The sequence below is a fragment of the Rhinatrema bivittatum genome, chromosome 2 (genome assembly GCF_901001135.1).
Source record: "Rhinatrema bivittatum chromosome 2, aRhiBiv1.1, whole genome shotgun sequence".
NCBI classification, from domain to species: domain Eukaryota; kingdom Metazoa; phylum Chordata; class Amphibia; order Gymnophiona; family Rhinatrematidae; genus Rhinatrema; species Rhinatrema bivittatum.
In genome coordinates this window covers 164,950,138-165,526,853 of record NC_042616.1, presented here as the reverse complement: position 1 = coordinate 165,526,853, position 576,716 = coordinate 164,950,138, and the positions used below count along the sequence as shown (strand labels likewise).

Below are 576,716 nucleotides of genomic sequence, written 5' to 3'. Positions count from 1 at the left end.
AGAGAGCGATGGTAATTCACTAATGTAGTTGGCAGTGATGACTTCCAGGCAGAAGAGAGTGCCGAGAAATTCTGGGAACGAGGGCCCTCGAGGAGCGAGTACCGGTTCCAGACTGTCATCTGAAAAACAAAGGAGAGAGCGAGGCCCCTGAGGAGCGGGTACCCCAGTAAGTCCAAGGAGGCAGAGTATCTTGGAAAGACGAAACGAGTCCGTAGTCAATCCTTGCTAACTCCATGTGTTAGCAAATTCTAAGACCTTATATATCCGTCGCGGGTGACGACATCTTCGGGGAATGCCCCGAGGTTCGTACCATCGCTGGTACTTCAGTTGGAGCCGCGCCACATGCGTGCCCCTAGGCCTCCAGGAAACATGGTGGGTTGCAGCGTCTAGCCGGTCCGGGGACACCGGAGGACTTCGGCAGAACAACGCCACGGCAGCCAATCTTCCCGCGGACGAAGAGGGAGGCGACAAAGAGGTAAGGAGGGTGGAGAGAGGGCATCAGGTACCGACGGACACAACAAGGACACACAAACACAGAGACTGATCTTTATTTAAATAATGTTGTGTAGCCACCAGAGGTGGCAGTGATGAGTAGTTGAAGTAAACTAGCCTCAGGCGCTGGAACAGCGAATCCTCCGATGGCAGTGCTGTAGAGGAAAGAACTGAGGATAACGAGTCAGTGGAATATGAACAAGCCCCAGTATTGGAGAACCCCAGGATAGGAAGAGCAGGCCCTCAAGGAGCAAGTACCTGATCCCTGAGAGGCTTGAAGGAGATGTACTCACACAGCAGTTCCACCTAGGAGATGGCACCAGGGCTGGAATGGAGGCAGGCCCTCGAGGAGCGAGTACCTGGTTCCAGGGAAAGCTCCGAGGTGGAGATGGTAGTACTCACTGGTGTTGAAGATAGCGAATCCTTCCAGGCAAAAGAGAAGGTTGGAGCAGGCAGCAAGTCAGGGAACATGGGCCCTCGAGAAGCGAGTACCGGTTTCCTGATAGCGACCTGAAAAGCAAGTGAGGCCCCCGAGGAGCGGGTACCCCGTTAGCGTTAAGAGTCCAATGAAGATTGGAGGCAGAGTAGCTGGGTACGGAGAGCGAATCCCATCCGTAGAAATCCCCTTGCTAACTCAAAGACTAGCAAACAGTGTAGGTTTTAAATATCCGGGCAGTGTGACGTAATCACAGGGGGACGCCCCTGAGGTTCGCGCCAAGTAGTAAATAAGAGCGAGGGCCGTGCGGCGCATGCACCCTAAGGTACAGAGGCAGCACCCAAGCCGGTCCGGGGACGCCAGAGAGGATGGCAGACAGACCCCGCGGCAGCCAGGCGTCCATTAACAGCAAGAGGAGGAGCAAAAGGAGAGAGGTAGGAGGAGAGCAGCCATCGGGAAGTGACGGTGCAACAATGAGACGGGACTTTGAGGTTTTTCTAAGATGCCTAATATCCTTGCATCAGCTCTGAAGAGATGTATACCATTTCATCCATGATGGTGACCAGGATATTGAAGAATTTGCTTCTTCCAGTGCAGTATGTGCAGTATTTGATCTGCTCTGCAAAAAGCAGAGAGAGAGCATTTTGAACTGATTCAAATTAATTAGACTGGCCCTTTAGCTACAACCTCTACAGGTAATAAATACCTTCTGGTACTTGTTGACTCACTCATCAGGTAGAGACTTCTTCCTGTGTACAAACAGGCTAATTTTAAAACGAGCATGTGTTGGTGTGCAAGCGGAGAAATGCAGAAATTTTAATTCATGTGCGCAAGTTGCAAAATACACCTAATTATAAGAGACCGATTATGCAAACTTACTTTTCGTATTTTCCATAGGTCTTTGCCAGCTTGAGCGCATGTATGTTAGAGAATTTTAAAATATGCTCGCGGGACATCCCACTTTTTCCAATTAGTCCACCAGTATTCCCAGTCAATATTGAGGTCTTCCAGACCTCTCTGGTTCTTCATTCTGCATGAACCCTCAGTCAGGACTGGTGCAAGGGTAGTAGGCGAACATTCTGCCTTGTGCCTGCCCCAGTCGCGCTGCACCACCCCTTCGCCTCCTACCTGATTTGGTGTGCTTGTCAGGGCCGCGAGCAGCGCACACTGCTCACAGCCTGATAAATCTGTATTCCTCTTTGCTGCGAGTGGAGTGCTCGCAGCACCACATGGCTGCACTTTGGCGTGGGACCCCTTCTAGTCGGTATCATAGGCGACTGCCTAGTTTTGCCTAATGGACACACCAGCCCTGCCCCCAGTTGACCCGGACCCCTCACCCTGTCCTGTAACATGAGATCTACAGACTTGTTCCTCATCAAGAACAGTAGTAAAGTTATGTGACTAACAAACTGATGTGTGCTGCGGCCTCCGGTTTTAAAATACAGAGGTCTGTGTGTAAGTGTTGGCCCTACCCTGGAATGCCCATGCCTCTTTTTTTATTGTGCACACAGCTATCTATGTGTGTGGTTCACCCCTATTTAAAATCTGCGTTGATCGTGTGCATCCTAAGTAATCACATATGTGGGCATTTTTGCATGACCAGCACTTTTAAAATTGACCTCAAAGAGCACAAAACATGGTTTTAATTCTCATTTCTCAATATTTATGTTATTGGGAGTGTAAAAAGTCATCGATTCTGGCAATGGAAGATCATTTGTGCCAGTTATAAAAATCTCATATAAATAGGTGAACTAGGCAGTCATTTAGGGTACCAAAATTGCTTTTTGGGATGAGGGGGCCTTGCAAACACCTCTAGGTGCCATCTACCTGTGTTTAAGATATAGCACCACAAGAGAGACGGGAATGGATACTGGGTAGATGCAGGAGTGGAGGAGTAGCCTAGTGATTAGAGCAATGGACTACAAACCAGGGAAGCCAGGGTTCAAATCGCACTACTGCTCCTTGTGACCTTGGGCAAGTCACTTTGCACTCCATTGCCACAGGTACACATACAGACTGTAAGCCCTCTGGAGATAGGGAAATACCTTTAGTACCGGAATGTAATCCACTTTGAAGTTCTTAAAAGTGGAACAAACTGCCTAGCTTGAACCGGGGAGTGGTGCAGTGTCCCACCCTCCTCGGTATGTATGTTCAATTTTTGTGAAAAATCAATAAAAATTGTTTACTCATAAAAGTGGAACATAAATAAAATTACAAAAAAAAGGGGATGATGGAGGAAGGGTGCTGGACAGGTGGAGAGGGTGAGAATGCTGGTCAGGTGAGGGAGAGTTGGAGAGAGAGATGATTCTGGTCAGGGAGAGGTGGCAAGAGAAGATGCTGGGCACTGCAAAAATAGGGCAAAGAAGCAGGTGATGCTCCTGTACCGAGCATGGAATGTAGGGGGAGAAAGAGGAGGATGCTGGGGCAGAGAATAAGAGAGGAGAGATGCTGGACAGGGGGATAGAGAGAAGGGGCGTGGCTACTGTGGACAGGAGGTAAAGAGAGGGGGATGCTAGTCTTATCAGAGAGTGATAGGAGGGTGCAAGATGGATGCTGAGTGAGGCAAGAGAAGGGGGGGGTATCTGCCAGAGCTGTCGCCCGTAGGCTGGTGTCTAAGGAGGAGGCTGCAAGACTGAAGGTTCACCTGAGGTGCCTAATATCCTTGCATCAGCCAGGTATACAAAGTTCTAGAAACTGAGAAATGATTGCACGCTGCCTACCATTCACAGGAAGCTAGACAAGCCGAACAAATTAGCAAGACTATCAAAACAGAACTAGTACTTAATGAGGATCAGAGGGAAAGAAAGCAGGGCTACAAGTTTTGCTCCATAGGAAGCACTAGAAGGAAGGGCCACACTCAGATGGGAAAATGTAGACATTTGCACCTGAGGATAAGACAATCATTCTCAAAGGAGAGTAGATTAAAAATGTTATAGAACATCTGCGTATTGTGCAAAGAGCAATCACCAAAAATGATTTCTCAGAGGAAAACCATCAGAAAATGCGTTTAACTAACGTTTAGCTCCAAACTTTAAACAGATTTTTATTCCATGGTCCCATATATCCTTTGGGAACTTGTTTACTCCCTTTATGCTGTGAATTTACCACTCACTTGAAAATCTTTGATATAAATGCAGAGGAAAAGAAGATTCAGATGTTGATGCTATGAGTTAATACTGTGATTATAATTTTTCTATTGCAGATTTTTCTGTCACCAGCTAGTGGTCTGACATCATCAAAATATACAACTAATTAGAACAGTAATTAGGAGGGGAGACAAGATGGAGGCACGAATCAGATGCAGATTCGCTGGGCTCTCATTTTTGTGGCTTAAATTCAGTTTTTATTCTTAATATTGCCTCCCAAAAGGAGTTAAAGTATATCCCTTTGAGACCCAACTCACCCTTGCTCAGCATTCTATTCTGGGGTTTGCAGCTTTGTCTCCTGCTTCGGAGGGGCCGGGCACCAGCGCAGCGTTTGATGAGGGAGCGTCTTCTGCTGCTGGAGAATAAGTTTCCCTGAACCCTTTAGATGAACATCCCCTGCCGGCTGAGCGTAATCTTCAACATGCGGGCACCCGCAGTCACAGCAGAATGAAGTCGATTCTGAAGCCGCATCGATTGCTGTTCAGGCAAGCTCCTTGGGATCACCAGCGTCTGGTGAGTGCATTCAGACTGCACTCAGAGAGAACCTCTATCATTGGGAAGGTTTGGGAGGCGAGTCACATACTTCGGTTCTCTCTGCCAGCACTGATTTCATCACCATTTCAAAAGCCAGCTGAGGTGACCCTAGATCAGGGGTGGGCAATTCCAGTCCTCGAGGGCCACAAACCTGTCGAGGTTTTAGGATATCCTAATGAATATGCATGACATAGATTTGCATACAACTGGGGCAGAGTGCATGCAAATCTCTCTCATGCATATTCATTAGGGATATCCTGAAAACCAGACTGGTTTGTGGCCCTCGAGGACCGGAACTGCCCACCCCTGCCCTAGATTCTTTATGGCAGATTATCTATAAGCTTGGGTCTGCCTTCACTGAAAACTCTGTTAAGTTGAACTCGATCTCTATGAGGATGGATTCCTTAGACTCAGCCAAGCCTCTAAATTTCAAGAGCTAACTGCTAAAGTTACTGAGCTGGAAGATAAACTTAATGCTATATAGGCAGTTAATTCTACGCTTATACAAGAATGTGGGCGAATAGAGTTTGTGAAAAACTTTCAAAGATGTTTCAACTTAAGAATCCTTAATTTTCCACAAGTGGTGGGGGAATTGCCTAAAATGACACTAAGAAGACACTTGGTAGAGATTTTACATATCTCATTTGAAAATATCCCAGCATTTAATAAAGTTTATTTCCTGCCTTCTCAGCAGAGAGTTAATCAGCTCACCACTCATGATTTGAATTTAACGGACTTTTTGGAGTCATCTACCTTTGAAATTTCTGAGAGAGCGACACTGTTGGTTTTCTTTTTTTTTTTATCATGACCTTAGTTTCATAACAAAATGTTACTTTAAAAATGTAAATACTCAATTTATGGGTCAGCTGATAAGACTTTTTCCTGGCATCGCAAGGGCAATGCAGGAGAGAAGGAAGGACTTCCTGGCTTTGCATCAGGACGCTCGTGCCATGGGTGTTGCTTTCCTCCTGAAGTACCCCTGCAAATGTTTTGTTATATTTCAGAAAGAGGCCTAGGCCCAAGATGGCGGCGTGAACGGCCGCAAGAAGAGTCGCTCCTGCCATCATCTGATTTCCTCAAGAAATGCCTTCAAAGAGAAAGGGGAAGGTTCGGGTACTTCCCCTGGGATCAACTCCACTTACTGGGCAGAGAACAATTACCTTCTTTGCGACCAAATTAGTGGAAGGAGGAGGTGAATTAGTCCCCGCTTCGACATTGGGAGAGGGAGCCCCGACGGTGTATGGGGAAACCACACTCAGTCCCCCGATTGCTGGCCCCCGCTGCTGCCAGTGTTGCTGCTTTCAAGGCAGGACTTAGTGCTGGGAGATGACATCATGCATGCGACGTGAGGGGGAAGCCGACGCGGAGGAGAGACGCTGGTACTGCAGCTGTCCTCAAGCCTGCTGGAAGGAGCAAAGCCGAAAGAGTATGGAGATTTTGAAACAACTTTATCACCGCTGGATTTGGAAGGTGAAGAAAGGAAGAACAAGGCTGCTCAGACGTTGGACTCCTCTGAAACTACCGCTGCCAGTCCAGAGGGTGAGTTTTTCCAGCTCCCCCCGAAATTGGCCGTTGTAACTTTAGATGCGTTGCGGGATCTGGTGGTTAGCCTAGGAGGGCTAGTGAAGGACTGCCAATGCAAGAACCTTAATTTGGCTAAAGATTTACAAGCCCTAAACTCCAATTTGGGAGGCCAGATCAAGGAACTTAATAATAGAGTTGAATTAGTAGAACATACAAGGCTCAGGCTTGTAATGTAAAGCTGATAAAGGACTGTGGATTACAGTCCAGAAGATTGGAATACCTGGAAAATCATGTTCACCATTTAAACCTGAGGTTTCTGAATTTCCCACATGTATTGGGAATGGACATTCTTAGTGCACTAAAAAAGTTCTTTTTGGAAATTTTGAAATTTGATGCAGAGAAAACCCCATTGGTGAATAAAGCATTTTTTTTATCTCTTCTGTTAGTAAAAGATCTAATCAGGTACACGCTCTTGCTAATTTAACTCAATTCCTAGAAAACTCCTCAGCAGAGATTATAGATCGTGGAATATTACTTGTGACCTTTGTAGTAGAAAGCGATGTAAGTGAAGTAATGAAAAAGTACTTCCACAATATTTCCTCCACTTTCTTTGATCAAGCTGTAAGAATTTTCCCTGATTTTTCCAGGCCGACCCAAATGAGGAGGAGGGAATTTATAGCTATTGTCATTGGGATATAAATTCGTTTTAAAGTAAATGTGTGGTTCAAGGGAAGGGGGAATGCTTTGTTTTTACCTTATTAGAGCAGTTAAAATCCTTCTTAAATGCCAGGTGAATACCATGCCTGGAGTAAAAGATCCCTAAGGGCAATCATATAAATGTTATCCACTGCATCCGCTAAGCTAGTTGCAAGCTTTATTTTTGTTGTCTTATTATCTCCCTCATATGATTGGGCCAGTAATTCCTTATTTCCTTTTTTATAAAACAAAAGAGATGTGATATTTTGTGGATGGAAAATTATGTTAATATTTGTGTGTGCTATTATCACTCTTTGGGCCTCATTTTGAGAGAGAGAGAGAGACTTGCCATAGTGCCTCCTCCCTAGACAGGTATTTGTATCCCTATGGGAGGCCCACCTAGTAACGGGAGGTGAGGTTTAAGTATTAGTGTAGGGCAGAGCTTTCCAAACTTTTCATGTTGGTGACACACTTTTTAGACAAACATAATTTCGGGACACAGTAATTCAGTCTACTAGCAAACCAGAGGTTGTATGCAGTGTAACAAAGGAAAAAAGAAACATCACCCATCCTTATAAAACAAATCAAGAAATATAAAATCATCAGCAGTAAAACTGTACTAACAAAAAGAACATATTTCGAAACAGCTGATGAGTGGAATATCCAATAATTAAAAACTCATATAAAACATTTCCAGATACCAACAAAATATTTCAAAATAGCAGACACAAAGACCCAGTAATGAAAAATAATAAGGATACAAACATTTTTTTGCTCTGCATACCTGGGAACGTTTGATATCCAGGTCTCCTGAGATTGTTCTGAATTAGCAGGAGGCGGGGTGGTTTGCTTAGAACTTTCTCCTCTCTCAGTCACATACCAGCGCTCTCTCTCACACACCTATACACACATGCTCTCAGTACTCACATATACACATGTTTTTTTCTCTCTCACTTATATAGGCTCTTAATTACACATTTACACACATGCTGTCTATCTTTTCACGCTTACACACACACAGGCTTTCAATCACACACATACATGCTGTCTTTTTCTCTCACACACAGACTCTCATTCACATGCTTACAAACATGTCCTCTCTTTCTCTCATTTACACACAGGCTCTCAATCACATACTCACATGCTCCCTCACCTAAATCAGCTCTCAATCACTCACAGACACACATGGTCTCTCTCTCTCATTTAAACACAGGCTCTCAATCACATGCTCACATGCTCCATAACCTAAACCAGCTCTCAATCACACACAGACACACATGGTCTCTCTCTCTCATTTAAACACAGGCTCTCAATCACATGCTCACATGCTCCATAACCTAAACCAGCTCTCAATCACACACAGACACACATGGTCTCTCTCTCTCATTTAAACACAGGCTCTTAATCATACATACACATGATTTCTCTCACACACAAAGGATTTCAATCATACACACATACTCTTTCACACAAACAGGTTTTCAATCACAAACTTACACATACAGGTTCCCAATGGTAAACTTACATTCATGCTCTCTCTCTCTCACAGGCAGGCTCTCAATCACAGACATACTCTCTTTCACATGTACAGGCTCTCAATCATTCACATACATGCAATCTCTCTCACACACACACACACACACACACAAACACAGGCGCCCCCCCCCCCCCCCCCCGTGGCCCGGAAGAGGAAGTGGAGAGTATCGGGTGCCTGCGCGGCAAGAAGAGGCCATGCTAGTGCGCTCGGCATCGGCCCGAAGAAAAGAAGACTGCAGCACGGCTCGGAGGAAAATGAAGAGGTTCAACCGCGGCCGATGGGACTCCGCCTGCGCGAGGGCTGAAAATGAAGAGGTTAGCGTTGGGAGGAGGCTGCTGCTGCCGCGAGTTCCCGGGGTGGGAGTGAGAGAGTGTGAATGAGCGAGCACACAGCAGCAGCAGCCTCCTTCCAACGCTAACCTCTTCATTTTCAGCCCTCGCGGAGGCGGAGTCCCATCGGCCGCGGTTGAACCTCTTCAATTTCCTCCGAGCCGCGCTGCAGTCTTCTTTTCTTCGGGCCGATGCCGAGCGCACTAGCGTGGCCTCTTCTTGCCGCACACTCACCCGATACTCTCCACTTCCTCTTCCGGGGGGGGGGGGGGGCGGGAAGAAGAGAGCACGCCGGTGCCGCTGACTCCAGCTGTCCTGCCGCGTTCCGCCCGGGCGGAGGAGGACCGGGGAGCAGCTGGGTCAGCGGGAAAGTGTGGCGACACTTGTCTGCGAGCCAGATGCAGCCCTCAAAAGAGCCATATCTGGCTCGGAGCCATGGGTTCCCGGCCCCTGCACTTGCCGGTGTGTCACGTGCACCGGGCTTGCGCGACACACCGGCACACCTCAGGCGACACAGTAAAGTGTCGCGACACACACTTTGGAAAGCTCTGGTGTAGGGGGTTAGGGGCCACTTTCACATTCAACAGGAGACGTATGAACAGAACAGTGGTCTCTTGTGAAGATTTGATGACCGACGCATTGAGGAAACTCACTCCAAGATGAGATTTGTGCAATGTTCTCTCAACCTATGGCAAGGCCCTCTCTCTCTCAAATTGGGCTAATAGTGTAACTTGCAATAACAGCCTTTCGCATAGCTGATAGTGCAATTCGCGATACACATGCTTATTAGCATAAGGTACACCCCTTTTTGGTATCGCATGCGATATTGGAAAATGAGGCCCTTTGTATTTTTCTAAAAAGAGTAAGATGTATGCTTGCTTTATGAAAATTAATAAAATTATGAATTATAAAAAAAAGAAAGAGGCCTATTTGTTTTTTCTTACGGAACAGCTAAAGGCTTTCATGGAATCAAAGAAATTGTTGTTATTATTGCCATCCCATAATTAGTCTGTAGGGTAGATGATATCAAGTTAATTTCGGTTTATTTCATGCTATTGCTGTTTCTTTTTGTTTTATTTCTTATTATTCCCTTTAAATTCCATCTCCTCCTCATAAAACTGTAGACTAACTAGTGAGATAGTGAGGTGATATATTTGGTGACTGGAATTCTATACTGAAATTTGTTACTATCTTTCTGTACAAGGTTTTGTTGGCTTTGTAATAATACTATAATCAGATAAATAAAAAGTTTAAAAAATATACAGCTAAATTATATATATATATATTTGTTTATTTACTTTATTTTCCAAATATGGAAATATTATCTATTGTTAACTTTGAGGGTAATTTTATAACAGTCTGCACACTACACTTATTTTCAAAATGGACTTATACACATAAGACTGCTTCGTACATTAACATGCTAAATTTACCCATACACACAATTACACCTGCAATTATGAGCTTTTGAAAACTGCTGCAGTATATGCTATTGAATTGCCAATAGGTTTAAGTACACTTAACACGGGTAATGGGCTTTTGAAAACTGCTGATAGTATGTTACATTTGCATTTTCTTTTGAGCTTTGCCTTGTAATTTAACTTGAACAGGTTATGCCCTCGATAGAGCAGGTTTAACTTTCTGTGCACACCAGGACAACTGTCCAGGAATTTTCAAGCATACGTTCACTTTGAAAAGGAAGCTTATAGCCAGCAAGTAAAAGTTGCACACAGACTTTACCCTTACGCACACAGTTAAAAAATTTTCCTCTCTGGGGTAATTTTCAAGGAGATTTGCATGTATAAAATTTGGTTTTAAGCATGTAAATGGCTATTAAATTGTCCAGTGCTCTGTTCATGTAATAACCCGGTTTCACGCATACCTTTATGTGAACTGAACAGAGGCGTTGTGAGGGAGCAGAGTTGGCACAGTTTAGGGTTCATTATTAATTCCATCCTATCCATGAAAGCGAGCCCTCCTTAGGGCTCAGGAAAGTTTATCCCGGATTACTAAACCAAGCTATTTGACACACCCAATGAAGTGCGGTCCTCCTATCTATCAGGACATTCGTTCCCTCCTATTCCTCTGGAATGTTCTCTCCTTCTGGTCCGGTTTTTGTTTGGACTGAATATACTTTTCTGACATGCTTTTAGGCAGATTTTCCGCCCTTAATATTTTCCCTTGGTTTTTTGATTGTATTGACTTGTTTTTGCTACTTAATATTTCCCATGGTTTTTTGATTTTGCTCCCAGTTCCATACAACCCTGTTCTTTGTATTGCTCTTTGCATTTTTTGAGTTTCACTGTAAACCGATTTGATATGTATCCTTTACATGAAGGTCGGTATATAAAAGTTCAAAATAAATAAATATAAATAAATAAAGCACATATATTTTTGCTGGTAAGGGCATGTTTTGTGGAGTTCAGAACATAAGAACCGCTATACTGAATCAGACCAAATTTCAGGGAAGCCCAGAATCCTGTTTCCAATAGTAGCCAATCCAGGTCACAAGTATATGACAGGATCCCATATACAGTGGACCCTTGAGTTACGACCGGCTTGACCTACAAAAACTTGGGTTACGACCAAGTTGTTTGGTTTTTAGTTACGTCCAGATTTCAAGTTATGACCCGAATGCCGCTCGTGTGTGCTTTTTTTTTTTTATTATTCGTGGATTGCTTGTAATTGGTCATTTTTTTTACTGCCAATCGTGGTTTTTTTTTTTGTCTTGGTGGACTTCTACAGTGATTGGCTGGCTGGTGCTGCTGCTGCCAATGAGGCCTGTCCATCTCAGGCACATATGGGCAGAACCGGCACGGCATTGTACCAAGCAACAGCATCGCGGGACAGCACTCAGCTGGCAAGGTACAGTATCAGGAGGGGAGGAATGAGTATGTTGGAAGGGGAAAATGAGCATGTGGGGGGCTAGAGATGTGACATTGCCACTATAGCAGAGTCCATAGGCTTGCAGGTAGACAGTGCTGATGTTGAGGAACTGGTGGAGGAACACTCAGAGGAATTGTCTACAGAGGAACTTCAGCAACTTCTGGCTCAGCAACAGAGAATGGCAGCCGAGGAGCTTTCTGAAGAGGAGGGGGAGGATCAACAATCAGTGCAGCAAATTTCCTCTTCTGAAATTAAGGAAATCCTGAAAAAATAGACAGAACTACAAACATTTGTAGAGAAGACCCACCCAGACAGAGAAAAAGCCAATCATTGCATTCACTTGCTTAATGATAATGTCATGTTTTACTACAGAACAGTGCTGAAGAAAAGACAGAAACAGACAACCTTAGACCAGTTTTTAGTTGCAAAAAGGTTGAGACCTAGTGAGCCAGAAGCAGGTCCTAGTGGCCTACAGACTCTCCCAAGGAGAGAAAGGACACCAGAGAGCCATATTCCTGATGTTCTTATGGAAGGTGGCTCTCATTCCAAACAATAACCACCTTCCATTTCATCCTCTCCCCTCCTCCCTTCCTGCAAGCCAAAGATGTCAACTTGAATGGTGAGTACAGTATGAAATTGTTGTTTCTGGCAGGCTAGGCACATTTTATAACTTTTTGGTGAGTACAGTACACTAGGAAAATTATAGGTGTTTCTGGTAATTACACACATTATACAACCCTTTTTTATTATGAAAATGTTAGGTACAGGGTGCTTTGGGAGGTTCAGAATGCATTATGGGTATTTCCATTATTTCTTATGGAAAAAAATAGTCTTGACTTACACCAACTTGAGTTACAACCAGCCCTCTGGAACGAATTGAGTTCATAAGTCAAGGGTCCACTGTAGTAGATAGATTCCATGTTGCTTAAACCCAGAGGTAAGCAGTGGCTTTCCTCAAGTCTACTTGGTTAATGATGGCTTATGACTTTTCATACAGGAACTTGTCCGAACCTTTTTAAAATGCAGCCATGTTAACTGCCTTTATTACATCTTCTGGCAATAAATTCCAGAGCTTAATTGTGCAGAGTAAAAATATATTTATTCCAATTTATTTTAAATGTGCTTTTTCATAACTTCATGGAGTGTTCCCTTTTCTTTTTATTTTCTAAAAGAGTAAGCAACCAATTTATATTTACCTATTCCACTCCACTTTTAATTTTTTTAGACCTCTGTCATATCCCCCCTCAGCCTTTTCTTCTCTAAGCTGAAGAATATAAGAGATTGTACAGTTATGGATTAGCTTTCATGAAAATCTAATAACATGTGTCAGAAGTTCAATTTTAGAAGGATCAGAATTCTACCCCTTTTTAGAGGTAGATACTGTGATTTTTATTGTAGCAAAATAAACACACCTTGGGGTTGATTTTAAGACCCGTGGACATGTGTCAATGTGCATGCGGTTCCCGGCGGGTGCACATGGATGAACCGATTTTATAATATGTATGCGCCAGTGTGCACATATTATAAAATCCTTTGGCCGCACGTGTGCATGTGCAGGCAGCCCGCAACTCGCGTGCATGGGGGGGAGGGAATTTTAGCAAAATACAAGTGGTGACGCAATCAGGCCTTCCCCAGTTCCCTCCCAGTCAGCTCCAATTAAGGAGCTGACTGGGAGGGAACCTTCCTATCCCTAACCCTACCTTTCCTACCTCTTCACCTCTCCTCCCCAACCCCTAACCTAACCCCACCTATCCCTAATTTTTTAATGTTAATACTTACTGCTCCCCGGGAGCAGAAGTAATCTCCGCTCGCTGGCTGGCTGGCAGCGCACGCTTCCCTGGGACAGCGGCTAATGGTGCTGTCCCAATCCGCCCCCACCCCGTCCCTCCCTGCCCAGACCCCACCCCTTTGGAGAGGCCCAGCTCTTCAGCACATAATGGGGTTAAGCGTGTGGCCAGGCTCTTCTGTAAGTGTGTGCAGCGTGCACAAGGCCCAGCCTCACACATAACCCCCATCATTTATGTGCGTGGCCCTTTTAAAATTGGGCTGATAGGTTTCATATATGGTAGCTATTGTTTTTAAGTTTTTAGTTTTAAAAGAGCAAATCACTCGTGCTACAAAGATTATGCAAACGCCTGCATTTTAAGTTACCTTGCAGTTGTCAAATGCAATGCCAGTTAAACTACCCCAGCTTAAAGTGGTAATTTAGCCAACTTATCTTAGGCTATCCAAGTGTGCATTAAGTTGTATTGGGGACAGTCTAAGGCTTGGGTCATCTTTCTGGAGAGTCCTGGTCCTGTCGCAGCACGGAAGGCAGGCAACTAGACTTCCAGCAGGCATAGGACAGGTTAGAAACTACAGTCTCAGCAGCCCACAATTTACAGCAGCCTCTATAAGTTATGCAGGCAAGGATGGGTGAGAATGGCTAGGCTTGCCAGGGCTTAGGTAAGGATGTGGTTGGCAAGTTCTGCACAGTTAATGGAGCAGAGCTGGGCTGAGCTTGATGCCCAGTCCTAAAGCTTTAGCTTGTTTCGTGAAAAGTCTCAGGTGCCATGTTCACAGGTATGGAGTTTGTATGGATAGCAGCAAGCAGGACCTTTATGGTTTATTTTATGAAAATAGTGAGGTAATATATTCTTTTCCCTGGCTGTAATGGGGAAGGCCGGAATCTAGAAACAGATAAAACAAATCTATAATTTTATATTGTAAAAAGCAAGTGCAGAAATGTACATGCGCAACTTGTGCCCTCCCCCAGCTTTCACTTGATGAATCGTTGAGCTTATCTGCCACTTACTGGGACATTATCAAAGTGAAACATGCGCATAAGTTCACTTTGAGAATCCTAGATAAGGACGGCCTGTACAATGCACACACAGACTTTGCCGCTATGCGGGCTGTCTGAAAATTATCCTTCCCACGCGTAGTTTACCTTCCAGGGATACTTTGACATCACTGTCAATTATAGATCGTAATAACCAAATAAAAAATGGTATACACTCAGAAAGGGTTAATGATATTCTTAGGGATGTTTTACACTGAAATTCTGTGAATTGTTCCATGTGAGTTTATGAGCTTTCTACTAGGTTCCCCCACTGAGAATGTTAGATAATTGTGGGCAATAAATGTATTAATAATAATAATAATAATAATAATTTCATTTTAAAAACAAAAGTTAAAAACAATGGCATTTCTTTCATTTCATTTCTGTGTTTTCTCTTTCTAGTTAATGTGCCTGAAACTTCCTATTTTGGTACTGATTGCAGTATTCAGTCTGGAAATGATTTATATAATCATACATAGTCATACATAGTGTGATTCCTTGTGACTAAGGACATCTCTTACCTTTCCTGGTTCCTTACTCTGATCAGAAGGCATATCTAATTCAAATATAGTTTTGGGTCGATGCGAAAACTCTGTGATTTACAAATACTGCTGAAGAGAATATTCATGCATACTGTATATACAGAGGGGAAAAAAAAGTTTATGGTTCCTGAACTAAAACCCTTAGTTTAGTTTAAATAATACAGCAGCATTTGCTTTTCATTGAAACAGGTATGGATGGTGCAAACAGAAACTATCCCCATGAGCCGTGGTGGGATTTTTCTTGATTCTATGTACTTTCTTCCTATTGACTCCTGGACATACTTCCTGTTCAGATAAGGGTGACATCTTCTGGAAACTGAATTTATATGATCCCAGGCCAGGGTTCAGACATCCCACTAACAACATTGATGATTAATGTTATAAAATTGATTTGGTATATATATCCAGACTTAACACTTCTTGCCTGCAATCTACTTGGTTTTGAGATGAACACCTTTGTTCCCCTTAATGACACTGGGATCTATCCAGTAATGAATTAAGAAATAAAACCCAAAGAAAAGTTGAATAAATAAGCAACAAACAGCACAACTGCTTCCTAGAGTTTGAAAAAGAAATGTAGAAACCAAATAAAAGAGGCTGCTGACCAGGACGCCACTGACTCAGACTAATGATGTTGCTCTAACTTTTATTTTTGTATAATATTTTTAGAATGACTGAGAATGTGAGGTCTATGGGAATGAAGAACATGTGATCTTGAAAAGAATGCAAGCAATATTTATGAAAGAAACACCAGCATCTATTTTCAGCAAAGCAGCACGAACAATCTGTATCCTGTGCCTGAAATCAGTGAAAACAAGCGTTAATTGATTTCCTATTAATTTGATACTGTTCACAGTTAGCATGTCCTGTGAAAATATCAAATTGGATGTTTTAGCTTATGTTTTGTGTGATGTATATCATGTAGATTGTTAGTGAAATAGATCTCACTTATCACCTATACATAAAGAAAAATCATTAATATTGATTGATGCAAAGTCAGAAATGTACACAGACATCTGCTTTCAATGATTTCAATCGGGCCATATTTTATATTTTCCAGAATTTTAGTGGTTATGGATAAATTGGTATTTTACAGTTATCACCATGGTGCTATGTAAATCCATTTACTGTGACCTATTGTAACTCACATTGGGTTTGGGCTTGGCCCACAGCCCTCTGGGAACTACCTATAGCATCTGAATATAATCTGCTTTGAAGTGCCAAAAAGCGGAATATAAATCAGATAAATAAATAAATTGCAATTATGTTTAGGGATTCTGTTTTTAGGTCAATAATTCAGCTATGGGCTGTCCTAATAAATTACCCAGATAAACATACCCTGGAAACATATCATAGTCAATGACGGCAGGAAAAGACCAAAATCCCACTAAGCAAGGTGTTTAGGATTGTAACTGCCGCTCCATATAGGTTACCCCAGTGTCTTTCTTGGAACAGCAATACAATCCTTTCAATGCAGTTTTGGATTGATTCGCTGCTCCATGTAGATTTTTCCATCTTGCCAATAAAGTATCTTCTGTTTATTCCACACTTTTTTGAATCCTGCTATTACCTTGATTTCTACCACTTCCTTTGCAAAAGCATTCCATGCATCCATCACTCTTTCCATTAAAAACTATTTTCTGATGTTCCTGAGTCTGCTTCTTGATAGCTTCAAACTGTGACCCCTAGTTTTATGGCTTCTTTTCCATGGGAAAAGGTTTGTTTGTGCATTATCTTTCAGGTATTGAAATGTCCATATCATATTCTGCCACTCCCATCCACCTCTCCTCTCGGGTATATATATGCTCAGGTCCTCAAGTCTCATATCACCTTTGGTGCAGATTCCTCACTATTTTGATTATGTTTCTCTGTACAGCCTCCAGAAATGAATGCAATAGTCTAAGTGAGGCTTTACCAATGACCTGTGCCAAGCATAATAATCTCCCTTTTCCTGCTAGTTATGCCTCTCTATATGCAGCCTAGCATCTCTCTGATTCTAGCCACTGCTTTGTCACTATTGTGCCACCTGTCACCCTTAGCTCTCTGTCTTGATCAGTGCACATCAGCATCTTACCCCATCATATACAGCTCCTTTAGATTTTTGAACCTTAAATGCATGACTTTGCACTTTTTTTTTTACAGTGAATCTTAACTGCCAATCTATTGACCACTCCTCAAACTTTTTAGGTCATTCCACATTATGTCTACCCTCTCACATGTGTCCACTCTGTTGCAGATCTTAGTGTCATCCACAGAAAGACAAAATTTTCCCTTCTACAATATTGTGCCCAAAGATATTGAACAGGACTGATCCCTGGGGCACTCTGTAACCACATCTCTCTCCTCTGATTGGTAAATTTTAAAAGCCCTATGCGCGCCAAAGCCAGGAGATACACTTGTGACTTGGACTGGCGCGCTGCATGGATGTTAAAAACCACACGAGTACGTGTGTATCTCCTGATATGCACATAAATTAAAAAGTTCAAAGAGAGGCAGGCCATGGGTGGACCAAGTCTGCTACAGGAAGTGTACGCGTAAGTATTTATGGTCCCCTACTGCATAACTTTACTTCTGCTATGGACGGCGTGTAAGTAATAAAAGAAAAAAATCTAGGCTAGTCAGCGAGATTTTAAGAATCGAAGCTTATAGGGTAAAAGGCAAGTTAGGAGGTTTAGGAAGTCCTCTCCTTTACTGGGGCGAACTGGGAACAAACTGGGCAAACAGGTAGTTGCATCGGCGCGCATATCTACTAAAATCCTCATGCACGCAAGGTGGCATTTGTGCGCATCAATATAAAGTCATGTTCACATACGCATGTACAGCCAATTTTATAACAGGTGCACATATACGCGCATATACACGAGTATGTTAAAAAATTGCTGCTTCCATGTGCACGAGCCAGCAAACGCGCGCATATGTGTACAGGCAAACTGGTCTTAAAATTCACCTCTGAGTGAATTCCATTTACCACCACCTTCTGTGGTCTATCATTGAAACAATTTCTAATCCAGTCCACTATCTTGGGACTCATCCCTAGGATATTCAGTTTATTAATGAGCATCCTATGTGGGACAGTTTGAAAAGTTTTGCTAAATAAACCAGATCCACCTTCCACAACTTTGATCTATTTCTCTAGTCACCTGACAGAAAAAATCAATCACATTAATTTGATATGATCTACTTCCGGTAAAGCCAGGATCCTGCAGCCCACTGGATTGAGGGTAGTTCACTGTCCTTTCCTTCAGCAGTTTCTCCATTAATTTTACCACTACTGAGATGAGGCTTACTGGCCTGTCATCTCTAACCTCCTTTCTCTTATCACTTTTGTGAAGAGGGACCACAACCACCCTTCTTCAGTCCTATGGAATTGTTAATGGTTTATTGGGTTCCTCCCTTAAGGAAGATATGTCGCTTGTGCCTGAGCAACAGGGATCTCGCATAAGACCAGTTGGTGCAAGCCTCCAAATCATTCGCAGTTGTTACATACAGTCATATTATAAGAAATATGTAATCCTATCACCACAACTTTTGATCTTGGCTTTTAAAAAGATTAAACAAACACTGAGGCGATAAGAGAGTAACATGAGATTACTTGACATATGGTCATATGAAATATGGCTTTTCATTGTTCTTGGATATTCAAAAAATAAAAAAAATAAAAAATATTGGTTCTCAGCCTTGGGCAGGGGTGGGCAATTCCGGCCCTCGAGGGCTGCAAACCAGTCGGGTTTTCAGGATATCCTTAATGAATAAGCATGAGAGAGACCTGCATACACACTGCCTCAGTTGTATGCAAATCTATTTCATGCATATTCATTAGGAGTATCCTGAAAACCCGACTTGCCCACCCCTGGCCTAGGGGAAGATCAAATAAGCACCGGCATGGAATTAGAGAAGCATGAGATTCTTTTAATGAAAACTTGAGATCACTAGCACCTTCGAAGAAAGGGTGGCAAGCAAGTTTTGATAGAGCCTGTTTAATGCCAGTATTTAACTGTGCGCGGTTGAGAAATGCCAGAGGATGCAATAGAGAACACTCCGCCATTGCAGACTATGGAGGCAATCCTCTGTTTTGTACATTGGCGACTATTTATCTTTTTATTTTTCACTAGTAGGTTCGGGCCCTCTAAGATAATAATCAATAACCCACACACAAGAAAGAGAGGATTCCTTTTGTTACAGCCATTTCAGGCGGACATGAAACAGAACTTATTCATTCTCCAAGTCCACTTTCATGGAAGGGTTGTGATTACATTAATCACATGACACCATGGCCTCGCTTTGGCAAAAGAAAGGTGATTGGTTCATACTCCTTTAAATCAGAGCAGACAACGCAAACGCCGTCCAACAGCATGCACAGCAGTTAGAAGTATTCTGGACAAGTAAGTTTATTGGTAGATGCGATTGTAATTCTGGGTAGGGTGGTTTATTAAACTTATTGTTTATTGTATATGTAAGTTCTCCCAGTTCCTGAAGCAAATGGATCCCGTCAAAACACTGTCAGTATCTGGCAGACAGCTCAACTCTGCACCGCATTGCAACAAGATAATTGAAGGGGCTATAATGCGAATAGTCGAGTTGGGCTGATTGTTCGAGGAGAGTGTTAGGTTATATGACACCTAATCAAGAGATACTACATATTTTAGCAAATTAAAAAATGATATAAATTAGTGAAGCACTTGAAGAATGCACTTATTTGATTAGATTAAAATTGTAATCACTTCCACTAGAGTCATAACCGATATATGGTTCTCACTTGTAGAAGTGCTACCAGACACCAGAGTACACTGAATTGATATATTATGCTACATGTACCAACTACTTCAAAAACTGCATGGATCAATTTTCAAATTATCCGCATTGGAACAAAGACTACCCAAACCTTTTACCTGTCAGCTTTGCACCAGTCTTTAGAGTGGAAATATTTTCATCCGTTTGCTTTGAAACTTGCCACAGATACAAAGCACACACAGTCACTTACATTTGCTTTGTCTGCAAGTAGGGTTTTCTTTTTTTTTTGCAAAGATTGGAAAATACCATCTGTGTGCATACTTTTCCTCCCCTAACCTAAACACTTCCTTGGAAATGCCACCTCTCAAAGTGGCTAAAAGTACGCATGTTGTGGAAGAATATGAGGGAGGACAGTTTTAAGCTGCTTTACACCCATGTTAATCGCTTTGAAATTTTCTCCCGGAAAGCTACTGAGTTGCATGGTATATGGCTTCAGGGTGGTAGAGCCCCGATGACAACCACTTCCAATCTCATTCATGCTCTCGACAGGTCATAGTGTCGCCGTAACACTTGCCCCACCATCATGAAGGGCCCTAAAATTGTCTGGTATGTGACAAAGATTGTGCTTAGTAGCTTTCAGAAGAAAACAGAAGAGAAGAATTGCAGCAGTTTGGTAGCCTGGGCACCTAACCCTGAAGGAGTGAAAGGGTTAACAATATTATAACTGTGAAACGAACAGAGATGCAGAAACCAGCACAAAGCAAATGTGAATGCCAGATCTTCAGTAAATATAAAGAAATTGTATGGTGCTGACCTGTTCCCTAGTCAGTGAGACATTCTTGCATCTCTAATAACATGATGACAAAATAGCTTCAGATTATACGTTCATCCATCGTAGGTTCTCTTTAGTAGTCTTTGTAATATTGTTGCAGAAATAACAGCCATCATCTTATGTAAGGCACCTGAGAAAAGTAGTAAATAAGAACTATAATTCAGTAAGGAGGAAAGTGAAATCATCATCTTTTGTCATGCTTTCTAAAAGAGTTCAAAGCATGTTAGAGTAGAGTAGACTGATTCCAGGTATAGTGTGTAAATAGAACAATTGGTACAGTACAGTGCACTAGCTGCATAAATTGGTCAAACAAGATAGAGAATGGGGCAATGTACTGTAAATAATGCCTTAAAATATACATGGCAGAGTTTTAATAGGGTTCTAGTTAATGGTTAGAAGTGAATATTACTTTGAAAAGCCGGATTTTCACTAATTTTGTGAAGGATGGGAGACATGGAGCAAGTCTGATATGTCAGTAAAGAATTGGACAGGACTGAGAGAGATCCTGCAGATTCTTTTCCCAGTATTGGCAAGGTGCCTCGTTTTTGGGGATGTCCCCTCTAGGCAAGCCTGAGACAATATAGTGAGAGAGAATATATAGGAGAGGAAAGACCTGCTGCAGTATGTCAGAATCAAACTTCTGAATATGTAGAACAGGACCAAATGCTAAGAGCTGGGGTAGGTTTTTTTTTGGAATTGGAGTTATTTGATCAAATTTGTTTACATTCATAATCATGTGGGCTGCTGTGTTCTATATGAACTGCAGATGGTGGTTTATAGTGTTGGGGATTCTGACATAGATTGAGTTACTGTAGTCCAAGCAGGAGATTACAAAAGCCTTTATAGCTGTTTTGAAGGCAGTGTCATCGGGGGGGGGGGGGGGGGGGGGGCAGAGATGACGGAGCTGGCAAAGGGCCATTGTGGTCACTGATGCGACTTAGGCTTTGGTGGTAAGTTAAGGGTTTAGTATTAAGCTTAGACTAAAGACTTGGGAGCAGAGGGTTAGAGTTGCAACAGCAAGGGATACCTTCAGAGTTGTAGCCAGGCCATGTGGCTCCTATGGCCTGAGCACAACAAACACCACCACGAGCTGGCAGACTGTTAAATGGAGGGGCTTTGAGTTTTATTTTCACCCAGCAGTCTCCTCCGGCTCCTTTGGGCTTCCAGCTCAGTCAGAACCAGTAGAGAGATCCTGGTGCCAGGAACCTTCATTCACAATTCTTGGGGATCTTTTTTCCCCTCATCTTTCCTTTAATCCAGTCATTGCAGTATCAGTCTTGGGCTGGGGGCCATGTACCAGGGTTCCTTCAAAACCCTGCAGTCATGGGCCCCCAATCCAAACACTAGGTGTCACCCCTCCTAGTCACGCCCCCCCCCCCCCCACATACAATTAAAGATTAATCAGATTTTACATGAAAAAGGACATTCTGAGCTAAAAATATCACTTACAAAAACATCTATATTATATTTACATGCATTGCTGTGGCAGTAACTAGAAAACCCTGCAAAACAAGTAAAAGAAAAAGGCACTTGGAGCCAATATTGTATTAGACCTATGGTAGCGCATGTTAGGTGTAGGCCTGGCCTTCAGAAAGCCACAAGTAAACAGATTTACAATTACAATGTACTAAACATCCCATACCAAAAGAGCACTAACTGCCAGCATTCAGTCCTACCCATGAAAAGGCAACACTGCAAATATTACACCAGGCCCTCATCACAAATACACCTCCTGTTAAGAAAACAGAACAAACCAAGCTGTTATAGATTCTCACACAGAAACTACAAGCTAGCAGAGCAACTCACCTTGTTCACACATGCTGAACACAGACAAACCCTCACCAGATTCCTAACAGAGAGACTGTAAAGTGTAATTAGAAATGTGCAGACAAAAACTGAACTGGAAATCACAACAAGCCAGATGTATGCAGTGCAACTATGGAAAAACAGAAATACCAGCATTCTTCATAAAACATCAAACAATAAAATCAGGAAACATAAATCATAAATAGTAAAAGCATACTAATAAAAATGTTAAATATTTTAAAACTGCTGATGGCTAGAACTTCCAATAATCAAAAACCTCATATCTCCATTCATTTCCAAAAGTCAATAACATATATACATCAAATATCACCTAATAATTAAAAATAATAAGGACAACAAAAAATCCCCCGCTGTCCATACCTGGAAAAGTTTCATTCCAGATGAGCAGGTAAGTTCTTTAACAAGAAAAATCAGGGAAGACAGGTAGGGTTTAGAGGTCGGGGAGGAGAGGAGAGGGGAAAAGGGAGGAAGGTAAGGTAGGGGATGTCCCGATTACATCACCACCTGCTTTTTAAGAAAACCCCCCTTATGCGCCACCCGCGCGTGGATATCAGATTTTATAACAAACACGTGTCGGCACATGCATGTTATAAAATTGGTGTGTCCATGTCTGTACACTGGGAACCGTGCACGTCTTTTAAAATCTACCCCTTCATTCTTTATGTGTTTTTCTTTCTTTCAGGTGTTTTGAATTTGCAGGTAATGGTTTGGAGGTACGTATAATGCCTCCTAGTTCTTTTTATGTTGTCAAGTATTCATATGTATTCCTTCTTCTGTATACTTTGTGTCTTTATTTTATTTTTGTGTTAGACTTGCTTTATTCTGAATGTTGGTGTGTACACTTGATTTATTCTTTGCTGTGCTGCTCGAGTGCATTGCCCATGATGCTTGAATGTGTTATCTTGGATGCTCGAGTGCATTGCCCTAGATGCTGGTCTCCCTTCTTCCATTATTTCTAAGGACTTACAAGACTAAAGGGTAGATTTTAAAAAGGAGCGCGCACTACCCGGCGTGTGCACATGTACACCTGATTTTATAACTTGTGCGCGCAAATTATAAAATCAAGGGTCGGCGTGTGCAATGGAGTGCACAATTGTGCACCTTGCGCGCGCCGAGCCGCACTGCCTTCCCTCGTTCCCTTCCCCCTAACCTGACCTTCCCACCCCTTTCCCTATCCTTTCCCCCCAGCCCTACTCTAACCGCCCCCCAAAAGTTGTGCATGCCGGCCGACCGCCGTCATGCGATCCTTCGACACAGCAGCAATGGCCGCTGTGTTGCAGGCCTCTGGCCCCGCCCCCTTCCCTTTAGTAAAGCCGCAGGGCTATAGGCCCTTCGCGCGTAACCCTTTTAAAATCCGGCCCTAAAAGGATAATTTTCAAAAGGATCACATGCATAAAAGTAGAATATATTGTAGCAATTTTCAAAAACCTACTTGGAAACTTAAAGTGCACTTAGGCTCATAAAACCTATTGACAATTCAATACCATATAGCATAGCAATTTTCAAAAGCCCTCTTACATGCATAAAGTGCATTTACGCATGTAAAATCCAGTTTTAAGTGTGTAAATGCTTTTGAAAATTACCCCTATATCTTTGAATAAATAAAAGGGAGAGATGCTGTCCATAATGATCTTGCAAATCTTCCAGTATTCTAAAATGCTCCCTAGCGTTTTTCCAGATAACTTACAGGCAAATTTTAAATCCCCCACGCGCATAAAATCCCCAAGTCACGCGCATGGCATTTTAGAAGGGGTCCAGTCATGTGTGGAACTCCTGTTACGCGCAGAAGTGCCGGGCTAAAGGAAAGGGGCGGTCCAGGGGGCAGGGAGGAGCAGGGCTGGAGGGACTGAAAGCGCATGCAAGTTGCAATTGCTCCAACGGAGCAGTAAGCAACAAAAAAAAAAAAAAAGTAGGGTAAAGGGTTTAGGGGGTGGGAAGGGCAGGGGGGTAGGGAAGTTCCCTCCCAATCATCTCCTTAATTGGAGCGAACTGGGAGGGAACTGGGAGAGGCCCGTTCTCATCACCGCATGTAATTTTCTTAAGTCTACCCCCCCTTGTGCGCGCTACCCGCTCATATGCACACAAATGTTATAAAAATCAGCGTCCATGTGCGTGCGGCGGGTAGCGCACGCACATGGACGCGGGCCTGCTTCTTTAAAAATCTACCCCTTTGTGCATTTGTCGCTACCTATTTTTAAACAAAAGGATAATGTTTGCTCTAGGCTAAAATGACTATTGAGGGAACAAATGCATGTGTATGATACTTTATACTTTTACTTACTTAGGGGTAGATTTTCAAAGGCTATGCCCATAAGATACACGCGTAACCCAAGAAAATCTGCCCCTGCGTGCGCCGAGCCTATTTTGCATAGGCTCAGCGGCGCGTGCAAGCCCCGGGATGTGCCTAAGCCCCGGGGCTTCGAAAAAGGGGCAGAAAGGGGGCAGAAAGGGGGCGTGGTGGCTGTCCGGGGGCGGGTCCGGGGGCATGGAGGTGGTCTGGGGGCGGTCCCGACTTCTCTGGCACAGCGTCCTGAGCTGGGGAATGGCGCGCCGGTGTGCACAAGTTACGCCTGCCTCGGACAGGCGTAACTTCTGAAACAAAGGTAGGGGGGGGATATAGTTAGGGCTGAGAGGTGGGTTAAATAGGGGAAGGGAGGGGAAAGTGGGGGGGAGCAGTAGAAAAGTTCCCTCCGAGGCTGCTCTGATTGTGCACCCCCTTGCGAGCACCGACCCTGGATTTTATAACATGCACGCGGAGCCTCCAGGCACAGCGGCCTCCAGGCACAGCGGCCATTTGCCGCTGTGCCCGGGATCGCGGGCCGGCCGTCGGCCAGCGCGCGTAACCTACGCCTGCTGGGAGGCAGGCGCAACTTACCCGACAAAGGTAAGGAGGGACTTTAGATAGGGCTGGGGGGCAGGTTAGGTAGGGGAAGGGAGGGGAAGGTGGGGGGAGGTGGAAGGAAAGTTCCCTCCGAGACCGCTCTGATGTCGGAGCGGCCTTGGAGGGAACGGAGGAAGGCTGCGTGGTTCAGCATGCGCAAGTTGCACAAATTGTGCACCCCCTTGCGCGCGCCGACCCTGGATTTTATAACATGCACTCGGCACCACGCGCACGTTATAAAATCGGGCGTAGATTTGTTTGTGAACAAATCTACGCCTGCGCGCACCTTTTAAAATTTGGCCCTTACCTTTTATGCAGAAGTTCTGTAGTCACTTTTTTTTCCTGGTTTTGTTTGTTTCAGACCCTGTATTCTTCAGTCTTTCCCTATCCTTACTGCTGGCTAAATTAAAGGATAATATACTATTCAACAGGTCTTGTCTCTATTTTCCAGCTGCTCCTCTTGCTTAAGGTCAAGCTTGTCTGTATGACTGTTTAACTCACTTTCTGCTTTCTAACTAGAAGCTGTTATTCAAAATATCTCAGGTCTAGCAGAGTTGGTATTTTCTAGTACACCCAAACTATAAGAATAATTTGCGTCCTTATCTCAGAGTTCTGGGTGTTGCTACATATATGGTCTGGTCAAGCATACTTTTATTTTTTTAACATTCAAAAGCTTTGGCAGACACTCCAGTTTCTAACTTCTCAAAGCTGGCAAAACCATTACATTTCATCTTTCAGTTACTCTTACTAATGTCTACTCTGCTTCTTACCTGATGATTTTCACATTGAGAGAATTTGCTTATTAAACACTTCTTCATCACTCTTTCACCTTCACTCTTAAGTGATTTTAGATGTTCTTTCAATGTCTATGTGCTTAATTTACATTGGGCTGTCACTGGGACAGAGCTTCAGCATAGCACCTCTGCTCGGTGCACTGTCAATCATCATACTCCCCAATTGTATTAACTGTAACTGCTGTTTGTATCTTACCATTTGGCATTGTTGCTAGCACAATTCATAATTGTCTCACATATTTAAATGGGGCACCAGGAGCTTGCTTGGTGGCCCACAGTCACTTCTCATAATCTTCCTTCACATTAATTGTGCTATTTTATTTATTCGAAACATACTTTTCCCATGCTTGTGCCATAATCTGGAAATGATGTCATCACTTGCTTACAAGCAGATCCAGCTTGTATCTAATTATAGTCCCAGGGGCTTTCCAAATGGCCCTGGATACTTCTACCAGCCACCCTAAGTAGATCCTAGTGAGGTAGTGTCTGCTGTGGCTCTACAACGCTACTGCTATTACTGGGAAGGAGAGATAGTGACCGCAGCAGTCTGTCTGCTCGCTCTGCCCCCACCCTCTTCTGAGAGAGAGAGCAAGTCACGGAGTACCACTAGAGGCCCACCACAGTTTCACAGTTGCCCATGCAATGCAGCATGATGCTGTCACCAGCCCTTTGCAGTGAGTCCTCCCATGACTGCCAGCTCCTATTTTGGCAGATACAAAAGAGAGAGAGAGCTGCAGGAAACCATACTATAGTCCCATAGCTACCAACTCCCTGCTGCAATAAGCTGCCTTTGCCAGCAGCAGACTCCATATCTCTTTGGGACAGTTATCACATGCAAGGAAACTAAAGAAATATCTAAAGAAAACTCTAATCGGCTCCAGCAGTTTCACTCCTGGTGTGAGATTTGAATGAAAAGGTTCTCTGTGAAGCCAGACTAGTTTGGTAGTGGTGGTGAAAAAACCCAAGACAGATAATGATAGCACACACCAAGGCTGTTGAAATGCTAAAACTATGATAAAGGTTAGTTAGTATGTCAAAGGTCAGTATTAGATTTTCTTTCTGACTTCTGGACTCAATTTACAAGAAACCATATGCATTCTTATTAGCATATATGAGATAAAATTAAAATATTAACCAGTTAGAAAATGTTATGCAAACAAACTAATCCATTGTTATGTAAATTTAGGGGAGATGACTGTTGCGTCCGTCGGTCTCATTCGGCTTTGACCTCTGTGCCTCACCTTTCTTCCTTCTCTCTCCTCAAGCCTTGGGAAGATGGCTGCTGCCGTGTCTTCATGCCGCTCTCTCCAGCGTCCCTGGAACGGCAACGGCGAGGGTGTTCACCATGTTTCTCCAGAGGGCTTCCTAGGGTGTACGTGTGCACACCACCCACGTCTCTATCCACATCATGGCGGGAACCTTGGGGGCGTCCCCGCCGAGTGACGTCACGACATCCGGGTATTTAGCCTGCCCTCCGTTTGCTAACAAACTGAGTTAGCAAGGATTGGATTGCCTCTGATCTAAGCTGCTCTGCTGCTTCCTTGCTGCCGCTGGAAGCTCTCTCTGCCCTTCAGGGTCCTTCATCTCTAACCTGGGTACCCGCTCCTTGGGGGCCTTTGTGCTTTCTTTCAGATGCCTATCTGGGATACCAGGTACTCGCTTCTCGAGGGCCTTCTCTGCCTACCTTGGTGCCTACAGTTCTACTACTTCTGCCTGCCAGGATCTTCATCAATACAGCTTTCTGCTTCAGTGAGTAATTAACATTGTCAGTCTGTCTCACCTTCAGCTTCAGCGCTGCGAGTCTGCATCCGGGACTTCTCTACTACCTTGCGCAGCTTACCATTTACCTGAGCGTGGGACTGGTCTCCTCTGCTGAGGACACCTGGACTACTTCTACTGGGTTACCTCACTGCTGCCACCCCTGGGCAGTACCACCAAGCTGCATAATAAACATGAATTCTCTGTGTCTGCGTGTATAGGGTCTAGCCTAGTACTGTGGTTCCTCATGGGGCTCCTCCTCGTGGGAGTGGCCATCTCCGCAGCACCCAAGAATCCACTCCAACACCTCAAAACCATAACAATAACATATTTAACTGACTGAAATGGCTTGGAAAATCTGATCTGGAATTTACTCTGCATTGTTTGGTAAGCACTGCGGCTTATAAGATATCTTATAATAAAAGAGTACAGATTTTCTCTTACTGGCTGTTGGTATTTAGTGTTTCATAGCGTCCCCAACATTTTTGGTGATCCAGATGGGATTTGGAGTGAGAAGGGGAGGTTCAGCGTGGCGTGTCTCCGTTTGGATAAGGGTTCTTTTCTTGTCCTTTGCTTCCTCCATTCGGAGAGCCCTCTGTTTACACCCCTTGTCCCACATAGGGAAACCCACTGATTTAGATGTTTTACGACATGCAAACAGCAGAGACAGATATGTGACTTTTAGATTTTAGGCATTTTAGGTCTACCTCAGAAATTAAGCAGACTCCCCTAGTAGACTCAGGGCAAGAATAAGGTTGATATCCAGGGCTGTGGGGATTCCACTGCAGGATCAGTTGGTGACAGTTTACCTCTGGATATGACATGATTGGGTGAACTAAGCATACGAGATTCTCCTATTTGAGACAGGCAGAATATAAAAGTTTTCCGATCAGTAAGAATGTTAGTATTTTGGACTGTCCAGTGTGAATGTATGTTTGAGTCTGATTATTACATGCTTGTTGTGCTGAAATGTACAGTAACTTTACATCTTTGGTAATGCATGAGTGGGCCAATTCTTTGTGTTTAATTGTCTTTTGAAGTCTTGTTGTTTCTTCCTGTAAGCTCTGGGAAATCTGAGTAGACATGATAACTTTATTGTACAAAGAACAGAATTCTCCTCACAGAGTTCAGCCTGTTGTGATAAGGAATAATTTTCAAGTCTACCGTTCTTGTCTTTCCCTCCCTCCCTTTCTTCTTCATGTGTACTGTTAGTACCAGTGCTAGCTAAACCCCCATGCCTATAGTAGAGAAAAAAATGGTGATAAATTTGCCTGTGTATGTCTAAAAATAGTGAATTGTTGCACAGTAGGAATGATGTTCTAATGTGTCTGAGTTCTGGTTGATATTCTTAAAATTATGTTAAAATATTATTTATTTATCATTTTCTGTGTCATTAGTTTAGCTAGCTAAAAAAAAACAAATCCATTCCAGGCTTTTCCTCTAGTTCCTACCCCAGCTAGCCGTTTGCCTTTGACAGTAACTCACATTCACATTTTTCCTCTGTTATTCTCTCTTATCTTTGAAGTTAGTTAGCTAGTTCTGCTTATGTCTAGATACAGCTAAACATTCTTTCATTTCCTTAAAGGGAATTACCAGAAGAAAAATAGATCTAAAATAGTATAGAAAATAAAGTCCTAAAAATGTTATATATTTTACCCATTATAGAAGCAAATATAAGATTTGATTTGAAATAGTCTTTAAAACAGATCAAATAACTAGAATAATTCCTCTTGAAGGTATCTGTTATATTTCTCATAAGAAGAAAAATAATGAAAATAAAATCTGTTGGGTTTTGTTCAGTTACTGTTGGGGAGCGCTAGGAGAGCAATCCCACAACCGGGAGATGTGTGTCCTTGGGCCACGGCTCGACCCCAGAGGGATTCTGAAGAAGTGCCGTGGGAGGCGTGGCATGCCCGAGCATGGGCAGGACGGAAGCAAGACTGGAGAGATGACTGGAGACAGGCCCTCCTCCAGACCTGCACACTTCAGAAGACCCAACAATGCTATGTTGGTCTTGTGAACAGTCCTCCGACCGTTCCCAGCCCTTTCGGACCTGCCGCAGGGCACGGCATGAAGCGCCAGGCCGGATGGAGGCCAGGGCAGCGAAGACTGGAACATGGAAAAAGACGGGACTCAGAAATGAGGTACTGGAAGTGCAGACGTAGACTCAGAGACAAGGTACTGGACGTGCTGACGTAGACTCAGGAGCGAGGTACTGGAGGTGCAAACGTAGACTCAGGAACGAGGTACTGGAAGTGCAAATGTAGACTCAGGCACAGGTACTGGAAGTGCAGACGTGGACTCAGAGACAAGGTACTGGACGGGCTGACGTAGACTCAGGAACGAGGTACTGGAATTAGATGTAGACTCAGGAACGAGGTATGATGCATACAAGAGACTCAAGGGCGAGGTACGAGACTGGCAACATGAAGCGCCCTACACAGCCCGCCCGTGGGGCTGGTCACGGACCACGACAGGGGTTGCCGCAGGATACCAGGCTTTCAGAGAGTTCAAGAACAAGGTAAGGCCTTCTCAGAGACTCAGGAATGAGGTGCATGGCTTGCATCACGAAGCGCCCTACTCAGCCCGCCCATGGGGCTGGTCACGGACCACGACATGGCTTGCCGCGAGGCACCAGGACATCTCGGAGACACTGGAACGAGGTGCTAGCTTTCAGGAGATTCAGGAACAGGATAGAAGCAGGTTGCTGCACTCCTGGCAGCCTATAGCAGGGTTGCTGCACACCGGCAACCAAAGGCAAGGGTTGCTGCACACCGGCAGCCTAAAGCAGGGGTTTGCTGCACACCGGCAGTCAAAGGCAAGGTAAGCATCATCTGGACTGGAACGCGGGTACCAGAATGGAAGACAGGCCAAGGGCAGGAACAGGAACAGGCAAACATCAGGGCTGGTACATCAAGCAGACATCAGGACTGGAACAGCAGGTAGACATCAGGACAGGATGAGGAGCTCCGACAGAGAACAAGTAACACTGGACCTTGCAGAAGGCTGGAACACGGACAACTCCTGGAGCAAGGATGGTAGAGTCCCAGGAGTGACAAACTCCTTGCGAAGGCAAAGTCAGACTGGAAGCTGAGCCCTTTAGTAGGGCTGACGATGACAACACCCAGGGAGGGACCAGCAGGGGGCCACACCTGGCTGGCCCTTGAAGAGGAGTAGAGGGGCGCGCGCCCGCGCCCTAAGAAACTGGGGAGACAAGCTGGAAGCTGATGGCGTCCTCCCGGCCACGTGGAGAATCCAAGGAAGTCAGGCAGGCCGTGGAGCAGCCCTGCCCTGAAGGTGGAGAGGTGGCAGGCTGCTTTAGCGGCTCCCAGCCGCGAAGACTGAAGCAGGAAGGCAGAAAAGGTAAGCTGGCTGCAGGGAGAACCAAGGGCTGCAGGCACCGGCAGGGACGGCTCCCTGCCGGGCGAGGACCCGGACTGCCGGATGGGCACTGGCAGGGACGCCCTCCCTGCCAGCCGAGGACTTCGGGAAGGCTGAGAGACGTCGGGGAGGCCCAGACGCAGCAGCGGGGGCCCTGACCGCGAGGGAGAGCTCGCGGCAGGTCGGCCCCACTGTATGGAGCAGAAGGCAGCCCGGGAGGGACCCAGACACCGCAGCAGGACTGCCGCAGAGGCAGCAGCATCAGCGGCCCGACTGGCCGCATGGAGGTGAGAGCCTGCCCGCACTCCTCGCGGGCAGGATCGCAACAGTTACAGGTAGATTTTAAAAGTGTTGCACGTGCACCCATATCTCATAGCGCGCAAAAATATGCGATTTCGGAGCAGCCTTGGAGGGAACGGGGAAAGTCATCGGGGCTCTCCTTGGGCTCAGCGCGTACAAGGTGCACAAATGTGCACCCCCTTGCGCGTGCCAACCCTGGATTTTATAACATGCGCGCAGCAGTGAGCACATGTTATAAAATCGGGTGTACATTTGTGCGCGCTGGGTAGCGCACACAAATGTACCCCACGCGCGTAGGAATTAAAATCGGCCCCTTAGTGAAAAAGGTTCTATTGGATATGTTTTCAAAGAGCCACTAAGAACTAAGGACCAGATTCATCAAGGTATTTTCCCATAGACACAGAATGGGAGAAAAGCCTTAAGCCCTGATTTTAAAAAGTCCACGTGTGCAAAAATCTGGGGGGACGCACATGGCCGTGCCATGCCTGTGCCGAGTGAATTTTTAAAATGGCCCTGCCACACACATACCTCTTGATACACGCAGAAGTGCTGGGCTTGGTGAAAGGAACGGATTGGGGGGGCGTAATTAGCGGCCATTAGACCCTCGCCCAGGGAAGCATGCACTGGCAGCCAGCCGGCGCGCATGTAACTTCCTTCAGCTGCTAAGGCGAAGTAAGTGAAAACACAAAAGAAAATTGAGTAGTTAGTGTTAATTTAAGGGTTGGGGAGGAGAGGGGAAATGGGAGGAAGGGTAGGTAGGGTAGGTAGGAGTATAGGAAAGTTTCCTCCCAGCTTGCTTCTTAATTGAAGTGGACTGGGAGGGAACTGGGCAAAGGCCCGATCACATTGCCTCGCATACTTAAAAAAAATCCCCCCCCCCCCCCCCGCATGCACAAGTCTCAACCCACCCACACAAGTGCTCGCCAATATTAAAATTGGGTGCACATGTATGCACGGAAATCGTATTTTATAAAATGCGCATGGTGACATGTGCATGTTATATCGGCGCGCCCATGTGCGTGTGCTGGCAACTCCGTCAACATGGACGCCCGCACATGTTTTTGAAAATCCACCCCTTAATGAATTAGGTAGTAAGTGATGGGAATTTTAAAGCTAAATTAATTGGGTGGATGGGCAGACTAGATGGGTCATATCTTCTTTTTCTGCTGTTATGTTTCTATGTTTCTAAGATAACCAAATGAGAATTCAGTCTTTGGTTTATTCTCTCTCATATGAATTAGTATCTTGGCCTTAGGCACTAACAGCTGTTGAGAGATTTCTGTGGTTTGCCTGAGTTTATCTACCTCATCTGCCTTCTTCCGGTTCCGATTCACATCTCTAATATTTTTTATTATTTATAGTTTATTGAATTTCTATAACATTTACAATGAAAGAAATCAGGAAATCATGGGGTACATATCCAAATACAAGAAAAAAGAAAAATTCTTACAAGAAATAAATTTCACATATTATCCCAACTAAATAGTCCACTTTATCTGGGAAGCCTCTCTAAGAAATATTTAAAAGAAAATATGTCTAAATCTAGACCAGTAGGTGGATCCTCTTTTCGACCAAATTAAATTATCCGTCATATAGACTGCTCATGGACCCCAGATCCCCCTTTATCTAAAAGAAATACCTCCAGGTGATCAGATTGAAGAAAGATAAATTTGTTTTTTTGATAGGTAATGATACATTTGCATGGGAATTTGAGGAAGAATGTAGCCCCAATGGCTAAAACTCTTCCTCACATTGCCAAAAACTGCTTCCTCCTCACCTGGGTTGATCTTGAGACATCTGGAAATACTTGGACAGTTTTACCACAGAATAAGAAATTTTTATTCTTAAAATATTTCTGTAGAACAAGATTCTTTTCAATCTCTAATCCGAAAACCACTATTAACGTTGCTCTAGTTGTTATATCATCCCCAGAAGCTTCTAAAAAGGATGTCAAATTGGGACTTCTATCAATTATTTCTAGAGATGTGAATCGTGTGATCGATCATCTTAACGATCGATTTCGGCTAGGAGGGGGAGGGAATCGGATCGTCGCCATTTGGGTTTTTTAAATATCGTGAAAATCGTGTAAATCGAAAACCGGCACACTAAAACATCCCTAAAATCCACCCCGACCCTTTAAAATAAATCCCCCACCCTCCAGAACCCCCCCCCAAATGCCTTAAATTACCTGGGGTCCAGTGGGGGGGAGGGCGGGAAAACCGGCACACTAAAACAAACCTAAAACCCACTCCGACCCTTTAAAATAAATCCCCCACCCTCCCGAACCCCCCCAAAATGCCTTAAATTACCTGGGGTCCAGAGGAAGGGTCCCGGTGTGATCTTTTACTCTCGGACCTCCGGTGCTTGTAGAAATGGCGCCGGCGCTACCTTTGCCTTGTCATATGACAGGTCAAAGGTAGCGCCGGCGCCATTTTGTTTTTTGTCCCCCGAGGTCAGGAGCGTAGGAGATCGCTCCCGGACCCCCACTGGACCCCCAGGAACTTTTGGCCAGCTTGGGGGGGCCTCCTGACCCCCACAAGACTTGCCAAAAGTCCAGCGGGGGTCCGGGAATGACTTCCTGCATGCGAATCGTTTTTCCATATGGAAAATGGCGCCGGCGTATGGCCGGTGCCCTTTTAAACCCCTCCTGTGCGGGCCGAGCCTATTTTGCATAGGCCTGGTGATGCACGCAAGCCCCGGGATGCATGTATGTCCCAAGGCTTGAAAAAAGTGGTAGGGAGTGGGTGGGGTGGGGCTGTCCGGGGGCGGGGTGCTAGTAGACTTGCTTAAAGAAGAAGACCCAGATCTGCCTTGCATAATGGAGTCATGGTTATTACCTTCAGACACTGCTCTGTTAAACCAGTTTTGCCGAGGGGACTATACAGCTTTTTCAAATCCACGCCCTAACAGAAGGAGCAGTGGGCTACATACTGTGGCCAAACTCTCTTTACTACTTATGACTGTTGATTTGGAGGACATTTCCCCAGTTGAGTTTCTGTATTTGTCTTCTCTAAAATAGAGTATTTGTCTAATATACTCTCCCCTGGGCTGCTTTGATACTAGTCTTTCATCATTTTTTTATTGCCTTCTTTCTGTTAAGGCTGACATAAATAATTCAATCATTCTAGGTGATTTTAATGTGCATGTGGACATTTGTCCTCCTTCCTCTATCTGTATGGATCAGTTATGGAGGCCATGGGATGTTCACAGTTGGTTAAGTTCCCCCACCCAGAGAAAGGGGCATGCCCTGGATTTAATCTTTGCCTCAAGTCAGTAGGCTTCTTCTCATTCAGTTCACATCTCTGGTAGTGAGGTCCCTTGAACTGACCACTTTGTCATTTCCTGCACCTTCAAAACTTAGACCTGCTATTCCACATGATCCCTTCTATTCAAACTATTAGGAGGTGAGTTACCATTGATCCCAATGATTTGCATGTCACATGGTTGCCCCACCTTTCTAGCTCTTCAGCGGATCATGTAGAAAGTCTAACCAATCATTGGCAATACTCTTAACATATAGCATTAGACCATCTAGCTCCTATGAAAATTTTAGTGGTTTATCAGCACAAAACTTGCCCATGATATTTTCTTACTCTGAGAAATATGAAGTGAGTTCTCTAGGCAATTGAGCACTATTGGCGGAAGGATAATCCTGACTCGAATTATAGATCCTATCATTCCCAGTTAGAAGCTTACAAAGGTGCTATAGATCAGCTAAGCTGGCCTGGTTTCCTCTTAGATTGCTAAATCTGCTTCTCATCCACGTGAGCTGTTCAGAATTGTCCATTCCTTGGTCACACCTCTCACAAGTAGTTCTCTTTTGGCCACACAGTCTGTGTGTGAATCTTTTGCTGCTTTCTTTTCTAATAAGATTTCTCAGGTGGTGGACTCTTTTTCTCCTACAGTTCCCAGCATGTGTGCCACAATTTTACCTTCCTCAATATATTGGGTTGTGTTTACTCCTGCTTCTTCTCTGGAGGTATCCATCATCCTCAACTAGATAAAGGATAGTTGTTGCAGATTTAATTCATGTTCTACTGCACTGCTTAAGATGCTACTTCCTGAATTGAGTCCTATCATCTGCAAGCTAATAAATGCCTCTTTTTCTGAAGCTTAAAATAGCTGTAGTGCATTCACTTCTGAAAAAGGACACTTTAGCTGCTACTGACCCACATAATTATCCCATCTCTTCACTCCCAGTGCTAGCCAAGAAAACCAAGAAAATTATCCTTATTCAGCTCCAACAATTTTTAGATTCTTCTATTTGAACAATGCCCAGTTCAGATTCAGGCCCCGCCATAGCACTGAAACTCTGTTGATCTCTTTGTTCAACAGTGTTTGTTTTGGCTTCAGTAAGGGGCTCCAATATTCCTTGGTTCTTCTTGACATATCTTCTGATTTCGATATCTGAAGGTTCCTCTCTCTCTCCGATTCTGTTTAATATTTATCTTGTTCCTCTTTGCTCCATTCTCTCTACAATGGGGGTCGTTTTCAAAATATATGCAGACAACATACAGTTCCTCCTTCCAATCACCTCTTCCTTCACATGTGCCTTTCAGAAACTCTCAGCTTGTTTGACTGAGATCAAGGATTGGCTTTTTGACAAATTATCACTCAGCACAAACAAAATGGAAATTGTATTTTTGTCTCGGGTTCTCAAACAGACTTCCTCGTGAGCTTCTTGTTTGAAGGGCATTCCATCCCCATCTCATTGGCTGCTCATGATTTGGGGGTTACAGTGGACTCTACCTTATATTTGTGTCCCCATATTAATTCTGTAGTGCAATCAGCTTATTACAAATTCTGGACCTTCCAACTCCTAAAGCACAATTTATGTCCACGTGATTTTTCACACTGTAATTCAATCTTTTATTCTGTCTGATCTGGATTACTCTAACATTCTACTCCTAGGACTTCCTTCATCATACCTTTAAGCATTGCTGCTTATACAAAATTCAGCAGCCAGGCTGACCTCTGGTTCCTCTTTGCGTAATCATATCTCCCCTGTTTTGGAAAACCTGCATTGGCTCCCCTTGATTTGGAGAGTAAAGTTTAAGGTACTTACCATAGTTTTTAAGGCCATGCTTGGGCTTGAACCATCAAGTACTGAAGACTCCATTTGTGCATATCTCCCCTATCTATCTATCTATCTATCTATCTATTTATTGGCTTTTTTTTATACCGGTATTCGTGGGTACATCATATTGGTTTACATGTAACTTGAACATTGTACAAAGAACGGGGAGCAAAAACTTGGGGGGAGGGGTTAGCATAACATTTAACAGAGAACTTGATTTAGGTTATGCATGCCCCCTGTACTCCATTATCGTGGAGTACAGGGGGCAGGCAAGAGAGGTATAAATAAAGTGAATAATTTGGGAGAACATATTGGGGGATGGAGGGAGGGAAAAACATGGAGCAATATAATTGGAAATATATTAATATTGAGTATATACATAGTTATTTGGGCAAAAACATAACATTATTGAGGCAAGGGGTAGAGAAGGGTAGGGGGGAGGAAATACATAAAAAATTGAGCAAATACAAAGTATTATTGGAGCAGAAGGAAATAACATTCTTTGAGCAAATATATGACAATATTGAAGCAGGAGGAGTTGGTAAGGGGGGAGAGGGAGAAAAAATAGAGCAGAGATGGAGGTGAAGTATTGGGTAAGGGAAGAGGCAAAAATGACTAAGGCTAATATGGAGGGAGGTTATTCCGGGAATGCTTGTTTAAAGAGCCATGTCTTTAGCGTTTTTTTTAATTTTTGTGTGGATGGCTCTTGACGAAGATCTGTGGGCATGGTGTTCCAGGGGTTAAGTCCTGCAATCGACAGGGCTCGCTCTTTCGTAGAGTTAAGATGGACTGTTTTGGGCGAGGGAGTGTGTAAGGTACCTAGGTATGCAGTCCTGGTTGGGCGCATAGTAGTGGAGAAGCGAACATTATTGTCAAGCCATTGTATGTTATGGGTGTGTAAGGTTTTATGGAGCATGGACAGGATCTTGTAGGAGATTTGGAAGGATATTGGCAGCCAGTGGAGTTCCTTAAGGACTGGGGTGATGTGTTCTGATTTTCGGGTGTTAGTTAGTATTCTGGCAGCAGTGTTAGTATTTGGAGTGGTTTAAGGGTTGAAGCGGGGAGGCCTAGAAGCAGAGAGTTGCAGTAGTCGATTTTGGAGCAGATTGTGGCTTGAAGCACTGTGCGGAAGTCATGAAGGTGAAGAAGGGGTTTAAGTTTTTTAAGGACATGTAGCTTTAAGAAGCAGCCGTTTAGCATGGAGTTGATAAATTTTTTTAGGTTCATCTGGTTGTCGATGGTTACACAGAGGTTGCTGCATTGGGCTTGAAGGGGTTAAGGAGGGAAGGGGATTGATGACATGCATGTGAGTTGTGTTGTTGTGTGTGTGGAGATGAAGAGGAGCTCAGTCTTAGTTGTGTTAAGGGCAAGGTGTAAGTTGTTGAGGAGGTGGTTTATTTCATTGAGGCAGTTATTCCAGGTCTTGAGGGATTTGGAGAGGGATTCTTTGATGGGGATAAGGATTTGCACATCATCGGCATAGATGTAGTGGGGGAGGCCAAGGTCTGAAAGGATTTGGCAGAGTGGCAGGAGGTATATGTTGAAGAGGGTGGAAGAAAGGGAGGATCCTTGGGGAATGCCTTGGTTTAGTTGGGTAGGTGTGGATCCTGACTTACCAATCTTCACTATGTAGTGTCGGTCTTCAAGGTAGGACTTAAACCAATGTAGGGATGTTCCTGAAATGCCGATTTCTGAGAGGTGGTTGATAAGGATGTTGTGGTTAGCGGTATAGAAGGTGGAGGAGATGTCAAGGAAGGCGAGGATGTAGGAATGACCGTGGAAGGCGTTTACAGAAGCAGTTGCTACTGAGGTGGTTTTAGCAGCTAGTGCCAAGATATGCGAATCTAGTGGCGTTTTGTCATCATTACCACTGGAAGGAACATCCATCAAGTTGAGTATGGAAGCAGATCATCATGGCTACCCTGCCTTGGCTTCTACTCCATCTGGGAGACATTGTTTGGAACCCTCCCAGGTCATTGACAGAGAACTTTCTCGAACCTCTCAGATTTTACCAGTTAAACCCGCTGTAATAACTCTAGACTCAGTCTGGAATGCATTTCTGTCGCTGGAGCCCTATATTACTTCACTAACTTTAGTTATGAAGGATACTCAGACTCATGCTCACTCTTTGGATCCACTTATTACAGCTCACTCATCCAAGGTAGATGAGCTTGATTCTAAAGTGAATCAGTTACAATCTATCCAGAGTGGTTTAATTCAAGGAGAGCTTTCTTCTTCTAAAAGGCTGGAAAATTTAGAAAATTACTCTAGATATTTAAACCTGAGAGATTTGAATTTTCCCAAGGTTAAGTTGCTTTCTTCAAGTAACAATTTAAAAATGATTTGCAAGATGTTCTACATTTTTCATTAGAAGCAATTCCACCTATTTCAAGGATTTACTTTTTGTCATCTCAGAGGAAAGACAGTGCTTCTTCTACAGCTGTAAATTTAACTGAATTATTGGAATCATCAGCTGAAAACCAGGTTGAAAGTTGTGGAACTTTCTTGGTTAATTTTGTATTTGCCTCAGACCGAGGCTCAATTCTTAAGACTTTTTCTACATAATCGTGAAACCTTATATTTTGGGCAGAAGATCTGGATCTAGCCTGACTTATCAAGAGCGACTCAGCAACAATGGAAGAAATTCCTGGCTCTTTGTCCATGAGCTAGATGGTTAGGTGCTCGGATTATAATTTGATTTCCTTGTAAATCTGTTATGAATATTAATAATACATATTGGGGTAGATTTTCAAAGGGCAACATGCATAACCCCCGAAAACCTACCCCTGCGCGCACCAAGCCTATTTTGCATAGGCTCGGCGGCACACGTATTTCCCGGGGCTTTGAAAAAGGGGTGGGGTGGGGGTGGGGTCAAGGGCGTTGCACCGATCCAGGGGTGGTCCGGGAGCAGTCCCGAGTCCTTCGGCACAGCGGATGTGCCGGAGGTTCGCTTGCCGGCGCACACAACATATGCCTGCAAGAGGCAGGCATAAAAAATAAAATAAAGTGTGTGTGTGTGTGTGTATGGGGGGGGGATTTAGGTAGGGTTGGAGGATGGGTTAGATAGGGGAAGGGATGGGAAGGTGGGGGGGACTGAAAGAAAAGTTCCCTCCAAGGCTGCTCCGATTTCAGAGCGGCCTTGGAGGGAATGGGGAAAGCCATCGGGGCTCCCCTCGGGCTCGGCGTGCGCAAAGTGCACAAGTGTGCACCCCCTTGTGTGCGCTGACCCCAGATTTTATAACATGCACGCGGCAGCTTGTGCATGTTATAAAATCTGTTATATGTTATAAATATGTTATAAACCTCCTCCCTCCACCCCGTCCCCCCCTTGTTTGCCCCCCTCCCCCCTAGTTCTAGTTCTTTTATCAGTTACACTGTGAAGCCCTGTTGGCCAGTTTGTTGTTCTATGGAAACCGATGTGATGTTTTCTTAACGATTGTCGGTATACAAAAAACTTTAAATAAATAAATAATAATAAATAATGTTATAAAATCGGGTGTACATTTGTGCGCGCCGAGTAGCGCGCACAAATGTACCCCGCACGCGTAAGATTTAAAATCTGGCCCAATATGTTTTCTTTGAACTATCTCACTTTTCTTCCTTTTTGGATTCTTATCAATCTCCTGGTGAGGTTAGTTAGATAGTAACAGTAATGTATAATTGACAATCCATCTCCCTTTGATTGCTTGTTATTAGATGTGTTATATAGCACTCTTGTAATCTTGATTCTCCCTTATTTCAGTGTACCAGGATATTAGATGAATATTTTCTGTAACATGTTTTTATTTCTGTTGTATCATTATGTCCTGATTTCGTGGCATGCCTTTGCTGTCTATATTTGTTAAAATGCTAATAAAAATAATTAAAAAAATGTATCTTTTTTCTCAAGCTTACCTTGTCTATTGAGGCCTCTGTATTATTATGTCCTAGGCATTCCTTCTTTGGTTTTGCAGGTTAATTGTGTGCTTGCTGTTTTTGGATGTTCTGTTTCATATGATTTGTATTACTGTTTGTAAATGAATTGCTTTACTGTGTGTGTATATATTGAACTCTACCAAAATTTGTGGATTATAAATGATTAAATAAATAAATAAATAAATAAATAAATAAATAGGATGCAAATCGGTTTAAAGTGATTGCCACCTTTGGAAAAATCAGGGAATTTATGGGTAAAAATTGGTTTAAATTGAAAATGTAGGACCTTATGTATCCTTAAGCAACCACACCTCTTCTAGAAGAACTTCAGACCCACACCACACCTGACCTGTCTTTTGACCACGATCACAGTCTACAGATCTGTAAGATTCTGCTTCCTGTCTCCAAGGCTGTATCCTCAGTCAGTTTCATGGGTCTGGAAAGAAGCTATTTCTGAGCAATTCAAATGTGTTATTTGGGTCCTCTTTATCCACAAGGAGGGTAATGTTTTCAAAACAATTTACATAGTTAAATAGGTGTTTACTAATTCAATGTGAGTAAACAAACGCATACTTTGGCCATTACATGTAAAGGAAAAGAGGCAGGGAGGTTAGGTCAGGGGAAAGAAGGTACATGCTCACTATATATCTTCTTTCAAGTAGGAACAAAGCATGCATGCTCCTCGCTGGCCTGAATTTTTAAAAGGGGAAACTGCAGAAAGTTCTCTTTTAAAATTAGAGTGCAGACCCATGTGCACAAGTAGAGCTTGATATTCAAAATTAAGCATCCAGACTTTTGAATTTAAACATTTTTCCAGGCTCAATACCTTAAATCATGAGGTGCCTAACAATGGCATGGGTCAAAGAGCAGGTCCTGGGCAGGGGAGCGAACTTAGGAGCTCAGTATTGATTTCCAGTACCTGGTGCCTAACTTCAGCAGCCAAATTTAGGTGCTGGGTGATCTACCCTCCCTCTCACTTGCCCAAAGTGAAATCAAGGCTAGAAAGCTCATGCAAAATACCCCTTCCCCTACTCCCCAGAAGTCCCACTGTCAAAGGATCCTAAGTGTAGCAAGGAAGAAACCAGCTTTGGCCTTCCTGGCCTGGTATCCAGGGTTGCTCTGACCGTACACTACCAACATAGCTGTCAGAGCAACTCAAGACACTGAGCCAAGAGGACCAGGATCCTTTGGCGGGAGTGGGGAGAATTCTGGGGACTGGAAAGAGAGCTTTCCAGCTATGATTGACTTTTGGCAACTGGAAGGTGGGGAGTGTTGGCACCATGGGTGTTTATGCCTTTGGACAGTTGGGAATGGGGATGTGGGTGGACCATCAATCCTTCCCAACATTTTTTAAAGAGGCTGGGTGCAAGGGGGATTCGGGGGGGGGGGCTGGTGGATCCCCCCAGCATTTCAATTAATTCATGGGTGGGTGAGGGGGGCCCCAAGGTGCACTTGGCCCCACAATATAATTTTTATCGGACAGGGAAGGACTTTGCTGGCTAGCTCTGCTTTTCAGCTCCAGCAGCTCAAGTTTAGGAACTGATGATTTAACTTACATAGGTACCTATATTCACCTACAATTTAAGGGGGCCAATATTCAAAAAAAGCTGAGTACCTAAATTTAGGACCCTAACCGCTAGATTCCTCAAAATGTGATAATAATGCATAGGTAACACCTGTGATAAGAAAAATGGGCGTGTTTAGGGTCATTTTAGAATTACCACATGTTGCGATAACATTACACTTCGCATAGGTGTTATTTTGTGGTGCGGTAAACTTTTTGCAAATCACGTTGAGAGAGAGTGAGAGAGAAAGCGTCTATCTATAAGGCCTTCATAGTAGTCAAGTATTTATATGCCTATAGGAGGGTCTCACTCTAGCTTGATGGACTCTATAACAGGGTACCATCAAGCTAGGGTGAGAAAACATAGCACAAAATTTCATCTTTGTGAGACTTTCCTCACTCCAAATGAAGTAAATCTTCACGGAGGTGTACTGTGCTGTTCGTATGTCTCACTCTGCATGATAAACTGGCCCCTAAACCCTAAACCACCACTAACATCTCACCTTGAGCTATTAGATGACCCTCTATAGGCATATAAATACTTGCATAATATGAAGGCCTTATTTTCATAATTCCTGCCCAAACTCTTCACTAATCCTGCCCCTTCCCAAAATTTGTATTTGTGCCGTGCAATACCATTATTATTCCATGCATTATAGGATAATATGCATTTGATGAATGACCCTACATGTTAAGTTCGGTGCCTATTTTCAGCTGAAAATTCACATAACTTTAGTGGCAAAACTTAGGGCACTAAATCATGTCTGATATTCATTTGCCTAGATATAGACTTCTAACATAGGTGCTTAGTACTGAAAATCAGTGCTAAGCTTCTAACTTTGCTGTTCTATGCTAACTGGATCCCTGTAGGTACTAGGAATTCAGCTCTAGTAAATTTTCACAAGGGCCAATTTAGCACCCTTTGAAAACTGGGAAAACACATTTTCGTACAGTTTTATTTGAGATAACAAATCAGATGTGTTTCCCAGTCTCACAGGTCTATACTGTAAAGTGCGGTTGGAGATTCTTCGTCTGCAACTCGCTGTGGGCGCACAATTGGGACACGTAAAGCGATCCTGCAATACAGTCTCCAGTTTCACTCGTCCTTAGCGCTTCTTGAAACCTTAGCGCTTCTTGAAACCAACGAATTAGCTATTTAGTGAAGGAATTAGCTATTCCCTCCCGATACTGTGATGCACGCTCCGATTATCTCCTTTGTAACCCGCTATTTTGCCGCGTCCTTAGCCTGTTAGTTTACCGCCTACCCTCTACCTGGTGTTAGTCCTGCACCATGGACGACCTCCATATATACAGTTCTCATAAAATGCTAAAGTTGTTATATATATATATATATATATATATATATATATATAAATACCTTGTCACTTTCCGAATCCCCTATCTCCACACGGGCGGGCGGGCGTGCGGTCATCAAGGCGGCGGCGGATCGCACAGGCGCGTATTCATTCACTGCCGGCGGGGGCTGCCGGAGGTCGCTTTCGCCGCCGGCTCCCTCCGCCTGAATGAATGCGTGCCTGTGCGACCTGTGCGATTTCGGCGCACCTGTGCGACCCGTGCGATTTTGGCGCTCAAGGTGTGACGTCACGACGCTTGACGTCGCCTTGAGCGCCGAAATCGCACGGGTCGCACAGGCGCGCCGAAATCGCACGGGTCGCACAGGTGCGCATTCATTCACTGCTGGCGGGGGCTGCCGGAGGCCGCTTTCGCCGCCGGCTCCCTCCGCCTGGGTGAATGCACTCCCACCCGCCCGCCGGCTCCCGGAAAAACGCGCGCCCACCCTCCCGTCGCCGCCTGGATCGAACGCGCGCCCGCCCGCCCACCGGCTCCCGCCGCCGCCGCCTGGATGAACGGGCGCCCACTCGCCCGCTGGCTCCCGCCGCCGCCTGATCGAATGCGCGCCCGCCGGCTCCCGCCAGTAAGTTTACTTTTTTTTTTATACTTTATTCCCTTTTGTTTTAATTTTCGCCCTGCGCCTTGCTTCGGGAGGGGGGAACTATCCACTTCATGGTACCTGTCATTTCAAATGTCTCTTGAAATGACATTTGAAATGACAGGTACCAGCGCACCCCGGGATACTGTATAGGCGCTGAATATACCGCCTATACAGTAAAAGGGGTTTCTCTTCAAGGACGCGCGTTGAGCACGGGTTGGATGCGGCTTGCATTTGCAAGCAATTTGAAGAGAGTATCGAGCGGTAGGTGAAGAGAACTGTGCGTGCGGGGAACGAGGGTGCGCCCAGCACCGCCGCACTCTTTCTACCGCGGCCTTAGAGTATCGACCTGTAATGTTAAAGATTTGCTTATTCCTTCATTTGGTGCCTGATGTACTAAAGGGTTTTTTTCTATTTTATATCTATAGGAAAAATGCTTCCTATATAGGCTCCCAGACTTCTGCTAGTACAATGACAATATGCTTTTCATCTCATGTAACATATTACTTTACTGAATAATCATCCAGCCACCTTGGAGAAAAACACTTCTGTCATTTTAGATTAAAAAGTCATAAATTCTCATAGGTGCTTCAAATTATGTACTAATTGAGGTTACAGGACCGTTGCTTCAAAAAATTAGGGAAGGCTCTAGTCTTAAGGTCAACTGCGGGGCATGCCTGCTGAGCATTTTTCACAATTATAGATTCACCCTGCCATGACTAGTGGCAATACATTTGCTTTTGGTTGAGGCAGGGGTCTCAAATCTTTGAATTATTTTTTCTGTTCTGTCAGCTCTGTTTCTGATGCTGCAGGGTAAGGAAAGAAAGCACCTATAAATTAGCATTTTTTAAATAATTGAACCTCTCTGGCTTATAGTTGTTCTTTATGAATCAGTCATACGTACAGAGAGAACTGACCCTTTATCTGGTGGCATACATTGCAAATTCATTTGTTACCACAGTTGATTTTTCATATTAATTTGAGATACATTTTTTTTTCTTTTAAGAGTTATAAATTTGACTGGAAAATGAACACTGATGCAATTAGTAAAATGCTGTTTATAACAGTGCATTTACATTACTTCTGCTTAGAACATGAAGGTCGTTCGTTTTAATTTAAGTAAGCATTCATTTTGTTTTCACTTTAGTCAGTCATTTAATAAGATTAATAACACTTGGCATTGATCTCAAGGAAAGTTAATATTACACTGTTGTAACCCATGTTGTCTCTCTTCATAAAAAAAAAAGGTTCATTCTTTATCACACTCTGATAACTCATAAGAAAAACTTTTAACATGAAGGAATCAACTCCCTAAGCATCATGCCAATAAGTTAAAATAGTCTTGCACCTTCTGTGTAAAGAATTTCCTTTAATCTTGTCATATGCCTGAAAATGTAGCCACTGCCCTCATTTCTTCTGGTTGACAGGGGCTCATGTGGGAGGTCATGGGCTATTTCTGCACACTTACTCCTGGGTTCTTTCCACACAGCAGGGATAGAAAGTGTCTTTCAAGGCCCTTAAGAGTATTCTGGAGGTCCCCCTGCAATAGTCCTGGGAAAAAATCTCACAAATATATCACCACTGTAAGTGGAATTAAAAAAAAATCCTTTATTGGTAAAACTTAGGTTGCAGGTGAAAATCACAGAAGGTATATTTGTTGATTAGTGCGGAAAAATAAAGTCCATTAGAAATCAGATGCTCAGGCAATAGCAGTTCTGCACATCTCTAACAGTGGGTACTCGTGGCTAGTAGATACTCATGGCCCCCTGATAGTACCTGCAAATTTGGATGCCTGATCCTGGAATACAGTAGAAACAGAATGCTCCTTAGCAGACAAAGACAAAATGAGCCACTGTTGATGCTTTTCCCAGAGAGCAACCCTAGGGACCTTTTCCCTGTAAAGCAGTCTTCCCTCTGACTCCCCACAAAGATGAATCCTCTCTTTCCAACTCTTGAGGAAATTCAACTCTCACCCCCTTCTTATTGACTTCTTCCTTGGATCTTCAGGAAAATCTTAGAAATCTATTCTTGAACACCAAGACAACACTTCTCTAGTCCTGAAGATCTGGGCACCCCAACCAAGTAGTCCTTTCTCCTTGGAAACACCTCCTTCACCAGTACCTTTGTCTTGAGAGATACACCCCATGAAGTACCATAAACCACGGGGGCACAGTTTTGTTAAAACAATGACATCTCCTACTGGTGAATGCCAAAATCTTCTACCACTCCTACTCTACTCTGACATCACTCTCAGAGTCTGGAGAGACTATGAGGCCTACTAGTAAGGGACAGTTTTGGGACTCCCTTACACTTGTAATAATGCAGATTAAAATGGCTGTCATGATTGCAGATTTAATAGTTGAGGTCATATTTTAACTCTGTACTTATGACATAGAGATGCACAAATTAGTTATCTCCAGTCCATTTTTGGCAAATAATGTCAAGCAAGGAACTGACATTTCCACAGCTCATTTATTTTATTATGATTTATTGATGTCCTTATTAAAAAGATTCACTCAGGGCAATATATAGCAAGTTAAACTGACTGTGGGTACCAAGATGATGAGCCTCTCAGTCTTACAATTAAGTATAAGCAGGCATAGCACAAAGAAAGTCATTAACACTGGTTAGGGACAGTTAGACCACAGAATGAGGACAAATGAATAAAGAAATTCACAAAATATGGTGTAGAAATATAGATACACTCAAAAGCAGAATAAAAACTTACAATCGTTTCTTCGGCCCCGTCGGCCTGGTCTCCGGCAGCAGCAACCAGCAGTTCTGATCTTCAGCCCCGCCTGCTGCGGGTACCACATGACAGACCTGCTGGCGAGTGGTTATACACTGGTGTGTCGCGACACACCGGTTGAGAATCGCTATACTAGAGGGAAGAAAACACAATCTTGGCATAACAAAGCAATTATCCTATTCTTAATGTGCAGCTTGGGAGCTGGAAGCCTTATTCAACCCTTGGGTCAGCGCACATTCTTCCAGACATAAGAAATTCTTTATTATACGTAGAGATACTTTCACATAGTCAAAGAGCTGAAAAATCCCTGCAGTAGGGTTGTCAACGAGCTCCAGATTTTCAGGACAGGTTTATCCAGTCCTGTTTTTTCCCCATTGCATGCTAGGGTTTATTCTGGATTTCCCTATTGCATTCCCTAAGAAAAGAAGACTATAAATACCTGCATGCAGGGGAATAAAACCAGGACTGGATCAACCTGTGCTGAAAATCTGGAGCCAATTAGCAACCCTATCCTACAGTTAGACATGAGCCTTTTTTTTTTTTTAATTTAGTTTATCTCCTCGAGGGGAAATGCTTGAAGACAGGCTGCTGCCATGACTAGAATGGGGATAGATGGTCTTTGTTCCAAGAGAAGCAGCCAAACAAAAAAGGGTACTAGGAGAAACGACAAGGCAGAGAATCTAGCAAGTCAAGCTCAGCTCTGCCTGGTATCTACAGACTCACCCAATAGATTTTCTGACACCACCTAGCAGCTGGCTTTACCCACAGAGGTATAATAATACGGAGGGCAATCTCTTTAATATAACTCCCTATGGCTAAATCATAAACTCTACTATACAAATAGAGAGACAACACGTTCACAAAATGTGTAATATTTATTAAGTACATTCACATATTCACCTATATAGACACTTTAAAAACTAAACTAGCACACACACACATTCATGCAACCCATTAAAACAACAAATGTCCATTCAAGATTTTGATTACAATAACATATATTATCCTTTCAATCTAGCAATATCTATAAAGCTAGATGATTTACGAGCACTTCTTTTCAATACACAATTATTTCAAATATATTACTCAATTGTATTTACTACTTTAATATAACAATCTGTCCACATTCTTTACTTGTAACCACCCAATCCTGATCCTTAATTGTAACAATGTGTCCTTGATTGTAACAATGTTTCCGATAAAAGATATCTTCGTTTCACCCCTAATGAATAGGGCTTCATCAGGGACTGGTACTTACCAAATATATATTCTCTATACTAAGTTTATATTCCTCTTTAATTAAGTATTCCCTGTAAAGCCTGTTGATACTTCTGTTCCTTTTTAGTTATTTGTTACCTGTAAAGCCTGTTGCTAATTTTTGTTCTATGTAAACTGATGAGATGTTCCCAACATTCGTCGGTATATAAAAGCCATAAAATAAATAATTAGATAGATAAATAAATAAATATATTCAGTCTCCTCCACTGCTGTTTCTGGTATTGGGACTGTTTTGGAACCTATAGCTCAAATGATTGATTATTTTTTTACAACCTCAGGTGGCATTGGCTCCTTCATATGTGAAAGATTCCACTGACTTTATAAATCATTTGTCAGAGTTACCAGACATCCAACAAGATTGGGTGCTCCTTGCAGCCGATATCACCTCATTGTACACAAGTATCTCCCAAGGGGAAGCTCTTGAAATCATTAAAGAAGAACTTGCTAAAATGGATATTGCTGAAAGAAGATTGAATTTTCTCAGTACAATAGCTGAAATTGCTTTAAAGCGTAATATCTTTAGCTATAAATCAGATCATTTTTTACAGATCAAGGGTATCCCCATGGGGTCTCCAATGGTCCCCAATGTGGCTGGTTTGTACGTGTCGCACTTTGAAGAAAAATGGGTTTATAGTTCCCCGTTATTTCATCATGTCATGTATTGGAAACGCTATATCGATGATTTGCTTTTTATATGGAGCGGGAATGATGAGGATTTGGATTCATTCATGAGCTTGCTTAATTCTAGTGATCAGAATTTGGAATTCACTTTTACGAGGAACAAACACTTTGTCACATTTTTGGACATGAAGGTATATGTCCATGAGATGAGACTAGTAACAAGTGTTCATAGAAAGAGCATGGATAAAAACACCCTATTGCATTACCATAGCTTTCATCCCAAACAACTCAAAGACAATATACCGGTTGGACAGTTCCTTCGTTATAGGTGGTTATGCACTTCCACTGTTGAATTTAAAATTCAAGCTCAACAGTTACAGGAGAGACTCTTGGCCAGAGGATATACTAGATCTACCATTAGGAGGGCATATAAGCGTGCTTTATATTCCAATAGGGATAGTTTGTTGATTCAAAACCCTAAAGAATCACCTACTCGTATGATTTGCACTATTCCGTTTTCTTCTAAATTATCTGAAGTAAAAAAAGTTATCCTCAAACACTGGCATGTTTTATCATCCATATCTTGCTTCATAGAAAACCCTATCTTTGCAGTTAAAAAGCGTCAATCCTTATATGACAAATTAAAACATCGGAGAGAATTTGGGGATTTAAATTCAGCTCATGGACAGACCCCATGCGGGTCTTGCTCAGTGTGCTCTCTTACATTGGAGTGTAAGTTTTTCCATCATCTGAATTTAAAATACCCTTATAAGATACCCAAGGGATTTAACTGTAACACTAGCGGTGTGGTATACGCGATCATATGTCCCTGTAATTTGATTTATATGGGCCAAACCATGCGGCCTGTTCGCTCACGTATTATTGAACATCATAGCCACATTAAATCCTTACGTGAACACGCCCCTTTAGTGGACCATTGGGTAGAGAAGAATCATTCTCTAGGTGATATCCGCTTTTTGGTAATTAAACAAGTTGTTCTCAAGAATGGAGTGTAGAGATGTGCAGGCAAAAAGTTTTCGTTGCGTACGCGATAGGTATTCATGGGGGGGTCAATTCCGTTTCATGCGGAAGTATGGAGAATTCAATAAGTTGTCGATCTGTAAATACGTTACTACTAAATTAACTACAACCCCCCACCCTCCTGACCCCCCCAAGACTTACCAAAACTCCCTGGTGGTCCAGCGGGGAGTCAGGAACCATCCCTGCACTCGTTTGTGGTTTCCTCACGGTGTCAATAGCCTGTGTCACAGGGGCTGCCTGTGCCATTGGTCAGCCCCTGTCACATGGTCACCGGCGCCATCTTGTGCTCCTACCACGTGACAGGTAGGTCATGTGGCAGGAGGTCGCTCCGGGACCCTCGTTGGACCCAACCGGAATTTTGGCCAGCTTGGGGGGGGCCTCCTGACCCCCACAAGACTTGCCAAAAGTCCAGCGGGGGTCCGGGAGCGACCTCCTTTCACGCTGTCCGTCCGATCCCAATACTCAAAATGGCGCCAATCGCCGCCATTTTGAGACTCAAAATCGCCGTCCCGCCAATACTCAAAATGGCGCCGATCGCTTTTGCCTTCACTATGACGGCGATCGGCGCCATTTTGAGTATTGGCGGGACGGCGATTTTGAGTCAGGTACCAGTCCCTGAGGAAGCCCTATTCATTAGGGGTGAAACAAAGATATCTTTTGTCAGACACATTGTTACAATCAAGAACACATTGCTACAATTAAGGAACAGGATTGGGTGGTTACAAGTAAAGAATGTGGACAGATTGTTATATTAAAGTAGTAGATACAATCGAGTAATATATTTGAAATAATTGTGTATTGAAAAGAAGTGCTTGTAAATCATCTAGCTTTATAGGTATTGCTAGATTGAAAGGATAATATATGTTATTGTAATCAAAATCTTGAATGGACATTTTTTGTTTTAATGGGTTGCATGAATGTGTGTGTGTGCTAGTTTAGTTTTTAAAGTGTCTATATAGGTGAATATGTGAATGTACTTAATAAATATTACACATTTTGTGAATGTGTTGTCTCTCTATTTGTATAGTAGTGTTTATGATTTACCCACAGAGGAGCAGGATAATTTACACAGAAAAGGCATGACACAAAAATATCACAAGCATGCATCTAGGTGGAATATATATGCATACACGCACATATATATATTCATGGATGGTATAGATATATAGATATAATCATCCATTCATTATCATATGTATATATGTTTTCAGGTTTAAAATAGTGTCTGAATTCACCAAAGCATAGCATACAGAATTCATGTTCTAAAAGTTCAAGGTAGGACATATCCCTAGATGCTGCTCGTAAGGTACAAATGCATATAGATTAATTTAATAACTTCATAAAAATTTAAATGGATAGAGTCAATTTAGCAGAAAGCTGGAAGAGCCTGTTTATTCATTATTTACCCAGATGTTCTTAGAGAAAGTCACAAAGGTTTGGTTTTCAGGAAATCCAAAATTAATATTCATCTGATGCACTTGCATAGCTTGGTTAACCTGAAAACCAGAGCTGTCTTCAACCTTCCAGGATCAGAGTTAAGAACCCAGGATCCTTCTTAGTCCAGTCTTCCTATACAGCTATGGATCCCAAAATTGTCCTCAGAACCCCACAGCCTTTGCATAAGAGAGCATATGCAAATCTAGCTCATGCCTATTCATTGTGGATATCCGGAAAACCTGAGTGACTGGGGGTTCCTGAGGGCAGGTTTGGGATCACTGCTATATGGTTTCTCCAAGCATGGCATCAAGAACTAAGTTATTGTTGAATTTCAGTAGCTTCTAGTGATAAATATAAACTACAACTATAATATGTCTACTATTTCTCTTCCTGATGCAAAAATTCCTCCTCTTTAAAAGAATTAACAAAGGCCAAAATTTGATATTGTCCCCTGAAAACAAGTAGATACTTTAAAGCAGAAAGTCAGTTTGTGAATCCAAACCCCAAAATCTAGTATCCACTCCTAGAATAAAGTAAGAGCCTACTGTGAAAATGTTTGTAAATGATAGGGAGTAGTGGATGGGATAGATAAGATTTCTTCTTTGTCTGCCACTTCCGTGAGATAGTACATTAAGATGGGTGTAACAAAAGCAGAAGAATGCAAATGGATAAATCATTCCATGTTAACCTGTACACTTTTGAACCAAGAGTGGAAGGGGAGGGGTCAAATTTACACATTCCGGAAATTAACCTTTCTGGCATGAATTCACACTTCTGGCATGAATTATCATGAGAATATGCTTCTGAAGGTACTTCGTTCTCTCGGTTTTCTACAAGCGCTCTGGCCAGTCTCTCTGTCATTTTAAAACAGCACTTGGTTGGGGTAGAATAATTTTGGGCCCTCTGCATACATAGGGAGAAGCAACATGGGGACTGGAAGAGAAACAGGAACATAGGAAAGAGGGAAGGCAAGAAGAATAAAATAGAAGGTCAAGGGGCTAGCATGATGACTCAGCGGCTATGGGCTTCTGAGTTGGGTTCGGTAGCCAAACCCAACTTCTGTTTCTCAGGCTGGCAAGGGCATGGGCTGGAGATATGGTGGAGGCAGTATTCACAGCCACCCTGGAGGCGGTACTGCCATGTAACAGCGACACCTGCCAGGCTGGCTCAAGTGTGCACTGCTGCAGGATTCAGAAGGGATTTGTGGTCTGCGCGTCTTAACCAGGAGGTTGGTGCTATGACACTTTGATATGATTTAAAGGCAGACACAGGTGTGAAACAAGAGCTCCAAACATTAAATATAACTTTTCATAAATTTAAATAAATTAAAACGGAGACATCTATGTAATACATTTACAGGGACTCTCTTACCTGACATGATTGAAATGAATATGTATGTTCCATTTTATAGTTTGACCTAATCCAAGAACTGCCCACTATATCAGTCCTTCATCATGTCAGACTTGTAACATGCAGTTCAGTTTTGCATATTCATCAGTAACAAAAATACCTAAATGATAACAAAGGCAGATAACTCCCCCCACCACCCAACTGCAAAGCTAATGAAGGGAGGATATGGGTTTACATATGAGATAAGACTGTCCAAGGTAAGGCTATTGTCCTTAGAAAAATCATGATTGAGGGATTTAATTACATTGTACAACTATATCTGTAATCCTGTTCTCCAAATTTCTCAACAGAGAACTCTACTCTTGGCTGCTGCTGAAAACCAGAGAAACTTATCACAGAAGATGACATCTGAATATACAAGAGCATGACTCTTGTTGCTGCTCACAACCCAGTAGGGCTGTCAGCAGAGTTCGTCCTGCTCACAGCCAAAGAAGAAAGAGGCCTGGTGGACCGCGAGTGGCGTCCATTCCACTCAGGGCTGAAGAAGAAATAGACCCAGCGGGGCCAGGAGCAGAGCCCATCCACTTCCAGCTGAAGAAAAAAGAGACCCAGCGGGGCCAGGAGCAGAGCCCATCCACTTCCAGCTGAAGAAAAAAGAGACCCAGCGGGGCCGTGAGCTGAGCCCATCCTGTTTGAAGCTAAAGAAGAAAGAGGTCAGCGAGGCCGCAATTATGGTGGCCAACTTTTCCCTGTCTGGACAGGGTCAAAGATAATGCTTAAAGACCCTTGAGGATCAGAATCAAAGTCTAGTAAATTAAGCTCTTGATGTACACGATGGCTTTTCCAATGAAATGAAAGTCTATTGCTGCATCGTGCAAAGTTAGTTGTTTTGACACAAATACATTCTTCCAGATTTACAATCAAGTACAAAAACATAAACGGTCACAAATTAAATTACTTTTGTCCTCCATCTACAAGACTTTCCTAGAAACAGATATGGGAGTGGGGAGAGGCAAGTTGTTTCTTTTATAAATGTTCCCTTTGTACAGTACCTGAAATCTTTGGAGCCCCTCTTGTTAGAATGGAAACAGGCCAAGGGTTGCCAGTGCATGTACCAGATGCTTTCTCCTGGGTCACTGGACTTGTAGACCATATTCCTTCCCCTCATCGAAGAAGAAAGCTATGCTCCTTCCCCTCCAAATTCAGTCTCCTTCTAAAGAGCAGGCTAGTTTCCAGCAGCCCCTTCTCTTCCACACGACTACCTCTAAGGCTCCTATCTTCACCCTTATATAAAAACTGGAATCTCCTCCCATTTGGAATGGGATATGCAAATATGCTGTAAAAAAAACCTAGGGGTCCTTACATATTTGCGAGTTCTGTAGGGAATCTACCCCAGAAGAAGGAAACAATCTAGATGGCATCCTCTGTGCTTAAGAGGAAAGATATATCATCAAATTCAGAGGAAGTGATTCTTTACTCAAAGAGTGGTGAAATTATGGAATGTTTTAAGGATTTCATGGCTACAACACTAAGACTTTTCTCCCATTCTTTGTCTATAGGAAAAAGACCTTGAAAGATTAGGCTCTAAATAACTTTAGAAGGAAAGTATAAATATTTTGGTGAGAATGATGAAAAAGTTTGATTTTTGGAAAAAATGCTGATTGCCACATTTGGAGTAGGCAAACTAATTATTTGTCAGTATACTGCACAACTGGCTACAGATGCATATTTTGTTCATTGTTTTTGCCTAAGATCCTAGAAAGAATTCTGTTTCCTCCTGTCAGGAATAAACCCAGGGAACATGAGATGTTTAGTTGCCTCATTTATCCTGACTGCACCTCTAAGTTCTAGTAGTTGGAAGAACAGGGAATTTGAAGATGATACAAAATCATGTAACAGGGCAGACATTCCAAGAGGAATGGAAAAAATGAAAAGGGGACTTGAAAAATCTGGAAGAATGGTTAAGAGTTTGGATAATGTTTCATTGTAAAAAAAAAGTGTAAAATTATGCATCTGGAATGCAAAAAATACATTAGCCTCGAATCAATTAGGAGGACAAGAACTAACAAATGTTAAACAGGGAAGAAACTTAGGATAATTAATCTCAGATGACCAGAAAGGTGTCAATCAATGTAACAAAGCACAGGAAAGGTAAATGTATGCTCTAGTGCATAAATAGAAGCATCATAAAAAAGGTCACTAATGAGATCTCACCTATAGTACTATCTTCAGTTCTTGTGGCCATTCTTTTGTAAGGACATTGAAAGGATGGTAGCACAAGAGCATAAGAAATTGCCATACTGGGTCAGACCAAGGGTCCATGGAGCCCAGTATCTTGTTTCTAACCGTTGCCTATCCAGGTTACAAGTACCTGGCAAGTACCCAAACACTAAGTAGATCCCGTGCTACTGATGCCAGTAATAGCAGAGGCCATTCTCTTCAATACTTTACCTTTATGTTCTGACTGACTTATTTGATTATCATTTAATTTTAATTATGTTTCTGTTAACTATATATTGTAATGAGAAAAGCAACAGGCCACCATCCTGGAGGGGTAGAAAGCCTGGCCAAAGTAAAAAGATGCCAAACTATCCCCAGGTGAAACAGCAGGGGGCACTTAGATACCCTATAAGAACTACAATACCCAGGGTTCCAGAGCAGCATGGGAAAGCTCGAGCCCAGGATGAGGCTGAAGTGACTGCTGAAGTTGATAGGGGTGAATTGGAGTCAGCTGAGTCGATGCAGTGGGAAGAAGAGGGTGTGTCCCTGAGTGAGGGGGAATATGAAGAGAGCAGCTCATCTGAGGAGGAGGAGGTGGAAGCAATGGACTGGGAATCACCCACTGAAGAGTCTTCTTTGTCCAGCATGGAGATTGAGTAAATGTTGAAGGAAGGAAATAAGGAATTGAGGGAAGACCTGCAAGGTGAAATTGTTTGTCTCACCTGTTTTCCAGTAAAGCACTAACTAAAGAGAGTGCTGGCTATTGAATGTGGTAGAGGGAAACCATTACTTGGAGCACAGCTATAGGGGAGAAGGGGTGAGTTGTGCTAAGTCCCCAACACTGCGGTTCTAGTCAAAATAGAAGACTGACAGCAGTATATTGGGACATAGAGTTGTTTTGGGTGCAGTTTTTTTTTTGTTGGACATTTGAGAAGCATTAATGCACCGCTGTGGAAAAAGAGAGAAATGAACTTGAACTTGCTGTTTGTTTTTTTTTTAACCCTTTCCTGGGGGGGGGGGGGGGGGCTAATATTCCCCACCTGGGGGAGGGAGCCTTGAAGCAAGGAGTTGTCAGGGTGGCTTACCCAGTCATGGACCCTAGCCTGCTTTGAAAGGCTTACAAATAACTCCCTCTGAGAGAAGCTCCAGCTACTTAGACTACGACAGCCTCCAGCTGTTTCAGGAGTGCTATCAGGATTGGAAGGCATACGAGGCTCCGGAGGAGGAAGCTGAGCTCGGCTGTGGATTCAGCCGGGGGAGGTCCTGACAATATACTACCAATTGTTCGATGTAAACATTATGCTACGATATATAATCACTGTTTCTTGTAAACTGATACGATGTGCAAATGGTTATTGGTATATAAAAGCTCTTAAATAAAAATAAAATAAATAAATAAAATAAATTCCCTAAGTCAACTTGATTAATAGCCATTAATGAATTTCCACTTCAATAACTTATCCAAACCTTTTTTTAAACCCAGCTACACTAACTGCACTAACCACATACCCTGGCAACAAATTCTAGAGTTTAATTGTGCACTGAGAGTTTGAGACTCAGGCCTTAATAGACTCTGGCGCAGGAGAGAACTTCATCCTTCAGGAGTTAGCTCGGCAACTCCAGATTGGGGTACAACCCAAACCCCCCCCCCCCCCCGCTTCACATTTCTTCCATCCAGGGAGGACTTCTTCCAGGAACCATTTCTATGTGCACCCAACCGCTCACCCTACGTACTGGCGTGCTGCACCAAGAGGAGCTCCTTTCTCATTCTGGAGAGATCTATGCATCCTATCATTCTAGGAATACCCTGGCTTCGGAAACACTCACCTATCATTGATTGGGACTCCCTCCAGGTGACTTCCTGGGGGCTGACCTGCTTTCGCTCCTGTCTGACTAAGGTACTTCGAGCCCAGGTGCCACTCCTGACAACTCCCTTGGCGCTGCCACCGCACTATCAGGAGTTTCATGATGTCTTCTCCAAGGAAAAAGCTGAGATTCTCCCCGAACATCGCCCCTTTGATTGTGCGATAAACCTTTTGCCTGGTACTACACCCCCACGAGGTCGGGTGTATCCCTTGTCTCTTCCTGAGACTCAAGCTATGTCTGCCTACATTCGGGAGAACCTGGAACGAGGGTTCATTCGGCCTTCTAAGTCCCCGGCAGGAGCCAGTTTCTTCTTCGTGGCCAAGAAAGATGGGTCACTCTGCCCCTGCATAGACTACCATGGTTTAAACAGCATTACCCGCCGTGATCGGTACCCTCTGCCTCTGATACCGGAGCTCCTGGACAGGCTACAAGGGGCCAAGGTATTTACTAAGCTGGATCTCCGTGGGGCTTATAACCTGGTGCGGATTCGCCCTGGAGACGAGTGGAAAACCGCATTCAACACAAGGGACGGTCATTATGAATACTTGGTTATTCCCTTTGGCCTCTGCAACGCCCCGGCAGTTTTTCAAAACCTCATGAATGAGGTTCTCAGAGACATGCTTCACTCTTCAGTCATAGTTTACTTAGACAATGTCCTTATCTACTCCAGGGATCTGGAGACACACCGCCAGGAGGTTCGACGAGTACTACAGAAGCTGTGAGACAATCAATTATTCGCCAAGTTGGAGAAGTGTATTTTCGAGCAGGATTCCTTACCCTTCCTAGGGTATATCGTATCCTCCACCGGGTTTCTTATGGACCCAGAGAAGGTTTCAGCAATCAAGGACTGGCCACAACCTCTGGGAGTGAAGGCGCTCCAACGCTTCCTGGGTTTCGCCAATTTCTACCGGCAGTTCATTCCCCGCTACTCCCAAAGGGTGGCTCCGCTAACGGCTCTTACCAAGAAGGGCACCAACGCTAAATATTGGCCGCAAATGGCTATACAAGCCTTCCAAGACTTGAAAGAAGCCTTCCTCCAGGACACCTGCTTCCACCATCCAGATCTGCAGAGACCATTTATCATGGAGGTCGATGCCTCCGACATAGCGGTTGGGGCCGTTTTATGTCAACTATCCGAGAAAGGAAGACTTTTGCCGTGCTCCTATTTTCCCCGCAAGTTCTCCTCCGCTGAAAGGAACTATGGCATAGGGGACAAGGAGCTTCTCGCGACATAACTGCCCTTCTGACACTCACCCTCTCTATTCTCCCTCCCTACCTCCCACCCACTGTGGGTATACTCCCCACTTCCTTCCCCCCCCCCCCGTCCCCTTCCCTCCATTACCTCACCCTCCTAATTATCCTGACTGCTTTGTTTAACTCTCTTGTTAAATCTAACTTGTACATATGTATATAATTCTCGTTTTATCATCTCCTGCCCTTGTTAACCCTCTCCCTGTTAATGTTTTTATTGTAAAGCTAGTTGCTAAGTTATGTTACATTGTGAACCGAGGTGATGTTTTGCAAACGTGCCTCGGTATATAAAAAACCCTTAAATAAAAATAAATAAAAATAAAATATTAAGCTCACCTTTGAGGAATGGCGTCAATGGCTGGAGGGGGCCCAACACCCAATAACCGTCTATACAGATCACAAGAACCTGGAATACCTGTGTCACGCCCAGCGCCTAAATCCACGGCAGGCACGCTGGTCCCTCTTTTTCAGCCGATTCAATTTCACCCTATGCTATTGACCGGCATCCAAGAATACCCGGGTGGACGCCCTCTCGCGTACCTCTGAGACTGAAGAGGACTCTTCACCACCGCAGTATATCCTGGATCCAGCCAAGGTCCTCTTAGCGGCCGCTGAGGTGGCTCCCGCAGGGAAGACTGTAGTTCCTGTTCGTTCCTGTAGGAGAGTATTAGCCTGGGCCCACGATTCTTTGACTGCCAGACACCCGGGAATAGCCAGGACCCTGAATCTCCTCTCAGAATTCTACTGGTGGCCGCAACTGAAGAGGGACGTTCATCTCTACGTCCAGTCCTGTCCCGTCTGTGCACGGCAAAACCCCCTGCATGGACGTCCCTGGGGTCTTCTTCAGCCATTACCAGTCCCTACCGAACCTTGGACTCACTTATCCACCGATTTTATCGTCGACTTACCAGCCTCTGACGGGAAGACCGTAATCTGGGTCACGGTCAACCGTTTTTCTAAAATGGCCCACTTTATGCCTCTCGCTAAACTACCATCGGCACCGGAACTGACCACCCTCTTTACTCAGCATGTTTTCCGCCTCCACGGTCTCCCGTCTCATATAACCTCAGACCGCGGCCCGCAGTTTACTGCAAAGTATTGGAAGGCTCTCTGCAGGAAGTTTGGCGTGCAGCTTCACCTGACTACGGCCTTTCTTCCCCAAGCCAACGGGCAAAGCGAGCTCACCAACAGGACCTTGAAGACATTCCTTCACTCCTTTGTGGGAGATCTCCAGGATGACTGGGTGTCCTTATTACAATGGGCAGAGTTCTATAACCGGCACAAGCACTCTGCGACGGACCAATCCCCATTTCAGTTGGTCTATGGGAAAGTTCCAAGACCTCCCCTACCTCTATCTCTGATGGTGCCATCTCCAGCGGTCCAATTTACGGCACAGCATTATGGCGAATCACCCAGGAGAAACTCTGTTTGGCAGCAACCAAGGCTAAGAGATCTGCGGATAAGTCTCGTCGGCCTGCTCCGGTCTTCCTTCTAGGACAGAAGGTATGGTTAAGTACCAGAAACATCCATTTACGGACTCCGTCTATGCGCCTGGCTCCTAGGTACATTGGCCTGTTCGCAGTACTTGAGCATGTCGGGGCGGTCTCCTATAGATTACGTCTGCCTTCCACATTGAGGATCCACGTATCCCTGCTCAAACCGGTGATTCTCTCAAAATTTCACATGAAGCCGCCTGAGCCGGCTACTGCTACGGCGATTCCTGATGCCATATACACCATTAAGGACGTCCTGGATGTTCGTTTCCACCACCGCCGGTGGGAATACCTCCTCTCGTGGGAAGGGTATGGTCCTGAGGAGAATTCCTGGGAGCCGTCTTCCAATATCCTGGACAAGAATCTCCTCCACCAATTCCATCTGGATCACCCAAGAAAACCCAGGCCTCCAGGGAGGGGGCATAGGAGAGGGGGTACTGTTATGGTCCCGGGCCGTGCCCCGGTCCCTCCACCTACCTCGGGGGCGGCCCGGGCCTTTCGGGGCTTCCTCGGGCCTGCAGGCCCTCCAGCGTGCCTCTCCCTCCTCGGGAGAGATGCCGACGGTCTGGCGCGGCTGGCCCCGCCCCCTGACACGTGCGCGTGGGGAGGAGCTCCTCTTAAAGGGGCCAGCGCGGGAAAACCCTCTGTTCTGCTGTGGATGACGTCAGACGCCCTCAGGGTATAAGTACCCTGCATCTAGATCACTCCAGTGTCTTGCAACAAGGTTCCTGGCCTTCGGCCTGCTGTTGCTGCGTTCCTGGTTTGCTCTTCGTCCTGCTTCTGCTCTGCCCTCCTTGTTGGATTGATTCTTCTGGACTCCGACCCCTGGACTGGCTTTGGACCACTCTCTGGACTTCGACCCCTGGACTGGCTTTGGACCGCTCTCTGGACACCGACCCCTGGACTGGCTTTGGACCGCTCTCTGGACACCGACCCCTGGACTGGCTGTGGACCGCTCTTTGGACTCAGACTCCTGGACCGACTTTTGGATTACCTACGACCTGCTGGTGCCAGCCATCTGGAACTCACGACCTGCAGGAGGTGCCTGCATCCAGACCATCTTCCACCTTCAGGGAGTCACCTAAGTCCCAGCGGCCGTGTCCCTACGGGCTCCGCGTGGGGGGACTTTGGCTTCCAGGGTGAATCTTCAAAAGTCCCAGTGGCTGGACTCCTAAGGGCTCCTCCCGGGGGAGTGCCGGACTCCAGGGTGAAGATTCTTCTATCACCAAGGTTCAACGTCGTCCGTCCTCCTAGTGGGTACCAAGTCCTTGGTCGCATAGGACTCCACCATAGTCCAGTATCTCAGCTTGCTCCGAGCCTCCGAACCGCCTCCTGGTTGGGACACTTGCTGTGGACCCCTACAGCACTCCATCCTCTGTCCCAACTGGCCCAAGGGTCCACGAACAAAACACGGCCAGTCTCACACATCCTGCTCTGCAGCCTATCTGGCGCCTTTCTCTTTGGGGTCTCAGCCCAGTTACTGCTTCCAGCCTGCTCCCTATTGGGGTACACTCCTGGCTCCTGGGAACCTCTTCATAGCTTCGCCCAGAGCTCCCCACTGTGCCTAACCTTGCCTACCGACGGTGTGGACCTGTGGGGCTCCTCCCCACAGGTGGCAACAACTCACATCTCGGGACAAGGGTCCACATACCCACAAATCATAACAATATTCTTAGCTCAGCACAGGAAAACATCTCATACAAATCACCACACAAAAATAAAAACAAACAAAAAAACAGACAGCAGACTAAAGAAAACTCAGTTCCTATGAAGAAAAATATTTACTAAATAGCCAGATTTTTAGTTCTTTTAAAAAATGCAGATGATCTTAAATCCGACAGCAGCGAATTCCAAAACTGTGGCATCTTGCCAGTGAATAATCTTTCCCATGAGCTGGGTTACATTATAGATGCCCCCAAGCCGAGGTTACAGAAACATGCAAATATTTAGCAGGCTTCAGGAAAGTAGCAGAAATGTGCAATTGGCCATAGAACATGAAATTCAAAGACAAGGGGTAATGATAGGGAGGCTCAGAGGAAATACTTCTTTGCTGAGATGGAATAACCTACTGGCAGAAGTGATGGAAATCAATACTGAGACAGAATTTTAGCGAGATTGGGACATGTGTGTTGGGGGGGGGGGGGGGGGGGGGGAACAGGCCCTGTATTGGTTTACGTACGGAGTTATGTAAGCTCATCTACCCAGAGAGGTAAATCAAAGACTGACGTAGAGGGATGTCCAGCTTGTATGACTGACAGGACCAACCAGGCAAGATTAGGACTGTCATTTCTTTTTTTTTAGACTTTTTTTTCCCTTCGCTTCATGATTAAACCCCCTGTAATTTACCTTTCTTGTTCTTTCATTTGATTCTTCTTTGAGAGACCCACTCCGTGGCAATTTTATAAAACAGCTACTTATCTATCTCCCAGTGTCTTTTTCCAATAACTTCTGCATTTCAGTTTATTTTAACCAGCAAGTTGTGCGTAAGCTTCAAGATGACACTTGGAAAAAGTATCTCGGATTTACGATCTCAGTTTTAAGGCAAGTTCAGATAGCATTTGCAGATAAGGAAAAGTCTGTTGAGACTCTGAGAAAGCAACTATCTGGGTCATCTATCATTTCACGTTAGGGCATTATCGCATGCACTAATATCATAACGCGCGCGATAAATAATGCAACACAAAATGCATATGCAAATTAAAAATTGAATAATCGAGTGGGAGGAGTTTGGGCGGAATAAATAGAAATGAGGGTCTGCTTGCGCGGATTGTGATAGTGTAATTGTTGTGTCTGTCATTGCTCGATGCCCTCACTCCGCCCTCTTTACCTCTGTGGCAACTCCCTCCAGGTCTGATGGACGGTTAGCTGCTGTGGCGTCTTCTTGCCGTCTCTCTCCGGTGTCCCCGGACCAGCACGACGCTGCGGATCCGCCATGTTCCTGACGACATAGGGCGCGCGCTCCGATTGATGTACCAGCAAGGGCGCGAACCTCAGGGGCGTCCCCTGAGATGACATCATCCGCTTCCAATATAAAAGGTCTCAATATTCGCTAACGAATCGAGTTAGCAAAGGGGGATTGCTTTGGCTTTACTCCCAAGCTCTCTGCCTCCTGGGACTTACCAGGGGTACCTGCTCCTCGGGGGCCTCACTTTCTTTTCTTTATTTCAGATTGCAGATAGGAACCGGTACTCGCTCCTCAAGGGCCCATGTTCCTGAACACTCTGAAGATTCTCTACTGCCTGGAAGCTATCGCAGATACAGACATTTGTGAGTTACCGTCACTCTCTCAGAGCTTTCCTGGAACCAGGTACTCGCCCTCGAGGGTCTAACCCTTTCCAGCTACTGAGCTTCCTAAAGACCTTATGTGAGTTCTGGCTAGGAACACAGCATACCCTGTCTACTCACTATCTATAGTTTCGCTACAGCTCAACCCTGGGATTGTGGTTCCAGTACCTGAGGGACTTCAGCCCTGCCGGGCATATCAGCTCACTACTGCCACCTCTGGTGGTTCTACTAACCTGTCTAATAAAAGAATTATCTGTGTCTGTCTCCGAACTCAAGCCTAGCCGGTGGTCCCTCTCAGGATATCCTCCTGGGGACGCAGTCATCTGTCATTGGCCCAAGGATCCACCTATCTACATTCCTCTACAGCTGAGTGCCCTCTCCAAGCACTCCGCTGGTAACAGATTGTTACTCCCTTCTCCATCAGGAGTCTTCAGCAACAGATTCATAACAGATTGCTACTCCGCAGTCTAAACCCTAACAGATTGTTTACTACTCCCTCTACAGGAGCTGAGCATATCAGATTGCTAACTCCTCCTTCCACAGGAGCAGATTCATTACAGATTGCTAACTCCTCCCTTCTTGAGGAGTAGAGCATAACAGATTGCTAACTCCTCCCTTCCTCAAGAGCCGAAACCTAACAGTAATGCACACTATCACGGGATTTAATGCCAGAAATAACTGCACCTTTTTTTTTTTTGGTGGTATGATGAAAAATTATTTATCTTGCTCCCACGGCCGATATCGCAGATAGTATCACAGCGGGAACACTGGGAAAGTATGTGAAGGCATAAAAGCCCTTCTTCAAGTCCATCAAGTCCTGCCTGTCCAGTGGAAATGCTATGTAGCGATTAATGTGGTCAGAGACTGCTGTTATGACCTGGTCCAGACAGCAGGAAAAAGGGGTTTGGGACATTCCCCCCATGAACCCTGTTTTCATTTGGAAGGAGCCGGTTGTCATGAAATGCAGGGTGGCAAACAGTTTGGTGAGGCCTGGCACAGTGTGGGACCTTTTGGTGACTGGATCCAGATCCCCTCGGATTTCTTCATATAATTCCAGGATAGCCCGAGAGCTGAAGCAATACCTGCAAAGCACATCGTCCTCTGGCATTCCCAGCAAGGATGCTCATGGATGAAAGATGTGCTCTCTGTATCTCCTCCGCCGATGCCACCTGCGTACCCGGCACTGCCCTGGGCCCTGACGGGCCCGTGGCTCGGCCTTCGGAGCAGGGACTTCCCTAGGTGGGCTTGGAACTGTCCTTGCCTGTTCTTGAGGTTGTTGTTCCGCTTGATGTCTGCAGCGAGCCTCCCAAAGCATCCAGAATCCCCCAACAATTAAACTTGCCGCAAATATTATGGCTTTAGGAAGCTAGACCAGGTAAGAACAGACGCTTTTATTGGGGCAAGAAGGCCTGGTAGGTGTGTCCATTATAATTTTTTTTTGTTGCATCTTTGACATGGTGGCCAGGTACCCGGGAGCCACACATGATTCCTTTATACTTAGGCAATCGAGCCTATGTGAAAATTTTGAGGATGGCCTGTACGGTGACGGTTGGCTCATAGGTAAGAGAGATGCTTCTTTCTATATTCCATCTCTGGCTATGTGTTAGTGGCAAATGGCATGGACATGGGGGGTGGGGGGGGGGGGGAGGTTACAGTATCTCTGCCTTGACAAATTGCTTGAACAGTTACATCTGCAAGCAATTGCCCCAGGGCCTGGCTTTTTCTCCCCATTCTGCAGAGGCCTGCTAATCTTGTGAGGGCAAGCAATGCACCAGCTCTAAAGCTTGGTGTGTAAGCATTTTCAAAATGTCCCTGTTCCTATCCTCCCACTGGGAGCTATTTAAATCTTACTGGTTAATGGCAAGCTTGAAGTGTCCACACTGCTGGTACTGCATGATCACGTGTGGCCGGTTAGTGATGCATCATCCAGATTGTAAGCCACAGTTTGTCTTGACCCTCACACAGCTGACCCAGAAGCAGTGTCCTGTGCATGTTGGTGGCCTGGCATATTCCCTGTGTGGGAACTCACAAATGGGTTTCTGTGGAGGACATACTGCAGAGCAGGCAGGGATATTCGCAATCATACCATGAGGTACCGTTTTTTTCAGCTAACACTGGTGGGGCAACTCTTATGTATTGCTTCAAGGTTGACAGACTGCTACACATCAGTAGCCTTAGCTTGGTTGTGAGGCCCAGGCATGCAATTGTTGAAATTCCTTGATGCAAATATTAGTCCAGAAGAGTTTGAGCTACTTTTGGCTACTGCTATCCTGCACTTATACTGGCCCAGAACAATGTGACATGCACTTAGGCTAGGCAAATCAGCCTTTAAGGCTCAGGGAAAGGTACAGGCTACCTTATACAGTCTTATAGGATGCTGTGGTTTGCAAGCCAGATCTGCAGATGACAATGCTATGATTGTTGGCTTAACTCTGTCTTTGCTGCAGGAGATTCTGGGTACAGTTGCAGGAGCTGGCTTCTCACCCCTGTTGCCATTCCCAACACACTGGCAGAGATGAGGTACAATGAGGCCTTATGTGCTACCTGCTGTGTCACTGAACGCACCGTCGGAGCTTTCAAAAGTAGATTTTGCTGTTTGGACAAGATGGGTGGAGCTTTAATGTATGTCCCACCCAAAGTTGGAGATATAGTGCTGCTCTGCTGTGTCTTCCATAATCTCGTTCTATACCATGGACTACAAATGGATATAGTTCTGGATCTCCCCCCGGATCCCCCTGCCCGAGCCAGGGACACCACGATGAGTGGCAGCCAGCTTCACCAAAACCTTTTGTAATGCTAATTTGCCTGATAGGCCTCACCTACCACATCCCCTTCCAGGGAAGGGAGGTCAGTAGACTGTTAGCTGCTGCTCTCCTCGCCACCATCTTTCTTTCTCTCACTGATTCTTTGGGTCACTGTGTAACAGAAAACACGTATGTCTAACCCAGAATTCGTATTGACAATGAAGCCGTACATTGTACTGGAAAAACAGTTCTGAAAGTAAAGATGACATAAAATGCATGTGGCTGCCATAATGTGTTCTGCCTCATAGTGACACTAAAAGAGGCATGTGTGGCACGTGAGTTTGTGAACGACTGCCAACAGAGTGTTCATAGTTTGGCCTAGCTAGTGCTATGTGACTTACAGGCCCTCCCCAGTGGACCCCATCCTAGTGTGCACATGTAGAAACATAGAAACATAGAAATAACGGCAGAAGAAGACCGAATGGCCCATCCAGTCTGCCCAGCAAGCCTCACACATTTTTTCTCTCATTCTTATCTGTTTCTCTTAGCTCCTTGTTCTATTCCCCTTCCACCCCCACCATTAATGTAGAGAGCAGTGATGGAGCTGCATCCAAGTGAAATATCTAGCTTGATTAGTTAGGGGTAGTAGGGGCAGTAACCGCCGCGATAAGCAAGCTACACCCATGCTTATTTGTTTTACCCATACTATGTTGTACAGCCCTTGTTGGGTTTTTTTTCTTCTCCCCTGCCGTTGAAGCAGAGAGCCATGCTGGATATGCATTGAAAGTGAAGTATCAGGCACATTTGGTTTGGGGTAGTAACCGCCGTAACAAGCCAGCTACTCCCCGCTTTGTGAGTGCGAACCCTTTTTTTCTTCACCCCTGTCATTGAAGCTATGCAGGATATGCGTGAAGCATCAGTTTTTTGTTTTTGTGTTTGGTTTTTTTTTTTTTTTTTCCCCCCTGCCATTGAAGCAGAGAGCTATGCTGGAAATGCGTGATGTATCAGTCTTTCTCCCATGCCGATGAAGCAGAGAACCATGCTGGATATGCATGGAAAGTGAAGTATCAGGCACATTTGGTTTGGGGTAGTAACCGCCGTAACAAGCCAGCTACTCCCCGCTTTTTGAGTGCGAACCCTTTTTCTTCTCCCTTGCCGTTGTAGCAGAGAGCTCTGCTGGATGTGTGAAGTATCAGTTATTCTTCTCCCCTGTCATTGAAGCAGAGAGCTATGCTGTATATGCATTGAAAGTGAAGTATCAGGCATATTTGGTTTGGGGTAGTAACCGCCGTAACAAGCCAGCTACTCCCCTCTTTGTGAGTGCAAATCCTTTTTTCCATTACCTCTTGCTGTTGAAGCTTTGAGCGATGTAGGAGTCACAGTAAGCATGTGTAAGTTTATTTAATAAGGGTATTGTGTCAATAGCCATCATTCTGGCGAGTCACCCACTCTTCATTGGCGGCCTCTTGACTTTATGGATCCACAGTGTTTATCCCACGCCCCTTTGAAGTCCTTCACAGTTCTGGTCTTCACCACTTCCTCCGGAAGGGCATTCCAGGCATCCACCACCCTCTCCGTGAAGAAATACTTCCTGACATTGGTTCTGAATCTTCCTCCCTGGAGCCTCAAATTGTGACCCCTGATTGTGCTGATTATTTTCCTACGGAAGAGGTTTGTCGTTGTTTTTGGATCATTAAAACCTTTCAAGTATCTGAAAGTCTGTATCATATCACCTCTGCTCCTCCTTTCCTCCAGGGTGTACATATTTAGATTCTTCAATCTCTCCTCGTACGTCATCCGATGAAGATCCTCCACCTTCCTGGTCGCCCTTCTCTGTACCGCTTCCATCTTGTCTTTGTCTTTTTGTAGATACAGTCTCCAGAACTGAACACAGTACTCCAGGTGAGGCTTCACCAAGGACCTGTACAAGGGAATAATCACTTCCCTTTTCTTACTCAATATTCCTCTCTCTATGCAGCCCAGCATTCTTCTGGCTTTTGCTATCGCCTTGTCGCATTGTTTCGCTGTCTTCACATCATTAGACACTTGTGGATGAGATAGTGCCACAAGTGTGATGCCACCCCAGCTGGTCCTTGAGTATGGAGAGCTACAGCTCTAGAAATGCTGTAAATATCAATTAGCTCTGAAGTTTAAAGGCAGCACCTAAAGGTACAGGTAGACAGATAAAGGTTTCAATGAAAGAGCTCCCATTTTACTGCCTATTTTGTAGCTGAGAAACATGTGAATGCAAAATTATACCCAAGTTTAATCCCCCTGTTATATTGTAACTTTGCTAGTTTTGGCCTTCTTGTTTTGGTTACTTTGGTTTATCCCTTGTTCCATGTAAACCGGCCTGATATGAATCCCATTCATGAAGTCCGGTATAGAAATATTTTTAAATAAATAAATAAATACCCCAGAACTGGGTCAGCTTACTGTTGCATGGGCGAGCCAAGACACAGCTAACACCACTGCGCTACCAGTTTCAGATCCACTGTGCCAACTAGGTTTTCCAATTGGATCCAGATTTCCAGGATATGTTGATCCATTCCTGGTCTTACTCCCATGCATGCAGATATTGTTAGCCTTGGTTTTGCTCAGAAAAGCTATAGGGAAATCTGATGAAATCCCTGCATGTAATGTGCTCCAAACCAGGACAGGATTTACCTGTCCTGAAAATTGGAGGCAGTTGGAAACCCTATTGCTCTCATCAAAGTGTTCTAGTAGTATGCCTTCCCTTACAGTAAAGTGCCTGTGCTACCTGGTGCCATTCCCACAATGCACATAGGTCCTTACAAGGTAGCATACATCTTGGTGGTTGCATGCACCCCGACAAACATACACCATTCTACACCTACCTATGCTATTTGTAAACAATAATCTGAAGAAGGTGAGAGCCTTGGCCTTTGTGATGTCATCCTGGTTAGCTTCTCAGCGAGCCTACACCAGGCTGTACATCCGGCTCTGTGAAGGCAGGATTGGGAATCAGATAGCGTACTGCCTTCACTTGTATTTTCCTCTGAGCTTGGAGATGTCACCATTACCATATAGTTTCTAATGACTCTAAGAGCACACACATCTCTCCTGAGCAAAGGTTGACGTCATAGAAGGCAATGGTTAGGTGTGTTTGAATCTCCTGCCCTCAAATCAGCCATCACAGCTAGCCTTACAGAGATATTGAAAGATGTCAGGGTGCTGCAAGGCCCTTGGCCAATATGGCTTACTGATAGTCATGTGGTGCAGCTGTATATATGTATTAGGGATGTGCAGAGCAAAATTTTATGTTCATATTTTTTATGTCCGAAAGGGGGTCCCACTTGCGGCCAATATGGACATAAAAAAAATCCAATGAGTTGGGTATATGTACATATGTGCAAAAAAAAAATGTAAACCCCCTCACCCTCCTTAATCCCCCCCCCAGACTTACCACAACTCCCTGGTGATCGAGCGAGGAGTGAGGACGTCATTTCTGCAATCCTTGGCGAGAAGCATGTGACGTCGGTGGCACGTCGAGTGACGCGGCGTCACGTGATTCCCGGCTCGTTCGCGCCTGAGTGACGCGGCGCCACATGATTCCCGGCGAGTTCGCGCCGGACGGCTCGTTCGGCCCAAAAAGAACTTTTGGCCAGCTTGGGGGGGTCAGGAGGCCCCCCCAAGCTGGCCAAAAGTTCTTTTTGGGCCGAACGAGCCGTCCGGCGCGAACTCGCCGGGAATCACGTGACGCCGGCGTCACTCGACGTGCCGCCGATGTCACATGCTTCTCGGCAAGGATTGCAGAAATGGCGTCCTCACTCCTCGCTCCATCACCAGGGAGTTGTGGTAAGTCGGGGGGGGGATTAAGGAGGGTGAGGGGGGTTTATATTTTTATTTTGGCTCAACAATCGCGATTTCCCACATATCGAACATATCTATGTTCGATATGTGGGAAATCCGATCGTTTATGTCGAATCAATTTTTTAAGTAAAAAAAAAATATGAGTTGCGTTTTACTAATGCGGTCAATCCGAATGCACACCCCTAATATGTATGCATGTACCCAGAAAATATGTCAAGTATTTTGCTTTGATTAATAGCTAGTACCTCTTACAGTCCTGCTGCGATCTGTGACCACCCTTAAAGCACATAGGCTGAGCACTCTAGCACCAAATAGTTCCGTTTTCAATGTCACTCCACACGTTTCCGTGGTTTAATGGTTGCAGATCCACATGCAGGTCACGATTTGTGGGGAGCTGCTGCCCTCTACTCTATGCCTCATGTGGTGTAAGTCACTTTTACAATTAGTGGTGAGCAGGGCAGGTGGCTCCTACATTCTCAATGATCTGCTCTGTGAACAGCATTAAGACTAGAAAAACTGTTGTCAGCTGATGACTTCATGAGCCTACAAGCTGCCTAGTAGTACATGGGACACAGTGCTGAATCTTTAGGCCTACTGCTCCCAGAGGTCTCATGTGGTTGGCATGATGGTTGATGGCCTTTCAAGTTGGTCTCTTGCCAGACACACATTTAGTGCCACCTAAGGCCTTGAGGGGCCGATGTAAGTACCTCAGACAAAGTAGGTATCATATATGCCGCTGTCAGATGTGTTTTATATGGCCAGGTATAGATAATTAGTGCAAAAGAAGGATGCAGACTACCTCTTTAGCAGTTATGGACAAGCAGCCACAGACATCAATGTAATTTGATGACAAACATTCCAGAAACATACACATTGCCCATGCGTAGGTGTATGAAGTGCTGCAAATAATCGTACTCAAAAGATAAGAGTGTCAGTATGCGACTCGGTGAGTGATGTGCTATGTTACCCTCTGTCAATTTCTGTCTCTGGGGGGTGCTGTTGCACTCAAAGGTTCCTGCCTTACCAAAAACTCCATACCCAAGAGCAGGCAGTGTGTGTGCATTAATTTTGCTCACATTGCTTTTGGACTGCAGTGATCAAGTATTTCCATTTTTTGAGAAGGGACAACTCTGAGAGTTGACCATATGGGCAGCTGTATGCATGGCCTCTGGCCTTGTACTCTAAATTTTCACCTGGTCTGTTCACTGTTTATACCTAACGTTGAGAGAGGGGTGGAGGTGTGAAACTTGGCAGCGTGACATCAATTATGCTGTCTTACAAGTGTCCGTATTAATTACATTTGCCTTTAATGCACACCATTCACCCCCCGCCATGAACTCTTTTCCATCTAATACTTGGAGTGCGCCTAATAGTCCAGTATTTTGGGGGTGTGCTGGCTACCCAGAGCTTAAGCTGTCACTGAGGCTTGCCACTTTTGGGAGGGAGGAAGTAGGTGTTAAGAAGCTCTCCACTGAATGTGGGTATGCTGGGATGGATGGAACGTGGAGTGGCAAGGATCGTCTAATACCATCGATGTTGGGCTGATTCAGATAAATAGTTTGGATGAGGGTTCAGTGGCGGCATGTAGTGAGATACCTGGTGCAGGGAGTTGTGTGTGTGTGTGTGTGTGTGTGTGTGGGGGGGGGGGTTGGTTGCTTGGCAGGTGCCAGAGGCCTGGTGGCAGTCCTATTTGGGAGTCTCTTTTTGTAGTCACTGGTCTTCTTAGCTCTTTTCTGTTGATCATATCATGCACAGTAGACATTAGGGATGTGAATCGTTTTTTGACGATTTAAAATATCGTCCGATATATTTTAAATCGTCAAAAATCATTAGGGCCACGATACAATACCAATTCCCCCGATTTATCGTCAAAAAATCGTAAATCGGGGGAAGGGGGAGGGCAGGAAAACCAGCACACTAAAACCCCCTAAAACCCACCCCCGACCCTTTAAATTAAATCCCCCACCCTCCCGAACCCCCCCCCCCCCCAAATGCCTTAAATTACCTGGGGGTCCAGCGGCACACTAAAACACGGCACACTAAAACACGGCACACTAAAACCCACCCCGACCCTTTAAATTAAATCGCCCACCCTCCCGAACCCCCCCCCAAATGCCTTAAATTACCTGGGGGTCCGTAGCCTTAAATTACCTCCGTAGCGGCATTCCGTAGCTGAATCGGGGGAAGGGAGAGAGCAGGAAAAGCGGCACACAATCGTGTAGTCTTCAGCCGGCGCCATTTTGCAAAATGGCCGCCGCAAAATGGCGGCGGCCATAGACCAAAACGATTCGACGCAGGAGGTCGTTCCGGACCCCCGCTGGACTTTTGGCAAGTCTTGTGGGGGTCAGGAGGCCCCCCCAAGCTGGCCAAAAGTTCCTGGGGGTCCAGCGGGGGTCCGTGAGCGATTTCCTGCCGCGAATCGTTTTCCGTACGGAAAGGGGAAGATCCTGTCAGACAAATCTGATTGAATTTTTTGACTGGGTGACTAGGGAATTAGATAGAGGAAGAGCACTTGATGTCATTTCCTTGGATTTCAGCAAAGCTTTTGATACGTTCCCGCACAGGAGGCTGGTGAGTAAAATGAGAAGCTTAGGAGTGAGTGCTGAGGTGGTGGCCTGGATTGCAAACTGGTTGACTGACAGAAGACAATGTGTGATGGCAAATGGAACTTACTCTGAAGAGAGAGCAGTGTTAAGTGGAGTGCCACAAGGTTTGGTGTTGGGACCGGTCCTGTTCAATATCTATGTGAGCGACATAAAGGACGAGATAGAAGGTAAGGTTTGCCTTTTTGTGGATGACAGTAAGATCTGCAACAGAGTGGAGAGAATGAGATGTGATTTAAGGAAGCTGGAAGAGTGGTTGAATATATGGCAGCTGAGATTCAATGCCAAGAAGTGCAGAGTCATGCATATGGGGTGTGGAAATCCGAAAGAACTGTATTTGATGGGGGGTGAAGGGCTGATGTGCACAGAGCAGGAGAGAGACCTTAGCGTGATAGTGTCAAATGATCTGAAGTAGGGGAAACAATGTGACAAGGCAATAGCTAAAGCCAGAAGAATGCTGGGCTGCATAGAGGAATATCGAGTAAGAAAAGGGAAGTGATTATCCCCTTATACAGGTCCTTGGTGAGGTCTCACCTGGAGTACTGTGCTCAGTGCTAGAGACCGTATCTCCGAAGGGACAGAGACAGGATGAAGGCGGTCCAGAGAAGGGCGACCAAAAAGGTGGATGGTCTTCATCGAATGACTTATGAGGAGAGATTGAAGAATCTAAATATGTACACCCTGAAGGAAAGGAGGAGCAGAGGTGATATGATACAGACTTTCAGATACTTGAAAGGTTTTAATGATCCAAAGACAACGACAAAACTTTTCCATTGGAAAAAAAATCAGAACTAGGAGTCACGATTTGAAGCTCCAAGGAAGAAGACTCAGAACCAATGTCAGGAAGTATTTCTTCACGAAGAGGGTGGTGGATGCCTGGAACGCCCTTCCGGAGGAAGTGGTGAAGACCAAAATTGTGAAGGACTTCAAAGGGGCATGGGATAAACACTATGGATCCATAAAGTCTAGAGAATGTGAAAGAAGAGAGGGTGGCTTGCGGGAAAGACGGCTACTACCTGGAGATAATACCCTTATTCAATAGACATACACACGGTTAATGCGACTCCGACAGTGCTCTATGCTTCAATGGCAAGAGGAAATGTGGAAAAAAGGATTTGCATTCACAAAAAAGTGGGGAGTAGCTTGCTTGTTACGGTGGTTACTACCCTAAATCAATTAAGCCTGATACTTCACTTTCAATACATATCCAGAGTAGCTCTCTGCTTCAACGGCAGGGGGGGGGATGAAGAAAAGTGGATTTATATTCAGATGACAACCAACAAGGACTGACTTGCACAGGCTGGGTAAACAAATAAGCGTGGGAGTAGCTTGCTTATTGCGGTGGTTACTACCCCTAACCAATTAAGCTAGATACTTCACTTAGAAGCAGTTCCAGCACTGCTCTCTTCATTAATGGCGGGGGTGGGAGGGAAATAGAACCAAAAGGTTACATTAATGGCGGGGGTGGAAGGGAAATAGAACCAAAAGGTTACTAAAGGCCAAGAGTAACACATAAGTATGAGGAAAAAAAAGTGTGAAAGCTTGGTGGGCAGACTGGATGGGCCATTTGGTCTTCTTCTGCTGTCATTTCTATGTTCGCACAGGGCAGTAAAAAACCTAGCGCCGGCCCTGCGCAGAGTATTACAGTATGTCACAATACCACCCCCCATGGGGGCAACATTTCAGCATAACTGACTTTGCCATTGACTGTGCTCAGCTTGTGCTTTAAAGATTAAAAGGAAGATTTTAAGGGTCGCGTGCGCACATATGCATACGTTTACCAGTGCACGCACATGGACACTGATTTTATAACATGCGTGCTGGTGTGAAACTCGGATTAATGGTGCTGTTTCGGCCCGCCCATGCCGTGCCCCTTTTTGCAAAATCATTTTGAATGCTCGTACCGGGAGCTATGCACCTGGCTGCAGGCCTCTTAAAATCCGTGCGGCTCATGCATGAATCAGTCACGCGTGTATCTTCTGGATTTGCCACACGTAGGCTTTTTTGGTTGAAAATGAATGAAAAAGATTTAAATATTACATTCGCCTTTATATTTGTAGCAATGTTCTATTACTTCCTTAACAAGGGGATCTCACTGCTACCATTTTGCTGTTGCACTCGGGCAGACAGTCTTTGTTTTCAGAAAATAATTTAATAAAAGTGCCACCCCACCACCTCCCAGGCATCCCCTCCAGTACACCCGTAGATATCTCAAAAGAAGGCAAATATCCACAAAATGCCCAGCATTTTTCTGTATACCTAGTCTGTTTCTTGAACTTGATTTTACTGCTGTTTTTCTCACTGAATTGCACACTCATTTACTGCCTGGAATGCCGAGTTTCTGGTTTGCTTGAGGTCAGCACGTGCTGCCAAAGCTCCTTGTTGCCACTACTGTTCCTGCTGCATGTTGACACCAAACACAGGATCAAGAACCAAACACAATGGGAAACACCCAATTCAGCACTGAAGGAGATTGGTCAGAGAAGGAGCGGCGCCTGTGGAACTAGGAGAGTGGTCATCTTGTAGCCTGTGACAGCTTCTGTTTATTGTGTTTGGTTTTTTTTGTTTGTTTGTTTGTTTTGTTTTTTTTTAAGTAGAAGAGAGGCCTGGATAAAGTGCAAGGGGCAATAGATCAAAGTGAAATTAATGACTCACATATAATTAAATGATAGCCCCCCTGTTCTAACCAGCAGATAATTATCCAAGATTCAAGCTAGATGCCTCAAACAGAAGAATAGGGCATCTAATGAATAAAGAGTGGCTACAATGACAAAAAAAAACCCCCTGCCATCACAAAGACTACTGCTTTATAAAATAAATGTAAAAAAAAATGTTTTATAAAAATTGTTTTAGAAGATACTGAAAGCTTTCTTTCTATCTTTTTTTTTTCAGGTCTTACATTAGCTGTGAAAATCTAACAGGCTTATCACAAAAAGAACCCTCTGGAAATGTACAGCTGACTGACAGACATGAACATGTCAGGTTTTTTTTATGTCAAGACAGAAAACACTGCTTTCTCTCTCTCCCTCTCTCTCGAATGCTCTGTTTAAGGCGAATAAGCCCTGGCCTTAAAAACAAAGGAAAATACAAAATAAACAGTTTATTCTATATATTAAAAGGCTTATATTCGATTTATGCAATCCATGCTATTCTTAGCAGTTCACAATTATAATTTAGTGCAGGAGGATAGGCAGACTAAAAAAATTGAATGCAGGATTCTGAAATTTTATCATTTTTAATATGAATAAAATAGTGTGGTTGTGGTGTTGGTTCACTTATATACGCAGAAAGAAAGATAGGCAAAGAAACCAGTCCAGTAAAACATTATCACTTAGAACATTTGTGACCCACTTTCTAGAGCTATGCTCCCTTCATTAGTCAAGGCAAACTGAGAAAATGCTTTTCTGCTTATTTTTTGTTTTGCTTTGATGAAGGAAACATAGTTCTTGAAAGCAAGTCACAAACGTATTAAATTAGTACAACAGAAAAGTATAGCCTACAACTTCCCTGTAGACCTGGATTTCCATAAAATGAAATTATTTGGAGGAGGGCAAGATGGCACCTGAACGGTGCTAGCGGCCACCCATGGTCTGGAGTATTGACCACCCATTTTGTCTTTGCATCATTGCCCCTTTGATTTGAGGCCATACAATCTTCCAAGGGAGTCAGGAAAAATTGGTTTTCTTTTTGAATGTTTGGTGTTTGTTTTATGCCTAAAAGGAAGCAGTGTGCCTTTTCATCTGTGAGCCCCGGCCAAAAGGATCATTGCATAACCTGCTCTCTGTAGCTAGGTGAGCCTTTGGGTCTCAGAGAGACACTGAGATTTATGAAGAAATGCTAAGCCCCAATAGCAACAGGAACTCTGGTACCACGACGATGCCCTTCAAAAATACGCTCGTTTTAGAAAGTATAATGCCAAGCTACATAATATGATTTACCCTTGAAAAAGCCCGAATCAGTCAAAATGTGTAGAAGTTGTGTGCTTTTTAGTTGCAACTGTTGATTAGAATGTAATGTTTATTGCGTTCTCATTTTTGGAACACACATAAAATGCTCATACAGTATTTTTCATACTGTACAAATAATTACATGCAGCACTTCAGCTCATACGAGCTGAGCAAGCTCATGCATCTAGAATCCATTTTTCACCATTTAATATTATTTAGGGGGTGTTATATTGTGTGCCCTGCCTGGTACATTAATTTTGACCCACATTATTTTTTGCTTTGCTTCCCTGGTAGTGACCAGGTGACTGTGGATTTTATTTACTGTAGTTATTAAGATTGAATTGACTATTAGTGTACAAAAAAATCTGGATGTGATCCAAATAGCATAGCAGTAAGCTTGAAAGAGCAGAAAAGGGTCTGAGGCTAAATCTTGATTTACAGAGTAAATTCCTAGCTGAATCCAAGATAAAGATTGTTCAGGCTTTAAATATGGTTTTCATATTGAATATCTGTGCTCTTACAAGAAACAGGGAACTACTGAAAACCAGCAAAAAGATAGGTATTAACAAAAAAAAAAAAAAAGTGCTTCTCTTTCCCCATCTTCAAGCTAGATATGCAAAATTTCCAAGGCAGCAACTTAAGAGTTGCATCCTAATGCTGTTCACCCATTTCAGATCCAAGCAAGAGATACACTCTCCACAGATTTTTTTTGAAAGATGACTGAATTATAAATTTATATGAAATCTATCGTGCCTTGAACTACCACTGAAAAGGCATGAGCTAAATATAAGAGGAGGCACACCGGGCTTGTCCTGGTGTGCTGCAGTTAACAGGGTGAGAGCTGCGCGTGTGATATCGGGGAGAGGGGGAGGGGGGGGGAAGGAGTAGGAAAAAGAAGCAAGGGCCAATGGCAGCGCAGCAATTCAAATTGCTGTGTTGCCATTGGAGGGATACTCAAGGTTAGGAGAGGGACAAGGGGAGAGCGGGCAGTTGGGAATCCGCAGGCGTAGCAGAGGCAGGAATTTGCTTCGCTGCTCAGCGAAATCCCAACTGCCGTTTTTCGCGTTTGTGAGGGGTGTTTTGAACAAGCGGAAGATGAGGAGAACCAGGGGAAAACAGGGGCACAAGCCTGGGGGCATACCTACAACAGGACCTCTGCCGAGGAGTCGGCGTTCAGACATGCTGACGGGCCGCAGGACTGAGGTACACAGCTCCCCGGTGAGTGAAGGCAGGCCTGCCTCCCCGCCGCCCCCCCTCTCGCCCGCGGCCCCCCCCCCACCTCCCTGGATGTGAAGGCTTTCACAGATTCGGGTGAGAGTGGGCCCGAAGCCACGTCTCCCGAGCGTGAAGGAAGTCAATTCCTTTCCCCGGCTTTATCCCCTGCTGCTTCCCCCACCCCCTCACCATGCTTGCCGGCTGGTGGTGCTCCCGTGGTTCCCTTTCAGCCTTCCGGTGCTCCGTTCCCGGTCCCAGCCGGTAACCCGGACCCCTTCCGAGCGGGTAATGCGCCGGACATAGTTGCTAATATGCGGCCGCGCCGAGTTTGGCGAGGGCCCCGCATTTTTTCCCCAGTTGAGAGGCTTGGTGGTAATAAGTTTTCTGGAGCTCGCAGGCAAGCCCTGGCCCGCGGCAGCCGACCGCTCCCAGGTCATCACCACCCCCGCAAGCCTTCACCTGAGAGCAGTGGTATGGGGACAAAAGGCAGGATGGTCAGAGGGTATGCGACGGGTAGCAGAGGGAAAGGAGGTGGACGGATCCCATGCGGCCAGAGCCCAGAAAGGGAGGGCAGACAGGAGACTCCCAGAGGCACTGCTCTCATTTCTCCTCCGGTTGGAGACGCAAATGCTGCCTTTACTGCATCCCTAATCGCTGACATTTTCAGCCGTATGGCTAAGTTGGGATATGGGTATTCAGCAGGAAACACTGGGTCGGGGGTTGAAAACATTCAAGGAATGGGAGGTTGGCGTGGAGTGCAAGACGCCCCCTTCGGGGTTCAAGTTTTTCCTAAACCAGCCAGCAGACAGCATGGCACTCCGGGAGTCCTTACCAGTTTAAGGGCTGAAGGTCTGCCTCCTAGGGGAGGTGCAGATGACAGGGATTTTGTGAGGGCAAGTCGGGATAGCAGGGTTAGAAGTTTTTCTGCAGCGGACTTCGATGAAGAAATTCCAGGTCCGTCCAGCCGAGAAGCGTGGAGGGAGTGTGAAGGTGCAGCGCAAGGTCGGGTCATGGGGAGTTCAATGCCTAGTGCGCGGAAGGAGTTGAGGTCAGGAGCAGGTGCTGCGATGACAAGAACACAGGAAGCTGGTGGCAGTAGAGAAGATCATACAGCAGGTAAGGGAATAAAATTGGGCGATAAGAAGGGACAAAAGAAAAAGAAGAAGAGGTCGCACTCCAGTTCTAGTACAGACTCGTCGACCTCTTCTTCGTCCTCGAGTGACAGCAATTCTAGGGAGCGGGTAGTACGAGCAGATGGTCCCACAGGTGACGTGGGACAGCCAGCATTAGCTTCACTCACAGAATTATGGGAGGAAGTACCTACTAGATTGTTAAAGCGCATTAAGAAACGGAAATTTATTAATATATTTAAATTATTGGAAGGTAGAAGAGGGGGGGAGGAAAATGTCCAAAAAAGATAAGAAAAGGAATAAGAAAGAAGGTACGGGACCGAGAATTGCCAAGAATATTGTTAATTGGGTGCGGGGTTTCTTACGTTTAGCAAGTGTGGTAAGTCATTTTGATCCTTCACAGTATGGGGCGTTATTATGTTATGCTGATAGTATTTTAGGAGCCTTTAAGGATTATGAAGGTTGGGCATGGCTCAACTATGATGAGAAGTTTAGGGACAAAATGGCAGGCAATAAGTTTATGACCTGGGGTTCTCAGGATATTCATCTTTGGCTTACCCAGATGACCAACAAAGGTGCTAGCTCCGGTAAAGGTGGGTCCTTGGGAGCAGGAAGTGGCACGAATGCCGGTACTGCTTTTGCAGGGGGTGCTAAGGGTATTTCCTTTCGGTCAGGAACTTTTCGTAAAAGCGAGACAGGAGTTAAAGGGGTCGGGGGAAGAGCAGACGTGTGCTGGAGATTTAACAAGCTTACATGCTTGTTTCCCGACTGTAAATTTAAGCATGCCTGTTCAACGTGCGGGGGAGCCCACTCTGCTATTAAATATCAGCAGGGGCAAGGGCCTGTGGGTGGCAAAGGTTCCAAGTAATACATGTTTGAAGTCCAAGGCTGAATCGCCTATTGTGCTGGAGGCTTTGGAGGCAGGTTTGAGGTTATATCCTGATAAAGGAGCTGCGTCGCTGTTGCTAGACGGTTTTAGTAGTGGTTTTAGTATTCCATACGAAGGTCCTGGGGAAGGGGGAAAACGAAGGAACTCGAGGTCTGCGTATAGGTTGGCTGAGGTAGCCCGTTGTAAGATTCAGGAAGAAATATTGATGGGCAGAATAGCAGGGCCTTTTTCTAATAGACCTTTTGAGAGGATGCATTTATCGCCGTTGGCTGTTATCCCGAAGAAAGTACCAGGAAAGTATAGATTAATTCTCAATTTATCTTCTCCTGAGGGTGTGTCGGTTAATGATTTTATTCCAAAACATGCCTGCGCTGTTAAATATGCATCATTTGATGAAGCTCTTGCTTTAGTGAGGACAGCAGGACAGGGCGCTTTATTGGCGAAAGCAGACATAGAATCTGCTTTTAGGTTATTGCCTATACATCCGTCGAGTTTTCCTTTGTTAGGGTTTTATTTCGAAGGATACTATTTTATTGATCGTTGTTTACCGATGGGTTGTGCCGTGTCGTGTGCCTTTTTTGAGGCTTTTAGTACTTTTATTCATTGGGCCACAAAAAGTTTTAATGGTTGCGCTGATTCGTTACATTATTTAGATGACTTTTTGTTCATAGGACCGGGAAATTCTAGGTCTTGCCAGGATCAGTTGCATGGTTTCCTGCGGACTGCGCAACATTTCGGCGTGCCAATTGCGAATGATAAAACGGAAGGGCCAACGACGAAGCTGATTTTCTTGGGAATAGAGTTGGATTCAGTGGCAAGGGTTTCAAGGTTACTTAGGGAAAAAATTGAACAGTTGCAGGAATTCATCAGAGTGGTTAAGTCGCCGGTGAAGGTGACTTTGCGGCAGATGCAGTCTTTAATAGGTTCCCTTAACTTTGCATGCCGGGTAATACCGATGGGCCGGGCATTCATTCGGCGTTTATCAGCCCGAACGGCGGGAGTACGGGCGGGCCATCATTTTATTCGGGTAACGAAAGCGGTAAAAGAAGAATTAGATATATGGGAGAGTTTTTTACAATCATTTAATGGGACGCGGTTGATTCAGGAGGCAGAAATTTCGAATATTGAATTGGAATTGTTTTCTGACGCTGCAGGAGCCACTGGGCTGGGAGTGTATTTTGGTGGTAAATGGTGCGCTGAGCAATGGCCCGAGCAGTGGGTCAAAGAAGGTACAGTTAAAAATATTACCTTTTTGGAATTGTTTCCTATTATAGTGGCTTTAACTATTTGGGGTACGGAGTTGGCAAACAAGCAGGTGCTATGGTGGTGCAACAATTTGGGGGTAGTTCAGGTTGTAAATAGACAAACAGCAAAGTGCCCCAGAGTATCTGCATTGTTGCGGGAATTGGTCATGTTAAGTTTGAGGTGGAATGTTACTGTTAAGGCATGTCATGTGCCGGGAACCTTGAATCTTATTGCAGATGCCCTCTCTCGTTTCAAGTGGGATGTCTTCCGAGCAGAAGCTCCGCATGCGAACGTGACAGGAGAGCCGGTCCCAGCACACTTATGGGATCTCGGAATGAAGAGCAATGGCAGTTGATCAGGCAATCGCTGGCGCCAGCCACTTGGAAGTCATACATAGCAGGACGAGGAATAGTGTCCAGTTATTTGATTTCACAGGGCTGGGGTGGGGGGGATGTGAAAGAGCGGGAGGTGGTACAGTTCATTTTATGGGCTAAAGATGCAGGTTACACGTTGGCATCTGTAAGGAGTCATTTAGCGGGTTTCGTTTTCTTTCAAAAGATTGGGGGATGGGGCAACCCTGCGGGAGGTTTTCTAGTCAAAAAATTATTGGAAGGTTGGGGTAGAGGGGAAGGCTACGGTACGGATCATAGGCTGCCCATCAGATACACAGACCTGTTAGAGATTGCTGAAGGTTTGCGTTGGGTTTGCATTTCAAAGTTTGAACTTTTATTATTTCGTTTAGCTTTTTCGTGGGCCTTCTTTGGAGCCTTTAGAGTTTGCGAATTGGTAGCGAGATCAAAATCAAGGGGAGGGGCGTCGGGGTTGTTGGTGGGAGATGTGCGGATTTTTGAGCACAGGGTGACACTCTATATTAGGAAATCCAAGACGGATCAGAAAGGTAAAGGGGCGTGGATTTCTTTGTTATGTGCGGGCGATGAATTGGTGTGCCCGGTGAAGGGGGCCCTGGCGTATGCACGGGTCAGGCCAGAAGGGGAGAAGAATTTTTTGATTCATGAGAATGGTAGCCCATTAACCATATATCAATTTACCGTAGTTTTGCGCAGGATCGTAGGCTTGTTGGGGGTGGGATGTAGGGCGGTATAGTTCGCATTCTTTTCGCATAGGAGCGGCCACAACGGCTGCTGAATTAGGGTGGTCAGCACGTCGGATTCAGGAATTAGGACGTTGGAAGTCGGAGGTATTTAAAAGATATGTTCGGAAGTAGGGGGTGACTGCAGTATATTGGTGAATTTAACATAAGCCTTTTGTTTTTCAGACTCGGATGGGGTGGAGGTGCTTAGCGAATGTGCTTGGATCGTGGGCCATTCTTTTGTGCATCGAGCACAAAGGAGGGCACGGAAGAGGCCGTATGGCGAAAATTTGAACATTGACCGCAAGGACTTGATCGTGCAGTGGTTTGGAAAAGGGGGCATGAAGTGGGGGGAGCTGCGCGACTTCTTACAAGGCAATATCGTCAGGCGAGGGATGCCCAGGTTAATATTAATACATTTGGGGGGTAATGACATTGGCCAACATACGTGCAGGGATTTAATCATGATGATGCGGAAGGACTTAGCCTATTTGATGAATTGCCTACCGAATACGAGATTTGGCTGGTCCGACATTATAATTCGGATCAAGAAGGCGGAGGAGCCCATTTGGTGTAATGGAGTTAAGAAATTGAATAGGCAAATTGGGAAATGGTTGGTTCGGGAAGGGGGGTTTTGGATTAGGCATCAGTGGTCCTGGGAAATATTGGGAGGTTATTTTTTGGGCGATGGGGTTCACCTGTCAGAGATCGGAATGGATCTCTTTAATAATGCCTTGGAAGAAGGGCTGAAACAACAGCTGTTGGTAGGAGGCCGCAGTGGGGGAACAAAAGCAAATTAGTGCTTTTGTTTAGTGGCGAAAAACCCGAGCCAGAGATGTAATGTATTGTTTTCCATTATGAAGGACATGGCTGTGGGGGGGGGGGGGGGGGGGTCGGGGGAAAATGCTCGTGTAGTTTGGGGCCACTACATGGGAAGGCCTAAAGAGCAAGAGGGGGCCGATGCTCAGGCCGCAAGCTTACCCTCGCTGGTGACGTGGCGGGGTAAGTGTTGGGGGGGGGGGGGGGGTGACGTCGGCTTACCCGTTGGGCCGCGACGGTAAGCGAAGAGAGGCATGTGGCCGAGGAATGTGGGGGGGGTTAAGATTTATTTGATTTAATGTTAATTTAGCGGCTCGGGTTATGTTTAATAAACTGCGGCCTTTGAGTTTCAATGCCATACCTTGTCATGTCTATTTTATGGAGTGATGGTGGGAGAAAGGAAAGCGATTGAGAGAGCGGCAAGTCTCGAATACCCATGTTAATAAAGATGTGTGAATAACTAGTAGCCACAGTTGATGATTGAAGCTACTGCTCACAAATCTCAAACTTGTGCCTGTTACCAGTGTCTATATTTTTCTGAGAAATTTAAAAAATGATGATTTTTACTCACCTCCAAGAGAGTTCTCTGATGGAATCATTGTTCAAAGTCCTTGTTCTAGCTATTCCAGCTCTCAGAAAAACTTTTATTTTCCACCAAACACAACCAGACGATCAGGGTCAGTGCTAGCATTTTTTTCTGCCCTGTCTGAAAAATTGCTGTGCTGCTCCCCCCTCCTGGTTCTTTCTTTTTTTTTTTTTTTAACACAAAATTTTGGTTGTATTTTCTTCAATAACCAACACACAATGGAAACTGTCAGTCTCACACTCTGTCCCAGGCTCCCTTTCACCACCCAAAAAAGCCCTGCTCCCTCCGGCAATCCAAAATGTCAAAATTCACACACATCCCTCTGAACAGATTTTACCCCTTCTATAGGTCCAAAATTTCTAAATTGTGCAGGAATGATCCCCCAGGTGCTCCTGCCCTGCCTACCGGTACTTAAACTTGGAATCAGCTGGGCCCTGTAGCTGGTATCAGTTTGTTGTACAGAAAAACATGCTCTGCTGTGATACCATCCAGAAAGACCTGCAAAAACAAAGACACTTGGAACCCATATAATATTAGGCCTATTGTAATGCATCTAAAGTGTGGTTTTGGCCCTTGGACAGCCTTGAGTAAATTCATTGATAACAATATAGTAAACTTCCCATACCAAAACAGCACTAACTGCAAACACTCAAACAGGAATAACCCTATGTAAGAAAAGGCAAATATTACATCCGGCCCTAAAATCCCTCCTATTAGGAAAGCAGAACAAACCAGTCCTTTATAAATTCCTACATAGAAAATACCTCACCTTGTTTGCATATGCAAAACACAGACCCTCACACCAAATACAGAATAAAAAGACCATAAAATATAAATAGAAATGTGCAGACAGAAACTGAACCAGAAACTGCAACAAGCTAGGTTGTGTATGCAATGCAGCATTGGAAAAACAGAAACATCACCAGTCTTCATAAATCAAGAAATATAAATCAATGATAATAAACCAAACAGATCATAAATAGTATAACATCCAATAATTAAGAACTCATATAAAAAGTTTTCAAAATTTCCAAACAGCAATAAAATATTCCAAAATAGAAGACCAACATCCAATAATTAAAAAAAACAAGAATGAAAAAATTCCTTGCTTCCAATACCTAAAAACTATGATTTACAGTCACACTGAGCAATCCGTGGATTAGTGGGGGTGGCACAACATTTTTTCACATACCTCGCCCCCCTCAAGGCAGGTTCTCATTTGCACACACACGTACATCCCCCAGAAAGGCTCCCAATCTCACACACACATCCCCCCCAAGCAGGTTTCCATTTACATACACACATATATCCCCCCAGGCAAGCTCCTATTCACATACCCATCCCACAAGGAAGGCTCCCATTCATACACCCACACACCCATCCCACAAGGAAGGCTCCCATTCATACACCCACACACCCATCGCCCAGGCAGGCTCTCATTCATACACCCACACACCCATCGCCCAGGAAGACTCTCATTCATAAACACACACACCCATCCCCCCAGGCAAGTAGGCTCCCATTCACAAGTACACACCCATCTCCCCAGGAAGGCAGGCTCCATTTTTACACACACACACCCATCCCTTCAGGTAGGCTCCCATTTACACACACACACACACACACCCCCAACTCAGGCAGGCTTCCATTCACACACCCATCCCTCTCCCAGGCAAACTCACATTCACAAACACACAAACTCATCTCCCCAGGAAGGCTCCCATTTACACTCCCCATTCCCTCAGGCAGACTTCCATTCACACACACACACTTCTCCCAGGCAGGCTTCCATTCACACAAACACACTCTTCCCTCCCAGCAGGCTCCCATTCACTTACCCATTCCCTCAGGCAGGCAGGCTCCTATTCACACACATACCCATTCCCCTAGGCAGGCTCCCAGTCTCACGCCAGGCAGGCTTCCATTAACATACATACCCCCATCCTTCCCAGGCAGGCTTTCATTCACACACACACACACACACACACACACACCCTTATCACCTACAGGCATACTTCCATTTATGCACCCACCCCATCCCTCCTAGCAGGCTCCCATTCACTCATCCATTCCCCCAGGCAGGGTCCCATTCACACAATCCCCCATCCACCAGGCAGGCTTCCATTCACACACACACACACACACACACACACATCCAGGCCTGGTGCCACCGGGTGTGCAAACCATGCAATCACACGGGACCACACACCTGGTGGGGCAGCATCAGGAGTAAGGAGAGGCCCCTGTGGCCACCAGTGGACCCAATCCCACCGGTGGCGAAGATTTTCACTTTTCTGCCGCCGGTGGATCGGGTCCACCGGCGGCAGAAAAAGCAGGAAGCAGTGTCATACCAGGGGGGGGGGTGTCATGTCACACCTCATCCCACCACGACCTGAAGAAAAATTTACGACTAGTTGTCCCTCCTCCTTGCCTGTGCAGCCCCGTAAAAAAACTTTTGCCGGAGCCGTGCGGGTAGGAAGGAAGAGAAGCATCGGCCGCATGCAGAAGACCAGTAGCAAGTTTAGTAACCAAGAAAAGTAGATCGGTAAAATCAAGGATTCTTTATTATTACTGTTATGCTCCTGCCCACAAGAAGTGTGTGCAGGTTCTTACCTCTCACAGCCACAGCCAGCCGGGCTGCTGACGCTGCTGCTTTCTCCCTGAATCAGCTGGGGCCGTTCCACAGCTGCTGCCATGCGGTCTGCTTCTCTGCTCCTGTTCCTGCCTTCCCCCGACGTACTGCTGTGATCCCGGGACCTCCAACCAGCAGCGAGACCGTCTTTCTCAGTGCCTGCTTTAGCCCGGGTCCTTGCCCAGCAGGGAAGCCGTCCCTGCCGGTGCCTGCAGTCTCTCACAGTTCCCTGCAGCCAGCACTTCTCTCTGCCGGTGCCTACAGCTCTCTACTCTCCCTGCAGTCTTACCTCTCCTCCTGGGGCTGTCCTCACGGCATGGAGCCGTTCCTGCAGTCAGCCCTTCCCCCGCAGCCAGCCTTGCCTCTCTCTGCTTCTGTCCGTGCAGCTGGGAGCTGCTCCAGTGACTTGCCTTCACCCAGCTCCAGTCCAGGGCTGCTCCGCGGCTTCCTTGGGCCCTCCACGTGGCTGAGGATGCCACCAGCTTCCAGCTCTTCTCTCCAGCCTCCTAGGGCGCGAGCGTGTGCCTCTCTGCTTCTCTTCAAGGGCCAGCCAGGTGTGGCCCCCTGCTGACCCCTCCCTGGGCGTTGTCCACCTCAGCTCTACTAAAGGGCTCAGCTTTCACTGTGTCTTTGCCTTCGCAAGGAGTTCGTCACTCCTGAGATCCTTCGCTCCAGGAAGTTGTCCGTGTTCCAGCACTTCTGCAAGGTCCTCTGTTTCATGTTCTCTGTTGGAGCTCCTCGTCCAGTCCTGATGTCTGCCTGTCGTTCCAGTCCCAAGGTCTGTCTCTTGATCCAGTCCTGATGTTCCTGATGTCCATGTTCCAGCCCTGAGGTGTGTCTCCTGTTCCAGTCCTGGTGTTCCTCTCCTGTTGTTTCCAGCCTGATGATGCAAACCTTGTTCCTGTATTCGCCTGAAAGCCAAGTACCTCGTTCTTGAATCTCCTGTAAGCTAGCACCTTGTTCCTGCTTTGGTTAATGTCCTGGTGCCTCGCGGCAAGCCATGTCGTGGTCCGTGACCAGCCCCACGGGGCGGGGCTGAGTAGGGCGCTTCATGATGCAAGCCATGCACCTCGTTTCTAAGTCCGTGAGAAAGCCTTACCTTGTTCCTGAATCTTCTGAAAAGCTAGCACTTCGTTCCTGTGTCTTCAAAATGTCCTGGTGCCTCGCGGCAAGCCATGTCGTGGTCCGTGACCAGCCCCACGGGGCGGGGCTGAGTAGGGCGCTTCATGATGCAAGCCATGCACCTCGTTTCTAAGTCCGTGAGAAAGCCTTACCTTGTTCCTGAATCTTCTGAAAGCTAGCACTTCGTTCCTGTGTCTTCAAAATGTCCTGGTGCCTCGCGGCAAGCCATGTCGTGGTCCGTGACCAGCCCCACGGGGCGGGGCTGTGTAGGGTGCTTCGTGATGCAAGCCATGCACCTCGTTTCTAAGTCCGTGAGAATGCCTTACCTTGTTCCTGAATCTTCTGGAAGCCTGGTATCCTGCAGCAACCCCTGTCATGGTCCGTGACCAGCCCCACGGGAGGGCTGTGTAGGGCGCTTCATGTTGCCAGTCTCGTACCTCGCCCTTGAGTCTCCTGAATGCATCATACCTCGTTCCTGTCTCCACGTCTGTGCATCCAGCACCTCGTCCTGAGTCCACGTCTGTGTATCCTGCACCTCATTCCTGAATCCATGTCTACGCCTGAGTCTACGTCGTTCCTGAGTCTCGTCAGAATCCATGTTCCAGTCTTCACTGTCCTGGCCTCCATCTGGCCTGCCGCTTCGTGCCGTACCCTGCGGCAGGTCCGAAAGGGCTGGGAATGGTCGGAGGACTGTTCACAAGACCAACATTGCGTTGTTGGGTCTTCCGAAGCGCGCAGGTCCAGAGGAGGGCCTGTCAGCCAGTCTTCCCTCCAGCCCTGCTCTCGTCCAGCCCATACTCGGGCATGCCACGCCTCCCGCGGCACCTCTCCAGACCCCTCTGGCGTCGAGCCGCGGCCCAAGGGCACACACATCTCCCAGGAGTGGGATCGCTCTCCTAGCGCTCCACAAAAATTACAACGTGGTGTAGGAAAAAGTAAAGCTCGACTCTGGCCAAGTTTCGCTCATTTGACCGAGCTGCTTCAGGGGCTACAGTAATCAAAACACAATAACAAATAAAAATACAGAAAAAATGACTTACATTTTATTTATTTATTTAGTTTTAGTTTTTTCTATACCGATTTTCCTGCATAAAATGCATATCAGACCGGTTTACAATAAAACTGAATAAGCAGGAAGTAAAATTCCTTCGTCTAATACATTTAAACATCTGTAACGAAATATATATATATTTTTTTAAACAGTATATTTAAAATATATATATATATAAAAACATATAATTAAAAGTATGAAATCAAATTAAATTAAATTCAAATTAAAAACATTTTATTTATTTAAATTTTTTCTATACCGACATTCATGAACAGTATCATATCACATCGGTTTACAGGTAACGAGGGGGTATAACTTAACAGATCATTTAACGAGAGGCAAAGTTACAATAAACAGGGGGAGATGAACTTGGGGGCTACGGTAGCCGGAAGCAAAGGGCAGAAGAGTTAAATAAAAAAGAAAAAGCATAACAATCTGTAGTTAGGCAGGGCGCTTAGCCGAGTAAAAGCGAAGTCTGACTAGGTGGCATTTGCAAGGTTTAGAAAGTTAAGGGAAGGCTTATTTATTTATTTATTTAAAAGTTTATATACCACACAATGGGTAGATAAACTATCCGTCTAGGCGGTTTACATGTTCACACACACATAGCTTGAACAATACTTAAAACTTAATACATTACTTAATACGAACAATTACGAAGGGATACCCTGTCACATGGTAAGGGCAAAGGGCCATCGGCGCCATTTTGATTAGTGGCAGCCGACTGCCCGAGAGCGGGAGATCGCTCCCCACTCCCCTACTGGACCACCAGGTAATTTTAAAACGGTTTTGGGGGGGGGGGGGGGGGTTCGGGGGGGTGGGGGAAGCAAAGGGGTCATTTTTAAAGGGTCGGTGGTTTTTTTTTGTTTGTTTTTTTTTTTAAATCAGGCCATCGGCGCCATTTTTATTAGTGGCAGCCAAAATGGCGCCGATGGCCTGAGAGCAGGAGATTAGTCCTGGGGCTTCCACTGGACCACCAGGTACTCGTAAAAAGTTTGGGGGGGGGGGTTCGGGAGGGTGGGGGAAGGTAAGGGTTTAGTTTTAAAGGGTCGGGGTGGGTTTAGGGGTTGTTTTGGTGTGCCGGTTTTCCCGCCCTCCCCCCAAATAACTCCCGTTAGTGGACACTAACCCATTAACGATTTTTCACGATAAATCGGGGGAATTTCTATTGTATCGCGCACTCTAACGATTTTTGACGATTTAAAAAATATCGGATGATTTTTTTAAATCGTCAAAAAACGATTCACATCCCTAGTACACAATCATATACCAAAATACAGACAAAAACAGGGCCTTGAAGGGAGAGAGAAGGGAGCTCAATCGGAGCCCTCCAAGCACTCGTGGTAAGCCCTGATTGAAATCAGCTGCTGCAGCTAGGGCTTGTGCAGAGAGACTATCAGCTGGACTGGGGCTTTAAAACCCCGTGTATGGCTTAGACTGGCTTTGACTGTCTTCTGATTGCCTTCTGATTGCTGTATTTTATTTTGCAATTGTTTTGGGATATATGGGGCGCAAGAGGAAGGCCAAGATCATCATCTCCTCTCCAGCTACTTTAAGACTTGGTCCAATGGATGCTCATCTAAGTAGGCTCAACTTGCCAAGAGAGGACAGTGTTAGAGACATATTAGATGTCTCTTTAAGTCCTGGTGCTGGACCAACTCCTATACAGCCCCCAGGATTTACAGAGGAGGGCAATTCCATTGAAAATGAAGCAGCAAGTGTGAGTTTTGCAAATGTAGGTGAGTTATATGTAGATTCAGCAGCTTCACAACCCTTGAATACTCATCAAGAGGGAGTAAATAGAAGCCCCTCTGTAAACATCGGTGGCATACAGGTGACTGCTGTAGATGCCACCAATGTTACTCTGGGTGACTTGTGGAGAATGCTGCAGAAACTAGATACTAATGTAACACAAATGAATTTATCCTTTTCAGCTATGGTAGGTGGAAATAGATCAATGATTAGAGATCAAGGGAAAAAATTAACTGAATTGGAATCTAAGGTAAATAGTTTATCATTGAAAATTCAGAACGCTCAGTGTTGAATCTAACTGTATTTCAGATAATATAGTGTTACATAATGAGATGGAGAATTGTTTAAAAGTTAAAAACCTGCGGTTTGTAAATTTTCCTTACACAAGACTATTGTCTCCTTATGAGATGTTTGTAAAATATCTTAAGGAAAATTTAGCATATAAAGATAATGAGATCACAATCATTTCTAAGATCTATTATTTTCCTCTCCAATTAAGAGACACCCCTGGGAATCAGGGAGACCTACAATCCCCAGGAGTGTCTACTTTTTTGGAAGAATCTATTGACATCATAAATAAGAGAGCTACTCTTCTTGTATCTTTTTCCCTAGAAAAGGATAAAGAGTTTATTTTTTAAAAATCTCTAAAAAATAGGGAACTATTATTTTGTAGTCAAAAAATTTATGTTTTTCCAGACGTTTCAAGGGCCACTCAGGTGCGCAGGAAACAGTTTTTGGTTTTGAAAAGTAAGACTATTGAATTGGGTGCAACTTTTTATTTAAGGTTCCCATGTAGATGTTTAGTCAATTATCAAGGCAAGAAATTTATTTTTAGTATGCCACAACATCTAGAAAGTTTTTTGAGAGATAAAGAGTTAGTAAAGGAAAATCAGGTTGAAGCAGCAGAAACAGGTCTGTAAAAATAAAGATTTCTACCCCTCTCCTCCTTGTTAATTGTATTATGTAAGTTTTCTTTACCATATAAAGACCCTCATTTATTGGATAAATGTGACAATCAAATTTACTTTTGACTGTATTAATCTTCTTGTAATAAGTTTGCCTGAATTGTTCACTGTTTATTGCCTTTTATGTTAATTTAATTTATTGTTTTGAATTTAAAAATTGAATAAAGTATAAATTATAAAAATACAGACAAAAACAGAAATGAACTATCAAAATCTATATTTGAAAATGGCTGAACAGTGAAAAAATGTTGTATATACCTGTAAAGATCAGACCAGTTTTCTCGTTCTTTTAAAGTACCACATTCAGTTCAGATCACGTTCTTAAAGAAAACAAAAGCCCCTAAAACAAGGACCTTGTTTCACCTGCTACATTTGGCTTCCTCAAGGGAATTTAACTTATAAATCCCCAAAATGTTGTTCAGTCCTGTGGCTGCTGTCACCCATTGTATTCTGATTTTTGTGCTGTACTTTCTCAGCAGCAGAGCCGACCGGCAGCATGAGTTATCACAAGCGTTAGCATTGCAGCTATCAGGAAATACCGTTTAAGCAGAGCTAAAGCCCTCCCAGTTTTGCTATATAAAGATTTATTGAAATATATATATATATATATGTGTGGAAGTTTGAATGATCTGATGTTAGATAAGATTGCAGACGTTATGTGTACCAGAGTCACGGGCCATGGCTTTATGACAAAAACATTCTGCAGTTGGAACATTTATATCCAAAAGGATTTATGTATCCCACTGGGCCTTAGTGGGGTAGACAAGTGGGGGAGTGGTTTTAGTATAAAAAGAGAGGTTCAGATTGCAACATTTTACTTTGTGTGCTAAGGGGATAGAATATGTTTTTGCCTAATTGGTAGGGTTCTCATCATCTGGGATCCTACTAGTTTCTCGCTCATCTACCCATTGTATGGCTCATGGCTGCTGATGTCCTTTTATTCGCTATTCATTTGGTGTTGGGTGATTTTAATATTTCTGATTCTAGAGGGGTTGCAGGGGAGTAAGGATTTTTGTTTTTTTATAGAAATTATGGGTGATTTGGGTTTTTCTCAGCCATCCAGGCTGCCCCTCATGTGGCAGACCAGGTCTTAGATTTTTATTGATTGATTGATTTATGGGATTCAGTTGCTGCGCTTGATACTGCCCCATGGTCTGATCCATTTTTTATTTCTTTCAATTGTCTAGGTTCTTTTAATGTGGTTGATTGTCATATGGAAGTCAGAGAGATCAGGCAGATTTAGGATTGGGAATTACCCATTTTCTTAGAAATAAAAGTCCCACAGATGTAAAGAGGGTTGGTGGAGATATGAAAATGTTGAGTTAAAGACAGCTTCGGATATAAATTGCTCCCTTGAAATTATCAAATTAGGGCCAAAGAAATCTGCAAGACGGTATACTGATGAAAGAAAATGGCATGCAAGTAAGACTAAGAATGATTGGAAGGAATGAAGTTGGGAAGATTAAGCGGCAACATATTCATAGGAGTATCCAAGCTGCCTGGATTCAGCCAAGGGAATTGTTTTGGGTGGTTAAAAGATTAACATCTCCTTCTTGGGCTTTAAGATGATTCAAAATTCTGATCTGAGTTGTGATAACTTTGTTAGTCATTTTCAGAATAAAATAGACAAGAGTATTTGAATGCAGTCAATGCAGGTTGTTATAAAAAAAAAAAAAAAAAAAAAATGGGCCGAGCAATACTTCCTCACTATTGGGATGCAATTCCTGGGGCGACAAGTGTTCTCCCATCACTTGTATGTGATAGATGAGAGAGTGGTGAGGGGAAGGATGATGTGGGAAACAGAGCGGTGTTTCCCAGGCTGGAGGCACAAAGCCCCACGGAATCCAGCCTTTTCTAATGCAGATAAAACTTTATTCAAGTTACTGCATTGTAATACAATAGAATGGCTGCCTATGTTTTTGATGTACATTTCCCATTCCCTGGGCTTTGGGGTCAGCATAGATTTACAGGAGCTGCTTTTACATTCTTATACTCCCTACCTGGTCCCGCCCTCAGGCCTCTCCCTGCCCCAGCAGGGTCCTGCCCTCAGAGCTCTCTCTCTTAGGGATTTAAGGTGGACTAGGCCTCTAGCCTGGTCCTGCACATACAAGAAGGGGGAAAACAGGGTCACTCTGTTACAGATGGTTTTACAATAGATTTGAAGAAATGGAGTGTTTTTTGGGAGCATATTTTTAATATCACCAAGGCTGACAGACTATAGTTTGGAAACATTTCAGTATTCCTTGTTTAATTAGCAAATGATGCTTTTTTTGACCAATTATTAATAGTAGTCATTGCCTCATTAAATCCATAGACGGCTTTTTAAAAAGTGGTTTAACTATTGCATTCTTCAAAAGAGAAGGAAACATCCTTTGTTAAATTCCAGAATAGCTACAGACTTGTTTACAATTTACCATTCCTAGGTAAAATTGAGAAAACTGCAGCTGTACAATTAATTGATTGTTTGGATGAACATACAGTATTGGTTACATTTCAATCTGGCTTTTGAAAATCTAAGGGTACTAAGATAGTTTTGGTATCTTGATGGACAAGAGTCAGAATATGTTGGGTTTTTTTTTAAGATCTCATTGTAGTGTTTGACACGGTTAGTCACGAGTTAAACCCAATAAGAGGACGAAGGGATTACTGGGTTGGTCTGGCAATGGTTTACATCTTTTTCACAAGCATACACAACAGGTTTGATAGGAGAATGCCCTTGAGCCCCGAATTGTGGAGTCCTACAAGGATCTTTGTCATCTTCCTGTCTGTTCAATATTTTTCTGGCTTCTACATCTTTGATATTAAAATTTTTGGGGCTCACCTCTTTGCAGATGATCTATTGTACAGTCTCATAGAATATGCTGGATGATCTGGGAAAGTTGAAGAAAGGGTTGGAGGTGATAGCCAGGTGGTTAAAAGCTTATAAATTAAAGCTGAATTTAATTAAATCAAATGCCCTGGGTTTCGGAAAAGGAGATGTGACAAAGGATTTCCAGCTGACCATAGATGGTCCGAGTTTTAATTTTTTGAAGCCAGAATGGAATCTAGGGGTATGGTTTGACATGGATCTTTCCTTCCATGCCTATATTTCTTTTCTTATAAAGACTTTATTTGCAAATCTATGAATGATGTGACAGCTGAGAACCTTCTTATCTTCAGAGAATCTGACCATGGTAATCTATGCACTGATTACATCACAGTTAGATTATTGCAGTGCAATGGATATAAGATTACTTTTTAAAAATTACAGTTGGCACAACACACAGCAGTAAGGATCTTAGGTAATCTTAGTAAGCCTCATGATTACAAACTGGCTAAAAGACAGGAAACAGAGAGTAGGATTAAATGGACAATTTTCTCAGTGGAAAAGGGTAAAAACTGGAGTACCTCAGGGATCTGTACTTGGACCAGTGCTTTTCAATATATTTATAAATGATCTGGAAAGGAATATGACAAGTGAGGTTATCAAATTTGTGAATGATACAAAATTATTCAGAGTAGTTAAATCACAAGTGGATTGTGATACATTGCAGGAGGACCTTGCGAGACTCGAAGATTGGGCATCCAAATGGCAGATGAAATTTAATGTGGACAAGTGCAAGGTGTTGCATATAGGGAAAAATAACCCATGCAGTAGTTACACAATGTTAGATTCCATATTAGGAGTTACCACCCAGTAAAGAGATCTAGGCGTCATAGTGGATAACACATTGAAATTGTCGGCTCAGTGTGTTGCAGCAGTCATAAAAGCAAACAGAATGTTAGGAATTATTAGGAAAGGAATGGTGAATAAAATGGAAAATGTCATAATGCCTTATCGCTCCATGGTGAGACCGCACCTTGAATACTGTGTACAATTCTTGTCGCCGCAACTGAAAAAAAGATATTGTTGCGATGGAGAAGGTACAGAGAAGGGCAACCAAAATGATAAAGGGGATGGAACAGCTCTCTTATGAGGAAAAACAAAAGAGGTTAGGACTGTTCAGCTTGAAGAAGAGATGGCTCAGGGGGGTTATGATAGAGGTGTTTAAAATCACGAGAGGTCCAGAAAGGGTAAATGTTAATTGGTTATTTACTCTTTCAGATAACAGAAGGACTAGGGGGCACTCCATGAAGTTAGCATATAGCACATTTAAAACTAATCGGAGAAAATTCTTTTTTCACTCAACGCACAATTAAATGCTGGAATTTGTTGTCAGGGGATGTGGTTAGTGCAGTTAATATAGCTGGGTTTAAAAAAGGTTTTGATAAGTTCTTGGAGAAGTCCATTACCTGCTATTAATCAAGTTGACTTAGAAAATATTACTAGCAACAGTAGTATGGAATAGACTTAGTTTTTGGGTACTTGCCAGGATCTTATGGCCTGGATTGGCCACTGTTGGAAACAGGATGGTGGGTTTGATGGACCCTTGGTCTGACCCAGTATGACAAGTTCTTATGTTATGTTCATACATTGGCTCCAGGTTGAATTCCAGGCTCAGTTTAAAATATTGTCACTTGTACATAAACTTGTAAATAGGGAAGACTCTGAATATCTGCAAGTGTTTGTAACATCTTATATGCCATCTAGAGTGCTGCAGTCCTCTCCCTCTATTTTTTATATATCCTTACAAGAAAGGAAGCAAGAGTTCAGAGAACCAGGAAGAGGGCATTCTCTGTTACAGGACCTACGCTATGGAACAATTTGCTGTGGTCAGAATGACCACTCTTTTTTAGTAAGGCTTGTCAACTGGAGCAGAATGGTTAGATTAAACTATTATGGAATGAGAGGTTAGGTGGGGTTAGGCTATGATATGCTTTTATGATAATTTTAACTTTTGTGTCTGAGTAGTAATGTTACATTTTAACTTTTGTTGTAAGTGGAGTGAATACGGTCAGATCACATTTGTATTTTAATATATGCCTGTAAATTGCTTCACGGTTGTCATGAAGTGATAAATAAGTCTTTGTTTAGGCATCACGCTTCATGTTAAATGAACTATGCCAAGTAGATTCCTATGCAGCTATAACTGTGATATTCTGAAAAAGTTAAAAGGCATGTTGTTTGTTGGCACAAGGTGCCACACTGATGGTGGCTGTTGTTTATATTGTTTTAAAGCCTTCTTCCATTGCTGTACAAGAGTATGGATACCAAGAGGGATACGGCAGTGAGCATTCAATGCCCACCCTCCAACCATCCTCCCCCCTTCTCTATCCACTCATTACTTCCTCGGTGCCTCCTTCAACTCTCTATCTCCGGCTCGATCACTGTGCCAGAAGCATACAGATGAGAATGGATTAAAAACAAATTGGAAGAATGATCAAGTGTTTGATAACTAGGCTTTAAAAAAATGCAAAAAAATATGTATTTGGATGCAGAAATCCATTTTGGGGAGGAAAATCTAGTAGCCAGCCACCAAACAAAAAAAAAGAGACCAGGGAGGCGATTATCTCTGCTGTCCTCAAGGTAGCTAGTCAGTGTGCCAAAGCAGTTCAGAAAGCTAATAATATATTTGAGTACATAAAGAGATATTACTAGTAAGGAGAGAGAAATAATAGTATAATGGCTTAAGACTCTGGTGAGAGCACCACTGTGGACAATTCTGGAGAGCACAAGCACAGGAGGACACTGATAAGGCAGAGGCAAATGTAAAGGTCTACCCAATAACTCATACACAGAAAGCCTGAAGGAGCTAACGAAGCACAATATAAAAGAAACGAGGCAAAGTAAAGATATGATACAACATTCAAAATTGAGCAGTCTTCAATAAAGGGGCCAGCTGAAAACATTTTCCATAGCATGAAAATCTCAAGGACAAAGGGTCATCAGATGCAGCTGAAGGGAAGGAGGCTAGCACAAATAATATGCAAGACAATTCTTTTTCATCGAGTGAGTGGAAGTGGACACGTGGCACAGAATTTCAGCAGAGGTGGAAGGAGTCAAAACAGCAGATTTCAAGCAAGCGAAGGACAGATACAAAAAGATCTTAAGAGTGGGAGAAGACCACAGATCAAGTAAGACCTGTGACAGCACAGTAGGCAGGCAGACTTATCTGCTGATATCTTATTTTTCTATACACACACACACATATATATATATATATATATATATATATATATATATATATGACCCCACATGGGAACAATGTGCAGCATGATCATTTCCCTGGAGAGACCAGAAATACAAGGCCTAATTGGGATTTTAATCATCCAATTTACTCAAACTAACTCATCCATTTTGATAACATTGGGGGAAAAACCCACCTTATATTATAACCCTACTTTGTCCATCCATAGTTTAAATATGAACTAAATAAATGAAAAAGATGACTGACTTCATCTGCTCTGTAGTTTCCTTACTTCCCATCGGTCCTTAAATCACACTGACAGCTTTTGGTCCCTTCATACCAATACATGACAGCTATTCATACACTGCAGCCCCTGCAAAAGAGAAATGCTTTTCTATTAAGTCATGAATGTCACTGTTTAGCAGTGCAGTGATCAGCAGACTTCCATCTCTTTTTGCCAGACAGATCTCCTGGGAGACCACTCACTATAACCTATTTCCACACTATCTGCTCACCCTTATCGCAATCCTTATTCTTAAATGACAGGCACCCAAAGAGTGATGCAGGCCTCAAAAATAGCTTCAGCTGTTTAACTCTTTCAGGAAGCGAGGCAAGCAAGGCAGTTGCCATGCTAAGTCACTGTAGCCCGTAGGAATAAAAGCCAGTAAACACCGAAGGGAAAGGGGCTCTCATAAGCTAGTCACAGAGCTAGCAAATTAGTTTTATTAAAAAGGTATCACCTGCAGCTTGCTAAGAAACATTGGACACAGATCATACCCTGTTGGCACATTATCCATGTCCAAGCTGTTAATGCAAGCCAGTCCTGATTTTCTTTTTCGCCCCATGCTACAGTGTTCTGCAAAGTCTACTGGGTTTGTTTTACATTGTGATGGCATTCAGATCCAGTCCTGAAGGCTCCCAAACAGGTCATTTTGAAAGACACATGAATATGCAAACTGTTCTGGTTTTTAAACCAAACGGATGTGAATGTCAAATGGATTCTCATTTTTGGGTATCCTTACAACTAGACCTGTTAGTGGAGCACTCGAGGTCCAGAGTTGAGAACAACTAGTTTAGAGACTTTTTTTTTTTTTTTTTAATAAAAATAGTAATATTCCTACAAGTCATATTTTTTTCTTTTGATCCCAGTTTCTTCCACCTCCCTTTGGACCTTCCAGCTCAGTCAGAACCAGGACTGGGAGTTGGCGCCACACGTCTTCATGGACAGCTCCCTGGTGATGTTCTCCCCTATCTTCTAGCCCCTCCCCCTTTACTTAAGTCACCTCCTTGGTACAACAGTCATGGGTCAGGGAAGTCATGGCACCAGGGCTCCTTCTGTAACCTTGTAATCGAGGGTCCTGAACCCAGGCACTCTGTGTCGCCGTTGCGTGATGCCTGAGACTCTCCCCCTACAAGTGACAGTGAGTGCTGCCTCCACAGCATCCCCAGCGGGCCTGAAGAGCAGAAGACCCAAGCGGAGAATTAAACCTACCTCATTCTGCAGCACTGCCACTGACTCAGCAGGCCGGTCCTATAAATCTGATTTTTCATACAAAAAAAATATCTTAAGAAGCAATTTAAGAAACCAAGGCATGGCTCACTTTATCAAGGTAGATTTGGGCCAGGAAGAAAACTGTTCGTAAAGAACAGCACTTCCATGCAGGGTCAGGGGCATATACTTGTCCTACCTATTGCAAGCTGTTAAAGTCTACATCCCTCTTTTTTTACTGCTTTATAAGCTATATATACCCTCCTTTCCATCTAAGGGGACACATCTGGGTGCTGTTGGGCTACCATAGATCCCATAGGGGCTCCCTGGCTTTCTTCTGCTGGGGGAAGGCTTGCTTCAGGACTCTTGGGGCAAGAGGCACACTGTGGGGATTCAGGAACAAAAGACATATCCACTCCACTTGTGGCTGTTCCAAAATTAAAGTGAACAGATTATGGGGCACAATGAACTAGAAAAGAAATACATTTAATTCCTGTGTGCACATCCACAGTAAACAAATAGTCCAAACTATCAGCAAGCAGGGGCTTCCTCTGACTCTAAACCCCCGATTAGGATATTCCTCGACTTAGTCAGTCCTCTGTAGGTACCTGAACCAGCCTGAATTCCTCCTCCTGTGACATCCTCTGAAACGCAGGGTAGATCTGCACCAGAATAAGATCCTTCTCGCTTCAATGATTCTCATCCGAGACTTATTCCCAATTCACATTGGTAGAAGTCTCTGCTGTCATGCTGCTGAGTGAAGGACCTCTTCAACTGCAGACACACACTCCTGGAGGTACATCCACTTCCTCACCAACCACACCACCTGGATGACACTCACAACAGCAAGAAGCTTAGGTTTCTTCTCAAAAAGGAATCTTTTCAAAGGTCCTGCTTAGAGCTCCTCACAGTTGCTCCAAGCACCTCTCACTCCCTCTCTGGCAGCCTCAGGCCCTCTGAGCTTGAGTCCTGGACTTTGTCCCTAGAGACAGCCAGGAGGAGACAGAGACTTCTGGGTTTCCTCAGCTATATTCAATCCACCAAAACCTTAGGCACCCCCCCAGCTGGGACTTTCTGAACACAACTAATACCTCCTTTCTGACCTCATTGCTGGGTATCTACAGAGACACATGCATCGCTAGTAAGTGACAATTTTAGACCCCCATACCTATGGATCCAAAATTACTTTTCACTCACTATAATTTTCCGTCAATACTTTTTCAATAATAAGCTACCTATAGGGATAAATTTACTCTTGTATGCAGTGTCTGCAATTTTGATATGATCCTCAGATATTACATAAGCATTCATATAAAGCCAAAATTAACAGGGTCTGTCGGTGGCAGCCACAATGCTGCAATAAAAAGATTTGTTAAGAAATTGCAAAATTGCCACAACTTGCTGTTTGCAGCCCCTGTGAAACGATTTTGATAATGCACCGTCAATACCAGTCTCTAAAACCAGGAATGTAGCAATGCTTTTTTTCAATATTAATTGAAAATGATCTATTCTGTAGTGCAGACTTGCTGAACTTTCATGAGGTAATAGATCTAGTAATGCTATAAAGTAGTTGTATAGAAGTATCATGACAAGGGCCACAAAAAAAAACTAGCAAACTCTCCCCATCCCAAAATAAGAAAAACAAGGAAAAAGTAAAAAAAAAAGAAAACTAGAGATTCCAAACAGGTATAATATAATTTATGCAAAGATGTGCCACATGATCTTTCAAGGGCCATATATTCCTGGCACCTGAAGAAGGAAACCTGTATGCTCTTGAATGCTTGCATAGATCATCTTTAGATAATTCTTCCGTTTGTCAAATAATAGGTATTTGCAACCTGCAGTCTAGTTTTTCCCAGGATCAAAATGGATACTAGAGCCATAAAAAGAGGCAGAGAAAAGGAAAAAACGTTTTCACAAAATGGGTTTCACACAAAACATTGTGCACAGTGCCTGGAAACATGCAAAAATGCTAAAATGTAGGCATTGTGCACAAATGTTTGGCATTAAAAAACTTCACAAAGGTGGGTTTCACAATAGTAAACTTTCCTTTGAAGTCCCCTACACACGAAATTTATTTAAATTCCCCAGTAAAAAAAACTGCTGTAATGAAAAACATGCAAAGTAGTTCAATACTACAGAAATATATGAAAATGGGACTTCAATAAAGGCTTTGCAGTCCCTTTTTCACATAAAAATTAACTACACCTCAGAAAATGTATCTTTTCTTGCCAGCCCCAGGGCAGCAAGGATTTGCACAAAGTGGCACAGTGAGTGGGAGCTGCCCTGCTCCCAAATATCATCAAAATGGCCCGATGATCTAGTGGGGCCCAGGGGTTGTAACAATGCCGGCCTGGTGGTCCAGCAGGCACCCCAACCCTGAACCCCCCAGTCCCTTACAGGGCCTAGGTGTAGTACAATCAAGGGGGCTAAACCCCCACCCGGTCTTAAAATTTGCCCAAAGAGCACCCCTCCCCCCCCAATTACCTCATATGTAGCATGACTTCTGGGAAAACACAAAGAATAGATGCCTGAGAGTACCGCATAAGATTCATTACTGTTGCAGATTACCTACAAACAATGGTTCTATGAGGTCAATCCACCTCAACGAATTTGAGTCCAAAAGTGTTCCAGCCCCTGAGGCAGCAGCTGTGAAGGCTGCGAAACTCGGCCTGAGTCGGGCAGTACATTTTAATACGTCTCTACTCCAATAAAGATTCAGAAAAAGACACAGGCATCTATTCTGTGTGTTTTCCTAACGGTTTTTGGTTTTTAGATCACCTACCCTTTTGTTTCTTAGGTGCATGACTTCTGGGGGTAGTAGCGATTCCTTCTTGATCCTGCCGTGCTGGTACCATTTCCCACACTAGTGCCAGCTGACTCCTAGTACTCTTTTGCCCCCAGAACATGGTAAAGGAGTACAGGGGGGGGATCAGCCATTGCCATTTTGGAAAATGTTATGAATTGCCCCTTGCCCCAGAAGAAGTTTTAAGGGTGAGCCAGGAGGCCTTTGGGGAAACTTTAAGGACAAACAGGAGCGCTTGGATAGTTGGGGCTTAGTCTCCTTGACTCTGCTACAGTTAGGCCCCATAAGGGACTGGGAATGGCCCACTGGAGCACCAGGCCATTTTGGTGACATTAAAGGGTGGGGGCTCACACATATTGCACGGCTCCTTTAAGTTTGCACTGGTTTTCAGAGCCCAGGCCAAGTTCCCATTTTATCTGTAGCCAGGAGCGTGTGACATTCCTGGCTGTGGCAATGTATATAAAAATGTCATGTAATTTTGCTACAGATGCTAATGAGCTCTGAGCTCATTATCTATAACAAAATTGTGTGCTAATAAGCCTCTTGCCCCCAGTAAATACCATGGGTTAGTACATTGTCTTCATATTGATTCAGATTCATTGGTTAAAGAATTTCTCTGTGCTTTGTTTCATGGCTCAATTAACTCCACTTTGCATCTTTACAGCTATAATAAATGTTTAGTTCAACACTACTCTGACTCAAGAGGGCCAGGAGGCCTAGAGCAGGTACAATAAAGCTACCAGAAAAAGATTAGTGCAGAAAAGTTTAAGTGGAAAAATAATCAACATAAAAAATGTATTTTCTGCATCATACATTTTACAGCCCAGTTTATTTCTCACAGGATTTTCCATTCTAGGAAAACCATCATTTGTACAAAATTCAGCTTACTTTTCATATGCACCGAATCTTTCTCCTTATTTCATAAAGAATAACAGGTCCTTCTGCTTATTGGAATTTACAATCCCTTGCATATGATATAAGATCATACAATGCCATGGCGTATAACCAAGATGAAAGGGGAATAGAAAAATAATGATTTCTGGATAACAAAAGTCATCATGCAAATATGACTTACAAGTACATATGAAGAAAAACAGAAACACACAGAACCCTCACCTATCTGAAGACATCTTTTCGCACATTCTTCCAGGGTATCCATCATTTCCTCACTATTCATTTCTGCCTTGCTACTTTTTTTTTTTTTTTTATTTGGTTCTAAACAGAAAAGCTATTAAGAACCAAATTCACAATTCATTAAGGAAGGATTTCTTATCTAGTGATGTAGGGGGTTAGGGATGGAGAAAAACCACTTGTGAAATTTTGGTGTGCAGTAAATTGAACTGCATGGTACAATGCACTGTAACAGACTTATCTGAAATTCACATTATAATGAAAGAAAGGGGAAGCTGACAACAGCAAGGGCTAGATTATCAATGTAATCAGCAAATGCGTGACTCAAGAGGAAAAATTCAAAATGGATAGAATATTTAACTTGGAAGTGACAAACAGGCAGGGGCTACTAGTAGCAGAGAACCATGTAAAGAAGAGAGGATTAATGTTCCACTTCCACAACTGGATCCAGGCGTTAGCATTTAAAAAGGAAGACAGATTCGGTGCCACTGGCAAGCTCCACTTTGAAACACACTTTAGGATTTTTCATCTTAAACTCAGAAAAAGACATCAAGAGGCTTATATACTAAACATTTTCTGCCATTTTGTGTCTATGGGAAAATGATTAGCACAAAGATCCCTAAAAGTCAAGCAGGCATCCCCGGTCTCCTGGTTGCTCCAGAATTCTTGCAGGATCTCCATTCATCTTCCCCGATTTCTGAGAGAGAAAAAAAAAGGTCTCCAAACAGAGATAATGAAAAGACAACTGGTCGGAAGAGAAGAGCAGCACTGGCAGCAACTTCGCTGTTCTTGCAGCTGCTCGTCCTCTGCTTATAGGCATTTTCTGTTTCAGTAGGAGAAAGGACGCGTCCATGGAAGAGGAAGGGCTGTCGTGCAACAGTGACGCGGGATCTGTGGGACTCCAAGCTTCGTCTTATAGGCCCGCGAATAAAAGTTACATCTGAACTGCATGCTGCAATGTACTCGGGTGAATGGGGGAGAGGGGAAAATGGGCCAGCTTTCAAGGTGGGAAATGGTACATGGAAAAGCAAGAGAGAGAAAGAGAGAAGGGTGGCAGAGGTAGAAAAAGGAGGGATGGAGGGAGATAAAAGATGTATGAATGGGTTACAGAGAAGGCAGAGGTGATGTTGAAGGATAATGAAATCATCAGGAGGAAAGGGAAACTAATGACCAGGTGGAAATATTAGGCAAAGAAATGAGCTGAAATAAAAACAGAGGCTAGTGAAATGACAGGAGAGGGAGAGAGAGAGAGCGAACAAAGGCAAAATAGAAAGAGGACCCAGGAAAAGGAGTGCGAAGACAGTCTGGGAAATACCTACTGTACCCAAATCTAGCTTGTCTTGAGCTACCAATGAAAAGCTGTGAGCTAAAGCCAAACATTTAGTAAGATGAAAGCAGTATGGAGAAGGGAAAAAAAACAGACAAAGTAGAAAAAAATCTTTTATTTTCCATTTAGATTTCAGAATGCAACTTAATTACATATTGTATATACAAACAATTACATTTTTAATTGTGTCTTAATATTTGACAAGCGGCACTGTTCTAGTCTAATCAGGTCTATTGCCTAAATTTAATATTTAAAATGCTTCAAGTGCTTTTTGGGAGGCATTACACATTTTTTTTAAAGGGCCTTGGAGAGTATGTCAGTCATTTTGCTGTTATAGTCAAGGCCAAGCCTGGATTTACACACAGACCCCTCTCTAAGCTTGTGACTAGGACAGCAAAATTCTGGGGGGGGGGGGGGGGGGGGGGGCACAAAATCGCTGCCTCGCATGAAATTCCAGTCCTCCCCTGACCTCCAAAACTTGCCTCACTTTCCTCCCTGGACCTCAGAGTCCATTTGCTTCCTACCCTTCTCCCTCTCACCAGGATATCTGCTCCCCTCAAGCCTGCAGCGTGGCCACATGGTGTCGACCACAAGGGATTATGTCAGCACGTGGCCCTGTGTTCACAGGCTACAAAACCTGGCAGCGTGGGGCCGGGAGCTGACTCCTTTCCCGCATGCCAGCACAGCTTGAGCCCTGAGGTCTGCAGGGGATAAAAGCGAAGGATTAGAGGCTTGGGGTGAAGTGGGGGGTAGGAATGAAATCAGAAGTCTGCCAGGGAAAGTGGGGAGGCGACGGGAATCTGAGGTCTATTATGGTGCAACACTGCAAAAAAGCCGACATCCAGCACTGGTCAAAGCCCCTGTTTTCCTGTAGCAGCTCCAAGGTGCGTCCTGCATGAAGGATTAGAAACCTTTCTGGCACATTTGCCTACAGATTAGGTGTAAGGCAATTTTCAAACCGATTTACCTGGGTAAACTGGCCTGCCTGAAAATTGCCCTTACTCAGCATGCAAGGGCTTCCACAACATGTCTAGGCATGGGATTTTTGTAAGTGCACTCCCTCCTCCCGCAAATAGCAGTGCAAAGCTCACAGGAGCTTTTAGAGTCCCTGCTTCACACTGGGTAATTGCCAAGCTGCTGCATGTACTCTGTAGCTAGTTGGGCTATCTGAAAATTTACCCATAATGAACAAAAAGAGTCAATTTACTGACAATTCTAGCTTTAAATATTTCAGTAAATCAAATTAGTTTTCTAACCTATGCTGCATGAGTCAGTACTGTTACTCATTTTTCCTCCTCTCTCTATTTTAGTTTTCCCTCAATTTCTTTGTCATTCCATTTTCTTTCCTCCGCTTCATTTCTTCTCCCCCCACTCTCCCTCATCACAGCCCCTCCTTCTCCCTTCCAAAAGGTTCCTCATTTTGTCTTCACACCCCAATGTCTCCCTTTTTCTCCTCCTCCAGCTTCCCCTACCCTTCTAACCTCCTCTATTGCCCTGCCATTCTTTCAGCCCCTCTTCCTTCCCCAGTCACTCATCTCTCCCATTTCTTGTAATCCTCAATGGCGTAAGCTGCTGCAGCCTCTCCCCCTTTCACCCTTCTCCATCCAGGCACAAGCTCGCGATTCCTCATCTCTTTCCCTTCCAGCCAATCCCAACTTGTTCTCTCCCGTCAGACAGTCATTGGCCTCTTATCCTCTTTCTCCCATCTCAACAGCCCTTAGCCTCCTTTCTTCCAGCCCGAGCCTCAGACAGTCCTCATCATCCTCTTCTTCCTTCTTCCCCCACCCCCTTCGGCCACGGGTTGGACCTTCATCTCTCTCTCTCCTTGCCTTGGCTGCCGGATTCATCTGTTGGCACTTGGGGCATTTGCCACCACTACTCCAGAGCTCTGGCTGCCTCCTCCACCACACGACTGCTTACTGTCAGGCGCAGGGGGTGGTGTGGAACCCTCCGATCTCGTGAGTTAATTGGCGTTGACTTCATTTTGGATATTTTTGTTTTTTTACACTACCAGAACCCTAAAAAATGAAGTCTGAAGTAAATGTACTACTCTTTCCGCTTTCAAAACCAAAGTACATACCCCCCGAATGGGAACAACTGCTGCCTGCTGAGAACACTTCTCCAAAATTCACCTGGTCCAGTACATTTTTGGAGGGATCTGAAGGTGCGTTTTTGTAATCTTGTAATCTCATTTTCTCACTTTTCTTTTTTATTATAAGTATGCCATTAAATTTTAGGTTTAAATCAACAAAACATTCATTCCCCCCACATTCCCCTAAGAGAGAACTTCAAAATTAGGATTATACCCCTTCAAAAAAGTCTAAGATATATTAGGATTTTTAAAGAAAAATCAGTTTGGTCCTACCACTCAGGCTTCCTCAGATTTGACTCCCTCAGCAACATAATCCATGATTTGTGCATTTAAAAACCATCAGTTGGTTACAGATGATCTGGAGCAGGTGTCACTTTGGAACAAGTAAGAGAAGGGGGAAGGCCCTTCCCATATTCCCAGTAGGCTCATGCAATAACGCGCACGTAAAAAAATGTGCGTCCAAACTGGGCGCCCGTTTAACGCGCGTACATTCACCTCTCTTGGGCGCTAAAACGGATGCCCTAGGGATAAACTGGGTGTCCCTTCTGCATCCTTGGCAACAGGTGCCCAGGAAACGTGGCTGTGTGCGGGTTCCTAAATCAGAGGCTCAATTTACAAGCATCCGTTTTATCCCGTGGCAGCAAATTTACCGGCACAATATACACAGCCTGGGGTGTGAATATTGTGCGTATTTAATTAAATGCCTGGAATTTTTTTTCCCCCCCCCGTCAAGCCTTTTTATTTTTTCAGGATCCTGCTTTCTGTGGTGCCTCCTACTTGCATCGCGATGATACTAGGTAGGAGAAACCATAGAAAAGCAGTATTTTTTTTTTAAGTAGACCCCTTGAAGCGTGGCAAGACTTTACACCTGCTCCAGGGCCGGCATAAAATTTGACGGGTTAAAAAGTGCCCCTTGGGCGCAGGACCATAGCTAATAGCCTCCTAGCACTTACAGGTGACGAGCGCTATTAGCTACACCTTTGTTTGGATGCGCTGATCCCCTTTATTGCATCGATGTTATGGTCGCACGTCCAAAACGCGCATCCAACCGCTTGTTAAGCCCTGCGCTAGGCTGGGCACACTTTATTACATTGGCCCCCAGGTCTGGAAAAGTCACAGCAGGCAAGAGAGGTGCCGTAAACTTTGTAGCAGGAGTTTTTAGCTGGAGCGCCTCTCTCCTGGGTCCCTTCAATTTCACCCCTGCTGCCCGCTGCACAAGAAGTCTGGGCCCATTTTCCTGCAAGTGGTTTCCAGGATGGAATAAACACGTACGTGCATAAGCTCCCCCCCACTCACAGCTCTAGGACATCACTTTTACTCTACAACCCTTTCCAAAGAAAACAGAAAGAAACTAAGATGACAATTCACAAGTATAGGACTCCCACAGTGGTGCTGCAGGCCAGACGCCAGCAATTCCAAAATATAAACAGCAAAACAAATTAAAAAAAAAAAAAAAAAGGCAGAATCTAGGCAAATCTACAAGGAACTCCAATCTTGAACATAAATCCTTTTTGTTAACTCCCCTTTAACATTCTGCAATCAACAGAAATCTGAGCTGACAAGGTGGTTTTGCATGGGGCTCCTGTGGTAAATCATTCCAGGAATGGAAAGGGCTGCCCGACTCTTGCTACGTTCCCCGTGGCATCACTTTCTGGGCTATTCCCCCACCCAAGGAGAGAAATATGTCTAACTTAAAACACAAATACAGATCAATAATCAACAAGTAACTGCCTGGAGTAACCAAAGGAAATATGTAGCCATGTCAACCGACCGAATTCAGCTAAAACATAAAAAAAATAAAAATCAAGTTATGTCAAGTCAGAACAACTCGTTGCTTACTGATGACCTCAGTTTGTTTTTATGCTTTTCCACAATGATGTCATCAGATTATTACACTTTTTCTTAGGCAGACTGATACAGTTTTACTATTTTAAAAAGAGAATCTTATAGCTGTGCTCAGTTTAGGGTAAGTAGTTCAAATAAAATTAGAAAATGAACCAATACAGGACTGATCTTCATACAAGTTTAGTTAACAAATTTTAACTTCCATGTGGTTTCTGCTGCTGTGGTCAGAATCGGCATCTGTTTCCCAGCTTTGCTAAGGCACAAGTACTCTTTGAGCTTCTGCCCTTTTATTAGCCGAATGGCAATTCTCCTGCAAGGCTTCACGTAAGAGAAAACTGTGCCTCAGTATTAAGTTTGGCATTCTGCATATAGTAGTTCTCAACCCAGTCCTCGGGACAGTCTGGTATTCTGAAAATCCGCAATGAGCATGTATAAGACAGAATTGCATACAATGGAGGCAGTACATGCAAATCAATCTCATGCATATTTGTTGTGGATATCCTGAAAACCTAACTGGCTGGACATGTCCCGAGGACTGGGTTGTGAACCACTGCTTTATATGAATTAAACCTATCAATTTCATTTGCATCATGGACATTTTTAGCAATTCTTTTTTTCTTCCCTAATGTTGCTATGGAAAATAGTTATTGAATTGAAAAACAGAAGAACACATTACTCAACAGAACTATGAACAATAACAAGTACCAAGGTGTACTGGGATTATTACGCTAATAATGTACGTGACTGTGAATCAAGTTAAGCCCTAGCCTCACTGCTCTTTAAAATGAAGCCTACGTGAGAACAGAACAAAAAACATTTCCTATCCCAATATTATCTCTCAATTACAGAAAACGTGCCAAGGATTTTCAAAGTTTAAGAATGCTGCAATTTTATACATACAGTGTAAAAAAAAACAAACCCCAAAACCTCTTAAAACAAGAATAAAATGTCAGAAAAATGCACAAGTATTTCCTACTCTGAATTTTTCAGTTTTATATCCTGAAAACATTTTTAAAGGACTGCATTTTGAGCGCAGCAAGTGACAGGTGAGCTGCACGATAATTTATCAAGGTTTGTCCATTTGCAAAGCAGAGTGTACTCTGAGGACAAAAAGGTTGCTTTATCCACGACCCTTGGATTTCACCCAAGAAAAGCTTAGTAGCGCTGGAATTTTTTTATTCATTTTCAAACTTGCTGTAAGGATGCTCTAAATCCTGTAGCAGACCTGCAAGAAAGAGAAAGGCATATAATAAATGAGAAAAAGATAATAAATGAGTCAGGGTTTCTGGTAATTAACTATCCATTTAGAAAGGCATTCTGTAAATCCTTCAGAAAACACAATATTCATACATTATGTCAAGTAAACCCAAAAAGTATGAAGCAATACCAATTTAAATTTTACACAAATACAAAAGAACTATTTTATTAAATCAACATACAAAAATAAATCAAATAATTCAAAATCTGAAAGTAATGAAACACACATTGTTAGCCATTAAAACACAATACAATTAATCAAAAATTAGAAAAAACAGGAACACATTGAGGACCCATAATCACACACACACACGACAATAGAAAAATCACTAACCAAAGAGACAAAAAAAAACAAAAACGAAAATAAATCTAAATAAGAAAAAACATTTCACAAAAGGAGAAAAGAAAAGGAAAAAAGTAAAGGAAAGGAAAGGAAAAAGGGGGAACAAACTGACCGTCGGCCCCTATGACATAGTGAAGGCAAAGGTAGCGCCGGCGCCATTTTGAATATTGGCAATACGGCCGGAGTGCAGGAGGTCGCTCCCGGACCCTCGCTGGACTTTTGGCAAGTCTTGTGGGGGTCAGGAGGCCCCCCCAAGCTGGCCAAAAGTTCCTGGGGGTCCGGGAGCGATCTCCTGCACTCGTGACGTCGGGTGAGAGGAACCAAAATGGCGCCGGCGCTACCTTTGCCCTGTCATATGGTAAGGACAAAGGGCCACCGGCGCCATTTCTATTAACGCAGCCGTGGCCCGAGAGCGGGAGATCGCGCCGGGACCCCCCACTGGACCCCAGGTAATTTAAAACATTTTGGGGGGGTTCGGGAGGGTGGGTTTTAGGGTTGTTTTGGTGTGCTGGTTTTCCCGCCCTCCCCCCTCCCCCGATTTACGATTTTTCACGATAAATCGGGGGAATTTCTATTGTATCGTGACTAACGATTTTTGACGATTTAAAAAATATCTGACAATTTTTTTTAAATTGTCAAAAAACGATTCACATCCCTAGTGTGCGGTGTGGCCGCTATCGCAGTGGGCTAAAACGCACCACCGAGATGCAGCCAGTTTCACATTATCGCCCCCTGCCCCCTTTTTTTTCGTGACTCATCATTCCACTACAATTTTAGCTCTAATTATAGCAGAATGATGAATCCCAGGGTTGGGTTGGGTTGGGTAAGGCGCTAAAAAGTCCAATTTTATGTCCACCTCCAAGAGTTGCTTATTATGTGCCAAACATGGTGACACTTATGGGATGAGAGGGTGGGGACATTTAACAGCAACTGGCAGGGCCGGTGCTAATGTCTTTGCTGCCTTGTATGAATAATTACTGTGCTAACTGCTTCCCCCAATTCAGTTGTATTTTTTTAACAGAATTTTTGTTGTTTTCCCAATAACCAACAGAGTAGAAACTGTCAGTCTCACACTCTGTCCCAGGCTCCCTTTTCCCTGTTAAAAAAAGCCCTGCTCCCTCTGACAAGTCAAACTTTCAAAACTGATACATTTCTTGAACCTATTTTACCCCATTCACAGCTCCAACACACCATAACTGTGCAGATGCTCCTGCCCCTCCTACCGGGACATAAAAATGGAACCAGCTAGGCCCTGAAGCCGGAATCAATTTGTTGTACAGAAAGACATGCATTGTTGTGGTGCCACCCGAAAACCCTTCAAAAGATACTGGGTACTCATATGGTATTAGGTCTATTTATCACATGTTAGGCGTGGGTTTGGCCCTTGCACAACATTGAGTAAACTGAATGACAAAGATAAACTAGTCATACTAAAACAGTACTAACTGCCAGAACTCAAATAGGAGCAACACTAGCTACGAAAAGGCAACACTGCAAATATAATACCAGGTCTCAAAACATCTCCTATTAGGAAAGCAAACCAAACAAACTGCAATATATCCCTACATAGAAACTAGACATTAACAGAATACCCCACACTCAGTCACACATGCAGAACATAGACAGACCTTCACCAAATAGAGAATAAAAAGACTATAAAGTATAAATAGAAACTGAACTGGAAAAACTGTAACAAACCAGATTTTGTATGCAATGCAGCAATGGAAAAAACAAACACACCAGTCTTTATAAATCATCAAACAATAAAATCAAGAAATACAAGTCAATCATAATAAACCATACTAATAAAAAAATATTGCCAAAGAGCTTGCGAATAGAACAACTACAATAGTAAAGAACTCAAAACATTAAAAAATTTTTTCCAAACAGCAATAACATATTTCAAAATAGTAGACATTTCTAACACCCACTATTTAAACTAATAAGAAAGGAAAAATCCCTACTCTCCATACATGAAAGCTTTTGATTTCCAGTTACCCTGAGTTTGTCGTGGATTAATGTGGGTGGTACAAACATTTTTTCACACACACACACATAAGGCAGGCTCCCCACACACACGTGCACGAGGCAGGCTCCCATTCACACGTGCGTGCACACACACAGCAGGTAGGCTCCCATTCTCATGCACACACCAACCAGGCTCCCATTCACATACATACACACACACACACACACACACCAGGCAGGCTCCATTCACACACACACACACGCACAGCAGGCTGGCTCCCGGTCACACGTGTGCACACCAGGCAGGCTCCCATTCACACACACATACACTATTCATATAGGCTCGTTGGGGGGGGGGATGGCAGAAGTTGTTCCACAGCTTTAGGAAGCATCCTGTGGCTCCTCGTGTGCCAGCCCCGTGTTATTCAAAACTCACGGGATTAGTCCCTACTTCATGAACATCTCATGCATTAGGAGATGAGCATAGAGAAAGTGCTAGCCTGCAGGGCTGTCATATGAGGAACAGCCAAAGAACAGGCTTCCTCTTCTTCGCCCAGGTCAGGTCATATGGTACTTGTGCCGAGGAGCAGCATGTGGGCTGCTCCTTTCTTCCATTGCTGGTGGGATGGGGTCCAATGGCAGCCACACAGGCCTCTCTGCTAATTTTACTGCGCTCCTTCCTCACTTCCACTACCACTGCTCCCCTGGGTGTGCTGCCCTGTGCAATTGCATGGCTTGTAAATCCAGTAGTGCTGGGCCTGGCAACCGGTTAATTCAAATCCAAAGCACTTCTTGAGCAGTTATGATTTTCTTGATGGAGATAAACAAGTGCTAATATTTGTTTATCCAGATATGTGCACTTTATATTCTCCAAAATATAGGAGCTACCATCACTTTGAAGCTTTGTGTTTAAAACTTTGATCTTCAGGAATTCAGTTCATAGTGTGGCTGGAATGGTCACTCCACACGTAACGGCAATTTTGATATTCTTATTTACATGTGTCGGTTTTATTAGTGTAACTGATATAAACAGAATACTGAAAAAGTATTAACCCAAAGGATTGCATGCAGACTACAGTCTAAAGCTAAGCCTGAAGAAGAGATTGCATTAACTTCAGCCTGGCACAGACATCCCTCTACATTAGTGTAAGAACATATCTATAGGAAACAAATTGAGTTTTGTGTGTAATGACAAGGTCCTTCATAGCTATGCGTCCACTTAAAGTCCTACATAGACTTCTAGGAAGTCAATAAATAACTCAGAATAAAAGCTACTGTTTCTTTAATTTGTGAAGCAACAAGATCTGTACCTGTGCCAACACAGTCTAAGGGCCTCATGTACTAAGCCCTTTTTCATAAGAGACAAAATGAGAGAGATCCTTCAGCACTTAGAACCTTAAGTCCCTCTTGCATCATATTAAAGGTCCTGGCCCTTGATAGGTCCCAACTTGGCATCAGAGTATGAACCAATATATGTTTTCTTAGTTACTTTCTATTCAGAAGGCATTTGACACTGCAGTGTACGTGCTCTGAAGGGCAGGCTACACGATCATTTGGTTGGCTGTACTGAAATGCTGCATTAAAGAAGCTATGAGTACATGCAGACATTCATATTTACAACCCCCCCAACCTCAAGAGTCTTCCATTGCACGACAGTAATACCTATTAAGAGTACCTAATGGCCAAATCCAAGGCTCACACGTACAGATTCCAGAAGGCACTGCAGTCTGTGGCGTTTGGCTAAGGACTCTTACTATTATGGCTGTACTGTAAGGAGGAGTGTTAAAAATAAAAAGGAGAAACCCCAGGTAGTTACGAATGATGGCGCAAGATGCCACAGGCCTACAGAGGCCAGTTTCAATCGCGCTGGAATTCAAATGAGAAGGAAAACTGGCAGCCCCCACCCTCAAAAAAAAATGTTACTGGGCGCTCTCCAAGAACCAATAATTAAAGCTCTTTTATCATGGTACATATTTGTTTTGTTTTCTAATAGCAATACTTTTGTTTAATGCAAATACCCTGATAATTGCCTTGAACTTCCTTAATGTGTTCTTACCTCAGCGGAGTACAAAGGAGGCAGAACAAGAGAAAGAGAACTAACATATAAATAGTTACTGGTGACAGACACTCCAGCAGAAACATGCCAAACAAATGATTTTATTTGTATGTAAACAATTTGAAAACCTCTAATTCATTTTCAGGAACAAACTTTTTTTTTTTTATAGTTTTACTTTTCACCTACAACAGAATCTCTAATCTTGTATGAAATTAACTGCACAGAGAACTTAAAGCAGCTACAGAAGTCCCTTTCCCTACTAAATAAAGGAGTCCTGTGAAAGTCTCCAGTTTTGAAAAATATATATTTTATTCTACCATAGCTTTTGGCAGTGGTCCTGTATACCATATATTGGATGAGTGTAACCCCCAGCCCATAAAATACTGTTTAAAAATGGAGACTTCCACAGCATTCTGAGGACCCATTTTTTTTCTGGTCCTTCACAGGGAAAGGGGTCCCCATAGCAAAATGACCACACTTTAGGACATGACTGAAGAAAACTGCAGACAGCATCATGTGACTGCCCTAAAACCCTTCCCATGCAGGACTCCATCATCAGGCAGTAACCAATGAGGCAGCAGCTTCAATAATGGCTGATGACATCACAGTGTGCTTAAACTCACTGAACCTTCACCTGAGACTCTGGAGAAAACAGTAAAAAAAAGCTTCTAAATTTATTTTTACTTCCTGCCGAAAAAAAGTATCAATAGTTGTAAAACAGCTGATCGATCTTACTGTGCTAAAAAGGGGAGCAGACGTTCCACCTATTGCTATTCTGAATGTTTCCTACAGACCCCTTTTTCTTCCTCTATACTTCTCTCCCCCTATCTTTACAGGAAATAATGTGCTGACAGCACCCATTTAACAGTCTGGTTTAGCATTTTAGTTCACAATTACACTGTAGTTATGGTGCCCGATTTTACATTTCAACTGATAAAACATTGATGCCAAAAAAAAAAATGGGTTTACTAGACAAACACCAGAAGAACACCACTTCCTCCTAGTTCTCCCTTGCTAGTCTGTTTCTGTGCCTTTTTGTGCACTGACTCCTGAGTTGCACAAAATGTATGTATTTGGTTCATCCAAAAATGGTACAAGCGATAATACTAGTGCCACAAACACTTACAAACCCTAACTGGTGAGAAAATAACACCTACATTTACAATTTATAAACATCTAAGAAAAGCAGCCCTAATCACAGTTCACAGACGTGATCCTATGGAAATGCCACTTTACCTCCTGTCTCTGTACATTATCTTATTTGATACATTTTTCTCTCGTGTCTGGAGAAACTGGTTTACCGTCTTTCCGCAAGCAGGAGAAAAGTAATCGCACAGAAGAGGAACCATTTCTCCAGCTATGGACTGAGACTTTCCAACAATTCTTTGGGCCAAGAAGCAGTGGCGTAGCCAGAAATTAATTTTTTAGGGGGGGGGGGGGGGGGGGGGCCAAGGTTAACATGGGTGGGCAGCTGATATACAAGTCTAGGCCCTACTATTTGTACTCTTATCAATAAATAATGCCTTAGAATGCATCTGACAATGGTTTTCTAAGTAGTTTCATCATAAGTGAAGCTTTAAAATATTTAATTCTATTATTTCAAGCACTTACCAACATTAAAAATAACTTATTAATCTATATTAATTTATTTTATATTCTATAGGTATTGCAGTTTACAAATACACATCATGTAAAAAGTAACAAATTTAACAGAAACACCAGATCCAATTACATAATAAAACAAATATAAATATATTATTTTATGAATCCTCTTTCCAAAAATGCAGATATCATAACTACAATAAAACAGCAATAATCATAATAATCATCATAAAAACTTAAGATTTGCAACACGTGCAGAACAGAACTAGGACATGCAAAAAAAAAAAAATATTCAAATGCTGGTGCTACCTCAGTGACAGCAAAACAAACTCCCTCCAATGCCAAACACTTTGTGAAGTAAGATAAATCCCTACAACCCCCCCCCCAAAAAAAACCCAACAACAAACAAAACCCAAACAAACACCTAGAACCTTTGCATGCCATATCATAACAGCAGTAACTGAGGACTCAAAAAGCAGCAACCTTATCTACAAAAAGACAGCAAAGACAAACATTACACCAAACTTTAGAACACTAATACACTACGCAGTGGGCAAACAGAACAAGCTGAAATGCTATAAATCCCTACAGAGAAAATACACGCTAGCCAAAATACTGCACTTCTGTCAGACATGTGCAACATAGACAGACCCTTACCTAATACAGAATAAGGGACTACAAATTAGAAACAAACATGTAGTCAAAACAAATGGAAAGCCTGAGAAACCAGCCTCAGCCTTTGTGAACGCTGGAATACTAAAGAAACAGCAAAATACAAATATATAAGAAATGCACATTCCCAAAGATGGCATATTCTAATCGATGCAGGGCAAAGTAATTTTTTTTACCTTTGTTGTCTGATCTTATTTTTCTAATTGTTTGGTCCCAGTCTTTGTTCCCCTGGTCTGTCTTTTCTTAATTCCTTTTTCAGGATCTCTTTTATTCTGTTTCTTCTTTCTTGTCTTCTTTCCTTCCTCCTTCAGACATAGATTCTCTCTCACATTCACTCTCTCACACAGGCTCCCACTCTCGCATGCTCTCTCTCATACACACACAGGCTCCCCACTCTCATATGCTCTCTCACACATACAGGCTCTCACACTCACATATTCTCTTTCACATGCAGGCTTCCCATTCCTCCTCACAGACACACACAAGCTCTCACTCTTACATTCTCTCTCACACACAGGTTCACATTCCCACACAAATACATAGGCTTTCGCATGCAGGCTCAAACACACACACTGGCTCTCACTATCACAAGCAGGCTCCCACTCTCATGCTCTCTCTCACATGTAGGCTCCCACTTTCATGCACACATGTTCCCACACACACAGTCTCAGTCCCACATGCTCTCTTTCTCACTCACACACATACAGCTTCTCCATTCCTACATGTTCTCTCACATACACACTCTCCCTGGCAGGCTCCCATTCACACCCCTCATCTCACGGCAGGCTCCCAGTCACACCAACACCTCCCCATACCCAGGAAGGCTTCCATTCACACCAACACTCTCCCACACCCAGGCAGGTTCCCATTCACACCAATACCCCCACAGACAGGCTCCCATTCACACTAATATCCCCTCCGCCGGCAGGCTCCCAATTCACTCACACATGCACACACACACTCTAGGTAGTCTCCCATTCACTCACAAACACAAAACCCAGGCAGTCTCCCCATCAGGAGCAGAAGAGGGAGCCTGTTCTGCTGCTCCTCGTGTGCTGGCCCCTGTGCTATTCAAAACTCTTGTGGCTAGCACTTTCTCTATGCTAATCTGATGTATCACAAGATCAGCATATAGCACGATAGCCGCAAGCATTTTGAATTCAGTAGGGCCGGCGCACGAGGAGGAGCAGGTGAACTGGCTCCCTCTGGTCGAGTTTCATTTCTTAGCCGCTGGTGGGATGGGGTCCACTTGTGGCCTCCCAGGCCTCATTCTGTTTCCAGCAGGCTGTCTTCTCTTTTCAGTCGCCAGTGGGACAGGGTCCACTGGTGGCCTCCTGGGCCACCTTCCCTCTTTGGCCACTGCTTTGCTGGATGGCCCAGCTGGTAGTGCCAGGCCTGTTTGCGGGGATCCTGTGACAAGGCTTCTCTTCTCAGGCTGCCGGGCTGGGGCAATGCTAAATGGGTGGGGCCTGAGCTCAAAGTGAGTGGGCCATGGTTCACCCATGGCTACGCCACTGCCAAGAGGACTCTGAATTTTCACAGATATCCTCAGCTGCTCTGTATTTGCCATTGCACGGGCTGTCATCATGCTATCACATTTTCCCCATTTTTTTTTCATTTTTGGCTGGGCAGTTTTCTCTTGTTCCTCTAGGCTTCCAGCTCAATCACAACAGACCTCTATGTGAGCTATGGTGTCAGGAGTCTTCATTCACCTCATCTACCCAGGGTTTTGCCCATTTTTAACCCTCTTCCATCTCCCATCTAGCCCAGCCATCATAGCAACAGTCCTCTGCCAAAGGACACGGACTATGGCTCCCACTGAACATGGTACATGCATACCTCAGGTCTGGCCACTAGATGTCGCCATTGCATGATGCCTGGAACTCCCTCCCCTCCTTTCCCACTCTCGCTAGCCTGAGGAACAGAAGCTGGAATTGAGCTTAAGTCTTCCCATGTGGCAATGGGTAGCAATACCACTGCTTCCCATTTCTTTTATGGCAAACCAAGTGCCCACACACAGTCTCACCTCTCTGCTGTGTGATTAATCTCAGAGTAAGGTTAAGGGCAGGATCACATTTTTAAAATTCTATTAATGATTACACCAAACAAAAAGGAGACCAAATGGAATGCAGCTTTTGCTTTTCTGCTTCCTCCACAGATAGTTCATAAATTTCCTCCCCTTAGGGCAAACAGTGTCTCAGCTGGCCATGACCCAGGGTCTGCTTAGTTCAGGGCTGGTGTGCTGTATGCACAGCCACAAAATGGCTCCGAGGAATCCATGGCTCAGACTACAAATGGCCTGGTACATGACCCTGAGAATCTAGATTTTGCCTTCAAGGATTCAAAAGGGGAGCAGAGGTGCCAGGTGGGTGTGCCCAGCATTTCAATGGCTCAGAAGCCAAAACTTCTGGGAGGAACTGGTAAGACCTACAAGCTCTGAAATGTGCTTCCATCTCGAGTCTAGCTGAACCTTTACCAGATATCCTTATTGAAGTATTGTTAGTGTGTGTTTGTCTCTAAGAGTTAAGAATTTCTGTGTACCTGAACCTTGGAACAGATCGAGAAAATGGCTTAAGCTTTGCCCCAAAACTAAAAGTGATACTGCGGGAGCTTAAGTTGCATTTCTATAGCTCCTGAAGGTAATAAATCAGGTCCTGCCCGTCACAATGTGTGAGTTTGTGTGAGTGTGTGTAAACAAAATGCTAAGTGCTGCTTGTTGCTGCTGAGGCTTGCAACTTGACACCTCCCTCCCCATTCAATTATAAAACCATGCACAGGGAGCAGAGACCAACCCGTTTCACAGAAGCAGCCATGTCAAAGAAAAAACCCTTCTTGCTGGGATCACTGCTAAAAGTAATCATGAATATTAATTTAAAAATTGACTCATCTGACATATGCACCTTCAATGATGGTACACTATTTACAAGAAATTTTATTTATTTATTTCGGTTTCTATACTGGTATTCTAAAATAGTCATACCGGTTTACATTCTAAAACAATCAAATACATCAAATTAAAACAAATATTCATAAAATATTCAAAGACAGCATAAAATAAATTAAAAGTAACATCTGTAATCAAACTAACAACAATGGTAGCATAGCAGTCTTCCATGTCCTTCCAATTTATTTACTCTCCTTCAGCATTTTGTTCTCCAAATGCAAGATTAAATAGGCATGTTTTTAACTTCTTTTTAAAACTTGAAAAAGTTGGCTCCAATCTCAACTCACTTGGTAGCTCATTCCATATGCGAGGGCCGGCCAAAGATAGAGCTCAGTCATGCACTTTAAGTGTGCCAATTCATTCATTCACTTCATCTACCATCAACTGGCCAACAATTGGCCAGAACCATGACAACAAAAAGAAATAAGATCCATCGCACAGGAGAAAATTCATCATCATCATCAGTCTTCCAGTGTATCAAGTCACATGGATGCTGTAACAATCTACAGCAGCTACTGTCGCCATTGTCAAGACTGGTTACACATTTGGTGCTTTTGCACTGCATCAGCTCAAAAAGGATATCCATTATCAGCCTGACTGCCCATTGCACACATGCCCAAACATGCAGAACAGATGCCCTTATAGTGTTTATGTGGTGACGTGCTGGAAGTTATGATGAAGTGCTCACCAAAATTCATAAGCAGAGGGCTAAGGCAGAAAATCATTGGAGAGAGTGATCTTTAATTAAATATTTGGGTTAACTCGGCACCCTTTACATGTAACCATCTCCTGCACTGACAATCAACAAAAGAAAATTTCCATAAACAAGCGTGAGCGGGTTTATGTTATCCTTTAAAGAGCTGTATGGCCTTGGAAAGTGGATGGCAGGGCATATTATATTTTGCATTAATTCATCAGGATTAAATGGCCGAGGCAGTTGGACAAAGACCATGAATTAGCAAACATAACATTTAAGCATTAATTTGGGACCAAGACTAAATATGCAGGTCCTTGAAAAAATGCATCTATATCTTGCCTAACAGTCATTACTCTTCTCCTTAAATACTTAGGCCCAATGCAAAAAAATGTTTTAATGTAAACATTTACCTTTTTTGTCAGTAGAATTATGGACAAAACAAGAGATATGACTGTGCATCTTTTTTTCCAGCAGGCCCGAGACTTTGAAAGATGTGTTATGAGCTCCCTTCTGCATATGCTTACCAGAGAATTAATTGTAATAGATGGCAAACATGTTTTTGAAGTTTAAGAGCTATTTATACCCAGAAGGTAAAGAATATTCTGGTAATCTCCAACAACTACTTCCAGAGAAGCCAATTAAAGCATTTTCTAAGAGATCCTGTCATTCTGTATGATATCAAACTTCAATTATTTGGGGAATTACTCAAATCATGGAACTGACAAAGGACCAGGATTTCTCTGTTGAGATCTTTGGCAAACTTGCTTAAGAAATTGTTCAATTGTGTTGCAGATACTATCAAGTTGGAGGGCATCCTGTCTGTGTCTAGAGTAGAATCATTTTTGGAACATTCTCTCTCAAAAAACTGTTTCTTGGAGAGAGCACACAGGAGAATGTACAAGAAGCTTGTACTCTAAGAGCTCTGAAGAATGACACACTGAGTTCTTGGCACATAAAGAGATTCATCAGCGATGCCACTTAAAGCTTCACTTTGAAAAAGAATAAAACTGGATTCTGAGAAAGCAAATTCTTGGAAGATAGCTTTTGATTTACATAGAGATTCTTGACTTGACTCTCAGATGCTAGTCTGTCTGACAAATCACTAAAGATTACTGCTTGAATGTATCGATTATGAAGTACACTTATCAGTGTGAGAAAAATTCCCTGCTTTAAAGCAGAAACAGAGATTAAGATGTCTTTCTTCTTTCTGTGCGCTGTTGTATTCATCTTTTAAAGAAGGTACTGGGAGTTCATATTTTACATGTGTAAAAAAGCACATTAAACCACAGACCAAGGTCTAAAAATACAAAATTTCACATAACACAAAAACACCATTAACATTAAGCAAACACTTTTTTCTGTTGATAAACAGGCTGAATTAGCATGCTTAGTGGCAAGTCCCAAGCTGAGGGTTGCAGTGTAGCATCTTATTTTTTTGCAACCCAGACTCCTGCATGGACAGTAGACTAAGTGGTTACTGCTTGGTTCAGTATCACACGTCCTACCGAGCTGACTGAGATCACTGAATCATTGAAGCAGTAGTGAGATGTGAAGATATGGACAGAGTACCAGGTAGCAGCCCTGCATATATCCTCTATGACCATATTTTTGAGATGTGGGATCCACATCCACGCACTTGACAAGCCCTTACTGGGCTTGTGAAGAGAAGAGAGTTGTGGCATAACAATACTGAATGCAGGCGGTGATCCAATTTGATAGGACAGGGGTGGGAATTTTTTTTGTGCTAGGGCCACATTACACGTTATTGAGTGCAATGAGGGCTAGAGAGTGTGGTGGGACAGGGCACGGCAGGGCGGGGAGGGTCCTCTACATAGCAATCAAATCTCCACCACTTGCTATAGGCATTTCAGTATCCAGCAGGCGTAAGCGCCATCATTTTCAGTACCCAAAAAGCCTTTTCAATCATGGATCCCTAGCTTCTACCAAAATCAGAAAAACCTTCAACCCAACAGGTACAGACTACCTCACGTCAATCATAAATACAGGCCATAAAGTATAAACAGTAAGGTGCAGACAAAAAAGACTGAACACCACTAAAAGCCAGACTCATATGCAGTGCAATAAATCAAACACAGAAATATCGCCATTCCTCATAAAACAAAGTCAAGAAATACAAATCAATCATAATAGTGAGGAAACCATATTAATAAAAATAATATTTCAAAACAGATGACAAACAGAATGCCACCTAATAATTAATAAAGGTTAAAAAAAACCCCCTTTAAACATTTCCCAAAATGAAATATTTCAAAACAGATAAAAGGATTTAAAAAAAAAAAAAAAAATTCCCCCCCTCTCCATACCTGGAAAAATTTCGTTTCCAGTCACCTTGAGATTGTAGACTCTCTTTTTCAGAGGCACAGACACAAGAAAGCTCTCAATCTCTCTCTCTTTCACAGGCACATGCAAGCTCCCAATCTCTCTCGCTCTCTCACAAGTGCACACACACAAGTTCTCACATAAACAGGCTCCCAATTTCTCTCTCTTTCACAGGCATGCATAAAAGCAAGCTTCCAAACATACAATTATACCTCTGCTCGTCTCTTCTGACAGGTGCTGCTGAATCTTTTCTCTTCTTTTTTTTGGTCTTGCAGGACTGTTCTCCAGTGGGCGCCACTGCCTTGTCTTTTTTCTTCTTTTTCAGCTCTGCTGGCTTGAGCGCTGCTGCCTTGCCTCTCTCCTTGCCAGCAGAAACCCTGCCAGTGCTGCTGAATGGGGTCTCTCCTCACTGGTGGGGAATGGGAACCCCACCAGTGCTGAATGGGGTCTCCTCGCTGGCACCGGGGGGGCGGGGGGAACCCCTCCAGCAGACTGACGAATGGGGCTTCTCCTTGTCACGTGCAGATGTTCCGATGTCCCAGCTCAAGCATCAAGGACCATGACTTTGATGACATCAAGAAGGCAAGTTGGAGCATTGGTGGGCCGTACATAATGGAGTGTGTCCAAGTGATGGGTAGGCCAGATTAAAAACCTTTAAGGGCCGGATTTGGCCTGTGGGCTGTAGTTTGCCCACCACTGTGATAGGGTGTGTTTTGAAACTGCTGTCCTAGTCTATTGGGATTGTATGAGATGAACAGTTGCAAAGCTTTTCTATGACTCAGTCCTCCTTGCATAGTAAGCTAATCCTCTCTTACAATCCAGAGTGTAGTAATTTTTATTTTTGTTTGTGGGGCTTGGGGAAAAGGTTGGGAGCGAGATGGTCTGGTTTAAGTGAAAAGCAGTCACTACCTTTGGAAGAATTTAGGATACCTTCAAAGAACTACTTTGTCATGGAAGAATTGCAGATAAGATGAAAAATGAACCAAGGCCTACATTTCACTTACTTGTGTCACAGATGTAACTGCCACTAGAAGAGCACTTTCCATGTCAGGAACCTTAGCATGGCCAACTTGATGGGTTTGAATGGTAGTTTCATCAATGTGGCAAATATGATTTTGATGTCCCAGGGCACTGGTGGTTTCTTCATGGGCAAGAGAAGATGCAGTAGGCCCTTCATGAAGTGCAATATTAGAGGATGCTGTTGATGCTCACCCCCGCCAGGAGGGCGGAGTTAGCAATCGAAGACCAGCTCCCCAAAGGGGAGGAGTTAGCAGTCTGTTATAGATCTGCTCCCCCAGAGGGGAGGAGTTAGTAATCTGTAAGGACTCTGGATGCTGGATACTCCCGGTGAAGAAGGAGTTAACAATCTGTTAGCGATCCCCCGCCAGAGGGCAAAGTAGCACACTGTTACGGCTCTTGCTAAGGAGTGGCAATCTGTTAGTGCTCTGCTCTTCCAGAGGGAAGGAGTAGCAATTGTTATGCTTGTTCCTGTAGAATGATGAACCAGCAACCTGTATGATGCCCACAGGGAGATAGCTATGTGATATGGATCAGCTTCCGCAGAGAGAGGAGTAATGGTCTGATGTGGGTTGGCTCCCACAGAGTGGCAGATGATAATACCACTCTTGTTAGTGTAGGAATACCACTTAGTAGAATAGTGAATCCCTGGGCCAATGGCAGATGACAGCACCCTCAAGTGGAGATCCTGAGAGGGACCACCGGCTAGGCTGGAGTATTGAGACAAACACAGATAGTTCTTTATTAGACTGGAAGTAGAACCACCAGAGGTGGCAGTAGTGAGTTGATGTGCCCAGCAGGGCTGAAGTCCCTCAGATACTGGAACAACGATCTCTGAGTTGCTGAGCTGTAAGGAGAGACTATAAGTAGTGAGTAGACAGGTTATGCTGGGCATAACCAGTGGTAGATGATACACTCACAATTGCAGATCTTTGTAGTGTCTTCTAAATGCAACAGAGAGTCCTCAGTATTCAGGAACAGGAACCGCAGGCGAGTACTGGTTTCTATAGGCAGTCTGAAATAGAACTCACAATAACTGTAAATGGAATGGCTTCTGGATAGAAGAAAGGTTAGAAGAGATTTAGGAACGTAGGCCCTCGTGGAGAGAGTACCGGATCCTGTCTGTTAATCTGTAATAACAATCCATAAGATATAGGTATGCGATATCTTCTGAGGAAGAAGAGAGTATGAGCAAGGAATTAGGAACATAGGCCCTCGTGGATCGAGTACCAATTCCTATGTGCAATCTGCAATGGTAACTCACGATCTCCGTACCTGCGATAACATCTTAAGAGTGAAGGGAGCCTTAGCGATTAGGAACAATGGCCCTCGTGGAGCGAATACCGGTTCCTGTCTGTAATAGGACTCACTGTGTTCACGTCTGCAATCGCCTCCAGGCAATAGGAGTCTTCGGGAACATAGGCCCTCGAGGAGCGAGTACCGGATCCCGTCCAACAATCTGACATCAAGAATAGAGAGATCGGAGCCACCGAGGAGTGGGTACTCCTGGTAAGTTCAAAAAGGCCGAGCAGTGGAGAAAGGTTTCCCCTTGCTGACTCAGATCGTTGTTGCAAGTAGCGTGGACTGCCGAAGCAAGTCCAGAGGAGTTCCTTGTTGCAAGTAGCATAGACTGCCGAAGCAAGTTCAGAGGAGTTCCTTGCTAACTCATTTGAGGTTAGCAAACAAAGACCTTTTAAAATGAAAATGGATGACATCACTATGGGGGACGCCCCTGAGGTTCGCGCCCTTGCTGGTACAAAGTCTGGAGCGCGCGCATGCGCCCTTACATCATCAAGAACACGGCGGATCCATAGCGTCAAGCTAGCCCGGGGACACCGGGACCAAGAGGCAGGGAGAAGCTGCGGCTGCATCTGTCCATTAGAGCCGAAGGGAGTTGCCACAAAGGTAGAGAGGGTGGAGCGAGGGCGAGAACAGGCACGAACGCAACAGATGCGAAGAGATTGAAGATACATTCTCTTGTCAACAGTAGGACGCTATGGCACTTAGGTGTACCCACACTAATGCAGTCTCTAGGCTAGACTATAAGAGGTGATGGAAATAGGAAAGTAATTGACATGGTTAGCAGGTGAAGGTATCAATGTATTTTTCTGTGCACCATTGGGAGTAGCATTGCCATTTGAACATGTAGTTGTGTCTGGTTGAAGGTTTCCTTGTGGACAGCAGAGTCTCTTGAATAGGATCTTTTAGGTTCCAGTGAGCTAGTACCATGCATTCAATATCCAAGTGATGACATTCAGTGATAGCTGTAGCAGGTGAAAGAGAGGCCCCCTCCTCTAGTGTGGGAATGTCTGGATTGCACCCTAGGGCAAGTGGAGAATATATTGAGAATGTAGTCTGTTCAACTGAGTCAGAGTGAACATAGAGCTTTAGACTCTGAACACATTTGTACAGGTACTGAACCATGTAAAATTGATGTTGCTCAAATCTGGCTGAGCATGGATACCTGTAAGATCTTGCCAAAATCATCCAGAATTTTATGGTCTTTGCCTGGTGGCACGTTGGACTGGAGCCTGGACTTCCAAAGAATTGTGAGGCAGCTGGACCATGCCATACCCCGGTGCCTTTTCTAGTCTGAACTTCACGTCTATCTTTTTCACCAATGTTGTTCCAGAGAAGAAAGTCTCCCACACTTTCATGAGTACTGTATTATGTACCATGGGAGAAGGGAGAGTGGAAGGCTCTGCAGGAATATCCAGGAATCCCCATGACTTTTGAACATGGGTCCTTTCAAGACTTCCAACTTAAGGATGGAGCTTAACTTCTCTATAAAATGGGAGTAAGATCTTCTGGTGGCAAGGTTGTTCAGGCAGTTCATCTGGAGGATCTGAATGTATCACCTAACACTCTGGGGACTCCCTGGGAGAATGGTAGGAAGGCACATAAGAATGTGGTGAGCAAGTGGGGTGTGCTCCTGCGATAGAATAGAAAGCAGTAGAAAATCCTCTGGCATGGGTGATCTTGGGTCTTCCTCCTCTGAGGAAGATACCTTTTCTGATGTTGGGAGAATGGTATATGCTGGTGAAAAAGATAGTGGCGTCACCTGTGGGAAGAGAGTGGAAAATACATTTCTAATGATGTCTGTTATTTGATCCACTGCCTACTGGGATCTGCACCATGGGGATTAAGGAGGAGCATCATCTTGGCACCAAAACCTGTTCATGACCACTGGGGCGGGATTAGTGACCAGGATCACAGAGCAGAATGGGTCCAGCATTTGTAGGCAAAGTCCTTCTTGCCAAAGTGTGGATGTTAGAAGTGGTCTAGGGCCTGTGGCTGGAAGATGGAAAGTGAACAAATGTCAGGGGGCATCCAGGCAGTGGTATGGCTGTTTCTGGATATCAAAGGCAGCGGCATGTACTGGGAGCCATCGTGGCACAGTCGGTCGCTTCTCAGACATTAAGAGGCAGTGTCCCTTCAGGGATGGGGGAGAAAAGGGAGGGTGCTCACTCCTTCTTGGGGTTCCCACTGTCGGACCTGCAAACATCTGCGGCCTGTCAGAATGGGATGATTCTGAGTGGGATCTTGATCTATGATGCGTTGGTGTAGTGCAGGCCACGTGATCGCAAGGAAAGCGCCTTGTTCGATCCATGGGTATATGCATCTGGTGTTTTGGAGCAGAATATGTCATATGGACTGGCTTGACTTGTTTCAGAAATGCCCGGAGACTTGGATGCAGAATGGGTTGACCTTTTGCAGTTTTTTGTTTTTTTTCCTGAGGTTGAGTTGTTGTGGATTTTTACACCAGATGCGTCGGCACAGGTATTTTCTGACACTCCTTGGGACCACATGTCTACTTTGGCATCATCATGCAGAATTATCCCTTGTGTGCTGAGGGTGGTGAACCATAAGCAGAGTGCAGCATGCCATGCGCCAGTTGGGAGGATGCACCGCATGTGTTAACGCTGTATATGCCAGGAGTTTCTTCTTCTCCACCACAGCGCTATGCTGCTTCGGTTGCACTGATGGTGCTTTGGATGGCACTCTTGGTGCATCTGCCACCCCGGCGAAGGCCAGTGGCGTTTCTAGCCATGGGTATGTTTAGGCTTTTCGGGTGAGAAGTGGGAAGACTTCTTACCCTCTTGACTGGATCCTGGAGAGGGCTTACTGTGGGAGTTTCCAGAAGTTGAGAAGACCTCACTTCACAGCAGAAAGAGACTCTTCCTCAGCACTGATTCAAGCAATGTTTTTGGCCCATCGCTGGGCTTGGGGCACATCCCGCCACAGTTCTGGCAGTTGGCCTAGTAGTGCTCTGATCCTAGGTACAGATAACAGTAATTGTGTCCATTGGTAATTTATTTATTTATTTATTTATTTAAAGGCTTTTATATACCGGAGTTCATGCACTTGTGCATACCACTTCGGTTTACACAGAACAAGGAACAGAAAATTACATCAAACAGATTGAACAATTAAACAAATATACAATTACATCCAACAATTGGGTATAAATAACATGGCTAACTTAGTAGGAACTTAGAGTTTGAGGTAAAGGAGAGAAATAGTACCAAGTGGTAACAGAACAATGTTAATGGCTAAATAATAAATATAAATAGTAAATACAAATTCTTATAATAAATACAGGTGTTTACAGATTACAGTCTTCATGAAAAGTTTACGTCTACAGAATAGGGTTAAGTAAATAAGAACTGGCGGTTATTTCTATAGGAGTGAAGACTTCAAAAACTGAGGTTACATCTGGATTAAGAGGTATTGGTGTAGCATGCTCAAATATTTAATGATTTGGAATTGTGAGACCAAGGATAAAATTAGGAGTTGTTTGATATGATTATAAAAGCGAGAATGATTCAAGTTCTGGGATGTGGTTTCTGAGCTAGACCTTTAAGTGTAGGCTTTTGTAAAGAGCCAGGTCTTGAGTTTCTTTTTGAATGGACATAATGAGCTCGCAAGAATATGTAAAACCTGAGGTCTTGCGGGACAACATGCTAGCACTGAAAATCTTTTGTTGGGATCGTTGACATGAAGAAATTTTGAGGACATCAAAAAAGAAGAGAAAGACATGGCCAGCGTGTCCATAATACTGCAGATAAGAGATAGAGGAGATTCTGGAACTTGCGAACATTTGGGAACACCTGTGTATGCTCAACAGAGCCAAAATCTCTACTAACAAGAGACAGCTTTGCCTAGTGCCGCTTGATGACATCACTCACTGAGCATGGCTAATTCAGCCTGCTTATTGACGGAAATATCAGAGATAAGATGAGACATTTAAATATATAAAAGGTTTCCATGCATAGAGGATGAGCTTCTTTCTACGGAAAAGCAGCTCTAAAATGAGGGGTCATGGGATGGGGGTGAAAGAAGGTAGACTTGGGAGTAATCTTAGGAAATATATATATATATATATATATATATTATTATTTTTTTTACAGAGGGTGATGGAGGCTGTGAAGTCAAAAACAATATCTGAATTCAAGAAAGCATGGGATAAATACAGGGGATCTCTAAGGGAGTGATGGGAATTGTAAGGGCTAGATAAATTAGAAGTATGGGCAGACTAGATGGGCAATATGGGCTTTTTCTACCATCATGTTTCTATGTTTCTTTACTGCAGGAATCTTTTTTATATTGACTCAAACTTTTTCCTCTGAGTGCTACATGTCTCTGTACCTGCAAATCAATATTAGTGCTGAAACTGAAGAAAAACTTAGGTATATTTTGGCTAGATGATTAAACAGCTCAAAGATGAACTCAAACCCTCCAAAGGGATATAAAATGACAACATATATAATAATAGAACCGAATGTGTCAGAAAGCAATGATTTACCTTCAGTGCTAGTCCCCATCCTCCTGTCTTCATAATTAAAAACTGAAGACATAATTAACAGGAACCAGCCTACAACTGGATTCTTGTCTTTTTCTTTAGCGGAAGTTTGTTTGTGTGAACCATGATGTGGATGAATACATCACTTTTCCTGAGCTCTCCAGCACCTGAGATGAACAGCAGCAGTATGCTTCAATAAAGAAAGTAAACCATTTGAAAATTCCAGAAGGAAAATGTGCAATATTACAGAATAATTGTTAAGGACTAATCTATTTTACATGCTGGGCACTTTGATGGAAGTTGTGCTGGAAAGATGTTTGCAGAATACATTAATATCAGTTGAAATTTAGAACAATACAAGCTGGTGTAGTGCCTGTACGCTACAGAAAGAGTCTATTGTGATTAATATGATTTCACCCTAAGGGAAATTGCTAAGAGTATGGTCAATGGGGAAAGGTTCCAGAAAGTATAAGGTCACTAAATGGTCAGAAGGAGTGTAATGAAACTAACAGACAGTCTGGTTCAGCCCCTAGGGGTAAAATATCCTGTGTAAAACATGGGCTGAGACTACCTGTGAGCCACCAAGCCAAGAGAAGGAGGCTAGCTGTGACCCTCTCCTGGCAGAGATACCCCACTGGAATCCCAGGAAGCCTGAGCAATGTGAAGAAACAACTGAAGACTTACATTTGGATTTACAAAGAGCATAAAGGAACTGTAGAGAGGGAATTCAGGACCAGCAAAAAAACCTGTGCCTGATTGGAGTCTCTGAGCAAGGTTGGGGAACTGCATTCCATCTTCAGAAGAGGGAGCGAGTTAGTTGCCTGCAGCCATCTTAAAGGTTGTGAGTAATAAAATTGGATCTAAACTGTTGGGGATACTAACCATTCGGGGTCTAGACTGAGGCTGAAGAGAGATTTGTACACAGAATTGCGATCTGCTTTTTTTTCCCCCCGATTTGCATGCTGAGTATAGAAACATAGAAACATAGAAATGACGGCAGAAGAAGACCAAATGGCCCATCCAGTCTGCCCAGCAAGCTTCCCTCATTTTTTCTCTCATACTTATCTGTTTCTCTTAGCTCTTGGTTCTAATTCCCTTCCACCCCCGCCATTAATGTAGAGAGCGGTGATGGAGCTGCATCCAAGTGAAATATCTAGCTTGATTAGTTAGAGGTAGTAGGGGTAGTAACCGCCGCAATAAGCAAGCTACACCCATGCTTATTTGTTTTTACCCAGATTATGTTATACAGCCCTTATTGGTTGTTTATCTTCTCCCCTGCCGTTGAAGCAGGGAGCTATGCTGGATATGCGTGAGGTGAGAAGAGGTGAGGTGAGTAAGACTTTTCTGGATTCTATTCTGGAATTGGAGATTTCTACAATTTTTGGACTGATTGACCAGTTTATTTATATAAATTACTTTTTGTTGGAGCACAAACCCCAGCAGACAGTAAATTTGTGGAGGTGTTTGTGTGAGAGTGTCCTCAGCTCAGTTTGGCCTTGCAGTTTATCTGTCCCCAGCCTATGACCCAACAGAAACTGATTGCCTCACTTTGAGGGAGTTACCCCAGGCTCCTCGAGGCTGAGAAAGCGACCCCAAATGGAAAGGGAAGTGTCTGCAGGAGACAGGGTCATGACTGCCTGGCATTCTTCAGCAGTTCATAACATAAAAAGCAGGGATTTCAAGCTTTTGTGCTCCTGGACCGAATTATGTAAATTAACCAAAAACTAGAGTCACTGTACACAAATACAACTTATAAATATTCAGTATGAATTTCCTGGGGGAAAATCTGTTTGCAGTCCTCTTGGGCAATAGTTTGACATCCCTTACATAAGGTACAGTACAAGCCTATGAACAAAGAATTAATAGGGTAAAAGATGCTAATCTGGTGATTTATGACATAAGACACAAATATAACTTTAGAATCTTACTGACACTGGAACTTCCAGTCCATTCCTTCCCCTCCCCCCAATATGCCTTCAATTTGCTCTAGTTTCCTCTCTGCCTCCCTCATCGCCCAGAGTTCCAGTGGAAAGCATGGGCCACTGTTTTATTGAACAATTTACACATCTGAATATTGCATATACACATATCAGATAAAGTCAGGACCCCATTCACATGACTCGTTCCTCCTCAGGAAGCCAGTCTCCATGCTGCTGTTCTGTCTCCTGATGTTGTCCATGCCTGGACTTGGTCTATACTGGGATTTTGGGATCCATGACCTCATTAGTGTATTACTGTCCATTCCTTTCATTGTTCCCTGAATATCTTTTTCTGCTATTGTCTCATTCCCCTTTTCCTGGTACTGTGCAGTGGGGAAAGGGTTTAGGCTTCTTGCTGTGCTTCCTACCTCAAGTTGAGCTGTCTATTCTTTCCCTCTTCTGGCCTTTACTGCTTCCTTCCATTATTCCAGAAAAGGAATCTTCCTCTCTGGTTGCCACTATGGTGCTGTTGCGTCCGGTCTCAGACGGCTTCGACCTTTGTGCCTCACCTTTCTCTCTGCTCTCCCCGCTAGCCTTGGGAAGATGGCTACCGCTGCGTCTGCATGCCGCTCTCTCCGGCGTCCCCGGCACGGCAATGGCAAGGCAATCCGCCATGTTTCTCCTGAGGGCCTTCTAGGGTGCGTGTGCGCACGTCACCCACGTCTTTATCCACAACATGGCGGGAACCTCGGGGGGCGGCCCCCTCGAGTGACATCACGCCATCCGGGTATTTAGCCTGCTCTTCGTTTGCTAACAAATCGAGTTAACAAGGATTGGACTTGTCCGGTCTAAGCTACTCTGCCACTTCCTTGCTGCCGCTGAAAGCTCTCTCTGCCCTTTGGGGTATTTCTCTAACCTGTGTACCCGCTCCTCGGGGGCCCTTTGCTTTCTTTCAGGTGCCTATCAGGGATCAGGTACTCGCTCCTCAAAGGCCTGCTCTCCCTGCCTCGGTGCCTGTATTCAACTACTTCTGCCTGCTGGTATCTCCATCTATACAGCTACCAGTTTAGTGAGTAATCTAACTTTGTCTTGCATTCCCTATACTATCATTGCGAGAGGGGCAGAGGGCCCCTGGACTGCTACCTCTGGATCACCTCACTACTGCCACCTCTGGAGGTATCATTCTGCTGTATAATAAAAGACAAATCTCTGTGTTTGCGTGTCTAGAGTCTAGCCTAGTTCTGTGGTTCCTCATGGGGCTCCTCCCCATGGGAGTGGCCATCACCACAGTACCCAAGAATCCACTCCAACACCTCAAAACCATAACAGGTGCCAGGCTCCAGTGGCACTGCTGGACTTTTTCTTCCTTTATGCTGGCACACTTAGCTCTACCTTCTGTCCCACTGTAGCACCCTGCTCTGATAACTGGATGTCCATCACTGCCTGGAGTCCAAAAGTGATCTTGCTCTTTTCCAGCTCCAAAGATCTGACGATCGAAGTCCGCCACTGCAGCATTCTACGAAGACATCGCCCTGTCAAGTCTGCTGCACAAGATAACACTCCCCTGCTTCTGCTGCTTTCATGAGTCCAATTTGCAAAAGGGCCTGCAGGCCTGTCTTGTGTCACTTTTCAGTGCAGTCTGGCGCATTACTTCTCCTAAGCTCCACCCACCTTCCCAAGCTGCCCCTCTCTCCCACCTGCTGCCATGTGAGCCTCCTTCTTCCATATGCTGTCTGAAGTTTTCTTTATGTGGTGCTTTGAGGAAAATCCTAGCAGATAAGCATCACAGCATTTATCATCTTGGCTTGCCTAGACTTCCTTTGTAGTTGGTTAGTAACTTCCTTGAACTGCCCTATAGGCATACATGGGTTAACCAAATAGGAAATGATTCCTTAACAATATAGGAAATCTAAATGAGCCGATGATAATACTGGTAAATCTGCACTGTTTCTTCCTAGAGACAGCCTATTGCAAATAAGGTGAAAAATAAAACAAAAAACAACTGAAGTAGTACCCGACAACCTGGGCAAATTAATTATAATATGAATATTCTTTGCTGTTCCTATATTGACTTTTTAACTGCCTACAAAATATTAAATTCAAAACTATGACACTTCAGGTTTGTGATTTTACACAGAAAGCCTTAATGCTGGGTATAACAGACAAATTACTAGTCACAGCACAACTGCACTTCTAAAATTAACTTTAGATTTCATTAATGTTCCAACTTTTTCACAAGCTCCACCTTCATATGACATTTCCAAGGCAAAGATTAATTGCTTATACAGTTTGGGGGGCAATAAGTGACATAGGTCTCATCGCATACCTGATAGGATTCAACCTACAAATGATTTACATAGTTAGTATGCAGAATTATCAGAAGAGAGCCTGGGCAAAATGTAGCTAGCGTTAGATTCAGAAATAAAACACTCAAGCATCAACTAAATGCCACATGTAAAACGTATGTGTGCCCTCCCCCTGCCATCACCAAATCTCCACTCGTGCCCTTCACCTGGCTGCACCGAATCCCTGGAACAGCCTTCCCAACCATGTGCGGCAGGCTCCCTTCTCTTACTAGATTCAAATTCAGCCAAAAGCTCACATCTTCGAGGCTGCTATTAACAATGAACCTCAATTCTTCCTGCTCATGCAACACTTATCAATCTGTGCTCTAGACTGGGACCTGCATTTCTCTCAGACACAATTGGACTAATATTTTAGGCCTATCACATTTTATAGGACTGATAAGCAACTATTTTCAATGAAACATTTCCAAACCTTTATATCACACTGAATGATGCGCAGTTAAAGTTGCCTCTTTCTCGATTTAATCCTACTTGCTTTAAAACCTCTTCAGTCCTGACCTGTTGTCTTAACTCAAAGCTCTGTTTTTGTCATCTATCTTGACTAGACTGTAACCTCCAAGGAGTAGGGGCTATCCATTATGTCTGTACAGTGCTGTGTACATCTAGTATATGCTATACAAATGATTAATAATAAGATCAGATTAAAAGGCTTTGAAGGATAAGAGAGAAAATTGTAGTATGTCCATCTTGAAGCCAATTATGGGGGTCTTCCTGCAGTACTGAACAAATACAGGATCTTCTCCAGTATTGAACCTTAATATTAGATTCTTTCAAGCCCTCTTATGGTGCAGCAATAGGTGGGCCTGGGTGGGCCATGGTCCACCCACTTTGGGCTCAGGCCCACCTAATTGGGAGTCAAGCAGGGATGGATTAAGGGGTGGGCCAATGAGGTGTTGAGCTGAAAAGTGGCATGCAGGCAGGGCCTCAACTTTTTCCCCCCAGTCGCAAGTATTAAGTTCTCTATTGAGCCCTGCTGTTGGGTTTCCACTCCCCCACCAACGATCAGAGTCCCCGTGCGGTGGCACTGGGTTGTGAGACCCCCAGCATGGCAGCTCCCACCATCCCAACCAGTGATTAAAGGCCCCCAGCACTCGATGCACAGTAGTGTCCTGCCAGCGAGCTTCTTAAGACTTGCCAACAGGAAGGACTACCACCTTGGGGGAGAGGTGAGTCACATGGCATTGTGACTGAGAGGGAAGGGGAGGGAGTGAGAATGAGGGGGGTGAGTGACAGGGGGAAGTGGGAGGAAGGATGTGAGAGAGAGAAAGAAAGGGGTGAGAATGAAGTAAGGGGGAATGAGTGATAGTGGCTAGGAGGAAAGGGAGGGAGTGATGGGGAAGGAAGGGGGAAGGAAGGGGGAGGGAGGGAGTGGGAGGACAGGGCGACAGAGAGGGAAGGGGGTTTGACTGGGGTGAGAGAGGGAAGACAGTGTGAGTGGAGGGAAGAGAGGAGAAAGTGGGAGAAGGAGGAGGAGGTTGAGTGACGGAAGGGGATGAGCGCTGTGAGCGGGAGTGAGAGAGAAGAAGAGAGTGTAGAAGCGTGACATTCTCATGTCACATATATACAATGTAAATATATATATACAATGAACGAGCGGAGAAAGGTTGTGTGCGCCTTCCACTAATCCATGAAAATCTCAGGGTTACTGAAAATCAAAAGTTCTCAGTTAAGGAGTGGGGAAAATTTTTTTTATCCTAGTTTAAATTATTGGGTGTTGTCTGCTGCTTTGAAATATTTAACTTTTGGGAACTGTTTAAAGTAATTTTTATGCTAATTCTTTTTATTAGGTATTCTATTCATTTGTTTTGAAATATTTTTATTAGTATGATTTACTATTATGATTGATTTATATTTCTTGATTTTTTTTATTTTTCTGTTTTTGCATTATTGCACAGAGTATGAGTCTGGCTGAAAGGGGAGGGAGCTGGAAAGCAAGACTAGGGGACTGAGGGTAAATCGGGTTGGGGATGGACTGCTGGGGACTGGGAGAAGTAGGAGAGAGACTGCTATTGCTTCTGTTTCTCTGAGAGGGGGACATGGGAATAATTTAATTTTCTGTGTGTCATTTTGGGAAATGTGCATCTCAATATTTCTATTTTTTTACAGTACAGAGAGAATGCAATTGTTTTTATTTTTCTGGTGTTATACTACAGGAAGAGTCTGGCTTTTTGGATTTCCAGTTCAGCGTTTGTCTCCATGTTTTTCATTTTAATTGGTGGTCAATTATTCTGTATTTGGTGAGGGACTATTTGTGTTTTGCATGTGGGACAAAGGTGTATTGCAAGCGAGTAGTTTCTGTAGCTGTTCAGCTTGTTCTTTTCTTTCAATCTGTACCTTCTAGTACAAAGTTGTACAGCAGTAAACATGTGTGAGTGTGAGCCTGAAAGAGAATCATGAGTCAGTGAGCATGTATGTGAGCCTGAGAGAGTTCCCAGGTATGGAGAACAGGGGAATTTACTAATCCCTATTAGTTTTAATTACTGAGTGTATTTGGTGTGTGCTGTTTTAAAATATTATATTGATGCTTGGGAAAATGTAAAACATTTGTGTGTTTTAAATTATTGGATGTTTTATTTCTCAACTGTTTTGAAATTTTTTTTTTTATTAGTATTACAATTTAAAGAATGAAGTAATGCTATTCTGTTTGGAGTTGAAGGATATATGCTAAATTATAATAATTCTTTTGTCATAACACCAGGTGGAGTTTTAGAATACTTTGCAGGATTATCTTGATGTGTGTTGACATTGTTGTCTTTCTAATACACTTGTGTCTGGTCAACTTTAAATTAAGTTGTGGGGTATTGTTTCTTGAGACACCTTTAAATATGACTGAATTGTTTCCATAAGTGTGTATATGGTTTAGTGTTGGTTAAGTACTTGAAATAATTGAGGTAAAATATTTTAAAGTGTCACTCATGATGCATGACAGATGTTGCAGGCTAGACATCCATTGTCAGGTTCACGCTTAGGGTCTTGATTTTAAAAAGTATTTACTTGAGTAAATGCACTTTACTCGAGTAAATGGGCTTTTGAAAATTGCTACAATAAATGCCAATGAATTGTCCATAGGATTTTCCTGAATAAGTGCACTTTACTCAAATAAATAGCTTTTGAAAATTGCTACAATAGTATGTTACATTTATGCGTGAAACTCCTTTGACAATCACTCCCTAAGGCATTATTTATTGATAAGACTACAACTGGTAGGGTTCAGACTTGTATGGCTACTGCCCACCCATGTTAACTTTAGGCCCCTCCAAAAAAACCAGTTCTGGCTAGGCCACTGATGATGCTAAACCAAGAGACCCACAGATGCAATTTATGCCACGTTAACGAATCTAATGGAAATTTTAAAAGTCCCCTTTTCCCTAAACTAATGTAAACTGAATGACACTTTCAGAGACTGCACTAATGTTTGTCACGTAATAATATTTGAGCAAACTGGTGCAAACACATTTACATGGGGGAAAATAAAAAAGTGTGCTTTGCAACAAAGATACCGTATGATCAAAATCAAATCAGTTACTAAAACTCTCCTGCTTTCTGTGTTCCCCCAGGAGCAGGGCAAGAGTGAGTGACACCTGCAATGCATTATAGATGTGTAATTACCATTTAAATGGAGTGAGAAAAGCTGGTGGTGAAATGGGAATAAAAGACATTCCCTTAAAGCCAAGCAAGGGCTGACATTTCTGGCATGATCATCCTGATCTACTGACTCTGGGCTAATAAAGCTCTCACGGTTCTGCCACTCATCTTTTTCCCTATTTAGCTGTGAATCTCTTTTGCTGGGCGATTGAGGGGCAGAGTGAAACAACATACTTCAGTCATACTCTTCAGTCTTCTATTTGACACTACTATTTTTCAAATGCATTCTGTCATGTGCATTTAGCATCAGACAGCCAAAGGAAATGAGGATGTGAATGCACAAATCTAAAAGTTCAGATGGAGATTTACTTCTTCGCGTGGTTTCAGAACTAGCTCAATTACTGGTACTTTTACAAAACTGAGACCAAACAGAAATCAGCAGTGGGTGCACCGACCTTATCTTCACATCATTATGCACAACTTTACAGATAAACAGGAGGTGGTTAGCATGAGGAAACTGCTCGGGTCAAGAAAAGCAAACACCCCCCCCCCCCCCGCCCATTAGGTTGCAGTGAAATATACATTTTAAAATCCAATCGGAAATCCCCTAAAGGTTCTGTGCCATGGATTAACCATGTACCAATGTTGGCATAATGAGCTCTCCACAACAGCAAAAATATGCCATGCACGTTGGTTTCAACACAATTGACATTGGATAAATGATGATGAGTGGCTACACGGGCATAATGAATATCAACTTATTTTTCAACCAATACACAACTATAGTTTCACTTTAGAAAGCAAGGGACTTATTACTCTAATTCTGTTTTTCAATAGTCACAGTGACAAAACAAATGAGAAATTACTACTTAACCTGATAATTTCCTTTTCCTTAAGGGTGATAGATGGATTCAGGACTAGTGGGTTATGCACCTCTACCAGCAGATGGAGACTGAGCAAGCTGTTGTCACAGTATATATTAGTCCTGCCATGACATCAGCCGGCCAGTATTCTTTCAAAAGCAACTGAGGACAGACAAGCAAAAAACTTGATTAAAAACAGACAACCATTTCTGTACTCAACCAATAAAAACACTGTCAAGAACGAATGCATACTAGGCTAGGGACTGGGTCAACACTTACCAGTAATCCCCTGGAATGCACAATCATTGGCAGCCAAGGGCAGGAAGCTGAAGCCATCTATCCACCTTAAGGAAAATGAAATTATCACGTTAAGTAGTAATTTCTCATTTCCTAGCATGTGGATAGATGGATTCAGGACCAGTGGGATATACCCAAGATAATCCCAAGTAGGGTGGAGGCTGCCCGCGGTTCAGTCAACACCAAACATGCAAAGGCTGCGTCCTCCTAGGCCTGTACATCCAGAAGATAATACCTGGAAAAGGTGTGCAAAGAGGACCACGTCGCAGTTCGGCAAATGTCGACAGGAGCAACAGACTAACCTCCGCCCATGACATTGCCTGAGCCCTAATGCAATGAGCCCTAACCTGCGTAGGCAATGGCTTTTCAGCGGCCACATCTGCAGCTGTGACTACCACCTTAATCCAGCGAGCTATTGTAGCCCGCGAAGCCGGCTCACCCTGTTTACCTCTACCATGAACAGGGGCGGATTGCAGAAAAATGTCAGCCCGGGGATTTTATTTAAAACCGGCCCACAGGATATCCGTCTGATTCCCTTGTGTGTTTTCCTTGCAGCATGTGTTTCGACAGTTCCCAAAAGCAGCCAAACTGACCCTTCATAGGTACATCATGTGACTAGAGCCTGGCGGAGTTGAGTCAAAAATCTCCAACATAAATTTCACATTTTTCCCTAAATAGTTAAGTAGTAGATCACACCCTAGACCAAGGGTGAGCCAACAGAGCTGTGTTCCCTCTTCCATCCATGTAATTCGTTGCCATCCGCCCCCAAGCCTAGTTACATCTCTCATAATTATATCTTGGATTCCAGGTTTGGTATTAAAGTCTCTTGAAGCAGTTCATAAGTAATGTAACAACCACACTGCCAGCCCAGCCAGTGTCAGACACACACACAGTCTCTCAGACACAAACACCTCACACACTCTTTCAGATACCCATTTTGTGTCTGACAGAAGATGTGTGTGGGTGTCTCTCTCTGACATAAAGACACACACACACACGTTCTTACTCTGCGTATGGGTGTGTCATAGAGCATGTGTATATGGGTGTCTTTCTGTGTCATAGAGAGAGAGAGAGACATTCTCTCTCTCTCTGACACACACATTCCATCATTGTGCTGCTACTCATATGCTCACACAATGAATGCCCCCACTCCAGTACTACAACATCATTATCTAAAAAGTTTCTGCTTGCTGCCAGCCCTTCCCCAGCCTGCAATAGCCCTCTCCCTTTTTGGCACCCCCACTTCAGGAGACCCACAGTTAGCTGACCCTTTCAGGGGGAACTTCTAGACTACAGAAGCCTCCCCATCACTGAATAGGCTCTTCCTCTTGGCTCACCCCATCCCTTTTTTTCTGATTGCAGTTTGCCTCCACTTCTCCATAACACATACACACACACACAGTCCGTTTAGAGATGGCACAGACAAGTGCATCCACTTTCAGAAAATGCAGACGTTCTCTCACCCCTGGATCCAGAGGGTACAGGCCTTCCGAGATCCGACCCCCTTTTGAAGTTTGCCTTTGGGGCATCCCACTCAAGATCAATTAATTCTTGAATTTCTCCAGAACAGGGAAAACACAAGAGGCTTTTTGCAAAGAAACCAAAATTGGATTTTTCTTTATTTCAGGCATGGAATCTTCCCCAGGTACTCCCAGCATCTTCAAAGTCTGGGAAATCAGAGCCAGCAGTTCATCTCTATGAAAGAACTGTAACATAGTCCTATACGGTTCCAGTCCTGGAAGAATTTCCCCATCCTCCAGAGAGTCAGGATCTGCCTCATCATCAGGGCCATCCTGATTCCTATCGGGCATAACTGCAGTCAATTCAAGGTTTATTCCAGCACATAACAGTAGTACTGTAAAAGGAAGAGAATCTGACCTGATAGGATTAAACAGGGCTGAGGACTGTGTCTGAAGAAAGGATTGCAATCCTTGAAAAAATTCTGCCCAAGAAAAGGCAGAAGGATCCATGACAAAACCAGAAGGCACTTGTGTGGCCACCCACTGACCTGCTGTCCCCTGTTGAGGAAACAGTGAAGGGAGTTCCAAGGTCAGGCATCCCTCCTATATCCTTAACCAGGCCCTCATCAGGCTGGGAAGAACCGGGCTTAGTAAAATCAGAGGAAGATAATTCTCCCCGAGCCTCTAAGCAGCACTGGCACAAGTTAGAGGGCACTCAGGCTGAGATTCCCGAATATGACAGGCAGCATAGAGAGAAAGGCACTTAGGTTTCTTAGCCACAGGCAACATTAATCCATCAGTATGCTTAACAGGTCACTGAAGATGTACGTCCAGCTGAATTCTCGCGAAAAAATGTAGGCACAAAGTTTAGGGATCCCAAGGCTATGCACCACAAAACTTAACCACACTGTCACCTCGCTAATCCTTGGTGCACAACCAATATGTTCTAGAATGTGAGCACAGGCAGGACGCCCAAAAGAAATTGGGTGCACAATTCAGAAGCTCAGCTGGACGCCCTTGCACACACCGACAGTCCACCAGAGGGCAGTTGAACGTGCAGAAAAAACGTGCTATGCAGCGCACAGCAAGTAAAATCTAACTGCAGGGCCTAGTCCACCTGGGCTGCTCAACTCGACAGGCTGCCCAGGTACCTTAATTCCCACGGGAGCGGGAACGAACGTCAGAACAGCGTGCAGAGCATGGAGACCAGAGGAAGTCCTACAACAACCCTTCTGTTCTGTCTCTGAATTTTTTTTTTTTTTTTTTAACTTACTTAAGCTCAGCTTTTCCCGGCTGAGTACAGAGATGGTCTCTGGCTGGCGGGGGAGAGGGCATATACAGTCACTGCTGCACTTGGTTTCCTGCACCCGCTGCCTTTCAGCTGTTTAAATCAGCTGAGTCCACGTTGGCTGAAGAACCAGCTACCAGACCAAGGCACTCATCTGAGGGACCACGGAAATCACCTCAGGAATTCTCAGCTGGGGGAGGGACCATTAGGTATCACCGGAGGAGAGCGTGGCAACTCAAAGCTCCTATTAATTCTCCTCTAAATCTGAAGCAATCCCCAGTAGGGAGATGCATGTCCACCATCTGCTGGAGACTGAGAACACTGGCAGGCTGATGTCACGGCAGGACGATATATACACTGTGATGTCAGCTTGCTCCGTCTCCATCTTCTGGTAGAGGTGCTTAACCCAATGGTCCTGAATCCATATATCCACATGCTGTGCAGGGGTGTAGAGTGACTGCTTAAGTTGGTGGTACATGATAAAATTTGCTGCCAGCATATGATTCGAGAACAAATTAAACACATGCTAATTACTTAAATAAGAGGGATAATGAGCTTCTAAGCTTATATCTCCCTATGCACTAATGCACATAGACTTTCTCACAGCCATGGGATTGTGAGAAAATAAATGACACTGGAGTGGGATAGTGGTGGGGAAAGTTTTGCCTGCTAGTCCTGAATCACAGGGTTACAGGGCTGACATCTTTGGCAACCCCTTACACATAAAAAAAAAAAAAAAAAAAAAGGCCTTTTAGATGCAGATTGCTCCCCTGCCTTCACTGCAGAGCAACCGACCCTGCTGCTCCCCCAACACAATGACAAGGCTGCCCAGAGCACCTGAAAGCCTACCCAATCCGTCAAGCCTCCCTGAGCCCCCATACCCCTTTGTAGGCAGGAGAGCTGCTTACCTCCTGCTGTCTAGTTCTGTCTGAATCATGCCAACTCCCTGCCTCCTCATGCTTAGTGCAAAGTGTGATGCAGGAATAAGCTGGCGCCATTTTGATAGTGAGGGACAAGAGAGCAGAAGGTAAGTAGCTCTTCTCCATATATCCACATGCATATATACAAATGGTTTAGGGCCAGGACCCTGGGGAGGTTCGAGGGGTGGTGGACTCGTTACAGACAGCCCACAACTGGATTATGACTTTCAAGGAGATGGGCAGGGCAGAGCAGGGAAGAGAAGCAAATGTTCACGCATGCATACCACACCCCCCTCCAGGTCAAACATGGCAAAAATAAATTGAAAAATGCATTTGCCCTAAATACGGTAGGACAGAGTTAATGTAAAGAAAGCAACTGTCATCCATTGAGTATCACTTATTACAATTAGTAGTGCCTCAGACAGTCGCTGGTCTCTCCCCTTTTGATGACTCTTCATCTAAAAATACATATAAAATAACCTAAACTCTTCAAGGTCACATAATCAAAAAAACATAATGGCTAAGCAGTAAATATTTAGTTCATACAGATTAAATATTCTAAGCAGAAAATACCACACAGTATACAGAGGATGGCGGGTGGGGGCGCTGTCATTCTTAATTCTTTTGCCATTGCACAGGAAATTATTTCTTACACTATTAGAAGTTTAATCATACATACCATATTTCTTGCGGATCTCATCATGTTTTGCTTTCCTTTCATTTTTCCTGTAATGAGAATTAAAGCGAACTGTTAATAAAATAAATGTTATACTTTTCTATATCTAACCCGAGCCACAGGTTAACAGCAGCATTTTACAACACTGACATGGGAGGAAGGAGACAGTGTCCACCAGCAGAGCAGGCACTTCTTTGAAAACAGTCATGTGAAGAATGGTGCAAGTCCTTGCACCATTATTCACAAGTCCATTCTTCACAAGTCCTTGTAGCATTTAGAATGCCATTTTGACAGTTGGAAACGTCTAATGGTAAATCAAATATTCTCAAACTTTATAGGTCTCTTCCGAGAAGGATACAGTAGCTCCAATTAAGTAGCTCTTGCACAGATTATCTAAATAATGAGAAGCAAATATGGGGAAGAAGATGCTTAATTGTTTCAGACTGGGGGAGGCCTGAGTAAATGTTATCACATTCATAAGGGAACCCAGCACCACTATCTTTTTCACATACCATAGAATCCTAATTACATTTCATAAATACACAAGAATAACAGGAATGTGGTGAGTTGAAAATATTAATGTGCCATTTATATGAAGCGAGACTTGGCTTAGGAAAATATGACGACAGGCCAATATTATTCACCAGGTACTTTCACATTCTTGGCCTTCACAAACACGAAATACAAAAAATTAAATTTGGCTTCTAGGGTCTCACTGAATGAAGACTTGGGTCCATAGGTAAACTGCTTTTAGTCTGCCACCTGTAATCCCCTTCTGATGAAGCACTCTACATACTGTAGGGATTAGCCTGGTCACCCTAAAAATAAGTTGTGTTCAATTATGAACCAAACAAAATGGAAGCTGAGATGGCCCCTGCAGTTTTAAGACGGATGCTACAAGACTGCACGCGGGTGAAACCTGCTATTGTTGAATACACAGGACATAGCTTTTTCTACCTTGTAGTTAGATGAATTAGATGGATACAGATTTATCAAGTTCTGTGGCCTTGATAAACTTTGTATCTAATAAAGAGGCCTAGTTCAGTTACTAGATGTCTTCCAACATGTCAATCCACATTTATTTATTTATTTTTATTTCAAAACTCTTCTATACCGTCGTTAAGTTAGGTAACCATCACAATGGTTCACATAGAGGCACGATAAAGTAAAATATGATTCGTATAGATTTACAAGTTAACATGAAATCTGCGTACACACCCCAGCTTCGGAAATCAGCTAATCCTATACAGATGGACTGAGGTATATCCAATCAAAAGTATCTGCTTTTAGATTCTAAGTATTTGCATGAAGGTCTGATCAGTGACAAAAAGGGACTAAAAAAAAGGGCTGCAGACAAAACACTTGTCTACAGACAGAAGGCTTCCGAAATGAATGTAATCAAATTTTACTAAATCTGTCACTGAGAATGAAAATAATGCTTAAAATTGTTGATTGGCTTTAGCTTTCAAGACATGCTACTGACTTGGGAAGGTCAATATTCAAAGCCATTCAGATGGCGCCAAAGGGTTTTGAGATGCCAAACCCTTTTAAGATTGCGTAATAATTTGAAAAGCGCAATATGTTTCAAAAGGCATGACCTGAAACGTTCTGCCCAAAGCCCCATGATGCAGATCAATGAAAAACTGCCAGTATCAGCATTTCCTTGAATGCCAGATGGAGCGCAACAAATGACTTCAAGATAAGTTTGGAATTTTTATTTGCAAATGAAAAACTATTTAAAAAATATATTGAGAGAAAGACACTCTCAGTCACTCACATTATGACTAATGATTAATTAAATGGCAATGAAGGCAAGACTTTGCCAGTAATGCCTATTATGACAGGTCATTTTAATAATATGGTTGATTATTGCTCCAAGGATTTGAAGACATGTGTAAAATGTAGGTTCTTTCATTAAATGTTGTTAGTATGTTCCCCCACATTTTTGGCATATGATATTGATTTTGGTAACTCATAAATTAGCCCAGTGGTTCTCAACCTTCTTTCTGTCGGCACACACCTGACAGATGGTTCTCACATGTGTGACACATTGAACACATGATCGTCACAGGACTAAATGTAAACATTTACTCTGTATTTACAGGAACCGCCCTGATCCCCCAATAGAACTGGGACATTCCCAGATCAATTTACCAAACAAAAAATATATTTCTGGTGTCATCTCAGTAACAGCAACATAAACACTCTCCTACCAGGTGCAATAGCCCTCCTTATGAAAAAACAGTAATTTACCACCAATGCATGTTCTATTGAGAAAACACAACAAATAAGATTAATACAAATGCCTACATGCTAGTAAAATACTTCACTTTGGTCACACACATAGAATCGACCCTTCACCAAGTACAGAAAGACCATAAAGTACAAATATGGAGACAGAAACTGGAATGGAAACCCAAAAAAGCCAATCTGCATTCAGTGCAAAACAGAAATATAGCACCTATCAGACTTCCAGGATCTGAAATAATGTACAGAAACCAATGCACACAAAGTTACACCTGCATTATGGAACTCAAACAGTAATAACCCTACCTACGAAAAGGCAACACTGCAAAAAGTACATCAGGCCCTAGACACCAATACAGCTCCTATTAGGAAAACAGAACAAGCCAAGCTGCTATAGATCCCTACAGAGAAACTACAAGCTTGCAGAATACCCTTACCTGTCACATACAGAACACAGTATATAATTACACAAAGGGTGCGTTAAGTACAACTCTCTATAATCTTGTCATAAAATTACACAAATTTAGAGAGCCAAATTAAATATATCAAACATACAAAATTTATTTAAACCAACCCAAATATAAACCTATATAGACAATAAAAACTAAGCTAGGACACTCACACATTCATACCCACACATTAAAAAATATGTTTTTGAGATATCACGTACAAATATAATCTCTTGCTACAAATACATTGCACATATATACTTTCTTTACAAACAATCAATAATGCATATCTCATATATTGCCATGATTTTTTTAAAAGCTGAGATGTTTAATTCCTAATGTCCGACAAAAGTAGATCAAAGATCTCTTCGTTTCACTCCTCACACGAGGGGCTTCCTCAGGGACCGATATAATTCACATATTTTACATATGCTACCGCACTGCAATAAATCAATATCACAGGAATTACCCGCAAATTCAATCTCAAAATTATCATCACCCACTACCAACCAAATATCTCTCTTCATTTTTTTCTTTTCTAATTACAGACTTTTTTAACATTAAAACCCTACCTATTTCACCATCACCAAACTTAATTTAAAAAATATCTCCATTTTCCTTATAACCCTACACTTTAACCAAGCAGTTTACAATCAAACAACAGGAAACACAATTTTCCTTCTCCTATTTCACCTATACTGAACCCCTGAAAAACTCAGGTCAAATGTATAGCGGCCATACCTACCTTAAATTATAAATCATCCATATGTTTCACTTCAATAACTTCTTATAAATGCCATCCATCGCAATACTTTCAATACATTGAGGCCATCAATTCAAACACTTCCTTTATCGCGGCGTGTCCTTTGGTATTCCCGTTAAATGTTACAAACCGGTACTAACTCCAATACCTTTCTGAGTACATTATAAGACACACCGACCTGTGCTCTCAAGAAAACATATTCTGTAACGATATAATGACAACTACATTGGTGCTTTAAAAAGATAATTGACAAGTTTGTCTAATTACTAGTGTTTGTTCTATATAAAGTTGTTTGGATAAGCATGACTTTCATACACCAGCGGGTGACGACGTGATACGTCACCTCCGGTCTGAACGTGAGTATTGGAAGGTCTCTTGTGTATTGAAGGAGTTGGTGGTTAATGGTAAGTGAGTTTCTCATGTTTAAGGATAACTTTTTGGGTTATATCGTTACAGAATATGTTTTCTTGAGAGCACAGGTCGGTGTGTCTTATAATGTACTCAGAAAGGTATTGGAGTTAGTACCGGTTTGTAACATTTAACGGGAATACCAAAGGACACGCCGCGATAAAGGAAGTGTTTGAATTGATGGCCTCAATGTATTGAAAGTATTGCGATGGATGGCATTTATAAGAAGTTATTGAAGTGAAACATATGGATGATTTATAATTTAAGGTAGGTATGGCCGCTATACATTTGACCTGAGTTTTTCAGGGGTTCAGTATAGGTGAAATAGGAGAAGGAAAATTGTGTTTCCTGTTGTTTGATTGTAAACTGCTTGGTTAAAGTGTAGGGTTATAAGGAAAATGGAGATATTTTTTAAATTAAGTTTGGTGATGGTGAAATAGGTAGGGTTTTAATGTTAAAAAAGTCTGTAATTAGAAAAGAAAAAAATGAAGAGAGATATTTGGTTGGTAGTGGGTGATGATAATTTTGAGATTGAATTTGCGGGTAATTCCTGTGATATTGATTTATTGCAGTGCGGTAGCATATGTAAAATATGTGAATTATATCGGTCCCTGAGGAAGCCCCTCGTGTGAGGAGTGAAACGAAGAGATCTTTGATCTACTTTTGTCGGACATTAGGAATTAAACATCTCAGCTTTTAAAAAAATCATGGCAATATATGAGATATGCATTATTGATTGTTTGTAAAGAAAGTATATATGTGCAATGTATTTGTAGCAAGAGATTATATTTGTACGTGATATCTCAAAAACATATTTTTTAATGTGTGGGTATGAATGTGTGAGTGTGCTAGCTTAGTTTTTATTGTCTATATAGGTTTATATTTGGGTTGGTTTAAATAAATTTTGTATGTTTGATATATTTAATTTGGCTCTCTAAATTTGTGTAATTATGACATACAGAACACAGACAGATCCTCACCAAATACAGAATAAAGTGACAATCAAGTTAATGTTTTTGTTTTTCCATTGCTGCACTGCATACACTTAGTCTGGTTTCTTGCTGTTTCCAGTTCAGTTTTTCTTTCCACATTTCTATTTATACATTTTTCAAGTAATATAAAATAATAATTCTAAAACTAGACTACTAAATATAATAAATATTTCAAAACAACTGATAAATAGAACATCTAATCATTAAAAACTTACAAAATTATTAAAAATTCTCTAAACACCAATAAAATATTTCAAACAGCAGACGCATCAGATAATTCCCAATAATTAAAATGGCAGTCAATTAAGAAAGATAAAAAAAAGCCACCTTTACTTACCCTCTCCTGCAACTATCCTATTCTTTTCCCTTGGAGGCCAATAGCACACACCAGAAGCAGCAAGGGCTACTGAAGCTCTATCCTCATGCTCCTCTTCCTTAGGGCCCATGACTTGTCTGTCTTACTCACACACACACACACTTTTTCTGTGTCTCACACACCAGTCATCTCCCTGACCAATCTTTCTTTCTCTCATACGCCCCTGACCACTCTCTCACACACACACCAGTCACTTCCCTGAGCAGTCTCTTGCTCTCACATGTTTTCTTGCTTACTTATACAAATAGTTTCAATCTCTCACATTCTCGCAGACACTTACACACATGCTGGCTCACTCATTCACCCCACCCCCAGCATCCATGGCAGCTACAGCGCAAGGCAGACGGTATGCTGCTATTAAAAGCAGAGTCCCGACAGGCTGGAAACTGCAGAAGGAGTGACCCCCACATCCAGTAGCGGTAAGAAGGCAGCCCTCAGCTCTTTCCCTGTGCTGAAATCAGTGCACAGAGCAGTCAGCTGAGAATGTAATTCCATGCTTTTTCTTCTCCCCTACCCCAGCTTTTTTTTGCAGTTTGATTATTATTTTTATATTTTCTTGCTGGTGTCGTGCTAGCAAGAGAAGGGGATGTCGGAGTCAGGCCAGGGCGAGGGGGTGCAGCGGCACCATACTCCTGCAGCCCCAGGCAAAGTGGCCAGCCAGCACCAATCTTCAGCTTCAGGAAATCCCCGCAGCACATTCTCAGCTGACTGCTCTGTGCCGCAATGATTGTAGCACAGGCAAACAGCTGAGTGCTGCCTTCTTTTCACTGCAGGGCCACAGGGGCGGGAAGAAGAAAGGTTCATGTTCCTGTTGCCAACTTCCACAAACACTGCTGCCGTTCTCCTCTGGGCTTGAATGTGCTGATAGCCCGGGCAGGGACAGCAGCAGTGTTCATCTCGCTGACTTGAAGAGGGGGGGGGGGGGGGGGGGGGAAGAGCAGTGGGTGCGCGACACACCTGCTGGAGCTTCGCAACACACTGATATGTTGCAACACATGGGTTGAGAACCACTGAGTTAGCCGTCTCACAAGTTAGCCACTTAAATGCTTAGTTTTGAATAATGACCTCTGGAGTTGCAGAGGATAAGTGAGTTAAGAAATGAAAGGATTTTGAATTAAATCAGAAATGACTAATATAAATTGACTGAATCTATGAATATATCCATTACTGGGTTTGGACAGTACTTACTTTTTAGGCAAAACAATGAATGATTATGACCTTCAAGTACCTTGGTGGTAAATTTTCAAGGTTAAGTGGAGCTAAGATAAAGGAAGTTGCTTTTCTTAGCCTTCAGATTCATGAACTTCTTTAGCCATGCATTGTGTAGCAAGGAAAAGTCAGCGTGGAAATCTTTCCAGTTAGTAGTAACAAATTTTCTCGAAAATAAGGCAGACAATTAAAAGGAGTTGATGCAAAACCACCTCAAGGCATACAAAAGCCTTGGCTACAACATATCACTAAAGATACATTTTTTACACTCGGCTAGATTTGTTTCCACCAAATTGCGGAGCAGTGAGTGATTTCACAGGACATTGTAGCAATGGAAAAACAGTATCATGGCAAATGGAGCCCATCAATGCTCATGGACTATTGCTGGATATTGACAAGAGATGTTCCATTTAATGAATACAAGCCTAGAAGAGCCGAGCAGCCACTGAATATATATACATAATAGTTTTGGGCCTTTTATTTCATAGTAAAATTTCATTTCTATGATGCTTTTGCTGATTTAATTTTTAAAAGAGTTACATAAACAGGACAGGTGAAATATTATGCAAACATACATATATGAAAAGACCTAAGATTACAATTTATGATTAAAACTCTATTTACATAATAGACATAAAATGTAAAAACTTAAATATCATGGAAACAGTAGCCAATCAGCTGGCTCACTTGTCATATTTGAATTCAGCACATCAACATCAATAATAAATAGCACTTTTTTTTGGTTGTTAACAACAATTTTTATTGAAATTCAATTACATAGCCAGGACATTTAGATCAACATGAAAAAGACAATATAGTGTAATGATTGATCTTCCGTTTTAACTTTCCAAACAATTGTAATCCCCATCCCCATCCACCCCCTCCACCTAATTCTGTTACAATAAGTTTAAGGCATGACATTGTACTTATTTATTTAAAATCTTTTCTATACCGTCGTTCAGTATATTACCGTCACAACGGTTTACATAGAGGTACATATAGAAATTGTACATGCATCTGTTCCTATTATTAGTAATGGAGGTGCCTGATAAGCTCGGTAACATAGTTTCATAATAATGGCTATATGTTCAGTGTTGTCTAATCTGACCTGTGACTACAATAAAGACGGTTAGATTATACATTCAATTAAGAGGTGTAGTAAACAAACCATGACGTAAATACATATGTGCTAGTGCTGTATAAAGATTGTGTGTGTACAGCTTTCAGCGTCTTTCTCCTTCTCGCTCTCTTTGTGAAAAAGCTTCTCTAATGTCTTTAAGCTCTTTTGAAATCTCTCTGTAGTCTTATCTCTATGGGCATGGTGTCCCATAGTATCGGTCCGGCCAATGATAGTGCTCTTTCTCTGACTTGTGTTAGTTTTGCAGTTTTGACTGAGGGGATGGTTAGGAGGGCTTTGTTAGCAGATCTCAGGTTCCTGTGTGGGACATGGACGCGGAGTGCTGTGTTTAGCCATTCCGCTTTTTCGGCATGGATTAGTTTATGTATAGTGCAAAGGGTTTTATATTTTACCCTGTATTCAATTGGCAGCCAGTGTAGTTCAGCTAGCGTTTCAGTGATATGATCTCTTTTTCTTTTGCCTGTCAAAATTCTTGCGGCCGGGTTTTGGAGTGGTCTTATTGTCGTGTATGGTAATCCTAATAGTAGGGCATTACAGTAGTCAGTGCTGGCAAATATTAAAGCTTGTAGGACAGTTCGGAAGTTCGTTTGATTTAGTAACAGTTTTCTGAGGACCATTAGTCTGGCATATCCTTCTTTGACTTTTAATGATATGTGTTGTGTGAGGCTGAGTTCTGTGTCTATTATTACACCGAGGCTCCGTACTTTCTCGGCTATTATATTCACTAGAAGTTTATAACAGTTTTCCTGCTGTTATGCCGAAACTGAGCATTTACTTGCCGATATAAAAATACTGTCCCATTTCAGGAGAAATTGGGATCCCTAAATCAGCTTCACAGGCTGCCATAAAGGGAAAAGTAGTCTTGGGAGGACTATTAAAGGATGGTATATAGTTTAGATACAAGGCCTTTTAGGTGGGCGGCTCCGGAGCAATAGTATTCAAATATTGTTTTGCCAGTGGACAAAGAGGTGCGCACATTTGGAGACATTAGAAAGTCTCACCTGAGAATGGGCTAATATATCAAAAGCACCAAGGCCATATTGCTTCAAAAGAGAGTCAAGGGACCTCATGGAGTCTCCTGAAACTAAGTGTTCAAAGTGTATTATTCCCCTGTCCTTCTTCTTGACGAAAGCTTTGTTCTGATACCCCATGGGGAAAGCAGAATTTTGATATAGATAAGAGGAGTAGAAATAGCCCCTTTTCCCCACCAATTTAACTTTCCTTTTGTCCCCATCTCCACCCACCCCCTCCACCTAATTCTGTTATAATGTTTAAGGCATGACATTTGGGCTGATACAGTACAGTGCGCTCCGGTGGAATGTCATGTTTGGATGCGCGTTTGACGCGCTAGCTTTACCCCTTGGTTCAGTAAGTGGTAATAGCGTGTCGAAAACGCACTGCCAACCCCCTTGAAACTAATAGCACCCGCAACATGCAAATGTATGTTGATGGCCCTATTAGTTATTCCTGCGCGATTCAGTAAGTAAAATGTGCAGGCAAGCCGCACATTTTACTTTCAGAAATTAGCGCCTACCCAAAAGGTAGGCGTTAATTTCTGCCGGTACCGGGAAAGTGTACAGAAAAGCAGTAAAAACTGCTTTACTGTACACCCTCTGACTTAATATCATGGCGATATTAAGTCAGAGGTCCCAAAAGTGAAAAATAATTAAAAAGTAAAAAAAAAAAAAAAAAAAAAGTAAAATCAGCCCGCGGCTTGAAAACTGGACGCTCAATTTTGCCGGCTGTCAGCGGGTTTGAGAACAGACGCTGGCAAAATTGAGCGTCAGCTGTCAAACTCGCTAACAGCTGCTGCTCCCATCAAAAAAGAGGCGCTAGGGACGCGCTAGTGTCCCTAGCGCCTCTTTTTATTGTGGGCCCTCATTTGAATACTAAATCGCGCGCACAGGAGATGGCCTGTGCGGGCGCTCACCCGCTCTCCCGCGACTTTTACTGTATCGGCCCGATTGTAAATTAACATGATGACGTACCTGATTCCATTCACTATCTGCTGAACAGATAGTGAATGGAATCAGGTAGAGCCAGGGGTAAGTTACTAATCTTGGGTCACATATACCTAGGTTGCCATGGTAATGCAAAGAGGTATACTGCCTACTAACAATTGCTCAAACTGAATCCATTGTTTTGGATGTAAATGGTTGTGCATATCTATAATGGCCCTCAATTGAGAGGCAGCATAGTACCAAGTTAAATTGGGTACTCCCAGTCCCCCCACCCCCCTGTTTCTAGGTTGGTACAACAGTGATCGTGAAATCCTAGGTGGGCGTCTCTTCCAAATAAAATCAAACACTCTCTTTTTCCACCTATGGAGTAGCGTAGGGGAAAGAAAGATGGGTAGTATTGTGGAAAAGTACAAAAAGCGAGGTAGGATATTCATTTTAATTGCAAAAATTTGCCCCATCTAGGAGAAGTGTAGTCTGTCCCATTTTGTCAGATCTGATTCTATAGCTTTCAACAGGGGAACATAATTTAAAGAGAAGAGGTCTGTGACTTCCGAATTTAAGCATATTCCTAAGTATTTTATCCCTTTTTTTGCCCATTTAAACAGGAATGCTGATTTGATATCACTTACTTCTGCATTAGAAAGTGTGAGATTTAAAATCTCTGATTTTTCAAGATTAACCTTGAAGCCAGATACCAAACTGAAATGATCTAATTCATCTGCTACACCTCTTAGTGAGGAAAAAGGATTGGACAGGGTGAAAAGAATGTCATCCGCAAAGAGCGATAACTTGATATTCATGTTTCCCATCTCTATGCCAGTGATTCTTGGGGATGATTGTACTCTAGATGTGAAGGGCTCCAAGAATAGAGTAAAGAGAAGAAGAGATAAGGGGCAGCCCTGCCGGGTCCCCTCTCTCCACCTTGAAAAAGGGACCATATTCGCCATTAACTCTGATGCATGCGGTAGGGGCTTGGTAAAGCGATCTCACTCAAAATAAAAAGAAGGGACCAAAGCCCATTCATTCTAACATTTGAAACAGAAATGGCCAGTGGACCATGTTGAATGCTTATTCCACGTCAATTGACAGGTCTATGGCTGGTATGGACTCTCTTTTGGCCCACCAGATCGTATCTATAACATTGCGCGCATTGTCTGCCGCCATACGCTTGGGGACGAAGCCTACTTGGTCCACATGTATAAGGTCAGATAGGATTCTGTTTAAGTGCTCTGCCAAGATACATGCTAGGATTTTAAGTTCTAGATTAATGAGGGAGATAGGTCGATATGACCCATACTGAGGTGGGTGACTGCCTGGCTTGGCTAATATTGTTATACCTGCCACACTGGAATGAGGTGGGAGGACAGCACCTTCTCGAATACTGTTGAAATACTCTGCTAACAGTTTGACTAGTTGGTGAGAAAACTTTTTGTAATAAGTACTAGTAAGGCCATCTAGACCGGGAGTTTTTCCAGACTTTAATAATTTTATAACCTGGGCTACTTCCTCTGTGTTTATGGGGGCATCTAAGTAGCTGGCCTGATTCTCCGCTAGACAAGGTAGAGGGATGGTAGCCAAGTAATCGCTGCTGCCCTGATCTACAATAGATGGATTTTTACTATAGAGGGATGCGTAAAATGCTGTGAAGCAGGCACGTATATCAGCGGAGGAGATAACCATATCGCCGGAGTTGGTCTTGATTTTGGCAATGGAATTCTGAGTGATTTTAGTTTTTAAGTTCCTCGCCAACCATCTGCCGGCTTTATTACCTTATTCATAGAATACTTGTTTGGTGAGATCTAATTGATGTGCTATCTGATCGGAATCTAGGAGGGTCAATTCATGTCTAGCTTTTGTTAACATTCATAAAATCCCTTGTGTGGGATTTAGCATGTGAGCCCGGGAAAGGGTCATTATCAAGCCAAGTAAGTTGTATCTGGATTTCTCTCCTTCCCTTTTTCGGTAAGAAGCTTGGGATATGAATAGGCCTCTCATAACAGCTTTAGATCCTTCCCAGACAATTCCAGAAGTGGTGGAAGAAACATTTAGGGTGAAATATTCTAGAAGTTTAGAAACCATTGATTTACAAAATTCCCCATCTTTGAATAGGCTGTCATTCAGCCACTAATAACGTTGCCCAGGATCAGAATCTCTCAATCTTAATTCGAACCAAATGGGCACATGGACCGTCCATCTAATATCACCAATGTCCACTGCCTGTACACGATTTAGTCAGTAAGGAAAAAATCAATGCAGGAATATGTATTGTGTGGGGCAGAGAAGAATATGTATGTTCGAGAATGTGGGTGACAGTCTCCAGATATCTACTAACCCCCAGTTCTCCATCAAAATACCCAATTCCTTCCTTTCTCCCTGCCCTCTGCTATATTTGGGGGCAGACGTGTATAGTTTGATATTTCAGAAGTTAAAGTCACCCCCTAAGATAACTAAACCTTCTGCATGGTGAGATAGAATAGTCCCAACTTACATATAAATGGGCCTTGATCTGAGAGGGGTGCATAAATGGAAAGTATAGAGAAAATTTTGTTCCCAACCCGTATTTTGATAAAAATAAACCTTCCCAGGGGGTCGGGTAATTGAAACAAAAGTTCAAATGTGAGGGAGCAAGCAATTAAACCCCCCACTGCAGTGTAGTTTTCCTCCTTCAAACTAGCAGCTAAGACTATATGTGGGAACCCCGGGTTCTGTAATAGATATTCATAGCGCTTCTTTATGTGAATTTCTTGATGGAGTACTATAATGGCCTTATGATGGGATAGCTCCTGAAATAATAAACTTCTTTTTCTGTGTGTATTGAGTCCCTTTACATTCAGGGATAAGAATCGCACAGCCATTAGTCTTTTTTTTAATATGAAATGGAGATAAAACAGAAAAATGAGCTTGCTGGACGATTTTCTCCATCCTTCCCCTGCAAGATAACAATAGTGAAAGGAAATCTGCCTAAACCTAAACCAATATATTTCCCTTACAGGTGGAGCTATTCCACCCCCCCCCCAGAAAACCCCTATCCACTAAACCCCTTCCGTGGATCACACCAGCCATGAGGGGATCACTTGGTTGAAGAATAAAAACTCCCACTCCCATGTCCCCTTTATAGTAACACAGGCTGGTGAAGCCTGTTGAAATAGCGCACAAGTTAGCTACGCAATTTCCTGGCCCTATGTCTGGAAGGCAAAGCACCATAAATAGTAGATACCAGAAAGTCAATATCGGAGCAATGAAAAACAGAGCATAAACAGAGATAATGAAGAAAACTGAGTTAAAAAGACCAACTGTGAACATGGATCCAGCAAAGTTTACTGTTCATCCTTGGTCCGACATCGTGGCGTTTGTATCCGCAGAATGGTGCCGCAACGCCGTCCTTCCCTGACCCCACGCCATGACTTCACTCCCTGCTCGGTCAATTTCGGTAAAGTGAAGGTTACAGACATCCCAGCTCGCTCGAATGCTTCAGCCGCTTCTAACAGGGACTTCACTCTGAAGGTGAAGCCGTTTACTGAGAAAATGAGACCAAATAGGAAAGTCCAACTCCGCCTGTTTTCTCGCAGATTTTTTTCTTTCAATGCGAAGCTATGTAGACATATCACTGTGTCCCAGACCCTGTTCGCCATTGAAGGGCACAACGCCCTGTGTGCTCTGTCAATTTCGATCTGGCGGGATGGAGTGGAGTCTGATGTCTGTGGGTCCTCATCAGTAGATAGTATAGAGCTGCAAATGGATCTGGCTACGGAAAAGCAGTTCATATATTCTGGAGACTCTGGGACACTGCGTATTCGTAAGTTAGATTGCCTAGAGCGATTTTCTAAATCTTCAATTTTTTCTGCTAGTAGGGTATTCTCTTTTTGCAAATTTTTCTGCTCAGCCAGCACTTTTTTGAGAGAGTCTTCCTGACTTTCAACGCGGATATCAATGTCATCCACCTGCGCTCCGAGTACGGCGAGTTCCTTGCGGATATCCAAGATGGACTCTAATAATTCTTGTTTATGTCTGATCGTAGTTCCATGAACCACGATCGCAGCTCGTCCCTGGATGGTGGTTCAGCGGTATTACTGCAGGATGATCCGGTGAGGGAGTCAGTAGTAACAGTTCTGTTCCCTGTGGCCTGCACAGTGTCATGGCCCTCATCCTCCGACATATCGGCCGCAAGTTTAGAGAAGGAGAACTGTTTTAAATCTATTGTCTTCTTCTTCATTGCCCTCAGGGATCGTAGAGCGATCGTCAGAACTGAAATTAGGCGGAATATAAGTGCTGATGGTAACAATTCTTGAAGGATTCAATCAGGGGTTGGCAGAAGCTTCAGGTTAGGAAGCCTGCTTCCACCGGTGACCAATAAGTAGCACATTTTATCGCTGCAGCAGATGACTTCTAAAAATGTGTGTACCAGTAGAACTGGAGTTCCTGCTTGCAACTTACTGAATCAAACTTGCATGTGCCCCTGTGCCAAGTTAATGTTTGTTCCTGTCTCTCTGCTTGTCTCAAGTTTGAAAATATGCCTTTGGACTGTGTGATATCTTAAACCTTTTGCCTGTTAGCCAGGTGTACAGTTAGCTGCCCTCGTGCTGGAACAAGATATTGACCAGACCTTGCAAGATACAGCTGGGATTGCCGCAGAGAGATAGCCAGATTTCTCCACACTTCAGACATATGCAAGACTGGCTAGTTAGACCTCATTGAATGAATTTTCAAAAGCAAATACATGCATGTATAAGGGTTTTGAAAATTACCCCTGGGCGCTATACGCAGAAGCAATTTCACACGTATGTTTATGCATAATTGAAAAAGGCATTCCTGGGGCAGAATTAGGACAGAGAAGCCATTTATATGCATACTTTCAGGCCGAGCGCACCATTTAGCACTCGTTTGGCCGTGAGTTTTTGACGTGCGTCTATTACCCCCTAATAGCTCTCATCACATGCAAATGCATGTTGATGAGCCTATTAGTCGCCCGGGATACATTTTACGCTAAAAAATTAACCCTGACCAACCCAAAAAAGTGTACAGAAAAGCAGAAAATACTGCTTTTCTATACACCCTCAGACTTAATATCCTAGTGATATTAAGTTGGAACCACCCAAAAAAAAAAAAAAAAAAAATTAAAAATATCTGCCCACTGGTCAGCAGGTTAGAAAACTGGATGCTTAATTTTACCGGCGTCCGCATTCCTAACCCGTGACTGTCAGCGGGTTCAATAACCGATGCCGGTTGTCGGACCCGCTGACAGCCACCTCTATCGCTAATATGGAAGCGCTAGGGATGCGCTATTGTCCCTAGCGCCTCCTTAGTAACACAATACCTCATTTAAATAGAGAATCGCGTGCCCAGGAGAGGTGCCTGGGTGCACCGGCCTGTTTGTAAAATCAAAAGTATGCGCATAAGTACACGTGTAAGCATTTACACTTACTCCCATACAGATGTAAATAAGCGCATGTATGCCGTACAAGGGTTTGCGCATACCCACTAATTTTCAAAGCAAATTTCTTTGTGTAAATCACTTTTGAAAATTATGGCTGTACTGTGTTCACGAGGACCTCAGCCCTAAATGCTTTCTTATAAAATTAAGCTCCCTATGCTGAATATCTAGACTATAAAGTGCAATTTGAGATTAAACAGACATACAATGTTTCAAAGCATTTACTCCTGTGGGAATTCTGTGTTGTGCAATATTTGCGCAGAATCCTCCTCCTGTGCAGAATTCTGCATTTGTCTCATAGAATTAGGCATGAGGACCTGAAAGCAGCAGCAATGCCAGTGGAGGCCTGCATGGGACAGAATAGAAGAAGGAACAATGCCAGTGTCAGCAGGAAACGAGAAAGGAGCAGCAGCGGGCTGCCCTATGCAGACCTGAATAGAGTTGGGAGAGGTGCATTGGCCAATGCAGGCTGGAGAGATGATCCTGCAGCATCTGCCTTGGCCTGCATGTCCCAAAGGCAGGAGCTGGGGGGGGGGGGGGGGGGGGGAAGTCCAGTGGAACCTGAACAAGTGAGGTAGACAGTGACATTGGGAAAAGGTAGGAGGAGATGGAGGTTTTGTTAAAGAGGGGCTGGCAGACAGTGAGAAAGCTAGGACCACCTTACTGACTGGTTGAGGGGAGAGAACTAAAGGGGAGTTCTCTGTCTGCCTATATCCCCCAAGAATCAAGCCTGGGACATAGACAAGAGAGAAACTGAAGGTCTTGCTAAGGGTGGGGGGAACAGCACAGACAGTGAGCATTGCTGGGATGAGGGGAGAGAATGTGAGGGGACAAAGAGAGAGAGAGAGCTGAAGAGGAGTTCAAGCCTTCCAGGAGGGTGGGGAGGGAGAGAACAGAATAAGGGAAGTGAAGAGCCTGGTGGGGCAGAGAGAAATTTGGAGGAGGGAAAGATAGAGAAGAGTCAGCCTTGGGGGAAAGGGTAGGTAGCAGATGGAACTGGGGGACTGATCAGAGGATGAGGAGAGATCAAACTTGGTGAAGGGGCTGAAGCCATAAGGGAGAGACATCTGGGGAGGGACACAACCTGGGGAAGGAGGATAACAATTGAGAGGTCAGGCTTTATGATAGAAAAAGCCTGTACAAAAAATGTTTAAAAATCCTGTCTCTTTGATTAATAACTTTTTTCTGAATTGCACTATAAATTAACTATTACTCAAAGACAGCAATTATATTGTTTCATCTGAACAAATAAAGTATGCAGAGTTTTGTAGATTAAAACAGTGCTCAGAATTTGTATACACAGTATATTTTGCAGAATTTTAAATATTTTTGTGTAGCATTTCCCCAGGAGTAAGCATTGAACGAGAATAATTTTCTGTGCTAAAACGACAAGATTAAAACAATGTCCGATGTAAATGAAGCCATTGTGTGCCTTAACTGTCACAATAAAACTCCTATAATCTACACAAAGGGATAAAGAATTCTGGTCTTTTAATGAACTTGGGCTGTATTTTATCTGATATCTAAACAATCCAGATTATCTGTACACTTACGGTATATTGTCTACAATACACTGCCAAATGCTGTGATATTTATTGGCTTGCCTATGTTTCTTTTCTGGGTTTTGCAGCTCTCTTTCCAATAAACACTGTTAACAGTTAATTATTGTCAGCCACAGCTATTGGCAGGCATATACATTGTGCTTACTCATAAAACTGCTGGGCACAGAGCAGCCCTGCCCTTTGTCAACATCCTTCAAACGGTCCAATAGCCTTAGGACACTTGTCGCTGGCAAGGTGTAGTGTTCCCCAGGCAGGTAATGTCAAGTGCACCACGCTATGGCTTTGGCTCATCCATCCCACATCTGCAGAAGGTGTTAGTCACTGGTCCAGCCGGCATGGTTGGGGGATGACTGCTAGCCACTGCAGCAGAATAAGGCTCTCCATGCAGCCCGGCCAGACTTGCAGGAGGGCGAAAGCTGCCTACCTGCATGGGAAGTGGCAGCCAACGAACAGACCCAGGCAGTAAGAGGAGGCTGTCCAAGCATGGGGAACAAAAGTGGGCTTACCCACCTGAAAAGAGGTGGTAGCCATTCAGATCCAGCTGCCATGGGACAAAGAAAAACCCAACATCTGTTATGCTGGCTGGGAGGAGGGAGGAGGGAATTACTATAAAAGGGAGAGAGGAGAGGGAAGTGCAGAGATGAGTGGAGGATATATTACTTCAAGTGGGAGGCAAGCGCATGATAGAAAGAGGAAATGGATATGTGAGTTTATGGAAAAGGAGGGGTATTAAGGGAAGATGAAGGGGTGGGGATTTAAAAGAAATGGGAGGATGCAGACAGGAGAGGTTTGGTTTCAGATGGACTATTTCAGCTGAATGGACAGAAGGCAATATTTCTTTTAAGGGAAGGGAGGTGGCATATGAAATTTGAAGTGTAAGGCCCCTTTGGGAGCCTTACTAAAATTAGCTTAAATTTGTCGCCTAACTCAAGGATGGTATTGCCCTACTCCTTTGCATCCCTGAGGCTGGGCATTATTTGATTTGCCCACAGGGTTGAGAGGAACGTGACACCTAGAGGCACACAGTAGTGACTGGGATTGGAGACGGTAAAGAGCTGCAGAAGCTGGTCTCAGGAGAGAATATGGATTAATCCGTCTGCTCTCTCTTACTACTTCAACTGCACAGAACTTGATGTCTTACCTGAAAGTTTTCAGGGTAAGCCCATCTGGTCTTTAAATATCACCAGTATATGGGATCTTTGGGTAACATAGCAACAAAGTATATGATGCCAGATAAAGACCACAGTTGCCCCTCTAGTCTGCTCAGTAGAGAGTTGTCCACTTTGGGAAGATGTTCATACAAATTCCCATAGAGAACCCATAAGATCCTTGCTCCCATGTATCTTTTAGGGCTATAATGGCCATTCCATGCAAGTTGCCCCAGGCTTTCTAAAAGAACACACAATGCAGTCCTATCACTGCTGTTGAAGTCAGAAATCCATGCATTCCAACTGGGCTCAAGAAACGGACTCATGAGGGCTGTACAGCTGTTCAGGTAGTCTGCCTCTTGAATAGTCAGTTTGTGTTGGGAAGAACTGGAAAGTGCTTGGTTGACGTAAATGGATTTTGCATATCTACTTAGAGTCTGAACTGCCCGCCAGGGCTACAACTGGGAATAATTGTGTATATCTATCTGTTTCTTACTGAACAACAGTAAGATTGATCTGCGTTGAAAATGTCTTTTCCTTTGCTTGTGAATGGAATGTTAATTTAAGAGAGAAAACTTTGGAAATAAGATTTATGTAGTGTTTTGATATAAGAGTCAGAAGTGGATTTACAGAGTTCCTTACCAGTATGGCCTTGAAGCACGTTCTACCCCCTCCTGACAGGAAAAAAAAACCCCTCCTTTGAGCCCATCTCAGAACCCTGAAAGTTACAGAGCTACATAAGTGTTTTTAGTTACAATCATCAGCTTGATCTATGTGCTCTCATTATAACTCCAAACACTTTAAACTTCAGACAACTCTCCTCCCCTTCTCCCTTGAAAATATTTCTCTCTGTACATCCCAGAGGAATGTTTGGCCACCTACCTCTAGGGAAAACACTGCATGGAAGTTTCAACAATGTCTGATGAATTCACAATGTGCTGTGTCCTCATGGATATTTCAACATTTGGAAAGAATAAAATGAGTAAAAAGATGTAGGGATCCAAATACTAAGGATTTTTCGCAAAGGCTCAAAATGAACAAAATAAGAAAATTATTCCTTACCTGCTAATTTTCGTTCCTGTAGTACTTAGGATCAGTCCAGACCGTGGGTTATGTCCCCCGTCCAGCAGATGGAGTCAGAGCAAACTTCCAAGGGTGCTGACATATAAGCCTGTGCACCCCCTAGGGATCCTCAGTATCGAGAATATCAAAGCCCAGAGCCAGAAATACCGGACAGGAAAGTAGGATGGATCAAGCACCAATCAAATTGTAACCACATAAAACAAATAACCAATGCAACTTGCAATGCGAACTGTGAAAGAACTAAGCAACAACACAACATCAGGATGTAGGAGTATGAGAGACAGAGGATAGAACGTACACGAGCAGGCGTCTGACCAGCACTTAGCAAACCCGGGTGGGCGTCTGGACTGATCCTAAGTACTACAGGAACGAAAATTAGCAGGTAAGGAATAATTTTCTTTTCCCTGTACGTACTAGGATCAGTCCAGACCGTGGGATGTACCAAAGCTTCCCTAAACCGGGTGGGTCCCTGAAGACCCTGCTCGAAGAACCCTGTCTCCAAAGGAACCCGAATCACCTACCGGTAGTTGCAACCGGTAATGCTTCGAGAAGGTGTGCAGCGACTTCCATGTCGCCGCGCGACAGATTTCCTGAATGGGAACATGTTGAGACTCTGCCCGGGACGTGGCCAGGGCACGCAACGAATGAGCCCGGACTCCCTCCGGGGGCGCCTTCTCGGCGCCGATGTAGGCCGAGGAAACCGCTTCCTTGAGCCAACGTGCGATAGTCGTCTTAGACGCTTGCAATCCTTTCTTATTACCGGACCAAAGCACAAAGAGATGGTCGGAAGCCCGGAACTCATTGGTCACTTCCAAGTAGTGCAGCAGAGAGCGCTTCACGTCGAGACGCCGGAGGGCCTGAGGCGCATCTGACGGGAAGGCCGGCAACTCCACCCACTGGTTCAAGTGGAAGGAGGACACCACTTTAGGTAGGAATGAAGGCCCCGTACGAATAGAAACTCCCGAATCCGTGAAGCGTAGAAACGGTTCCCGGCACGAGAGCGCCTGAAGCTCGGAGATGCATCTCGCCGAGGCTATGGCGACCAGGAACACCGTCTTAAGTGTGACGTCTTTGAGGGAGGCCTGCCGCAGTGGTTCGTAGGGAGCCTGTCCAAGGAGGCGGAGAACCAGGTTGAGATTCCAGGAGGGATAGGGATGCCGCACCGGCGGCCGCAGGTGCTTGACTCCCTTGAGGAAGCGCGAGACGTCCGGATGAGACGAAGGATCTGGATGTCCCGTGGTACGAGCCAGGGAGGCTAGAGCCGAGACTTGCACACGCAGGGAGTTGTAGGAGAGACCCTTCTCCAAGCCCTCCTGGAGAAAGGCCAGGACCTGACGGAGCGAAGGTGCGGTCGCGGATGCTCCGTGCCCGGCACACCAGATCTCAAACACCTTCCAGACCCGTACATAGGCGACTGAAGTGGAGGTCTTACGTGCCTTGAGCAGAGTGTCTACCACAGTTACTGTGTATCCTTTGCGCAGGAGACTCTGCCTTTCAAAAGCCAAGCCGCGAGACAAAAGTGTTCCGCCTGGTCCGAAAATACCGGACCCTGATGGAGCAGCCGCGGAAGGTGTGACAATCGCAGAGGTCCGTCCACTACCAAGTTGAGTAGATCCGCAAACCACGGACGCCGCGGCCACTCTGGCGCCACCAGGATGATCTTCTATCTTCCGCACCACCTTGCCCACCAGAGGCCACGGAGGGAAGACGTACAGCCGAAGACGAGGAGGCCAGGGTAGCACCAGGGCGTCCACTCCTTCCGCCCCGTGGTCTCTTCTCCGACTGTAGAACCGCGGGGCCTTTGTATTGCAAGACGTTGCCATGTGGTCCATGGCAGGTGTTCCCCAGCGCCGAGTGATGAGCGACATTGCCTCGTCGGAGAGAGTCCATTCCCCTGGGTCCAGCGTCTGCCAACTCAGGTAGTCCGCCTAAATATTGTCCATGCCTGCGATGTGGGAGGCCGCTAGGCGGTCGAGGAACTGCTCCGCCCAGGCCATGAGACGGGCCGCTTCGACGGCCACACCCGGGCTCTTGGTGCCTCCCTGACGGTTGATGTAGGCTACCGTGGTCGCATTGTCCGAGAGAACGCGGACCGCCCGCTGTCGGATGAGGGGCAGGAATTGGATGAGCGCCAACCGGACTGCCCTGGTCTCCAGGCGGTTGATCGACCAGGCCGTCTGTTCCTGTGTCCACTGCCCCTGGGCCGAGCTTCGGAGACACACGGCCCCCCAGCCGGTCAAACTGGCATCGGTAGTGACCACAATCCACTCCGGCGACTCCAGGGGGCACCCCTGTGCCAAGTTCCTGGGGTCCAGCCACCAACTGAGTCTGGCCGCCGGCGGAAGAGGTAGTATCGCCTGATAGTCCTGCGAGACCGGTTTCCACCGCGAGAGTAGCGCCATCTGTAGAGGCCTCAGGTGTGCAAAGGCCCACGGCACTAGGTTGATGGCGAAAGCCATCGATCCCAGGATCTGCAGATAATCCCTCGCTGTTGGGACTGGGAGAGAGGCAAAGTTGCAAATTTGCTCCCTGAGCGTCTGGGCCTTGTCCGGCCGCAAGAAGACCTTGCCTTGAGCGGTGTCGAAGCGCGCGCCTAGGAAGTCCAACTGCCGCGACGGGAGGAGACTGCTCTTGCCGAAGTTGACTACCCAGCCGAGAGACTGAAGAAATCCGACCACCCTGTCGACTGCTTACTGCCCTTGAGAGAAGGTCTTCGCTCGGATGAGCCAGTCGTCCAGGTATGGATGTACTAAAATCCCCTCTCTTCGGAGCGCGGCCGCCACAACCACCATTATCTTGGTGAACGTCCTGGGCGCCGTTGCCAACCCGAAGGGGAGGGCCTGGAACTGGAAGTGTTGCTCCAGTATCTTGAAGCGGAGGAGCCAGTGATGGTCCGGGTGTATCGGAATGTGTAAGTAGGCCTCCGTCAGATCCAGGGAGGCCAGGAACTCCCCCTGATGAACTGCCGCGATGACTGACCGAAGAGTTTCCATGCGGAACCGGGGTATCCGGAGGACCTTGTTGACTTCCTTGAGGTCTAAGATGGGACGAAAGGATCCATCCTTCTTGGGCACCACGAAGTAAATGGAATAATGACCCGAGCCCACTTCTCCGGAGGGGACGGGTGAGATGGCCCCCAGGGCTAGGAGACGGTGCAGTGTGCTTTGTACTCCCAGACGCTTGTGACTTGACCCGCAGGGTGAGAAGACGAATCTTTCTTTGGGGACATACCACAAATCCAAAGCGTAGCCGTGCCTTAGAATATCTAGGACCCATTGGTCCGTGGTGATGTTGGCCCACTCCTCGTAAAACCAGGCTAGTCGTCCTCCGATCCTCGGGAGGGAGGAGTGAGCCGGCCTGACATCATTGGGTAGACTTGCCGGAGGAGCCCGGCGCCGAAGAGTCCCTGGGTGGTCTGCGGCCCCGAAAGGACCGGGTCCATGACTGAGACCTGTTCGAGGGGTTTCTCAGACCCTGAGACCTGGAACCCCGAAATCGCCGTTGAGAGCGGGACCGATTCCTGGAGAAGGAAGTAGACGGACGATACGACCGCTGGCGGTCCTCGGGCAACCTGTGTACGGAATTTTCCCCTAGGGATTTGATGATCTGGTCAAGGTCCTCACCGAAGAGGAACCTACCCTTGAAAGGTAGAGACCCTAGGCTGGATTTGGACGAAGCGTCCACCGCCCAATTTCGAAGCCACAGCAGGCGCCTGGCGGAGACAGCCGAAACCATGGTCCTTGCCAGGACTCGCAGTAAATCGTGGAGGGCATCAGCCCCGTAGGCAATGACGGCCTCCAGCCGGTCCGCTTGCGCCGCTTCCTCCGGTGGTAGTTGCTGTGAAGTCAGGAGCTGCTGCACCCACCGAAGACCGGCTCGCTAGGTAAGAGAGCCACAAATAGCAGCACGGACCCCCAGCGCCGAGACCTCGAAAATCTTTTTGAGGTAGACTTCCAGCTTTCTGTCCTGTACATCCCGGAGGGCTGTTCCCCCTGTCACGGGAATCGTGGTCCTCTTAGTGACGGCAGAGACTGCCGAGTCGACCTTGGGTACTTTAAGCAGGTCCAAGAAGTCGCCGGGGAGAGGGTAGAGCTTGTCCATCGCTCTGCCCACTCTGAGAGATGCCTCCGGCGTGTCCCACTCCCGCACCAAAAGATGGAGGAACGACTCATGAATCGGGAACGTTCGCGCCAGAGGACGTAAGCCCGCCAGGACCGGGTCCCCTTTTGAGCTAGCGGAGGCTACGGAGGGGGCTGGGGGCCCCGGCGGTTCGACGGGCGGATCGAGATCCAATTCCTGGAGAACGTGTGGAATGAGGTCAGACAGCTCCTCCTTACGGAAGATCTGGAGCACCCTTGGATCGTCACATTCCAGGTGCGCTGCCAGGAGCGAATCATCATCAGCCGTCGAAGCCGGATCGCTCCCAGGATCCTGCGTTGGAGCCACTCCGCTGGGTGGGAGAGCCAGAAGCGTCTTATGGCCGCCCCCTGAGGGCGCTGGGTTGGCCCCCCCCCCCCCACCAGTTGGGGAATCTTCGCGGGCGTGGGGTTCGCTGGAGCACCACCTGGGGATCCCCCCGCCGGCTGCAGGCTCTGGAGGTACGCCTGGTGCATCAAAAGGACAAAGTCCACCGTAAACCCCCCTGCCGGTGGAGGAACTGCGAGCGAGAGGTCCGTGGAGGGGCCCGCAGCGATGGGGGGAGACGATGGAGCTAGTATCGGCCTGAAACGCGGCGAAAAGCCATGTGGAGACTCCTCCGCCTCCGAGTCAGCCGCGCTCTCCAGCTCTAAAATGGCCACCGCTCCCGCCAAAGAAGGGGGCGGGGCCCTTCCCCTGGAGCCGCGGCGATCGGAGCCTGACGGTGAAAAAGTCGGGGAAGCCGATCCGGTCTCTCCCCCGGGGAAACCAACCCCGGAGGACCCGTCTCGCGATCCGCCCTGCCCTGGGGTCGGGGCCGGGAGACCCCTTAAAGCGCTGCATGGCGCGCGGCCGGGAAGAAGAGGCCCCTCAGCAACCGCCCCTAGGCCGGAGCTGAGCACTGCGCGCCGCGGGAGGAGCGGGCTCGTCCGCCCAGGCTCAACAAGGCACCCTCCCCGTAGGAGCAGCAGGGGAATGAGACTTCCCTGCTGCCGCGGCCCTGGGGAATGAAAAACGTCGCGGGGCCGAGGGGGAGGGGGTGCGAATCGCGGCGAGCCGAAGGGGAGAGGCTGGCCCCACCAGCATCCACCTGAGCCGTCCGACGGCGAACCTGTAAAGAAAAAATCACAAAACTCACCGCCGGAAGAGAAGAGAGAAAAAAAAACAGGTAGGCAAGAGAAAAATACCCAGTCCCGCTGGCAAGCTGACTAGGGCAGAGAGACCCGGGCAGGGCTCAAGCCTCCCTGAAGTGAGAGGAAAAAATTTTCCCTTTTTTTTTTTTCTTTTTTCTATCTAACAATTTAGAAGCCCAGGTCCGCTTGATCCAGTCCAAAAGAAGAAATATGAGAGAAGAAAAAAATGTAGCAGAAGCCACACACTGGGGAAGCAAAGGTTCCCCCACTCACATCTGCTGGAGTCAGAGAGATACTGAGGATCCCTAGCGGGTGCACAGGCTTATATGTCAGCACCCTTGGAAGTTTGCTCTGACTCCATCTGCTGGACGGGGGACATAACCCACGGTCTGGACTGATCCTAGTATTATAAGCTAGTGGGTTTCTATTTTAGGATTCCAAAGGGGAAGATATAATTTTCCTTATTTCTGTCTTTTATTTATATGACATTCCTTCCTTCCCTGTGTAAAATCTTACACTGATGGTTTATCAATTTTGCAAAGTACATTAGTTTGTTTTAGATTACATACTATGTTAAATACTTTCTCACAGAGTTAGCTTTCATTTATTTTTAATATAATTTTCCTTATTTCTGTCTTTTATTTATATGACATTCCTTCCTTCCCTGTGTAAAATCTTACACTGATGGTTTATCAATTTTGCAAAGTACATTAGTTTGTTTTAGATTACATACTATGTTAAATACTTTCTCACAGAGTTAGCTTTCATCTTGGTCTTTTCACTATAAACTCTATCTGTGACTTATAAGCTAGTGGGTTTCTATTTAGGATTCCAAAGGGGAAGATATAATTTATATCTGATATTTGCTTTTTTCTATGTTTTGTGGGAATGACTTTATGCAGAATTTAGGTTCTTTCATTCTCTGTCAGCACTTAGGTGTTCAAGTTAATAATATTATTTGAAGTGATGCTGGTTTTATTAGTTTGTATGTTCCAAGTTAAGTAATATTTTCCAGTCTTAGACTTTATAATATTTATATGCTGACTCAGTTAAATGCATATGTACTAGGTTTTTCTATCTTTATCTATGGAAGCTGCTTTGATCACATAGAGGGTGATGTGTTTCATTGTGATTCAAATATGATAATTCAGGGTTCAAGAGGGAGATCTCTTTATATTTCTCTTTCACACCAGCCTAAGTTATAAGCTATTCCTATTCTTTTGTTTTGCAGCTTGCACTTAGGATAATCACTTTGCTGATCTCGTATTCTAATGTTTTCGCTGAACCCTTCTTTGAATATCTTTTCTTATGACACTATTTACTAGATTTTACCTAATGACTGTTTCACTCTCTTTCACAAAGATTTCTTTTCTCCTTGAAACAAATACATACCTTACACATGAGGAGCTCTGCTATAGGGATTTGTAATATTCTATTACTATATTTTTGGGTTTATTAATTGCTCATTGTTCTTTTCTTCTTATCTTGGTCCTTTCACTATAAACTCTATCTGTGACTTATAAGCTAGTGGGTTTCTATTTAGGATTCCAAAGGGGAAGATATAATTTTCCTTATTTCTGTCTTTTATTTATATGACATTCCTTCCTTCCCTGTGTAAAATCTTACACTGATGGTTTATCAATTTTGCAAAGTACATTAGTTTGTTTTAGATTACATACTATGTTAAATACTTTCTCACAGAGTTAGCTTTCATTTATTTTTATGATTATCCCCAATATATTTAGACTTACCATCATTTGAGAAGGGTATTAGCCCCATTTCCCCTAGAAGTATCTGAAGACAAAGCAGTATTACTAGCCATCATCTACCTTAATAATTAATACTTGCCCTACACAGCTGTATTATCTCTTGGATATATGACTGCCACAAGTGAATTAGGACAGTCCATACAGTGAGTGCTTTCACTGCTACAGTTATTGTCATAATACTGGATAGTACTATAAATACCCTACAGAATTAGTATGATGTTTCAGACTTTTGCTATGCCTTTGCCTATCATGCATATGCTTTTGTATTTGATCTTCCATCACTACAGCATATGACTAGAATATGTCTTATGCTTTGCAACACTTTTACATCATGTATGCACAACACAGTATGAGTTTTTCTATAGATTCTTGGTTTTCTTCTATGTTATTGGTTTCTTTACTTTTCTGATAAGGTGCATTGATTATATCCCTGTTTGCCATTTTAATGAATATTATCCTGGGTAGTTGTTCACCACAACAGTATTCATTGAAAAGATTTACCCCGTATGCCAAGTATTATATGAGAAACATAGTACTTTCATACTAGTCTCTCTGTGTACTTATCTTTACATGTTATACCACTATTATGTACTTACTTGATTCTGAAAGATAACATATGTGATCATGTTATTATGAAGTAGGTCCTTTTTATAATGCAGGTATCTGTATAGCTCCATTATAGAGCTAATAGCTACCTAGTGAAAATTAGTTTTGATGTTATTCTTTTTTATTAACTAGTGAATGCTTGTGGGAGTATCATTCATATTAATTAGGAATCTAGAGGGACATACACCTATGCACTACACCTGATAAATACCAAGGTTAGGGGTTAGGCTACACTTTTAAGTTCCTCTGTCATGGCTTAGCATCGAAGACTGATTGATGTGACACCTATCCATTAAAGGTGTCCCATAGAGGGAAATGAAGAATATGTCTGATTAAGAATACCCAGACGCCTTTGCTGTACTAGCCTGTCAGAGGTGAATGAACTTTGAGAGACTTTCTGATTATCACAGATTCAAAGGATGCAGAAGATTTGGGAAACTGATAAACCCTGCAAAGCCTATAATTACTGGCCAGGAAGGCATCAATGACAACATTTGCTTTACAATGCAGAGAAACTGAGTCTTGGATGCAAGCTTTTATCTTGCAGATGCTGGTTTCGATGACCTGAAACCAATTTGAATGAATCCTGGTGCCAAGAAGTGGAATCGAAGTCTAGCTCTATTCAAAACCCAGACTACAAGTTATCTACATAAACAAAGAAGACAAGAAGAATACAGTGCATCAAAGCCAGCATGATACAGGAACTTGTTTACAGTGGGAGGAGAAACAGGGTTAGAAGAATTCTTAGTTGAGGGAGGTCCTCACAAGCATTTCCTATACAGGATAGATTGTCATGACAACGGTATCATGTGTTTGTGGGCGGTTACACTTTTCTGGAAGCTTCGAGAATGTTGTATTTTGATTATATAAGTCAGAGCATGGCAGAGATTCAGAGAGATGCTACTTATTACAGATAGAGGGCAGATTGCATCTCACAAGAACACTTGTCGTTGCCTCTTTTTTAAAAAAGCCAAAATAAACTAAATTTTAAAACCTCTTGCTGAATTGCAGTGTTCTTGTGCCCTAAGCTATGAGTCCAAAAATTAGACAACAGGGAACTTATTTTTTAGTACATAGGACTCATAGTATAGACTAGTGGTTCTCAGCGTTTTTGGTCAGGACACACCTGACAGATGGTTCTCACATGCGTGACACACTGAACATGTGACCGCCACGGGGCTAAATGTAAACATTCACTCTGCATCCACAGGAACCCCCTCACTCCCCCTCTCCAATAATGGATGAGAGCTGAACTAGGAAATTCCCGTACAATTCACCATACAAAAGATATTCTAGTTACAGTGTCATCTCAGTAGCAGCAAAACTCCCTCTTCTACCAGGCGCAACAGCCCTCCTTATGAAAAGACAGTAATTTACCACCAATGCATGTCCTATTGAGAAAATACAACAAATAAGATTGATACAAATGCCTACATGCTAGTAAAATACACCATCTCTGTTACACACCAAAAAACGGACCTTCACAAAACACAGAAAGACTGTGAATTGCAAATATGGAGACAGAAACTGGAATTGAAACCCAAAAAAGCCATTCTGCATGCAATGCAAAATTGGAGAAATGGAAACACAAATATAGTACCTAACATAGCCCCATGATCTGCACTAATGCACACAAACTAATCCATACAAAATTATACCTGCATTATGGAACACATTCAAACAGTAACAACCCTATCTATGAAAAGGCAACACTACAAATATTAAACCAGGTCCTAAACACTAATACACCTCCTATTAAGAAAATAGAACAAGCCAAGTTGCTATAGAGCCCCACACAGAAATAACTTGAAACAAACAGCTGATGAACAGAATAACATCCAGCAATTAAAAACTCATAAAAATTATTAAAAATTCTTCAAACACCTATAAAATATTTCAAAACGGGAAACACAGCACATAATACCCAATAATTAAAATGGCAGTCAATCAAGAAAAATAAACTTAAAAAGCCACCATTACTTACCAGCAACTCTTCTACTCCTTTCTCTTGCAGGCCAAAAGCACTCACCAGAAGCAGCAAGGGCTGCTGAAGCTCTGTCCTCAAGGTCCTTTTCCTTAGGGCCCATAACCAGTCTCTTACACACTTACACACACACACAACACACCCATTACACCCCATGACCAGTCTGTCTCTCACATGCTTGTTACATCCCTGACCAGCCTCTATCTCCCTCACACACACATACCAGTCACCTTCCTGGCCAGTCTCTGTCTCCCTCATACATACCAGTCACTTCCTTGACCAGTCTCTCTCTCTCACATGCACACACCAGCCATCTCCCTGACCTGTCTCTCTTTCAATCACACATATGCTCTCTCATTTTGACACATACTGTCAATCACACTTGACAAACACGCTCTCTCTTACTTACATACATGCTGTCAATCACACACACATGCTCTCTCCCCCTCTGGCTTGCTCTCACTAACAACTCCCCTCCTCCCTAGCACAAATGGCAGCTGCAGTAGCCTCCTCCTCCAGTCCCTGTGGCCCAAGAATGAAGAATCCCATTGGTAGTGGGGGTTAATTCTGCTCTTTCTTCTGTTGCTGATCACTGGCTGTTCTTGATTTTGGTCCAGGTCCACACTAATGCCACTAGTTTTTGCAGCATGGTCTTCTCTTATTCCTGCATGCCCCACTTACATCACTTCCTGTTCCGGGCTGTGGGGGCAGGAAGAAGAAAGGGCATGCCACTGACGTTGACAACTTCCAACAGTGGCATAACTAGAGTATTTGGCATCCGGGGCGGATATTTCCTTTGGCACTCCCAACCCATATATAAATTTTAAAATTTCCTAAACATCAATAAAATATTTCAAAACAGCAACCACATCAAATAACACCCCATAATTAAAATGAATAAGGATTTTAAAAATACCCTACTCGCCAAATCTGTCACCCTGAGATTATCGTACACTGGGTACACACACACACACACACACTTTCTTTGTCTCTCGCTCTCTCTCACACACACACAGAGACAAAAACTGAACTAAAAACTGCAACAAGTCAGACTCTTTATACAACGCAACAATGGAAAAGCAGATCATTATTCCTCAAAACAAGGCAATCAAGAAATATAAATGTCACATGTAGATGACATCATCTGATGGAGGTTGGCCCAGAAAACATGTGTCAAAGTTTCTAGAACTTTAACTGTGCTTAACCGAGCAGGGATAGCAGGACCTGGGCGGAACATAAGTCTGCATCACAACAAGAAATTTGTAGGGTGACCACCTGGTCATTACTGCATTCCTTTATGAAGCACTCCAACCTAGATTTACAGGCAAGGGAGGATTCAAAGTTCAGCAGGAAGATGCTGAATGTGCTTGAATCCTCACCCCTTCCAATATAGGTACTGATTAGACACATCCCATGAATATGGACTGGTCTGCAGGACGAAAAGGAAGGTGAAATTTAATCTTACTTGTTACTTTCCTTTCCTTGAGACTTGACAGACCAGTCCAGAACCCTCCCAAAAAGGAAAGAGGAGAAGAAACAAAAATGTGCCTAGATCAGCGTGCCCGCGCTCCATAAGGTGGTTCTCGCTCTCTCCTGGCGTCTTAAAAAAATAATATAATATAAAAAAAGGGGGAGGGGAGAAAATGGGGAGGCTACCAAAGGGAGAACAGTGGAGTCTGGTCACTTGCTGAGCAGTGTCCTTATCTCTTCTCTCTTTTTCTTTTCCCTCTGGCTTATTTTGCTTTCCCTCTGTCTCTTGTCCTTGAATAGAGTAAGTAGTCTGCCTTGTTGTGTCCTGGCCAGCCCAGCTCAGCCCAATCCAGTACTCAGCATCCATTCCCTGCTTTGCCTTGCCGAAGCCTGTGTCCATATCCAGCCCAATGCCTGCTCAGTATCCAAGCACGTGTCTGTATCCAGTTACTGCCTTGTTCGGTATCCTGCCTCCCTTTTGTCCCAGTATCCAGTCCTCAGCTTCTTCCCTGTACCAATATCCTGCCCTCTGCTTCCAGTCTGTCTCAGCCCACAACATCCTGGAATTTGAGGTCAGACAAGATGGGCGTTGTGGGCCGAGACAGGCTGGAAGCAGCGGGCACAATTTTTCTACTGTCGACTGTAAAGCCTTTTCCTCATCTGTGAAACACATGGGGATACCATGTACGAATATGGAATTCAGGTAGCCAGTTCGAAGGTATAGCCCTAACGATTTCTAGGATCTGCCTGTCCTTGGTAATCTGGATCCACTCCTTATAAAAGCTTGTTAGACAGCCACCTATTGGGGGAAGCGAGGAGTGGGCCCTAAAATCTCATTTGGCTCCTCTTGGCCCTCCTTTCCCTTGGGGTGGAGTGGGCCTCTATCTCAGACTCCTTTCTGATTTTCTCAAAAAGAATGTCTTGTCTGGTTCCTATCCCCTTGTATGTATTTTCTTAGAGTCTAATATTGCTTATGCCTCTATGCTTCCCTGATCATCCCTTAGGGACTCTAAATGTCCCACTGCTTCAGTCTTTTGGCAGCCTCCGAGGTTTAGACTCTCCTAAATTTATTATCAAAAGAAAATTGAAACTATAACTCAAGAATTCACTAATTTACCTTATCCAAATTACAAACAGAAGGCAGTTAACTCAGAATGGATGTTCATTTAACTACACCCGTAGCCATACAAAAGATTGTAAGCAAGCAAAAAGTATCAAATTCCCCTATTAATGCTCGGGTGCATTATTTAAAAACATAGTTGAAAGTTGACCAGATTATATATGTCAGATCCTCAACCAGTCATTAAAATCAGGGAAATTCCCTGATATATTAAAACAAACTTCTGTACTGCCTATCTTAAAGAACAATACTTCTTCATTTATGGATTTCTCTAATCTAAGACCTATCGCATCATTGTCATCTTTAGCAAAATCTCTGGAATCAGTAGACCTATTTCAACGAAAAGATTATTTAAACGAACACAATATACTAAACCCAAACCAACACGGTTTTAGAAAGGGCCATTCCACGGAGACCCTCCTCCTTTCTTCCTTCGATACTTTTCTAAGAGGATTTGACTCTTACACTGAATATATGGTGATTTTTTTAGATATCTCAGCAGCATTCGATACGTTGGATCATAAAATCTTGGTATCTATTCTTCAACATATAGGAATTCATTCTACTGTATTAAACTGGTTTGAAAGTTTCCTCTCAAATTGCTCCTGTCAAATTAACATTGGATCTCATTTCTCTCATTACTATTCTCAATCAACTGGTGTACCTCAAGGTTCTTCGTTATCACCCATATTATTCAATATATATCTGCTCCCGTTGTGTCACATTCTATCCTCGTTAAACGTGCAATATAAAATTTATGCTGATGATATCCAACTTTTTGTACCTTACAAATCATCCTGGTCAGAAACCCTATCTATGATTCAATTATATATCAATACCATCGAACAATGGATGGCCCATAATCGCTTAAAACTTAATAAAAAGAAAACTGAAAGTTTATTTTTGAGTTTTATATCAAATTCTAGTAATGCTCCTCCTGCTAACATTACATTGGGAAAAGATGTTATTCAAGTTACCAAAATTGCACGGAACTTGGGAGTTTGGATTGACTCCAACTTATCTCTTTCACAGCATATATCTAAGCTTGTAAAAAACTCATTTTTCAAACTACATGTGCTAAAGCGGTTACAGCCTTTACTATTCTTCAATGATTACAGATTAGTTTTGCAAGCTTTGATCTTTTCAGGTATAGATTATTGCAATGGGTTATACTTAGGCGTGCCAGAATCAACTATCAGACCCCTTCAGTTAATTCAGAATTCAGCAGCCAGGCTTCTCACAGCAACACCTATGAAACAGCACATTTCTCCCATTTTGCAGAGATTACATTGGTTACCAGTCAAATACCGAATAAGCTATAAAATTCTCACACTTATTCACTCCCTACTAAATAATATTGACTCTCAGGCCAATACAGTAAAGTGCGGCCGCGGTTACCCTGCTTCTAACCCGCGGTTACTCTGCTTCTAACCCGTGTTAGCCCAACCTGTGATTCACTATCCTCTTTAACCCATCCTTACCGCCTCTTTAACTCAACGGGTAACCCTTTCCGCCCGCGGCATGTATATGAGATGTAAACGATCGGATTAGCTATTCCCTCCCATACAGTAATGCGCGCCCCGACTATCGCTTTTTAAACCTGCACTTTTCCCGCGTGTTTAACCTGCTAACTTACCGCCTACCCTTACCCCTGCGTTAGAGGCAGGGGTAAGGGTAGGCGGCAAACTTTCCCCCAGCCCCCGCTCACCTGCCCTGGCCGCGTCCACGGGTGCCGGTCACCGGGGCAGCCCCAGTCCTCTCAAACTGACGGGCCAATCCCCCCCGGGCTCTCTGGAGCTGCAACCCAGTTCTGCCCCAGTCCACGGCGAACATATTTCTTCTCCCTCTGCAGCTTTTCTTGGTTCTCCCACTTGCGAAAAAAAAAAAAATTGCCAGTCTTGTGAAAAAAAAGTTTCCTTTCTTCTTGCAAAGGCGTTTCTTAACTGTAACTGCAGGAACAATTGCAACTTCTGTTCCTTGCGTGAAGCCGGGGTTTTTTTTTTTTTTTTTTTTACTCCATCAGCTTTTTTTGAAAAGAAAAAAAGGAGCGCTTTAGTTGGAAAGCCCGCCCCCATTTTAACGGCCCTCGCTGCTGAGGTAGAGAGGCAGCTGCCAGGAGCCCTTTTTTTAAAATTTCTGAATCCCGGGTCGGCGCAGGCCCTCGTGACGCGCTACCCTCTGCTTTTTGCACGGATCAGACCACTAGGGTTTAAAGGTGAAGCGCCATTTCTCTCCTCCACCTGTGTACGCCTGTGCAATTTGGGCGCTCAAGGCGTGACATCACGACGTTTGGCGTCACAGCATGTGACGTCGGCGTTCGCTAATGCGCTGCCTTGAGCGCCCAAATTGCATTCATTCACCTTCGCCGGCGGGGGCAGGGGAGACAGTCTCCCCTGCCCCCGCCGGCGTAGGTGAATGAATGTAATTTGGGCGCTCAAGGCAGCGCATTAGCGAATGCCGACATCACACGCCGTGGCGTCAAACGTCGTGACGTCACGCCTTGAGCGCCCAAATTGCACAGGCGTATACAGGCGTGCATTCATTCACCGCCGGCGGGGGCTGTTGGAGGCCGCTTTCGCCGCCGGCTCCCTCCACCTGGATGAATGCACGCCCGCCGGCTCTCGCCAGTAAGTTTACTTTTATTACACTTTATTCCCTTTTGTTTTAACTTTCGCCCTGCGCTTTGCTTCGGGAGGGAGGGAGAGAGGACCATCCACTTCCTGGTACCTGTCATTTCAAATGTCATTTGAAATGACATTTGAAATGACAGGTACCAGCGCACCCAGGATACTGTATAGGCGCTGTATAACGCTCTATACAGTAAAATGAATTGCGCGGGCCTAATGCTTCACAGACGCTTCTTGGACGCAGCTTGCATTTGCAAGCTATTTAAATACAGTATCGAGCGGTAGGTGAGCCGGACTGTGCGTGCGGCAAACGCGGGTGCGCCCGGCACTAACACAGCTCTTCCTACCACTCCTTACTGTATCGGCCCGTCTGTTTGGCTTTGTTCCACATTAAGAGTGTATAAACCCTCAAGAGATCTTAGGCCAGCTGGAAAAAATCTATTAGAAGTTCCCACAGTGAAAAAGGCAGCTTTAAATGTAACAAGGCAAAAAGGCCTTTTCTGTTGCTGGACCTATCTTGTGGAATGCTCTACCAGACTCCTTGAGACAAATACACAATAGAAAGGAATTCACAAAAGCCCTAAAAACTCATTTTTTTAAGGAAACATTTGGGAACCTTGAATCTGTATAACAATAGTTAATTCTAGGCAAGAAAGACAGTTATGTGCTGTTACAATTAGTTAGGGTTTTTAAATTTTTATTTGTTTATGTTCTTCTTTCTATCTCTTATTTGTAAGATAGTAGTTAAAGTTTGCCTTGTTCTATCATAGTATATTTTAGTTATTGAACAATATGTTAAATGTATTTTTTATTCTAACTTTATTTTGTATTTTAATTTATTCTTATTTTTAGTTCCTTATTTTTAAATTTTTGTTATTATTGTAAACTGCTTTGTTCAATCATGCATTGGTAAAACGGTATATAAATGTGTTAAATAAATAATCAACTTCTCTAATTCTTCTTCAAAATAACAGACATCCCCTAAAGGGCAATCTATTCAGGTGGGTTTTTGATGAAGCATCTGCTGACCAATATATCCATATATCCACAGATACCTTCTGGCCTTGATCTCTATTGCTACTTATTAGCCAAGGCCCTAATTAAATTATATAGGGTATTTGCCAGGAAGGCTGCCCCCTAAATGGTGTAAAAGGAACTGGAGTGTTACTTCCACTGACTTACACCACTGCTATATCCATCTTACCAATGCTCTGGCCACTTAAATGCCACAGATTGCAGCTTGTAGGGAGAGGCTTACCACTTCAAAGGATCTCTTTAGGAGTTATTCGATCTTTTGATCCTATGCATCCTTGAGAGCCGAGCCCCCTTCCACCAGGATAGTGGTCCTCTTAGTTACTGCCATCACTGGAGCATATACCCTTGGGACCTTAAATAACTGCTCCACTTCTTCCTGCTGTGGCAGATACAGTGTGCCCATAGTGTGCTTGGCCCTCAAAAGCAGATCTGAGAATGAGGGGTCCCAACTCCTCTTTCCTGAATAAGCTCCAAGTTCTTGCCTTCATCCACTTAAATCTTGCCACCTAAGCCTTCCCCTGAGTCCTGCAAGCCTCTCCCATCTTCCGAACTGTAGCCCAGGAGACTCTGCTTAATACAGGGGATCTGGGGATGACCCACTATGTTCTCACACCCAACAAGAACTCAGATGTACATGGGGGTGGTCTGCCCCTCATCTCAATATAGGCTATATGCATCATGAGAATAAATGCTGAGGAGAACCCCATTTCACTAACCTCTCTTGCCTGTTCCAGTTCCTTAGGAGCTAGTGCTATCCAATTTGGGCTTCGTCTCCCTTAGAACCTCTTCCTTATACCATGGCTTCTCTGCTTTCCTGTTGTACGGGTGTCAGCTCTTCTCACTTAGTTCACTCTTGTTTTACTGACCTCCCCCTCTGTGTCTGGGTCACCCCACCGATTTATCCCTCAGTGGGTCCGGTGCATCACATTTTCGGCAAAAAGAGCCCACTATGATGTTCTGTTTCTGTTGGCCGCACTGGGGGAATTTCTTGTCTCTATCAGACATACCTGCAGATGCGCTCAATTGGGGATACCGATCTCGCTTTCCCCTCAGCATCTCCTTTACACGGCTTTGCGCCATGTCTCAAATCCCAGAGCTTTGTGGGAGCAAGGAGAACTTTACCAAGCCTGAATAAGACCTGGATTTATTCAAGGGAAAAACTAACTTCACTGGGATTCTTGACTATTTCTCTTTTTTTTTTTTTTTCCCAATAAACCCTGCTATCCTAGACCAGCCACCACTAGCTGGAGGCACAGAACTACTGATGTCAGCTCCTGCTATCCCAGAATATACAGCAAAGATGACATACGTAAAAGAAGGAAGACGTTTTCTGCCTCTACCTGCTGGTTAAAGTGTTAATTCCATGGGTATGGACTGGTCTGCAGGAGGAAAAGGAACTATTTAGTCCTACCTCTGGTTTCAGCCTTTAAACCAGCTATGTCTCTACAATAGAACATTGACTCCTATCCCATGACTTTGTAATTTCCTGAGGAGTCTCTCTAATGGGGGAATCTGTCAAATGCCTTATGAAAATCCAAATACAGGATCAACTGGCTCGTGTATTACCTACATGCTTATTTACACCTTCAAAAATTTCTAAAAGATTTGTAAGGTAAGATTTCCCCTTGCTAAAACCATGTTTTTTGAGCGATTTTAATTTACGAATTTCAGGTAATATTGTGTCCTCCCAAGAAACTTTTTTTTTTTTTTTTTTTTTTTTTACATATTCTATCATCTCTAGGGTGGTAACAGATTATCTCTTCTGCCACTCACAAGCGGGGAAATACTTTGGCCCTTGTTTTTGTTAATCAAGCTGTGTCCAAACGTTGTACTGAATCATTGGAAATCACTGCTGTTCCTTGGTATGATCATTTCTTGATCAACTTTAGAATACCCTGTTCACACACTGCTAGATCATGAGCGAGTACAATTAATGAAACTGTTAAGTCTAGAGGGTATACTGACATCTCTAAACTCAGCATGGTAATTAGTTCTAAATTTGAGGCCTTTTGTCCAACTAATATTGATGAAGGTATTAGTAACTGGATCTCCTTGTTGATAGACTTACTCGATAGTATTGCCCCCTTAGTGGCTAAATGTAAAGCTACAAAGAAGTTTCACCAGTGGTTGACCCCTGAAGTTATTTTCCTTAAATCTCAGGTGCGTCGTAAGGAACAATGGCGTAAATATTGATCCAATGATCTTCTAATAGAGTATCACTCTTTGCTGAATTCCTACCACTCTACTATTCAAGATGCAAAACGCAACCTTTATTCTAAGCGGATTCAGGACATTGGCTATAATCCCAAAAGAACTTTTCAAAATAGCTAGATCATTGTCTAACACTTTGCCAGGATTTTCCAGTGAACCACTGATCATTCCCAATGGTCCATATAACTAAGGGAGACTCCTATTTGTGCCAAAACTTCGACTTAATTGATAGCTGGAGACACTGTTTCCATTGGTTAGAGAATATACCCACCTTTCTAGAGCACATGGCATATTTTCCTATTAGGATTATCTACTAATCTGAGTTCATATTTTTCTTGGGTGGAAAAAGTGGGGATAGGACCAATTGAGATTTCAGATCATACTATAGTATAGATAGACATTGAGGATTTTTGCTCAAGGGATTACAAAAGGATCTGGAAATGGAATTCACCATCTATATGGTGATTCGCATTTTCATACATATTTGTATCATAAATGGGATGACTATTCTCAATTTAATATTGATCATAAGGTGCAGCCTATATTGTTTTAGAAAACCATTAAAGCGGTGTTATGAGGGGACATAATTTCTTATGTGGCGGACTGAAAGACAGCTATGGCTCAAGAAATATTACAGTTGGAAAAAAGTTTACAGAGCTCCAAGAAACTCTATGAAAACAATCCCACTCCTGTCAATAAGACCCGTTTCTTAAAGATACAGACCACACTTAATTCTTTCTTACATCAATGAGCTCAAAAACCTCTATTATATTACAAAGCCAAATGTTACCAAAGTGGTAATAAATCTGGAAGAATGTTGGCCAATCTGACTCGGAATTGGGAGGAAACCCAGATTTATCAGGGCATTAAAAGATGATCAAGGTTGGCTTGCAAATTCCACTGATTCCATTTGTAATATCCTTAAGACGTTTTACAAAAGGCTATATATGGCATCGCCGGCGGATGTCACATCAGTTGAGGAGTACCTACTGGATTCTCACTTACCTTGACTGATAGATGCCCAAAAGATTGTTTTGAATGGCCCTATTCAACTAGAGAAACTTCAAGCAAGAATTAAGCAAGCCAAGCGGCTTAAGTCCCCATGTCCTAATGGGTACTCAGGAGAGTTTTTTAAGCTTATAGGGGAGCACATTTTGCTACCATTGGGAGAAATGTATGATGCTTTGATCACTGGTGGTGGCTTCCCCTATTTGACCTTTGTAATGGTACTATCTAAACTAGGCCGTGATCCTTTGGTTCCTGAGTCCTATGGCAGATAGATTGGCCCATAAGAACATAAGAAATTGCCATGCTGGGTCAGACCAAGGGTCCATCAAGTCCAGCATCCTGTTTCCAACAGAGGCCAAACCAGGCCACAAGAACCTGGCAATTACACAAACACTAAGAAGATCCCATGCCACTGATGCAATTAATAGCAGTGGCTATTCCCTAAGTAAATTTGATTAATAGCCGTTACTGGACTTCTCCTCCAAGAACTTATCCAAACCTTTTTTGAACCCAGCTACAATAACTGCACTAACCACATCCTCTGGCAACAAATTCCAGAGCTTTATTGTGCGTTGAGTGAAAAAGAATTTTCCCCGATTAGGCTTAAATGTGCTACTTGCTAATTTCATGGAATGCCCCCTAGTCCTTCTACTATTCGAAAGTATAAATAACAGATTCACATCTACCCGTTAAAGACCTCTCATGATCTTAAAGACCTCTATCATATCCCCCCTCAGCCGTCTCTTCTCCAAGCTGAACAGCCCTACCCTCTTCAGCCTTTCCTCGTAGGGGAGCTGTTCCATCCCCTTTATCATTTTGGTTGCCCTTCTCTGTACCTTCTCCATCGCAACAATATCTTTTTTGAGATGCGGCGAGAGAGTATCTGACTATACGGCCAGAGGGGGGAGTGCACCTGCTGATACACGCAGATGGTACTCTACTAACCAGATTCCAATTCGCCGCAGTACTCAGAGCATCGGTAAAGGAAATGAAGCTGGACACAAAGAAGTTCACCACACACTCATTCAGAATTGGGGCGGCCACAAGTGCGGCTCAAGCGGAACTTGAAACGGCCACAATAAAGAAAATTGGACGTTGGCGATCTAAGGTGGTCCATATACGTGTCCGTTTAGACAGAGTGGACACGGCTAACAAGAATTATTAATTTTATCTTACAGGTGCACAGCAGAGGCATAGTATCTGGCACCGAAAGGTTGGGTCGTCGCATGGATGGGAAAGCAGGCATGTAATGGGAACAGTTATTGCCCTTTCTACGGCATCTGAGGCACGCGAGGGCAGCTCCAGATGAGATAATACTGCATCTGGGGGGGCAATGACTTGTGTTCATGGACATGTAAGAGCTTGGTAAAAAAAAGGTAAAAAGTGACCTGGCCATGATATTGGAGCTATACCCGAGTGCCGTGGTTTGCTGGTCGGAGATCAAAATGGAAAAAATCAAAACTATGGGGGCATGGGAGAAAAAAAGTAAATTGACAAATCGGGTTATGGATACAAAAAATGAGGGGACAGCAGATAAGACATCAGTGGGATGATATGTCCCCAGGGCTGTTCATACCGGATGGAATACACTTGTCAGATATTGGATATGACATATTCAATAATACCCTACAGGATGCCATTGAGGCACAAGACAGTAACGTAAAAAAGCCACAGCTTATATATTAGTGGGGAGACACGAGGCAAGGGTCCTCCCTACCTCGTGTATTGACGGGTACCCGGGCCGGTTGGGCCGGATTACAAGTGATGCTGGTGACAGCACATGACGGCTGGGTAGCCAACAGTGCCGGGAGGCGAAAAGGCGATGGCCCCCTTGCTCGGGAACAAGGCAGGGGGCCCACAGAGTCAGGCTGCCTTGCTTGGTTCCTGCGGTGGGCAGCAGTGAAAAACATACTACCGGCTCGGGTATCCAGAAAAGTTATGTTGTGTTTAAAAATAAAAGCTGCGGCCATTTTATACCAAAAGAGAGTATGTGTGGTTACTATTATAGCGGGTAATGACAAAAGGTTGTTAAGGTACGGGCACGACGGACAAAGGAGTAAGTGGCAGCTGCTAGCGTTAATAGGTGGGCCCGGCACTGCACACAGGGAGCTGGGCGGGCAAAGGAGGAGAGGTGCAGCCTGCCTGTTCTAACTGCTTCCGCGACAAGGGAGGGAGGCGATGAAACGACATCATAGCCCCGCCCTGAAGCTGTGACGTCGTAAGGGTGTGCCAGCAGCGCTAGCTGATGATGCATATGGCCCCTTAAAGGGCCATGGTACACTGTAAGCGATCCTTTTTGGATCGCTTGATCACGAGGAAACCCAGCCACCCACCCCGATGGCAGGGATAATGTTATACTATAGACTTGCATAATGTATTTGAATATTGGAACAGTTAGCTTAACTATCAGGCTGATACAGTAAGGACGCGTAAGAAAGTGCGGCGGTGTCGGGCGCACCCTCGTTTGCCGCGTGCACAGTTTGGATCACATACCGCTCGATACAGTATTCAAATGAGATGCAAATGCAAGCCGGGTCCAAAGCACGTCCATGAAGCGGTAGGCGTGCTCAATCCATTTTACTGTATAGAGCGGTTTACAGCGCCTATACAGAATCCTGGATGCGCTGGTACCTGTCATTTGAAATGTCATTCCACCAGGAAAGTGGATGGTTCTCCTACAGACCCCACTGCCTTGAGCGCCGGCGGCAGCAAGCCCCAGCAGCCAGCGATTGGTGGCAGGGAGCACAACAAAGCACCTGTGTGCGCAACTCCGATTTTCCTCCTCCTTCGGACGGGCATGAAAGACAAAATTTCACGGGCAAACTTTCCCCCAGCCCCCGCTCACCTGCCCTGGCCGTGGCCATGCAAGCCCCCAGCAGCAGCAGCAGCAGCAGAAGGGCATCCATGGGTGCCGGTCTCCCGCGCTAACATCTCCGGAGCAGCCCCAGTCCTCTCTCCCCTCCTCCCGAGGCGCACACCGCAGCTCCCCTGCCTCCCGGGGGCAGCCGGCGGCGAGAGCGGCTTCAGCACCCAGGATGGATCAGGCGCTCCCTATGCGAGGCGGCTCCCAGCAGCCCCCGCCGGCGAAAGTGCATGAACGCACACCTATACGCCCAATTTGGGCGCTCAAGGCAGCAGGCGCATGAACGCGCGTCGTGACCTCGGACGTCCAGCCGGGTGCTCAGGTCACGGCGTGCGTTCATGCGCCTGCTGCCTTGAACGCCCAAATTGGGCGTACAGGCGTGCGTTCATGCGTCTGTACGTCCAATTGTACTACCTGTACAACGTGCTGGAGAGACCCCGCGGCTGGGCGTTCATCTACCACACCTTCATGTGAGTACCACATCCACCCGCCTGGCTTCCCACTCCCTGAATTGTTAGGCTATGTGCCTTGGTGGGGGGGGGGGGGGGGGGGGGGAGAGGTTTAACTAAATTTGCTTAAAAAGTTTCAGGTGAGGTGTTTTTTTATGCGATATTTCTAATTTTTCTGCAAATGCAGTTCGGGCCTAAAATCACCTGAATCTCGTGCAAGTTTTAAGTCCTGAATGTGCCGAGCAGGATGTTGGTGGAGCGCGAGGTGGCTTGAGTGCCTCACAGCAGCTGTGGCGGTAGAACGGGAAAGCGCTGGGTGCTTCTTCTGGTAGCAGGAAACTACGAATAAGGATAACGACAATAAAAAGGAAGAGAAATGCATGCAGTGGGGGATGGGGGGGGGAGAAGTTTTGTTTCTCCTTCTTGAGACGTTCGCTTTAGCGTAGCCAGGCGTGCTAACAGAGAGGGGCAGGTCCGACGCTCTGCGGGTGCAGATGTCAGTGGTTCTCTCAGTGGTACCCAGGCGCATGAACACGCGCCGTGACCTCTGACGTCCAGCCGGGCGCTCAGGTCACGGCGCGCGTTCATGCGCCTGCTGCCTTGAGCGCCCAAATTGGGCGTACAGGCACATGGACTGCTGGAAGCCGCCTCGCATGGGGAGCACCTGATCCGCCCCGGGCTGCTGAAGCCACTCTCGCCGCTGGCTGCCCCTGGGAGGCAGGGGAGCCGCAGTGCGCGCCTCGGGAGGAGGGGAGAGAGGACTGAGATTGCTCCAGAGCTGTCAGCGGGAGACCGGCACCCATGGACGCCCTTCTGCTGCTGCTGGGGGCTTGCATGGCCGCGGCCAGGGCAGGCCCGGGGGCTGGGGGAAAGTTTGCCCGTGAAATTTCGTCTCTCTCTTGCCCATCCAAAGGAGGAGGAAAATGATTTTCGCCCTGCGCCTTGCTTTATTTTTTGTAATAATTTTTCCCCCTTGTGCGAGAAGCTTTTTTTCTGTGGATTGGGTTGGTTTGGGACTGGGCGGCTAAGTTCACCACACTAACGCCAGGGTCAGGGTAGGCGGTAAATTAGCAGGTTAAAGACTTGGCAAAATAGCTGGTTAAAAAGGCGATAATCGGGGTGCACAATCGGAGGGAATAGCTAATCCGATCATTAACATATCATATACATGACGCGGGCGGAAAGGGATACGCGTCGATTTCAAGAAGCGGTAAGGGTGCGTAAAACAGGATACTGAATCGCGGGTGAGACATACGCGTCCAAATTGTGCGTGCAAAGTGGGTTAGAAACAGGGTAACCATGGCCGCGCTTTACTGTATTGGCCTGTATGTTAGTAAGCACAGTTTAATGTATAACAATGATTGGGGTTATGTCGCAGCTGATAGGGGGGTGGGTACCTGGGCCGGTTGGGCCAGATTACAAGTGGTGCTGGTGACATCACATGATGGCGGGGTAGCCGTCAGCGCCGGGAGGCGAAAAGGCGATGGCCCCCTGCTCAGGAACAAGGCAGGGGGCCCACAGAGTCAGGCTGCCTTGCTTGGTTCCTGCGGTGGGCAGCAGTGAAAAACATACTACCGGCTCGGGTATCCAGGAAAGTTATGTTGTGTTTAAAAATAAAAGCTGCAGCCATTTTATACCAAAAGAGAGTATGTGTGTTTACTATTATAGCGGGCAATGACAAAAGGTTGTTAAGGTACGGGCACGACGGACAAAGGAGTGGCAGCTGCTAGCGATAATAGAAGGCTGCCTTAGAAACAGGAGCATATCATCTGCAAATAAGCATATTTTATGTTCTCTCACCCAAAAGAAAACCCTCAATCTCAGAGGTCATTCTAATTTTAACAACGAAGGGCTCCACGGTCAATATATAAAGTAAAGGTGACATAGGGCAACCCTGTCGAGTGCCACAATTCAACAGGCAGGACACAGACGTTTCACCATTTATCAGAATGCTGGAAGTAGGATGCGTATATAACAATCACATCCACTTTATAAAATTATCAGGTATCCCATATCTTTGTAGTACCCAGAATATAAGGCCATTGGACATTGTCAAATGCTTTTTCTACATCTAAACTGACAATCAAACCTTGTGGACTGCATGAGCTGCCAGAGCCTATAACTTCCAAAAGTTTACTTATGCTGGTAACACCATGTTTATTTTTAACAAAACCCATTTGTCAGCTGCAATCAAGTGAGGAAGGACTAAATTGAGATGCTTGGCCAATGTTGATACCAAAAGTTTTAAATCCACATTAAGGATAGTGGTCGATAGGAACCAGGCATGAGTCGTTTCATTAGGGAATTCACCACCAACAAGGCAATTGTCATACATTTGGAGTAATGGTTCTGCCAACCTGTCTCAAAATTTTACAGAGTTCAGATTCAAATCAGTCCAATCCAGGCAACTTGGCAAGTACTAATGAAATAACAGAATGAATTTCAGAGACTGTAATGGGTTTGTTCAAAATCTGCCTATGCAGATCAGATACTTGAGGAAGCCAGAGATCTCTGAAAAAGTTTTCTTGATCAATCTTCCCTCCAGGACATCCTGCCTATAGCCATCTATAATAGTCCAACATAGTTTCAGTAATACCCGCTTAGAGGTATGTAGTACACCTACTTTATCAGACAGAGAGGTTAAATAATCTTTGGGCTTTATGTTTTTAACCATTTGTGCTAACAATTTGCTGGCCTTATTGCTCTGTCAAAACAGGAGACTCATATTGCATTATATGTTGAACTTCTCTTTGATATAGCAAATGATTCAGGGGTTTCCTAACAAAGTCAATTTGCTGTTGGACTTCCAATTGGAGAGACTTTATATGCTGCTTCTTCAAAGATCTCAGCTGGATATGAAGACTCAGGATTTCTTTATCTCTGGTCTTGTTCTTATTAGATGTATAAGCTATAATGTGACTGCAAAGCACTGCTTTCCATGCATTCCAGAAAACCTCCCCTAATATCTTCAAGGCTGTTAAATTCCACTTATTTTTCAGATAATCATGGAACTCATCTTTATATTATACTGCTGGTTGTAACTACCAACAAGAGGCTGGTGACTCAGTTGAACCTAAGGAGAGCTCAAGTAGAACAGAGGCATGATCCGATATGGAATATTTTGAAAAATGATGGGTAGAGTGTTCTCCATTTAGACATAAGTTCAAACTCTGAAAAAGGTTCATTGATGAAGTTTTTCTATTGTGGAATGGCTCCGTAATTGATGTAAAATCATATAATGTGTGGATTAAGAGATGTGAAGATAACATTCAATTTTCCATGGAGTATCATTATGAAAGCATCTCTTTTCTGGATGTTTTGGTCTGGAAAACTGTGGAAGGAAATTAAACAACTTAGTTTACTAAGTGACTAACATCTTTTTGGAATATTCAAGTTTTCATCCTGGTCATTTGAAAAAGTCTCCCATTTTCTCAGTTTTTTAGAATAAGGCGAAACTGTACAGCAATTGTTGATTTTAAGCCTTACTCATGTGAACTGTCAAAAAGATTACTGGACAGAGTACCCATATAAGTGTGTCAAGCAAGCTTATAAGCAGGCGCTTTTCAGCAACTGGCAGCTGCTTTTGATGAGGACTGTCAGGAATATTCAACGGAAGGAACTAACTATTGTAACTTGCTATTCTGTTATGCCCGACATTGTGAAAATTTAAAGACGACAATCTATTTTGGAGTTACATCCCTGTTTTCAGGATAACAAAATAAGGGTATCATAGCAATTTCGAGAAATTTAAAAGAATGTCAGTCTGATATTACTTCCTATGTCTGAATCCAGATCTGTAAGCATATTAGCGTGATCAGTTCTTCAGGGTCACTATCGATGTGGTTCATGCTTGATCTGTGAATACATTTTGTACAAATCGCAGAGTTTGTAAACCCATTAGATCAATGAAAATATGTCTTAAAACATTTTACAACATGTGCTTCTGAGTATGTGGTATATGCAATTCACTGCTCTTGCCCATTAATATAAATTGGAAAAATGAAAATAACTCTGATAATACAATTATTAGAGCAAAAGAGTTGTCTTAAGAATGTGAGAACAGAAGCATCAATAATTTTACATTGCCTGGACAAGAAACATGATTTCTCAGGATTACGTTGTTTTGCACTAGATCACGTAAAGAAGAATATTAGATGGGGTGATCAAAACAAATTATTGATTCAACTTGAGCAACGATGGATCTTTAGGTTACATTCTCTTGAACCGCATGGTCTGAACTGCGTAATTGAATTAGCTTCTCTATTAGTGTGTATAATTTTCTGGCTTTTTGAGAGAAAAATACTGTTATATAGTTATGGATTTGTTTGTATGTGTCACTGAGAAATGCTGTGTGTTTTTCAGTCTACTCACCCTTTATTCACAGAAAGCTGTCTCCATTGCTATGTACCAAGCAGGCATATAGTTAGTAGGAAGTACTGCATAGGAAAAGATTAACACAAGCTTGTGGGCTGTAGTAGCCCCCCTCCTCTTTTTCCTCCTTTGCTAGAAGCTACTTGGTACATTTTACTGCCTACACACTGCACTCCCTTTCTTTCAGCTCCAAGGTCACAAATAGATAGATATTGGGCACAAAATGGTAACGACTTAAGTAGCAATCTTATGATTTTAATTAACGACAGCTAGTATATTGAGAATTAAAACTTTGACCTTGGCTGGCTGCATCAGTGAGCACTGCAAAAATGGCTAAAGCTGGAAGCACTTGGCATATACCCAAATTAGTTTTAGTAACACTTAAGAAATATATATTAGAATTGCATACAGTATTCACAGACACATTTGTAATGATTTAATAGTGGTGTTCCTGCCTGAATTATATGATTGCTTCATTTACATTATTACAGATAGTATTCTAGATATGTTGATTATAGATTATAAGTTTAAAAAATATTTGAGGTAATAGTCACATAGTAACACATGAGAAATAAGGAATTTTCACAAAGTATAAGAATTTTACCATTTTTGAGTGGTCCGAAATGCACACAGCAAAGTTCTACCATCAACAGCCTGGCAATATTTCAGAAAAGTTACACAAAGAATTGTTCTGCGCATGTCCTATCTCACAAGGCATAAAATCCCCAGCGCTCTAGCCAGATTCCCTGCCAAGAACAGAGGTTAGGGGTCTCCAGCACTGACAGGTCTCCAAAACAAGAACTCATTTTGCGGATTCACCCGTCTGAGGGTAAGGAGACCCCCTTTAGGAAAGGTGACAGCTTCTGCTAGGCTTTAGTATATATATTTTTTTCTATTAGTTGATGAAATTATTTATGCATATTGTGCTGATATATTGTATATATTTTGTTTTGTCATTTTGTCTCAGGTGTTCACATAAACACCTGTTTTGTACAGATATACAGAAAAATATAAAAAACTTTTCATTATTTCACCTAAGACATAGTGAGTGTTATTACTTTTCTTAGTCTGAATTGCATGACCCAAGGTGTATTCTCCTGACTTCTTACTCATAACCCCCGGCTCAGCCCTGTGACAGCTTCTTTTATGTAATCTTATTAAGTGAGTGTTGTTCAAATCATATTGAACTACAAGAGCATAATAATTTCTCTATCATCAGGCCTAAAAAAAAAAAAATTGACTTAAGGCAACATTGGAACTTTAAAATATGACCCGGCATGTCATGTGCACCTGTTAAGAATTGATAGTTCTAAATAGACTGTGCCGGCATTTTGTTGAAAAGTATTTGAAGAGAGTGGAGTAGCTCCATTGTTGAGTTAAGCTGAATTTCAAAATGTAGTAAGTATGCACTACTTAGATCTAAATCATTTTTCATGCCATAGAAATGGATATTGTTTTCATTTTTAGATGCCGCCGTGAGTTGAAAATCGCACTGAAGCAGATGGAACAGCGAAACGCTGGCCAATGTCGGCAATGTGGTTGGACTACCTTAAATGATTCAAAATGATTTTCATCATTCAAAAAGAAAAGTTCTGATTTTGTGTGGTGGTGCACTTTAACCATTCGACCATTTTTAATAGTGAGCATGGATATTTGAAAATAATCCGAACAAGAAAAGTAGATTTTTAATTTAAAATAAATAAATAAATAAATAAAATAAAAATGTTTTGCAGTGAATAAAAAATTCAGGCTTGTCAATACATATATTGCATGCCAGATTCTGAGATCTTTTCCTCTCTTTCAGATAAATAAATCAGCTATTGCATGCAATTTTTAGTTTAAATATTAGTGGCAATAACTGTTGTATTGGTAGGTTTATAGCAGTTTCCACTTGCCTGTATTGACCTACCCAGTCCTGCTTTAGCTTCCCATGTTCATTAACATTAAAATGGGTTTCTTGGAGAAATGCAATAAGAGAGTTTCCTACTTTTAAGAAGAGTTCATATCTTAAGATTAGCAATACTTGGTCCAATAAAAGAAAAAGAAGAAAGCAAAATATAAAATCTTAAATACTGAGTTGCTGCCCAGCCTCAACATCCCAAATCCACTGATAGCAAAAATTAACACCAACCGCATTCCACGAACCACCACATATTCCTTAGCAGGAAGACATTTCAACCTTGAATATTGTTTCAGATGAACACACACTCCCATAAGACCATAAGATATGCCATAATGGGTCAGACCAAGGGCTCATGAAGCCCAGTATCCCGTTTCCAACAGTGACCAATCCAAGTCACAAGCACCTGGCAAGTACCCAAACATTAATAAGCAATAGTAGCTTGTGATCTAATTACCATCTTAGCAGTTAATGGATTTATCCTCTAGGAACCAAACCTTTTAAAAACCCAGTTACACCAACTGCTGGAACCATGGTGAGACCGCACCTTGAATACTGTGTACAATTCTGGTCGCCGCATCTCAAAAACCAGATTTAATTGCAATGGAGAAGGTACAGAGAAGGGCAACCAAAATGATAAAGGGAATGGAACAGCTCCCCTATGAGGAAAGACTAAAGAGGTTAGGACTTTTCAGCTTGGAGAAGAGACGGCTGAGGGGGGATATGATAGAGGTGTTTAAAATCATGAGAGGTCTAGAACGGGTAGATGTGAATCGGTTATTTACTCTTTCGGATAGTAGAAAGACTAGGGGGCACTCCATGAAGTTAGCATGGGGCACATTTAAAACTAATCGGAGAAAGTTCTTTTTTACTCAACGCACAATTAAACTCTGGAATTTATTGCCAGAGGATGTGGTTAGTGCAGTTAGTATAGCTGTGTTTAAAAAAGGATTGGATAAGTTCTTGGAAGAGAAGTCCATTACCTGCTATTAGGTTCACTTAGAGAATAGCCACTGCCATTAGCAATGGTAACATGGAATAGACTTAGTTTTTGGGTACTTGCCAGGTTCTTATGGCCTGGATTGGCCACTTTTGGAAACGGGATGCTGGGCTTGATGGACCCTTGGTCTGACCCAGTATGGCATTTTCTTATGTTCTTATGTTCACATCCTCTGGCAATGAAATCCAGAGCTTAACTATGCAAATTCATTGCCAGAGGATGTGGTTACAGCAGTTAGTGTAACTGGGTTTAAAAAAGGTTTGGATAAGTTCCCAGAGAAACCAAACACATTCACTCAAAACCCAAAACACACACACCATCACATTAGAAGCAAACCAAAAATTGTCGTCTGTATCTTCATTCTCTGAACTTCTCTTCGTCAAATGAAGGTACGCCTGCGAGGCTTTCATATAAGTCCAAACTGGCCACCCACAGATTGATATCGTTCAGATATTTATAAGAAAAGAATATAACATGCGAGAAGACAAATAAATACAATACCTGGGAGAGGTTTGCCAGAAAACAAACATAAGCACAGCCCAGGAAAAAGAAAAAAAACAAGCGCTATACACCATTGTAAAAAGTTAGGAAGGACGGAATGAGCCATGTTCAAGAAATAGAAAAGTAAAAAGAAAAAAATGGACAAGTCCTTAAAAAAAACCTCCCAATGATGTTAATAAATATCAGCCCATTATGGTTATATAGGCATCCAATAGAGTAAGAAACAGTCAAAGCCATCACGGAGGTAAAATTTATTTATTATTTATTTTTAACTTTTATATACCGATGTTCCTGTATAGGATACATATCACACCGGTTTACATAAGAACTGAACTGTCGCCTTGGGGCGAGTACAAGGAACATGGAACATGTAATACAGATAAATTATAATATAATAGTAAAGTCTAACAAAAATCACTTCAAAGATGTCTATGATAAACGCAATAATTGTGGGAAGCTAGAGTGGCTGCGTGCCAGGCGGATGGGACCATGGTAGAACCATGGTAGAACGTGATGTGACAGGACCAGAGTGTGTGGCAAGAGTTTTAGAGTAGTCCTTAGGAGGGGCCCGATGAACCTCTGTGAAACGTTTATCTCTCTGAAAAGGCCTGACTGAAAAGCCATGTCGAGTTTCTTTTTGAAAACTGGCGGGCAGGGTTCTTGACGTAGGTCCGGAGGGAGCGAGTTCCAAAGGGGAGGACCAGGTGTGGACAGGGCACGCTTCCTTAGTGCGGTTTTGGTGGGTGGGGTATACAAAGTGTCTTTGTATGCATTTCTGATAGGTCTGTTCGAGGTGTGTGGTCGTAGTTGGAGACTTAGCTTGAGGGGGGAGATGTTATGCAAGGCCTTGTGGATCAACATGAGAACTTTGAAGCGAATCCTGTATTTGATTGGTAGCCAGTGGAGGTTTTGAAGAATGGGGTGATGTGTTCTCTTTTGTTGGCGTTGGTAAGGATCCTGGCTGTCGCGTTCTGGACCATCTGCAGAGGCTTGATAGTGTTAGCAGGGAGGACCATAAGGAGGGAGTTGCAGTAATCTATTTTGGACAGGATGATAGATTGGAGCACCAAGCGGAAATCTCTGAAGTGTAGGAGTGGTTTAAGTTTTCTTAGTGTCTGCAATTTGAAAAAGCATTTTTTGGTGGTGTTATTTATGAATTTTTTTAGGTTGAGCTGGTTGTCCAGCAAAACTCCTAGGTCTCTCACATGTGGTGAGTGATTGATTGATGTTTTAGCTAGTTGGGAAGAACTTGGGGAGTTGAGCAGGACTTTGTTGTTGTCCTGAGCTATGAGAAGGATCTCAGTCTTGTTGGTATTGAGGACGAGGTTGAGATTTGTAAGAAGTAGGTTGATTGATTGGAGGCAGCTGTTCCAATGAGACCACATTTTGTGCAGAGATTCTGTGATCGGGATGAGAATCTGGATGTTGTCCGCATAGAGGTAGTGAGTTAACTTTAGGTTAGAGAGTAACTGGCAGAGCGGGAGAAGGTAGATATTGAAAAGCATAGGTGAAAGGGATGATCCCTGTGGGACTCCCAGGTTGGATCTGACTGGGCGCGATACTTTATTGTTGATCTTCACCTTGAAAAACCTGTTTTCAAGGAAGGAACGGAACCAATTGAGTGCTGTTCCCTTGATGCCAATGTCTGCAAGCCGCTGTAGTAAGATAGAGTGGTTCACGGTGTCGAACACCGCAGAGAGGTCCAGAAGGGCGAGTAAGTAGGGTTTTCCTTTTTCCAGATTTAGGAGGATGGTGTCCGAGAGTGAGGTAAGTAGTGATTCCGTGTTTAGCGCTTTCCGGAAACCAAACTGTGATGGGGCAAGAATCTCATTTTCTTCCAGGTATTCCGAGAGTTGTTTATTTACAATTTTTTCCATGAGTTTGGCGATCATCGGCAAATTCGCTATGGGGCGGAAGTTGGCTGGGTCTGAAGGAGATAAGTTGGGTTTTTTTAGTAGAGGTTTAAGGATTGCGAGCTTTAGTTGGTCTGGAACAAGCCCGTGGGCCAGGGAGCAGTTTATGACTTCTGCAATAGCCGTAGCAATGATATTTGGAATGGTGAATAGCAGGTTGGACGGTATGTGGTCTGACGGGTGTGAAGAGGGTTTAAGTTTCTTGAGAATGTTTTCAACTTCTAGTGAGGACGTAAATTCAAAAGAATCAAGTGAGGCGTTTTGGTGCGGCCCAGTGTTGAGAGTGGGAGGGGGTTGAGGGCTGGGCGCCGTGAGGGGCGCGATGAGGTTGGCAATTTTATTCTCAAAGTAGTCTGCCAATTCCATGGCTTTACTAGTGGCTTGGTCATCTGGAATGAGAGGTGCGGTTTGGTGAGGGCTGAAACATAGGAGAACAGTGCTTTGGAGTCGAAGATGAAATGATGGATCTTTTTGAAAAGAAATCCTCCTTTGTTCTGTGGATGGTGTTCGTGTATGCGTTTAGGAGGGATCTGTAGGCAGCTAGGGTTGTGGTGGAGGGATTTTTTTCGCCATCTATGTTCTTTACTTCTTAGATCTTGCTTGAGGGCTTTTAATTCTGGCGTGAACCATGGTTTCCTGTTGTCCTGGGCGGGCTGTAATGTTTTAGAAATCGTTGGGCAGGTTCGTTTGGCTACTTTGCTGGTGATGTTGTTCCAGGATGAAGTCGCTGTGTTGGCGTCCGCAAGGTCGAGTAGAATTAGATCCTTGACGAGCTGCGTGCTAAGGGTTTCTATGGAGCAGGGTTTCCTGAAAGTGACCGTGGTTTTGGGGAAGGCGTGGGAAGGGTGATCCTTAATCTCAAGGACCGAGGAGATGATCTGGTGGTCTGACCAGGGGACCGGAGAACATATTGGGTCGGTAGAATATGAGATGCCCTGGTTTATAAAAATGAGGTCTAAAATGTGGCCCACTTTGTGGGTCAGATTGTTAACTATTTGTCTGAATCCCAAGTGAGTGAGAGCAGCAAGTAGCGTTTCACAGTTCTAGGAATATGGCGGAGTGTCTACGTGCAGGTTAAAGTCTCCCATCAGGATGGCTGGTTTATCCGCATTAATGTGTTTCGCTATGAATTCGATAGCAAGCGAGTGGTCGGATTCTAATTTTCCTGGCGGTGCGTAAATTAAACCAATTTGAAGGAAATTTGATTTGAAGAAGGCTAATTCAAGATTGGTTGAGGCATATGCGTGATGTAGAGCTAGGACTAGCCCTTTTTTTGCAGTTAGGAGCAGCCCTCTTCCTCTTTTTTTTAAGTCTAGGAATAGAATGGAGGTCGTAAGTTTGAGTAGGGAGCTGATTTATTAGCACTGTGTCCGTGGGTTTTAACCAGGTATCTGTGATGGCACAGATGTCTGGTTTGGATTCTAAAAGGTAGTCGTTAAGTATGTAGCTCAAGATAAGTTATATTTAGGTATATGTATTTTCACTGTCCCTTAAGGGTTTAAAATTTAAAGGGGTCCTTCACTAAGCTTTTTTTTGTCATGGACACAGAATGAGGTAAATCAGGTCCTAAATGTGTTCCTGAGGCAATGGAGAGTTACATGCCTTGGCCAAGGTCACAAAAAGCATCAGGATTTGAACCCTGGCTTCCCCTGTTTTTAGCCAGTTGTTCTATCCACTAGGCAACAACTCCCCTCTAACAGTCTGAGAGGGGTTAAAGGTCCTATTCAAAATGCACTACATGTGGTCCCTCCTGTCTGCACACTGATTTCTGAGATTAATTTAAATGACAAAATCTGGGAGCAAATTATTTAGAGTTGAAAATACTGGTTAATATTCTCACAGTAACAATTGGCAAGCTTCAATGCCTAAAAAAAAAAATAAAGGTAATTAAGCAAAACAAAACCTGTTTAGTTTGTAAATTAACCAAAGTGCACTACATTGGTTAACATTTCCTTGTGTAAGAAGGTAAGTTATTTCTGCAGACAGTTCTAACATATGCCATATATAAAGATGGAAATATATGATAAGAACTGTAATTATAAAATCGTGATACAAATTATATGTTTAAGCATTTTGTGCTCAGCTGAAGTCCAAAACATTTGTAGTGGAAAATCCAACATAATTTCCCTTAAAAGGGGGTTGGGGGCAGAGGTAGATAGCCTTAATTTAAAACCTCTGACATTTTCTCATAATTAATTCTTATCTTTACTTAAGATGAAACAGACTTATTGCAAATGTCTATAATATGCAAACCTTGCCCTTTTTAATAAAAATCAGTATCTTAACATTTTGCTGAATGGAATTTTTTTTTTATTAAAAAGATTATGAAGCACAGATAGCAGGTGGTTAGTCTGTAAGAATTTTAAGCTAGTGGAAAGCTATTCCAAACACAAGGCTTAAGAACAGAAAAGAGCATGTAATTAACTCCATTTCAGAATGAGTGCCTGAATTATTAACCGATGCTTTTTTGCATATAAAATTACATCTATTGACATAGTGCAATCCTACAATTCTACACCAGATCCAATTGCAAAAAATGATTTTTGACCTCCCTAACTTGCTTTTAAGAAATTTTACACACAAAATTAAAAAGATTTTTTTAAATATCAGCAAGTCTCCCAATAAAGTTAAATGCACATGCAAACACTTTTCCAGTTCATAACATACTAATTTCCATGAGATTCTTTCCTCCAGCGGTATATGGAATTTGGATGATGGTACTCGCTATTATCTGAGAGAGAGGTGGATGTACCTATAGTATATAAATTTGTTAACAAGTTCCAGCATGATCCACAGTAAGCAATTTGCCTTGTATCACTTCACAAAAAAACCCTTTTTTTTTTAAAAAACAAAATCTCTCTTTTTGGAAATGCAGTCTGCTCTGAAGTGGCTGACCATTCATGATCAATGGAATATAAATACAAAATTATATAAAATAATTGCTGTACAAGTCACATTTTGAAGCCTTGCAGGCCTCTTGAAAGAAGATGGTGCTGAAGAATGAGAAAAGACTGAAGCAGGTGGCAGATTTCTTCTCCTCCCATTGCACTAGTGGGCCTGCACAAGCTGCTTGCAGCTTAGAGATCCAGACTCTTGCGCTCGGGGCTCCTTCTGCCATAAGGGAACAGTTAATACACACTGAGGGTAAACCATACAATAGGTTCTCTCTACCTATACAATCACAACCACATAAGAGAACACACAAACGTTCTCACACCTTAATCAATGCAAATATATTTCCTTATTTATCAGCACCGTCTCATGGACTCATCAGTCCATGAGACGGTGCCGATTTTATATGTGGATACTGGAAGAATCCAATGTGGGAATATGTTTTGTAGAGATTTAAGTGCATTAGAGAGTGCTGCTTCTACACATGTTTATTAGTGATAAGGGGAATAAGGGTATTGCAGCTTTAGTAGTATCCAAATTGTATTTAGAGATATATATGGGTATTGTGCAATACATTGTGTGTTATTTTAGTGTGTGGGATTGAATGGTTTGGCTGTGATGGGGTGTATGAGCTAGATAGCATTTATTGTCTAGATAGGACTGTTTTATTATATGGTCTCATAAATAAAGAAATATATTTGCATTGATTAAGGTGTGAAAAAGTTTGTGTGTTCTCTTATGTGGTTGTGATTATAAGGGAACAGTTGCCAGGTTTGTAAGCAGAGGGGTAGCAAGAAATGGGAGAAAGGCAGCATAAAGAGTCAAGGGGGAGAAGTAAGCATAGTATTCAGATGAAGTGCTGCTCAGGATCCTGGCCACGACTTCAGTGGCTGTTGCCAGGACAGCCAGCAATTCATCCCGTGTAGTGCGTTGAGGAAGCCCAGGAGGCAGGCAAGATGTAGCTGTTAAATGGATTTTTTGGGGGGTTTCTCTAACTAAGCAAGGAGAATCAAGAGTCTGCTGCTATATGTTTTTATTATTTTTAATATTCTGCCTTTTTTACTAGTTAGTGAACTCTGCAGAATGCACCTTTAAAACAGAGGCACAATAAGAGAAAAAGGAGTCAGAAGAGTTAGTAAAATGGGCAATTGGAATTAAGATGGGGTGTGAGGAATACAAGAACAAGACTAAATGAAGTGAGGCATTTGAAAAGAGAAAAAATATCAATAAAAAGGACAGAAAAGGCATCAGAAGCAATATGAACAATGGAAAAAAGAAGAATGCAGAAAGCTAGGGGGAAAAAAACCAAATAGGATGGCAGATGAGACCCCATCCAAGTCTGCTCAACTTGTACCATTCCAGTTTCCCTTCATCTATCTGCAATCAAGGATCGTCTGTGCTTATCATACACCTTCTGTTTCAGCCTCCACCATCTAGTGAGAAACTGTTTCGTGGATCCACCAATCTTGCTGTCGAGAAATATTTCTAAAGTTAATCCCGATTCTGCCTACTTTTAGCCTCACTTCAAGAGCTCTTATTTCCTTCCCACTGAAAAATGTTTGCTTCTTGTACATTGTTCACACTCTTGAGATATTTGAATGTCTCTATCGTATCCTTCCCTGTCTCGCCTCTCCTCTAGGGTATGCATATTAACAAGGCCTAGCCTCCATAAGGAGCATGGACCATGCAACCAGGGCTGCTATCCAGGAGTGTAGGTAAGGGACGGAGGTGATCTGGGGAGGCTGCTACATCCTGGACCAATCCCCATTCAGCCACAGGAAGGCATCCATGTAAAAAGCTGCAGAGGATCCTGGGAGGCAAATGAAGTACCTAATGGCACAACTAAGAGTTGCTACAGCTGTTCATAGAGCAGAACTGCTGCAACACTTCCTGGCTGGTGTGCTGCAGCACGAGAATCAACCATGGTGATGTAGAGTGCCGCCTTCTCTCCATAGGATCATAGGACTTTCCTTTCCTAACAGTTAAGCTGGGGCAGAAAGACAGTATGTGGGTGGGATGGAGAAGGGGCTGGGGCTTCAAGAGACTGAAGCTTTAATAGTGAGGTATGGGCAGGCTACTCACAAAATCAAGAAGCTTTAAGAAGAAGGTAATGTATGTGTTGAACAATTTTGCTGAGCGCATGTCCCAAAGTGGCAGGTGACCAGGGGTAGCAGTTGGGGGGAACAGACAAACCAAGGTAGAACCGAGAAATAATCATGGGATATACCAGGGTCACGAAACAATCAGCAGTGCTGAAACAGAGCTGGGGACAGAAGGTAGCAAAGAGCCTACCTCTAAAGCTATTACTTTTACAGAAGCTGGTCAGAGGGAGGCTACTTCAGCTAGGAGGGACAAAGGCATGCAGCCATAAACTAGTACCATGGCTCCACAAAAACAAAGTGAGCGTGACCCAGCCAAACAAGTGGTTCCAGCACAGAACAGTGGGGCAGTTCAGGTGGCTCAGCTGCAAGGAGACAGTGGGGTATTACAGATAGCGGTGGAGCAGTACAAGTGGCTTTGCAACAAGGGCTGCAGGGGAAGAAGGGGGAAAAGAAGGCAAATGTAACTAATATATTTGTTTAGCGGGTTCTGTGGCAGCACACATTTCTGAGGCAGTGAAAGGAAAGGTTTTATGGGGCGAATACATTGATATTTTTGAATTGCTATGAAAGGAGGAGGAAAAGGGGGACAAGAAATGCCATGAAAGCTGCGGGTCTGAGCTGAGAGAGAAGCGGCGTGTAATCCAGAGCTTAGCCAACTGGTCTTCAGCATTCAGCGTTTTAGCAAGCATCATAGGGGAAAAGACCCAGAAAAATGTTGTCCTTTTCAAATACCAGGAATTACAGGGCACTGCTTGGCTTTGCTATGATGAGCAACTTAGGCATAACTTGTCTGGGAACCAGTCCTTTCACTGTACCTTAAGGCCACCCAGGACCACAATGCACACAACCCAGCAGGTTTTCAACATGCAGGCTTGGGTAGCACAGGGGCAGATAACTTGATCAGAAAGTGTGTATGCAGGTTCTTCAATTGCCGGGTATGCAGATATGGAAACTGTTGTAGATTCAAGCATGCTTGCCTGTCCCGCGGGTCGGGTTACCCTCAGTCTAAGTATCTCCCGGGACTAAAACAGACCCAGCCATCATTCATTGAAATGAACAGTAGAAATAAATGTTTTGCAGGGCTCCCACACCGATAAAATGTCACCTGTTGCAGATATGTTTTAGTGGTTACAACACAGAAGAGGCCTAGTGGTCATATAAAGGGTGCTCACATCCACTATGAGGGTCCCCTAGGTGATACGGACATAAGGAACCTTCAATCTTTGAGGGACAACCCAGGGATCATTATAAGGAAAATCTTGAAAGAGTTATTGCTAGGCAGGACAGCAGGCCTCTTTGATACTAAGCCCATGAAAGATTTAAAAATCTTGACTTTGGGGGTGGTCCCAAGAAAGAACATGGAGGGTGTTTAGGATGATTCACCACTTCTCCTTCCCAGTAGGTGATTTGGTAAATGATTTATTGGGCTCATCTGAGCAGGCACTGGAGCTGGTATAGAAATGGAGGCACAGGGCTTGGATAAGCAGACAGTCAGCCTTTCAACTCCTCCCAGTTCACCTGGACACTTTCATCTGTTGGGCTTCCAGTTTCAAGGCAAATATAACTATGACAAATGCTTGCTCATAGGTTGTTCCATTCTTGTGCATGCTTTGCGAAATTCCACAGTTTTGTGCAGTGGAACAAGACATTAAGAGGGGAAAAATGATTCACTACCTAGATGATTTCCTTTTTGGGGTGCCTCGCAAACCTGATATATGAGAGATGAGCACTGCTGGCCTTTGTATTAAAAAGCTGAACTATTAGGGATTCCACTTGCACAAGAAAAGACCGAAGGCACCAGACAGTCTCTGGTGGTCTTAGAGAGAGAAACTGACTTGGTGGGGCTTTTCCAGCAGAGAACCACAGCTTTTCTCTGATGCAGCAGGGGGTAGCAATTTCGGAGTTTATCTAGCAAGCAGGTGGCTCTTGGAAGTACGGCCAAGGAACTAGCAAGGGACAGATATTCTCAGAGACATTACCTTTCTAGAGTTGTTTCCCATACTGGCTGCCCTCCACATGTGGCATTGCCAGTTCTGAAACAAGAAGGTGGTTTTCCGGTCTGAAAATATGGCAGTGGTCCAGGCCATGAACTCGCTTTCTAGATACTCCAGTAGGACACTCAAATTGCTTAGGGAGCTAGTTTTATTCAGCTTGCGTAACGATACAGTTTTCAAAGCAAACTCAGAATACTGGCCCCCGAAACAGAGAAACAGCCTACAAGGATCCCGCCATGGCTATGGGTTCTTGAGATCCCTGAGCAGTAATGCTGCTGAAAAAAGAATTGCTGGCAGACAGCACCTGAAAGGGATACTTGAAAGGTTGGGAAGAATTCCCAAAATTCTGACACACATCCAGTGTATTACTTAGGCAACAGAGCACTGAAAGGAGTGTTGCAGAATTTTTAATCCATATGAATGAAGAAGGGGCCTCCACGTCACTGGTGGGTTCCTATATAGCAGACACTAGCTTCTTCACTAAATTGGTTGGGGGAAAAAAGGGTTAGGGTGTTCATCATGATAAAAAGGTTGCTTGAAGGTTAGGGGAATCAAGAAGGGCCAAAGGCTGACACTAGAGGACCAATTACACCAAACATCCTGAGGGCATTAATTAGGGGCCTGCCATAGTAACATAGTAAATGATAGCAGAAAAACACTCAAGTGACCCATCCAGTCTGCCCACCAAGCTTTTATTTATTCTTTTAATTTATTTTTATTCTGTTAATATAGTAACTGCTGCTCCATGCAAGTTTCCCTTATCTTCATTTTCATCCTTTAGTCACTAGGGATCCTCTGTATTTTTCCCAAGCTCTTTTGAATGCCATTACAGTTCTCGTCTTAATTACCTCTACTGGGAGGGCACTCCTCGCATCTACCACCCTTTCAGTGAAGAAACATTTCCTGACTTTGCTCCTGAATCTACCCCCTTGGAGCTTCATTTAATGATCTCTTGTTCTACAGCTTTCCTTCCATTGGAAAAAGCTTGATTCCCATGCATCACTTACAACCTTCAAGTAGATACGTATCATATCCTACCTATCCCTTCTCTCCTCTAGGATATACATATTTAGATCTTTTACTCTGGGATGAATTTCAGATTAAAGGATGTTCTTTGGTGTTTGTAGGATCAGTGGACTAGTTACCAATTCGAAAAGAGTGACCACTGGATCTGAGTTACAGGAAGGGGATATTGAAATAGACCAGAAACGAGTGAGGATACTTATCAGAAAATTAAAAATGGACCAAGAGTGGAAGGGCAGATGGGCGACTTTGTCATCTGCTAACGTGCCCCTCTTATGTCCTCTTAAGGCTGAAATAGATTACATAAAAAGGTATGACCTGGGTTGGGGAGGGGGGAAGGTTTTCCTAAAATACCAGAACGGGAATGCTCTATCCCTTTTCTAATATAATAGAAATCTCAAGAAGGGTCTAAAAATAATAGGGGAGAAGCCCAAGAATTTTGGTACCCATTCCTTTCATGTTGGGGCTGCATCCTAAACCCATAGACTAGGTTTGGTGGACAGGCAGATTATGTATATAGGGAGATGGTCATCCATGAGATTTAAATCTTATGTCCATAACAAAAATCTCTAAATTGACCACACAATTATTCCTTTGCAACAGGGCTGGTATATGGTGCAGCAAGGAGAATAGGGATTGAGGGACACTCTTACATACACTGAACACACAAAAGAGCACAAACTAAGAAATAAAGAGATCAGCTGGGGCTCCCCCGCAGCAAAGTATCTCTTCACTGGCTGGGAAAAAGGGGCACGAGGTGGAACTAGATGATACCCATACTCCTATAGCAAGCCAGAAAGCAACCCAGGCCAGATGGACTATTTGTACATCTAGATGGCAACAGACATGGTTTCAATAAAAACAAGTGATCTGACAATAAGAACAGACTTAGCTCTTCTGAAGTCAATTTGGCCAGGTGTGGTGATGATCTAGTCCTATTTTAGCCAGAATATCTTCATTCAAAAATTGGAAGAAGGATCCATCAGAAGAAAATTGGATAAAGCATAAAGTATTGGCAAGTTAAATGTAAGACATTGATAAGACAGGCTAAGAGAGATTTTGAAAAGAAGTTGGCCACAGAGGTGAAAAACAGACTAGTTTTTAAATATATCCGAAGCAGAAAGCCTGAGAGGGAGTCAGTTGGACCATTGGATGATCAAGGGGTTAAAGGGACACTTACAGAAGACAAGGCCATTGCAGAAAGATTAAACAATTTCTTTGCTTCGATGTTTACTGAAGAGGATGTTGGAGAGATACCTGTTCCAAAAAAGGTTTTTGTGGGTGATGATTCAGATCAACTGAACCGAATCACGGTGAACCTGGAAGATGCGGTAGGCCTGATTGACAAACTGAAGAGTAGTAAATCAGACCGATGAGCTTGACTTCAGCGCCAGAAAAAATTGTGGAAACTATTATAAAAAATAAAATTGCAAAACATTTAGATAGACATGGTTTGATGGGACACAGCTAACATGGATTTACCTAAGGGAAGTCTTGCCTCACAAAGTTCCTACATTTTTTTTTGAAGGGGTGAATAAACATGTAGATAAAGGTGAACCAGTAGATGTGGTGTACTTGGATTTTCAGAAGGTGTTCGACAAAGTCCTGCAGGAAAGGCTTTTAAGAAAACTAAAAAGTCATGGAATAGGAGGAGATGTTCTTTCGTGGACTGCAAGTTGGTTAAAGGACAGGAAACAGAGAGGAGGATTAAATGGTCAGTGGAAAAAGGTAAACAGTGGAGTGCCTCAGAGATCTGTACTTGAATCGGTGCTTTTTAATATATTTATAAATGGAAAGGGGTACGATGAGTGAGATGATCAAATTTGCAGATGACACAAAATTATGCAGAGTAGTTAAATTTCAAGTGGATTGTGATGAATTGCAGGAGGACCTTGCAAGACTGGGCTTCCAAATGACAGATGAAATTTAACGTGGACAAGTGCAAAGTGATGAATATAGGGAAAAATAACACTTGCAGTAGTTACACAATGTTAGGTTTTATCTTAGGAGTTACCACCCAAGAAAGAGATCTAGGTGTCATTGAAATCATCCGCCCAGTGTGCTGTGGCAATCAAAAAAGCAAACAATGTTAGGAATTATTAGGAAGGGAATGGCAAATGAAACGGTGGATGTCATAATGCCTCTGTATCATTCCATGGTGAGACCACACCTTGAATACTGTGTGCAGTTTTGGTCACCGCATCTCAAAAAGGATATAGCTGCACTGGAGAAAGTGCAGAGAAGAGCAACCAAAATGGTAAGGGGCATGGAAAGGCTAAAGAAGTTAGGGCTGTTCAATTTTGAGAAGAGACAACTGAGAGGGGATACGATAGAAGTCTACAAAATCATGAAAGGACTTGAACAAGTTAATGTAAATCGCTTATTTACTCTCTCAGATTATAGAAGGACCATCCATGAAGTTAGCAAGTAGCTCATTTAAAACAAATCGAAGAAAATTCTTTCACTCAGTGCATAGTTAAGCTCTGGAATTCATTGCCAGAGGCTGTAGTTACAGCAGTTAGTATAACTGGGATTAAAAAAGGTTTGGATAAGTTCCTAGAGGATAAAAACCTTAAACTGCTATTATGGTAATTAATAAGCAATAGTTGCTTGTGATTTATCTAATGTTTGGGTACTTGACAGGTACTTGTGATTTGGATTGGCCACTGTTGAAAACAGGATAATGGGCTTGATGGACCCTTGGTCTGACCCAGTATGACATATCTTATGTTCTTAGGATTCCCAGGTTGATTTGCAGAGAGATGTCAGAATAAGGAGTTGAGAGAAACCAAAAGGAAGCTAAAGTGGAGGATTTTGTAGAAATGATAGAGGGTTATGAAGCTAAAGCAGAACAATGCATCTACCAATTGCTTGGGCTTTTACAGATGTAGGCATGGATAAGTTCCTTTTAACAATGCAAATGGCCATTGAAACACTTATAGCAGCCTGGATAAGGAACAAGCTGAGTGGGGAAGGTTGGTATCAACTAATTGTTTATAGTCCCACACCCATGGCAGCACTTCACTAGCACAAGAAGGGGTGCAACTTGAATGGTTATGCTCAGGTGCCATTGGATGGGGGGTGGGGCACCTGGGCAAGTTATGGCCATGGGCACTTTAGTGTTCTAAGTCCATGGGTAGTTATCAATGACAAGATTGTAGTGTTTACTCAGACAATCGTAGAAATGGTGTGGGGAAGGCCAAAAACAGTCAGGAAGAGGGAAACAGTTGGAGCGGCAAAGCAATCACTTACTAGTTGAGAGATTAAGTTAAGAAGTTTCAAATTACTCAGAATATGTACCCGCCCCTTGCTGGTGAGGTGGCAGGGGACAGCATGTTATGGTTATGTTGCTGTTACATTTACATTTGCAACAACATAAACATAACACGCTCTGGCTGTTTCATCCACTAAATAAAGAAGCTTACTTGCACATGGAATAATGTGGTTAATTGATATAGAGGAAAGGGGAAGGGAGAGTGGAGTTATACTCGGCATGTCCAGGTTATGATGGCCCGGCCTCCATAGGGGGCATAGGTCACATAACCAGGGCTGCTGTCCGGGAGTGTAGATAAGGGGCAGAGGTGAGTTGGGAGGAAGAGGGTGGTAAGGGCTGGGCTGGAAAAGGTCCTGGGCCATACAAACAGGCCAATCTCCAGACAAGTAGCAGGGGTCGCAGGGGACATAGAAAAGGGCAGGAAAAGTGTAGGTGGCAGTGGTGCTGGGTTTGCTTACAGAGGCCCCACTCACCACCAATAGGCTGATATAACAGGCACCACAGGCAGGGAGCAGAAGGGGAGGGGGTGTTGTCACGGCAGTGGTAACTCATCGGTACAAGAAGGGGTGCAATGAACAGTTATGTTCAGGTGCCATTGGATGGGGTGGGGGTGCCGGATCTGGTTACAGCTATGGGCACTTTAATGTAATCCTTTCTATGGAAAATACTGTTTACAGTAAGAAAATTTGCTTTATCCCTCCCCCCAACCTCCCCAAAATCTCAAATACCTTCAGGAGTTCAGTATAATCATACCATTCCCAATGGTATCCAGTGTTCTTCTTTTAAAAGAAATATTTCCACATTTCCCTGGGATTAGTCTGATTTATGACATGATCATTCTGAATATTTCAAATCATGTGACTTCTATGTCAAAATGTCTGTGGTAAGTAAGGCAATGAAGTTATTTTAACACCATTACCATCCAATCTAGAGAAGATTAATGATTGGCTTTATGACTAATACATAGGAAGTGCCGTGCTGGATCATGCCAAGGTCCATTGAACCCATTCCGAGTAACAAGCACCTGGCCAATCCCCACTAGTTGATCTGTTTTTTGTATCTCACTCCCAGGGATAAGTGCTGGCTTTCCCAAGTCTACCTAGCTAAATAACAGTTTATGGATTTTTCCTTCAGGAACTTGTCCAATCCTCTTTAAACCCCACTATGTCAGTTGCCTTGACCATGTCCTCTGGCAACAGATTCCATTGCTTGATTGTGCACAGAGTGAAAAAAATACTTCCGACAATTTGTTTTAAATCTGCCAATTGCTGGTTTTGTGGAATGTCCCCTAGTCCTAGTGTTTAAAAAGGAAATAACTGTTCCCTATTTACCCATTCCACTGTATTCATGATTTTATAAATTTCAATCATATTCTCTCTCTCCTTTCCAAGCTAAAGAGCCCTAATCTGTTTAGCCTTTCTCCATAAGGGAGCTTTTCTATCCCCTTTATCACTTTTGTCACCATTCTCTGTACAATTTGTATGTCCACTGTGTCTTTTTCAGAAGGGGCAACCAGAGCTGCTCATCCAGTGTTTTGGATCATTTGTTTTTATTGTGCTTAATCGTCCTGTAGCAGCTTGGTATACTTCTGTTGAATGCTTATATTAATGACTCAGGGAGCATAAATCCACTTTACACCATTATGACATTAGACATGAAGCAGAGCCTCTTTATTATCAACATTTGAGGTGTAAATAATTGGACCCTCCGGTGGAATGAATGTGACCAACACTGCTAGCCATCTGTGCTTTTTAGTCACTCTGCCTCACAGTAAATAGAGCCTCTGCTGGATGTTGTGCACTTCTCCTGCACAAATGGAAATTCTCCTGCCTCAAGTCTTTGGAAAAGGCAACTTAACAAGTCCAAGAATAAATAAAGACTATTCAAAATGTGATTGTGGCCTCTCAAATCAGGGAAGGAATCGCATCTTGCAGTCTACATCCACTCGCAGGCAGACTTAACCCTGCCATGCTTCTGCAGATGCTATCCAGTGGCTTACAGATTTGTTCCTGAGTATTATATTTGTGCATACTTATTATATACTAGAAGAAGAACAGTAAATATCTTTATTAGCAACAGGGGTTACATTTTTATATTGCACCAAAGTAAATTACAGCAGAAAAATATCAAATTGGTCCTTCCAGTCTGCTTAGTTCAAATTTTTCCAGTTTGAGTTGATGGTTATGCAAATTCCCATACTAAACCCAACACTAACTTCCCACCCCTTTCCCATGTGTTTTATCTGAACATTTGATACATTTCCTACCTCTGCCCCCTGTATCAGTCCCAAGCATGCCCATAATCTGTTAAAGTGATGGCCTCTACCACATTCACTGTTGAGCCATTTCAAGCCTTATCTTCCTCTGTGATTTTTACAAACCCAACATTACATCCCAACTCCCCAGGTCCTTTTCCATGTCTTATTTCCAGTTTTCTACTAATCCAAAACTAGTAAAATCTTTTTCCAAAACATCTAACCTCCCCATATTCATTGAAGATTGGGTTTTAAGCATAGTCATTCTATGCAAGTTTCCCACTGCCTTCTTGAAAGCCCAATGCAAACATGCTATTGCTATTAGGTGCATAACCACTGCTCTACACAGCTTATCTCTTGGGTACCCCAATGGCCTGTGCTGCCACTAGGTTATGCTTCTGCTATCCCTTCACGTTTTGCAAGTAAAATCTTCTATGTTTATCCCATAAAGTTTTCAAATCACTTATTGTTTTAACTTCTACCACCCCTTCCATAAAGGCATTCCAGATATCCACCACTCTTTCCATGAAAAAATATTTCCTGACATTTCTAAATCTATCCCCTTGGAGCTTCATATCATGATCCTAATTTTATAACTTCCTTTCCATTGAGAAAAAGTTTATTTATTGGCTGCTCTCACAATATGTAATAAGCCAGGACTAGATGGGCATCAAGAAGCGCATTGCTACATGCATGGGTATGTATGTGAGTTTCAAGGCAGAGTAGAATACCCTGTGCTTTCTCAAGAAATATTTTAACATTGGTTTTGCTATGCATTCAGGAATGACTTGTGCTTCTAAAATTCTGGTCACCTCATCTCAGAAAAAGATACAGTTGCGATGGAGAAGGTACAGAGAAGGGCGACCAAAATGATAAAGGGGATGGAACGGCTCCCCTATGAGGAAAGGCTGAAGAGGTTAGGGCTATTCAGCTTAGAGAAGAGACGGCTGAGGGGGGATATGATAGAGGTCTTTAAAATCATGAGAGATCTTGAAGGATTAGATGTGAACCTGTTATTTACACTTCTGGATAATAGAAGGACCAGGGGGCACTCCATGAAGTTAGCAAGTAGCTCTTTTAAAACAAATCAGAGAAAATCTTTTTCTCTCAACGTGGAATTCATTGCCAGAGGATGTGGTTATGGCAGTCAGTGTTACTGGGTTTAAAAAAGGTTTGGATAAGTTCTTAGAGCAAAAGTCCATAAACTGCTATTAATCAATAAGGATTAGTAGCTTGGGATCTATTCATTTAATGTTTGGGTACTTGCCAGGTACTTGTGACTTGGTTGGCCACTATTGGACACAGGATACTGGGCTTGATGGACTTTTGGTCTGACTCAGTATGGCATTATTTCATGTTATGTTTATGTTCATGTTCATCCACAGCAGTGTAATATACTATGAAGCACTGTAAGACGACGTCATTTTGAGCTCAATGACTATGTCAGCAGGTGTATCAGGATGCTCTCCTTCTGGTAAACACTTGAGGGATCGGGCTGAATGGTAAATTTGAGGTTCAGACGGGTGGAAGTGGGACCCAGAGTCCCATAAAGGATGGGTATCGGGAAGGAAAAGGAGTGGGGTGGAGATCTTTGTGTAATATTTAAGGGGGAGGATGGGTAGCATGTGGATTGTTGGGGGTGCGAATTGGTGGTCCAGGAACTGGTGGGGAAGAAACTGGAAGCCGAGCAAGAGTTGTAGAGTGCTGGAGGATGGAAGGGGACACCTGCCTTGGGCAAAGCCTGAGAATTGTCAGTAATGTGAAAGCCTTGAATATCTGTCCCAGGATCACTATTTCCAGACTTCGTACGCTCATGTGGAGATGTAGAGGGCTTCTAGAGCTAGGGAAACCGGCTGCCTATGAGACTATTGGGATTTGTGTTAGAGCGTTCCTGAACTGTGAAACTGTGGCTGCTAGAGGAATACAGAGTGAAGGGTGAAGTTCTGACAGTGTTGCATTCCTCAAGCTAGGACAACTCTAGAAAAGTGTGCAAAACATTTTAATGTAAACCCCTCAGCTCTGTAACTATGATTTTAATATAAAAGCTGAGCATATTAAAGCTCTCCACCTATATAGTGAAATCTTCATCTGTTTACAGATACTCGTTTGCAATATACATTGTAAGGCTTTTCCTTTCTTGTGTGAATATTTTAGACTTTATAAACTTGCATGCTGTTACCAAAGATGGTTACACAGTCACGTCTGCATCTTTCCATAGACTCTGTCATTACAACTCAGCTGAAAAAATGTCTCCTCCTCCTAGCAAACAGATTCTACCTCTCTCAAGATTTTAGACTTGATACTCAGTCATTCGCATTTCCTAAGTTAGACCATTGCAATGCTTTATATTTTGGCTTGCTAAAGAAATCTAAATGTGTATTATAACTAGAACAAAATGCACTGCCCGGGTTACAGCCAATGGGACTGTTCAAGATAGGATTTCTTCAAGACTTAAGTCTCACAGGCCAGCTTAAGGTTTTGACAATCATTTATAGGATTTTTTTTTTTTTTTTAATGTAGAACACACCTCCTGTCTGCAAACTGTACTGGCTTGAGACATCCCCAGTCAGTCACTTTGGTCTGTTGGATCAAAATCTCTTTGCTGCTCCCTCTACATGAATTTCCCTTGCAGGAATCTCATTTTAGGGCTTTTTCCATCATAGGTCCAACATTATAGAATGGACTTCCTAGTGAACGGAGGGACAAGTCTGACTACTTGTGATTCAGGAAAAAACTGAAACCCTTCTTTTTGAAGCACGCATTTGAATAAGTAGTGTCATTGTTGTATTATTTATTTGTGTGTTAAAATGGTTTGTAAACATTTAGTTATATTGAATTATGAATGCAATCCTATGATCTGCACTGAACAACTCAGATTGGTGGATATGGAATATAAAAATTCAAAAATAAATAAATATTATAGAAAAAGTCACATAATTATCCAGCTGCTAAATCTCAGAGAATAGAAAGAAACATACAAACAGAGCCCCCCCACAGCAAGACAAACACTTCTACAAACGGTAAAAGTTAAAGCAAATTTCACCAGTTGGATCAGATGTAGTTACAGTCCCGAACCGGTCCTGGGGACCATAAGCAGGTTTCATTGCCAGGATACCCACAACAAATACTCAGGAATATCAACTGCATGTTTGTCAAGAGAACAAGTTAATTTGCATATTTCGCTAACCCTGAAAACTAGATCAGGATCCAGGTTCCTGAGGATGGAGTTTGGGAAAACGCTGGTCTACTAATCACAATAAGTAAGTGTAAGATCATGGTCTTTTCTTATACATTTTCTTTAGGGGTGGGTGGAGGTGCGGAGCAGTTTGTGTCTGGGAAATGATTGGAGAACTCTTCCTACCCTTACTTTACAAATCAGTAACACCATATAATGCTGCAATGTACACTGTTTAAGCTTAAAAATCAGCGCATCTGGGGGCTATAGATCTTTGCACTCTGGGTTTGATCAGGGCTAGCAAGCCATGGAGGAGATGTCCTCAGACCCAAGGAAGGAGGCGGCGTCCCTCCAATTCTTAGGATGAGGAGGGTCTCGAGTCCCCGGCACACTATCTCAGGACAGGGAAGTAGCAGAGGTCACCAAGGGAGAAAGGGGGGATAACACTGAGAAATAAGACTGCTTGGTTTCCATTATCAGGTGATCTTCACAGTATATTCACTGTGAAATACCTGTGCCTGACCATGTTCGCCCATGTCTTTTCATTTGCACACATGCAGGACGTGACACTTGTAATATGAAAGTTACATGCCTAAGTTGAGCAGAAAAATATTCGAAAATTGGCAGATTCTCCGCATTCACTGCAGCCCTACCTGGACTCCAATGTCCACACAAATTTCGTTTTTTCATCTTTTCTCAGTAAATTTCCCTGAAGGAGGGGAGAGAAAACTGAAGACTGGGTGGTGGTGGGGAGTCAGAGAAAGAGCTAAGAAACAACATGGGAGGAGTGTCGGAAGAAGAAACTTTTAATCACTTCCACTTTTGTTATCTCCTAGTTACCCGATGTGTTATAATGTAATTTCCTTCCTTAGTTCAATTGTTATAATGTAAACCGATGTGATGTGTAAACGAATGCCGGTATATAAAAGAGTTAAATAAATAAATAAAATCAGTGTAACCCTATTTTAGCAACTGAAAATCCACAACCCCAGAGGAAGACCAAAATAAACAACAATCGCTCCTTCTCACCTTCTCTGCACTTCAACCTCCAGCCCCTCCACAGGGCCTCCTGCCTTAACCCTCCAGCCGACCCCTTCTTTCAACCTCTAGTCCTTTCACCTCCCTCTCTCTCACCCCCCAACCTTTTTCGCATCACCAAGTTGACCCGCTCACCCCCAAGCCCTTCTCATGCCCCCTCTCACCTTCCAACTTCACCTCCTCCCCTCCAACCCTTCTCCCACCATCTGATTTTCCTCTTTCCCCCCAGCTCCACTTACATCCCCCCAGTCAATTTTCTGTCATTCCCCCCAACCCTTACCATCCAGTCAAACCCTCTCCACTTTATCCAGCGCACAGAAACTCCTGCCGCCTATTAACCCTCCCTTCAAATAGTCCTTCCTCCAAACATCCCACTGGCCAGGGTCAGTGGCAACATTTTCCTTTGGGCCTTGACCAAAGGTGGGTAACAAGTAGTAGGAAGAGATAGCATGCTGATGAAGGGCAACATTTCTCTCTGGGTAGGTTCAATGGTTGGTGAGGAGAGGCAATCTTCACCAGCCCATGCACACTTAGCCCTCCCCTCAACTTATGGCAGGCCCCAAGCCTGAAGGTGATCCACAAGTAGCAGCAGCATTAATCATGAAGTCAGAATGGGGCCTGCGAGCTGATAACAAGAAGACGTGCCCAAGTTGCTAACTTAAAAATTCCTGCATGGGCAATGCCACTGCAGGGCCTGTGAGCACATGCTGGATTACAGGCCCCATGATGACTTCCACAACTAATGGTGCCTGAAGAGTGCTGCCCTTTGGGGCACTTGTGACCCCAGCTGAAAATTCTGTGACTCCATTTGGGAAGCCCTGGCTGGGGGTAGAAGAAAAAACAAAAAAGAGAGGATTGAGCGGAGGATTGCACAGAGCAGGGAAAAAGAGAACAAAAGGTTGAGAAGAGGAGGCGAGAAAGAAATGAAGACTGAATGGTGGGTGAAGAGAAAAGAGAAAAGACTGTGCTGGTGGTAGGAGATGTGAGAGGGGACAGGAATGAGAGCAAGAAGCAACCATGGAGAGAAGAAAAGAGAAAGCACTGGCAGTAGGAGGGGGATCAGAAAAAAGACAAGGGATTGGCCTGGGGGAATTGGTGACAGAGAAATGACTGGGTATTGAGCAGTGATGGGGGATTGAGATTGGTAGTAGGGATACGGTATTCGGCAGGCAGGTGGGTGTGTGTACACATCACCTCTCTCTCATGTACACAGATTTAATACAAAGGCAGCCTTTGGAAATTTTGCGTACATAATGAAGTACGCTTTTCTAATGTATTGAAATACAAAAGGAACTATTGTTTCAGTTTTGCCAGCATTTATACTTTTATTTGGAAAACTTGAATGTCTGCTAATACTACTGAAAGGTTTGCAAGTTGAAAGCAAGATTTTTCATATAGTTTTTAAGTAACTTATGCTATATATATATAGTTGTGATAAGTTTAATACCGACAGAATTTGTAAGATGTGTAGCATTTTAAGAAAACACGAGTGATCCGACAAAACACGTGTTATTTTTAATGTTTCAAATTAAACTATTTTGCATCACAGAATAGCACAATCATTAATCAAACCATAGCAATAAAGGAAATAATAAAATGGTCCTGTTCAAAGGTTTACATACCCTTGAATGTTACACTCAAGTTGACACACACAGGTTGAGATGGCAATGAAGGTGTCCACACCTGTGCCTTGATTATAATTGCTAAACTATAGAAACAGAGGACTCGGCAAATTATAATGCCAATCAGTTACATTTTTATTCAAAGATAAATTTTATATATTATATTAGGACCACTATGTGCTGAAAACATCACAAATTAAAACTAACAACGACGCATCACTCTCATCATACCAATCATACCAAATATCCCCCCAATGTACCTAAAAATCAGTATACTACAATACTTCACCAAACCCACCCAATGTTGACATGCCCAACATATAGCATACAATAAATCTCTGTGATATATTCTATCTGGTAAATACTGCTTATGGTTAAAACATCATATTACCACTTCCAGGTTCACTGCCATTGAGCCAAGACCATACGGTCGGGCGCGGAGTGTTCAACAACAGACGGAGTTGAGCTAGCAACTTCTGAATTCAAGCTTCCAGCAGAAACACCTTGCCCTGCTTCGTGATGAACTGAACCCCCAAGTATTCCAGTGACCGAGTAGGCTGAAGGCTGCACTTGGCTGGGTTCACCACCCAGCTGAGCTCCCGCAACAGGGAAATCACCTTGCTAGTCACCAGGCGGCTCTCTTCCAGAGACTTGATGCAAATCAGCCAGTTGTTCAAATATGGGTGTACTAGGATTCCATCCGCTCTCAACTCTGCTGCTCTCAGAACCTTGGAAAAGGTGCTGCCCTTTGGCCAGACCAGAGGGTAGCACCCAAAACTGAAAGTGGCATCCCAGAACTATGAACTGCAGGAAGCGTTGATGTTCTGGTCCAGTGGTTCCCAACCCTTTCCCTAGGGACCCCCCAGCCAGTCAGGTTTTCAGGATATCCACAATGAATATGCAAGAGAGAAAATTTGCATGCACTGCCTCCATAACATACTAATTTTCTCTCATGCATATTCATTGTGGATATCCTGAAAACCCGACTGCCTGGGGGGGTCCCCAGGACAGGGTTGGGAACCACTGTTCTAGTCGAATGGGAATGTGAAGATACACCTCAGACCGTTCCAGAGAGGTCAGAAATTCCCCCGACTGCACGGCTATTATCACCGAGCGCACAGTCTCTATATGAAAATGCTTAACTTGCAGATCACGGCTGATACCTTTGAAGTCCAGGATGAGACTAAAAGAGCCATCCTCCTTTGGCACAATAAACAGAATATTGCCCCATATTTTATTGAGATGTAAGGCACTAGGACCACAGTCCTCAGACTGAGGAGCCTTGCCTATGTACCCTCCACTGCCCACTTCTTCTGTAGTGAGAGGCAAGGAGACTTCATGAACATGTCCCGAGGAACACTGCAAAACTTTATCGCATATCCTTTTCGTATCACCTCTAGGACCCACTGATCCGATGTGATTTTGACCCACCTCTGATAAAAGAGAGAGAAGCGTCCCTCATCTCCTGTTCTCAGGGGTGGGTCAGCAAAACTTCACTGGGAGGTTCAGGAGGTTCCACTACTCGAACCTACAACTCTTCTGGATTGTCAGGTATGAAAGGACTGAAACCTACTGAAGGGTTGAGTCCTCTAAAAGGTCGCTCCTCTATACGGCCGAAAACGCTTGCATCCTTTAGCACAACTTCTCATGTTAAGGGAGCGCTGTGCTTGTTTCTTATTTTTTGGCAAACTAGGAACCAGAGATTCGCCCCCACTTACTGGCTAGCTTCTCCAACTTGCTGCCAAACAAAAGTGAGCCATTATAGGCAATTTGATGAGATTAGCCTTGGAGATTACATCGGCTGACCAATTTCTCAACCATAACTGATGCCTGGCCGCTACTATTGAAGTCATCCTTCTGGCTGAAGTGCAGACCAAATCACAGCCCACATCTGCCAAGAAAGCAGTAGCTGGTTCCTTAACTGCCCTGGAATTTACCCCCGAGTCATCGACCTCCTTGGAGAGAAGCAAACAAGAGCAAGCCACCAAGGAACAACAAGAAGCGATCTGCAAGAACATTGTTACAGCTTCAGAAGTTTACTTAAGGATAGTCTCGGTCTTGTTATCATGAGCATCCTTCAAGGCCACTCCTCCTACCACAGGAATAGTGGTCCGCTTGTAAACTGCATATACTTACCTTTGGAAAACGTAAGCACTCTCTTACCGCTAGATCCAGAGGGTACAGGCCTTCCAAAAGCCAACCCCCTTTGAAATTAGCCTCTGGGGTGCTCCATTCAAGATCAATCAATTCTTGAATGGCCTCCATCACGGGAAAACAAACAAGAGGCTTTATGCAAGGAAACCAAAATGGGATTTCTCTTTGGCTCAGACACTGAATCTCCCCCAGGAACTCCAAGCATTTGCAAGGTCTGGGAAATCAGAGCTGGCAGTTCATCTCTACGAAAGAACTGTAACATGCTCTATACAGTTCTAATCTGGGGGGAATTTCACCATCTTCAAGAGAGGCAGGATCAGTGTCATCATCCGTGCCATCCAAATCTCTATCCAGAGGTTCCGCTGCCTCTCTAGGAGTACTCCGGCGCTTAACAGAAGGTCCAGGCAAGGTTCCTACCTGCACCTCTGCCCGAGGAGCTTTGGACAGGGCAGAGGACTGTGCCTGAAGAAAGAAATGCAACCCCTGGAAAAATTCTACCCATGAAAAACTAGAGGAATCCTGACCAGGAGGAATCTGTGAAGTACTCACTGAGTTAGGGGAGTTCCAAAATCAGGTGCCCTAACTGAATTGTCTTTACCCAGACCCACATCCAGCTGGGAAGAACCAGGCTTAGTGAAATCAGGAAGACAATTCTCTCTGAGTCTCCAAAGAGTGCTGGCACAAATCAGTGGGCATTCCTGGCTGAGCAACCTGAATATGACAAGCAGTGCAACGAGAAAGACGATTAGGCTTCTTAGGTACAGGCACCATTCTGGCAGACAGCGCTCAACTGTGCGTCCAAAAACTGGCACACACAACCTGGACGCAAAGCTAGATACACATGTTGGACCAACAAGCCTGTAGAGAGCAGCTTTAGAAAGCGCGCGAAAAGCCGTTGCGGCCTACCATGAGGTGTGCAGCAAAAAGCCTTAGAGTGGAGCCTAGCCTAAGGAGGCTGCTCAACCCACTAAGCTGCCCACACATCCCTTGACCTCCCACGGAGCGGGACAAATGTCAGACCGGTGTACCGAGCATGGAGACCAGAAGAGGAGGAAGCCCTACACAACAAAACACCTTCTTCTAAGTCTCTGTATAATCTTTTTCTTAAACTTACCGGAGCTCAGCCTTTCCTGGCTGAGTACAGAGATGGTCTCGGCTGCAGGGGGAGAGGGCATATGCCGTCACAGTTGCACTTGGCTTCCTGCACCCACTGCTTTTCAGCTGCTCAATCAGCTAAGTCCACACCGACTGAAATATCAGCTAATGGACCAAGGCCCTGGTCTGAGGGACCACGGAAATCACCTCAGGAATTCAACTGTAGGAGGGAACATTTGGTATCACTACAGGAGAGCAGGGAAAATGTATTTCCTGAATTCTCCTTTTCTTTAAAATGAAGAAATCCCTAATGGGGAGATGCACATCCACCATCTGCTGGAGAGGGATTGGCAGGCTGATGTCACTGCAGGGGTATATATACCATGACGTCAGTTTGCTTCGTCTCCATCTGCTGGTAGAGGTGCACAACCCCATTTGTTCAGGATTCATCTGACTGGATGCTAAGAAATTGTAGTTGGAATGGTCTACCCATGTATCAATATCTCTTCCTTCTGAAATAGCTTATATATAATATATATAATAGCGTCGATCCCTCTTCATGCAGGGCTCCTGCATCCACAGAAACTCATACAATGGCAGTGCCACTGTAGGGTCTATGAGTGTGTGCTAGCTCACAGGTCCCATGCCAAGTTCCATGATTAATGCTTCTGGCACTTGAAGAGTACTGCCATTTGAGGCACTTGTGACCCCATTTGGGGTCCCGACCCATAGTTTGGGAAGCCCTAATGTAAGTGATATTGGATTAATAATATAGCCAAATAAGGTCCCACACAGGAGGCTTGTGAATAAAATGAGAAGCTTTTAAGTGAATGACAGCGTTGTTGCGTGGATTACAAACTACTTGAATGATAGGAGACAGAGTATAATGGTAAATGGAACCTACTCTGAAGAGAAAACCATGTGAAATGGAGTGCCACAGGGTTCGGTTTTGGGACCGGTTCTGCTCAATTTCTTGGTGAGTGATATAGCCTACCAGAGTTTAAAAAAAAGCTAAAAACCTGGCTCTTCAGCCAAGCTTTCCCAGATACTTAATGCTACTAGGATGACATGATTTGATACCTTAATTTAAGTGCATGATCTGATACCTTAATTTAAGTGCTATCTCCTTAAGCTCACTATGCTGATTCTCTTTATAGGCGGTACTTCTCCCCTTGCCGTCCTCCTTCTCTCCCCCCTAGGTCCTCCCTCCTCTGTAGTTAACGCTGATCTCCTCCCTTCCACGTTAGTCCTCCTTCTCAACTATCCAACCGGATCTCTCCCACTCTTTCCGTTCCTCCCTTCTACACCTCCCTTTCAATTTTGAACTTCCTTCCTGGTACTCATTCCCTCATTGCATTCAGCTATTACTCTCCTTTTTGCTCCCCCTCCACTACCCTGTTCAATTGTTTTCATTTTAACCAGTGGCGAGTTACTGTTTAATTTTATGTAAAGCCGTTAGGCATGCACTTAATGCCCCAGGCAATTTCCTGTTTAATTGTTAAATTGTTAAACTGAGACTTACTGTTTTTAATCGTTATATGTAAATTTAACCGTTTTATGTAAAAGCCTTGGGTGGTTATTTAAACCCCGGGCGATTAGCCGTTCCATGTAAACCGGATTGATTTGTATTTCATTACAGGAATTTCGGTATATAAAAATTAAAAATAAATAAAAATAAATAATATGGCGAAACAGAGGTCCTTTGTCAAGGGGAGATTTGAACTTCCAAGCAGAGCACCAAGTCACCATTGAGGAGATAACTAAATTCAAAAGCAGAGCCTCAAGTTATCACCTTTAATAGGACTCATCAATAATGAATTAGTCCGCCAAGCTAAGATGATTTTGTTATTTTAGTACCACAGTATATTACAAAGGACATCAAAAATAGGTTGAGATACTTGCAGTTCAGTCCACCCCTAGATTGACTGTAGTAAAAAGTTTCTATTGTATTTAAACTTTTTTTTTTTTGGGGGGGGGGGGGAGATTTTGTTGATTCATTTTAGATTTTGTATAATATCTATATTTATAATGAAAAGTTTCTTCTACAAATTGAATTTAATTGGAATTATCTGATTAACTTTTGGCATTACTGTTCAATTGTTTTATTTTTTGAAATGTATATATACCTAAATGGATTAAAACCAATTAAGCATGTTTGTATGGGATTCTGCAACATATAATATTGAATGGGAGTTATTTTGTGATTGCTGCAACATACAATACTGTATAGGAATATTTTTGTTTTGCAATAAGCGATATGCATAGACATGTAAAAGTTCAATACATATGATTATTTAGGGAGTTTTAGGGTATGAATGAACAGTTAGTGAAGGAAAGAAATGTTATTGGGTGCACACAAAGTGTTGGCTTATCAATAATTATTGTCAGGAAGTTTATGTAAGAATTGAGATATAACTGCTTTTTTTATATTGTATAATAAAACTGTATGTAAATTGTAACAATACTAGTTGAGATATTGATGGTGTTACTCTCTTTTATGTTTGTATGATAATTTGAGTACTCATATATTGCAAATTAGTTAAAGCCAATATTTTCAATACATATATACATGCTCACACACAAATATCTATTCTCAAAGGGCCAAAAAAAGGAGGAGACATTTAGGAGCAAAGAGGTCTTTAGTTTGTTTATTTTCATTAAAAAAATAATTTTAAAAATATCAAAGAATATCAATATCATAGAACTGGGATCCCTGATTATAAAGAATAAAAATTAAATTTAAAACAACTACAGATGACTTCTTTCCCTCCTATAAATAAGTATCTGATAAAGACCATGAGCTGAAATAATGCTATATGCCAGTAATTCCATAATACTGTTCTGCTGAAGTATTGCCAAACTGAAATTTAAGGGACTGTTTTCAAAGAAGGTCTAGATAGCAGAAATAAGAGGTCAAAGATGTTAAGAGAACGCTGACATTTCCAAACCATTCTGAATGCTTGCAGCTACAAACATCATGCCCTGGTATTTTATTTTAGTTCTATACCAGTCTTTTTACTTGCCCATTAGCACAAAAGGGCTCTCAGAGCAAGGAACAATGAAAAGACAAGATCTTTTTTTTTTTTTAATGTGAAATTAGTGCTTGGGAAGAGGTCAGCAAGTGCACTGGAAAATAAACCCCCTTTTTTTTTTTTTTAAATTCCAGATTGACACTACCAATCATAAGGTCATCTGTGGTGACCAGGAATCCAGGTGTGGTGTGACAGGGGTTGGAAGTGGGATGGTACACAACAGTATTGGCATTTTTCTCTCCCCATTTGGGCTTTAGGGAGGAAGGAGAGGAGCAGCTGCAGCCTGCCAGTGCCCAGCCCGTGGAAATGCCAAGACATTGCTTGGCTGCCCCTCCCCTGGTGGTAGGCCATGTTCTCAGTTCCTGTGATGGCTTCCTATTTAGAAAGGAAGTGTGCGCTACCGGGGAGCAGAAGCAACCACGGGGACTGAGAGTGCGCTTTCCTGGGCTACTGTCAAGAAGATAAATCTGAAAGGTTGTGGGAAGAAGCTGAAAGGGGAGGAGATGCGAGCCTGGCAAATGCAATTTCTAATGTTTTAGGGAGGGCATGAGAGACACAGGATGGAGGGGGTGCGATAACTGTTTTCGATGGGGGGAATGTGGAAGCTGGGAGATGTGGGTGTTTTATAATGCTGTTGTATGTATTGAGATTTTTTTATTCAAATTGTAACTGATCAAGAGAATAAGACTGTCGAATATCAAGTATGCTGAATAATGGTTAATTAGTTTTATTGAAGCAGTGGTTTTCTACTATATTGTTTGTTTTATATATTTTTTAGTCGGTGTGTTTTATGAACACATTGCTTGTAATCACCTTAGAATTGTAGATAAAGCGGGTTATACAATTGTAAAACAAAAAAATAAATAAGTGGGACAAATTAAACTATGACAACTGCGCAATTGGACCTGAAATTGTAGTCTGCTTTAGCCACCAAACAGGTGAGGCATGAAAGCATTTAGTCTCTGAGGGAGTTGGAAGCCTTTACATAAATTGAAGCTATTACAGTCTGTCTTGCAAGCTTCAAACAGCCAAAAGGTCTGCGTTTCTTAACTGTGGAAGAGAAAGCCCTTCAGAAAATAAACATTTGAAATATCGGTTTCAGACAGTGGCTTGCTGACTCTTCTGGGAAATCAATGCAAAATATTAGCCACAGTAAAACGTTACCCGTGGTCAAGGAACCATTTCCCTCAGCTGTACAGGCTTGTTTCTGTCCTCCATTACCTGGAAATATTGCTTCAGGTTCCTTGCAGATAGTTCCAGTGGTAAAGGGAAACACAGATCTATTGCAGAGATATACTGTGCTTCTGGCAGGTCAGGGAATGCTTTTTTCTGGGTACAGCTGTGGCGTACCCACATTCTTCTGATTTCTGAAAGTACATTTCCTTTGCTTTGTGCTCTTTATATATGACTGGCAAAAACTATTTGTGCTCTACAACATCAAACCAAAATTCCTTTGTACAGCACGTGCAACAATTAAATTATTAAAGTTTAGGTGCAGAAGCCAGAGAGTCACCATCACAGCACACATGATACGGGGAGGAGAAGGGGAAACATTTTGTCAGATTTTTGCTATTATGTCACAAAAATGACATGGTCCTAAATAGCTGCTAAGTATACAGAAACAATCCCTGTTCAATAAATGACAAGTCTGAATTCTGAAAAACCCTGGTTTTGCATGCTTTGACTTCACCATAAATCGCAGTGAGAACAAACCCTTTCCAACTACAGAGAGAAAGGCAGAGTGTGCGTGAAGCTGCACATGAAATGTTAAGGACCGGGAACACACTATATTGCAGGCTGAGCTCACACTTGAGGAGCTGCTTTTGAGCGAAACTGAAGCACCTCCTGCTTGCTTGCTATGCCCTTGGCCTGAATAGCTGGTTGATGCTCCAAGTATTCAGCATGCCTCATCTTTTCAGCCACCTCACTCTGGGTGGTCTCCGAAACAATGAGCCTTGTTAAAAAATGGCAATGCCCTCAGTGTCCCTCAGAAACATAAGTGCAGATGCGCAGAACACCCTAGCACCCAAGCGGGTCAAAGTGATGACAGCTGACAGAATGCTCCCCCAGCCATCTGCAGAAAAAGCATGCTTTTGGGTTTTGCTAACATGTTTTCAAGCCTTACCGTTTCAGAGCCTGCAATCTTCTCTCATCTCGCTCTGCGATAAACCTCTCTTCCTCTTCACCCAATCTACCATGGAGCATAAAAAAAATTAATGTCAGGTTAGGGTGGCTTTTTTTTTTTTTTTTTTAAGTCCTAAGAGAATTAAGCAGGCTGAGCTAGCATAATTGCTATTTCTTCATTGTCTTTTTATAAGAGGAATTAATCCCACTTACTGCTCCCCTCACATTTTCTGCCAGTAATGAAAACCTACTTGCTAATCACAATATTCATTTCAATAGGTTTGCAGTTACATTCCTTTCTATCTCATCTCACTAAGAGGTATTGCTTTCCATGTTCACGCTGCACTTGTGCCAAATGAAATTAAGCAGTCAGATTCGTGGCATTGTGTCATTAGCACTCACTGTCTGGGCTGTGGAAGTTTCAATTTAAAAGCAATTGCAAAAAAACTTAGGGAGTTTTGCCCCTGCACATTATTGAAGCAATATTGGTGTGCCTGAGAAATTTCACTCATTCTAGGCTGGGGTATTCACTTCCAGTCCTGAAGGGCCATAGACTGTTCTGCTTTTCAGGACATCCACAATCAAGACTGAATGTAGGAAAGTGTAGTCCCTCTCGTCTACAAACCCACCTGTGTATTTCTCTTGCCCCTCCCTCTGGCAGAAGGAGAGGCAGGGAATTCCTACCTACATCTGCCTGCTTTTCCATCTTCAATCTGAAATTTGAACCATGTGAGGCCCTGTAGTCCCACAGGACTCACTGGCCTGATGTGGTTCAGACTTCAAATTGAAGCCAGAAAAGGAGGTGGCAGATGTAGGTAAGCAGCACTGCTCTCCTTCTGCCGGTGGCAAAGGATGGCATGAGGGGAGAGGATCGCACAGGAAGCCTAGGGCCCAGTCCAGTCCATAACTGATATTAATTTGTGCGACCTGCATACATACCTTTGAGCTGAGAATAAAGTAGCCTGCATATTTTGACCACCCTTAAAACTAGACTTAAATGCGGCTCTCATCTCTGGAGTGCAATAACCTTCTTTAAATTATGTGGACTGGCTGCAGCGTTGAGTCGGGAAGGGGGAACCACAAAATTAAAAGGGAGGTGAGAAGGATAACACTCCCTCCCCCACCAGGTCTGTAATCTCATGGGTCAGCCCTGTAGCTGGGTCTGTGTCATTTTAAGAAGGTAATTAGCAAGTTTAAGAAAATCTTTTTCTTAAAAAAAAAAAAAAAAAGTTATAATAAAAAAAAAAGTTGAACTTATTATAATAAAATAGCGCACTCTCTCTGTCGGCCAGCCAATAGTACAGTCTTCACAAACGAAAATACCACTATCTCCTTCCTCCCACCCAGCCACCAGCTGATCACTGAAAAAAAATCCCTCTCTCATCCAGTCAGCCACCAGCTGGTCATTACAAAAATGAAACATACAAACAAACCCTCTCTTTTTCCTGCCCTCCTCCCACTCAGCCACAAGCTCATTTAACCAAAAAAAAGTAATAAGTCGCTCCCTCCCCCACCTCCAGCCAGATACACTACTACAATTTATAGTATTTTTTTTTTTTATATTCCACTTTTCAGCACTTTAAAGCTGATTATACTCAGGTACTGTGGATATTTTCCTGCCTCCAGAGGGCTCGCAGTCTAAGAGGGTCATTTATTAAGGCTTTTCTCCCATTCTGTGTCTATGGGAAAAATGCTTAGTAAATCCAGCCCTACGTTTGTACCTGAGGCAATGGAGGGTAAAGTGACTTGTCCAAGGTCCCAAAGAACAGCAGAGGAAATTTGAACCTTGATTTCCCTGGTTCATAGCCCACTGCTCTAACCACTAGGCTACTCCTCCACTCCAAATACCCCTGCCCCATGGATGGGTTTTTTTTTTCAGTTGTGGCTTGGTCCCAAGGACTGATTTCTGGGAGGACAGCAACTGCAGCTGCATGTTAACAAGCGGGCATGAGACAAGTCAATGTCTGCTCCTCTCACAGGCTCTGCAACGGCCCCGCTCTCTCCTGCTTCTGTACAAGAGGCAGGGCAAGAGAGTGGAAGAGATTCTGACTCAGTCTCAAGGCCATTCATTAATGTTCAGCTATAGCTGCTCCTCTTCCAGAGAATGGGGACCCCAAGTGGAGAAAAAAAAAGTCTGCAGGGGAAGGGAGGGTAAGGAAAAGTCTATATTGGCTATGATACGGGGTGCAGTGCAGCTGCACGTCAGCTCTTGCTTCCTCCTCATCCTTCTGCAATCATGGTCGCTCTGTGGAAACGCTAGACAATCTGAGTATATACACATCCATCTCCTAGATTCAGCAAGGGGTGATGGGATCCTTTCACCAAATACAATGTGTTACCCTCTAGACTTTTCCACTTGAAGCTTCATTAAGCAAAAAAAAAAACACTATAACAGCTGAATGCGTGGAACAGCAAATCCTTGCCAGATGCCCAGAGTGTGCTGTACCCTGGGAGCTATGAGGGTTTGCAGCTGTGTAAGACTGGGCTGCAGAGTCCTGGTCTTGCAGGACCACAAACAGCTCTGGGTTTTCCAAATTAACCTAGCTCTCAGAAATATGACTGGATGAATATTCATTGTGGATTCCCTGAAAACCAGGTCTATCTGCGATCCTAGAGGCCCAAGGTCATACACTTGTGGCCTAGGAAGTGCTCAGCCACGAAGAGCCATTCTCTGGTGAGAAAAGTCGCTTTGGAAAAATATGGTTGACTGTTTACATTTGGCTTCTGCATGAGGTCACTATATTGGCTAAAAATCACTTTGACAGGTATTTAGATGTAACAAAATGTTCTAACACAGTAAAACCTGAGAACAGAGCTTTCACACATTCAAAGTAGATTAGCCTTAACTCATTGATTTTGCATCATTTGTTATAATTCATCATCAGGGAACAGCTGGAAAGGAAGCAGTGTCTATAGCACTGCAGCAGATAGGAAAAACAAATTAACTAGATGGGCCATCAGCCTAGGCTTCTGTTAACTAATTTTGTTGCACCTGCACCAGAAAAGCTCTAACTAGCACTAACAAGAGTAACAGTGCCATGCAGTGGTCAAGTGGGGGAATTACAGGTATGGTTACCGTATGTTGTGTGCCTATGGTAGAAATATAGTAGCAGCACACAAAGGGGTTGACTTAGCACAAATTTGAAACTGGCAAGCAGTCAAGGTTTCAATCAACTTTGGCAGAACATGCGTCACTTCTTAAAAATCCTCCTCCCCCCGCCTCCTATCAGAGGTGACAATCTGAAGGAGCATATCTCTGATTATGTTGCTCAGTAAAATGTGAATTTTAAAAGCCGGGCACAAGTCAAAAATCGAGAGACGGGAGTGCATCTGGCACTTGTGTGTCCACCCGCTTTTATAAGACACCCAGATGTGTGCACACCACATCTCGTATCAGCCACTAAAGGGGGGTGCTGGGTGTTTTGGGTCAGGGCTAAGGAATGCACACGCAAGTACTTATGCACCTGGGTGCGCACAACTTTACTTTGCTTAATAAAGCTATTTCTAGGCATCTCTGAGGGGCACGTGGGCTAAAGAACCAGGGAGTTTGGAGGATCTAGTTCTAGACTGGGTGAACTGGTGAAACTGGTCATAAGAACATAAGAAATTGCCATGCTGGGTCAGACCAAGGGTCCATCAAGCCCAGCATCCTGTTTCCAACAGAGGCCAAACCAGGCCACAAGAACCTGGCAATTATCCAAACACTAAGACGATCCCATGCTACTGATGCAATTAATAGCAGTAGCTAGTCCGTAAGTAAATTTGATTAATAGCCATTAATGGACTTCTCCTCTAAGAACTTATCCAAACCTTTTTTGAACCCAGCTACACTAACTGCACTAACCACATCCTCTGGCAACAAATTCCAGAGCTTTATTGTGCGTTGAGTGAAAAAGAATTTTCTCCAATTAGTCTTAAATGTGCTACTTGCTAACTTCATGGAATGCCCCCTAGTCCTTCTATTATTCGAAAGTGAAAATAACCGAGTCACATATACTCGTTCAAGACCTCTCATGATCTTAAAGACCTCTATCATATCCCCCCTCAGCCGTCTCTTCTCCAAGCTGAACAGCCCTAATCTCTTCAGCTTATAAACTGAAGAGATTAGGGCTGATTAAGATCATGAGAGGTCTTGAACGAGTAGATGTGACTCGGTTATTTTCACTTTCGAATAATAGAAGGACTAGGGGGCATTCCATGAAGTTAGCTGGTCATGGCGTGGACGCATGCTTGTTATAAAATTCCCTCACTTATGCTGTTCAAACCCCCAACTTATGCTGTTGGGCATGCATAAGCTTACAATTAGGCACACATATATGCGCACCTAGGCTATTTTATAAATGCTCGCATGTTATAAAACTGCCGCATCTTTGAGCACGTGCCAACGCACATACGTATGTATGCACCCATGTGCCCATTTTGAAAGTTGCCACCCCTGTGCAAATGATGGTTAACTCCAATATGTGACCAACTCACTTGCTCCAAGCTCCAAGATTTGCTTTGGACAGATGGGATGACTCAATGGTTTGCTGACTGCATTGGGAACAACCAAGTCAGAATGCAAAGATCTACATGTAAGGGTCTGAGCCATGAGCTGAGGACAGGCCCTTCTTGGCCTTTAGATGGAGACTGAGAACCTGTTCAATACTGGGGGGCGAGGGTAGAGGTAGGAGTTAATTCTCTGCAGCACACCCAACTGGGGATTGGATGCTGTTTGAGCCCTGGTCAGACCACGAGAATTAAGTAACTCTTAAACATAAGTCTTCTCCCTCTGGTGAAAAAGGTGAAAGGTCAAATCCAGAGCACACAGCAAAGCCCTGGTTCAATGAAGAGAACAATTGTTTGGAGCAAATTCATCTTGAACCTCTCTTGAACCAACAGTTTGTTAGGCCCTCACAAGTCCAGAACAGGCGTCAATCCCCCATATTTCTTGGGGGTCAGAAAATACTGGGAGTAGAACCCCTGGTCACATTCCTGAGACAGGACAAGCTCAATTGCTTTCTGTTGCAGGAGCAATTCTACCTCCAGCTGCAACTGGGCAAATTGAGAGGTGTCACAGATGAAAACTGAAGCCTGCTGGGTTGGAGGAGGGTGAGAAAAAAAACAAACAGTAACCAGACTCCACAATTTTCAGGACCCTCTGGTTCTAGGTGACACCCCCCCCCTATCCATTTCAAAAGGAAGAATTGAATACTCTCCCCCCCTGGAGGGGGCAGGCTTCAAGGTCCTGGGCTTAGCCTGCAACTGCTGCTGGCCTTTTAGCTGACGCCTTTTCCTCTGCTGGCCTCTAGTAGGCAGCTGCTATTGAAAGATGAGAGGAGCCCAAGGGCACTGAAAAGATCAGAAGGGATATCCTTGAAAGAAAGGATGTTTATAGGAAAAGTACTATTGTTGGGCTGGGTCCAGTTCCCCACTGCCACTGATGACTATAGGATGAATTGATGCTCCTTAATCAGAGCTATCATCTCCTTCACCTTGTTGCCCAACAAGTTGTCCTCAGTGCAAGGAACATCTGCCAGATGGTCATGTACATCTTTCATGAAGGCCACTTGCTCTCAACCACACAAAACTTCGAGCTAAGATGGAAGTGGCCAAGGTATCAAAAGCTTTACACATGGAGAGGATCAGATGTTTTTCACATTCATCTAGATCCTCTGCAGAATTCTACTTGTTGTAGATCTGGTGATTCTCTTAAAAGGTCTCAGCTTCTGCACACATTCATTCAAATACTGTACTATGCACAGCTGATAAGCTGTGATCTGGGCGCTAAGCACGGATCCAAAGAAGACCTTCTTCCTAAATGTGTCTAACATCTTCAGGTCCTCACACTTTCAGTGCTAAAACCACTACCACCAAGTGTTGCAGCAGCTGAACCATCCAAAATCTGATCAGGCCTGCACCCTATACGTTAAATCTAGTTTCAGGGCCACCAGATGGGTAAGATATTGGTGTCAACCACATTCTCATTTGTAGATCTTTGAGGAGTCTATGTAGCAGAATGGATGCAGCATCCATCAGTGTGTAAAGGATTCAGGATAACCTCCTTCCTGACACTGATAGAAAGCATCTTTGCCAGCTTATGCAGGGAAATGTGAGTATCAGAGATCTTCTGGAGGAGACCTATGCTGAGGCAAGTTCAGTAAAGGTTTGGAAGGAATACCCATGGAAATCCCCCTCCTCTTGACCATAGCAATACACTAAGCCATGACTCCAAGGATGATGGCAGCAGCAGGGGAGAAGACCTCTGCTGCTCTGAAGGTGAAGTTTCCAGTAGAAACTCAGAACACTGATAGCACTTCTTCCCCATCTAATCCATGAAAGGGCTCACCTGGAGGAGGCAAATCTGTGACTTCAGGTATGGGGCTTACATAACTGGAAGCCCCTAAGGGAAAGCATAAGCCTCTGGGGTTTTTGGCAGCACTATTATGAGGAAAGGTTTCTTCTAGCTTGGGCAGGAGAGGATCCAACCTCCCTCTCCAGTCCTTAGGGTTCAAAGAAGGAAAGAAATTCCTTATAAATCCCAACAGTAAGGTTCCCTCTAGTTGTGAAACACTCTGCACTGGAACTGAGAAAGAGACATTCCCTTCAGTGGCCCAGATCAGCTTGTCTTCACTAAGGCCCATCAATGTTGATGGCACCAAGTGGGAGATCGGGACTGTAGTGGCAGCTGTTGCCGAGGTCATCTCCAGGATACTGTGTTGGATACATAGAGATTTCCCATTGATTGGCACCTCATCTGATGGATGGTGGAGACACTCCTATCTATTCTGTAAAAGGAGACACTCCCATCTATTCTGTAACCTTTGCACCTCTTTGCTTCCATGCAGAGGTACTCTGCCCTGGCAAGGATGGGGCCCTTAGCAGACTGCACCATGGAGGAACTCTGCACCAATGAGAGGCATGGCACTGGGTAAAGATCGAAGAGGTGGTTTGGTGCCATTGGGATCTTCCGCACCATGAAAGAGGATGGCACCTGTGCTATGGAGGCCCTGTCCCACTTCAGGGTCAAACCTTGCAGAACACCGAATTGGTGATGCAGGTTTCTTTGGCACCAAGAGGGAAGATTCCTTGTACCTCTTAGGCACTCCTATGTGTACCACAGCCAGCATCTCACTCTTAATGCCATGCTCAACTCCTGACCTGAGACATATCCTGGAACTGGTACCTCTGGGATTTGGAGGAGAGGTAGCCTTGCTGACTTGCTGGAGTAAGAGGGAGAAGTATCCTGCTTTGATTTTTTTGTGTAGTGTGTCCTTTGACACCTTTTTTTGAGGTGAGGATTAGCTGCACTGTGCCTTCTGCAAGGCCTCCATTTTACAGACACAATGTTACTGCACCTAAAAGTACATCCTATCGCAACTGTAGCAACTGGTAGAGTCATGATTTAGCCTCAGGCAGCAATAGAAAACTAAATGTGAACCTGTAATGGACATACAATGTCCATGGATGAATGCCTTGAAGCCACAGACCATGATCTTCTTAGCCTCAGATTTCTCTCTCTCTCTTTTTTTTTTTTGTGGAACTGAATAGTTCTGTTGTGGGGTTACTGATGCAATGGCTTGAAAACGCAAAAATGAGGCAGAAAAAAAATAAAAGTATGCCAGTAAAAGAGGCCAGACAACAAAATGCAGAGAGACTGGGAACACGTCTGCCCATCATCTCCGATGAAACGAGAGTGAGAAGCTGACAAGGAAGTGCGCAGAGAAACTTCCACAAATGCTCAGTAAAGCCTTTATGGAGCTCATGTAGGCTCCATTGGATGAAGTCACTCACGTGCAATGGCCAATTCATGCCTGCTTGTCAAGGGAGAAGCTGTAGTGAAACTACTCCAACAAAATTAATAAAATAAAAATAATAAACAAAATCAAACGACTCCTAACAAAATTAAAACTCATAATCAACGTTGACAAAACCGAAATAATCATCATGGACAGAAAACGCAATCCAACACCACCACCCCAACTCACAACTAACAATCAAATGAACCCAATATCCCCAGTCACTCACACCAGAAACCTTGGAGTAATCATTGACAAAAACCTATCCTACAAAAACCACATAAACAAAATCAAAGAAGGATATCACAAACGTCTAACCCTAACACGTTTTATACGACTTCAGAACTGTACTGCAACTACTAATTTTCTCAACCATAGACTACAGCAATTCCCAACTGATTGGCCTTCCATACAACAACATCAAACCTCTTCAAATTCTACAGAACTCAGCAGCCAGAATCCTAACTGGAAAAAAAAAAAAAAAAGAACGATCACATCACCGCCATACTAACTTCACTACACTGGCTTCCTATTAAATCCCGAATTGAACATAAGACCATGACCAGCATACATAAATTAGGACACACTGATCATCAAAAACAAACAGGTTTAAAAATCACCCCACAAAATGCCCATAGGAAACTGCGATCAAACAACACATTTCGTCTAACAATTCCTCCCATCAGAGATGCTCACCTATCAACCACAAGAGATAGAGCATTCTCCATCGCCTGCCCGAAAATATGGAACTCCCTACCACCTGATTTGAGAACACAAACCAACATCAAAACATTCAAGAAAGATCTAAAAACACTGCTTTTCCACAAAGTCTACATTGACAATCAGTTAAATCAACGATCTAACAACAATCAGTACCACCAACCCAACCCACGCAAGAAAGAAACAGCAACCAGCATCAACCATTGTCATACCACTATGAACTTATAAGAAACAACACAAAGAGACTGACTCTAAGATGAATAAATCTCAATACCGTTACTATCCTCCTTTCCCTTTCTTTCCTTTTCCCCCCTTCCTCTCTCCCCATCCCATCATCCCTCCCACTGTTATTTTTGAAATGATCAGCAATGTTTAATTATCTGTATTCTGTTTGAATCTTGTAAAACGTTGTGATGGCTGCACCGAATGACGGTATATAAAACTCAAATAAATAAATAAATAGTGAAAGAAGGTGTGAGAGGCGTGGAAAAGAGAAGGGGAGAAAAAGGACAAGTACAAAAGAAAGCAGTAAAATCTTAAACAGAAAAAGAAATAAGAAAACCAGAAAAAGAACAAAATAAGCCCACACACAGAAGATTGAAAAGTTATTTTGTTTTTACTATTAAAGAATATAAACAACTAGCTAGTTGGATCACAGTAGATGTAAAATAGTTAACAGACATAAAAAGAAAAATTAGGAAGGCAAAAACTGACTTGAGAGTGTAAGGAATTTCTTAGTAGGAATCTGGATTTAAGAGGGCTAGGATACAGAAGTGAATCATGGATTAGTTAAGACAATAACTAAAATGTAAACATGATATAGTTAAACTCTTCAGATAAGGTGGACGGTTGTGATCTCAAATATAAGTGTATGAGATGATGAAAGGTGGAGATCTGGCCAAAAGGAAAATGAGATTTGCTGGTCCTCTACTCAGAGGCTCTGGTACCTCAATAGCTAATTCAGTGCTGAGGACATGATAGAGGAAAGCGGAAAAAGCTCATGGCAAAGCTTAGTCATGTCCTCATTACACAACCTTACATAGAGACCTGGTTTTAAGGCCAAACTAAGGCAATCTATTTCCCAAAATGGGAAAAATCTCTAAGCATATGACCACTAAGCAACTTAAGTAGAACAATTTCTGATTAAAGTCAGTAAAAAGTAATGTAGATGTTACCTTCTTGACTGCTTTCTGCAATAGCAGCAGTAACAGCAACAAATGCTGAAGGACAGCAGGAGGATTCCTGCTAGGACAGATATGGTGATGAGAAATGCCTCGAAGTTCACTGTGAAAAAAAAAAAAACACACAAAAATCCCCACTGTTATTTGAAAGTGATTTACCAGGTAAGATTTTGGTATTTATAGAGCCTTTTATGCAGTGGAACACTACCACCGTCATTTTTATTCTGGTTATTCATAGTTTCATTTGCTTTAGGAATACCATATTTAAAAAAGTAACACTACAATCCATACACAGATGCCATTCATCAGGCACTCCAGAGTGAGGACTCCTAGTTCCTAGAAGCTCCACTCAGAAAAGTCTTTATAACATTACAGATAATTCTACAAATGGCATTTCACATGTTTGATGTCATACATGGTGAAGATAAATTATAGATAAGAAACATCCTGGGTCTTATTCAAAGGACTCTTCCCCATTCTATGCCTTCAGAGAAAATCTTTATTACCATAAATAAGTCCCTAAATGCCTTAACACAAATTCCCAATTTGACTTTCACTCTTTAGTAATAATTCTATTTATTGATTGTCTTACAATAAACATGACATCAGGATTTAATCAATTCTATCACATCAACTCCTACACAAAAACTAATACTGTTGCATCAGACTTTGACCAATATCACCCAGTTTCAGAAATGCTTTGATTAGTTTGCAGTGTTAGTTTTGACTGTCTGTAGTTTGATTTGATTACACATATTTACTGTTATCCGCTAAGATTTGTGAGCCAGCGGAATAGAAATTGTTTAAATAAATACATATGGTTATTTTCCTCACTCCACTCCCTCTGCATCTATCTTTGCTTTTCTTACTACTGATGGATTTATGTCTTGCAGTTTATGCTGTGATTTCTGTAAAATGTATACATTCCCAGATTCCTAAGATACGACAGCTATCATTTCTGTCTACTAGACCAGTATCATTTCTCCATGAGGTAGAAATTCAATTTTGAGTACCACTGCAATGTCCAATATTATTTTTGTAGATCTGCAAACACTGAAATGGAAGAGCATAGCTCAAATACAGAATACGTTTGCAGATAGGGATGCAAGCAAAGATGGCAAGGGTGGCTCACCCCAAAGAGTGACGCTTACTGCCCTACTGAGTGAGAATGAAGGCCAAAGAGTGAGATTTTTCAAGTGGTGGGCCTGGGAAGATCTCTGCGTTGTATTGCTTTGAAAAAGAGAGAGGAGAAATAGTAAATTACATTTAGCTTTTTTTTGGTTTCAGTCTCAATCAGTGGTGTAAATTCCACCCAAGTAGCACCTGCAGCATGGGAGGGGGCAGAGGACCACTCCCCAATCTTCCGAAGTGGAGCCCTTACTTTGAATGTGTGCCACCAACTGTAATTCTGTAATCCCCTATGAAAACAAGATGGACCATGGAATACAGGTGTCCAAAGGCACTCGTTACAGTGTGCGTGCACACGCATGCACAACTGTGTCATCCCAGTCTTCTCTCCCCAACCCCCATCAATCCTCAGACAGTTCCCCTTCCACCAAATTTCTATTATCCCCTTAGTGCACCTCCTCTCTTTGGCTTCAATCAATCAATCTTTGCTCCTCATTTTTTCTACTGCACTCTCCTGCTCCAGTCATGCCTTCTTCCACTTGTTTGTCGGGGGGGGGGGGGGGGGCGGAGGAGGGGACGACGGACCTGGGGAACCCCGTCTGCTGCGTTGCTCCAGTGCCCACCCCTCCATTCAGTGGATCATGGGGACTCCGCCAGCTCTGCAGCTCTGTCGTGTGAGAGGGGCTCACGGTTTGTGAGTACGAGGCCCCCTCCAGTCGCAGGAGACTCACCCGGGTGAGAGCTGGGATGTCTGCACAAAGGCCCATTTTCTCTTCTAATTGAAAGACTGTAGGTCATACTTGATCTTTGGCTTTATCATTTCTACACGAGTGAGGAACAATGCGTCTGTCACATACTTTCTTGAAATCTATGCTAGACTTATATGCCATCCACAAAAACTGCTCACAGTTGTTACTGATACAGGAACATTTTCTGTCCAAGTGCACTACTGCTGAACTGTGAGGCATGCTCTCAGGACTGGTGAAAGGGGATTAGCAGAAATGCTGAACGTACTGTAAAATATTTTTATTTAAGCAGGTTTAATCTTCCTGCGTTGGCAATAATTGCAACACGAGTGTTTCCACAATGGAAACAGATGGCAGGCTAATAACATCCTCCCCCCTCCCAATATTGTACAAGTTCTTAATCTCAGTCAAAAGGCCAAAGGGGGATTGTCGTCAGCTCATTGCTCAGACCCTGCAATTTGGATCTGAGCAAGAAGGGGTTATTGCAAAATTAAAAATCAGTAGATTAATGAGGTAATGTATGGCCAGAGACCTTGGTGAAAAGCAAAGATTATACAAACTGAAGTACCTGCATATTGGCCAACCTGTGGAGCTAGGTCTTGATGAGTCACTGCTGGGAGTCTTTATTGTTTCAATGTGAATATATCTGCTGCTACACAGAGGCTGATTAAACAAGTGAGCTAGCACACTGCAGATCTCAAACGTTCATAGAAGGTAATATACAACGTAAGCTAAAAGACTTACTAAATAATTCAAGGCATTAAGAAAGTAACTGGTAATATTACACTGAAAAACAAGATGTGTCTTAAACATTTTCAATTTTCCCCCATTCTAACCCTGACAAGATGTCAAGCTACAAAATCCTCTAGGATTTCACTATTGTATTATTTATAATATCCACAAAATGCATCTATTTTATCTTCTTTATCAGCAGAATTATACCAAATTAAATCTCAAAGATCAAAATAGACTTGGAAGACTATGGCAGTGCACTAGATGAATGCCATCAAAAAATAACTGCAAATCCTTTATTTTTTGGTCTGGTAGTTCTTCCTGCCTTCTTCCAGCACAATCGTAGCTACTACGGACTCCTGGTACATCAGCATTCATTCGCAACCATCCTGGGATTTTTCTTCCCTATTTCAAAAAGGTTTTCCTTCCACTGTTTCTAGTCTGGACATCGCAGCAACAATCCTGGGGCAAGGAGTCAGGCACCAGAGCATTTTCTGGTATCCTACATCATGGGCTCCAAACCCAGCCAACAGGTAAGAACATAAGAACATAAGAAAATGCCATACTGGGTCAGACCAAGGGTCCATCAAGCCCAGCATCCTGTTTCCAACAGTGGCCAATCCAGGCCATAAGAACCTGGCAAGTACCCAAACACTAAGTCTATTCCATGTTGCCTGAATGCTGCCTCCACACCATCCTCAGCCCCAGCCAACCCAGGGTGTGGAAGACCTGATCCGGGACTCAAACCAAGGACCCTCCACCACTGAGCTACCTGGAATGGCCCTTAAATCCTATTTTTATAACAGCACCTTTCCATAGCCATCCCCAAAAATGTTGTTCAAACACTGAATTTAATAACAGGGAACTTACTGGTAACAATCAACCCTTTAATTTGCATGCCTTTGAAATGCAGGGGAAAAAAATCTCAAAACTCTCTCCATATCATACATCATGTACGCCACTGGTCTCAAAGATGGTATTGGAGAGCTTCAGTGGTAAAAGATGAAGAAAATTCACAAATTTCTCTCTTCTTGTTACATATTTGACAACACTTTCAAACTTAAGCAATAGAATTTTGCCCTTTTCCCAGTATTTTCAAATAAGTCCTTATGCTAATGAGATCGGTCCAAGTTCAAGAATTTTCATCATACTCCTGGGGACTTCTGTGCACAAAATTTTGAAATTCTGCATACTGTTATTTATCAAAATAATACAGTATAATCCCTGTCTGACTAAAAATTAAACTTCAAAACAGAAAAAAAGTTCTAACTCAAAGCTACACATTTTTTAAACGTTTTAGAGCAGAATTCCCTCTGGAATACAGCAACAGTGCACCTAACTAGGAATTCTGGTTTGGGGTATTTTTATTGAACAGTCCACACAGTCCAAGGGCAGCTCCAAGCTGCAGGCAATGCCGACTTTTAGCAGCTGTTCATATCTGGAGCAACCCAGCGGTGTCCATGGTCATTCCAACAAAATGCAGCAGCGGAAGGAAATGAGCGATGCAAGCAGCAACTCATGAGCTCTGCTCATTGCCAAATTAAAATCCCTAACCATATGGCAGCAGATCACTCCTCTTGTTCCTCAGCTCATCCCCCATCAGCAAAACCAAGCTTGTTGAGCATTTTTTCGGGGAAGCACATTTTTATGAGCATTTAAAAATTAAAAAAAAAATTTTGAGGTAAAAGGAATTCTTACCAAAGGACCAATGATTATGTATGACCCTTAGCGGCGAAAAAAACTGAATTTCAAATTAAATTCAGCATCCGCGGGGTGTTATGATGGTCCAAGTTTATTAAATTCAAGGTTTCTTAGTTTATACGCCATTGTGAGATCAAGGGATGCTTATTAGATTTTGTATGCACCGTTTTTTCCTATATTGTTTGTGTCTTTGTAATGTTTTCCTTAGTTCAATCTATAGCAGGAAAGTTCAGCTTGAGAAAAATAAGAACATAAGAAATTGCCATCTGGGTCAGACCAAGGGTCCATCAAGCCCAGCATCCTGTTTCCAAAAGAGGCCAAACCAGGCCACAAGAACCTGGCAATTATCCAAACACCAAGAAGATCCCATGCTACTGATGCAATTAATAGCAGTGGCTATTCCCTAAGTAAACTTGATTAATAGCCGTTAATGGACTTCTCCAAGAACTTATCCAAACCTTTTTTGAACCCAGCTATACTAACTGCACTAACCACATCCCCTGGCAACAAATTCCAGAGCATTATTGTGCGTTGAGTGAAAAATAATTTTCTCTGATTAGTCTTAAATGTGCTACTTGCTAACTTCAAGGAATGCCCCCTAGTCCTTCTATTATTCGAAAGTGTAAATAACAGAGTCACATCTACTCATTCAAGACCTCTCATGATCTTAAAGACCTCTATCATATCCCCCCTTAGCCGTCTCTTCTCCAAGCTGAACAGCCCTAACCTCCTCAGCCTTTCCTCATAGGGGAGCTGTTCTATCCCCTTTATCATTTTGGTAGCCCTTCTCTGTACCTTCTCCATCGCAACTATATCTTTTTTGAGAGGCAGCGACCAGAATTGTGCACAGTATTCAAGGTGCGGACACACCATGGAGCAATATAGAGGCATTATGACATTTTCTGTTTTATTAACCATTCCCTTCCTAATAGAAACATAGAAACATAGAAATGACGGCAGAAGAAGACCAAATGGCCCATCCAGTCTGCCCAGCAAGCTTCACACATTTTTTCTCATACTTATCTGTTTCTCTTAGCTCTTGGTTCTATTTCCCTTCCACCCCCAGCTTTAATGTAGAGAGCAGTGATGGAGCTGCATCCAAGTGAAATATCTAGCTTGATTAGTTAGGGGTAGTAGCCACCGCAATAAGCAAGCTACACCCATGCTTATTTGTTTTACCCAGCCTATGTTATACAGCCCTTATTGGTTGTTTTTCTTCTCCCCTGCCGTTGAAGCAGGGAGCTATGCTGGATATGCGTGAAGTATCAGTCTTCTCCCATGCTGTTGAAGCAGAGAGCCATGCTGGATGTGCATTGAAAGTGAAGTATCAGACTTATTTGATTTGGGGTAGTAACCGCCGTAACAAGCCAGCTACTCCCCTCTTTGTGAGTGTGAATCCTTTTTTCCACATTTCCTCTTGTTGTTGAAGCTTAGAGCGATGTTGGAGTCACAATAAGCATGTGTATGTTTATTTAATAAGGGTATTGACTCCAGGCAGTAGCCCTCATTCTGGCGAGTCACCCACTCTTCATTGGCGGCCTCTTGACTTTATGGATCCACAGTGTTTATCCCACGCCCCTTTGAAGTCCTTCACAGTTCTGGTCTTCACCACATCCTCCGGAAGGGCATTCCAGGCATCCACCACCCTCTCCGTGAAGAAATACTTCCTGACATTGGTTCTGAATCTTCCTCCCTGGAGCTTCAAATCGTGACCCCTGGTTCTGCTGATTTTTTTCCTACGGAAAAGGTTTGTCGTTGTCTTTTGATCATAATAATTCCTAACAGTCTGTTTGCTTTTTTGACTGCTGCAGCACACTGAACTGACGATTTTAAAGTATTATCCACTATGATGCCTAGATCTTTTTCCTGGGTGGTAGCTCCTAATATGGAACCTAACATCGTGTAACTACAGCAAGGGTTATTTTCCCTATATGCAACACCTTGCACGTGTCCACATTAAATTTCATCTGCCATTTGGATGCCCAATCTTCCAGTCTTGCAAGGTCCTCCTGTAATGTATCATAATCCGCTTATTTATTTATTTGATGAGTTTTATATACCGTTATTCGATAAAGCCATCATAACGGTTTACAAAAGCTCAAAATCAAGAATTGTTAACAATTGAGCAAAAAGGGATAACAGGAAGTATATTAAACAAAGGAGACATATTCAATTACAAAGATATAAACTGGTATTTGCACTATGGATTGCACTAAGGGGTGCACAAAGGGGAGAGCCCCTCCGGCGCGCGATGATTGGCACGCAGCACCTAGTGGCAGGGCGCCTTTCAACATTCAGAGCTGCCCCTGGTGACAAAGTGGGGGCGGGGCTTCCGATCCGGTCTCTCCCTCACATTGCAGTTCTGTTTTTTTTTCCTTTTTCAGTTTCAGGTGTTATTTTTTCTTCTCTTCTGTTCCCATAGCGCTGGAGAAGGGCCGCAGGGTGCCCAAAGGTGGTGGGTGGGCTGCCAGTTCAAGGGTGCCTTTCAACGGTCAGAGCTGCCCCTGATGGAGTGGGGGGCAGGGCTTCCAATCGGGTCTCTCCCTCACATTGCAGTTCTGGTTTTTTTTGCCTTTTTCCTTATGATTTAACTACTCTGAATAATTTTGTATCATCCGCAAATTTAATTACCTCACTTGTTGTTTTCCTTTCCAGATCATTTACAAATATGTTGAAAAGCACTGGTCTAAGTACAGATCCCTGAGGCACTTAACTGTTTACAATTTTCCAATGAGAAAATTGACCATTTAATCCTACTCTCTGTTTTCCTGTCTTTTACCCAGTTTGTAATCCACAAAAGGACACCGCCTCCTATCCCATGACTTTTTAGTTTTCTTAGAAGCCTCTCCCAGTGCTCCAAAAAGAAAAAAAAATCAGTTATATGAATAATTTCTCCTTATAATCAGCCTCCCAGAGCCAGGGGGATTCCTGGATAGAACAAATGGTTGCCTTTCTTCTGCCTCTCTAAAATGGTGGCTGTGGCCCCTTGTCCCCTATCCACTTTTGCACCAAAGACTACAATCTCCCATCTGGCCCACCAAAAATACAGGAGGGCTTGGGAGAACCATCAATCTGAAAGCTAGGAATAAAAAACAGAAGGCCCAAATGGTTTTTCCTTCCAGACCTAAAGAAAGAAACCAAGCTTTATTCCATCCACCTGCCCCAGAATTTTATTTTTTTTTGTGTGTGAAGTTTTTGTGGTCAAGTGGAAGCCTCATTAGGAGCACATAATAGGATAAAGAAGTGGTGCAAATGGGGAATTCTGCTCTCCAAAAGGAATTTATCTAGCAGGAGATCCCTGGAAATGAAGTTAGCTGAGTACAAGTCAGCGTGAGCTGGCTCTTGGTGGCTAAGTTATTTCTTTCTTAAGGAAGTTAAAAGAAAGGGAGGACATCATTAGGACCCTTTTCTAGTGAAAGTTGAAAGTGAGTGACCCGCCTCACAACGGATAGATTTTACCCTATCCTTAGGCAAAACATTAAGGTCTAGCTTCTGATTAGTTTGAGAAGACAAGATTTAATATTATAAAAAAAAAGAAATGCATAATAAAGTCAAAACCAAGTTCACCACAAAACACTGTGTTTTGTGCTCTGTCTTTTTAGGGAGCAGGAGGAGGAATGGGGGCTACCCTTGAAGGTATAAAAAGGAAACCGTTGCTACTTCCCTGAGAATCAGCTAAAATGTCTTTTAGCATGAAACCTTCTTAAAGTAGCATTGATTTCTAGAGACTGACCCTGCTCTCTCATTCTGTAAGAAAAGGTAAATGTTGGACAAACGAGGGTCACATTTGTCACACATGACGGTTGTATTACTGTAAATTATACATCTCTTCTTTGGTAACTGCCGTATTTTTTCTATCAAAAAGTTTTAAAGTTGCCTCACACCTAGAAGTTTTTTTTCCCTTCAATTTCTTTCCCCTCTGGTTATTTCTTTATTTTCACAGATTTTTGTTCTTTCCTTAGTCACTTCCAAGGGCTCCCCCACAGTTCTTTCTTGGATCCTGTCCAGGGTCTCAACCTCTTCCATCCTTGCCATTTAGCTGTGAGAATTTACGGAAGCCATGGCTGCAACCTGGAAGAGTCAGAGAAGCGCAATGGCAGCCACACTTTAAGTGCATTTTAGAAGTATCTTCTGAAAGTTTCTGATTCGGTTTATATTTTTGTCTCTCCCCCCCCCCCCCCCAGGTTAGAAATTCCTTTAAATAAACAAATAAAGGCTGAGAAATTCAGGGTGAGAAAATTGGCTGAAGTACTTAGCCAGAGGGCAGATGGTCACTGTCTGCCTCAGCTGGATCTGACCAGATTTTAACAGACATGTGGGACTGCTGCTTTGAACTTGAGCCCTGTCAGAGGAGCAGAATATTGATACGGATTTTCTTCTCCTGGACCAAGCCCCACGCTGGGAGAAAGTTTTGCATGCTAAAGGCAGTGGGCTGCAATAACAGAAGGCACACAGATCCTGTGATCCTGTTTTTGGTCGTCACAGTTTATCAGCCTTTCACCCGCAGACATGTTCCAGCCCTCCATCTCACTGCCCTTCCTGTCCCTCACACCAGTTCCTTCTGAACCCGGGGGCAATGCATTTATCAGAATGACAACTGGCTGAATGGGGCTCCGACTGTGCAACAGTGTCCCCAGGACATTTTTTCCCCCCCCACATCTTTTTAAACTCCCATTCTGCTGTTAATGAAAAAAAACTGCTAACAGGTCTGCGATCTTCTGTTTCATTCTGAGAAATTTTGTAGCAAAATGAAGCAGGCACTGCATTTTTCTGCAGAGCAGGACGAGAAACAGGAAGAATTGACCTGTAATTATGTTTTTCCAGACTGGTGTTGGGATGAGAAAAAAAAAAAAAGTGCCTGTCCCACTCAGACTGCACCCTACTCCCAAAAACACCTCCCCTGATATCCATTTGCATCAGAAAATCACATAACAAGCTGTTTTTTTCACATCAGCATCTTACATCTATCTTACAGCTATTAAGGCAACATAACATTATAAAAATCTTTAAATCGCACACACAAACCAGCTGAAACAGGTGAATTGCAGGATTGTCTGGGCTACACTGTGTCGCAAAGTATTATTAACTACCAGAGTCATCTGCACGAAAATAAAAAAATTTATTTCATAAGCAAGAGAGAAAGAAAATAAATTAAAATCAGCAAACAGCCTTTGTGAGATCAGGGCTTCTTTTCAGTGAGGACCATCAGTACAAGTGTTTCTATGCTTCTGTGAGTACATATAGGCGGCATCTCTTGAAGAATTTGGAACGGATAGGACGGAGCAGCAAAGCTGGACTACTCGTATGTTCCCAATAGCTACAATACCCTGATAGACACATTTGTCAATGCTGACCTTTTTCCCCCCCCCCCCCGCATACTTAAGATCCAGTGTGATCTGAATTCCCTCTCCCTCCTTCTCTATAAGCCACTGGCAGTTTAGACCGGTGAAGTTCCCAACACACAAAAAAGTCAGGCTCTCTTTTAAGTCAGTTCCTACAGAAATGCATCTGACGCTGCCCCATGAGCAGAGATGCACTGTATATGACATGCATGTGGATTTCTGCAGCAGTGGCATCCAACACAAGATTCAGATGCCGAGATGTAAAGAAAACGTGCGTCCAGCTCTGCACTTCGGTTTGGATAACTTCTGTTCCTTGCTGGAGTGTCAGCCTCATGCACGTGGGTGGTGACTGCACAGAAATTACATCGATGATACTACACTATTGCTTTGCCCAGAAGATTCTGAGCATGTGAAGCTCTAGAATGCAGTGCCAGGAGCATCAGTGACAAAGCCCAGAATGACGACTAGGGTCTACCAATTCCTTTTTTATTGCAAGTGAGGAGAAGCAAAACATTGCTTGCCATAATGATGTGCTCCCCCCTTGGTATGGAAGAGGAGTTCTAACCATTAGTAAAACATTTGCATCACTGCTTGGCATTTCTTTTTTTTTATTTATGCATTTATATAATTTAACAAGCGTCAACTTGTGAAAGAATAAACTACAATACAGATTTGAAATATTCACTTATACCAACAAGTATAGATAACATTTCTCTGTTTGTAGAAAAATATAAGCAAAATGGAGAGCTTCAAAATAGAGCGGAACAAAGTAATATATCAGAAATTCAGGGACGCCTGAAAGTTACCTTCCACTATATTTCCAATTACACCATTAAACAACAGGTCCAAACAGGGCTAGCATGTGAGTCCAGGAACACTCTCAACTGACTTGGTTCAAAGAAAACAAATCTTTTCCTCTGATACGTCAAACAACACTTGCAAGGAAATTGTAACTTAAAAGATATTCCTTTCTGTACTACCTCTCCTCTTAATTCCAAAAAGGATTTTCTTCTCAGTTGAGTTTGCTTTATTAGATCTTGGTAGCACCACACCTTTTGACCAAAGAAAAGTGTTTGACTATTTCTAAAGTAATGCTTAAAAATATTATTTTTATCCATGAGAAATGTAAATGTAACAAGTAAAGGCCTACAATATGTTACCACCATGTCTTGGGATGAATTCAACAGAGTAGTTAAGTCCTGAATATCTTGCTCTTCAACATTTTCTTGCCTATCTTCAGCTGTATATAAATAATATGCCTTTGAAATCATTGGCTTAATCTCTTCAGGAATTTTTAATACCTGTGAGACATACAGCCTAAATATATCAATTGGAGAAATATTTTTCAAGACGGGAAAGTTTATAAATCTTACATTGTGGGCTCTCAGCACATTTTCAATTTTTTCAAGTCTGTTTTCAACTTCCATATCTTTCCGAATTATCACTGCGTTGGATTTCTCCTTTTCCATTTTTCCAATTTTATTTTTCTGCATTGTTAATTCCATTGCATTGTCCTTAACTTGTTGTTTTACTTCTTTAATTTCATTAGTTAATCCCACTATCGCTTTTTCCAAACATTGAAGAGCTTTCCTTATAATATTTAGCGATATTTCAGGTTCAGCAGGTGTTTTTAAATGATATTTGTGAACCGGACTCCGTGTTTTGCCCTGACCTGCTGCTTTTCCAGCGCCATTTCCAGGATCAGAAGATTTAACCCCGGCGACAAAGTCTAGCCCCGTACCTTCCTCCACTGCTCCGGGCGCTGACTTAACCTCATGCTCTTGCATGTTCAGTCCTTCCACCGCTTGAGCTTGCTCCAGGGCTCCGGCCCTCTCCCGACTACCCGCCGGTGTGCGTTCCTCGCTCTGGCAGCTCTCCTCCTCGTCACGGCCTGGAGGCACCGGTCTATCTGGTGATCCGGGGGTTAATGATAGTTCAGTCGGAGATACCTGCTCCCGCTCCGGAGCTAGTTCTCCAGCGACCTTCTCACTCGGCGAAAGTAGAGGTACAGCAGCGAAAAAGCTTCCAATCGTTGGTTATGTAAGTTCCAGGGGGGTAGAAGTAGTCTCTCCAACCCTCACCCGGGCTTTACACTTCGTATGAGGCATTCCAGGAAATTTGTTAGAAAATTTCGGGAGCTCCTTACGCTGCAACCAGTCAGGCGGCCATCTTGGAAGCTCTCCCACTGCTTGGCATTTCTATGTTTTGGGCTATATTTACCAAAGTGTATCAACATGTGTTGTTGTCAATAGTCCCCATTAATCTCCATGGTGCCTCCTGATAGTGCATGTTAGCATAATTTGGTATCTAGAGCTCTTAGTGAGACATAAATCAAAGATTGAATGAATTCAATCTATGGAGACATGCAGCTGTTACACAAAATACTGAATAACCTGTAGTACATTCCACAAGTATACAACAGATCTCTGGAAAACACCGCTGGAATAGCTGGGAAGCGAGAGCCATGAAGTGACCTAAACAGCAAAGCAGCATGGCCCAGACAAAGAGCAGCACTGCCAGTAACTCTGAAAGCAGCCACATTCATGACACAGGATGCCGCAGTGCTCAGCTTATGTACCAGAGAAGAGGGAGGGAGAAACGGAAGTACTGCAGGCAATGCACAACAGCACCTTACAGACACTGATGGAAACTAGTTAGAAGAGAGGCTTTGCAATAAAGCATAATAAACTTAGCAAAATATTTATTTTCAAAAAGGTGAGGATTATAAACTGTGCCAGTGCTATATTTGTAAAGTTACTAAAAACTGCCACCATATTTAGGCCATCAGATGCACTTTTTTTTTTTTTTAAACTGTTCAACTAGCCTGCATTTTATGTTTTGATGATTGGCTGATTGTGAGAGAAGGGAGTTGGCAATGACACATGGGCTAAAAGAGAAGGAGCTGCTGGCATCGTAGGCCCATGCGAGTGGGAAAGAGAAAGTGTGTGGCCTTGACTTCCCGCAACCTACAACTTCTCCACTTGTAGCGCCACCAGTCACCAATGCCAAGAAGCTCAGCTAAGTGAGAGGAGAGAAAGAGAAGAGAGAAAAGCGGGAATGTGTTCTGCTGCCACTCCTGCTTGCAGCAGTCAGTGGATCAGACACAGATCTGGCACAGAGGATAAGAAAGAGAGAGATACAGGGGTTATTGGCTTAGGTATTGATTTGGGGGTCATTTACTAAGCATTTTTTCCTATAGATACAGAAAGGAAGAAGTCCTTTAGTAAACAGGCCCCCAAGCTTAAGCTAGGACCTACATGGTATGGGAAGCCAGTGAAGTTTGGCCAGGGCTGGAGTAATATAGTAACAAGAACCAAAACACAGCCAAGTTGCAGCATTCTGAACCCACTGTAAAGAATATATAGACTTTTTTTTTTTTTTTTTAAAGGAGGAAGTCCCTAAAAACAGTAATCAATACAGGAAAGTACAAGGACTGCACCACTAACTGCAAATGACTACTGGCAACACAAGTCTTAAAAGACTTAATCATCTGAATAGCATAGCTGTAATTTTGATAAACCAAACTAATACACTTCACAAATTTATTTATTTTATTTTATTTGTGTTTTTTCTATACCGGCATTCACGGTTGGTCGTATCATGTCGGTTTACATAGAACAAGGAGTGAGCAATACATTATAACGTACAGAACTATAACCTGAGAGTATACATTACAAATTATAACAAGTGCACAGAAAAAGAAGTTACAATAAAACAGGGATGATTCTAACTGGGAGTAGAAGAAGAAGATGATAGATGTTTAACATAAGTGGTAGAACGTTGCAGTAACTGATGTTGTCTGGATCAGTTTGATGGAGGATAATCAGTAAGGGTCCAGAATTTAATCTCAGAATCCAGTAATATTCCCAAACTCTTTAAGGAGGATTTAGCCACCAATGGAATCTAATCCAATATAAATCAAAACACCTGAAGATAAAACATCAGGATTTTCCAAATCATAAAAATCTCTTTGTTACTGGACTTAAGACAAATTCCACTGAGTTGCATCCAATAAGATCTCTATGATAAACACTCACATTCAAAATAAAACCAGAAAAAAAAAGCATCTGAACATGAACAGTACAGATGAGGTAGTCAGCTTAGCAGTGAAAATTCAGGTCAAAAGCCCTGATCATTTCCAAAAGGGTAAACAATGTACTGAAGGAGACATAAATAAAAAATAATACTGGCAAAATTGACAACTGGGACAATTATCAACCAATATCCAACTTGCTTTTTTTATCACAAAAGTTCTAGAAAAAGCAATGTTTTCTCAATTGGAAAACCATCTAGAAGACAATGCTATTCTATACCCAAACCAATTCGGATTCAGAAAAGATCGCTCAACAGAAACTTTACTAATATCTTTAATAGACCCTGTACTACAGGGGTTTGATAATGACGAATCCTATATCCTAGTTCTGTTAGATTTAACAGCAGCCTTCGACACTGTGGACCATACCCTACTGTGCCATCAGATGAGAAAAATTTGTTCTCAAATGGTTCTGTTGCGTCCGGTCGCAGACGACTGCGACCGCTCTGCCTCACCTCTTTTCTTCCCTTTTCCTCCTCCTTGGGCAAGATGGCTGCCTCTGGTGCCAAGGGCTTCAGTGTCTCCAGCTCAGCATGGGCGTTTCAGTCCGCCATGCTCATTCCCAGGGCCTCCTAGGGCGTGCGCGCGCACGTTGCCTACGCTCAAATACACGTCATGATGGGAACCTCGGGGGCGTCCCCAATGCATGACGTCAATACCTCCGGGTATTTAAAGCCTCCGCTTCACTACCATCGTTGAGTTAGCAAGAACTTCGGTAACGCTACTCTGACTGCTCTAAGCTGCACGCTTAGACGCCACTCTACACTCCGGGCCTCGCTCCTTACGAAGCTCTAGGCACCCGCTCCTCGGGGGTCTCTCTCTCTTTCTATTTCAGGATCTCTGGACTATCAGGTACTCGCTCCTCGAGGGCCTATCAGTCTGTGTATCCTGCATCTCGGACCTTCGGTCCCACCATCTTCATTATCAGGAAGACGCCTACCCTACGCTCCTGTGAGTACCTCCACGATCCTGTACTCCAACTCCACCCACCAGGCACGGTGTTACCCGCACTGCGGGCTCCCACCTATCGGAACATCTGGGTGAGACTCCAACATCAGAGACTGTTGAACATATTGGCACCTCGCAGACTGCAGTGCCTTACCTTCCTGCTTCATACCATCGTTCTACAGCAGTGCAATAAAGCCTTCCATCTACTACGTGTCTGCTATCTGAGTTTAGCCTATCGCTGTGGTTCCCCACGGGGCCCCTCCCTGTGGGAGGAGTCATCTCCACAACGACCAAGGGTCCACACAATTCCACAAACACAACAGGTTCTCCTCCTTCCTAGCTGATATGACATTCCAAGTCAAACTGGGCAACCACATATTTGACTCACTCCATATCGATACAGGTGTCCCCTAGGATTCAGCACTCTCATCAACACTTTTTAAAATTTATATGCTTCCTCTGAGTACACTACTAGCAAAACTAGGAACCAACTTCTTCTTAAACGAGGTAACATACAGTTCTACATTCCATTCTCCAAGTCATTTGAAAATACAGCACTGACACTCAGCATACATGAGGGCAATACCGCAAGAATTGGCGCAGCTTAAACTAACCCTAAACACACAAAAAAAATGAAATTGTGTGGCTAAGGAAAAACTCCTCTATAGTTAAACCGCCACCTCTAGACCTGGGTAATTTTCACATTACACCCTCTGAACAAGTACGGGACCTAGGAATACAGATCGATGAGAATATCACAATGAAAAATCACATAAACAAATTAATTAAAATAGGATTCTCCAAGCTGCGATTACTACATCAGTTGAAACCTCTAACATTCTGGAATTTCCGCACTGTTTTACAAACACTAATATTCTCAAACATAGATTACTGCAACTCCCTATTACTAGGCCTATCTTCAGGACTTTTAAAACCTCTACAGTTACTACAAAATGCCTCAGAAAGACTTTTATTAGGAACAAGGAAATTTGACCACATCACCCCTTCACTGATAGCTCTGCACTGGCTTCCATTTCAGAGTACAAACACTAATTTTTAACATCATCAATAACAGAAACCCCAGCTTAACAGGCGTGAATCTCCAACCACATACACCACAGCGAACACTAAGCGCAAAACAAAGGACTATTAATTGTGCCTACAATGCGAAGTACACATCTAATGCAAATAACAGACCAAATATTTTTCATAGCAGGCCCCAGATTGTGGAATTTCTTCCAGAGACGTTACATCTGATAACACAGAAAGAGCTTCAAACATGAGCTGAAAACCTGGATCTTCAAAAATGAATATGATCTAACATAAAATAACAATATGCAGAAAACTACAAGATTATAAACATTGATAATGTTAAAAGAATGAACAAGAAATGAGTAATGTAAAGTGCATCAAGACAACTCTCTGACTAATTGATGAAGACTATGTATCACAAATGAGAAATAACTATCCTAGTTAATGTTTTAGATGTTGTGTTGACCTATAATATGAATGTCGCTTTTGTAAACTGTTGTAATCTTCTTTTGGAACGGCAGTATATAAAATGCATGCATCAATAAATAAATAAATGCATTAAATAAACTACTCCCTGAGGCACAGTGCAGTTTGGAAGGGGCAGAAACCTGAACCTTTCCAAAGCAAAAACCAAAATCACTAAGCAAAAAACACCCCAACATCGATATCACACAACCTAGATAGCAATCTCATCATTGATGACAGCAAAGAAAGACAAAATTGGCCTATCCATTCTGCATATATAAAATGTGGATTTTTATCCCATTTTTCCAATAATGCTTAAGCTGTTTTACAGGATTATTAGTAACTCAGGTACAATATGGCCCTGCCCTTCAGGTAGCCAAAGAGTGGGTACTCAAGGCTTACCAGAGGTCAGTAGGAGTATTAATTTGGTTTGTGGGAACTGAATCATGGTTTCCCTGGTTTTTGGTCACTGATCTAACTATTGCCTGTCTAGGTAAGGAAATTATCCTTCTGCAAATATATTTGTGTATTTGTTTGCATCACACTCCCTTCCCCTCATCCATAAGGAGCACAGGTTGTAGCAAATTCTTTTTCCTAAATTTTTCATGTCAAAATCTTGGTGCGCCTTATGGTCTGACAAATATGGCTATGAAATCACTCACTTCTAAAACTCCATTGTTAATGACACACCGCTTGTAAAGCCAGTCTTAACCTGTTAGTATTAGAGGGTGCAACATTCCCAATGAACCATCCCAAGACTAAGTATTTACATTTCCTTTATGGGACTCGGTGAAAAGATGCCCTGCTGTACGTGACATTGAGGAATGGCATGCTTCCTGAGCTGCTGCTAACAAATGAAATCCATTAATGGAAAAGTTCCTGCAGATACTGCCTGCATGCACAGGCAGAAACTACCCTGTCAGCCCATTTATCATAGGGTAAAGTCTTTAAAAAGAAAAAAAAGGGACAGGACAGGAAAATGAGACATCGGATCCATTTTTACAAATATTACTGAATTTATCACACATTACAGAAGTAAAACTGATTGATGGGCGGGGCATTACCTGGAAGTCAAAGTCGTAACGGAAAGTTGTAAATTTTTCAGCTTTGAAACAAACAACACTCCCTAACCACAGCTGATGCTGAGCTGACATTGTGCACAGAGCTCCTGGTTTCTTTTTTGTATGTATTGGGAGGCATTAAATGGGAAGGGTAGGATGGAGAGGCCGAGTGTGACAATAGCAGAACAGTTGTGGCTTCCTGCACGGCCAGTTAGATTTCAGGATATCCAGAATGAATATGCATGAGATAAGTCTGCATTTACTGGGCTTCCAATGCTCATTTCCTTCTTATATTCCACAGTAAGACTGGGCTCTGGTCTTGACCAAGTATTTTTTTTTAATATCTTTGGCTAATTTAATCTGCATTGATTTAATGTATATATGACCACTCACCCTATCCCACTCCCTCCCATCCTATTTCATTTATATATACTCAACTGAGGAGGATAGGATTTCCTTTTCCTGTAACATTTATTTGAATAAAGTAGGACCTGTGCTCAGTTGTTTCCTGGTTTCTGGAAGAAGGTTGGAACTCTTATTATTGCTGAGTTTTAAAGATAAATTCACTAAACCTTATATAGTAAACTTGCTTGCTTTGTAAGTTCAGTCTTTTTCTGAGTAGATGAACTGTTCTTTCTGGCTCTGCAACTCCTTTATAAGTGCACAACCCATGCTACCTGTCCAGTCTACTTCCTCCTCTTGTACTGGGCCCCAAGCACTGGTTTACCTGCTCATTTAGGAAAAAACTATCTCCGAGTTTGTTAAATGAACAACCCAGGAACAAATCTCTCTGGAGCCACCAGCACAAAAATCTTCAAAAAGGAAGTCTCCACCTTACTGTAGGCTCAAGGAGAATTTGGACTGTAGATCACAGATCCTATTAAGTTCTTCTTCTTTTCAAAACTGAATTGCACACAGTTGTGGTACAGAAGCAATTTCTGGGTGCATCTGGACCAGTCAAAGTTGATGAGGAAGTCTGTTGTTGGCAAGAACCCCAGGAGAGATGGCAGAGGCACCCAAAAGAAGAAAAAACATATCCTGATCAAAGATTCCATAATGAGGGCTGTAAAGCTGGAAAATAATCATGAAAAATAGGATGTCCTTTGTCTTTGGAGGTGTCTCATTTTTCAGGGATGGACAAAGTCCAAAGGTTTACTAGGGAAATTAGAAAAGGAGATGAACTAATATTACTGTATACCTGACAAATGATGAGTTAGTAAACATTCAAAAATAGTTCAAAGAGTTGGGGAGGGATTCTGCGAAAGTAGTCAAATCCACAGCCTTCTCAGAAGTTCTACCTGCCTACAACAGGGAGTAGAAGGCTGTGACGGAGCTTACCGACAACTCCCTCATTCTACCTTAAGAAGCCCGGTTCAAGGTTTGAACCCAGTCCTCCTCAGGGCAGAATGCCGCAAGGGGTTCTGGGTAAAGGGCAGTTCCCTTCACCCTATCATAAGAACCCAGGCCTAGAAAGACTTGGAGAGGCCCCAGGGAGCTGGTAGGACCTCACGATACACCCAGACAGTGGATGTTTACCTGTTAGCTGTGCCTGATCAAGGTGAGCTACTATTTTGATTCTTGTATCTTTGAAGCACTGTAAATAAATATCCACACCAAAACGAAGTTGCCCCAGTCTTATATTCCTGAACTATTCCTGCGGCTGCAGCAGGTCCAAATATGTTACAAAGGCATTGTGCAGGGAGGAAGGTGAACCTAGAAGGCCTGGGATCTTTACAGATGTAATGGTTTAGACCTGTCTGAGAAGGGTACGATACTCCTTATCTGCTGTTTCAATTCCTACTTAGATGGGCATGTAAACCAAGGGAAAAGGGAGGCACCAAGTGCTTCCCCCACAAGCAAGAACAGGTGAGGCAAACACAGAAAACCTTGAAGGGATAAAAGCCCAAAATAAAGACGACATCAGCAAACCGGAGACGGCAAGCAAAAGTAGGGAAGAGAGCCACCAACATAAAGGAAAAACAATATGAAATATAGAGAGGAAGGCAGAGTATTATGTGGAAATATGCAAAGTCTTCTAAATAAAATCAAAGACCTGGAAGACATTGTGGCGTAGGCAGATTTGAATATAGTTCCCGTCACCAAGTCTTGGCGTTATGGAAGCCAGGATTGGGATGTGACCATCCCTGGCTATAATCTCTTCAGAAGAGAAACAGTGGAGAGAAGAGGGTAGGGGAAAGATTAGCTGTTTAAATCAGAAACATAACCAGTGAAATAAAGGGAGAGCAGGAAGAAATGGATTACTGTGGATTCCCCAGAAAGAAAGCCTTAAAAGCAATGTACGTGGGAGTATTATACAGACCTCCAGCAGAGGGGAAGGAGGGGGAGTCAGACAAAATGGCATCCAATGGGGAGGTCCGGCTGGTGGGCAACTAAAGTCTACCTCCTGCGAGTGTACGGAAGTCCTGGATGCCCTAACAAGGGGAGTTCCTCAGGAGACTGGTGGAACGGCTCCCTTGTGGGGGAAACCATGTTAGATGCGGTACCGACAAATGAAGACAGCGTCACTGACCTCAGGATAAGGGAAAAAACTTAGGGTCTTGTGATCACTATATTGAATACATCAATATTAAACTCCAACCTGAACTGATCCTTATGAAGATGAGGGTCTTAGACTTCAGAAGTGATGACAAGCGATAGCACCGAGGAGGCTCTATTGGGATTGCAAGTGCTCCTACTTTCATCATTCTTTAAGGGCTCAAACTTCTCTTAAAAAATAACCTCTCTTTAACAGATCATTACATTACAACAAGCATTTTAACTGCATCTACAATTCTTCAATAGCTATCATTTTCTTGTTTTCCTGTCCTACAAGAATTAACTCTACAACAAAATAGAAGCATAATTTGTGTAAAAAAAATGTATATATATATTTGTCATTCATATCTGAATATGCCATACACAGAGAGAGTTTTTTTTCTTTAAAAAGTAGAGCATCAAATGGTCAAGTCCAGATATAATTTTACTCTCAACTCTATGGCCTGACCATCATCACTTGCCCAAAGAGTTCCAATTTTTATTTTTTTTATGTGAACATTTTTGAATGAAAATATAGTGGATATCAAAACCTTTAATTTTACAACATTCACTGAAGAATTTAAATGTTCCAATATGATCTAATAGTAAAGACATGTTTTATGCTTCTACTATTTTGTTGCAGTTTTTGTACAGTTTTCCATTCGTTTGGCTTTTACGATTGTCTACGAGAATTAACATATATTCTCAATCTCTTCTACTTTGTAACACAGGGTACTATTTTCTCTCTGCACACTAACAGCAGCTCCCCCTTGTGTACAATTTGGTTAAGTTACAAATATAAAATGAGGAAAGTTTTATTAAATATTTTTAAATTTAAAAAAAACAAAAACAAAAAAAAAACAAACAAACCACACTCATCTTATCTTTCAGGCAAATATGGTAACAGTAGACAAGATTCAAATGAACCAACTCACAGTAATTCTCCCTACATCTTTCAGGTACTCACAGATGTCCATATTTAGACACATTTGGCCGAGCAAGTTAGCCGGATAAATATCCGGTGAACTTCAGTGGGATATTCAACACTGCTGAATATACTCTGCTATCTAATAGTTAGACAGATACATTTATCCAGCTCAAGTTAAACCTGCTTTTGAGCTGGTTTAAAGGATTTGGTTTCCTTAGCTGGTAAAGCAGAATATCGGCATTTATCTGGCTAAGTTAGCTCGTCCTGTTCTCCACCTAGTCAGATAATTTAGTTGAATGAATAGTTTCTGGCTAGATGGCAACTGCTGAACGTGGCCAAATATTGAAACAGCTGAATATCTACTTCATAAATATTCTATGGTTAATTCATTGTAATTAAGAATCTGTAATAGTGTAGATAAAAAAAAAAAAAATCAGCGCGTAGTCTCTTAAATGAAGTAACAGTAGACATGGCTGTCCTTGGGCGGGCAAAATGAATCGAGATGATCGCCCTGGCCCATCCCATCATCGCTTCCAGAGAGTGGGTGGGGGCTGAGCATGCCAGGGCTTTGCTGGCCATCTCCGCAGCTTGATGCCTCTGCCTTCTCCCTCCCTCAGGATTGTTCATCATAGTGCCATGACCAGACCAGCACTTTTGGGTTCACGGCCTCTTACCAGTCCCAAAGTCTTGAGATGAGACTGAAGGACCTTAATATGTATACTCAGGAAAAGAGAAGAGACAGGCCTTCAAAAACCTGAAAGGAATTAATGATGCATAAAAAGCAAGAATTTTCAGATGGAAAGGAACCTGTAAAACTAGGGGTCATGATATGAAACTCCAAGGGGGGGTAAGGCTCAGGAAATATTTATTCATGGAATGCTCTCCAGGAGGGGGTGGGAAAGACAAGAAAAGTAGTGGAATTCAAACACAAACACAGAAGATCCCTGCTAGCTAGAGAATGGAAATAAAGAAATGGGGTAACTTTTCTATGGCACCTAAAAGTTTACATTTCCTTGGGAGTAGCCTGCATGGAGTGGCAGGCTACTTGCTGGGCAGATTAAATGGATCATTTTGGTCTTTATCTACCGTCATTCATTAGATCACTGCCCCTGCTTGTCCCATCCAGCTGCTGACTAGAAATATGTTTCAGAGCCAGCAGGTCTTTGCTCTAATATAGTTGCTGCCTCTTAAAGAGGCTCTCCCCCCACCCCCAACAAAATCAAGCAAACAAAATGGACTGGCTAATATTGCAGCCAGTCCGGCTGCCAAAGCATCTTATTTATTTGCATTAGCTCGCATTTAAAGGAGACGTGTTTAATATACTGGCCGCCAATGTGAGGGTTGCGCCCTCTGCCTGGCCCCTGCTCCTTAACCTCTGAGGGGGTGGGAGTCAATCCCCAAGCTCAGTAACCACAGGCAGAGTTGGGGCTGGGCAGATGGCATTCAAGCAGATTTGATCTAACCTCCATATCCTTTTATGAGTCGGCCCTGACACTCATGACACAGTCATCCTGGTATTTTCTGCTTCTTGCTTTCTTCTGCATATATGAATCACAGTATGTCTTCAGTTTGTTTTCTCAAAGAGAATCATTATTACCTTGTTTTCCTTAAAGATCCTGAAATGTTTTGCCTCATTATTCAAGTGACTTTCATCGTCACTACACAGAACAATCTGAAAACTATTTTCTTATTTCTTAGTTACGCTCACAGTGCCAGAAACTCTTGTAACTATTTAGTGAACCAAGATTCCCTTTCCCTCCCACAATATACCCTACTTTGACTTTTTCGGGATTTCGAGTAGCTAAGGGCATATCAAGATACAAATCACCATTGGTCTCAATTATTTCTTATTGCTGGTATTATGGGAAGACACTATGCGCTCTTTCAATCCTAAGAGTCCTTCATAAACTGAATTCCCAGTACCTTTGTCAGAAAAGTCTCCATAAACGGCACTGGATTATCGTGCCACTCTTTTTGAATCTGCAAAATTCTCACATTTTTTTCTCTGACTTCTATCTGCATTTTAAAAGACCCTTTGCAGCAACAATGTTGACTCTGACCAATAGCAGTGTTGGAGTATTTTCCAATGAGCAAGTCCCTTCGATTCATCCACACCGCCAAAAAGGAAGCCAGCACGGTTTAAATTTCTTTAGTTTCACTATGATTCTCTCTCATCAGTACCTTTTAAGATTGCAGTTCCCTCATGATTATGGTTAAGGGAAGTTTCAGGTTTAGGTTCCTTGCCAGCAGCAATTTACCGTGGTGATGGAGGGTCCTGTTTGACGTTTTGACTCCATGTGATGCTGCCCAATTTACCACAGTTCTCTCTTAGGATAAGTAGTGGAAAGATTTTTTATATTTTCCTCGAAAGAGCAGATCTTTCACACGTCCATCTAGCTGGAAGCTCTAGAGCACCCTACTTGTCCTGGTATGGTTCAGTTATAGTCTGAGACTAATACAGAGCCACACAGCATACTGCTTCCTGTACTCTAAATTTTCCTCACCCAGGATGATAAGTTATTATAGAGGCCTGATAATAAGATGAGGCTTTTACTTATTTATTTATGCAAAGACTTCTATGCTGCTCCCTCCACGCAGAGTGCTCAGTGCGAATTGCAACAATTCTATAACACGATAATAATGATAAAATAACTAAAATATGTATTCATTAAACATAAAAAAAGGGCCATCATTTGAAAGCTTCACTTAACTGTCTTCGAAAGCCCTTTACATCAGTTAGGATCTAAGTTGATCAGGAGGAGAACACCGCATAACAGTAGCCACATGTGAGAAGGCCCTTGCCCTCATTTTTTTGCAAAGGGGCCACGTTATTTGCTGGCACTTTTAACAATCCTCTATTTGCCGACTGCAAATTGCAATTCGGTTTATACCATTCCAGTTTAGCCTGTAAAATAAATCTATAATTTAAGGTGTAACGGTTTTTATATAAATCTATAATTTAATATCATGAGCTTATGTACTAAAGTGATCATTGAATTTGGATCTCTGCTTCCCTGGCAACCAATGCAGTTCCCTCAACATGGGCTGAATGTGATCACTTCAACGCAATCCTTTCAAAATGCGTGTGGCAGCATGCTGAATCAGCTGCAACACATGCAACAACAACTTGTTAGGCAAGCCCACGTAAAAGGAACTGCAGCAGTCCAGCTCACCCAGAAGTAATACTTGTAGAGCGGTCCTCAACATTTCCTTTGGGAATACCTTTTTTAATGGTTTAATTAACTTCAACTTGAAAAAGGAAGATTGAGCCACCTGTCGGACCTGCAAGTGGAAAGTGAGCTGGGAATCCAAAAGTACACCCAGGTTCTTTACCTCAGTTAATAAGGGCTTTGCAATATTCTCAACTATAATGCTCTCTGTAGATAGCCCAGAAATGTCCTACTCTTAGCAGTGGTCCCCGTGCCACCGGCCTACACTGTAGGGATCGGTGAGTTGCGAGGTGGTGCATGCGTAGAGTCCCTTGGTGAATGCATCGAGTCTCTGGAATGCGTTGAGTGAGTCGAGCAATGCGTCATGTGGCCATCTTCCTCCGGTGTCCCCGGACCGGCACGACGCTGCGGATCCGCCATGTTCCTGATGACGTAGGGCGCACGCTCCGATTGATGTACCAGCAAGGGCGCGAACCTCGGGGGGCGTCCCCCTGAGAGGACGTCATCCGCTTCCAATATAAAAGGTCTCAGTATTCGCTAACGAATCGAGTTAGCAAGGGGATTGCTTTGGCTTTTCTCCCAAGCAACTCTGCTTCCTCGGACTTACCAGGGGTACCCGCTCCTCGGGGGCTCTCGCTCTCTTTTCTTTATTTCAGATTGCAGATAGGAACCGGTACTCGCTCCTCAAGGGCCCATGTTCCTGAACACTTTGAAGATTCTCTACTGCCTGGAAGCTATCGCAGATACAGATAATTGTGAGTTACCATCGCTCTCTCAGAGCTTTCCATGGAACCAGGACTCGTTCCTCGAGGGCCTAACCCTTTCCAGCTACTGAGCTTCCTAAAGACGTTATGCGAGTTTTGTCATCCAGTTCTGGCTATGAATACAGCATACCCTGTCTACTCACTATCTATAGTTTCTCTACAGCTCAACCCTGGGATCGCTGTTCCAGTACCTGAGGGACTTCAGCCCTGCCAGGCATATCAGCTCACTACTTTCACCTCTGGTGGTTCTATTAACCTGTTTAATAAAAGAATTATCTGTGTCTGTCTCCGTACTCAAGCCTAGCCGGTGGTCCCTCTCAGGATATCCTCCTGGGGGTGCAGTCATCTGCCATCGGCCCAAGGATCCACCTATCTACATTCCTCTACAGCTGAGTGCCCTCTCCAAGCACTCCGCTGATAACAGATTCCTACTCCGCAGCCTAAATCCTAACAGATTGTTTACTACTCCCTCTACAGGAGCTGAGCATATCAGATTGCTAACTCCTCCCTTCTTGAGGAGTAGATCGTAACAGTTTGCTAACTCCTCCCTCCACAGGAGCCAAAGCCTAACAGATTGATAACTTCTCCCCTCTTAAGGAGCAAAGCATAACACTACCCTCAAACATTAAGCCTTATACTTCACTTTGATACAGCTCCAACAATGGATGCAGCTGCATCAAAGGTGGGGGTGGAAGGAAATTAGAATCAAAAAGCTACCAATAAGGGCCCTGAATACAGCGGTCGGAGTAACATATAAAGTATGAGAAAATAAGTGTGGAAGCTTGCTGGGCAGACTGAATGGGCCTATTGGTCTTCTTCTGCCGTCATTTCTATGTTTCTATGTGCTTCTAGTATTTTTTTTTTTTTTAAACATCCATGCCTGTTGCACACTTTTTACCTTTGTAGCTGAATTTTTCAATTTCTTTTTAACTATTTTTCTCATTTTATCAAAAGTTTCCCTTTTGAAAGTTTAGTGTTACAGCTGTGGATTTACTTACTGTACCCTTCCAGTCATTAATTCAAATTTGATCATATTAGGATCACTATTGCCAAGCGGCCCCACCACTATTTCCTCTCTTACCAAATCCTGCGCTCCACTGAGAATTAGATCTAAAATTGCTCCCTCTCTCTTCAGCTCCTGAACCAATTGCTCCATAAAACTGTCATTCATTCCATCCAGGAATTTTATCTCTCTAGCATGCCCTGAAGCTTCACATACCCTGTCAATATTAGGGTAACTGAAATCTCCCATTATTACCACACTACCAATTTGGTTTGCTTCCCTAATTTTTCTTAGCATTTCACTGTCCTTCTCACCATCATGGCCAGGTGGATGGTAGTATATTCCTATCACTATTCTCTTCCCCAAAACACGCAAGGGATTTCTACCCATAAAGATTCAATTGTGCATTTAGTCTCATGCAGGATCTTTATCCTGTTGGACTCTGTGTCATCCCGGACATAAAGTGCCACCCCGCTAACCAAGATATTCCACTCTGTCATTGCGATATAATTTGTACCCTGGTATAGCACTATCCCATTGGTTATCCTCTTTCCACCATGTCTCTGAGATGCCAATTAAGTCTATGCCAACATTCACTGCTATACACTCTAACTCTCCCATCTTACTTCTTAGACTTCTGGCATTAGCATACAAACAAAAAACACACTTTGAAATGTTTGTATATATACAGCCTTATAATTCAGAATCTGTTAGCAGCTAACAGTATGTTCAGTGTCAATTAATTCAGACCATAGTCTATTACAAAAAACCTTATAGAATTATTCCCTTAATTTTTTTTTAAATTAAATTTGTTATATCAGTGTTAACCTTGGCACCATCCCTCCATTCTGCCAATTCCTGAATTATCCCTCATGAAACTTTTTAAAATCCAAAATTTCTTCCCCACAAGCAAATACGACAGACAGGATAAGCCCTGAGTGATCAAAGTCTCAAATCAGTCATGTAATAATGATATATATGAGACAGCAAGCAAGGGTGGAGGGGGGATAAGCAACAAACCAGTGAAAGGAAGGAAAAAACAATGCATAGAAAGGGAAGGGTAGTAGAGTGTCATCTCGGAATGCAAATACTCAAAAGGCTTGCAAACAAAATCACAGGTTGCTATGGCAGAGGCAAAATTAATTGTGCTGCTGGAAACCAGGCCTTAGATATAACCATATCAAGGTGGACTTTTTTCAGAAAAGGCAGAGGGGGAAAAAGAGTAGCCCATTTATTAGGGACTCTAGAGACGCTACTGAAGTATGGATGGGCCAGAAAAGGCTGTGTGCTGCCATGAAAACAGCTAAGACATTATAATCGGGTTGTAGACTTGATTCACACCATGGTGGTAGATTCATACTCCCTGCACAGAGGGGGAGGTGTGTGTAGGACAGCACTGAATCTGGCACTCTGATTAGTCCATGTACATATTAACATTGTTCTCACTCCCACTTGGCCCTCAAATTCTGCCTCCCTCAGCACCTAACCCCCTTCTAGTCCCTCCAGTATCCTCCCCCTCCATTTCATACTCTACCCCATTCCTCCAACTCTATTCCCTTCAACCCTCATCACTTTCCAACCCCTCCTATTTGCCCTTCATCCTTTCCAGTTCTCCATCTGTGTTTCTCATTCTAAGCCAGCTCCAGCCATGCATGCCCCACCCACTATGCTCCAGCAGCAGCTCCTCCTCCACATGGAGCCGCAAGGCAGCCTGACTTCACTCCCCCCCTACTCCAACAGCATCTTCTCAGTGGATGAACATGGGACCACCTGGACACTAATCCAACTGACTCGAAATATGCTCCACTAAATCTGTGCGCACAAATTTAGTTGCTTAGAAAAGGAGCTGGGTTGGGGCATGCTCGACTGACTTTTCAAATTTAGTCAGTCAGCACAATATTCAGCACTGTGTGCAGATAACGTCACCCGTACAGAAAGCTGTCCTAAATCTACCCACACAAGTTTTGTGCGATTGGATTTCACTGGATATTCAGCCACACACTTAACCAGTTAAACACAGCTGAAAATCCAAAGTTAACCGGTTAACGCTGTCCACTTTGCTGCTGCTAAATATCAACCCCCTCCAAATCTCTTGCTTCACTTGCTTTAACAAGGCAGTATCTTTTCAGTGCAGGGCTGCTTGTTCTCTCACTCTCCTGGTGCCTTCTCAGCATGGGACTGGAAATTCTCCTTTACCACATGCGTTTGCTTTAGCGATACATCAACCCATTATGTCCCACATTGTTTAAGAAGCTATCCTCTAAATAGGACACTGGGACATAATGGGTTAAAGAGATGCTGCACATGGCCCATGAGAAAGCTATCGGCATGTTACACTGATTTAGTGTCCAATTTGCTGGACCAGGGCAGCACATGCCACTTATTTCAGCACACACAACCCCCTGGCAAGACCTGTGGGACTGGTGGCATCTCTCCAGAATAACTAGAGGTCAGTGAACCACCAGGTTGGAGAAAAACTGTTCTAAAATACATTTATTAGGCAAATAAACACAAAAGACTTTTCTGAGAGCTTTCAATCTCAAAATCAAGAAATCAATATTTCATGGAGTTCACTGCAGTAACTCAGAACGTAATTCCTCTCTCTTGTTGGTAGGAGAAAATGGCCTTCTCCTGTACGCTGTGCTTCCAGATTCATTTCAGACTGATACTTACTCCAGCAAAATCCCCAGCGAGCATCTGACAGAGAGCACAGGGAAGATGACGGGAAAATGCTTCTCACAGGATAGTCCATACATGTTTTATTGGTGTTACACCAAAGGCACTGCACGGAGAAGAAAAGAATATTAAACTTGTCAGTACTGTACCAGGCGTGAACAGAAGGTTCTTGAAGTCAATTGTTAACAGAAGTAGAAAATTAATAGAGCAGTGCACTGAACTCGATTTAGCAAGACGAAAAAATTGCTCTGCAAATGAGCAGTGATCAATGCGCAATTCAGGCATCTGACTGTGAGGACAATAACAAAAGCCTCTTCCACAGGTAAAAGAGAATTTTCCCTGCAGAAATTGAAGCTTTCGACATTGCCCAACTTGTCCATGGGCAAAAAATATGACTGTTGGGTCAACAAACTGCATACCTTTACCTGCAGAGTGATGAGGCGGCCCGGGGGCAGGGAATGGGTGGAGACTGGAGCGATGGACATAGTTTTGTATAATCAAATCTATGTGCCCTGTTTTGATAGAAACATTAGCCATGGAGAATACAGGCACAGCCTCTGTAGGCAATTTTCCTGGGGACAATAACCAAAGCAAAAGCCTGCCAGGCCCTGATGTATCATCCCCTTTGTGTAGTCCGATACCTTATCGATACAAAATGCATCTTGAAAGGCTTTGAAAAAAGAAGGAATTTAAGCCTTACAGCTGACTGTAATAAAGAGACAATGAAAGCATAGACTATGCCATAATTTATTTGTATGATTTGCTCTATAATGTAATCTGTAAACATCTTGTATATTCGTAAGATTATCAATTGTATTACCTACATGCAGAAACTATTATCCCTTAATTTATGTGATCAAGAGTTTTAAGCGGAGTTTTCTCTCTTAATATTGGCAACTTTTAACAGAAGAGTCAGATTACAGCAGACCTATCTTTTTTAATGCAATTATTACAACATATATAAAGAAGAAAAGCAATTCTTCTCTTTCTGTATTTTTATCTTAAAAAATATGTTAATTAACAAAGAACAGCTGAAGCAGCATACATAAGAACAATCCAGTAGGTAAAATAAATAAATAAATAAATACAAAAATAACAAAAAGCATAAACAGCAAAGACATCAAACAACATATTTGAAGATAAAAGATCAAATCTCATCATGAAACAAGAACAACCCAAGACAGCAAGTCTCTCCCCACTAGACAGGGAAGCACACAAAGCATCAGAAAAACAGAGCATAACAAGAACCCAACCCACCCCACTCCACTCTACCCCCAGAGTCTAGCAAATAATATAAACCACACAGAAAAACAGGAGGATATAAAGAGCAAATGTAATTCCTTTTCCCTAAACAAAAAAAAACCCCAAAAAAAAAAACAGGAATAGAAAAATCCAAGGAGAGAAAATCTAAGGCTGGCAGACAGTACCAAGAGAGGAAAGATCTAAATGTGTCCACGATATAAAAAAGGAGCCCAATATCCAAAACCCTACCCAGACTGTCCCTTATCTCCCAGGTCATCCTCTCCATACTCACTATCTCCCAGACGTTTTGTATCCATTCCAACCGAGGTGTGTGTGTGGTGGTGGTGGTGGTGGTGGGGGGTGCCCTCTTCCAATACCTAACTAATAAATCTCTTGCAGCTAACAGCAAATGTTGAATTAAGCAACAGATCTTCCTGAGAACTTTCTCCTAAAAGAAATCCTCAGATAGTAAAGAGAATATCAACCTTGACCAGTTCTGAAGTACTATGGTGAACCTCCTTCCAAAAAAAAAAAAATATATGAATCAAAGGACAATTCCCACCACAAAAAAAGGAGCCCAACAAATCACAATTCCTCCAACATAAAGGAGAAATAGAAGAATCCCACTTTGTTCATTCTATACGGAGTAATAAAGATTCTCATCAAGATCCAAACTTGAGTACTAACCAGACTTAAAGGCATAGAGCACTTAAAAATATTTTGCTAAATCTCAGACCAAAACATATCTATCTGTCGAGGACCCAAAACTTCTTCCCAATGTACATAATTATATGTAGGACTCGACATCCCCACATCACTGGACTTATGCAAAAAGGAGATAAACCTGAAGGCCTCCATTTCTAGAACAGTACTTTTTCAAAACCCCAATTGTGAATGAGTAAAGTAAGATGTTCTCCCAGGATCAATTGTAAAACGTCTAAGTTGAAAATACTGAAAAAGGGAGAACTGCTGTCCAAGTACAGCACACAAATCATCTCTCACCAAAAATTCCCCATTACGAAAACACTAATTAAATGAGAGAGAGTCTGAATCACTGCCTCAGCAGAACCCCAACCACCTGTCCCGTGTCCCCAGTGAATTGCTGAGCAAATAAACGCGAGAATAGAGAGATGATACATGCATGAGTTTACATAATTTTCTCCAGTTAACTTCTGGAAAAAGAAATGGATGACATTTGATTTTATTCCAATCAGGCTACTCAAGAAAAACCAAAGCTGGCAGAGAAAAAGGGGAGACAAATGTGCTTCAAGTTGAGCCCAATGGGAGCTAATCAGGTCTACACCACATTCCACCTTATAAAACGCTTTCTCTGCATCCAATGAATTAATAGCAGGCCCGGCATCAAGAACCTTAACACAATGTAAAATATTAAACAAGCGCTGTACACTCTCACAACCATAACGCCCCGTCTGATCAGGATGAACTATATTTCAGATATAATTCTCAATGCAATAGCCTAAAACTTTAGCAAAAATTGTATAATCTACATTTAACAATGAAATATATACCAGTTATAGACTAGGATGAGATGGCCACCTTCCTTGGGAATAACAGAAAAAGGCATCATAAAAAGAACCAGGAAACATCCCTTGAACTAAAACCTCATTAATGGTTTCTACCAAAAGTGGAGCAAAATGATCTGCCATGGCCTTATACAGCTCTGCCGGAAGAGCATCTGCTCCCACAGCCTTTAGTTCTTCAGCTCCTGGATGGCCCTTTCCACTTTAAATATCTAAAGGTTTCTACTGATTAAGCGTTGGGCTGCTTCATCTAATTTTGGAAGTTTCAACCTTCTCATTCATTTAAGGATAGCCTCTTGACCAACTGAGTGCTGAAAGGTGTTTTAATTTTTTATAACATTCAGCAAAATACTGTGCTATTTGTTGCAACAAGAGTTAAATCCCCCATCCTCCCGTTCATAACGGATTATTTCAATCCTCCTAGAAATCCTGATTCACTTTATTTGCCACAACAGAAGGATTTATTGTCATGTTCACAGAAATGCCTTTTGGTCAGTCAAATAATATGCGTTATGAGTGCTTTCTAGAGCACTTATCGCACACCTCAGCATTCGGCTCCTGTAAGATATTCTGCCTTCCACAATGCTTATGCCATTCCTCAAGCAGAGACAGATGGGCCTTCAAAGAGGCTACTTGTTCCTGCCTGTGTTTCTTAAAACCTGAAGATGGTGATATAATTTGCCCTGTAAGAACAGCTGTGGTAGCATCCCACACCATAAAGATATGGACATCTTTATTCTAATTAAACAGATATTCCTGCCAAGCCTCCAAAAGTTGTAACATAAAATCTTTATCCACTAATATATGTCTATTCATTGGACAACTTCTAGGGCAGTGGTTCCCAACCCTGTCCTGGGGACCCCCCAGCCAGTCAGGTTTTCAGGATATCCACAATGAATATGCATGAGAGAAAATTTGCATGCACTGCCTCCATAGCATGCAAATTTTCTCTCATGCACATTCATTGTGGATATCCTGAAAACCCGATTGGGAACCACTGCTCTAGGGGGATTACTCTCCATCAGACCCTCAAGCGCCATACAAAGTGGTCCAACAAGAGAATACATCCAACATCACAAGCCCTTAGTGAGCCCAATATGTCTGAAGAGATGAACCAGAAATCAATGCGAGGATAAATTTTATGCAGAGCAAAAAAGAAATATCTAACTACTTGATTTACCTCATCCCAAGCATCGTGAAGCCCAAGGTCCCTTAAATATTTAGTAACAAAACTCCCTGGCATTTCCTATTTTATTTTCAGATCTATCAGCAGGATCTAAAACATAATTAGAGTCCTCTCTCAAACAGGTCCTTTGAAGTGTAATTTTAAAAGTAAAAAAAATACAACATAAAAATGAATGAAAGAATTCAGATTATGCCCCAAATTTGGGTCATAAACATTAGCCAGAGTTATTGTAAAGCCAAGCTTTACAATAACCGTAAGGTATCTACCATTCTTTATCCAAGATTTGGTCTTGTACAACAAAAGGGCCACACTTTGCAATCAAAATTGCCACACTCTGCTTATTAGAAGCAAAATAAGAAAAGACTTGCCCCCACCCAAGCCTGCTGCAACCTTGCGTGTTCAGAAGCCAAAGATGGGTTGCTTGCAAAAAGGCAATGGAAGCCCCAGCCTTTTTGCAGTTGGGCCAATAACCTCTTCCATTTGATTAGGCTATGAATCCCATGTGTATTCCAAGAAATTAACTTCAATGTCATAGTGTAAGCAAGAGAAAGTTATAGTTAAGCAATACAAAACAAACAAAGAAGCACACACCCTAGCTACAAAGGAAATTTAGCACCGTGCCAACATACATACATAAAAAAGCAACATAACACAAGGAATACAGCACTGATGCAAAGCCCCTCCCTATAAAGGCTCCACAGGAACCTACCACCATCACCAAGAGATAACCAGCCAGAAAAAAAAAAAGAAGAGGTGACATTGCCCTTTATACAGGAGAACACCTGGGGATCCCGGGACTACTGCTCTCCTAGACCCCTTCCCACCAGACAGAACAAACATTTAACACAGTAACCATGGAGAAAAGGGGGAAAAAAAGGATTTATGATTATGTAACATCTTTTCATTCCAAGCACCTTAAAAAGAAAAAGTCAAAATTCGATAGAATAAGCAAAAGGATCAACAGCTAATAAAAAATCTATAGTGGCAATGGAAGAAATGAAGAAAAATCAGAAACCATTTGTTTGGTTCATTTCAAATAAAAATGTTTTTTGTTTTATTTGTTCCATTTGTTTAGTTTCCATTAAAGCCAATGCAGAAATAATGCAGCCGATTTTGAGCTCCAAAATTAGGGTTTTTAAATCAATTCTGATGAAACTTGTGGGTAGACATACTCAGAAGGGGGAAGAGAACTACCAGATATCAAAACGGTGGCAAAGGGGCACCAAAAGTGGCCAGAATAGCCTAAGGCAATGTAAAGGGGCAAAAGGGTACCAGCAGTGGCAAGAGCTCTCCAAGGCACCATGAGAGATGCAAGAGTGGGAGGAACACCCCAAGACTTCCAAAGAGTACCAACAACAGTAGCATGAACCCCCGAAGGCAGCACGAGAGGCACCGTCCTAACACCTACACCCCAACATTTACATGGCTGTCCTTCGTACATTCATCAGAGACTGCCAAATCAATACTACTCCTATGCTGACGATCTACAATTACTGATTTCACTCAGCTCAAACCCAGACTCAACCACTGCCTCTCTCAACAACTATGTAACAAAAATTGCCATTTTTGGTTACACCTGAACAAACATAGCTTAAATCAAGAAGAGACAGAGATGCTTTGGATTGGGAAGAAAGAACCCAGCCCTCCCCTTCAGAAAAGCGACCATCGATGAACTTACTAACTCTCAGCTGCCAAGTATGAATCTTAGGCTTTTTGCTAGACTATCAATACCAAAGCCCAATTCAAACATTTTTCAAAACAGATTATTACCACCTCCAACTCTGCCATCTACGACCCCTCTTGGACGACATCACAACGGCTAATCAAGCCCTAGTAATCTGTCTCCTGGACTACTTAATCAATGCCTTCTATACTGAAATTCCCAATACCATGAACCACTGTTTACAGCTTAAACAAAATATTGAAGTGCACATTATAAAAACAAATTCAACCATATAACTTCCACTCTACGAACTCTACACGGACTCGCAATACTCTACCGCAAAGATTCCCAAACCTGTCCTGGAGGACCCACAGCCAGTCAGGTTTTCAGGATATCCACAACAAGTAGGCATGAGATAAAATTTGTATACTATCAGGCACATCTAGTGGTGCCACCACCCAAAATCAGGAGCATCACCAGCACAAGGCTCAGTCCCAATACTTTGAAACTACTTACCTACCACTCCACATCAAACTTGTCCTAAATCACCTACCCTTCAGGAAACTGGAGAAAGCAAATGCTGTGTCAAAGAGCCAGGTTATCAAAGCTCCATCAAGTATGCCTTGCTTAAAACTCTATACATACCTTGTATATCTCATGACTTATCTACACCCAATCTTTAAACTATGTATACAATGGCATATACTTGCTAAAAATTTGTATATAGCTCCTAAACTAACATTAACCACTCCAGAGAGTGGTATGTACCTACTGTAATCACTCAATACTTATCCTGTAAAATCTTCAATCTACTATACCTGATATGAAGCCATGGTTAACATTATATCATCTATTAATTCACTGCTATACAATATTTATGATCTAACATAATTGATATCAACAGCACTATTTGAAACATGCCTTGAACTCCGCAGTTAGACTGGCATGCCATAAGTAAAAGATGATGATGATAATAAGAGTGGCGTAGGCATCCTAACGCACCATGAAGGGGGAATGAAGCAGCAAAGACCACAAGGCAATGAGAGAGAGACAAGCAGTATGGAGAGTGGCATGAAGACCTGAAGACATCATGAGTTGTGCAATACAGCCATCCACAGCAGCAAGAAAACTCCAAGGGATACAGCAGCAAGGCACAGTGGCAGTAAGACTCCCAAGGGGTAGAGAGTGGGGGAAATCAGGTTACGCTGAATGGCAGCAAAACCAACAAGTGTAACTCCAGGAGCAGGATAGCTAGGCAGAGTGGCAGCAACACTATCATGGAGTAATAAGCAACAAGCTGGCGTGACAGCACGCCACAATTACGTGCCTCTGCCAGTCCCTCCTTTCCCCTTTGCTCACAGTGGCATGATGTAATTAGAAGTGGCTACTGGTGTTTTGAATTTCACAATATACTTTGATACTGTAATACTGCAGTTTCTGTCTGTCACACACACTCAAGTCAAGTTGACAGACTGAGTTCACTTCAGTGGCAACTTGCAAGCAGAGGTAGCAGCTTACTAGTGGCAAAAACTCAGTCTCTGTCTGGCTAGAGGCTAGGGGTAACTCTCAAGTGTGTATAAAACTGTCTCCCCAAATGCGCCTGCAATGCACACACTGTGTTTGTATTTACTGCAGATTAATCCCTTTTGTACACACTAAAAAAGCTGCAACAGAAAAGATACTGGCAAGGCAGCATTTCTGTTCTCTCTCTGCCTGTGGAGTCAGACAAAAAAAAAAAAATTACCATCACTGCCGTTTGTTTTTTCACTGGCACTGCCTTTTGCCTTGATCCAGTTAACATACAAAATGCAGCAGCACCTCAGTCTTTCCCTCACTGCGAGACATGCATGATGACTACAGTGGTGAAGATAACAAAAAGCCCTTTGCCAATGCCAATATTTCTCTTTCACCTTCTGTTCAAGAACCTTTTCTTTGACTCTAACAGGCCGATACAATAAGGTGCGTTCTGCAGATTGTAGTTTTACCTGCAGTCGTGTGCATAAACCTTACTGCAAGGAGTTTTAGGTGTACAAAATGAGCTTGGAAAATTGTGCATCCTGCTTAGTTCTCTCATGCAAATCCCATGCAAAAGAAGGCATTAAACATTATCCCCTCACACCAATGCAGAGAAATGCCCTGATTTAGCTCACATTTTCTTAGACCAAGAGTAAAATTTCCAGTGCTAAAGTTTCCAGCGCTAATTAAGCCACCAAGAACACCCCCAAGAAGAAGATTACGCAAACACCCCCTCCCCCCCCCCAGACAGTTCAAGGCACTGCATTTCTGGTTGGGAAGCAGAGAATCAGCGCCACTCTTCTGTCTGCCATGTTACTTTAAGGAGGAGCAAACCCCTTGGGCTGCTTTTTTCCTAGTCTTCCTCCTCCTCCCAGCCAGAAGAGGGATTTCATGTAAAAATCCCATAGAGTTTGGGATTGCGTCAGAGACAGAGGGAGTCATAATCAACAAAAGCTGTCTCACACCTCCCAAAATGGAATACGCAGCCAGTTCAGGGCAGGCCCACAATCCCAGGAGAGAGGGAGCAGGGGGCGCTTCCCAACCCCACCAGCTGCTTCAGGTTAGAGAACCCTCGGGTTTCTGCCACTTTACTTGCTGCTGATATGAAATTGGGAAAGTTACCTTGGTGCCATATTTGTTTCAAATGGCACTCAATCGGTGCTGAGTTTGCACACTTTTTTTTTTTTTTTTTTAACTCCCAAAGCATTAGCATAACATTAGCTTACTGCACCAGGAGTTAAAAAAAAGTTGGCTTGTGTGTTAGGAAACTGGGTTGAATTTCAGCACACAGTTTTAATACTTGGCTTTCTGCATCAGTCTGTGAAAGGGCTTCTGAAAAGACAAGCTTATGCTCAGACCATTCAATGGGAGTACGTCAGTGTCACTTGACCAAGATGCCAACTATAGGCTAGTTAAAAAAAAAAAAAAAAAAAGCTTCTCCTTGACTGGTCCTCCATTCTGTCTACTTGCTACTTCTTCTGCCTCAGCTCTAGCCTGGCTGCTAGTTCACACAAGCATTGGGTGGATGCTACAATTGCCAGTCTCACAGCAGCACTTTTCAATGAGCCATAGAGTTGAATGTTAAAACAAACGAAGGCGACAATCATTTTTCTTTAAATACATGGACACTCTCCAATCATTTCATGGATTCACAAATGAATCGAAAATGCTCTCATTCGGTAATTTTACCCATTCGTTTCTAATGAATGCACATCCCTACCCTGACTATGTAAATCCAGCGTAACTGCACTGTTTCTCTTCAGATGCATTAACTTAGTCCAATAAAAAGTATCTCCTTCAACTTGTTTGTTGACCTTATTTCAACATAGACATCACAATATTTTTCACGGTCTTAAAGATGCTAAAGCTGAGCCTCATGTAATCCATTCCTACCTTTACTCTTATACTAAACCACATTGCCTGGTGGCAGTAGAAATCACATTCTTGTGACAGTAGAATCACTAGTGGGCCGATACAGTAAAATCGCGGGAGAGCGCCTGCTCTCCCGGCGTGCACAGGCCACTCTCCTGTGCGCACGATACAGTATTTTAATCTATTTAAATTAGGCCCGGCGGTAAAAAGAGGCGACAGGGACACTACCGCGTCCCTAGCGCCTCTTTTTTGATGGAAGCGGCGGCTGTCAGCGGGTTTGACAGCCGAAGCTCAATTTTGCTGGCATCGGTTCTCGAGCCCGCCGACAGCCACGGGTTCGGAAACCGGACGCCGGCAAAATCGAGCATCTGGTTTTTGACCTGCCAGCTGCGGGCCCATTTTAAATTTTTTTTTTTGCTTTTTTAAACTTTCGGGACCTCCGACTTAATATCGCCATGATATTAAGTCGGAGGGTGCACAGAAAAGCAGTATTTTTTTTATTATCTCTTATTAAATTTCTAACATTTACAAAGTAAATAAATACACTTTGCACATGAAATACAATAGCATGTCATAGCACTTTAATAATCCTCAAACATAAGAAAATATATCTCAGCCTATGTCATTGCTAATACATCATAAAGGCAATACTTGCAAGAAATTTCTGTGTAGATTAATTAAGGGGAATTCAAAGAAAATTTAAAAAAAAATGGATATCTGATTATGAAGTTGGTTATATAAGAGTCAACCTTTATATTTAATTACCTCCATTAGCATTTTCAATACTCAGAACCTGTTTTTTTGCTTTCAAGAGTTCTTTTAATTGCTTTATTTCAAAAAAGAGATATATGTTATCCCATGAAATTTTAACACACATTTGCATGGGTATTTTATTATCATTATTGCTCCTATTGCCTCAGCTTCAGGTTTTAAAGAGAGAAAAGCCTTACGACATATCTGAGTGTTTTTAGCTAGGTCTGGAAATATCCTGACCTTATTACCCAGAAAATTATTATCCATATTTTTAAAATAAGCTTTCATCACTAAATTTTTATCCTGTTCGGATTGAAAAGTTATCAATAATGTTATATGTGCGAGTATCTCCACTTGGGATTCTTCTAAGAACTTAGTTAGATTTTGAAAATCTATAGGATTTTCCACTATGTTCTCATTATTAGAGGTTTGCTTACTTGATAATTGAACTATCTTTTTTATTACTGGTAATATATCTGATGAAATTTTTAAGTTTTCCACCAGGTATTTCCTAAAAGTTATAAGCAATTGCTCTTCCTTTATTTTTGGGAAATTAAGCACCCGGATATTTAGATGTTTTATGGAGTTTTCCAGAAACCCCATTTTTCTAGATGTTGCCAATTTATCTCGGGTGATAGCTGATGATAAATCTTTCAATCCTTTTACTTCTTTTCTGTGCACTTTCCCGGTGCCCAGAGAAATTAGCGCCAACCTTTGGGTAGGCGCTAATTTCTGAAAGCAAAATGTGCGGCTTGGCTGCACATTTTGCTTTCTGAATCACGCGGGAATACCTAATAGGGCCATCAACATGCGTCCAAATGCCGGCTAACAGTGAGCTCCATCGGAGCGCACTGTACTATATCGGCCCGTATGTGAGTAACACAAAATTTTCACATGTACATTTAAAAACTCAGATGGACAACCAGGAGGCGCCGGCAATGCCATCTGCAGGGCTGGGGATGGTGGAGGGGATTTCCTAGGCCTCACCAGTCAAAGAAAAAGGGAAGTACCTGTGAGAAGATCAGCGAGCCAGCAGGGTTTCCCCAGGCCCTCCAGTCAAAGAAAAGCAAGAGGATCTAAGTAAATGGGTGGGGAAAAAGTTAAGAGGGGTGAGAGGCACGGGAAGGGATGAGAAGGTGTGGGAAGAGAGGGAGGGAAGGGGAGAGGACTGTATATGGATGGGGGAGGTGAGATGAAAAGAAAGAAATCCTCAAGGCAGATGTGCACTTGTCAGGCAAGAAATATATAATCACCATGAACTCCTGCCACCCTCCATTCTCAAAATAAATTACGTGGGGGAGGGTGAGTGCATTTTGTTCCTGGCAAGCAAATGCTGGAAGTAAAGAATGGGTTTAGAAAGATGCACTCTGTAAGAGAGCACATAATTTCCAATCTTCTTTAAAACAGCAAGTAATTCTTTAAAATCTTTTTTTTTTTTTTTTTTTTGCACTCTTGGTATTAAGTTATTAAAATGAAACTATTTCAAACCATCTAATCTCTTGACAAGGCACACGCATTCTTGCATCGGTTGCCGAGTTTCTATACAGCTGCTATAAAGATGAGTTGTATAGAAACTCAGACAAATCTGATGTCAGTGCTACTGAGGCAATCTAAAAATGTTACAAGTGTTTAAAATTAAATTTAAAAAAAAAAAAAAGTCATCCAGCCACAACTTTAAAGCACGCAGAATCGTGGGGGCGCAATAGTGGTATGTGCTGAATGCTGGACGCTGCACAGCCTCTCGTCACTTTATACAGTGCATACTGGAATCTACACTAGAAATTCACCATGAAGAACAGGCACAAAAAAAAAAAATAACTCTTCTATAGTGAAAAGATTCAGTACAGAAGAAAAGAAAATGTCTTTAGAGGCCAAGGCTTTTGCAGACACAAAGGTAAATGAGAGTGCTGCTCCCTGTCTCTGCTTCCCGCCAGTTCCTTATCAAGAGGCTCTCAGCAGCTCTGCTGCACTGGTGAGACCTGTTTGGTTTCAGAAAATACTCTTAGCAAAGGGCTTCCAAGCACCCCTGGCAGCCCCCGCCACTACATCACTGGGTTAGATATCAATTCAGGCAAAAGCACTTTGCTTCTTGAAAAAAATGTTTCCCGTTTTCCTTTGCTGGACGTACATGCAGCGCCCTCTGAAGATCTTCCATCTTCAGCCAATGCTCCTTCAGACAACCTACTAAGCTTTTGTCAGAGAACCCGAGAGAGCTGCCAGGAACTTACCGAAACGTTTGAGAGGCACTGTTCACAGGTCTTGGATGTGAAGTGGGAACATGCTGAAAAGAAAAACAACAAAAAGTAACAGATTATAAACATTTCTTCTGAAAGTATGTACCGAACAGCTAAACGTGTCAAATGCCATTACAAGGAGCACTTATTCCTCTGGCCACCCATGCTGTACTAGCAACTTCCAGTCTGCAACATCCATCAGACTGCTGCAGCCTTCGGAAACGTTTCTTTTCACTTTAGCTACACTGTGTATGCAAGAAAATGCCTCATCCCTCAGGCCTCCCAAACAATATCATGCAGATGGTACAAAATATGCGGAATAGAATATTTAGCCAAAGTGATCACACAAACCGGCACTTTTTCAAGGAGTTGGCATACATATCTAGTTACCAGCCTCACAGCAGCACTTTTCAATGGGCCAGAGAGTTGAGACTGGCACGGAAATGGCATTGTCTTGTTAATCTGAAACATTATTGGGATAGTTTGCTTCTTTGTTTGTCTGGCCATTTTAGCTAAAGGAGAATTTTAGTTTTAGTTTTTCTTCTACGGAGCCACAACATTGCTTGGCATGTGAGAGGAGATTTCCAGGTACATTTGCTTATTACTGGTGGGCCCCAGCATCTTCTGAGCACTGGAAGTGCTACTCTGCTATCCCCTGTGGCAAATGGATTGTGTCTGCTGCTGTCCACTGCTCCAGCCCAGCTGCCCATTTGCCTCATTATGTCAACAGGCTCACAGAGTTTTTTCAGGTCCATTTGTTAAGAGGTAGAAGTTTGTCTATAATTTTGTCTCCATAAACTACGTACACACTCGCTGCTTCTTCAATTTGTTGATTTCTTTATTAGTTTTATTCCTAGATCTCCTTTTCTTCTGACCTAATATTTTCTCAAATATTTTTCACACTTGAATAAAAGGGTGCACCTTTAATTATGGCCACAAACTATTATTAAAACAACAAAACAGAACCCTCCTTATGGGCCAAAGCTGTGATACAGAGAATCTGGGTTTGGATCCCGTCTTTAGGACAGATCGGGCCTGAGCTTCTCTGGGAAACAGCTGTTGCCATTCCTGTGGTGGCCCCTCCCAGCTGATGGGCTGCACCGAGAGCATGCCTCAGAAGAGGTGCCTTCCAGCCAGTGGGACATGCTATCTGGGAACGGGGGGGGGGGGGGGGGGGGGGGGGGGGGGGGAGGAGAAGAGAGTCTTAGCTGGAGGGTGATAAAATGGGGAAAAGGCCGGACTGGGGTCTGAAATTGATTAAGAACATAAGAAGTGACGTGCTGGGTCAGACCAAGGTCCATCGAGCCCAGCATCCTGTTTCTGACAGTGGCCAGTCCTTGTCACAAGTTCCGGCAGATCCTTAATAGTTGATCTATTTCTTTTATATCCTACTCCCAGGAATAAGCACTGGCTTTCCCAAGTCTACCTGGCTAATAAATATTTATTGACTTTTTCTTCAGGAATTTGTCCAATCCTCTTTAAACCCCACTATGTCAGTTGCCTTGACCATGTCCTCTGGCAACAGATTCCATAGCTTGATTGTGCGCCGAGTGAAAATACTACTTCCTATGATTTGTTTTAAATTTGCCAGTTGTTAGCTTCACACAGTGCCCCCCTAAGTCTCATATTGTTTGAAAGGGTAAATAACCATTCCATATTTACCTGTTCCACCCCATTCATGATTTTGTAAATCTCAGTCATATCCCTTCTTAGTCATCTCTTCTCTAAGATAAAGAGCCCTAATCTGTTTAGCCTCTCTCCATCCCCTTTATCATTTGTCACCCTTCTCTGTACTTTTTCTATGTCACTCCAACACCCTGATTTAGGCTCATGACAGGTAGAATTAGGTAAGCAACGTCCCACTCAGGAATGGAAGCATCAGAATAAAAGCAGACTCATTTTTACTGCCAACTAAATTATTTACTTCTTTAGCTAGTATTACCAATTCAATAAAAATGTAATTTCTGCTTATTCTGACGCAATAATGATCAGCTCTGGAAGATCTAATCAAGTCAGTAACAGACACAGTTTCAGTTTTTCTGAGGCATTCGGAACAGAGTGGTAACACAGGTTTTGGCTTGGGCACACTCCATGCAATGACAGCTAATGCCTACTGTGGTAAGAAAATCAAGAAGAATGGGTTCTGTTATGTAGCTTGTGATGTGCATAACTAAAACACACCACTGCCACTAAAAAGCATGCAGCTGCCAGCTGGGTCAAATGAGACCACCACTAAATATAGAGATCAGCCAGATCCCCTCTGGGACAGAGGTCAAACGTCTACGAAGGCCAGAGGCTGAAAGAATGATCCTAAATCTACAGTGCCTTTGTGTTGTGCAATAATTGGATGAGTGAAAAAAAGAAGTAATCCCAACATGTGTAAATTGCCAAATTGGACAAGGACATGTCAATGGAGCTTGTCTGGGGGGGAGAAGACATTTGTCCTATAAAGATGTAGGATTGCATATTATTTAATTGTGCTTTAGTGTGTGCTACTCAGAACTGGAGGAGAAGTCTGGGCTTGCTCAAACACCATTTTCATTCCTTGCTGAATTCAGGGCAATGGAATATTTTCCTCAACCATGACCAAGTCAAAAGTTCTCTCCGTGCTACATTAGCAGAACAGATTGCATCTTCCTCAGATAGAAGCTCTGATCTAGCCAACTCTTTAAGTGAGGCAGAAACAGAATGAACATTTGTTTTCAAAAATAGAATTTAACCCTATTAGACAATTTGATCTTCACTTATGATGATTTATTTTAGAGGTGCATGCTGCTTTGGTAGCTTAAAAATGCTAGAAATGTGATTTACATGTGACGATATAGATTACTAGTTTGTAAAAAGATACAGCTTCAATCTACCATTGTCAGGACAAGGAGCATCAGCCTACAAATGTTAAGGAAAGAGGGAGATATGATTTTTGGAACCCTACTGGAAAAAGGCTAAAAGCTGTAGGGGCTTTGATAAGTCCCTCTGCGAATAAGGCTCTAGGAAAACCAGAAATCAGACCTGCAGGAAATGCGATCTGTAAATGTTTTTAATTAATGCCTGGTCAATTAATGGCAAAAGATACTTTACATGATTTAAATTTGGACAGTAGGGACGACCTTGCTTTTAACATGGAGACATGGTTAGATGAGGCGAGGGAGGATGGAGAGGGTGGATTATGTTTTCAAAATTGTGCCTTCCAGGATATGTTGTTATTCACTGACCCTGAATTGAAAAACAGATGGGGGGAGGAGGTGGGTGCTTAGCAATGATCTATCATAACCGCCTACAACTGATTAGGTATTCTATTTCCCCAAACCGAATGTTTATTTATAAAACTTCATAAGAAGTTATAGGGAATTTCTTGTCACCCCCATGGAACATTTGGTGCTTCTATAAACGCAACTGTAGAATTTGTTCCTGACCTACTTCTAGGAATTTCAGAGATCATTGTTTTAAAGATTTCACTGTACACGTGGACGATACTATGTCATCCATGGCTGAGCAATTCATTGCAGCTATGCTATTAGCTTTGTTTCAGTTTATTATAGCACCACCATATTTCTGAACACATCTTAGATCTAAATTTTCTGCTCAGGAGAAACCATCTCTAAGATAGCGATAGATTTGAAGATCAATTCAGGAATGTGGCCTGACCATTTCCTTGTTTCCTTTGTCTTTGATTGCTTTGATACTGGGGATCTGGGTGGGACCAGTTCTAATAGGATAAGCCTAGGATTGACCAAATTGCTTTCTTCTTAGCAACAGAAGAGTAGAAGTCTGACCTACCCAGGAAAATTATAGATGGACTGGTCAAAATTTGGAACAGTGATCTAAAACATTTTTTAAGTAAGATTGTGCCTATAACAAGCCAGAAGGTCCTTTAATGAAACTTAGCCCTTGGCTCTCTCAAGATTTGAGAACTTTGAAATAGAAAGGAAGAAGATTAGAAAGACTATGGCATAAATCTCACTGTGACTTAGATAAGTAAACTGCAAAGCTCAGGTGGTCAGGTATTGGGCTGTAGGTATATTTGCATAGAAAATTTACTTTTATCTTTTGTTTCAGTCCAAAATGGCTTCTGGGAACGGTTTAAAATAATTAATGACTTCGTATATCAGTCACCTACTCATTTTGTCATATGAATTTTCAGAACCAGACTGTGAGAACTTTGTTGAGTTCTTTGCAAATAAGATCTCCCGAAATAAGAGAAGGCTAGAAGGTGAAAGCAAGAATGAAGAATTTAGGGACCTGCTATCCCACTTAGGGTGCCCCTATTTTGGAATTTTAATTTTGTCGATGAAATTTTTGTAACATAATAAATTTAATGTAGTTTCCCAGCCAAGGACAGAGAAATATCATGAAGTGTAGGAAGTGCATAATTGAGATGTGTGGTAGTAGAGTGAGGCTAAGTTCAGGTGTACTGTGTGGTAATATTGGAGTATAGAGCCAGAGAGAAGGGTGGAGCTCAATTTCCATGTGGTAGTAAGACAGTGGATTAGCAATACAAGGAGAGAGGCAGAGCCGGAGAGGGGCAGAGCTCAATTTCTATACAGAGAAGGTGGAGCTGGAGAATGGGGCAGAGCTCAATTTGCATCCCAGCAACACAGGTATGGAGCAACTCCCTCTTTATAATAGTTAGATGATAGTACATAAAGACCAAAATGGCCCATCCAGTCTGCCCAGTTGAGAGGCATCCTCTTGTCAATATGCATATAAACTTCTCAAATGCAGCCCACTATCAACTTCCCCCCTCTTGGGTCCTGCACCTGCTCTCACAACCCCTCTTCTTATATCTGTCCCATGCATGGCCATGCCCATCAGTCATCACAGTGCTGGCTTCACCAAGCTTCCTTTGAGCCCTGATGACTTCATTCCACTGCTGTTTTGGGGTTGTAACTGCTGCTCTATAGATGTTACCCCCATGCATCTTTTGGAGCTCTGATGCAACTGTATCACCGCTATTTTGGTCTGTAACTGCCACTATGTGCAGGTTATCCCACTGTACTTCATTTCCTTCCCCCTGGATCCCCTGTGCTTATTCTGCACATGTTTTAATTCAGTTACCACTTTGTTTCCACCACCTCCTCCGGAAGGGCATTCCGGACATACTTTTTCACAGAAAGGATGGTGTATTTCCTGAGTCTTCCCCCTTGGAGCTTCACCTCCCTTTTTCTGCTTATAGCTCTCCTTTACACCCATGCATCCTCCTGGCTCTGGCTAACTCTTTACCACATCATTTCACTATCTTGAGATCAGATACTAAGATAATAAGACTAAAAACATGTCATGGACACTTACCCCTCAACTTCTGAAACAAATTGGGAAGGGACTATTTAAACCAAAAGACACATTATAAATTCCTCTTTAGTCCAACATATGATTCCAGTTTTACTAAAAGATAAGTGATTCACACAATTTTTCAAAAAAAGTAAATCACTTGATTCCAGTGTCTTAGACTTTTAGGCTTCTGTCAACTCTATCTTTCTTTGGAAAGGTGATTAAGGGTGTCTAGCCTCCCAGCTACAAGTCTTCCTTTCTGAAATAGAGTGCTTATTTATTTATTTTTATTTATTTATTTGCTTTTATATACCGACATTCGTTTGGGTACATCACATCGGTTCACATTATAATAGGATAATAGCGTGACAGGTCAAGCTATTTTTACATTGTAACATTATGAACATAGAAACATTAAAACATAAAGCATGGAAACATGAATATATGCGTAGGAACAGATTAGCAGGGAAATACAGTGAAACAGAGGCAGAAATAATACATAGTAGCAGTAAGGAATCAAATTGAATGGAACTTGTATATTGTGGCTTATTATGCCTTTCTTATATACATCGCAACCTTATATATGGTGGCTAGTTATGCCTTGCTTATATACATCGCAACCTTTAAAAGGTAAGTTGAAGACAGTAATTTAAGATTAAGATTTAAGATTAAGTACTTATCACTCAGCCAGCATTGGTTGCTTTAATAGATTACTTCTGCTGAGATTTAGACTGCTGGGGTTCAATCTTATAGGTCCTTCGTGAACTTTCAGCAGTCTTCAATTGGACAGATCATAACACTTTTACTGGCAGGTTGTTAGATTTGGAAGTAAATGGGATAGCCATAAACTGATTTAGATCTTTCTTATCTGAGAGAATGCAGACAGTTATAAATGTAAATATGTCAAAGCCATAGCCCCTCTCATGTGAAGTCCCTCAGGGATCTAGTCTTTCCCTTATTCTCATCAACATTTAGATGCAAGCATTGAGGGAAGTTATTAGAAATTCTAGAATCTGCTGTCATTTACAGGCAGACGGCATTCAAAACCGTGTTCCTATGGGGAAGGAGTACGTAGAGGCTGTTCCGGTTCTAAATCAGTGTCTTCAGGCAGTAGTGGGATGGTTGCAGGTAAACAAACTGACATTAAACCCACACACAACAGAAATTTTATGGGCAAGTAATTTAAAATTTTGAGTTCTAATGGTTTTATTAGTTGTTTACAATCTGAATCCTGTGTTGAAGGCAGAAGTTAGAAACTTGAGTGTTACTAGATTTATCTTTGAAAATGAAGAAACATAACTGCAGTCACCAAAAAACGCACATTTTAAATTATGGAACCTGTTTATGAAGATTTTAGATGTGTAAAGACGAACATACTCATCGTGGAAAGCCTGAAAAGCCAGGCTGCTCTACAGCACTCGAGAAACAAATTTGGGCATCTCTGCTTTAAAGCATTTGAGATAAAACATCCCATTGTACAGCTCACAGACTGTAGGGAGAGGAAAAAAAGAGAACTTAATTTAATTTCTACAATTCATGATCCACCTTTCTAAATAAGTGTTTTCACTTGCTCACCACCTTGGGCATTTTAAACTACAACACAAATGAAAAACAAATTTCTCACAAATTAATAAATGTACATTTATGTAAAACAATGAAATAGTACCATCAAAAAAATCCATAACATACCAATAAAATAATAAACTAAAAATAGTAAACCCTCATCCAGCATAATAAAAACTAAAACATTTAAAACAGATTCCTTATGAGGGTTTTATTGGAATCTCATCCCATTTAGCTAATATGGATCATTATAGTGCAGGTCATGTCACTTGTTTCAGAGCATTTTCTCTGTTATTTAATGAAAACCAGTGACTACTGAGAGACTGCAAGGCCACTTAGGAAAATAATGTCCTCTCGGCTTTGGGATGATTGGAGTTCTGGGGGAGGGGGTGAAAAAAATAAGACTTGTAATGTGTGCATCCATCTTGTTTATGAAAAAATAAAGTATTTTAAGAAAATTAAAATACCAGATTTTTATGTTATCTAGACTTTTTGTAGAGTGATTGTATATATACATAAGATATATTTACATAGACTGCCAACATTGTATACAAATACAATTCTGAAAACTAGACTTAATTTGTAACAGGAGTTGAGGACCCTTGCTTTAAAAGGACAATTGTATAGATTTTTTTTTTTTACATGCTACTGGATTCAACAGTTTGGAATGATGTAAAAAATAGATCATAAAGAAGCACCTATGGCCTATAAATCATAACACACACTTGTGGACTTAATACAAATATCTTATTTTTACAAACTTTCACACTTTCTGGCTTTTATTTAACCCTAAAAAGAAATCTATAAAGTTCAAATATTCTGCATGTCTGCTTCCACTGTTATGGATCTGAGTAACCCAGGGTATTGCTGTGCTATCAGAAATAAGAGGAGACTGTAAATACAGCAGAAACTGCTGAAGAATGATCTTAGCAATGGTCTGTAAAATAATAAATAAGAAAATCAGGAATGACAAACTACCAGAAGACTTGGGCAATCTCTTGACCTTTATTAATTTTAAATTTTATTTACTGGCCCATTATCTCAAATAAATGAAACATTTTATGGAACCATCCATATAGATGGTGATTTTGTATCTTGGCCTTTCATTTAAAGGACAGTTTAATAAGGGCTAGAATTCACCAGTTCTATAACATATGCACATATTTTATTCCAAACAAATGTAATAAGATTTTTAAAAAGCAAGGGAAAACTGAAAAGGAGTCTCAAGAATAAGTACAACAAAGGGAAGGCCAAAGCACAGAAATAAATAGATCATTTAAGTTTGGTTAACAATGGAGCTTTAAAACAGTATCTCTTCCAGGGCAGGTGAATGAGACCAGACCTTGGCAGCCCAAGAAGCGGCAAGCAAAATATAAATACTAAGGGAACTGCTTTCAGGACAGGATGCACTTGAGCATTTTTAAATATATAAATGACTTATATTTTACACACAAACTCCCATGTCCTGAACCAGCAAATACAGTACAGTATCTTTGCCCAAATAGGGGAGAAGTTTTTGCTGTCAGGCCTCTAACGTCCGAGACTCGGGAGTTCAAGGTCTACTCTCACTTTTTGTGACCTTAAATTCCGTTCTTTTAAAGCTGCCAGACTGACCTCCACAAGTGACACCCAGTCTAGCCCACAGGTGCACATTTTCTATATAGACACTAATGCTCTTTGCCAGCCTGAATCAATTAAAGCCTCTATTTAAATACAAATTATGGTTACAGGCAGACGCTCAGATCTTGCCTGCTGAGCTGGGGGCTCCTCAGGCAGCCCGTCCCAACACTCCTTCGGCTTAGGAGGCCAGCAGATTTCACTCCTTGCTAAGGTTGGAGGGTTATGCATATACGCTTGGCTTTAAGGGGGACAGAGGGGCAGATTTTAGGAAGGTGACCCCAGCCTTTCTGCGGGCCTGATCACTTCGGTCAGTGCCCCCAAGGCAACATATTTTTTTTTCCAGGCTGGGCCCGTCTCTTCCCCAGAGGAGCCCCGTTACCCTGTGTATAAATAATATCGGGGGTGGTGGGGGGGGAGACGATGTCCTTACGTTGCTGGAGGACGGGCGCCGGGGCCACGGTGCTGGCTGAGCCCGGGCAGCAGATCCAGGAGCCGGCGCCAAGCAGGAGCAGGAGGAAGGGGCGGCGGGGTGTCGGCATCATCCTGCCTCTCAGCGCCGCTTCGGGTCGGGAGCTCTCGGGGCAGCGAGGAGTGGGCGGGGGATTTCCGCGCGCAGTTACGCGGCTGCGCAGCGCCGAACGCTTCCTCCTTCCTGCCCTCGGCTCTAACCCTGTCTTCTCATAGGCGGGAGGCGGCTTGTGATCAGGGCAGGGCCCCGCCTCCCGGGGAGTAGACGATCGTCCCCAGTCCCCACCGCGAGGCTCGCCGGGGCTTCTGTCTCTCCCTGCCAGCGGATATCTGGGAACATTAGTTCGCTACAGTCAGACTAGGAGAGCCCTGGCTAAGGCTAGCAGGGCCCCGATCGCCGTGGTTCTCCTCGCCCCGGGGGTGGGGGGGGCGGGTCTGTCCGTGACTTGTGTTTCACCCCGGAGCCTGAAAGAGCGTGTGGCCGGCGCAGGGAAGGGGCGGAGCTGCTTCCGCTTCCTCTGCGGTCAGCGTGTGGCGGCCGGGTCTAAGCACAGGTAGCGGGGGAGGGAGGGAGGGTCTGTCGTGCTGCTGTCTGCTCTGATTATATTACTCTTTCTTTCCGTAGCGCAGTCCCTGCAGGTTATCATTTGTTAGCGGCTGCGGGGACTCTGTTCTATTCACGGTGATCAGATGCGAATGGTGCTGGAGTCATCGCTCCACGACGCTTTATGCTGGTCGGGGGGTTGTGTGTGCGTTTTTGCAGTGTTATTTCGAGAATAAAATCATATTTAACAGAAAGTGGGACAGCGTTTCAGATAGGTAGGAAAGCGCCGGGTGGCTGCTAAAACTGAAAGTTGACTATAAGTCCTGAGCCCCGGCAGGCTTCTTCCTGCAGAGATCCGCCTGCCAGATGCCGACACACCTGCTGGCCAACTCGCACTCCTTGTCCATATTTTACTCCAGGTCCTACGTTTTCCTCTTAATTGAACAAAACGTTAAAAAATTGTGGTGGGGAGTGCATGGTTTGTCTTAAAACCTGCCATTTGTGTAAGTTGTTGGGTGACTTTCTTTTTCATGGGACCAGATGTGGATTTCTCAATAGGCACACTAGGCCTATGCCTAGTGCAGCAAAATCTGTGGGGGGCGGCAGTAGGCTGGCTGAAGATCTGCCACTTTCCATTTGTGCTGATCCTCACTCGGCAGAGAATAGCGCTCTCTTCCCAGACAGAATGCAGGGAACAAAATAGGAGGAGAGTGAGCCTGGAGCACAGAGAGCAAAGGGGAATTATTTTCAAAAGATTAGGCGTAGCAGAATGGGGATTATTGGGGGTGAGAAGAGAGGCTGAGGGTGAATCAGGGGGGGGGGGGGGGGAGTGTTTATGTATGTGTGTGTGAGAGAGAAGAGATTGATGCTGGCATGTATGTGCCAAATTGAGAGGGTAGAGAGGAGTTGTAATGGGGGAGCAGAACCAGAGCGCAGTAGGAATACCTCCCTTCTCTTCCCCCTCCCCCATTCACTACAATTCAGGTTCTCTCTCCCTTGATCTCAGATTTTATCTCCCCAGATCCTGGATCCTCCCTTCTCTCCTTTCCTTTTTCTCCAGATCCTGGAACCCACCCCCCAAAATTATCTGTTCCATTTCTCCCTTCCTATCCCTCTTTTCCTCCCATCCCTGATTTCTAATTTCCCCCTTTCCTCAATTTTCCTCTTATCTCTTCTGTGCCCCCATCCCCATCCTTTGTACCTCTTCTGTGCCCCCCACTCCTTTGTACCTCTTCTGTGCCCCCCATCCCCACTCCTTTGTACCTCTTCTGTGCCCCCCCATCCCCACTCCTTTGTACCTCTTCTCCCCCCCTCCTCACTCCTTTGTACCTCTCCTCTCCATCCTAGGTCCTCTTTCCTTCTCACCCTATTCCTAGTCATCCTCCTTTCTCCTCCCCAGTCCCTCTCATTCTCTCCTCTTCTTGTACTAATACTTAAGATCCCTTTTCCTCACCCAATAAAAACTATACAAACACAAACAAGGTTGGAGATTTATTTAATTTTTATAATATGAAAGATGGAAATGTTTCTCTGTGTGCTTCAGATTTTTCCAGTTTTTGCCACAGACTCTGTCTGAGCTGCTGCAGCAAACTGTGGGACTCTGACTTACACTTCCTGCTCACTGTTGTCTGGCCCTATGGGGGGGGGGGGGCACACGAGCAGCAACAGTGCCTAGGGGTGGCAAACTCCTACATCAGCCTCTGCATAGGACTTGCTTCATGACTAAGGCTTGTCTTCCATTCTGTGTCTGAGAAAAAAAAAGTCTCTTACTAAATCAGGCTCTTAATTCTGATTTATTTGTAGAATGGGAGAAGCTGGAGCAGATAGTCAGAGCCTTGAAAATGGCAACCCAAAGACTGGGACCGATGGCCGTGATTATGGAGTAGCAGCCATTAAGCACAAGTAAGTGTGCATGCCTACCTGCGACAGAAGGCTAAAAGAATCGTGTAGGGCATAGGAGGTTGTCCTGTGTGCTGGCACTTCGGAGAAGTGGGAAGCTGAATCCTGTGTGCTGGCACTTCGGAGAAGTGGGAAGCTGAATCCTGTGTGCTGGCACTTCGGAGAAGTGGGAAGCTGAACTTAGTTCCCAGGTCCTAATGCCTTAGTTGGTGTTTGACACTGTTACCTTTGTCCTGATTTTCTGTTCATATGTTTCAGCTTTAGAATGACAAAATAATATTCTGGACATTACAAAACCCACCTATGCAATCCCTTCAAGTCAAAGTCCAGATCTCAGTCCAATCAAGAATCTGGAACACTATTTGAAAATTGCAGTGCATAAATGTCATCCAAACAACCTGGAGGAAATCTGCCAGGAAGAAGGGGCAAAAATCAATTCCAAACAGTGCGCAAAGCTGGTAGAAACTTACCCCATCAGACTTAAAGAAGGTATTGCAGCAAAAGGTGCTTCTACCAAGTACTAAACTGAAGGGGTTGAATACTTATGCAAGCAGCATTTTTCAGTTTTTAATTTTATTTACAAGAAATAATGACTTTGAAAATGTACTTTAAGAGCATACTGATTTGCAATATTCATACTGTCTGGAACAATCTGTAAATGTATTTGTAATCCACACAAATCTACTGACTTTTTATGGGGTTGAATACTTTTGCAAGCCACTGTATTTTAACCTTACAAAATGTAAAGTAAGTCTTTTGAGCCATTACAATTTAGACTTTTCTTAGATTCCAAGAAATTGGCTGTATTGCAACTATGGGGGAGGAGGAGGGGGGGGGGAGGGGTTCTGGCCTACTGTGGAGTTAATTGATGGCTATGCTGCCCTGAGTGCCATTTTGTGGATGCTATTCCCTGCTTTCAGTTTCTCTTTTTTTCTAATAGTTTACTCTCCACTTACAGGTTTTTCTTTTTGGATCTCTTTGTGGACTACTAAAGACACAGGAAACTTGTTTTCCTCTTTTGTATTTGTTTCTCGTTTGATTTTCACCTAGGGTTTATTTGTGGATGGTGTCTTGTTTCCTGATATAAATCCGATTAATTCTTGTGGAAATGTTAAATGCAAAAGGAAGGATTTTATTACTCAGAAGCTGCAATGGTACCAGAGTAGGAAGGTCTGGGGATTTGTTCTGGATTCTTGTGCCCTTCAGTTCTCAAAGCAAAAGCAAGGTGTTGATTCATCCTCTGCTATTCTCTGCCCGTTCATGTTACTAGAGAGACATATGTGATTTGCTGACTTATATAGCCTTGAAATCTAGTTTTGTAACTAGTAGTTCTAGCAGTAAAGGTATTTCTGAGAAATTGGAAGATTGTTCTTAAAACAGAATGGCTGAATCTTTTATATGTTACTGCCAGCTGTCAGGAGCTGATTTACCAAAGAAAGATAGCAATTTTCCAGAGGATGTGGTGAAAGTTCTTAAAAATTAAATGAGTAAGGAGATGTGCACTGATCATTAGAAAACAGAGATGGGCATACTATGGTCTGTAGAAGCCTCCCTCCAGCCCACAGCAGGGACATTGCTTCTGGTAGCCTTCGGAAGGAAGTGACATCTGTGGGCTGGTGGAAGTGATGTCACCACTGCAGGCGCAGCCAGAGATGCAAGTGTCCCTTCCCTCCTACCCCTGTTCCTCAACTTAGGCTTCAAGGACCCCAACCCCACCCCCTGACTGGGCCAGGAAGTCTGTCCACCCCTGTTGTAAAAGGATTGATAGATATGATGATCTATTGATGTTATTTGTGAAGCTGGGTAGGAAAGGATTGGAGCTGGGTGGGGAGGGGGCAGGAAGAAGTCTAATGTTCATTGTATTAGACTATGGAAATTTATTTCCTGCTATTCTGTTTAATGTAAACCGGTATGATTTACATCAGATGTAAGAATGTCGGTATATAAAAATTAAAAATAAATAATAAATAAATAATGCGAAAGTTCCTCAATTCTTCAGTTGCAGGAGATATCCTAGTACTTGGGTATCGATGCTTTCGTACAAGTCTGGCCAGAAGACAAGCTGCTGTATGCCTTTCCCCCCATGGCCCATGTTCAGCAGAATAGTTTGAAAGATCGAAGGCCACAGGGGGATGTTGCTCCTGGTGGCACCGGATTGGCCCGGAAGACTGTGGTATGCAGATCTGCGAAACCTCCTGATAGAATTCCCCCCTTCGTCTTCTGCTGCACATGAATCTGTTGCAGCAGGGGCCTGTCCTTCATGAAGATCCGATTTGGTTTTGTCTTGCGGCATGGCCCTTGCTGAAGCGTGTATATTCTTCTGTGGTGATTGCCACCTTGTTATGAGCACACAAGTTTTTCACTTTCTTAACCTATGTGTGGGTTTGGTGAGTGTTTGAGGCTTGGTGTGAAGATCGAGGGGTTTTTCTTCATTCATTTAAGATTCTGCTCATTTTGGAATTTCTGCTGGATGGCTTAAATAAAGGGTTGGTCCTTAATTCTTTGAAGGTACAGGTAGTGGCTATTGCCTATTTCAGGGGCCAGGGAAATGGTGAATCCTTATTGTCTCATCCTGATGTGGCCCATATTTGAAGGGAGTGAAACATCATCTTCCTCCCTTGCGGTTACTCGTTCCTTTATGGAGTCTTAACTTGGTGTTGGATATCTTGGCGGGCCCTGCGTTTTGACCACTGCATAGCCTTTCCTTAGTTAGTGACCTTGAAAAAGGTGTTTCTGGTGGCGATTTGTTCTGTGCGTCGAATTTCCGAGCTGCAAGCCTTGTCTTGCCGGGAGTCGTTCCTTCGGGTGACTCCAGGTGCGATACAGCTGCATACTGTTCCTTTTTCTTGCCTAAAGATCTCAGATTTTCACTTGAATCAGTCTATTTCCTTGCCATCCTTGGATAAGGAAAGAGATGCAGAAGAATATCGCCTGTTGTCTCTTGGTTGTCAAGAGACATGTTGTGAGGTATCTGGAGGTTTCTAAACCTCTCTGAAAGATGGATCGCCTGTTTGTCCTTCATGGTGGAGGAAAACAGGGTGAACCAGCTCCGTGGGTTACAATAGCTCGCTGGATTAAGGAGGTGGTCACAGCGACTTATGAGGATGCTGAAAAACCATTGCCTATTCAGCTTAGGGCTCATTCCACTAGGGCTCAGGCAGTGTCATGTGTCTCTCGACATTTGCCGAGCTGCGATGTGGTCCTCCTCATACACCTTTTCCAGGTATTATGGTCTTGATGTGTAGGCCAGTGAGGATGCAGCCTTTGCATGTGCGGTATTGACTGGACCGCGGGCAGCCTCCCACCCTATTCGGGAGTAGCTTGGGAGCCTCCCACTGGTCCTGAATTCATCTATCCACATGCTAGGAAATGAGAAATTTACTACTTACCTGATAATTTCCTTTTCCTTAAGGTGGATAAATGGATTTAGTTTCCCGCTCTTGACTACCGAATGATTGTGTGATGGTGGTCCTATGTGGCTATGTGTTTCATGGGATTACTAGTAAGCATTCATCCACTCCCTAGACTAGTTCTTGCCTGAGTTCAATGTTTCTTGTTGGTTGAGTACAGAAATGGTTGTCTATTTTTAATCAAGTTTTTATTAGTCTGTCCATAGTTGCTTTTGAAGCGAATACTGGTAGGCTGATGTCACTGCAGGACTATATATATACTGTAGCATCATTGTGCTCCGTCTTCATCTGCTGGTAGAGGTGCATAACCCACTGGTCCTGAATCCATCTATCCACCTTAAGGAAAAAAGGAAATTATCAGGTAGGTAGTAATTTCTCATTATGACATATGCTGGACTCTTGTTGGGACAAGATGTGCCAAATACATGCAGTGCTTTTATTTCCTATATTACTAGTCACTGGCAGTACTGTATTTATTTTATTTCATAAAATATATAGCCCACACTAGTTCAAAGTTCATAGAGGAGTACAGCATTACATTCATAAAAAAAATCATGACCTAGAGGGAGAAACAAGATAGCTGAGACATGTTTCTTTCTCTTGTATAGGTACCTAACAACAAAAGAAGAGTTTCACACCTTTATCGATGCAGAAGGCAAAGAGATGAAGAAAGAAGCTACAGGTGATCTGGCAGACTGTGAGGATGATGGAGATTCCAGTGACGTGAGCGAGCCAGAGACGAAAAAAAAGAAACTGGAGGATGGGAATGTAGAAAGTCACTTGGAAACCCAAAACAGTGAGGACATCAAAGAAAAGAAAAAGAGAGCAAGAGGGCAAAATAAAAGGAGACCTTTCATGAAATCAGCACTCTGTGATGGGAAGAGGTTGTGTCCCTCCATAACCCAGGTACACACTGCGAGGTTCAGTAAAACATCAGTGGGAAGGAGAGGCAAGTGATATAGCCACAAACCATGTGTTTGGAAGAAGACTAGTTTAAAACCTGTGATCTGCATGGAAATAAAATATTTTTCACACTACAACAGCAATATTTAGATATAGGACAAAGCCCTAGGCAGTAGCCGTCAGTTATAACTGCTGTAAGTCATCTCTCCACACCTGGACCACTAGAACTCAAAATAGGAGGAAAGATAAAAACTGAAATGGCTACAGCATCATTGTTAGTGTTCTTGCCAGTAGAAGTGGTCTGAAAAATATTTTATTTCCATGCCTCACTTCACAACATCTCACCTTACCACCCTTTTGCCTTATTCTGCCTGAAAAGGAAAGGGGGAAGCAACGAAAGCAGTCCTTACCTGAGTCACTGTTTTTTGTCCAGCAACTGCCCTGACCTTCAGTACAAAAATAGAAACAAACTTTGTGAAAATGTATTCCTTTGCTCAGAAATCTGGGCCTTGGAGCTCAGTTGCCTTATAGCCTGTGCTCGTGCATTCACATTCTGCTTTATTATTCACATGCTGGATTGACACATTCATCCAGTGCTAAAACACTTGAGGCTAGTGCAGGGCAAATTAGAAATTGTGCTAATACGATAGATGACACTAGATGTTTCCTGTGGAGAAAATGAACACTCACAGAACAGAAAACAGAACAATTTCAGAATTTACAGTGTGTTTTATAAGCATTGTTATATAGAGCACATTCTCTCTGGACTCAATACTGCTTGTGTTCATACTAGGTTAACATTAATCCTGGAACAGTTGGAGTTTTCACCTCTGGGTTAATTATTCCAGGAGTAATTACAATAATGCTTGATTATTTGTATATGAATGGAGTTCTGGAACCAACTCAAAGATTGTCTGAACTGAAACAAAAACTTTCATATTTAAGCCTAAAGTAAGAATTTAAGAAGTTTCTTACTGGGTCAGATCGAATGTCCTTCAAGCCCAGCATCCTGTTTCTAATTGTGGCCAGTCCAGGATATAGTACCTGCCAAGTACCTAAACATTAAATAAATCCCATGCTATTAATGCCGGTAAAAAGCTGTCTTTACCACATTCGCTGGCAATGAACTTCAGAGCTCAATTATGCATTGAGTAAAGTATTTTCTTCAATTTGTTTTAAATGTACTACTTGCTAACTTCAAGTCCTCTCATGATTTTATAGACCTCTATCATATCCCCCCCCCCCCCTTCCCCAGCCATCTCTTCCCCAATCTGAACAGTCTTAACCTCTTTAGGCTTTCCTCATAATGTCATAATGCCTCTGTATCGCTCCATGGTGAGACTGCACCTTGAATACTGTGTACAATTCTGGTCGCCGCATCTCAAGATATAATTGCGATGGAGAAGGTACAGAGAAGGGCTACCAAAATGATAAGGGGAATGGAACAGCTCCCCTATGAGGAAAGACTAAAGAGGTTAGGACTTTTCAGCTTGGAAGAGACGGCTGAGGGGGGATATGATAGAGGTGTTTAAAATCATGAGAGGTCTAGAACGAGTAGATGTGAATCTGTTATTTACTCTTTCGGATAATAGAAAGACTAGGGGGCACTCCATGAAGTTAGCATGGGGCACATTTAAAACTAATCGGAGAAAGTTCTTTTTTACTCAACGCACAATTAAACTCTGGAATTTGTTGCCAGAGGATGTGGTTAGTGCAGTTAGTATAGCTGTGTTTAAAAAAGGATTGGATAAGTTCTTGGAGGAGAAGTCCATTACCTGCTATTAAGTTCACTTAGAGAATAGCCACTGCCATTAGCAATGGTTACATGGAATAGACTTAGTTTTTGGGTACTTGCCAGGTTCTTATGGCCTGGATTGGCCACTGTTGGAAACAGGATGCTGGGCTTGATGGACCCTTGGTCTGACCCAGTATGGCATGTTCTTATAGGGAAGCTGTTCCATACCCTTTATCATTTTGGTCGCCCTTCTTTGTACCTTTTCCAATGCAACTATATCTTTCTTGCGATGCGGTGACTATCTAAAAGTGGAAATGGAACAGGGAGTTGAGCTAGATTAACTATTCTAGACTGAGTGCTGCAGTGTCTCATCCAGGAGTAGAAGGTGTGTATGTGAATCTAGTGTTAAAGATGTGAGCATATGTAGAAAAAGTATAGGAACGCCAATTGTACACTCAAAGAAAGATGCTAAAGGGGGGCTATGGTAGGTTTTGATAAAGTACAAGAAGATAGTACTTTAATAGAAACGTTTTTTGTTTTTTTTAAAGCCCAAGAACAAAGAGGCATGGAATGAATTTGGAGGGAGGGAGACTCTTGAGGAAATCTGAGGAATTTCCTAGCGTGTAGCCAGATGGACTCAGGACCAATGGATATTGTGCTCTCCTGATAGATGGGAGACGGAGTCAGATTTCAAAGCTGACATCAGCCAACATATACCTGTGCAGCGTGCTTAGCTCTCCATAGCAGATGCAGACACTATCCCAAACAAGAATAGTGTTACATTTACAGCAAGAAAGAAAATTTACCTTAAGAAGCGAGCCCTGCTTCTGCGGTGACACCTAACTGTCCCTCCCCCAGTTGAGACTTTCCTGAGGTCGATTCTCGATATCCCTCAGAGGCCAGCCTTGGGCCGATGGCCGAATCCTGGCGTGGACTTAGCCCCTAGGGTGGCTGAAAGGCAGCGGGTGCAAATTCGAGCGCGGCAGTGAAGGTATTTCCCTCTCTCCCTGCAGCTGGAGACCGCCCGGCAGACAATTGGTAAGCGCCGAGACCAGGTAAGATAGAAACCTTTACTTCTAAGTCTCTGGTCTCCAAGACTCAAACAGCCGTACCGTCCTTCCTCCGACAAGATTTAAATTGGGTTGGGCAGGCCCCAATTCGGTGCGAGGGTCCACACACATGGACACCCTCCGGGGGGGATTGCCATCTTGCCTTCGGAGTCGTTGGCGCCATTTTCCCCCTCCGATCGACAGTACGCGCGGGGCAGGCCGGAGGCCCAAAGTGCCTAACTTAAGCGCTTAACTACGGTTTGAGCGCACAGCGACATGCACATCTGAGTTGTGCGCACAACTAGGCCGCGAGCACAAACTCTGTTGCCCATGTGCACAACTTGTGCGCAACCAACGCTCACAACTATAAGCGCATCCACATGCATAACTCCACGCACGGGCGAGTTCCTAAGCCCTACATGTGCACAAATAATGGCACCGCCATCCAAGAAAGCCAAGGGACCCTTCCTTTGCCCAGCCTTCCACTTAAGAGTTGCACAGCCTGGATTGGAATCCCTCCTGTGCCAACAGTGCGAACAGAACCAGGGAGAACCAAATCAAGACCCTCTACAGCCAGGAGAGGGATCTGGTACCATGGATGATGGCATCCCGGACCTAAGTATCTCCAACTCGGCGCCCCCACAGGAAAGTTCCTCTGGGGCTACCACTACAACCCCTCCTGGAATCAACATGGATCCAGGAACCTTCTCCTGGGTGGAATTTTTCAGAAGGCTGCAAACCTTTGTCCAGGCACGACCAGCCCCTGCTGTCCACCTGACTCAAGCTCAGCCGGAAGCACAAGTACTCCCCAGCACCTCCCAGGCGTCTCGAGACATGCCTCTCCTAACCAAGAACCCCTCTAATTGGGATCCAGATACCTCAGAGGACGAAACAGACTCCCTGGAAGAAGAAATTTCCCCAGGGATGAAGCCATAACGGATCAACCCCTGTGTCCCAGACTATGAAGACACTGGGTCTTCCAGGCATGGAGTCCACAGTGGAACCGAAGAATAATCCTATGCTGGTGTACCTCCGTAAGGCCTCAAGCTTTTTCCCTATGTTGGAGCCCATTAAGGAACTGATTGACCTAGAATGGAATGCTCCAGAGACCACTCTCAAAGGGGGAAGGGCTCTAGAAGCCCTTCCCCTTTGAGAGTGTTTTTTGTACTTTGAACTCTCCTATCTGTGTATATAGTTGGTTTACTCATATTGATTTATATTTATATCTAGTTTTCACCCCCCTGTTTAATGTACTCTATTGGTTATACGTAAGGGCCCTGCCCAAAAGTTAATCTTGTTCCGCTGTTATATGTAAGGGCTCCGCCCAAAAGTTTTTGTTTTTTGTAAACCGATGCGATGTGTCAACGGATGTCGGTATAAAAGAGACCTTAAATAAATAAATAAATAAAATAGAAGCCCTATACCCGCTGGAACCTACGGCTAAGGAACTTCTACGTTTCCCCAAAGTGGATGCTATGATCTGTGCAGTCTCAAAATGCACTACGATCCCAGTGGAGGGGGGAGCGGCACTGAAGGACGCCCAGGATAGAAGGCTGAAAGTCATCCTGGAACCCAGATCCTCTCTAAATACTACACAAGCATCAGTACTTTCATAATAGCTTAACTAGCACTAGCACGGACTTTTAGGTCTTAGTTTCTTAACTTACTACCCTTTTTAAGCCTTCTTTCCAGCTGTTCTAAGCCTCCAAGTTTTGCAGTCCTTGTTAAATGTAACTTTGTTTCTCCTGATTATAATAAGTTGTTTATGTTTACTGTTTATGTCCCTGTTCGATGTAAACCGACCTGATAAGGTATTTAACTTTGAAGGTCGGTATAGAAAAATGCTAAATAAATCCTTAAGCAGTCCTTTGATGTATTAGCAATGATGCTACAAATTGCTTCCTGCTGAGCTTTAATGGCATGTTCCTGTTTGATCCTCGCCAGAGACGCAACCACGCCCGGAGAAGCAATGGAGCTTGTGGTCTCCTTCCTCACCGATGCTACCGCAGACCTTGTACGCACCTCATCCAGGGGTGTCGCCGCCGCAATGGTGGCAAGAAGACAATTATGGCTCCGGAATTGGTTGGCTGACGCAACTTCCAAAGCGAACCTCACAAACATGCCTTTTAAAGGATCCCTGCTGTTCAGGAGCGAACTGGAGAAATTAGCCAACAAATGGGGTGAATCCCCAGTACCCCGATTACCTGAAGACAGGAACAAAAGAACATATCAGCGCTCCTCCCCCAGAAGAACCAAGCGCAGAGGATCGCAGCTCTTTAAACCTTACAAGAATACACAGTCCCAAGCACCTCGTCCTTCAGGAAGGTCTCAGTCCTTTCGGAACAGGCACATTAAGAGAGGAGCAAGCTCAGGGCTGAACCCCACAATGAGAAGACACAGACCTATCCACAGGAAGAAGACATAGAGGGGCAGACTTACCCTATTCTACGAAAGATGGATCAAGAGAATTTATTTATTATTTTTATATACCGACATTCGATCTGAGCTATCACATCTGTTTTCATTCAGGTACTGTAGGTATTTCCCTATCCCCAGAGGGCTTACAATCTAAGTTTTGTACCTGAGGCAATGGAGGGTAAAGTGACTTGCCCAAGGTCACAAGGAGTGACAGCAGGACTTGAACCCTGCTCTAACCACTAGGCTATTCCTCCTCTTTTTTAATTTCGGACAAGTGGGTCCTAACTATCATTCGAGAGGGGTACTCTCTCTGGAATTCCAAAGCATCCCCCCAGACAAATTTATGAGATCGCCATGTCACTCCCACTCTAGGAGACTGGCAGTGGAAACCACACACTAGCAAGACTACTCAGCCTGAAGGCAATAGCTCCAGTGCCCATGCTTCAACAAAATACTGGCCAGTATTCCATCTATTTTATCGTTCCCAAGAAAGAAGGAACATTCTGGCATATCCTGGACCTAAAGACCATCAACCGTTACCTGAAGGTTCCACACTTCTGCATGGAAACCCTACGCTCCGTTATAATGGCGGTACAACCAGGAGAATTTTTAACCTCCCTGGACCTATCCGAAGCTTACCTTCCCATCCTGGTCCATCAACATCACCAGTGCTTCCTGCAATTTGCGATACTGGGCCATCATTATCAATTCAGGGCCTTACCCTTTGGACTAGCTACCGCCCCCAGAACCTTCACCAAAATCATGGTGGTAGTGGCAGCAGCACCGAGGAAAGGAGGAGTCCTGGTACATCTTTACTTGGATGATTGGCTGAACAGGGCAAAGTCTCCAGAGGAGAGTCGCCATGTGACCACCAGAGTCAAGAATCTACTACAAGAACTCGGGTGGGTCGTGAACACAGCCAAGAGTTGTTGACAGCCCTCCCAGTCACTAGAATACCTGGGAGTCTGGTTCGATACCAAACAGAACAAGGTCTACCTTCCCCCCTCCATGAAGAAGGAAGCTAATGGAGCAATTACAAAAGCTGTTGACCTCGATCCGTCCCAAAGTACGGGACTACCTTCAAGTCCTCTGCCTCATGACATCAACTCTGGAAATTGTTTCGTTGGCAAGGGCCCATATGCGGCCACTACAACGTTCCCTACTATCATGATGGAATCCAGTGTCCCAGAACTATTCAATTCGCCTCCAGCTTCTGACAGAGGTTCGGGAGCAGCTTCAATGGTGGCTACAGGAAGAACACCTAAGCAGAGGTGTAAACACATCTGCTCCAAAGTGGATCCTACTCACCACGGATGCAAGCCTGCGAGGGTGGGAAGCCCACTGTCAGGAACTGACGACCCAGGGACTATGGAACAAGGAAGAGGCAAGATGGCACATAAACCGCCTGGAAGCGCGAGCGGTCAGACTAGCCTGCCTACGATTCAGCCACGGACTCCGAGGTGAGTCCGTCAGTCAATGTAATGACCGTTGCTTACATCAACCGATAGGGAGGAACCAAGAGTCAGCAGTGTCTCTAGAAATAGACCCTCTCATGGAGTGGGTGGAAATAAATCTACAAGGGATCTCTGCCTCCCACACCGCAGGAAAAGACAATATCTCAGCAGAGAGAACCTAGACCCGGGGGAATGGTCGCTGGCAGACACAGCCTTCCAGCTGATAGTAAATCGATGGGGTCTCCCAGCCATGGACCTACTAGCAACTTGTCACAATGCCCGGGTCACCAGACTTTTTAGCCGCAGATGAGAATCACAATATCAGGGAATTGCTGCTCTCATCCAGACCTGGCCGGAGGAAAGCCTCCAGTATTCCTTCCCACCTGGCCACTACTGGGCAAGGTCATCCACAAGATAGAACACCACAGGGGACTAGTCCTACCAGTCGCCCCAGATTGGCCAAGAAGACCATGGTACGCGGACATGTGAAGACTATTGGTGGGGAATCCTCTGCATCTACCGCCATGCAGGGACCAATCTCCCACGAAGACCCGGCTCTATTCTCTCTTATGGTATGGCTCTTGAGAGGACTAGCCTAAAGAAACGTGGCTACTCGAAAGCCATGATTGACATCCTGCTTCGGGCACGCAAGTTCTCCACATCTGTCTTACATACTGATCTGGAGAGTATTCGAAGCTCCCGAGAGTATGTCTCCTCCCAAGGACAGCCAAGATTCCTACAGGATGGTATGCAGAAGGGGTTGTCCCTCAACTCCCAAGTTGCAGCACTGGCCTGTTTCAGGTTCGACGTAGTTGGTATCAGACTATCAACTCATTCTGATGTGTCTCGTTCCCTGAAAGGGGTCAAACAACTCAGACCACCACCAAGGTGAGCAGTGCTTCTATGAAACCTCAACCTAGTACTAGACTTCCTAGCAGGGGAGTCCTTCAGACCGACAAGTGCCCTGTCTCTATGTCTCTTGACCTTAAAGACAGCATTCTTGATCGCAATAGGCTCAGCCCGGCGCATCTCCAAACTTCAAGCACTATGCTGTCGGGAACCGTTCCTTAGGTTCACCCCGGGCACCATACAGCTGTGTTACAGTACCATCCTTCCTTCCAAAAGTGGTTTCCCAGTTCCATATGAACCAGACCATATCCTTACCCTCACCAGATGAGCACAGATATTCGAAGACTCTCAACTCCTTTGCCACCGGAATGTCGGCAGAATCCTAGTCCGATACCTGAAGAGATCAGAATCCTTGCGCAAAACTGACCACCTGTTTGTTCTTCAAAGCGGGAAGAAACAAGGGGAAGCGGCATTGCGGGCCACCATAGCCCGCTGGATCAAAGAAGTTATTAATGCTGCCTACATAGAGGCAGGAAAACCATTACCTCTACAGGTCAATGTGCATTCTACAAGGGCCCAGGCAGTGTCCTGGGCTGAAATCAGGCTGCTTTTGCCAGCTGAGATCTGTTGGGTGGCAACATGGTCCTCCCTACACACCTTCTCCAGGTTCTACTGCCTAGATATTCAGGAAAGGAAGGACACAGCCTTCGCAAGAGCAGCACTAAGTGGGCCACGGGCAGCCTCCCACCCTATAGGGGAGTAGCGTTTGTACATCTCATTGGTCCTGAGTCTATCTGGCTACACTCTAGGAAATGGAGAAATTGCTTACCTGATAATTTCGTTTTCCTTAGTGTAGACAGACTCAGCATCCCGCCCACGGCTGCTCCAGAAATAGAGAACCTCGGATATCAAATCTCGAGACTGAACAAGTACAGGTAAGCCACAGCCTACCTCTAATCCAAGACACCTGCGGTTACCCAGGGGTCTGCGTTTATTGTTTCAGTGCATTGGTGGTCTCCAGTTCCAGACCACCAATGCACTGGAGACCACCAATGCATATATATATATGGGAGACCACCAGTCTCCTATATATATAGATCAGTTGAACCAGTTCAAAGTTAATCAAGTATTAAGCAACATATATCCACACTGGCTTTTCGAAGACAATGCTGAAGAGCTAAGCATGCTGCACGGGTATATGTAGGCTGACGTCAGCTTTGAAATCTGACTCTGTCTCCAACTGCTATCAGGAGCACATTATACCCATTGGTCCTGAGTCCATCTGTCTACACTAAGGAAAATGAAATTATCAGGTAAGTAATTTCTCCAATGCTACATTGAGAAGGTGATTGATGCCTGAAGTAGCCAACCAACAGAAACTAAAACGGGGACTGAATTTGAGGTGTGCTCTGGGGTGGTGACAAGGGTAAAGGGAAGAGCTGATTGGAGACTGAGTAGGGTCTCAGTTAGGCCACTGCATCTAGGCAGGTTTGGTTGACCAAGGGGTCTTGATCTATCAACAAGTACTTTCTTCCCTTCTCCACCCTTCAGCCTCTTCCCTTACCCCCTCTTAAGGCAACATTTCTAATTTTGTCAGAACTTTTTCCAGGTATAAAGTTTACCATCTGCATGTAGGCATGTATCTTACCCTCTGCGCAAATGTCTGCCTCATCTGCATCTCATTGACATTGGCCATTAATATGCTCACTAAACCCTACATTTGTGGCTGACATGGACATTTTAGTCCATTGGCCCATAGTCGGTCTCAAATTTCAGACTTGTGCTAATTCCACAATTTTTCTCTGTTTCCATGAAACTAGTATATGTGCATATAATTTGCCGTGTTTTAATTTAAAAATTGGATGGAAGGAAAGACTGACATATGGACTAATTCTCTTTTTAAAACAATGTATTCCTATTTTGAGGGGTTATAACCGGAAACACTGCTTTGTGCAAATAAGCTGTAGTAATCTCACTGTGGCTTCTCATTCTTGACTTTAACATGTGGTTTCCAAATGCAAGAATCATCTGAAGGCTAGAATGGTGTTGGTACAATGGTATGTGTCTTAGAAATAATTTAACTTTTTTTTTTTTTTGTAAGGAATCTGCCAGCAAGTGCTTCTTCGGAGAGAAGTGTAAATTTTTGCACGACGTTCACAAATACATGGCAGAGAAACCAGCCGACCTGGGAGAGAAATGCCACTTGTTTGACGTGTTCGGGAAATGCATCTATGGCGTCACCTGCCGCTTTGCCAGAGGACACTTGGGTGAGGATTATCGAAATATAGTTAACGAGGAGCTGGTAAAGCAGTGGGAGGGCAAAGGAGTGGTGAAGAACTGCCTGAACAAAGACCTGCAGCAGCGTTTACGCAAGAGGAAAGTCCCCTTTGAAAAATCAGATCACTTTTTGAAGCAGCTGAACAAATCGAACAAGGCAGGGACCAAGAAGAGTACATGGCAGGACCCTCAGGTTAAGCGGGTGCAAGGGAACAAGGCAGACGGCTGTGATCGGGCACCTGAGGTAGGTCAGGAAGCCGCCACCGTGGACTGCGCTGTGGGGTTACGGTGCATGCAGGGCTCCGCAGCAGAGCATCCTTCACCTTCAGAGGTACCAGGAGGAGATCTCGGGGACGCGAGTCAAGAGATTGCTTGCCAGGTGGATGTGGAGAAGGAAACTCCTGTCAGGACAATTGGACCACTAACAGATGAAGATGTTATAAAACTCAGATCTTCTGAGAAGAAAAAAGTAAGCTGCTTACTTGTGACTTTATACATCATCTGCTGTAAAATGAGCCACAAAGTCTTTGAACCTTTCATTGAGGTCCTCAAGGATTATTAATCTAGGGATCTGTTTACTAAAGCATTACCATCTTTTAACACTGTGTTACCCCTTGGCTGGTAATGTGCGGCCGTTCCCTCCAGTCCTCTCCCCTTTCAAGATACTAAAAGGCCAATTGCATCCCCACCAGTGAAACTCCCTACCTCTCTTCTCCAAAGGCCCCAAGAGTATCTGGTCATCTGCTGTCCTTTTCTTCTATGGAGCCAGGATGGCCTGGGGATCTATCCTGTCTCAAATAGGCTCTTTTCTACATTGGATGGGGGTAAAACGAGAGTGAGTGGACCTGGTGGGAGGGAGAATCTTTGTGGCAGGGAGACCCCTACATCTTTGGGATGGGGAAGTCCGGGGCAGGGAGCCCTTTCAGAAATCTGGGTGAGTGGGTCATGGCTGAGACATCAGCAGGTGTGTTAACCTGCTGATGCTGTTAGCAAAAGTTAAATCTCAAGTAGTTAACATTTTTTTGAGTTTATCAACTCATAGGGTTTAATGTGATTTGTGTTAATCCATTTTAATATGATCTCATTTCTATGTATTTGCATGCAACACAACTTATTAATATTTTTTCTGTGTTAAGGGGACTTTTTTTTTTTTTTTTACATTAATAACACAAGCATATGCTTTACCATTAATGGCATTTTATTGCATATTAGATGCCAAAATAGGTGTTCCATGTGTAAGGAATTTTAATGCGCACTAGTAAACTGAGTTCGTGGGTAATAATTGTATCAGTAATAATTAAACATGTATCTTGGCCTGTCTAATTTTCAGTTTTAGTTTCAGAAGCTGCTTATGCGTTATGGAAGCAGAGAGTGGCACTTGGTGTGTGGAAAGCATTAAAACCTGGCTTTCTCGGGCCAGCTTGTTGGCCCAGCAGCAAGTGTCGAGCACTCCCATACAGATGACCTAGGTTTGATCCCCTGCTCGGGTTATGTATTCCTTGGGTTGGCTGGGGATAATGCAGAGGCAGTATTCACAGCCAACTGAGAGCTCAGTTTTCACAAGGTCATAGCAAATCACAAAGCCACTGTCAAATTGCATCATTAGCAATGTAAGAGAGCCCTAAACTTCACACATGTAATGTAGGAAAACACGCAGATACTTTTTAGACCAATTACAGATGGGGGGCTCCATTACCTCTTCCCTGTCCTGTGCTGCTGTCATGCCAAGAAAGCCCTGCAAGGCCTAACTGTTGAAGTTGCTGTGTTTTGCTGCTCGAGGAGCCAATATTCTACTATTATGGGCAGGGAAGAGGAAGAGAGAATACAAAAAAGCTTTTGCCATAAGTACTTCTAGTGATTAGTGAACCTTATTCTTCCTTATTCTGTAAATAATTTCTACCAGGACCGGTTCCAGACAACTATGCCGGATAATGGCCTTTGTACCTGTAATTGGAAATAGTGTCTGAGGAAAGGAACTGGGGTCAGAAGAGGCTGCTTCTCTGGATTAGATAAAGAAGCTCTCAGCTGGGGCCTTTCACAGAGACATGGGGAATTCCGTTTGAGGGAAAAAGAGGAGGAGGAGGAGGAGGCCTGAGGGCCTGCCACTCAGCTTCTTAACTTTAGGTATTTCCTATATTAAGTTGATGTAAGAGATGTTTTTAAAAGCCAGCAAGTTCTTTACCCTCCCTGCAGTAAAGTCTGCCCTACTTAAAGCATTGAGCCTGAAATAAAAACGGTGGCTTTAGGAGGCCACTGCTGCATGCACTCTGGATGTTGATGGACAAAAGCAATGCAATGTGTGTAATTCTCCTTCTTTTTTCCCCCCTTAGGTTGATTTTAGGGAGAAACTTTACCTTGCACCGCTAACCACAGTAGGTATACCTTTGCTTTCACATAATGCCCAAGTTTCCCTGACACCATTTTGTTGTACAGGAAAGGGGACAGTTTACGGGAGCCTGTGAGCTGCAAAGTCTGCCAACTGTTTCTGTGCCCAGTAAGCAGCTTTCAAAAGGAACCTCCACGTGTCGAAATTGCATTTGAAAAGTTGCCGAGATATGTGCCTAGTAGCAAAAGTACCTCCCTTTTTCCTATGGACAGAGGGAAAGGTCAGAGCGGGGAGGGAGGAAAGACATGCGCTCACTTTATCCTCCTTCCTGCCCCTCCCAGGAATGGCCCCTTCTAACACGTCCTAAAATGCACTCCTGTACTTCTAGCCGTTCTGGGGGCAGCAGTTTTCAGATGGTCCAACTCTACCTGAGGAAATGACTTTGAAGATTCTCCCCTCACGTGCACTCTAGTGTCCCTGCTGGTTCTCTTTGTTTCATGACTTATTTCCATGTCTGACAAACTAACAGGCCGAGGCAGGAAGGTGCGTTCAGCCCACCGCACAGCTTTACCCGCACTTCACCACTCTGTTTTTTGAACGTAAACCTTACTGCCGGTGCAGCAAGGAGTTTCACGCTCGCACGCTGAAAAACTGTGCGCCCTGTTTAGTGCTCTGGCATGGGAAATCCCATGGAAATGAGGGCATTAAGCAGTTCTCCCCGATAGAGTGAAGTGCACTGGCATTAGCCCAGGTTTTCCTAAGGCTGGAAACTTTACTCTTGGTCAGAGATGGAGTTCAGTTTCCAGCGATGCTGTACGGGCACAAAATATCTGGGGGGGGGAGGGGGGTTTCCCACTCCGTTAGCTCTTAGCCAGATAAGTATGGACTTTCCCTGCTAAGGGGCAGCAGTTAGCAGGGGCCATACAGCTGGCTAATTATGAATTATCTGGCTATCTTTATTTTTTCACTCTCATCAGTATCTTTCTTCCCCAGTTCACCCCCACCCCACCCAGAGTTAAAATGTGCATTTGGCCTGTGCCGAACGTACGTTGTAACTTTTGTTTACATATTTTTTTTTAACTCCTGATGCATTAGCATACCATTAGCTCGCCACATTGGGTGTTAAAAAAAAAAAAAAAAAAAGTTTAATCGCTGCATTAAAACCATGCGCTGAAATCCAGCACGCGGTTCCTTAACGCCCACATTATTGCATCAGCCTGTAAATTAGCATCTACATGATTTACAAAGACGGCGCCATCAGAATTAGCAAGCAGGCAGAAATTAGCTCTGTGGTTCGTAAAGTCCTTGTGGGTTTTGCTCCGAGATTCATTAGAAATCCAACAGATTGTTTGTCCTATTAACGTGGAGGTCCACGTTAAGCCGCTATGCTCGTTAGCCGCTGAATATTCCCTGCTATCTTAAAGTTAGCTGGTGATGTATAACTTTTAGGGCGGCCCTACAGCCTGACCAGAGTTAGCCGCAGAAGGTGACCAACTAACTCCGAATAACTTATGCGGCCAACTCTGCTCCTCCCCAGAGCAATATCTGCCGGGTAAGGGCTGAATGAAGCCAGGTAAAACCATTTACGTTACCCGTCTAACTGGCTGTTGAATATGAACCTCATAGCTTTTTGATGCTATGTTTTTTGGAGGCGGGAAGTGGAGGGACCCCTGATGTAATTTTCAGTTCCTGATGCATCCGAGCATAGGAGAAGCCCGGTTTTTCTGTAGATTGCATATTTAATTGTCTCCATCTTGTTTGTGAGCTCCCTAGTTAATACGTTTAACAGAATCTGCCTTCACCCAGAAGTAATGAAATAAAAGGAAGTTCCCCCCTCAAACTTTGCAGCTAGTTTCTTTGGCTATAAATGTGTGGTCTGGCCCTGCTGTTCTTCAGGTTAGTCTTTGGTCCATGCTGATACTCAACGTGTGCTGAAGGGAGGAGATGGAGATGACCTCTCTTTTCTTGCAAGCGCTCCCCTAATGGAAAGAGCTCTGGCAGCCCTATTTCTCACAATTTATTATCTATGCATAACTTTTTTTTTTTTTTTGTAACCATCCTGATCCTTTGATCATATTAAACTTTGCAGTGGAATTCCGGTAACTCGGATTCCCTAAACCCAGAGATTGGCTTGGAGGGCTGTATCTCCTTCTCTCTGATATCCGGCTCACTCTTAACCACCTGCATTACTGGCAGGAATTTTGATAGGGAGGCATGGGAAGGACCTGGATGAGCCCCCAGCATTGCATCTATCTGAGCTGCAGGAAAACACTTATCCTGCTGTTGCTTTCAGCATTACACGTAGAGTAACAGCACAGAACTGATTACACCAAAGCCAGGAATGAAAACTGGGGCTGGAACAAGAAGAATTATGACATAATGTTCTGATGCTTTAAAGATGCAATAATTTGTTCCTTCATGAATGCTGACTAGGATTGGTTCATAGGTTGGCAAAATGAACTTTGCCAGCACCGATGGACTGTACAAATTATTGTTTTTTGTCTTTTAGTGTGGTAACCTCCCTTTCCGAAGAATATGCAAACAATTTGGTGCAGATGTTACCTGCGGAGAAATGGCCGTTTGCACAAATTTGCTTCAAGGACAGTCCTCTGAATGGGCACTGTTAAAGCGCCATAGTACAGAAGATTTATTTGGCGTTCAGGTTTGTCCTCATCTCATTTTATGTTTCACCAGGGTTCATCTAGCCTATTGTTTCTCTGCTGATCCCTAATTCTGTACAACTGCAGCTCAGATTGTGCTGTGCCTGCAACTCCCCTCGCTTATCTCAGAGGGGCTAGATAGAGGGGGGCTAATCTGAGTATAAGAACATGCCATACTGGGTCAGACCAAGGGTCCATCAAGCCCAGCATCCTGTCTCCAACAGTGGCCAATCCAGGCCATAAGAACCTGGCAAGTACCCAAAAACTAAGTCTATTCCATGTTACCGTTGCTAATGGCAGTGGCTATTCTCTAAGTGAACTTAATAGCAGGTAATGGACTTCTCCTCCAAGAACTTATCCAGTCCTTTTTTAAACACAGCTACACTAACTGCACTAACCACATCCTCTGGCAACAAATTCCAGAGTTTAATTGTGCGTTGAGTAAAAAAGAACTTCCTCCGATTAGTGTTAAATGTGCCACATGCTAACTTCATGGAGTGCCCCCTAGTCTTTCTATTATCCCAAAGAGTAAATAGCCGATTCACATCTACCCGTTCTAGACCTCTCATGATTTTAAACACCTCTATCATATCCCCCCCTCAGTCGTCTCTTCTCCAAGCTGAAAAGTCCTAACCTCTTTAGTCTTTCCTCATAGGAGAGCTGTTCCATTCCATTCCCCTTATCATTTTGGTTGCCTAAGGCTTTATTGCAGGCCTTCATGTTCTAGCATTGGCTTATTAGAGATTTCATGGTAAACTCATTTTAGGTTTCTAAAGATGTCCTTTTTTTGTACACTGGAATAATAGTAGAAAATCTTAATATTATAGCATGCCTGGCAACATTTGATGATGGATGTTTGTTACCCGGTGTATGTATTCTGCTGCTACTTTAGCGCACAGGCGATAAATAGCATCACATTCTTTAATGAAGAAGTTTGATTTGGCAAACTGTTGTCATTATTCCTTGCTACAGCTAGAGGGCGCATTCCCAGACACCATGACAAAGTGTGCAGAACTGCTGAATCAAACTATTGATGTGGATTTTGTTGATATCAATGTTGGCTGTCCCATCGACTTGGTATATAATAAGGTAGAGTTTCCATTTTGTTAGAAGTGTTTATTTACATTTTGCTTGTGGAAACTCTGTCTACCTTTTGACTTCCCCCTTCCCAAAGTGTGGGTACCAGAGGCAGAAGCACTATTGTGGGCAACAGGGCAAACAGAGAATTGTCATGTTGAGCATTGCTTGTGGTTCCTGAGTCAGAATTCATTGTGCTGCCTGGTGAATATCTCAAGCATAGAAGGGAGTTATGCACCAGAGCAGACTAAGGCTATAATTTTCGCATGAATAATGATGCTGCTAGAGAGAGAGACTCCTTTATAAGGCTCTCATATAAGTCAACTATTTATATCACTATAAGAGGGCTAGCTACTAACTCTAGGTGAGGTTTTGGTGCTAGTCTAGGGTTTTGGGGCCAGTTTTACATGCACAGTGAGATGTACAAACAGCACAGTACACATCAGTGAAGATTTGACGTGATGTGATAACACATGCATTATAGCGTTATTGAGCGTGTTAGGGCCCTAACGCCCTCAAAGGCCTAACTCATTTTGATGAATGGCCCTGTAAGTTAGCCAGTTGGGGTGGGCAATATGGCCTTTTTTCTCTGGCGTGTTAATTCCCTTAATGCAGAAAATGCTTGCTGACTTGGGGAGGTTTGGATTGGGCTGATAGTTCTTTGTCTTTAGCACATGGTAGCTGTGGTTTGCTAAGGGTTGACTAGAGTTCTATGATGCATTTCCTTACCACAACCCAACTTTTCCAAAACAGCTCAGGCCCAACTATTCTCACTAATTGCATTTCTTGCCTGCCTTCCCAAATTCCTAGGCAGGAATTGGTTATAATAGATGTATTATTATTATTGTTTTGGTGGGGGGTTAAATCCAACAGGGTGGTGGCTGTGGCCTAATGAATCGTATGACTAAGTTTGAACAGATCGTCAAAGGGATGAACTCTGTAAGTAACTGCCTTTCTTCTGCTATAAGAAGATTGTTTTTAAACATTTACCTCCTGGTCTGAATGCAATGTGTGGTGTTATTGAAGGTACTCGATGTTCCTTTGACTGTCAAGATCCGCACTGGTGTGCAGGAAAAGGTCAACCTTGCTCACAAACTCATCCCTGGTCTTCGGGAATGGGGAGTCTCTTTGGTAACGGTGAGTTCTTCTTTTAACTGGGATGTGCAAAGAGAAGGAATCCACTTGTGGTGATGGTGCTGCTTTGATCGATTGTTGCACAGGCAGGGCTGTGGGCTGGCAGGGTCAAGGATGTTGTGGAGACAACTGTGTCAGTACTACGAAAAAATAGGAATCCCAGCCTATCACCCAGTCTGAACTCTGCTCTGTGTCCCTTGTACCGTTGGAACATTTCTGGGAAGGGAAGGAAAGGGCTTAACTGGGATGAGAAAACTTAGGTATCCATAAAGAAAGCCATGGCGCCTTCGCTAGCCATATAAATGCAACAAGTAGCATGGAGGCAGGTTCTGATTGGGTTCTGAGGCCCAGTCAGGCCAAGAAAATATTTTAATAATCTGCTCATCTTCTACCTTGTGGTCATTCTGCTTTGACGACAGTTTCTCTGCAAAATACAGTATAAATGGTGCTTCTCCTTGCAGCTTCATGGCAGATCTCGGGAACAGCGTTACACCAAAGTCGCCGACTGGGAGTATATCAAGTACTGCGCTAAGATAGCTAGCCCAGTGCCATTGTTTGGTAAGACACCCCTCCCCCCTTTATTATGCATTTTGGTTAAGCAGATATTCTGTCTCCCTCTTTTTCCATTCTGGCTGTCTCTCAAGTTTGACTGTATGCAAATTTGTTGATGGATATTGATTTGTAACAGTCAGTTGATACAATTTCAAAAACGAAAGCTGTCCTCTTGCATCAGTTTGAAGGTTCTATCACTGGTGTATTTTTTTTGTGAACTCGCCTCCATATACCCCTCTTGTAATGGTTTCTGAGGTGCAAAATTCAGAAGTGAGCAGAAAATGCATGTGCAGTTGAAGAAATATTCACAGGACAGAGACAAATACCCTACAAGCTGGCGTGTATATTCCTCTTGCAGCATTAGAAGGAAAAAAGTAAGCCAAACAGTTCCAGATAGAAAAGAATCCAAACTCCTGCAATTCCCAGCCTGGTAATTGAGTATGCATAAAAGAGGAAGTCTGTGGGTTCTATTGCTTATCCAGTAGGCTCTTTTTTCAATTTGCAAGATTCAATCGATTTTTCCTTCAGTGAGGAAATCAAATTTTGAGCATCAGCAGAGATGAGGAACACATTGCCTCTATCATTGCGAAAGCAGGCATGTCCTAAATCTTTTAAAAAAAAAAAAAAAAAAAAAGCTCAAAACACACTTATTTCAGATTGCTTTTTTAAATATATGATTGTCAGGAATACTTATCAGCTGCATGAGAAAATATAGGCTAATTTATTTTTTATCCTTTTTTAAAATTTATTTAATGTCATTTTATTTTATCTTTTACTTTTTATTATTGTACTGTGGTTTTATTATGTTAAAATTCTATATAGTTCTGTTACACTATTATGCTATTAATTGTAAGCCGCTCAGAATTTTAGATGAAGCGCATATAGATTTTTATAAATAAATAAATTCAAACTTAAAACCTTTTGTAAGAAAACATGAAGCTTTTGTTTTGTGCAACGGCTCCATCACTGCCCTTTTCCACTAGTACCATGTGCCCTGCGGAGGATATGATGGCTGTCAGAGCTGTTGGCACTGTCTTGAGGGGGAGGAGGACGTTCTATTTGCTTAATCATGGGATAAACATTTTAATTTCAAGGAGAATATAATTTATTTGGTAGCTTTTGTGGTTGTTTCCCAAGAAAATAGTAAGGGGGTAGGTCAAGATGTAAAACTTTTCTTTTTGGGGCTTGTCTGGTGGTTCAATGGGAGTTCTGAAAGGACTTGGGTCCATTTCCTGGGTCTATTCTCCTGGGGTTAACCAGGGATGCCGCAGGGGAAGTGTTCACAGCCTCTCTTCTTCCCCCCCCCCCCCCCCCCCCCCCACGGGGAGAGGATCATCTGTCATTGCTCAACAACGCCACCTTGTGGCATGATTTAGGGCCCACGATTGGAAAGTTCCAGAAGGAGCTCTGGTGCATTGTCCATGGCTGAGGACTGTCACTGAAGGAAGTTGGGAGAAGATATAAAAGTAGGAGGGAATCCCCAGGTAGTTGTGAAAGAAGGCTCGGGGTGCTGGATCCCACCCCTGGTTCTGAGCGACCTGGAACAGTTCAGGAAAAACAAAAAATTTTCATTTTCAGGGCCAGCTCGTTGGCTCAGCAGAAGCACTGCACACTGCCATGCCAGAGACCAGGGTTCAATTCCTGGGCCCAATTTACAATCCCCAAACTGGCTGGGGCTAGGGATGTGTTCACAGCTACTGGGAGGAGGAGGAGGGGGGAGTCCAGCCACTGTTCCATGGTGATACTTACTGAAAGATCCAGGCTGCACATGCGCCAGGTCGTAGAGGGAATCGCAGTCTGTGGCTCTCAGCCAAGGAATATCACATCAGTACTTGGGACTAGAGAAGGTTATTTAAAAAAACAAAAAAAAAGGGAACATCCATAACACCACCCCTCCCCTGGATAGTTGTGAACAAAGGTTCATGGCATTGTTACCCAATAAAAATGGTTTCCAATTGAACTGGAAGCCAAAAGAAGCAGGAGGAAGCTGCTGAGCCAAAAATACAATTAAAAAAATACTTTTCATGATGAGGGTTGCAGTTATTTTGAGTATTATTAAGAAAACAAAGCTTAAGGCTGGTCTTTCCTTCCCTACTGATTCCCTTTTTCCATTTCCCTAGACTGGCCCTACCTTCTGCCAGTTCATGTCCCTCAGACTTTCCTCACACCCAGTCTCTCCTCCTCAAGGTCCTGGTCTTAGAATACAGATTTCTTACACTTCCAGGAGCTGTGCATGTCTGCACCAGTGTGCTCGGACACTGGGAACTGCATTTCTAAATTAGAATTTCTGGGGAATGGGGAGGGGGGCGGTGGTGGGTTGAATGGATAAATGGTGCTGTGTGCTTGTGGCTAGAGAACCAAATGCCTGTCTCCCATGAACGGGCTACAAGGGAAGTGTCCCGATGTGGTCAAGAATGGTAATGGTGACGTCTAAGATCTCCTGAGAACATGTTGAGGGGTCTGGGATGAGGTAATGGGGGTTCCCTGTACGTACCAGGATCAGTCCAGGACACCTGGGTTGTGACTCCGCACCAGTAGATGGAGACAGACTAAAACTTGTGGGCGGAGCATATATGCCCCTGTGCCAGTCACAGCCCCTCAGTCTTACTCTGTCTCCAGTAGGTGGTGCAGGTCCGGTCACAGCCCTGTCGGGCCTGATTCTGGTTGTTAGTCAGGTTCGCTTTTTGGGTTTTATTTTCTATTAGGCCTATTTGGTTTTTTTCTGTAAATTGGGTTTTTTGTTTAATTTGGTTAATTTTAGTCCCGGTTGCCCTGCCTCCCTGGGGAGGTGAGAGGTCCTGAGGGGACTACCCTCCCCAGGTTGAGGCCGCTGCTAGGGTTGAGGACCCGGCTGGACTAGTAGCAGCGTCAGGGGTGACACCGGGGAGCCCGGTTCACTCACCCCTGCAGGACAGAGGGCTTTTTCAGTACCAGGGACAGCGTTTTCTGTAAAAAAAAAAAAAAAAAAAAAAAGTGTTTGACTTTTGTTTCTGTCGGCTCTCCGTTGCCTGGCGTTGCGCTCCGTCCCGTCCCGCTCGGGGGGGGGGGGGGCGTCGTCGGCAGGGGGGAGGTCACCGATTTCGCCGCGGTGATTTTTTTCTTTTTCTTCAGCGCCCCTCTGTTTTTCGGCGCGTCCTTTGTTTTCCCGCGATTTTCTCGATGCCGCGCGGCTCGCAGTGCAGGGCCTGCGGCTCGGCGCGCGCGCGTCTCTCCCAGGACGGCCTTTGCTCGGCCTGCGTCCCGGGAGACGAGGGATCATTGGGGGCACCTCGGGGGACCCGTTCCCGGGTGGCACGATCGCCGTCGCAGGGGGGAGGGGCCCCTGACAGGCCTCCTGGTTCTTTCCCGGTTTCCGCGGGAGTGGCGGCCATTTTGTCCACCGGCCGGGTAGTCTCACGCGAAACGGTGGAGGCCTCGGTTTTGCCCCCTGAGCTCTCCCCCGCAGTGGGGTGCGGCGGGGGAGGCCCCCTCGGAGGGGCCCCCGGTCCCAGGGGACTTCGGAAATCGATTCTTCGGATTCGGGCGAGCTCTCAGAGGATTTAGCGCTTTGCTGCGCAAGGTGCTCCGATATAGGCGAAGCAAGCGCAGTCGGGGGGACGCCTCGCGTGCTCGGGTCCACCGGTCCCCGCCGAAGAAAAAGCCGGCCAGGAGGACGGCGAAGGTCGCCCAGGCCGCGGGCCGGAGCAAGCGGCTTCCGCGAGGGGTGCCGCAGGGCTCGGAGTCCGAAGAATCCGCCGAGGCGGACACGGAGGCCTCTGAGGAACCCCTGCCGGGAGCCGGGAAGGCAGCGTCAGATGGCTCTGCGCAGCTCGCTACGGGGAAAAGAGCACAGGCCGTCGATGGGGATGACCCCAAGGTGGTGCGTTTGTTCCTTAGGGAGGAGCTGTCGCCGCTTATCCCGGCCATTCTCCAGGAGCTGCGGATTGATGCCCCTCCGGTGGTGGTCCGCCAGGAGGCAAATATGGATCCTGTCCTGCTCGGGCTCACAGGGCCGGCGGTTGCTTTTCCTTTTCATTTTTTCGTCCACGGATATCCTCTTCAAGGAATGGGATACTCCGGAGTTGGATTTGAAGGTCAGCAAGGCCATGGACAAGCCTTACCCTTTGCCGGAGGACGCGCTGGAGCTCCTCCGGCTCCCAAAAGTGGATTCGGCGGTGTCCGCTGTCACGAAGAGGTCTAACATCCCGGTCACGGGAGCGACAGCCCTCCGGGATATTCAAGACCGGAAGTTGGAGGTTCAACTCAAAAAGATTTTCGAGGTCTCTGTCCTAGGAGTGCGGGCCGCCATGTGCACGAATTTTGCTATGCGGGCTAGTCTGCGCTGGGCTCAAGTCCTTCAGGCGAATGCAGGTCTCTCTGCAGAGGAAGCTTCTCAAGCAGACAGGTTGGAGGCAGCCATTGCCTATGGGGCCGATGCGCTCCATGATCTGTAGCGCACCTCAGCTCACTCCATGGTGGCAGCGGTGTCGGCGCGTCGTCTTCTTTGGCTGCGCAACTGGGCAGCGGATGGCTCTTCCAAGGCTCACCTCGGGGCATTGCCATTTAAAGGGAAATTGCTATTTGGCAAGGAGTTAGATGATTTGTTGGTTTCCCTGGGTGAGAATCGAGCGTTTAAACTGCCGGAGGATAGGGCCCGTCCGCGATCTTCCTTCTCAGGCAGAGCCCGGTTCCGGGGGCCCAGGAAGTCCAGACCGCAAAGATCCTCTGGATCCTCATATAGGTCGTCGTCCTCGCGGAACGCTCAGTGGCAGCAGTCCTTTCGGGGCAAGCGTTTTGGCCGGCAAGGAGGGGCAAGGAGGGGCTCCGTCGGGTGCGGGGGCCAAGCCTTCACAATGAAGTCCGGCCGGCCCATCCCTCCTCGTGGCCTCGGCACGTTGTCCCAAACGTGGGGGCGCGTCTCTCCTTCTTTCTCGAGGAATGGGCCAGCATGACGTCGGATCAGTGGGTCCTCGACGTGATAAGACACGGCTATGAGTTAGACCAAGAAAGACGGCTCTTTCCGCCCCATTCTGGATCTGAAGGGAGTCAACAGATGCCTTCGGGTTCCTCATTTCAAGATGGAAACCATTCGTTCCGTGATCGTGTCAGTGCGCCCCGGCGAATTCCTGGCGTCCCTAGACCTCACAGAAGCATACCTTCATGTAGGCATCCATCTAGCTTTTCAGCGGTTCCTGCGGTTTTGCATTCTGCGCAGGCACTTCCAGTTCCGGGCGCTCCCGTTCGGCCTGGCGACAGCGCCTCGGACATTCACGAAAGTGATGGTGGTCGTGGCGGCGCAGTTGCGGCGGGAAGGCCTGCTGGTTCACCCTTACCTCGACGATTGGCTAATCCGAGCGAAGTCTCAGAGTCTGTGTCGGCAGGCGGTGACCAGGGGGTTACAGCTCTTGCAGTCCCTGGGCTGGGTGGTCAACTACAACAGAGTCATCTCGAACCTTCTCAGTCCTTGGAGTATCTTGGAGCCCTTTTCGACACGAAGCGAGGCAAGGTGATTCTCTCTCAGGAACGGATATGCAATCTGCAGTCTCAGGTGCTACGTCTTCTGTCGCTACACCGGCCACGAGTCTGCGATTACCTGACGGTTCTGGGGTCTATGGCATCCACTCTGGCGTTAGCCCCTTGGGCGTTCGCTCATCTACGACCGCTGCAGTCCTCATTGCTTTCCCGCTGGAAACCGGTTTCCAAGGATTTTTATCTACCTCTCCCTCTCGAGGGTCAGGCGCGAGCCAGCCTGAGCTGGTGGCGGGATTCCAAGCATCTCTCCTGTGGAGTGTCCATTCTGGTGCCCGACTGGACGGTGCTGACCACGGATGCCAGTCTTTCCGGCTGGGGGGCAGTGTGCCAAGGGAAGTCGGTTCAGGGTCTGTGGTCAGAGTCGCAGACCCGGTGGTCTATCAACCGGCTGGAGACCAGAACGGTCCGTCTGGCGCTGCATGCTTTTCTACCCCTAGTACGCGGACAGGCGGTCCGGGTATTGTCGGACAACGCTACCACCGTGGCTTACATCAATCGCCAGGGCGGGGCAAGAAGTCCTCTAGTGGCGGAGGAGGCGTGGCTCTTGATGCTCTGGGCAGAGCGGCATCTCAGCCATCTCGCTGCGTCCCACATTGCAGGAGTCGACAATGTCCAGGCGGATTTTCTCAGCCGTCACCGTCTGGATCCCGGAGAGTGGGAGCTGGCGGAAGAGGCGTTTCTCTTCATCTGCAAGACTTGGGGAACGCCCCACATGGATCTGATGGCCACGTGGCACAGCGCAAAGGCTCCGAGATTTTACAGTCGACGTTGCGAAAGGGGCGCAGAGGGAGTCGACGCGTTGTGCTTCTGTATGTGTTCCCACCGTGGCCCATGATCGGCAAGATTCTGCGGCGCATAGACTTGCACCCGTCCAACGTGATCATGGTGGCGCCGGAGTGGCCGCGCCGTCCCTGGTTTGCGGACTTAGTCCAGTTGTCGGTGGCCGCCCCCCTTCGCCTTCAGGGGTTCGCGGGGCTTTCTTCGGCAGGGCCCCGTCTGTTTGGAGGATGCGGATCACTTCTGTCTCGCGGCATGGCTTTGAGAGGTTGAAAAGAAAAGGCTACTCGGATGCGGTCGTTACTACGTTGCTGAGATCCCGAAAACAGTCTAATTCCCTGGCTTATGTTCGGGTCTGGGTAGTTTTTGAGGAATGGTGCGTGGAGCGGGGTCTGAATCCCACTTCCGCTTCTATTTCTGATATTTTGGCGTTTCTCCAGGCGGGGCTCGCCAAAGGTTTAGCGTGCAATTCCCTTCGGGTCCAAGTGGCGGCGCTTGGTTGTTTGCGAGGTAAGGTCCGGAGAGTCTCTCTGGCTCTCCACCCAGATATCTTCCGCTTTCTTAGGGGAGCTAAGCACCTCCGTCCTCCGTTGCGGCCCCCTTGCCCGTCTTGGAACCTCAACTGGGTACTCTCAGCCTTATGCTCAGCGCCATTTGAGCCCCTGAAACGTTCTACGCTCAAGGATCTCACGTTGAAGACAGTATTCCTGGTGGCGATTGCATCGGCCCGTCGTGTTTCAGAATTACAGGCGTTGTCCTGTAGGGAGCTCTTCTTGCGCATCTCCGATTCGGGGGTTTCCTTGCGGACGGTTCCCTCCTTCCTTCCTAAGGTCGTGTCGTCGTTCCATTTGAATCAGTCGATTGAACTTCCCGCTTTCATGGTTGGGGAGTCTTCGGACCCGAAAACGAAAGACTTGAGAAAACCAAATGTGCGGAGGTCCCTTCTTCGCTATCTAGAGGTTACTAATCCGTTTCGGGTGACGGATCATCTGTTTGTGTTGACTTCGGGTCCAAAGAAAGGTGCTGCGGCGTCCCGCACGACAATTGCCCGTTGGCTCAAGAAAGCCATTGGTTCTACGTATCTTCTGCGTGGAAAATCGCCGCCGGTGGGTCTTCGGGCTCATTCGACGCGGTCTCACGCTGCGTCTTGGGCGGAATCTTCTCAGGTGTCGCCTCAAGAGATTTGCAGGGCGGCTACCTGGAAGTCGTTACATACCTTCATTACACATTACCGGTTGGATGTTCAGGCTACTGAAGCTGGGGGTTTTGGAGAGAGGGTACTCTGAGCGGGACTCTCTGCTTCCCACCCTCGGTAAGTTAGCTCTGGTACATCCCAGGTGTCCTGGACTGATCCTGGTACGTACAGGGAAAGGAAAATTAGTTTCTTACCTGATAATTTTCGTTCCTGTAGTACCAAGGATCAGTCCAGGATCCCGCCCACAGTGCTGCGCTATAGTAATGGAGAGTCCGCTCTTTATTGTTTCTTTCACTACGCTGACCCTTCTTGAGTTGCTCTCCCGGTTTGGGAGTCTGGTTTCGGTAGGGGTGTTGGATTTCTTTCGTTTCCCTACCAAGTTTGTATGGTTAGTTATGGTTGCCTTTTTGGCTTTTGTCTACTTTGACATTACGTATGACTGAGGGGCTGTGACTGGCACAGGGGCATATATGCTCCGCTCACAAGTTTTAGTCTGTCTCCATCTACTGGTGCGGAGTCACAACCCAGGTGTCCTGGACTGATCCTTGGTACTACAGGAACGAAAATTATCAGGTAAGAAACTAATTTTCCTCTCACTGACAGTGAGGGAATGAGGATGTGTGAGAGTAGCTAGAAGAGAGTTTTTTCTCCAGAAGCCATGAGGCATCTGTAGCTGACTGAACAGTTGCCAAAAGGTTTTGGAATTTCCAGGTTCCTGAAAGAACCATTGTGGGCGTGGATTTAAGGGAAGATGTGTACTGTGTAGGGGAAGGGAGCAGAAAAGCCTAGATTTGAGCATTTGTGAGAGGAGGAGAGAGCAGACATTGGATGTGGGGTGGTCTGACAGTCGTGTGAACCTCATCCACCCCTTTGATGCAATTTCCAAGAATGAATTCAGAATCTTCTGCTTGCCATTGCCACCTACTCCCTTGCAGATATCCCTTTTGCATAATTCATTTTATTTTATTTTTTTTGCTGTCCTCTGAATTTCACAGACTTAAGCCCACATATGAAGAATGCATTACTGTTCTGGGTTTTTTAATGCTCTTTACAGCCAGCTGTTATGCTGTCATAAGAGAACCTTGTGATTTTTTTTTGCTTTCATTTTTATATATTATGACCGAGCCATCCTGTTAGCTACAATATGCACCGACATGTTTTGGTTTAGGTCCTTGGAGTCTGGCACAGTTTAGTTGCAGTATTTTCAGAAACATGGCCTATATCAGGGCGGCCCTAGTGACCTCCATGGCCAGTTGAGTTTTCAGGATATCCATAATGAATATGTATGAGAGGAATTTGCATATATTGGCCCTCCAGTGTTATCAGGTCAGGTTTGGTAAGTTCTTGCATGTGCAACAGGTGAAGTAATTAGTGTATTTCGGGTAAAAAGTAGGCTTGTTCTCTCTTAACACACTGAATCATCTTTTGTTGTCCGTGCACTGGAACATATTGCACACAGGATCTTTTGCAGCAAGACAGACTCCCCCTGTCTGTTTCACTCATGTACTTTCCTTGCCACAGGAAACGGTGATATCTTATCTTATGAGGATGCCAATCGAGCCATGCAGACTGGCGTGTCGGGTATCATGATTGCAAGGCAAGTCTGCACATGCTGCCAGTGTGTTTGCCCTTATTTTAGTAGGAGATAGAGCAGATCGCAGTCACAAATGTATGAAACATTAAGATTAAAGCTACAGTAATTGCTTTGCTTTGTAAGGGTGTGCTATAAAAGTTTTTTCCAGTTAGGTGGACGTGTGAAGATATTTTTTTCATCTTTGTTTTATCTCTGTGTTACATTGGGGGGGGGGGGTTCTTGGGTTTATTTTAAGTGCAATTGCTTTTGAAAAAGTCACAACAGTGATTGCTATCACTGACTACTGTAAAATCAGTTATTTATTGAAACAGTATTTTTGCTGTATTTGTGGCAGGCTGAATTGATTCATTAGCCCCTGAGGAGTTTTGCCTCAGGAAAAGACTAGGAAAGGGGGATGGAGATGTTTTTGCAAAGTACTGTATGTAAATTTTGTTAACAAACCCAAAAACACCTAGTTAGTATATTCTTTGAGGAATATTTGGGTCTGAATTGTGCCAGTGATTTCTTCTTGCAAAAAATTAATGCTCTGAATAAGGGATTTACAAGGATTTGCATCTGTTTCTCAAGCTATCCTTTCATAATAACAGTATTTATTTTTTGGGCAAAATAAAAGTGTATGAGCTGACTGCATAGCGCAATGCTTGTGTTTTTGAAAAATAAAAATTACTTGTTCTTAGCATTCTGTCCTGCTTAACTCTTCCTGTGTGCCTCTGGCAGGATATCCAAGGCTAAGCAACTCTGGAGCTCGAAAGCTGCAAATGGCTCCAGTTTTCAGGATAGTGGTTTCATTTTGAATATTCATTGTGGATATTCTAAAAAGCAAACTTGTTTGCAACCCTGAAAGAACCAAAGCTGTGCACGCGATTCAGAAGAGAAGTAGTCTAGTAGTTACAGCAGTGGGCTGAGAACCAGAGAAACAAAGGTTCATATCCCACTTCCTTAATCATCCGATCATTATGTATGGGATTTCCCCTCCTTCACAGCTGATGGAAACAGAGGACACACTTCTTTCTTTATATTTATATAAAGCTTATAAAAACAATCAATTTCAAAAAAAGACTTAAAACCTGGCTTTTCGAGCAAGCGTTCAAATCATGATAATAAATCACATCAACTTCCACACACCGGCAAATAATCCATCCAAAGACTCTCAATCAAGCCCGAAACATAACACTTCACATTCAAAGATAATTTTAAGTTTCCCATTCTTCCTTTATGTTTTAAGTTATTTTACCCATGTATTCTGTTCCAAGTTTTTAAGTCCCTGTTCTATGTAACTTGCATTCTACATGCATGTCTTGTTCAGTTATAATGTAAACCGAGCTGATATGCAATCCTGCATGAAGCCCGGTATATAAAAATGTTAAATAAATAAATAAATAAATAAATAAATAAATATTTGCTCTGGGCTTACAATCGGGCCGATTATAGTACAGTGTGCTCCGGCGGAGCGCACTGTTAACCCGCGTTTGGACACGCGTTTTCGACGCGCTAGCTTTACCCCTTACTCAGTAAGGGGTAATAGCGCGTCGAAAACGCGCGGCCAACCCCCCCGAAACTAATAGCGCCTACAACATGCAAATGCATGTTGATGGCCCTATTAGTTATTCCCAGCGATTCAGTAAGTAAAATGTGCAGCCAAAGGTCGGCGTTAATTTCTGTCGGCACCGGGAAAGTGTACAGAAAACCAATAAAAACTGCTTTTCTGTGCACCCTCCGACTTAATATCATGGCGATATTAAGTCAGAGGTCCCAAAAGTAAAAAATAATTAAAATTAAAAAAAAAATAAAATAAAATCAGCCTGCGGCTCGCGGGTTGAAAACCAGACGCTCAATTTTGCCGGTTTCCGAACCCATGGTTGTCAGCGGGTTTGAGAACCGACGCTGGCAAAATTGAGCGTCGGCTGTCAAACTCGCTGACAGCCGCTGCTCCTGTCAAAAAAGAAGCGCTAGTGTCCCTAGCGCCTCTTTTTACCGCAGGCCCTCATTTGAATACTAAATCGCACACACAGGAGAGCGGGCGCTCGCCTGCTGTCCCGCGACTTTTACTGTATCGGCCTGAATAGAGGTGTAATCTGGCCTAAAGCAGTCTCTGTCTTTAGCAGCCATAACAGGTAGACAGATCTCAAGGCTCCCAGAGTCTTGATTCATCGTAGGCCTAGTTGAGCCCCTTGGTTCCCAAGAAAATAGTCCTTTGGGGCTGCTTCTCTTGGTAGGAGTTCGCTCCTGTGAAAAAAAACCAACCCAGTTGATCTCCCTCAGGTCTCCTCACAGTTCCCCTAGGGGGGTCTAGTTAGTTCTCTTGTAGGGGGTTTCCTTTTCTCCACCCTTGGGAACTGCTCCTCTCCATTCCCCTCCCCTGCTGTTACCTTTTGCTGCCTCTTTCTCTCTTTCTCCCCCCCCCTTCTGCTCTGGTTGCAGCAAGGTCCAAGTAGTTTTACAGGGAGAAAAAAAGTGTAAGGAAACTGGCAACAGGAAGAGAGCTCCGATGCCAGGAGGGCAGGGGGCCTTAGCTGCTGACCTCACAGGAGCATTGGAGGAATGAGTACACCTGATTAGGGTCCTGGGGACCAGTGGGAAAGGAGTGAGGCTATCGAGTTAAGCACCACAGCTGGGCCCATTCACCCATGGCAGGAGGAAGAGGAGTGGGGCAAAGCCCCAGACAGGCTGACATGAGCCGTGGGACACCAAGCTTGGCCATTAGAGGAGCTAATCAGTGGTTTTATCTTTCCGTGCATTATACTTTGGGCCAATCAAAAAAAATAAAAGAAGCATAAAGAACGAGAAAGTGAGTTTGCTGTGAGCATGGCACCCTCTTTTCACCACCCCACTTCCCCACTCTTGAAAAAAAAACAAACAAAGAAAATGAAGGAAAGCAGGATAAAAAGCCATGATGGAGAGGCAAGAGATGCCTGTGGTACAAAGGTGTCAACAGCAGCAGGTTTGTTATGCCCAGTTTGTGATTGGGAGAGAGAGCTACTCGTGCAACCCAGGATGGGCAGGAGCAGGCAGGAGGTTTGATGGGGGTGTAACTGAACTTGAAAGAGGTGGTATATCAGACCTGGAGGGCCAGCAAACCCCTCGTGTATTGTTAGCAGATTCTCTTCCCAAGGCTCCCTTGTTGGGGAAGCATGATGGGGAACTGTGTTAGGGGTGAGGCATTTTATGGTCTCTTTTCTGAAGGATTTTGTTGAGGGGCTAGTGTAGCAGTCCCAGCAGAGTTTTCCATTTCATGTATCAGAAGTTCTGTCATGCAAAGACCGGAATTGGGTCCCTCCCTCCCAGCAGGGACCCTATAAAACCCTGGAACAGGGAGGTCCCCCATCAAAAAGAGCCAGATCAGCAATGAGAGACTTGGGCTTTCCAGCCCCGGTACCCACAGGCCCTGGGAAGAATCCGGATCTGATCTGGGTTCAGATCAGTCAAGGCTTTCAGAGCTCCTGGAAGAAGGGAAATGCTTCTCTGAGGAGCAGGAGTCCTCCGTCATGTCTATTCCATAAGAGAAATTGACAGCCCTTATCACAAATGTGATGTCCCCCCTTAAGATATCAGACCCTCAAGGGGATGACCAGATGGAAGGGAACCCTATATTACAGGGAATCTGCAAGCTATCCAAAACTTTCCTGTTGTACCCAGTGCTGAAGGTGATAGTATTGGTAGAATGGGACTTTCCTCAAGGGCTTAAGGTGTGCAAGGCTTATGAGCAGCAACCATCCTCTACAGTAAAGGATAAAGAAACAATCCTAAGAATCCCTAGGGTGGATGCATAGTCTCAGCCGTTACCCATAAGACAACCATCCTGGTTGAAGGTGGAATCTCCCTGAGGGGATGCTCAGGAAAGGAAAATCAGTTTGTTTTCAAACAGGCTTTCTCCACTAATGGCTGTGGGGGTTGTGTAGCCTGGGCAGTGGCATGCTGGTTTCAGTAGCTCCCTTGAAAGGACATGCTTGCGAAAAAGGGGTTACACCTCTGTTGTGATTCCATCTATGTTGAAAGCTCGAAAGTCTTCAACATCACTGGCATATACTAGAGTGTGGAGATTGTTTGAGTTCTGCAGTAATCAGGACATCTCCCCATGGACAGCAAACATACCGCCTATTTTAGACTTTCTTCAAATGGGCCTAACTAAAGGTCTGGCCCTTAACTCCTTAAAGGTGCAGGTTGCAGCCAAGTTAAAGCAGCCAAGGTGGCAACACACTTAGATATGGTGAGGTTTCTGAAGGGGATAAAATGAGTGTGCCTGCCATTCAGACCCATGGGACCTCAACCTAATCCTATGGGCCTTGGTCAAACTGTTGCTTAAGCCCCTCGGACAGAAGTCAATAAAGGATCTATCTCTAAATATAGTCTTTCTAGTAGTGATCTGCTCGGCAAGGCACATCTCTGAGCTGCAGATTCTCTCATGTAGAAACCTTTATTTAAGCTTTTTCCTAGACTCTGTGACATTTCTGCCGAAGGTGGTATTGGCCTTTCATATTAACCAATATGTTTCGTTACCAGGCTTTAATAGCAGAGGATAAGAGAAGATGAATGCCTACATTGGCTAGACCTTCAACGTGTTTTATTGAAGTGCCTAAAGGAAACAAAAGCCTTTAGAAGAACAGACAAGATGTTCATGTTATAGGTTCTTGGAAGGGGAAAACACCATCCAAAGCCATCTTAGCCAGGTGGATCAAGGAGACAAAAAACTTCTGCATATGTGCTCGCAGACAGGCCCTGGCAAGGCTATGAACCCACATAATGAGGGCACAAGTGGCTTCATGAGCTGAAGCATTCTCAATTTCACTGGAGAAAATCTGTAAGGCCCACATGGTCCTTGCTGCACACCTTCACTAAGTACTACCGGTTGGAAGTGCAGGCCAAGGCAGAATCAGCCTTTGCAGTGGGAGTCCTGAGGACAGCTGTCGTCTTCCCGCCTCAAAGGAAAGTTTCGTTCCCTACACGTACCTACATCAGTCCAGACTCCTGGATTTTGCCTCTCTGCCAGCAGATGGAGACAGAGAAAGTTTCATTGACACTGTATCTAACCCAGTGTGCCACCTGCAGTCCCCTCAGTATTGTCTTCAGTAGATAGTGTAAAACCTGCATTCTGGAGAGAGAGAGAGAAAAAAAAGATTTGAGGTGGATGAGCAGGGGGTTGGTGACCCTTGTGATAGCTCAGTCTGGAGGTCCATGGAGTGGACATCTGGTGGTCCAGATTCCTCAACCCCCCCCCCACGAGACAGCAGTTCTTCACGGCAAGCCCAGTGGAGCAGGGAAGTATCTTTGATACGGTTTGTCCTGGGCTGGAACGCTAATGTTTGGCAAAAGGAGACTAATGTAGCCAGTGGTCTAGCTCTCTTCTGATCTTCCGTGCAGCCTGCGCTCCTGGAACCGGAACCTCTGCACCAAAGGAAAGTATTGGTTTCTATATATCGTTATTTGTTCTCGCAGAATAAAAATAATAAAACAAGAGAACAAGACACTAGTTAGAGCAATCTGTGCAGCAGCAGTATTCTTGGGGGAGCTACCTTAGCAGCTTGGGTAGATCAGCAATGGGGTTTTCAGCAGCTTCTCTGCCCTCAGAGGAGACCAGGTGTTGACTTTGGGCGCTGAGGTACTGTTCCCCTGCTGGCTATTAAGGTGCTGATGGTGCCAAGGGTGTGGGGAGGAAAAGAGGCATGTGTGTGTTTCAAAAGTGGCATAGCATTCAGGGTCTTTGTTGAGCATGACCATACTGTTAGAACAAGCTGCGAGGGTGACTGGGTCTAGTGCTGAGGCTTTCCCCATCAGTGTAGAAATGGCAGCATTTTCAATTCCATAGCAGCATCAGCAGGAGAGGCAGGGGAATCCCCCTTCTGTGAACTATCTGCAGCTGTTTCCTGTCCCGCTGAGGTGCAGAGAGGCACTTGCACTGAGGAGTCGTCTCTGGTTCTGGTAGAGGTCTTCTGCCAGTTTTAATTTGCTTATGCACAAAGCTTGTTTAGTGGAACAAGCAGCTTGGGATACTGGCTCTCAGCCCCAGTCTTCATGGATTCTTGGACAAGCAAGAGGCCTGAGCTGTTGAGAAGCTCTTCAAGCCTTCGTTGATTTTTCAGTGCTGGATGTCGAATGGATCTGGGCCTAAACATGCTGAAGGTGCAGGCAGGCTTCGCTTAGCGGTGTGGTAGGCCGTGGCAGCGGTTCTTTTCCCGCACATATAGGCGTTTGTGCACGTTTTCGTCACGTGGTGGTTGCCATGCACAGGGATCTGCGTGTGTAAGGTCGTGGCCTAGATTTGAGCGCATACGTCTGTGACTTAGAATTTAATGCATATTTGCCTGGGTACTTATGAGGATAAGACCGCAATCTAAACTTGAGTGCGTCTTTACACAGGTCCTTGTGTGCATACGACCACAGCCTATAATAGCATGTATTTGTGCGTGTACTTGTGAAAGTACGACCACAACCTAGTCTTGTGTGTATTTGCACACGTCCTGGAGGGGTGTGTCTATGTGAGTGTGTGTACACCTGTGTGGCATAGGTTTGCGAGTAGGAGGCCGCCTAGAGCCAAAGTTCAGGAGAGTTAGGCGCCGGGGACGACAGGTCCAAGCGCCTTGCTATTTGTGAGACTTGCCGTCTGATAGCAATTCAGTCCTCACTCTCTGTGTCAGTGCTGTTCAGATTCTCAAAGCGATTTGACTACTACATATTTTGCCCATGTTGAGACATCCCTTCGGCCTATGGTGTCTCTGGAGGGGAGTAGAGTGGGAGGCAAGGCAATGGTCAGTTATCCTCCTCCCTTGTTCCCGAGGGAAGAAGAATCCCCAAGAGAGAGGTTGGAGAGAGCAAGTTTGGGCCTATGAACTCCAGTATAGGTCTATCCTCTTCCTTTTGGGTGGAATGTTTCCAGGGTCTGCAGACCTTTCTGCAGGGGTGCCCAGCAAAGCTGAAGAAACTTACTGTGTAGGGATCGCTTGCTCAGGCCTCCCATTTGTCAGTCACGGCGGGCAAATGCAGTAGGGAGGCTGTCCCTGGTCATATTTGAGGGGATGGTGGACATTGCAGGATTCCGATGGGAAATTGGCTTTCTCACCTCTAGAAGAGGGAGAAATTGCATATGATTGAGAGTCGCTTCGGACTCTGCTCAGAATTTTTCTTTTGTCACAGAGATGACTTGCTGAGTTTCTCAGATCCTGAACAACTTTAGTGTGGCCAGAGGTCAATTTTAAGTTAAACATCCTATTTCTTTCCCCGCATATCCAGTTCAAGAGATATTGGATTTAAAGAAGGTAAATGCAGCTGTCAAGGTTCCCAGCTTCTGCATGGAAACTCTGAGGTCCATCATAGTGGCGGTACACAGAGTTCTTGCCATCTCACCTTGACAGAGGTGTATCTGCACATAGCCATCAGGCTGGAGCACCAGAGATTACTAAGGTTCATGGTCCTAAGGGAACATTTTTGGTTTAGAGCCCTCCCCTTTGGCTGGCTACCTTCACCAAGATGATGGTGGTGGGGGCATCCACATTGCAAAAGGAAGGGTGTGTTGGTGCATCTGTGTCTGGATGACTGGCTCATCTGTGCAAAATCAGAGGACCTCTTGACAGGTGGAAGAAAAGGTACTGATGTGCTTGAAGTCTCTAGGATGGATGGTGACCCTAGCAACGAGCCATTTAGTCCTTTCTTAAATTCTGGAGAATCTGGGAGTTCAGTTCGACACACAGGTGGAGAGAGTGTTTCTCACAGAGAGAGATTGATGAAATTGCAGAGTCAGACTAGGCTTCTAGAGATTTTGGTGCCCAGGGTCTGGGACTATTTACAGGTCTTGGGTTCTGTGTCATCGACATTGGAATTAATGCATTGGGCATTTGTGCATATGCGGCCTCTGCAGGGGACTCTTCTCTCCCGCTGTAACCCGTCATTGGAAGAGTCTCATCTTCCTCTTCCATTAGAGGGGAAACCAGAGACAGTCTTTCGTGGTGGCTTGCTCACACCAATCTCGAGCATGGTGTGGAATTGGAGGTTCCAAATTGGGCAATAGTCACCACTGATGCAAGCCTCTCCGGATGGAGGGTGGCGTGGCAAGATCAGTTGCTCAGGGCCATTGGTTGAAACAAGAGGCTTCATGGTTTATCACTTGGTTAGAGATGAAAGCGGTGCATTTCATGTTGCATGCTTGTCTGACAACGTTACGTGGCCATCCGGTACGGAACCTATCGAACAATGCGATGACAGTGGCCTACATCAACGATCAAGGCGAAACCAAGAATCGGGCAGTGGCTTGAGAGGCCCAGGAGTTGATTCTCTGGGCAGAGTAACACTTGTAGCAGCTGATAGCATCTCACATTGCCACATCAAGTAGATTTTCTCAGTCGGAGAAAATTACACCCCAGGGAATGGGAGCAGTCGGAGGCAGTGATGTCTCATTCAGGGAATATGGGGTATCCCGACCAAAGAGAACACCCAAGGCGTTGCGGTTTTACAACTGCTGAATAGAACATGGTACATAAGAAAGTGCCATGCTGGGTCAGACCAAGGGTCCATCAAGCCCAGCCTCCTGTTTCCAACAGTGGCCAATCCAGGCTAAACGTTGCTGGCAAGTACCCAAACACTAAGTAGATCCCATGCTCCTGATGCAAGTAATAGCAGTGGCTAATCCCTAAGTCAACTTGATTAATGGCAGTTAATGGACTTCTCCAAGACCTTATCCAAACCTTTTTTAAACAAAGCTACACTAAATGCCCTAACCACATTTATTTATTTATTTAGGAAGCATTTATCTCCTAACAGAATATATATTCCTAAGTGATTTACAACATAAATTCAAGGCATGAAAAACAATAAGAATTCAAAAATAAAATTAAAATACATAAGAACACAGACAGACCTATAAACAGTTTCTTTCCACTCCTCTACTGGGCAATTTCTCTCATTGGGCAAATTTTTAAAGCTTTCTTAAATTTTAACAAATATACCTCTTCTCTCAAGCCAGGAGGCAAATGATTCCAAAGTTGAGGAATCATTCCAGAGAATGATCTAACCTTCAAACGAGAATTTTGAAACATTTTAATCTCCTGGGTTCTCAAACTTCTACTAGATCTGTACCACCTGAGACTGTCCTTTTAGTTGCTGTGGATCAACTCACTTCAAAGTTTTAAAAGGCAGAGTCAAATTCTTAAACCTGCATCTAGAACTCACCGGAAGCCAATGCAGATCGAATAATAATGGCTCAGAAGAAGTTCTTCTAGAGTTTTCGGTCACAATACGAGCTGCTGTATTCTGAATAATTTGCAGTTTTCATGTAGTTTTGACAGGTAATCCCAAAAATAAAGCATTACAATAATCAATGTAAGACAAAACAAAAGTGAAAACTACAGATCTCAAAACTATAACATCCAGAAATGGTCTAATTTTGTATAAGCAACTTAATTCTCAGTTTCTCATCGAGAGATGTTTTTCTAGACTTAAAGCTGAATCCATTTGAACCCCAAGAGATCTAACCTCTTCCTTAGAAATATTCTCCTCCTATCCACTTCAAAGGGGTATCTAATTCCAGAGCTTCATTGTGCATTGAGTGAAAAAGAATTTTCTCTGATTAGTTTTAAATGTGCTACTTGCTAACTTCATGTAGTACACCTTTAGTCCTTCTATTATCTGAAAGAGTAAATATTCGATTCAAATTTACCCATTCTAGACCTCTCATGATTTTAAAGACTTCTATCATATCCCCCCCTCAGCCGTCTCTTCTCCAAGCTGAATAGCCCTAACCTCTTTAGCCTTTCCTCAAAGGGGAGACATTCCATCCCCTTTATCACGTTGATCGTCCTTTTCTGTACCTTCTCCAGTGCAACTTTTATCTTTTCTGAGATGCAGTGACCAGAATTGTTCACAGTACTCAAGGTGTGGTCTCACCATGGAGCGATAGAGGCATTACGACATTTTCCTTTTTATTCACCATCCCTTCCTAATAATTCCTAACATTCTGTTTACTTTTTTGACTGCTGCAGCACACGGAACTGACTATTTCAATGTATTATCCACTATGACGCCTAGATCTTTTTCCTGGGTGGTAGCTCCTAATATGGAACCTAACAACGCGTAATTACTGCATGGATTATTTTTCCCTATATGCATCACCTTGCACTTGTCCACATTAAATTTCATCTGCCATTTGGATGCCCAGTCTTCCAGTTTTGCAAGGTCTTCCTGCAATTTATTACTATCTGCTTGTGATTTAACTACTCTGAATAATTTAGTATCATCTGCAAATTTGTATTCCTTTCCAGTTTATTTATAAATATATTGAAAAGCATCGGTCCATGTACAGATCCCTGAGGTACTCCACTGTTTACCCTATTCCACTGTGAAACAGACCATTTAATCCTCATCCACAATCACCAAACTCACAAACTCCCATCTCCCGATGACTCTGCTGCTAGTACCTTCGCCTCACAGCTTCCAGTACGAAACCTAGGTGTGCTAATTGATCCACACCTAAACCTAAAAAAACACATCAACTCCATCCTAAAAGAAGGCTTCTATAAGCTCAACGTCTTAAAACAGCTCAAACCCCTACTCCATACTCATGACCTCAAAAAAAGTCTTCCAAGCCACCCTAGTTTCCAAACTGGACTACTGCAACTCACTGTACCTAGGCCTCCCCTACGTCTCTATCAAACCCCTTCAAATGTTACAAATCCATCCACAAAAGCAACTCCTCCTGGCTCAGCGAACCCTTCAGATTCACACACTCCTCCCGCCCAACCAGAACAAACCGTAAAGGTACACTACACATCCCACCCCTCAAAAAAGCCCGCCTAACCTTTGCAGCTAAACAGTAAGTTTATTTTTCTATTTTCCTCATTTTATCAGTTTCCCTTTCAAAAATTTAGTGTTAGAGCTGTAGATTTACATATTGTCCCCCTTCCAGTCATTAGTTCAAATGTGAATATGTTATGATCACTGTTGCCAAGTGGCCCCACCACCATTATCTCTCTCACTGAATCCTGCATTCCACAAAGATTTAGATCTAAAATAGCTCCCTCTCTTGTTGGTCCCTGAACCAATTGCTCCATGAAGCAATCATTTTATTCCATCCAGGAACTTTACATCTCTAGCATGTCCTGATGTTACATTCACCTAGTCAATATTGGGGTAATTGAAATCTCCCATTACTGCACTGCCAAATTGATTAGCTTCCCTGATTTTCTCTTTGCATCTCATCATCAGAAGGAATTGGAGCTCTGGTGCTGCCATGGACTCGAGGAATTCTTTGTCTTCCCTCCATGGCCTCTGGTGGACAAGGGATTACGGCAGATAGAGAAACATTCAGGCAAAGAGATCCTTGTAGCTCCAGAATGGCCACATCGACTATGCTTCCCAGATCTGATCAACATGGCCATAGCTGGGCTCCTGAGGTTTGGACATTGGTTGACTCTTCACCATGGTCCAATATTTTCGGGTCAGGTGGCTCACTTCTGTCTAGTTGCTTCGCTTTTGAGAAGAGACAACCGAGATGCAGGGAATATTCTGAAGCTGTTATTGCCACCTTATTGCAGGCTAGGGAACATTCTACATCCTTGACATGTGTGTTAATTTGGAGGATCTTAAAGTCCTAGTCTGCTGTTGACAGAGTGCAGCCTCAGTCTGTTCAGGCTATGGTGTCTCATATTTTGGTATTTCTTCAGAACTCTGAAAGTCCAGGTAGCGACAATGGGTTGTCTTCAGGGTAAGGTGCAAGGGTATCCTCTGTCCACACATCCAGATGTTCTACAGTTCCTTCGGGGAGCTAAGAACATGCGTTCTCAGGTGTAGAATGACTTGGAATCTGAATCTAGTCCTTAGAGGATTGTGTGAGGCTCGGTTTGAACTACTAAATAGAGCTAGTATTAAGTACTTGATTCTTAAAGTAGTTTTCTTGATGGCTTTTTGTTCAGCCCAGAGAATTTCAGAGCTCCGGGTGCTGTCATGTCGAGATCCCTTCCTACAAATGTCAGATTTGGGGGTATCTTTATGGTGCCTTCTTTTTTGCCTGTGATAATCTCTGCGTTCCATCTTAGACAGTGGAGCTTCCAGCTTTTCCAGATTTGGATTTCTCTACAGCTCATGCAGGGGAGCTTATCCTCTTAGATGGGAAGCATGCATTATTCAGGTATCTAAAGGTCACTTGTGATTTTCATAGATTGGATCACCTCTTTGTACTGTGGAATGGTTCAAAGATGGGGAAAAAAGGCATCTAAGACTATAATTCTGCGGTGGCTGAAGTAAGCAAATCGAGCAACTTCTATTTCTAAAGGACACCGCTGCCGAGGGGTATAGGGGCACACTCTGTGCGTTCTAAAATGATTTCCTGGGCTGAGTCGCAACAGATGTCTCCGCATGAAATTTACTGGGTGGCTACTGGAAAGTCATTGTACACTTTTACTAGGCAGTACCGCTTGGATGTCGGGGCTCCGGCTTCCATGTGCTTTGGTGAGAGTTTTTTCTATGAGCAGAACTCTCCAGTTCCCACCTGAATTAAGAGAAGCTTAGGGACTTCCTAGGAGTCTGGACTGATCTGGGTATGTACAGGGAAAGGAAAATTGGTTCTTACCTGCTAATTTTATTCCTGTAGTCCAGAGACCTGCCCATTTATTTGGTGGGGGAGTTTACCACTCATACTGTTGCTTTGAATATAGTATGGAGATGTTTCCAATGCTGATCTCTTATGTTAAATTTGGAAATGAGTTTTCTATCGTCTTTTTGGGCAACTTCACCTTCATCTGGCTCATAGGAGGGGAGGGCATTTGCTTAAAGTTTGCTTAGAAATTTATGGTTGTTGCTGTCATCTTGGCTTGGGTACAGGTCAATACTGAGGGGGACTGCAGGTGGCACTCTGGGTTATGTACCGTGTCAATGAATCTTTCTCTGTCTCCATCTGCTGGCAGGGAGGCAAAACCTGGAGTCTGGACTAATCTGTGGTCCTACAGGAATGAAAATTAGCAGGTAAGAAACAATTTTCCTGTAGCTCTCATATATAATGACTGAACTAGTGGGATGATAAGGAAGGTTAAATTGTTTACCTGATCATTTTCTTTCCTTGAGTCCTGCTAGACCAGTCCACATCCCACCTAGGAAGTCAAGGGTGATGAGGATCACTGGTCTGAAAACATCATGGGAGTAATCGGGTAGCACCCCTCTGTCTGTCTCTCTCTCTTTCTGCCTTTTTCTGTGTTTCTCGGAGCAATCTTCAGGTCCTTGTACTAGAGGTTCTAAATTGGGCTCTGAAGGGATTTCAGATGGTCACAGTGCTTTTGCAGTAGGCTACAGGGATTAGGCAATAGCCACATCTCTCTTATAAACCCAGAGGGGCTGATGCAGTAAAGTGCACACATAAAAAATGTGCGTCCAAACTGGGCATCCGGTTTTTTTTTTTAATGCTCGCACATTCACCTCTCTTGGGCACCCTATACAACAGGTAAATGAGCTGCTGCACTAAAAGACGCATTAGGGAAAATTATGCATCCTTAGCGTGTCCTTGGCATCGGGCGCCCAAGAAACATGGCTGTGTGCGGGTTAGGAAAACGGTCGCTCAATACGAGCATCTATTTTATCCCGCTACCGGCACAATATACAAGCACAAAATACACAGCCTGGAGCATGTATATTGTGTATCCATAATTTTTTCCCCCCTTTTCATTTTGTCATGCGACAGCTTTCTGTGGTTCCTCTGATTTAGTATCGTCACGATACTAACTAGGAAGCACTACAGAAAGCTGGAATTTTTTGGTTTTTTGTGAGCCCTTGACACGCAGCAAGACTTAACGCCAGCTCCAGGACTGACGTTAAATTTTCCGCATTAACAAGGGTGTGTTAGGCGAGCAGTAATCTATTGCATCCCAGGGTAATAGTTAATAGCCTCATCTACATAAAATTTACATGTGATGAGTGCTATCAGATGTGAGTTTTGATCTGCGTTCTGGACGCGCTGATCCCCTTATTGCATTGGGGTTATGGTCACACATCCAAAACGCACGTCCAACAGTTCATTAAGCTGTGCACTAGGCTTTCCACACTTAATACATCGGTCCCAGAGTGAGGTCATAAAGAGGTATTTCCTCTGTCTCCATCAGCTGAGAAGGAAGGGAAATCCCATATGTAATGATTAGTCTAGCAGCACTCCAGGAAAAAAAAAGATTATCGGGTAAACAATTTAACCTTCCTGCCCTGACTCTTATTGTGACCTTGGGCAAGACACTTTGCCTCTTATTGCCTCAGGTACCTAGCTAAATTGTAAGCTCTTTTGGGAAGGGACTTATTGTACAGCTGTAAGCTGCCTTGAGCATTAGTTGGAAAGGTGGGCAAAAAATTATTCTCCCCCCCCCCAAAAAAAAATTAAATAAGAGGATAAAAATTAGCTTCCCTTCATGAGGAACTTTAAGCTGTTTAGGCCACCAACATCTACAGTTCCTGTCTGTAGAAAAAATGTATTATTTTTTTTAGTGAACGCCATGAGCATGGCCAGCATCTGACCACCTGCTAATTTCTTGGTTCTGTTATTCCATTGGGGCAGATCCAAAGAAGTACACAGGTCACTGTGAGAGCTGTGGGTGGGGGGAGAAATATTGTACAATAAAATAAATGTATTTTGGCAATCAGTTATAATTTAAAACTACCAACATTTTTTATAATAATTATATAGCATTGGGGCTCAATTGGTGGCTATACCTTTTGCCTGTAATCCCTGTGTGGTACCATGGAGTGTAGTTGGATTATTCCACTGTGATCTAGGTGAAGCTTTTCCCTGTATCACTTTATTAATGGGGGAAAAAAAGGACATTATAATAAGGAACCTACAAACGGCAAGTTAATAGCTGCTTTTAAGATATGTTTGGTGATTCTCACAAGTACTACCAAACCCAAACACATGCACAGAGCTACTTCTCTATAGCCATCTCCTTTGCAGAGGAGACACTGGTCCTAGTACATTTCAGATTGCAATGCATCTGTGAATTGTACATATGGCCTGTAGATTTGGTGATATTCCTGAGCATTAAGGGCCCATAGCTTGGTTTGAGGACTGCACAGCAAAACCTGTCAGGAAGTATATTCCTCATGAGTCGTCATTACTTGAGTGGCTGCCCAGGCAAAGGACAAAAATGGTCTGATTTGTAATGTAGTTCCTTTTTGCTTAAATAAATTGAGCAAAGTCAGTCATTCCTATCCATAACCTTTGTTTATAATAAAGAATTGTTAGAAAAGAATTTAACTATAACAGACTGAGTGAAGAGAATAAGACTTTGTTGTACACAGAGAAACACTGTCGTTGCATTTACTTTCCTCTTTCTTTTTGGTGGGGGTGATTTACAGAGGAGCACTGATCAAGCCATGGCTTTTCACTGAAATTAAGGAGCAGCGACACTGGGACATTTCCTCCACAGAAAGATTTGAGATTCTGAAAGATTATACAAGTAACGGGCTGGAGCATTGGGGTTCAGACACTCAAGGCGTGGAGAAAACCCGGCGGTTCCTGCTCGAATGGTTATCCTTTCTGTGCAGGTAAGGCATCTCTAGTCTGCTGTCTCCCCCCCACCCAGTCTACTTTTTACAAACTCATCTCTGTGCTGGCTGTGGGTGTGAACTTCGCTCTCCAAGCAGGACAGCTGCAGGTCTTGCCCAAGTTCGTCCTGCTGAGGGGAGGAGTTTTGGCCCATAAAATGCAGCTAAAATCTGATTTTAATTTTGTGCAAATGACCAGTGTGTCAAGCTCAGATGACTGGCTGCTAATATCGCAACAGCATCACTGCTTCTGAAGAGTTGTTTGTTTTGTTTTTTTTTGTTTGTTTGTTTTTTGTGGTAGAGAACATGCTCAGAGCCTGTAAAATAACACGTGTACCTCAAGCTGTAGCCTCGCGCATCAGGCTGGCTCTTTGTGGCAAGTTAAAGCAATGGTTGTCTAGAATTTGCCAAAGTTATTCATTTCTACCTGTATCATACAAAGACTCTGCGATTGATCTGCTTTAGTGTTTTTTCATATTTACAGCTAGGCAATGCAGGGTATTTAGAAGGCAAGCGGAGCCAGAGGGTCTAACTGGGCTTGCAAAGCGAACATATGAGCTGCGTCAAGTAATTTTGGCACAGTCTCCACTGAGCCCACTTTCATTCTTCTCCCCTTCTTTCTCTCCTTCATTGCCCCATCTTTCTGAGCGAACCCTGGCTTTAGTGTTTCTAATGTCTGTGACTACCCTGAAAACAGAGAAAGGTGATGTGGTGTTCCTTCAAGACTGCAATACCAGCAGCCTCCTAGCTCAGCAGCTTGGCACCTCTTCTTCAGGGTGACCCACACACAGGGCAAATAACGCACTGGGCTGCTACATTCAGCCCCTCCCAGCTAGACTGTGTGTCTCAGCTCAGTGCTGCAACTATATCCTCAGATGGTAGTGGGAGGAGCAGGGAGATTAAACAGTGGCAGTTTAAGCGCCTATGCAAATACCTTGACTCATGATGAGCTTGACCTGTCCTTCAGCTGGAGAGCTGAGCCAGGGACCCAGCTTGAGATTTCAGCGGCTTCTTCATCTTTAGCATCTGTTTGATATTCTGCTTGCTCTTACATATCACTTCATTTGGAATTCAGATACATTCCAGTTGGACTGCTGGAGCATGTACCTCAAAAAATCAACGAGCGACCTCCCTACTACATGGGCAGAGACTACCTGGAGACTTTAATGGCTAGCCAAAATGTGTCTGACTGGATCAAAATAAGGTAATGTTTCGCATTATGGACAAAAAACCCCCAAGGGACTGAATTGTGGTGGTTTAAACCATACACAGCTATTCAAAGAGAACATTTGTAAAATGGACATAATTGACTCTCTTGCTAGTGACTTAGCCATCTGTTTTGCATCCAGTGGGATAGTGCTGTGCAATAACCAAATCTGCCCAGTTTACATAGAGAGTATTGTCATTGAGGTAAGAAAACATGCAGCTAGTTACTGTTTACTATGAAGCTGAGTTTTTTGCATTTTAATATAAGTGGTGCTTTCCTCTCATCTTCTCTACAATGGCAGCAAAATACATAGTAACATAGTAATGACAGCAGAAAAAGACCAAAATGGTCCATCCAGTCTGCCCAGCAAGCTTCCCAAGGAACTAACTGCCACTCCGTGCAGGTTACCCCCACGTTTCTCTTAAGGGTAGTAACTGCTGCTCCGTGCCAGTTAAGCTTTTTTATTTATTCCCATTCTCTAGTCTTTTAGGGATCCAAACTGTTTATCCCATGCCCCTTTGAAATCCTTCACAGTTTTAGTCTTCACTTCCTCTGGAAGGGCATTCCAGGCATCCACCACCCTCTCAGTGTAGAAATATTTCCTGACATTGGTTCTAAGTCTTCCTCCCTGATCTTCTTCGCCCAAAACCAAAATGTTTACCAGTTGCAAATATGTTTAGAAACTATTTATATAACACTTCCTGGAGTAGGGTAAGAAAATCCAGGCCTCAAGTGCTACAAACAGGTCTGGTTTTCAGGATAGCCATAATGTATATGTATGAGGTATATTTCCATGTATTTGCTCCACTGTATGCAAATATATCTTATGTATTCCTTGTGATTTCCTGAAAACCAAATTGGTTTTTGGCTCTTGAGAACCAGAATTGTCTGCTTCTGGCATAGAGCAGTGGGGTTTCAGCCAGGAGCACTTGGAAGCCTGTCAGGGTGGTACCCAGTCGGATCACCAGTACCACATAAGATCATAGAGTATAGGCTTCTCCTATCACCTGCCACGCGTGCAGGAAGAGCCAATCCTGTCCTCTTAGTGATCCAATGCCAGTACTGATCTGTACTCTTCTTCCCCCTCCTCCACCCCCCCCCCCCCCCCCCGCAGCATCATCCAGTGTGACTGAAAGTGAGGCGCAAGCACAGTAGTCACGACCAGCATGAGAGCAGCAGGGGGAGGCCAGCAGTCATGGAACTAAAGCAGTGGCACAGGGGACAGGGAAAGCATTGCACTTCCAGTCCCCACAGCTGCTGCTTCCTCCTGTCTTCCCTTTGCATAGGCTTCCTGTTTAGAAATTAAGCCTGCACAGGGAAGGTGGAAAAGGAGACAGCCATAGGGAACCGGTAGTACAGCGCTTTCACTGTCTCTCAGCCAGCCGCCTTTTTCTGTCTTGCTGCTCCTGTGCTTGGGGTGCTTGGCTTTGCTTTTGCTTCCCAGTTGCCATGGGGAAGGAAGCAAGATCGGGAAGTTGAGGGCTTAGAGATTTGGAAAGCTAAGAAGGGAAATGGAGTTGAGGAGAATCCAGGCGTGATAGTCGAAAGGTGGGGTGAGAACAAGCAGAGGAGTGAGGAGATAGGAAAAGAGAGAGAAGGGAATGGATGGTAGGGAAGTGGGAGGAGCCAGCTGCCATGCTGGGGTGTGTATGTGCTTGGGGAAGGGTGGGGGGAGGTGGCAAATAGAGAAATGGAGGGCTGAGTGGTGGGGAGATCCAGAGAGAGAGCTATGGGGGTAAAAGGGGGAGAGTGAGAGAGGGCTGAGAGCCAACAAAAAAGAAATGGAAGGATCAAGAAGAAACCAGAGAGATGAGTGAAACGGGGAAAGAGGAGTAAAGTGTTGATAATGAAGGGAGAGAGTTTGGAGCAGATGAGAAATGAGATTAAAGAAAGATATGAGAGAGAGAAGGACGAAAGGAGAAGACTAGCATAGAAGGAAAGAGAAAATGAAAGGAGATCCAGAAAATTACATTAGAAGATAGACAAGATGAAAGCAGAGGAGATTAAGGCAAAAAAAACCCAAAAAGCAAAATCTGTAACCAAGATTGAGAAAACGCACACTTTATGTTCAGTTTAGCTATTGTGATATGACCTGTGAAATACAAAATTTTATATTCTGCATGTGACTTTTTTGTATTTTTTTTTGTATTTTTCATTTTGGTACATAGCTGTATTTTCTGCATATGGTATGTGTGCCTAAATTCCACTATATACTGTTTTTTGACATTTTTGTGATGTTGGGAGAAGTGAAGTGGATATCCATTTATAATATTCTTCCCTCCATCTCCCTGAAGTGAGCAATGTCAGTTTGATGTGAAGCTATAATAAAACACCGCAAGACACATGCCCTCCCACTAACTGCCGCACCAATATCACTTCCTGCTGGGCATGGTTTGAATTCATCAGTGTCAGAATTTTGTAAGTGTATTAAATGGCAATTGAAAAACAGGCCCAGATATCAAACTAAAATATAAATATAGTATTTACTGTGATTTTGAATTTGTGTGACTCAGAGTTCACAAGCCATCGCAAGCTCTTGATAGCGGTACAGTAGTCATGAGAGGTTGAGAGCCATTTACCCACAGCACTGGCATTCTCTTTCCACAGGGAGGCATCTTTATCACAGAACCATTTTCAGCAAAGCTTTCTCATGGCTCCTGACTGACTTACAGGCCGTTTTTTCCGCGTGGGGAAAAATGGGCGCTCATGATTGAGCTCCTGCTTTCCTAACGCAGGCCCATCCACCTCTCCCGGGTGTGCGATGCAGTAGACTAATGAGCCACTGTATTAAAAAGGAGGCGCGAGGGGAAATTGTGCGTCCCTAGCGCCTCCTCTGCATAGGGTGCCCAGGAGAAGTGTCTGACTTAGTCACCACGATATTGAGCGTTCGTTTTCCTAACCTACGCACAGCCACTTCTCCTGGGCACCCAATGCCAAGGAGGCGCTAGGGACGCACAGTCTCACCCCTCGCGCCTCCTTTTGAACGCAACGGCTCATTAGCCTACTTAATATCGCCAGTATTTTCTGCTTTTCTGTTAAATGTTTGGGGCTCCTTAAGACTTAACGCCAGCAGGCGCATATTTATTTTTTAATGAAGGGGGTACTAACTAATAGCCTCATCAACATGGCATTTACATATCATGAGCGCTATTAGCTACGCGCTGGTTTGGATGCACGTTTTGGACGCACTAATCCCCTTATTGCATAAGGAGTTATGGACACCCATCCAAAAAGCGCGTCCAGCTGCAGGTTAACTTGTGTGCACGGTATTGCATCGGCCTGTTGTTGCTTTCCTTGTTACTGCCAGTTGGTTTGTTTACAAAGGGAGGTTTAACAGTAATAATAAAAAAAAAAAGTGACAAGACAATGTTGTTTCACTTCTGCCAGTAGGAACCAAGATAAACTTTAAATATGTTTGTGCAGGCAACCTTTTCTGGGACCCATCTCACTTAGAGACACACACAACATGACAGTGCTGCATTCTGCTCCCAGCAATACTGGCCTGGGAGAGCCCAAACTTTAGATCGCAAAAGCTGAGCAGGGTCAGGCTTGGCTGGAGTATCACCACGTGCTGTGGGTTGCAATGGATATTAGCAGACCTTTCTCGTATTCTGCCAAGGAAAGTTAATAGGTACTATGGTGGTGCCCTGCTCATCTAAGACAAGGGTCCCAAACTATGGCCTGTGGGCTGGATCCAGCCTGCGGAGGAAGGGTGTTTTTTTTAAATTAATTTTATTTTATTACATGCAAGCAGAAAGGCTGCTGGGATTTGTCAGGACCTGCCAGTGAGAGAAAAGCTGACTGGAGCACTGCTGACAGGGAGAGCTGGCCCTGACAGTGTAAGGGAGGTGGTGGTGAGTGAGAGGGAATGAAGGGGACGACAGAGTGCACCCCCCTCGCCCCTCTTCCTCTCAATGGGCAGGTTTGCCAGCTTCTGAGAAATATTAGGAGATAATAGAGAATAAAACAAAGAATATCATAATGCCTATCACTCCACGATGCGACTGCATCTTGAATATTATGTGCAGTTTTGGTCACTGCATCTCATATAGCAGAATTAGAAAAGGTACAGAGAAGGGCAATCAAAATAAGAGAAGGAACAGTTCCTCTGAGGAAAAGCTAAAGCGGTCATGGTTCTTCAACTTGGAGAAGAGACAACTGAGGTCTATAAAATGAGTGGAGCAGAACAGGTAAACATGAATCTGTTTACTCTTTCAAAAAAGTACAAAGACTAGGGCACATAGAATGAAGTTACTAGGTAATATATTTAAGACAAATATAAAAATTTTTTTACTGAATGCATAAGTCACCTCTTGAATTTGTTGCCAGAGGATGTGGTGAAAGCTATTAGCGTAGTTGGGTTTTAAAAAGGTTTGGGTAAGTTTTTGGAGGAAAAGTCCATACGCTGTTATTAAGGTGAACTTGGGGGAAATCTACTGCTTTCCCTGAGATAAGCAGCATTTAATCTATTGACCTTTTGGGATCCTACCAGATACTTGTGACCTGGATTGGTCACTGTTAGAAAGAGGATACTGGGCTTTAGTCTGACTCAATATGGCATATTTTATGTTCTTATTACTTGTCTTCTATGTGCCATACCTCAGAGAATCCTCTTCTCTCAGTTTCCCAGCATTTTAGTTCAAATCTGTTTATTAATTTTCATATTACATATATATGTGCTGTTACATCCAACCAGGATAAGGCAAACTCTGAAATCATAAACAGGTACAGTCATTAAAGAATCCACAACCCTATACATTGTCTTTGTGCTGAGAACTATGATAAGAACTATACGACTGGTGGAGTGCCTGTCCTTGTGCACCCAACCAGTTACAGGAGGTCTATTCTTATTTTCTGGCCCGTCTGTATCTATCCCCCCCAATTTGTACATGGGTTGCATTGCTATCAATCTTAAAGAGCATTCAAAATTAAGCTCCTGGCCCCTGTGGGAAAGCGAATTAACGTAATGTCTCCAAACCGCTAAGAATGAGAGTCATTCCCTATAGGAGGAACGGGCCGCCATCATGGAGTGTAGTGTTGCGCCATTGCCAGAAAGAAGGCTTATCTTCCCCCCCCCCGCCATACCAGCAATTCCCAGCATTTTAAAATATCCAAAGGGCCAGACATGCACCCCTACCCCTCTTGGTTCATTTGAAATGCCCTCTGTGGCCTTTCCCTCAACAAGGTTGGGTATCTCTTAATCTAACCTAATCCACAACACCCAGATATGGGTAGAAGAGGATGGGGAAAAAGACCACCCCCTATTTTGCCCTTTCCCATCTCGCAGGAGCGGTGTCAGTCCCCACCAGTTCTTAAATAGCTGCCACCATAGTATCGCCCTACTTGACCCAGCCGGATTGATTTCTTAGCCGAGGCTGCCAGTTACTATATATAGCAGGGGTAGGCAAGTGTCACCAACAGGATATCCACAATAAATATGCATATGTATTTACCTGCACTGCCCCTACCTTGTAGCTATCCTGAAAAGCAGATCCGATTGTGGCACTCAAGGACTGACGTTGCCTGCCTTGTTATAATATTGTAGTTTGATATAAAGAACCACGTGAAGGTTAAATCTAGGAAATAATAAAACCATATCCAAAAAACCATGCTACTATTTTTATTGCTGTTCTGTGAGTGATAATTTCAACAAAACTGAAAGTAGCTTGTCAGTAGGAGAAGTGTCCTGAGTTTTCCTAAGCTGCAGCTGCCTTAATTAGCTGGTGTGTAATTAACATGCAACGTGAGCCAGCGGCACCACAGCCCTAGCGAGGGAGTGCCAGCCACTGTGTAACAGCACAATGTTTATTTCTGGGTAGGAGCTTTAATGCTCCTGCGTTGGCAACAGTAATTCATGTCCTCTGATGGGATGGGAAGAGGCTAGTTCCTCCTAGTGCAGAGATTTTGTATCTAAAGCCAAAGGGCCCTGAAAGGCGCTCAGTTCCCTCCCCCCGCGCTCGTTGCATGGGTACTGGATTCCGAATGGAGCTGCACTAACTCTCATAACCTAGTATATGGCACCTTCAAAACGGCAGACCTTGGCACCTCCAGTTTTAATCATCTTTAGCTTTAACCACATTGATATTGCACTGTATACAATAATCTGTATTGCACTATTGTACCATGTAGCAATCCCTTCCTACATGTTTTCTTTTTCTTATCTGTTCTTTCTTCCAGCGTTAAGCTTCCAAGTTTTTTACTCCTTGTTAATTGTAACTTTGCCTTATTCTCCTCTATTGTTATTATCCTCAGTTATTTGTCTTAGTTATCCCCTTGTTCTTTGTAAACCGATCCGATATGGTTTTACTATGAAGGTCGGTATAAAAAAGTGTTAAATAAATAAATAAATATGATGGCAGGAAAACACCCACACGGCTCATGCAGTCTGCCCAGGAAGATTTAGGGCTATATCTGCTATGCAGGTTATACCACGCCTTCTGTTTAGGGTTGTAACTGCCGCTCTGTGCAGGTTATCGCAGCACTTGATTACCATCCTGGGGATCCTTTAGTTTTTATCCTGCACCGTCTTGAATTCCACTATCAGCTTTGTCTCTCCCACCTTCATGGGGGGAGGGCCTTCCAGATATCCACCTCCCTCTCCATAAAATATTTTCTGATGTTGGGCATGATTAGTGGCCAGTGGACTGTTCTGTTAAACTAAGCAGAATTATTGTTAGCAAGGAGCTCTGGAAGCAACCTTGGCAAAAGAATGGCCAGACTCCAGTTTTGCATACCCACTTCTGCTTGTGAATCTGCTAAATGTGTGCTAAGATTTCCTGGCTGCCAGAGCTGCTTGCAGGCGATAAGTCTAGAAAGCAGAATACAGGTATTTTTATTCATCTGATAGTGTATTAATTATAGTTACACACATTGTTGATGCAGAACAGATGTTCTTCCTTTTGTCTGCCATAGCCTTTACTTTTCTTTTACTACTGCATGGTTTTTGGTTTTTTGCTTTAAGATGTTTGATACCTTTCCCTCTTCTCAGTCATGTTAGTGCTGCTCCTTTTGTCTCTTACATCCAGCAGCACACAGATGTTTTGGCACCAGTGGCCTTCCCAAACCAGCCCCCTTCCCACTGCTAGTCAGGTTTTTGAGATACCCAGAATGAATATTCATAAATCCATTTGCATACATTGCAGACTGATCTCCTGCATATTTATTCTGGCTTTCATAAAAACCCAACTAACTGTGGGGATCCTAGGAAGGTTTGGAGAGCCCTAGCTCTATGTTGGTTTCTCATGCAGTTGGTGCATTTTCATAGGACAGTTATTACACTGGCCAAAAGCAAACTTTTCTAGGTAAAATGGAGGACACCGCATTATGGCACCTGTGGGGAAGGTGGGACAAGCATCTCAGAGTACAGACACCTTTACTTTTAAAAGCACTTGGCATACTTTAATCTAATTTTGTGTTCTTTTGTTTTGTGTTACAGTGAGATGCTTTTGGGACCTGTACCTGTGCACTTTACCTTCCTGCCGAAGCACAAAGCCAATTCCTATAAGTAGGGAATTTTTCAGGAGTTTACAAGTCCAGTGTGGTGAACTAATTCTGATGCCACCTTTTTAAATAAAATTTTTATGATTTCATCAGTTGCATCCTGTTGTGGATTATTCCCTGTAATAGAATTCTTATTACTGTGAGATGGCTGCTGTGGGAGCAGCAGATAATTGCCCTGCTACTGCTGTTGAGGCTCTGTCCAAAAGGTCAGCGCCACCAAGCAATGGTAGTTCTAACTAGTCCCTTTTGGCATCAAGATGGATAATAAAGGTATGTGTACTGAAAATAAAAAAAAAGTTTGCAAAGAAGCGTATGTCAGTCTTAGGTTCCAGTAAGCTGCTACTTCAGGAACAGGTTTCCCCAGTAGTAAGTGTGGTTATGAAAACAGCCAGATGTCCTGTGCCAAAGGTTATATTTCATGATAGAAGTACAATTATATGGCTATGGCCAAGATTGCTATTAGAAAATGGAATTTAAAAAGTTAAGCTTCTGTCTTTTGTTGTCAGTTACTACTGGCTGATTGGCCAACACTCACTGAATCTCTGGCCATGGGCTGGCAAAAATATTGCATTTTCTATTTTTTTTTAACTTTATTAAATTCAAATAATTATTACATACCAGAAAATTCAATCAGAGAAAAAAAACCCAGAAACATTGGGTTGAATTTTCAAAAATTGTGTATAAAAATGAGCATATATTATAGGTGTCTAACTAGCCTCTACTTGCGTATTCCATATTTTAAGTAAAAAATATGCATGTATTTTTACTTTTGCACACACATATGCACATAGAAAAAGGTGATCTAGGGGCGTTCCAGTGCAGGGGCAACACGCTGAGTAAGCTGCTATTTTAAAAGGTGTACACACTTTCCAATTTACTCCTGTATTTTTACAGCTGCTAATCATCTGGCATGATATTAAGTTTGCGTAGTACTGACTGGGTGGGAGGCAGTGGGTGAAGAACCAGGAAGGTCTTGCTGACCTGCAAAAGGACTAGGCAAACTGATGGACTCACTGGAAAACTGGTTAATTTCATTTGCATGTGCATGTTTTAAAACTGGCTGCCTTGTGCAAGTAAGTCCTATTTTTACTTTCAAGCATAAAATATATGCACATTTTTAAAATAGGAAAAATGCATGCGTTCACTGCATTGATATGTGGTTTCAATGCATTGGATGTATGAATGCTTATGCATGAATACGTGTATAGTATGTATGCATAGTGTTATAAAATACTTGCATAGATCTGCTCGCAGCCATAAACGCAGGTTTGTTTGAAAGTTCCTATTTGCATGTACACTAAGTAAGAACACGATAATTAAAAAGGTAGATAGCTAGGCAATCTTCCCCTTTAAAAAAAAAAAAGCCCAAGTCAGTTATATTATCCTAAAAGCCAAACACAAAAGTATAATCCAAAATAGTTAACCATTCTACTCTAATTCTCTGCTATGATGTTGCTGTCATTTAGGGTGTTTACTTCCAGAGGTGATAACATCCATTTAGATACTCAGTGATGAAAGTTCCCAAAAAATATAGCTCCCAGTTTTATATGCAATAATATAGTAAAATATTTCAGAGAAAAAGTTCTCCCTAACTTAGGACTCAATGCACAAAGTTCTCTCCCTTAGGCTGAGTCAAATGTGACACATCTGAATAAATCCTAATACAACAACCCATGAAGACCTTCTTAATATAATGGAAGAGACATTAAATTCTTAAGTCCCATGACAAAAGTAACGTGAAGTTTGCTTGTTATGAGCATTTCTGTACATAATTCAAATTCCGCCATCACTGACAAGGCCATTTGGGAGACAACTGACTTAGCAGAAAGATAAATCACTTGGGATAAGAGGGGGTGGACACCATAGCTCTTGTAAGTTGTAAGCACTCAACCATATATTGTTTTTAATAACTGCATGCCAGAAAGATTGAAAACTTAGAACATTTATAACCCTGATCTTTCTTAAACCAGGTATAATGCTGACGAAATTCACTCCTCCTTGCAGTGGATAAACTTCCCTTGGCAACTATCAGTTTAAACAAATCCAGTTCTCCCTTTTTCTGTTTTTCTTGGCCACAGAAGTAATGATCAATATCAATTTGATATCAAATTTTTTTTTTAATGAAAGGTCCACTTTATTCCCAAATTGCTTAGTTTCAGAAAGTAGATCCTTCCTTAAATCAGCATTTCTCAACCTCCCCCCCCCCCCCGGCACACCTTCATTAACAAAAACATGTGGCAATCGCTGTACAGCAGGCAGTGCAGACATGGAGAAGACTCATATGGTCAAAAGAGCTAGGGAAGCACTGAAAGTCCCACCAGTCTTTTCCCAATTTTAAAACAAGGGGAGAGAAGGGACAAAGATATTCATGAACCAGTCATGATAGAGCAGTTTCTTCTATGTACACGTAGTACAGGAGAAGGGAGAAGTCAATGTAGAGCAGGCAGGCAGCCAGCATAGCTACCTTGGCAGCAACATGCAGCTGCTCGTGCTCCTTCACTGCTGCCCAGCACTCTGAGTCACAGCCAGTGCTGAATGCATGCTTTCCCCATCTCACGCAGACTGGAAAGACAATAGAGGCAAAGACAGGGAAGGGGACGTTCTGTGTGTGTATTGCACAAAGCAGGTCTGAGCTCTCCATGTCCTGTATGCTACCCATTAATTACTGCTTTCCAGGCTTCATGGTGTAGTCAGGAAGAGGCGTGCATGATTGCACCTGTTTTCAGAAAGGAGTTCCTACAAGTTTGAGCCCGCTCCTGGTGTCTTGTTGCTGAAAGCAGAGCCCAGCTGGTGGCTTAAGAGCTGAGCATTAGGCAGTGGTGAATTTTCCATCACACACTCGATCAGGTGTGAAGGCACACTGATTTGGGAACCACTGCTTTAGAAATAGCTTGGAAAGATATTTAAAGTGATTGTGTCTACTTTTATCATAAACCTGTTGTGAAGGCCCTGCTCCTTCCTGGATCTCCCCTGGTACAAGCTCACATCCTCCCCCAGTCTGTATGAAGGCTGAGCTGCTTGTACGTTAAACTGTCTCCATGGCCAAGGGTCGTTATAGGAAGAGTAACTGCCGACATTGGCTCAGCAGCTGCCAGTTATTCAGATGCTCCACTCATCACACAAAGTCTCAATCGTTGTTGATAATCGGCATGTCAGTAGCAGCACAGCTTCCTGCAGGAAGGCCCCTAGATGCAACTTTGTGTACCTGGCCATATGTAACAGCATCTTAAGTTGGAAAAACCTCTTGTGCTTAGGTATACTATAACAAAGATGAAGCCAAAAATCTGCGAGAGAGAGGCTGGGCAAAACTGCTGTTAGCTCCATTTTCTAATTCTTTAATAGGCTGCCATTTGATGATTTATAAGAAGGGACTTTCGTTTTCAGTTTTTTTCTATTTTGCTTGGGAATTTGTTACACAAAACATGGCAGTGGAAAAATGACTGGTATCACAGGAAAAAAAATCAATGGAAAAGTCATTTTTCCACTGATTTCTTTTTTCTTCTAACATTGAAATTCCCAGGAAAAATAAAATAACTGAAAAAAGAGGTCCCTAATTATAAAGCACGCAGACAGCATCAAAGCCACTTTAAAAACTATGGGAAATATTGCATAACATTATTGTAATGTGAGAGACTAGGTTTAATTTTCCAACTAATCACTTATTCTGCAATGGGAGATGGATGAATAATTGGGAGTCTCGTGTGGGCCGCTTTATGGGAAGAGGTAATTAAGAAGCCATTGAGCTTGCGTAGGTTCCTCATAAGTGCTCACCAGTTAGCATTTGAGTGGTAGATTGACAGAAGCATGTGAAGAGTGGATATGGGAACAAACCATAATGATTAAAGTTACTCATTCAAACCAATCCATTTCAGGTTTAGACTCCCTAAAGTGCATGCACCCTTATAACCATCTCTGGTCATATTTATGCCATCCAGATCAGTCTAGCAATGCAGTCCGTTGTGTTCTCTAAGACATAGCTTCCCAAGCTTGGCCTGGCAACCCCCCACAGCCAGTCAGGTTTTCAGGATATCCACAATGAATATGTATGATGAGCCAATCAGCCAGGTACAGATGCACCAGGATTTCTTCCCTCCTGGGTACTGCCACCACTACCACCATCACCTTCATGAATAGCCATGGCGTTGATGCTAGCACAAAGGGAAGGGCCCGAAACTGGAAATGACCCCTAGCACCATGAACCTTAGGAATCTTTGATTGGCTCCTATGGGAATGTGCAGATAGGCTTCCGTCAAATCCAGTGACTCTGGAACCTCTCCCTTTTGCACTGCCGCTATTGCTGTCCACAGCGTTTCCATTTGAAAGCATGGTACCTGCAGCGCCGCGTTGACCTTCTGTCGATCAAGAATGGGTCAAGAAGTCTCCTCTTTCTTGGGAACCACAAAATAAATGGAGTACCTCCCCAGCCCCTTTTCCTGAGTGTGAACTGGAACGATTGTGCTGCAACCACTGTAAAGTGTCCTACACTGCCTCCCATTTGGCGAGAGAGACGCAATGGGAGACCACATAGGCTTCCCTGAGTGGGCAAAAAAAAAAAAATAAGGCGTAGCCATCTCTTATCACTTCTAGAACCCATTGATTTAACGTGATCCTGGTCCACTCATAAGAGGGGCAGCCTCCCTCAGACAGCTTCCAAGGAGCAGTGGACAAGCCTGCTTTCATTAGCTAACCTTTCCTCCTCCGTCCCCCTGGCCGGCACTTTCACAGGAAGGTAGATGCTGCCCCTGATAGGGACTGCCACCTTCCCAAGCCTTGCTTCTGTGCTGCAGGCAAAGAACTCCTGTTAGATCAAAACCTCCTTGCATCTCGTAAACAAGCATGTGGCGGGAAAGCCAGAATAGCATGATTTTAGTGTACTACCCCAGTAGTTTCACATGTCCCTATAATGGGATCCTCACACAAACCAGAGTTTGCTATTACTCTACAACCAAGCAGCAACCTGCCAAAAACAACAAAAAGCCAACCTTGGGTTCCTCTCCTGCCTACCATCTTCCTTTACGTTTTCTTCCCTACCTTGGGCCATGGGAGCAGCATGGATAGTGTATGCATGTTTTCACTCCCCACCGTTACTACATCCCCTTCCTAGCTAGACAGGAAGCATAACAGGTTAGGGGTGGAGCACCTACTCCTCTGATCCCTAAGCTAGTGAAGGGAAGGGGTATGAAGGGCCCCGGGCTCCATGGCAACCTGCATCCTTTCAGGACCAGAGGAGGCGGCTCCCTTAATTCTGACAACTGGTGACTGTAAGTCTACAAAATAGGTCATTTTAATTATCTGAATAAAAAAAACCTAAAAGTTTTGTTCATAGCTTTGATAACTGCCTTGTTGCCCCCAACCACAATTCTTCTCCAACATTAACTACAGTATTTACTTTTTAAAAGCTGCATCTGCCTAAGTCAACAGGAAGTACCTGAAGATCGCATATGCACACAGGATAATTTCTATATATTGTACAGGTTAGGATCAAGTAAATAAATCACAGGCACACTTTACCCTAGCTGCAGTGAGAAGCAAAGATGAAAAGAAAAAAAACCAAAAAACAAACAGCCCTTGTTTTTTCATGATGGTTTAATGAAAATTTAAAATAAAAATACAGAATAACTCATTTTACAAAACTTAAACTATAAACATGTATAAGCTGTAAAATACTAAAAACAATTTGAGGCAGATTGTATTAAAAACTAACAAGCACGCCTGTGAGGGGAAACACGCAGAATGGAGGAGTCTTTCATGAAATTTCTTTTGTTAATTTGTAATTAGTATTAAAATTCTGATTAGTTTGTCCTATGTATACATACATATATAGCTATGCTTTAATAAATTGTAAATGCTAATATGCCACCAGCATGCTATGCACAGATGGCAAGGTTACGGTTATTTTGGCTAGACACTAAACAGAAGGGGGAATGTGACGCTTGTTTGTCCACGTCTTCTTTTTGCATTCAGATGCTCATAACACACTGTATGAACTGAAAAGAGAAACATAGGGATCAGAGTCCAGCTTCAAGAACATGGGGGTTTAGCAGCTTCATACATGGCCAGGGATAGTGAACATTTCATACAGGACTACGCTAGGGCTGACATTTCCCCCCAGCCCCTGCAAAAGACTGTAAAGTACACGGGTGGCCAACTCCTCGAGAGCCTGGTTTCTGAGGATGTCCACAAGGAACATGCATGAGAAGATCTGCAGACAATTGAGGCAGTGCATTCAAATCTCTCTCATGTATTTTCATTGTAGATATCCTGAAAACCTGGCCTGTTTGTGGTTCTCAAGGACCCGGGTTGGTCACCTCTGTAATAATAGCTGATTACAGGAATTAAATTTCACCTTCAATATTTAAGGTTTCAGAGTCATTTTTTTTCCCTATTAAAGACAACTTATGCTGCAGTGCAGGTCCCACCATAACATTAAATCAGCTGCCTCGTCCACAAAGCTTGGTCTTCCTTCCAGAGTTGTGCACATTTAAATATGCTACTCTAGCCCCTGATCACAATACTCAAAACAAGTATTTTGTGGATACCAAGAAGTATAAACTATAGAAGATAATCAGTAAATGGATCTAAAGGAAGCAGAATCAATAGTATCTGAACTGAGATAGTACACTAAAGCTCATCAGGATGTGTATTTAATGAAGGAACCTTACTGCAGTGCAACTGACAGGTTTACCAGGCACCAGAGCCAATTGTAGGGTCAAACACAACTGAAACAGTTACTAACAGGATTAATGATACATTTATTAACTACTCAGAAAAATAAAAATCACAAAATGAGTTGTAATATAAAGCAATAAAAAAGGAATAACTCGGTACAAACAAGGATCAAATATATTAGAACAAGTATAGACAGAGACCTCAAACAATTACACTTCAACAGCCTAGACACTGGGGAGAAACACTTATCATAAGCATCTGCTAAACAGTTCGATTTCAATTTTATTTTTTTTTTACAAATTTGAATATTTTCTATCTTGCAAAAATTCAAAATTGTAAAACATTTTTTAAATCAAACTATTTAGCAGATGCTTATGATGATAGGGACTCCTCTCAGGATTTTATTTTTCAGAAAAGCCTGAAGCAGCCAAATAGCTTGGATTTTACCATGTAATGGAGTTTCAAGGTGCAACTGCTTGAAAGATTTGAATTTAAGCCCAGAGTAAAGCGTGGCATGCACAGTGGACAGTCACGAGTACTTACATCTTCGTACTGAAAGTTAACTACACCTTGTTGAGCTGCATCCCTTCTTCTAAACAAGTCTGAAATTGTTAAAAATAAATAAATTACAGTTTGCACTTTACGATGAGACAAAGCCTTAATATTCAAAAATAAACTAACTTCTTTTGATGTATTTCTCACGTCTTTCAAACTTCTGTGCCTGGCTTTTTAAGGTGATCAAGGACCTGGCCCCCTCCTACCTATGTTGTGGATGCTCTATTTATATGTTCTGGCTCTCCCACTTTGCACACTGACCAACACCCGCCTGGTAGTATTCGCTCTCAAGGACATGCGGCTTGCTAGCACGAGGAAGCAAACATTCACTGGTTCTTGTCCCTTCCCTCTGAAACTCCTCGCCCTTGGCTGTCAAGCTAACACTAGACTTCCTGGCGTTCAAGAAAAAAACTGAAAACCTGGTTGTTTCGGGAAGATTTTAGCTCATGAATGTAGTACACTGGCTTCCCATTCCAGTTTGTCGCAGGTGGGGGTTTTTTTTTTGTTTGTTTTTTTTTACCTTGTATTCCCTCTGCACTTTTGTAATCCTTATTTTGGTTTTATGTTGTATGTAAATTGTTAAGTTGGCTTCCTTGACCCTGTTTTGTAATATGCTTTGAGCTCACTCGTTGGAAGAACATGTAATAAATAAACTATGATGATGATAATAAAATTAAGCATCTGAAATACAATGCAGCAGTACATTTTACAGCCATTACACAATACAATACCTGTCCCTTTGCCTGCCCTTAAATATCTTTGATCACTTTCCTTTCATTTTAAGTGTGTTCATCACCACCTGAAACTCAAATTATCAGACAGCAGTCCTCACTCCGACTTACCAGTAAGAGTGCGAAGTTTGACACAACAGGCGATGTAATCATCAAATGTGATTTTCCCATTGCTGCTGTATCTTTTGCCTATTGTAGTAACTGCCTGAGGGCTCAGTCTAAATCCTAATTAGGGACAAGAAGGAATAAAATGCAGTGAAATAACAGCAACCAGAAAGATCTAAGTCTGTATGTTATCTGACCTCCTTGGCACCTTCAACCACAGTTAGTCTCAGCATGGCTCTGGATTCTAATTTCATGGAAAATGTTATCTTATTTACAGGATTCAGTGCTATTACTCAATAAATTAAGTCCTTGATCTTCAAAATATAAAGAGCCTTGTTTAAAAAAAAAAAAAATCTTCACTCTTGTACATTTTTCATATTCTGTCTAAAAATTACAAATCAAAATGCATTAAGCATTTATTTCACTGATCTATACAACATACTTTACACTTATTATGAGAGAACAATTACAGAGTTATTTCAGAAGTAATTAATAAAAAACCAAAATGTCTTTATTCAATACTTGGTGGAAGCCCCCTTTTGAGAAATAACCGCCATGAATCATTGAGTACAAGTGTCTACCAACTATGCATGGCAGGTGGTGCAGTTTTTGTCCAATCTTCTTGACAGAAGAGCTCAAACTCTTGCAATTTGGCTGGGGATCGTCTGTGGATTTCATCTTCCAAGTCTTGCCAGAGATTTTCTATGGATTCAGGTCTGGGCCACTCAGACAGACGTTCCCTTTCTTCTTGCTGAACCACTCCATTTTTGTTTTTGCTTTTGTGCTTAGGATCACTGTCCAGCTAAAATGAGAGACTCTTCTTCCCAGTCCTATGCACATTGGAAGAGGATCTGCCTGTACTTTGCACCATCCATCTTTCCCTGGATCTTCATGAGCTTTCTTGTTCCCATTGCTGCAAAGCATCCCCACCACACAATGCTACCATCTCCATGCTTTACTGTAGGGTGGGGTGATGGGTTACTGTAGGTGTGGTGCGAAGGGGAGGAGGAATAGCTTTACTGTAGGGTGCTACCATATCCATGCTTTACTGTAGGGTGGTGCGAAGGAGGAGGAATAGCCTAGTGGTTAGAGCAGTGGACTATGAACCAGAAGACCAGGGTTCAAGTCCTGCTGTCACTCCTTGTGACCTTGGGCAAGTCACTTTACCCTTCATTGCCTCAGGTACAAAAACTTAGATTGTAAGCCCTCTGGGGATAGAGAAATACCTACAGTACCTGCATGTAAACTGGTGTGATATCTCAATTGAGATCGAAAGTCAGTATATAAAAATAATAAATAAAATAAAATAAATAAATAAATGGGTTTGTTTTGCACCACACATCGCTTAAGACCAAAAGCAAAAACTTACACTTTGGTTTCATCATACCACAGAGCCTTCTACCACATGCAGTGTCTCTAAGCATTTCTTTGCAAACACTCGGCTTTAACATGTGCTTGAATGCGCGTTTTGGACACGTGCCCAAAACCTCTGTTGCAATAAGGGGATTAGCGCATCCAAACCAGCGCATAGCTAATAGTGCTCATCACATGTAAATTCATATTGATGAGGCTATTAACTATTAACCCCGCTGCGAAAAAAAAAAAAAAAAGTGCACCCAATGCGTAATACCCTCAGAAATAAATGATCAATTCTTGAGGAGCCACAAAAGTTAACAAAAGCAGAAAATACATCTTTTCTATAGTTTCTCTGTCTTAATATTGTGGAGGAAATGAAAAAAGGAAAACCGGGGAGGGGGGGGGGAAATAGACGTCGTCCATACCTAACCCACACTGACAGCCTCCAATGCTGAGGAGGCACTAGGGATGTACAATTTTCCCTAGCGCCTCCTTTTTACCGTGGCCGCCCATTTAAATATTAAATCAGGTGCCCAGGAAAGGTGGAGCGGCGTGCATTAAGAGAGCATGCACTCAATCATGAGTGCCGGTTTAACGTGCGCAGATATTGCATCAGCTTGACTATGCAGTACATCATACGGCTGGTGTCTTCAGCAATGGCTTCCTTCTTGTCACCCTCCCATGCAGGCCATGTTTGTGAAGTAATCATGAAATTGCTGAACAATCAATTTTCTCCACAGTCTTAGCCAGTGACCTCTGTAGTTCTTTTAATCATAGGCCTCACAGTGACCTTCCCCAGCAGTTTTCTTAACTCCATAGCTTTGGAAGGACAGTCTGATCACGGCAATGTCTTGACGATGCCAAATTGTTTCCACTTTACAATAATGGACCTGCCAGTGCCCCAAGGGATATTCATTCAATCGCAGTGAAATTTTCTTATAGCCTTCCGAGTTTGTACCTTCTTTCAGCAGCTCGTTGTCTGTAATGTTTTGACTTTTGCATGAATTCACTTTATGCAACAGAAACAATGAATTCTTCATTGAAGAATAATCAAATCAGTTCAAATACGATTGAATCAATCAACTATTACTAGAAACAGGTGGGCTATATTTAACTTATTATGGGCCCTGATAAGGTTATTTTTGGAAATGGAACTAATTTGGGTTTGCTATGACAAAGGGTGTGATGACTTCTGTAAATACTGATTTGGGGTTTTTTTTTTAAACAGTATTCTAATTACTTTTGGATTATCTTTCACGATAAGTGTACAGTATATTGTGTAGATCAGTGAAACTCCTACTTTAATGCATTTTGATCTGTATTATTTAGACAGCAGAATGTGAAAAATGTACAAGGATGTGAAGACTTACAATTCTATTTTTCTAAGTGCCTTTGCTCCCTCTAGTTAGTTATAGGTTTTGGCTTAGGCAATACCAAACACTAAGGGGTGACCTAGCAGTACTAACTTTGCCAGGTATGAATCCTCTCTAATGCCCTTAACCATCTCTTAACCTCCTCCTGCCCCCCTCAATCATTCTTTACTTAGGGTTTATTTTAGATTTGCTTAGGTGTTGGAAAAGTTAGAATTGCCAAATCTGTGCACCAGGAAAGGCTGGTGGGGCCAATCTAGATCATGGTTCAGTTTCACTAGAAGAACAAATTTGCTCTATTCCTTTAAGACTCTTTCCCACGTTTCTAACTGGTGCCAATGCAAGCCATTTTTGTGTCGGCAAACACTTGAAAAAGGTTCAGCAAAAACCACTCTGGGAGGTCTGCTCAGCTTAAGTGAATTGACTACTGGATGCCTGCGTTGAGTGGCAGTGAAGAGGATTAAACCCTTTGGAATTTCTGCACTTACCCATGGTCTCCAGTGCTCTCTGCAGTTCCTGGAAATCCACTGTCCCACTCCGGTCACTGTCAAAACTCATGAAGTGTTGTCTCCAGCCATTTATTACAGCTCCAAGTTCCTTGAATTCATTAAAGCCCATTTTGCCAGAATGGTCTCTCTTGAAAAAACAAAGAATTAAGGACCACAGCAATATGTGTTTGTATATTCAGCTAGCTCTGTTATTGCACCACTTACATAGAAAAATGATGACAGAAAAACATCATAGATCCCATTTAATCTGCCCATCAACCCAATTAAGTTAGTTTTATTATTCCCATCACTTTCTTAGAGATCCAATGCTTTCTTGAGTGCAGGTACAGTTTTTGTCTCCACCACCTTCACTGGGAGGCTGTTCCATACATCCACCATCCCTCTTGTAAAGAAATATTTCCTAAGATTACTCCTTTCACCCTCATCCTATTATTCCATTGAAAAAAAACTTGCCTACTGTGCATGGAAGCCTTTTAGATATTTAAATGTCTCTTACATATCTCCCCTATTTCGCCTTTCCTCTAGGGTATATGTGTTCAGATCTATAAGTCCATCCCCATATGCTTTAGAATGAAGACCACTGATCATTTCAGTAGCCACTCTCTGAACCCACTCCATCCTGTTTATACCCTTTTGAAGTGCAGTCTCCAGGATTGCACACAGCATGGGAAGTGAGGTCTCACCAGCAACCTATATGGTGCAATATCACCTCCCTTTTTCTACTGACCATTCCTCTCCTATTTTAGCCAAGCATCTTTCTGACTTTTGCCTTCACTTTATCTACCTTAAGATCATCAGATACAATCACACCAGATCCCACTCTTCCTTTATACTTGGAAGAATTTCAGCTCCAGTATAGTACCTCTCCATAAGAAAAAGCCATGCTGGGTCAGACCAAGGGTCCATCAAGCCCAGCATCCTGTTTCCAACAGTGGCCAATCCAGGCCATAAGAACCTGGCAAGTACCCAAAAACTAAGTCTATCCCATGCTACCGATGCTAGTAATAGCAATGGCTATTTTCTAAGTCAACTTAATTAATAGCAGGTAATGGACTTCTCCTCCAAGAACTTATCCAATCCTTTTTTTTAAACCCAGCTACACTAACCATATCCCCTGGCAACAAATTCCAGAGTTTAATTGTGCATTGAGTGAAAAAGAACTTGGGTTTTTGCATCCTACATGCATTACTTTGCACTTTACCCATAGAGACTGCCTTTCACCCATATACCAGGGCTGGAAATACTGCAAAAATGCCATCCTTGCAAGAAGCACCACAGGTGGCATAGAATCACTGCTTTTGACTTATTTAAACCCCTGGAGACAATCAACATTACAGCACAATAGCAAAGTTCTCCTTTTATTATTATATATATTTAAGAAAAAAGATGACTAAAATAGGTTAGACCTCTCTCTCTAACCTATATTTGCTTTTTCATAAACTAAGAGTGAATTTAGCAAAATGTAAAATACAAAATCTGTATTAAAAATCTACCAAGTAACCGCAAGCAATTCATTCATTGCAAGGCAAGCTTTTTACAGATCTTAGTGACAGCAATTTTGTACTATCACATTACAAAATCTCTGAATAATGACATTCACTATAGAAACTATAATAGGTGAAGATGTTACAGTAGCTGTGTCAAATGCATTTCAAGCTCATTTGAAGGACCATTATGTTAATAGTTTTGAAACTCAGATGGAATGCAAAGTTAAATGAGGTCTGTGTTCCATACCTATAGACATGCAAACCCAGGGCTTCCTAAATCTGTTCTGGTGACTCCATAGTGTTTTCAGGATATCCACAATGAATACGCATGAGATCAACTTGCATACAGTGGTGACCCGTTATATGGAATTTCTCCTAAATATGCACTGGCTGTCCCGACTGTCACTAGACAAGTGCTACAGAGATGGTATATTGCATTTGAAAGTTTTGTGTGTTAGATTGGTCTCTACATAAAAGTTTCCCTTGCTCCGTGGCGGCAGCTGATGGAAGTGGACCAAATCTGCCCTGTACAATATTTTAACATTAGTAAAGGATCATCGAAGACACAAAGCAGCATCTGTAACACCTGCCTTCTGGTTGTAGCACAGTGAACCCTCAGCCAGTGCGCAAAACCCCATTATCCAAAATTTATAAAGAAAACCCATCCACATGACTCTCAGCATTATTCAGCCACATCAAGAAAGACCAAGCCTGAACTAGCAAAACATAGCTCACTTTCATCTACCTTTTTATTTATTCATTTTTGCATTCTGCTACCTCAATAATATTGTTTGGAGCGAATTCCAATATTCACATACCTAATAAAATTGTGAAAGTTAATCCAGTCCACTGCCTCACCAGCTATATGGTTGTTATGAAAAGAGAATTTACTGGAAATTAGCTAAAACTAATAAACCTTTGGGTGGTGCTGAAGTGTGTGCCACACACTAAATAGAAGAGCTCGATGCAAGTCTTCAGGGGTCTACCAGTATCCTAGCTCTTAGGATAATCCTCTCCACAAATCATTAAGTCATAGCCTGGATATCTTTTACACAAACTGTTAAAGTTGTTTAGGGAAAGGTTCCTCTTAGAACCAGAAACAATTGAGTCATTTGTGAAATGGCCCCCGGAACAAACAAACATAGAAATGATGGCAGAAAAGGATCAAACCGTCCATCCAGTCTGCCCAGCAAGCTTATGGTAGCATCAGCCGTGCCATTCAGTTCACCCCCATACTTAGTTTCTCAGACGATGAAAGTCAGGACCCTTATTGGTTGCTGTCTGAGTTCAATTCCCTGTTGCCTAGCAAATTTTAAAAAACTGCTCTGGTCCCAAGCACAGGTATGTTGTCTTTACACCTAGCTCTAAGACTACAGCACGATTGAGATCTTTTGGTTAAACATTCACCATGGGGTTTTCTGTCCTTTTTTTCAGTAACTCCAGAACTGTAAGTAAAAAAGATACATCCAGCATAGAGATCATGAGCCGACAGGTCTCCAAGTTGAAAGCTGTAAGACAGACAAGAGAGGCAGTAACTAACTGTACAAATCATCACATTCTAAGTCGATTTTTAAATTCTTTTTTTGGCCAGGCAGTTTCCTCTTGCTCCTTTAGGTTTCCAGCTAAACCAGAGCTGGCCTTTACTGGGGCAATGATAGCATGAGCTTCGTCCCCATTTTTAACCATCTGAGTCCAGGCCCTGCACAACAGATCCTGGCCAAAAGCCACAAACTGTGGTTCCCTCCAAAACCGGGTACACATGTACTCAGACTTTGGGCCACTTAGGGTCACCAGTTACAGTACAGGATGGATATGGAGAGTCTGAGCCTGGTTCCTATTATCAGATCATCCAATCTCTCTTACTCCACCCACTCCCCATCATCTTTCCAGCTCCATTCACATTTTCGTTCTCTCTCTCTAGTAGTCTATTTTGCTTCATCTCTCCACCCTTCTGCCATCACCCTTTCCATGTCCTCCCCCTCCCCCAGCTACCTTCCCCTCACACACCACTCTGTCACTGTCTGCCTCTTCAGCCTCAGTTCCCCCCTTATCTTCAGCTCACTGCCACCCCCCAATCTTCTTTCATTCCTCTTCATTCTTTGGAGACGGGAGGGCTAAGAGGATCAGACCCAGCACATGTGGCAGTCTTAAACTTTAGCTCTACCAATGCAAAATGTTAGCTGGACCAACATTTTCTTAGAGATTTCTGCATGATAAATGCTGCCTTAACATGATCAGAATCTGATAAAGATGCTTTAATTTTGAAAAACTGATTTGTATTCAGAGTTGATTTTGTTTCGATAACTACGGTGTTTTCTACCCATCAGACATTTTGTTTGGCAATTAAACTAAATCAACATGGTAAACTTGTACAAGATTTTACCTTCAATTCCAGAGGGGAATACATTAAAAGGTATTTTCAACTGGGAACACTAAATTTGAAAAACAAAAACCAAACAAACCCCACACTTACGCAGCAATAGCCAGAGCCGGTGTGAAGTCACATGCAAGCTTCATTACAATCAAGAGGCGAGTACGAGTGTTTATATTTATTCCATTTTCACTGCTTTAGGGTCGAGGTTCCTCATGGTCAGTAGGGCCTTGTGCCTTTTCAGTGTTTGGTTTGGCAGAGGGGGGAATTCATGGGCTGGAGACTGATGTTGCTGGGGCCAGCTCAGTGGCTGAAAGCAGCAGCACTGGGCTGGGGATGAGGCAGCAGTCACTGCTGCTGGGGGTGGGGTAGATTGAGGGGATTCACAGTCCTTATGCAATGGTGACAGCCTGTGGCTGGATTCAGGGCCCATAATCGCAGAGGTCTGGAAGGAGCTCTGGCAGATGGCCCCCCTTGGAAGAATGATTGCTGCAATGACTGGGCTGAGTGAGTCAAGAGGGGATATAAAAACGGGAGAAAATAAATCCCTGGCTGGTTGCATATGAAAGCTCATGGCACTAGATCTCCCTCCCTGGTTCTGACCGAGCAGCAAGGAACTGCCAATAGTAATGAATGGTGCTATATTAGTGCTAGATCCCTGGAAGGAGGATACGGGGGAAGGGGGGGGGGGGGAATGAAGAGAAAGGAAGAGCAGGGCCTGAAGAAATTTCAACTTGGCCAATTTTTCGAGTCAGTCAGCCAAGATAAAGAACCTCCAATACTGAATGGAAGAAATCCCTGTACTATAGTAAGCCATGATACTCTACACTGCAAGCATACCACAGTGCTGGGGTGAAACAGACGGAATAAATTGCAAGGGAACAAAACAAACCCAACCAGGACGCTTGCTTACAGCCTTCAGCACAGCCAAACACAAAACAGAAGTTAGAGGTGTCTGAGGCCATTTCCTGCTGGTTTTGTAAAGGAAAGGCCCAGGAAATGGGCCACAAACAACAGTACACTGAGAAAGAGAAGGTTATTTGTGTTTATTCCTTCAGGTCACCGACTTCCAGCTGTATTTTCTACTTTTGTAATGCGCGGAGGTTTATTTTAGTTGGGTTTCTTTTATTCTCCATGCAGCTGGTTACAGGTCCTGGAGTGAACCAGCAGAAGACTTAAAAGTATTTCTCTTTCCTCGCTGGGGGATTTTCATCGTTAGCTGATGCTGCAAGAGGCGAATGTCTAAACAGTTCAGCTGTTGCAATCGAGCCGTATTCCAGGCAGCTGTGCCCAGCAGGGGTAACGGCAAATTCTACAATGGAGCACTGCAGTGCCCAGCGCGGTCCGCTCTGAAGCCATTTCACTGGAAAGATCGCTACCAAACTTGGGACTAAAGAATACATTCATTTAGTGATAAAATAGCTTTTCAGCGACTGGATGCCTCGGCCATGAGAGAGCAAATAGCAGTTCTAAAAACAATAGGATTGGAAAGGTGTAGTCCATGGAATACACACATTTTTCAAAGGCGTTCTTTACATGTCCGATTTCATCCTCCCCTTTTCCCCCCTATGCAAGCCCTCTCATATAGCCCACTCTGAAGCCAATCCCCACTCATCCCTCCATATCTTGCTCACACCCCCTTCCCCTAGCTCATATTTCTCACTGTTGCTGATTTGAGCTGGTGGAAGGAATAGGAAAGCAGTGTTGCCTCAGGCCACATCCTACTTCTTTGCTGCCCAAGGCCTGACTCGTACTTTGAACTGTGCAGGACACTGTACTTCCACATGGTTCAAAGTGCAAGATAGGCCTTGTTTGGTAGAAGAGAATGTGGCCCAAGACATTGACAATGCCAGCCTGGATCAGTGGGGGGAATGGTTTACTAAATGGAGGGATCAGCCTTCAGCCTGACACCTCAGTGGTACGCTCTAAGCTTTGGTCTGGTAGGATGAGCTCTTCAGGTCTGTGTCCTCCTGCTGGGTCCTATAGAGGTCCAAAGTCAAATTAAACAACATAGAAAATGGCAAATGTATCCAGGGAAAGATAGTATAAAACAAGTTTGCTTACTGTAAACTGTGTTTTCCTTAGATAGCAGGATGAATTAACCATGACATGATCCGGCAGCACTGATCAAACTAGTCTCTCCTAGCTAGTAGAGTTTTTAGCTATACTGAGCATGTGTGGGAGTTCCCTTGCAGGCATTGCCTCATCATCCTCCTCAGTCAATAACAGAGCTTATACTATGTAAAGTAGTTGACTCTCTAGAGAGGGGGCGGTTATTTCACATGTTTAATTCAACCACCAAATTTGCTTTTCCCTTCAATAAGCAGGCTGAATTAGCCACAAAATGTGGGAGTTCCAAACTGAGGATTGCAGCAGAGCGTTTACCAAGTAAGCAACCCAGACTCCACTGTGGAGAGTGGACTACTGCGAGAATAGGTTATACAAAACTGCTTGTCCGAATTTACTGTCAGATCTTGAGAGACTGTCCAGACAGCATTAGCACATAAAGGTGTGAACAGAGGACCATATTGCAGCTTTGCAGATGTCTTCAAGAAGAACTTCTCCAAAATGAGTGACAGAAGCCATAACTTTGACTTGATGAGCCTTGACAGTGTCTGCAATTTGTAAGCCTGGTAAAGTGTAGCAGTGTTGAATGTATTCCACTATCCAATTGGATAAGGTATGTTTGGTGATTGCTATTCCAAATCTTTTAAGGGTCGTCTGAAACAAAGAGCTGCAAAGCTTGCCAATATGGCAGAGTTCTTTTCTTGTAGTAGGCCAGAGCTGTTTTGCACTTGAACGTATGAAGGATCTTCTCACCATCATGAATATGTGGTTGCAGAAAGAAGACAGACAATATAATGGCCTGATTGATATGGCAAGCCAAGACCACCTTTGGGAGAAACTTTGGGTGAATGCACAGCATCACCCTGTTATGAATATTTTTTTCCACTTAAATGCATAGATTTTTTCTGGTAGAGAGTTTAAGAGCCGAAACCACTATGTCTTCAATGATTCTGAACAGAGAGAGGGCCATGATTGAGCACTTAAAATCCATGTTGTCAGGTTAAGGGAAGAAAGATTTGGATGGTAAAGCACTCCTAATTCCTGGGACTGACCCCAGAGGTATTAGAGGACTGCTGGAGAGCTGTACAAGATACACAAGCCACATTTGTTTAGGCCATGCTGGAGCTATAAGGATCCTGCAGCAGTTTTTGTACTATCTTGCAATCAATGGTATCAGTGGAAAAGCGTATATGAGGCTTGTTCCTCAATCAAGCAGAAAAGCACCCTGAGCTAACTTGAGACTGCTAGCTAGAACTGAACAAAACTGGTCAAGCTTTCTGTTCTGCTCTGACTTGAATAGGTCAACTAATGGCAGACCCCACAAGATGAAGAGTCTGTCAGCTATTGACTGTTGCAGAGACCACTCGTGTGCATGAAAAACCCGGCTGAGGCAATCTGCCAGCATGTTGGAGATCTCCGGGAGGTAGGTGGCTTGCAGAACAGCTTAATTCCTGATCGCCCATTGCCAAATCTTTAGTACTTCCTGGCAAAAGACCCATAACCCTGTGCCCTCTCCTATTTATTGACATTAAACAGTACAAATTATTAGTCAGTTTGAATCAGGATGCTCCTTTCTCGAAGGAGATGAGTTAACATTGTTAGAGTGTTTCTGATTGCTTTTCATTCCATCAGATTGATCTGAAAGCAGCTTTCCTCTAAAGACCAACTTCCCTAGATCCAAAAGTATGTGTGTGGTTGCCCCATCCATTTATGGAGGCTCCATAGCAATGCTACTTGATGGGGTGAGTGTGCAAACTGGATCCCCATCCTGAAGCATGCAGGGGTTTAACCACCAGTTTAATTCCAGTTGACAGCGGTCGAGTTAGCTGATCCCATTGACTGAGCAGATCCCACTGCAGGCAACAGATGTGAAGGTGGGTTAATGGTACCACATGAATGGCCACTGCCATATGGCCTAAGGCACCAAGAATCTGCCTAGTTGTCGAGCGCCGAGAAATAAGTAGCTTGGAAATGAGTGATCTCATGGCACTTGTTTGATCTGATGATAAAAATGCCTTTTCCTGCAGCAAATCTATCCATGCCCCCATGAATTTTATCCTTTGAGTAGGCACTAGATTCAACTTCTCGAAATCCTAAATCTTGAAGACTGATCGTCCTGTGCAAGGATTTTATGCTTCAGAAGGATGGGGGGTGGGTTGTGGTTGTGAGTGGGTAAAAAGGGTGGCCTTATAAAATATAAACACGGGCAAGGAAGGGTGGGAACAATCAGTGAACCACCTCCCCCAAACAAAAAACATTGACTTTTTTTTTTGGGGGGGGGGGGGGGGGGCTTTCGGAAAGTTGGCACTGCTCGGCCTGTTGGGCCAAATTTGGACAAACAGGGGAGAGGGGTAAGAATCGGGACGCTGGCCCACAAATGTCTTTTTAAAAATATTTTGACAAGTGTTACGTAACCAGATATCTTTGAAGATATTCGGAGAAGTAGCAAGTTATCCGGCCACACAAGGCCAGATAACTTTAGATCTGCTTCAGGGCAGGCCTAATGTTAGCCAGCTAACCTTGCCGAACAGAACTGAAAATCATCTAAGTTAGCCAATTAAATTTACTCCTTCCCGAAACGCCTCTTTGTTATCCGGCTATAGTTCAGTTGAACAATGACCTATCCGGCTGAATTTTAGCCAGATAGGTGGCTGAACATGGCAAACCTTGCCATTTCAATGGATAACTTGTGAGATGGCGTTTGAATACTGACCACCTTGTTCCTTTTACTCTATTTCCTTGTCTTCAGGACTGGCAGAGAGCAGCCCCAAGTTGCACCAGTCCAGCGCCTGCCGGCTCTCTTCTTCTATCCCAGGCCTGTAGCAGGGGCTTGTGGTTCTGCCTGGACCCCGGACCGGCAGTTTTTAGGCACCCATGAATTCTCTACCCCTGTGTACACATTTACATAAATGGAGGCTCAGCAGTAAATATATAACATCCGTTTCAAAATCATCAAACCATGCTGGGGCAGGATGGACGGTGGGGAGGGACTCTACTCTGCAGCTGCTCCCCTGTAAGCTGACCCCCTCACTTGGCAGGCACTGCTAAAGTGCAGACGTCACATCCAAAAACCATTTGCTGTAGGGCACCAAACCCCAACCGGAATTTCAAGTCCAATGTTATTTTCCAGTGTCATTTTGTATATTGCACAGCTGAATACATTCCTAGGCTTACAAATGCAGGTGGGATGCAGGCTGTTGAACAAAAAAAAAAAATCCCTAACCTGCAATAAACTGTATGCACCTCGGACATAAAAAATAATAAGTGTGATCCCCTGTCTGGAGACAGCTGTGTGGGTGGGCTCTGAGCTTTAGAAAGCAGTTTTCTGACCATGCTACACTGTTCAGTTCAAGCAATCAACACACACATTGAAGGAAGCTAGGAAAGGCAGGTTTTGTTTGGCACCCAGTTTTGGGCTTCCATCTCCTTCAGAGCCATGAGCCTTCATTCACAACCATGCAAGGACTGTTGCCCCCGTTTTACATCCCCTCCCAATGTACTAAGCCCAGTCATTCACCAGCCAAGGGCCATGGCACCAGGTCTCCTTCTGGACCCCTGAATTTGCAGGCCCTAAATCTGGCCAACAGACATCACCGTTGCAAAAGGGCTGACGCTCCCTCTCATCGGAGATACTGATCACTGCCTCTGCAGCATCCCCCAGTCCTGGCTAAACTGGGAGTGGAAGACCTGACCCAGGAACTGAAGCCAGGTCCTTGCGCATGGCGGTGCACAGCACTGCCACCGAGCCACCAGGCATGACTTTTCACTCAGGTGTCAGGGTACTGACAAGCCTTTACCTCAAAAACAATGAGGCTCCAGAAAAACCGATGCTGCATGGAATTCAAAAGGGTATGGGACAAACACAGAGGATTTCTGCTGGCTAGAGAATGGAAATGAAGAATTGAGGTAGCTTTTCTGCTACACATATAGTTTACATATAGGCTTGAGGGCGGCCTGCACAGAGCGGCAGTTGCTACTGCCCTTAACCAGAAGGCAACATCGCTCTCCACTTCAACAGTGGGTGGGGGGCAGGGGGGGATGACAGGGAATTGGATTCAGATGACATCCAATGCTGGGCCCCAACCTTTACAGTCTGGGGTACTGATGTGCAGACATTAGGGGAAAAAGCACAGGACTGCTTCTACAGCCAAGTCCAAAAGCAAAGCACATTCAAAACAGCATTGTCTGAATTATCAAGAAGGCTGTTCACCCCCTAAAAATGTTGCTAGCAGTAATTGTGTTATGGGTTTGACAGCAGCTTGGTTTTGATTGTAAATATTACCACCCTTAGCATAAGGCTTGGGGGTAACTGGCACGGAGCGGCAGACTGGATGGACCATTTGTGGGGTTTCTGCCATCATTGCTATGTTACTATGATACTTAAAATCAAAGAAGAACAGAGAGAGTAAGGATGATCTGGAATCTCAAAATCAACAGAATACTTTATGCAAGCTGGGCAGCCATCTGTGGTTTACTAAACAGATTTAAAATGTAGGGGGATGAGGAGGATGCTTATATAAAACTTGTCTCTAATTAGATGCAATGAAAGGGTGGTAGTTTTAAGCCTATTAGGAGGTTTAACACAAACATTATGCATTAAATACCACAAATTCACAACAAGATAAACTTAGGTAGTCAGAATAAACCCCACAGAGGTAAAAAGCTTGATGCAAGACAACCAGGTATTGTGGTAAAGGATAAAAGCACAGGGACAGCATTGCCAATAGAAGTGTCAGCACCATGCGACTATTCTGTGGATCGTATGGAGAGAGGAAGATCCTCAAGTATCAAATGTTGCAATCACAGACCAAGAAAATATGGCAGAAAGATACAGAGAGTCCTAATTGTACTGGGTGCCACCGGCCTGTGCATATAACATCTTATGGACTCTAGAAGGAAATGCTCTTCGGCACAGTGCAAGTATTAAAAAGGGCATTAGCAGTGAATTTGAGAGTCTGACATCAGACTCAACATTCCCTGGTTTACGAGTGAGGCTCGTGCCTGTCAAGATATGCACAAAAAAAAAAAAACCCATTTGGAGACATTACCCTAGTTAGGTAATTAGGTTTGTGCAAACAAACACAGAAACAGTAGCTAGTTGAAATTTTTTTAAATTAATTTTCAGAGCCTAAAGCTCACATTTTATTTATGTGCATTAGGCAAACACAAACAGCCGTTTATAGAGAAAAAGGGAAGTATTTACTGTCAGTTTTAGCCCATATAAATGTATCTCACGGGAAAATACTTATCAAATACCTACTTTACAGGATACCAAGAGTTTTAAACCAAGTTCCATCATGTTTTTCTGTAAAAATGAGATGGATTTCATGCACTTTCCTGCCCAATCCACTCACACTGTCAACAGAGCAAAGGTCTGCTCCTCAGGTAGTAATTTTATAGGACTTGATTGTTCATAGCAGAATAATCATTAATGATTTGTATACCTAGAAGTCTCATTTTGATAAAGTATATACACAGCTGCTATGGAGGCAGGTAAAAGGCCGGTGAAACACTCAAATAATTACCGCCTTACCAACCGACCGCATACCTGCCCCCAGGCAGTGTACAACCAATAAAAATTATAAATACAATCATATAAATAACATTACAATAAAATTACATCACCTACTCATAAGCATATCCTCCTCTCTATCCTACATCTACCCAAGAACCCACCATATGCTGCCAAGGCCATAACCTCTCAAACCATACTGACAGCACACTTAAAAACATCTTCCAGTTATCCATTAGGAAAGAGCCACATTTTTACTTTTTTTTTTTTTTCCTAACTGTCATATAATTAACCTCCAACCTAATATCCACAATTCGGGACCATCAACTGAAAGGTCCTTCTTGAGAAATGCAACCTGGGCACTGCTTCAGGGTGACCCCTAGTGGCCGGATTCAAGGCCCATGATTGCAGGGTTCCAGAAAGGAGCCCTGGCCCAGAACTACGGATGTAATGACCGGACCAAATACAAGTAGAGAGAGGATATATAAACAATCTTCAGGCACTTGCAAATGAGAGCTCGTGGAGCCAGATCCCAGCGTCGATTCCTACCAAATTGGAAATACAAAGGAACAACACAGACAGAGTTCACGGAAAGCCCTGGTGTTACTGTATCTCTTAGAAACATGCGGAGTAAAACACAGCGGGGTAGATTTTATAACATGCGCATGTGGCGTACACGTGCACGTGTACACCCGATTGGATAACTTGTGCACGCAGCTGCACGCAAGTTATAAAATCAGGGGTCGGCGCGCGCCGAGCTGCGCTGCCTTCCCTTCCCCCTAACCTGACCTTCCCACCCCTTCCCCTAACCTTTCACCCCCCTAGCCCTACTCTAACCCCCCTCAAAAATTTTGTTTTACCTTTTGCACCTGCTGGCAAATATGGCCGCTGTGCCAGGAGCCTGACCCCGGCCCGAACTGCCCTCGCCCCCTCCCCTTTTTGCAAGCCCCGGGACTTACACGCATCCCGGGGCTTTAGGCCCGGCACGCGCAAGGCCATTTACGCGTGTAACCTTTTAAAAATCCAGCCCAGCGTGAACAGTCATTGGCTTGCTAGAGGTCAGAGCAGTCTGGACTCCAGCTATTCTTCTACAGAGTTTTATTATTTACAGGTAAATTAACAAATAAATACCTGCTCTCCTCAGCAGTGCTGGAAACAGAAATGCAGCCGTTTACAGATAAGCAGTTTTAACAAAGTTCCTGCTTTCTTTTACTTGTTTGGGGCCCACTATTCTCCCTGGGGCCCGCCTTCTGATCCTTCTCCCCAGGGGAAATGCCCTGCAACCAGAATTCCCTTGTGAGATGTGCACTGTTAAGGAGGGTCTAACATTCACTCCTGTACTACCCACATCAGCTTAGACACCCTATATAAAACTGATCTTTATGGGTAGCTTTCAAAGTCATTTCCATGGGCTTTCAAAGTCATTTCCGCAGAAATGGGCTTTGTGAAAACTGCCCACCCTGTGTGCAGATGCCACTACACACGCAACCGCACCCACGGGGAAATGGGATGTTCCTGGGATCGGTTTCAAAGTGAAAGCGCATGTGCACTTTCATTTCAAAAATCGATGCAGAGTCCTCCAGACTTTGCACTTACGCGGGCAGTTAGAAAAATGACCCTCTAAGCTGGTAACACTGTGCCACATCAGAAAACCAGGTGTTTTGTCTGAATTTTGTTAAGGTGCACAGAAATCTAGAAATGCCAAAATTTAATGCACACTGCAGGAATGTTTGATGAAGCAGGAAACTGGATTTCAAATTCCTAGCTGTCTTTCACGCAAGAGCACAATTGAAGCTCCAAAATTCAATTTTAGAACTTTTCTGGAACTCAGACCGATGATAGGGAGCTGGGCTGAATGGTTCTGGAGTGCCAAACATCAAGTAAAAAAAAAAAAAAGCAATATTCCATTTCTCAGAAAATCCATCGGTAAGTAAAGGCAGCAGCAGTGCAACACGGGGGGGGCAGCACCATTTTATTCCTTGGAAAAAAAGAACTCACGTTTATATCCCCCGGCTAGCCCTGACTGGGTGAGACATCTCTGTAGCTCCTCTGCATCTATTTGTCCATCCTGTGAAAAACAGAAAAACATGTCAATGTGAATAATTTCACTTTTTATTCTTGTTTTTCAACATTACATTTTAGGTTTTTTCTGGTTTTTTTGTTGGTTTTTTTTTTTTTTTTTTGGGGGGGGGGGGGGTTTGACATAACCCCATCTATATTTCCAAGGTAATGGAATAAACTTTTATGCCAGTATAAAAAACAGAGAAAGTAAGATTCCCTTCCTATGTACACATATGACTCTTTGTAAATATACAATACAAGGAATTGCTCATTTAAACAAAAGCAAGCTGGAGTTTGGGACATTATCACAAAGGAAAATAGCTGGAAACAAAAAAAAATGCTTGTATTAGAAAACCAATCCCCAACTGCTATTTTGTGAAAGAAGTGATTAGAAATGGTGGCAGGCAGCAATACACAGACAAAACTGCAGTCCATGAAGGACGCCCTATGCAGACACAAGAACTGAATCATCCGATACAGGGTTCACACATACATAAGCACCGTACACAGCCTGAGAGCTCTACCTAGAGCAGGTTTAAATTATGCTTACTGTTTCCAAGAACATTCATCACAGAAATCTGCCTGTTCATGGAAAGATTCCTATAGTCTGCTAGTTTTGGGGGAGAGAGGGGGGCTGTTTTGGTAAGAGTATGTTTGATATTTGCTTTTATGCCAAGGAGACCTGCAACACTTACAACATGTCCCCAATGACAAAATCATGAAAAAGGGGAAAATTTGTTTTTACGCATTATAGATTAAAAGCTCCTATACTCAATGCAAAACAATAAAAGATGTGTGCACTGACAAGGACAGGTTGGCTCTGGATGCATGTGCACCCAGCTGCTAGGGAGCTGCTGTGGAAGTGCCTGGCTCTCATATGGACTCTTAGGTCTGGAGTACCACCAAGGTTGAAACAAGTCTTCTCTTAGCACAAGTCAGGCTTTTGAATCAGGGAGTCAAACCATTTTCAAATTTGAGGATTTTCTCCATGCGAGGATGAAAAGTGCTACATTTTATTCTAATATCCCACCTTTGGGGAGGATTTAAACTTCCAGCTTTTTGAGTTGTTGACATTTAAATGTCTCTTACATCCAAGTATGCTGTAAAATGCATTGTAAGAAAAATATGGAGCAAAGTGAAAGCAAAATTGTGGTTCAATGAAACCAAGATATGCTTGTGTGTGTGTGGCCACACCTTTTTTTTTATGAAGGTGTAAAGCTCATTCCCCGTCTCACCTTGAGCCTCAGCACTATGAAGCTCAGATGTGTTTGCAGAAAGTATATAACCTGGAAAGGAAAACTCACCTGGCCAGCGACTGAAGCAAAATACCCATACAATGGATCCTGAGCCTGACCATGGAAAGCAGGTCCTCCTGGAGCACCGCCATACTAATCAGAGAAAAGATACAGAAATGCCATGAGAGTGTTACATTTCCATGAATCCCACCACTTGTGACAGATTTCTCATTTCTGAATGCACTCGCCAACAGTCAGCAGCTTCAGATCTGCTCCACATCCCAAGGATACCCAAGCATGCTTGTAAATGCTTTGACTAGCCTCTTATGCATTTCTTATAAACGTAGCTTCTATTTTACTTCCACATACTCTGCTACCTCTGCGGAGCCAAATGAAAACAAGGGTCGTCTCTTTATCCGGCTTTACAGGTTTTCCAAATAAAGTTATCCCAGCCAGCTCACAGTGATGTCCTCCATTACCCGCTTGTTGAGGCAGAACCTGCACAAGGTTTCTGCTTGTAGCGCAAAAGGCAGCAAACCCAAATCAATACCAAGGGAAGAGGAGGACAGGAGAGAGAACCTATGCGAGTGCCATGCCGGGGGACCTCGGGAATGGCATGTTTGCTACATTTTCAGATTGGAAAGGATAAATACAAACTAACAGTACACAAAATTATCTTTTGCTTCTAGTTCACTAATCTAAGTAAAAACTAGAATTTGTTATTTTGCAGATGAACACTCTTGAGTGCAATCGCTTCTAGCAGGCAATAGGTGCCAGGGATGTAAATGCCACAGACCTGCACATGTGTACATTCTCTCCCTCAGTCCCCTCTGGTTTTTAATTCTAAGAACATAAGAAATGCCACGCTAAAGCAAAACAAAGGGCCATAAAGCCCAGCATCGTCTAACAAAGGCTAATCTAGGGCACAAGTACCCGGTAGATGCCAAAGAGTAAATCAATTCGTTGATGCTGACCCCCCCTCCCCCCAGAGGTAAATCAGTGGCTTTTCCAACTCTACCTGGCTAATAATGGGTTCTGGACTTTCCCTCTAGGAACTTGTCCAACCCCTTTTTAAAACAAGCTATGCTAGAATGACTTGACCACATCCTCCAGTAACAAATAACATAATTATGCACTGAGCGAAAAAATACTTTCTCCAATTTGTTTTCAGTCTGAATCTTGTTCTTATCAGTGTGTCTTCTAATCTCAGTGCTATTTGAAAGGTTAAACTACCATCTCCTATTTCCCTGTTCCACCCCTTTATGATTTTATCAATCACCATCATATCCCCTCTCACTTGCCTTTTCTCCAAGTTGAAAAGCCCCAATCTGTTTAACCTTTCCTCATAGGGGAGCTGTTCCACCTCCCTTTATCATTTTTGTTATCTTTCTCTGTAACTTTTCTAGTTCTAATTTATCTTTTAAGATGGGGCAACCTGAACTATATAGAATACTCAAGAAGCGGTCACACCATGGAGAACTATGGAGGCATTGTGATATTCTCCATTTTATTCTCCATTTTTAACATTCTATTTACTTTTTTTTTTGACTGTCGCTGCACAATGGGACCAATGCAATATAGTGCACTCAGCCTAGCGCACAAATTGATATGCGTTTTGGACGCATTAAAATAACTCCTGATGCAGTAATGGGATTAGTATGTCCAAAACGTGCTTAGATAATAGCACTCACCATATGTAAATGCCATGTAGATGACGCTATTAGCTATTACCCCCAAAGCAAAAAATTGCTATGCGCCCTAGGCGCTCTTTTTAACACGGAAAATTTTATGCCTGCTCCTGAGCAGGCATAAAGTCTTGCCACGTGTCAAGGGCTCAACTTAAGAGCAAAAAGATATTGCTTTTCTGTGGTTCCTCCTACTTAGTATCATTACAATACGTGGGAGGAACCGCAAAAAGCAGCACCATGCAAAATCAAAAAGGCTTGCCTGAAAAATAAAAATTAAGGTGTACAATATACATGCTCTAGGCTGGGTATATTGTGCTGATCAATTAGCTGCCACGGGATAAAACAGACACTTATAGTGAGCGTCCGTTTCCCTAACCTGCACACAACCATGTCTCCTGGGTGCCCGATGCCAAGGACACGCTAGGGACCCACAATTTCCCCTAGCACATCCTTCTTAACACAGCAGTTCATTAGCCTATTGCATGGCGCGCCCAGGAGAGGCAGATGGGGGCTCGCGATAGGCACAGGCACTCAATACGAGCACTTGTCTTTAGTTCATTTCTATGACATCTGCCTCAATGAGCTGCGGCTTTCAATGTATTTTCCCTAATGATTCCAAGATCCTTTTCCTGGATGGTGACTCCAGATATGGAACTTAGCATTGTGTACCTGTAGTTAGGATTATTTTCCCTAGACACATCACTTTATACTTTTTCACATTAAATTTAATTTGCCATTTAAATGTCATCAAGTCCCCCAGTCTTACAAGATCATTCTGCAGTTCTTCATAGTCTACTTGTGTTAACTTCTTTGGATAATTTTATCTCAAATACAAATCTGATCACCTCACTCATTGCTCCTTTTTCCAGATCATTTATGGAGAAAATTACTACTTACCTGATAATTTCCTTTTCCTTAGTACAGACAGGTGAATCCAAAACCAGTGGGTTATGCACCTCCACCAGCAGATGGAGCAGAGCTGACATCACAGTGTATATACCCCTGCAGTGACATCAGCCCGCCAGTATTCTCTGCAAAAGCCAACTGTGGACCAACTAGCAAAACTTGGATTATATAACAGATAACCATTCCAGCACTCAGCCAACAGGAAAACACTGAGCTCAGACAAAGAGTATAATTAAACACTAATCTAGGTACTGGATTGACATTTACCAGAACTCCCTGGAACAGACAGCCATGCAGGAGGACCATAGCACAACCATTTGGCAGCCAAGGGTGGGAAGTTGGATTCACCTATCTGTACTAAAGAAAAGGAAATCATCAGGTAAGTAGTAATTTCTCTTTACTTAGCATACAGACAGGTGAATCCAAAACCAGTGGTATGAACCAAAGCTACTCCCGAACAGGGTGGGAGTCTACATCCTTCCAGGCCTGCACATCCAGGTGATAAATCCTGGAAAAGGTGTGTAAGGAGGACCATGTTGCAGCCCGGCAAATATCGAAGGAAACAACAATCTAACTTCCACCCATGACGCTGCCTGAGCCATAATGGAATGAGGCCCTAACCTGACTAGGCAATGGCTGCTCAGCATCCACATACATGGCTGTAACTACCTCCTTAATCCAGTGACCTATCGTAGCCTGCGACGCTGGTTCACCCTGTTTCCGCCCACCATGGAGAATAAACAGCCAGCCCGTCTTTCTGAAAAGTCCAGAAACCTCTAAATACCACAAGATATGCCTTTTGACATCCAAGGACCATAGCAGGCAATATTCCTCCGCATCTCTTACCCTGTCCAGAGACAGCAGGGAAATAGACTGATTCAAGCAAAAATTCAAAACCACTTTTTGCAAAAAGGAAGGAACAATATGCAGCTATATTGCCCCCGGAGTTACTTGAATGAACAGTTCCCGGCAAGACAAAGCCTTCAGTTTGGATACTCTATGTGCCGAATAAATTGCCACAAGAAAAAAGGTTTTCAAGGTCAGTAACTGCAAGGAGAGGTTACGCATTGGTCAAAAAGTAGGACCTGCTAGAAAATCCAGAACCAGATTAAGATTCCACAAGGGCACTGACAACCGCAAGGGAGGACGAAGATGTTTCACTCCTTTCAAGAAACAGGCCTTATCTAGATGAGCTGACAAGGGTCCACGATTCATCTAACCCCTGAAGCAGGCAAGAGCCACCACCTGTATCTTTAAGAAATTAAGGGCCAACCCTTTACTCAATCCAACCTGCAGAAATTCCAAATTGAATGGGATCTTGACCGAATGAGGAACAATCCCTTGATCTCCACACAAAGCCTCAAACACTCACCAAACCCACATGTAAGCTAAGGAAGTGGAAAACTTCCTTACTCGCAGCAAGGTGGCAATCATTGCAGTAGAATATCCATGCTTCAGTAAGCGGGCCCTCTCAAGGACCATACCGTAAGATGAAACTGAATCAGATCTTTGTGAAGAACAGGCCTCTGCCGCAGCATATCCCTGTGTGCCGGAAGCCGGAGTGGAGTGAACACCAGGAGTCTTCACATAACTGGCCCAAGAGACCATGGTATGCAATCTGGTGCAACCAGAAGCACCATCACCCTGTGACCCTCAATCTTCCGGATCACTTTGCCCAACATGAACTATGTGGGGGAAGGTATATAGCAGCTCACTCTCTGGCCACTCCTGCACAAAGGCATTGATGCCCAAGGACTTTGGATCTCTCCTTTAACTGAAAAAACGAGGAGCCTTTGCAGTGCGAGAAGTCGCCAGTAGGTCCAGACATGGAAGGCCCCAGCGATTCACTATCAGCTGAAACATTTGACAATTCCCATTCTCTTGGATCCAAAATCTGTCTGCTGAGAAAGTCTGCTCTTACATTGTCTTTTCCTGCAATGTGCAAGGCTGAGATCTGAAGATGCACTTCCGCCCATTCCATAAGCTGGGCTATTTCCTGTGATACTTCCTGGCTCTTGGTTCCTATCTGCTGATTGATTTAAACCTCTGTCGTTGCATTGTCAGACATTATTCTGAATGCTTGACCCTGCAATCGGTCGCCAAATCACAAGCATGCCAACTGGACCGCACAGGCTTCCAGCAGATGATACTCCAGACAGACTCTTCTGCATGCTAGCGCCCTTGCACTGTCAGCTCCTGACAGCAAGTCCCCCGACCCTGGAGGCTCGCATCTGTCCTGAGTAATATCCAGTCTGGTGAGCTTAGGGAACCCCCCCTTTCTCATCTGCTTTTAACCACCAGTGCAGAACTCCATCAGCAGGTGAATCCGAATCAAATAGTTCTGAGACTGTGGGCTCTAATGAGACAGCATGGAGCGCGGAAGAGGACAAATATGTGCCCTCATCCAAGGTACCACGTCCAGGGTTGCCACCATCAATCCGAGCACCTATGGATAGGACCACACTGTCAGGAGTATTGTGTTCATCAATAGACGCACCTGCATCATCAACTTCTAAATATGGCTCTCTGGCAGGAACACCCTGCCCTGCGTCATGTCAAAGCAAACAAACATCGAGATACTCTGGCGACTGAGATGGCTGAAGACTGCTCTTGGCTAAGTTCACCACCCAACTGAGCTCCTGCAACAAGGAGATCTCTTCCAGATTCTTGGCCTGAATCAGCCAGTCATACAAGTACAGGTGGACCAGAATCCCATCCTCTCTCAACTCTGGCGCCACCACCACCATAAGCTTGAAAAATGTTTTGCGTGTAGTGGCCAAACCAAAAGGCAGCGCTCAAAACTGATGACGACGTACCAAAACTGTGAAACACAGAAACAGATGGGGATAAGCAGGTACGCTTCAGAATCTCCCGACTGCGTGGCCATTGTCACTGAGCACAAGGTTTCCATGTGAAAATGAGTCACCTGCAAGAGATGGTTGACCCCTTTAAAATCAAGGATGGGACAAAAAGAGCCCTCCTTCTTGAGCACAACAAAATAAATGGAATATCAGCACGTATTTTCTTGAGATGTGGGCACTGGAACCACAACCCTCAGACTGAGGAGCCTTGAGAATGTACATTCCACTGCCTGCCTCTTCTGTGGGAAGTGGCAGGGAGACACCATGAACATGCCCTGAGGAACACTGCAAAACTCCAGTGCATATCCATCTCGTATCACCTGCAGGACCCACTGGTCTGATGTGATTTTGACCCACCTCTGATTAAAAAAAAAAAAAAAAAAAAAAAGAGAGAGAGAGGTGACCCTCTATCTCCTGTTCCCAGGGGTAGATCGGCATACCTTCATTGGGAGGCTCGGGGGGAGTACACTAACTGAGCCTACACCCCGTCTAGCCTTTCTGAGATGAAAGGACTGAGACCTATCCAAAGGTCAAGTCCTTTGAAAGGCCACTCCTCTGTAGGGTAGAAAACGTGTGGATCCCATAGCACGACCTCTCATGTTAAAAGGAGCATGGTGTCTGCTTCTTGTCCTCTGGCAACTGAGGAACCTGGGCCTTGCCCCACTTATTGGCCATCTTCTCCAACTCGCTCCCAAACAAAAGTGAGCTTTTAAAGCGTAACTTCGTAAGGTTAGACTTGGAGGTTGCATCGACTGACCAATTTCTCAGCCATAACAGACGCCTGGCCGCTATAACCGAAGCCACCCCTCTGGCTGAGATGTGGACCAAATCGCAGCCCACATCTGCCAAAAATGTGGCTGCTGGCTCCATCACTGCCCTGGAATTCACACCAGATTCATCAATCTCCTGCGAGAGAAGTAAATAAGAGTGAGCCACCAGGGAACAACAAGAAGCTATCTGCAAAGGCATTGTCACTGCTTCAAATGCTTGCTTAAGGATGGCCTCAATTCTCCTATCCACCATCTGCTAGAGATGGAGAATACTGGTGGGTTGATGTCACTGCAGGGGTATATGTACTGTGATGTCAGCTTTGCTCCATCTCCATCTGCTGGTAAGAACATAAGAAAATGCCATACTGGGTCAGACCAAGGGTCCATCAAGCCTAGCATCCTGCCTCCAACAGTGGCCAATCCAGGCCACAAGAACCTGGCAAGCACCCAAAAACCAAGCCCATTCAATGCTACCATTGCTAATGGCAGTGGCTATTCTCTAGGGGGCAGATTTTAAAACCTTGCGCGAGCACGTACTTTTGTTCTCGCAGCAGGCGCGAACAAAAGTACGCTAGATTTTATAAGATACGCGCGTAGCCGCGCGTATCTTATAAAATCCGGGGTCGGCGCACGCAAGGGGTGCACATTTGTGCAACCTGCGCGCGCCGAGCCCAGCGCGCACTGCCTGTTCCCTCCGAGGCCGCTCCGATTTCGGAGCGGCCTCGGAGGGAACTTTCTTTCGCCCTCCCCCCACCTTCCCCTCCCTAACCCACCCCCCCCCCGGCCCTATCTAAACCCCCCTTACCTTTGTCGGCAAAGTTACGCCTGCTGAAAGCAGGCGTAACTTTGCGCGCGTCGCCGGCAGCCCCGCTCCGTCCTCCGGTCCCAGGGGCATGGTCCGGAGGCCTTGACCATGGCCCCGGGCCGGCGCCACGCCCCCGGGCCCGCCCCCAAAACGCCGGGGCACACCCCCGAAACGCCGCGTCGTTTCGGGGACGCCCCCGGACACGCTCCCTCCCGCCCCTTTTCAAAAGCCCCGGGACTTACACGCATCCCGGGGCTTTACGCGCACCGGCGGCCTATGCAAAATAGGTGCGCTGGCGCGCGAGGGCCCTGCGTGCGTAAATCCTGAAGGATTTACGTGCGCGGCCCTTTTAAAATCCGCCCCATGGTAAACTTAATAGCAGGTAATGGACTTCTCCAAGAACTTATCCAATCCTTTTTTAAACACAGCTATACTAACTGCACTAACCACATCCTCTAGCAACAAATTCCAGAGTTTAATTGTGCGTTGAGTAAAAAAGAACTTTCTCCGATTAGTTTTAAATGTGCCCCATGCTAACTTCATGGAGTGCCCCCTAGTCTTTCTACTATCCGAAAGAGTAAATAACCGATTCACATCAACCCGTTCTAGACCTCTCATGATTTTAAACACCTCTATCATATCCCCCCTCAGTCATCTGTTCTCCAAACTGAAAAGTCCTAACCTCTTTAGTCTTTCCTCATAGGGGAGTTGTTCCATTCCCCTTATCATTTTGGTAGCCCTTCTCTATACCTTCTCCATCGCAATTATATCTTTTTTGAGATGCGGCGACCAGAATTGTACACAGTATTCAAGGTGTGGTCTCACCATGGAGCGGACATTTTCCGTTTTATTCACCATTCCCTTTCTAATAATTCCCAACATTCTGTTTGCTTTGACTGCCGCAGCACACTGAACCAACGATTTCAATGTGTTAACCATTATGACACCCAGATCTCTTTCTTGGGTTGTAGCACCTAATATGGAACCCAAAATTGTGTAATTATAGCATGGGTTATTTTTCCCTATATGCATCACCTTGTACTTATCCACATTAAATTTCATCTGCCATTTGGATGCCCAATTTTCCAGTCTCACAAGGTCTTCCTGCAATTTATCACAATCTGCTTGTGATTTAACTACTCTGAACAATTTTGTGTCATCTGCAAATTTGATTATCTCATTTGTCGTATTTCTTTCCAGATCATTTATAAATATATTGAAAAGTAAGGGTCCCAATACAGATCCCTGAGGCACTCCACTGTCCACTTCCTTCCACTGAGAAAATTGTCCATTTAATCCTACTCTCCGTTTCCTGTCTTTTAGCCAGTTTGCAATCCACGAAAGGACATCGCCACCTATCCCATGACTTTTTACTTTTCCTAGAAGCCTCTCATGAGGAACTTTGTCAAATGCCTTCTGAAAATCCAAGTATACTATATCTACCGGTTCACCTTTATCCACATGTTTATTAACTCCTTCAAAAAAGTGAAGCAGATTTGTGAGGCAAGACTTGCCCTGGGTAAAGCCATGTTGACTTTGTTCCATTAAACCATGTCTTTCTATATGTTCTGTGATTTTGATGTTTACAACACTTTCCACTATTTTTCCTGGCACTGAAGTTAGGCTAACCGGTCTGTAGTTTCCCGGATCGCCCCTGGAGCCCTTTTTAAATATTGGGGTTACATTTGCTATCCTCCAGTCTTCAGGTACAATGGATGATTTTAATGATAAAGTTACATAACCCATAAGTTGCATAACCCACTGGTTTTGGATTCACCTCTCTGTATGCTAAGAAATAATATGTTAAAGAGCATCAGTCCCAATACAGATCCCTGGAGCACCATTTTTCTTTCTCCATTGAGAAAACTGAGCCTTTGGACTATTTCCTTTCTTTGAACTAGTTACCAATCAACAACAGAACACTGTCTCTTAATCAAGGACTTCTACATTTCTTGAGGAGTCTCATGAGAGACTTTGTGAAATGCCATCTGAAAATCCATATGTGCTATGTTGACTGGCTCACCCTTACTTACATATAAACTCCTTAAAAAAATCTAATAGATTTGTAAAGCAAGACACCCCTTTGCTAAATCCATGTGGGCTCTTCCCTATTAAGTCATGCTATCCATATGGCCAGTAATTTGTTTTTAAAAATAGCTTCTACCATTTTGCCTGTCACTGACATCAGGCTCACCAATCTATCATTTCCCAGATGACCCTTGAAATTCTTTTTAAAAATCACTGATGTGCATCGTTAAGCCCTAACGGTTCGGGCTTCAGGTTCGGGCCCCTGTGGGAAATTTTGTTGAAATTGTCTAATTTGTGAAAAACGAATGCACATCTCTAAAAATCTGATTCACATAGGTTACACCTCCTGTTTTCAGGTACTGTGGATGTTTAATGATAGGCTACTGATTACTAGTAAGATCTGTGATTTCATATTTGAGTTCTTTCAGAACTCTGGGGTGAATACCGATCGGTCCTTGTGATTTTTTTTTACTTTTATTTTGTCAGTTTGCTCTATTATATCTTCTTGTTTTATACTGATATGATTCAGTTCCTGAGAATCATCACCATTTTTAATTTTATTAACATATCTGTAGGTATCATTATCCCTTGTTCTAGGCGGCTAACATCAGGACATACACAATAAACATTCAACAACGAACAGACCAAACAGGCCTGCAGAACGTTAAAAATCTTGCATGGCTGTGGTGCAGTGCTCAGTTCAAGGAACTCAACTGAAAATGAACAGTGGTGAAAACAAACAACTCAAAAGCCTACAAGAACAAATCAGCTATGATAGAAACACAACATAAAGGGGCGGATTTTCAGAGCCCTGCTCGCGTAAATCCGCCCAAAACCGGGCGGATTTACGCGAGCAGGGCCATGCGCGCCGGGAAGCCTATTTTACATAGGCCTCCTGGCGCGCGCAGAGCCCCGGGACTCACGTAAGTCCCGGGGTTCTCGGAGGGGGCGTGTCGGGGGCGTGTCGGGGGGCGGGCCCGGTCGTCGTGGCGTTTCGGGGGCGTGTCGGCAGCGGGTACGGGGGCGTGGCTACGGCCCGGGGGCGTGGCCGCGCCCTCCGTACCCGCCCCCAGGTCGCGGCCCGGCGTGCAGGAGGCCCGCTGGCGCGCGGGGATTTACGCCTCCCTCCGGGAGGCGTAAATCCCCCGACAAAGGTAAGGGGGGGGTTTAGACAGGGCCGGGCGGGTGGGTTAGGGAGGGGAAGGGAGGGGAAGGTGAGGGGAGGGCAAAGGAAAGTTCCCTCCGAGGCCGCTCCGATTTCGGAGCGGCCTTGGAGGGAACGGGGTAGGCTGCGCGGCTCGGTGCGCGCCGGCTATACAAAATTCATAGCCTTGCGCGCGCCGATCCAGGATTTTAGTGGATACGCGCGGCTCCGCGCGTATCTACTAAAATCCAGCGTACTTTTGTTTGCGCCTGGAGCGCAAACAAAAGTAGGCTGTTCGCGCTCGTTTTAAAATCCGCCCCAAAGTGCAGACAGACAAATCTGAAGCAGGAGTAAGAAAGGATACCTTTATTCCTTTCCATTTTACCCTCTCTCACCTCCATTTCCTCAGCTTTCTCCTCTCATTCCACTTTGCCCTCCACCTATGCCTCAACTTTCCCTTCCCATCTCTTATCTTTTCCCCCTCCCCCTCTCCAAACACATGCCGGTCTCTGGACAAGAGACATCATCAAAGAACATTGTGGGGGTGGACATCTCCCCAACAGTCTCCTCGGTGAAGGCCAAAGCAAAATAATTCATTTAGTTTTTCTGCTATGGCTTTGTCCTCCCCGAGTGCCCCTTTTACCCCTCTGTCATCTAATGGTCCAACTGACTCCCACAGTCTTCTTGCTTTGAATGTACTTAAAAGTTATTATTAGTTTTTACCTCTGTGGCAAGCTCCCTTTTAAATTCTTTCTTGGCCTGCCTTATTAAATGTTTTATGTCTAACTTGCCAATGCTTCTGCTCTTTCCTATTTTCCTCATTTGATTCTGGAAAAATTCTCCCTATTTCCTTAAATTATTTGTAGAAAATTATGCCTGATCAAAATACAAAAGAAAGAGCAAAAGCTGCTACAGACAAACGATTTCAGCTGCAGAAAGATGAGCTAGTCATGAAGCAGGACTGGGGACTCTCCTACTGAAAACAAAATGTAATGCTATTCAGAGGGGCCGATGCAATATTATTCGCAGAAAGCAGGCACTGACTTTTCAGCACCCGCTTTCTTAACGCATGCATGGCGCCCGCAAGGGGGGCGCCATGCAATATGCAAATTAGGGGGTTGTGCTAGCAAGATGGCGCTAGGGTCGCTTGCTCAACCTTAGCGCCTCCTTGCTAACGCGACCAGCGGTCTGCCGGTTATGAAAACCGACGCCGAGCATATTGGCATCGATCTTCAAAGTGGCCGACAGGTTTTTTTTTCTTTTTTTCTTTTTAGCTTTTAAAAAAAGTACAGAAAAACAGTTTTTTCTGCTTTTCTGTGCTTTTTTCAGTGCACTCATTAACGCCTGCTCCAGGCAGGCATTAAAAGCTGAGCGATAAATGTGTGTCTGAGATGCACATTTATTTTTTTTGCATGCGGAGTGAATGAGTAATAGCCTCGTTCACATGCATTTGCATGTGATAAGCGCTATCCCATTCACCCCTCAGACGTGCGTTAAATAGGCGCTAAACCCCCCTATTGCATTAGGGGGTGGATTAGCGCCTATTTAACCCGTGTCCAACAGCGGATTAAACAGTACGCTCGGCTGGCATTTATCTCCAAGGTGGCATTTGGGAGTTCTATAGAAGGACAGATTTGTTTTCCACAACACTTTTGCAACTTGGAATTAACAAGTTAGATACTTATTTTTATTTTTTTTAAATGACCTTTATTTCCATGTATTCAAGTGGAGTAACATGGCAACCACATTATTTTATCCTGGCTTCTAACAGAAATTTTTGCACACTTTGACTGTCAAACACTTAAACCTTTCAAACAGTAAAAAAACCATTAAGATATTTTCTTTTCAGGATACTTCTTAAAAATTATGTAATTAATCCAGCATTCATGAAACGAACTGGACTGGAAGTAAAACGGAAATGGACTCCATTTATCCACACAATAGGTATAGGACAGGAAGTGCCAACGCAAGCTCCCCTTAGTTCCTGACAATGTGCCTCAGCCCCACTCTGGAGAAGTCACTTCCAATCAGTCTTCATGCTCAGATAGTCCTTGGCCTCTCTGCTGGCTTACAACCAGAGCCAACTGTGATTTTTTTTTTAGGTGATGTCAACACCTGAGTACTATGAATTGAATGAAGACCATCAGCTCATTTTACATAGGCCACCGAACAATTTTCAAATGGGAAAGATTATTGGTCATTAGACTTGAGCAGGCTTAGAATTAATGGCTTAGAAGGGGGAAAGACTTTGTGTTCCCAGGCAAATCACCAAGTCATCTTTTACACAGGACTGTATTAAAACACTGTAAGACTAACATTACATTCATGAAGCACTACTCAGTCAAAACAAGGCCAGGCTCTGCTAATACAACTTCCCACCCTGCAAGACTGCCATGCAAATTCCTGAACTGTAATTGCTTCATACAGTTGCACGCTTTAGCCTGCATTCAGAAGGAAAGGAAACTTATAAGATCGCTGTGCCTACATATGCATGTGGTGCCCCTCCCCCCCACATAACATTTTTATTTGATGCCCTATCCAAACCAAATTTTCAGGACATGTCAGGGACATGAGGATGGATGAGGTGAGGGATTTCTGATCCACACGTGAGGGTGTGTGTGCATCCTGGAAAGTAGGCTCTCCAGCTCTGGGTGGAACTTGTTTAACATAAAAAAAAAATGGCAAAGGGCCAACTCGGTGGCAGTGCCACGTTCAATTCCTGCGTCTGCCTTCTGCTAGGCCAGCTGGAGCTTGGGAGGCTGCAGCAGCAGCATTCACAGCCCCTAGGAGGAGGAAGATCCCTGTCACTGCACAACAGCGTTACCAATCGGCCAGATTTAAGGCCCATTAATGCCAGGACTATCGCTACAATGAATGGGCTCAGGGAGTAGAGAGGGTTGTTATGAGGTACGATTTATGGTGTGGAATCCCAGTCCTGGTTCCAAATAAACATCCAAAAGAGCAGGAGAAACTACAGAGCCAAAAAAATAAAGATGGGGAACGTTTATACCCTTCTCTAGAAGCACACCAAACTGTTTGGGTTTCAGGACATCTCTGAGATATATCTCCATACACTGGGGACCCAGTATACTCAAATCTCTCTCATGCATACTCACTGGGAAACAGACTTCAGTTTGAACACCATTCTCCAAACCCAGCCAACCAAGCAATTTCAATAGTTATCTAGTTGAGTGTTTCCCCAATCAGTGTGCCTTCAGACCTGATCAGATGTAGCATGGAAAAGTCACCACTGCCTGATGCTCAGAACCAAACCAGCACCTAGGCTCTGCTCTCAGCACCTTACAGCAACAAGAGCAGGGGCGGATTGCAGGAAAATATCAGTCTGGGGGACACTCATCTCTGCAGAACACGCATCAACACGCTAAGTAGACTCTGAAACCCGGCAAAATTAAGCCCAAATCTGCTTAGCAGAATACCTCAACCTTAGTCGCATGTAGAACACAGACAAACCCTCACCAAATACAAAAAAATGAAGAGATAATAAAGTATAACTAGAAACATGCAGACAAAACTGAACTTGAAACCCTAACAAGCCAGACTCTGTATGGAATGGAAAACAAATATCATTCGTCACTAAACATCAAACAATAACATCAAGAAATATAAAGCATCAAACTCATAAAGAGAATAAAATATTTAACATCCAATCATTACAAACATAACATTTTTTTTTAATTTCCCAAACATTGATAAAATATTTCTAAATAGCAGACACAGCAAACACCCCTGATTAATTAAAATTAAAGCTAAAATAAATCCCCTGCTCTCCGTATGGGAACTTTTGATTCCAGTCACCCTGAGATTGTCATGGATTAGCAAGGGATGGGAGATATGCACACCTTTCTTCTCTAACACACATGTTCATGCTCACATAAACTCCCTTATATTCTCTCTCACACACATGCTCACTAGATCACACGTGGTCTCTCGTACATGTTCACTGGCTCACGTGCTCTCTCTCACAGACATACTCACTGTGTCACACACTCACACTCTTGTTCACTCACATGCTCACTGGCTCATTTGCTCTCTTTTATACTCACACTGGCTTAAGTAGTCCTATGCTCATTGGCTCACTCGTTCACAAACATGCTCTGGTAACCACAACAAGCCCGACTGTATTATGCAGTGCAACAATGGAAAAACAAACATAATCACTCCTCACAAAACACCTATCAATAAAATCAAGAGAACTAAGACATCATTCATAATATTAAAACCATGAAAAGAATGACTATATCAAAGCAGCTGACAAACATAAGGGGCCCAATATTCAAATCACATTCAGCGTTACTTAGCCGGATAAGTAGGTCTTATGTGGTTAAGTAGCGGCTTCTGAATATGCGCTAACATTTAGTGGCTGCTGCTTAGCCACATAAGTCCCTTATATGGCTAAACAGTTAGCTGCATAAGTTGTGGGCCAGCGGTGGGTGGAGCGACTTAGCTGCATAACTTACAAAACTAAATAGCAATATTTTGTCTTAGCCGCATAAGTTTACCAGCTACATTAGACGGTTATAAATGATTCAGCTAAATACAAATATATATTCATATATTCAGCGACAAGGCCGCGCTGCTGAATATATATAAATTAGCCAGATAAGTTATATCTGGCCAAGTTACTTAAACATGGCATCTTTCAATATTGGGCCCCTAATGATTTAAAAAGTCACATAAATTTGTTCTAATAATTCCCAGACACCAATAAAATATTTCAAAACAGCAGACACATGAAACATCCAAAAATTTAAAATTAAAATATTAAAAATTCTCCAATTCTCCATTCCATTAAATAAAAAAAATACCTGGATCTTTTCATTTTCCAGAGATTGTTATGGATTTGGGTGAAGAAGGCCACACTATCTTTATCCTCTCTCTCTCCTTCACAAACATAAGCACACTCTTTCATGGACATATTCAGGCTCTCTCTTTCATACACAAATGCAGGCTCTCTCTCTCATTCACACACACATGCAGGCTCACTCTCTCATGCACGTATTCAGGCTCTCTCTCATTCATACACAGATGCAGGCTCACTCTCTCATGCACGTATTCAGGCTCTCTCTCATTCATATACACATGCAGGCTCACTCTCTCATGCACGTATTCAGGCTCTCTCTCATTCATACACACATGCAGGCTCACTCTCTCATGCATGTATTCAGGCTCTCTCTCATTCATACACACATGCAGGCTCACTCTCTCATGCACATATTCAGGCTCTCTCTCATTCATATACACATGCAGGCTCACATGCAGGATCACTCTCATGCACATATTCAGGCTCTCTCATTCATATACACATGCTGGCTCACTCATCACATATTCAGGCTCTCTTTCATTCACACACACACATGCAGGATCACTCTCATGCACATATTCAGGCTCACTCATTCATATACACATGCAGGCTCACTCTCATGCACATATTCAGGCTCTCTCATTCATACACACATGCAGGCTCACTCTCTCATGCACATATTTAGGCTCACTCTCATTCATGCACATATGCAGGCTCACTCTCATTCATGCACATATTCAGGCTCACTCTCATTCATGCACATATTCAGGCTCTCTCTCATTCACACACACATGCAGGCTCACTCTCATGCACATATTCAAGATCCCCCCTGAACAAGAGGGGGGATCTTGAATATGTTCAGGGGATCCATCCCTGAACAAGAGGCACCAGCTTTAAATATTAAACATATAGGACATTTGGAATCATGCATGCCTCTTCTTCCTAAGTACAGCATGAGCACTGAATTGTGGTAATTAATGGGCAGAATGCGGGGCATGGATAACTGGGCCCCACTTTGTATGGCACACACAATGTACACAGCACCTCCTTAACTTCCCCTTCCTGAATTTCCTCCTTTTGAGTCCTTCCAGCCTCTATCTTATCCCCAGGCTGAATGGGATAGGGAAAGCATGGTCTGAGCACTGGATATGATTCTGAGTGCTGGGAGCAGCAGCAGTGGAGGAGCTCTGGTGGCCACATGAAGTATCCAAGGTAGCAGTCAACTGCCCACCCTACACCGAATTCTTCCTTCTGCACATGTATAGAAGGAAATGGCTCACTGTGAGAAATGCATGTGTCTCTGCCCTCTCTCTCTCCCTTTGCTTTAAAATTTAAAAGAGACTGGTGCGGTTTTCAGTATTTCCCTAGCTCTTCTTTTGACCATGAGTCCTCTCCATGTCTGCATTGCCTGCACCATGGAGGTTAGTGTGCCACATAATATTTTTGTTAATGTAGGGGTGTGCCTTGGGCTTGAAAAGATTGGGAAATGCTGACCAAGCGTATGGTGCCATTTATTATATGGCATTGTGCCTGAAAAAGCATTTAATTCAAAAAAGAAAAGGAAAAAAACTTTCAGGTTTGCCTCAAATCATCTGATCTTTTTGGGTCAGCAACTGCCCAACATCTGCATAGTGACTGATATAGTTTTACTTGGCAAGTGCCATTAATGCTTCATTTATAATACAACAATTAAGATACATGATATAAAGTATGATAGCTGAAGATGTCCCTAATGGCTAAAGGACAGAGATGAAGAAAAAGGGTAACCTGTGTTAACCAGGGTAACCTGCAGGGTGGAGCAATTGCTACCCTTGACAGAAAGCATGGGGGTAACCTGCATGGAGCGGTAGTTACTACCCTAAAAGGGAAAAAAACCCCAAAAAAAAACTTGCAGGGAAGACTGGATGAAGCATTTGGGGATTTTCCTGCTGGCATGTCATTTACTATGTTACCTTGTCCTCATAATAGCCAGGGAAGTCCATATATGTTGCATAGGGTAACATGACACTATCCAATTACTTATTGTTTATAAGTGGAAGTGTTACTATCCTGGAGATATTTCTAGGTGGGGGAAACTAAAAATATGTTTTTAAGGCTCATGAGATTTAAATTACGGTGCAGTCATTTGTTACTTGGGTCTTGTTCTCTGATACACAATAGCTAAAAACAGTGTTTCTATATCCTCAGATAAAAGACAAATGTATCAAAGGACGCCAAAAGCAGAGCTCTACTTTCTGGTTGGGCGGGGATTTTTCAGGGATGTTGTGAATCGAGACGTATCCGTTCTGTCACAAATGTAACTATGGTCTTGCTTTGACAGTAGGACGCTTACGATGCTGACCAGGATCAGTGCTCCTAGTTCAACCACATTCAGAAAAAACTCAGGGGGAAAAAAACAAGGTGCACATAGAATTATGTAAAAGACACTTGCCACTGCTATTTTATAAGTTCTATTTTGAATTGCCCGAGTTCGGTCCGGCTTGCTCCTCTATAGGCACTTACCCCTCCTTGATAATAACCACCAGCGCCGGGATAAGCCATGATACTGCTGCGAGCGCGTGGACTGGGGCGTGCTCTCGAGTGGGGCGCGCGCTGGGACTCGCAGGCACCTCGCGCTCTTCTGCACCAAGCACAGCTCCACCCGTACCAACTTTCCCTGCGGCACCCGGAAGAGCACGAAAGACGTCACACGGGCAGTCCCACGCGAGGGTGTGGATAAGAGGAGGGAAAAAAAACGAAATTATAGTACGAACGCTGTCACTCTCTCAGTTCCTCGTGCAGAGCCGTACGAAGGGGGACGGGGAGGAGGCCAGAAGGAAAAAAAGTCTCTTGCCGAAGTGAATGTTTCACGGGAAGCGACACCGTCTGCCCCCGTGTTTGCTAATGGTCTAGACTTGCCTAAGGAAGATTTTTTTTTTCATTCTAACTTTATTGAACTTGCAAACAGTTGTGCGAGAGGAGTTTGATTATGAAGTAGAGCATGATATAAAGGGATTAGTCTACAAGGGATTTTTTTTTGCTACTGGAGATTATGTGGCTGTTCCTCTGATAGATTTATTCTAATCTCAGGGTTTGCCTCTGTGCTTCAAATCCTAAAGCGTTTTAGTAAATTGTGATACTTTTCATTGACTAGCCCTCTGTATTAGATATAGTTCACTTGTAAAAGATATGCAGCAGTTTCTGGATTTAAACTATTTCCCCTACCAAAAAAAAATTATGAACGTGGCTAAAATAAGAAAACAAGCAGAGAACACATGTATTATGTTCTGGAGGACTGTCCTTGATTCTGAAGTTGAGAAGGAGACAACGTGCTTAGGTAAGGTGGGCATCCTAGGTCCAGTCTCAGTACGACACTGCTTGCTTACTACCTGCCCCCCCCCCTCCCCCAACACATACATCTCACCCCAAACCAGTATACAATGAATCAGCAGGCAGTCTCTTTGTGGAAGAATTCTGGCCATAGCTTTATTTGTACGCTAATAGCACAGTTATGTCTTAGGCAGGGGCACATTGCAGGCAAATAGCCTGGGGATTTTTTTTTTTTTAATGACCCACAAGGTATCTGTGACTCACTGGTGCACTTTCTGTGTAGCATGAGCTTCAACAACTCCTGGGGGCCGATGCAATAAAGTCACGTAGAAAGCGGGCGCTGAACAGTCAGCGCCCACTCTCTTAACACACGCATGGCGCCCCAAAGGGGGGTGCCATGCAATATTCAAATTAGGAGGTTGCATTAGCAAGGATGCACTAGGGTCGCTTGCAACCCTTAGTGCATCCTTGCTAACACGAACCCAAATGGTTTTCGTGACTGCTGTACGCCGGTCACAAAAACCGATGCCAATAAACCCGGCGCGGTAAATCCGGTGTTGGTTTTTAGCGACTAAAACCAACACCGGATTTATCGGCGTCGGTTTCCCTTACTGCCGTACGGCGGTCACAAAAACCGATGCCGGGTTTAATCGGTGTTGGTTTTCGTGTCCAGCGAATGGCAGTAAGGGAAACAGACACCGATAAACCCAGCGTTGGTTTTAGTCACTTCTGCAGGACGGGCATCACGTGCTGGATATGGGGCATCAAACCAGCCGGAGCAGAGCCCTGCTTCATCTGGCATTGCCATTTACCTTTATTCTGTCAGCCTAGGAAGCTGGGTAAGAATAAAATGCAAATCCTCAAGCTCTGTACAGACTAACATGTACTTAAATGTAAACTTTGCAGAAAAGGAAAAAAAAGTACAGCAAGAAAAGTGTGGGAAGCAGATAAACCCGGTGTCGGTTTTCGTGAAAATTGCAGTTCCAATAGGGTACATGTCGATTGTACCCTACATACAGAGCCTCTCCAGGAATGCCAGCAAACACCATAAAAAAGGATAAAGAAAAACCACGAGGCACAGAGGCAAAAATGGCAGCCCTGCAGACCTCAGGGGATTCACCGAGCACTAATGAAACTGCTTTAGCTAAGATTAAAGCTGTAGTAAAGCAGTGCTTGACAACAAACTCTCTGATATAGTAGCTCAACTACAAGAAGTTAAAGAAGCAATTACCAAATTTAATCCTCACCTTGAGCAAATGGAAGGACGTATATCAGTTCTGGAGGATGACTCAATGGCAAGTGCTATAAAAATTGCTGCTATGGAATGAACTATAGCTGAGCAAGCTGAAAAGCTTGATGACCTGGAGAACAGGTCTCATCGTTTTAATCTAAGATTCGTGGGGATCCCGGAAACTATTGAAGAGAGGAACCTAGGCTCATTTCTTGAAACATGGCTGTCCAACAGCCTGGGCCTCTCTGAGTTCCATCCGTCTCTTGCTATAGAACACGCGCATAGACTAGGTCCCTGCAAAGAATCAGAGCTGAGGCCCCAAATAGGTATAGCGAAAATCCTCAACTTTGCCCACAAGCAAGCAATTTTACAAGCTTACCGAAAATTTCCCGCTCTCACTTATAATTCGCAGAAGATACACATTTTCCAAGATTACTCTGCCTGTGTGACCACCATGCACAGAAACTTTCCCCCTCTCTGTAATCAGCTAGCAAAACGTCAAATTAAATTTGCGCTTCTTTTTCCAGCTAAGCTGAAGATCTGGAATGCTGGTCAAATTAAACTCCTTGACTCAGTCCAAGAAGCGCAAAAATATATCAACACTCTTCCACGCTGACCCTATGGCATCGGGAACTTGGATCATTGTCTCCCATATGGCCACCTAGAATGCTCTATAAAATGATCTATATTCATCTGACCAGTGGCAACATTCAACTACATAGCGGCATTTCTTTCTTTTTATAACTCTGGATAGCTTTTAGTGCCTATCGCGAAAGGTTTATGCAGTCTGGTGAACGGATTTCTGACTCTTGCCTCCAATTAGTACCAGTCGCCGCTCGCTTTCCCAGGAGGCAATACATACTCCTGCATTATGGTTCTTGTCACTGTCTGGATGTGCGCTTTTCCTGGATCCATAAGTTTTCCTCTGGGCTTTCAAGATCCCACCGTTCAGCTTTACCTTCGGGTGTTAGTCGGGAACTGTGGGCTGCCATGGAAACTGCCTAGCTTTGCGGTGGCACGCCTTTCCTCACATGAACTTCCTACATCTAACGTCCGGTCGGCGACAACTCCCAACAGCACTCGCTGCTCCTTCCGTCCTTTTCAGTTAGGGTTGACTGGAAAGATTAGTCGCGGCTCAATTTAGATCATGCACCCTCCTGATCTTAGACCTGAAGGAACGGTTCCAGTTGGCTGGATTTCTCAGTTTTAGGGGAGTTCCACTTCCTCCTACTCGGAGCCCTCCAACTAGACTGGCATTTCCTCGGCAAGAGCGGGCAATGGGACATTATTTTTCATTTTTCCTGCCGTAGCTGCATACCTACCAGACACTTCTTGACCACACATGGTTCACTACTACAGTTTGCCCTTTGGCTTCTTTCTGCCGGATTGCTAATAGCTGATACTAAATTTCTTTTATTTTCTTTAACTTTCTCATTCTTTGCTATAGGGGTAGGGCACCTGCAAGTGTCTGATTACACCCCTAATGCCCCTTAGTAAATGGGGAATGTTCTGGTTTATTGGGAAGGATTGGGGTAGGGAGGGAAAGGGGGAGGGAATGCAGTTAGAATGTTTTGGGGGGCAACATGTTCTGATGCGGGCACGTTAATATTGATACTGTTTCTTTATATTTTGGTTCTGATAAGGAAGAGATTTCAAATACGGGGCTGTGTGTTTCATTATATCAGCTATAGAGCAGGGCAATATGTATGTACCATGGTGTTGTGGGGCTGGCTGGGGGCCTCATATCTGCTGACTATATCATATATGACTGACCTTTTCTCTTTTCACAATGGTGAGCGAACCCAATAACATTTCTCTATGCAGAAGGACGCTATCCGGGTAAAGTCTTGGAATGTTAATGGGCTGGGCTCCCCAATAAAGAGAAAGAAGGTCTTACAACATTTAAACAAGTCCAAGTCAGACGAGAAGCTTGAGCACAAAGACTCAGGATCAAGGTTCAGGAACAAAATCTAGTACTGGGTTGAGGCTGCGATGCAGCGTGCCCTACACAGCCCACCACAGGGCAGACCCACGGGACTGGTCAAAGACCACGCTTGAGTGCGAAGCAGACTCCAGACGAATACGTGGAAGTTGAAGCCGGAAGATGGTGAAGATTCAGTAGAAGCCTGCACCGAGATGCGCCCTACACAACCGCCCATGGCTGGTCACGGACCACGCTAGAATGGAGCAGGTTCAGTCAGAGTCTTAGGCATGGATGGAGCAGCCACAAGAACATCCCAGGGCTGAGACGATTCAGGATAGGGGACCAAGACGAGACTTGGCTTCAGGCATGAGACAGGTGACCAAGACGAGACTTGGTTTCAGGCATGAGACATGGGACCAAGATGAGACTTGGCTTCAGGTGAGGATGTCCCTCCGGAGGCTTGCGCTGCAGAAGACAGGCTCATGCCATGAGGTGATGAGACATGACATGGCACGCCAGAAGAGGGTAGCAATGAGGAACCACGGGTCCAGGAAGCAGAAGCGGAGACGAGGCATCAGGAAGGAACATCAGGAAGACCACGAAACATCAGGCAAAATGAGAGATAATCCAGAAGAGATAACGAACATGAAGAACGAAGAGGGATCCCTCGAAGAACAGGAAATATCAGCAGGAGCGAAGACGAGAAGTCCTTGAGAGGAATTAACTCCTTGCAAAGACCTTGTGAGACTGGAAAATTGGGCATCCAAATGGCAGATGAAATTTAATGTGGATAAGTGCAAGGTGATGCATATAGGGAAAAATAACCCATGCTATAATTACACAATGTTGGGTTCCATATTAGGTGCTACAACCCAAGAAAGAGATCTAGGTGTCATAGTGGATAACACATTGAAATCGTCGGTACAGTGTGCTGCGGAAGTCAAAAAAGCAAACAAAATGTTGGGAATTATTAGAAAGGGAATGGTGAATAAAACGGAAAATGTCATAATGCCTCTGTATCGCTCCATGGTGAGACCGCACCTTGAATACTGTGTACAATTCTGGTCACCACATCTCAAAAAAGATATAATTGCGATGGAGAAGGTACAGAGAAGGGCTACCAAAATGATAAGGGGAATGGAACAGCTCCCCTATGAGGAAAGACTAAAGAGGTTAGGACTTTTCAGCTTGGAGAAGAGACGACTGAGGGGGGATATGATAGAGGTGTTTAAAATCATGAGAGGTCTAGAACGGGTAGATGTGAATCGGTTATTTACTCTTTCGGATAATAGAAAGACTAGGAGGCACTCCATGAAGTTAGCATGGGGCACATTTAAAACTAATCGGAGAAAGTTCTTTTTTACTCAACGCACAATTAAACTCTGGAATTTGTTGCCAGAGGATGTGGTTAGTGCAGTTAGTATAGCTGTGTTTAAAAAAGGATTGGATAAGTTCTTGGAGGAGAAGTCCATTACCTGCGATTAAGTTCACTTAGAGAATAGCCACTGCCATTAGCAATGGTAACATGGAATAGACTTAGTGTTTGGGTAATTGCCAGGTTCTTATGGCCTGGATTGGCCACTGTTGGAAACAGGATGCTGGGCTTGATGGACCCTTGGTCTGACCCAGTATGGCATTTTCTTATGTTCTTATGTTCTTATGAAGGCCACTAAGGACTGGAAGCTGGGCCCTTAAATAGGGCTGAAGATCAGGAGGCGCCCTGGGAGGAATCTAGGTGGGGCCCAGGGCATATCCGGCCGCCGGCCCTTTAAATCAGTGAAGGAGGCGTGGCCCGCACCTTAGGAAGACAGGAACAGGAAGTTGTGCAGGACCATGGAGAGCGGCGTCCTCGCTGCGAGCAGTGCAAGGAGAAGCTGGGCCTCTGCTCAGGCCCCGATGATAGCAGCAGCATCCAGGCTGCTGAGAATCAAACGAGGGCGGCCCCTGCTGCATAGGTGAGTCTGGGGACTGCGGCTTCTGGGCCGCGAGGCTGAAAATGGCATCGGCAGCACTCCCTGCTGTGAGAGGATCGCGGTGAAGGCGGCTCCGTGCCGCACAGGAAGCTAACATCTGCAGCTCCTGCTGTGAAGGTCGACGACGGCTCCATGCCACGAAGGTAAGTGCAGGAGTGTAACAAGTCCCCTTGGCCCCCTACGAAATGCAAAACATGAAAAAGGAGAAGTTTATTTAAGCAAGGAGCATAATCTGCTCTACCCCTGGAGAGTTTTGCATCATGTGGAGAAGAACTTCACACACATTTCGCGTGCTCACGCATCTCTGTCCCAAATAGATTATCTGCTTATAAACAAAGCCAATTTCTGGCTGGTAATCCAAGCTGAAAATGGTTCCCAAGCAATCTCAGATCACTCACTAATATGGTTAGATCTGCGTCTGGGTGCAGATCTAACCATATTTGGGACAGAGATGCGGGGTTAATGGTGGGGGTGGAAGGGAAATAGAACCAAGAGCTAAGAGAAACAGAGAAGTATGATAGAAAAAATGTGTGAAGCTTGCTGGGCAGACTGGATGGGCCGTTTGTTCTTCTTCTGCCGTCATTTCTATGTTTCTATGTTTCTATGTTTCAGAGAACCCAGAGGAGTTTATATGGAAATTCCTTAGCCGGTAGATGTGGTATATTTGGATTTTCAGTAGGCGTTTGACAAAGTTCCTCATGAGAGGCTTCTAGGAAAAGTAAAGAGTCATGGGATAGGTGGCGATGTCCTTTCGTGGATTACAAACTGGCTAAAAGACAGGAAACAGAGAGTAGGATTAAATGGACAATTTTCTCAGTAGAAGGGAGTGGGCAGTGGAGTGCCTCAGGGATCTATGTTGGGTCCCATACTTTTCAATATATTTATAAATGATCTGTAAAGAAATACGATGAGTGAGGTAATCAAATTTGCAGATGATACAAAATTGTTCAGAGTAGTTAAATCACAAGCAGATTGTGATAAATTGCAGGAAGACCTTGTGAGACTGGAAAATTGGGCATCCAAATGGCAGATGAAATTTAATGTGGATAAGTGCAAAGTGATGCATATAGAGAAAAATAACCCATGCTATAGTTACACAATGTTGGGTTTCATATTAGGAGCTACCACCCAAGAAAGAGATCTGGGCGTCATAGTGGATAACACATTGAAATCATCGGTTCAGTGTGCTGCAGCAGTCAAGAAAGCAAACAGAATGTTGGGAATTATTAGAAAGGGAATGATGAATGAAACGGAAAATGTCATAATGCCTCTGTATCGCTCTATGGTGAGACCGAACCTTGAATACTGTGTACAATTCTGGTCACCGCATCTCAAAAAAGATATAGTTGTGATGGAGAAGGAACAGAGAAGGGCGACCAAAATGAAAAAGGGAATGGAACAGCTCCCCTATAAGGAAAGACTAAAGAGGTTAGGATTTTTCAGCTTGGAGAAGAGACAGCTGAGGGGAGATATGATAGAGGTGTTTAAAATCATGAGAGGTCTAGAACTGGTTAATGTGAATCAGTTATTTACTCTTTCGGATAATAGAAAGACTTTATTTATTTATTTATTTATTTAAATTATTTTGATATACCGATGCTCAAGACCAAGTCTTATCATACCGGTTTACAATGAACTCGGGGTAAACCAATTAACACTGAAAGCGAAAGTTACATTACAACAGGGAAAGTCAAACAGGGCTGTTGGAAAAAAGGATAGATTAACGATTTCTAACTGAAGAGCCGTGCCAGTAAGCACAGAGTAGTTGTTTACATGGTAAAAATAAAATACAATTTACACTTTATAATTTACACATGGTGAAATTATATACGATTTGCACAGAGGGGTCGATTGGACAAGTTATATAAGAGCGTAGTTGGCAGAAAACAGTTCCTTTGTGAGGTGGCAAGAGGACGCAACGGTGGGGTGTTGGTCCATGTAAGTTACCATAATTATTTATTCAGGGAAATGCTTGGGCGAACAGCCATGTTTTTAATTTTTTTCTGAATATGATATGGCATTGTTCCTTGTGGAGATCTGGTGGGAGAGAATTCCAGTGATGCGGACCAGCAGTTGATAGAGCACGTTTTTCAATGGCGTTATGTATAGCGGTTTTGTTCGGGGGAACCTGGAGGGAGTCTCTGTATGCAGATCTGGTAGGTCTTGCTGAGGAGTGTGGTTTGAGGGGTATGGAGAGTTGGAGAGAGGATTGCTGATATATGGTTTTGTGAATGATGGTCAGTGTCTTGAAGACTAGGGGGCACTCCATGAAGTTAGCATGTGGCACATTTAAAACTAATCGGAGAAAGTTCTTTTTCACTCAATGCACAATTAAACTCTGGAATTTGTTGCCAGAGGATGTGGTTAGTGCATTTGGTGTAGCTGTGTTTAAAAAAGGATTGGATAAGTTCTTGCAAGAGAAGTCCATTACCTGCTATTAATTAAGTTGACTTAGAAAATAGCCACTGCTATTACTAGCAACAGTAACATGGACTAGACTTAGTGTTTGGGTACTTGCCAGGTTTGGCCACTGTTGGAAACATAATGCTGGGCTTGATGGACCCTTGGTCTGACCCAGTATGGCATGTTCTTATGTTCTCAAAAAAGATATTGATTTTCAAGATTTCTTGCGGAAGAAGTAGGACAACTATGTCACTTTCAATGCACAACATATCGATTCCCCTCTCCTTTTATGGAAAGCAGGCAAAGCAGTGCTCCGAGGAGACATTATGGTCAATGTCATTAGTCACAATAAAAGAATAAATAAAGCTATTTTAGAACTGGAGCATCGCTTGAAAGTGACCAAAAGAGCTATGGCAACCTCCCCCACAAAGGAGAACAGCCCGCTCTACTTTAAAGTTCTGCAGGAATTTAATCATTACTTACATTAAAGGGTGCATAAAGCCATGCAGACCTCTGAGTTTAATTTTTTCCGCTATGGCAATAAAGCTGGGAAACATTTAGTTAATCTAGTTTGTTCCCGCAACCAAAAAATATTGATTTCATGTATGAAAACCGCTAAGGGTCAGTTGGTCACAAACCAAGTGGATATCTGCGAGGTCGTCTGCCATTTTTATAATACTTTTTAGTCAGATGATGCCCCTAGTGGTCCCTCTGACAAGGCAGACATCTTGAAAATTATTACCCTGCCAACCCTGTCAGACCTTCAACTTTCTTTTTTAAACAAATCTCTATAAAGCTGTGAAATCTCCCGGGTAATTAAAGAAAGTAAATCTGGCAAGATCCTGGGTCCACAGCTTTGCCTATGATTTTTATAAATTGCTAAATCCCCAAGCAACCAATACCCTAGCCTCTTTCTATACAGAGGGTCTGAAAGCCAACCTTCCCACAAAATTTTAATCTTGCTCACATTATCGACCTGCCTAAAACAGGGAAAGACCCCCCTTCTTCCCTCTTCCTATAGGCTCATCTCGCTTCTCAAATGCCATCTAAAAATATTGGCAAAAGTCCTAGCAGACAGAGTAAGCACAGTGCTCCCCCACTTTATTTCAGAACATCAAGTAGGATTTGTGAAAGGTCGAGCTCCAACACACATATTACCAAACTAGTTTCTGCTATTTCCTTTTGTTAACTTTATAATATCCCCTCTCTGGCCATAGGATTTGACTTTGAGAAAGCCTTCGATAGGGTTTCATGGAATTATCTTGTCTCTGTACTCAATAGATTTGGACTCCTGGGCCACTTGTCTCCTACCTTTTATTACTGTATAATAACCCAACCTCTATAATAATTGCTAATGGGCACAAATCAAAGAGTGTTCAAAAACATAGGGTGGTGAGACAGGGATGCCCACTTTCTCCCTTATTATATATCTTAGCGAATGATTCCCTTCTAAGGAAAATAGAGGGGGACCCTACTATCTTGGGTTACAGTAGATGTTCTCACATATTTAAAATTGTAGCATTTGCCAATGATGTTTTAATATTTCTCACCAATCCAATTTGTTCTCCTTGCCTCCTACTTATTCTCCAGTCGGCTTATGGCCATTTTGCAGGCCTGAAATCAAGACAAATCAGAAGCGTTAGATGTTACTGGCACCCTACAATCTACTTGGCCAGGTCCATTCCCCCTAAAGTGGGTATTTCAAGAAATGAAATACCTGGGAATAAAAATTCCTTGCAATTTACAATCCCTATATAATGGTAATGTCCGCCCACTCCTCAATTCCACATCTAAATCCTTGTCTCGATGGCAACTTCTGCCACTCTCTTTGATGGGGAAAATCCATCTTATTAAAATTATGACACTTCCCTGTTGGCTATACACTCTCCAGATGCTCCCTTTGTGGATTAAGAAAGAAGATCATAAAGAGTTTGAGAAACTACTCAGATGCTTCTTATGGAATGGAAAAAGAGCCCGCCTATCCCTCCAAACCCTAGCCATTCCAGTAACAAGGTATGGCTTTGGTTGTCCCAGTTTAAAGCTATACAATATAGCATGCATATTAAGAATAATCTGAGATTGGATTCTGGAAACTTCACACTAAACCCTTTGACAATTATTGTTAAGGTGCTATGGGATCCCTTCCCTCAACCATCTGTTGCAAATTGACAAAAATAGAATTCATTCAACAATAATACCACAGTTGGTAGTAGATTCCTCCCTCAAAGCCGGGGCATCCCTCTGCTCTATTTTTCGTCTACCAACTCCTTAACCCTTTTGCTACCCATTGCTGATAATCCACTATTTCTCCTTGGGATGCAACAAAGTCCCTTTCATAGGTGGAAGTCCTGTGGGCTTTCTTACATCTTTCAATTACTCTCCCCCACTACTGGAATAATGTTACCATATCAAGTACTACAGGATCAATTCTTTGTTCCTCATTCTGATTTCTCTATGCTTAATATCTACAGCTCAGACATTTTGTCAGCTCTCTGGATTTCTCCTCCCAAAACCTCGGTGCTTTTTATTCTTTTAATAATAATGTGAACAACTGGCCACCCATAGCTTTTTTTTTTATAAGGTATTTAATTGGAATCAGATATAAATAACCTAAAGCCCTTTTGGGGCTATCTTTTACTAGTTTTATCAGTGTTTCACTACTATCCCCCTCATCACGAACAACTTTGCCCTTAGGAAAACACAACTCAAATTTCTATGGCTTTTTTTTAAATCAAAAAACAAACAGCTTATTTAGCCACGTTAACCACCTCCCCTGTCTGCCCTAAATGCCAGTCATACCTAGGGGGTTATTTTCATACCTTTTGGTCATGCTTCATAATTTAGTCCTTCTGGTTGCTGGTTAGACAAATGTGCAACGAGATGCTTCAAATCGCACTTCCTGTGGATCCTGCACTCTGGCTATTCGGCAACCTCTCTTCACAAGCTACTACTCTCTCGCTAGCTCAAAGTCTTTTTGTGAAAAAAAGCAGGACTTATTGGCAAAAAAATAATCCTTCTTCATTGGATAGGCTCCAGTCCCTCCTCACCACTCACAATGGTTTCAGTAGGTGATCAAACTCCTTACATTTGAATATCTGACTGCTAAAGAAAACTCAAATACAAGTTTCTCAAAATGGCTGGGTGTTTGGGAGGGATTTCTGAAGTACATTTCACCAACCACCAGATCCCTGACCAATGTTTAGGAACATACACTCCCGTCCATAAATAGACCACCCATTGATTAGATTCTACCATCCTTTTTATTCAGCTTAAGAGGTGGCAACATCACTGTTCGTCTCGCAGGCCGTTCCATTTAAAAAGTTAATATCACTCTGTCATGCCCCTGTTGTTTGCATTCCATGGCCTCACTAAAAAAAAAAATGGGGGGGGGGGGGGAGAGAGGAGGGAAGGGAGATTCAACCTTCACTTTAACAACTGTAGCCATACCATTGTTTGTAAACTATGTTACAAAAATGTGCAAGGTTTTCTTGATAATTGTATTTCTACGATGAATACTCTTGTTCATTGTTATGTTTTCCTATCCTGGCGATGGTTTTCATTGTTTCTGTATACTTAGGCAGATGATGTTTCTTATTGTTGCTCCTTTACTCTAAGACCACTTGCTGCCTCTTCTTGGTTGTAACTGTGTAATTTTGGAAAATCTCAATAAAAATAATATACAAAAAAAAATTCTACTGTCAACACTGATGATGAATGGCACAAAACTTAAACTGCAGCACCACAGAATTCTCTTCTCAATTTATTGCAGTTCCTTTCATCTAACTGTGCAGGATTCACCTGTGTTTATTTTATTTATTTATTTAGATTTTTATATTCTGCTTTTCACAACACTTCAAAGCGGATTACATTCGGGTATTGTAAGTTATTCCCTATCTCCAGAAGGCTTACAATCTAAGGGCTGGATTCATCATTCATCATTCTTCGCAGAATGATGAATCCCTTGAAAAAGGGGGCGGGGAAGGGGAGGGTGGGCCTGCAAAAGGCCGCAGCCGTTCCCACCGTGGCAGTGTGATTTTGCCAGCCGCAGTGTGGCCGGCTGCAGCCTTTCACACAAATAGTGCCACCGTAAAAGGTGGTGCTATTTGCTGCGCTACTGCCGGCGATAATGTTCCTCACAGCAGTGCCGCAGCCAACTCCTCCCCCTCTCCGTCCCAAATCCTCCCCTCCCAGTCATTTACTTCCTATTGCACGCGAAAAGGCCCTTGTCACGTGCGATAGGGGTTTATCCCGTGCGATAAGGCCCTAACGCATGCAACCTTTAGAAAATAACCCCCTAAGTTTGTACCTGAGGCAATAGAGGGTAAAGTGACTTGCCCAAGGTCACAAGGAGTGATAGTGGGACTTGTACCCTGGTCTCCTGGTTCATAGCCCACTGCTCTAACTACTAGGCTACTCCATGTTGGGACAAGGGAAAATATCCACTCTCTTGGATTAAGTGATGGGCAGGGTCTTCTAAGCTGGGCAAAACCCTCCCAAACCGACAAAAAGATGGCAAAAGTCTATGGCACAGAGAGTAAATCCTCTCTTTCCCCAGAGTGGTGATGACAGGATGGGTGTCCCCAATCATGTTGTCCTTTACTCATGGTTAGGAGATCTGCTGGATATCCTTTTATTTTATACAGTCTCTTTAGTTCTCTCTTGCAGGATCCTTGATAATTGAGGATCCTTTTGGAAACAAGAAGTTCTCTTGCTTCAAACTGGAAGGAAGGGGCAGGCAAACTTCCTCCTGGATCTACTAACAAAAGTGTTCTTTCCCCAAAAGGGAACATAATCTAAATTCTGTCACAGGTGCATGAATTAATGTTGAGAGCAACTAGTTCCATTTCATACTGCAGTTACCTATCCATTGAATCCTAATTCCTACCTGAGCAAATCCCAAATGCTCCCCTTGTGGCCGTTCTAATCCTCTGTTCCCTTTGCAGAACATGTATGAATGGTTGCATAGCCAAACATATCTCAGGTGGCTTCAAACACAAACCAAGCGATTCAGTTAAGAACTGACTCAGCACCTCCATGCTAAATTTCTTCCCAACTTGTCTACCTAGTTGTTGCTCGCTATCTTGTACAACTTCATATAGCTTCAAAATTCTGCCTAAGCTCTACCTCCCAATTAACCCATAGCTACTTCCTGTGGCCTTGCATAACTTCTAAACCTGGCGGACCTCCATCTCCCAATCCTTTTGAGCTTGTCAGCTGAAGCACCTTCCTGTGTTGTGAACATCGCTGTGCCAGTGCAAAAAGAATGGGTACCAAAAGCTGTCGGGTCAAAGCTCAAGCATATTAAGCATTTCTTGAGCTCAGATGCAAATTGAATTCTTGGTGGAGTAGATACATCTTGATGAATCAGAAATAGCCCATCCCCTGCCTTCCTAATCTGCATAAAAAAACCTTATATTAGCTACAGGGCAAGTGACAATCTTTGCTACCTTCCACAGACCAACCCACATGCCTTTAGCTTCCTGGTTTGTCTTGATCCTGACCCTCAAACCCTTTTTTGGAGGAGTATATCATCATCTGCAAACCGTCTCTTGCCCCTGGTCACCTGGAGGAAGGCACCAACTCACTAACCCACAAGTACCTGGCAAGTACCCAAACATATAGGGGAAGATTTTCATAGGTGCGCGCGTGTGCGTCCTTGTGCGCGAGCTTCCTGGCGCGTACACATGGACACACCAATTTCATAACATGCGCATGTCAGCGCGTGCATGTTATAAAATTGTTGGGCCACTCGCACATACGCCCACTTCCCCTCTCCTCCCCAACCCCTAAGTCCTACCTTTTTCCTTGTTTTTTTTGTTGTCTCCGAACTTACTTCAGGGCCCAACCTGAAGTAAGTTGTGTGCGCCAGCAGCCAGCGGTACACAAGGCTCCAGGACAGCGAGCAATGCCACTGTCCCGTCATGCTTCTCCCCTACGCGCCCAGAACATGCCCCTGTGCTCACCCCTGTTGCGAGTCCCGGCCGCGTTGCCACCACGGTCGGGCCTGCTTACCTTGTGCTTCCCTCGACCAGCTCCGGGCACCCCTCCTTTAATGATTTCCAATTGGTGTTACAAGCTTTGATCTTTTCATCTTTGGACTATTGTAATTCCTTTCTCTTAGGCCTTCCACAATCCACCTTGCGCCCCTTACATGTACTTCAGAACTCTGCAGCAAGAGTATTAACAAATTGTAAGAAATGTGAACATATTACCCCTGTTTTAATCAATCTGCACTGGCTGCCAATAACACAAAGAATACAGTATAAAGCATGTTGTATATTACACAAAGCAATTTATGGACAAAAAACAGACTGGTTGAACTTCCTAATCCGTTTACACGTTCCACAGAGATACTTAAGATCGGCGAATAAAGGATTGCTTCAAATTCCAGCTGTGAACTCTGCCCATCTTATATTAATCCGAGAGAGATCCATTTCAATTGCTGGTCCATGCATTTGGAACACTATGCCTGTTGAACTGCGTTTAGAATCAGAGTTTAAAGCTTTTAAAAAAGCTCTAAAAACATGGCTTTTCAAACAGGCTTATGTTGACTATCTTGAAAAAAAGGATTAATTTGTATAGAGAAGCATTATTTTATTCTTTGTTTTATGTTGATTTATTAATAATTTTATTAACAATTTTATTTTTATTACATTTTAATGTACCTTTTTAGACAATTTTATAGTTGATTTTATGATTTTCTAACATGTAAACCGACAGTTTACAAGAATCTTTAAATAAATAAATAAATAAATAAACAAACAAACAAACAAACAAGCCTCACGGCAAAGCTCCTGTTGGGGCTCCACGTCGTCAGTGTCCTTGGCCAAGCCCCTAGGCATGCGCGTGGCTGTCGTGCAGCCCTTTAAAGGGTCCAAGATGAGAAAACCCACGGGGGTGCCTCTCGATGATGTCACTTAGTCTCCCTACTTAAGGCGAGGCCCTGTCCCCAGGACCTCGCCTTGGCAATCAAGTCGACACCATTGGTATACTAGTTTGCCTTCGTGTTCCAAGTGTGTCCTGTTCCAGTGTCTCCGTGTTCCTGTATCCTTCTGTACTAACCTCTGCCTACCTGACCTCTGCCTACCTGACCATTCTCCTGCCAGCCGCCTGGAACTGACCACTGCCTGCCTGACCATTCTCTTGTCGGCCACCTGGAACCGACCCTCGCTTGCCTTGACTACACTCGGACTGATTCTGGTATTGACCCCTGCTTTGGCTGTCCTCTCCCGGACTGATACTCTGGCGCTGACCCTTGCGCTTCCCTCAGACACCCTCTTCTGGCCTCCTGTGACTATTTTGCCAACCTGCTTGGAAACCAACCGCGGCTTCCATTTGGCTAGACCTGCAGGCGCTGCCTGTCTCGCCCGGAGGACCTCCCTGAACTATTGCCTCCCTGAGGTCTCCGTAGCTTCCGGTTCAGGTCTAGCTCATCAACTCAGCATCAGCCACAAACCCTTGCTCATGGTGGGCACACCTCTCCGCTACCTCTCGGGGAGACCACCTGAGGCCCACCTAAGTCCAGGCGGTTCGGGTACCCAAGGGCTCAACCTACGGAAACACCGGACTGTTATTGGTGAAGCTCCAGCTAGCCTCTGTCTCCTCGTGTGCTCCACCTCCTGGTGACAGGTGCTCTCTGGGTCTGACCAGAGGGCTGTACCAATCCTGCACCAGGCCAAGGGTCCACCTCCAGCGCAACAGCCCCTTGCAGGAAGGCCGGCACGTATGTGTGTACTGGCCTTTATGCGTGTGGCCGAAGCTCTATAACTGTGGTGAAGGATCAAAAACTATTTTGCTTTTCTTGTCCTAAATAAATATGAGCATGTGGTTGGGGTGTACAATATGAAAATTGTGGATAGGAAAGAACTGTCAGGTGATAGCAATGAGTACTCTGTTTCTATAATTGACTATGTATGTGCTCTGATATTGTAAGAGTATGTGATTTACAGATATTTTTGGGCCTATGGTTGTCCCCTCTACATGGCTTCATGGTGTGTATAATACTGCAGAGTAGGCATTCTGTCTAATCGTTGCAAAAGGTATAGGGCTGGTAAGTACAAAGGTGTTCTATCCCTCAGCAGTTTCTCCTTCACCATGTGTCCTTTATGATCCATATGTGCACTACAACTACCCCCTGTGAGTGTGTAATTTTTGCTCTGTCAGCTGTAGTACTGTTACAATGTGTAAAATATATAAACACATAATGCTAAATGTCAGCAAATAACATTCTGGCTACACAGCCCTGAATGCCTCCCTGCGGCTCACAGCTGTGAAGAAATGAGAAGATAGCTAGGGAATTCTTAGTCATCTGTTTTCCAATATGTGTTGCATGTCCCATGGCATTGGACATTACAGCTGTATGTGTAGCTGGAGATGGTGCTGCCGATCTTCATTGATGATGTTGACTCTGCCACAGCTCCTTGGCTTCCAAGCTGGTTGTTCCTCCTTGATCATTGGCCGATTTGTTGAAGTGTTACTATAACTATACTCTCCTTCCCCCACCCCTTCCTTCCCCCCATCCCCTTCCATGACCCACCCATCCATTCCATGACCCCCTTCCCCCTTCCATCCATCACCCACCCATCCAAACCATGACCCCCTTCCCCTTCCAGCCATCACTCCACTCCCTTCAACCACCCTGCCCTCATCTGAAATAAACACACCTGTTTCAGTTAACTATAGAAAGCTTTATAAAGATTGAAAAACATTATTTACAAAAAAAAAAAAATTAACAAAAAAGGATGGGAAGGGGAGAACTAGGGGGTAAAACTATTTTCATTAAAAAAAACCCCCCGGGAAGTTAGGGAGACAGGGATAAGGGAGGATGGTCAGGACCGACGGATGAGAATCCCCAGGGCCCTTACAGCTGCGCCAAGCAGCTGTACGGCCCTGAGGATCACATCCATGTTCCGGACCATCCTCTCCTGGAAGGCATGCACAGCCCTCAGTTCCTCTTGCACCCCTCTCATGTAAGCGCGGAACTCTCACCTACTCAGAGGCGCATGTTATAAAATCGCATGTCCATGTGTACGTACCGTGTAGCGAGCGCACATGGACGCACACGTGTATTTTTTGAAAATCTACCCCTAATAGTTTAATCTTGTTCAGAGTGGGTACACTTAAAAATACTTTTGAGCAGAGTGTAGAGCCCTTTCCAGTTCGTAAAAAGAAATATGTTCTGCTAAGTGCAATGGGTCATCTCTTCTTAATGCTTTGAAAGCTAAAAAAGTAAAACCTATCTTCAGGAGCCATAGTATTATGAAAGTGGAAGCCATTGTCCATGTTACCTGCATGGTCTTCGTTGTGTGCTTCAACGGCAGGGGGAATGACAAAAAGTGGATCTATATATAGACAACAACCAACAAGGACTGAATTACATAGTCTGGGTAAACAAATAAGCATGGGTGTAGCTTGCTTATTGTGGCGGTTACTACCCCTAACTAATTAAGCTAGATATTTCACTTAGATGCAGTTCCAACACTGCTCTCTACATTAATGGTGGGGGTGGAAAGGAAATAGAACCAAAAGGTTACTAAGAGCCAAGAGTAACAGATAAGTATAAGAAAAAAAAAGTGTGAAACTTGCTGGGCAGACTGGATGGGCCATTTGGTCTTCTTCTGCCGTCATTTCTATGTTTCTATGTGTGCAACTCTAAATAGGTATGTGCCTGTTTACCTTTGCTTTTCACATATGTATAACACTTGTTATGCTCAATTTGAATATTGCAGGCCCCAAATGTTGTATTGTTGCCTTTTAGAAAACTAAAAATGATGTGCTAAAAACCTCATAAACCTAGCTGTTCATTAAATCATTTCTCACCATTTTATAATGTAAATTCAATTTATTATTTTCAAGTTAAATAAAGGAACTCAATCCTATCACATAAAAAGCAAAAGGACACATATATAGCATACAAAACTGAACACATATAGTAATACACCAGCACTGACACTGCTGAACCAAAACATCTTTCAAATTATTGTAACCCGCCTATCAGGAAAGAAATATTTTAAAATACATATATCCAATCCGCAGCTCAAATGTCCATTGTCAAGTTTTATAAAATCCAAACTACCCTACTAAAAGATGGCCATTCGGACTCCAGAATGTAACACTGTCATGCATCAGCATTCATCCAGTAGTGGCTTCTCGGAAATTTCAGTCTCTTTGTATATCTAAAGTGAAACAATTCTCCATATATATCAGACAAAAAAGAGATCTTTCCAATTGATTATATCACACAGTTCTTCACAGGTTGTACCTTAAACTAACAATTCCAGCGAGAAGTCAGTGGCATTGTTCTTCTGACATGCTTCATGTATCCCAAGATTCTTCAGGGAATTTTTATTTGCCTCATCAACCCCACCTATGCCCGACTGAATTATCAATGCTAAAATACATGAGTCTTTTTCTAGCATACAATTCTATTCCAAATAATCCATATTGAAAACCTCACTGTTTCTTACAATAAGCACCCGGCAAACAAAATGTCCAAGAGCAAGATGCCATTTTTCAAACAAGGTCACATGACCAAACCCGACCAATCAGAGCTATTTATATCATACCAGCCAATGAACAAATAAACAGCCAATTCAAGTCACAAAATCTAATCTAAAAACATTTAGGCCTATCTATATGCTATTTTTTTTTTTACAAAATAATCACTCATTCAGCCGTAACAGTTCATCCATTTAGTCCTACTGCATTAAGGACCAGATTTTAAGATTTATGCGTAGGCGTAGATTTGTGCACGCAACCCGGCATGCACAAATCTATGCCCAATTTTATAACATGCGCACGCAGCCGTGCGCATGTTATAAAATCTGGGGACGGCGCGCGCAAGGGGGTGCACACTTGTGCACCTTGCGCACTCCGAGCCGTGCAGCCTTCCTCCGTTTCCTTCCACCCTCCCACCTTCCCCTCCCTTCCCCTACCTAACCCGCCCCCAGCCCTACCTAAAATCCCCTTTACCTTTATCTGATAATTTGTGCCTGCCTCCAGGCAGGCGTAGGCTACGCGCGACGGCCAACAGCCGGCCGGCGATCCCGGGCACAGCGGCAAATGGCCGCTGTGCCTGGAGGCTCCAGCTCCATCCCTGCCCCACCCTGCCCACTCCCCATCCCCTTTTTCAAGCCCCGGTACACATGCGCATCCTGGGGCTTGTGCGCATTACTGGGCCTATGCAAAATAGGCTCAGCGCGCGCAGGAGCGGATTCTCGGGGTTACGAGCATAACTTATGCGCGTAACCCTTTGAAAATCAGTCCCTATGTGTAAAAATCCATTATTGCTCTTTCAGCAATAACTGCGGATTCACATTACCTCTCCTTACACTATTAATATATTGGTTTCTTAAGGCATTTGGTGATAATGCCCTTTAGCCAAGAACATTTTCTTTCTGTATTGCCATTGGAAGCAGGATAGTGCTTGGCCTGAAGGTATCAGAAAAGACCCTAAGAAACTTTATATTTCTACTGCTCCAGGAGAATTGCAATGTTTCCTATATTTCCTGTACTTTCATATAGAATTAACACAAAAGATATTGGTACTATTTGTACCTTTTGCAAATTAAACTATGGAATTCTGATATTTTTTCAACAAACACTGTTTGCTTAAAGATGTTGAGAGAAATGGCTCCATATAGGATTTTGTAACTTTTTCCTGAGACTTTTCTCCAGTTCAGTTCCAATGGAATTGAAGAGAGTAAATGGCAATGATGTTGGCTCCTTTCTGGAGTTAAAATGAACACTAGGGGGCAGATTTTCAAAAGGTTACGCACACCGGGCCTATTTTCAAAAGGCCCAGCGACGCATGTAAAGTCCCGGGACACGTATAAGTCCCAGGGCTTGCAAAAAGGGGCGGGGAAGGGTCAGAGGCTCCCAGCACAGCAGCCATTTGACGCTGTGCCGAGGATTGCGTGCCGGCAGTTGGCCAGCGCGCGCAACTTACTTCAGCCCTGGGAGGGAACGGGAGAAGGCAGTGTGGCTCGACGCAGGCTCGGTTGTGCTGGGGATTGCACGCTGGCAGTTGGCCAGCGCGCGCAACTTACTTCAGCCCTGGGAGAGAACGGGGGAAGGCAGTGTGGCTCGACACGGGCATGGCTCCCGCAAGGTGCACAATTGGGCACCTGCTTGCGCACACCGACTCCCGATTGTATAACATGCATGCTTGCGCATGCATGTTATACAATCGGACGTACATATGTGCGCGCCGGGTAGCTCGCACACATGTACACCCGCCGCGTACTTTTGAAAATCTACCCCTGTGGTTCACTTTTTATTGTTGCTAAAATATTGAATGTTGAAAAGAATTACGTAAAAGGATCTCTGTCTATCTGTGGGCAAAATGACTTTTCAAAGAAGGGTCAGTGAGGTACCATATTTGCCATACAAGAAGAAGATGGGAATTTCTCAGATCACGCACACCCATGTACAACCTAGTAACACACAATTCACCCGTGCACACACACACCATACTTCCCAACATATATAACCCCCTTCCTTTTCACAATTGATACTCCTCTCAAATCACCTCCACACTCCCACTCTCACCCCAGAGCCCATCTACCCATCTACATAGATACTCATACCTCTCCCATACATCCCCCCACTATACAGACATTTTCCCCCACAACCATAACCTCTTCTTACACGCCCATAGATGCAGACAAAAGCACACACTCATATGCATAGACAGACATGCACACACAGACACAGATGCACATAGACACACATATGCTGTACAATTGTGCCTTCTAAGCTGCTCTCTCTCCCCTTCCCTTACCCCCATGACTGCAACAAATGGAATATTTTGCAAAAGTGGAAAAACCATACTGAGGCATAGCAGGAAAGCATTCCCAAACCCATACTTGTTAATTACAAGGCTGAAGAATACAGGAAAATTAATATTGAAAAAAATGGGTTACTATGGTGATATTTGTTTGTGTGCAGTACTAACTTTTTTCTAGCAGTTAAGCACTGAACCTTTAAGCAGAAAGTAACATCCCCACCTCAACATTCCATCATGTTTGACCAGAGACAACAAAACTTAACCAAACAGAGCTATATGAGAAGGCATTATGCTTATTAATCACTGAGAAACCAGAACACCTTCTACTAAAAATACTCCTACTCACAACTCAAACAAGAACGCAGATATTTAGAAGCTCTATAGGTGTGGTTATATACTTCCAACCCACAGACCTTACTTCAGAACAAGGGACTGCAAATGCAGTTTAAGGCTAGTTAACCCTTAAATTCCTGAACCAAAGTAAATCTAGGGAAACAGACAACACTGATCCTGGAAGGTCAACATAATTATGCAAAACATAGAAATATAATGGCAGAAAGAGACCACACAGCCTATCTTGCCTACCCATCCACAACAACTGCTCAGCTCTACAAATACCTACCACTCCCTCAGAAATGCCCTGTGCTAGTCCCATGCTTTCTTGAATTCAGATTCTGTCCTTGTCTCTACCACTTCCACTTGAAGGCAATTTCATGTATCCACCGCTTTCTCTGTAAATAAATATTTCCTTAGATTATTCTTGAATCTATGCCCTTTTACCCTCCCATGACCTACCATTCCAGAACCGCCTTTCTGTTGAAAGAGGCCCACATCTCATGGAAATCTTGTAGGTATTTACCGTAAATGTTTCTGGCATATATCCCGTGTCTCGTCTTTTCTCTAGGGTATACGTTTAGATCTTTAAATCTGTCTCCATATGTTTAGTAGCCACCCTCAGAGCCAACTCCAACCAGTTTATATTCTTTTTGAAAATGCAGAAACTGTGTACAGTTTCTCAAATGAGGTCTCACCAGGGTCTTATATGGGGCAATACCACGTCCTCTTTTTTTTGGCTGAGTATTCCTCTGTGTGTACCCAGGCATCCTTCTGGCTTTTGCAGTTGCCTTATCCACCTTTTTGGCCACCTTGAGCTCATCAGATACTATCACCCCAGATCCCATTCTTGTTTTGTGCTTTGAAGAATTTCATCCCCTAGGGGTTCGCAGCCCAAATACATGACTCTATGTTTTTTTGGCATTAAATCTTAACTGTGAATCACTGCAATAGACTAGAGCCAAATTATGAATGCATTCTTTATAGATATATCAAAAAAGCATTAAAAAATTCCTTAACATTACTTGTTGGGCAAGCATCATTGTGAGAAGTGGACCATCATACCATCCGTGCATGTCAGCCAACCTTCCGTTTAAACATGTATCAACAGGTCATGTATAATCATCGGTCCAAAGTTGTGAGTATACTCATAAATTTTAGATTTTTTTAAGATATTTTTTAGAACTTTTCTTATGCAATTAAAACAATTTATGTTCAAGGCTACTTCTCTTCAAAGTTCAGCATTCCCTTCAGAGTTCAACATTCTTGATCCTGGAAAAACCAAGGATGAAAATCTGACATAGTATTAAGTTTTGAAATTCTGCATCATGGGTCTCCACAAGACTTGATGGCACTTCTTTAGCTTATTAATGCTAAAAATGAAACACATGGTCAGAAACCAAAAATACAAGCTGCTACTCAAGAATACAATGTATAGCACTTACAGGCATCCATAGTTTATTCCAACCACTCCAATAGCTGAGCATTACTCATGCTGCATTACTCTTACTGCAGTATGAAAGGTATTTAAAAGTCTGGCTGATCATTCATTCATGCAATCAAGTCATCAACGTGCAATCAGGTAATTTTGAGCTCAAGTAAGTGACACACAGTTTTTCCAATGAGTCCACCAGTTTGCCCAGTCAATCTCAAGGTCATCCAGACCTCTCTGGTTCTTCATCCTGCACGCCCTCCAGTTGACCTGGACCCCTCACCCTGTCATGTAAGCCCTAAAATGTGATTTCTGCAGATTTGCTTCTCAACTGGAGCAGCAGTAAATAATATACATGGCTAAAAGCTTCCGTGCGCTGTGGCTTCCGATTTTAAAATATAGAGTTACATGCATGACCGTTGGTCCTGCCCTGGAACACTGCTGCCCCCACCCATTCCCCGCCTCCTTTTCCTTGTGGATACACATACATGCATAATTAGTGGCTTTTAAAATCTGCATTGCTAATGCCCACATATGCATTTTAGCAGGAAGCAGCTGCCAGATTTATTTTATTTATTTATCCAGCTAAGTAGCAGCAACCTGCAGCAGAAAGCAGTATAAGTACTGATTTATGCAGCTATCTGGTAGCTGTTTTCCAATGCCAGAGACAGATAAATCAAAATGTATCTGGGTAAGTTGTAGTAGCGGCAGCGGCTGCCACCATTTACCCAGATAGCCTCTCAGGGATGCCTCTACCTCCTTCTCCAGATAAAATGCACATTCAAACTATGCTGAATATACATTTTACAGATATGTATTTTTTAACTCCTGATGCATTAGCATAGCATTAGCTTACTGCATTGGAGTTAAAAAAAATATTCTTGGCATTAAAAATGGGAACTGAAAACCAGCACACATTTTATGAGCGCCAAGATTATTGCATTGGCCTGAAAATCTGGCAGTAGGAAACCATACAATGGGAAAGGTTTTGCACAATCCATTTACATCCTCAAACATCATGTTTTGGTACATTTCTAAAATCAGCATGTGGACAAAAGTAGCAAGTAGTGTGGTATTCATAATCTAGACATCCATAGTCGCATTTTTGGTGTTATGTTTATATTTCTATATGTGACGAAAGCTTCTAAAGACCCTAATATTGTTTGACTGTATGTTTAATTATGCCTGCTCTGATGTGTTGTAATTATTTTTATTGTAAATCGCTTGGATCATATGTTTTCATAGGCAGTATATTAAGTTCAATAAATAAGTAATCTAATTCACAAAAGTAGTTCACGCATATTAACGGAATTGATATCCGTGCCTCAAAACTTCAAAAGCCTCCATGTACAACTTGAAATATAAAATGCATAGATCTTTGAGGGCTAGGAGCACTTCTGATTATAATAAGACATCACTTAGTTCCAGCCACTCAACATGTTCTACAAAGTAGCATTGTTTCATATCTGTAGAATCTGGACATAGGCCTCAGATTTTCCACAAATGCTGGCTCACCATATAGCGTCCCAGCAAGGAAGCTTTTTTTCTGTATAGATGTCATTCAGAGTCCTGAGGAGCCAGAACCCCTGTGTGGATCCAACAGGTCCCTTCACAGCTTATTTCAAGAGTCCAAGATGCAACAATATAGACATAGCAGATGATTACAGCTCGGCAGGGATGGTTTTTTTAGTTTGGGTTTTGCCACATTCCATGCATGGAGTTCTAGGTCTGATTGCCTTTGCTAAGGCTTAAGGAGAAGCTACTCACATAAACATGCTAGCATGTTGGCCAATTGGCCTGCAGGCATCTGCTAACTCCAAAGAATGACCAGCACAAAGCACTAGGAAGTGCAGTTATAAGCACAGAAAGTTCAGGATTTGTGCAGGAAAAGGCAGAACAGACTGCTGGTCTTCATAGTCAAAAAGGCTACAGAGACTGCATTCCTAAATGCTAAATTCAAAAGCAGCACCTTCACTAATCAATTTAATATCTAAAGGTCTTACCCAAACTTATCAGTGGGAGAAAAAGTGAATTGGATTCAGATGGCAACCAACACAGACCCCACACTTTTATGGTCTGGGGTACTGATAATGCAGACATTAGGGAAAGAGCACAGGACTGCTTCTATGGCCAAGTCCAAATCAAAGCATGTTCAAGCAACATTGTCTGAATTTTCAAGAAGGGTGCTCATCCTGTAAAAATGTTGCTAGCAGTAATTATTTTATGGGTTTGACAGTTGCTTGGTTTTAATTGTAAAAATTACTACCCTTAACATAAGGCTTAGGGATAAATGCATAGAGCGGCAGTTACTACTCTTAAGAGAAACATGGGGTATCTGCATGGCACAGCAGATACTACTAGAAGAAGTTTGCTGGGCAGACTGGATGGACCATTTGGTCTTTTACTGCCGTCATTACTATGTTATTATGTTACAAGGAGCAGCAATCATCTGCATAGTCTGAAGTGAGAGACAGAAACATGATGTCTGTAGAGTTTACTATGTAATTTGTTTCACCTACTCTGTGGCAGTGGGGAAATTATATTATGAAAATCTTATTAAAGCCACTGCATAACTTAGAGGCAGAAGCTAGCATAAAATTCTTTATAACACCACTTCTTATGTACTTGTACTACTATCCTCCAACATCAGATACCTTCCTTTCCTCTTTTTTCCACAATCTAATAGCTGAGAATAATCAGCTTTGACCTTTGTTCATATCTATTCTTTGAAATGCTTTCTGAGATAAGAAGCCTTTCACCTTAATCCTGTATATTGCCTTCAACCTGTTAGCACCCATTCACCTACACCTGAAAGAGCTTGATCACACCCAAAAGAACAAACACACTGCTAAGCAAAGTGCTCACATTTCTTAGTAATGTGGTTTACTAATTTACCTGGCTAAGTGTAAAAACCCTGTAATCTAGGCTCTTAAAGATCATAAGGGCCTCTGTTTTATTTAACTGCTCAAAATAATTATTCAGATAAGTTTCAAATATAACCAATAAACAGGTCAATACAGTAAATTGCGGCCGCGGTTACCCTGTTTCTAACCCGCCTTTTACTCACAATTTAGCCCAACCCGCGATCCACTATCCCCTTTAACCCATTCTTACCGCCTCTTTAAATCAACAAGTAACCCCTTCCGCCCGCGACATGTATATGAGATGTAAACGATCGGATTAGCTATTCCCCCCCATACAGTAACGCGCGCCCCGACTATCGCCTTTTTAACCTGCAGTTTAGCCGTGCATTTAACCTGCTAACTTACCGCCTACCCTTACCCCTGCGTTAGAGGCAGAATCCATTCTTTTCTACCTTCTGCCCACAGCAAGAACCACATCTCGCCCCCAACAAGTAACTTACAACAATCTGTCAGAGTGCTCGCCACTGTACCCTTTACGTCGCATTAATCACTAGTAATAACCACCACTTTTGACACTTAGTCTAGCCAGTTATGTTATCTGATTTCTTAGCTGCAATCCTTTTGTTTGTTTTTGCCTGATAATAGCTCTGTCATCTGTAGTTTATTACCACCTGTGATAGACTTATTTAAGTTCAGTCTCTTAGTTGTAGTCTTCTGCACTGTTACCTGCAGTATTGCACTGTTATCCGCACGGTTACTGTTACCTGCAGTATTGCACTGTGACCGGACTGTTACTGCTGTAGTCCTCCGCACTGTTACCTGCAGTATTGCACTGTTATCCACACGGTTACTGTTACCTGCAGTATTACACTGTTATCTGCACTGTTACCTGCAGTATTGCACTGTGACTGGACTGTTACTGCTGTAGTCCTCTGCACTGTTACCTGCAGTATTGCACTGTTATCCGCATGGTTACTGTTACCTGCAGTATTGCACTGTTACCGCACTGTTACTGCTGTAGTCCTCCTCACTGTTACCTGCATTATTGCTAATCCCGTTCTGCCCACTAACTTGCTCCAGCATTCCCTGCAGACTTCTTATTCCCTACCCCCTATTATTTCTGCTCATTTTATTTTATTTGAAATGTGTCGCCTGACCATTCCCATCTTACACCACCCCTCCCTGCGCAAAAGTCACCCTTATAACCCACACCTTTCCAGTCCTCGCAAATCATTAGTGCCCATCATGATTTTATCCCTCACCCAATTTCTAGGCCTAGCTACACTAGCTATCTCTTTATTCAATGCACAATCCATTCTCAAAAAAGCACCCATCCTCCATGATCTGCTCACAGACTCCAATCCTGATATCTGTGCTATTACTGAATCCTGGCTAAAGGATTCAGATCACATCTTCTGCAACCAGCTCCCCATACAAACTTACGACATCTTCTCCATCCTGAGACCTAAAAAAAGAGGCGGAGGTTTACTGTTGGCTGCCAGAAAACACCTCAACCTCAACCTCAAGCTCCAAACCCCCCCCCCTAGATTAGAAATTGGGCTATTTAAATCCAACTCTCTGCAGGTCTGTCTCATTTATGCCCCTCCAGGCCTACTCGAACATGACCCTTCCCCTGTCATTGAATATCTAGCAGACAATCTTAAACCCCACACCCCTGCAATTATACTCGGAGACTTTAATCTCCATGTGGATGTCCTCCCTGTCTCACCTGCCTGCGAAATCCTCCATGACTCCCTCAAGGCCTTGGGCTTCAGATAGCTTATATCTGTGCCTACCCATAAAGCAGGTCACACCCTCGACCTCCTCTTTGTTAACTCCCACATTACAGCTTCCAATACCCCCATAGTCACCCCCATCCCCTGGAGCGACCACTTCCTCATTAACGCCCAACTCCCCACCAACACCATCCTGCCAGCTTCACTGACACACACAAAGACAATCTCCTTCCGCAAACCTTGCTCCTCTGAGGACCTCACACTAGCTTTTAACAAAGCAGCCAAGAACCTTGACATTACCAATCTAGATGCTGCCCTACACTCCTGGAATACCATCACCACCTCTGTAGCCGATGAAATCTGCCCCATAATCCATAAAGAAATACCCCTCTCACGAACAGATAGAAAACCCTGGTACACCACTGAACTAAAAAAGATAAAACAAGACCTCAGATCTAAAGATCGTACCTGGCGTAGACAACCCTCCCCCGTACACAAAACAGCTTACAATAACATGCTGCACACCTACCGTCAAGCCACTCTCCAAGCCAAACGGGATTTCTACTCAGCTAAAATTCATGACTATCAATTCAACGCAAAAGCTCTTTTCTCATATGTTGCAGATCTTACAAAGACCACCCCTCCCACTTCCCAAGAAGAAAACGCCAAAGATAAATGTGAAGAGCTAGCTAAGTTCTTCCTGAACAAGATCACCAATATTCTCCTTTGCTTCCCCATCAATCCCTCCCCCAGCTCTCCACACCCTAATTACAATGGATTGAATTTTGGGTCTCTCGACCTTTCATCAACCGTGGAGATTGAATCCATCCTGAAAAAGATGAAACCAGCCTCACACATTTCAGACATTATCCCTTCGAAAACCCTACTCTCCATCCCTACTGCCATTGCAAAACCCATAGTGGACTTAGTAAATTGCTCCCTTACTTTTGGTAAAGTCCCAGACTCCCTCAAACTTGCAGTCATCAAGCCCTTCCTCAAAAAACCCACCCTTGACCCCACCGACCCAACAAACTACCGGCCAATATCCAACCTGCCTTTCATCTCCAAAATCCTTGAAAAGGTAGTTAACAAGCAACTCACTGACTTCCTTGAAGACCACAATATCCTACACCCATCACAATTTGGGTTCCGCAAAGGTCGTAATACTGAAAACCTCTTTCTAGCAATGACAGACACCATCCGCATAGGCATGGACCAAGGCAAATCATAATTACTTGTCCTCCTAGACATCTCGGCAGCCTTCGATACTGTCAACTACCAAATCCTCCTTTCCCGCCTGGCAGAGATAGGCATCTCAGACACAGCACTATCATGGTTTTCATCCTATCTCTCCCACAGAGAATTTGATAACTCTGAATCCTCGCACATCCCCCTTATGCAAGGTGTTCCCCAAGGATCCTCATTATCCTCCACACTATTCAATATTTATCTTTTACCACTCTGTCACCTACTCTTTGACCTAGGTCTAAAGTTCTTCCTGTACGCAGATGTTGTACAAATCCTCATCCCCATTCAAAAAACCATCACGGAATCTCTGCAATTCTGGGAATCTTGCCTTGTCTCTATCAACTCCCTACTATCTAACCTCCATCTTGCACTAAATGCCTCTAAAACAGAAATCCTCATCATCTCTAATCAACCGGAACACTCATCTATTTCCACCCCTCATAACTCCGCCTCAACTCGTACCCCACTGCACTCCATAAGAGACCTAGGTGTCATACTAGATCAGTACCTTAACTTTAAACTCCACATTAACTCTCTTCTAAAGGGGGCCTTTTACAAACTCCATGTCCTGAAAAAACTTAAGCCCCTCCTCCACACACAGGAATTCCGCATAGTTCTGCAAATGACCATTCTATCTAAATTGGTCTACTGCAACTCCCTCCTCTTAGGCCTCCCATCTTCTACTATTAAACCTTTGCAAATACTCCAGAACTCAATGGCGAGAATCCTAACACCCGTAAAAGGGACCACATCACCCCCATATTAAAGGATCTGCACTGGCTTTCCATCCCTTACCGCATTCAATACAAAACTCTCACCATCCTTCACAATATGCTCTACAAAGACAACCCTTCCTGGCTCGAAAAATTGCCTCGTTTCCGCACCTCCAACCGCCCCACCAGAACCTCCCTTGCAGGCACCCTACACACCCCATCCCTTAAAACTGCACACCTTATCCTTACCAGAGAAAGAGCCTTCTCCATTGCTGGCCCCACCCTCTGGAACTCCCTCCCCACTGATCTCCATCTCGAACTGTCCCTACGCAAATTTAAGAAAGGCATCAAGACATGGCTGTTCAAACAGGCCTACCCAGACTGTAACCAAACCTAGACATTGCCCTCCCTGATTTGCAGAATTCGCCCTACATTAATTTTATATATACAGTCCAGTTCTTTATATACCCTCCCATGATGTAAATATACTCCACTTTCTCCTCTTATCTTTGTTTCAGTATCTTACTAAGCCTCTTGTTCCCAGCCCTTCTTCTCCCTTTTCTCGCCTGCTTCCCTCCCCCTACCCCCATTAAATGTAACTTTCCCTTCTTTGAGCGTGATGTGCTCTACAAATGTCAGTATATTAAAAGTTCATGATGTCCTCCTGGATCTTCTGAAAAGAAATTGGGAACATCCTGGTTCTGTGGCACCAGTCAATCAGAAAGCTGACACCACATACCTAGTCCAGTCAACTCCTGGTTTCCAGAAGTCCCAATTGGACCACCATTCAGTGGTTGTTGAGTCAGCCCAAAAGAAAGCCCGAAGATCCAAGCCTCATTCTTCCTATCCTCCAGGAAAGGAACAAAAATTCCTGGATGCTATAGGTCACTGTATCTTTCAAGGGGCAATGCTTATATCCCGCATTGCCTCTTCTCAGCATATGACCCAGTACAACAGGGTCCTCTTTAAACAAATACAAAGTCCCTACCTCAAGACCAATTACACGCCCTGGCTCAAAAGGATTTAGAAGCGGGCAAGCATGAAATACGATCTGCCTATGACGTTTTTGACACCGCTTCCAGGGTTTTGGCAACAGCCATTTCTGCAAGGTGGTGGGCCTGGCTAAATTCGTCAAACCTATGACCTGAAGTCCAGGTTAGATTATCTGATTTGCCTTGCACTGGAGATAATCTTTTTGATGAGCAAATACAAAAGGCAGTGGCACAACTCAAGGATCACCATGAGACTCTTCGCCAACTCTCCTTGATACCTTCTGAATATCCTGCTAAGCAAACATTCAGAAAGGAGCCCAAGAAATCCTTTTACCGCCAAAGGAAATCTTATCCTTCTCTGTCCAAAGGTCGCTCTAAGCCTTACCAGCCAGGCAACCTCGCAGGCAAAAGCCGCAAGCAACTCCTCAACCAGGTCCAGCATCTAGTTTTCGACTTTTTTCTAGAGAGCAGCATTCAGACTCCACTAAGGCATGTACCAGTGGGAGGCCGTTTGTGCCACTTCAGTCACATCTGGCCCTTAGTCACCACAGACCAGTGGGTTCTCGCCATAACTCAAGGTTATCATCTCAACTTTCTTGCCATTCCACCGGACTCCCCACCTCGGCTGACATGGGGAAGACCATTCCCCGCTCCTGGAACAGGAGATTTCCCTCCTCCTCTAGTCCAGAGCAATAGAACCAGTGCCCTACTCCCAACAGGGCCTCGGATTCTACTCTCGGTATTTTCTAATCCCAAAAAAGTCAGGTGGCGTTCGCCCGATACTAGATCTTCGGGCCTTAAACAAGTTCCTAGAAAGAGAAAAGTTCAAGATGGTGACCTTGGGTTACCTCCTCCCCCTTCTACAAAGGGGAGACTGGCTCTGCTCTCTAGACTTCCAGGATGCTTACACTCACATCGCAATAACTCCGTCTCATCGCAAATTTCTGCGATTTCTCATAGGCCTAAAGCACTACCAATATCGAGTGCTACCATTCGGCCTAGCCTCTGCTCCATGAGTCTTCACAAAGTGCCTCGTAGTAGTAGCAGCGTTCCTCAGAACTCAAGGTGTCCACGTCTACCCCTACCTTGACGATTGGTTGATCAGGGCTCCCACAAGCAAGCTGTTCTGACGTCCCTACGTCTCACCTTGAACACCCTGATCTCTGTGGGGTTTCTCATCAATTATCCAAAGTCCAGCTTGGTCTCATCGCAAGCCCTGTCGTTCATAGGAGCAGACTTGGACACCTTCAAAGCGAAGGCATTTCTTCCTCGAGAACGAGCTCTCATCATCTCCTCTTTCGCCCATCAGCTGCAGTCTCAACAACGCTCCACTGCACGTCACTTTCTAGTCCTGCTAGGACACATGGCATCCTCAGTACATGTCATTCCCATGGCTCGTCTCGCCATGAGGATCCTACAGTGGACTCTAAGGTCACAGTGGATTTAATCATCTCAACCACTGTTGTCCACATAACCAACCCACTTCGTCTACCTCTAGCTTGGTGGAAGAATCAGGCCAATCTCCTTTAAGGCCTTCCTTTTCAAGCTCCAGACCCTCAAATAATCCTTACAACAGATGCCTCCAACATTGGCTGGGGAGCACACATTGCCAATTTACAAACTCAAGGGTCCTGGTCTCCAGAGGAAGCCAAACACCAGATCAATTTCCTGGAGCTACGAGCAATCAAATATGCTCTCAGAATATTTCAGGATCGCCTCTCCAACCAGGTCATCCTGATTCAAATGGACAACAAGGTGGCCATGTGGTACATCAACAAACAAGAAGGAACAGGCTCCCACCTCCTGTTTCAGGAAGCTGCACAGATATGGGCGGAGGCCCTCTCCCACTTGATGTACCTCAGGGCCACCTACTTGCTGGGAGTGGATAATGTGTTGGCAGACAAGCTGAGTCGAACCTTTCGACCACAAGAGTGGTCTCTCAACCCCGCAGTAGCGGACTCGAAATTCCAAGGTTATCACATAGACTTCTTTGCCTCACCTCAAAACCGCAAATTAGAGAACTATTGCTCTCTCACTCGCAGCCAACACTCACAACCAAGAGATGCGTTCTCCCTCTCATGGGCAACCGGTCTCCTATAGATTCCCTCCACTTTCACTTCTCTCAAAGACTCTAGTGAAGCTACGTCAGGACAAGGGAAGCATGATCCTGATAGCACCTCACTGGCCACGTCAAGTGTGGTTTCCGATTCTTCAGAACCTCTCCATTTGCAGGCACATTCCCCTGGGGAATGCTGAAAATACCCAATGCAAAATAGAATTGTTTAAAAGAACAACTCTGATTCTAATTTGTAACTTATTATTCTTTAATGTAAATCATATACTGTTGATAAACAAACAGAGAGCGATACAACAAATATAAAAACTATTAAAGCATTATACTTACATTATATTGTATAGCACAGCACTGGCTTTGGAAAAAATAACCCCCAACCAACAAACTTTCTCTGAGCCCTCCTGCTTAATAATATCTTAAACTAGCCAAGTCAGCAAAGCATCTGGTTTTCTCACTGCTTGCAAGGTTTCACACCATAAATTTTTATTGCTTTGTTTTGGTTTGTCTCCCCCTTATCTCTTTTCCCTTGCATTCCTTAAAGCAGATTGACTGCATCGTACCCATCAACAGAATTCTCCTGCTCCATCCTGTGTCTTTGTTGATTCTTTTTTGTCATGCAGTTGTTTATAACTTTTTCCTGCAGAGTCTGGCCTTCGAAGTGTCTGGTATTAGCTGGTATTCTTATTTTCTGTAGCAGAAATACCATCAGTATTCAGTAATGGGGGAGAAACCGGGAATGGAACCCGGGCATAATCAGCAAATCCTCCCTGAGCCAGAAAGGCTGCTGGCTCACGCTGGCGGCTTTCAATTCTTCACACAGGGGATTAGCAAAGAGGTGAGGGCCGTTCTTCACAATCTGGGAAGAGAAAAAGAAAAAAAAAATCTTTCCTTGCCACCTCCCTTTTAACTATTCTGACTTCCATCATCCCTCTTATCTCCTACATGATTTGTGGTGTGCACTATACAAGCAGCGTCCAGGTTAATATTGCTATAGGCTATCATATTGTTATTGATAAACTTAGGTTGTAACCATCTCTGTACAGAAAAAATCAAACTAGGTATACATTGTACAAAACAGCCTACACTAACCAGAATAATCAGAAAGGTTAAGATATATTGACAAGCTGTTCTAATCCATCCAATCGGGAATATGGACCATATATTGTCCCACATGTTGGACCAAGAATGAATTTTAATATCTTGTGCATATTTATGTAATTGAACAATTTGTTTTTCAATGGCCCATGAGTTATCAGTAATATTAAAACAACACATATCAGGCATAATTTCACAACCAAATCGATGCTGCAATAATAAAAAATCAATAGCACCACGATTGCTAATGATAGCATTGCGGAGGGTAGCTTGTTCTTGGTTCAATAACGCTAAAGCCTTAGAAGTAGTATTAATAGATTTTGCCAATGCACAAGCGAGTTTTGTGACCTCTATGTCAGCATGCATAGCCAAAGCAGGTACACTAATCAAAGTTAATGCTAATGCTAGTGATTCTTGCTTACTAAATAATGAAACATTTCCATCACATGTGGGTTCTAATGAAGACAAGTCACGTGTCTGACGATGCCTGGAATCCAGTTTTTCGGGTTTTTTGGGTAATATAGGCACAAGCCTACTGAGACAACAAGTGCACTCACTAATATTGGCAGGAATATAATTGAATGTAGTAGCCCCACAGGTAAAGAACCATCCTATGGGTAAAATAATGTGAGCATAGTTAAAACTGACATTAGTATAGTGACTGCAGTTCCAATTTCCCTCAGGGAGTTCCTGGCATTTACCGGCACCTTGTTTAGTACAATTTACGACACGAGCACAAGTGTCATTATGGGGTCTCGCTACATACGGGGTATGAAATTCCAAGGCATCTACAGGCAAGCGTTTTGTTATTCGACCCCAAAATGGAAGAGAGGTGTATTGCCAAGCAGTAGTGATAAATGGCAACTGAGTGTCATTTGCAATATCATTCGGGATCTTACACACTGGAATAAGACAAGACCCCAACATTGTATGTAGATCTAAACTATACGTCAAACAAAAGGAAGTGACATTTGCAATATTGGCTAAACGCAGCCACAGATTGTGTTGAACACGTGTATGAAGTGAATCAGATTCTATATCAAAAATACTGGATGCTGAAGAGTTCAATTCCCCCCATAGTCCCAGACAAAGGATAACAGTCCAAACAAATGTAGCCAAGTTGGGCATGTCGTTATGGACTGGGTCTGTAGGAGCGAATATCTGACAAGTGTACCCAGGTGGAATGTTCTGTTAAACGAGCAGCAGTGTGGCTCAGCCCTGTGACAGTGAATGGACCAACGTAGATCGGATCCTTCCAAGTCTTGTGTGTATAATTCTTTCTCAGCACTTGATCACCTACAGAAAAAGAAGCACACAACGTCTTTTTAGGGGCTTTCAATGATTCAGCCTGTACCAGGTCTGTCGCCATTGCCATTAGGGGTTGCACCTTTTTCCAATACTCCACTTGGGTATCAGTTTGTTTTACTTTCATCGGATTCATAATCCGTCCTGTCTGTAATTGGAATGGAGTAATTTTATGAATGGTACCTGGTGTGTTTCGTATAATCATTAAGGCTAATGGTAGTACGTCCAACCAGGTATATAATTTGTTTGTCTTATTTTTATTCAATGCTGTGAGCAATACTCTTAGTTTTGTTTTCAATATTCCATTATAGCATTCTACCAAACCATTTGAGGTTGGCTTATAAACAGACACACGTCGGTGGATAATATTACAGATTTCTTGTAATTCAGTCATAATTTGGTTATTAAAGTGTGTGCCGTTATCGGATACAATTTTGATTGGGCAGCCATGAGTAGGCAAAATTCTATGCAAAAAGGTATCAATGACAACATGAGCTGTTTCTTTTGTACATGGGAAAGCCTCTATCCAATGTGAAAAGCTATCCACCCATACCAATACATACCGTTTTCCTTTAATTGCTTCGAGCATATCAGTGTAATCAATGTGCCATTCCAAACCTGGCCCCTGGGGAATAGGCAAATTGCCAGGACTCACAGCTGGGCCTCGACGAGCTATATGAGTAGAACAAACTAGACAGTTATGAATTACCTGTACAGCTAAAGCATATAGACTTTGGTTCCAGTGATTACTCTGTATACCAGCTAATAAAGCAGTGGCAGACAAATGCATGGTTGCATGCCACGCGCAGAAATATCTCAATACTTCTGATGTAGTCAAACATTTTTTTCCACTAGGGTGTAACCATTCTTTACCTTTTTGGTAGCATCCAATTGTTATCCATTTTTGTAATTCCTCCCCACTGGGTTGCTCATGGAATCCATCCAGTGGCATTGGATATGGGGTATGACTCAGCTCTGAACTGAATCGTGTTTGCATGGCCATCAGGTGTACGGTAAGGATTTCTGTAGCGGCTTTATCTGCTAAATCATTGCCCTTCGCCTCAAAGCTCATGTTCCCTGTATGTGCTGGCGTCCATACTATAGCAGTTTGAGAACCAACACCTTCTCTTTGTGATAACAAGTTAAGTATTTGTTGCCAATTATGAATGTGTTGTAAGGGTTGCCCTGCAGCAGTTATCATTCCCCTTCTTTTCCACTTTAATAAATGATATTGTAAGGAACTAACTACATAAGAACTGTCAGTGTAAATTGTACAATCTCTATCATTGCCTGTGGATTTGAGGGCTGCTATCACAGCCAAAAGTTCAGCTTCCTGTGCTGTGACACCGCTTTGTGTATGATACTGTAATTTGGAAATTATATTTAAGTCCGGAGTCACTTGTACTGCAGCAAATGCTGCCTTTTGATCCCTTTGAGCCCCGTCTGTAAACCAGATTAGCCCCCCCTTTAGAGGGTCAAATTGTGTCAATAGAAGTTCCGGGATGTCTTTTCTTTCAATTTGCTGTTGCACACTACTGGGAAAGAAACAGTCTAATAATTTATTCTGAGCCTTCGTAAGAGGTGCTGTTTCGATATCCTGGCCATTCAGTATTGCTTGATATTTACCAAATCTACTTCCTGTTAATGCTGCTTGACTGGTCGATAACAGATAATGTATGGAATGAACGCAGTGTAATATTAATGAGCTGTATGGCATGACAGCCCTCCATTTACCAACTGCTGCGACAATGACTGTTAACAACTTTGGGATCTCAGGTAGGGCCATTTCCACTGGGCTATAAGAGCCAGAGAGAAATGCTACTGCTTGTTTCGGCGTATCTTCCTGATTTACAAAAGCAGCCCATGTATGTCCCATGTCTCGGACCCAAATATGGACTTTTAATCGAGGGTCTACTGTACCTAAAGGTTCAGCTTGTAACAGTGTCTGTAATACTTCTCGTACAATCATTTCATCATTTTCAGTCAAAGTCACCTGCGCTTTAGAGCTGGTACCAGCCGGTACCTGTAGGTGCCTCAGTAGAGGTGAAATGCGTGCAGAATATCCCGGTATCCATTGTCTACAGTAGTTAAATGTTCCCAACAAACCTCGTAATTGTTTTAAATTGTGGGGAAACTCTTGTTTCTGCAGTTCTAACAGCAAATCTTTTGTTATGTGTTTAGTAGTTGAGGATATTATTTGGCCCAAGAAATCAACTTGAGTCTTGGCTAATACACATTTACGTCGATTACATTTATATCCAGCTTCACCCAATGTTTCTAACAATTTATATGTCCATTCCCAACATTCTGCTTTATTGTCAGCTGAGAGCAATATATCATCAACATATGTGAACAGGGATACAGATTTTGGTAATTTACTCCTAAACTGCTCTAGATCCTTGTTTAACTGTTTTGAAAAAACGGTTGGGCTATCCGTAAACCCTTGGGGCATTCGTTTCCATCGATATGCCTTAGTGCCTAATACAAAAGACGTTAAATCACGGGAAGCTGCATGCAATGGAATTGCAAAGAATGCGTTAGATAAATCAATGACAGAATTAAACTTGTATATCGGCTGAGTTTGTAACAACGTCAAAGGATTAGCACAAACTGGATATTGAAGAATCACAGTCACCCTTTAATACTCCTTTGTTCCCTGTGCCAAAAGGAGAAAATGATGTCAGAATTGTTCATGACTTGCGTGCTTTGAATGATATTGTGATCCCACCATATCCAGTTTGTGCTAATCCTTTGACATTGTTACAAACTCAGCCGATATACAAGTTTAATTCTGTCATTGATTTATCTAACGCATTCTTTGCAATTCCATTGCATGCAGCTTCCCGTGATTTAACGTCTTTTGTATTAGGCACTAAGGCATATCGATGGAAACGAATGCCCCAAGGGTTTACGGATAGCCCAACTGTTTTTTCAAAACAGTTAAACAAGGATCTAGAGCAGTTTAGGAGTAAATTACCAAAATCTGTATCCCTGTTCACATATGTTGATGATATATTGCTCTCAGCTGACAATAAAGCAGAATGTTGGGAATGGACATATAAATTGTTAGAAACATTGGGTGAAGCTGGAAATCTTATCCTTCTCTGTCCAAAGGTCGCTCTAAGCCTTACCAGCCAGGCAACCTCGCAGGCAAAAGCCGCAAGCAACTCCTCAACCAGGTCCAGCATCTAGTTTTCGACTTTTTTCTAGAGAGCAGCATTCAGACTCCACTAAGGCAAATTAGAGAACTATTGCTCTCTCACTCGCAGCCAACACTCACAACCAAGAGATGTGTTCTCCCTCTCATGGGCAACCGGTCTCCTATAGATTCCCTCCACTTTCACTTCTCTCAAAGACTCTAGTGAAGCTACGTCAGGACAAGGGAAGCATGATCCTGATAGCACCTCACTGGCCACGTCAAGTGTGGTTTCCGATTCTTCAGAACCTCTCCATTTGCAGGCACATTCCCCTGGGGAAGGACCCGCTTCTGATTACACAGAACAATGGGTGCCTACGCCACCCCAATCTTCAGGCCTTGTCCCTGACTGCCTGGATGTTGAAAGGTTAATCCTGCAACTCTCAGTTTCCCATGTCCTAATTGCTTCACGGAAACCTTCCATGAGAAAATCTTATCTTTACAAATGGAACAGGTTTAAATCATGGTGTTCCTCACTGTCACTTGATCCTTTTACCTATTCTACCACAAAATTTTTAGACTATCTCTGGTACTTGTCAGAGTCAGGTCTCAAAACGTCTTCCATCAGAATGCATGTCAGTGCAGTAGCTGCCTTCCATAAAGGTGTCGGGGATGTTCTTATTTCAGTACAACCCCTCATAACACATTTTCTGAAAGGCTTGCTTCACCTCAAGCCTCCACTATGCCCTCCGGCCCCTTCTTGGAACCTCAATCTGTTATTGGGTTGGCTCATGAAACCACCATTTGAGCCTCTCCAATCCTGTGATCTTTGCTATCTCACAAGGAAAGTGATTTTTCTTTTAGCGATCACATCAGCTTGCAGAGTTAGTGAGTTACAGGCCTTAGTTACCTACCCGCCTTACACAAAACTTCTGCATGACCGGGCAGTGCTCCGCACTCACCCGACGTTCTTGCCTAAGGTAGTATCGGAATTTCACATTAATCAATCCATTATACTACCCACCTTCTTTCCCAGGCCCTACTCCAATCCAGGAGAACAGTTTCTGCATACCCTCGACTGCAAACGGGCTCTCGAATTCTACCTAGACCGTACAGCTGCCCACAGGCAAAGTACTTAATTGTTGTTTCCTTTGCTTCCATCAGATTGGGTCAACCGGTGGGTAAGCAGACTCTCTCCTCCTGGTTAGTGGACTACATATTCTTTTGCTATCAGCAAGCAGGCATTCCACTGCAAGACCGTGTTAAAGCACACTCGGTCAGGGCCATGGCAACTTCTGTAGCGCACCTTCGTTCGGTGCCGCTTCCTGACATTTGTAGGGCTGCTACCTGGAGTTCTCTCCATACCTTTACAGCCCATTATTGTCTAGACAAGGCTGGAAGACAAGATTCCATCTTTGTCCAATCTGTCTTGCGCAACGTTTTTGCAACTTGACGTACCAACACCCTTCCGCCTGCCCGTTAGGGTTCAGGATGCCCTCTACCAAATTCCACCCCAGTTGTTGTGCCTGTTGCACGTCTTTGGGTACATTTGGTGCATGTTCGGACATCCTCAGCTTGGTACTCACCCATATGTGAGGACTACCATCCTGATTGACCTGTGAGAAAGCAAATGTTGCTTACCTGTAACAGGTGATCTCACAGGACAGCAGGATGTTAGTCCTCACGAAAACCGCCCGCCACCCCGAGGTGTTGAGTTCGTTACGTTTCTTATTTTATTTTTTGGCACTTACTTTAGCTTTTGAACAAGACTGAAGGGGGACCCCTGCTGGTTGCAGGGTTAGTGCCATCCTGGGCATGCCCAGTAGGTGCCAGTCAAAGTTCTAGAAACTTTGACAAAAGTGTTCTGTGATTGGGCTCCATCCTGTGATGTCACCCATATGTGAGGACTAACATCCTGCTGTCTTGTGAGAACACCCGTTACAGGTAAGCAACATTTGCTTTACCTAATATAGAAATAAGAGATTACAAATTAGAATCATAAATATGCAGACAAAACCAAAATAGAAACTCTGAGCAACTAGACTCTGAACAGTGGAATACTGAAGAGAGAACAAAATACAAAAATATAAGAAATGCACAGTCCCAAAGATGGCATATTCCTATTGCTAAAATCTCAAAATATTTTTTCTTTTACCTTTGCTGTCTGATCTTTGTATTTTCTAATCAGTTGGTCCCAGCAGTGGTGTACTTAAAGTATTTGGTACCTGGGGTGGATACTTCCTCCCCCCCGCCCAGATTCACTTCTCCATCCCTCCTCCCCCACTCATTTCTTCTCCCCCCCACCCAGTGATCTCTGGTTCCTTTCTCCCTCACACAGGCTCTCTCTCTTGCACACACTTTTATAAACCCCTGCACATAGGCTCCCTCCATTTCTGTCTCTCATACATACACACCCCTTCACACAGCTTCCTCTCACACACAAACATGCACCCTGACTCCCATACACACACACACTCAGCTTCCTCCTTGAGCCCCCGGACAGATGGGGACTCTTCGTTTTTCTTGAGGCAGCATGGAGGCTGGTGTGGCTCTACTTCCTGCATCTGCGGTGAGGACAGTGAAGGGGGGGGCAGCACTGTTGCTCTCCCTCCTGCTTCAGGCCGCGACTGCATGACCTTTCCTTCTTCCCACCTGCGTGGACCCACTACTTCCTCTTCTGGGCCATGGGAGGGGGGAGAAGAAAAGGCTATGCAGTTGCCAGCTCCAGACTCGTGGAACTCTAGGAGGCCGCCCAGTGCTCCCAGTGTTTGTGGCCTGGAGGCCTCCCCTTCTTCTATCGTGAGCAGGATGGGCTCTGCTAGCAGCCACCGATCTCTGGGCTGTCACCTGGGGTGGACCAAAACTCCACACCTCCCTTAGTATGCCAGTCTCTTTTTTCCCACTTTTCCCTTGTTGGTCATTTCCTAATTCTTTTTTAGGGTCTCTCTTCTCATTTTAAGAACAAGAACATGCCATACTGGGTCAGACCAAGGATCCATCAAGCACAGCATCCTGTTTCCAACAGTGGTCAATCCAGGCTACAAGTACCTGGCAAGTACCCAAAAACTAAGTCTATTCCATGTTACTGTTGCTAGTAATTGCAGTGGCTATTTTGTTTAGTCTTCTACTGTCTTCTTCACTTCCTCCCTCACACATAGGTTCATATTTATAAATGATCTGGAAAGGAATACGATGAGTGATGTTATCAAATTTGCAGATTATACAAAATTATTCAGAGTAGTTAAATCACAAGTGGAATGTGATAAATTGCAGGAGGATCTTGCGAGATTGGCAGATTGGGCATCCAAATGGCAGATGAAATTTAATGTGGACAAGTGCAAGGTGTTGCATATAGGGAAAAATAATCCATGCAGTAATTATACGATGTTAGGTTCCATATTAGGAGCTACCACCCAGGAAAAAGATCTAGGCGTCATAGTGGATAATACATTGAAATCATCAGCTCAGTCAAAAAGGCAAACAGAATGTTAGGAATTATTAGGAAAGGAATGGTGAATAAAACAGAAAATGTCGTAATGCCTCTGTGAGACTTTACCCTGAGTACTGTGTACAATTCTGGTCATTGCATCTCAAAAAATATATAGTTGCGATGGAGAAAATAGAGATTGATTTCATATGGGAAAAATGCCACATACCAAAAGAAAAGTGAGGGTACGAGGAGTAGAGATTACCTCTACCCCATTGGACACCACTCAACCCCACATCGGGAGTTTCTTCTCAGCGCAACACTTTTAATGCCGGGTGAGCTAGTTGCTGAAGGGATGGCAGGGGAGCGTGTGCTGTCCCATCTGACTCCAGAAATATCATTAAGCCCCGGCTCACCAAACAGGCCGGCCCCACCAGGTTGTGAAGCAGCAGAAAGTCAGCAGGAGACCGCAGACCCACCGGGAAATGCCCGAGGAAGGGAAGGAGCGGTTATGCAAGGATCAACAACTTCAGGACTTACCATCATGGAGTGAAATGGAAAGGTACAGCCCCAGAGATGTAGTGGAGGATTGGTACTGAGCTTTGCAGAGTTGCTGGGAACTTTAGGCCTGGAAAATGGCACAGGTGCAACTATGGGAGGAGGAAGTGAGGGACAGAAACTGCCCAAACTGGAAGGTAATTTACAAGCCTCAACAGAAATAACATTATCCTCCATTTGGATTGCCATACAAATGTTAGAAAAATCAATATCTGCAGTTACTAAAGAGGTAATAGATACAAAAAATCAAGTCCTCTTGAATGCTACTGCAAAACCATAAAATAGAAGTAATGGAAGAATGACTGAAGGAAGTAGAAAAAGTGCAATCTAACAATACAAAGTGAGCTGATTATTAATAAAAGGCTTGAAAATATAGAAAATAGCTTAAGAGCACATAACTTGAGATTTCTGAACTTCCCGGTTACAAGCAATATTTCACCTTTGGAACTATTCAAGCTATATATTTCTCAGATTTTGAAAATTCCAGATGAAGCAAAGCCTGAGGTGACTAAAGCCTATTATCTCCCATACGGTGAAATCAATTCTGAAAATTCAGAGGAATCTACATTGCCTTTAGATGTGACAGCATTACTTGAGTCTTCCCAGGAGATGACTGTGGCGAAAAGGAGACCGTTGCTCGTGTCCTTTTCATTTCTGATGGATAACAAAAATATATTTAAAAATTACTTCAAAAATAGACAAGCTTTGTTCTTTGGACACAAATAGGGTCATTTATCAAAGGGTTATCGCACGTGATACGGCATGCGATAAGCCTCTGTCGCTTGCGAAAAGACCCTTTTTGCATGCGATAGCATTCAAATTAGGGGGAGGGGAGGAGTCAGTGTGGGGAGGGGTAGAGTCGGGGCGGTTTTGACGATGTTTTCGCTGCCAGTGATAATGTTACCCACGTTATCGTCAACAGTAGCGTGCCAAATAGCACCACCTTTCATGGTGGTGCTATTCAGTGCGAAAGCCGGCAGCGAAGACACCGCGGTGGTGCGAAGGGTGCCGGCTTTCTCAGGCCCGCCCCCCCCGTTTTCGCAGGATTCATCATTCATGCGATGAATGATGAATCCTGGCCAAAGTTTCATGCAATCCGGATTTAGTTAAGAGCACTGAAACCAGGAGAAAGTCTTTTCTAGATATGAGATTAGAAGCTTTGCAGAAGAGAGCGCGGTTTCAACTTCGATTTCCCTGCAAATGCTGTATCAGATATCAGGATCAAAATTATGTGTTCTTTGATCCACTACAGTTGAGGGCATTTTTAGACTCTCACACCTAGAATATCCCATTGTTTGTATGGTAACTATAGAGAATAAGTGTTGAACTACTCAGGCTACCTTTTACAAGGAATTCTAGTTATTGTTTCTTTAAATATATGTAACGCTCTATTTCATGGGTTCAGTGAATTTTTGCAAATGATGTGTGGCAACGCAATTGGGCCTTCCCGAGTTCCCGCCCACTCCGCTCCAATTAAGGAGCAGACTGGGAAGGAACTTCCCTATGCCCTGCCTAACCTTCCCCTCTCTTCCCCGACCCCTATACTGTCTGTAAGCAGGGTTTTTTTTGCTTGTTTCGTAACTTATCTGCTCCTTCGGAGAAGAAGTAAGTTACGTGCGCCTGCCAACTCCGACGCGTGCTTCCCCAGGGCAGCAGCTAATGGCCGCTGTCCCGGCCGGCCTCTGTCTCGCCCTGCCCCTCCCCACCCAGACCACGGACCCTGCCCACCCCTTTTTCAAGGCCTGGCACTTGTGAGCATATCAGTGTTTACATGCGTGGCCAGGACCTTTAGAAAATGCGTGCGGTGTGTGCAAGGCCCGTCCGCGCACGTAAACACTGAAATTTACAAGTGCTGGGCTTTTAAAATCTGGGCTAATATTTCTACTGCAAGTAATATAAGGAAATTCAGTGCAAGCACATTTACATAACACATTTAAAATTTCTATACTCTAAAGGAAACAGAAGCACATGGCATTATAGTAAAATAATTTATTAGCATAGGAAAATAAAGAAAATAATAGATTTTTGTAAATTATAAATGGAAACCACTAACCCTTCCCTATATCTCAGTTCAGTTTGCTTCAAGAAAATTTAAAAAATTGGAGTTTCAAAATACCCTCTTCAATTCTGGCCAGAATATCTATAAAACTCTTCAGTTTCATCTCACATGATGTTTGAAACCTTTAGACAAATTTCACTGCAGTTCAGATGGGTGATGAAGCAGTTGTTAATACTTGGGAGATCTGTGATCTGCATAGACCAGAAAATCTTCACCAAATTAAAAGGAAGTTCCCTATCTATCCTGAATAAAGTCATGGCAAATCTTCTGAGAGTTCTATGCAACTAAATTATCCTAATACTTAATAGTGTGTAAGAACTATTCTTAGGAATGTGAAAGTGGCTGGAAAATAAACCAAGTTCATCTAAAAAAAAGTACTAATTCTCTTGCTAACCCCCTTCCCCCCAACCAAAGGCTATACTTGTTCCTTCTGCCAGAATAGGAAAGCAACAAAGAGAAACTAATTTACTTTTTTTTCCTCAGTCTGCAGCCAACCTTCAATGAACCTCTTACCTCATGGCTACATTCCTGTATCTTTTTCTCTTTCTCCCTAAAACAAAAGCAGCATCAAATTATATACTTAATTGAAAAGCTCATTATTATTAATTTCCTTGTCTCCTATTGACTCTAGGCAGGTATCACGCATCCAAGCTCTGATGTATCATATGTCAATTCAAATATAACCAGTACCCCATAATATCACAAAGAAAGGATAATTATAATACATTCTAGTATCTTCCCCATTCATTAATGTACACTTGGGGACGGATTTTAAGATTAAGGCACGGGCGTAGATTTGCGCGCACAAATCCATGCCTGATTTTATAACATGCGCGCGCAGCCGCGTGCATGTTATAAAATCAAGGGTCGGCGTGCACAAGGGGGTACACACTTGTGCACCTTGCACGCGCTGAGCCACGCAGCCTTCCTCCGTTCCCTCCGAGGCTGCTCCGAAATCAGAATGGCCCCAGAGGGAACTTTCCTTCCGCCTCCCCCACCTTCCCCTCCCTTCCACTACCTAACCTGCCCCCCAGCCGTACTTAAAACCCCCCTCTTACCTTTAACTTAGAAGTTGCGCCTGCCTCCGGGCAGGTGTAGGTTGCGTGAGCCGGCTGATGGTCGGCCCGCGATCCTGGGCACAGCAGCAAATGGCCACTGTGCTTGGAGGCTCTGGCCCTGCCATGCCCCGGACCGCCCCACCTCGCCCATGCCCCGGGATATACGCGTGTCCTGGGGCTTGCTTGCATCGCCGGGCCTATGCAAAATAGGCTCGGCGCATGCAGGAGGGGTGTTAAAGGGTTTTAAAGGGTTGCACGCATATATTACGCACATAACTCTTTTAATATCCGCCCCTTGGTGTAAGTGTAATCTAAAACATAATACAGCACTGGATTTCAGCCAAAAGGGCCCCCTGCTGACATCATAAGAAGGTCATAGCTATAAGAAGGAAGTACTAATGATCCTTTTGTTCACTTTCAAAAGGAACATTTGACATTTTAATTCCAAAAGAAAGATTTAAAAGACCTACAGTATTTCAAGTTACCATTTATTCTTGCTACAGAGGAGGAAAGAATTTAAAAAATACTTTTGAATCACTGAATTACATATGCATTAGAGAATGAATGTGTGTCCCTTACAAAATAATCATGAGATAAAAATGGTGATTGGTGATAATACTATCTGTAATTAATATTGCTGGCCAAAAATCTCTCTGCCTCTGTACTTCCCAGTGTCTAACCTGCATGCACTCCAATAATTGTGCTTCTTATTTTGAATGACCTTCCTCTGTAAGTAAAATGAAGATTAAAGATCTTGCCTTGTCATGGGAGACTTTCTATTCCATAGAATTCTTGCTCATCTGGTTTTTCTACATTTCAAAGATGTTCTTAGCCAGCATAGTTTAAGGAACATTAATACTTCATAGAATTTCTAGTGAAAAATTATTCCTCCTTCATATCTCAGAAATAGAAGTAGAGTCTGCTGAATAAAGGGGCAGGACTAGAGATGTGAATCGGAACTGGAATCGGTTCGGTTCCGGTTCCGATTCAAATCTTATAATTTTTATCGTCCGGCCCGATTGGTTTTTTTGTTTATCGGCTGCGCCCGATCCGATAAACAAAAAACCCACCCGTCGGCCATCCAGTGTTCCTACCATGTGACAGGGGCCGGCCAATGGCACGAATACCCAGTCACATGGTAAGGGCAAAGGGCCATCGGCGCCATTTTTATTAGCGCAGCCGACGGCCCGAGAGCGGGAGATCGCTCCCCGCGCCCCCACTGGACCACCAGGTAATTTTAAAAAGTTTTTATTTGGGGGGGGGGGTCGGGAGGGTGGGGGAGGCTAAGGGGTCAATTTTAAGGGGTCGGGGTGGGTTTTTTTTAATCGGGCCATTGGCGCCATTTTTATTAGTGGCAGCCGACGGCCCGAGAGCGGGCGATCGGTCCCGGGGCTTCCACTGGACCACCAGGTGATTTTAAAACATTTTGGGGGGGGGGTTTGGGAGGGTGGGGGAAGGTAAGGGATTAGTTTTAAAGGGTCGGGGTGGGTTTAGGGGTTGTTTTGGTGTGCCGGTTTTCCCGCCCTCCCCCCAAATAACTCCCGTTAGTGGACACAAACCCGATTAACGATTTTTCACGATAAATCGGGGGAATTTCTATTGTATCACACTCTTTAACGATTTTTGACAATTTAAAAAATATCGGACGATATTTTAAATCATCAAAAAACGATTCACATCCCTAGGCAGGACTGGCAGCAAAAAACTGTCTAGGAGTTAGCAGATGGGGATAGACTTGGGGGAAGGAGACCAAGAAAAAGAAACATAGGATGCAAGTATCTTCTCTCTACCTTTCACTGCATCTATCCCCTTCCTTCTTCAGCTTCCTCTTCCTCAGCATCTGTTCCATTATCTTTTCCCCCATTTCCCAGCATTTTCTCCTTTGCCCCCCAGCTTTCCATTGCTACTATTACTACTACTTATTTCTATAAAGCTACCTGAAGTACATAGCACTATAAACAAACACATAAAAGACAATCTCTGCTCAGGAGAGTTACAATTTAAGATAACTATATAAGGCAAAATTAGGAATTTTGTTTATTAAGAAAATGGTTAAATCAATAAGGCTTTGAGTGAGATAATTAAGGGTTATGATATAAAAGAAGCCTAAAAATGGTGGGTTTTTAGACTGGTTTTGAATAAAGCCAGAGAGGCAGCAATAATGCACCAACTCAGGAAATCTGTTCATACATTGCAGCAAGGTAGAAAGCATGAAGGCAGAGGCTGGTGGTAAAAGAGAAGGGCATAAATGAGTGTGACTTGTCTGATGAGCCGAGTTCATGAGGAAGGATGTAGGGAGAGATAAGAGGAGAGGATGCAGAGTGAAGGCTCTTATAGGCAAGAAAGGGAAGTTTGAACTCAAAGTGGAAATGGATAGGGAGCCAATGTAGTGGCTTGAGAAGGGTATTTCCCACCATATTACCCTTGTTAGGGTTGTGGACCCTTGGGCCGGCTGAGACGGTGGATGTTATGCTGTGGGGACCCACAGGAAGTGTCACAGCTGGGAGGCAGCACTGAAGAAACTCTGGAAGAGGCTTCACCACGGAAGCCCGAGGTTCCCCCAGGAGAAGCCTTTGGAACCCGGGCCTCTTGGACTTAGGCGGGACCTATGCGACCAAGGATCCGGGCAGTGGCCGAAGAGGTGGAAGATGAGGATGGCTGGGCCCAGGAAGCTAGAGAGACTTCACCCTCGGAAGCCCGCGGCTCCCCCGGGAGGAGCCCGTGAGAGCCCGAGCCGCTGGGACTCAGGAGAATCCTCTGGGCCTGCAAGTACCGGATACCTGAGATGGAAGAAGAGGCTGAAGTCGTAGTCCAGGAACGAAGCAGGGTCAGAAGCCAGAAGTCAGAGATCCAAACCAGAGCCAGGGGTGGAAGCTGAAGACGGAGTCATGGGACAGAGCCGGATCAGAAGCCAGAGGTCAGAAGACAATACCAAAGCCAGGAACGGAAGCTGAAGACAAGTCAGGAGACAAAGCCGGGTCAGAAGCCAGGAGACAGAAGACGAAAGAGACGATCCAAGTCGCAGCAACTAGACACTCAGTAACTGAGAGAACCTCGTTGCAAGGCCCTGTCTAGGTGAAGATGCAGGGTTTAAATACCCTGCAGCGTCTGACGTCATCCAGGGCGTCCTCTATGGTTTTCCCGTGCTGGCCCTTTTAAGAGGGACTCCTCCTCGTGCGCGCGCGTCTAGGGGGCGGGGCCAGCCGCCGCGGATCATCGGCGTCTCTCCCGAGGAGGGAGAGATGCGCTGGAGGCCATGCAGGCTCGAGAAGGCCCCAAAATGGCCCGGGCCGTCCCCGAGGTAGGTGGCGGGACCAGGGCACGGCCCGGGACCATAACAACCCTTGCCTCTACCATCATTTGCTCTCTTGTCTTCTCCCTCCCAGCTTCTGCCCCCTGTCTCTCCACCTTTCCTAGCATATGCCCCATGTCTAGTCTCCCTTTCACCTGTATCTGCACCCTTTTCCCTTATACCTTCCCTCAGTTAATTGGAATGGAAGGAGCCTGTTCCTCCACTGCTGCTACTGCTGCTGACTGATCTGCATTGTCTTTCTCTACACTGGCATTGGGAGCAAGTTTAAATCTTGTGAGTAGGCACTTCCCATTGATCCCCTTTCTGTCATGATTTTTTTTTAACCTGGTAGTTTCTAGGGATGTACATTCATTTGCAACGCATTGGCAATCTACCATGTATACAGCCCTATTCGTTGTATTTGTGGGTTCGCGAAACTCATCGCGATCCCCCACGAATACAACATATCATATTAGTTTCATTCTTTTGGCTCGCAGTGATTTCTTAGCAGCTGTTTGAAATAGGAGATAGCAAAAACCAGCCGTTTCCTGTGAGTCATAAGTGACCTCACAGCCCTGTCACAGAGTGGGTCAGACAGGTTGGCAAGGAGACCAGAATGCAGCCTATCAGAGTTAAGCATTTTTTGTAATGCAGCCAATCGCCGCTCTCACTCAATGCTCTGTGACGCTATTCCTGATGACACAGTATTATTTATACCTTAAGCATGCTGCGTGCCACACACTTTCTTGGTGGGGATGGTCTGGGGAGGTGGACCAGGCTGCTGGCTGCACTCAGAGCTAGTCTGAGTGTCTCAAATCTGTATTCAATTGCTAGCTACTTTGATAGAATTTTCCATTGAAAAAGATATTTGTTCGATTTGGCTGTAGTGCTGCCACCAGCTAGACATGCTTTTTTGGACCACACTTTTTTTTATTGATCTGAGACGGTCTCTCTGTCTGTGCCACTGAGAGAAGCTGCTAGCAGTGGCATTTTTCTGCTTATTTTACCCCTTGGGGTAGGTTGCAAGCAGGATTTTGGTGTTGTGGTTGGGAGATATATTAATTAAATTGCTAGCTACTTTGATAGAATATTCCATTGAAAAATATATTTCTTCGTTTTTACTGCTGTGCCAAGCAACCATTCCTTTTTTATTTAACTGCAGGTTTTTTTTATTGAACTCAGGCTGTCTCTTTGTGCTCTTTTAAGCCAAGAAGACACACAGTGTACTCAATGGGCAGTTTTGCAGACTCACATATATATTATTGGAACAGCAGTGCTCTCTGAAGCCACATCCACAGTGGGCCTCTTTTTTAGTTACAAGCTTGGTGTGTGCATTCAGCGTTCCCAGTTTTAGTGTACATCCAGGCACAGCCTTGTGGGCCAGTGGGCACTTTTGCATACTCACGTATATTGGGACAGGGGTGCTCTCTGAAGCCAAATCCCCAGTGGGCCTCTTTTGTAGTTACAAGCTTGGTGTGTGCACATATACAGCGTTCCAGTTTTAATGTACATCCAGGCTCAGCCTCGTGGGCCTGGGGGCACTTTTGCAGACTCACGTATATTGGGAGAGCGGTGCTCTCTGAAGCCAAATCTCTAGTGGGCCTCTTTTGTAGTTACAAGCTTGGTGTGTGCACACATACAGCGGTCCCAGTTTTAGTGTATATCCAGGCACAGCCTCATGGGCCTGGGGGCAGTATATAATGCCAAAGATACACTAATTACTAAGTTTAACACGTTACATAATTTTCCATGACAGGTTTCAGAATACATGTTATAATGGCTTCACTTCTTCTGCTATAATAGACAACACCAAAGTTACCCTTGCTACAAACTTACTCATGTTACACAGCTACACAGATTACAAAGTCTCATTGTAAAGAATGAACCTATGTTGATGGATTCCTTCATTACTATGTAAACCGGTGTGATAACACTAGTTGAACATCGGTATAGAAAAACAAATAAATAAATAAAATAAATGGCACCCTGCTCCACATTGCCATGCTTTGAAGGCTCATGCTTTGAAGGCTCATGCTCACTCTAGGGTCCAACCCATTCTAGGGAGCCCTTTCCTGCGCAAAGGAAAGGGTACTCTCCCTGGGGCCAGCCTGTCTTGCCCCTATCAAAACCACAGGGACCAGACTACCTCCGCTCTGCCATCCTGTCTTACCCCTATCAGCTTTCTGCCACTCTGCCTTGCTGCCATACACCAGATGACTCACTCTACTCCTTGTGGTGTTCTTGCTACTATCATGGTCCCTCAGTGTGTTGGTGCTAGTCTGTCTGCTTGCTATGTTCCCCCTTCATTGTGCTGTAGGATGTTGATGCCACTTGTCTTGCCACTTTGCCTGTTGTGCTGCCTTTGAGGGTTCATGCAACTGTTATCAGTGCTCTCTTTTGAAGCTGTGGTGTGTTTTTGACACTCTCGCTGCTGCTTTGCACCTCTGTTAAAGCACTCTTGCCACTCCTGGTACCCCTTTGCCCATTTAAAGTGCCTTAGGCTATTCATGCCACTTTGGTACCACTTTGACACAGTCTAAGTACCTTGGAGCTCTTTTCTCATTCTGATGATTGCTCCCCAGAAGTTTCATCTGAATTGATAAGAAAACCCCAATTCTGCAGCCAAAAATAGGCTGCAAATACTTCCCCCATTGACTTTAATGGGAAATCGGAAAACAAATAAAACTAATCAACAAATTGGTTTTCCCCCCTATGAAACGAATGCAACGGATTTGGGTCCCAGCGAAAAGAATACCGAATCAAAACAAATTTTTTCCTTCTGCACATCCCTAGTAGTTTCTTCTGAACCAGCACATGATGCTGAACCAACGGGACAACCCAATTCCATTTAAGAAAACTGAGAATTGGACAGATAAGATAACCAACATCAGAAAATGAAATGCTAAATAAATAAACAGAGGTAAATATAAATGTGTAGTCAAATGTATATAGTGTGACTGAGGGGGGATATGATAGCGGTGTTTAAAATCATGAGAGGTCTAGAACGGGTAGATGTGAATCGGTTATTTACTCTTTCGGATAGCAGAAAGACTAGGGGGCACTCCATGAAGTTAGCATGGGGCACATTTAAAACTAATCGGAGAAAGTTCTTTTTTACTCCGCACAATTAAACTCTGGAATTTGTTGCCAGAGAATGTGGTTAGTGCAGTTAGTATAGCTGTGTTTAAAAAAGGATTGGATAAGTTCTTGGAGGAGAAGTCCATTACCTGCTATTAAGTTCACTTAGAGAATAGCCACTGCTATTAGTAAAGGTTACATGGAATAGACTTAGTTTTTGGGTACTTGCCAGGTTCTTATGGCCTGGATTGGCCACTGTTGGAAACAGGATGCTGGGCTTGATGGACCCTTGGTCTGACCCAGTATGGCATTTTCTTATGTTCTTATGCAGAAATACTATGTACTTTCTGGCTAATGCAAATAAATGCAGAAGTATTACCATTTAATTTCTGACTTGTCATTTGGATATGAATTATTTTTTTTCCTATGTAAATAGCAGAGCTGGAGTATAGGGGCTTAGATCATTTTAAAGGAGAAAACCAAATAAAAAGAAATATTAGAAATACATTGTAGTTGTTTATATTACAATAGTGACATCAAGTGGTAAAATGTTGTATTACAGACATTTTCAAACTATCACATACTATAACAGCATGGGCATAATTTGTAAAAGGATTTACATACCTAAAACTGGGTTTTATGCATATAACTCCACTTTAAATGTGTATGTGAGCATTTGAAAATTGCTATGATATATGCTATTGAACTGTCAATAGGTTTTATGTATGCAAGTGCACTTTAAGTGCATAAATGGGCTTTTGAAAATTGCTATGATATATGCTACTTTTATACTTTTTTGAAAATTATCCCCTTTGTATATGTTAAAGGCCAGATTTGTATTTTGGGCAAAAGCAGAGCAACAACATGCAAAAAAAAAAAAGTCATCAATCTAGTTTGCTGTTAGGATTTAATGTGTTGTACCTTGTGGAAGAGGAAGAATTCCACAGAGAAAAAGTGTATAAACAAAAATACTTGAGCAAAATACACTGTATTTTGGCTTTGTGGATCAGCCTGCAATACTGTGAACTGTAGTGCTGAAGATGGGCTTGAATCTCCTGAATGGCAGGACTATTAGTTGGGCATGCTGCAGAGGGAATGAGCTAAATCCCAGTGAAGAAGGGAAGGGAATGAGCTAAATCCCAATGAAGAAGGGAAGACAACTGCCAGTACTACTGCAATCCCTGCTGGTTGAAGCAGTGGCTCTTAGGATAAGTCTTGGAGAAGACTTCCTTGCATGCCCTCCTGGCCATCTCTGACAATTTGGTCATTCAGGAATGCCACCTGGACTGGGAGTGATGGAAAAATGTGGAGGTAAATAGAAATAACTTACCCCACTTGACAGTGGAAATGTGGGAAGCTTTGGATAATGAGATTACTACCCCTGAACTTGTATTAGCTATTGAGAATCCTAAAGCGGGTAAGGCACCGGACCCGATGAGCTAACAGCCAAATTTTATAAGCAATTTGCTTCCTATTTGGTGGCGCCCTTACAAAAAGTTCTTAATCACTTGCGCTCTGGAGGCTCATTGCTTCCGGAGTCTAATCTGGCTGGCATTACAGTTATTGCCCAACCTGACAGAGACCCAGGTTTGGCAATAACTGTAGCCTGTGGCTCTTACAGACCTCTTTCCTTGATAAACCTAGATCTAAAGTTGCTAGCCAAGATTCTGGCCGATTTCCTTAACCGCTTCATTTCTCACCAGCTTATCCACCAGAACCAGGTGGGATTTATCCTGGGTAGAATGATGAGTGACAATGTTCATAAAATTGTAAACATGATTTGGGGGGCCATTATGGAAAATATAGCTACTCTTCTTTTAGCCATAGATGCAGAGAAAGCGTTCAACGTGATCCATCGGCCATTTTTGTTCTGTACTTTGGGAAAAATGGGCTTTGGTCCCTATTTCCAGAATTTGCTCCATTCTCTGTACCTCAACCCAAAGGCTTGCCTTAAAATCAATGGAGGGTACACAGACTCCTCCAAGGTCCAGAGGGGCACCAGACAAAGTTGATCTCTCTCGCCCTTACTCTTTGTAAAAGAAATTAATAGGTTATTTCTAATAGTTATAGCCAGCGGTTCAAGAAATATTACAAAGTAAACAAGATGGTGGGCTGTGGGTGCCCAATCTTCTATGGTACACTGCAGACCAACTACGCCCAATCATTGAATGGCATAATTCCACACTGGTTAAACACTGGGTGCAGATAGAGCAATCTTGGATGAACGGCATGCCCCTACAGTCCACTCTTTGGCAACCATGCCGTTCTTGGTGACACTGCCCTGATTTGGCTCCCACTACTCGGCACACCTTGAATATCTGGGCAGCCTAGAAACATCATTTGGTGGGGTCAATGCTCTATTTTCAGTTATCTTTTCTTTTTCATAATCTCCTGTTCCCTCCCAGTTTGCCCACCCAGTCTTTTAAAGCATGGAAAGATAAAAGGATTTTTCTTATTGAGCATATATGTTTAAATGGAAAGATATTATCTTATGATATCTTGTAAACTAAATACCAACTTCCACAAACTGAATTTCTTCCTTTTCATCAGATTAAACTATGTTCTCTCACCCTAGCTTGATGGTAGAGACCAAATCTTCACCAAGGTGTACTGTGCTGTTCGTACATCTCATTCTACATGCGAGACTGGCCCCTAAACCTAAAACCACCACCAACACCTCACCTCGACGTATTAGATGGCCCTCCTATAGAAATATAAATACTTAATTACTATGAGGGCCTTGTAGGTAGTCTATCTCTTTCTCTCTCTCTCTCACTCACTCTCTCACTCTCTCTCTCTGAGTCTCCAGAGCTACCAGTTCAAGTCTAGTTGGGCCTGATAGGCGGTGTGTTTTTTCTACACAAGAGCTTTAGAGCACTAAGGGCCATGAAGCAAGTCTTCCCTTCAGAAGATTTTTTGAAGGGCCCAGGTCGAACCTCCATAGGGTGCATGATGGCCCCTCAACTCACAGCTGTACTCTTGTGTCCCAGAAAAAAGTGAAACAGGGCATACATAAATAAAATCATCTGAATCTCTGATTGCAAATTGTTCCATAAACATGGAGCAGTCAATCTGAAGGCACCCTAACCAGTACATGGTTAGTTTAGCTAATAAGGCTCCTTGTGAGGAATGTAAATTGTCTACTGGGACATACCAACCATTTAAATTTATTGTTAAGGTACCTTGCCTCATTATTTCTCAAGGAAGTAAAGGCACTGCAGGAGATTTTAAAGCACACAGAATTTGACCCACTGCACTAGTTGTGGCTTGTGTAAACATTTCTTGGGGACACCAGCATAAAGGGCATGATAGTATCTAACCTGCTGGTGGCTAATGCATGGACTACCATCATCAGATCATTCCTCTCCAAGAAGGGGCTAAGTTGACAAATTATTCTCAGCTGCAAAAAACAAGATCAAACAGCAGAATGGATCTGTGGTAACAGGGAAAATTTTTTATCTATGTTTAGGTTCTGTGCCTGTCTCCTAAATGACACAATCTCCCTCTGAGGCAATGACAAATCTCATGATCTGTTGTTCAAAGGTGGAATTTAGATCTAGCAATCCAACAATATGTAATTTATTTTATCCAATATGCATCATCTGGGACAAACAGCAAAATATCTTAGTACACAATTTCTCCCTCTGTTTTACTGAACCCATCTTAACTATAATCATTAAGGGAAAGTGATTGGAAAGATGAACTCAGTCTGGATCTCATTTCCTCCATCTACTAGATAAAAGACAAGGTCAAGAGTGTATCCTTATGTGTGGGTTCAGCAACCATTTGGGAAAAAAATTAGGGATAACGTATCTAAACTTTACAGCTGGCTAGATCGAGGACAAGGACTTTTTCATGAGTGGTCCTGATTGTCTGGAATGCACTCCTTGGGGAAATGAAAAACACTGGGAATTATATGCAGTTTCTGCATTTGTTAAAAACTTGGTTATTTGACCAATTAGTAGCAAATAGCTTGCTTTGATCTCTGAATGATACTCTGTGCCAATTTAAATTTTAAAGGTTTATTTCTTAGACTGTGTTGTGTCCGTCGGTTCCCGACGCCCTCTCTCCGCCCTCCTCACCTCTTTGGCGCCTCCCTCTTCACCCGTGGGAAGATTGGCTGCAGTGGCATTCCTCTGCCGAGGTCCTCTGGTGTCCCCGGACCGGCTCCACGCTGCTGACTGCAATGTTTCCTGGAGGCCTAGGGCCGCGCGCGCGGCACAGCCCCAACTGAAGTACCGGCGATGACGCGAATGTCGGGGGCGTCCCATGAAGATGACGTCACCCTCAACGGATATTTAAGGTCTTAGAATTTGCTAACACATCAAGTTAGCAAGGAGTTTTGCTACCTAAATTACTCTGCCTCCTCGGATTAACTAGGGATACCCGCTCCTCGGGGGCCTCGCTTTCTCTCTTACTTTGTAGATTGCAGTCTGGAACCGGTACTCGCTCCTCGAGGGCCCTTGTTCCCGGACTTCTTCAAATTCACTTCTGCCTGGAAGTCAGCACTGCCTACTACATCTGTGAGTTACCATCGCTCTCTCAGAGCTTTCCCTGGTACCAGGTACTCGCTCCTCGAGGGCCTATACATTCCAGCTCCTGGGCTTCTGTGAGACATTGTGTGAGTTTTACCATCAGGTTCGGTACATGAACTATGCTTACCCTGCCTACTCACTATATTTAAGTTTCTCTACAGCTCAGCCTCCAGGGATCGCTGTTCCTGTATCTGAGGGACTACAGACCAGCTGGGCATTCCAGCTCACTACTGCCACCTCTGGTGGTTCAGTATACTGTCTAATAAAAGAACTAGTGTGTGTCTGTCTCCATACTCTGAGCCCGACCAGTGGTCCCTCTCGGGGTCTTCCCCGGGGGTGTGGTCATCTGCCACTGGTCCAAGGATCCACCCACAACTCTCCTAAATACTACAGATTGTTAACCCGTCATGGAGAACACATCAGATTGCTAACTACTATCTGATTGCTCCTCCCATCAGATAGCGGTTTCATTACAGATTGCTATCTTCATGGATCCGGCACAACTGAGTGCTTTGCAGGCCATACCAGGCCTGGCCCAGCACATTGTGGAGCAGCAAGACACCTTGGAGAAACTTACTGCAGCATTTCATCAGCTACACACACCGAAGGTTCAAGGCACAGCCTCCAACCAAGAAGGACAGTCACCAGAGGTAACTTTGAAGACTGCTGTACCACTGGCGGCTCCTATCCGCTTTTCCGGAGAAATCCAGAAGACCCGGGGCTTTTTGAACCAGTGCTGCATGCACTTTGCCTTACAGCCTTCTCTATTTCCTATAGATCTCTCCAAGACTGCCTACATCCTTTCATACCTGGATGGTAGGGCCCTGTCTTGGGCATCCACCTTGAGGGAATGCAAGAACTCTCTTTTGCAGGACATAGAAGGATTTATGGACCTGTTTAAATCCGTTTTTGATGACCCTGCTCGAGCTTCTGTTGCCAGTTCTGCTTTAGTGGATTTGAAGCAAGGAAGCAGATCTTTGGCTGAATTTGCCATAGAGTCCAAAACTCTTGCGGCAGAACTCCGCTGGGACCCCAGATGTCTCAAGACTCTCTTTTGCAGAGGCCTGGATAACTGTTTGAAGGACGAGCTGGCCGCTTGCCAGACACCTGACTCGCTGGACGAATTAATAGCCTTGGCCACTTGGATTGATCAACGACTCCGGGACAAGGTGAAGGAACTCCGGCCTAGGGTGTTACCCGGGTTGAAACAGGCCAGTGTTGTCTCTACACCTCGGATGGTTCCAGTAGTCCCTGCTGCCGATACAGATGAACCTATGCAACTTGGTCGTGGACACTTGACTTCCAAAGAGAGAAGATTTCGGAAGAAGAGTGGCCTTTGCATATACTGTGGTCAGCCCGGCCACGATGTCTCTACATGCTCTATTCGTTCGAAAGCACGAACGGGCCAAAGTCCTACAGGAGGACTATTCTTAGGCCTTACTGCACCCTCTCCTTTGCTCTCTCACCCCGTATCCTTGACCTATGGACCAGTCACGGTTCAGACTCCTGCCCTGGTGGACTCGGGGGCAGGAGGCAACTTCATTCTCAGAAGTCTAGTGGTATATTTGAGGATTCCCTTCATCAAGTTAAAAAACCCACTACAATTATCCTCCATTCATGGAGAGCCCTTACCGGGAGATGTTTCTTGCCAAACTGAATCAGTTACTCTCCGCACCGGAGCTCTTTATATGGAATCGCTCTCCTTCTTCATACTGGAAAAGGCTGTGCACCCCGTCGTCCTGGGGTTACCCTGGTTGCAAGTACACCAGCCCCAATTTGACTGGGCATCTCTGGATCTCTCCAACTGGGGCCCAGAATGTCATGGGAAATGCCTTAAGGAGATATCATCTATTATTGCCAGACCTGTGACTCCAGCAGTACCAGGCCTGCCGTTCCAGTACACCCCCTTCGGGGATATCTTCTCCAAAGAAGTAGTTGATATTCTTCCTCCATTGGAGCCCTATGACTGTACCATATGACAGAAGTCTAAAGCTCAGCCTCCGAAAGGACAGGTGAACATTCTTACAGCTTTTGAGAATAAGGCAACGTCGGGAAATATGGAAGAAAATCTCCAGAAGGGCTTTACTCAACCATCAGAGTCGCCAGCTGGTGTGGATATTTGCCTTGGGGAAAAAGAAGACAATGCAATAACCAGCGAATGTTCTTCAATATCTCGAGACGAAGACATTGCACTAATCAGCGAATGTTCTTCAAAACCTCGAGACGAAGACAATGTACTAACCAGTGAATGTTCTTCAATATATCTGGACGAAGATGATTCAACTCCTAATGAACTATCTTCTATTTCTCAAGACTCACTGATCTTCAGTACAGAAGATGAAATAGAACTCAAAATCACAGAGATTCTGGATATTCGTAAAAGAGGCAAGACTTTTGAATACCTTCTAAAGTGGGAAGGTTTTGGCCCCGAAGTGATCTCTTGGGAGTCTCAGACCAAAATCCTGGACACAGAGATGCTTCATCAGTTCCAGCTCGCTCATCTTTCAAAACCTAAGCCTGGTACCCGAAGAGGAATTCGCCCTTTGAAGGGAGGAACTGTTGTATCCTTCGGTTCCCGACTCCCTCTCTCCGCCCTCATCACCTCTTTGGCGCCTCCCTCTTCGCCCGCAGGAAGATTGGCTGCCACGGCGTTCCTCTGCCAAGGTCCTCCGGCGTCCCCGGACCGGCTCCATGCTGCTGACCGCCATGTTTCCTGGAGGCCTAGGGGCGCGCGCGATGCAGCCCCGACTGAAGTACCGGTGATGGCGCGAACGTCGGGGGCATCCCCCAAAGATGATGTCACCCGCAATGGATATTTAAAGTCTTAGAATTTGCTAACACATCGAGTTAGTAAGTGGTTTTGCTACCTAAGCTACTCTGCCTCCTCGGACAAACTAGGGGTACCTGCTCCTCGGGGGCCTCGCTCTCTCTCTTACTTTGTAGATTGCAGTCTGGAACCGGTATTCGCTCCTCGAGGGCCCTTGTTCCTGGACTTCTTCGAATTCACTTCTGCCTGGATGTCAGCACTGCCTACTACATCTGTGAGTTACCATCGCTCTCTCAGAGCTTTCCCTGGTAGCAGGAACTCGCTCCTCGAGGGCCTATACATTCCAGCTTCTGGGCTTCTATGAGACATTGTTGAGTCTTACCATCAGGCTCGGTACATGAACTCTGCTTACCCTGCCTACTCACTATATTTAAGTTTCTCTACAGCTCAGCCTCCAGGGATCGCTGTTCCAGTTTCTGAGGGACTACAGCCCAGCCGGGCATTCCAGCTCACTACTGCCACCTCTGGTGGTTCAGTATATTGTCTTATAAAAGAACTAGTGTGTGTCTGTCTCCATACTGTGAGCCTGACCGGTGGTCCCTCTCGGGGTCTTCCCTGGGGGGGGGGGGGGGGGTCATCTGCCACTGGTCTAAGGATCCACCCACAACTCTCCTAAATACTACAGATTGCTAACTCCTCACAGAGAACACATCAGATTGCTAACTCCTATCTGATTGCTCCTCCCATCAGATAGCGGTTCCATTACAGTGTTGTGGTTCCTGGCCGCGCTTACCCGCGGCCAGACCCCCCTACCTTGATCACGCTGCTGGCACAGGGTCCCTCTCGTTGCGGCCAGCAGCACACGGGTTGCGGCGCGACTGCCTCCGGACATCGGGGAGCAGCATCGGGGAAGGCGCACCAAAGTCTGCCTCTTAAAGGGGCCGTGGCGCGAAGACCAGGCCGGCCTCAGAAGTTGATATCATCAGCCAGGGAGATTTAAACCTCTCCCTGAAGACAGGAAGACGCCTTTGCAACAAGGTTCCAGTGGTTGCCTGCTAGTTTCTTCTGGACTTGAATTCGTCTCTCCTGTCCCCGCTCCTCAGGGATCTCCAGACGTTGCCGATTCATCCCCGCTGTGTGGGCCTGGTCAGTTCAGTGGAACTTCTCATCGCTGTGCTGCGGTACATTCCACCTTCTGGAGATGAGTGCACCTGGGCACTGCTGGTAGTTATCATCCCTCGTGTCGAGGTTTCCTGAAACAATGTTTTATCAGATTTTCCCTGCAAGGGCAACAGTTCCCTACAGATCAGGTGAAGACATCGTTCATCATTTCATTGTTAGATGGGAAGGCCATGGCCTTGGCTTCTCCCCTCTGGGAATGCGGGGTCTCCATCTTGAGTGATCTATCAAGTGGCCCCTAACCCCTACACTAATACCTAAACCTCACCTCAAGTGACTAGGTAGGCCTCCCATAGAGATATAAATACCAATCTAATGTGAGGGCATTATGGCTAGTCTCTCTCTCTCTCTCTCTATCAGCTTGGCTGGTTCTCCAGGAGTGAAAACCACAATAAAGCCCTATCACATGGCTTTACACAAATGAAAGAGGTGTAGTTAAAAATTCACATTAAAGTCATGCAATATGGATTTGCAAAACTGTGAGCCCAGCCCACTTGGCCAAAATTCCCACCCCAATATCATCCCCTTTTTCTCACACCAAACACTATGGTGCTTTCGTATGCATTAAAGGCATTTTTTGCATGCGAAAACGCTATATAGCACTTTGATAAATGATCCCCTAAGTTTGAAATAATGGATAAACAACACAATAAAGGATGGCTATTTTAAATTAAATGTTCTGAAAAGATTAAAACCACTCTTACATAAACAAGATTTTAGAATGTTTTTCAAGCTCTCTTCTTTTCAAAGACAGATTATTTCAACACTCTATTACTTGGATTACCCGTTTCCTCGATCAGACCACTCCAACTTCTCCAAAATTCAGTTGCTAGAATCTTAATCAACATCAGAACAGAACACATCACACCAATTCTAAAGGACTTACACTGGTTACCGATTACCTACCGCATCCAATCTATCTTTGATTCATAAAACTCTCTATAATAACAAAATGGATTGGTTAACTGCTCCTTGCATTTTTACACCCCCCAGAGGTCTACCAGGTCAGCAAGCAACAGATCATTACCAGTACCGTCCTCAAAATCTATTCACTTAAACACAGTGTGTGAAAGAGCACTTTCCATCACTGGTCCAGTGTTATGGAATACTCTGCCCCAAGATTTACGGCTTGAACCAGACATTAAAGCTTTTAAGAGAGCACTTAAAACATGGCTTTTCCAGCAAGCTTTTCCTTAGTTTTAAAAACCTATTTTTAAATTCTATTTCATCTTGAGATAATTTTTAGTGCCTATAATTTTAAAAAATGTTAGTTATTTTTAGTGTTTTAAGTTTATGTATTTCATTTTATTATTTTTAAATGCTTTTAATAAGGCATTTTATAATCAAACTGTACACCGATGTGATAACTATTGACAAATGTTGGTCTAGAAAAACCATTAAATAAATAAATAAAATAAAATTTATATGAAGTTATAACTATGTTTTTAATATATTTTAAATTATATTGTAATTATACTTATGCTGCATTAGTGGGGGTTTTTTTATTTTATTTTTATACTGTGCTCTGCTTTGTGTTGCAGGCGTGGACCCTTAAGCCAAGGTGGAGTTGGCGCAACCTACATGGAGGAGTCCTGAAGGTCTCTGCCATTGGCAGGTGGAGCTGGCTGAAACAGAGGCCCAACTCGAGCTTCATCAATACCAGCCCATGTTCCCTTTAGGTTGAGCCCTTGGGTGCTGGAGTCTGCTGAACTTAGGCACAGGCCTCTAACAAGCTGAAGATCCATCATGTTGAGAAGTACAGGCCAGCAGCACACAGAAGAGGAGTGAAGTCAGAGTCCAGCAGTGATCAGGGTAGGCAGCAGGCGATCAAGGTCTGGTTCGGATTGTAGTCAGAGGCGGGCAGAATTAACTCAGTGTCAAGTTCAGGCAGTGGTCAGAGGCAAATGGAGTTCAGTGAGAAATGGTAAAGCAGGCAGTGGTGATTGGCAGGCGGAGGTCAAGCAGCGTCAAGGTCCAATCTGAAATGAAAGCCAGAAGTCCTTCTGAAGGGGCGAGGAATGAAAAGGAAGCCAGAGGGCAGGGAGCCACACAAGCAGGAAGAAGATGCTGAAGACAGACTGTTTTGGGGAATATAGCTTAATAAAAGAACCCACTTTTAAATTTGGGACCGATGCAATAAAGTGCGCTCAGCTGAGTGCACACTATAACCCGCACTTTGACGCGGGTTAAATAGGCGTTAATCCACCCCCTAATGCAATAGGGGGATTAGTACCTATTTAACCCACGTCGGACGCGGAGTGAATGCAATAGTGCTCATCACATGCAAATGCATATGAATGAGGCTATTACTCATTCACTCCGCATGCAAAAAAAATTGTGCATCTCAGACGCACATTTTGCTCTCAGATATTAACGCCTGCCGGTAAACTCGGCGTCGGTATTCATAACCGTCCATCTGCCAGTAATGAAAACGGACGCCGAGTTTACCAGTGTCGGTCTTCATAATTGGCAGTTGTGGCGGGGTCGCATAGCAAGGAGGCACTAAGGTCGTGCAAGCGACCCTAGTGCCTCCTTGCTAGTGTGACCCCCCTAATTTGGGTATTGCATGGTGCCCCCCTTGTGGGTGCATTGCGCGCATTAGGAAAGCGGGCGCTGACTTTTCAGCGCCTGCTCTCCGCGCTTTTTATTGCATCGACCCCTTTGTATATAAAATTTTTTATTTATTCTGATTAGAAAATTTAGAAGAATTATCATTGGTTTGGACATCAGTTAATATATTGTTAAATAAACTTGATAAAAGACGACAAACAGTGAATAAACATTATCTTATTATTAATTACAGTTTATATAATGTATACTATATAAGTAGCTTCTATCATTATATTATCTAGGGATCTCTAAGGGTAATATGGTAATAATGTGGTGCAATTCTAAATTCCTGCCTTTCATCTCTGCATTGACACTCCAAATCATCCTGCTGGGCCAGGTCAGGGTAAGCAGGGAGACAGTTTGTAGCAATGTCTTCTTCTCTTTGATCTTCTTCTTCTCCAAGGATTGCTATATAAATAGCACCCTTTTATAATTTCTTATCACCTTCAGAATGAAGTTAGGAACAAGTGTCTCTTTCTGATTGGATGTTTGTTGCAGTTCTTTTTTCATAAAAGGACTTAATTTACCAGTCCTTCATGAATAGCTATGCTATATAATGCTGCTAGCCAGAAATGGTCATGGCTATTTTGTAACATATAGCAACAAATGTCCATCTGCAGTAATTTTAAACTGATCAATGACTGCATCTTTGTCTGATAGATAGCAGCATATGGCATACTATTTTAAATCATCAGCAGTTCTTCTCAATCTTACAACATATCACTTACCATTGTAGTGTATTTAAAGAAATGCAGAAGTCTTCAGCCTGTTTTATGATTAATCTCATTTTCAATATTTGTGTGTCACACTGTGGCTTCACAGATTACTGCTATCCCAATATACTTGAGTCTGCAAAACTGGCTGCAACAAACAAACACAAGAATCAATTACTCCTTTATCATACTATAAGATGAGGGGGAAGACTAGGGGTGTGCATTCGGATTGACCGCATTAGTAAAACGCAACTCATATTTTTTTTTTACTTAAAAAATTGATTCGACATAAACGATCGGATTTCCCACATATCGAACATAGATATGTTCGATATGTGGGAAATCGCGATTGTTGAGCCAAAATAAAAATATAAACCCCCTCACCCTCCTTAATCCCCCCCCCCCGACTGACCACAACTCCCTGGTGATGGAGCGAGGAGTGAGGACGCCATTTCTGCAATCCTTGGCGAGAAGCATGTGACGTCGGCGGCACGTCGAGTGACGCCGGCGTCACGTGATTCCCGGCTCGTTCGCGCCGGACGGCTCGTTCGGCCCAAAAAGAACTTTTGGCCAGCTTGGGGGGGCCTCCTGACCCCCCCAAGCTGGCCAAAAGTTCTTTTTGGGCCGAACGAGCCGTCCGGCGCGAACGAGCCGGGAATCACGTGGCGCCGCGTCACTCAGACGCGACGTCACGTGATTCCCGGCAAGTTCGCGCCGGACGGCTCGTTCGGCGCGAACAAGCCGGGAATCACGTGACGCCGACGTCACGTGATTCCCCCCAAGCTGGCCAAAAGTTCTTTTTGGGCCGAACGAGCCGTCCGGCGCGAACGAGCCGGGAATCACGTGGCGCCGCGTCACTCGACGTGCCACCGACGTCACATGCTTCTCGCCAAGGATTGCAGAAATGACGTCCTCACTCCTCGCTCGATCACCAGGGAGTTGTGGTAAGTCTGGGGGGGGGATTAAGGAGGGTGAGGGGGTTTAATTTTTTTTTTGCACATATGTACATATACCCAACTCATTGGATTTTTTTTATGTCCATATTGGCCGCAAGTGGGACCCCCTTTCGGACATAAAAAATATGAACATAAAATTTTGCTCTGCACATCCCTAGGGAAGACTGACTATGAAGAAGTCAGGGACTCAGAACTCAGACCAGACTACCTTGCAGGAACCAGAAACAGGACTCAGAACTCACAAACACAATCAGGAAAGAGGCACAGCAGGAACCAGGAACCAGAAACACGTAGCGATAAATCGCTACTCCAATGGAGTTGACCTATTACCAAGGCACTGGAGGGGTATCAGCCTCAGCCTTTTATAGGGCTGAGATGATGATGTCATCAGAAGGGGCCTCTCAGATCTTCCTGCCACTGCTTCTATAAATCTGGTCCCACGGTCTTGGAAGCGCCCTGCCGCACAGAAAGAGAGCGGCTTCTATGAGCGCTGCGGTGCAGCCTCCTGCCATGTCTATGGGAATGGCCTGATGTCGGGGAAGCCCAGCAGGAGTCCAGAGGTAAGCACGGCGGACGGCCACGTCTAGCTGGGGAAGGTCGGCCATGGCATTAGGAGGCGGTATGGATGGGTCCGGGCTGGAAGTAAGAGTGGCGGTCTGTGAGCCCATCCCACAGATCACCGAGCACAACACTTTGTACTGATGACTGTCCAAAACAGTGGAATATAAATTATTAAATTAAATTAAACTAAATTAAATTTAAATAGTTCACCATCATACTAGAGTCGAATGAGTCAACATAAATCATCAGCTTGGAAAATCCTAAGGCGATCTCAGCAATCAGGTTTCAAATTCATTCTACCCCTAAATTTGAAGTTAGTACTCTTGAGGATGTAGATATTGAGCCACTATGTGGCTTGGCTAGTTTGTCAGATAAACTTATTTGGATTACCTAGCCTATATTTTCAGTGGCGAATATACCTGCTATCCTAATGTTAGTTGGATACGTTTATCAGGCTAACTTTAGACCAGGTCTATGGGCCAATCAGAATTTGTTGCGCCGGGAGGTGGACCCTTAGCCTAATGCAGGATTGGTAGGCTTCCTGGTTGGACCCAGAGAGTGCCTGCCACCAGGCGGCGGAGCACAAGAGGAGATAGAGGCTAGCTGGAGCTTCACCAATAGCAACCTGGGGTTCCCTCAGGTTGAGCCCTTGATTACCCAGACCACCTGGTCTTTGGTGGACCTCACAGGATCTCCTTGAGAGAAAGTTCAGAGATGTGCCCACCACGATCAAGGGTGCACGGTCGATGTTCAGGCTAGAAGTCCGGGGTCAAATACATACACAACAAAGGTTTTAATACAGGGAAAGCAACATTAGGTAGTATATCAGAAACAAACCTGTGTATCTACAGTATTTCAAATTTTATTTTAACAATATCAAAAGAACAATTTGTTAAAAGTCTTTGTTCAACACAATATACAATAATCCACAAACATTCACTCACCATTCTTACTAATCAACAAAACATTACAAAAAACATTTTTCACATATCACAAATAACAAATACAATAAAAACACGATCTTCAATTAACCACTTCTTCTTTTCTTCTTCTTTTATGGTGGTGTAATCCTTTCAAAACATTATCTCCAGATATATCTGCTTCATATTATTTAATTAGATTTTCCTTCTCATTATATTCTTCTTCCCGACAAGAGACTCCTGTATCACCACGCGGTTTCATCAGGGGATGTAGCATCTACTTCACATCAGATTACTGCACACGGATTATGTGATGGGCATCGGGTCAGGGGTCTCTCCTGGAGGCCCCGTGGCGGGTCGCCATCGCGGGCAAGGTAGGGGGTCGCGCTCGTGGCCTTCCATGAACGCAGAACACAACAGACATTTTGTCTGGCATGAGTCAGCCTCCCCTTCCCTCACATCCAAAACTACAGGGTCAGAAACAGGTGGTGGCGATGCATCATGTTTAGATTTCATTTTTTTCCGGATGGAAATGCCTGCCCCTCCAAAGAGTTTAGATTGCAACAGGTCCCTTTTTAACTTTAATGGGGGACTGGCACTAGTGCCTTTTGAAGTGCCTCCTCTACCAGTCCCAATCACTCGACCACATCTAGCTTTCCCTGACATTATGGATTTAATGGGTTTAATGTCAATGCCTACTAGGGATTTCAATTAAAAGAATTATTTCCAAAAGAGGCCCACTGGGGATTTGGCTTCACAGATTACTGCTGTCCCAATATACTTGAGTCTGCAAAACTGCCTGCCCACGGGCACAGTGCCTTGATGTGCACTAATATAATGTGTGTGCACACACCGAGCTTGTAATTTAATGGATTTAATGTCAATGCCTACTAGGGATTTCAATTAAAATAATTATTTCCAAAAGAGGCCCACTGGGGATTTGGCTTCACAGATTACTGCTGTCCCAATATACTTGAGTCTGCTAAACTGCCTGCCCACGGGCACAGTCCCTTGATGTGCACTAATGTAATGTGTGCACACAACAAAGTGGTAACTACAAAAGAGGCCCACTGGGGATTTGGCTTCATAGACCACTCCTGTCCCAATATACTTGAGTCTGCTAAACTGCCTGCCCACGGGCACAGTCCCTTGATGTGCACTAATGTAATGTATGTGCACACAACAAAGTGGTAACTACAAAAGAGGCCCACTGGGGATTTGGCTTTACAGACACCCACTGTCCCAGTATACTTGAGTCTGCAAAACTACCCCGTGCCCACTGGCACTGATGCCCAGTCCACAGAGAGACTGAGTGAGTTCAATTAAAAAAATGCAGTTAACAAAAAAGCTGGAATTGTTGGCACAGCAGAAAAATTGATGAAATATATTTTTCAATGGAAATTCTAGCAAACTAGCTAGAAATTGAATATATCTCTCCTACCCACAACACCCAACTGGTGCTTGCAACCTACCGCAAGGGGTGAATTAAGCAGCAAAATGCCACTGCTAGCAGCTTCTCTCCGTGGCACAGAGAGACCGTCTCAGATCAACTAAAAAAGTGCTTAAAAAAAACAAAACCAGGGCTAGCTGGCACTGCAGCCAAATGCAGAACAAATATCTTTTTCTATCTAAGTAGCTAGCCTAGCTAGCAATTGAATACAGATTTGAGAACTCAGACTAGCTCTGAGTGTAGCCACCTTCCGCAGAGACCACCTCCCTAGATCACCCCTGCAAAGAAAGTGCGTGGCACGCCGCGTGCTTAAGTATATATAGTGCTGGGTCATCAGCAAAAGCGTCACCGACCGGTGAGAGCACGATTGGCTGCATTGCAAAAATTCTTATCGCTGATACGTTGCATTCTGGTCTCCTTGCCAACCTGTCTGACCCACTCTGACAGGGCTGTGAGGTCACTGATGACTCACAGGAAAGGGCTGGTTTTTGGCTATGGATACACCCAAATGGCATTCTTCTATTTCAAATGGCCGCTAAGAAATCACTGCGAGCACGCAGCGTCAAACTTATGGAACGGATGATATGTTATATTCGTGGAGAATCGCGATACGTTTTGCAACCGCACGAATACAACGAATATGGACATATATGTTGCAGATTGCCAATACGTTGCAAACGAATGCACACCCCTACTGAACATACTGTATAGATAGCCAGCATGGATTTACCCATGGGAAGTTTTGCCTCAAAAATCAGCAACATTTTTTGAAGGGGTTAATAAATATGTGGATAAAGATGAACCGGTAGATATAGTGTATTTGGATTTTCAGGAGGCATTTGACAAAGTCTCTCATGAGAGACTTCTAAGAAAACTAAAAAGTCATGTGATAGGAGGTGAAGTCCTTTTGTGGATTACAAACTGGTTAAAAGACAGGAAACAGAAAGTAAGATTAAATGGTCAGTTTTCTCAGTGGGAAAAGGAAAACAGTGGAGTGCCTCAGAGATCTGTACTTGGACCCGTGCTTTTCAATATATATATAAATGATCTGGAAAGGAATACAACGAGTGAGGTTATCAAATTTGCAGATGATACAAAATTATTCAGAGTAGTTAAATCACAAGAGGATTATGATACATTACAGGAGGACCCTGCAAGACTGGAAGATTGGGCATCCAAATGGCAGATAAAATTTAATGTGGACAAGTGCAAGTTAATGCATATATGGATAAATTACCCATGCTATAGTTAGACAATGTTAGGTTCCATATTGGGAGTTACCACCCAGGAAAACGTTCTAGGTATTATAGTGGATAATACATTGAACTCGTCGGCTCAGTGTGCTGTGGCGGTCAAAAAAGCAAACCAAATATTAGAAATTATTAGGAAGAAAATGGTGAATAAAACAGAGAATGTCATAATGCCTCTGTATTGCTCCATGGTGATGCAACCAAAACAAAATTAGATGGGTGTCAGGAAATACTTTAATGAAAGGTAAAACCAGTGCCCGACTCGGGCCAAGTTTCACCCATAGAATGTGGGTTGCTTCAGGGGCTATATATATAAGAGCAACGTGAGAAAGAAGATGACCATTCAAATAATGTTAATTCCTTCACAGTAATTAGTAGTGCAGCTACAGACATTAGCTTAAGCACAATAGTTCAGAGCACAGTCTGTAAACCGATTAACATATCAGCAAACCGGAAGTCTACTGTATTTGTCCACCGCAGGAATCTTGTTTAAATTTACAGTGCAGAACAGCACGAATGCACAAGTCAGCGTTTGCTCTTTCGATCAATAGTAAGTTCCGCATGCTAGCGCGTGCTTCCCTGGGACACTGCCCTGCCCTGACCCTAACCCGCTCCTTTCCCAGCCCCCACTTCTGCGTGCACCAGGAAGTATGCATGTGGCCGGGCCGTTTCGAAAATGTGCTCGGTGTGCGCATGACCCGGCCACATGTGTGTCTCCCGGTATTTGTGCACATTGGGCTTTAAACATTTAACGTACCCATTTACTCGAGTAAATCCTATGGACAATTCAATGGCATATATTGTAGCATTACTCCAGTAAAGTGCATTTACCCAGTTTTACTTGTGTAAATGCTTTTTAAAATCAGGCCCTTAGGGAACAGCCACTGCTATTACTGGCATTAGTGGCATGGGATTTATTTAATGTTTTGGTACTTGCCAGGGTCTTGTAACCTGGTTTGACCACTCTTGGAAACAGGATGCTGGGCTTGCTGGACCTTCAGTCTGTTCCAGTGTGGCAACTTCTTATGTTCTTAGGGGCACATTTGGTGAGGAGGGATTTATAGGAAATCTATTGGGAGGGAGGGGGAGATCAGTGGACATTGTTATTTTTATACTGGAGTTTAGGGAGTCTGACCAGACAGATTTAGGACTGCTATTGCAGTATCTAAATTTGCCTGACCAAATTTAGCCAATTAGTGCTGAATATTATGGTAAGTGACTAACTACCAGACCTCCACCTCTGGCATACCTCTGACCCAACCCCTTTTTGACCAACAAAATCTGTGCACACACTGATTTTGTGCACACAGATTTAGCTGGTCAAAGGGGGGAGATTTTAAATTTGACAGATTTAACTTCAAAGGGAATGCCCTGAAAAAGACTGAGAAAATAACTGAAAGCAGCTCTTCTTTATGAAATACAACATACGATGAATTTGGTATTGCAGCAGCTAATATTGATAAAACAAAAAAGTATTAAAAAACTGCATATTTATTTCTACAAATACTTGGTGAATGTATCAAAGCATTCCTAATGTGTTGCTGAGATTGCTTTGGATTCATAGAATGTAGTTTCCAGATTGTACACAAGGTGTCACCATTGGTTCTCTCTACAATGGAAGCTAATAGAGAACACATTTCATAATTGTTTTCCCCTAGACTCAGAGCATTTTCATAGGTATTTAGCATATTATACATCTTGTACCTTTCCTTCTGGCAATCTGAGGTTTGATTGCTTGCCAAATAAAGCCATTTGTTTACCATGTCAGTCCATTAGAGTACATGGAAATAAAGGATCTGCTCATTTTATTTTGACCTGATGAAGGAAGTATAGTTCCCAAAACCTAGTTAAGAAATGAATGAAGTTACTACAATCAAAAGATTTTCACCTTATTTTTTTTTTTTTTATTATTGACCTTTATCTGAGCAGAGAAATCAACAGCATGGGACGTAATAGCCTAAATGTGCAATAACATTTACATTGATTTAACTGCATCTGCCAAGTGCATGTGCATTTCTATCATTTTTAAGTACTCACCATTACAGTTAACTTGAACTTCCATAGCTGGCAATTTAGATGCCCACAACACAGTATAAATTCCTCTGGCGTAAAGGATGTGCTAATGGGCAGCTATAATGATCTGCTCTGGTAATTAGCACTTTTTCTGTAAGGAAGTTACTAACGCTTCACCCTCCCAAAAAGAAGGTATATGAGGTCAGAGGTTAGTATTTCTTTAGGCTGGGTGATTGAGCGAGAAGGAAAGGGTGGGGGGGGGGGGGGGGGGGGGAGAGTGAGTCAGAAAAAATGGAGCAGAAGCAGCATGGGCTGGGCCCTGAGAGGAAAGAGGCATAGTCCTGTCGGCTGTGTGAAACGAAGGGGGAGTCTGCTGCATCTTGTGCATTCCGAAAGGGAAGACGTGTGTTCATGTGTGAGCATGTGAGAGAGTGTAAGCGTGTATGAGCAAGAGAACGAATGGATGTGTGTTAGTGTGTGTATATGAGAGAGAAAGAGAGAGAGGGCAAAGTTTGTGGGCCTCCCTCCCTCCTCCCCCCAACTAATCCACGACAATCTCAGGGTGACTGGAAATGAAAGGTTCCCAGGTATGCCCACTGCATGAATAACTGATCTATGGGGAGGGGGGCTGGTGGTGCAGGTAGAGTGCACGATCCTCCTTTATCACCCCAACTTGACTGGCTGCTCCTGCACCTTATGAGGTGCCTCTTTCCTTTTCTAGTCCCACAGCTGAAACCTCAGCTCAGCTTTTTGAACCACAGAGCTTTGTATCTACGTAACCCTGCACACTTCAAACATCAGCTGTTTGGACATGTAACCCACTCTTTGATTGACTGTCAGGATAAAAGGGGGCTAAACAGTCTCCAGGGCCAATCTCACTGTCCCAGACCTCTGACTATTCTCTCCATTCAACACACCATCAGCCACTGGGGTGCTAGGACTCCACTGGCGGGGAGGAGGATTCAGCCGCTGGGGCCCTAGGTGCACAACAAGGTGGCGATTACGATGCAGGTACTCACTCCAGCATATTGCAGCAGGCTGGTCCTCCAAATTCAAAAAAGAAGGCAATTGGAGTTCAAACAAAAAATCTACTTCCTTGTCGCCTGCCTCTGACCCTTGCCTGGCCCTGGAATTTTGCCTATGCAGTGCTCTAAGAGACCCTCGCTTAAGTCCTGCCGGCCCCCAAAACCCAAGGGTTTAACCTGCGGGGAAAAGGAATTTTGCCTATGCAGTGCTCTAAGAGACCCTCGCTTAAGTCCTGCCGGCCCCCAAAACCCAAGGGTTTAACCTGCGGGGAAAAGGAATTTTGCCTATGCAGTGCTCTAAGAGACCCTCGCTTAAGTCCTGCCGGCCCCCAAAACCCAAGGGTTTAACCTGCGGGGAAAAGGGCTGATACAGGTGAAGCCCTAGACTTGTCTCTTGCCGGCAAACCTTCACCAGTTGTCAGTGAGGGCCTATGGGGTTCACCCCAGCACCAAGGGTTCATAACGCTTACATACCCCTCACATATGTGCAGTTCAAACAACTATTGTTTAAACCACAGGGGGCTCAGTAGAGAAAAAAACCCATGGTTCAAACATCTGAGTTCAGGTTTTAATTGGAAGAGGAAATATGCACCATGCAGGGGGCAGGAGCAGCTGGCCAAGAAGATCCTTAGGAAGGTGGGAACAAGACAGCAAGAATATGGGAATTTTGGGTGGAGATTGAGTAAAGAACAGGTACTTGGGGGAGAGCAGGGAAAGAACGTGGGCTCAGGGACAGTGGGGAGAGAGCAGCTGAAGAACGGAGACTGATGGGGGCTTAAGAACATAAGAACATGAAATGCCAGACCAAGGGTCCATCAAGCCCAGCATCCTGTCTCCAACAGTGGCCAATCCAAGTCACAAGTACCTGGCAAGTACCCAAACATTAAATAGATCTCAAGCTACTATTGCTTATTAATTAATAGCAGTTTGTGGATTTTTCCTCTAGGAACTTATCCAAACCTTTTTTAAACCCAGCTACACTAATTTCCCTAACCACATCCCCTGGCAATGAATTCCAGAGCTTAACTATGTGCCGAGTGAAAAAGAGCAAAGGAAGAAGTGGGACTATCACTTGGGAACTAGGGGAGAGAAGAGGTGAAGAAGAGGGAGAGCAGGGGAAGAATGGGGACTGGGAGAGATCAGGTGAAGAATGGGACTAGAGGGAGAGCAGATGAAGAACTAGAACTGGGAAAGGGTCTTACTGTGGCTTTGTTACATCGACAATGTTTTTTAAGTGTGGTCCAGAACTGTGGTCATCAGTGGGTTTTGAGACTACTTTGCATAGGAAGACCACAGATTGTAACTTGCTTATTTGATTTAATAGTTGTCATCTGCCTGGTATGAAGGAGAGGATACTGGTCAGCCAATTTTTTTGGCTGCACTCGGTTTGTTCCTCCTTAGATGAATTTAAACAGCAGGCAGCGAATATACAAGCTTCTTTTTTGGAAAGAGACGATCCACAAAATGTAATTAAACGTGCTTATAAAAGGGAACACTTTTGTAGTCATGATTGGTTTATAAAAAAGAAACCTGTAATTCCTTCTGACAGGGTGGTGTGTATATTATCACATGCTCCGCTAACTCATAATGTGGTTAGTATCATTAAATCTCATTGGCCATTGCTCATTACGTCGTCAATGTAATGAAGCCAAAGTATGACCCTCGACCAAAAATCACAAGAGTACAAGAATCTTTCCTCAAAATAAAATGTAAAGACAGGCTATAACAGGGGCCAGAGTGGCCCCTATTAGTGTCCCCTTAATCTGTTGGAAGAATTTTCCTTGGAAAACAAAAATATTTTCTGTAAGGGCAAGGGACACCAAATCCACTAAAAATCCAATGGCAACCCGTATATGCCCAGAACGGCTATTCAAAACTTCTTCAGCTATTCTGATCACATCCATCTGGGGAATATTGGAGTACAGAGATTCGATGTCTAATGTAATTAACAACACCTCCCCAGGAACATCATGCACCAGTTCAATAAAATGTGATGAGTCATGATCATATGCGTGTGCCTAGAGGGACAAATGGGGCAAAATCCTGTCCACAAATATTGACAAAGGTCCCAAAATGGAACCTATGCCAGCCACAGTTGGGTGACCTGGTGGATGTGTATTTGACTTGTGTATTTCTGGCAATATATTGAATGTAGGTGTCACAGGAGAGGGTTCTATCAAAAACTTAGCCTCTTTCTCTGTAATATAAAGACGTGTTAAATTATCAGAAACATTGTCCGAGATTGTTGTAGCAAGGACACTACTTTGGTCCCCTGGTAGTTTCAAATATTATACAGAATTTGATAATTGTCTCAATACCTCACCAACGTAAAAATCCCAGTCCATAATCATTGTATATCTGCCTTTATCGGTGGGCTTTATTACTCTATCCTGATCCATTGATAAGGAGCATATAGCTCTATGCTCTTGTATTGTCAGATCTTTAACCTGGATCCTAGGGTTCTGATGCTCAAAAGTATTTAAATCACGCTCTAGCAATCTTTCAAAGGCTAAGATGAAAGGATCTACAAAACCTGTCGGAGTCCAAGTGGATTTTCTTGACACTATCAATATATTGACCAGAAAGGCAGTAGAATCACAAAAAAAACCCAAAACCCATTGCAGTTTTAATAATCGCATAAAACAAAACATGAACCTCAAATGAATCAAGCTTGGGGTGGGCATAAATAACAACCTGTTCTCAAAATTCCTCAACTCTACTGGAGTGAGGACTCGATGTGATAAATTGAGAACACTCTTTGTGCTGACACAATGTGTTCGTGGATGGTGCAACGATCCCTCCTAAAACTGGATGGAAAGTCCCCTAGTGGATTAAGATTCATTTAGTTTGGTATGTTTGCTATGAATGGTTTTACTATATATTTTTGTATATTTTATATACAATATCCCTGAAGCAGCCTTGTCGGTGAAGAGAAACTTAGGCCCTTGTTGGGATAAGATTGGAAGGAGGATGATACCTTGAATTCTATATTGGAAACCTAAACTGTAAGTGATATGATAAAAGTGGATGCGACTTGGAACTCTATATTGGAAGTTTGAATTTGGAAGAGTTACATACACACCATTTTAATAAAGTAAACCATCTTTTTGATCTGCAGGATTGAATTTTTGTCCTGAAAGTGAAGAAAATACAAGAATTTCAAATGTTGTTGTTGTGATTAGGATTAGATGGCACTGTTGTATGTGTATTGGGTTTAATGTTTGTGTGCATGTGCTTGAGTATGAGTTATATGAATGTGTGGGTTTTAATCTAAATTTTAAATATATAGGTGAATGTGTTAAGTGGCATGCTATATTTGTTGAAATATGTTGATTTTTGTCTTTATATAAGATGATTTGAAAAGCTATTTGTACCAATATAAATGTATTTGTAAAACATGAAAGTATGTTTGTGCTATTTATTGTTTAAAGTTTTGTATTTTTCAATCCTGATGATTAAAGAAAATTCTATTGGGTAAAAATAGATGCATTATTTATGACACTTGCTCCCATTGACTTTGATGTATTATTGTTGTGGGGAAATGACATTTTGAAATAGCACCTTATTTTTTATTGATTTAGGAAAGGAAGGGAAGATGAGAGGAGTTGAGAGAAGAAACAGAAAATGAAATGGAGATCCTGGAAAAAAAAAAAACAGAAGAAGACTGAAAAAAGAGATAAAGAACAAATAAAATGCTCACACAACAAAGGAAGAAAAGAAAACATTTTTTTCAGTTTTTAAAAGAGAGGAATGTGCATTTCTGATACCTTTGAAGTTTGCTCAGTATAAGTGGCAATATATTTCTATTTCTCTTTCTCCAGTGTTGCACTGCTCATAAAGTCTGGATTCCTGGGGTTTTCATTTCAGTTTTTATCTGCATGTTTCTGTTTCTTATTTGTGGCCTCTTATTCTGAATTAGATAAGAGTAGGCTTGTGTTCTGGCTGTGTGACTGCGATGAGGGATTCTGTTAACGTAGAGTGTCTGTGTAAGTAAGGATCTAAGCTTGTTGCTATGAGAGTCGTGGGTGTTAGTGCTGTTATGGTATGGCAGTTTGCTACAAAAGAACCTGAATATGTTTTTGGGCAGGATTTTGGGGTGCATCACAATGTGCCCGGTAGTGGAGAGTTTGTTTTGTTGCTAATGAAATCTGGAACCTAATTGGTTGAAAGGTAAATTTTAAAAGCAGTGCATGGGCAAACATGTACCCCCATATGCCATCTAGTGCAAAGGGACGTGGACATTTTATAATATACACACATATATGAGTGCATGTTTATTAAATAGGCTGAACGCACGTACATGAGCGTAGAAGTCTATAATGTACTCATGCAAATGCCACCTCTAGCATGTAAGAAGGGGAATTTTATAAGGGACGCGCACCAACGCAATTTGCCATTTTCCCATTTGTTCCTAGTTTGCCAGATAAGGACAGGGCTTCCTAATCCCCCTAGTTTAATAGCCTCCCTTTTACCCTGTTAAGCCCGACCCTTAAAACCCCACTCACCTCTTTACTATTTTTTGTTTTAGGGCTTACACGCCATCCATGGCAGAAGTAAAGTTACGTGGCAGGGGAACCCGGCGTGTGCTTCTGTGCGTAAATCTTTCCTCGCTGGTTTCCTTGAGAGAAATCCAGGAGTGCCCTCGCCCCACTCAGACCACGCCCATGCCCTGCCCCTTTACTGTGAAAAATCTTTCGTGTGAGTGGCGGGAGATACGTGCGCACTCGGGCGGCTTTTAAAATCTGCTCAGCAAGCGCTGGCTCGAGAGACTCGCACATCTCCCGGGCTTGTGAAATTCACCTGTTAATGAATATGTGAGTGAGTGTATGTGAGTGTGTGTGTGTGTGTGTGTGGGGGGGGGGGGGGGGATGGAATGTGACAGACAGGGAGTGTGCGAGTTAGATAGAGACAAAGTGTGTTTCAATACTTTGTGCAGTCTATGGATAGACTGCAATGTAAGCGCTTACCTGATCACTAGGAAAGCCCTAATGTGGACTCCTGAATTTGGCCCTTTTGTGCTGGGCCCCCATGCCAGTGGTGCGTATTACAAGCTTTGCCATGGGTCCCAGCAGCGCTTGTACTGTTCCCTTGGCTCTACAAAACAGTGCACATAGTCATCATACCGTGCATCTTACCGTGTGCATAACGTTAGCACTTTGCACGCCCGGCAACATTTTATGTGCATAGCCATGCCGAAACCTGTGGGAAATGTGCTAAACAGTAAACGTTTTTCTGTAATTTCTCTTTTACTTCATACTTCCAAGGGCATATTTTTGGTGGGAACCTGAGAGATAGGTCTAAGGACCTCAAATCACTCAGCAGATAAGAAGATAAGAAACGCTTTGCTGGGAGGGACCAAGGTCCATCGAGCTCAGCATCCTGTTTCCGACAGTGGCCAGTCCGGGTTGCAAGTACCCAGCAGATCCTCAGTAGTTATTCATCTATCTCCTGTATCTCACTTACGGAGAAATTGCTGGCTTTCCCAGGAATACCTGGCTAATAACTTTATGGACTTTTCCTTCAGGAACTTTTCTTTTCAGCCCCGCTATGTCATTCGCCTTGACCACACCCTCTACCAACAGATTCCAAAGTTTGATTGTGCACTGTGTGAAAAAAATACTTCCTATGATTTGTTTTATATCTGCTGGTTGCTAGTTTCATGGACTGTCACCTAGTCCTACTATTGTTTGAAAGAGTAAATAACCATTCCCTATTTATGCGTTCCTCCCCACTTATGATTTTATAAATCTCAATCATATTCCCTCTCAGTCATCTCTTCTCCAAGCTAAAGAGCCTTAAGCTGTTTAGCCTTTCTCCAAATGGAGATTTCCTATCCTTTTTACAATTTTTGTCACTCTACTCTGTAGTCTCCAGAGTCCTGGCTAATATGGGTTTTGAGCATGACTGAAGGAATGATAGGAACATTTCTCTAGCCAGGGCTTATTTTCTGGGGGAAAAGCCTCTTCTTTTCCACCATTACTTTTCAGACTTAGGAGGCAGAGCAACAGAGGTGTTCTGCTTCAGATCCTCCCCTTCAGGCAGCCTGAAGGGAGGAGGAGAAGAGGGCATAAGCCTGGAGCAGACAGAGCAGAGAACATCCGCTCTGCTCCCTAAACCAGATCCCTTACCTCCTTTCTAGTTTTTATCTATAAATGCTTTTTGACACAAACTGTTTTAAAATTAAGTTATCACAAAGAAAACGTTTTTAATTAAGTTATCATCAATATTTTTAAAGTACTAACGTACCGATTTGAGCTATATATGTGTGTGTATACTGTATTATTTATATCATTATGTGTTTATTTATATGTTTTTATGTTAATTATTATATATGTTTTAATGTTATTTCTTATGTTATAATATTTATGTTTTAGCATTTTATGGGTATGCTATCTAACTGAGTGTTCTTATATGTGTTTTAGCTCCTGATGCAGCCAATTTGGAGAAACTTGGCCAGAGTTGGGCATTTTTAACTGATTGTATAAGAAAATATCCCTATATCTAAGGCTACTTGTCTATCCATTATCTTCTTGCATTCTGGCTCTGAAGCACTGGCTTCCGGTTTGTTTCCTGGGTCCATGTCTGAAATCTGCCTGCTTTTGAACCTTGTCTACTCTCCGACCAAGCCTGAATAGCTTGTCCCAGACCCTTGCCTATGACCCAACCATTCTCCACAGATCTCCAGTTTATCATCAGAAGCCTCACCTAAGACCTGCTAGCCCCAGCAGCCAAGGGCTCAACCTAAGGGGAAATGAGGGCTGGTATAGGTGAAGCTCCAGTTGGGCCTCTGCCTCAGCCAGTTCCATAGCCGACAGTGGGGATCTGCATGGTTGTGCCAACTCCACCTCGGTCCAAGGGTCCACACCCACAACAGATTAATTTCTGGCACAACAATCTAGAATGGCCTTCTGCCACCCTTTTCTGGGTCACAAGGAGGCAGAATAGAGATGGCAGTGGACATCAGAACTGGTTCCCCTGCAGAAAAGGAGCAGAGCAGGTGGTGGCATGAATCATTTTGTGACCTCCAAGCTCCAAAGGAAGCAGAGCAGAGAGTGTTGGAGCTGCTTATCCCGAGATGGGAGCATCCACATGGCTTTGATTTTTGTGCAATTAGCTGGCACAATGGAAGAGGCCATGAGATAGAATGGCCAAGGTCGAGGAGACCAGAGGTGAAGGCCAATCAGCCTCACTGCTTCTGCTGCTACTGGGTGTGTTGGAATATTAATAGAGTTTGTGTGTGTTTAGGAGAGAGAGAATTCACACTGGCCATGGCCCTTTCCCCTCACAAAGGTGACAGCCGGTCCTGGCCCACTCCCCCCACTCTGCCTCCCTTCCCTCCCCTGCCCTCAGGCCCTGCTCTTTAGTTCAACTTCATTTTTGATTCTCATCAAATGAACTCCTGTAGTTGCAATGTGTACAGTGCTGAACTATTTTTTATTTAAGAGGAAAGGACCTCAGCTCTGAGAAGACCAGCTCTGGGAAGAAATGCCTGTGGGCTGGATCTGAACTCAGAAATTTTCAATCATGGTTCCATAAAACCTCTTTCTTTTTTCTTATTGATTATTTTTCTTCTTTTGATGTGCCCAGCATTTCTTAAATCATATACGTGCCCAATGTCTCTTAAATTGAATCTGTGTATTTTTAAAAATTATCTAAAGAGACACTTAGGGGTAGATTTTTAAAGTTACGCGTGGGCGTAGATTTGTTCGCGCAACCCTGTGTGAACAAATCTACGCCCGATTTTATAACATCCGCACGCTGTCGCGCACATGTTATAAAATCCAGGGTCGGCGTGCGCAGGGGGGTGCACAATTGGAGCGGCCTCGGAGGGAACTTTTTTCTGGCCCCCCCACCTTCCCCTCCCTAACCCACCCTCCAGCCCTAACTAAATCCCACCTACCTTTGTTCAGAAAGTTACACCTGCCTGAGGCAGGTGTTACTTGCGCGCGCCAGCCAGCTGCTGGTGCGCCATTCCCCAGCCCGGGGGCTGGTTCGGAGGCCTCGGCCACGCCCCGGAATGCCCCCGGGCCGGCACCACACCCACGGCCCCACCCCCAGAACGTCCCCGAATGCTGTGCCGCCCCGACACGCCCCCGACACCCCCCGACATGCCCCCCGAGCAAAGCCCCGGGACTTATGCGTGTCCCAGGGCTTTGCGCATGCCGGCGGCCTATGCAACATAGGCACGCCGGCGCGCAAGTCCCCTGCACGTGTAAATCCGGCTGGATTTAGGCGCGCAGGGCTTTTAAAATCTGCCCCTTAACTTTCAGTTGCTCCGTTTCTTTCTGACTGCTGACTCCAGGTTGCTGTGACTCCAAATGTTTTGATACGAATGCCAATAATGTCAATATTTCAGCTAAACAGCTTCGTCAGGGCTTGCGGTGCTTTCTGCAAATACAACACTTATGGTCAGCTTGTAATCTCTAATAATTAATGTCTTTCCTTTAGTTAACAATTAATTGTGGTATCCGGGTTCAGACAAATGTAAGGAATACGTTTGAACGTTTGTTTGAATCTGGATGCCATATCTAGGATTCTCTGAGCAGGGAGAAGATAGATATTCTAGGCCCTATACATTGTGTTCCCAATCTCTTCTTACCATTTAATAAACAGCATTGATAATCTCTCATTTACAAACTGCACTGATGAGCTCTTGAAGTTGTATTACAGCACAAACACGCAGGCAGACTGATGCTGTTTCCAGTATAAACTTGCTGAAATATTGTACTATAAGTGATGATGTTTGTATCTGTTCTTTACAGTTCCACTTGATGATGTTACATTGTCAGTTCTTTTTCATAAATTTGTGACTTTTCAATAGTTCTCAACATTTGGTAGAATTTCAAAAGTCAATTGGTCTTAAATAATAATTTAGACTCTCTCCCTTCCTTTATGGTTTAGGGCAATATAACCAGAGGGTTAAAATTAAAAATAAAGTTTACCTCGGTTGCTGAAGTAAAAGGTGTCTGTGCATGTTTCCCCCCAACCTGTGAAATCAGTTCTTTTGAGGGCTCATGGTCAGGGCCAGTGCTAGTTTTTTTTTCTGCTCTGTGCGAAAAATTACTCTGCTGCCTCTCCCCATTCATTCAGTGCCTGTCCAGGCTCTATCAAATAAAGCCTAGCTCCATCCTGCAATCTATATTTTTAAAAACAGACAAGCTCCCCTGCCCAGAAACCTAGGCAAACCTTATAGCCTTGCACACACTCCACTCCACCCCACCCCCTCACACCCTTTACAGACCCAAACAATTAAATTATGCATTTATAACAAATTTTACATGACAAAGAACATTCAAGAGTACAGTCTTCTGAGGCAAAAATATCACAACATGCATATTATATGTACATGCACTCCTGTGGTGCCAGCCAGAAAACTCTACAAAAAAGCCACTTGGAGCTCCTATGGAATTAGACTTTTTGCAATGCATATTGGATGTAAGCTTGGTCCTCAAAAAGCCATGAACAAACAGAATTACCATTACTATATAGTAAACGTCCCATACCAAAACAACCCTAACAACCTTATCTATGAAAAGGCAACACTGCACATATTACACCAGGCCCTAGAATACCAATAAAAGCTCTTATTAGGAAAGCAGGCTGCTATAGATCCCTACATAGAAATTGCATGCTAGCAAAGTACCTCATCTCGGTTACATATGCAGAACACTGAGAGACTCTGACAAAATACAGACTAAATAGATCAGAAGAATAAATGGAAATGTGCTGAGAAGAACAGAACTGGAACCCACAACAAGCCAGTCTCTACATGCAGAGCAACAATGAAAAAATAGAAACATTACCATTCTTCATAAAACATTAAATAACAAAATCAAGAAATATAAAACATTAATCATAATAGTAAAGTCATATTCATAAAAAGAATATTTCAAACCAGTTAATGAATAGAATATTAAACATTTCCCAAACACCCAAAAAAATTAAAAAATTTGATAAACAAAAAATTCAATTAAAAATGTTCTATTCCCCCTCCCCCCAGGAACAATAAATATTTCAAAAGAGCAGAATCATTAAATTACACCCAATAATTAAAACTAATAAGGATTTAAAAATCTGCTCTCCATACCTGGAATCTGATTTCCAGTCAACATGAGATTGTCATGGATTAGGGAGGTAGGGCCACACAATTTTTATCTTCTCTCTCTCACACATGCCCAATAATACATTCATTCTCTCACACACTCCCTCCCTCTAACATACACAGGCTGCCTCTCCCTCACCTTCACAGATACATTATGTGTGTGTGTGTGTGTGCGCGCGCGAGTCTGTGATAGTCTATATGTGACACAAAGGCTCTCTCAGGCACAAAAACATACACAAACACACAAGCTCTCACACAGAAACACACAAGCTCTCACACAGACACATTCACAGGTACACAGGTTCTCACACAGATACACACACACACAACATAGGATCTCACACAGACACACACACATGCACACACAGACAGGCTCTCAGACACACACAGCTCTCACTCATTCACACATACATACAAGCTCACACACACATGATCTCCTGTTATCTTCAGGCGTGGTGGGATGAGCTCCACTACGGTCCTGTGGCCCTCCTGTCTTTGGACTGTAGCGGAATGAGCTCCACCATGGTGCCGTACGGCCCACCAATGTTCCTGCTTGGGGGGGGGGGGGGGGGGGGCGGAGGGAGCAGAAACTGTGCATGGGCATCTGTGCGCCTGCATGCCCATACCCGGAAGTCGGGCTTCTCCTTCCGTTGCTGGCACTTTCCTTCTTCGACCGCTGGCTGGTTAGGATCTGCCAGCGACACGTGGCCTCTCCTTCTACCTCTAGCCCGCCGCCTCCCCAGGTGTGCCACTCCGTGCAAATGCATGGTATACACACCCGGTCATGCTGGGCCTGCTAATGGTGCCAGATCCCAGACCTGGTTCTGATTAAACTGGAAGTACAAAGGAGAAATAGGAAACTCCTGGGTCAAAAAAAGGGAAGGCAGGTAAGGTGCACTATCTTACCAGTGTTAACACTAGTAAATATATAGACCCATGAATCCTGATTCTAGTCATCTAACTTCTCTGCAAGCTTCTGATAATATAGCCCTTAATATAAGGTGCTGGATAAAGACTAGTCAAGATTTAAGAGCATTGAAAATATTAGCGGAGTGTTAATTTTTCTTCCTTACACTTTTGCTGAATGCCATTGAACATACATAACTTTTTCTAAGAACAGTATGGAGTCATTAGCATGCTTCACAGCAACTGAACAGAGCTACTGGTTGTTGAATTTTTTTTCTTTTTTGCAGTTCCTATAAATGAATTATGAAATGCCTTGTTTGAAGTTCATATTTAGCATACTACTCTGTTCTTTCAGTTCTCTTCACAAATTTATATGTCTCATACTATTATTAGCTCTTTACTAAACTTTGGGGCCAGAATTAAGATTCCAGCAAAATGAGTGAAGCCTTCAAGTCAGTTTGCACACATAGGGGTAGATTTTATAACATGCGTGCGCGGCGCACATGTACACCCAATTTTATAACTTGTGCGCGCCTCTGGGCAGACGCAAGTTGTGTGCGCTGGCCGACTGCCGGTGCGTGATCCTCGGCACAGCGGCAAATGGCTGCTGTGCCAGGAGCCGCTGACCACGCCCATGCCCCACCCCTGGACTGTCCCAGACCACCCACGCTGTGCCCCCTCCCTACCATTTTTTGCTAGCCCCGGGACTTATGTGCATCCCGGGGCTTTATGCACATCACTGGGCCTTTTAAAAATAGGCCAGGCGCATGTAATCTTTTTAAAATCCAGCCCATATGTTTCGAATAGGGCATATTTTGCCCAAGGATTGAATTTCCTGCAGTTTCAGGAAGGGAAAAAATATCTGTAGAAAACAGTTACAGAAAATATTTCAAATTCAATTGACAGGGAAAAGTATATCAGGTTCAGGACTGAGGGAGGCACAAGGCTAGACAACAGCTTGCTAGTCTTTCTTCAGCAAATCATAGAAATCATTTCTCCGACAGAGGCATGCATTCGTTTTCCAATGAAATAATAAATGCAATGAAAAACTCATAATTTGTTTTGTTGGAAAACAAAACAGAAAAATAAAAATGTTTTTCATTGACTTTTGTTTCAGAAAGTCAGCAAAACCCCCACTATGAGCTGCCATAATTTCTAAATTTACCTCTCTCTGCCTTCTTTCCAGCCCATGGGCAATGGCTTACCATATCCATGGGATCATAGTCCAAATTAAATCAGAATCAGCCCCTGTCATTCCTGTCCTGTTCTGTCCTGGTTATAAAATAGCGCTGGCCGACCAGTTTCATCCTGGCCCCATTATCTTTTCTCCCTGATTCTTTTTCCCCCTTTTCTCCCTGATTCTTTTCAACGCCCAATCTCTCACAAAAAAAACATACTCAATGACCTTCTGTTGGACGCAAATTCGGACCTATGCGCCATAACAGAAACATGGCTTAAACATACGGACACTGCATTAATAAATCAACTTCCAACACAAACCTACGAGTTTTTCTCCATTCCCAGAAGGAAAAAAAGGGGCAGAGGTATTCTCCTAGCAGCCAAAAAAGAATTGAGACTCGCACAGCATCCAGTTAAATCACACACAAAAATCGAAACAGGCCTTTTCAAATCAGACCATCTGCAAATCCTTCTAGTCTATGCCCCCCCAGGCCTTCTAGAATCTGACGCCTCACCCATGCTGGAATTAATAGAATTCCAAACATAATTGATCGTTGTGGATTATAATAAAACATTATGACAGTTAGTTATCTTACTCATTTCATTAATGTCAATTATTTAATTATATAAATGTACACTCATTTAGTTAATATTGAGCTCATTGATTATTGCTATCTCCTATTACTAATTTATATACCATTTGATTTATATTTTATTTTAATCTTTTAAAGTTTCATTACTATTTAATCTTATGATTAATTATATTTCTATTGAGATATTTGTATTCTTATTCCTAGTATTGGTTATTTTTATTTTTATTAATATTTTGATTATAATAATCACTTCAAACCAATCACTACAATGTTCTAATTCCTATTAAACTTGTTTATCTTTCCTTTAACTCTAATCCCAGTTAGAATAACCCTTGTTTATTGTAACTTTCTCTTCCGTGCACTTGTTTTATACTACTGTAATGTATACTCTTATGTTTTAGTTATGTATGTTATAATGTATTGATGTTATAATGTATTGATCACCCCTTGTTTTATGTAAACCGACATGATACGTACTCCCGTGAATGCCGGTATAGAAAAACACAAATAAATAAACAAATAAATAAATAATAGATTATTACATACTTTGGATTATTACTTTACTTAAATTTAATTTTTACGATCATTGCTTTTAATTGTACTGATATTTATTATTTCTTATGCCTGTATCTATTCATGTTGTGTTGCAACCCCTCACTCACATTTTCTCACTTATGCTTACTTATGTTCACTTAGAGTCCAAAGGATTGTGGTAGTTTGTTTCTACTCAATTATGCATTGCACTTACTGATTGATTTTAAAACCCCTATGCATGCCAAAGCTGGGAGATATATGCATGTCTTGGCCCGACATGCATCATGCAGATTTTAAAACCCACGTGAGTATGCACATATTTCCCGCTACGTGCACAAATCACAAATCACCAAAAAGGGCAGGGTATGGGTGGAGCATGGGTGGGCTGAGTCTATAAAATGAAATCAGTGCATAAATATTTACACGCACAAGTTTGCATCATGGCCTCCTACTGTGCAACTTTACTTCTGCTATAGATGGCATGTATGGTAAGTCATGTAACAAAAAAAACTAGGCTAATGAGTGAGGTTTTAAGGGTCGGGGCTAATAGGGTAAAAGAGAGCCAAGTTAGCTATGCAGTTTAGGATATTATCTCCTTTATTGGGGCGAACTGGATACGAACTGGGGAAACAGGCAATTGCATTGGTGCATGTATCTACTAAAATTCCTCCCACTTACACCCTCGAGATGCCATTTGCGTGCAGATGTGCATGTCAATATAATATCGTGTGCACATGTATGCGCATATAGCTGTTTTATAACACACGCATGTATACGCACATATACATGCCTATGTTATAAAATTGCTGCATCCATGTGCATGAGCCAGCAGATGTGCATGTCAATATAATATCGTGTGCACATGTATGCGCATATAGCTGTTTTATAACACGCGCATGTATACGCACATATACATGCCTATGTTATAAAATCGCTGCATCAATGTGCATGAGCCAGCAGATGTGCATGTCAATATAATATCGTGTGTACATGTATGTGCATATAGCTGTTTTATAACACGCGCATGTATACGCACATATACATGCCTATGTTATAAAATCGCTGCATCAATGTGCATGAACCAGCAAATGTGCACACATATGCGCCCAAGCACATGTCTTAAGATTCAAATCTTTATATATAGTACAAGATTCCCTGTATAATTCTCCAGGCTAAAGACAACAACTCATGCTAACTTCTGTAAACAATTATAGATGACTTTAGCTAAAGACCAAAAGCAACATTTCTGCTGGGAACTGTCTGCAGTTTCTGCTTGCATGCAGACATAAGGTAATTCCTCTTTCCTACTGAAACAATTGAAAACATGTCTTCTTACATAGCCATAAAAGTCCTAAATAGGAACATTACAAAGAATACCTCCCAGCACGCCTTTATGGGACCTATGATTGACATGTACATGTTGCTGAAAAATTATAAGAAAGAAGACAAGACAAAGGATCTTTGGTGGTGTTGTCATCATCATGGCTCGGGCACGGACGGATACTTGAGGAATGCTCGCCCCCTATGAATTATAGGAAGAAGTTGGCCAACTTCCAATTGGTTCAAATGTACTGCTTGATAATTAGCAGAGCCTTACTTTCTGACTACATATTCCCTCTGAGATCCCAAGTGAATGCAAATTTCACCATTTCTTTATAAATATGTGCTTTAATATGATTGGTATTGTGATTGTAGTTATTTTTTTGGAATCGCATTTCCAAGAATGATTTGGTTTTATTTGTAAGTCTTATTGCTTATATTTGGCATTGCTATCATCACTCTTATTGCTAATTCCTCTCACAAACGTAGATCTCACTAACAGGTATGAAAATCAGCTTTTTCCATATTCCAATAACATAGCACACTTACTTTACCCTCTCTTGTTGAAGGCCTCTCTGGAGGCTTCCCCTCTTATGACACTACTCTCTTGGGAGGCATGCCTCTGTATCTCCCGAACTCCTAATCTTCCTGGCAGCTTTCTGTGTAGGTTTTGTTTTTTTTCAATGTATTGCTCACCCTGCCCTTCAAGTAATCAACTTGAAAATTCTCTTGGAGCAACAAAACACAGGGCTTTGTTCAACTCCTTGCTGTTGTATCTAGTGACTCTGTCATTGTAGGTAGCACTCATAACTTATTTATTGATCTTTATTCAAACAACAAGTAAAAAGAATCCCACTATTCTTGACTTCATCAGTGTTTCATACCTATACAGATAGAAAGGTTCAAGTTCTTCTGTCTTCTTTGTAATGAGATGTCCTCTGGGGATGTACTGGAATTAATTAACTCTGGCGTATCATTCCCAGCAGAGGGCACAATTTTGTTCCGGGGGAGGGGGGGTGGGATCCGCAGACGACAGGTCCAGGTCACGATAGGTTGCAGATCCCCCCCCCTGGACTAGTTAAGTGGGGGCCTGGGAGGATCCTGGCCCCTGCATTTTTCTGGGTGGGAGGTATGGATGGAGGGCACAGTAGGTCTTGGGTGGTCTTTTTTTTTTTTTTATTCTTTTTATTTTGTTTTTTTGAAAAACTAAAGAAACAAAATAAACATTACAGGAAGCGAAATTTGTGGGAATCCCCCTCCAAAAAACCGAAACAAAATTTTTACTTCTTCCCACTCCTATAAAATACTGTTGTAAATCTGGGTGCGGCTCTATACCATGTATATGTTGTTGGGCACAGCTGTTAGAAAGTTATCCGTTTTGATTGTAAACCCTCTGGGAATCGAGAAATACCTGCAGTACCTGAATGTAATCTGCTTTGAGGGTGGAATATAAATAAGATAAATAAATAAAACGATGATTTGTGAATTTTGCACCATGGAAAAGGTGAACTGGCCTTGGATCTTCCATGTGCTGGGGCTGTTTGGGCTTTGGTGCACCATCATCCACCATAGAACTGCTGTAGCCAGGCCTGGGGAGAGGGGAAAGATGGCAGCCACTACAAGGGAGGAGGAGGAATAACCTAGTGGTTAGAGCACTGGGCTATGAGCCAGGAGACCAGCGTTCGAGTCCTGCTGTCGCTCCTTGTGACCTTGGACAAGTCACTTTACCCTCCATTGTTGCAGGTACAAAACTTAGATTGTAAGCCCTCTGGGGATAGAGAAATACCTACAGTACCTCAATGTAAACCAATGTGATATCTCAGATCAAATGTCAGGGGCATTTCCCATGAAACATATGTTGGTATCTCCTGGTAGAACTTGGATCAACCACCATGCCAAGATAAGTGATTTCTGTACTATAAGCAGCTTTAAATATTGGTGACAATTTGTGAAGTGCCAGAACCACAGTATTACAGAATCACATTGCTATCTACACAAGAACTGTAGAGCAATTGAAAACTAATCCTTGATCAGCAACTTTTAAAGTGTTTCTTCGAATTGCCTCACGAGCAGCTTTATGAGCTTTACCAATTTGACTTAGAAGGCAATCTTGTCTTAAAGTTTCTTTAGTCAATTGGGCAATATAATTGAGACTGCAATTGGTTCATAAAAAGTGTTTCACCAAGGGATTGAATTTTCAACTATCCATTGTGAACCAGGATAACTCCTGTTGATATGTCTGTTGCTCACTCAATAAATTACTATAAATACACAGTGAGCAAGAGCAGATAATAATTTTTATTGAAAGTAAAAAAGATACACAAAAAAAGTTTTTCTAATAAAGAAGAGATATAGTGGAGGTTTTTTGACCGATGACTATCAACTGGTTTACACTGATAATTAATTCAGAAAAGATACCAGTGCGGAGGTCTTTTCCTCCAATTGTTTAAAATTTTCTGTTAAAGAATTGACAGTACGATTTAGATTGCAATCACAGTTCATTCCAACATATACCAACTATTTCTTCTTTTTTGCAATTTACATTGGTGGATCCTTAAGTTCTTTTTCAAGTCACTTTACCTTCCATTGCCTCAGGTACAAACTAAGGGGGTCATTTATCAAAATACAGTAAGGTGTTTTCGCATGCGTTAAGGGCTTATCACATGTGAAAAGCCCTGTTAACGCATGCGATAGCACCATATCGTATGGTGCGATGCAAATCCGAAAAAGAGGAGGAGTGGGTTGGGTGTGCCAGTCTGCAAAGTGCTATTGCACAGGCTTAACTATGCCTTTTTCAGTACTGTTAAGCTGTGTGATAGCTTGTATTATGGGGTGGCAAGGTGCTGGTACATTTTGTGATGTCTCTTGAAAGGCCTGTTTTAGTAGGTTTGAAGTTCCTGGAGCACCAGCTGAGCTATCTGGGGAGAGGGAGAGGAAGAGAAAGAGGAAGAGGGAAAGAGAGAGACACTGAGACTAGTTGTAATGTCTGCTCCTTAGATAGGTATTTGTATCCCTATGGGAGGCCCACCTAGTAACTCGAGGTGAGGTTTAGGTAGTAGTGTAGGGAGTTAGGGACCACTTTGACATTCAACGTGAGATGTACAAACAGAACATGCTTGTCCCATGTTTTCTTGAAGAGGATGTTGGGGAGGTACCCGTAATGGAGAAGGTTTTCATGGGTAATGATTCAGATGGACTGAATCAAATCAGGGTGAATCTAGAAGATGTGGTAGGCATGATTGACAAACTGAAGAGTAGTAAATCACCTGGATCGGATGGTATACACCCCAGAGTTCTGAAGGAACTAAAAAATGACATTTCAGACCTATTAGTAAAAATTTGTAACTTATCATTAAAATCATCCATTGTACCTGAAGACTGGAGGATAGCAAATGTAACCCCAATATTTAAAAAGGGCTCCAGGGGCGATCCGGGAAACTACAGACCGGTTAGCCTGACTTCAGTGCCAGGAAAAATAGTGGAAAGTGTTATAAACATCAAAATCACAGAACATATAGAAAGACATGGTTTAATGGAACAAAGTCAGCATGGCTTTACCCAGGGCAAGTCTTGCCTCACAAATCTGCTTCACATTTTTGAAGGAGTTAATAAACATGTGGATAAAGGTAAACCGGTAGATATAGTATACTTGGATTTTCAGAAGGCGTTTGACAAAGTTCCTCATGAGAGGCTTCTAGGAAAAGTAAAAAGTCATGGGATAGGTGGCGATGTCCTTTCATGGATTGCAAACTGGCTAAAAGACAGGAAACAGAGAGTAGGATTAAATGGACAATTTTCTCAGTGGAAGGGAGTGGACAGTGGAGTGCCTCAGGGATCTGTATTGGGACCCTTACTTTTCAATATATTTATAAATGATCTGGAAAGAAATACGACGAGTGAGATAATCAAATTTGCAGATGACACAAAATTGTTCAGAGTAGTTAAATCACAAGCAGATTGTGATAAATTGCAGGAAGACCTTGTGAGACTGGAAAATTGGGCATCCAAATGGCAGATGAAATTTAATGTGGATAAGTGCAAGGTGATACATATAGGGAAAAATAACCCATGCTATAATTACACAATGTTGGGTTCCATATTAGGTGCTACAACCCAAGAAAGAGATCTAAGTATCATAGTGGATAACACATTGAAGTCGTCGGTTCAGTGTGCTGCGGCAGTCAAAAAAGCAAACAGAATGTTGGGAATTATTAGAAAGGGAATGGTAAATAAAACGGAAAATGTCATAATGCCTCTGTATCGCTCCATGGTGAGACCGCACCTTGAATACTGTGTACAATTCTGGTTGCCGCATCTCAAAAAAGATATAATTGTGATGGAGAAGGTACAGAGAAGGGCTACCAAAATGATAAGAGGAATGGAACAACTCCCCTATGAGGAAAGACTAAAGAGGTTAGGACTTTTCAGCTTGGAGAAGAGATGACTGAGGGGGGATATGATAGAGGTGTTTAAAATCATGAGAGGTCTAGAACGCGTAGATGTGAATCGGTTATTTACTCTTTCGGATAGTAGAAAGACTAGGGGGCACTCCATGAAGTTAGCATGGGGCATATTTAAAACTAATCGGAGAAAGTTCTTTTTTACTCAACGCACAATTAAACTCTGGAATTTGTTGCCAGAGGATGTGGTTAGTGCAGTTAGTATAGCTGTGTTTAAAAAAGGATTGGATAAGTTCTTGGAGGAGAAGTCCATTACCTGCTATTAAGTTCACTTAGAGAATAGCCACTGCCATTAGCAATGGTAACATGGAATAGACTTAGTTTTTGGGTACTTGCCAGGTTCTTTTGGCCTGGATTGGCCACTGTTGGAGACAGGATGCTGGGCTTGATGGACCCTTGGTCTGACCCAGTATGGCATTTTCTTATGTTCTTAACAGTGGTCTCTTGTGAAGATTTGATGACCTATGGAGAGAGGAAACTCACCGAAAGATGAGATTTGTGCATTGTTCTCTTGACCTATCTTGATGTTACACAGGTAGATTGTCCATCAAGTTAGGTTGAGAGAACCTTGCACAAATCTCATCTTTGGGTGAGATTCCTCTCACCATAGGTCATCAAATCTTCACAAGAGACCACTGTTCTGTTCGTACGTCTCACGTTGAATGTCAAAGTGGCCCCTAATTCCCTACACTCTCTCTCTCTCTCTCCCTCCCTCCACAATTTGTACTAACTTAGCTCTTCACATAGGTAATTATTGCAATAAACTGTATATTAGCATAAACCTCACATTTTGATAAATCCAGGCCTAAGATTGTAAGCCCCCTGGGGATAGGGAAATACCTACAGTACCCAAATGTAAACTGTTGTGATATCTCAGATCAAATTTCGGTATATTAAAAAAAAAGTGCTGGGGTTGGGTTTTGGAGGCAGTATTTCTCAAGTCTTGCAGCTTGTGAGGGGTCCCTGATCAAACAGACATGCCTATCAGGGGAGGGGCAGAGGTGGCAGAAACTTCTGAGAGTACTAAATTGGATCTTTCTGTGTGCCTAATCTGTGAGCAAGACAAAGCACTCTTTTTTTAAAATTGAAGATTTCAAGCTGGATCATTTCTGTTTCTGGGGCAGCAAAAGGGAAATTGCCATTTCAAGGGCATAAAACTGGATTTCTGTTCCAGTGAAGAGGGTTAAGTTTCTCTGTATTTCTGTCTCCTGAATAAAATGATGAGCTTCGTTACTTGTGAACTGTTTATATCATGTGCAAGCCATGTGGGTTATGAACGGTTTGCAGTCATCCAAAACGTCTGGGTCACTGTGTACTCAGAATTGTTTTTAAGAATCCATTTCTTATTATTATAGCCCTATGACAAATATTTTAACAAAGTTATTAGAATGAAATATTAACTGGCATGAGTTCAGTCCTGTGCCATGATGAATGGACAGTCATCAGAGCTGAACATTCACCATTCACTCAGCTCATGTTTAAACTAGTTACATATAAACATATTTTTATTCAGCTGTCAACTTTTGCACGTCAACCTTCATCACTCAGATTATCAGCAGCCAGAGAATGTTCTGGGAAATTGCACAGAAACCTTCTTTCAGGTACAGTATCACACTAGTTACATTAGCTCCTTTGTTGGTGAAGAAATATAGAAACATGACAACAAAAAAAGATCATATGACCTTTCTGGTCTGCCCATCCACACCGATTCAACTCTATAATCCCTACCACTCCCCGTGCTTGTCCCATGTTTTCTTGAATTCAGATACTGTCCTTTTCTCCACCACCTCTGCTAGGATGCTGTTCCATGCATCCACCACCCTTTCTATGAAGAAATATTTCCTTAGATTGATCGAGTCTACTACCTTTTGCCCTCATCCCAAGACCTTCTATTCCAGAGCTTCCTTTCTGTTGAAGGAGGCTCAACTCCTGGCATGGAAACCTTGGAGGTATTTAAATGCCTCTATCATACCTCCCCTAGTCCACCTTTCCTCTACAGGATACATATTTAGATCTTTAAGTCTATCTCCATATACTTTACAATGAAGTCTACTGGTCATTTCAGTAGCCACCCTCCGGATTGACTCCGTCCAGTTTATCTCCTTTTGAAGGTGCGGTCTCCATAACTGTTCACAGTATTCCAAATAAGGTCTCACCAGGGATTTATACAGGGGCAATATCACCTCATTTTTATTGCTGATCATTCCACTCCTTATGCATCTAAGCATCTTTCTGGTTTTTAGCATTGCTTCATCCACCTTTTCAGCACCTTGAGTTCATTAGATATGAACACATCCAGATCCCACTCTTGTATTGTGCATAGAAACATTTCACCCTCGATGCAGGTATCACTTCCTTGAGTTTTTGCAGCTGAAATGCTTGACTCTGCATTTTTTTTAGCATTAAATCTTAGCTGTCAGACTCTAGACCATTTCTCAAGCTTCACTAGATCCCTCTTCATCTTTTCCTCACCTTGTTGGATTGTGTTTCTAACGTACATGGGTGATCCTGACTACAAAGTAGTTATAGATTAATCTCCCATCAGGTAAAATTCTCCCTAAGGAGTCTCCATGGATGGCTAATATGCTTAGTATATAAAGCACTATAGAAGGGCGAAGCAGATGCTGGAGGGAGTTCGGTTTCCACCTTTGACTCAGCCCTGCTTCCTGTCCCCGGACTAATGGGCCTTTCTCCATTCTTTGGCCCCTTTGAGAGAGGAGAGTCTGAAGGCACAAGGACGTTGTTCCCGCCCACCACAGCCCCATTTTGATCCCATCTGGCTGAAGGCCACGCCCCCGATGATGTCACCGGAATGGGGGGGGGGGTGAAGAGCCAGCGTGGGATGCCGGAGGGAATCCTTCATGTGTGATGAGTATGAATCTGACCCAAAATGCTGAAAGTACCTTCAACCATTTTTCACATGTTGATTCTTAGTTTATCCTCATAAATTCAGGTATGGGCATATATGGTGACCTCTAAAATATCACTCAAAAACGCCTCTTAGACCTTCTTGCTTAGTAAGTGTCCCAATTACTTCTTCTATGCCTAGCCCTAGTTTTATCGATGCTAAAATCATGTTGATTAATGCTCAATCAATAAGAAAATGTTATGCTCAGGCTTGTGAACCCTTGGCCGACGGGAGGATGGTATACCTTTCAGAGGATCCGTAGGTTCTCTCATTGAGTGGTGAGGCAGAGCAGGAGACTGGACCAGCTGACCCCTGGCACTGGAGACTGAGGCGACTGCGGAAGCGGATGAAGAGACGAGAAGAGGAGCTGAGTCTTCACCCCTGGAAGTCTGTGGTCCCACCAGGAGGAGCCCGTAGGGACCCAGACCGCTGGGACTTAGGTGGACCTTTGAGAGGTCAGGGTGACGGAGCAAGGGCTGACAGGAGCTTCACCCTGGAAGCCCGTGGTCCCCTCGGGAGGAGCCCGTAGGGACCTGGGCTGCTGGGACTTAGGCGGGCCCTTGGAGACGGTAGTCTAGAAGGAGTCCTAGGTCGAGTGCCAAAGGGTCGTCGCTCACCAGTCCGAGGTCACACACCGAGGGATCACCACTTGACAGTCCGAAGTCATACGCCAGGGAATCACCGCTTGTCAATCCGAAGTCGTACACCAGAGAATCACCGTAAGCCAATCCGAAGTCAGGAACCGGGAACACCAAGACGAAACAGGAACCCTTGGGTGAGGGCGAATGTTGAGTGCGTCTGGACGAAGTTGCGGCCTTAGATATCTTCTGGGTCTCTTGGCGGCGCTCCTGGTGGCGCCGATCTATGCGGCCTGCCAAGTCGATCAAGGCGTTTAAGGACCTCGGTATCTCTCGCCCCGCAAGCTCGTCCTTAATTCGGGGGCTCAGCCCCTGATAGAAAATGGTGTGGAGGCAGTCGGAGCCCCAACCGAGCTCTGAGGAGAGCGCCCGAAAGTCAATGGCATATTCCGCCAATGTCCTCGAGCCTTGAAGTAACTGCAGTAGTCTCGGCCCTGCCGAAACTTCTTGAGCCGGATCCCCGAAGTTTATTCGGAACAACTCCCAAAACTCCCTGAGGTTCCTTAGAATGGGATCGTCCCATTCCCATAGGGGGGAAGCCCATTCTAGGGCCTTTCCTTCAAGAAGAGCCAGGATAAAGGTGGTCTTGGTGACGTCATCTGGGAAGAGAGCGGCCTGCAGGCGGAAGTCCATATTGCACTGGTTCATAAAACCCCTGCAGGCCCGAGGTTCCCCGGAGAACCATGGCGGTGTGGGCAGGCGGATGACCGGTCGACCCCCGGAAGCCATAGGTGGGGAAAGCAGTGTAGGGTTCATGGGACCCAACGCATCAAAGCGCTGGTTTAAACTCTGCACTGAGGAAACCAAGGCGACCAGGGTTTTCTGCTGGTCCACCAGTCATTTGGCCATTCCAGGAATGGCCTGGCGGGTGGATGCCTCTGCCGGATCCATGGACTTGGCAATCTGTTATGCTCAGGCTTGTGAACCCTTGGCCGACGGGAGGATGGTATACCTTTCGGAGGATCCGTAGGCTCTCTCGTCGGGTGGCGAGGCAGAGCAGGAGACCGGACCAGCTGACCCCTGGCACTGGAGACTGAGGCGACTGCGGAAGCGGATGAAGAGATGAGCTGAGTCTTCACCCCTGGAAGTCTGTGGTCCCCTCAGGAGGAGCCCGTAGGGACCCAGACCGCTGGGACTTAGGTGGACCTTTGAGAGGTCAGGGTGACGGAGCAAGGGCTGACTGGAGCTTTGCCCTGGAAGCCCGCGGTCCCCCTGGGAGGAGTGCGTAGGAACCCGGGCCGCTGGGACAGGCGGGCCCTTGGAGACGGTAGTCTAGAAGGAGTCCTAGGTCGAGTGCCAAAGGGTCGTCGCTCACCAGTCCGAGGTCACACACCGAGGGATCAGCACTTGCCAGTCCGAAGTCACACACCAGGGAATCACCGCTTGCCAATCCGAAGTCAGGAACCGGGAACACCAAGACGAAACAGGAACAAGATCCAAAGCTCAAGGAACTCACCGAAGCAAGCAGACTAGCCTACGTGGAACGTTGCCAAGTCACTGGATGAGCAGAGGAAATTGCCTTTTATACTTCCCCTGCTCTAGCTGATAGAGAACAGGTGAAGCCATTTAAAGGGATTAGGTCCCTTTAAATTTGTAGAGGAGGCGCGGCTTCGTGCCTAAGGATGGTGGCGGCCATCTTGGATTTCGCCCGGCGGAGGAGAGATGCCGCTGGACGCCACAAGGGGGGATCAGGACGGCTCCCCCTGCAGCGAGCAGCACCGGAGGCCACGCGGGAGCGACGGCCCGAATTGGAGCCCTCCCCCGGGGCTCCCACAGTGAGGGAACGCTGTGGCCAAGGTAGGGGGCCGCGGATCTTGGGGCACCACAGCCGCGGAACACAACAGAAAAAAGTTTCAAATAATTTATGATCTGATCTACGTGGAAAAACCTGACTTTTTCTGCATTACTGAAAGTTGGCTTCTAGATTCTGATTTAGTTACTCCAAACCAGATTCGTCCCCCGGGATACTCCTTCATTTCACAGCCACGTATTAAAGGTAGAGGTGGGGGGTTACTTATAATTTTCAAAGATTCATGGAATCTTAAGTCTCAAAATCTAAGTGGAAATTCTTTGCAAGAATTACTTCTTGTTTATACTCCAGGTTTTTCCATTTGTCTTGTTTATTGTCCACCTAAACTGTTACATTCTAATTTGTCTTTGCTATTTGAACATCTTTTATTAGCTAAAACTGACCTAAATAATGTTTGATATTAGGCGATTTTAATTTACCTTTTAATTGCATGGCACAAGATTGTTGTGCGTCCCGGCCACGCTGGTGTCACGACCGGGGCTGCTTACCTTGGGCTCCCATCTGCGAGGCCCGGGCCGTCCTCCCTCACAGCTGCAGCCAGCTTCCTGCGTCCACGTCGCACGGCGTCCCCAGGCCCTTTGGGCCTTCCACATCACGCAGCTCATCACGTCGGGGTTCGGTGTCGGCTCTGCCCCTAGGCGCGCGTGCGCAGATCGCACGACCCTTTAAAGGGCCAAGCGCGGGAAACTCCTCTGCGGCGCACGACGATGACGTCACCTAAGCCCTGCATAAAAGGAGGGCTCAGGCTCCAGTTCCTTGCCTTGGCAAAGGGGTCATCTCATTCGTGAGAAGCTAGTTGCCGTCCTGTGTTTCTGTTTCCTTGATCCTGTGCTTGTACCAGTGTTCCTGCATTCCTGTCCTTGTTCCAGAGCTTGTTCCAGTGTTCCTGAATTCCAGTGTTTCTGTGTCTTCCAGTGCTCCTGCATTCCTGGCAGGTTCCTGTTCCACGTTCCGCTACCAGGTTAACATAAGAACATAGAATATGCCATACTGGGTCAGACCAAGGGTCCATCAAGCCCAGCATCCTGTTTCCAACAGTGGCCAATCCAGGCCATAAGAACCTGGCAAGTACCCAAAAACTAAGTCTATTCCATGTAACCATTGCTAATGGCAGTGGCTATTCTCTAAGTGAACTTAATAGCAGGTAATGGACTTCTCCTTCAAGAACTTATCCAATCCTTTTTTAAACACAGCTATACTAACTGCACTAACCACATCCTCTGGCAACAAATTCCAGAGTTTAATTGTACGTTGCGTAAAGAAGAACTTTCTCCGATTAGTTTTAAATGTGCCCCATGCTAACTTCATGGAGTGCCCCCTAGTCTTTCTATTATCCGAAAGAGTAAATAACTGATTCACATCTACCTGTTCTAGACCTCTCATGATTTTAAACACCTCTATCATATCCCCCCTCAGTCGTCTCTTCTCCAAGCTGAAAAGTCCTAACCTCTTTAGTCTTTCCTCATACGGGAGCTGTTCCATTCCCCTTATCATTTTGGTAGCCCTTCTCTGTACCTTCTCCATTGCAATTATATCTTTTTTGAGATGCGGCGACCAGAATTGTACACAGTATTCAAGGTGCGGTCTCACCATGGAGCGATACAGAGGCATTATGACATTTTCCGTTTTATTCACCATTCCCTTTCTAATAATTCCCAACATTCTGTTTGCTTTTTTGACTGTTGCAGCACACTGAACCGACGACTTCAATGTGTTATCCACTATGATACTTAGATCTCTTTCTTGGGTTGTAGCACCTAATATGGAACCCAACATTGTGTAATTATAGCATGGGTTATTTTTCCCTATATGCATCACCTTGCACTTATCCACATTAAATTTCATCTGCCATTTGGATGCCAAATTTTTCAGTCTCACAAGGTCTTCCTGCAATTTATCAAAATCTGCTTGTGATTTAACTACTCTGAACAATTTTGTGTCATCTGCAAATTTGATTATCTCACTCGTCGTATTTCTTTCCAGATCATTTATAAATATATTGAACAGTAAGGGTCCCAATACAGATCCCTGAGGCACTCCACTGACCACTCCCTTGCACTGAGAAAATTGTCCATTTAGTCCTACTCTCTGTTTCCTCTCTTTTAGCCAGTTTGCAATCCACGAAACTGACCACACGAATCTGGAAAAGGCCTTGACAAAGGTAACTGTGGATGTAAAAAAATTGCAAGATTTAAGTGCAGTTTCTGTTAATGAAAGACTATCGTCTTTGAGAAGATTGGAGTCAGTAGAGAATTACTTAAGGCACTTAAATATAAGACTCTTGAATTTCCCCAAAGTTATGGGTGAGTTGCCTTTGCAGACTTTCAAGAAATTTGCTATTGAAATTCTAAAGATACCACCAGAGAATGTTCCGGCTGTTAAAAAAATATTCTTTTTTTTTAATTTGTTTTCTAAGCCACTATGGATTCGTTGTGTAGGCTTAAAAGCAGTGCCCCCCCTAGTATTTTTTACATGATTGTGAGATACAGGTAGACTGTCCTTCTAGCACATCTTGTCTTTTATTTCACTGGCAACATTGGCAAATAAGTCAGCTGTCATCCAGCTGATGTGTTTAAATTAATTTCTTAATTTCTATTTGACTCACAAACCCAAAAGTGCCCCATGATGAAATGTAAAACTACTAGCAAGATGAAAGATGCATTGGTACAGGAACTGATTTTTTTGTTCTTTGCTGAACCACTGTTTTGGAGCACATCAAATCTGGAGAGGGAGAGGGAAAGGGAACGATTTATTCAAAATTAGTAGGGATGGGCATTTGTTAGCAATGATATAGGAAAATAGCAACAATATTTCCTATTTCATAGCATTTTGGGAATTTCATGTTGCTTTTCCTATTTTTTATTTTTTTTTGGTGGGAGATCCTCTATCACATAGTAGGGGCAATGGGCAGCCGACATTATTTGACTAATGGCAGCCTCTGGCCTGAGAGCAGGATGTCGTTCCCAGGCCCCCTACTAGATCACCAGGGACTTTTAGGGAATCCTGTTGGGGGGGGGGGGGTGCGAGGGTGCACTAGGGTGGGCAGGTAGGTTCACGTGTGGGGGACACCATATTTTAATAAATGGGAAGGGTTGGATCAGGTTCTGGGGTTTTTGGTTTTTTAAAAAAAATGAAACCATCTAAATGGAAACAAAAAAAGATCCGGAGTTGATCTGAAATGGCCGTCTCATGGACCCAAAAACAAAACCCCAACAACATTTATTAATGGTTCCACCCCAAAAATGTGTATCTTGAGGTAAAAAAAAAAGATGAGCTGTGAAGAGTAGGGACCTTTTATGGACCTTTTACACATAGGACCAGATTTAAGCTTTTGGCAAAAATGCCAAAAGCCTGTCCATATCTAACCTAGGAAATAAAGCTACAAAAAGGGGGCTTTCCCCCTTTCATACTATACTGTCACATATACTCAAATGTAGCACTTTAAAGCAAAAATAAAAAAAAGGCTCACCACATTTTTTGCTTTCACATCTTTTCTGCAGAATTTTTTTCCCTTCCAGAAGTTGCAGGAAATTAGGTCCTGTGGTAAGAGAGAAACTGTTTCAAAGTTATACAAGCAAAGGGTCTTGCAGGCACTTGTTTTGCTCTGATTTTGCCTGAAACAGAAATCTGGACCACAGTAGGGATGTGAATCGTTTTAGGACGATTAAAATTATCGTCCGATAATTTTAATATCGTCTTAAACCGTTATGGAACACAATACAATAGAGATTCTAACGATTTATCGTTATAAATCGTTAGAATCGTGAGCCGGCACACTAAAACCCCCTAAAACCCACCCCCGACCCTTTAAATTAAATCCCCCACCCTCCCGAACCCCCCCCAAATAACTTAAATAACCTGCGGGTCCAGCGGCGGTCCGGAACGGCAGCGGTCCGGAACGGGCTCCTGCTCCTGCATCTTGTCGTCTTCGGCCGGCGCCATTTTCCAAAATGGCGCCGAAAAATGGCGGCGGCCATAGACGAAAAAGATTGGACGGCAGGAGGTCCTTCCGGACCCCCGCTGGACTTTTGGCAAGTCTCGTGGGGGTCAGGAGGCCCCCCACAAGCTGGCCAAAAGTTCCTGGAGGTCCAGCGGGGGTCAGGGAGCGATTTCCCGCCGCGAATCGTTTTCGTACGGAAAATGGCGCCGGCAGGAGATCGACTGCAGGAGGTCGTTCAGCGAGGCGCCGGAACCCTCGCTGAACGACCTCCTGCAGTCGATCTCCTGCCGGCGCCATTTTCCGTACGAAAACGATTCGCGGCGGGAAATCGCTCCCTGACCCCCGCTGGTCCTCCAGGAACTTTTGGCCAGCTTGTGGGGGGCCTCCTGACCCCCACGAGACTTGCCAAAAGTCCAGCGGGGGTCCGGAAGGACCTCCTGCCGTCCAATCTTTTTCGTCTATGGCCGCCGCCATTTTCGGCGCCATTTTGGAAAATGGCGCCGGCCGAAGACGACAAGATGCAGGAGCAGGAGCCCGTTCCGGACCGCTGCCGTTCCGGACCGCCGCTGGACCCGCAGGTTATTTAAGTTATTTGGGGGTGGGGGATTTAATTTAAAGGGTCGGGGGTGGGTTTTAGGGGGTTTTAATGTGCCGGTTTTTCGATTTTTCGATTTTTTCGATTTTTTAACGATTTTCACGATTTTTCACGATATTTTACCCCCCCAAACGGCAACAATACGATTCCCTCCCCCTCCCAGCCGAAATCGATCGTTAAGACGATCGAGGACACGATTCACATCCCTAGACCACAGTACCATTGCTGCATGGTCCAGAGATAGCAAGCTACTAGCTAAACGGTTCTCAATCTAATTGTCCCAGATGTGGAAGTAAAATGGAAAACTATCTTGGAAGAGGTGAAAAGATGAAAACCCTTTTTGAGGCTGTTTTTCATAGAAACAAGTTAAATCCATCTAAAATGCAGGAATTATCTGAAAATGAAATGCTACTCTTCACCCTAACAGAAATTCCATGGATTCCATCTGTTCAGTTTAGACGGGTAGAGATCTCAAAGAAAATAAGAATATAAGAACATAAGAACATAAGAAATTGCCATGCTGGGTCAGACCAAGGGGCCATCAAGCCCAGCATCCTGTTTCCAACAGAGGCCAAACCAGGCCACAAGAACCTGGCAATTACCCAAACACTAAGGGGTAGATTTTCTAAATTTGCGCGATAGCGTACTTTTGTTTGTGCATCAGGCGCGAACAAAAGTACGCTGGATTTTATAAGATACGCGCGTAGCCGCGCGTATCTTATAAAATCCGGGGTCAGCGCGCGCAAGGGGGTACACATTTGTGCAACCTGCATGCGCCGAGCCCAGCGCGCGCTGCCTGTTCCCTCCGAGGCCGCTCCGATTTCGGAGCGGCCTCGGAGGGAACTTTCCTTCTCCCTCCTCCCACCTTCCCCTTCCTTCCCCTACCTAACCCACCCCCCCGGTCCTATCTAAACCCCCCCTTACCTTTGTTTCATGATTTACGCCTGCTAAAAGCAGACGTAAATCAGCGTGCGCCGGCCGGCTGCCCTGCTCTGTGTTCCGGTCCCAGGGGCTGGTCCAGAGGCCGCGGCCACGCCTCCGGAATGCCCCCGGGCCGAAACCACGCCCGCGTCACCGCCCCCAAAATGCCACGTCACGCCCCCGAAACGCCGCGTCATTTGGCAACACCCCCAACACGCCCCTTTTAAAAAGCCCCGGGACTTACGGGCGTCCCGGGGCTCTGCACGCGCCGGCGGCCTATGCAAAATAGGCACACTGGCGCGGGAGGGCCCTGCGCGCATAAATCTGGCTGGATTTACGCGCGCAGGGCATTTAAAATCCGCCCCTAAGAATATCCCATGCTACTGATGCAATTAATAGCAGTGGCTATTCCATAACTAAACTTGATTAATAGCCGTTAATGGACTTCTCCTCCAAGAACTTATCCAAACCTTTTTTGAACACAGCTACACTAACCACATCCTGTGGCAAAAAATTCCAGAGCTTTATTGTGCATTGAGTGAAAAAGAATTTTCTCCGATTAGTCTTAAATGTGCTACTTGCTAACTTCATGGAATGCCCCCTAGTCCTTCTATTATTCGAAAGTGTAAATAACCAATTTACATCTGCTCATTCAAGACCTGTCATGATCTTAAAGACCTCTATCATATCCCCCCTCAGCCGCCTCTTCTCCAAGCTGAACAGCTCTAACCTCTTCAGCCTTTCCTCATAGGGAAGCTTCACAGGATATGATTACTTTTGCTCTCTTCGTATTGCTAGTCTACTGCGCAATGAAGGCACTATGGCTTATTACTGGTAATTAAAGCCAACATGTACTTGGAAGAGAAAGTGATTGGACATGGGAAAAGAACTATTAGATGTGTGTCTTCCTTTGAAACAAAAGTGTGAAATGTAATCAGCCAATTTTTGCTTCATTTCAAACAAATTTAAAGATTTAAATAAAAATGAAAAATTTTGTCAGTTTATTACTTTGGTGAAAAAGTGGGCACTGTATGCAAATAGGGTGCACTATTAGCAAAATAGGCTGTATTATTTGCTAATAGTGCACCCTATTTGCAAATAGTATGCCTTATTAGCAAAGTAGTTCTTGAAAACAAAAAACAAGAAAACAAAAAATAAAAACGCAAGAATGAAAAATGAACAAAATCTTTGAAAAATAAAAATGAAATGAAGATGAAAAAAAGTATTCACATCTGTAAGAACTATTATAAAAGCATTTATAAAGATGTTTAGATGCTTCAGCTGGCAATGAAAACAAAATAATTATGAGCCCCATTTTTATCCTATTTATTTTATTGTTCATAGTGTACTCAAATTTTTAAAATAATTTTTGTTTAGTCACACCCATCATTATGAATCTGAGGCCTAGATTCATCATTCTGCTATATTAATAGCAGAATGATAGGCCGCGGACAAAAAAGGGGTGGGGGGGGGGTGATAGTGGGGCAGCTGGCCTCATTGCGGTAGTGCAGTTTTGCCCACCGCGGTGTGGTAGAGCCGCACGCTATCACACCCACAGCACCATGGGCAAAGGTGTAGTTACTTCCTGCGGTGCTGCCGGCGATAAGGCATACTATTTGTTTTCATTATCGCCCGCAGCGCTGCTGGAACATAATTCCGCCCAAACCCTGCCCGCTCTCCTTCTCTTCCCTTCATTTGAATAACACCGCTGTGATGCAGCCGGTATCGCGTACGGTAGGACATTATCGCATGCGATAAGGCCCTAATACATGCAAAAAGGCCACATCGCAGCTTGATGAATGACCCGGTAAGGCAGGAATAGTCAACTCCACTTCTCATGTGCCATAAGCAGGTCAGATTTTTGGGATATCTACAATGAATATACATGAGAGAGATTTGCATGCACTGCCTCTATTGTATGTAAATAAATGTAGATAGCCAAAAAAATAAATAAATTATTTTCCTGCCCGGTGGTCTTGTTTATGCTTGGATCCATGGGCTCTGGTTATTGTGGGGCTCTCTGACCCTGGTGTGCTGTGCTGGTGCTGTGAAGTCTGGCCCAAGGTTTTTAGTTTTGGGAATGTGGAGGCCCAGTGTCTGTGGAGCATGGGGAGAGCCTCGGGAGCATGGACACCCCCCCCCCCCCAAAAAAAAAAAAAAAAAAAGATGCAGCTCGGAGGAGAACAGTGAGTTTCTGCTTTGGTAGCTGAGAGCCACGAGTTAAAACAAAAGCAGTGGAGTGCTGCGTTGTTGGGGAGAGGTGGGCCATGCATCGGGGATGTAGAGTGGCATCTGCGGTGCGAGCGTGTTAAGGTCACTCCAGGCTTCCCCTGATGTATGGCCGGTTCGGGGTGCACTGCTGGAATGCCACGGGAGCCTGGGAGCACCTGAGGACACTGAGGAAAGCACACATGTGTGAGAGCCGGAGTGGGTGGCAGATGAGACAGCCGCTGCCGCTCTAGGATTCCCGAGCAACTGACGAGGCCGCAATTTTGTTTTTTTTAAATATATAATGATTGTGCCAATGCACGAATGGCAGCAATTGACAGTGGCAGCCCTGGGGGTTGCGTTCCGTGGGGCAATTCACTGTGTAGAGGCCTTAGGCAAGCCCCGGTGTGATCCGGAGTCCTGGCCGGGTCCCTTCATCAGTGATATCACTGATGACATCAGTGGGCAGCCAGGGAAGTGCTCAGGTGCCATTTTAAAAGTTAAAAAAACAGCAAAATTAGCCAAATTAAAAATAAGAACATAAGACTTGCCATACTTGGTCAGACCAAAGGTCCATCAAGCCCAGTGTCCTATTTCTAACAGTAGCCAATCCATGTCAAAAGTACCTGGCAGGATCCCAAGGGGTAGATAGATTCTAAGCTGCTTACCCCTAGAATAAGCAGTGGATTTCTGAAACTCCACCTTAATAATGGTTAATAAACGTTTCCTCCAGGAACTTGTCCAAACTGTTTTTAAATGCAGCTACATTAATAAAAGTGAATTTTAAAACCAGTGTGTGGTGTACATGGGCACACTTTTGTTGGCCTGCACCCAAGGATGCAACCATTTTATAACATACGTGCATATATTTCTGCATGTTTTAAAATAGCCTGACTGAGTACAGATGTGCGTGCAATTTTAAGTGGATGCGCACCTATGAGCTCAAATGCCACTTTGACTGCGTAAGTAGGGGAATTTTAAAAGACACGTGCGCTGACGTCATTACCAGTTTTCACAGTTCATTTCCAGTTTGGCCATATAAAAGATATAACTTCCAACCCCCCCTAGTTTAATAGCCTCCCTTCTGGCCTGTTAGCTCCAACCCTTAAAACCTCCCCAATCTGTCTATTTATCATTATTTTATAAATGAAACATCATACATTGCAGAAGTAAACTTACGCAGCAGGGGACCCCAGCGCGCGCCTGTGTGCGTAGGTATTTACGTGTTAATTTCAAGTTAAAATGCAGGCATGCCCATGCCCTGCCCAGATCACGCCACGCCTCGATCCTGTTTTGGACTTTTCATTTGTGCGCGCAGTGCCAAGTATGCACGTATCCAGGCGGCTTTCAAAATCTACTCGGCACGCTCTGGCCTGACTTGTGCATGTATCTCCCGGTTTTGGCATGTGCCGGGCTTTTATAATTCACCTTACAGCTTTCACCACATCCTCTAGCAACAAATTCAAATTTCAAAACACAGCGTTTTTGGTGGCAAACCTGAGGGGAGGCTGCCATCTAAAGGGGTTATTTTCTAAGGCTATCGCACGCAAAAAGGGACTTTTTGCAGGCCCGGCCCCCTCTTCGCCCCCCCGTCCCCCATTACTGCCGGGATTCACCATTCTCTGCGAGAATGGAGAATCCCAGCCTAAGTTTGAATGTCCAGAAAGCATTGCAAAATACCCCAAAACACGTACAATTCAATAAAAACTATGGGGTAGATTTTAAATACCTGCGCGATCGCGTACCTTTGTTCGCGCCTGGTGCGCGAACAAAAGTATGCTGGATTTTATAAGATATGCGCGAGCCCAGCGCGCGCTGCCTGTTCCCTCCGAGGCCACTCCGATTTCGGAGCGGCCTCGGAGGGACCTTTCCTTCGCCCTCCCCCACTTTCCCCTCCCTAACCCACCCCCCCCCCCGGCCCTATCTAAACCCCCCCTACCTTTGCGCGCGTCGCCGGCAGCCCCGCTTCGTCCTCCGGTCCCGAGGGCTGGTCCGGAGGCCTCGACCACGCCCCTGGGCTGGCGCCACACCCCCAGGCCCGCCCCCGAAATGCTGCGGCATGCCCCCGAAATGCCACGTTGTTTCGGGAACGCCCCCGGACATGCCCCCTCCCACCCATTTTCAAAAGCCCCGGGACTTACGTGCATCCCGGGGCTTTATGCGCGCCGGCGGCCTATGCAAAATAGGCACGCCTTTTAAAATCCGCCCCTATGTTTGTTGGTGGTGGACATGTGGGGAGGACTGGAAAACAGCAATAAAGTTAAAATTGGGCCTGAGAAGGTGATTTTTGAATAGCTAGTTGGCCAATTGTGCTCAGAGCTCTTCCACATTGTTAAAATAGACTAAAAGAACCACAGGAAGGGAGGAGGATTATTTAGAGGAGCAGAAGGAGATGGGGGTTCCATTGGGGCTGTTTCAAAGAAAAAACCTCTTTAATTTGGAATTTTAGCACAGAGGGTATTCCCAAGGGGATTTTTATGGGATTTCGGCTAGGGTTGCCAACTGTCTCCTGATTTTCAGGACAGGTTGCTCCAGTGCTGGTTTTACCCCATTGCATGCTGGGACTTATTCTGCATTCCCTATTGCATTCCCTAATAAAAGCAACACTATAATTACCTGCATGCAGGTGAGTAAAACCAGGACTGGAGCAACCTGTCCTGAAAATCTGGAGCCAATTGGGAACCCTAATTTGGGCACAGTAGGTATCCCTGAAATGTGTGCGTGAGAAGTAAATACATTTGGAACAGTTTTTGTATTTTAAGTGGGATTTTATACTTAATTTCATGATTTCAATTATATATTTTTTCAATTTTAATGCAGCGACCAGTGAAAAAAACGTAGTTCCTACACCTGGATGCAGCAGGGAGACATTAACCAGGGAAGCCATTTCCTAGGAGTCGCCTTGGGAAAGGAATGTTGGTTACCCGCTAAGCTGTAAAGAAGTTTTGAGTAATTGTACTAATTTCAGGCAAAGCACAATTTTGATTTAAAAGTTTATTGTAGACATGTTAATTATTTCCTTCCCTCTCCAATTGTGCCAAGGGATTTTCATTTGGGTCCATGAGGTTATATAGGTTGTCCTAGGTGAGATAGGAAGTATTCCTTGTAGTGACATCTGTCAGACAGTAATAATCTGTCAAACATTCCTGTCAGTGACAGTTGAGCTGAGAGCAGTGCTGTGCTGGAAAAGTGACAAGAGAGGGGGACTGCGCTGCTTATTCCTGACACAGAGGCCCATTTATGTTCAAATAAACCCCCTGAAAACTGCTAGGACATATTGAATTAGAATGAATGAGTGTGAATGGAAATTGTGTTTTAATGATTAAAACAGGCCAAGGTAAGGAATAACTTTAGTCAGTTTAATGATCGGCTGAATCAGCTTATTTAGCTAGCAGAATGCGAGAGAAAGCTGAATGAAAGAGATCTGATGATTTTAACTGAAGGTGAACACCAAATAAATTTCAGTCACCCCTAAGCCGAGAAGGATTTCCGTTTCCTTTAAAAGGCTGAGGAATTTGAATCACCCAACCTGTAGATAAAAGGCTGATGTTGCTTGAAAGAGGCAATATTCTGAAATACAGGCAGAAGGAAGTTAAAGTAAAAAAGGGTGTAATGAACTGGTCTTCAAGACCGCTATTATCTTAAGGTGCTCTCACTATTTGTAAGGATAAAGAATACATTAAAATAAAGTATATACAGTCTCCTGAGAGAGATAGTGAATGGTGCATATTCCTACCAATTTATGTAGGCCTGAGCCATGCCAGTTTGAAAGAGATAAGATTGTGTGAAAGAAAGGATAATATTGACCTGCACTCTGATTTTTATGGAAGTGCTTTCTACATATGCTCATTCTAACATCTGACTCTCACACTCAGCAACCAGTCCCTCATTTAAATTAAATAGGGATACATTAATTATTCTTTGTTTTCATACTAATTAGAAAAATAGTACAATAAAACAGCAGAGACACACGCCCAGGTCAACACATTAGGCAGCAGAAGGTTGGTGGTCACAGGGAGGTAGGTTGTTTTTTTTTTTGTTTTGTTACTTTGTTTAAAGATAACATGGTAGGAGAAGACAAACGTATCCAGAGATGGTAAGGCCAAGAGCAGAGGACCAGAATTCCTGTCAACAGTATCAACCAGCGGACACCAGTTCTACCAGCTAAGCCTCCAAAGCATCCCCTCATTGTTGGGGGTCTTACTGCCACACTCGCTAAAGATGCTCTCAAACCCCACCCTCTAGTAGCTACAGCACTGAAAAAGATAGCTAAGTGTACCAATGTTTTGGTACAAAGTGTGTGAGAAACACAGAGGACATGGCTAGTTTCAAACACTATTTAATACATTAAGATGGTAACCTTGAATCAACCGGACGGGCCTATATGATTGTGCGTATACTGGCTTGCGCGAATGGACGTGGCCAGTTTATAACACACGCGCGTATATGTGCACATGTTATAAAATAGCCTGGATGCGAGTACATGTGTACACAATTTTAAATGGATGCATTCGTGTGTGTGCAAATGCCGAATCTACCATAAAGTAGGGGAATTTTATAAGGGACATGCGCTGACCCCACAGCTAGTTTTCCCAGTTCATTCCCAGTTCACCCAGTTTAGGAATAGGACTTCAAAACCCCCCTAATTTATTAACTTCTCTTTCCCCTGTTAGCCCCGAACCTTAAAACCCCACTGACTAGCTTAGTTTTTTTGGGGTTTTTTTTCTACACCCCATCCATAGCAGTGGTAAAGTTACACGGCAGGGAACCCTGGCGAGCCTGTGTGAATAAGGGGCAGATTTTCAAAAGCCTTCGCGCATAGGTGGGGTTATGCACGCCGGGCCTATTTTAGAAAGGCCCGGCGACGCACGTAAAGCCCCGGGACATGCGTATGTCCCGGGGTTTTGAAAAAGGGATGGGGAGGGGTGGTCCGGGGGGCGGGACGGGGTCAGAGGCTCTCGGCACAGTGGCCATTTGCCGCTGTGCCGGGGGATCGCATGCCGGCAGGCTGCTGGCGCACGCAACAGGTAGGACAAAGGTCCGAGGGGGTCTAGATTAGGGCTAGGGGGCGGGAGGGTTAGGGGAAGGGGAAGGGAGGTTAGGTCAGGGGGTTGGGAAGTTTCCTCCCAGGCCGTTCCAAAATCGGAGCGGCCTGGGAGGGAACGGGGGAAGGCCGCGGGCGTCGGCATGCACAAGTCACACAATTGTGTACCCCCTTGTGTGCGCCGACCCCTGATTTTATAATATGCGTGCGCCAGTGCGTGTTGCAGTTTGATGCTGTTGGAGAGGGCCGACCTACCTAGTGAGACAGGGTAGGCCGGGAGGCGGACCCACAAGCTAGAAGGGTTCACCCAGGAACCGGGGACCCCCCGGGAGGAGCCCATAAGGTCCCGGGTCCTTGGGACTGGGAGCTGTTTGCAGAATGTCCAGAAGGCTGAGGTGGGATGTAGGCTGGGACCGGGGCTGGCAGAGAGAATAGGAAGTCCAAAGTACCCGGAAGGCTGGGGACCAGCTGCGCAGAGCCGAGGGCCGGCTGAAGGCAGGGCAGTGGGCGGTTGCGGAGTCTGTAGCAAACCGGAGTCAGAGGCAGGCTGCAGGCTGAAGCAGGGTCAGAGGCAGACCGGAGTCAGAGGCAGGCTGCAGGCTGAAGTGGAGTCAGAAGCAAACCGGAGTCGGAGGCAGGCAGCAGGCAGAAGTGGAGTCAGAGGCAAACCGGAGTCAGAGGCAGGCAGCAGGCAGAAGTGGAGTCAGAAGCAAACCGGAGTCAGAGGCAGGCTGCAGGCTGAAGTGGAGTCAGAGGCAAACCGGAGTCAGAGGCAGGCAGCAGGCAGAAGTGGAGTCAGAAGCAAACCGGAGTCGGAGGCAGGCTGTAGGCTGAAGCGGAGTCAGAGGCAGACCGGAGTCAGAGGCAGGCTGCAGGCTGAAGCGGAGTCAGAGGCAGACCGGAGTCAGAGGCAGGCTGCAGGCTGAAGCGGAGTCAGAGGCAAACCGGAGTCGGAGGCAGGCAGCGAGTTGAAGCGTAGTCAGAAGCAAACCGGAGTCGGAAGCAGGCAACGTGGAGATCAACAGGAACGCAACTGGAAGCAACTAAGAAGTTGTGAACCTCATTGCAAGGCGTTGAGAGAGAGTCTGAGCGCCGGTTATATCGGGCATCGGGCGTGACGTCAGCCGCGAGGGCGGGGCCGGGCTTCCGGGAGCTGGACGCTCAAGACGGACGTCCTCGCGCACGCGCGAGACCGGAGGGAAGCAGGCACGTAATGGCGGCCGCCACGTGGAGAGAGAGAGGCCCCCGGGGTCCGGAGCGGGCGGAATGCGGCGACTACTGAAGCGGAGGTAGGCGGGCCTGAGCCCTAACAGAAGGGAAGCGGTCGGGACCGCAACAGCGCGCGCATGTTATAAAATCGGGCGTCCATGTGCGCGCATCGAGTAGCGCGCACACATGGACGCGTGCGTTCTAGTTTTGAAAATCTACCCCTAAGCGTTTACATGCACATCTTTTGGTCTTCCCCTGACATGCCCTCACTCCACCCAGACCATGCCCACGCCCCGCTCTTTTTTCTAAACCTTTGACTTGTGCGCGTAGCGGGAGATATGCGCATACATGAGCGGCTTATAAAATCCACTTGGCGTGCACTGGCACAATTTATGCGCATATCTCCCAGCTTTGGTGAGTGTAGGGCTTTTAAAATTCACTTGTAAGATAGAAAAGAAATATATTTTAGTTAAAGATTAAACACACAACACATAACATACTTACCTGAATGAAACATTTAAACTTCTTAAATATCATGAAGTATTCTGAAACAATAGAGAAATCTCACAAAGAATTAGTTCTTTTACCTAAAATTAGAATAGTGTAGCAAACTACTTTTAACCTAAGGGAGAAAAACGAAACTGAAGTTATATTTATCTGAATTAAATCTGTTGGATATATTGTTTGGAACCGGTTTCAAATATATTTTGTGGCTAAAAGAAAAATTGAAATAACAGTAATAAGTATTTTTAAAACTTTGAACTAGGATTTGCATTTAACTTACTTATATTTGAAAATACATCATTTGTGAAATAACTAAAAATAATTAAAAGCTGAAGAACACGACCATATGAATGCCAGCTTAATAAACCTAATTTTCTGCTACAAAAGTGTCTTATTTATTATTTTACAGTGAAACTACTCTGGGTTAGATTGTACGCATTACAATTTAACAGCTTTAAAGAGGAAACCCCTAAGGTTTAAACCAACTGGTCACAACATAGTAATAATCCAGATAACAGCTTACGCACACAGAGGGGCAGATTTAGAAAGCCCTGCGCACGTAAATCCAGCCGGATTTACGCGCACAGGGGACTTGCACACCGGCGTGCCTATGTTGCAAGGGCCGCCGGTGCGCGCAAAGCCCCGGGATGCGTGTAAGTCCAGGGGCTTCGCTTGGGGGCGTGTTTGGGACGGCGCGGCATTTGGGGGCATTCCGGGGGCAGCAATGTGGGCGTGGTGCCGGCCTAGGGGCATTCCAGGGGCTTGGCCGAGGCCTCCGAACCAGCCCCCGGGCCGGGGAATGGTGCGCCGGCAGCCCGCTGGTGGGCGCAAGTTACACCTGCCTCAGGCAGACGTAAATTTCTTAACAAAGGTAGGGGGGGGATTTAATTAGGGCTGGGGGGTGGGTTAGAAAGGGAGAGGAAGGTGGGGGGTGGGGGCCGTAAAAAGTTCCCTTCAAGGCCGCTCCAATTTCAGAGCGGCCTCGGCAGCGTAAGATACACACATTACCCCTGTAAACGTACCCCTGCCTCCCCCTGCGTGCGCCGAGCCTATCTTGCATAGGCTCGGCGGTGCGCGCAAGCCCCGGGACACGCGTAAGTCCCGGGGCTTGAAAAAATGGGTGTTCCGGGGGCGGGGCCATGGGCGGGGTGCCGGCCCGGGGGCGTTCTGGGGGCGGGACCGAGGTCTCCGGGAACAGCCACCGGGCCGGGGGATGGAGAGCCGGCGCGCGCAAGTTACGCCTGCCCAGAGGCAGGCGTAACTTCTTCTATAAATGTCAGGGGGGGTTTAGTTAGGGCTGGGGGGCGGGTTAGATAGGGGAAGGGAGGGGAAGGTGCGGGGTGGGGGGGGGGGGCGGAAGGAAAGTTCCCTCCGAGGCCGCTCCGATTTCAGAGCGGCCTCGGAGGGAACAGAGGCAGGCTGCTCGGCTCGGCACGTGCAGACCCTGGATTTTATAACATGCGTGCGGCAGCGTGCGCATGTTATAAAATCAGGCGTAGATTTGTTTGCGCCGGGTTGCACAAACTAATCTACGCCCGCGCCCATGTTATAAAATCTGGCCCTATGGATATCCCAAAAATCTGATCTGTTTGTGGCACTCCAGGACTGGAGTTGCCCACACTCAATATAAGGAAACCACGGTGCTGTGATTTCAATCCTTATCTGTAGTCTCATGTAGACTTCATACTGATAAACGTAAAGCATACATAGCACGATAGCTGAAGAGACAAAAAAGGAAGAATTTTAATAATTGTATATGTCACTTGTAAATCGTATATTTCTTTTTATGCTTGTTTTTTTTCTCTTTGGTTTAGGAATTGGCTCTCATGAATATGAGGACTTGGAGTTGTGGCATGAATTATTTTCCTTTTTAGAAATATTGTCTTTGCTGTAATTTTTTTTCTGTGTTCTTGTTTACAGTTTTTCTTAAACAAGTATATTTTTGGTTTTTATTTTGAAAACTTGATATTTTATAAAAAAAATAAATAAAATTGCCTAGGGAAAAAGTACCCACAGAGATTTGTACCTACCGTCAAAAGCTAAGTTGGGGGTGAGAAGGTTACATGAACAAAGGTTCACCTAGGGCATCAAATACACCGGCCCTACATAGAGCATTACTCTTGAGAGCCCTTTGCAGCTAAGATGTGTTGATAATAGTCTTTGTAGAAAGTGCCCTTCCTTCCAAAACAGCAGCTGTATAAGGCAGCAGTACCAGCATCATAATTTAACAAGACATATGGCAGCCAAAAATGAGGAATTGGTGAATATTCTGCGAGCATAGCCTCATAGCTTACTTTCATAAGTCACAGTCTTGAAAAAGTGAGAGTCTCTACAAGGCTGAAATAGTAGAAAGGTGAAAATGTCATAGTTTATCAACAGAGCCCTGAAAAAAATGTAATTTTAAGCAGCAGCACCAGCTAGATTCTTCAAAATATCAACATGGCTATTTTTTAACTGTATCACTTTGTCATTTAGTCTTATACTTGACTGTCTCCTTTCATGTTCTGACCTACATATAATTTAATGTACATTTACGTTTGTGAGGAATAAAAGATGTGCACTTTTGTAAAATCACTCCCCATTACATGAGGGGTAAAGCAGCTATGGAATAATATACAGGCCGATACAGAAAAACCCGCGGGAGAGCGCCCGCTCTTCCGATGTGCGCACAGGACACTCTCCTGGGTGCGCGATTCAGTTTGACAGCTGATGCTCAATTTTTCTGGCGTCTGTTCTCGAACCCGCTGACAGCCACGGGTTCGGAAAATGGACGCCGGCAAAATTGAGCATCCACCTTCCAACCTGCGGGCCACGGGCAGATTTTAAATTTTTTTTTACTTTTGGGGCCTCTGACTTAATATCGCTATGATATTAAGTCGGAGGGTGTACAGAAAAGCAGTTTTTTCAGCTTTTCTGTACACTTCCCCAGTGCTGGCCGAAATTAATGCCTGCCTTTGGAACTTTAAAAGATCAAGGCTCCAATCTGCAAAACTCTGGGTTTCATTAGGAAGAACGGTTTCCTTCATCTCTTCATTGCTTTGGAGATAGGATAAATCCTAACTCATTATTTTTTTAATCAGAAAAGGATTCCTGATGGTTTTTAAAATACAGTTTCAGCAGCTAGTCCCTTTCCGAGTCTAAAGTTAATGTTACAATCAACATATTTGGGGTTGCAATTTCTTTCTCTGAGGTCTCTAGGAAAGTTGTTAAGTCCAAGCTATCCTCAGAGATTGGAAAGAGCTCCATCTGACTCTCTTAGTGACTTTTTTCTTATATAGCCATCCACTCCTTTAGTGCTTTATCCTAGACTAGGGGAGCTACGGGTCTAAGTCCAGGTTCAGGTCTGGATGGGGAAGAAGATTTCTCTTCTGGAGTCCCTAGAGTTGTCTATCATCACCTCCGCAATGATTTCACAATTAAATGCAAAACTTTCCAGAAAGTGTCAAATAGTAAAGAACAAGAGCAGGGAATCTAAAATCAAAATAATTGGGAGAAACCCAGGGAAACAAAGGAGTCTTTCCATCCTCTAGAAAGGCAAAAAAGGGGTGACTGGTAGAAAAAACACTCTGAAAACTATAATACGTTTAGTATTTCTCTTCCTTTCCAATCAATTTAGGGCAGTTTGTAAGCTCCCTCCCAATTGATAGGGCATAGTCTTTTAGTTAATGTAGTCATAATCCAGAGAGACATGCCCCAGTTCCTCCTACCTCTCCTGTAGCTCTTCTCTTTTCCTCTCCTTTATCTTTCTTTAATGATACATGATAGGTGTTAGTGATCATGCCGCCAGGGGGGCGGAGTTAGCAATCTGTTGTGAATCTGCTAAAGAGTTAGCAATCTGTTATGGATCACCTCCTCCAGAGGGGAGGAGTGAGTAATCTGATCAATGCTGCTCCCTCAAGGGGAGGAGCTAGCAATCTGTAATACTCCATAGGCGGGGTCAATGATCTGTTGTGGGTTGGCTCCCACAGTGTGGCAGTCTGTATGATACCGCTGTAGTAGTGTAAGGAATAAACACTTAGTGGAAATTGGTGAATCCTTGGGCCGATGGCAGATGACAGCGCCCCCAGGAGGATATCCTGAGAGGGACCACCGGCTAGGCTGGAGTATGGAGACAAACACAGATAGTTCTTTATTAGACAGGAAGTAGAACCACCAGAGGTGGCAGTAGTGAGCGGATGTGCCCAGCAGGGCTGAAGTCCCTCAGATACTGGAACTGCGATCTCTGGGTTGCTGAGCTGTAGAGAGAGACTATAGGTAGTGAGTACTGAGTAGACAGGGTATGCTGGATACATAACCAGTAGAAGAAGAGAGAGGGATGGAATGCAAGAGAGTATGCATGTAAGAGTGAGAGGAAAGGAGCATGCGTGAGTGAGAGCATGTCCATGTTAGAGTGTGTGCCTAGGAGAGAGAGGAGAAGGTTTGTGGGTCTCTCTCCCCCACAAGTCCATGACAATCTCAGGGAGACTGAAAACCAAAGGTTCCCAGGTATGGAGAGTGAGGAATATATTAAATCTTTATTAGTTTTAATTATTGGTTGTTTTTGATGGGTCTTCAGTTTTGAAATATGGGGATCTATAGCAGCTTGGCTTGTTCCGTTTCCTAATAGCAGGTGTATTGGTGTTTTAGGGCCTGGTGTAATATTTGCGGTATTAACTTTTTCATAGGAAGGCAACACTGTTACTGTTTGAAGGCTGACAATTAGCGCTGATTTGGTATAGGAGGTTTACTATATTGTAATTCAATTTACTTATCGCTGTCTAAGGGTTAAGCCCACACCCAAAATGTATTACAGTAGGTCTAATATCATATTAATTCCAAGTGTCTTTTTTGAAGCATTTTTTGGCATATTTACCTGTACCTAAGTAGTACATGTAAATATCTACACGTTTTTGTAAGTGATTTTTTTCCTCAGAAGACTGTACTTTGATGTGCGTTTTCATGCAAGCTCTGTTATTAATGCATGATGTTTAATTGTGTGTGGAAATGGCTGGGGGAGAGGGAACAAGGCTGTAAGGATCACCTAGGGCACCACACACATATCCCCCTCCCACTTCCCCGGTGCACAGATGCTGGGGGAACATGGGAGATAGGTGGTAGGGTTCCTGAGAGTGTGGCTGGGTTACCAGATTCCTAGAAATATTATCACTGACACTATCTGCCACTCCTCTGGGAACGTGGATGTTTGAGGGTTGAGGGAGCTGGCCAGACGGGGACATATTTTGCTGGTGCCGCCTTACAATTTTGTTCTATGCCTGACCTCAGGCCTTGCCTAATTGTAGAATTGCGCAGTTCACAGGTATGGAGCGTGGGACTGCGAAATTTCTTTATGCTTATTAATTTTAAGGTGTGTGTGTGTGTGTATGTAAATTATATATATGTAAATCATATTGTGTGTGTGCAATTGGGTACCCATGGGCCATTATGGAGAAAAATCCCCTGGGCCAATATTTTCGCACAATCCGCCCCTGGCAGGCGTGGTGTATTCTAAGAGCACACCTGTTAGAAGACAAACCTGTGCCCCTGTGTTGCTGCCGACCATCCACCATGATTGGGGCCATTCCCGGCGAGGTCCTGTGCCGCAATGCATTCTGCAAGCCGACGCGGCCTTGCTGCTCCCCTTTCATCGGCGTCCCTCCCGGCAACCCATGCGCCCAGCTCAGAAAAAGTGAAGTATTTACACTGACAGCCCAGCACAAGTCCCTTGCCTCAGCTACAGGCTCGCTTGTGCTGGTGCTGTCTTCGGAGTTCGTTGCCTTCATTGCTACCTGGATTGCCTCTGGATTACCCTTGTCTGCCGCCTGCCTTGCTACCTGGACTGCCTCTAGATTACCCTTGTCTGCCGCCTGCCTTGCTACCTGGACTGCCTCTGGATTACCCTTGTCTGCCACCTGCCTTGCTACTTGGACTGCCTTTGGATTATCCTTGTCTGCCACCTGCCTTGCTACCTGGACTGCCTCTGGATTACCCTTGTCTGCCGCCTACCTTCTGATTTGGATTGTCTTTGATTTCTCGTTGCCTGCTGCCTACCTTGTGACCTGGACTGCCTTTGGATTACCCTTGTCTGCTGCCTGCCTTCCGACTTGGACTGCCTTAGGATTCCTGTTGTCTACTTCTCTGCCAGCGGGGACTCCTAGACTATCTTTGGGAATACTAAGACTCCTCCTTCCGGAGCTGAGTCATGTAAGACTGTTGCGCTACCATTTGGCTCCACACTTTCTAACAACACCATTCTAGGTTCCTCTGTAAGGGTGCTACAAATTCACACTGGCTATTCTGTTCCTTCCCATTCTAGATTGGAACATTCCTTCTGGAAGAAATCTAGTAGTATCTCTACACTGGTAACAGAGGGAATAGACTAGGTTGGGACTTTCAGTATTTCCAGCAAGTATTGCTTAAATATTTCAATAAATGGAAGGAGCTATCTTTGGGGCCGATGCAATAAAGTCGCGTAGAAAGCAGGCACTGAACAGTCAGCGCCCGCTCTCTTAACGCACCGCAGGCTCCCCCAAGGGGGGTGACATGCAATATTTAAATTAGGGTGGCGTGACTGCTGTCTGCCGGTAAGGAAAAACGACGCCGAGGGTTCAGGAAGCAAACGCTTGTCAGTCGAGTGCCGTTTCCTGAATCCGACTGTCTATTTTTTTTAAACTTTTTTTGTTTCTTTTTTTTTTTCATCCTACTTAATATCACAATGATATTAAGTAGGAGGCAGTACAGAAAAGCAGTTTTTTCTGCTTTTTTGTACTTTTTTTGATGCGCTCAGCTATTAACGCCTGCTCCAGGCAGACATTAATAGATGACAGTTAAATGTGCGTTCGAGACGCACATTTTGTTTTTTGCATTGGGAGTGAATGCCTAATAGCCTCATTCACATGCATTTGCATGTGATGAGCGTTTTAGATTCACTCTGCGTTAGACGTGCGTTGAATAGGCGCTAATCCCCCTATTGCATTAGGGGATTGATTAGTGCCTATTCTACCCGCGTCCAACTGCAGGTTAACAGTGCGCTCGGCTGAGCGCAGTGTATTCCATCGGCCCCTTTAATCAGTGAAAATTTATAATAACAAGTTGTAGCATCTAAACTAATTGTAGAGATTTTCTACTGTAGAAAGATAATACCCTTCACCACAATCTACTGATGTCCTCCTGCCTCAAATTTCTGGAACTGAGTTTTAACTTTATCGGTGCAAGGATGTACAAAAATTTTCAAAGGGTTGCTCAGGCCACTGAATTTATTGTTTACAATATTGTAATCAGTTGATTTTGTGATTTATGTTTTCAAAGGTTTGTTTCATTTTATATGATTTTATTGTGTATGTTTTTTGTTTCTCGCCTTGGGCCTATGTATTGGCTGTCTAAAAATGCTAATAAATAAATAAATACATGTTAGTAAATAAATTATTTATTTACAGCACTTTATATTCTGCCCAAATGCCAGCACACTTGTTCTAGAAAGATTATAGCATACAAAATGACAATAACATTTAAAACAAAACTAAACAAATAAATCTCAAGGGACAACCAAATAAGATAACAAAAAATAAAATGATTAAACAAACAGCCTACACAGGCATAAAAGCTTCCTTAAACGAATGAGCTTTTAAAAGTTTTCTAAAAGACTTGTATCCGGCAGCTGATGCAATTCAGTTGGAAGACTATTCCAGAGGGACAGTGTGATATGCTAGTTTCTTGTAGAGGAGCTGCCTTTGTGCTGGTAATAGCCAACAGTTGCTGACTGGCTGAATGTAGAGCACAGGTAGGATGATATAACTAACAAGTAGCTCCTGCAAATAGACAGGACCATCCCCATGCAGAACCCTAAGAATATAAGAACATAAAAAGTTGCTGTACTGGGTCAGACTGAGGGTTCATCAAGCCCAGCATCCTGTTTTCAACAGTGGCCAAATCGGGTTACAAGTACCTGGCAAGTACCCAGACTTTAAATAGATCCCATGCTACTAATGCCAGTAATAGCAGTGGCTATTCCCTAAATCAACTTGATTAATAGACGTTTATGAACTTCACTTCCAGGAACTTGTCCAAACCTTTTTCAAACCCAGCTATACTAACTGCACTAACCACATCCTCTGGCAATGAATTCCAGAGTTTAATTGTGCGTTGAATGAAAAATAATTTTCTCTTATTTGTTTTAAATGTGCTACTTGTTAATTTATGGAGTTCCCCCTAGTCCTTCTATTATCTGAAAGAGTAAATAACTGATTCCCATGTACCCGTTCTAGTCCTCTCATGATTTTATAGACCTCTATCATATAGACATCTCAGCCGTCTCTTCTCCAAGCTGAACAGCACTAACCTCTTTAACGTTTCCTCATAGGGAAGCTGTTCAATCTCCTTTATCATTTTGGTCACCTTTCTTTGTACCTTTTCCAGTGCAACTATATCTTTTTTTCAGATTCAGCGACCATAATTGCACACAGTATTCAAAGTGTAGTCTCATCATGGAGCGATACAGAGGCATTATGACATTCTCCATTTTATTTACCATTCCCTTCCTAATAATCTACCTTATAAATGGGCCCTGACCGACGGCCCGCAAATGCGCAGTAGAGCGCAGCTCTACTGCGCATGTGCGGGCAAGGACGTCGGTCTTAGCCAGCGTAAAAAAACAAAAACATGGCGGCGTCGGGTGGCAGCAGCAGCGGCGATGGCGGTGTCGGGTAGCAGCGGCAGCGGCGATGGCGGCGTTTGGTGGCAGCGGCGGCGATGGCGGCGGCGGGTGGCAGTGGCGTCGAGCGGCCGCGGCAGCGACGGCAGCAAACGACGACGAGGAGCAGTGGCGGCCAGTAGCGAGGGAGGGAGGAGAGAGAGAGAGGGAGGGAGGAGAGAGAGAGGGACTGAGTGAGAGGGAGGGAGGGAGTGAGAGGGAGGGACTGAGTGGGAGGGAGGGACTGAGTGAGGGGGAGGGAGGGACTGAGTGAGAGAGAGGGAGGGATTGAGTGAGGGGGAGGGGACTGAGTGGGAGGGAGGGACTGAGGGAGGGGGGGGACTGAGTGAGAGGGAGGGAGGGGGAGGGACTGAGTGGGGGGGAGTGACTGAGTGAGAGGGAGGGAGGGATTGAGTGAGGGGAGGAGGGACTGAGTGAGAGGGAGGGAGGGACTGAGTGAGAGGAGGGGGAGGGACTGAGGGGGGGAAGAGTGAGGGGAGAGGGAGAATGAGGGAGAGGTGAGAGACAGGGATGTGAGTAAGTGGAAGGGTAAGAAGTTGTGGAGCAGAGAAAAAGGGAGTGGAGGAGGGCTGAGGGAGAGGGGATGGGATTGAGGCAGGGTGGGGAGTGACTGAGGGAAGGGGAGAGAGGTGGGAGTGACTGAGGGAAGGGGAGGGAGGTGAGAGTGAGGGGAAGGAGGCAGTGGGAGACTGAGAGTGAGTAAGACTGAGGGGTGGGAAGGGGGTGAGTGACTGAGGGGAAGGGGGAATGAGGGAGAAAAAGTGTAGGAGGGTGCTGTTTTCGAAAATGGACCGAAAACAAAAATGTAATGTAGCCCGTTGTGACGGGCTTAACGGCTTGTTCCTAATATTGTAAGCTTTTTTGATTGCTGCAGCACACTGAGCCAACGATTTCAATGTAGATCTTTTTCCTTGGTTGAAGCTGTTAATATGGAGTAACTATTTCCCTATATGCATCACCTTGTTCTTTAATCTGTCATTTGAATACTCAATCTTCCAGTCTCACAAGGACCTCCTGCAATTTATCACAGTCCGCATGTGATTTAACTACTCTGAATGAGTTTGTGTCATCTGCAAATCTGATCATCTCACTCATACTTTCCCTTTCCAGATCATTTATAAATACAGGATGGCCCATGTAAAAGTAGCCCGCCTCCAATACCAGTACATTGGAGGCAGGCTACTTTTCCATGGGCCACCCTGTATAATGAAAAGCACAAGCCCAAGAACAGATCCCTGAGGCATGCCATTGTTTACCTTTTTCCACTATGAAAACTGACCATTTAATCCTACACTATTTCCTGTCTTTTAACCAGCTTGTAATCCAAAAAGGACATTGCCTCCTATCCCATGACTTTTTAGTTTTCTTAGAAGTCTCTCATGAGGGACTTTGTCAAACGCCTTCTGAAAATTCAAATACACTTCATCTCCTGGTTCACCTTTATCCAGATGTTTATTAAACTCTTCAAAAAATAATGTAGCAGATTTGTGAGGCAAGACTTCCCTTGAGTAAATTCATGCTGGCTGTGTCCCATTAAACAGAGTCAGAATATTAAATGTGACTGTTCAATAGGAAGTCAATGGAGATCCTGTAAAACAAGAGAATTATGCACACGGAGTGGACAACCAGAAACTAACCGAGCAGCAGCATTCAACAAAACTTGCAAAGCAGAAAAGTAGCATCTGGGCAAGCCTATATAAAGTGTGTTACAATAATCCAATGTAGATAAAACAAAAAAAATCACCATTGAAACTCACTTTTATCAAGGACAGACTTTAAGTAGTGCAACTTGCATAATTTGAAGCATCTGATTTTGACGACAGCATGCTGTTGGGGTTGAAAATTAAAAACCAGATCAATTTGTATTCCCAAATCCTGTACTAATTCCGAGAAAAAAATTACCTAACCTTCCAATTGTAAAGATGGGGGAGGTCAGATAAAGACTTTCCAGTCATGCTTCTTGTATTTGAAAATTACCCTCATACTTGTACCATTTTCCAGTGAATGGGGAAATTAGGTCCATGAGGGACTTACTCAAGCTAAGAACTGCTTTCCAAATCTCTTCAAGAGTAAACTCTTGCAGTTGATCCAGTTCAAACTCCTTCTGATGAATGGGCACTTAGAGAAGATAAGGCCATCGCAGAAAGATTAAATGATTTCTTTGCTTCGGTGTTTACTGAAGAGGATGTTGGGGAGGTACCTGTAATGGAGAAAGTTCTAATGGGCAATGATTCAAATGGACTGAATCAAATCACGGTGAAACTAGAAGATGTGGCAGGCCTGATTGACAAACTGAAGAATAGTAAATCACCTGGACCGGATGATGTACACCCCAGAGTTCTGAAGGAACTAAAAAATGAAATTTCAGACCTATTAGTAAAAATTTGTAACCTATCATTAAAATCATCCATTGTACCTGAAGACTGGACGATAGCAAATGTAACCCCAATATTTAAGAAGGGCTCCAGGGGTGATCCGGGAAACTACAGACCGGTTAGCCTGACTTCAGTGCCAGGAAAAATAGTGGAAAGTGTTCTAAACATCAAAATTACAGAACATATAGAAAGACATGGTTTAATGGAACAAAGTCAGCATGGCTTTACCCAGGGCAAGTCTTGCCTCACAAATCTGCTTCACGTTTTTGAAGGAGTTAATAAACACGTGGATAAAGGTGAACCGGTAGATGTAGTATACTTGGATTTTCAGAAGGTGTTTGACAAAGTTCCTCATGAGAGGCTTCTAGGAATAAAAAGTCATGGGATAGGTGGTGATGTCCTTTCGTGGATTGCAAACTGGCTAAAAGACAGGAAACAGAGAGTAGGATTAAATGGACAATTTTCTCAGTGGAAGGGAGTGGACAGTGGAGTGCCTCAGAGATCTGTATTGGGACCCATACTTTTCAATCAACCTAATAAACGAAGGTTGACCGACGTGCCGCAAATGCGCAGTAGAAAGCAGCTCTACCGTGCATGCGAGCACGTCGGTCACAGTGTGCCTCTTAAAAATAAAAATGGCGCTGTAGGAGCGGCGGCCCGAAGACCCGGAGCGGCGGCGGAACCGGCCCGAAGACCCGGAGCGGCGGCGGCGGCACCGGCCCGAAGACCCGGAGCGGCGGCGGCGGCCCGAAGACCCGGAGCGGCGGGAGCGGCGGCCCGAAAGGCGGCGGCGGCGGCACCGGCCCGAAGACCCGGAGCGGCAGGAGCGGCGGCCCGAAGACCCAGAGCGGCGGCCCGAAGACCCGGAGCGGCAGCCCGAAGACCCGGAGTGGTGGGAGCGGCAGCGGCAGCCCGAAGAGCGGCGGGCGGCACCGGCCCGAAGACCCGGGCAGGAGCGGCGGCGGCCCGAAGACCCGGAGCGGCAGGAGCGGCCGCCCGAAGACCCGGAGCGGCGGCGGCATGCGCGCGAGGGAGGGACAGACTTCCGTCCATCTGTCCCTCCCTCGCGCGCATGCCGCCGCCGCTCCGGGTCTTCGGGCCGCCGCTTCTGCCGCTCCGGGTCTTTGGGCCGCCGCCGCCGCCGCTCCGGGTCTTCGGGCCGGTGCCGCTCCCGCCGCTCCAGGTCTTCGGGCCGGTGCCGCTCCCGCCGCTCCTGGTCTTCGGGCCGCCACTCCTGCCGTTCCGGGTCTTCGGGCCGCCGCTCCGGGTCTTCGGGCCGCCGCTCCTGCCGCTCCGGGTCTTCGGCGGAGATCGACTGAGGGGAGGAAGGAGGGAGGGAGAGGGGAGGAGGGAGAGAGGAGTGACTGAGGGGAGGAGGGAGGGGGGAGAGAGGAGTGACTCAGGGGAGGGGGGGAGAGAGGAGTGACTCAGGGGAGGAGTGACTCAGGGGAGGGGGGGAGAGAGGAGTGACTCAGGGGAGGAGGGAGGGGGGAGAGAGGAGTGACTGAGGGGAGGGGGAGAGAGGAGTGACTCAGGGGAGGAGGGAGGGGGGGAGAGAGGAGTGACTGACTGAGGGGAGGGGGGAGAGATGAGTGACAGGGGAGGGGGGAGTGACTGAGGGGAGAGAGAGGAGTGGGAGGGGGGAGAGAGTGGGGGAGGTGGGAGGGAGAATGAGGGGGAAGGAAATGATCAAAAAAAAATGTTAATGTAGCCCGTTTTAACGGGCTTAACGGCTTGTATATTTATAAATGATCTGGAAAGAAATATGATGAGTGAGATAATCAAATTTGCAGATGACACAAAATTGTTCAGAGTAGTTAAATCACAAGCAGATTGTGATAAATTGCAGGAAGACCTTGTGAGACTGGAAAATTGGGCATCCAAATGGCAGATGAAATTTAATCTGGATAAGTGCAAGGTGATGCATATAGGGAAAAATAACCCATGCTATAATTACACAATGTTGGGTTCCATATTAGGTGCTACAACCCAAGAAAGAGATCTAGGCGTCATAGTGGATAACACATTGAAATCATCAGTTCAGTGTGCTGCGGCAGTCAAAAAAGCAAACAGAATATTGGGAATTATTAGAAAGGGAATGGTGAATAAAACAGAAAATGTCATAATGCCTCTGTATCGCTCCATGGTGAGACTGCACCTTGAATACTGTGTACAATTCTGGTCGCCGCATCTCAAAAAAGATATAATTGCGATGGAGAAGGTACAGAGAAGGGCTACCAAAATGATAAGGGGAATGGAACAGCTCCCCTATGAGGAAAGACTAAAGAGGTTAGGACTTTTTAGCTTGGAGAAGAGACGGCTGAGTGGGGATATGAGAGAGATGTTTAAAATTATGAGAGGTCTAGAATGGGTAGATGTGAATTGGTTATTTACTCTTTCGGATAGTAGAAAGACTAGGGGGCACTCCATGAAGTTAGCATGGGGCACATTTAAAACTAATCGGAGAAAGTTCTTTTTTACTTAACGCACAATTAAACTTTGGAATTTGTTGCCAGAGGATGTGGTTAGTGCAGTTAGTATAGCGGTGTTTAAAAAAGGATTGGATAAGTTCTTGGAGGAGAAGTCCATTACCTGCTATTAAGTTCACTTAGAGAATAGCCACTGCCATTAGCAATGGTAACATGGAATAGACTTATTTTTTGTGTACTTGCCAGGTTCTTATGGCCTGGATTGGCCACTGTTGGAAACAGGATGCTGGGCTTGATGGACCCTTGGTCTGACCCAGTATGGCATTTTCTTATGTTCTTATGTTCTTCTAGCTTCCATCATCTTCCCAGTAGGCTGGATTTCTTCTACTCACCAATTGACTCAGGACATACTGACCAGCTTTCTGCCTGAGGTCTCCAGCAAAACTACCAGCAAGTATGGCCCCCAGTTTATTGGGAACATCTTTTACTGCTACTGTTGCCTGGGTGATATCATTGATTTGTGCTGGGCTGGAGCTGTTCCTCCTGGCTTCCTTCACTGCTTTGTCCACAGGAGGTTCCCTCACTTTGGGGCTAATTGAAATACTGAGTTCTGAGAGAAAAGGGGGAAAAAAATTCTTCCCCACTTCCAAGCTCTCCAATGAATGATCCCCAGACATCATTAGATCCCACTGGATGTAGGAGTCAATCGGGACTAACAGAGCAGGGCCTGCAAAACCTGCAGAGTAGATACCTGCTACAACCTTTTGGCTTGCCAAAGGGGAAAAAAAGATAAATTAATTCAAGCAGAAAGCTCCTGGTAGGTATGTCTTTTAATGCAGCTCCTGATAGGTATGTCTTTTCATAAGCTGCCATTTTAGTTCCCAACTTCCCAATGCCCATACTTTCCTTTTGAGAACTGGTGCAAGGTCTGCAGGGAAAAGTACTTGCACACTTTGAAACAATACAGGCACTTTTGAAAATTGCCTTAGTGTCAGGTCAAGATATTTAGGCTCCTTCATTAGGTCAGTGACATTCTGGTGACCTGAGCTGATGAAGGGAGCAAAGTTCTCAAAAACTAATCATAAATTTATGAAGTTATTCAATACAAATGTATCACTAACTTGTTTATTAACCTTTTTTTCTATGTTTTCAAATGACTTAACATGGTAATCATACTACTTTATTCATTTTGTACTCTGTAACAGTGAATATACATCCTGTTGATATATTGGAATTCATGTTTCTGGTTTCTTGATTTAACTTATCTGTGATGAGAAAAATAAAATTGCAAATTAATTTATTTGTGGGTGGGAAGAATCAGTTTAAAAAATACTTCATCTACTGAAATATCATCTACTCCTCAAGATAGCTTGGCTTTCTGACTTAGTTGTTATTTATTCACTTTGAACTTGCTTTCTACTCGGAATTTAATAATGTGACTAATACATATTTTATACAATCCAGGAACAACTGATCTGGTAAATCAACAATGTATTTTATTAATAGCACAGAGGCAGATTTAAACCCCAGGATGCAGATGATGACTACTTTCTTTTCATCTGTTTCACTAGTCACAATGGCTTGATTCAAAACATTGTTACCATTGCATATGTCCCTCAGATAAAAGATTTACATGTAGGTAAAGTCCCAACTGGCTAAATCAGCATTGACTGATTTTATCATTTCTGACACATAAAATTCCTTCTCTGCAGGAGAAATGCCATAGGAAGAATGCTTTGAATTAGGCTATAATTAAGGCTGAAGGAAATAAAAAATACAGCAATAATATGTATCAGTGTATGATATTTTAGTATTTTAGAGGATGTTTCAGTAAGTAATATGGAGTGAGGTGCTAAGGTTGCAAGTAGTTTGGTTTATAATAAATTTGCTATGCTAAACTTCTGGCAGATACTTTTTTAACTGGGCATATTGGATAGGTCAATCGATCCTTTTCATAGGGGTGAGCATGGAAAAATGTTTCATTTCCCGTTATTCATCTTCTTATGCATATTGTTTATTTAATTTCCATGAACGTCAATGGTGGAAAACAAATATTATTCATGCCTTTAATAATGTGGTTTTCCACCCAAATTTTATGAAACCTACAGGCAGGCAGCAGCAGAGACAATAGTACCCCAAGGTTACTGAGAAGGGGCAGGGCAGTAGTAGTAACTTCAACACTCCAAGGCACTGTGAGCGGGGCAGAGCGAACAGCAGATGAAGCAATACCCCAAGGCTGTTGGACTCCGGAAGTGGATCCTTGGGCCGGCCGCTGGGGAGGCGGATGGGAGGCAGACTACCGAGCCGACGTCGAGTCTTCACCTGGAAACCCGAGACTCCCCCAGAGGAGCTGTTGGAGACCGGGTCGCTAGGGCTTAGGTGGCTTCACCCTGGAAGCCCGAGGTCCCCCCAGGAGGAGCCTGGTGCCGGCTGAAATTAACTCCTGCCTTTGGGCAGGCGTTAATTTCTGAGAGTAAAATGTGCGGCTTGGCTGCATATTTTACTTTCTGTATCGCGCAGGACTAACTAATAGGCTCATCAACATGCATTTGCATGTGGCAGCCGGTATTAGTTTCAGGGGGATTGGGGGTGTGGGGATGTGGTGTGTAAGGGGTAATAATAGCGCGTGGAAAATGTGCATCTAAACGGGGGCTAATGGTGCGCTCAGCCTGAGCGCACCGTACTGAATCGGCCTGATTGTTTGATAAATGATTTATGAAGACTGGTGATGTTTCTGTTTCTCCATTGCTGCATTGCATACAGAGTTTGGCTTATTGTGGTTTGCGGTTTTGGTTCAGTTTCTGTTCATAGTTTAAAGTCTCTTAATTCTGAATTTGGTGAGAGTGAGTCCGTGTTCTGCATGTTTAATTGAAATGGGGTATTCTGTGTTAAAACAAAAAAAGGAGGAGGGGAGCAGCACAGTAATTTTTCGCACAGGGCATCAAAAATGCTAGCACCGGCCCTGTTAACAACCAATACAGAATAAAATCCTGATCTAACAACATCTAAAATAGATTATACAAGTAAGTAAGAGCATAAACATTGCTTCATTATATCCCACAGGAGACAGAAGCTATCTCAGGGTTTTCCAAGCTGAGGGCAGGAGCTGGGGAGATACTGACTGCTGAGCTGCCAGGGCTCAGGGGAGACTGTCTTATGTGGGCTCTAGAGGCATGGGCCTGGCTCTGGTCTGGAATCTGCGAGGGCTGGGAGAAGTGCTGCAGGGGGTGAGGGGGCAGAAGCAGTTCCAGAAAAAGAGATGTGACTGGGCTCAGGAAGTGCAGAGCAGGGAAGTAAACCAAGCCTGTGGAGGAGGAGCTTGCCAATGAAAGGAAATCTAACTTGCTGAGGAAGGGTGAGGGGTGGGGACCAGTGAGGGGCTAGGGTGAACCAAGCCTGCAGATAAAAAGAAGCTGGCAAAGGAGAGGTGAAGAGTAACCAGTTGGGGAGAGAAAGGGGATCAGGAAGGGACAGGTCAAGGATGAATGGGGAACAGAGAAGGCTAAGGAGATATAGGGACTGGAGCAGGCAGAGATTTATTAAACCATCCTCCCTAAATATATAAGTAAAAGTATACCCATGCAGGAGGGGGAGAATTTGAAAAGTGCAGAGGGAGTAAGGAGGGGAGGGGAGAAAAGGATAAGATGGAGAAAGGAAGAATAGGAAATTATGAGAGGAAGGGGAGGGAGTGGTGGGGACAGGCGAGCCTAGAGGTGGGGAGAGACTAGTGTGGGTGGGATGCAGGGTGGGGAGGAGACTGGTGGGGATAAGCTGGTGGTGGGGAAAAGAATGATTGATTAGGCTATGAATGCTTCCCTAGTTTTTCATTTGGCCATGAGTCTTCTCTGTGTCTACGTTATCTGCTCTTCCCTGAATATTTAAATACAGGCTGTTCAGTCACACTATGACACACTGTGTCTTGTTTTTATTTTTTTTTCCCTTTGTTTTATGTTGAGTTTATATGTATATGTGTTAGCAAGCCCTGCATCCCTTCTCTCTGTAGCCTGATGAGATGAAAGTTTGTCCCTGATGAATAAGTGGGAGAAGTTGGGAGTTGGTTTGTGGGCTATGAGGTGCAGTAAGCCTCATCTAAATATTCTCTTCTTTCTCTCTTCTCCTATGTGTCCCTCTTCTCATTGTCTCTCTCTGTTTGTTCTTTCATCTTGCACGCATTCTTCCACTTACTTACCTTTCATTCTTTGTCTAATTCTTCCTCTTCTCTCCTGCATTTACTCTTCCCTCCCCTCTGCAGCAATCCCTCTTCTTACAGTCTCACACAAGCAGGGGGCAGCAACTTATCTCCTTGTAACCTGGCATAGGCTGCTGCTGCTGGGGATGATGTCATTGACAGCTCAACTTAAGAAGCCACATAAAGCTGATCCCTGTGATAAGAGATTGTAATAAAAAAAAAAAAAGCATGTACAGTATGTGCTTTAAATCATGGAGGACTGGAATAAAAATACATTTTAAAGAGAGAGGTTTACATTCACCCCTGAAACTGTCATTTTTTTTGTGGCAGGATGATTTATTATTTAGACATTGCTTTAGTCAGGCAGATTGTAGGAGTATCTTGCAAATTGTAGTGCATAGTGCTTGTCATCATTTTTTTGGTGTATTTGACCAAGCTGATTCTCAATCTGAGTGATGCTGCTTTCTCACCCTTGGGGAATTTCATATTATCAAGATGGCATCTGTGGCAGCTGGAACAAAAAAATATATATATGGAATTTAGCTTCTGCAAGTGAAAGGACAACAATTTATGCATAGAAGTGCAGGTTTTTGCACACGAGGGTTCATTTCTTTTGCCTCCCAACATATGAAATCAGTTCTTAAAGAAGAATGAAATATAGTTGGTCAGGAATATGTTTAAAACAGCATACTTCAATATGTAAAAGACATAATTTAATTGCCATGTACTGAAAAGAATGTAGCTATTGGTAAATAGACACAACTAGTGTTATGAAGCAACCAAAATAAGTAATTACTAAAAGGCAATTCCAGAGAAACCGTAGAAGCAATGTTTTTAAAGCTGGAGAAATCTAAAATGACTACAGATCTAGAAATGGTGGAGGCACTTTTCATTAAACAATCTAGTGGCACGATGCATAGGCATTCTTGGACGCATGTAACTTTTAGCAAATATTCAAAGTGAAAGTGCCCAAGTAGTTTCCCTTTGAAAATTTGCTAAATTTCATGGAAACAAAAATACCCAAGCATCTTGCTGGTGCTATATTTGTGGCTTGCGGTATGTGCCAGAAAATATATGCTTCTGTTTGAAGCTTTAATACATGTGTGTATTTTCCTCCCCTTATCCGACTGTTCTCTAGAACATCTACATTTTGAGCAATTAAATACTAGGGATGTTCAATTGATTTTCCCAGAATGGTTCGAGAGAACCGAAAAACGATTTAATTTTTTCCAAAATTTCAGAAAAAATTCATTTTCAGTCCGATAGTGTGCACTAACATGGCAGAGTTACTGCTAACGGGGAGTTAGCGTGCACTAGCACGAAAATTGGGGCCCCCGAAAAAAAAAACCCTGAACCACGGGAAAAATGAAATTCCCACCGGGGGGGGGGGGGGGGCCCCCGAAACGAAGCCCAACACAATTTAGCAACCCGAAGCACATATCTATTAAATACAGCCACCCAGTTTCATGCTATTTAGCTGTTCTGCAGACTACAATTTAAAACCCTTTGATCTAGCTGGCTAACAGTTAATCATCTAGATTGTTCTATTATCCTTTGTAAGTGTATTGATAGTCTTCATCATTCTCCCTGTCACTTGCAGCAAAATTGTTCCGTTTATTATACGCGCATGTTTTCATCCTAGATCCAGCTGCATCTTCTGGCATGTCTACATTTTGAGCAGATGCATTTAGCTGCTTTGTGGGGAGATTATTTTCAAACCCTTTGTCTATGACTGATTTAAAAGCCCTGAAGCAGAGATATTTGTGAAATATCAGCAATGTTGGCGGTTTTTGTCAGTTTGGCGTTCCGGGACGTTAATCCATCTTCAGCAGCCATGAGTACTTTCTTTGTATGTGCTATATTGAAAAGAATATAATGGGCCACTTGATTTTGGTATTTAAAAAGTTTATAAAAATGGAGGTTTTTGACCAGTGAATGACAAATGAATAGCCTAATCACTTTTGAGGATTTTTCCTCCTGTACAAAAAAAAAATAAATAAAAATTTTAATTCAGCTTTTTGAGTAAAAAATTATCCAGAATGTTATATACTCGATAGGAATAGCACTTTCAGTCAGCATTATTAATCTAAGTTAACTTGGGGGAGTTTGCTGTGTGTTTTTCCATGCAACATAAATTATGCCTGCTCCTGGGCAGATGTAATTTCTGCACATATATCTCTGCCTGTACCCAGTGCTACCTGCAAATTTTCAAAGCAGGCTGATGTGCTTAAAACTGCTTTGAAAATCTGGGCTAAAGTCTGATGTTCTAGGAGCCTACACAGGTTACTAAAAATTATTCTCTGTAGGTGTGTTTCTAGTTTTTTTCATTCTCATTACTAATAGCACAATCAGTCCATTAATTCTGCAATAGCTGCACCTGGAACAGCTGCAAACTCAGTGCGGGCTAATAGGTTATTTATCAAAATGCGATGTGGGCTTATTGTGTCGCGGTGGTAACATTTAAATTAGGGGAAGGGGTGGAGTTAGGGAGGAATTTGGGCAGGGTTAAGGCAAATGAGGTGGCAGCACTGCTACGGTTGATAATATTTTGGACATTATCGCCGGCAGTAATGTGGGTAATAACACCACCTTTTGCCGAGGCCCTATGGGGGCGATAGTGTGCAGCACGGGCACAATCATGGCAGGTGAAAAGGCACCGCCATGATGCAGCTGGCCTCACATTATCGCCCCCCTGCTCCTTTAGATTTTGCACATCATTATTTCACTGTAATTATTGCAGAATGATGAATCCCTCTTTAAGGGATGGAGCAGCAAGTCACATGACAAGTGATGAGGTATTCTGTACAGAAACTGACTTCAGCATGAAAGAAAGCTAGAAGTTTCTGGCAGATGTAAAAAGTTAATAGCAGAGGGTACAGGAGATGGATTCCTGTTTTTTAGCACAAAATTGAGGGGCATACTTAAAAACCATGTGGAGGAGGCCTTATATGTTCCAAATCTAGAAGAAAGCCTAATGTCAGTGAAATGCCTTGCTAACAATGGCCTTACAGAGCAATTTCGAATTTTAGCCAGAGGAATTGTGGATATTTAAACTTATGGACCTATAAACTTGTTCTACAAGAATGAACAGGCTAAAAATTACTGTTCAAACTCATCACAAGTGCATCCACATATATCATAGGTGCTTAAGACAGAGAAACCTGGAGGCCATAAAAGGAGCTTGCATTCCAGGTCTAATAAAATGTCCAAGAGTTGATTCACAACACTAACTCTCTTCAATTTCTCTTCTTAATACTCACATGCAATGTATTCTTCAACAGAAATCCCTCACCTGGAAGCATTGAAGCCAACTTCTGAAAATGATTGGGAGTGCTGAACTCTATACAAATTACAGAGCCCCCGGAAAAACAGAAAAAACAGAACACAGGAGGTTGAGAGTGTTACTGACCAGCCTGTATTTAAATGTCAAGAGAAGAGCACCTAATATGGAGGTGGGGAAGATTCAAGTGCCTGCTCCTGGGCAGATATGCCCATCTGCCCAGGAGCAGGCATAATGCTGAAGTCAGTTTTTGTTCCAGAAAACTTTGTTTTCTGGAACAAAAACTGGGGAAGATTGAAAGTCCCACAAGTCATTCTTCTTCCCAACTCCAGCTTATTCCCACCAGTCTATACTCTCCTGTTTCATTCCTCACCCGACAGTTCACATTTCCCACTGACCTATTCTTCTCGGTTTCCCCACTAGTTCCTCTTCCCATCCCTTCACACCCCAGCAGGTTCCTTCTCACCCCTCCTCAGCCAGCTGCCCTCCTCTGCAAGCTTGATTCACTCACCCTTTCACTGATTCCCACCCCTCATGAGCTCGTTAAGCTTCCCTTCATTGGCAGGCTCAGCTCACCTTTTAATCTGTGATTCCTAGGGATGTGCAGAGGGACGGCATACGTTGCATTTGTAATTTGTATTTGTCGGGGGGCAGATACGTTGCATTCGGTAAGGAGGGCCCTCGATATGTTCATGCGTTCATTCTTATTCATTTCCCGGCTAAAATTGAATTAACTACAACCCCCCACCCTCCTGACCCCCCCAAGACTTACCAAAACTCCCTGGTGGTCCAGCGGGGGGTCCTGGAGCCATCTCCTTCACTCACACTGTTGGCTGCCGGTATTCAAAATGGTTCCGATAGCCTTTGACCTTACTATGTCACAGGGGCTACTGGTGCCATCGGTTGGCTCCTGTGACAAAGTGAGGACAAAGGTTATCGGTGCCATTTTGAATACTGGCAGTGACGGCCCGAGTGCAGAAGGTCGCTCCCAGACTCCCGCTGGACCACCAGGGACTTTTGGCAAGTCTTGGAGGACCCTCCTGACCCCCACAAGACTTGCCAAAAGTCCCTGGTGGTCCAGCGGGGGTCCGGGAGCGATGGATGGCCATCTTGCGCCGGCCATCCATTGCTCCTATCATGTGACAGGGGCTGACCAATGGCACCAGTAGCCCCTGTGACATAGTAAGGTCAAAGGCTATCGGTGCCATTTTGAATACCGGCAGCCAACGGCGTGAGTGCAGGAGATGGCTCCCGGAGCCCCTGATGGACCACCAGGGAGTTTTGGTAAGTCTTGGGAGGGTCAGGAGGGTGGGGGGTTTGTTTAAATTTGCTCCTTTAGAAGGCCGAATAATTTGGTGAAGATTACGAATATGGCCCTATACGTTGCTGATTACCAATACGTTGGAAACAAATGCACACCCCTATTGATTCCCCCTCGTCCACAGGCTTGGATCTCTTCCCTGCTCTGTACTCCCTGTTCCCAGGCACTTTGTTTTCTGGAACTGCTCCTGCCTCTCTTTCTCCTGCTGCACTTCCCCCAGCACTCACAGATTCCAGGCCAGAACCAGTCCTAGGCCCGCAGAGGCATCATAAGACGTTCCACCACCTGCATGTCCTGAGCCCTTGCAGATCAGCAGTCAGTATCTCCCCAGCATGTGGTGCTTCCTGTCCTCAATTTGGAAACCCCAGCAATATCTGCTGTCTTATGGGATCTAACAGGGGAATATTTATTTATTTTTGTGAACAAGGGGAACAGTGTTAACCTCAAGACCCCTGCAAATCAAGCCCTGACAGCAGCCTGTGATGTCATCCAGGGGCGACACGGTAGTTTTCCTACTGCAGGTCCTTTAAAAATGTCTAAGCTGTGTGTGTGTATGCCTGTGTGGCTGTCGGCTGCGTCCTCACTAGCCATGGCGTCGGTAGGCCCTCCTTGGCCCAGGGCTTGAGGTAAGAGCGACCGTTCACGGGACAAACCCATGACTGGCCAAATGCAACAAGAGGCAGTGCAAACTTTCATTTTCGCTCGTGTGCCTTACTTGGCTGGGTTGGTGTCTTTGGGTGAATGATGCAGAAGCAGGTCAGGGGTGGGAGGGAATGTGTCAGGGACAAACTGGGTCCTATTGTGGGAGGCAGAGAGAATTATAAGAACATACCTCCTGGCATGTAGTTATTGAATCAGGGATTAAAAGGGTTACACTGATGTAATAAGACATTCAGGTGAGATTGGTGCTTACAGAAATAGATAGTGATGAGAGGAGTGATACCTATTCTTGGGAGTTCCTTTTCAAGATTATTTTATTTTTTTATTTATATTACACTTTTCACACTTTTTTCAGCACTTAAAAGTGGATTACATTCAGGTACTGTAGGTATTTCCCTATCCCCAGAGAGTTTACAATCTAAGGGGGGCATTTATCAAATTGCGTTAACACCTTTAACGCATGTGATAGCACCATAATGCATGGTGTGATGCAAATCTGAAAAAGAGGAGGAGTTAGGGCTCACAGTTTTGTGAAGCCCTGTCATGTGGCTTTAACTACATCTTTTTCATTAGTGGCAGGTTGTGTTAGGGTTTTATTGTGATGTTTTTACCCATGCTGGGAGGAAAAAGAGGGAGAGGGAGAGGGAGAGACTAGTTGTAATGTGCTCACACTAGATAGGTATTTATATCTCTATGGGAAGCCCATCTAGTAACTCGAGGTGAGGTTTAGGTATTAGTGTAGGGGTTAGGGGCCACATTGACATTCAAAGTGAGATGTACGAACAGCACAGTGCTCTCTTGTGAAAATTTGATGACCTTCAGAGTGAGAAAACTCACCCAAAGATGAGATTTGTGCAATGTTCTCTCAACCTAGCTTGATGTTACCCAGGTAGAGAGTCCATCAAGCTAGGTTGAGAGAACATTGCACAAATCTCATCATCAAATCTTCACAAGAGAGCACTGTGCTTTTCGTACATCTCACTTTGAATGTCAAAGTGGCCCCTAACCCCTACACTAATACCTAAACCTCACCTCGAGTTACTAGGTGGGCTTCCCATAGAGATATAAAATCCTATCTAGGGGGAGGACTTTGTGATAAACTGCCTATTACCATAAAACATGCCCCTTTTCCTATCCCATGCAATATTTTTCACATTTTGATAAATCGAGGCCTAAGTTTGGACCTAAGGCAATGGAGGGTAAAGTGACTTGCCCAAGGTCACAAAGAGCAACAGCAGGACTTGAATGCTGGGCTCCTGGTTTTAACCCACTGCTCTAACCACTAGGCTACTCCTCCACTCAAATTATGATTCAAATAGCTGCATGAGTACTCAGATCAATATGGCTGAGAAGAGAAAGAGAGAGGAGAAGGAAAGCGAGCAGGAGGAGGAGGAGGAAAGTGAGCAGAAGGAGGAGGAGCTACTCTTATACAGAGTTTACAGGATTAGAACGCAGTTCCTGGATCTGTCAGAGAAGGAAGCACACACAGGTTCAGATTCAACAAGGAAACCATACAGTACCTATGCCAGCTGTTAGAGCAAGACCTGCAATCTACCCCCAAAGGGGCCATGCCTTGCCAGTACACATCAAGGTCACTACCGCCCTACTGCCCTGGCCTTTTTTGCTACCGGCACTTTTCAGACACCTCTAGGGGTCAGATCTGGACTCAGTCTTCCACCTCTAGGTGTATACAGCAGGTCCTGGCTGCCCTGCTTAGGAAGGCTTAACACTTTACATCCTTCCCTACCAGAAGACAGGAACAACACCAAATAATGTCTGATTTCTATCAAATTGCATCTTTCCCCTCTGTCTTGGGAGCTATTGATTACACTCATGTCCCCATAAGGGCACCAGGGCAGATGAGCCACCTACTGCAAGAGTTTCCATTCCTTCAATATGTAAATGGTCTGCGATATCAAGGGCATCATCATGAACGTCGTGCAGGCCCAGCAGCACTAGGTGTGCAAATCGTGCAATTGCACAGGGCAGTACACCCAGTGGGGGGCATCGGGAACTGGTAGAGGCCCGTGCTGCCACCGATCAATCCAATCCCACTGGCGGCAGAAGAAGCAGGAGGCCACAGCAGAAGAGGAAGCCTGTCTAGTAGCTCCTCCTCATGTGCTGGTCCCGCAGTATTCATCACCCGGGGTGCTAGCACTTCCTGTATTCTCGTGATGCATGAGATGAGAATATAGGAAGTACTAGAACCATAAGTATTGAATTACCTCGGGGCCAGCACATGAAGTGGAACTGCAGAATGGCTGCTTTCCACAAAGAAGAAGGTACAGGCTGGCAGCAGCAGTGGAGGAGGAATGATCTGTGGACCCTAACTGTTTGGTTTGCCTGTGTGAGTGAGTGAATGGGAGGCTGCCTGTGATGAGTGTGTATGTGAATGGGAAGTTAAGAACATAAGAACATAAAAAATTGCCATACTGGTTCAGACCAAGGGTCCATGAAGCCTGGCATCCTGTTTCCAACAATGGCCAATCCAGGCTACAAGTAACTGGCAAGTACCCAAACACTAAGTCGATCCCATGCTATTGATGCCAGTAATAGCAGTGGCTAATCCCTAAGTCAACTTGATTAATAGCAGTTAATGGATTTCTCTTCAAAGAACTTATCCAAACCTTTTTTAAACCCAGCTACACTAATTGCACTAACCACATCCTCTGGTAACAAATTCCAGAGCATAATTGTGCGTTGAATGAAAAAGAATTTTCTCTGATTAGTTTTAAATGTGCCACTTGCTAACTTCATGGAATATCCCCTAGTCCTTTTATTATCCAAAAAAGTAAATAACCAATCCACATGTACCTGTTCTAGACCTCTCATGATTTTAAAGACCTCTATCATATCCCCCCTCAACCTTCTCTTCTCCAAGCTGAACAGCCCTAATCTCCACCCCCTTTAACATTTTGGTTGCCCTTCTCTGTACCTTCTCCAGTGCAACTATATATTTTTTTAGATGTGGCGACCAGAATTGAACATAGTACTCAAAGTGCAGTCTCAGCGACACAGAGGATGTATGACATTTTCTGTTTTATTCATCATTCCCTTCCTAATAATTCCTAACATTTTGTTTGCTTTTTTGACTGTCATAGCACACTGAGCCAACAGTTTCAGTGTATTAAAAAATCCACTATGATGTTTAGATCTTTTTTCTAGGTGGTAGCTCCTAATATGGAACCTAAATCGTGTAACTACACCATGGGTTATTTTTCCCTATATGCAACACCTTGCACTTGTCCACATTAAATTTCATCTGCCCTTTGGATGCCCAATCTTCCAGTCTCGCAAGGTCCTCCTGAAATTTATCACAATCCGCTTGAGATTTAACTATGAATAATTTTGTAACATCTTCAAATCTGATTACCTCACTCATCGTATTCCTTTCCAGATTATTTATAAATATATTGAAAAGCATGTGTCCAAGTACAGATCCCTGAGGCCCTCCACTCTTTACTGTTTTCCACTAAGAAAATTGACAATTTAATCCTGCTCAACCAGTTTGCAATCCACAAAAGGACATCACCTCCTATCTCATTAATTTTTAGATTTCTTAGAAGCCTCTCCTGAGGGACTTTGTCAAATGCCTTCTGAAAATCCAAATATACTACAACTGCCGGTTCACCTTTATCCACATATTTATTAACCCCTTCAAAAAATGAAGCAGATTTGTGAGGCATGACTTTCCTTGGATAAATCCATGCTGTGTTCCATTAAACCATGTCTTTCTATATGCTCTGTGATTTTGATCTTTAGAATAGTTTCCACTATTTTTCCCGGCACTGAAGTCGGGCTCACAGATCACCCTTGGAGCTCTTTTTAAATATCGGGGTTTCATTGGCCACCTTCCAGTCTTCAAGTATAATGGATGATTTTAATGATAGGTTACAAATATTAACTAATAGATCTGAATTTTCATTTTTTAGTTCCTTCAGAACCCTAGGATGCATACCATCTGGTCCAAGTTATTTGCTACTCTTTAGTTTGTCAATCTGGCCTACTACATCTTCCAGGTTCACAGTGATTTTGTTCAGTTCGTCTGACTCATCACCCCTGAAAATCATCTCCAGAACTGGTTTCTTCCCAACATCCTCATTAGTAAACACAGAAGCAAAGAATCAATTTAATCTTTCTGCAAAAGCCTTATCTTCCCTAAGAGCCCCTTTAAACCCTCGGTCATCTAATGGTCCAATTGACTCCCTCACAGGTTTCCTGCTTTGGATATATTTTAAAATGTTTTATTATTAGTTTTTGCCTCTATGGCCAACTTCATTTCAAATTCTCTCTTCGTCTGTCTTATCAATGTTTTACACTTAACTTGGCAATGCTTATACTTTTTCCTATTTTCTTCAGATGGATCCTTCATCCAATTTTTGAAGGATGTTTTTTTGGCTAAAATAGCCTCTTTCATTTAACCTTTTAACCATGACGGTAATCGTTTTGCCTTCCTTCCACCTTTCTTAATGTGTGGAATACATATGGACTGCGCCTCTAGGATTGTATTTTTAAACAATGTTCATTCCTGTTGTAAATTTTTATTCTTTGCAGCTGCACTTTTCAGTTTTTTTCCAACTGTTTTCCTCATCTTATCAAAGTTTCCTTTTAAAATTTGGTATTAGAGCTGTATAGTTACATATTGTCCCCCCTTCCGACATTACTTCAAATTTGATCATGTTATGATCACTATGGCCAAGTGGCCCCACCACCGTTTCCTCTCTCACCAAATACTGCATTCCACAAAGAATTAGGTCTAAAATAGCTCCCTTTCTCATTGGTTCCTGAACTAATTGTTCCATGAAGCAATTGTTTATTCCATCCAGGAACTTTATGTCTCTAGCATGTCCTGATGTTACATTTACCCAGTCAATATTGGGATAATTGAAATCTTCCATTATTATTGCACTGCCAAATTGGATGGCTTCCCTGATTTCTCTTAGCATCTCATTATCTGTCTGATTATTTTGGTCAGGTGGAAGTAGTATACTCTTGTCACAATACTCGTACCAGTAAACATGGGATTGCTATCCATGCTGGGGTAGATTTTATAAATGTACGCACGGGCGTACTTTTGTTCGTGCACCAGGCGTGAACAAAAGTACACTGGATTTTATAAGATACGCGCATAGCCGCGCGTATCTTATAAAATCCGGGGTTGGCGCGCAAGGAGGTGCACATTTGTGCAACCTGCGCACGCCGCCTGTTCGCTCTGAGGCCGCTCCGAAATCGGAGCGGCCTCGGAGGGAACTTTCCTTCCGCCTCACCTCCCCTTCCCCTCCCTTCCCCTACCTAACCCCCCCCCCCCCCCGGCCCTATCTAACCGCCCCCTACCTTTGTTGGCAGATTTACGCCTGCGGAAAGCAGGTGTAAATCTGCGCGCGCCCCCCGACACGCCCCTCCATGCAAGCCCCGGGACTTACGCGTGTCCCGGGGCTTGCGCGCGCCGCCGAGCCTATGCAAAATAGGCTCTGCGCGCGCAGGGGCTTTGGGGTAGGTTTTGGGGGGGGTACGCTCATATCGTACGCGCGTACCCCTTTGAAAATCTACACCATAGCTTCTATTGAGCATTTAGTTGGTTGCAGCTGGATGTTTGGTCCTTTGTTGCCTAGCAAAGGGTCCATACAGCTTGTTGAATATCCTGTGCATCTTCCTGGATGGTCTCACGGAGGCCATGTACTTCCTTCCGGATGGTTTCACACAGGTCCTGTGATTCCTGCCTCACCACATCCTGGGGTCCATATATCTTCTCCAAGAGGCAGCTGCTTTGCTGTATCAACAGCCTCTCTGCCTGACTTGCCACCATTTCAACTTGAGGGCATTGTCCTTGGTCAGACAAACTGCTGTCCTGTGAGCCACCCTCTAGGAGTTCAGCCAGTGGATCCTCCTGCTCCTTTTCTTCCAGCTGCTCCTCCTCCTCTTCTTCCTCCACCATGTGCCTTCTCTGCACCTCAGGGGTTCCCTTTCCCTCGCTGTTTTCATCTGACTTGACATGCAACCACATAACTTTGTACATCTGTTTCTATATAAAATTATTGAGGAAATAACCCAGAGTGGCTTTCTGGGACACAAGGAAGTAGAGTTGAGCCAGCAGTGTACACTAGTTCTGGCTTACCCCTAGAAATTGAGATGAGCTGGGGTTGGCAAACTGTTCCTTCTTTCCTGCAAAAACAGACCAGAATATATAACCATATATACCAGATTTGGGTGTTTTGTGTTTTCATAATGGAGAAGGCCATGAAGTCTAATGGCCAAGACTAACTAGACATAAGGTGATTGCCTATTTGTCCCACTACTTCAGGCATTATTAGGTGTGCCAGCTTCCTGGCCAAGTTGCTGTTACGATCCTGCTCACGGAGCCCATCCCACGAGCAGGCCTCTCCACTTACTTGAGGACGCCACCAGGATTTTCTTTGCAGCAGGAGGAGCTGCTGCTCTTCATCTTTGTGGCCTAGCCACTGCTGGGCCTGCTCCCTCCTTGCGGCCTGGAGTGCCACTGTTGCTGCCTTCCACCTCTGCGGCAGGGAGCCACTACCGTTACTCTTCGTCATGGCCCACGACCGCCTCCGGGGATTCTCTTTGTGGCCTGTGCTGCTCTGGAGGCTGCTGCCGACACCATCCTGCAGCCTGGAGGCCACTCTCGATGCCTGCCTGCCTGCTTCTTTGTTCTTCGTGGCAGGGATGCCGCTGTCCGTGGTTCTGCTCCTGGGCCCTTCCTACGTGCCGGCACAAGCCTCTTCATTCTATTTAAAGGGCAAGCGGCGGGAAAAGCCCGCAGCCCCACTGGAAGCCAGCCTCTGTTCACTTCCTTGTTCAGCCCTATAAAAGGGCTCAGTTCCTTTCCTCGGGGCCTTCGGATCTGGATCCCACAGTTGTCTGTGCTCCTTTTCGCTGGATCAAGTTCCTCCGTGGTCTTCATTTGTCCAAGATGGTTGTTCATTCCATGTCTTTGATGTTCCTGGTCTCATTCCTCATCGGAGCTCCTTCGTTGCCTTGTCATAGTTCCAGATGTCCTGATGTTCCAGATGTTCATTGGTCCTGTCTAGAATTTCTGATGTTCCGCGGTTCCGTTCCTGAAAGTCCTGATGTTCCTGAAAGTCCTGATGTTCCGAGTCTTCCAAATTCCAAGTCCTCCAGATGGCCACCCCGAAGGTAAATCCATATAGATCCGGTTCCTGTTTCCGGTCATTGGAGCATCTCTTGGTTGAATCCCCTTCTGGCGCTTGTCCCGCTCCCACGTGGTCTGCAACCAGCCTTCCCAGGTTGTGTAGGGCGCGCAGAGGACAGGGTGGTCCATGACCAGCCCATGGGGGGCTTCATGAGAGGGTGGTGGATGCCTGGAAAGCCCTTCCGGAGGAAGTGGTGAAGACCAAAACTGTGAAGGATTTCAAAGGGGCATGGGATAAACACTGTGGATCCATAAAGTCTAGAGGATGTGAATGAAGAGAAGAGGCAAGGGGGTAGCTTGCTTGTGGGAATGACAGCTACTACCTGGAGTTTAATATCCTTATTCAATAAACATACACACAGTTAATGCGACTCCAACATTGCTCTATGCTTCAATGGCAAGAGGAAATGTGGAAAAAAGGATTTGCATCCACAAAAAAGCAGGGGAGTAGCTTGCTTGTTACGGCGGTTACTACCCCAAACCAAATAAGCCTGATACTTCACTTTCAATGCATATCCAGCATACCTCTCTGCTTCAGCGGCAGGGGAGAAAGACTGATACTTCAAGCATATCCAGCATAGCTCTCTGCTTCAACGGCAGGGGAGAAAGACTGATACTTCAAGCATATCCAGCATAACTCTCTGCTTCAACGGCAGGGGGAATGAAGAAAAGTGGATCCTTATACAGACAACAACCAACAAGGACTGAATTATTTAGTCTGGGTAAACAAATAAGCATGGGTATAGCTTGCTTATTGTGGCGGTACCAACCCTAACTAATTAAGCTAGATATTTCACTTAGATGCAGTTCCAACACTGCTCTCTCATTAATGGTGGGTTTGGAAGGGAAATAGAACCAAAAGGTTACTAAGAGCCAAGAGTAACAGATAAGTATGAGAAAAAAAAAAAGTGCGAAACTTGCTGGGCAGACTGGATGGGCCATTTGGTCTTCTTCTGCCATCATTTCTATGTTTCTATGTTTCTATGTGTAGGGTGCCCTTAGAGACAGAGGCCACCTGTACCTTCCAAGTTCCAAGTCCTCGCCTGAGTTTTCCAAGTTCCAAGTCTGAGTCTTCCAAGTTCCAAGTCCTTGTCTGAGACTTCCAAGTTTCAAGTCCTTGTCTTGTTTCTGCCCTCAACCTCTGTCTGGCCTCACACACTTGTCATTCCCAAGCGGCAGGTCCGGAAGTGTTTTCGAGTGGCCGGAGGGCTACACTCAAGATCAGCATTGTGTTGCTGGGTCTCATTGGTCATGTAGGCCCAGCGGAGGGTTGTCCTTGCTTTGTTCCTGTTCTGAGTTCCTTGCCTTGGTTCCAGTCCTGCCTTGTTCCTGTTTCACCCATGCTTGCATGCTCTCACCTCCCACAGTGTGCCTTGAGGCTCCTCCCTGAGTCGTGACGTGGTTCAGGGGCTCACGCTCTGCCATGAGCAAGCGTCCTCGCTCTCAACATCAGCCTTAGGCCACACCTGCATCAGGACCCGCAGGCCTCGCGGTTGCAACAGTTGCTGCAGCAGCATACTGGCTTCCCACACTCCCCACATCACCTCTGGTGAGCATACTATGGTAGGCAAGAGAGTAAATGAGGGGATGATCAGGTGAAGCAGGGTTGCCTTTAAGAAATTGGTGGACATAGGTAGAATACTGGGGGTGAGGGATTTTATTCTTGGAGATGAAAGAGCAGTGGGCCTGTCCCATTTTGTAGGTACCTTCAGGAACCTGCCTGTGTTGCCTATGGCCACATCTGACCCAGGGGAGAAGTGAATGAAGGTAATGGAGGGAAGCAAAGTGAGAGTGAGGAAAAGTCAAAGAGAGTTAATGTGGTAGGGGGGTGAGGAACCTTGGCATGGAGAACAAAGATCACCATAGCAGAAAGGAGGAGGGAGCTGCATTCTGTCTATCCTCCTTATTACTTTGGTGACCCTATATCAGCAGCCTCCAGCAACTCACAGTTAGCCTTTGCCCTCCAGTGCTTATTGAGCTCTGCTAGAATTAGAATGGCTGAGGGCTGAGTACTGCAGGAGGCTGGAGGTGAAGGATCACTGAGATAAGTAAGCAGAACATTGTTTTGGCATCTATGTGTATATGAGTGTGTGCATTTAGGAGAATGTTCTTTCCCTGCCCTTTCCCCAACTCCACAGTTCCACTTCTTTTAGGGTCTACAAATAAAGCCCACATCTCATTTTCTTCTCTCCTTCCTTAAACATTCAAGTACAGGTCTCCTTATCAAGTCACTTCTCTCTGCTTAGGGGGGCTTGGTGTCTTCATCAGTCTCTTTGGGCATGACTGCGTTGCCTGGTATTGTACTGCATGATCTTCTTTTATTCTACTTTGGTGTGGAATGAAGGGATCTACAGCAACTGCTGTATGAATTCTTCTCTCTCTACCCATCACACCCAACCCTCTCAGCTGCCTTTCTTATTTCCCTTTAAATAGTTAACTCAATGACTGCCACACCACCCTTGGACTCAGGTACCACCTGCCTACAGTCCCTGGGCAAAGGTAGGAGCCCTTCCAGTCCACTCCAGGGCTAGCAGGGTTTCTATCCCAGGTTATTTATTTATTTATTTAAACATTTTTCTATACCGTCGTTTGGTGAGAACCGTCACAACGGTTTACATTTAGGCACATAAATGATGCTAACGTATCTTAAGTTACATAGGTGCCATTTTAGGGTCGGTAACATAGTTGTAAGTGATATCAAATGGTAAGTGTAATGAGTCATTTCCAATTCACATTTTAACAGTTTAGGTTACTAGATTACCTCTATCATTGTACTTTCATCCTTTTGCTGATTTTTTAAAAGAATGAAACTTAATCTGATTAAAATTACACACATTGATTTTGGTTATGTGTTTGTTGTTCAATTGTTTGTTTGTACCTTCTTTCCCTTGAGTACTATTCTCCTTTTTCTTTTTGGTAAGCTCTTTTAAAAAGCCAGGTTTTTAGATTTTTTCTGAAGGTTTTGTTGTTGCTTTGTAGTCTTAAATCCGTGGGCATGGTGTTCCAAAGTATGGGTCCTGCCAAGGATAGAGCTCTTTCTCTTACCTGTGTGAGTCTGGCTGTTTTGACCGATGGAATAGTGAGGAGGGCTTTGTTGGCAGATCTCAGATTCCTATTTGGGACGTGTACACGAAGGGCTCTGTTCAGCCAGTCTGCTTTTTCATTGTGTATTAATTTATGTATGGTGCATAGTGTTTTGTACTGAATTCTTTGTTCAATGGGTAGCCAGTGTAATTCTGCTAGGGTTTCTGTTAAGTGGTCTCTTTTGCCGGTTAAAATTCTAGCAGCTGTGTTTTGTAATATCTGTAGTGGTCTTAGTGACGTGTATGGTAGGCCTAGCATCAGGGTGTTACAGTAATCGGTGCTCGCAAATATCAGCGTTTGGAGTACTGATCGGAAATTGGTGGTTGTTGGAAGCGGTTTAATTCTCCTTAGTACCATTAGTTTGGCGTATCCTTCCTTTACTTTTAGAGATATATGTTGATTCCTGAGATCTTTCCTTGTCAGAAGCCTGTGAGACCCCCTGGGCATTGCTTGGGGAGAGGGCAGGGCACAGTGACCCTCTCCCTGAGGGGACCAGGATAGGGAAGACCTGCCCCACTGTGACCTTCCTAGGAAGCAGATGAATTGGGGGCGGGGGAGCCACTGCAGCATCTTCTCAATTTTCAGACATTTTTGGGGAAAGACAGTGTGGTTAGAAGACTCAGGTGTAAGATCTTGGATGCCCTTTCTTCCTGCCCTGATAGAGGAGCATAGACAGAAGATTCCTTGCCAGCTTGGGATAAGAGAGAGAGAGATTGCAAGACCCACTGGAAAACTGTTAGTAAGATCTATATTTATTTACATGCGAAGATCCCCCCACTTGCAGGCCTATGCAGAAAGGCACTTTCAGCTAAACACACTTTTCTGCATGCATTTCAACACACATTCTCCATAGGCCAAAGTTAATGGCACTGCAGCAAGGATTTTTGCACGCCATCAATGCGTGTTTCCAAATGGGGTTTCTGCTTAGCACCCTCGTAGGGAAATTCCATGCCTATGAGGACACTAGGCTCCTTGATTGAAAGCTGCCTGAAACTCCTCGCAGCCTTGCCTACTCCTGTGCAGGTTGCGCCTTATACCAGTGCGTGGTAACAGACTGTTTACTTTTCATTAGCTACCACCAGGAACTCCAAGTAGGTAACATCCCTGGTGGTAAAATTTGGCTGGCATACTAGTGGTGGCATCTTCTTGGTGCAGCAGACCCGGGAAGGATGGAAAGTTCCGCCCTCGCAGAAGTGTGTGTGTTTGAGCATGCGCTACAATGGGTACGTACGCGAGCGTGCAGGTGCGTGCACAATCAACTGCGTCCGCCTACGTGCATTTTACAAAGTGTGCTCACATGTTGTGAAATGCCCTCTTTTGTGCATGCTCGCCCATGAAAGCTCAACCAAACTTGTGGGTTAATAAACACAGCAGCCATTTCACTGTTAAAATCAGCTGCAGCTTCCTTGCTCTACAGTTCCTTCATACAGTCTGACTTATTTTCTTTGCAGGAGTATGCCCAGTTCCCTCAGATTAGACCAAATTTGTCTGTTCCTAAAGGTGACTGGATTATACAAAAGGGGATTTAGTAACAGTGGGTTACACAAACTCAAAATCTCGTATCTGTTTTTCATTATACAGTATGTCTGAGTCGACTAGATTGTAAGCTCCAAAGAGTAAAGACTGCTTGTACACTGCTGTATACATCTAGTATGCGATAAGCGAGATACAAACCTTGATAATAATAATGTATCGGATAGGCTTTTTTTTTTTACCCTTTCTGGTGTGATGTTTTTGTTTTTCAAAGTTAGTAGCGTGTCACTTTAATTACATGCTTAATATTATGGTCTGCATCTCTGTCATTTTCTGAATAAATTACTAATGAACCTGTTCATTCTACATAAACAGTGAACACATTCCTTGGGCTGGGCCTCTCCTTACCTCTATAATTCTTGCCCTTGTTTTACAAGGGGGTGGTCACATTTCCAAGACCTGCTGAGCAAAGAGCAATTTGTTTCAAAAACAATATGCAGAATCTCCTTCTTTTTTCACTTACTGGTGGTAGGCTGATAAAAAGTTATGCTCTTCTTGAATTTTGGATTAGAATTCCTATTTGCCACCCTTCACCTCTCTTACAGGAGAGCACACTCTTCTATGGATGCATAAAACCCCCTTAGTGGCGCCCGGCTCTCAGGCTACTCTCCCTGTGTCCTTCTGAGATGTCTCACACTCCCTCTCCTTATGACCCTTCCCTTTGTGACTCAGGGAACTGCCATTTATACTCCCAGATAGGGATTCACCTTTTAGGGGCTTGACTCTCCTGTAACTCCTACCTGATGCTACTCTTCTTGAACTTCCCATTACTAGAAAGTTTCCAGTTTATTCTATAGTGAAACCTTTATTAGTTTTACACATCCATGCAACTAGTTGGACCCCTGCAGCCCCAATTTAATAAAAAATGTGTTTTGTTTCTGGTGATGCAATCAGTCTCAATGCACAATACTATTTTTTAATTTGTTTTATAATTTATTAAGAAATAGAAATTCATGCCCACTCAAAACTATTTTCTTACTAGCTGAAATCATAAAAGATTTGTGGGTCAGTTTGTGAATATTTCTGTCTCTCTCCCATCTCCACTTTCACCAGTCTCTCTCTTGTTCTCTCTATGTCTTCCTCTCCCACCCATCCCATCAGTTTTTTTCTTCCTCCACCCACACTCAAACCAGCCTTTCTTTTCCTCCCCTATCCCCAACAATCTCACTCTTCTCTCTTTCTCCACATCCTCACCAGGCTCTCACTCCCAATTCCCATCATTCTCTTTCCCTCTCCCCATCCACCCCAATAGTCTCTCTCTTCCCCCACCTCCACTCCAACCAACCTGTCTCTCTCTCCCACTCCCATTTCCACCCGTACCCATCTTGCTCTCCCTCTCATAAAACCTTATATTTGTCTCTAGCAGTCTCTCTAGTCTTTTTCTCTGCTCTCCTTGTACCAATCTTTTGTGCAGCGCAGGCCCTGATTTATCAGCATTCAGATATTGGGAAGGCATTCTTATTTCTGGCAGACCAGTCTTCCCACCTCAATGTAAGTTTGTGATAACAGTATCTCATTTGCATTACACCTAGTACATTGGCTCTTAGAAATAATGTATAGAAATTGATTGACACTAGACTGAGGCAAGTTGTTAGGAAGGTGACAAGCACAGTTAGTTGGAAGTAAATTCTCTAAAAAAAAAAAAAAAAAGTGCTCACCCTCTAAAATGGTAGTTATCAACTCAGGGCCCGATATTCAGCACCATTTAGCCAGATAAGTTGTGGCTTAGGACCTTATTTACTAAGTATTTTCCCCATAGACTCAGAATAAGAGGAAAGCCTTATTAAATCAGGCCCTTAGCCGGATAAGTTGCACAATTTAGATTTATCTGGCTAAGTTAGCCTGCTGTTGAGCAGGTCTAATGTTAGCCAGACAAACTTGTCTAGCATAACCATCAGCGCAGCCATGCAGCTGAATATCCCAGACAAGAGAGCTGAATACGTTTTTCCAGCCAACTTGTTCAACTGGCTAGATTCTGAGTATCTACCTTATAGTGTTAAGGAACTATCTGGCCAGACTGGTTTTCAGAGTATTCACAATGAATATGCCTGGGGTATGTTTGCATGTACTGCCTCCATTACACTCAAATGTCTCATTTATTTATTTACATGTATTTGCATTCATGGCCAACAAGCTTGTTCTCATGCATATTCATTGTAGATATCCTGAAAACTAGAATTGTTGGGTGGACCCAATGATTGGGTTGAGAACCATTGCTGTGGAAGACTCTCCATTTGTAATGGTATTTTTTTTTTCAAATGTATTATTCAGAAGGAAAGCTTGTTTAAAGACTACCTTTTCTGCACACCTCCCCCAGCGGGGCTGCCGCCGACCACGAACCCACAGCTGCGATCAAGCCACTCACCTCGGAGACTTTCGCAGGCACTTCAGCCGACCTCTGGGAGCCAGCCAATCACGGCAGCTCCCCCAGCCAGCCAATCAACAGCAACACAGAAGGGTTTTAAATTTCTTCCCTCTCAGGCGCCATTTCCTCTGTGCTCCTTCGATCGCTGCAAGGTAGGCCTGCGCAGTCGGCGCCCCAGATCCGCTGGGGTAAGGCTACCTTTTCTGCACACCTCCCCCAGCGGGGCTGCCACCGACCACGAACCCACAGCTGCGAACAAGCCACTCACCTCAGAGACTTTCGCAGGCACTTTAGCCAGCCTCCGGGAGCCAGCCAATCGCGGCAGCTCCCCCAGCCAGCCAATCAGCAGCAACACAGAGGGGTTTTAAATTTCTTCCCTCTCAGGCGCCGCGCACCGAGCGTCGCACGCCGAAGGAGCGCGACAAAGGGGCCTGCCCCTTTGTGCGCCCCTTCGTGCAGCCCCTGAGGACAGATTCAGTAATTATTAATCAACTGCCCATACAAACGTACGACATATTCTCGATTCTCAGACCTAAGAAAAGAGGAGGCGGACTTCTTCTTGCAGCTAAGAAAGGCCTAAAGATTACTCTGCAACATTCAAACATAATTTCTAATTTAGAATGTGCATACTTCAAATCTAAAGAGCTACAAATATGCCTGATCTACGCGCTGCCTGGAATTCTTGAAACCGATCCATCCCCCCTAATTGAATACATTGCCAAACACATCAACTACGATTCACCCGCAATAATAATGGGAGACTTCAACCTTCACGTAGACTCAACCTCACACTCTTCCAACTGTGAAACTCTCTTATCATCGCTTCAGAACATGGACTTCAAACAGATCATTAACAACCCAACTCATAAAGCAGGCCACACTCTAGACCTGATCTTTATTACTGAAGGTATCTCGCTCTCATCCTCACCGATATGTACAACAGTTCCCTGGTCGGACCACCAAATTATCTCTACGGTCCTAAAAACAGAAGCCACCCTTCCCCCCCCTTCCCCCCCCTTCCCTAAAACCACGCTCCACTTCAGGAAACCTTGCTCTTCAGAAGTACTAACTAATCACCTTATCAAGGAACTACCTCAGCTTGACCTCTCAGATACAAACTCTGCCATCAACTTTTGGCACGCTATCATCAACAAAGTCGCAGACCAAACCTGCCCACTAACTACTAAGGTGATTCATAAACATAGAAACATAGAAACATAGAAATGACGGCAGAAGAAGACCAAATGGCCCATCCAGTCTGCCCAGCAAGCTTCACACACTTTTTTCTCTCATACTTATCTGTTTCTCTTAGCTCTTGGTTCTATTTCCCTTCCACCCCCACCATTAATGTAGCAGTGATGGAGCTGCATCCAAGTGAATATCTAGCTGATAAGTTAGGGGTAGTAGGGGTAGTAACCGCCGCAATAAGCAAGCTACACCCATGCTTATTTGTTTTACCCAGACTATGTTATACAGCCCTTATTGGTTGTTTTTCTTCTCCCCTGCTGTTGAAGCAGGGAGCTATGCTGGATATGCTTGAAGTATCAGTTTATTCTTCTCCCATGCTGTTGAAGCAGAGAGCCATGCTGGATATGCATCGAAAGTGAACTATCAGGCACATTTGGTGTGGGGTAGTAACCGCCGTAACAAGCCAGCTACTCCCTGCTTTGTGAGTGCGAACCCTTTTTTCTTCTCCCCTGCCGTTGAAGCAGAGAGCTCTGCTGGATGTGTGTAGTATCAGTTTTTTCTTCTCCCCTGCCGTTGAAGCAGAGAACTATGCTGTATTTGCATAGAAATTGAAGTAACAGGCTTATTTGGTTTGGGGTAGTAACTGCCGTAACAAGCCAGCTACTCCCCCCTTTGTGAGTGCAGATCCTTTATTCCACATTTCCTCTTGCTGTTGAAGCTAGAATGATGTTGGAGTCACAGTAAGCATGTGTACGTTTATTGAATAAGGGTATTGTCTCCAGGCATTAGCCATCATTCTGGCGAGTCACCCACTCTTCATTGGCGGCCTCTTGACTTTATGGATCCACAGTGTTTATCCCACGCCCCTTTGAAGTCCTTCACAGTTCTGGTCTTCACCACATCCTCCGGAAGGGCATTCCAGGCATCCACCACCCTTTCCGTGAAGAAATACTTCCTAACATTGGTTCTGAATCTTCCTCCCTGGAGCTTCAAATCGTGACCCCTGGTTCTGCTGATTTTTTTCCTACGGAAAAGGTTTGTCGTTGTCTTTGGATCATTAAAACCTTTCAAGTATCTGAAAGTCTGTATCATATCGCCTCTGCTCCTCCTTTCCTCCAGGGTGTACATATTTAGATTCTTCAATCTCTCCTCGTACGTCATCCGATGAAGATCCTCCACCTTCCTGGTCGCCCTTCTCTGTACCGCTTCCATCTTGTCTTTGTCTTTTTGTAGATACGGTCTCCAGAACTGAACACAGTACTCCAGGTGAGGCCTCACCAAGGACCTGTACAAGGGAATAATCACTTCCCTTTTCTTACTCGATATTCCTCTCTCTATGCAGCCCAGCATTCTTCTGGCTTTTGCTATAGCCTTGTCGCATTGTTTCACAGACTTCATATCATTTGACACTATCACCCCAAGGTCCCTCTCCTGCTCCGTGCACATCAGCCTTTCCCCCAAGACAACAGAAAACCTTGGTTCACTCCTGAACTGAAAGCGATCAAACTACTCCTCAGACATAAAGAACATATTTGGCGTAGAAATCCTTCTACCACTACTCTATCAAGCTACAAATCCACACTCAATCTCTACAGAAACACCATTTTTAAAACAAAGAGAGAATTCTTCGTGAAAAAAATTCACCACTTCATATTTGACTCCAAAGCTCTTTTCTCCTACATCTCTTCCCTCACCAAACCACTTCCTCCATCCATTCCAGATGACCTTGCTCTCATTAAAACCACAGAATTGGCCACCTTCTTCGAAAACAAAATTACCAAGCTTACCAATCAGTTTTCTTCATCCAACCCCCCCATCCACCATCTGAATACACCTCCACTCCAACAGACCGCAAAATTAGACTACTTCAAGACCACCTCTTCTCTCGAAGTGGAAAATATCCTGAAAAAAATCAAACCCTCCTCTCATCCCCTACACTCCATCCCTTCCAACCTCATCATATCAATTCCAAATACTATTGCTAAGCCCATTGCAAAAATCATCAACTGTTCTTTAACACAAGGACTAGTGCCCGATTCACTAAAACAAGCTATCTTGAAACCTCTCCTAAAAAAACCCAACCTGTCAACTTCTGATCCAGCAAATTTCCGCCCCATTGCCAATCTTCCCTTCATCGCCAAGATTATGGAGAAAATAGTTAATAAACAACTCACTGAATTTCTGGAGGATAACAAGATCCTAGCACCTTCACAATATGGTTTTCGTAAATCTCTAAATACGGAATCACTTCTGATCTCACTTACCGATTCCATCATTGTAAACATGGAAAAAAACAAGCGCACCTACTGATTTTACTTGATCTTTCAGCTGCCTTTGATACAGTCAATCATTCAATTTTGCTAGACCGACTTGCGAATATTGGCATCTCTGGTTCTGCACTGGACTGGTTCCGTTCATTCCTTAGCAATAGATCATTCAAGGTTAAAATCAATAATAAACAATCACACCCAATTAGTTTCAACTTAGGTGTTCCACAGGGTTCGGCCCTTTCACCAACCCTCTTCAACATATTCCTGCTTCCTCTCTGCCTCCTCCTCACCAATCTGAAATCAAGCATTACATATACGCGGATGATATCCAAATTCTCATCCCTATCAAGGAATCGTTGCAAAAATCCCTTATTTTTTGGGACAGTTGCTTCCAGGAAATCAGCTCACTCCTCTTTAAGCTTAATCTAATCATCAACAAAGACAAGACTGAATTCCTCTCAAGATGAAAACTTCCTCACTAAGGAGACAGCTTATCACCCAGATGATCAGCCTCAGGTAAATAACCATTCTCTACCTACCTTCCCTTCAACATTGCAAGATAACATCAAAAACACCTCTCATGTAAGAGATCTAGGCATCCTCTTGGACAACCAGCTGAACTTCAAAAAGTTTGTCAACAATACAACGAAAGAGTGCTTTTTCAAATTACAAGTCCTTAAAAGGCTTAAACCTCTCCTGCACTTCTATGTCTTCCACTTGGTTCTGCAATCAATTATACTCACCAAAATTGATTACTGTAACTCCTTGTTGCAAGGGCTCCCGGCTGTCACCATTAAACCTTTACAGATGTTACAGAATTCGGCTGCCAGGATCTTAACAAACTCAAAAAAGAGGGATCACATCACACCCATCCTTTACAACTTTCATTGGCTCCCCATCAAACATAGAATCCTCTACAAAGTCCTGACCATCATGCACAAAACTCTACACAACCTTGCCCCACTCAATCTCTCCATCCAGGTTCGCCCTAATATCTCCACTAGACCTATGAGAGGAGCATACCAAGGCACCCTCTTCATCCCTCATGCTAAAACATCTTTAAGGAACAGGGCCTTTTCAACTGGAGGTCCCAGTCAATGGAACACTCTCCCTCCAGACCTCCAACAGGACCCTTGCCCCATCTCCTTCAAGAAACAACTAAAAACATGGTTATTCAACCTTGTGTTTCCAGACCCTCATTCTAACTAATCAAAGTCCCTCAGATACCCTTTAATCTTATCTTGCTTATCCTTCCTCTTTTCCTCTATTCCTTATCCCCTTCTTAACTTCTTACTGCCCACTTCCTAAGGATCCTTTGCACAACGTATTGGATTGTTTCACTTATTGTGACCTTTATCAATATGTAATTTCTAATTGTTTTTAAACTGTTCAGTTAACTATCTGACTATGTTACCCTAAGTTTTTCGTTTTTACATTCATGGTTCCTTGTATCGCCTTTTTTGGCATGTTCTTTGTTCTTTGTAAACCGGTTTGATTTGTATCTAATGCAAGAAGATCGGTATATAAAAACTAAAAATAAATAAATACATACATAAATAAATAAAGTTCAAGCTCTACATCCTTTAGAACAGGCATCCCTGCCATGGGAATGTCTATCAAGGTGGATGCTTGTTAAAAAAAATGGAAAACATGCACAAAGTGCAACAGAAAACTGAAAAATTAATTATATTCTAGCTGCTGGGCCTTGCGGCAGGAGCATTTTATGACTTTAACTTGCTCATTGTGGTACCACAGATAGAGAATAAGCAAACATCCCATCCCCTGCTGCTAGGCAGAAAATAGACATTCCAGCAACTGAGGAAAGAGTGCAATGTTTATACTGCAGGTAAACTTCTACATTTTTTTTTCTTGCTTCCAGCCACCCAAGAAAATACTTCCTCGTGGTAGGGCATCAGGATTGACTGACATGAGGGAAATAAAAGTTGTCCTTTGAGAGTTTTGGGCCCCTATTTAAGTTTCGGATAACACTAATATAATAAGAACCGCTAAACCGCTGCAAATCAGGTGACTTGCACACTTCTGAAAAAGGGCATCTTTTGCTAAAGTATTTACTTTCCTGGAACATCTGTAATGTTCCACAGAAATAAGTTGTGCAAGCAAAATTTCTACTAAAAACATTGTGGTTCTTAAATCTAGCACCCTGGGGCACAAGGTTTGCAGTACTCTTTGCAGAAGTTATTTTTTGCTTGCACAACCTGCTTTCTGTGGGCAAGGGCTGGCTTAGGAAGTGGATGGGCATCCAGTGGAGCAGACAGGAGCCAAACCAGTGGCTGAATTCAAGCAGGCATGAGAGAGCTGGAGAGGGACCTCAGTGGCACAGAGGGAAGAAGAGCACAGATTGAAGAAAACCTGTGACAGCACAGTAGGCAGTTACACATGAACAGACTGAGTGGACCCAAGTGGTCTTTTTCTGTTGACTTCTTCCAGAAATTGCAGGAAATGAAAGCACTGGATAAAAGCTGCATAATTTCAAAACTGGGCAACCAAACAAACTTGCAGGCTTTTTTGCATATTTTCATCCAAACTCTTGTGACAGTTATGACTTTGCAGATTGTTTTGGTATTGTTTTTTTTTTTTTTTGCAGAAGAATTAACTTTTTATGTTAGCGCTTAAGGTAATTAATAAACAGCAAAGGTGAAAGAGCAAGCTATATTTTCTACTGCATAAGCAAATATTCTTAAATACTGCATGTTTTCAGACAATGATGATCTAAATATTTGAGTTCTGTTTACAGTGGTATGTTTGGAATATGTCAGGTTTATGTTCTGTGCTTTCAGTTAGTTTTGCTTTTTTTTACCACTGTTTGTAGAGTTGCATTTTTGTGTGCTGAGTAGCCGGGACACATTATTTCTGGCACCGGTGCTGGTGTTTTCTCGAACAAATTTAAACAACTTTAAAGGCAGTAGTCAGATGCCCTTGGGGGTCAATAAAGTTGCAATTGACATTAGAAAAATAAGATTTTGGATGCTTGTTGCAGTATATAGCTGTTAAATATTCAACCCTTCCCCCCAAAAAGACAGCCTATATATAAGGCCCTCTGGGTACCACAAGAAGATATGGCAGAATTTTTTTTATTTATTTATTTATTTATTTATTTATTTATTTAAGATTTTTTTATACCGGCATTCATGATAGCGTTCACATCATGTCGGTTTACATAAAAACAGGGGTGTGATGAATACAACCAAGAACATAAATAAGATGCAGTTACAATTAACAAGGGCTGAATAATCTCTCGGGACCTTCAGTAGCCATGCCAAATGGTTTCCATGTCAGTGGGCTTTACTGCTGATGTATCTTGTCAGGGAGCACATGGGTAGGTATTCTCTATAAATCCAAATATACCCATCCCATTCATGAATATGTAGCATCCCCCTTGGTCTGGACTATGAATTACCCCTATGCTTGGGGTGGGGAGTTACCAAATGAAAAATTATATTCACTAATGTGATTTTATCTTTGAGTAGGGGATGAGACAAGGTTCTAGTCACCTCAATACCACAATCTCCTGCCCTTCCTAAACAACCCCTCACTTGTGGCATCACAGAGCAGATACAATAATCAAACCAGAATAAAACAATAATTAACCCTTTTTTTAGTATTGTGTAAGCAGACAGTAAATCCAACCAGAACAGTGAATGGGAAAAGAAGAGTAGTGAAGCATAAGGTATCAACATCTGCTATAGCATTTCACAACACAACAAGCTTGCACTTTTTCTTATTTTAAATCAAGTAAATGCAAAAGCAACAATGGGTATGGCCTGTTGGCAGGGCAGCCAACATATACATATAGATAATAAAAAAAAAAAAGAAATACAAACAGAGAAAGGTTGGAGGGAAAGGCAGTGAAGTAAACACATTTTTTTAAACAAGTTTAACTGAATGAACACATCCTTCTACTTCTGTAGCCCAAAAAGAAACCTCCGCTCTAACAACACTGGTCTCATCCCAATCTCCTCTCCAAAAATAATCTACCTGACCACAATAAGAGAACACGCTCTGTCTGTGGCCAGACCCTCTCTCTGGAATAACTTACCATTACATCTAAGGCTAGAAACAACAATACAAACCTTCAAAACAAAACTTAAAACATGACTTTTCCAAAAAACTTTCACAACAATCACCTAATACCCCTGCCGATGCTAGCATGCGAAAAGACACTAGATAAGGACATATAAGTTACATATAAGTCACATCTCAATATTCAGATTATTATACGATAAGACACTCAACAAGACGTATTGTCATAAATGACCCATACAACATCCTTTCCAAAGACTCTACGTAGGACGTACTGCTGTCACTGTTTCAGGTTTAATCTCCTAGTAAGAATTTAATAAAGTGTAAAGTTACAATATTAAATAAAAGTTAACTACAATGTTAAAGTGTAAAGTTACAATGTTAAAAGTTAATTACAATGTTACAATGTTAAATAAGAACTATTTACAATGTTAAATAAGACTATATTGATGTTATAATGTAAAACAGGAAACCCCTTCTTCCTGAATACAGTTACAATGTAAACCGATGTGATATTCAAAATTGAACACTGGTATATAAAACTAATAAATAAATAAATAATTAAAAAAAAAAAAAAAAAAAAAAAGTCTTTACTCCTGTGTACTCAAATGAGGGAAAAAATCAGATCTACCCAGCCCCAAACCCTAAATTATGTAAAATACAAAACCAACAAGAAAATGAAGGAGTCTCTATTAATGGTGGAACTTAGCTGGATGACATATAAAATAGATGAACACTGCAGGGTGTGCAAGGCTTTTCTCTCTCCTGGGGAAATTCTCCAAACAATTTACTTGGCACTAGACAGAAAACTGTCTTGGTTTCAGTCTCTTACTGAAAGACCACTTTCCACCAATTTTTCTTTCCCAGCCCTATCTCCTGGGGCTGTACCCACCAGCAAGGGTTTATGCTTGACTTTGGCTGAGAGGCTGAAGCGATTAAGATGAGATACTGGAGTGGGACAAAAGGCACAAAAATAATTCTTTTCTCTCCGCTGTTAGAATACTCTCTTTGCAAAGTTAGATTACTTAACTCAGGCCTGGATTTTCTAAGGTCACAGACCTTAGAAAATCCATGGTAATATGGGGGGTGTGGCGAAGCAGGGGGGCCGGCTTTCACACCCAATAGTGCCACCGATTTAGCTATCACACGCCCTGATTTAGCTATCGCACGTGAAAAGGGACTTTTCGCATGCGATCCGCATAGAAAATGACCCCCTCAGTCTCTTAGGAGGGTAATCTAGCCATGGAGCTCCTGGGCCTTGATATCTCTGGAAACAAAGTCTCTTGGTGTCCCAACTCCTGGCTCCATTGTCCCTTGATGGTATTGTATATGTGGCTTAGCTATGAGGCAAAAACAGATGTCCTTCTCTCTACTTCCTCAGAACACAGATTTCTGTCTCTCCCTCTGTCTTGATAATTAGCTCTTTAGGAGAAAAAACTGATTACAGAGCTGCCATATACACTCTTTTCTCTGGCTTCTGGCTCCAACTCCTACTCCTCCCTATCCCTTAGCCAAAGTGTGCCTTTTCTTCCTTAAATGGTCAGATTCCCAGCATCCCTTTTCTCACTCTTCTGCTGGCCCTATAGTGCTGTTCTCTGAGCAGGCTAAACTGTACAGTCCTTTTTCCAACTTGTTAATAGAAGGACCAGGGGGCACTCCATGCAGTTAGCAAGTAGCTCATTTAAAACAAATCAAAGAAAATTATTTTACACTCAACACATAGCTAAGGTCTGGAATTCATTGCCAGAGGATATGGTTATAGCAGTTAGTGTAACTGGGTTTAACAGGGGATGTTCGGTCAGAGGATGTGAAATTGGGGTTTATGGGACCTAGTATGGACCCATCCTCCTTTTCCTGGGTGGAATTATTTCAGGGATTACAGACCTTTCTGCATGGGCGCCCAGCAGAAATGGCGATGCCTTTGAGATTGGGGTCGCGTACTCAGGATTCCCAGTTGCCTGCTGCCACGGTGCAGTGGTCCCTGAGGATGTTCATGAGTATGTGGTTATGGATGACACTAATGATGATTTGGGGTTTTTCCCTCTGGAAGAGGGGGAATTTTCCCCGGATTTAGAGCCACATAGAACTTTGCTCCATTTCTTTCATAGAGATGAGTTTCTTTTATCTCAGACTCTGAAGATGCTGGGTATAGCTGGGAATGACTCTACATGTGTGCAAAAGAAGGACCCCATATTGGTCACCCTAAGCAAAGCATCATGTTTCTTTCTCCTCCTGGTTGCTATTCAAGAGTTGATTGACCTTGAATTGGGCACTCCACAAGCAAACTTTAAAGGGGGGCATGCTTTGGTGGGTCTATACCCCTTGGATCCGTTGGCAAGGGAACAGTTGCATTCCCTGAAGTTGGATGCATCAGTGTATTCTGTGACCCAACAGACCACCATTCTGGTGGAAGGAGTGGCAGCTCTAAAGGATGCTCATATAAAAGAATTGAAGCTATCCTTAAGCAGGCCTTTGAGGCCATAGAAGTGAATTTGCAAACTGCCTCTTTTTGCTCCCTGGTGTCTTGGGCTAGTCTGCATCTCTCTCAGGAGACTGAAGGAAAGGGGTCAAATGGCAGAGAGGTGATGGAACTGCCTTCTTAGCTGATGCGGGCTGTGACCTTGTTCACACTGCCACCAGAGGCTTCCATGGTAGTGGCTAGGCGTCAGCTGTGGCGGTGAAATTGATCGACGGACACAATTTCTAAATCCAATCTCATGTGGTTACCTTTTAAGAGTTCTCTTTTATTTGGCAGTGAGTTGGAGAAAATGGCAAAAAAATGGGGGGAATCATAGGTCCCTTGTTTGCCAGAGGATAAAAAGCCGGCATTTCATCCTTTTGGCGCAAAGGTCTGCACTAGAGACCATAGGCATTTTTGTCCCTATAGGGGTACAACTACTCAGATGTCTCAACCTTTTGGTAGGTCTCAGTCCTTTTGGCGCAGAAAGCCTCAGAAGAATGTGGGCTCTGGGAATGGAGCACCTAGATTTTCACAATGAAGGTGTGTGAACTCACCTACTGAGATAGGAAGGCACCTATCTCACTTTTATGGGTCCAGATCACATAGGACCAATAGATCCAGGAGGAGATAAGAGAAGGCTATGCTCTGGAGTTTCTTTGCATCACCATTGATGACTTTATTGTTTCTCCTGCAACTTCCTACAGAAGAGAGTGGCAGTGGAGATTACCTTAAGGAGGCTGTTAGACTTAAAGGTTGTTATTCTTGTGCCCAAATTGCAAGAAAATATGGGCCACTATTCCATTTATTTTGCTGTACTCAAAAAGGAGGGATCCTTTTGGCATGTCCTGGACCTCAAATGTGTCAATTGATATTTGAGGGTGACACATTTCTGTATGGAAACTCTGCGCTCTGTAAAAATGGCAGTGCAATCATGGGAATTTCTCACATGTCTGGATCTGATAGAGCATATCTGCATATTCCTGTTTGCTGGGAACATCAACAGTTCCTGCAGCTGGCTACTGCACCCAGGACCTTCTCCAAGGTCATGGTGAAGGTAACAGCATGCTTATGCAGGGACAGCATCCTAGTTCATCTGTATCTTGATGACTGGTTGATTTGGACCAAAAGCGTAGAAGAAAGTCACCTGGCTTAAAGCAAGGAGGTCTCATTACTGCAAGAATTAGGCTGGGCTGTGAACTCGGTCAAGAGCAGATTACAGCTGTCTCAGATGCTGGAGTATCTCAGTGTTCATTTCGATACAAAGCAGGTCAAAATGTTTCTGCTGGAGAGCTGCATTCAGAAGTTGATGGCTCAAGTTCAGAACCTGAGAAGGGCTATTCGCCTGACCATGTGGTCTTATCTTCAGATGTTGGGTTTCATGGTAGCCACCTTAGAGGTGGTCCCCTGGACGAGAGTGCACAAGTAGCCTCTGCAGCGCTTGTTGCTTTCCCAGTGGAGTCTGCAATCTCAGGACTACATGGTAAGGCTTCACTTGCCATTAGAAGTGAGCATCCCCTTGCAATGGTGGTTGCAGGCAGATCATCTCAAGAAGGGAGTTTCCTTAGAGATGCCAGAATGGTTAGTGCTCTTGACAGATGCAAGTCTTAAGGGTTGGGGGACCCACTGCCAGGAGTTGCTGATGCAAGGTTGTTGGAGCCCCAAGGAGTATCAGTGGAGCATCAATCGATTGGAAGCATGTGCAGTTCAGTTGGCATGCTTGAGGTTCACTGAGCATTTAGAGACTCAGGTAGTCAGGATAGTGTCAGACAATGTGACGATGGTTGCTTACATCAATCATCAGGGTGGAACCAAGAGCCAACAATTGTTGAAGGAGATAGATGCGCTCATGGTATGGGCAGAGCAACATCTAAAAATCTCCGCCTCCCACATTGCTGGAAAGGACAATGTAAGGGCTGACTTTATCAGCAGATAGTGTTTAGACCCAGGAGAATGGGAATTGTCGGATGAAGCCTTTCAACTCATAGTTACATGCTGGGGTTGCTCGTCTCTGGATTTGATAGTTTCATGGTTCTTCAGTCACAGACAGGATCCAAAAGCTCTGGGTATTGATGCTATCATTCAGGTATGGCCGTGGGCAGGGTGCTATATATCTTCCCACCATGGCCACTGATAGGCAGGATAGTTAAAAAGATTGCAAGTCAGATCGAGATCATGCTTCTGGTGGCTCCAGATTGGTCCCAGAGGGACCAATCTGGAGCCACCAGATTTGGTAATATGTTGATATGCAGATTTGGTAATATGTTGATATGCAGAGGCTACTGGTGGGAAGTCCTCTCAGGCTGCTACCCTGGAAGGACCTACTTCAGCAGGGACTTCTTTACCAAGATGATCCAGGTCAATTTTGTCTTATGGTTTGGCCCATTAAGAGGGCTTGATTATTGAGGTTCTGTTGTAGTGATTTCCATTTTGCTCCGAGCTAGGAAATTTTCTGCATTTCTGGTTTATGTTAGAATTTGGAGAGTTTTTGTGGCTTGGTGTGAGAAGCAAGGTTCTCAGGCTCTCTAAGTGAAAATTCCATTTATTTTGGAATTTTTTCAAGAAGGATTACTTAAAGGCTTGGCCCTTAACACCTTGAAGTTTCAAAAGGCAGCTCTTACTTGATAAAGGGGGCAAGTCCATGGTGGGCCTTTGTCTTTCCAACTGGATGAGTCCAGGTTCTTGAAGGGAGTTAAACATCTTCATCCTCCCTTGCAGCTACCAATGCCTTTGTGGAACCTTAATCTGGTCTTGGATTTCTTGGTGGGTCCTACTTTTCGACTGCTGTGTAACCTCACCTTGAAGCTACTCACTGTAACCTGGGCACCTTTCTGGGATTCTATTAAGCCCTAGTAATAGACTAGCAGTGCAGTTAGAGAAAGGAATTAGGGGGAGGATCCATTCTGTGATAGCCCTCCCAGTGGTGGGGATGAAATGGATAGCCCCTGCAGAAGGCTTTTTAGCAAATCTCCGCAAAGGGCTCTGGGGGCAGTCTAGAGCCTTGGAAACCTTCTTTCTGTATTTGTGTTTGGCCAAAAATGCACTTGCAAAATCTGATAATAATTAGGATTAGGGAGGTTTTCCTTACTAAAAAGCATGAATAAGGGTTCTCCACTTTATAGTAGGAGATGAAATTGCTGCATCAGTAAGCAGACTAATTCTGTTCAATCTAGATAAACCAATATCAAGATTTTTGATATTACAAAACTATTCTAATGTGCAATGAATGCACCTCTGATAACAGTGAGATAAATCACACAAAGGGTCCATTGTGTTGACATTAACACAAGACAAAATGCAATGATAAATAATAAGTGATTTATCCAGATTAGATTAATTTGCAGCTGAATGTCATGAAATATGAATATAATAGAAATACAATTTTTTTTGAGTAAATCGAAAAGACAGCCGGTCTTTTACACAATTAGCAGTGCCTGTGTGTGTTGCTTCTGTGATAATTTAACCCTCTGCATTCATTTGATAATGCTGTTCTTCAGTGTGTGCATAAATGAGCTTACTGTATGGGTTAAAGAAGCAGCAACCTTGGCCAGGATTCATCATTCTGTGTGGAATGATGAACCCTGTGCTACAGGGGGGCCGGGGGGGGGGGGGGGGGTGCAAAGCAGGGGGCGATTGGGCCTGCAGCCGGCTGCACCAAGGTGGTGCGGTTTTGTCTGCTGCAGTATGGCCAGCTGCAGGCTATCGCAGGCATAGCACCACTGTAAAAGATGATGCTATTCCCTACGCTACTGCCGGTGATAATGTTTGAAAAATTATCGCTGGCAGCGGTGCTGCCGTTGATTACCATAATTCCCTCCTTAACTCCGCCTCGACTCCTCCCCTCCTCCTAATTTAAATCTTACCACCCCGATAAGGGCCTATGCGGCTTGGAAAATAACTCCCCTTGTTTGTACTAACACTTGTGACATACAGCTGCCACATATGTGTAATTGAATTTTTCTGTTTATTTGAAAATCTATGTGCATTCTAGCTCTGTGGGAGTGTGCATCCAGCAGAGCTGAACCTGCTACAGAGTTTTGTCTGTTTGTGTCTCTCTGTAAGGACTGTTTAAGAATGCTACTCATTGTGCGGTCACTATGTCTATTATGTGAAAAGTAGCACTGACAGTAAGATTCTGGGAAATCTAGCATTTATGAAATTTTTTTTGAATGCCTGGCAGAAAATAAGAGCTCTATAGTTTATTAAATCAGCTGAAACTTGCCATTTTTCGCTTAAAGCAAGTTGTTCTAGCTTGTGTAACTGAAATTAGCCACTCTGTTTAACTTCAATACTGTAAAAATACTCAATGCTTAATTAGTGTTAAATTCTCTTATCAATTATGTCTTGAAAGCAGATGTGGGAGCTTTTCCTGTTTCATGTTCCCTGGAAGCTGAAGAATTTCTTTTTAGCCTAAATAATGTTCTAATTTGTACCTTTTTATGATTAAGCCATTTGAAATCCTTCTTTGGTTTCTGTCTCAAGGATTTCTTGTTCTTTGGATGTACTGATAAAATGTTTGTTGTATTTTCCTTTATCTGCTACAGTGTTGGAATATAGGCTAAGGTTCAGAGCCTGTATCTCAGCTTACTTGTAAGTTTTACTTAGAAAGCACATGAGATAAAAAATTATAATTTGAACCAATTAGAAAGATGTATTAATAAACAAATTAAGCTATTGAAGGGTAAATCAAAATATTTTGATCTCTAGAGACTCCAGAATTGCTTCTGCTGTAAGAACAGGGCTTGCACTATTTGTTGTGTGTATAACGGGGAAACTGATCTTAAGGTGTGTAATATTTATGCTACACATGAGATTTTTTATTTATAATTGAGTGTGAAAACATGTAATATACCAAGAAAAATTGTTGAACAGATATAATATTTAGCAAACTGTCATTTTCTTGCTTATACTAACAACTCTGCGCAAAAATAATGTTATCTTCTAAGTACAAGATAATAGGGATGTGATTCGGTCAAACTTTTCGTTTTCCCATGGTTCGAGCTGATTTTAATTTGGCTGCCCCCGAAACGATATCCGAACCCCGCTCTGACCCTTCCAATTTAATTAATTAGAACGGGGTTGTAGAAAAACAAAACAAAACCCAAACCCAACCCAACCCTTCAAATTTAATTAATTGCAACCCCCTCACCCTCCCGACCCCCCAAAAACTTGCCAAAATTCCCTGGTGGTCCAGCGGGGGTCCCAGGAGCGATCTCCCATTCTTGGTCCGTCAGCTGCCAGTAATCAAAATGGTGCCGATGGCCCTTTGCCCTTACCATGTGACAGGCTATCGGTGCCATTGGTTGGCCCCTGTCACATGGTAGGAGCAATGGATGGCCCGCACCATTTTTAAATCCATTGCTCCTACCATGTGACAGGGGCCGACCAATGGCACCGATAGCCAGTCACATGGTAAGGGCAAAGGGCCATTGGCGCCATTTTGATTACTGGCAGTCGATGGCCCGAGAGGGGGAGGTCGCTCCTGGGACCCCGCTGGACCACCAGGGACTTTCAGTAAGTCTTGGGGGGGGGGGGGGGGATTTGGGCAAGTCTTGGGGGGTCGGGAGGGTGGAGGGGTTGCAATTAGGGATGTGAATCGTGTGATCGATCGTCTTAACGATCGATTTTGGCTGGGGGGGGGGAGGGAAATCTGATCGTCATGGTTTTTTTTGTTAAAAAATTGTAAAAAATCATAAATCGGGGGAGGGCGGGAAAAACGGCACACCAAAACAACCCTAAAACCCACCCCGACCCTTTAAAACAAATCCCCCACCCTCCCGAACCCCCCCAAAATGTTTTAAATTACCTGGGGTCCAGTGGGGGGGGGGGGGGTCCCGGCGCGATCTCTCGCTCTCGGGCCACGGCTGCGTTAATAGAAATGGCGCCGGTGGCCCTTTGCCCTTACCATATGACAGGGCAAAGGTAGCACTGGCGCCATTTTGGTTCCTGTCACCCGACGTCATGAGTGCAGGAGATCGCTCCCGGACCCCCGCTGGATCCCCAAGGACTTTTGGCCAGTTTGGGGGGGCCTCCTGACCCCCACAAGACTTGCCAAAAGTCCAGCGGGGGTCCGGGAGCGACCTCCTGCACTCAAGCCGTATTGCCAATATTCAAAATGGCGCCGGCGCTTCTTTTGCCCTCACTATGTCATACGGGTCGTATGACATACGGGTTGTGGAGAAAGATTTAAAGCAAAGCTCCCAGGAACAATCTGTGGAAATTCAAGATTTATCAATAAAAATGAAGCAACTTCAAGATTCAAATATTGCTCTTATAAAAGACCGTATGATTGCTCAGAGGAGGATTGAATCAATCGAAAATTATTTGAGAAGAATGAATATAAGAGTGACAAATTTTCCTAAAGTTGTGGGAGAACTCCCTATGCTGACTTTCAAAAGATATTTGGGGGAGATACTAAAGATACCTGTTGAATCTCAGATAGCTATTAAGAAAGTACTATTTTTACCTTCAAGAAGAGAAATTTCTCATTTACCTACTGAGGGGAACAGGGTGGATTTAGATAATTTAACTCAATATCTGGAAAATTCAACCTTGGAAGTAACAGAAAGAGCAGTCCTCTTTGTCTCACTCTTTACTGAACCAGATAGATTAAAGATAATGAAAGCATATTTTCAAAATATGAGTACTCCCTTCATGGGAGCCACAGTAAGGATCTATCCAGATCTGTCTAGGGCCACCCAGCAGAGAAGGAAAATGTTTATCATGATGCGCCCTGAAGTTTTGGCCAAGGGGGCAAGTTTCCTATTGAGACTACCATGTAAATGTATTATAAAACATGCTGGAAATACTTATATATTTTTTATCCCAGAACAGTTGAGGCAGTTCCTGGAGGGTGGGACATAGCCTATATAGGGGATATGTAGTAATGAGGCCTTATCAGCGGTAAAATATTTTGATTTTTTCCTATGTACTCCTTATTTTCTTCCCTTACCTCCTCCCCCTATTATTTCCAATGAATACAATTATTGCTACTTTTGATATAAATGCATCTATGTGTATTGTGTCAAGTACACTAGTTTGTATGAAAATTTCTGTTATTAAGATAATATTCTGTATTTCCTAACAAGTTTTTTCTTGTTATATTGTTGAAAACTAATAAAAAGTTAATAGAAAAAAAAAAAAAAGATGGCCTTAATATCTGTTTCCCTTCCATAATTACATCCTGTACATTTAAAGGATTTACTTGTGATATCCAAACACAATGGATTTCTTTTTTGGATATGAAAGTAGGCAAGAAAGATGGATTTTTTGGTGACTAAGCTGTATCGGAAGGCCACAGATAGAAATGGATTATTGCATTTCACTAGTTTTCATCCTAAATATATTAGGGAAAATATTCCATTGGGGCAGTTCTTTAGAGTAAGGAGGATTTGTTCAGAAATGTCATCTTTTAAAAAACATGCTAAGGATTTGCGAGAGAGGTTTAGTGTGAGGGGTTACCTAGATCGGGTGGTTAAACAGGCTTATAGAAGAGCACGGTATATCAATAGGGATCTTTTATTGGCCCCTAAAAAAACTGTAGACTCACGATCTTTAGTGTGTGTTTTACCCTATTCAAATAGGGTAGGTGATCTGATTCAGGTCATTAAAAGCTATTGGCATTTGGTCAGTGGCTTTGAGGGTATGAAAGATCCCCCAATGTTTACATTTAGAAGATCAAAAAATCTTAGGGATATTCTTGTGCATTCGGATTTGGTTTGTAGAGAGAACTGGGATGGTACAACTGGTGGACATTATCCGTGTACAAATTGTAGTGTTTGCAAATTTTGTTTATCAGTTCAATTTTTTAACCATCCAGTCTCTGGGAAAAAATTCTTTCTGAGGGGAGTCACTACGTGTCAGTCTGTTTCAGTAGTGTATATTATAAAATGCCCATGTGGGTTTTTCTATGTGGGTAATACATCGAGAAAAATTAAAACCCGGATATTAGAACATTGTAGTAGACTTCGAAATGAGGTAGAAACTGCCCCACTGGTGAAGCATTGGCATGAATATCAACATACAGTGGAGGAGCTCCATTTTTTTGTGATACAGGAAGTAAAGAATAGGCGAGGGGGCAACTTAAATAAAATATTGTTGCGAATGGAGCAGAGATGGATTTTTTCTTTAGGAACATTGTGGCCCAATGGATTAAATGAAAGAATTGATTGAGTGGCGTGCCTTTGAGTCTTTTGAATCTGTGCGGTTGGTTTGGCTAAATCGGTGCATATATGGTCGTTAGGCATTATCCCTTTAAAACAGATTTGTTTGGGGACGGGTAAATGAAGGGAATAGTCCCTTTAAATTTTGGCGGGTAGTAGAAAAGAGCGTAGATAAGATGTGCGAGTTTTTGACTGTTGATAAGGAATTTAAAAGGAGGTAAGAGGGGAGTAGTTCATTTACTACCCTTGATTTGCTCGATGGCGGCGTTTTGAATGCTATGGAGGTGGCGGCATTTTTTTGAAAAATTGGTGAGCTAAGCTTCCTTCATTTCTTGGCGCACATATCTTACTTTTGGTGGGAAAATAAAGGGATAAAATTCCTTTAAGTTTGAAAATTGTTATCTTGATTTGATTCGCTATAGGTAACATGCAAAGGAAGTGTACACCATAGTATAAGAGCGGGTATTCTGTGAGATTTCATTTAAAGGGGTGCTGAAGAGTGAGAGTCGGGAAACATATCTGGATGTACGTCAAGTATTTTCGGGATGTATAGGTAAATAAATGATAATGTTGTTTGAAGGAAAATTATCTTTATTTAAAGGGTTGGTGGGGAAGTATTGTTTTTTAATTAAAGTTAATTCAAATTGTCAACTGCTGTAGATGAAACCTGTACGGGAATATGTTGAAGGTGTATAAGCAGTAGGAAATTCTTTGAAGTTCTCCTGAAGAAGCCTGTGGAAAGGCGAAACATGTTGAGGGGATGAAGAGGAATTGAAAGAATTTCGTTTCAAGAACGAGGAAAAATTTGTGAAATAGAATTCTTTCTGCTTGTGAACAAATTGATTTTGAAAGATTACTACTGTATTGTAAAGGGGATTTTCATTTGCATGTAAACAATTCATTTGAAGAAATGGAGAAATTTTAACGTTGGGAGGTGTATGAAGGAGGTGTGTGAATAAGAGGTATGAATGATGTGTGATTATTGTGTGATTATCGGTTGGGATTTTTAGATGTTGTAAAGATTTGAGCATAAAGTCTTTTGGAAATTTCTTGTTTGAAATTAATAAATATTGTAATATTATATATGTCACTATATGTTGTTTGGTATGGATGAGAGTTAATGGCATTGCTGGCGGATACAGACTGGCTGGATGCCAAGTGTATCTTCTTCGGTTCATATGTGCTATGGCTCTTCAGGCACATCTTCCGAATGGAAAGAGCGTGACAGAGAGACTCTAAAATTATGATCCGTGAATACAGATTTTGATATTGAATGCCTTCGAGCCAAGGTGAACATTGAAAGCATTATGAATATCAGCAGCAATGGGTAAAGCTGCTGGGGACGTCACGGAGATCTTCAGTGGAAGTGGCGATGTTGAGAAACATCCAAAACCCACTTCAAGTTATAATGCAATAATGGATCTTCACATTTGACAAAGGGACTCCTCAGGTCTTCCACTAGACATCTGAGAATGAAGTTGCCTCCTGTCCTTGAGCCCACCAGGGCAGGAGTCTGAACCGTAGCTGGTTCATAGATCACGGAGACTGAGAGAGAGGGCGGAGGAGAGAACGCAATATGGCCTAAGAACAGTCCTCCAGCAGGACTTAGGCCCGTCCGTTTCCCGGACGAATGGGGTGCTATGTTCGTGGACCCTTGGGCTGGTTGGAACAGTAGATGGAGTGCTGTAGAGATCCACAGTGATTGTCCCAACCAGGAGGCGGTTCAGAGGCTCGGAGCAAGCTGACACACTGGACTATGGTGAAGTCCTATGCGACCAAGGACTAAGTACCCACTGGAAGGATGGACGATGTTGGACCTAGGTGATAGAAGACTCTTCACCCTGGAGACTGGCACTCCCCCGGGAGGAGCCCTTAGGAGTCCAGTCGCTGGGACTTTTGGAGATTCACTCTGGAAGCCGAAGTCCCCCCAGGAGGGGCCCGTAGGGACACGGCCGCTGGGACTTAGGCGACTTCCTGAAGGTTGAAGATGGTCCGGATGCAGGCGCCTCCTGCAGGTCGTAGGTAATCCAGAAGTCGGTCCAGGAGTCGGAGTCCAAGAGCAGTCCACAGCCAGTCCAGGGGTCGGTATCCAGAGAGCGGTCCAAAGCCAGTCCAAGGGTCGAAGCCTGAGTGCGGTCCAAAGCCAGTCCAAGGGTCAGAGTCCAGAAGAATCAATCAGCAGAGGGAAGGCAGAAGCGGGACGAAGAACAAACCAGGAACGCAGCAACAACAAACCAAGACCAGGAACCTTGTTGCAAGGCACTGGAGAGGTGGAGGTGCAGGGTACTAATACCCTGGGGCGTCTGTCGTCATCCCAGGCACTTCCTGACATTTCCCGCGCTGGCCCCTTTAAGAGCTTAGCCCCCCCGCGCGCGCGCGTCTAGGGGGCGGGGCCAGCGACGGGAGTCGGCAGCGTCTCCGACGCTGTGCAGGAGCCGCAGCAGGCTGCGATTCCGGCTCCAGAGGTCGAGGAGCTCCTCTACCGGGCCGGGCCGGCCTCGAGGTAGGAGGGGGAGCCAGGGCACGGCCCGGTTTAGTAACATGGGGCACATAGTGACATCATGGCTGGGCTGACCTCAGTACATGCATAGACTGTGCTTCTTCCGAAATCTTCTCTCCTTGGAGGTCAAATGTCCATGACCAAGTTGCATCGGTTCATCTGTATCAGCAGCAGAAGTTACTGGAACCATCTGAAGTGCATTGGTAGCACTGGCCTGTTTCAACCCTGGTAACACCTTAGGCCGGAGTTCCTTCACCTTGTACCGGAGTTGACGATCAATCCGAGTGGCCAAGGCTACTAATTCGTCCAGAGAGTCAGGTGTCTGGCTAGTGGCCAGCTCGTCCTTCAAACGGGTATCCAGGCCTCTGCAGAAGAGTGTCTTGAGACATTTGGGGTCCCAGCGGAGTTCTGCCGCAAGAGTCTTGAATTCTATGGCAAATTTAGCCAATGATGTGCTGCCTTGCTTCAAGTCCACTAAAGCAGAACCGGCAACAGAGGTTCGCGCAGGGTCATAAAAAACGGATTTAAACAAGTCCATAAATCCTTCTGTTTCCTGCAAAATAGGGTCCTTGCGTTCCCACAAGGTGGATGCCCATGACAGAGCTCTACCATCCAAGTATGAAAGGATGTAAGTGGTCTTAGAGAGTGCCATAGGAAATAAAGATGGTTGTAAGGTAAAGTGCATGCAGCACTGGTTCAAAAAGCCCCTGGTCTTCTGGATTTCTCCGGAAAAGCAGATTGGAGCTGCCAGTGGTACAGCAGTCTTCAAAGTTACCTTCTGTAACTGACCTTCATGGTTGGACGCTGTGCCTTGAACCTTCTGTGTGTGTAGCTGATAAAATGCTGCAGTAAGTTTCTCCAAGGCATCTTGCTGCTCCGAGATGCGTAGGGCCAGGCCCGGTATGGCCTGCAAGGCCGAGAGTTGTGCCGGATCCATGGAGATAGGCTGGGACAATGCAGTCAAGCCATTTCCATAGAGTTAGCCGGATCCTGGAGTTAAGCAGATCCATGCAGTTAGCAATCTGTCATAATCCGCTATGTTGATGGGAGGAGCAATCAGATAGGAGTAGCAATCTGATGTATTCCATAGGCGGAGTTGCATCTGTTGTATAGACTGTTGGAGATAGTAGTGGGTGGATCCTTGGGCCGGTGGCAGATGACCACACCCCCGGGGGAAAGATCCCGAGAGGGACCACTGGCTAGGCTCAGAGTATGGAGACAGACACACACTAGTTCTTTTATTAAACAGGTCTTGAAACCACCAGAGATGGCAGTAGTGAGCTGAAGTGCCCAGCAGGGCTGAAGTCCCTCAGATACTGGAACAGCGACCCCTGGATGGCTGAGAATGATGTAGACAGTGATGGCTTCCAGGCAGAAGAGAATCAGCAGATAGTCAGGAACGAGGGCCCTCGAGGAGCAAGTATCGGTTCCTGTCTGTAACCTGAAGTTTTAAATAAATAAATAAATAAATACAAAGAAGGGCAACCAAAATGATAAAGGGGATGGAAAATCTCCCCTATGAGGAAAGGCTGAAGAGCTTGGAGAAGAGACTGCTGAGGGGGATATGATAGAGGTCTTTAAGATCATGAGAGGTCTTGAACGAGGAGATGTGAATCAGTTATTTACACTTTTGAATAATAGAAGGACTAGGGGGCATTCCATGAAGTTAGCAAGTAGCACATTTAAGACTAATCGGAGAAAATTCTTTTTCACTCAATGCACAATAAAGCTCTGGAATTTGTTGCTAGAGGATGTGGTTAGTGCAGTTAGTGTAGCTGGGTTCAAAAAAGGTTTGGATAAGTTCTTGGAGAAGAAGTTCATTAATGGCTATTAATCAAATTTACTTAGGGAATAGCCACTGCTATTAATTGAATCAGTGGCATGGGATCTTCTTAGTGTTTGGGTAATTGCCAGGTTCTTGTGGCCCGGTTTGGCCTCTGTTGGAAACAGAATGCTGGGCATGAATGACCCTTGGTCTGACCCAGCATGGCAATTTCTTATGTTCTTATGTTCTTAATTACCAATTCCTACCTCAGGTGTACCCCACGCTGCAGACCACTACCAGAGCTACAACACACAAGCTATATCTGAACCAAGTACTTTCCGGGTTACCCCGCCTTGCAGACCACTACCGGATTTTCGCTGCCTTGTATCAGTTACTCACATCTGCCTCTGGTCTACCCCGCATGAAGGATCACTACCAGAGCTACCATACACAAGATTATCAAGAAGCAAATATTCCCCGGGTTACACTGCTCTGCGGACCACTACCGGAGAATCCATTCCAGGTCTTCTAATTCCAGGACTGAGTTTACAACCTGCTCCTCGGGTTTCTATTTGCTGTATAATAAATAGTCTCTGACTCCTGTGTCCATCACTACTGAGACCCCGCCTGTCGTGGAGAGTCCCCACAGGGCTCCTCCCTGTGGGTGGAGTCAGCTCTCTCCATAACCCAAGGGCCCAGAAACCAAGTTAAAACACAACAATAAGCTAATAATAAAATAACTGCTTTCTGAATAAAGAGACAGTTATTTTTATACATCTAGTCTGGTTTATTTCTCTAAATAACTCTATTGGGGAACCCTCATCTCTAAATAATAAACTCCTCCCTAAGGGCTGGAGGGTCTTATGAAAAGGTAGGATAGGAGCAGAGCATATCCTGACTTTCACTGATAGGTGGAGCAGGAACAAAGCAGGACTGGAACTAAAACAAGGAACTTCAGAGTAGGAACATGGCAGGGTCAGCCCTCCGCTGGACCTTCACGTACCAGTGTGACCCAGCAACGTAATGCTGGTCACAAGAGTAGCCCTCTGGCCACTTGGTAGCCCTTCTGGACCCGCCGCTTGGAGACAACAAGTGCGTGAGGACAGAAGGCTGAGGGCAGGAACAAGACAAGACAGGAACTCAGGAACTTGGAAGACTCGGATGAAGACTCGTGGAACTTGGAAGACTCAGACAAGGATTCAGGTTACTCGAAAGACTCAGAAGAAGATTCAGGTTATTCAGAAGACTTGGACAAGGATTCAGGTTACTCAGAAGGTCTCAGGCAAGGTTTCAGGATTCAGACAAAAGTACTGGATGAGAACTGATTCGCAGCATGCCCTATACAGCCGCCCATGGCTGGTTGCAGACCACGCTGAACGCAAAGCAGACTCCAGGCGAGGAAGTGGAACTTGAGACTAGAACATGTCGAAGATTCAGTAGAGGCCTGTACCAGGGCGCACCCTACACTGCCGCCTGTGGCTGGTCGCGGACCACACTAAAGCGGAGCAGGTTCTGGCAGAATCTTGGGCATGGACGGAAGCAGGCACAAGGAACTCCAAAGACCAGGACAGGATTCAAAACTCAGGATTCAAGACTCAGGATTCTCAGAAGCAAGGCATTAAAAACAGGAGTCTCTTGGAGGCTTGCGCTGAGGAACAGGAACTGAGCCCTTATATAGGGCTGAAGCAGGAAGTTGACTGAGGCTGGCTTCCGGTGGGGCAGTGGGCTTTTCCCGCTGCTGGCCCTTTAAATAAACTGAAGAGGTGTGCGCTTGCACCTAGGAAGGGCCCAGGAGTGGAAGCAGGACCGAGGACAGCAGTGTGCCTGCCGCATGGTGGAGAGACGTCTTGGCAGCGGCACACAGGCTGCACAGGTGGAGGCAGCGCTGGCAGTGGCTTCCAGCTGCCAGGGGAAATTGCAGCGGTAGCTTCTGCTGCCAGAGGCGGAGTCAGCGGTGGCAGCCCGGAGCCAAGAAGATGAAGGAAATGGCAGCGGCGGCACTCCTTCCGCATTGAGATGGGTCCTGGCAGCGGTTAGGCCGCGAAGATGGAGCGCGGTGGTCTCTCCTGTCATGAAGAGAATCCCGGCGGCGTCCTCTCCGCCGAGAAGGCAGAACCAGCTGTGGCAGCATGGCCCGGGTAGGCCCAGGCTGCCAGAGAGGCCCCCACAGCTTTGGGCTACGAAAATGTTGTGCCGGGGAGCAGGGCCTCAGGCAGTGGAGACAACGATGTCAGAGTGGAGCAGTAGGTGAAGGGCCTGCTTGCGGGATGGGGTCCATGAGCAGGATCGTAACAGCACCCCCCTTCTCAAAGCCCCCTCTTCAGCCTCTTCTCTTCGGCTGAAGACAAGAAGGCATATCTACTCTACCAGCTGGGAACTTCGGGGGTCCAAACACAGGATCGTCAAAGCTTGGAAGGAGCTGAAGTGATGAGGCGAAGGAACATACTGAAGTCATGACAAACACATGATTAACTCTAAAGAAAATATGACCAAGATTGAGTTTAAGGCACAGAAGTAGTAGAAGCATCTTAAGATATGGTCCAGTTCAGGTTTTTATTAAATCAAGATGTGCGTGAGGAATACCTCCACAGCACCTTCTTAAAAGCAATTGCCAAATAGTAGGTTTCAGGCATCACTGTTGGAATTTTGGATGCAAGATGGTGTTTCAGGAGAGTACAAACTTGCAGATACCCCTTGTTTAGATGAACATTGGTATGAGGAACACCAGATGGAGCAAGACAGTCCAAGCTTGCTCAAAAGATGGAAAGCAGGTCTTGGGGCAATTTTATATTCCTTGAAGACAGATGGTACATTGAGTTACGGTTGACAAATAGAGAGATGCGCAGGTCTACTGAGCCCAGACTCTTGTAAGGCCAGATAGGTGAAAGAAATCCCTTAATAAGGTCGAGAAGGAAATTGCATCTCAGGTATAATCCACATGTTAACATGGACTCCCATACCACGAGGAATTGCTCTATAAGACATTAGATGGTCAACAGAATTAAGTGCCCAGCTTTATACAAGGAACCATTTCTTGAAGAGAATCTCCAGAATGGCTTGATAGGTAGTAAGCTCCAGAAGGCAAGGTTAGAAGACAGTCGGTGATTCCAGCAGAGACTGTTAGATGCTCATTTCCATCATAGGTGGGTAGTGAGAGCAGGTGGTAGTAGAAGGCTTTGTGAAGTCAGCCTATAAGGGTGGAAACAGCTGAAGGCTGGCAAGATTTGATCATCCTTGAAGAGCAGTCCTTAGATGGAGCAAGGGGTCCTTCCTGATGGAAACTGAGCTGAAGGACGGTGGACTTTACCAGGCAAGCCTGAAGATGGCAATCTCGGACCTTTTCTGGCAGCGAAGACAACATCAGATGGGTGGATGAACAACAAGCCAGGATTTCCCAATCCAGATTCTAATAGCTCAGAAGCTGTGTGACAGTCCCCAGAAGGATGATGGTTTACAAGCTGTGGATTCAAGACAACTTGCCATAGTGAAATTAAAACGAAGCGACCCGACAAGGTAATATCTCAAGAACTCTGGGATGGAATTAGAAGCTGGAATTGGTGGAACAGAGCCAGGCTTAAGGTGCAGGCACCTCCTGCAGTTCATTCAAACCCAAGAACCTGGAGTTGCTGTAGATTCAATTCAAGTGAGCATACACTCCATGAAGCTTGATGATGCTTGGTGAAGAAACAGTACTTGGTAAAGGTGATGTGGAAACCTGGGTGCAGGCACCTACTAAGATCATGTGGAACCCAGGATGGAACACCCTGGGCGAAGGCACCACCTACAGGTCTGTGGAACCGAACAGAGATGGTCTCTGGAACAAGGGCAGGCGCCTCCTGCTGGTCAAAAGGAGTTCCAGGACAGGACTGGCTTAAAGAAAGTCTGGATGCAGGCACCTCCTGCGGGTTGTGAAAATCCAGACATACTCAAAAAGCGAAGCAAACAGCAAAAAAAAAAAAAAAAAAAATTTAACCAGGTAAAAGAGTCCAGGAAACTAGGAGCAAAACATTTTCTGGGCAAGGAACAAGATTAAAAAATGTCCAGGACTTGAGCCCATCGCACATCACAGGCACACGCTCACCAAGCTCATGGCCTTCGTATCCTGTTGCGTGCACAGCCTACGTCTGGTGTTGAGAGCATGCAGGCGCGCTCCCTAGCTCATAGGAGAGCATGAGCCCCTGGACCACGGCACGATTCAGGGAGGAGCCCCAAGGCACACTGTGGGAGGTGAGAGCATGCAGGCATGGGCAAAGCAGGAACAAAGCAAGACTGGAACTAAGGCAAGGAATTTTGGAGCACGAACAAGGCAGGGCAAGCCCTCCGCTGGACCTACATGCACCAGTGTGACCCAGCAACGCAATGCTGGTCACAAGAGTAGCTCTCCAACTACTCGGTAGCCCTTCCAGACCCGCCGCTTGGGAATGACGAGTGCGTGAGGCCAGATGGAGGCTGAGGGCAGGAACAAGACAAGACAGGAACTCTGAAACTTGGAAGACTCAGATGAAGACTTGGAACTTGGAAGTCTCAGACGAAGACTCATGGAACTTGGAAGACTCATTCAAGGATTCAGGTTACTCGAAAGACTCAGACAAAAATTCAGGTTATTCAGAAGACTCAGATGAAGACTCAGGTTACTCAGAAGGTCTCAGGCAAGGATTCAGGAATCAGCGAAAGTACTGGGTGAGAACTGCATCGCAGCATGCCCTATACAGCTGCCCATGTCTGGTCGCGGACCACGCTGAACGCGAATCAGACTTCAGGCGAGGAAGTGGAACTTGATATTGGAACATGTCAAAGATTCAGTAAAGGCCTGAACCGGGGCGTGCCCTACACAGCCGCCTGTGGCTGGTCGCGGACCACGCTGAAGCGGAGCAGGTTCTGGCAGAGTCTTGGGCGAGGCCGGAAGCAAGCATAAGGAACTCCGAAGACCAGGACAGGATTCAAGACTCAGGATTCAAGACTCAGAATTCTCAGAAGCAAGGCATTAAAAACAGGAGTCTCTTGGAGGCTTGCGCTGCAGATGAGAAGACGGGCCTTGTGCCATGAAACGGCCTACACAGCCCCCCCATGGGCTGGTCACGGACCATGATGGTGGCACGCCAGGGAAGGTGGACGCAAGGAATCTGGAAACTGGTTGCAGAGGCAAAGATGAAGACATCAGCACCAAGACATTGGGAACACGGAACATCAGGACATCTGGAACATCAGGACATGTGGAACAAATGACGAAGGAGCTCCGACGAGGAATGAGACCAGGAACATGAAGATGAGGAGATCAGTAACATCCAAGAACACAGAATGAAAAGCCATCTAGATGAGTGAAAACCACAGAGGACCTTGACCCAAAGAGGAGCACAGACAACTGTGGATTCCAGATACGAAGGCCTTGAGGAACAGGAACTGAGCCCTTATATAGGGCTGAAGCAGGAAGTTGACTGAGGCTGGCTTCCGGTGGGGCTGTGGGCTTTTCCCACAGCTGGCTCTTTAAATAAACTGAAGAGGTGCACGCCTGCGCCTAGGAAGGGCCCAGGAGTGGAAGCAGGACCGAGGACAACAGCGTTCCTGCCGTGTGGCAGAGAGAGGTCCTGGCGGCGGCACACTGGCCACACAGGTGGAGGCAGCACTAGTGGCGGCTACCAGCCACCAGGGGAAGTCCCAGCAGTGGCTTCCCCTGCTGGAGGTGGAGTCAGCGGTGGCGGCTCAGAGCCGCGAAGATGAAAGATGCGGCGGCACTCCTGCCGCATAGAGACAGGTCCTGGTAGCGGCTAGGCCATGAAGATGGAGAGCTGTGGCCCCTCCTGCCACAAAGGGAATCCCAGTGGTGTCCTCTCCGCCGAGAAGGTGGAGCCAGCTGTGGCAGCGTGGCCCAGGATGGCCCAGGCCACCAGAGTGGCCCCCACAGCGTCGGGCTGCGAAAACTTCGGGCCGGGGAGCAGAGCCTCAGGCAGCGGAGACGACAATGTCAGAGTGGAGCGGTAGGTTAAGGGCCTGCTCGCGGGATGGGGTACACGAGCAGGATCGTAACAAAATGTCCATGCCTGTTGAACACTTTTAACCTTTGCAGCTGCGCCTTTCAGTTTTTTTCTAACTATTTTCCTCATTTTATCAAAGTTTCCCTTTTGAAAATTTAGTGTTAGAGCTGCAGATTTACTTATTGTCCTCCTTCCAGTTATTAGCTTAAATTTGATCACGTTATGATCACTGTTGCCAAGTGGCCCCACCACCGTTACTTCTCTCACCAAATCCTGTGTTCCACTAAGAATTAAATCTAAAATAGCTCCCTCTCTCGTTGGTTCTTGAATCAATTGCTCGATAAAGCAGTTGTTTATTTCTTCCAGGAACTTTATGTCTCAGTCATTATTGGGGTAATTGAAATCTCCCATTATTACTGCACTGCCAAATTGGTTTGCTTCCCTGATTTCTCATCATCTGTCTGACCATTTTGTCCAGGTGGATGGTAGTATACTCCTATCACTATAATCTTACCCAACACATATTGGATTTCTACTCATATAGATTCTACTGAGCATTTAGTCTCTTGCATGATCTTTATGCTGTTGGACTCTGTACCCTCCCGGACATAAGGTGCCACATCCCCAGCAAGTTGATCCTCCCTATCATTGCGATATAATTTGTACCCTGATATAGCACTGTCCCATTGGTTATCCTCCTTCCACCAGGTCTCAGTGATGCCAATGATGTCAATCTCATCATTTGCTGCTATACACTCTAACTCTCCCATCTTACTTCTTAGACTTCTGGCATTGGCATACAGACATTTCAAAGTGTGTTTTTGTTTGTATTAACAACCTGCTTTTCAGTTGATAGGGATAATTTGGAAATCTTTAGCTCAGGTGATTTTTAGATATAAGCACATGGACTACGTTTGCTTTTATTGGAACCTCTCTGTTGGGATGTCCTAACTCTCCTGTTTCATTAGTATCCTTCAAGGATACATTTCTCCGAACCATGCACTGCTGAGTGACTGTCTGTTTTCCCTCTTGTTCTAGTTTAAAAGCTGCTCTATCTCCTTTTTAAAAGTTAGTGCCAGCAGCTTGGTTCCACTGTGGTTAAGGTGGAACCCATCCGTTCAGAAAAGTCTCCCCCTTTCCCAAAAGTTTCCCCAGTTCCTTACAAAACTAAATCCCTCTTCCCTGCACCATCATCTCACCCACACATTGAAACTCTGGTGCTCTGCCTGCCTCTGGGGACCTGCACGTGGAACAGGAAGCATTTCAGAGAATGCTACCCTGGAGGTTCTGGATTTCAGCTTTCTATCTATAATCCTAAATTTGGCTTCCAGAACCTCTCTCCCACATTTTCCTATGTCGTTGTTGCCCACACGTATCATGACAGCCGGCTCCTCCCCAGCACCATCTATAATCCTATCTAGGTGACGCGTGAGGCCTGCCACCTTTGCACCAGGCAGGTAAGTTACCAGGAGGTTCTCACATCCACCAGCCACCCTGCTATCTACATTTCTAATAATTGAATCACCAACTATAATGGCTGGCCTAACCCTTCCCTCTTGGGCAGTAGCCCTGGGAGACTTGTCCTCAGGGCGAGAGGACACTACATCACCTGGAGAGCAGGTCCTTGCTACAGGATCACTTCCTGCTACACCAGGGTGATGTTCTGCAACTGGAAGACCTTTCTGATCCAAGGCAGCACTGGGGCTTTCAGACTGGATTTGGGACTTGGCTACTATGTCCCTGAAGATCTCATCAATGTACCTCTCTGTCTGCTTCAACTCCTCCAGGTCTGCTACTCTAGCCTCCAGAGATCGGACTCATTCCCTGAGAGCCAGGAGCTCTTTGCACTGAGTGCACACATACAATCTCTCACCAGCGGGTAAAAAATCATACATGTGACACTCAATGCAAAAGACTGGAAAGCCCCCCTCTTGCTGCTGGACTGCTGCCTTCATCATAATTTTGTTGAGTTCCTAGTTTTATATTTTATTATGTATGTTTACATGTGATCAGCACAGATTATATTATATGGATGCAGCAGACTATAAATATAATAAATAAATAAATAAATGTCAGCATGGCATTTGGGGAGAAAAGTCACCATTTTTTGTTGGTCTGAGGAATATACCCTTTTGCTGGAATGTGGTAGCATTCAGTATCTACACAAATTTACCCAAGGCAGATTCACATTGCATGGGAGAAGAAACAAGGGATCCTGAGGATGAGATTAAGGGACCAAAGGTTCACCGATTTATCACTTTCAGTTGTATGATGGATATTATCTGAGAAACGTGTTCCAAGTGCTGAGGTGTTTATGTTGAACCATCTCTTCAGTAAAACTTCATGTTGAAACACTGTCAGTGTCCAGCTTTTTTATTGTACATAGAAGTTAACACAAGTAACATCCGAGATCTTGGAGGTTTATTTCCCCCCGCCACCCCCAAGTGGGAGACCTGCATTTGGGGCTGATAAGAGTGAGTCCAGAGCTTAGCCCCGATATTCAGTATATGCCCTTACACTTTAAGGATGGGCTTACATATTATTAACCATTATAGCATCCAACTGTGACGTTATTTATTTAACTTTAGCTTTGCAGGGTTTTTTTTGCAGACTCTTCTTGTGACTGCTTTTATATTATTATATTAAGAAAAAAAAGATCATAGGAAATTTGTGCTTTCAAATCAAAATAATTAATTTGAAAGACTCTGCAACAGATAATAGCATTCCATAAAAATAAATCATTATCTGGTTTCCAAATCAAATTAATGAAGAATCAGACTGATGATATTATTTTCAAATTTTTGGAACAAAATTATCATTTTAACTGTGTTGTAACTGTATTAAAAAGTGATTTCCATTTCATATTTTATGAACATATCACCTAGAGGTGACAGAGCTAGCACAGATACATAATCTAATGGTTTTATGGCTTCAAAGTATATTTTTTGCATTTATATTCCTCTATTAAAGGGAAAGAAAAATAATTAAACCATTAAATCTAGTTAAAATTCCTGTGGGAGATGCCATTTCCTCAGTGTATAACATTTTTAATAGTGATCGCCTTTTCTCATTAGGCTCTCTAATTATGCCTTAGGGTAATATATTCCCATAACACATAAGATATATAAGGCTAATCAAACTGCTTCTTGAAAAGCAGAAAGATCAGAGATATCACTGCAATTATGGGCCAATATCATTGCTGCGCATTGACTGAGAACCACTCAAGTTTTGTCAATAGGAGCAGACTTGGATGTCAAGATTAGTAACCATGATCAGGCTGGCTTTGTAGGGGTTCAGCTGGGTACCAGCAAATTTAGATACCTTCTGTAGCACTTGTAATAGTAGTTAAGAATATTTAAATATGCAACTATAAATTTTAATTTCATTAATTATGCCTTGTTTTCATAAGGTTGTGCTGAGATAGCGTGACCTCTTGTGTGTTGCCATCAAGCCGCATGTCTCATTAAGTGTGAATCCATGCAAAACACTACCTTCAGAGTATAAACAGAGGCAAGAATTATTCTTTTTCTAACTGTGAAAGCTTTGGACTTAGATTTGTCTTTTAATTGCATGAAAAGTACTTTACAGATCTCATGGAGAAAGCAATAGTCAAAGGCATATTTTGTAGGTGTTCCTAGGATGGGCAAAACAACTCATGTTGTTTTGTCCCAAAAAATAACCGGCACAAAAAGCAGGCATAGATTTGTACTGGTCCTTTTGAAGGGGGCAGTAATCAAAAGTAAAACTACTGGCATTGTTTTTCTTTGATTATTGGTGTTTTGATAATTTATCCCATAGTACATACATTTAATGGGTTATTTTATAACCTCCCAGATAAAATTGCAGGTCGTTATCTGCCTAAAACACATCAATTTTCAAAGTAACTTAAGTGCATAAGTTCATTTTGAAAATGATCCCAGCAAAACTTGACATGCACAATGTCACCTGCTGTTTGGTATACATAATTTAAAATTAAAAAGTATGGGGTGGATTTTATAAATCTGCGCACACGCGTACTTTTGTTCGCGCACCAGGCGCGAACAAGAGTACGCAGGATTTCAATAGATATGCACGTAGCCCTCAGAGTCAGAAGCAGGTGGAGGGGCTTTAACTATTAGAATAGATAGTCTACGAACTGCTGTCGTGGACGAATCTAAAATTACCATGGGAGATCTGTGGAGGATGCTGTTGAAAGTGGACTCAAATGTTTCTTTAATGAATTCTTCCCTTTCAGCTGTTGTTAATGGGAATAAAGTTGCTATACAGGAGCATGAGAAGAAACTGGGGGATATAGAAAAATCAGTGGGAAATATTAATTTGGAACTACAAAAAGTTAAATTAATGGAAAATTTACAAACATCTGATAATGTAATGATACATAACGAGTTGGAAAATTTAGAGAATATGTTTAGGATTAAAAATCTTCGTTTTGTAAACTTCCCTATTACAAGATTGCTAGCGCCATATGAGATGCTACAAAAATATTTAAGGGAAAACTTAGCATGTGAAGAAACCCCATTAATATCAAAAATTTATTATTTCCCAACCCCAACTAGTGAAATTAATGGTAGAGATGTGGATAACACCCTGGGTGTTTCCACCTTTCTGGAAGAATCCATTGATATAATATCTAAGAGAGCAACACTATTTGTTTCCTTTGTACAAGAAAGGGATAAAGAACTTCTATTAGCAAAATTCTTTAAAAATAAAGATATTCTATTCCGTGGACAGAAGGTTTTTATATTTCCTGATGTCTCCAAGCCTACGCAGGCTAGGAGGAAGCAATTTCTACTCCTGAAAAGTAAAACCTTGGAATTAGGCGCAACTTTTTATTTGAAATATCCAAGCAAGTGTTTTATTAATTTTCAGGGGAAAAAATATATATTTACAGAACCTTCTCACCTCCAAACTTTTTTGAGGGATAAAAGTGAGATTAATTTGGGAACACCTGAACCAGTAGTAGTACAGTCCAAAACAATATAGATTTGACAACCCCCTCTCCTTGAAGTTAATATTCGAAATAAGATATGTATAGTACTAGGCCTCCAATCATTATAGTTTTCAATGTGAAAGAATGGAAATGGTTAACAATGTATGTAATTTTTATTGCTTTCCACTTTGAATTGCCTATGTAATGCACAGCAATGTGATATTGATTTATAAATTGAGAAATGTTTAATAAAGAGTAAATTGAAAAAAAAAAAAAAAGATATGCACGTAGCCGCGCGTATCCATTAAAATTCGGGGTCGGCGCGCGCAAGGCTCCCCAAAATCGGCAGCCTGCGCACGCCGAGCTGCACAGCCTGCCTCCGTTCCATCCGAGGCTGCTTCGAAATCGGAGCGGCCTCAGAGGGAACTTTCCTTCGCCCTCCCCCCACCTTCCCCTCCCTATCCCACCCCCCCCCCCCCCGGCCCTATCTAAACCTCCCCCCTACCTCTATCACAAAAGTTACGCCTGCTCAAAGCAGGCGTAACTTTTCGTGCGCCAGGCCGGCTGCTGCGCTCCATGTTCCTGTCCGGGGGCTGGTCCAGGGACCGCTGTCACGTCCCCGGGCCGGAACCACGCCCCCGGACACGCCTCCGAAACGCTGCGTCACTCCCGGCACGCCCCCCGATATGCCCCCGACACGCCCCTCCATGCAAGCCCCGGGGCTTGCACGCGCAGGGGGGGTTTGGGGGTTGGTTTTTGGGGGGTACGCGCGTATCTTACGCACGTACCCCTTTGAAAATCTACTCCTATGTGCATAAGTCCCACCCCAGCCCCAGCATCTCTCCCCATATGTGTAAAAGTGCACAGTTAGTGTGGATGCATGTAATTTAAACACATATTTGTTCCACAATTTCCTAAAAGAACATTTCTCTGGTAAGCCATTACTTTACCCACAGAGGTCCCTTCGAATTTTACCCTCTTACCCATTTACATGCATGAAACCCAGTTTTATGCATATAAATGACTGTACTAAAACAGCCCAAGGCTCAGTTCCCATAAAGCTTCACCTGTAACTGATTTCATGTGTACTTTTATGCAAGCAGAGGCGCTGTGAGGCAGAGTTGGGGGTGGAGTTTGAACTCTCATGCTTAGTTTTTGATTTTAAAATATGTGTGTATGAGTTCACCTGCACAAGTTATGCCTTCGGTAAGGCAGGAACAAGTTTGTGGGCACGTCTGCATGAATTTTCAGAGCTAAGGTATGTGCTAAGTGCTCTTAGAAACTTCAGGGTAAAGTCTGCAGGTACAAAGCACACACATACTTTACCCCACTATGCACAGTTATAAAATTAGCCTCCCTAAGTGCTGTGCTAGTAAAGGTCCTGATTAGAAGTACATTGTGAAAAACACTAGTGTAAAGGTTGGGCAAGATATAAAGCTCTGTAATAATTAACTTGACTTGATGTATTATTTCACGGAAAGGGTACATATATTATAAATGTTGCTAATGTACATAGATTTACTAAACAAGATTTTATGTCCATAATAATGTGATTTCTAGGCTACTTACAGCTGCATTACAATGTGAAGATACTGAAGTATTAATGGAATGTTTTAAAGTGGTGCATTATTATTATTTTTTTTTAAACCATTGTCTTGCATAATTATGCTAAGGATGTTTTTACAGTGTATAACAAAGCTGATTGAGGATGCTAAAGCTGCCTTACATCATGGAGCATTCAAAGCAGACCTTTTATTTATGTGAAGATATACATATTTGAATCACAGTGGTGAGAATCTGGATAATTTAACATGATTTTTTAAGTATAGCAGTTTGAGATTTGGAAGTTATTGGAAGGATATTCATGAAGGTTTATGGACTCATATGAAGCAGTCCAGAAATATTATTAGCTAAACAATGTTTTTATATCTATATATTTTTTATTACTGAGAGCATTTGAAGAAGAACAGACTGCGATAGAGATGTTAATCTTTGTTTAGCAGATGTTTTCTGGGTATAGTAGCTTGTTTATTGAGTAGTTACGAGCATGTCTTGGAACACACTTTAAATCTTAGGGATTGTTTATTGTAGAGGTAAGAAAACTGTCTTTGTGTATACTTTAAAATTTAGGGATAAAGAATAGTACTTTATGTGAATTTCCTTACATGTTACATTCCTGACAACTCTATCTGCCATACTGATTTTCAGTGTAAGACTATTCTGCAATGCAATCTTTCTACATTAGGGGCTAGTCTGACAAAAATCCCTTTTCTGGAGGACTCAGGGTGGGTGCATTGTTCAGTTTGTCTACTTATCGTGCAGTATCTTCATCTTCTATTTAAAAAAAAAAAAAAAAAGGGTTTTCATTTTCTTATATGAAATATAGTAAAACTGTGGAAACCTTTAGAGGTTAATTCAACCAAAATAATTTTAGCCAGTGAAGCGTAAATAGTGCACAATGTTTGGGTTTTACTGAATAGCATCTTTTTCAGAAGCAGATATTTAGGTGAAAAGTAAACAAGTAGACAATAAGTACTCTTATTGATTACACACAGATATGTCAGTGAAACATAGAAACAAAAATATAGAAATGTGACAGCAGACAAAAACCAAACATACTGCCTATCTGGTTTGCCAATCCACACCAACTATTCAACTTTAAAATCCCTACCACTCCTTGAGAGATCCTTTGTATTTATCCCATGCTTTCTTGAATTCAGATACTGTCCTTGTCTCCACCATCTCCATGGGGAGGCTATTCCATACATCCACTACTCTCGCTGCAAATAAATATTTCTTTAGATTACTCCTGAGACAACTTCCCATCACCACTGTAGACCTTCTTCTGGTGGTTATCCTGGAAGGTAGGGATCACAGAGGGTCCTGTGACTAAATCCACTATCAGTATCCCAGCCCTGGAGGGGGGGGGGGGGAGTTGGTGAAATAATACTCCATAAAGGCCTACGTTATGGGGGTGACTCTATCTCTCCTGGGGACTTTTTTTCCTTAATGTATGTTCAAAGGATGTGAGTGCCCATAAAATACTATGGACTCTCAGCATGGGTATCCAAACAAACTTTACTGCAGCAATTCTTCAAAAAAGCAAGTTGCGGCAATATACACAACAGTTCTGGGCACAGCCAATTGTTATTACAGTTAACATACTAATATAGTCAATGACCATAGAAAAAGACCCAATTTGTCCATCCAGTCTGCTTAGCAAGATTATTTTATTTTTATTTATTTACCTAATTTATTGTTTAAGGTAGTAACTGCTGCTCTAAGCAGGTTATCCTCATGCCTTCTGTTAAAGGTAGAAACTGCCTCTCTGTGTAGTTGTTGCGGAGCGCGCCCTCAGGCCCTGTTAGGAACGCAGATGCGCGGTCCCATCTAAGGTAGGATGTGACCCCTTGGCTTGCAGCACGGCTCAGGGAGGAGCCCCAAGACACACCAGGAGAGGTAAGCCGGAACAGGCACGGGTGGAGGAGGAGCAAGGCTGGACTGAAGACAAGGCGAGGATTATCCGGAACAGGAACAAGGCAGGCTCAGCCCTCCACTGGACCTACATGCACCAATGAGATCCAGCAACTAAGTAGTCCTCCGGCCACTCGATAGCCCTTCTGGACCCCCCGCTTGGGAACGATGAGTGCATGAGGCGAGACGAAGGCTGAGGGCAGGAACATGAAGACTCGGACGAAGACTCAGGATACTCTGAGGATTCAGACGAAGACTTGGATACTCAGGAGACTCAGATGAAGACTTGGATACTCGGACAAGGATTCAGGATAATCAGAAGACTTGGACAAGGATTCAGGAAGCTCAGAAAACTCGGACAAGGATTCAAGTTGCTCGGATGTTTCAGGCAAGGATTCAAGAGTCAGAAGAAAGTACTGGGCTAGAACTGCATCGCAGCGTGCCCTACACAGCTGCCCATGTCTGTTGCAGACCACACTGGAAGCAAAGCAGACTCCAGGTGAAGAAGTGGAACTTGAGACTGGAACATGACGAAGATTCAGTAGAGACCTGCACATGGCGTGCCCTACATAGCCTCCTGTGGCTGGTCGCGGACCACCCTGAAGGAAGCAGGTTCTGGCAGAGTTTTAGGCATGGACGGATGCAGGCACAAGGGAGCTCCGAAGACTGGAACAAGATTCAAGACTCAGGATACTCAGAAGCAAGGCATTAAAAACAGAAGTCTACAGTGCTACAGACGAGAAGAAGGCCTTGTACCACAAAGTGCCCTACACAGCCTCCCCAGGGCTGGTCACGGACCACAAAATGGTACGCCAAGAGAGGTGGACAGACGAGGGACCTGGGATCTGGACGAAGAGCTGAAGATGAGACGGACAAAGTCAAGACAGGAACATCGTGTTGCGTTTGTGCCTCTTTTCGCCCCTCGCTCCACTCTCTCTACCTTGGGAGCGACTCCCTTCGGCTCTGACGGACAGATGCAGCCATGGCTTCTCCCTGCCTGTTGGTCCCGGTGTCCCCGGGCTGGCTTGACGCTGAGGATCCGCCATGTTCCTGATGATCTGGTGGGAATCTGGTGGGAATTCTATCCCACCAGATTTGAGACAGGAGCCATGCTCTCTAACATTTAGGAAAAGACTAAAAACTTGGCTTTTCAAAAAAGCATTTCCAAGCTTTGAATAAAACCTCCACTCAATAGCACAAACTATTATCCAATAACTGGACCTAAACACGAATTAACCAACTTTAAATTGACACTCATCAATACCTGCGGTGCTTTTATCATACCATTGTCGTATTTATGCATTTGATTATTTATGTACCGTTTCATAGTGATGTACTGCCACAGTTACTCACATATTTTATTTACTCACTCTGATACTCTATTACATTAATAGGCTGAAATGTAAATTTTTGTTGGGTGCGGGTGTTCTGTTCTATCTCTCCCCTCTTCCAGCTCCAAGTTAATTTCCCTGTTTTATTGTAACTTTCTCACATCCTCTATTTGATCCACTATATCTAAAGTTCAAGGTTCTTATTGAGAACATTGTTTACGTTTATTGAGAACATTGTTTACGTTACGTTATGCTTTACACACTCTGTTAATTGTAAACCGGGTTGATGTGATGCATGTCATGAAACTCGGTATAACAAAAACAATAAATAAATAAATAAATAAATAAATAAATGATGTAAGGGCACGCGTGCGCGCTCCAGACTTTGTACCAGCAAGGGCGCAAACCTCGGGGGTGTCCCCCTTTAGTGACGTCATCCATTTTCACTTTAAAAGGTCTTTGTTTGCTAATCTCTAACGAGTTAGCAAGGAACTCCGACAGGACTTGCTTCGGCAGTCAGCGAGAGGAATCCTTCTCTACTGCTTGGCCTTTTCAAACTTACCAGGAGTACCCGCTCCACGGGGGCTCCACTCTCTCTTCTTGATTTCAGATTGCCGGAATACTCAGAAGACTCCTCATTGCCTGGAAGCGATCGCAGACGTGAACACAGTGAGTTCTATTGTAAATAGGAATCGGTACTCGCTCCGCGAGGGCCTACATTCCTATAGCTCTGAAGACTCTCTTCCATCCAAGACGTTATCGCAGGTACGGAGATCAAGAGTTATATTGACAAGATTGCAGATAGGAACCGGTACTCGCTCCACGAGGGCCCATGTTCCTAGAATCCTTTACAGACTAGAAGCCATTTCATATTCAGCTATTGTGAGTTCTTATTACAGACTGTTTATAGGAATCAGTGCTCTCCTACGGCTCCTTTTCCTGAATGTACTGAAGACTCTCTGTGGCATAGAGACCATTGCAGACATCTACTATTGTGAGTGACCATATTGTATCCAATATACCCTGTCTACTCACTACTTCTAGTCTCTCTCTACAGCTCAGCAATCCAGAGATTATATTCCAGTATCAGAAGGACTTCAGCTCTGCTGGACACATTGACTCACTACTGCCACCACTAGTGGTCCAGCTTCCAGCCTAATAAAGAACTATTTGTGTTTATTTCATATTCTAGCCTAGCAGTTGGTTCCTCTCAGGATCTCCTCCTGAGGGCGCTGTCACCTGCCATCGGCCCAGGGATTCACCATTTCCTCCAAATGGTCATTCCTTACACTACTATCACTCTGTGGGAGCCAACCACTACTGAGCACTAACACCGCTTACGGAAGTATTATATAGATGGCTAACTCCTCTTTCTATGGGACTTGCCAGCAGCCTATATGTAACAGCTTGCTACTCCGTAACGGAGGCATGATAGATTGCTATCTCAGTAGCGAAGTATAATATACCTATTGTTAGCTTCTCTCCTCAGAAGAGTATCATTGAACAGACTGCCAACTCCTCTTCCCTGGGGAGTTGATCCATAACAGATTGATACCTCCTTCCCTTACAGGAGCATCTAACAGCAGTTTGCTAACAGATTACTAACTCCACTCTCCTGGCGGGGTAAGCACTACAGATAGCTAACTCCTCCCCCTTTCAGGAGAAAGGCAGAACAGATTGCTAACTCCACCCTCCTGGCGGGGTGAGCGATAACAGATTGCTAACTATTCCCCTCTGGAGGAGGAGAGCGTAACACATTGGACAACAGAAACAAGGAACATGGCACCTCAGGACACGGAACATCAGGACATCTGGATGCAGAACATCTGGAACATCAGGAACAGAAGGCAGGCGACGAGGGAGCTCCGACGAGGGATGAGACCAGGGACATCAAGGAGATGAAGTTCAGGAACATGAAGAACACGGAACGAAGATCCATCAAGGCACAGGAAGACCACGGAAGATCTGGATTGGAAGGAAGATCACAGACTCTGCGCAAACCCAATTTGAAGGCCCTGAGGAACTGCAGCAAGGCCCTTTTATAGGGCTGAAGTGGAACAGGTTGATGACATCACTGGTGAGGGCCGCGGGGCTTTTCCCGCCACTGGCCCTTTAAAGGTTGAGCAGAGTCGTGTGCCCGCACCTATGGGAAGTTGGGAGCAGGACTGAGGACAGTGGTGTCCAGGCTGTGTGGAAGGCCTGACGGAAGGTGGCTCCCTGCCGTGAAGCAGATGGACGGGCAGCGGCTGAGGTGGCTTCCCTGCCACAGGGTAACAGGCAGCGGCTGAGGCGGCTTCCTTGCCGCTCGAAGGAACCAGGTGATGGCTCCAGCCGTGATGGACAAATGGCAGCCACGGCCTCTAGGCCACGCGGAGACAGTGACAGTGGCATCCTGCCGTGGAGGCAGGGGCAGCAATCCGGACGGCAGCACAGTCAAGCGGTGGCCTAGGCCGCAGGAGAGGGTCCCACGGAGTTGGCTGGCATGTGGTGAATGAGGAGCCTGTCCGCTGGATGGGGTCCGCGGCAGGATCCCAGCAGTAGTTTACCCGAGTTAACACAGATTTCCCCTTTTTCTCATTTCCATTTGTTAGCCACTAAGGATTTTCTGTGTTTGTCCCAAGACCTTTTGAATTCTATTACCATTCTTGTCTTCAATATCTCCTCTGTGAGGACACTGTATGCAGTCTCAACATTTTATATGAAGAAGTATTTCCTGACATAGTTCCTGTGTTTATCTCTGTAAAGGAGTAGCCTTACTATCCCTCCTTAACCTGTGCGGGACAGGCTAGATGCCTGGTCCACCTTAAATCCTGCAGGGAGAGAGAGAGCTTTGTGGGTGGGACCCTGATGGGAGGGGAATAAAGGTTTGAACCTAGCTGGGATCCGGAAGCCCCCTTGTCTCCAGGAGAAGGCAGCTCCTGAAATATCTCTGACCTAAGTTGAAGCTGTGAGTACACTGCTGAAGGTAAGCAGTCTACATGCTATCTTGTAAATGCTGTCTGAAGTGCTATAACAAAGCTGGAATCCTGTGTGAAAGAGGCTAGAGTCAATGTGGAGTGTGTCTCCAGCCTGAAGTTGCTCGGTCAATCCACAAGCTCCTTGAAATTTCATATCATAATCCTATAGCTTCTTTCAATTGGAAAATATTTGATTTGTGTGCATGCTTAATACCTTTCAGGAATTTTAAAAGTCTGTATCATATCTCCCTTGTCTCTCCTCTTCTTCAGAGTGTACATATTTAGGTCCTTCAGTCTCAGCTCGTAAGTCTTTCCATGCAGACCCCATACCATTCTGGCTGTCTTTCTCTGGGCTGCTTCCATTCTGTCACTATCCTTTGTGAGATACAGGCTCAAAACTGAACACAGAACACCAGCTGAGGCCTCACAAAAGACCTGAATAGGAACATCATCACCTCTGACTTTCTTTATCTATGCAAGTGGCCCCCAGCAGAATGGCCAGAGAAGAATTTACACTCCAGAGTCTGGAAAGGCAAGACTTTCCAAATGAGCAGGGGTATCTTATTTATGGACAGAAATCCCCTTCCAAATGCTGGTAGACAAAAACAGGGCTTCAATTCTTCATGGCTCCCAATTGTACCTTTTCTCCTCAGGGTCAATACTCCAGCTGGGTGTCTTCCAAGTTATTCAAAATAGTCTTACACATTTCTCTTTATCCAGATGACATATGTGATCTTTCGGATGAAAGATTCAGAAAGTAGGGAACAATCAGCTCTTCTAATTTTCTCCACTCTAGGACAGGAAGGATGGCAGCAAATATCTTCCTCCCAGATCCACAAAAAACAAAGTTCTTACACAAAGGTTTAAAACTGGAACTATCTTGCAGCAGGTCACCACCAGCCACCAACTACAGATTGTGAGCTGGAGTGGGTGGTAAAAAAGAAAATTTTCATTTCATTTTTCATTTAATTTTGGGGGGCTGGATTTTAATGAATTTCATTTTATTTAATGCTTATTTTGTTAAAAAAAAAAAAAAAGAAATATAATAAAAAAAAAAAACCCAACCCAAAAGCAAACTAAAAAAGAAACAGGGCCTCCCAAGCCACCCACCCACCCATCCCTCCCTTCTGAAAAAATTCCAGGGCTAGGATCCTCCCCGGGACCACTTACCTGGTCTGGTGGGAATCTGACACCGAGGCCTAGGCCCAGGCCGAAGCCTGGGCTTTGGGTATGCTGTAGTCAAAGGTCACGGTGACCTATTTCAGCCTAGACCTATGCAAAGCAGAGGCTTCAGCCTGGGCCTAGGTGTCAGGATGGTCCCAATACCAAGCCCTTGGCCCGGATCCAGACCTGAAGCTGGGACCCAACCCAGAGGCCAGGGCCTCAGCCCAGGGTCAGTGCTCAGGCCTTGAAACTCTTCTGGCCCGTCTTCTTTCTTCAGCAGTGAAATTATGCCATCCACTTGGGAAGCACCAGAGTTAACCTCGTGCTTCCTCTCCAGCGGAAAGTGTCATTTTTATGTACAGCAGCCAGCCTAGGCCAAGGTTCAACAGATCAATTTTGTTTACAAAATGAAACATGAAAACCAATAAAATTTCATTGAATTTTCAATCATTTCACTTTGAGAATGAAATGGAATGAAATAGGACATTTTGTCTAATTTTCTATTTTGTTTCTCCCGAATGCCCATTCCTAGTCTTCTCTATCCTGATCATCCCAGGAAAAGGACTTTCCCGTAATCCCTTCCCAGCCAAGAATCAGAGATCTTGTAAGACACTCCAAAAATTCAGCAAAATTTCAGCCACCCAACCAGACAGATTTTGTACTGCAAAAGGTTAAGCCTCTCACCTATCCTGGATAACAGATCATGAGGCTTTGCCCTTAGAGTAGGCAAAAATTACAAGCAATAAACTCCATCTACCTCTAAACTCCATAATATAATATTGCCACTGCCACATAGATCTATGATGCAGCCTGTTTTTATGCAGGCAGGGAGGCTGGCCACTCTAGCAGCCTCAATGGAGGTGCTGTTCTGAACATGGTATGCTCCTCCCTCCACTGCCTAAAGCCTACTCTTAGCTCAAATTTTGGGAACTAAGAACATCTAGTGGTAATCTCAAGAGGTCACCACACCCCATCTGATGATCCCTTGTTTTAGAGCCTCCTTTCTGCTGAAAAAGGCCTACCTCCTGTGCATGGAAATCTTGTATAGAAACATAGAAACCTTGGATAGAAACATAGTGGTGGTTTTTACTAAAGTGATGCTTTTGTCACTTACATTTTTATAATTATTTTGGTATCAGGAGAATGCGTGTAACCCCTGTGATGGTTTAATCTGGACAATAGTTCCAGAGTCCATACCTCAAATTACAAGCTCCCTGATTGAGGGGAAGATTACTTTCAATGCCCTTCGCATTGCAACTCTTAATTTCCCAATTCAAAGTTCTTGTATAATGCAGTAATGATGATAGTACAGATAAGCATTTAAGTCATTAACCAAGGAAAGACACTGGAGGCTTTAATGGGCTCCAACAATACTTTTACTGATATATTGTAAGATGATGGTAAAGTTCTTCTCTGCTGATTGATTCACTTTTAGATAGAACAAGTGCTTTTTAAATACATTTGTGACTTCTTTAAAGGCTTGTTTAAGGTGAAGATGTTAAAGTCAATTGAAATAGTCTTTAAGCTGATGAATTCTTACCTCCTATGCACATAGGGTACTTTGATTGCTTCCCTCCCAATGTAGGTGAAGTATCAAAGATGGAATTCATGTTACACAGTCATTGTCTCCTACCTCCTCCATGTTGTCTCTTCACACTCCTTAATCTCCTCACAGTACATGAATGGCACCAGTCCTTCTCATCTCCTTTTCAGTATCAGGGTGATACCTCTTTCTCCTCTGCTCCAAATCTCCAGTAGATGTCCTGGGCCCTGCTGTGGGTCCATTCCAATTCCTTCCCCCCTCTCTTTTTTCCTCTCCTAGACGACTGCAAAATCATCTTTCTCTTTAGATCTTGATGATCTTAAGTCCCTCTTGCTTGAAGGCAACCTCTCCCATTAGATGTTAGACCAGAAAATAACTTGGCTTAATTGAGTCTCTAGTAAATGGTTACTCAAACATAAATAAATCAATTTACAAATATAAAATGGTTTGGGAGGGTGGAAAAAACTCCCTCCCAACTAAAAAGGCTCCATGAAAACAACAACAATAAGGAAAATGTGAGAACATCTCCGACATGCTGCCTCTACAAAAGAAAGTAGGGAATCAACACAGTAAGATGGTGGCAATGCTCTAAGTACCAGAGGAGCTTACCATTTACTAGCTTCCATTTGGGGAGCTATACACCCACAAGATTACTATTATGCCTCCTCCCCATAATAGTGGTACCTTCTGACTAAATCCTAGTAGAGGACTAACAAGATCCCCACATGTGGTCCTGCCTTGCAAATGCCTGTCTCGTTATATTCCTTTCTTTACTTGGTAGTGGAGTGTTGACACCCTATCTCCACTATCGCTCTGTCCCTGAGCAGATGAATATGTTTTTGTGCCTCACTTTTTGTTGATAGCTCCAATTATTTTTTATGAGAGGAAAAAACAATAACCATATATAATAATATGCTTGAGGGCTTGTAGTATCTCATCTATCTGTGGAGGTGCACTCCAGCAGGTGCCATAAGGTGACACTAATAAAATATATTGACATCCTGTAGTCACTACTGGTATTTTAGTCTTTTATTTTTCCTGGGCAGACACAAAGGTATTATCAGAATAGATTTGTCCTGATTGTCTGGTCTGTCAAACAGTGTTTGTGATTGTAGCAAATACTCACGCACACAGGGACATATGGATGTGCTCAGGGTGTCTGACCTGATGGGGCTGCGGTACATAAACCTTGAACTGGATGATTTCCATATGCTTTTGCAGGCATTGATACCGAGTGCTTTGTAATGCACTTTATATTGGACTCTCTGCCACTTCCCTGCATCCTCTTCAGCTTGTCCAAAATGCTGCAGTGCTCACTTTAACCAATATCCCCATGTGTGAACATATAACTCTCTTATTAGTCAAACTCCATTGGCTTCCAGTTAAATGGTGAGTCCAATATAAAATTGCTAACTTAATTCACAGGCTTAATGTTTCTGACACTGATTGCTGGATAGATTCTTTATTGAGGATTTATAAACTAGTTGGTTCCCTTAGGTCCAGTGATAAGAATCTCTTAGAAATTCCTTCTGTCAAAGCAGCACATCTGGCCCTGACCTCTAAGAGAGCATTCTCCATCACTGGTCCTCAGATTTGGAATTCGCTACCTGGCCATGTCTGAGTAGCTGTTTGTAATTCCACCTTTGTTAAAACAGGCATATAACTTAGACTAAATCTGTTCTGATTGAACTCTTGATTGATGGCTCCTTGTATGAACAATGTCTTGTTTACATTATTTTTGCAGCATTATTTTATTTTATGTCATAATGTTTTGATTTTTTAATGTTTGTATGATTTAACCTGGAATCTGCTTTGAAGTTACCATTGTGAACCGCTTTGAACCGCAGTAATATTGCTGAAAAAACGGTATAGAAATGTTTTAAATAAATAAATAAATACTCTGTGAGAAACACAAAATATAAATTTGAATAATTTCAAATCACTGGGATACTCTTCAAGAGACCTGGTTCTCGGGGCATTGTTCAGGCTATAGTGCTGTTGCCATATTTTTTTTAAATTTGAGATTTTGCTATAGTAGTGGCAATGCCCCCATTGAGATCAGCATTGTGATCAGCAAGGGTTTTGGAGATACAGGACTGCACTTATGCTGGGAGTGCCATTGAGCCATGATATTTGGGCTGCTTCAGGCTGCACAAGATGGAAAAGAATTGGATATAGTAGTGGGAAGATATGTTGCATCAACAGTTTAGTTGTATCTGATGTACAAGCAGTGGTTCGGGAGCATGGAGAAAAGGTGTTGGCCAGTCGTGAAAGCATTGGGGCTGGAAACATGTGCAACTGGTTTTGCACAGCGGGCTGGGCTCCAACGGCAGCATGCGGGGCCCTCACGGCGAGAAGGATGGCAAGGCAGGCTGCTGCAAATGCTGCATGGGCAGGCAACCCAAGGCTCGGGCAGTAGGGGAAACTGGTTGCTCTTTTAATGACGATGAGGGAGAAAGAGAAGAGGGGTAATGGAAGAGAGGGGGGAAAGAGGAAGCTGAAAAAGGGTAAGGGATGAGGGAGCTGAAAAGAGGGAAGAGGAGTAAGGGGAAGAAGAATAAAGGAGATGGGTGATGAGGTGATGGGAAGAGATGAGAAAGTAGTGGAGGGGTCAAGGGAGAAGTCAGAGCACAGTGGAGAGGGGTGTTTCAATACAAATATTAATTTGACTACAAATGTTTTGTCAGTTTAGCTAGTATAAAAATGTCTTCCATTCAAAATCATGGAAGTGGTGCCTTCTTTCCTTTCCTTTTTTTTTTTGTATTTCCTTCACTGAAGTGTGAAAACGCGTCAGGATGGAGATGATCAAGTATTCTAGTTTAGAATTCTTTCTCAAAGCTTTGACTGTCTTCCCTTCAGCATGTATTTTAATATCGAACTGGCAAAACCAGCTTGATGGTTTGGCAGCAGTGGTGATACTGGCCATGCTTTTTCTTTTCACCATAGCCCTTTTCCAGTCAGGCAACGAGCAGCAACACCAGATGCCAGCATTTTTATAGTGTGATGTGTCACTGCAAGGGTGGTACATCAGAGGTAATTCAATGGACCATGGATGTTTTTGCTCATTTTAAACAGCTGAAATAACTCCAGTTGGATTAGCTGATATGAGTATGGCATTCGAACTATGCCTCTGTGTCACTAGAAGAATATCCTCTCTTGTATGTAAATTGCAGGAGATGCCAAGCCTCCTATAGCAGAATCTTTCAACCCAGGTCAGATGTTGAGGAGCTCTGCGATAAATTGCGTAGGTGCCTGACCTCTAACATCTACTACCCTCATTGCTTGTTTGTTGATTAGAAAATAATGACCCCCGCTTTGCATTATCCAACTACTAGTTCCTTCCAGAGTGTGGCAAGAGACAGGACTGGTACTAGTCAGTCCTCTGGCTCTAGATGTGCCAAGTCTTTTCTGGAAGCAAAGCTTACCTACCTGCCTGCCTATATCCAGGATCTCTGTACAGAGCAAGAGAGGAGGAAGGTATAAATAGACAAGATAACTAATTTCTTCTAGTGCAATAGGGAAGAGGTAGGCAACTCTGATCCTCGAGTACTACAAGCTGGTCCGGTTTTCAGGATACCCACTATGAGTATGCATGAGATGTGTTGCATGCAATGGAGGCAGTGTATACACATGCAAGTCATGAATATTCAGTGTGACTATCTTGAAAACTTGAACAGCTTTCAGCACTTGAGGGCCAGAGTTGCCTAACCAAGTGATAGAGGTTATTAATTATACTCATGTGGGCTTGATTCCTCCAAAAATCCAGAAGGCCAGACCAGCAGAAGAGATTATATGTGTAAACACCTATACGTCTCCACTATCTAGTTGGTCCCTAGCTTAAGCTCTAGACTAGTATTTTAGGAAGGAAACATAGTTTGCAGTCCACCCCTGTAGGTACCTCCTTCATAGAGGCTTGTCTGGATTGGTCAGAAGTTTCTCAAAAAAACAGGCAGTGTGCAAGAAGTGTGGCATTTTGAGTTGCAGTTTGGACCAGCAGGAGATTTTTTGGAATGATCCCCATTTGTGGACCCTGTAGCCTTATACAGGAAAAGTGGCTTTGACTTGGAGCCTCTGTGTTGGTACCCACCCCTATGAGCCTAGGGCCCTGGAGTTTATCTTCCTCTCTGCCAGAGCAAACCTTGGCACTCCAGGGTCAGTGGACTGTGTTTGTGTGAGAAGAAGGAGATCTGAGAGTAGAAGTGGCCCCGGGGACATCAATGTGCCCCTGCATTCCAGGAGGTCCCTGAAGATGTGGGAGTTACACGTGCACAATCCTGAAATAAAGTACTTTACTACAACTGTAAATTAGGATGTGGTCCTAGTTAGATAAAAATGCATTAGATGGCAAATGGTGTCCTGCCTTATCTTGTTTATGTACTGTCTATGATGATGAATATTGTCTTTATGTAAACAATGTGTTTGTGCTTATGTACATCGCCCAGGACATGGGCGATTAAAAATTCAAATAACAGATAAAAAAGCTAAAGATAAAGATCTAACATGGCAGTGAGCTAGATACACCGTTTCCATGGAGTTCTTGAGCAACATTTCTTTCTTTCTTTTTTTCTAATTAGGGCTTCTTTCCCCATTGGGATGAAGCAGAAATGCAATCTATGGATCCCTTTCATGCCTGCATCACTGATACAGGTGCTGATGGATGACTTCATGCCTTGTGGAACTGACATCAGTGCCCTGGAGGGTCCCTTGTCAGGTCCGCAGTGGATGTAGAAGCATGGGAGAAAGGCAAGCTTTCATTTAGTGCTGGTATGTGAGATACTCCACCTTCACCTGGCCCAGAGCGGAGCAACAAGCGTTAGGAAGTGATAGGCTGGTTGCAAACTGGTGAGGTCTGACCTGACTATCAAGGGGGCAAATTGAAGCTTGAACCACTACATTTCAGGGACAGGCACAGACACAGCAGCTTCCCTGTTGGAAATCTCTGAGAAGCCAGAAGGCCCGGAGCAGAGCTTGGATAGTTTATGCAAAGCAGCATCAGTTGCTTGTAAGATACATCTGTGGTACTTTGGAAATTAGAGCTATTACAACAAAAATTATGTTAGGCAATTAAATCTGAGGTTTTTTTTATTTTTCTTAATACTTCCACTGGGAGTCTGTTAGAAATATTGTAACTAATATTGTACAGGAGTATTTAACGTCCCCACTGAAGCAATCCTCCCCCCCCCCCACTAGTAAAGTTTACTTTTGGCTATCTGGGGGGGCAAAAGGCTTGGATTTAACTGTTGACATCTTCTGAGGGTCAAGATGGAAGGGCTACCGTACTTGTGACCTTTAATTTTAAATATAGGTGGAAACAAATGTGCCTTTAGTCAGGGTAGAGATAGTGTCTGAAAACACCTTCCCCCTGTGAATGATGTCTGAGTACAGTGCATATGTTTAGGGAAGTCTGACAGTCCCCAATGAGAGGTATCTTAGGTTTAACAAAATTCCTTTGCTCACGTAAGTACAAGGGAAGTTGCTTGTGCCTTTCTAACAGGAAACTGCTGCTGGTGGATCTTTCCCTCCACAGGGAGTGTGCCCTCTCAAAAGAGACGGGTGCCCAGAGATGTTCCTGTCCAGGGAAGGTCGCTGGGGGCCTATGTTGGGGTTGCCCAGGTGTTCAAAGAAGGAAGAGGTCTTGGGGTTCAAGTGAATGAATTCCAGAGAAGAGTTCCTATATTTAAAATCAAAGGTCGCATATCCAGCATAGCTCTCTGCTTCAACGGCAGGGGGAATGAAGAAAACTGGATCTATGAACAGACAACAACAACAACAACAACAAGGACTGAATTACATAGTCTGGGTAAACAAATAAGCATGGGTGTAGCT

General features: G+C 43.9%; 3 protein-coding genes across 9 annotated transcripts; 1 reads left to right on the top strand and 2 right to left on the bottom strand.

Moving 5' to 3' along the window:
- Nucleotides 1–103,069: 103,069 nt before the first annotated feature.
- Nucleotides 103,070–278,761, bottom strand: LOC115084238 (pituitary tumor-transforming gene 1 protein-interacting protein-like). The gene is made up of 7 exons (XM_029588835.1): nucleotides 278,513–278,761; nucleotides 269,626–269,678; nucleotides 257,623–257,731; nucleotides 229,296–229,404; nucleotides 219,624–219,689; nucleotides 140,983–141,029; nucleotides 103,070–108,131 (listed from the first exon to the last, which is right to left on the bottom strand). Exons 1-7 carry the CDS (start codon nucleotides 278,622–278,624, stop codon nucleotides 108,082–108,084), a joined length of 546 nt encoding a protein of 181 aa, XP_029444695.1. The 5' UTR covers nucleotides 278,625–278,761; the 3' UTR covers nucleotides 103,070–108,081.
- On the top strand, nucleotides 278,252–336,205 carry DUS3L (dihydrouridine synthase 3 like). 7 transcript variants are annotated; one of them, XM_029588831.1, is made up of 14 exons: nucleotides 278,252–278,293; nucleotides 280,898–280,996; nucleotides 285,012–285,309; nucleotides 294,913–295,557; nucleotides 297,419–297,460; nucleotides 299,924–300,076; nucleotides 301,047–301,163; nucleotides 302,025–302,090; nucleotides 302,178–302,288; nucleotides 302,747–302,843; nucleotides 311,842–311,917; nucleotides 327,221–327,409; nucleotides 328,485–328,613; nucleotides 336,052–336,205. In XM_029588831.1, exons 2-14 carry the CDS (start codon nucleotides 280,899–280,901, stop codon nucleotides 336,122–336,124), a joined length of 2,094 nt encoding a protein of 697 aa, XP_029444691.1. In that variant the 5' UTR covers nucleotides 278,252–278,293; nucleotide 280,898; the 3' UTR covers nucleotides 336,125–336,205. The 7 variants fall into 7 exon arrangements, with proteins under 7 accessions (XP_029444691.1, XP_029444689.1, XP_029444690.1 ...); XM_029588829.1 differs by lacking the exon at nucleotides 278,252–278,293 and adding an exon at nucleotides 278,948–279,104; XM_029588830.1 differs by lacking the exon at nucleotides 278,252–278,293 and adding an exon at nucleotides 279,122–279,232.
- Nucleotides 336,206–341,691: 5,486 nt separating this feature from the next.
- On the bottom strand, nucleotides 341,692–379,860 carry SRI (sorcin). The gene is made up of 8 exons (XM_029588826.1): nucleotides 379,671–379,860; nucleotides 362,214–362,297; nucleotides 360,847–360,916; nucleotides 350,363–350,406; nucleotides 347,391–347,538; nucleotides 344,183–344,296; nucleotides 343,329–343,387; nucleotides 341,692–342,103 (listed from the first exon to the last, which is right to left on the bottom strand). Exons 1-8 carry the CDS (start codon nucleotides 379,707–379,709, stop codon nucleotides 342,077–342,079), a joined length of 585 nt encoding a protein of 194 aa, XP_029444686.1. The 5' UTR covers nucleotides 379,710–379,860; the 3' UTR covers nucleotides 341,692–342,076.
- Nucleotides 379,861–576,716: the final 196,856 nt, after the last annotated feature.

Bases quoted from the DNA above. Each gene is read 5' to 3' on its own strand.
- DUS3L (XM_029588827.1), top strand. From the start codon at position 279,241: ATGCGAATGGTGCTGGAGTCATCGCTCCACGACGCTTTATGCTGGTCG. The intron at 280,997-285,011 runs GTAAGTGTGCAT...TCTCTTGTATAG, and splicing joins GTAGCAGCCATTAAGCACAA to GTACCTAACAACAAAAGAAG. The intron at 295,558-297,418 runs GTAAGCTGCTTA...TTCCCCCCTTAG, and splicing joins GATCTTCTGAGAAGAAAAAA to GTTGATTTTAGGGAGAAACT.
- SRI (XM_029588826.1), bottom strand. From the start codon at position 379,709: ATGGCTTATCCCGGCGCTGGTGGTTATTATCAAGGAGGG. The intron at 344,297-347,390 runs GTAAGTGCAGAA...GTCCCTAATTAG, and splicing joins GAGAGCACTGGAGACCATGG to GATTTAGACTGAGCCCTCAG. The intron at 343,388-344,182 runs GTAAGTCGGAGT...TAACAATTTCAG, and splicing joins CAAACTTCGCACTCTTACTG to ACTTGTTTAGAAGAAGGGAT.
- LOC115084238 (XM_029588835.1), bottom strand. From the start codon at position 278,624: ATGATGCCGACACCCCGCCGCCCCTTCCTCCTGCTCCTGCTTGGCGCC. The intron at 269,679-278,512 runs GTAAGGACATCG...TTTTCTTTTCAG, and splicing joins GGCGCCCGTCCTCCAGCAAC to CATGTTCCCACTTCACATCC. The intron at 257,732-269,625 runs GTAAGTTCCTGG...TTCTCCGTGCAG, and splicing joins AGTGCCTCTCAAACGTTTCG to TGCCTTTGGTGTAACACCAA.